General features: G+C 64.7%; 18 protein-coding genes, 3 long non-coding RNA genes, 2 other non-coding genes and 1 pseudogene across 50 annotated transcripts; 14 read left to right on the forward strand and 10 right to left on the reverse strand.

Annotated features, from left to right (window-relative positions):
* Positions 1 to 2,519: 2,519 nt before the first annotated feature.
* LOC122474447 (histo-blood group ABO system transferase-like) lies at positions 2,520 to 16,402 on the reverse strand. The gene is given in 7 exon segments (XM_043565317.1): positions 2,520 to 3,347; positions 3,566 to 3,719; positions 5,873 to 6,072; positions 12,689 to 12,744; positions 12,856 to 12,947; positions 16,084 to 16,143; positions 16,321 to 16,402. Coding segments are annotated over 7 exon segments (1,332 nt in total). The 3' UTR covers positions 2,520 to 2,659.
* A 14,743-nt stretch (positions 16,403 to 31,145) lies between these two features.
* LOC122475518 lies at positions 31,146 to 31,279 on the forward strand. The gene has a single exon (XR_006295214.1). It is a non-coding gene; the product is annotated as a small nucleolar RNA SNORA17 (small nucleolar RNA).
* Positions 31,280 to 32,307: 1,028 nt separating this feature from the next.
* On the forward strand, positions 32,308 to 32,443 carry LOC122475516. The gene has a single exon (XR_006295211.1). It is a non-coding gene; the product is annotated as a small nucleolar RNA SNORA43 (small nucleolar RNA).
* Positions 32,444 to 34,646: 2,203 nt separating this feature from the next.
* DIPK1B (divergent protein kinase domain 1B) lies at positions 34,647 to 43,069 on the reverse strand. 2 transcript variants are annotated; one of them, XM_043567438.1, is made up of 5 exons: positions 42,938 to 43,069; positions 39,537 to 39,671; positions 36,734 to 36,841; positions 36,438 to 36,614; positions 34,647 to 35,680 (listed from the first exon to the last, which is right to left on the reverse strand). In XM_043567438.1, the coding sequence occupies exons 1-5, from the start codon at positions 42,998 to 43,000 to the stop codon at positions 35,027 to 35,029; spliced, it is 1,137 nt and encodes a 378-aa protein (XP_043423373.1). In that variant the 5' UTR covers positions 43,001 to 43,069; the 3' UTR covers positions 34,647 to 35,026. The 2 variants fall into 2 exon arrangements, with proteins under 2 accessions (XP_043423373.1, XP_043423372.1); XM_043567437.1 differs by having other exon boundaries at positions 34,647 to 35,836.
* Positions 43,070 to 50,965: 7,896 nt separating this feature from the next.
* On the reverse strand, positions 50,966 to 51,091 carry LOC122475541 (annotated as a pseudogene).
* A 7,971-nt stretch (positions 51,092 to 59,062) lies between these two features.
* Positions 59,063 to 71,196, forward strand: AGPAT2 (1-acylglycerol-3-phosphate O-acyltransferase 2). Of its 3 annotated transcripts, XM_043566722.1 has the most exons (7): positions 59,099 to 59,364; positions 66,998 to 67,131; positions 67,544 to 67,719; positions 67,997 to 68,092; positions 69,247 to 69,393; positions 69,583 to 69,655; positions 70,483 to 71,196. In XM_043566722.1, the coding sequence occupies exons 1-7, from the start codon at positions 59,183 to 59,185 to the stop codon at positions 70,656 to 70,658; spliced, it is 984 nt and encodes a 327-aa protein (XP_043422657.1). In that variant the 5' UTR covers positions 59,099 to 59,182; the 3' UTR covers positions 70,659 to 71,196. The 3 variants fall into 3 exon arrangements, 2 of the variants coding, with proteins under 2 accessions (XP_043422656.1, XP_043422657.1); XM_043566721.1 differs by lacking the exon at positions 69,247 to 69,393 and having other exon boundaries at positions 59,063 to 59,364; XR_006295088.1 differs by lacking the exons at positions 59,099 to 59,364; positions 67,544 to 67,719; positions 67,997 to 68,092; ... (1 more) ...; positions 69,583 to 69,655; positions 70,483 to 71,196 and adding an exon at positions 59,906 to 64,721 and having other exon boundaries at positions 66,998 to 67,051.
* Positions 71,197 to 71,656: 460 nt separating this feature from the next.
* Positions 71,657 to 79,124, reverse strand: EGFL7 (EGF like domain multiple 7). Of its 6 annotated transcripts, XR_006295090.1 has the most exons (10): positions 77,861 to 77,880; positions 75,393 to 75,514; positions 75,157 to 75,273; positions 74,150 to 74,265; positions 73,818 to 73,913; positions 73,514 to 73,678; positions 72,735 to 72,799; positions 72,059 to 72,221; positions 71,820 to 71,896; positions 71,657 to 71,785 (listed from the first exon to the last, which is right to left on the reverse strand). XR_006295090.1 is itself a non-coding variant. In XM_043566723.1 (9 exons), the coding sequence occupies exons 2-9, from the start codon at positions 75,470 to 75,472 to the stop codon at positions 71,874 to 71,876; spliced, it is 825 nt and encodes a 274-aa protein (XP_043422658.1). In that variant the 5' UTR covers positions 75,473 to 75,514; positions 79,034 to 79,124; the 3' UTR covers positions 71,657 to 71,873. The 6 variants fall into 6 exon arrangements, 5 of the variants coding, with proteins under 5 accessions (XP_043422658.1, XP_043422659.1, XP_043422660.1 ...); XM_043566723.1 differs by lacking the exon at positions 77,861 to 77,880 and adding an exon at positions 79,034 to 79,124 and having other exon boundaries at positions 71,657 to 71,896; XM_043566724.1 differs by lacking the exon at positions 77,861 to 77,880 and adding an exon at positions 78,004 to 78,060 and having other exon boundaries at positions 71,657 to 71,896.
* A 6,060-nt stretch (positions 79,125 to 85,184) lies between these two features.
* Positions 85,185 to 92,457, forward strand: LOC122474448. The gene is made up of 5 exons (XM_043565318.1): positions 85,185 to 88,897; positions 89,309 to 90,341; positions 90,636 to 90,751; positions 90,903 to 91,022; positions 92,087 to 92,457. Exons 2-5 carry the CDS (start codon positions 89,359 to 89,361, stop codon positions 92,455 to 92,457), a joined length of 1,590 nt encoding a protein of 529 aa, XP_043421253.1. The 5' UTR covers positions 85,185 to 88,897; positions 89,309 to 89,358.
* Positions 92,458 to 140,660: 48,203 nt separating this feature from the next.
* Positions 140,661 to 142,335, reverse strand: LOC122474694. The gene is made up of 2 exons (XR_006294982.1): positions 141,743 to 142,335; positions 140,661 to 141,407 (listed from the first exon to the last, which is right to left on the reverse strand). It is a non-coding gene; the product is annotated as an uncharacterized LOC122474694 (long non-coding RNA).
* A 23,928-nt stretch (positions 142,336 to 166,263) lies between these two features.
* Positions 166,264 to 210,345, forward strand: NOTCH1 (notch receptor 1). Its single transcript, XM_043565244.1, has 34 exons — positions 166,264 to 166,532; positions 168,233 to 168,314; positions 184,456 to 184,718; positions 185,208 to 185,546; positions 187,581 to 187,703; positions 188,120 to 188,353; positions 188,700 to 188,855; positions 189,092 to 189,277; positions 189,587 to 189,700; positions 190,444 to 190,557; positions 190,723 to 190,956; positions 191,056 to 191,166; positions 191,712 to 191,904; positions 193,080 to 193,225; positions 193,441 to 193,554; positions 195,226 to 195,345; positions 195,647 to 195,799; positions 196,365 to 196,593; positions 197,217 to 197,418; positions 198,044 to 198,197; positions 198,308 to 198,492; positions 199,008 to 199,140; positions 199,468 to 199,725; positions 199,799 to 199,911; positions 200,435 to 201,006; positions 201,238 to 201,666; positions 202,214 to 202,362; positions 203,092 to 203,308; positions 203,477 to 203,564; positions 203,662 to 203,827; positions 204,348 to 204,643; positions 205,728 to 205,875; positions 205,962 to 206,059; positions 207,122 to 210,345. The coding sequence occupies exons 1-34, from the start codon at positions 166,472 to 166,474 to the stop codon at positions 208,580 to 208,582; spliced, it is 7,641 nt and encodes a 2,546-aa protein (XP_043421179.1). The 5' UTR covers positions 166,264 to 166,471; the 3' UTR covers positions 208,583 to 210,345.
* On the reverse strand, positions 208,706 to 218,081 carry LOC122474357. 2 transcript variants are annotated; one of them, XR_006294897.1, is made up of 3 exons: positions 217,688 to 218,081; positions 213,342 to 213,449; positions 208,706 to 211,443 (listed from the first exon to the last, which is right to left on the reverse strand). It is a non-coding gene; the product is annotated as an uncharacterized LOC122474357 (long non-coding RNA). The 2 variants fall into 2 exon arrangements; XR_006294898.1 differs by having other exon boundaries at positions 213,342 to 218,081.
* A 167-nt stretch (positions 218,082 to 218,248) lies between these two features.
* LOC122474449 (translation initiation factor IF-2-like) lies at positions 218,249 to 222,022 on the reverse strand. Its single transcript, XM_043565320.1, has 5 exons — positions 221,932 to 222,022; positions 221,636 to 221,850; positions 220,218 to 220,586; positions 219,175 to 219,891; positions 218,249 to 218,729 (listed from the first exon to the last, which is right to left on the reverse strand). Exons 1-5 carry the CDS (start codon positions 222,020 to 222,022, stop codon positions 218,715 to 218,717), a joined length of 1,407 nt encoding a protein of 468 aa, XP_043421255.1. The 3' UTR covers positions 218,249 to 218,714.
* SEC16A (SEC16 homolog A, endoplasmic reticulum export factor) lies at positions 219,854 to 252,556 on the forward strand. 7 transcript variants are annotated; one of them, XM_043565249.1, is made up of 31 exons: positions 220,278 to 220,400; positions 223,998 to 227,621; positions 229,397 to 229,536; positions 231,965 to 232,062; positions 233,392 to 233,518; positions 234,035 to 234,206; positions 234,296 to 234,461; positions 235,336 to 235,478; positions 236,062 to 236,123; positions 236,232 to 236,370; positions 236,776 to 237,021; positions 238,052 to 238,149; positions 238,552 to 238,633; positions 238,845 to 238,962; positions 239,145 to 239,256; positions 239,421 to 239,526; positions 240,176 to 240,316; positions 241,288 to 241,401; positions 241,652 to 241,829; positions 242,319 to 242,564; positions 242,986 to 243,068; positions 243,978 to 244,124; positions 245,875 to 245,955; positions 246,153 to 246,209; positions 246,348 to 246,459; positions 246,764 to 246,901; positions 247,149 to 247,243; positions 248,103 to 248,177; positions 249,137 to 249,196; positions 250,067 to 250,144; positions 251,143 to 252,556. In XM_043565249.1, exons 2-31 carry the CDS (start codon positions 224,064 to 224,066, stop codon positions 251,209 to 251,211), a joined length of 7,041 nt encoding a protein of 2,346 aa, XP_043421184.1. In that variant the 5' UTR covers positions 220,278 to 220,400; positions 223,998 to 224,063; the 3' UTR covers positions 251,212 to 252,556. The 7 variants fall into 7 exon arrangements, with proteins under 7 accessions (XP_043421181.1, XP_043421184.1, XP_043421185.1 ...); XM_043565250.1 differs by having other exon boundaries at positions 229,400 to 229,536; XM_043565246.1 differs by lacking the exons at positions 220,278 to 220,400; positions 251,143 to 252,556 and adding an exon at positions 219,854 to 219,973 and having other exon boundaries at positions 250,067 to 250,320.
* Positions 252,557 to 252,850: 294 nt separating this feature from the next.
* Positions 252,851 to 264,609, forward strand: INPP5E (inositol polyphosphate-5-phosphatase E). 2 transcript variants are annotated; one of them, XM_043565599.1, is made up of 11 exons: positions 252,851 to 252,940; positions 253,745 to 254,752; positions 258,910 to 259,033; positions 260,277 to 260,374; positions 260,887 to 261,011; positions 261,130 to 261,249; positions 261,461 to 261,568; positions 262,142 to 262,303; positions 262,395 to 262,510; positions 263,058 to 263,194; positions 263,503 to 264,609. In XM_043565599.1, exons 2-11 carry the CDS (start codon positions 253,965 to 253,967, stop codon positions 263,633 to 263,635), a joined length of 1,911 nt encoding a protein of 636 aa, XP_043421534.1. In that variant the 5' UTR covers positions 252,851 to 252,940; positions 253,745 to 253,964; the 3' UTR covers positions 263,636 to 264,609. The 2 variants fall into 2 exon arrangements, with proteins under 2 accessions (XP_043421534.1, XP_043421536.1); XM_043565601.1 differs by having other exon boundaries at positions 252,869 to 252,940; positions 254,016 to 254,752.
* Positions 264,610 to 264,886: 277 nt separating this feature from the next.
* On the reverse strand, positions 264,887 to 275,989 carry PMPCA (peptidase, mitochondrial processing subunit alpha). Its single transcript, XM_043565606.1, has 13 exons — positions 275,864 to 275,989; positions 274,504 to 274,706; positions 274,040 to 274,119; positions 273,711 to 273,793; positions 272,711 to 272,805; positions 271,674 to 271,774; positions 270,767 to 271,030; positions 270,084 to 270,176; positions 269,886 to 270,004; positions 269,683 to 269,773; positions 269,457 to 269,519; positions 267,645 to 267,789; positions 264,887 to 266,684 (listed from the first exon to the last, which is right to left on the reverse strand). The coding sequence occupies exons 1-13, from the start codon at positions 275,938 to 275,940 to the stop codon at positions 266,515 to 266,517; spliced, it is 1,584 nt and encodes a 527-aa protein (XP_043421541.1). The 5' UTR covers positions 275,941 to 275,989; the 3' UTR covers positions 264,887 to 266,514.
* A 69-nt stretch (positions 275,990 to 276,058) lies between these two features.
* On the forward strand, positions 276,059 to 282,410 carry ENTR1 (endosome associated trafficking regulator 1). Of its 2 annotated transcripts, XM_043565607.1 has the most exons (10): positions 276,059 to 276,263; positions 276,397 to 276,546; positions 277,209 to 277,277; positions 278,064 to 278,179; positions 278,441 to 278,854; positions 279,422 to 279,495; positions 279,863 to 279,974; positions 280,227 to 280,289; positions 280,720 to 280,859; positions 281,428 to 282,410. In XM_043565607.1, the coding sequence occupies exons 1-10, from the start codon at positions 276,194 to 276,196 to the stop codon at positions 281,525 to 281,527; spliced, it is 1,308 nt and encodes a 435-aa protein (XP_043421542.1). In that variant the 5' UTR covers positions 276,059 to 276,193; the 3' UTR covers positions 281,528 to 282,410. The 2 variants fall into 2 exon arrangements, with proteins under 2 accessions (XP_043421542.1, XP_043421543.1); XM_043565608.1 differs by lacking the exon at positions 276,397 to 276,546 and having other exon boundaries at positions 276,059 to 276,341.
* Positions 282,411 to 283,864: 1,454 nt separating this feature from the next.
* Positions 283,865 to 305,134, forward strand: SNAPC4 (small nuclear RNA activating complex polypeptide 4). Of its 3 annotated transcripts, none has more exons than XM_043565596.1 (24): positions 283,865 to 283,964; positions 284,954 to 285,092; positions 285,827 to 285,873; positions 286,926 to 287,090; positions 287,237 to 287,362; positions 287,865 to 287,943; positions 288,298 to 288,379; positions 289,218 to 289,322; positions 289,409 to 289,481; positions 289,847 to 290,011; positions 292,410 to 292,557; positions 292,708 to 292,814; positions 292,949 to 293,043; positions 295,371 to 295,465; positions 296,392 to 296,471; positions 296,816 to 297,295; positions 298,066 to 298,149; positions 298,523 to 298,769; positions 299,203 to 299,273; positions 299,727 to 299,837; positions 300,513 to 300,540; positions 301,136 to 302,853; positions 303,837 to 303,961; positions 304,924 to 305,134. In XM_043565596.1, exons 2-23 carry the CDS (start codon positions 284,963 to 284,965, stop codon positions 303,951 to 303,953), a joined length of 4,353 nt encoding a protein of 1,450 aa, XP_043421531.1. In that variant the 5' UTR covers positions 283,865 to 283,964; positions 284,954 to 284,962; the 3' UTR covers positions 303,954 to 303,961; positions 304,924 to 305,134. The 3 variants fall into 3 exon arrangements, with proteins under 3 accessions (XP_043421531.1, XP_043421533.1, XP_043421532.1); XM_043565597.1 differs by lacking the exon at positions 283,865 to 283,964 and adding an exon at positions 284,069 to 284,296; XM_043565598.1 differs by lacking the exons at positions 303,837 to 303,961; positions 304,924 to 305,134 and having other exon boundaries at positions 301,136 to 302,407; positions 302,536 to 302,852.
* A 142-nt stretch (positions 305,135 to 305,276) lies between these two features.
* Positions 305,277 to 315,101, forward strand: CARD9 (caspase recruitment domain family member 9). 4 transcript variants are annotated; one of them, XM_043565602.1, is made up of 13 exons: positions 305,278 to 306,987; positions 308,027 to 308,242; positions 308,412 to 308,549; positions 308,888 to 309,192; positions 309,288 to 309,467; positions 309,921 to 310,064; positions 310,312 to 310,437; positions 312,027 to 312,218; positions 312,696 to 312,755; positions 312,953 to 312,998; positions 314,212 to 314,288; positions 314,665 to 314,741; positions 314,839 to 315,101. In XM_043565602.1, the coding sequence occupies exons 2-13, from the start codon at positions 308,059 to 308,061 to the stop codon at positions 314,936 to 314,938; spliced, it is 1,629 nt and encodes a 542-aa protein (XP_043421537.1). In that variant the 5' UTR covers positions 305,278 to 306,987; positions 308,027 to 308,058; the 3' UTR covers positions 314,939 to 315,101. The 4 variants fall into 4 exon arrangements, with proteins under 4 accessions (XP_043421540.1, XP_043421537.1, XP_043421539.1 ...); XM_043565604.1 differs by having other exon boundaries at positions 312,696 to 312,737; XM_043565605.1 differs by lacking the exon at positions 312,696 to 312,755 and having other exon boundaries at positions 305,277 to 306,987.
* A 162-nt stretch (positions 315,102 to 315,263) lies between these two features.
* Positions 315,264 to 317,139, forward strand: DNLZ (DNL-type zinc finger). Its single transcript, XM_043565610.1, has 3 exons — positions 315,264 to 315,516; positions 315,938 to 316,077; positions 316,885 to 317,139. Exons 1-3 carry the CDS (start codon positions 315,316 to 315,318, stop codon positions 317,051 to 317,053), a joined length of 510 nt encoding a protein of 169 aa, XP_043421545.1. The 5' UTR covers positions 315,264 to 315,315; the 3' UTR covers positions 317,054 to 317,139.
* Positions 317,140 to 320,355: 3,216 nt separating this feature from the next.
* GPSM1 (G protein signaling modulator 1) lies at positions 320,356 to 347,102 on the reverse strand. 5 transcript variants are annotated; one of them, XM_043567219.1, is made up of 14 exons: positions 345,806 to 346,017; positions 338,496 to 338,717; positions 337,625 to 337,760; positions 336,894 to 337,036; positions 336,172 to 336,295; positions 335,862 to 335,977; positions 335,003 to 335,158; positions 334,565 to 334,673; positions 333,391 to 333,514; positions 328,399 to 328,469; positions 327,464 to 327,640; positions 322,749 to 322,905; positions 322,081 to 322,289; positions 320,356 to 321,050 (listed from the first exon to the last, which is right to left on the reverse strand). In XM_043567219.1, exons 1-14 carry the CDS (start codon positions 345,868 to 345,870, stop codon positions 320,844 to 320,846), a joined length of 2,016 nt encoding a protein of 671 aa, XP_043423154.1. In that variant the 5' UTR covers positions 345,871 to 346,017; the 3' UTR covers positions 320,356 to 320,843. The 5 variants fall into 5 exon arrangements, with proteins under 5 accessions (XP_043423154.1, XP_043423151.1, XP_043423152.1 ...); XM_043567216.1 differs by lacking the exon at positions 345,806 to 346,017 and adding an exon at positions 340,855 to 341,482; XM_043567217.1 differs by lacking the exon at positions 320,356 to 321,050 and adding an exon at positions 321,062 to 321,589 and having other exon boundaries at positions 345,806 to 346,022.
* Positions 347,103 to 358,532: 11,430 nt separating this feature from the next.
* Positions 358,533 to 360,328, reverse strand: LOC122474292. The gene is made up of 5 exons (XR_006294888.1): positions 360,244 to 360,328; positions 360,009 to 360,123; positions 359,618 to 359,912; positions 359,369 to 359,542; positions 358,533 to 358,783 (listed from the first exon to the last, which is right to left on the reverse strand). It is a non-coding gene; the product is annotated as an uncharacterized LOC122474292 (long non-coding RNA).
* A 72-nt stretch (positions 360,329 to 360,400) lies between these two features.
* On the forward strand, positions 360,401 to 396,621 carry CCDC187 (coiled-coil domain containing 187). The gene is made up of 25 exons (XM_043565321.1): positions 360,401 to 360,786; positions 361,227 to 361,756; positions 361,854 to 361,952; positions 363,885 to 363,980; positions 367,294 to 367,428; positions 367,954 to 368,972; positions 369,203 to 369,297; positions 371,424 to 371,989; positions 372,356 to 372,443; positions 375,331 to 375,440; positions 380,037 to 380,101; positions 380,517 to 380,630; positions 381,574 to 381,695; positions 381,811 to 381,902; positions 384,689 to 384,774; positions 385,441 to 385,568; positions 386,271 to 386,358; positions 387,688 to 387,834; positions 388,746 to 388,909; positions 389,717 to 389,821; positions 391,003 to 391,301; positions 391,700 to 391,833; positions 392,194 to 392,303; positions 392,852 to 392,925; positions 393,415 to 396,621. Exons 1-25 carry the CDS (start codon positions 360,554 to 360,556, stop codon positions 395,160 to 395,162), a joined length of 6,447 nt encoding a protein of 2,148 aa, XP_043421256.1. The 5' UTR covers positions 360,401 to 360,553; the 3' UTR covers positions 395,163 to 396,621.
* A 5,255-nt stretch (positions 396,622 to 401,876) lies between these two features.
* Positions 401,877 to 432,001, forward strand: QSOX2 (quiescin sulfhydryl oxidase 2). Its single transcript, XM_043566945.1, is given in 13 exon segments — positions 401,877 to 402,251; positions 415,727 to 415,827; positions 417,742 to 417,790; positions 418,459 to 418,564; positions 418,710 to 418,800; positions 420,348 to 420,493; positions 421,767 to 421,785; positions 421,787 to 421,902; positions 422,118 to 422,247; positions 423,778 to 423,900; positions 424,691 to 424,841; positions 427,318 to 427,506; positions 429,339 to 432,001. Coding segments are annotated over 13 exon segments (2,097 nt in total). The 5' UTR covers positions 401,877 to 401,908; the 3' UTR covers positions 429,872 to 432,001.
* A 1,475-nt stretch (positions 432,002 to 433,476) lies between these two features.
* LHX3 (LIM homeobox 3) lies at positions 433,477 to 441,836 on the forward strand. Of its 2 annotated transcripts, none has more exons than XM_043565612.1 (6): positions 433,477 to 433,677; positions 437,674 to 437,845; positions 438,383 to 438,585; positions 439,149 to 439,300; positions 439,389 to 439,560; positions 440,365 to 441,836. In XM_043565612.1, the coding sequence occupies exons 1-6, from the start codon at positions 433,590 to 433,592 to the stop codon at positions 440,781 to 440,783; spliced, it is 1,206 nt and encodes a 401-aa protein (XP_043421547.1). In that variant the 5' UTR covers positions 433,477 to 433,589; the 3' UTR covers positions 440,784 to 441,836. The 2 variants fall into 2 exon arrangements, with proteins under 2 accessions (XP_043421547.1, XP_043421546.1); XM_043565611.1 differs by lacking the exon at positions 433,477 to 433,677 and adding an exon at positions 435,242 to 435,477.
* The last annotated feature ends 52,427 nt before the right edge of the window (positions 441,837 to 494,263 follow it).

The following is a 494,263-nucleotide window of genomic DNA, read 5'->3' on the forward strand; positions in this document are numbered from 1 at the left end:
AGAGTCTAATGCATGAGCTTCCTCAGGAACGGTTTCCGTCAATTGCTTTGTTTTCAACGGTCTACAGGGTCCATGTTCTTGTTTCTTTGCACACCTCAAAAGTGTTTTTTAGTTGGGGTGCCCGGGGGGCTCAGTTGGTTAAGCATCCGACTTCAGCTCAGGTCACGATCTCATGATTTGTGAGTTTTGGCCCCGCATCAGGCTCTCTGCCGTCAGCACAGAGCCCACGTAGGATCCTCTGTCCCCCTCTGTCTCTGCCCCCCATTCATTCTTTCTCTCTCTCAAAATAAATAAATAAACTTTTTGTAAAAAGTGTTTTGGGGGAGGCATCTGGGTGGCTCAGTCGGTTAAGTGTCTGACTTCAGCTCAGGTCATGATCTCATGGTTTGTGCGTTTGGGCCCCACGTCGGGCTCTGTGCTGACAGCTGGAGCCTGGAGCCTGCTTTGGATTCTGTGTCTCCCTCTCTCTCTGCCTCTCCCTACTTGCACTCTGTCTCTGTCTCTGTCTCCCTGTCTCTCAAAGAAACATTAAAAAATTTTTAAATGTTTTTTGTTGAAAATTGACATTTTGAATAGTATAATGTACAACTCAAATATCAGTCTTCCCCTCCAGGGTTTCCTGGCACAGCTCGCAGTAGTTGCTACTGTAGTGACTTTTCTGAACTAATTGTGTAAAATCTGTATTCCTTGTCGTGTGTGGTCACCGAAGTGTCTGTTCTGTGAATGTAGTGCTCATTGGGCAGACATTGCCTTAAACACCCGGAACCACCGCCCAACCCCCAAAGAAGAAAACAACCTCCAGTCTTTACAGATGGGGAGGAGATGGTCTGCAAAGATCAGGATACAACTTCCACACCACCCAGGCTGTTTACAACTCTGCCTTGACCTTTACTTCCTAATTGCAGAGTCTGACAGTCACCAGAGGGGAGAGCCGGGGCCCTTCTCAGGTCTTTCCTGAACATGCACCCGGCCCATGCACGCAAGCCTCCTAGAGGCTCAGGAATAATGGGCCAGAGGTTCTAGGTCCTTATTCCCTAAAGCTCCTCACCACTCGGCCTTTCTTCCAGTCGTTCTGCTCGGTTCAGCCATTGCCTTAGGCAGCCGAGACTAACATATGCCTTGAAATGTTTTGAACATTTAGTGCCCTCCGGTAGCCACCTCACCACTGGGAGAGTTGGCGGCCAGCAAGAAGTCACAGATGACACCAAGGGTCTGGACCTGGTGTCTCTCTCCTGACATGGGGGCACCTGCGGGCGGAGCAGATACCTGACACGGACGGGTGGGCAGGGGAGGCCCGAGGCCCCCAGGGGTGTGTGTCTGGCATCTGGACTGAACAGTTCGGTTCAGATGGGGTGGGATCGGTGAGGCCTAAGGGACGGGGCCCCGGGGTCCTTCAGGCTGAGGAGGAAGATGAGGGGAGCACAGGGGACTGAGGAGGCTCAGGTTAGACAAGACAGAGCTGAGCAACTCCTCTGGGGGAAAGTGGGTCAGGTCCAGGCTCACGGGGACAGACCTTGAGGCCACTGTGCTACGTGAAATAAGCCAGTCCCTAAAGGACCGATATTGGAGGACCCCGCTCATGACGGACCGAGAACAGTCAGATTCAGAGGGGTGGGAGGAGCAGTGGGTGCCGGGCCCGGGGAGGGGGATGGGTGTGGGAGGGTTAGGGTCTAGTGGGCAGACCCAGAGTTTGGGGTGACGAAAGAGTCGTGAAAATGGACGGAGGGGACAGTTGCAGAACAGTGAATGTGCCTATTGCCACTGAATTGTACACCTGAACATGGTTAACATTATCAAGGTTATAGGGGCGCCTGGGGGGCTCAGTCGGTTGAGCGTCCAACTTCGGCCCATGGTTCGTGGGTCGAGCCCCGCGTCGGGCTCTGTGCTGACGGCTCGGCGCCTGGAGCCTGCTTCGGATGCTGTGTCTCCCTCTGTCTCTGCCCCTCCCCGCTAGCTCATGGTCTCTCTGTCTCTCAAAAATAAATAAACCTTATAAAATTAAAAAAATAAATAGAAAACATCCGACATAAAATTGGAGCCGTTTACAGCGGCAAGTGCCCCAGAAATTGTAACAGTTGGCCAACGTCACGGAGAAATAGCAGTGGCAACGCGGGCCGCCCTGTCCTTGATGTGAGAAGGGAGACGCAAGGCGGAGAAACTGCAGCACTCACCCTGGCCGGGGCCTCGAGGATGCGCACAAGGCAGGTTTGCGGGACAACCCGCAATTCCCGTCATCCGCCAGGAACATTTTAGTGGCAGTGACAGGGCAAGTGCGACACCCACAACACCGCAGTGACCGAGGGAGGCCAGGGGGTGGGGGGACTGTCCTGCCCCAGCGGGCGGCGGGCTGTGCCTCAGGCTGCCGGGAAGCCAGGCGCCAGCCAAGGGGGTCCTGATCCGGTCTCACCTTCACGTCCTGCCCGCGGCTGCAAGAGACCTTTCAACTCTGACCAGGAACCCGAAGAGCAAGGGGTCTTGCTGGTGCTGTGCCCCCCGGCAGGCCCCCGGTGAGCCCTAACTGTGCCCGTGCCCGATGCGGGCGGCGCCGGGCCTCGGCGATGTCCCCCGACCGGACAGAGAAAGGGAGCGGCGACAGCCCATCCGCTCTGACGGCTGGGGTCAGGGTGGCACCCCTGACGGACACTAGGCCAGCCCGTCATCAGTCCCGGATGACCCGGTGACTCTTGGGCACGGTCACATACCTCAGCTTCGTCACGACGGCGGGCCAGCCCAACAGTTGTTCGTCCCACAGGTACTCGGGGGACAGCACCTTGGTGGGCTTGTGGTCCAGCAGGTACCTGTTCAGGTGGCTCTCGTCGTGCCTCACGGCCTCGATGCCGTGGGCCCGTTCGACCACCGTGGCCTGGTGACAGGCCGACGTGAGCCGCAGGACCTCGGCCACCGACCCCCCGAAAAAGCCTCCCGCGTACTAAAACTCACCCTCGTCCCTGGGGACGTGCGCCTGGGACTGCGGCCCGCACTCGTAGGTGAAGGCCTCGCGGGCCGCCCCGTAGAAGCCGGGGTGCAGGGTGCCGAAGAGGGGGGACAGGATCTCCACGCCCACGTGGTCGCGGAACCTCATGTCCACATCCACGCACACCAGATAGTCCACCTCGCGGAGGAAGCGCCGCCGGGAGAAGTTGCTGATCATCTCCATGCGGTGCATGGACACGTCCTGCCAGCGCGAGTAGTTCCGGACCTCCAGGACCACCACCTGCCTCCCTTCCCCGAGGGGCACGCGGGGCACATCCCCCGGCCGGTCGGTGAACACGTAGTAGGCGACCCTGTGTCCCACCATGAAGTGCTTCTCCACCGTCTGCAGGAACAGCTCCAGGAAGGCCACGTATCTGCAGGGACAGGGGACAGGGTGGGAGGAGGGTCGCTGCCAGAGGCTGGCGGCAGGAGCCCAAAGCCTGGGCCGTGGACCTGTGCGCCTTATCGAGGAGGCAGACCCTCGGCTGCTTAAGGAACAGCCGCTGTCCTGGCCTGTCCTGGGCGAGTCTGCCCGCGGCGCCTCCCTAACCTCTGCCTCGGGGGACGGGGGACCATCAGCGCCCCGTCTTACAAAGGGGAGCGAGCCTGAGGCGGAGGAGGCTGGAAACCCGTGCAGCCTCGAGTCAGCATGCTGGAGCCAGCAGCGCACCCCGGTGCCGAGCTCCCCTGGCAGACCCCCTCCACCCGCAGGACCCGCCCCTGGCAAATGCCCTGCAGGTTCCCACCTGCTGTGAGGGAGTCGACACCCTTCGGGCACAGCTCTGGTCAACGTGGCCTCGCAGACTTCGCAGAACCTGCAGGGCCGGCCACCTGCCCCTCTTGGCTCAGTAGTCGGTCCCTGGCCCCCCAGGACTGTGTCTGCCCCTGCAGGGCCCTCCCTTGAAGGCTACTGGGCCCTCAGTCAATGGCGGGTATTCCGGGGAGGGGTCACCCCCCCATCTCCCCAGATCAGGACTCAGGCCCAGCATGTGGCCAGGGGAGGCCAAAGAGGGCCCCTGGAGGAAGAGGGGGCTTGCTCGGGCCCCAGCACTGAACCCGAGCGTGTAAGCTTCCGGGTCCAGGTCTGTATCTCCCCAACCCCAAGAGGTTGAAAGTCTTCTCCAACCGCCTCCCATGGCTGGTCCCTCTTCGAGGGGGCTCGCTGCTCCCCACCCTGCACACAGCAGCTCCCCCGTCATCGGGCAAGTGCGGTGAGCCCCTCGGTGACAGTTTTTTGAGCAGGCCCTAAGGCTACTTCCCGGTGCCTGGCCCAGAAACCCCTCCCACAGGGAAGGTGGGCACTCCATTTCAATAGACGACACGCACACACTCACACACACACACCCCTGCCCAGCCACCAGTCAGGTCATCAGGGGCAAGTCCAGACCCAGCCGATGTGATCGTGGGTTCACAGCTCGACTCGGGGAGTCTGGTTTCGTCTGAGGACATGCCCACCACCTGCCCACCCCCTGGGGACTGCACTCGGAGCCCAGAGGGGACACACGCGGACAGCCAGCGCACGCGCAGCAGGCACTTCTGCGTCAGAGTTACTGGCGCTGGCCGAGGAGCCTGGGCAGTGAAGCTTCTGGTTGGTGATTTCAGCCACTTGTGTCCAGGGACTGGAGTAGGATTCTGAGGCGACCCTGTGCCCTTCTTACTCCCTGCACTTGGGGCCAAGACCTGGGAAAGTGGTTGCAAAGGCCTCAGGGCCGTCCTCTGGGGTCTCGGGTGAGCTCTCCGGAAGGAGGAAGCCCCACCTGTCCACACGCGGGCCCCGCACCTACGAGCTTTCACTTCCCCCATGGCGATCCCGAGAGAGGATGCTGTCGTCAGCCCCACTTTCCAGAGCCTCAGAGAGACCACGCCACTTACCTGCGGCTGCCCAGCTCATTCGGCGGAAGTCACCTGTCCCTGGAGTCCCAGGGCCTCACTGCTCAGCTCCCTCACAGGAGCCTGGGGTCTGGCACCGAGTGCTGTGCCTGACCTGGCTGTCCCCCCTCCATGACCGTCACCCTATGCGGGAGCACACAGGAGCCCAGCTCCACAGGCACTGGCTTCCTACCCGTCCAGGGAAGCACACAGCTTACTCCCTTCTGCTTCTGCGGCTGGAGGAGGGCTCCCCTGCCGCCTGGAGGTTGGGGTGCTCTGCTGCTTCCTTGACTCAGCAGAGGAGCAACCTGGGGTCATTGGTGGGTCTGGAGCTGCCTTCCTGGGTGACGTGCAGCCTTCCGTCTCTGGAGGCAGCGCTACAGCCGGCATCGAGCCAGGGCTAGCTGGTGGGAGAACACCGACCCTGACCTTGGGCCTGGCACCGGAGCCAAAGCTGGAGCGGCCTCGATCTCGGCAGTTGAATCAGTGCCGGACCTGGAGTTGACTCGAGCTGGGAAGGGGCTTGACCTCTGGCTCTGGAGCCGGTTCTGGCTCTAGTTCTGAGCTGGTGACAGAACCGGCTGTGCCAGTGGCTCAGACGCAGAGGCCGGGGCTCAGACCGACTCTGAGTCTGGCGCTTTGATGGAGCTGGCTGGCTCTGCAGGTCTCTCAAGCTCTTGAGCCCGTGTCTGAGCTGACTCTAGGGCGGGATCTGGCGCTGAGGCCACTTCCGGTGCTGACGCTGGCTCTGGAGACGGTTCCAGCCCTAGAGATGCCTGTAGCTCTAGTCGTGCTGCCGGGAGCGATGAGGACCAGGTCTAGTTCACTCCTGCCTTGTCCGTTGCTCTGGAATGCACGTCGGTCCGACCCAGGCTCCAGAGCTGGCTGGTGCCGGACCTGGCAAGTCGGTTGACGACAGAGCTGCCTCTGTCTCTGCAGCCGGTGATACCGCGGGTGCCTGTGCTGGTTCCAGCCCTTCCGCTGGTCCTGGAGCCGGTGCTGGAGCCGGCTGTGGTTCCGGGGCTCTCACGTGAGCTGATGTTAGAACAACGGCTCTGGACTTGACACTGGATCAGGTGGGAGAGCCGGCCCGCGCTCCGTAGCTGCTGCTCTGTCTGCTGTTGGGCTTGTGCCGGAGAGGGCTCTAACTCCGGATTCGGTACCAAAGAGCTGGCCCTGAAGGCGGTGCGAGCTTTGGAGCCGGGGGTCAAGCCCGCACCATGGGCGGCACTGGTGACATAAGAGGACGAAAATTGGCCACGTGAGCGCCTTCCCACGTGCCTTTGCAAAACCAGAAAACGTTCCAGCGCGTGTAGAAGCCCCAGCCCGAGGATCCACCCCAGGGCGTCTTCCTCACCTGTAGACCGTATGCGTGAATATCAAATACCTCTCTTTTCTTCCCTTCCTTGACTTCTTATCGTGTAACATAAGGTGCATTAATAACGGCTCACTTCACATGATAGGATGTAAGTCACAGGATATCAATGACAAGCGTGGACGTCCCCTGAGAGCTCAGCATCCTCCTCGGGAAGAGGATTTGTATGGTTTGAACTGTATGTGGGACAGCTGTGCTACGTTAGGAGGGAGGATGACTGTCTCACTCTCTTTATTTGGAGCTTAACCTGGAGAACCTCAACTACCACAGCGCTAAACTGACTTTCCGTTCCCACTTTAAGAGTCTCTGTCACTTGCGGGCCTTAGAGACCGAGTGCCACGTAGCGTGCAAAGTGCCTCCCCGGTCCAGGCCTCGTGCTGCGTACTGGGTTCTGCGGGCACCTCCTGGGAATGCCGAGAAGTGCGAGGCTGATACTTTCCTGGCTGAGGACACAGGTGACCCCCCAAGCCCTCTTACCTGGAAGAAGCCACATTGTGGGCTCAAGCTGCCGCTTGTGAGACCGGCCAGAAACACCGTCAGCACCCAGACTCCCGGAAGACAAAAGCGGGCCTCCCGACGCGAGGCCTCAGAAAACAAGCCAGAAACGGTCTTTTCGGAACATGGACTTCCACAAAGGAAGTCAGTACAGAAGATGCTGCATTCCCTCTGACATGCGTCTCGGGTGAGCAGGGGATTTCGCCTCCTGGTCATTACCCGTTAGGACACATGCTTGATATGCTCTGTTTCCCGTACAGTTGTCTCCTTTAATGCTAAAAGTTCTCACTCTACAGTCGGGACAGAGAAGAGGAAATCATGGCATACGCATGCCAGAGGCAGCCACCACCTGGAAGATTATCACTACTATTTTGATTTCTAGTTGTCCCTTGGGCGTGTCCTCTGAACGGGCCCACCCCCAGGCACACAGCGGCCCGAATGAGGTTAACCAGGACCAAAGAGCTCCCATCCGCATCCTGATGAGCTTCCAGAGAAGTTCTGTGTGTTTGTGTGAGGGAGAAAGACAGAAGAAGAGGGAAAGCGACGCGACTTCGTGGCTTTCAATCTGCTGTAAAATCTGATCGCCACTAAGTACAGAAAACCCTTGACAGAATCCAACACGATTTCGTGATACGAACGCTCAAAGCAGAAACAGAAGGGAATTTCCTGAGCCCTCCTACAGGCCACCTGTGAACAAGCCACAGCTCCTGTCACCCGGAAAGGAGGAAAGACCGGAAGCCTTGGCCCTGAGGTCAGGAGCAAGACGGACCAGGCCCAAGCCCCGGCTGCAGCCCACCCTGTCCTGGAGGTCTCAGCCGTGTCAACGAGGCAAGAAAGGGGGATAACAGACATCTAGGTCGGAGGGAATGAAGGAAAGCCGTCTCTACTTGCAAACAACGTGACTGGGTATACAGGAAATCGTACAGAATACACAGAAAATCTTCCGAAGTAATAAAATAGTTCAGCAAGGCTGCAGGATACAAGCACAGTACCAAGAAAGAAATTGTACGAGACAGCAAACTGGTGCAGCCGATGCGGAAAGCAGCATGGAAGCTCCTCAAGACATCGAAAAGAGAAACACCATGTAACCCGGCAATTCGACTTTCGGGTATTTATAGGAAGAAAACGAAACACTCACACCAAAAGATATCTTACCCCCGCCCCCCAGCATTCCTTACAGAGTCAAGACATGGAAGGTACCCAAGCGTCCACGATGGATGGACGGATAAAGAGGAAGTGGGAGTGTGCGCACACAGACACGTACATATCATAGAATATTAGTCAGTCATAAACAAGGAGGAAACCCGTTTGTGACAACACAGACGAGGATATTATGCTAAGTGAAATAAGTCCGACAGAGAAAAACAAATATCATATCTCCTTTATAAGTGGGATCTTATTTTTTTTTAATTTTTTTTCAACGTTTTTTATTTATTTGGGGGACAGAGAGAGACAGAGCATGAATGGGGGAGGGGCAGAGAGAGAGGGAGACACAGAATCGGAAACAGGCTCCATCTCCGAGCCATCAGCCCAGAGCCTGACGCGGGGCTCGAACTCATAGACCGCGAGATCGTGACCTGGCTGAAGTCGGACGCTTAACCGACTGCGCCACCCAAGCGCCCCGTAAGTTGGATCTTAAAAACAGAGCTCAAAGAACTCACAGATAGAGCGATCACACTGGTGGTTGCCAGAGTCAGGGGCTAAGGGATGAGCGAACTGGGGAAGGTGGTCGAAAGGTACAATCTGCCAGTGATGAAAGAAATAAGTCTAGGGACGTGATGTGCAGCGTGGTCACTATAGTTAATACTGCATTGCACGTGTGCAAACTGCCAAGGGGTAAATCTGAAAAGTCTCTGTAACAAGAAAACATGGGCAACTAGGTGTGCAGATGGACGTTAACAGGGCCTGCTGTGTGATCACTCGGCCATACACACAGCTACCCAATCATCGAGGTATATACGGAACTGACTGAATGCCACGCGTAAGTTAAACGAAATCAGGGGCGCCCGGGGGGCCCAGTCGGTTAAGCAGCCGACTTGAGCTCAGCTCATGATCTCATAGTTCGTGGGTTCAAGCCCCGCATCGGGCTCTGTGCTGATGGCTCAGAGCTGGAGCTGCTTCGGATTCCCCGTCTCCCTCTCTCTCTGCCCCTCCCCCACTTGCACTCTGTCTTTCTCTCTCTCTCTCAAAAAGAAACACTACAAGTAGGTGAACTGAAAGACAGCATCACGAAAGCTAGAAGGCACCCTACTGAATGGGACAATGAATCGGCTAAGGACATATATCCTAAGAGACTTGCATGTGGAATGCATATTAAATCTTACAACTCAGTAGGAAGAAACTACGCATCCAATTTAAAAATGGGAAATGCAGGGGCGCCTGGGTGGCTCAGTTGGTTGAGCGGCCGACTTCGGCCCAGGTCATGATCTCACAGCTCGTGAGTTCGAGCCCCGCGTCGGGCCCTGTGCTGACCGCTCAGAGCCTGGAGCCTGCTTCTGCTTCTGTGTCTCCCTCTCTCTCTGCCCCTAACCCACTCACATTCTGTCTCTGTCTCTCTCAAAAATAAATAAACATTAAAAAAAATTAAGAAAAAATGGGAAATGCAGCTGAGGAGACGTTACTCGAGAAACGATAAACAAGTACTGACAGTGTTCCACATCGTTCTTTAGGATGGAAATCCAATCAAGGCCACAATGAGATACAAGTTCACATCCACCAGGACGGCTGTCATTAAAAAGATAGATATGAAGAAGTGTTGGCAAGGATCCGTAGACGTTGGGGTCCTCTTCCTTTGCTGGCAGAAATATAAAGTGATGTAGCCCTTTGGGAGACGGTCTGGCCATTTTTCAAAACGTAAACACGGAGTATCCGTATGATCCAGGGATGAAAACCTGTGAAAAGCCTGACCGTGAACATTCACAGCGTTGCCGCTCACAGTTGCCCAAAGGTAGAAACACCCCCAATGTCCATCGACTGCTGAGTGGATACAGAACACGGCCTATCTACACAATAACAATGATTTGAAGAACATTATGAGGCTTGAGACCGACTGAACTCCCGGTCCATGCCGCACTCATGGTGAACCTTGACAACATCAGCTGCATTAAAGGAGCCTCCGGAAACCAGCACATGTGCATTATTCTGTGTACAGAAAAGGCCCAACACAGCCTCCCTAGCTACAGCTGGGCACCTGCTACCAGGTCATTACAGGAAAAATGACCTCAGGTGTGCCCCTGCCCCAGGCGCCCCGAGGGGGTCGAGGGCAGTGGTGGTGGACGGCGCTCCCCTTGGTGCCGAGGATCTGCCCTCTCACCTGCTGGATGACGGGGGTCCCCGATCCTCCATGGAGGGACGGAGGTCTCCAGCCGGTCCCTTCATACACAAACAAGGACAGTGCAAGACAAAGGCCCGGGGACAGGCAAAGGATCCCCGGGCCCCCGGGGCGGCTGGGCAGTCGAAGGGCACCCAGACCAGTCCTAAGTGGACTCTGGGCACCGGCTGAGCCCCGTGCAAGGTCTGCAAACTGTGGGCGGGCACGGGTCGCCCTGCAACAGGTTGCGCACACCCAGTGCCCACGACGAGGCCCCACAGCGGCTGGAGGAACCCTTCCAACACCCCCAGGGACGTGCGCCACACGGGACCAGGAGGGGCGGAGTCTCCAGGGCGGGGTGCGCCCTACCGACCTGGTCCAGGGACGCGGCTGGGTCTCCGGACTCGGCTAAGTGAGGACAGAGGCCCGCGACCTGAGCCCCAGCCTCCCTTCCCCTGCCCCAGGCGTGCGTCTCCTCCCCTGCCCTGGCTGGAGGGCCCCAGTCCTGCCCCAGTGTCCCCACCCCTGCCTCCAGCGTCCCCACCCCCTGCCTCCTGCTACCCTCCAGCCCTGCTGAGAGCCCACACTGCCCCCAGGCTGGGTGAGCGATGTGGTTCCACCTCAGGCCCTCAGGGACAGTTGGGAAACAAGCCAGGAAAGGCGGACACTGGCCCAGGGCAGCTGTAGGAAACACCTGTGCGTTCACTCCTCTGTTCCGGCTGTTATTGGCCATGTGAAATTCTGGAACGAAAGGCTGGGCCAGTTTCAGGTGGAATACAAAAGGTAGACACTGCAGGGAGGGCTGAGACCCTAGTAACACAGCAGGTTTCCGGGGGAGATGTGCGTCCCCCAACATCCCCGCCCCTTCCAGGCGGCCCTGCCGCCCCAGACCCTGCACGCCAGCCACGGTGTCTCCCGCCGGGGTGCTGGCCGGGGTCCAGCGTCTGCCATGACCCTAATTGTAGAGGACCTTGTTTCAGAAAATCTAGAACAGGGTGTTATGCAGACATCGTGTGTGATACCTTGTTCCAGTTACTGGCATATTTCCAACAGGATGTTAGAAATGAGAAAAAGAACAGTGATGGGCCCGGAGACACCCCATAATCCCACCGCTGACCTCCACCTCCCCTGGCTCACAGGTGGGTCCTGGGCGTTTGAGTCGGCATCAAACTGGGAAAAGGGTGCTTGGCTTTCCGCGACATCGCCCTCGGACGCCCCAGTGTCGTGGCTCCAGGGACTGACCGGCTAGAGGTCACCTGCTTAGCCCACACGCGTGTCCAGACAGGCAGGCTGCAGTCCCCAGGCGCTTCTCCCTGCCCCTCCGCTTCAGCTCTGTGCTGCCCCTGCCTTTCGCCTGGGGGCCGTGTGGACTCCGCTCCCTCCCGTTACTCCCTCTGCCGCAGGCCGGCGGCCACCACGTCCCCAGCCGGAGAGGGAGGGCCGACGAGAACACCCACAAGCCACGTATTTCTGGTGTCTGTGCCCGGCTCGAGCGGCACCCACTCCGGTCAGCTCCATCCGCACACACCCCATCCCGTCCCCTGCTGGATTCTCAGCCCTAAAACTGTGCCGGGTGAGGAATAACACGTCACATCTCGCTGACTCACTGGGACCATCCCAGAGCCGCATGACGCGGACCCTGCTGTTTACAGCGACAGATGGGAGCCGCAGCCTCGTGTCCATTCATTCATCCCCGCACGCGTCAGCACCCGTGTCTGTCTGCTGCTGTGTGCAGGCACCCGCACACGATGGTGAAGCCCAGACACCACCCCGCCCTCGAGCTCACAGCCTAAGCGGTGGGACGGTGTCTCCCCCACGGTCAGCAGCTGGGGGCCACAGAGGCAGTGCATCCCCACCCTCCCCAACCTGCAGTGACCCCCGACTCCTGGCCCGACATCCAGCGCCCTGCGTGAGCTGGTCCAGACGCCCTCCCCCGTGGGCACCCCTCACCCCACTCTGGCCTCCCCAGGGCCTTCCTCCCCCCAGGGAGCCCACGGAGCCCAAGCCCCTCAGAGGCCCCAGCCGCCACCGCCCCTCCCATGGCCCCCACCCAGGACGTCCTCATCTCCAGGGTTGGAGCCTCCTCAGACTCCCGTGTGAGCTCAGGCTTTGGGTCGGATTGTCCGAGGGGCAAACCCACAATAGGGCCATGTCCCAGCCCTGTGACCCACAAGCTCACGTGGTGGGTGTCAGAGCCTCATTTTCTTCATTGAAAATGGGGTCTGTGACTCCCATCTCAGGAAGGTGAGCCGGAGGCACGGGGGTCACCTGGCTGGGGGAGCCCCAACCCAGGACAAGACCTGTGATGGTCAGGGCAGGGCTCCATGAGGGTGAAGACTGACTCCCTCGTTCCCGTTCACGGCTGGACTTGGTCACTCAGAGCTGAGTGCCCTTGATCCCGGGGCCGCAGTTCATGTATAAGAAGGGGTGAAGTCAGTGAGCACCCCGGGGGGTCCCTAGCAACTCTAACCACCCCCAACACTCAGACATCCCCACGATGTGCCCCCTCCTTCCTGGGCTCCCTCCCACCCCTCTGACCCGGCCAGGGCTGCAGCCAGGGACAGGCTGCCCCTTGTGTCCCGCGTCCTGGCAGGAAGACCGTGGGAGGAGGTGGAGAGAAGGAGGGGGGGCGGGAGGTGACAGGTTGATCCTCTCCTTGCCCGTACTTGGTGTCCACCGTCTCCTCCAGGCCCCCTGCCCCGGCCGTGCACCCAGCTGGACCCTGGGGGGGAGCGTGGGGTCTGTGACAGCTGGGACGGTATAGGTACATTCGGCGACCCTCGTGTACCCGCGTGTCCAACCCACCCGGCCCTCAAGTCTGCGGCCCACTGGCTGGGGTGAGGCTGATCCGAGGGTTCACAGGATTTGGGGTATAGGGAGCGGTCTGGCAGCAGGGCTCACACGGGATCAGCAGCACGGAGCCCCCTGGGGAGGGCACACAGCCGTGCCAGGCCGAGGACACGAGACCCAGCTGCCCTTTGCTAGGGAGGCCTGTGTGCCTGGCACATCTCCTCTCCCTCCACCCAGGAGGAGAGCCTGGGCCCTGTCCACGCTGACGTCACTCCACGCCCAACCTCAGGGCCAGGTGGGAGACTGAGGCCAGGGACCGGCCCAGGTTACGTGAGGTGGGCAAAGTCCAAGCAGTGGGGGTCTCCGTCCTAGGCCAAACTCAGTCCTGCCCTGGGGTTCGCCCTGGGAATGAGACCCATGAGATCCCGTCGGATCCGTATCAACGCCATACGAGGTGGGGCTGTTATATCTGGATGTCCCCAGACCGTACAGGCAAGCACACGCACACACAGACAGACAGACAGACACACAGACACACGCACACTGACCACCCGGCAGCGGCTCAAGGGGAGTACACCCTGGAGGGGGGAGGTGACACCGGGGCAAGGAGAAGGGGACTGGAGGCAGCTCTGCCACGGGGCAGGGGTCCCCAGTGGGCTGGCAGCACAACCAGGGCCCATACGTGGGATGGGGAGATGTGCCAGCCTGATGGCCAGGGGGTCTCCAGGGTACCCAAGGGGCTGCCTAGGCTGGCACTTCCCCGGGGCACCCAGAGAAGATGGGGTCTGGGGTCCTGTGTCCATCACCAGCCCGGAGCGGAAGGTGCAGGAGACATACGTGTGCGGGTCCTCCAGGACCCCCACCCTTCGCTCTATGTGTGTGTGTCTGTGTGTGTGTGTGTGTGTGTGTGAGTGTGTACAATGGTTAAAAACCTTGGTGAATATGGCTTACGTGTCTTCTTAGGGGGAGGAGGGCCATGGGGACAGCGCTCCCCCTTGCTGGCTGTGGGTCAGAGGCCGTACCACCTCCTCGGTTGGGTCCGGGGCTCGCTTTTGGGATCCAGGTGCGTACACACAGCGGGGAGCAGACAAGGTGCTGAGGGCAGGCATGGATGCATCCACAAAGGAACAAGGACAGAGGCGGTTTCTGTCAATGACAGCACCTGATGCATATCAATTCACCAGGTTATTCGAGAGAAGGTAAACGTCCACTACATTGCGGGAAGGTTCTGGGGACTTGGACTTAGAGCAATGAGCCAACCTAGTTCCTGCTCGCCTGGAGCTGACTGGAGCAGGGAGGGGTTCACTGAGGACTTCTGGTGACAGCCGTGTGGTCTCGCTGGGATCAGCGGGCTCGACCAGCAGCTTAGGACCAAGCCAAGTGAGGCCCGCGGTGGAGGGGCTATGCCCCAGCTACCCCGGAGAAGCAAGCCTCCGTTCCCTTGGCCTGTCCTTAGATTTCCCATCTGTCAAATGGGTGTGTAGGGAAACACGCTCCTCGATTTGTCCGTGAACGTGGTCTCGACTCTTCCGGGCAGATGAGGAAGAACTTCCTGGTGGTCGGTCTCCCCACTGGTAACTCCAGGAGAGGGGTTGACACCACCAAGGGGATGGGGCGGCACCCCCGGGGAATGGCTAGGGATCCTTTTCTGGTTAGCGGCCAAGCTGGACCGGGAGCCCTGGCCTCCAAACTCCGTCCTCAACCTCCCTACCGCCCAGATCCTCCCTCCTGATCCCTTGCTGTGACCTCCGCCTGAGATCCCGGAGGAGGCCCAGGAATGTCTCCCAGGAAGGAGGGGCTACGTGGTCGATCATGTCTTAGAACCCTGGAAGGAGCAGGAAGACAGCGCTCCCCAGACCTTAATCGCCAAGGGCAGGTGGGGGCAGGGCCTCTAGCCCAGTGAGTGCATGCACCTCCCTTTTCTTACCGGAGGGCAGAACCTTCTGTCTGGAGTAACGGCCAGCGTTTTCCCGGGAGCCCAGCAGACGGCTCTGGAAAGCTCAGGGTAGACCCAGACAGCCATGTCAGCCCCCGGGGGGCCTCACTACCGGGACCGGGCGACAACAGGAGACGTGTCTCTGTGGACAGATGCCGGGTCTCAGGCCACCTGCCACGGGCTCTGCCCTAGACGTTCTGGGTGACCTTGGACAAAACCTCAGCGTTGCCTGCTATAAAAAGAAGCGATGGATTCCTCATGGGCTCGTCAAGCTGTGCTTCTGGGATTGGGGGTCGGGCCTCTAGGGGGCCGTGGAGGTTCGGGGAGTCCACGCCTCATCCCGGTGTCACCCTGAGCAGCTCTGTCCTGTGTTTGCCACACAGGGCTTCTGCCTCAGGTACCTTCGGGACAGCATACGCCTGCCCCCATATAGGTGAGGTTTGAAACCGTAAGGGCAGGTGAGCGCTGGGCCAAGCCTGTCCCTCCGGGTCTCTGCTCCTCTGTTCCGTGTTGTCCTGTGCGCTCAGGGGGGACCAGTGGGTATGCAGTCTGGTTGCTCCGTCTACAGGAGTCCAGCTGAACCTGCGGGTCATTCTTTTACCAAATCCCATCGTCCCGCACTCGCTAAGGCCTGGCCTCGACCCACAGCCCCCATCCTGTCCCTGATCCCACGCTGGTCACGGGGAGCAAATCTGCAAGCTCTTCTGAGACCAGCAGGCCGGGACCCCAGGAGCAGACCCAGGGAGAGGAGAGGGCTCCCCCTGCATCCGGCAGAGGAGCTGAGCGTGGGGCAAGGGGCCCAGACCCAGATGTGAAGGAGGGCATGTTCGGAGGGGCCTGTGTGCCCAGCAGGCTCACCCTGGGCTGGAGAGAAGGCCTTGCACTTTGGAGAAGGCTGGGAGGGACGAAGGTCCAGCCTCCCTCATCCGCTGTGGGGGTTGGGGCCGCCTTGCCGTTCAGGCTCCACAGGCTGGGACCTGGGGCAGGTGGTCTGGACCTTCTGGACTCGTGCTTCCTTGCAGGGACATGTGCAGAGGCCTCCCTCCCAGACTCGCCAGAGGGGACACAGCGCAGGAAGATTCAGACCCTGCAAAGGAAGATGCCACCCGGGGGACCCCGTAGGGTCGTGCTCACTGAAGAGGTCATGGTGCTCAGCACACAGCAGGGACCTGAGTTCCCCAGCTGAATTAGGGAAGGAGGAACGGAAGGAGGGAGGGAGGGGAACCATAGAAGCGGGGTCCACACCAGCTCAGGTCAGAGGTCCGGTCAGAGGGCGTCACAACTCGGGCCCTGGAAGGGGGCATGGACACGTCCTTCTGTCCCTCCAGTGCTGACCTTCCTCCACGTGGGACCTGTTGACCTCCTGGATCGTCTCCACCTCCTCCGCAAACAACGCTGAGTGTTCCCAGAAGGGGGACAGTGGTCAGGGGCCAAGAGGGGCTTCCGGAATCCTGTGCCCTGGGGGACTCTGGGACAGCTTTCCAGGTGGCCCTTTTATGTCCTCCAGGCACCAGGCCACGATTCCACCTCATCTCTCAGGGAATGCGACAACCCATCTACAAGGCCCGTTACATCCCCATGTCACAGATGGGAACACCGAGGCTAATACCACAGCCTGGGTCACTAGTAAGACGAACTGGGTCAGGAAGCCCATCTCCTTGACTTTGGATTGTCCTACCCGCAGGCGTGCATCTTGGCGTCCTGGGGCTCGGGGTCCCTCTTCCTGGGAAACCCCACCACATACCGAGGGCCCCCCCTGAACTCAGGGGAGCAGAGCGACCAGCCTGCCTGGGGCCCCACATGGGGCTGGGGAAGGGCCGACCCCGGGCTCTGGGGGCTCTCCCAGTACTGGGCCAGCCGGTCCCCTGCAGGACGAGGACTTCTCGCTGGGGATCGGCTGGGGCCTTGGCTTCCTCACGTTGTCACCTGGGCTGCCGGTCCCTAGACCAGAAACCTGCCCGTCTGAAGTGACCAGCGCTGTGTCCCTCAGGTCTCACTTGCCCGAGTCCCACCCCGGAATGTCCCGCATCTCTGATGCCTGCTCCCATGGGGGTCGCCTCCCCTTGGACTGGGACAGGTCTGGCCTCCATTCCGGGGAACGCACTGAGTCGGAGCATTATTTGGCCCAGAGGCCTGTGAACCTTCTGGCCCTGGGTCGTGAGGGATGCTCTCCCCTCTGTGCTGTGACCGTCCGGCCTTCTGCATCTCCCAGTTTCTGTTTGGGCCACGGGAGGACCCGCCGTGTCCTGTCTGGCTTCAGGCTGTGGTGTCACAGCACGCACAGGGGTCTCCACCCCGAGACGGTGCCCATTGTCACCGAAGGGGCCTCTTTTTTCCCACCTAATCCTTAATCCATTGTGATTTCAATATCAAATGAGAAAAAGTCTATTCAAACGACCACAAAGTACAAAAATGAATCTGTCCCATCTGAAAAGTCGGTGCGGACCCAAAGGTATCTCTTACAAGATTCCACTTGAAGGAAACCTCCAGACTAGGTAACGGAACATGGAGAGAAAGCAGACTGGGGGTTCCCAGGGGCTGGAGGGGGCACGAAAGGGGAGTGAGGGCTCCGGGTACACGGTGACCCTTGGGGACCGAGATATTCTGCCGCAAAATTCTGTGGCGTGGTTCACGGCGTTGTGAGCGTACCCAGTGCTCAGGAATTGCACAACGTAAAATAAATAAAACTTTTTATTGAAGATTAATATAGATTATAACTAATGAACAAATAACATAACAGCTAAAAAGTAGAAGAGAAAAAGTATAAGGGAGAAGAGGAAGAGATATTCTGGTGGGGGGTCGGGGTCAGGGATTGGAGAATAAATTTGAAATAAAATATAACAAAAATAAAGTAAAGTAAACACCCCGTGTAGGCCTTCAGGCCCTTGATTTGTGACTGGCATCCATGTGGGAGCAAGGGTGGGGGCAGGGGCAGGGAGAAGGGCGTTGACAGGGGCGGGGGCAGGGGTGGGCAGAAGGGCGGTGGCAGGAACAGTGTCGGGAGCAGAAGCAGGAACCAGCTGACTCTGCTCAGGTGCCCTCTGTCCCTTGCTGGGGTCACTTGGTGGCTCCCAGGCCCCTGCAGGAGTCGCTCCAGACTCCACCCCCGCCTGCAGAGACGCCGAGGACCCCGATGCCCTTGGGTCGAGCTCTGGAGCCGACCCGGCTTCCACTCCTGCCCCGGACTCTTGAGAAGGAAACAGAGTGATGGTTGCAGCGGCTCCGAGGCCTCAGGGTGAGAGGAGGGACGGTCCCCCACCCCACCCAGCGCCAGCCTCTCCAGGGGCCTTTGCAGACACACAACTCACCCCAGAGCCTCCCCAAGAAGCCACGGCCAGGAACCCACACCAGGACCTCTGCCCCCCTGCAGGCCGCAGCCCGGGGCTCTCAGTCTCTGCTCGTGGCCCCACACCAGCCCCCGGGGGCTCCTCCCTGGGTGGCCCAGCAACGCCCGGGCCCCGTGAACACACATCTCCCACCCCAGCCTTCTCACCCTCGGGCTCTGGCTCCGGGGGCTCCGGGTCCTCATCCCAGGACCGGTGAACCAGGACCCTGTGGAGGGGCCAGGGCGGTGAAGGAGGCCTTCCCAGGCCAACTCCAGGCCCTGCTTCCTGAGACCTCCGTGTGGCCACTCTCTCCCTGGGTCCAGGGTGGCCCTCCTGGACGACGGGGCACTCGCACAACTCTGTAGGGCAGGTGAATCGGGATTCCGAGAGTCGCCTCCCGATTTCATTGGTTGATTTCTGTAAAGACAGTGACCCGCGGACGACCCGGAGACATCACAGCCCCGCCCGGCCACCTCAGTGTCCTTCCGCCCTCTCTCCCCGCTGCTCCCAGATCGGACACAGACCTGAGTATGCACAGCCCTGTGCCTGGGACACAGTGACATCCACCTACAGGCTCGGGATGAACATCGGGGACAAGAGGGCCACCACAGCACACCCTGTCCCTCCCATCCAGCCTTGACCGGGGTGTGAGCCTGACCTGCCAACCAGGCATCTGAACCCTTCATCAGCCTGCACCTGCTTGGGTGGGCCCTCCACACACGACCCCCCCTTCCACGCACACACACACACACACACACACACGGGAGGGGACGTGGGGCCGCACAGGTCAGATCAGAGCGGTGTCGGGCTGGACTGGCTGTTTCTAGGTCTCCCTGTGTTACCTTTGGGTCCCTGCGAGCTAGAGACCTGAGGCGTCCTGTGCACGACCTGACCCACTGTCTCCCGGGTCGGGAAGCGTCGCGGCCATGGGCTCCCCTGAGCCGGCAGCCGCGGGACACGGGCACACAACAGGAGAACATGTTCGTCAGGCAAAGGTGTCCCAACGAATGAGCCCAGTTGGGCGTTGTCCCCACAACGTGGGTGCCTGGTGACCCGGGTTCCGAGTCTCTTGGGCTCTGTGACCAGAGAGGTGAGGTCACTTCCTGGGGTCCCCTTACCCGGCTTCCTCCTCCCACAAGAGCCCCTCCCAGGCTGCAAAGGGCTCCCCTCCACCCCATGCCCTGTCCCTACAGTGACACCAACACAGCCCAGACACGTCCCCGCGAGGCCTGGTGCAGCCGGGGCCGCGGCTTTGGGGCCACAGAGCTGGGTTCAGACCTGGGTTTTCCCCCTGACCAGTGCTGGGACCCTGCATTGTGCCTCCCGGGGCCCCCGGTCACCCGTCTGCACAGTGGGGTCCTTGTGACATCTACTCGTAGGGGTGCCATCAGGGAGCCACCTGTAGACACGTCCCATGCCTGCTATCCCATGAGGCTTGTGGGCACACGTGATCGTGGAAGGACGAGGAAGGGGTGGGCCTGGCACGGAACACACTCACGCGGGCCTGGGTCCTCTCCGGGTCCAGGCACAGCCACCCCTCCTGCCTGGGTCCCAGGCCCAGGGAAGGTGGAGGTGAACTCGTTCAGACCCTGTGCCCACCAGACACGCATGCCAGGGGCTCCATTGCATTTGGGCTCGGGTATCAGCGCCTGGTCTGGACCTACGTACTGGGCAGACACCACTGTGGTCCCAGCCTTCCCGAATCCTGGTCCTACGTGCCTCTGTCACCCCCTCCCCTCCCGGGTGGACGGCCCGTGTGACCGGGTTCTAAGGGCTCGAATATGATGACCGGGTGTCATTTCTGGGCCGATGCATGGAATTTCTGGTTTCCTCTCTCCTGGGTCCATTCTCTGTCTCTGCCTCGGACTCTGTCTGTCTCTGTGTGTCTCGCAAGACCAGGACCTGTGGGCTCCAGGGTCCAGGTGACAACCCTCAGAAGCCTCCCTTGTGGCCCATGTCCCTCCCCAGGCCCGGTGCTCAGCTCCCTCATGAGGCCTCCTCGGCCCAGCCAGGGCACTGCCTGGGGAACTACTTCCTAATGAGGGCCCGAGGCTCCATCAAGGACGGTCTTGACCTCGGTCCCCACACCAGGATCCGCTGCTCGGCCACGTGCTTCAAACCCAAGTCCTCGGTCCACCAAGCCCCCAGGCTGCCCTCTGCTCAGAAGGACCTTGAGGGACTAGGAAGCATTTTCCCAGGAGGGGAGAACAGAGGGCCAGGGATGAAGATCCCAGGACACAGAGTCGTCTATGAGCCTGTGGGACACTTGGGACACTGTCTACGCAGCCCAGTTTAGGAGGAGGAAGCTGAGCCCTTTTGTGCTGTAGCCCCGTCCACACTTCCTAGCTCCAGGGGCCCAGCGTGGTGGACACAGGACCCCAGACCCCGTCCTCCCCTAGTTCCTGGCAATCCCCCCGGACACTTGGGGACCCCCTGACCCTCAACGGGCACATCTGCCCTCCCTATGTGGTGGGTCCCGGGCTATTGCCAGGAATCCTGATGTCCCTGCCCTATGGCCCCACTGCCTCCAGCCTTTCTCTTCTTTCCCCCTATTACCCACGCGCTCCCAGTGTGGACTCCCCTCTGATCTCCAGTGGGACACTCAGAATATGTGTGTGTGTGTGTCTGTGTGTGTGTGTGTGTGTATGTGTGTGTGTGTGCACACCTTTCTGGAGATGCCCAGAGGTCACAGCCTCACATGGACGGGGTGGATAGGGACCCCTGAGCATCTCAGGGGCTCTCATTCCCAGGGGGAACCCCATGGGGGGTAGAGGCTGGCCTGGGACTGGAGACCAGACCTGCTCCTTGGACCCTGCACACCTCACTTGTCCTAGGCCAGTCCTTGCCTCTCCTGACCTCAGTGTCCCCCTGTCCCTGAGGGTCAGACGGGGAAGTGCATCAGCGTGGCCGTGGCCCAGGCTCGCCCCAGGGGGTAGGTGGATAGGAGGTGCCCCGGGTACACAGGCCTCCCTCTCCAGGGTCAGCCGGGTCTGTGTCATGGCCAGGTATCCCCAGGGACCGGCACTCAACACCTGTGGATGATCCAGAGGTGACGCTGACGTGCATGAATCCGATCGCTCCCCACCTGGCTGGTCCCCCATGTTCCCACCTCCGCCAACTGCTCTGGGAACCAAACCTCTCCTCAGCCCCATAACCATGCCCGCCCCTGCCAGGCAGGTCTCAGGGTGCGAGGCTAGGTGAGTTGGACATCTGGGGGCACGATGGCCAGTGACTATACCCACCCCACCCAGCTGGCCAGGACCGCAGACTCTACCCCGGGGTCCAGGTGCATGGACCCTGGGGCATGACTTGGCCAGGCCTCCTGGAGGCAGCAGTGGAGGCCGACTCAGGGCAGGGAGAAGTCGGTCCGCCCCTTGCCCTTCTCCTTTCCTCCTTCCGCCTTGTCTTCCAGGCAGGACCTTGGACAGAGGTCCAGCCTGTGCCTGGCTGCAGCCCTGGGAGGAGTCAGAGGGTGGCAAGCTGCCCAGGGAGGCCGGGGTCAACTCTAGGATGACCAAGTGTCAGGGGGCCACTTTAACTGGGCATCCCCCGGGCACTCAATGATTTCAGCCCTTTGTATACATGAGCCATGACCCCGGGACCAGGTCCCGGCCTCTTCCTCACCCCAAGAGGCACGTATCCTCCCCAGCTGAGGCCCCGTCGGTGGCCAGTCCTCCCTCCAGCCCCAAGAGGTCCAGCTGCTCCACAAGCTCTACATCTTTCGTGGCTGGAGCCCGAGAAGCCATCAGGGGCCTGGATCCGGGCCCTGGAGCCCCTCAGGGAGGACAGGTGAGACCGGGCAGGAGCCAGGAGAGGGCCGAGTGGAGGCTCCTTGAGGTCATGGCCTCCTGCTCAGCCCAGACCCAGGTGTGTGCCGACCCCTAGGGCACCTGGACCCCAGCTGCGGGGCAGGCTCGGGGACAGAGACCACAATGTGGCTCCTGGTAGCTCACAGGTGTCCCTGTGTCCTGTAGCTAGACCTGTCCTACCAGCTGGACTCCCTCCTGGTCGGCCAACAATATCTGTGGCCAAGAGGCACAGGCCACCGTCAAGGTCTGGGAAGAATGAGTGGCCAGGCAGAAGGGGAAGGATCACCCTCGACTTGGGGGGTCCCTGCCCGGGCTGGCGGGGGCTCCGGAGGTGGTATTCCAGCTCTCTGCTGACCAGCCCTGTGCCCAGAAACACCTGCTTCCCTTCTCTGGGCCTCACTCTCCTGCTCTGTGAAATGGGTGATGCAGACTGACCCCCTCCCATGGCAGGAACAAGGCGGGACCCCAGGGCCCGGGCTGTCCTCCCGGTCCTTCCCAGAGACTCCAGTGCCTGCGCTGTCCTCCCAGTCCCTCCCGGAGACCACAGGACCCAGGCTGTCCTCCCAGTCCCCCCCAGAGTCCCCAGGGCCCTGGCTGTCCTCCCATTCACCCCCAGAGACCCCAGGGCCCAGGATGTCCTCCCAGTCCCTCCCGGAGACCCCAGGGCCCAGGATGTCCTCCCGGTCCCTCCCGGAGACCCCAGGGCCCGGGCTCTCCTCCTGGTCCTTCCCAGAGACATCAGGCGTCAGCTCAGCCTCAGCCTCCACACGCCCCGGGGCAGCCTTGGGCGCACACGAGCTCTGTGTCTCAGGGTCCGCAGGCACAGCTCCTCACTGCCCCGTCCCCCCAGCCAGCGGGCGACACTGCATCACCGGTGCCGGCCTGGACGTGAGGATCAGCAGCTTGGACGAGAGCATCCGCCGAGCTGGCAGGGGGCACGTCCCTTGGTCCCCTCTCCGAGACCTCTCCGGGTACAGGCCTCACTTGAACAACTCCTCTGACAGGAGACCATCTCTGGACCTGCCGGGGAATCCAGCCCCGGGAGGAGGCGACGACCTGCTCTGCTCTACAGAGGAGGAGACTGAGGCAACATTGTCCTCCCAGGCCGGTGCCTGGGAATCCATGCTTGCCTGGGGGCAAATACCAAGCCCGCGAGCTCCCTCCAGATCTAGGATGCCATGGCTCTGACGACACTGCCTGGTCACGTCGCCTGCACCTGGCAAGCTGTGGTGACCCCCGACTCCTTACCTGACGTCCGGAGCCCCAAGTGAACTGGGCCAGATGCCCTCCCCAGGGTGTTCCCCTCCCCCCTCCCCTAGTGTTTTCCTCCCCCAGGGAGCCCACCATCCCTGCCCCTCGAGCCCCCTGCTACCACCGCCCCGCTCCATGGCTCCCATCCAGAGCACCCTCATCTCTAAGGCTGGCTTCAGAGGTCACCTCCTCGGGGTCCTGCGAAAGCCCAGGCTTCGGGTCAGAGCGACCCGGGCTCACACCCACAGCGGGGCCACGTCAGAGTCCTGTGACACGCAAGCTCTATGCCAGCTTCTGGGACCTCGGTGCTCTTTTTTGAAGATGGGGTCGGCGGCTCCCACCTCCGGTGGGTGTGTGGGGGATGAAAGCAGGGAGGGGAAGGTGTCCGAAGTGGGGGAGCTTGTGGGGGAGGGGGCTCTCGGGAAGGCAGGGGGAGGGGATGGGGAGGAGGGAAAGGCGGCCTGACCTCCCCCCTTAGACTGGTGTCTACCTCCCCCTCCCCCTGCTCAGCCAGGCGCCCGGATGAACAGTAGAGTGGAGTGTGGGGGCCAGGTCAGCAGGTGGGGGTCTGTCTCGTTTCCCTCTTGCCCCGGGTCTCCATACCCACTGCGTCCAGCCACCCTGCCTGGGTGGAGTGGCCGTGGCCCCAGGTCTAAGAGGATATGAGGGTCACTGCGTGGGCGGTGGAGATCGGATACGTGCGACCCCAGGTGTCTGTGGGCTCCTGCCGCGAGGTGGTCCCGTGCGCGCAGTCCCATGTCCCGGTGCACCTGTGCAGGCTCCACCTGCCTCGACCTTTGGTGGGAGCACCTCCCCGCCCACAAGGCTCCCGCGCCACATCCTGCCCGAAGGTGGGAGCCAGGGGCCAATCTAGCCAGACTGGTGAAGCTCCTCCTCCAAGCGCTCGTGGAACAGTCGGGAACCTGAGGCCAGGAGAGGCAGGGACTGGCCGGGGACCCACCAGGTGAGCAGAGCCTAGAGGGGCTGGGGGAGGTTTCGGGCTCCTGGGCCAGGGCTTCACTTTCCCAGGGGGTTTTCGAGGGAATGAGAGCCTCTAAGATCCTGGAGGACCACTGAACCCATCCCGTGTGGGGTCCTTTCCTCTGGGCATCCCCGAGTGGGCACAGGTCCACGCAACTGCATGGAAACACAGTCCCCCGCCCCCCAGTAACTAACCACCCGCGTGGGGGTCAAAGGATGAGTGGACCCTGGAGGTGACAGGGGTTGGGGGAGAGAAGAGGTGTGGGGGGGGGACATTGTCTCCAGGGAACATGCCCATGAGGGGAGCCACGCCAGGCCGATGGCCAGGGGATCCCCAAATGCCCCCGTGTGTATCACAGGCACCCCCATTCTAGAGAAGCACCCCACTCAGCCCCTGTGGTTGGAGACCTTCGAATGCGCAACGTGTTCTCATGCTGTGTCCTGATAAATCGAGGCTGTGGTCTCAGGAAAGCCCCCAGGGAGAGCCTTTTCCCACTTGCAGACGGTGGGTCCGGTCTCACCCCGAAGCCTCTGGTCACGTGCCCGGAGGGACGCAAAGGTGACACCGGGAGGCCAAGGCCTGGCCGGTCTAGCCTGACACGGCCCTGATCCGACTTGTGAGCCGCACGAGCCTCCCTGTGTCTGTGAGTGTGTGTGTGAGGCTGTGTGTGCTTGTAAGGATGGGACGTGGGGGGGAAGCCACCCAGAGCAGGAGCAGGCTGATGGGAGGGTCATGTCCACACCCCAGGTCAAGGGTGACTGGGAGGGACAGGGTGAGTTGTGTAGAGCTACAGGACACAGGGACACATTCTGGTGTCCGTCCCTGAGCCCGGCCGGCAGCTGGGGTCCAGGTGCCCTAGTGGTCGGCACACACCAGGGTCTGGGCTGAGCAGGAGGCCATGACCTCAGGAGACTCCACTCTGCCCTCTCCTGTGTTCTGTGCCAGGCGCACCCCTTCCTCATCCTCCACGGCCACGTGTGCCCACGAGCCTCATGGGATAGCAGGCATAGGACGTGTCTACAGGTGGCTCCCTGATGGCGCCCCTACAAGTAGATGCCACAAGGACCCCACTGTGCAGACAGGGAGACTGGGGGGCCCCAGGAGGCACGGGGTCTGTGTGGGGTCCCAGCACTGGTCAGGAGGAAAACCCAGGTCTGAACCCAGCTCTGTGACCCCAAAGCTGCGGCCCCGGCTGCACCAGGCCTCGCGGGGACGTGTCTGGGCTGTGTTGGTGTCACTGTAGGGACAGGGCATGGGGTGGAGGGGACTCCTTTGCAGCCTGGGAGGGGCTCTTGTGGGAGGAGGAAGCCTGGTAAGGGGGCCACAGGATGTGACCTCACCTCTCTGGTCACGGTGCCCAATTGAACTCACAACCCGGGTCACCAGGCACCCACCTTCTGGAGACAGCGCCCGACTGGGCTCATTCGTTGGGACACCTTCACCTGACGAACATGTTCTCCTGTTGTGTGCCCGTGTCCTGTGGCTGCCGGCTCAGGGGAGCCCGTGGCTGCGATGCTTCCCGACCCTGGAGACAGTGGGTCAGGTCGTGCACAGGACGCCTCAGGTCTCTAGCTCGCAGGGACCTAAAGGTAACACAGGGAGACCTAGAGACAGCCAGTCCAGCCCGACACCGCTCTGATCTGACCTGTGCGGCCCCACGTCCCCTCCCGTGTGTGTGTGTGTGTGTGTGTGTGTCTGTGTGTGTGTCTGTGTGTGTGTCTGTGTGTCTGTGTGTGTCTGTGTGGAAGGAGGGGTCGTGTGTAGAGGGCCCGCCTGAGCAGGTGCAGGCTGATGAAGGGGTTAGATGCCTGGTGGGCGGGTCAGGCTCACAGCCCGGTCAAGGCTGGAATGGAGGGACAGGGTGTGCTGGGGTGGCCCTCTTGTCCCCAATATTCATCCCGAGCCTTGTAGGTGGATGTCACTGTGCTCCGGGTGCAGGTCTGTGCACACTCAGGTCTGTGTCCAATCTGGGAGCCACAGGTAGAGAGGGCGGAAGGACACTGAGGTGGCCGGGCGGGGCTGTGATGTCTCCGGGCCGTCCACGGGTCACTGTCTTTATAGAAATCAACGGATGAAATTGCAGGCGACTGTCGGAATCCCGATTCATCTGTCCTACAGAGTTGTGCGTGTGCCCCGTCGCCCAGGAGGGCCACCCTGGACCCAGGGAGAGAGTGGCTGCACTGAGGTTTTGGGAAGCAGAGCCTGGAGATGGCCTGGGAAGGCCTCCTTCACCACCCCAGCCCCCAGACATGGTCCTGGTTCACGGGTCCTGAGCCCAGGACCCAGAGCCCCCGGAGCCAGAGCCCGAGGGTGAGAAGGCTGAGGTGGGAGATGTGTGTTCATGGGACCAGGGCGGTGCTGGGCCACCCAGGGAGGTGCCCCCGGGGGCTGGTGTGGGGCCAGGAGCAGAGACTGAGAGCCCCGGGCTGCGGCCTGCAGGGGGGCAGAGGTCCTGGTGTGGGTTCCTGGCCACAGCTTCTCGGGGAGGGTCTGGGGTGAATTGTGTGTCTTCAAAGCTCCCTGGAGAGGCTGGCGCTGGGTGGGGTGGTGGACCTTCCCTCCTCTCACCGTGAGGCCTTGGAGCCGCTGCAACCATCACTCTGTTTTCTTCTCAAGAGTCCGGGACAGGAGCAAAAGCCGGGTCGGCTCCAGAGCCCGACCCAACAGCATCGGGGGCCTCAGGGGCTCTGCAGGCAGGGGTGGTGCCTGGAGCGACTCCTGCAGGGGCCAGAGAGCCAGCAGGTGACCTGGGACCTGTGCAGGGACAGCAGGAACCTGAGCAGAGTCAGCTGGGTCCTGCTTCTGCTGGTTCCACTGTTCCCACTGCTGCTCCCAAGTCTGTTCCTGTCACCGCCCTTCTCCCCACTCCTGCCCCCTCCCCTGCCACTGCCCTTGCTCCCACATGGATGCCAGCCACAAATGAAGGGCCTGAAGGCTCTCGTGGGGTGTTTCTTCTATTTCTAATTGTTGTTCCATTCCCTGACCACGACCCCCCACCGGAATGTCTCTTCCTCTTCTCCCTTATCCTTTCTCTCCTCTTCTTTTTAGCTGTTACTTTATTTGTTCATTGTTTCTTTATAATCCACATTAATCTTCAATAAAAATTTTTGTTTGTTTTACGTTGTGCAATTCCTGAGCACGGGGTACGCTCACAACGCTGTGAACCACGCCACAGGATTTTGCTGCAGAATATCTCGATCTCCAAGGGTCACCGTGTATCCAGAGCCCTCACTCCCCATTCGTGCCCCCGCCAGCCCCTGGGAACCCCCAGTCTGCTTTCTCTCCGTGTTCCGTTACCTCCTCTGGAGGTTTCCTTCAAGTGGAATCTCGCAAGAGATACCTTTAGGTCTGCACCGTGTTTTCAGACGGGACAGATTCATTTTTGTACTTTGTGTTCGTTTGAAATAGACTCTTTCTCCTTTGATATTGAAATCGCAATGGATTAAAGATTAGCTGGGAATATGGGGGCCCCTTCGGTGACAATGGTCTCGGGGTGGAGACCCCTGTGCGTGCTGTGACACCACAGCCTGACGCCAGAGAGGACACGGCTGGTCCTCCCGTGGCCCAATCAGAATCCGGGAGATGCAGAAGGCCGGACGGTCACATCACAGAGGGGAGAGCATCCCTCACGACCCAGGGCCAGAAGGTTCACAGGCCTCTGGGCCAAATAATGCTCCAAATCAGTGCGTTCCCCGGGATGGAGGCCAGACCCGTCCCACTCCAAGGGGAGGCAGCCCCCATGGGAGCAGGCGTCAGAGATGTGGGACATCCCAGGGAGAAAATCAGGCAAGTGAGACCCGAGGGAGGCAGCGGTGGTCTACTTCAGAGGGGCAGGTTTCTGGTCTTGGGACCGCCAGCCCAGGTGACAACGTGAGGAAGCAGAGGCCCCAGCCGATCCCCAGCGAGAAGTGTGACAGGCTCCCCTCTCTGGGACAACAGAGCGCAGCTCCCATCCACGCCGCAGGCGCAGACCCTCCCCCGGCAGGGCTAGTCCCAGGATCAGCAGAGAAACCCTGGCGCAGTTTTTCAAAGGTGTTGTTTTGGGGGTGTTCATCATAGCAGCGGTGGACATAAGGGATTGGGAACAGTGATGGGACCCTTGGGTCTGGTGCACGTTGGGGAGAGAAATCAGTTGAGCAGTAGAGTGGGTGTGAGGTCTCTACGTGCGGAGTGGGAGACCTAGGGGTCACCTCCTGCAAGACCCACTGTCTGTGTCCAGGATGTGACCTGCCAGCGCAAAGTCAGCTCCACCAGCAAAGGCCCTCCAGCCTTTTCCTGGGGCTCAGAGACCGGAGTGAGTGAAGAGAAGCCTCACTGCAGGGGGTCCCCTCCCAGCCAGGCTGCTGGACTCAGCGAGCACCTGAGCTGGATAAGGGGACGCAGGGGAGCCTCCTTCCGGCATCGGCGGCCCAGACCCGCCATTCCGTGGTCCCAGTCCCGCTCCACCGTTGCGAACCATGCGGCCTGGGCAAGGTTGTTAACCCTGGGGCCTCGGTTGTCCTCCGACTGTGGACAGGACACTCGCCATGCATCCGCTCGGATGGGCTGTGACCATTCCAGAAGGCAAAACAGATATAAAGCTGGATGGCATCTGGCCCGTTTGGGGACAGAGGGGGCTCCACGGCTCGCCTTCCTCGCATCTGCCCAAGAGGCTCTCAGGCCACAGCACCGATCAGGCAGTTGATGTGAACCTGACTACGTGGGAGACAGAAACGCAGCCCTCAGTGCAGCTGCCACAGGAAGTGTGCCGCTGAGCAGGGGACTGGTGGGGAGGGGGGTTGCAAGGATGGCCCTGCTCCCTCCAGGCGGGCGGTAGGAGCTGCCTTCTGGCTCTTGGAGGAAGTGACATGCCGCTTCCCTTTCGGCCAGTGTGGGGTCCCGGTCATCCTGTGTGGGGTGTTCTCGGTGGGCAGGAACAAACCCAGGCTTCCCCTACTCTTGAGGTATGTCTTCAGCTTTCTGAGCTCAAGCTCTGAGCAGGGACCCTCCCTGGAACTGGGGGGACCATGGGTGCCAAGCTCTGGGATGTGGCAAGGCCTGCTGGCACCCCCCCGATCCCCAGATGCTGTTTGAGAAGGTGGCACCCTGCCACCACCTGGGCTCCATCCGGTCCCAGTGGGACAAAAAGGGAAACGGGCAGCTGGCTCCCAGTGTCAGTGCCACGGTCACCCAGGTCAACAGCGTGGCCTGCTGCTTCGAAGACCAGAGTGTGACGGCTGGGCACAGGGCCGGGGTGCTGGAGCACTGGATCCGAGTGGCCAGAGCATAAGAAACTCCTCTTTTCCTCAGAGTTAGGCCTCCAGCTAGAGTTGCCTGGTCCCTCCCGCTGGGACGGAGCCTCCCCAAGGCTGTTAGGTCAATGGGGAGCGGGGAGGGTGTACTTTCTTCCCCAAAGCAGCCCAGAGCTCCCCAGAGTGCTCACAACCAAACCGAGCTTACAGCAAAAATGGACATGCCTGGGGCGGGCCAGGTCTGGGGGCACCCTGGGACTCCCCACTCTGCCCCCAGGGCACGGTAGCATTCTTCCTGGATGCGTCCTCAGTCCTCAGCAGTAACTTACCCTGACTTGACCCCGGCTCCACAGGCCACGCCCCATCGGCCCCAGTTAGCGGTAATTTGTTAGCTGGGGAGAAGCACCAGGAGGCTAATGAATCCCTGGAGGGTCCTTCCCGACCCGACCCCAGAACCTTCCAGGTGCAGGAGGAAGCAGAGGGGCGCTGCCTGGTGCCCTAGCGGCCCCGCCCCGCTCGGCGAGAGGCCTTGCCCAGGTCACCCCCCCCAGGGGGTGAAGGCGGCGCTCCCCGCAGGGGATCCTCCTGAGAGGCCCCCCCGCCGCCCGGCAGCGGCTCAGCCTAGCCTCCGCAGAGAGGAGGCCCCAGGTTCGGGGCCGCTCTCGGGGTGCGGGACAGGTGCTTTGCACAGATCGATTCCTGCAGTCCTGCCCCCCACGGGACGTGGGTCACCGGATCTCCGTTTCGCCGGCTCGCACTCTCCAGGAGGAGGACCCGGGGCTGCCGCCCGCAGCGGACCGAGCCGGGGGCGCCGGCAGAGAGTGGGAGCTCCAGCCGGTGGGGCCTGGCTGTCTCTGGGGACGGCTCCCGGGGAGCGACAGGCGGCAGCAGAGGCAGGGAGACTCCACTAGGGGGCGCTGCGGCGGCGTGCTGGGGACGGCGCGGTTTGGCCCTCGCGGGCCGCCGTACGCGATATAAAAGGCGCACCGCGCGTGCGCGCGTCCTTTCCGGGCGGTGGCGGCGTGTCCGCGTGGTGCGAGCGGCCTGGTTCCCGGAGGCCCGGGCGCCCGCCGCCCCGCCAGGCTTGCCAGCCGTGACCCGAGCTGCGGCCGTGCGCCCCCGGTGCCGGGCCGGCCGCGGAAGGGACGGCAGGCCCCGGGCCAGGCGGCGGGCGGGTCCGGACCTTGCTGAGCGCCCGCCGCCCTCCCTCGCGGGTTGAGACCCGGAGGAAGTGGCCTCCCGCCTCTGGCCACGCGTTGTTTTTGCTTTAAAAAGCGGGTCGGCTGCCCCTCATTCCCTGGTCGGGTGTGGCCGAAAGGCGGCTTCCGAAGCGCGGTGGTGTGAATGCCGCTGCTGAGCCGGGGGCCCGGTGGGGACAGGCATTCCTAGACCTGGTCCCCGGGCTCCATACGCGGCCAGCCAGTGACCTTAGTTTCCCACACTCGAGTTAGGCGGGGACCGGGGAGGGGGACGGTAAATGGGTTTTGGGGGTTCCTGGCCACGCGTAGGCCTGGTGGCAGGGTCTCTGGACGCCGAACGCAAGCAGAACAGCCCAGGAGAAGTGGCTCCTTGTGGGTTTGCCGGAGTTTTACAAAGTTTCCTTTTTCTGTAGGGAGTTTGCTAGAGACCGAGCACCTGGGAGGGCGTCCTGGGGTCTCAGGTGAGTCGACACGGAGGCGCTGAAACAAGTCCGCCCTGACGTGTGGCGTGTGTGTGGTTTTCTGAACGGGGGCCAGTCCACCATCCATGCGGTCAGGGGAATAACCCTTGAGTTGCTGGTGTTCCCGGCACAGAGCTCACTGCCCCCAGAGGCGTTGCAGGTGTGGCTGCGTTGGTGTCACATTTGTGTCATTTGGCGGCAGAGAGAAGGGAGGCTTGTCTACGCCCAGCGTTCCGGCTGCAGAACGTCTGGATGATTAATGGCCTGACAGCGGACAGGGAGCTAGACCGTAGATGGCGCTTCCTGGCACCCGGGAGCCTCACGTGAAAGCCCTTCCGTTGTGTCGCAGCTCTTGGGTGGCCTCGGATGGTGAGGCGGTCCGGCCTTTGACAGCAGGAGGCAGGAGTGAGTCGCTGACGAGCAGGGATGAGCAGAAGAGGTGAGTGGATTTCAGGTAGGCTGACCTGCTGAAGGGCTGAGGGTTCCCCGCCCCAGGGATGAAAAGAATTGAAGGCACCTGAAATTTCCTTTGGGGGAGACCGAGCACCGGCCCCTATCCATCTAACCTTCAAATGACTCTGGGTCAGAGCGTTAGCGGGCTCTGCCTCCTGAAGCAAGTTGGATGCGTTGCGCAGCCAGAAACTCGAGCGGTCAAGTTGCAGGGTTTTGACAATGCGGAGACCGTGGCACAGGCCGGCCATCCTATCTTTCTCCGGTTTTAAGAATTGCAGGGCACTGTTTCCTGGCCCGTCCCCTGGTTTGTGGCTTTCTGGTCCGTTGGTTAGTAGCTCTTGGGGGGTGGGGGGGCGGGGCGGGCAGCAACCCCTCAGGAAGGAAGGCCCTCCCGGCTGCACTGCGGTCCCCCGGCTACATCGGGCACTAAGGTGCCAGTGCGGGCTGCCCGTTGGGGCTCCTAAAGGTGACCGCAGAAAAGTTAAAAAGGATCACCTCGTCCGTAGCAGCCGGGGTTGGAAACACGAGTGACAGGCAGGACGAGAGACCGCTCGAAAGCGCCTCCCTGCCACGCGCCTCGCCAGACGGCTGTCACAGTCCCGCAGAGGTAGAGGCTGGTGTCTGATTTGGTAACGGTAATAATGGCGGCCAACTTTACACGGTGGTTTTTGGGGGTCAGGGTATTTGTTCCTTAATCCAGGAAGGAAGGGGACTGCCAGCCTGTGAACGTGGGCCAGAATAACACCGTCACCGTCCAGACCGAGGTGGAGAGGAGACGCTGGCCCCAGCAGGTGAGGTGTTACCCCGCCGCCTCCTTGCTGGGGGTCGGGGGGGTGGCTGTGCCCCTCAGACGCCGGGCCTCCCGGCACCACAGACACAGCTGCTCTGCTGCACCTGTGACGTTGGGGCAAAGAGGAAGCGGCTATTTCTACGCTCAGTGCTCAGAACCGTGGGCACTAAGAATGGTTTGTAGCCGAACATGCCTGCCAGCTGCCGCGGGCGGTGCTTACGCGCCACAGGTAGCCCTGCCTCTGGGCTTCTAGCTGGAACGCCGAGCGGGGCACCAGCCGCTTTGCCCTTCGGGTTCTCGTGTGTAAGATGACCCTCGTCACGGGGGGCGCATGGAGGCGAGCGTGTGGCCGGCCTTTGGCCCGCTGGGACTGACCAGGAGAGGGTCTCCCTCTTGGAAGCGATCGTTCTGTAGGTCTGTCTGGGGAGGGCTTTCTGGAGGTCTTCGGGCGAGTGTGTTTTGCACTCCTGCTGCTCCGAGTGGCTGGGGCTTCTAAGCCCTGCGCCCCCACACCCTGCTCTAAGGACCCTTGAGACAGCAGAGCAGGAGGTGGGCCCGGAGGGCGGGTGGGGGAACACCAGAGGGCCACACCTGGCTTTGTCCTGCCAAGGAGACGCCGCAGTGCCACCTAGAACCCTATACGTGACCCTCCAGACCAGCGTGCTGGCGAGTGGAGGGGGGCGGTCTGGGTAAACCGCACTCGGGTAGCGGTTGTGACGAGGGCTGTCCTGCCTTGTTTTCAGGTGGAGAGCCCAGCCGGCCCAGCCAGGCGAGATCCAGGCCGTCTGCTCAGGGTGAGACATTCCCTGATACAAAGCCGAGAAGTAGCAAGGTATTTTGCATTGCTTTCTGAAACGCTTGTGCAGAGTGCTGGCGTGTTGGAAAGCAGTCCTGTGGCGTGGGTCTGCGGGGCGAGGCGGGGAGTGTTGAACTGTTCGTTGGGCCCCCTCTGACTCCAAAAAATCCAAGAAAAGTAGACGCGATTGAGAGCACAGACGAGGGGTCAAGGTACGTCGGGGGGCCAGGGCCTCCACTTTTGACGCAGCGATTGTTGGCAGAGCTGCCTCGCCTCTGCTTTCGGAGGAGCCCCCCCCCCGCTCGGAGGCCGCCCCGCGCGGGTGTCTCGGGTCCTCATTCTTCCTCCCCGGCCGCTGCGTCCCGCGGGGAGCAGAGGTTTCGAGCTGCCCGGAGTCCGGGGTTCTAAACTGTCGCTTGTGCCGCGTGTGGACTATTTGCCCTGCACACAAGGGAGGAAAATGCGGACGGGAGAGGTGATTTCAACGCAAGGTGGAACGGGGGTTGAGAACCAACGCTGAAGACGCGGGAGGACGGCTGGAGTCGGGAACAGGTTTAGGCAAACGGTGCTGAAGTAAGCTGAAGGATTGAGTGCTGTTATTTCTCAATAAAACTGTTTCTCTGTCGGCAAAACTCGAGGCTAAACCGGTCTTGAATAAGCCGTCTTGACTTGGCTTCTCCTCAGTTTGCTTAGCGGAGGCCCCGTGGCGACGGGGAGGGCGGGTGGGCAGGCGCACGCACCGGTGGGTATGGGGGTGGGGCGGCTTTGCTCTGCTGAGCTGCCACCTGGTGGTTTGACCGGGTGACATTTAGAGGAGGGCGTGGGCTGGGGTGTCCGCCCCAAGTTCCTGAGTCACTTCCCAGGCAGGGTTTTAAATAACCCCTTGGAGTTCGGCCTGCAAAAGCCCACGGCCTCGGGAGTTGTCCCCGGTGACCTGGGGCAGGGAGGTGCGCTGACCCCAGCTCGCAGAGTCAGTCCCTGATCATCGTGTAGAGGTCTTGAAGCCGTGACCCCAGGACGAGAGAGGGAGCCGCCTGCTCGCACCCTGGGGCTGGCTCCTGCTCCTTCTGTGGGGCAGGTCGCAGCCTGCAGATTCTCAGTTCCTTGCACAGGCCTGGGCTCCTCAACAGTGGGGACCCCGGGGGGCGGGGAGTGGTGCCGGGCTCCTGCAGCTTCTCTTTGGGGAGGGGCAGGGAAAATGCTGGACTCTCCCAGATAGTGGGTTTTCCACGTTGGGGTTCACTGAAATCCAAATTTCTCCAGTGTGTTCTGTGAGCCCGGCACCGCAGGAGGGGTGGTCTGGAACCAGAAAATGAGCTGCTTGCCAGTAACCGTGCAGAGCTGGGCTCCACGCTTCCTCCCAGAGCACCACTGCCATTGTGCCATAACCTCAGCAGTCCCGGTCCCATCCCCACTCCACTCCTCCTGCCCCCCCCCCCCCCCGGATGTGGCTGGGCTCTAGGAGACCCCAGCGCGATGCCCGCTGAGGCCTTTTCCCACAGCTAGACCCTGGGGGCCACGCGTCTTCCGTCCGCAGCCCCTACCTCTGAGCCCAGGTGGCTGACGGCCGGTCTAGGGTCCAGGGTAAGGGACTCCGGGGCACTCACAGAAAAGCTGTTTATTTACATCACGAGTCCTTAAAGGTAACAAAACCTTGGGAGGGTCCTTCAGCCCCTGGTGGTCAGGCTCCGCGTACTCCCGTCCTGCTCCCCCGCCCCCACCCCAGCCTCCTGGTCCAGCTCGACAGCCCCTCTGTCTGGTCGTGGGGTCTGGAGAGCTGGGAAGGCGGGGCGTGGGGGAAGGGCTCCACACCACTTCCCGGGCTTCTGTGCAGACCGGCCGCCTGGCCAGGCCCCCACCCGCCTCGGTCCTGGCCCTGGCCGCCTCGGCAGAGCTGGCCCGGCAGGGCGAAGAGGGAGGAGTGGCTCGCTAGGGCCCCGGGCGCCCCCTGGTGAGCGGGAGGGCGGGAGGGGGGCGCCCTCAGGAGTACTTGGTGTTGGAGATCTTCTTCCAGAGCAGGGTCTTGAGGTGGCTCAGCACCAGGGAGTGGTGCGCCTCCACCTGGCTGGCCAGCCCGCTCAGCGTGGTGCAGGTGCGCAGCTGCTTGCCCAGCTCCTCGCGCAGGTCGGCGGGGGCGCCGGGCAGCAGGTAGTCCCGCAGCAGCTCGCACACCTTGGCCAGGTTGGGCTGGATGAGGTCGCCCTTGCACTGGCGCATGAGCTTGTCGCAAGGGGCCCTGCAGTCCCGGCCGTACGTGCAGTCCGCGCTGTGCTCGCAGTGGCGGCCCCGCAGGAAGCGGCGCACGGCGGCCTCGGGCGCCACCTGCTGCAGGTCCGCCATCTTGAAGTCGTACTTGGCCGTGTAGCCCACGTTGGCCAGCGTGGTCTCGCACATGTAGAAGGTCCCGTAGGCCCCGTGGAAAAGCTCCTCCACGAACTCCAGGAGCCCGATGGCGATCTTGGCCCTCCAGGGCCACGCGGGCCCCAGCCACTGCTGGAGGGCCGTGTGCAGGGCGGCGGGCAGCAGCGGGCGCAGGAGGGGTGGGAGAGCGGCCCCGTGCCAGGAGCCGTGTGGGACGCCCTCGGTGACGTAGAGGTCCCCACAGGAGCCCAGCAGCCTGGAGGCGTGGTCCTCCTGCAGGGACAGCAGCAGCAGAAACTCGTTCTGCTGCAGCAGGGCCCACACCGACTTGGCTTCCGCCAGGGACACCCTGCTGTCCTTGTTGAAGTCCGCCATGAGCAGGACCCGCCCGACCAGCGCCGGCAGGGACGGCAGGTCCCCCAGGTTCGCCTGACATCGGAGACCGAGGGAGAGGGACACCGAGTCATTTCAGGGCCCGCGGGCTTGACCGCATGGTGGGTTTCGAGGCTGGCAGGATGCCAGCCTTGACCTACTTGGTTCAGACCCTAGGAACCCCGTGCATCGGCCAGCTTGGGAGAGCCCGTCCAAGCGCACACAAGCAGGAGGGGACGACCCAGGGATGTGGGAAGACCTCTCACCACCTCCTGGGAGCCCTCCCTGGCCACTGGCACACCTTCCTTTCTCCAGGAGCCGTTCCTGGGGCTTTCTGGTCTCCACTGGTGCTCAGGGAGCTTGGGAGTGGGCACCTCAGCACAGAGCTGAGAGGTGTGCGGGGCCGGTGACTTCTCATCTGCTCCCACCCACCCCCACCTCCCATGCACACACAGCTCCCTGCTCCCCCCACAGATGCCCCGGGCCAGGGAACGGGTCCTCTGCACCCAGGGGGTGGCCCCCTGAGCAAGCGTCTGCTTGCAGCCGAGGTCTAGCCAGACCCCTGTCCGGTGGGTACGGCCCCGACCCAGCCTGCCTCCTGCCCTGTGCACACATTCCTGGGGTCAACTCCACACCCAACTCGCAGGAGCCAACTGACCTTGAGAAAGCTGAGGGTCATCTCTCGGAACTCCTTAATCGAGGTGCCCCGTGTGGGCTTGTCAAACAGTACCAGCTCCTGCCGGGGGGCCGCGTCCGACCTGGCCTTGGAGTTGAGGCCCTCCTCGATGCCACACTTGATGGTCACTTCCTTGCCCTGCCACAGCCCGCTGTATACCTGGGTGGGGCCAGAGGAGCCCTCTGTGCAGACGTCGGGGGGGGGGGGGGGGGCGGGGGGGGATGACAGAGAGCGGAGGGCCTGCCCCACACCCGACCCTGCGACCCCGCTGGGCTTACCTGCCGGCCGGGAACGGAGGAGAGGCAGGCCCTCCACTCCACCTTGTGCAAGTTGCACAAGTCCTGGCAGACGGAGCCGGAGATGATGCCCTTGCGGTACTGGTCACACTGCGGATGGGGACGCCAGGGGGCGGGCTGAGGCGGCGGGGCCCCTCTCCAGGCCGAGTCCTCACCCCGTCACCCACGTGGGGCACCCCGGGTGGGCAGCTCGAGGCCCCACCACACCTGCCAGGTGCCCCCTGGTTCTCAAGCCACACCCCCTCTGGGAGGGCACCGCCGCCGCCACTGCAGCCAGCAACCTGCAGCCTCCAGCCACACCTGAGGCTCAGCGGACGGCCAAGGCACCGCCCAGAGCAGCTGGCAAGGGCCTCTGCTCACCGCGGCCTGAGAGCTGCCCCCCGCCACCCAGCCCCCCACCTGCCAGGTCTGGGAGTCTGCTACTCCCTGGCGTGGGCCCCGCCTCTGCCCCGAGGGTGGCGTACAGGGAGCCTGGGGGCCAGCTGGGGGCACTGGCGCGGCTCCTCCCCGTGTCCGTCACCGGGGGCTTAGCCAGACCCACAGCCAGCCAGCCGCTTGCAGCGATAACCACGTTGGGCCCCCTCCTTTGCGGCCCCCTGAAGCCCGGGGGTCTGGGCTGACCCTGAGGAGGGTGGGAAAGCTTAGCGGTGACGGAGCGCGGCCCTTCCCCCCGAGGCGGGAGGTGCGGCCATCTGGAGCTCTGGAGCTTGTGGGGTGCATTCCTGGAAGTGCATCACCGTCGCCATGGAGCCCAGGCCCTTGCCGAGCCGGGCTTGGAGGAAGGAGAGCGAGGCGCCCAACGTGCGGGGGGAGGGCGGGCAGGCCCAGGGACAAAACCCGAGGCCGTGGCTCAGCTCAGGGAGCCGGGAAGGAGGGTCCGTGCCACGGCGCCACGCGAACGATGCCGTCATCAGGATGGCAAAAGAAAAGAAAATCCCATTCGCCCGCCTCGTAGGGGTGCCCTCCTCCACGAGGGGTGTGCCCCCCCCAGAACCCCACAGAACTGCAGGGCCTTGGAGGTGGGTGGGCGGGGGCGCACTGCCCTCCGGGCCCGGGGAGGGGCTCCCACAGAGGCTGAGGGGGCAGCGTGTCGCCTCGCCTCCCAGCCTGCTTCCCACCTGCACACGGGCCGCGGCAGGGGCTCAAGGCTAGTACCCACCAGACAGCCAGAGGCCACGGAGAACCCGACCCGAACTGCCCGTGGCCCTGCCGCGTGGTCGTGCACACGCTGTGGGGCTTGGGCGAGACAGAAGATACCCCCACGAGGCAGACACGTCCTCATGGACTGAGGGCCAGGCGCTCAGCAGCCGAGAGACCCTGGGGGAGGGTGGGGGGAGGAGCTACAGTCCCCCTTGTTGGGAGAGGGGCAGTCCCCTGCTGGGCCCCCAGCGGACCCTCAGGCTCAGAAACACCAGCTGACCCTCTAGTTGGCTGCTCCCTGCACCCCTAAGCCAGATCCCCAGCCCTCACCTCCTGCCTGATCTCCCTGCCCCACCCACCACCCTCACCCCAGCCACCCTGCATCCCCCCACAGCCCTCCACAACCCTCACCACAGGCCTCCCAGGGCCCCAGGTCGCCTGCCCTGCACCTGGCTCCCCGGGCCCACCGAGCTGTCCACACAGCAGGGCCTCTCCCCACCCAGAGCCCCCCCCCCCATCTGCCCTCGTGTGTCCCCGGACCCCCTGGACCGTGAGGGCAGAGCCCTGTGTCTGGTGCCCAGCTCAGGCCTGGCTCCTGAAGGCCACCGAGAACAGGCAGGAAATGGGAAAGCCGTTCCCCCAGTGTGGACACCGTGTCCTCGGGGCCCAGTGCTGGCCTGTCCTGAGGAGGTGCTTAACCAACACTCTTGAAAACCCCATCACATGGGTTTTCCCACCTCCGGACCCCCCACTCCCTCCCCACTGCCACGTCTGGACCTTCCCAGTTGGGGCCCCTGGGGGCTCTGTGCCAGAGCTGGCCTGTCTGAGCCCTCCCGTGGCCAGCTTCAGCCCCACACAGGACCCCCCCCCCCGGAGACAAGGCCCCCTTCATCTTCCAGGCTGCCCCGCTCCGGTGGGGCAGGTGCAGAGCCCCGAGTTCCTGATGCTCCAGGGTGGGTCCTGCAGGCCCATCGAGGGGGCGGCGGTACCCTGGCCACCTGCTCGCCAGGGGCTCCAGACTGCCCGGGAGAAGGCCAGGCAGGGTGCCGAGGGGGGTCAGAAGAGCCTGGGGCTTGTCGGTGCCCCGTGGGCTGGCGCGGCCCCTACCTCCCGCCAGAGTCACCGAGTGTCCACAGAAGCAGGGCGTGAGCTAGGTGTGCACACACGAGTCCGCGTGCCTTCACGTGTATGAGCATACGCAAGCTCGTCACGCCCTTCCCCTCCCACGCACACCCACAAACATACACACTCATGAGTGGCTCACACACGTCACATTCCCTGAGGCCACAGTCAGTGACCACCCCCCTCCCCACCACGGGAGGCTCTGAGGACCATGCCTCACAGCCTCCCTTAGCGAGGGGCCCTCGAGGCCACCCACATCTGCCCATCCCAGTCTCCCTGCTGAAAGTCCTCCCCCCAGACCTCTGTGAATGCGCCCAGCCGCCAGCCCATGCTGTCCTGCACACCTGCAGTGGCGTCCCCACGGTCCCCCCCCCCCCCCCCCCGTCTCTTCCGCAGCCAGCCAGAGACAGCTCTGCACGGCGCTCCCGGGCCCACCTGAAAGTCCACCCTGCTGGCGTCTTGAGGGTCCAGGGCATGCCGCCCCCGCCCCCGGCCCCGCACCAGCCCACGAGGCGACACTTACGATGACCACCTGGCAGACGTGCCCGCGGCAGAGCTCCGCGTAGGTCGAGTAGTGCACATACACCAGCCAGCTGCCCACAAAGATGCCCAGCCACAGCAGGAAGACGTACTTGACCCGGAGGCCCGGGAGCCGGCCCTGGGGGGAGACAGGAAGTGCCACGTTCGGGGTGCGTTTACCTCCCCCTCCACTGACCCCGGCCTTCCCGGCCTACCTCCCACCCCCACCCCCGGGGCCAGCACCCTGCCGGGCTCCGGCTTCCAAAGCTGCCCACCACCCGGGGGCACTCCCTACGTCTCTCCTCCCAGTCTCCCTCCGCCCTCGGTGCACCCACTCCGGGCTGGGGGCCGCTGCCCGGTGCTCCCAGACTTTTAAATCACGCAGGCAGGCAAAGATAAGTTTCAAACCGAAGGGGCACAGAGTAGGCAAGTCTACTTTGACGAATAAAGACCTTTTTTCACAAATTCTCTCTCATCTTACCCTCATTTCATGACAACGTTGCAACCTCTGCACAAGGTCGAGGTGGAAAATCACCACCCGTGCACCCTGTCCTCTGACCGGTGGGCAGTTCCAGCTGGGCCAGGGCCAGCACGGGGGACGGGGCCGGGGGGCGCTGGCACAGGGGGCAGGGTCTCAGCAGCCCCCACCCGGGGAGCCTGGAAGGGACACGACCTCGCACACCCACGAGAACGGCCGCATTGTCCCGAGGGCCAAAGAGAGACACAACCCTAGGGTCGACCGACCGGTGAGGGGGGAAACAAAACAGGGTCCGTCCACACCGTGGAACGTCATCCGCTCTTTAAAAGGCAGGGAATCCCAACACAGGCTACAACGCGGATGAACCTTGAGATCACTGTCCTCAGATGAGCCTGTCACACACAGAAGGACAAGTCCTGTAGGACCCACTCACAGGAGGCCCTGGAGAAGTCGGATCCACAGGCGTGGCGGGGAGGGGAGGATCCAGTCTGGGAAGATGAACACGTTCGGGGGACAGACGGGGGGACGGCTGCACGACCGCGTGAATGTGCCTGACGCCCCTGAACTGTGCCCTCAAAAATGGTTAAGATGCTAAACTTCACATGGTGTGTATTTTCCCACAGTAAACAATAAATAAGATAAATAGCCCCTGCCCCCACTGCCAGAGGCCTTGTCCCAGATGTCTGGGTGGGCGGGGGACAGCTTCTGTGGGGGTTCAGCCCCCTCTGCCAGGTTTCCCCAGCTGATGAGCAGAATCGCAGGATGTGAGGGCCCAGACCCATGCACAAGCAGGTGGGCTGAGGGTTCGGTGTCCCACCCAGCTCCCAAACCCCTGGGTTCCAGGGACACCACCTCCCAGCCCCACCCCCCGCCCTGGCAGATCACAGGCCTCCCAGACGGCCGTCCTAGAGCAGCCAACTGAGGGGATGGGGTTACCAATGTCTCAGTCGGGGGCGGGGGGTGAACCCCAGAGGAAAGGGCTGGGACCCGGGGGGCCAGGAGAGCAGGAGGGCCCAGAGCTTCAGGTCCCCGTGCCCCCCCACCTCCCTCCAGCCACACTACGTGCCCCAGGGCGGCGGCTCCAGTCCTGGTAGCCCGGGGTCCCGGCTAGCTGAACGCTGGGGCTGGCGCTGAGAGACAGGGCCACCGCCTCTCCAGTGAGGACAGGGTGGGGGCCTCACCTCCCGATTCCCTGGCTCCCGCCCTGGGAGGGGCTGCGGCAGGAGGGCCCCGGGGAGCTCCAGGGGCCGCTGAGGGGCAGCAAGGACCAGGGAAGAACAGGAAGGCTTGGGCCTCAGCCCTCCTTGTCCCTGCCACCACATCTGCTTCCGTCACATTTGTTCAAAATGAAAAACAGGAAAGCAGAGAAACAGTGGATGGGGGGCCGGGAGTTGGGGGGGTGTCGCTGTGGCAGGACAAGGTCAGAAGACTTCCGGCCGGCGGCGCACAATGCCGCGAGGTGGCGGGAGCGGGGCCTTGGGTGGGCATTCAGCTCCCAGAGGGCCCTGAAGGCTGGCGGCAGGGGTCAGAGGTTGATGGGTAGGAGCGCTGGGCCTCGGGGCGGGGGGGACCTGGGGCGGACCCAGGCACACGGGGTGACCAAGGGCCCAGGAGCCTGCCTGCAGGGCCCAGCACAGATAGCACCTCGGCCCTGCCAGACTCCCTCCATGCTCTCCCAGTATGCGGTCCCCACGCTCTGGGTCCTGGATGGGTTAGATGGGTCCTTCCTCTAGGAGCCGTGCCTGCCCTCCAAGCGTCCCGTCTCCCACCAGTGAGTGAGCCCCTGGGGCAGGACAGGCTTACTCTCGGCCGAGTCCCATGCAGCTCCCCGATCCCACCTGGCCTCAGTTCCTAACCAAGCCACTTGGGGAGTAAGGAGAATCACTCAGGGGTCAGTAACAGCCACGTCACCCATGCACCAGCACCCCACGCGCACCATGGCACCAACCCTTACCTCTAGCCCAGAAGGATGTTTCACGGACAGGGAGACTGAGGCTCTGAATGTGGCCCCTTAATAGCAGGTGGGCGGGGCTGGCTCCAACCCCTGGGAACCAGACCGACCCAGTACCTAGGTCAAGCTCTGGGCCTCCTCTGCAGCAACCTGGTCAAGGCCCCTCCCTCAGGATGGGGTGGGGGGGGGGGCGGGGAGGGCACACCCCACTTCCCAGGCCTGGGGGTGCGCCCTCAGACCCCTCAGCTCCCATCTTGCCCAGGGCTGGGTGGAGACCAGGATGCACCCTGAGGCCCAGGTGGGCAGGGAGGGCGTCCCCCACAGACACAAAACCCGAATGTTTCCTGACTCCCAGGCTTCTTCCCGGAGGGGACGGGAGGACAGCCAGGCCGGGGCCAAGGGCGCACCACGGCAGGGACCCTCTTGCCCCAGGACGGCCTGCAGAGGCCAGGGAGGTGTGGGCTGCCCTGAACAGGGCTGCGGAGGGCAGGCGCATTTCGGTCTCGGGGGTGGGCCTGGCCCCGACCACCCAAAGCAGCGGTGACAGGCTTCCCGCCGTGGTTCCCAAGGCAGCCTGCGCTTCCCCCGCAGACAGCGGCCCCCTGGCGGGGACGGAGACTCGTCCAAGGTCATGGTGGGGTCAGGGCACACCCCTGAGGTCGGGCCGGCTGGGAGACGACCCACGGGGAGGTTATGTCCTTCTGACGGCGTTTCTGCGGGTCCCAAGTTTTCCACAACAGGAAAACCAACCTCACCTCTTCCAAGTGAGGGGCCGGCGCGGACTCGGCGCGGTTTCCGGGCCTCTGGGAAGGGGGGTGGGGGAGGGGTCCCGCCCGTGGGGGAGGGGCTTCTGCGGCCCCGCGGGCCGGCCGGCCACCCCGCAGCCCCCGCCGGCCCGCGACGTCCCGACCCCAGGCCCTCCCAGCCCGCGGGCGGCACGGAGGCCGGGGTGGGGGTGGGGGTGGGGGGCGCCTACCTGCAGGCCCTTGGAGAAGGGGCAGAAGAGCGCCAGGTGCGCCAGGCGCCGCAGCCGCCGCATGGTGGGCCCCCCGCGGGCGCGGGCCCGGCTCGGCTCGGCCTCAGCCCCGCGGGCCGGCCCGCAACGGCCGCCCTCCGCCGCCGCCTCCCCGCGCGCCCGCGCCCGCGCCCGCGCCCGCGTCCACGTCCACGTCCACGCGAGGGCGCACTCCGCCGGTCGGCCCGGGCGGGGCCGCGAGCGCGGGCGCGGGCGCGGGCGCGGGCGCGGGCGAGGGGCAGGGGCGGGGGCGCGGGAGGAGGAGGGGAGGGGCGCCGGGAGAGAGACGCGGGCGGGGGGAGGAGGGGAGGAGCGCCGGGGAGCGGCGGGGAGGGGAGGGGGCGCGGGAGGAGCGGCGGGGGCTAGCGGGGGAGGGGCGGATGGCGGAGGGGGCACCCGCGGCCCCGCCCCGGCCCCGCACCCCCGGGCTTTGGCGGCGGGGCTGTCGCCGCGAGGCGTCACCGCGAGCTGCGGCGGACCCGCCGGGCGGAGGGACGAGCCGGCCGCCGGCAGGGCGCCCTGGGGAGGGGTCGGGCGCGTGGGGGCGCGGAGGGGGCGTCCGGCGCCAGCCACCCGGCGGGCCTGGAGGAGGGGTGGACGGACGCAGTGCGAGCCTTGGCCCGCTTCTTCCATTTTTCAGGGAACGCGGTGAGTGCGCCCTTCTCTGTGCGCGGTTCCGCCGGGGTGTCTGCGTGCAGCCCCGCAGCGCCCCCACCAGCGGGCCCCCTCCCTTCGAGCCCCCGCAGCCCCGGCCCTGATCGGCGCCCCCGCGGCCCATAAACGGAAGAGAGCAGGGACAGCCTTGGGGTCTGGCCTGTGGCCGGCAGAAGCCAGAAATTCACTGAGCGCCCGTGTGCCCGCGGAGCCGCGCGCCCGCACCGGTGCCGGGCTCGGTCGGCGCTCGCGCGGACGTGGGGGGCAGGGGCGGGGGCCCGGCTGCCTTCAACGTCGCCTTGGGTTTTGTGAGAGGGTGCGTTTTCCCTTCCCGCGGGGAGGAGGCTGGCAGAGATGTGAGCCCGGACTCCGCCGGGCTGGGGTCAGCGGGGCGTCGCCCCGGGTCCTGGTCCTCACGGCACCTGCGGGCGGGAGCGGGAGCTCTGGCCGCGCTGGCGAGCGCGCCGCGGTGTCTGTTTGTGGCTGGACCCGCCTTTCCCTGTCGACTGACGATGTCGAACATTTTTTTTTTTTCCACGAGCTTCTTAACCACCCGTATGGCTTCTCTGCTAAAATGCGTATATTTTTAAATGTATTTTTCCCTATTTTCTTTTTATTGTGTTGTTTCCTTGTCATTGAGCTTTGAGAGTCCTTTGTATCATCATTGCCGCGACATTATCAAACAGGTGATCTGCAAAGATTTTTCTCCCCGTCTGTGGCTTGTCTTCTGTTTCCCTTGAGTGTCTTTCAAAGAGCGCAAGATCCCAAAAAAAGGAAATGAAGTAACATAAAAGAGCGCAAGCTCCTGAGGTCGACGGAGTCCAAGTGACCCATTTTTTCCTCCTGTGGTTTGTGCATTTCACGTCTGTCACATCTAAGAAATCTTTGCCTAACTGAGCAGTGCAAACATCTGGGTTTTCTTCTAGAGGTTTTGCAGCAGCTGTGTCTGCCGCTTACCCCCCCCCCGTAGCCGGGGTCCAGAACCACGTGACCCTCCTTCTGGCAGATCCCTGGCCACCTTCATCCCATCACGTGGGCACCTCATCCTCCCAGAGCCTCAGGAGAGGGGCAGCCTCAGGGCAGTGAGATGTTGTGACAGAGAGCCCGCAGCCCTGTTACTTTATTACGGCATATTGCTACAGCCATTCAACTTTTAGTTACTGTTACTCTGTTTCAGCCACTGATTTAGGAATGAAACTTTAACATAGGTCTGTGCATGTAGGGTTCAGTACCATCCGCGTCCACTGGGGGGTCTTGGGATGTATCCCCTGTGGATGGGGGTGGGGGGAGTTACCGTATTAAGTTTTACATGTACCTCAGCGATTGCATTAGAGCTAACTTTTGTACGTGGTGCGGGAGGTAGATCAAGGGAGTAGTTTGGTTTTTGGTTCTGTGTTTTGTTGGCCTTTTTTGCACATGGCTATCTAGTTGTTCGAACACTTTTGTGGAAAAGATGAACTCCCGTGTGGTTTTGCAGTGGAGTGCTCCCAGTGAGACACAGTCAGTGCACGGCTGTCCCCGGCACCCGGGAGGCTGGTGTTCCAGAAAATCGCAGCGAGCAGATGGCCAGCGATTTCTGCAGGCACCCAGTGTCCTCGACCAGGTTATCTTTGGGTCCAGGGCCTGGACAGTCGCCCTGGGGGGTCCAGGTTGTTCGACCAGCATCAGCTTTGCGTCCCATGGGTCCCCTGGCCGGCCGGAAGGGTGCCCTGGGAGGAAAGACAAAGCACCCTGCTCGGGAGGGTCAGGGTAGAATACTGAATATCCGAAGAAGATCTATGCAGCCCCACCCCCACCCTTTCGTCCTGGTCATTACCCAGGAGGGGATCAAGCGGACGTGTGCCTGTCTGGGGGCAGCCCTGGTGCTCAGGCCGGAAGCGGGCACAGAGGTGGAGTCAGAAATCCTCATAAGCGAACCCTGGGGAAGGGTCAGCAACACCACGTGCTGGGGCGGCAGGACGCGTGGAGAGCCCGGCCACCTCAAGCCCCGGCCCGCCACGGGGCGTCCTTTGTGATGAAAGAAACACCTTGCAGATTGCAGGCGAAACCCACGGCCCCTCAGCTCCTTGGCTTGGAGAAGCAGCGCAGGGGTGAGGTCGGAGGCGAGATGCATAGCCCGAGGGAGGGTCCAAGTCTGATGGAGTCATTTGCCAGGAGCTAGGGTCGCCCGCCCAGGCGGTGCCCGCCTACCCACCCCATCGGTGAGCCAGCCCTGGGCAGGAGTCGGGTCTGGTGTGCGGTGACCAGGTCTGCGTCAGTGCGAAGTCCCGTGTGTTGCATCCCATCGGTGACACGGGGTGTCGCCGTGATGGATCCCCGTGGCGACGGCGGCCCGTGCCCGACTGGGAAGCGCCAGCTGCTTGGGCAGATGAGTTTTGGTGGGTGGGGTGAGAGAGCAGGCGCCCGCCACGCGCGAGCACAAGAGGCCCCACAAGGTCAGCAGCTGTCATTTATTCCTGCAGTCCACAGCACCCAGAAGGGGCGTCATTAATCTGTAATTTTGCAAAAGAGCAAAAAAACACCAGAACACCCTGCAAACCACATTGGTTTCCTAGGGCATAACTGCCTGCTGTAACAAAGTATCACAGACGGGCCCGCTGAAGACAAAGGAATCGATCCGCCCACGGCTGTGGAGACCGGAAGTCTGAAACGGAGGCGAGGGAGGGGGCCATCCCTGGGGAGGCTCTGGGGGAGGGTCCTTCCTGCTTCTCCCGCATCCTTGGTGCTTCTTGGCCTGTGGCTGCATCGCTGCCGTCTCTCCCCTGCATTGTCACATGGTGGCCGTCCCCCTGTGTGTCCCCTCTCTGTCTTTGCGTCTTCACACCTGGCCTTCAAAGACTCTATTTCCAAATAGGCCACATTCTGAGGTTCCAAGTGGATATGAGTCTGGGGGGACACTATCCAACTCACTACACAGACCGAGTAGTTACATCGTGTACATCACAGGCCCAAGAATTCATGAAGCATAACAGGTTTCACCAAGGGACCCTGAAATAAAAGTGGCTTAATCAGGAGAAAAGTTTATTTATCTCTCACATTGTGCTCAGAGGGTAAGCACCCAAGGGCTGAGAACCCCTGTTGTCAGGAACTTAAACTCCTGCCTTCTGTGCTGCAGTCCTCAAGACATGGTTTCTGTCTTGTGGTCAAAAATGGCTGCCGCAGCTCCAGCCATCACCTCCACACTCCAGCACGGAGGAAGAGCAAAGAAGTGAAAAGCACGCCTCTCCCTTTAAGGACCTGGAACTAATCTATCACTTCTGTTCAAGTGCCTGTAAACTTAGTCACATGACCTTTTTTGCTGCAAAGATGGCTGGGAAGTGTCGTCTTCCTCTGGATAGTCACACGTCCGACTAAAAGTCCCGGGTGCTGCTACCCGGTAGTCTTGAGCGCAAGTATGTCACAGGGAAAATGGCTCCCGGGAAGCCTGCCCTTCCAGGGATAACCCATCCCACTGCCCTGGGCCCCACTGACCTTTGGACTGAGGTCAGGGGCCACGTCGTCCCCTTCAGGTGGGTGTTCTGGGAGGGGGTGAGAATGAGGAGCCCAGCACGTGGTGGGGACCCAGGCCAGGCCCGGGGAGGGTGATGTCTGGGACCTCCAGGATGAGGGACGGGGGCGGCCGGGCAGGAGTGCGGTTCCAGCAGAGGAACAGAGTATGCAGAGGCCCAGAGGCCACGGACAGGTATGAAACCGCAGCACCACAGCAGGTGTGAGGTTGGAGGTCTCAGCTGGCACGGGGTCCTGTGGGCCCTTGACGAGGGCTCTGGATGTGGAACTTCAGCCCGGAGGGCCCAGGATCACCGGGGACGGGGCGCAGACCACCGGCCGGTGAGTGCGTGGCCCAGAGGGCTCACTCTGGCTGGGATAAGGAGGCGGGGGCGGGGTGGGGGGGGCTCGTCTGGGGGGCCACCTCCCCAGCAGGGGTGGGGGCTCCAGGCACGCAGGGAGGAGGGTCACTTTCTCAGTGTGGGGGGGCTTCTGGAGAGGGGAGGAAGCTTGGGAGTTCTCAGGGCCCCAGGGCGACCCCTCCAGGTGGGGGTGGGGCGGGGCAGGATGGTTTGGATACGGGCAGGAGCTCAGGGCCACCTCCCCAGGCGCAGGCCGTCTCTGTCTGCAGGGGATGGGGGCCAGGCGCCCCAGCCCGATCCCCGATCCCTGCGGTGTCTCCTCTGCTCTTGCAAGGGCAGCGGCTGGGAGCAGGGCCCGTCCAGGTGATCCGGGGCGATCTCCCCTCCAGATCCTCGAGCGCCTCTGCCAAGATCACAAAGGCCACACTCGGGTTCCAGGCGGACATAACTGCCGCGTGGGGGCACCGCTCAACCCGCTACAACCACAGAAGCAAATCGCAAAGCGCTCCGTGTGCAATGCTACCGTGTTTGTGACGAACAGAGGGCGTGCCTCCGTGTGCGTGGGCGGCGAGCCCGTGGTGTGCGTGCGGCCGCACCGGCATAACGTGTGCGTGTTTGCGTCCGGAAGCGGGCTGGTTAACCGCGCTCCCCTTGGGGGATGGGCTGGGAGGAGGAGGGGGCCCCTGTCCGCTTTGTAATGACGCCTATATATTTCGGCATTTTTAAGTGACCAAAAGTTGGCTTTATTCCTTAGGAAGGGGGCGTGAGGGAGGTAGGGAGTCCCGGCCCCTGGCTCGGGTGACTCTCTCCCAGCCCAGGGCGCAGCCAGAAGCCCAGGGCGGTGGCCTGGGTCCAGCTCTGTCCCGCAGGGGCACCGGCCTCCCGGCCTGACTCTGGCAGAGAGGGCCACCGGGAGCCCGCAGAGAACCACGTGGGCGCGACAGACCGACCCCGAATCAGCGTGGCTGGCTGTCCCCACGGTGATGATTTTGGGGGTGCCACAGGGGGATACTTTGGCAAACGTCCCTGGGATTTTCTGGGACTTTTTTCAGGGGCGCGTGTGCATGTGTGTGTGTAAACCTCCCGTGCGTAGCTAGCTCACCTTCCGCCGACTGTACCTGTGACCGCTTTTCGTGAAAGGGGGGACGCCTTACTGTGGCCCCGAGTCCGGCCCCCAGCTCCACAGCCTGAGCTCTAACCCCCCAGGTGATGCTGCTGGGAGGGGACTGGGGGTGATGGGGTTAGTGCCCCCGGTTCTCCCCCCCGCCCCCCCCCCCCCCCCGTCTCCCCACCTCTCCCCACAGGTGCGCGCACCCAGAGAAGGCGGCCGTCTGCAAGCCCGGGGAGTTCTCACCAGGAGCCGACCCTGACCTCCAGCGTCCTGGCTCCGGAACCCCGAGAAGCGAGCGCCTGTCGTGTCAGCCGCGAGTGCTGTTTGCACGCGCGCGTGTGGATGGAGTGCGGTTCAGCCCCCGCCGCTGTTGTGTGCACCTGCACGTCCCCCCCCCCCCCCCCCCGCACTGCTCCCTGACCTGCTTCTCTCAGTAGAACCGGAGTCCTCAGTCCCATTCTCGGGGACCCGCAGTTGGCAGTGAAGTCCGAAATGCTGTGTGTTCGTTCTGATGCTACATCACAGACATGGTCTAACCCTCGTGGTAAAGACAGGCTTCCCTTGGGCCCCAGAAAGACTGGTTTTCCCCAGGGCCTTGGACTTCCCGAGGGGCACCTCCGCGGCCCCTGTGTCCTGGGGCAGACCTCCTCCGGGACCCTGGGGCACGCGCTTCTCCGTTAGAACGGACCAAGCTCGGGTCTGAGAGCCCAGGGCCCCCGCGCCATTTCCAGGGTGACGCAATGTTCTGTTGCCTGAAGGGACACTGATTTACGTAACCCGTTGCCTCCCGGTGGGTGTTTAGGGTTGTCTGACCTTTCTCCTTCCTGCGTCAAGGCTGGGTGGGTGGACTTCTGGCTGAATCTGTGCCCCATTCCTTAATGATTAACTTTCGGCCGGGTACCTGCAGGTCAAAGGCTTTAGCTGTTTTCCATGATAAATGCTCGGCAGGGCCCCGCCTGGCCACCGCCATGGGCCCCAAACTATGAAAACTGCGAGGATGCCATCCTGGTTGGGGGGGGTGCGGTTAGCCCGCTGCTTCTCCCTCCGGGTGGCACGGTCCTCTGGGGCCAAGGACTGACCTTATTCTGTGAGCCGCCCCTCGGCCCACCGTTCCTGCAGTCCCAGAAGGCACCTGCTCCTGCCTGCCTCGCGCTTTGTGAACGCTGTCGCCTGCCAGGACTCCCATGCAGCACCCCCCTCCCCGCCCAGGCAACCCCCTTTGGGTGGGTCCCACTGCACAGAGGCCCCCCTCCCTGTCTGACAGGTCACCGGGCCCCCTGAATGCTGGGACTCCCCGTCAGACCCTGACCCCCACACCCGATCCATGTCGGGCTCTCCCCTGGACCCCCCACTCCCTGCACCCAGGGCCAAGTCTGCCTCTGCCTGGGACCTGGTGACCTCTGCATCCCTGGAGAAGCTCCTACAAGACCAGCAGGGGGTCAGGATGTGGGCAGGGGTGGGGCGGGGGAGTGGAGGGAGGGACAGAGATAGCCACGGCGGGGCAGGCTGGTGGCTGTGACCACCACCCATGGCACCCAAGACGCTGTGGGCAGTGGCATCAGAGGGTGGCTGAAGGCTGAGATGTGGAATCAGAAAGAAGGTTCCGGGCCTACAGCGAGTGGCTCTGAGGGGTTGCTCACCCCCTCGGAGACCCAGGTCGGCCATCCATTAGGCGCCGAGGAATCGTCCCCCACGTAGAGCCCCCGTGAGAGTCGTGAAGGGACTATGCAGCAGGGACCCGGAGACCCGGAAGGTTCCAGGGTTTGGTGCTACAGTAAGAAAGTTCTGCCCTGGGTCTGACCTCAGTGTCTCCCGCCGTGGTTTTATTCCCATGTGGCCGTGGTGGCCAGGCCCCCAGGGGGCCCCCAGAGACCCCACCTCCTGGCACAGTGGGGGTGTTGGCATATACCTTGCTGTCTCAGACCCCTCGCCCTGGGGAAGCCGCCACCCAGGCAGTGAGGACACTGAAGCAGCCTGGCCAGGCAGGCGGTCAGTGTGGCCCGGAGCCCAGGCGTCCTGCCCGCGGCCAGCAGCAGCTGGCGGCCTGTGAATCCCCCAGCCCCAGTCAAGTCTTCGAAGGACCCTGAGCCCGGCTGACGTTTTGGCACAAGGGACCCTCAGCCGTAATCACATCACCGGGCTTCTCCTGAATCTCTGACCATGGGTCCGTTCGCTGTCTTAGCCTGCTGTATCTTGGGGTGTGAGAGGACCCCGAGTAGAGGGTTCCTGGGGGGTGGAGGACACAGGACACTTTTGGAATTGGACGCATCTTCCGTGGGGAGAATATTCTGAGAGAAAAACAAGTTACAAAGAATCCAAAAGGCGTTGTTTTCCAAAGTCGGCTCCATGCCCAACGTGGGGCTCCAACTCATGCCCCTGAGGTCAAGAGTCAGATGTTCCACTGACCCGAGCCAGCCTGGTGCCCCGGGGAAAGTCTTCAGTTAGCAATAATCGTGCCCCGGATAAACCTCCTTGGCTACAATGCTGCCCCCGCACAAAGCTCCAGTTTAAGGAGAATTGCTCAGGGGCGCCTGGGAGGCTCCGTCCGTTGAGCGTTGAGCGACCAACTCTTGATTTTGGCTCAGGTCGTGATCTCGCGGTCTGTGGGTTCAAGCCCTGCGTCGGGCTCTGTGCTGATGGCTCGGAGCCTGGAGCCTGCTTTGGATTCTGTGTCTCCCTCTCTCTCTGCCCTTCCCTCGCTCCCGCTCTCTCTCTCTCTCTCTCTCTCAAAAATAAACATTAAAAAAATTTTTTTAAAAAACCTAGCAGAACTTTATTCTCAGTGTTCTGAGGCTGGAAGTCCAGAATGCAGGTGCGGGCAGGGCCGTGCTCACCCTCGGGTGCTCTCGGGGAGGGTGCTTCCTGCCTCCTTCGGCTCCTGCTGTCTCCGGGCTCTCCTGGGCTGTGGCCCCCTCGCTCGAGTCCCGTGGCCTCACCCTGTGTCTGCCTGTCTGTCCTCTGTGCCTCTCCTATGAGGATGGTGATCACTGGCTTTAGGGACCCCCCCCCCAGATAATCCAGGGTGACCCGCTCATGTCAGGATCCGTAATTCAAGACATCGGCAGAGACCCCTTTTTCCAAACAAGGTCCCATTCCCAGGCACCGGGGTGAGGATGTGGACGCGTCTTTTTGGGCGGCCACCGTTCTCCACTGCTGGACGCAGGAGCCCCTGCCGCTGAGCTCACATGACTCCCAGGAGCTTCCCCGCCTCTGAGGAACAAACTGGGCTCTGTCGGGGCAGGTGCGAGGTGAGCAGGCAGACGTCCCCTGCCCCGAGGGCAGGGGCCCTGGCTCCCGCCCGCACAGCTGCAGTCTCTCCCAGCATCCCTGATTTAGAGGGACAGGATTCCCACCGAGGAAGGTCAAGAGAACATGAATTCAACTCACTCGTGCTCCCGCCTCACCTCGTGCTCCAACTCCCCAGCAGCACCTACTTGGTAATCTGTTGCTCTTGGAACTCAGTGCCGGCCGTCACTAAGAAGCCACGAGCAGGTGCTCAGGACGCAACGTGTGAATTCCACCCGGCCCTGCACTTGCCGTGGACTACTCGCCTGGTGGCTAAGACAGACGAGTGCGCAGGAGAGGTGCACCTGGTGGGGAAGTTCCAGAGGGCCCCCTGGAGGAGGGGGCTCCAGACTGCAGGCCTAGAGGACATCTAAGGGAATCTAGGAGGCGAGGCACCAGTCAGGAGTCCTGGCCAGGACGCCCTGTCTCTCTCTGTCTCTGTGCCTCTGTCTCATTTCCCAACCTCTGGCCCCCAGCCACTGACCTCTGGCCTCCCAACCAGTTCTGATCCCGAGGCTGTCCCGGGCGGCCTCCTGGGGGACAGCAACCTTTGGCCGCTGGGGGGGGCAGATGTTCTCTGAGTCACTATTCAAGGAGGAAATGGTGTCGATGTTACGACCTGTTCGGGGCAGACACAAGGTGCAGCAGTCCTTGTAAAGGAGACTGTGCCTCCACTTTCACTTACGTTTCCTCCCCTGCAGCCCCCGCCCCCCCCCCCCCCGGCAGGATTCCCGGTCTTCCAAAACCATGTCCCAAGCCAAACACACAGGCAGACTTTGAGCTGGTCGTGTTGGGATGGGAGTGGGGAAGGAAGGGCCCCTGCGGCCAGGGGGTGACCCGCTGCCTTTTTGGTTTCTTTGTTTCACTTTCTCTTTATTTTTCGCTCATCTGTTATTTATTTTGAGAGACCGAGAGGGCACACGTGAGAAAGAGGGGGACGGGGGCAGAGGGAGGGAGGAGGAGAGGATCCCAAGGAGGCCCGGCACTGCCAGCCCAGAGCCCAACGCGGGGCTGGAACCCACCCACCAGGGCGGGCACCAGCCAGAACCCACCCTGCTTGCAGCCCGGGGGGTGGGGGGGAGGGGGTGACTGGGCAGCGCGGCGGGCGCGGCGAGGGCGGGCGGCTCGGGTGGATCCCCCCCCCCCCCCCCCGGGCGTTTGCTTCCCGCGGGGGCGTGGCTTCTCGGGGCTCCTCCCCCTGACCCTGGCCCCGCCTCCCCTGGCCCTGGCCCCGCCTCCCCTGGCCCTGGCCCTGGCCCCGCCTCCCGTCCGGCTTCCGCCCTCCCGGGGTCCGTCCGCTAGAGGGCAGCACTGCCCGGCGCTTGGCAGGGGCCCGGCTGGCTGGCGGGCGGAGGCCGAGGACGCGCGAGAACCCAGGGGCGGGCGCGGGGGCTGCGGCTCTAGTCTGGGGGAGGGGTCGCCAGATAAAACACCGGGCGCCCGGTTCGACCTGAATTTCAGAAAGACAACGTTTTTTAGTAGAGATATGTTCCAAATATGACACGGGACATACTCGGGCTGAGAAAGTAGTCCCTGTTTATCTGAAATCCAACTCCTACAGCGTCCCGCGCTTTTATTTGCTAGACCTGGCGACCCTACCTCCGGGGACCGCACCGACAGCAGCCCGCAAGCAGAGGGAGCCAGGGCAGGGCTGCAGCTCTGGTTCCAAGCTCATCAGCTCAGTGACTGGTGTCCGGATGGGCCACCGGGAGGCCACACCTGCCCCGAGCGGTGACTCAGGTGGATGTTGGCAGTCGTCCTGGCTGGCATCCAGGCAGAGGCAGGGTGAGGTGGGGCTGAACGGGGGGACCTTGCCTCTCTCTGGCCTCTCACTCGAGGCGGCAGGATTCAGGACTCATTGGTCCAGGCCTCCAGGTGGCAAAGTGTGCGGTGGCTGGCGGTCAAAGGCCAGATCCGGTTGTTCTGGAAAGGTCAGCTGCAGCTGTCATTAGCGTTCTGACACTCTCCGGGCCTGCATACTGTGCCGCGTGGTCCTGAGCAGGGTCTGCTTCTGTCTTCACCCGGATTCCTCTCCACCGGCCAGGCTTCCGCCTCCACCATGGCCCCTGTGCTCCCGCAGGAGTTTCCTTGGTTATGTTTACACCATGAATTCACCTGGACTTTAACTGGGTTCATGGACGGAGCTAGGGGCTCTGACTCACTTTCCACCCCTCGAGGGCTAGAACCCCGCCCGCTTATCTGAACAAGTGCGCCTGCGCGGGCAGAGACAGCGGTCCGACCCCCAGCCGCGTGGGGCGGGGTCTCCACGGAGAAACGGGAGAGCCGAGGGACAGACGGCGGTACCTGAGGCCCGCGTGCAGGTCAGCGGTGCTCGGTCCATGTCCGAGACCGTTGCGTTCTCGGGTCTGGATACCTGCGGGGCCATCGCTGTGCTGGCCACTCTGCCTGCACAGACACACGTCGACCGCTCCTGCCAGCCGCCCTGACCTCCAGAGCTCCTTGGTGTCTTTCTATGGACAGTGTCCCCGATTGTCCCCCGTCTGGTATTCCGTGAGCTGCCAGGCTCCACTCAGCACACGCGCTCTCCTTCTGGGCTCCTGAGGGAGGATTCCTCTATCCCGTCATCCCCTCACTGCCTCATTCATTCGTTTGTTCACCAAAAACCGGTGAGGTAGGGGGCCGGGGGGCGGGGTCCTGCCGCTCTCAAGCCCCGGGGATGGAAGGGACAGCTGCACAGAGAGGCTGAGGCACTGGGGGCCTGGTGTGGCGCAGAGGTCGGGGGACCCCGGGCACATGGCTCTGGGACCGAGGCACCGGCAGGGGGACCCCCGGAAGGTGAGGGCCCATCTCCCGGGCCCCGCTGGGCCTGGACCGTCGGTGGCCCACAGGGGGAAGAGCCGCCAGCCAGTGACGCTGGGTGGAACTCAGGCCCAGGTCTCTGCAGAGCTGGGCCCCCGCCTCCAAACTGGTGAGTCTAAGTCTCCAGATTGGGTGCGCGAGGTGCCTCCGGCGTGGCTCGGGGGACAGACACCCGCCTGGCCACAGTCCGGTGGAGGGGAGCAGACCCCCTGACTTCAGGGCTGCGGGAATTCAGCATACTTCCTGAAAGGGTGCACGGGGCCTGGTGGGCAGGGCACAGCCTTCCTCTCTCGCACTCCCGGTCCCCCGGGCCTTCCCTCGGGCCTCCTTGCAACCTGCCTCACTGACCCCCAGCCCGTGCCAGAGGCAGGATGCCGGCCTTCAGAATGGAGGGCCCCCCCCAGCCCCCCGCCCCTTCTCTGCCGCTCGTTGGCTCCTCTCTCCTCCAAGGCTCCTTGGCCCCGAGACGCAGCCCCGCAGCCAGCAGCCAAAGCCAGGAGCGGGCGGGGCAGGGCAGAGGGCAGCGGGTGGGCCGGCCTGGGGTGTGCTGGGGCAGCTGATGGAGTCTGGATGCCAGCTGGGCCAAGGGTGAGCTGACCAGAAGGCAGCCTGTCCGAGGAGGAGAGGCCCGCAGGCCTGGTGTCTCACACACGGCCTCACGGGCCCCCGGGCGCCCATCCTGGCCCACGGTGCACAGATCAGGAAACCGAGGAAGGAAGGGCTGGTCCCAAGTCACCTGGGGGCCACGGGGGCCACCTGGGTCTGGCTCTGGGCTCCGTGTTGCTGGCCGGGGTCCCGGGGATGCCTTCTTGGGTCCCTGTGTGCCTGTGTGTCCGGGGAGGGGGCTGGGCGAGGCCACCTGCGAGGACTCATCTGAGACCCGAGGCTCTGGCGGCTGGTGGAGCTTCACGTGGGCTGCTGACCCAAGCGCAGGGGTCAGTCGCGCGTGTCACGGCTGCGGGGGCCGCGTGGGGGCTGCCATGTGGGGGGCCCAGCCCTTCCGTACACCAGACCTCCAACCCTGGCTCCTCGTGGGGCCTCCTCTCCCCTGCGCTGTCCAGCGGTGTCCCCCTACCCCTCCACCTTTCCCTCTGTCCCCTTTTGTCCCTTCACGTCCCAGCCAGACATCCCTCTGGGGAGGAGAAGGGTCTTGTCGCTCTGCGGCTCCCAGACCCTCCTCCCAGCCTGTGACCCAGGAGCTCCAGAAACCACATGCAGATGGTGATGTTGCCCATTGGTGCCTGAGTCCGGGGCCGCACGTCCCAGGCTCCACGTGCCCTGGCCGGCAGCCCTCGCCCTCCCTCCCCGCCTCCCCGCGGCCCTGGCCCTGCCCACTGCAGAGACCTGGGAATTGGGCCCAGAGGCCTCATCTCATCTATTTTTAAGTACAAGCCCATGAAAGATTCACAGGCTGCTTTATTTACAGGTGGCAGGATGCAATGGTGTGCGCGAGAGGCCTGAAAACATGTCGGCCTAGGCGAGCTCAGCCTGAGCGCCCCGGGGCAGCCCGGCCTGGCTTGTGCACGGGGGCCCCGGGCCCCCCTCCCCAAGGCCAGCCGGGCCCCCTGGGACCGCCCCCCCCTCATGCGGGCCAGGCTCCCCAGGCTACTTCCCTTCTTCCCATCCCGCCAGAGGCCCGGCTCCCTTGGGCCTTCTCTCCAGGAGGTGCCCCCCAGAGGCGACAGGGGGCTCATGGGGGGCTCCGCCGCCCACCTCCTGCCCCTGCCCCCCTATGCAACCAGCTGCTCCCTAGCCCGCTTCCCTGATCCTGTGTGATCTCTGAGACACCCCCCTCCTGGGCTTTCGTCCTGGCCCCCCCCTTACTTCCCCCGGGGCAGGTCTCTCCAGACACCAGCGGCAAAGTCAGGAGTGGCCCCTGCTGGGCCAGCCTGGGCCACGCCCTCATTTCATCCCAGCCGTGCTAGGTGGGGTTAGTGTCCCCACTTTACAGACTAGGAAATTGAGGTTCTGGCGCACTGGGTAACTTGGGTGTGAAGCCAAATCTTGGGACTTCGACGGTTAGGTGCCCCACCCCTGTCCCAGCTGCCAAGTGGCGAGGAGGGGTCACACAGTGCTCACTTTATCTTGGCTTCCAGAAGCGGAGAGCCTTGGCCCTTCCCTCCAGGCATGCCACCCAACCCAAGAGAGACACGCAGACCACAGGGCCCCACCCTGCCCCGGAGGAAGGAGGCTGTGGGCGGCCTGGCCTCTGTGGCTCTGCCTGCGGGACCCCGCAGGTCCCCGGGGCCGCCCGCTCCCTCTCCCCCTGCACCAGCACCTGGCACCCAGTGACGTCCCCTCCCCTTGGCTGCAGGCTCACTCGGGCCTCGGGAGGGGGTGCCAACCCAGCCTTGATTATGTCACCTGGTGTCATGTGCTGTCTGGCTTAGTCCCAGCAAATGCCCAGGAGGGCTCCCAGCTGTTACCCAGCAGGGACCAGGGCGGACTCATCGCCGGGTCACCTGGGTCACCGCGGGAAGTCAGGGCACTTGGCATGTCAAACCAGAGTGTCCCTGCTCTGGCCATGCTCTGGGGAGGAACCTGAGGGGAGCCCTGCCAGTCCCCACCTACGTGGGAATCACTGATTTTAGAGAACATCTCTCTTCTCAGTATCTCCACCAACCCAGAAGATTCTCTGGGGTTTCACTTTCTGGAAACAAAAAGGTTTTGTTAGCTTTCCAAATAGGACGTTACAGGATTGAGTATGTCTTTCAGCAACCCCCCCCGCCCCCGCCCGGCAGACCTCTCCCCAGCTCCCGCCCCGCTTCCCCTTTCCTATCTGAAGAAGAGCCTTTTCTTTTCTTGTGACGCTTCCCCAGGATGAGACTGGGAAGAAGGTGAAAGTGGGTAACAGCCTCTGTGTCTCGATGAGGGAGGACCTGGCACTGGGTCTGGAACCACCACCCCTGGGAGCTGGAAGAAGACGACGGGGCAGCCCCCGCCCGCCCCCCCCCCCCCCCCCCAGCACGTGGCAGCCTCCGGGCAGCAGGTGTGGGACACAGCGGCCGGGACCAGTCTCCCTCCCTGTCACTTCCTGGCTGGGCGACCCCTACCTCTGGGAGGCTGTTTTCCATCTGTAAGATGGGGATGCACTTGCCTGGAGCGCCAGCTCCCTGCCCCACCCATGGATGCAGGGGACCCTTTCCCACCCGGCTGTGTCCTCTCCTTCTGTCCTGGTGCCGTCTGCCCAGGGGGAGGTGGGTCCTCCAGCCTGTGGACACAGGGAGACGCCAGCCGGGCTGTGGACACTGACACGAAGTGGTGGCCCCTCAGACTGGGAACAAGACTGGGAACCAGGATTCTCTCCCAGGTACTGACAGGTGTAAGGCGGCTGAAATGCTAGGGCCACCCGGGAATGGGCCACCGTGCCCACACAGGGAACCCCACCTCCCTTGGAGCCAGAGCTCCCCATTCATCCTAAGAGCGAAGCTTTCGTATTTTGAGGGAAAACAGGCCAGTTTGGGGGGTGGGTGCCAGGAGACTGTGTCAGTGGCAGGTTGCCTCAGCATCTGAAACACCCAAGGGACCTCTAAGATTGTTCTCCATGCCCTTGCCAGGCATGCGTGTGCGTTCCGGAAATTGCAGGAGACACAGCACCCTGGCCACCCAGGACAGAAGCACGGGAAGGAGACGTGGCCTTACAACCTCAGCCTGCTCTGTGGGACCTGTTGGCCGCCGCAGCGGTCATCTGGGCGCCCAGGCAGGGCCCCTCCCTCTACCCCGAGCCCACGCTAAGGGCACCGATGCCGCCAGGCTGGCCGATCGCTGAGCTGATGTGAACGCAGTCGCCTGATATCTGCTCCTGGCGGCGCACCAACAGTGGGTGAGCGGTGACACAGTGTTCCTGGCACGCAGAGCAGACACCCCCCCCCCAGCCCCGCCCAGAAACCCGCCCCATCCCTACGGCCTCCGCGGTGCGCCCACCAGGCCCGTAGAAAGAGAACGCCCCACGGCCGGCCGGCCGGCCGGGTCTCCCTGCAACTGCCAGAGGGGACCCGAAGGCGCAGATGGCCCAGGCGGCCGTTCGTCACTGGGGCGCGGTTGTTCGGCCACCGGGCCGCCAGGGCCGTGGCGTCCTTGGGTCGCCTTTGGAGCTCCGGTTCCGGGCTAAGGGGCCGCGGGGATGTGGGGGGACACGAGGAGGGGCGGGGCGGCCGGCACAGCGGGGGTGGGGGTGGGGCCGGGCGGCGGTGTCGGGGTCCAGGCCACCGGGCTGCGCGGCTGCGGGGCCGGGACGGGGGCCGCGCCGCCCGGAGCCGCGCGACCCGCGGGAGTGTGACGGGACGGGGCGGGGCGGGACGGGGCGGGACGGGGCGGGCGCGCCTCACCTAGCCGCTTCCTGGGCGCGCTGGCTGCCCTCTCCGCCCCGCCCCTGCGCCCTCGCAATAAGAGGCGCGGGCGCGGCGGGAGCCCGCCAGCCGCCGCCAGCCCGCAGGTCGCCTTCGCGCAGGGGGGCCGAGGCGGGCGCCGTCGGGGCGCGGCGGGGCCATGGGGCTCTGGCCGTGGCTGACGGGGGCTCTGCTGCTGCTGCTGCTGCTGGTGCAGCTGAGCCGCTCGGCCCGGTTCTACGCCAAGGTCTCCCTGTACTGCGCGCTCTGCGTGTCGGCGTCCACCCTGGCCGCGGTCATCTGCCTGCTGCGGCACGGCGGCCGGACGGTGGAGAACTTGAGGCAAGGGGGCCGGGGGCTCGGGGGCCGGGGAGGGGGCTCGGGGACAGCCCCGGGTGGGGCGGAGCGCCGGCCGCCGCCCGCTTCCGCTTCCCTAACTTTCTTCTGTCCTGTCCCTCCTTCCTGCCCCGCCCGCGCCTCTCGGGGCTCCCGGGCGGGCGCGCGGGGGGCGCGGGGGGCCCCGCGGTCACAATGTCGCCGCGCCCGGGAGCCCTCCCCCGCTCCCCCGCCCCCCCAGCCCCCCCCCCCCCCCGCGCCCGGGGGCGGCCGCCTCGGAGGTCTGGGTCTCCCGCGCCGCCGCGTCCTTCCGGCCCCGGGACGCGCGGGACGCGCCGGGGGACGCCGGGGGGCGGCGGGGGGCCGAGCGGCTCCGGGCGCGCTCCCGCTTCACCCGGGGGCTGCGGGGCCGGCCCCGGGGTGGGCTTGGCCGGAGCGCCGTGGAGTCTGGGGCGCCCCTGTCCCCTCCGCGCCTCCTCCTGCCTCCGCCCCCTGAACGCACCTGTGCTCCGACGACTCCCCTCCCTTCCCTTCTTCTAAGGTACGAGGCTCCCTGGTGGGAAGGAAGGGCGGTTTGGGCCCGGGGTCCAGCCTCAAGCCTGGGGAAGGAAGGGAGTGGCGCCTGGAACTTTTCTCTGGACAACTCTGGGAGCCGTAGGTGCGGTGCTGAGGGCTGGCGGGCCTGGGGTGGGGAGGGGAGGTCAGGTGGGGGCCTCTCCGGCCCAGAGGCCAAGGGGGGGCAAGGCTGCCTGAGCAGGGGCGTCCTCCTGCCCTGTGGGATCCCAGGCGCGGCTTTGGCTGCCATTTCTGTCTGTGGCTTTTGCAACAGCCTCTTGGCTGTGACCTGCCGTGAGGGTATTTGGTCTCTGAGGTCCCTGCCCCCTGTGTGGTTACAGGGCAGTTGGTGAGGGTTGCTGGCTTGCTCCCACCTCTGTCCTTGTCCATCCAGGCTGCCGGGGCCGGCCCACACTTTGTGGGGCCTCAGGCCCTGTCTTTCGGGGGTGGTGGCTTCCCGTGGTACCCGGAGTAGGTGAGGACTGGGACTGCAGGGCCCTCAGTGGGTCTCTGGTCCCCCGCCCACCACCACCAGGGCCCAGACAGGCGTCCACGGGAGTACAGACCCCAGGGACAGCCCGGGGGTGGCCCTTCCAGGCCGTCTTCCCTCGTGGGGAGGGAAGGGCAGGGCCTCCTTTGGGGGTGGGTCCCCAAAGCTGGGCCCCCACCACTCCAGGGCAGGGGTGCTGGAGGCTGCAAACGTCTCTGACTGCCCGGCCCCTTGCAGGGGCCTCCACTGGGCGCAGGAGGAGAGGTGTGGGTTCAGGGACCCACAGGCCGGAGGGCTTCTTGGAGGTGGTGCTGCCTGGCAAGAGCCGGGCCAGGGGACGGCACCTCTGGTTCTGAGGCGGGGGGAGCCCCGGGCCGAGCTGTCCCGGGGCAGTGGGGGGGGGGGGGCAGGCGGGAGAGCTGGGCCCAGAGCAGGTTTCCAGAAGCGACAGGAGGCGGGGAGGTGGCCCGCCCCTCCCCCCACCTTGTGTCATCAGGTGGCCTCTTTAGAAGCAGCTTTCTTGTCTTTTAAAAGGACTGACTCAGACTTCAAAGCTGCCTCCCAGAGGTCACATCAGAAGCCACCAGGCTCCTTTCTGACTTGGTGACTGGACCTGGCAGGCTGGCCACACTAGGACTGGGCCTGCCCTTGGCCCCGCCCCCCCGGCTTGGGTCTGCTCTCCTTGGTCCCAGTGGCCTGAGATTCTGGCCCACTCGGGTGTCCTCCTGGGACTGTAGAGGCTCTGATGGTGGGGGGGGGGGCTTCCTGCTGCCCTCCCCTCCCTAGGGCAGCCCCGGATCCAGGCTCTGCGGGGGGGGGGGGCACCCCAGGATACTGCCAGGTAATGGCAGGTGCTGTGTTCTCCCCAGGGAGAGACCACAGCCTCCTTCCCCTGGATCGTCAGGTCCCACAGGGGTGGGTCACAGGGATGTGAGCCCCTGGCGATAGTGGGGGCACTGGTGGGGCATGCTGTGAGCAGGAGTTCCCCGAAGGGGCGGGGTGGGGAGGTTGCCCCAGGACGGGACCCAGGAGGATGGAGATGGACCCCTGAGCACCCTGGGTGCCTGGCTGCTCGGCTCTCCAGCCCCGCCCTGACTTCTGGAAGAGGCCACCTTGCCTGAGGCCACAGCCTCTACTCCCGTCTCCCGTGGGCTGCTGTACCTCCATTGTGGGGACGGGCGTTATCCTGTGCCTCACTTAACTGCTGAGGAGTCCGGGGTGTGACCGAAACCCGCAGGTATAAGGCCTGCACAGTGCGGGGGGGTGGGGGAGGTGGCCGCCCAGGGTCCCGGAGTTAGACATGGCGGAACTGGGGTGCCGACCCGCTGGGAATGACTCCCAAGTGCGTGTTTTGTCTTTTCCCTCCGTGCCCACCCAGCTCTGTGGGGCTGGATGCCAGGCTCTGGGCACTGGAGCCCTGGGGGTGGGGGGGCAGCCCTGCTCTGCCAAGGAGGTCCCCAGGGAGCCTTTGCCTGTTAGACTGAAGTTTGCAGGGTGCGGGGAGCAGTGATGGGAACAGAAGAGCTGAGGAGACCCCGGCCCGGCTGGGGGCTGAGACTAAGAACTCCTCCCAGGCTGATTGTGCTCTGTTGGCTGGGGTGGGTGGAGTTATTAGGTCGTCTTCCCCATCCTGGGAGGAGAGGCCCTTAATACACCCATTTGACAGAAAAATAAAGCTTTTCTGTGCTGCCTGTGTGAGAAGTAGGTTCCGCCGCAGGGTCAGGAGATCCTGGTAAGAGCCGCTTAACCAAGAGGCTTTACTCTTTTGTGCATCGAGGGAGACCAGAGCCGGGCCGCCCAGGTCCACGGAAAGCTTCTGGCCCCTCCGGCCCCGTGGCTCCGCCGTTCTCGGGGTCCGGGATGCCGCTGCTGTGGCAGGGCCGCTGGGGGTTGGCCCGCGTGCTTCTGCGTCCTTCCGAACTGTCCGGACCCAGGTGGCATAGCTCTTAGCTTCGAGGAGGTGGGGGGTGGGGGCAGCGAGGCACGGTTTGTGCAGCCGATGCGTTGTTTCGGCCGGAGACCGGAGGCTTATCGATGCCGGTCAGGGTTTGAACCCAGAACAGCCCAGCCTCTTAGCCAGCCACTCCGTGGTCCTGTGGGGGTGCACGGAGGGGGGCACGGTGCAGTCGGGAAGTCACGTGGCACGTGGGCACCGGCCGGGGGTCCTGGGGTTGCGGGAAGGTCTGCCTTTGTTTTTCTTGGGGTAGGACGGCCAGGGGCAGTGTCCTTCCCTGGATGTGCTGCGCGGAGCCCTGGAGACCCTGCCTGGGGACTAAGAGCTTGCCGGCCCCCCCTCCTTCCAGCCCCCTGGTGTGCACCCCATTCCCACACGGCCCCTCCTAACACCTCTGGGCGTCCTGCTGCACAGGCTGGAAACCCCACCCCACCCGGCCCCTGCCCCCTCCTTGTGCTCCGACGCGTCGCACACGTGGAAAACATTCCTGCCCTGCCAGGTGGCCTCTCTGGAGCCTCCTGTCCCCTGAGCAGATCGATGGCTCCATGCTGCCTTCCTGGCAGGGCTGTCCCCCAGATGAACCCACCGAGACCTAACTCTCGGGGCAGCAGGGGGTGGGGGGAGGCGACGGGCGCAAACCCAGAGGGGCCTGGCTGCGGGCTGGTGCACCTCCCCCGCCCAAGTCCAGGGGCTGGGGCAAAGGTCAGCAGGCGGCCTGGGACTGGCCTTGAACTTCCTTCCAGCTGCTGGGGCACAGTGCTGGCTGGGGGGTGGGGGGGCGGGGGGAGGGCTCTCACTCTCATCCGCTTTGGAATCTTACGTGCTTGCGACACCACATTTCACTCTTCAGTTGCTCCCAGGGTCGCAGCCTCCTGGGCTCAAGGTCCACACCCTTCCCCTTTCACAGGCAGACGTGAATGCTTAGTGAGGTCAGGTGCATCGCCCAAGGTCATGGCCAGAGAGGGGAGCCAGGATCCGGATCTGCCTCACCTAGAGCTTGCGAAGGCCCCATGTGTCCTCAGGCTAAGTGCAGAAGGTCTGAGGAGCCTGGGCTCCCCTGGGGCGCTGGAAGAATCTGTGGCGTCCTAGTGCTCAGAGGTTCTAGGTGGTTCTGGGTTGGGTAGAGGGCTCCTGAGAAAGATCCAGGAAGGGCCAGGACGGCCCATCTATCTGCTCAATGAACCATCCTGCCCCCGGGGGCCACGCTCCATGAGGTGGAAAGGTGGCACCTGTCACCCACCTGGCAGCGGGCACCCACCAGGCCACCTGGGCTCCACCTGGGGAGGTGGGGTCACGGAGTTGGGGGCTAGGGATGGAGAACAGCCCTCAGAGCTGTGCGGCCGAGTCCCCGGGGCCAGCACCGGGGACACCCGGCTCCCAAGAGGGCAGCCCCCCTATGCTCTGCGGCTGCCGGAAGGGTCCAGTGGGGCTGGGCTCAGGACAATGGCGGCTGCTTTGGGCTGGCCAAGTGGGGACGGCGTCACTTCTGCCTGGGTGGTGTCTCCAGAGCCTCAGGGAAGGGAGGGAGGCCTCACAGCAGCTTCTGGAATTCGGTCTTGCAATCCCGAGTCTTCACCCCCACCTCCGCTTGCCCTTTGCCTGGCATCTTCTGTTTGTTTTCGGAAAACCGGGTTAAGAGTGGGTCCCGGCCCACCTGGCGTCCCTGCGGTGTGACCTTGGGCGGGCGGCTTCACTGCTGAGCCTGGACTCCCTCCTCCGTGGGGTGGATGTCCCGGGCGTGCCCACCTCGCGGGGCTACTGTCTGAGCCGAACGTGAGGGTTCCGTGTGAGGCGTGGGGGGTGGGGGGGGCGTGCCCACCTGCCACGGCTCTCCGGGGGTGGGGGGGGGAGCCCCGCTTTCTCTCCCTGGAGGCGCGCGGGGGGGCACCCGAAAGCGTCCTCGCTTTGCTTCCTTCACGTTGAGAAACTCTTAAAACGTTCACCTCGCTCACGCTTTTACGTAAGACCTTGGAGCGACGTGACGTCAGGAGAGGGAGAGGTGGGGGCGCGCTGCCTCCAGAGACTATGCTGTGTCCCCGGGGACGCACCGGTGCCTCCTCCAATCCCAGCGTGCACCTTGCTTTGGCAGCCTGCCCGGGTCACGGCAGCTGCCGAGTGTCGTGGTGCGTGTGTGTGTGTGTGCGCGCGCGCGCGCGCGCGCCCAGCACGCTGCCTGAGGTCCGCACACGGTATTCCCCGCAGTTCTGGAAAAACCAGTCCGCAGCCAATGCCTTCCAGTAGATACAAAGAGAAATCCTGACAGAAAAGGGAGAGAAGTCCTGGAGACAGGCAGACGCCGGGGACGGCCACATCTCAGTGGGGGTGTGTCGATGCTACCGAGCTGGACGTTTAAGAACGACTAAGGTGATAAGTTTTATGTCACGTGTATTTTACCACCATTTTTAAAGAGAGGGAGAGAGAGAGATACAAAGAAAGGGAGAAAGAAGCGGGCAAGTGGCTCCACCAGAGAGAACGGCGAGCACTTGCGCGTGTGGCCCGAGACCCTGTGCGGCGGCGGGAGGCGCCCCGAGTGAGTGGGGGTCTCCCTGGCTGCCCTGTGCCCAGCGCCCCACGAATCCACCTCTCCCTGGGGCGGGCGACACCTGCACGGCTGCCGTTTTCTGATTCGGACCACCCTGGAGGGGCGCAGGGCCGGCCTCAGGATCGGATCCCGGGAGAGGCACCTGATTTCCTGGTGGCAATTTCCCATTGCCGGGCAATGCCGACCTGCCCTCCAGGCCTGGCTGTGCCGGCCGCCCGAGGGCTGATGCCGATTCCCCTCTAGATGCAGCCAGGGTTCTGGTTCCCATGTGCTTCGCTCTGACTGCTGGTGAAACGGAGGCTTTGGCCTGTTTACTGGCCATTTCCATTGTTCCTCTTTGCGAAGCACCTGCTCGTGACGCCTCCTTGTCCCCTCGGTCCTCACAGTGACCGAGAAGTGCTCTTTGCAGATGAGAAACTGGGGCCCGTGGAAGGCCAGCAGCCGGCTAGCGCAGCCCCGGAGCGGGAAGGGATGTACGGGCAGGTGTGGCCGAGGCTGGCAGGTCCGGGGAGGGAGCTGGCCTAATCACCTCGCCCAGCAGCCCCACGTTAGCTGCTGCGCCTCCCTGGGGCTCAGTGTCCCCATCTGCAACACGGGGCAGCTGGGTGACACACAGCTTGCAGACGCACGGCCAGCCCTGAAGCCTCAGCTCACAGGGGGCCCCGGAGGAGCCGGACCCACAGACACAGGGAGTGGGAGGGAGCGGGGGGAGGGGAGGGTCCGTGTTCAGTGGGACAGAGTTGGGTCTGGAGGGTGAGGTGGTCCTGGCACGGTTGCACAACCGTGTGAATGTGCGCGATGCCGCTGGGCTGTGTGTGCTTAAGAGCAGTTGAGACAGTACGTTTTAGGTCATGTGTGTTTTACGACAATTTAAAAAACCGGAGTCTGGCTTTGAGTCCAGCGCTGAGTCTCTGCTCTCCTGACAGCCATCCCTGGGCCTTGGGCGGTTTCTTCCCCCTTCTGTATAAAGCGGGAAATCCCTCCCTTCCCATCAAGACCGTGGACGGCCTCCGCTAACTCAGGGGCTGGAGGGCGCCCGAACCTTCGGGGAGAAAGAGACACTTCTGGGTCAGGAACCCTTGGGTCCGTGGGGCACATCTTTAGTCGCCTGCCCCCCCGCCCCCCGCAGGGGATGGGAAAGACCCAGGGGCCCTGCAGGGAGTTGACATGACACTGAGCCTCACGCCTTGGGCTCCGTCACCCCACAGACCCCTGATGGGTCCCTTCCGGGGTACGAGCAAAGCGTCCCAGGCCACTCTGCCTCCCTGTGTTCTCCAAGGCCGGCCAGCACCTGCAGGCACATCCCCACAGACATACCCACTCACACCCGTCACATGCTGCTTGGAGGCGGCCCCTGAGGGTCCCCGATGCTCCAGAGCAGCTACCTGCGAGGGCGGGGGCGGGTGGTGTCCCAGGCCCGTGTGCATCCTGCCTCCTTTCCTCTCTCGCCTGTGCCCTCGGGGAGTTTTTAATGTTTATTTACCTGAGAGAGAGAGAGAGAGAGAGAGAGAGACAGAGTGTGAGCAGGGGAGGGGCAGAGAGAGGGAGACACAGAATCTGAAGCCACCTCCAGGCTCTGAGCTGTTGGCACAGAGCCCGACGCGGGGCTCGAACCCACGAACCGCGAGATCACGACCTGAGCCGAAGTCGGACGCTTAACCGACTGAGCCGCCCAGGCACCCCTATAATTATCATTTTTTATTTTTATAAGTAATCTCTACACCCAACGTGGGGCTCGAACCCACAGCCCTGAGATCAAGAGGGGCACGTTCCACCGACTGAGCCAGCCGGGCGCCCCTCCACGTTGGGTTTTTAGTCGCTGACACAGCCAGGAACCAGACCCAGGCTGGCCCTGGGGGCTCTCAGCCTCCAGCCTCCTTCCAGCTGAGTCTCCCACTTGGCTGAGCAAGCAGGGGTGTCGGGGTGAGGGCGGGGTCACACGGGCAGGTCCCTGGAAAGCAGATGTGGAAGTGGGCACCCTCCCCTTTGCAAAGGGCAAGCCGGGGCTCCGTCTGCCGTGGGGATCTCTGCTGTGTCTCTGTCTCCAGTCCAGCTGCGGGCCAGCGGGGCCCTGCTCACTGATGCTGTCTCTCTTTAGCATCATCAGTTGGTTTGTCCGGACCTTCAAGTATGTATTCGGCCTTCGCTTTGACATAAAGGGCCGCCAGAAGCTGGAGGTGGACCACCCGTGTGTCATCATTTCTAACCACCAGAGCATCCTGGACATGATGGGTAAGGCGGGGCTGCGGAGGGGCTGGTGGGAGAGCTGGCCCTTCCCAGCTGCAGGCCCAGCCCGGGACCCTGCCCCGGTCTCTGTGGGGGAGACGCTTCAGGGAGGTAGAGCCCAGGCCCGGATGAGCCGGCGGGCGAGGGGATGCTGACCCGGGCCAGCGGGACCCGTGCCTCCCTGCAGCCACACAAAGCTGCATGTGCCTGACGCTGCGCATGGGGCGCTGATGGCTGGGAGTTCCGCTTCACTACCCCCCTTTGCAGGCGGGAGGCAGGGGTGGCTAGTGGGAAGGCATGATCGGCCCAGGCCTGTTGGTGGTCGAGGCACGGGGCTGGCGCTCTCCTCCTGGGGAAAGATGGCTGCCAGGCTCTGAGCACGGCCTCCACCTGCCTGGTGTCCCATGGCCACCTGCAGGCCTTATGGAGGCCCTACCCAAGCGCTGCGTGCAGATTGCCAAGCGGGAGCTGCTCTTCATGGGGCCTGTGGGCCTGATCATGTACCTCGGGGGTGTCTTCTTCATCAACCGGCAGCGCTCCAGGACCGCCATGACCGTGATGGCCGACGTGGGCAAGCGCATGGTCAGGGAGAATGTGAGTGTGGGCGGGGTGGCCGCCGGGGACAAGTGCGTGGTCAGGGACGGAGTGAGTGTGGGCGTGATGGCCGCCGTGGGCAATTGCGTGGTCAGGGACAGTGTGAACGTGGGGTTCGGGCCTGCTCGGCACTGCACAGGCTGCCACGTTGTCGTGCAGAACGGCCCTCGGGAGCAGTGCCTACGCGTTAGCGGCGGTGGTCTCGGCGAGGAGCGGGGCTCCTTTGGAGGGGACGGACTGTGAGGTTCCGCTCCAGCTGCCCCTCTCTCCCCTGCAGCTCAAGGTGTGGGTCTACCCTGAGGGCACGAGGAATGACAACGGGGACCTGCTACCTTTCAAGAAGGGTGCCTTCTACCTGGCGATCCAGGCCCAGGTACACCAGGGCAGCGCCCTCTCCGGGGAGGGGGGCAGGGAAGCGGGTCCCGGTCGGCTTCAGGCGGAAGGCGGCTGCCTGGCCACGGCCCCTCGCACCTGCTTCCTGACCCGTGACGGAGGGCGTTTCTTCGGGCCTCTTCACCCACTCTGAGCACTAGGGCTGGTGGCTGATCGGGTCCAGTGGGCAGTGGGACTCACACTTGTCAGCGGGGCACCCGTGCCTGGAGCTCCAGCACCCCCGGGTTGGAGCTGGCCAGGCAAGGGACCCCCGCAGGGAGGCTGGGGTCGGCGTAGAAGGCAGAGGCGGCGGGCCTGTTTGCTGAGCGCCCGGGAAGGCCGAGTGCTCGTTGGGTCCCGCAGAACCGCTGGCTGGAGTGGGGTTTCGGGGGCACCAGCGGGTCCAGAGGGGCAGGGCTGGGCAGAGCCGGAGGCGGGCCTAGGGAGAGCAAGCTGCGAGCTCTGCGCTGGGCCGTTGTGCTCTGGCCCAAGGCGCAGTTTGTCCAAGAGGGGCTTGGGGGTGATGCCGGGAGAACTGGGGGCGCATCCATCAGCGGGGCAGGGTCTCCTGGTGGGGAACGGGCGCCCTGTCCCACGCCCTGTCGGGGGGTGTTCGTGTAGGGGAAAGTCATCGCCTGGGGTCAGGGGAAGGGGCTGTCCTCCTGCCCAGTTGGGGTCTGGGAGGGGGCTGGGCAGGGGTCTGCTCTCCTGATCCCCACCTGTGCCGGGTGGCCTCTGGCGCCCCCTGGTGTCTGGCCCCGAGCACGGCTCGCAGGGGCTCCCAGCTCACACACCCGATGCCCTGGGTGCATGGGGCGGAGGGGCCCGGAGCCGGCAGTGCCTCAGCAAGGCTCTCTCAAGCCCTGGACCTGCGGCCCCTCCAGCTGGGAGGTGGAAGACACCCCTGCCACATGCCTGGGGCCGATGTCACTTCCCTGGGCTGGTGGCATGAGAGAGAGGGGTGGTGGGAGAGGGGACACTGAGGTGTGGCAGAGCTGGGGGGAGACGGCCTCAGCCAGGAGGCTGGGCATCTTCCCCTGTCCTCTCCCCTGGTTAGAGCTGCGCCGGGATGGGGGAGGGGTGGGCCCAAAGACCTCAGTAACCTCCTGCTAAACTGGACAGGACCCTGACCACCCCCCTCCCCTGGGCCATCAGGACCGTAGGGGCACCGATATGTATCATAAGGACATGTGCCAGCCCAGGAGGCTTCCTGGTGGAAAGGAACGCTGGAGTGAAGATGTGTGGGATGCATTTACGGAACTCTGGGCCACCCGGGGCGTGAAAGGTGTCCCCGGCCCAGGGGTCAGTGTGCAAAAGGGCCCTGAGGCAGGTCAGCACGTCTGTCCTGCGGCCATGGCACTCCCAGCACCTCCTCAGGCCGAAGGCAAGCGGGTGGCCAGGCAGGGCTCCCCAGTGGCTCATTCTTGGGGCCCCGGGTGGGCGGGGGTGGGCTCCTGTGTGTCCTCAGACACCGTGGCTTCCTGTCCACAGGTGCCTGTCATCCCCGTGGTTTACTCCAGCTTCTCTTCCTTCTATAACTACAAGACGAAGTTCTTCACCTCAGGTAGCGCCCCCCCCCCCCCCCACCGGCCCCCACACTCGGGCATAGCACCCTCGGCCGCAGGATGCCCAGAACCCCAGTGGGATAGTTCCCGTCTCTGGGAGGCTCCTCTAGGCCAGACCCTGCCCCTCCGTGATCACGTGGTGAGTGGAGAAGGCAGGCGGGACTCTGGAATCCCAGCCACGAGCTGAGGCGGGCAGCAGGGGGCCCATTTCCCAGATGAGGACGCGGAGGCTGGCAGAGGGTGGGGTAGGTGCCCGAGTTCACACACACAGGCCCAGGCTGGGCAGCGGCCTCCCAGGTACCCCTGCGCCCACCAGCCAGGGAACTCGGGGCCGCTACCCTTCCTTCCAGACCCTAAGTGTGGGCACCCGGTGCCTGGGTGGGAGGGTGGGGCCAAAGGTTGAAGGGCAGTGGGGGGAGGAGCCTTGCTGTGTCCCGCCCCCAGATGTGAGACTCCCCACCACCTAAACCATCACGGGGGATGAGAGCGTGACGGCGGGTGTGGGTGCCCGGGAGGGCGCAGAAGTGTTCAGCTTGGCAGGGCTGGTAGGGGCGCCTAGAGCCGTCAGAACCTGCAGAGCGCGTACTTTGGAGCTTTGGTTGTGTCACTTATTCTCCGTTAAAAACCAACCATCTGAGACCAGGGTGTCCAGGAAAGAACCCAGCCTGGCGGGGCCTTGGGAGGCTCCAGGGAAGGCCGGTGGGCGGCCGAGGAGCAGGAGGAAGTGGGTGCGGGAGGCGCGGGAGCCAAGAGAGGCCGCAACACGGGCGCCCGGAAAGCAGGCACTGGCGGGGGCCCCCAGGCCACTGATGCCCCCCCCCAACAGGAACGATCAGGGTGGAGGTGCTGGATGCCATCCCCACCAGTGGCCTCACCGTCGCTGATGTCCCCAAGCTTATGGATAGCTGCCACCAGGCCATGAGGACCACCTTCCTCCGCATCTCCAAGACACCCCAGGAGAACGGGGCCACCGCAAGGCCTGGTTCCCAGCCCGCCCAGTAGCCGAAGCGGGGCAGGACCTGGGGGCAGGACGGGGCCGACCGGGGGCAGGGCCTGACTGGAGAATGGACCGAGGGACCTCCTCCCCTGCCCCAGCTGCTAAACGTCACTGTGTCCTGCTCCTATGTGGTTCTCCCAGCTTTGGTTTGGCCCCGGATGCAGGCCACTGCTTCCTGTCACGGGCCTCGGATCCAGGCCTCCCACGTCCCCCAGGAGAGTCAGCTGGACCCTCCTCACGGAGCCTACCCTTGGGCCTCCCGGATCTGGGAGCAGGCCTGGGCCCAGACGGGCTGGCGGCCTCGGGGTGGATGGCCGGCGCTGAGACACTCTACCCTCCTGCCTGGGCCCGCGGGGTGCAGAAGCGGGGTGCAGGGCGGGCCCTTCGGGAGAAACGGGACTCTAGGTGGGGGCCAGACACCCGGTCCTGTGCAACCGGGGCCTCGGAGAGCCAGAAAGCAGAGGTCCTTGCTCCACTGGCCTCGGGGAGCAGGGCGGGTGCCCGGGCACCGCATTCCGTTGTTTTTTATAAAGGAACTCTCGGCAGTGCCTGGTGACTCGTGATCACTCGGGGCGGGCGGGACGCCACAGCCCTCGGCTCCCGTGCGCATAGCGTGGGCGCCTCTGCCTCTCCGCTCCAGGGGCCAGGCCCACGATCATCCTGCATTGCTGTCTTCCGTGGGTGGGGGTGTCCCCCTAACTGGGCTGTGGGCATCCCGGGGATCTGGGGAAGGAGGCTGAAGATCTGCTCTTTGCCCCCTGGGGGTAAAGCCAACTTGCCACCTAGAGACTAGTTTCGCCTTCCCGGAAATCACCTGCTCCAGCCCCTGCCGCAGAGGGAGGACCGGGACCCTCTATAGGAGGCTGTAGAGAGGGGCTGTGTGGCTGCAGCCCCCTGCCCTGCCCCACGGGGCTGCCACCTTTCCCTCCCCCCAGGCAGCAGGTGTCCCCTCCCCCCAGGCAGCTTCAGAACGCCCTCCACGATCCACCAAGGACACAGCGGCTCCTGAACCTTCACTTTATTCTGACACAGATCACAAGAGGCTCCCCGATGTGCTGCCCAGCGACAAAGGCCCTCGTACCTTCCCTCCGCCATGGGCCCGCTGGTGGGGGTGCAGAGGTGCCGGCCAGGCGGAGGCTGGATTCATACCTACGAGGAACGAATCCCGCCCCACCCAGCACCGTGGTGACCGGCTCTCAGGAGCCAGAGCCGGGAACGCATCACAGCTCCTTCTTGCAGGAACCTGTGGGCGGGTGAAGGGCTGAGGTCAGAGGTCAGTGCCCCCCCCACCCCCCGCCCCGGGCAGGGCTGCCCCACCCCGCCCTCTGGCCCCAGCCCCCAGAGCCCTCAGGCTCCCAGGGAGCTCCGTGAGTGGGGAGGTGGGCACCGGAACCCCAGCACTCACAGGACCCCAGCTGCTCCTCCAGGAAGGAGATCTGCTCACTCAGAGAGTCGATGCGGTCCAGCTGCTGGAAGGAGTGAGCCAGGAGGCTGCCGGGGTCGGGGAGCCCGTGCTCCAGGGCCCTCGAGGCCAGGCTATGCAGCGGGGCCAGCACCAGCTGCAGCTTCTGTGGGGCAGGCAGAAGGTTCCCTCTCTGCTCTGCAGCTGTTAGGGAGCACTGGCCAGTAAGGCCTGCCGACGCCCACCCCCAGCTCTGCAGGGCCCTGGGTATTCACCCGAGGGAGCTTCTGGGCCAGGAGGGCCAGACAGCGGGCCACAGGGGGACACCACATGGGCCAGTCCAGTGACGGTCCCCAAGGCCCAGGATCCCGGGTCAGGGGATCTAGGAGGGGTGGACCAGAGCTTTCCAGGGGTCATCGAGCCAACGGGCCCATGGAAAGACGGCAGGGAGGAGGGTAGGGGTGGACCTGTGCCCGCCTGAGGGGGCGTGGCCAAGCTTGATCCCTCCTCCCCTGGGGCTCCCAGGCATCAGTCCGCTGCCCCTGCCAGGCCCCGGCCGGCAGTACCCAGGAGGCCTCCTTCCCGGGACCACCTCCACTGAACCCCGCAACCACTCTGAGGGTCTGAGCTACGTGACGGGAGACAACGGGGGGGAGGGGGGTCCCGGCCCAGGCCTCACCTGTTCCAGCACGTCCACCCTTGACCGAAGCCTCCGCACCTCCTCCTCGACTGTGCCGTCTGTTCCTGGGGAGATCCCGGTGCTGAGTCGGGCAGGCCCAGCCCCACACCCCAGGCTGGCTCCTCACCTCCCCCGGGAGACCTCCCGGCCTCTGCCGAGCATGGGGCACGGGTCTGGAGACGGGGGCTCAAGCCCCAGCGGTCACAGACCCAGCTGCCGTCGCGAGCCCACCCCTACGGCAGGTGCCCAGGCGGGCCCGCAGACCACCTCCGCACACCTCGGTGCCCCCCGTCCCGGCCCCCACGCTGTGCCAGGGGCCCCGCGGTGCTGAGTGGTCCGAGCCGAGGTCCACACTGCGCTCCTGGTGCCAGGCTGCCGACAGCGCATTATTACTCACGGTACGAGTTTGAAGTGTCACAGCGCGTACCAAAAGTAATAATGTCCCGTCGGCAGCGGAGGTGTGGCTTCTCCCGGCTGCCCGGGCAGGGGCCGCGGAGAAGACGCAGGGTGGGGGCCTTCTTCCACTCTCTCGGCTGAGATGAGGCCCCCTCTCGGCAACCCGTCCCGTGATGCGCCGGGGGGACGGCCACCCGCCTTTCCCCTGGGGAAGACCCCCACTTCTGCCCGGGTCAGGGAGATGGCCTGCCGCCCGGGGCTGGCTGCCCCCACGGTGGCGGGCACAGATCGGCAGGGTGACGCCCAGCCCCCTCTCGGGCCCTCCCTGTCCCACCTCCCAGCACAGCAGCAAGGACGTGGGCGGGGGCGAGGGGGAAGCTTACCTGTCGTGGGGTTCGGGGCTAGCCGGGGGGTCCCTCTCTCGGGCAGGCAGAGGGCACCATCTGCGGACGGGCTGTGCCCCTCCTGACACCGGCACGAGTAACTGCCCGCGGTGTTGATGCAGTGCTGGGGGCAGGGGCCCCGTCCGGTACTGCATTCGTCCACGTCTGCGGGAAGAGGGGTGTGGGCAGGGAGGGGCACCCACACTGAGCCCCCTTAACACCCGCCAGTCGGCAGGCCACCCGGGACACCCAGGGTGGCGTCCACAGGACCCCTCCCCTCCGGAGGGACGGGAGCCAGCCTCACCTGTCTGGCAGGTGTCACCCTGCCATCCTGGAGGGCAGTGACAGTGACCGGGCCGGACACAGCTCCCTCCGTTCTGGCACGGGGGCTGGCATACTGCTGTTGAGGGAGAGGCCTGTCACGGACCGAGGGGGGGCCCCAGGGCCCTGCAGGGGTGGCAGCCGGGGAAGGGGCGCCGTGCAGCAAGGAGGCGCTCCACTCAGGCGAGAGCAGCAGGTGCTCTGCCCGGGGTCTGGAAAGGGGGATGGGGTGTGGCATGCCCAGGCCGCAGGAGCAGTTGGCTAACTGGCCGACTGGGTGCTGTGGGGCCCCTGGGGCGGCCCTGCACCTCTCACCTGCTCCACAGGCCCTCGGGAGTCCACTGGTCCTCTTCCAGCCGGGGCAGCAAGCGTAGCGAGGCCTGGTGGAGGCCGGCCCGGGGCTGCGGCGGTAGGCAGTCCTATAGATGGTCCTGCGGGGTGTGCGGGGGCAGTGGGGCGTCAGCAGACCCGGGCTGGTCCTCCCAGCTCTTCACCGGCCTTCCCTCCCCGGGGCGCCGGGCCCCTGGATGCTGAGGGTGCCCTCCTGGGCCGGCACCGCTCCAGCCCCCAGTGCAGGAACCACCTGCGGCCTGGGATCCTGGACGCCCAGCCCCGCTCTGAGCAGGCCCAGGAAGGGGTGACTCCCGAGTGGGGCTTTGCCAGCCCCCCCTTGGCCGGCCTGCCCAGTGGCAGGTGCACGGGACAGGGCCCCACCCCTCACTGGGCGTGCATCTCAGGGTCGCAGCCTAGGCTCCACCCACACTGCCCCCACCTTCTTGGCCAGCTGGGGGTGCGGGGATATCCCACAGGGAGGTCTTTGAAAACCCCCGCAGAAAGCAAAATCTTTTTTAAGGCAAGTTGCCAGCCGAGGACGGGAGACGCGCCCCCTCGTGCTGGCCACTGGGATGTCCTGGGTGTGTGGGGGCAGGGTCTCTGTCTGGTGACCACTGGGGCTGTCACAGGGAGAGGGGGACCCACTGGGGCTCCGAGGCAGGTGTCGGGGAGGCAGGCATCTCAAGCGGTAAGAACTTGTAGCCAGCCATGCCGGGAGCGGGCGAGCCCCCCTGAAAGCAGAGGGGAGCGGGCAAGATGGGTGACCCCCTCCGAAGATGGGGGGGCGGGCAGGGAGGAGATGATGTCTGAGCCTAACCACAGCCACGGCCCGGGACCAGGACTGGCCTAAGTTGACAGGAACGCCGGCCTCTGCCGTCCACTCAGTGAGTCCTTTGACCCCTCCGGGTTGCTTGGGACGACCCGCCCTCCTGGGCCTCAGGGTTTACGTGTGGCAGATGGGGGCCCTGCCGGGAGCGGGGGGCACTCACCGGTAGGTGCTGCAGGCTCGGTGCCCGTCACAGGTGGTGAGGTAGGGCTGGTACGCCCGCTGCACAAAAGACTCAGACTCGGGGCCCCTGGGAGCCCCGACGGCACACACCTTGCGGCTACAGAGGAGGGGGGAGCAGCGTGTCAGCCCGGGGCTCCCGGAGCCCAGACTCTGGGGAGGGGCCGAGGGCTCCTGTGGCCCCCCCACCCCCCCGCAGTGGCCAGAGGGCCGACTCACCCAGGCCGGAAGACGTGCTCAGTGCCACCCACTGCCAGCACCAGGAGCCACCCCAGAAGCAGCTCCCTGGAGTCACACATGGCCCGTGCGTCCCAGCGGGTTGGCCTTCTCCTGACGGTGGCCTGGAGCACAAGGCACAACCCCCTAAGTCCCTCTGCGGACCCCTCCTTGAGCCCGTACCTCTGCGGGCGACGGCGCCCTGGGTCTGTGACACCCGTCCCGCGCAGCCGCTTCCCCAGCAGGAGAGCCCCAAGGCCAGTGCCAGCCCCGTCCTCCCCCAACCTGTCTCAGCAGGTGAGGCCGGCCCTTTGCCAGTCACAGGGGCCCAGGACCAGAAGCCGGCACCCTCACGGTGGGGGCGGAGGCATGTTGGTCTGGGTGAACCGTGAAGGTGTCTGTGGCTCCAGCAAAGTTCACCTGGGAAGGTGGGGGCCCAGGGGGAGCCTCTGCACCCGTTCTAACGCCCTGGCTAGCGCCCTCCTTGTCCTGGCAGGACAGTACCAATCTCAGTCGGCACACGGGGCGTTAGTGAGCAGAGCTGGAACCCAGCCCAGCTGGCTTGGCCCTCGGGCCCTCAGTGTCCTCATCTGCCAAATGGGGAGCCAGCCGCGGCGGGGGGGTGGGGTGGGTGGGTGGGCAATGAGGGTGCAGGCGTTCAGCATGCGGGAGCCATACGGTCCTGAGAACGGGGCAGAGCCTGCGTATAGGAGGGGGTCACTCCTACACTGGGGTCTGACCGGTTTGGCCCAGGGATCCCAGGACAGCGGGGCGGGGGGCACTGGAGGAGCCCTTCCCACATGCCAGTGGAGCCAGAGGCCATCCCTCTGTGCTGTGGATGGAAGTCAAGGAGGCTGGGAGAGGAGTCCTGGGAATGTGAGAAACCCCGGCCCAGAATTACTGGTCTGCAACATGCTGAGGGCGCTGTGCGGTCTGGGGGCTACCAGCTATGTGCGCAGCCAAGCATCTGGGTAGACGGGGAGCTCCCCGCCCCCATGCTCCAGGCACCCCACCCGAGGCCCCCAAGCTGAACTTCTGTGGGGGCAGGAGGTAGAATCGGGGTAGGTCGCCCCCTTCTCTGGGACACCACGAGGGTCTCAGAGGCCCCTTCTCCAGCTCCGACAGCTGGTCCCATAAAGAGTGAGGCCCGCAGAGCCCCAGCCCGAGGGGAGAGTGCTACCACAGCTGGCCTGCACCGTAGGCTGGGAGTGGGGTCGGCGCTCCGCCCCCCCCCCCCCCCCGCCCCCCGCGTCACATGGACCCACGTGGGGCGGAGAGGCAGCCGGGGGAGAGTCCTTCCTTCCCACACCCCTGCTCTCGGTCGGTGGCCAAGCGGGGAGGGCAGGGGGAAGCCGAGGTGCTGGGACTTAGTTTGGGGGGCTGTGCGGTGCTTCTCAGCAGTCTGTGGGCAGGGGCACGTCCTGTCAGAGCCAGGGAGGGGGCGCTCGGGAGTGGACCCTGGGGGGGAGCACAGCACACCGTTAGGGGGGGCACTCCTGGGGGTCTAGGCAAGCAGGAGAGGATGGGAGCAGGTGGCACTGGGGAGCAGGCCAGGCCCTGGGAAGGCAGAGGTGGGTCAGAGAGCTGGGCAGGAGCCCACCAGGGGCCCACAGACCCTGTGCCCCCCCCCCCCCGTGCTAGGTGCCTGGTGGGGGGGCAGGGCTCAGTTCTTGCAGATGTAACTGCCCCCCACACACAGCCGCCCCAGCACCTCCCCTGCTCATGCTTTAAAAGAGGAGAGTCAGTGTTTGAAGTCATGTTTCCTCCCGGGCTGGGGGAGGCCGAGGGTGCTGCCTGGCCTGTGCTAGGCTGGCAGAATGTCATTTCCCTTCGCGGTGACAGCCCAGCTGGGGCGGAGGAGCCAGGGCGGGGGTGGCCGCAGCGCCTCAGGTTGCGAAGCGATAACGTCCCACCCTCCCGGAGGGTCAGCGTGAGCCCAGCCCACTTCCCTCCCACCTGCCTGCGCGGCATCCCCGCAGCGCCCACCCGGGGGAGGGCTGGGTCCGCAGAGGGAGGGGCCCGACTCGCCGCAAAGCGACGGCCCTGGGTCCCCCTTCCACCGAGAGGGGTGCCCTGGACATTAGGACCCTGGGAGGGCGGAAAGGCGGGGTTACGGGGCACCGGGGAAGCGTCTTCTCCGCCGCCTGCCCCTTGCCTCCCCTCCCCCTGCACGTCGGCCCCGCGGGGGGTGGGGGTGAGGAGGAAGAGACACGGGGTCTGGGGCCCGCGAGGCCCTGAGTCAGGCCCTGGGTCGGAGGGGGGGGCGACGCTCAGGTCCCAGACGCGGGTGAGGGGCTGCGACGCCCCCCGCCCCCCTCGGGCCCCCGCGCGGCCCGGCTCGTCGCCTGTTACCGGCAGGGGGCGCCCTTTCCCGAGGCCGCCGGGCCCATTCTCCGGACCCGGCGCAGGATCCGGGCAGGGCCGGGGGTCGCGTCCCCGCGCGGCAGCCCCGGCGCCCCCGGCCCGCTCACCTCTCGACTCCCCGCGGTCGCTCCGCGTCGCCCCCCAGCTCCGCGCGCGCCAGGGCCCCCGACCTCCCCCGCCCCAGCGCGCAGACCCCGCCCTCGGCGCTCCCCGCGCCCCCCGGCCCGGCGCCCGCTCCCTCCGCACTCACCGCCCGAGCCGGGCGCGCACGCGCCGCCGCCGCCGCCGCCGCCGCCGCCGCCGCCGCCGCGCCGAGGGGCCCCGGCCCCGCCCTCCGCCCCGCCCCGCCCCCGCCCCCGGCACGCCCCGGGTGGGCCCCGAGGCCCCGCGCCCGCCCCCATTGCGCAGATGGGGACACTGAGGCCCGCGGCCAGGGCGCGCCCCACCCCCCACCCCGGGCACGGCGGTGAGTCAGCCCGAACCCGGGGCTTCGGACGCGCACCCGCCGCGGCGCGCCGCCCCTCCCGAGCCCGCTCCGAGGCCCCGCAGCGGAGCGCGGCGCGGCCGCAGGGGACGCAGGACCGCGACGCCAGCCAGCCCGGAGGCCGCGTGGGGAGCCCTCGACCCCGCAGGCTGAGCCCCAGATGCTGGGGATGGCCGTCACAACGGGGTGGCCAGCTCGCTAGGCACCGGGGGCTGATTGAAGCTGGCCACTACCTTGCAGCCCCACGCGGGGTGGACATAACGACCCCGGTGGCCCGGAGACCCCGTACTTAGACCAGAGCCCGGCTGGATCCTGAGTGTGACACTAAGCGACCCTCCCAACCAGAGTGCCAGGTTAGGGGCCCTGCGGGACCCCCACTGGGCACCCCCCTCCGTTCAGGACAGTCAGGACCACCCCTGAGTGTTCCTCAGGCCCCCGGGGAGCCCCGGCACCCGAATCCCACCGTCACCAGCAGGGACTCCCGGGCTCCGTTTCTGCATTTGTAATGACGACTAAGGCAGCCCCAGGGGCAGCAGTGCCCAGTGCAAGACGTGGCTCACGCAGCCGGAACCGGGTGTAGATATGCCCCACCTGGGAGAGCTGGTATTAGTGGGTCATTTCTGTGCCACGATTGTCACGGCTATCATCATGGGCGAGGCGCGGTGGGGGCCGGGGGCGGGGGGCGCTTGAAGCAGAGCCCGGGCCCTGGTCACCTAAGTGCACCACGTGTGTGTGGAACACATTCCCAAGCACAGCCAGACCCCTGCTGCTGCCCAGAAGCTTGCTGTGGACTCACCTGGAGGAGGGGGCTCCGTCATCCCCTGGGCTCGCGTGGCAGCCGCTCTTCCGGGTGGCGGGGGCTGCCCGTGCCTCCCTCGTGCTGAGGTCTGCAGGTCAGAGACATAGCGTGGGTTGGCACACAACCTTGGTCACCCCGACGTCCGGGGGCTGGGAAGGGGGCCAGGCTCCTTGCCCCTGTGGGGCCTCAGCCTGCATTTGCCCCAACAGACTCTACCCCCGTGATGGCTGAAGCCAGATGCGTCTTTCCAGTTCTGCCTGTGCTCCCACCGTCAGCCTAGAGACAGACCGGCCTTGGGTCCCCGCGGGCAGGCTGCTAGGGGAGGGTCCTGCAAACTCCTGGGCGCGGCGAGGGCTCCTTGCAGAGCCAGTGGCTGTGGGGTGTCTGACCATGGCCCACTCTGGGTCAGACCCAAGCGGTAAAGAGTTAAGAGCCAGGCCTGGGGAGGTCTTCCCTGCCCTGTCCCCTGCCCCCATCCTGTCCCTGACCCTTTGGCCCCTGCAGCCTGGCTGGGTCCTCTGGTCCTCACTCTGCCGGTAACCCGGGCTGAGGCCTCGTCCTCTGCTTCTTCATCTGAGAAATGGGGGTTCGTCAGACACACTGCTGATGGGCCCGTGGGACAACAGAGCGGCCAAAGCCAGAGGGGCCTCCACGTGGGCTGAGGTCTTTGGGTGGGGACTCGGGCCCTCTGGGTGGAGGGGGTAGAGGAAAAACAGGCCCCCCGCAGCCTCTCTCTGCCTGAGGCCCCCCCAGCCCTGCTCCTGAAGCCAGCCCGGCAGGAAGCGGGGGGCTCCTTCTGGTCCCATGTTCACTTTTGCTTTGGGGCTCCTCCCTGTGAGCCCAGTGCCCCCTCTGCCTCCCCTCCCAGACCTGCCTCGGGAGTGCCTGCCCACCCCTGAGGATGCCCCCGGGCCCCCAGGCTCCCTGAGAGGAGGGCTGAGCCAGCCTCGGGGGCGGGGGGCTTTTCCAGGACAGCAGAGTCAGCCAGAAGGAGGGTGTGTGGAGGGTGGGGGGCACCGGCCACATTTGGCTTCTCCTTTCAGGGGTCACAGCAGAGGCTGGGCCACCCAGGGCCAAGGGTTCAGGCCGGGGCCCCAGAGTCCATCTAGACTGGGCCACCCAGTAGCGGGCGCCCTCGGCCCAGGGGCCCGAGTGCCCTCCATGCGTTGGGAACGGCACCGATTGGGAAGAAAGGAGGTGGCGGCTGGAGCTCAGAGGTGACATGGGTGCACGCCAGCCGACAGCTGCTGTGGTCAGCGGGGCCCGCTCCCTGCCCCCCCCCGACGTCACCCCTGCCGTACCTGATATTGCCCAGGCCCGGGCTTGGCCGTGGCCACCATCGCTGCCTCCGGGGGCCAGAGGTGGACCCCAGCCCTGTCCTGCCGCCCCGAGGCACCTCCGGAGGCCGCCCGCCTGGCCTGCCCCCTGGAGCTTCCCTCTCGGCTCTGCGGGCAGCCGTCAAGGCAGGGAGGCTCCTCCCGGGCAAGGAAGGGCGGCTTTTTATGCACCGTCCCGTGTAAATCAGGATTGGGATGGGCCCTTCCCGGCCGGACTTCCTGTGTGTGTTCCCCGCTGATAACAGGGAGCTGTCAGCGAATAAACAGGAGGCCCAGGGGCGGGCGGGGGCCGTCAAGGGGGGTGGCCTGGCCGAACTGTGGGCAGGGGTGGGGGAGTCGTCCCCTGGGACCTCTAACTCTGAAGCAGCCGGAGACCAGCCTCAGGCCCGGCTGGCGACCCTGGGACCCACTGGTCCCTGTGTGTGGCAGAGGACGTGGCTGGGAAGGCCCTGGGCCCAGCCACCTGGTGGGACCGCAGGCCACATTCCTGCAGCTCTGCAGAAGGGACTGTTTGTTCTGTGCCCCTGGACTCTCCCCCAGGGCGTGTACCCGCACTCCCAGATGTGCGTGTCACAGGGTGGGAGGCAGGGCCCACAGCCCTGGGCGGGGGCACCCAGCCAGAAGAGACCTGGGGACAGGCAAGGTAGGCCGGTAGTCAGAGAGCAGCCCATTCGATGTGTCCCGGGGACCCAGTGTGGCTCGGTAGGGGTGACAGGGAGGGACAGTCATCAGCTTGAAGCCTTCTCCAGGAAAGCCACCCCAAGGGGCAGTGAGCCCCGAGTCCTGGAGCTGTGCCAGCACGGGGCCTCTCTTGGGGGCAGGGAAAGCGTGTCCCCTGGCCCTCCTGCCTCCTTCGGCCTCCAGAAGGCTGAGGGGTGGGAGGGGTGAGGGTGGAAATGGAGGAACGCAGGAGCCTTTGGGTGGCCAAAGGGGGTGCTTCCTCGGTTTGGCCAGGGGGTTCAGCCCCCAGCCCCCCGGACTGACCCTGTTTCCTCATTTAGGTGGTGCTGGGGACCCACAGATTGGGCATCAGTTGCTGTGATCGAGGTGCGTGGGTGCCCAAGGCGGGGCTGGGCAGCCGCTGAGGACACACCCAGACCACACAGTTGGCAGAGGGTCCCTGATCACGCAGGGCCACTCCAAACCCTGGCTGTCCTGGGGGTTCGAGCCTTGCTCCGGGGTCGGCCCCTTCCCGCCCACGGCCTGGAACACCCTCATTTCTCTGGCCTTGAGCGCCTCTGCTGGCCCTTACCTCCCTCCGGCCCCACCCAACTGGATGTCCTGGCCAAGAGGGGCAGGTGGAGGGCAGCTTGGAAAATTCCCCCAGAGCGACCGGCCTCCTCCCCACCCCCACGGTTGGGGCAGGGTCTGCTGCAGCCACAGGACTGGGGGGCCCTTCTCGGTGGTGCCCCCCCTCCCGCCCCGAGGCTGGAGCTGGCAGCCGAAACCCTCCTCCCTGTCACCCCACGCCCCCGCGCCGTCCGTCCCTTCCCCACATTCGCCCCATATTCAGCAATGGCTGAATGTACTCTACAGAGCGTGAGAGAGGCGTCCCCGCGGCCCACCACACCCAGACCCCCACCCGGAGATGTGCTCCGAGCCCCCGGGTGGGAGACCAGCAGACATCAGGGCTGGCTGCACCCGGCCCCCTTTTGTGTACATGTGGGGAAACTGAGACCCAGGGGAGGGAGACTTGCCCCAGGTGAACAGTGGGGCAGAGCAGGGCCGGAACGGGGCAGGACTGGTCGGCTCCTTCCTTCTGCCTTTCCTTTTTCCACGACTGCCTCCCCGCTCCCTCAGGGGGTCAGCCCCCCACCCTCAGACCTTCCCTGCCAGTGCGGGGAGGGGGGTGGGGGGTGCTGACTTTGGGAGTAGCTAATTAGCCAATTATGGGAATGGTTAGTGGCTCAGCTTTCCCTTTAAAGCTTGGGCTTGTTAGGGAACTTTCTGGAAGGATGCCGCAGAGCACAGAGGCACAAACACGGGGAGAGGGAAGAAAGCCGGGCTCCCTGGCCCCTGGGTGCCAGCCAGGGTGGGGTCCAGGCACTGCCTGCTGCCCACCTGTCCTGTAGCCCCCACTGCCCTGCCTCCAGCCCCTCCCTGAGCTGAGATCGGAACCGGTCTAAGGAAAGGAGGCCTTGGGTCCAGGCGCTAAGGGCCCAGCTTCTCCCTGACTTGTCACGTAAACCCTGCTGTGCCCTCCACTCTCAGGTTCCCGGAGCCTCGGGGTCAGACGCAGGAGGAGGGCTGGGGTCCTGCCCTAACCCGGCCCGTTAGGGACGGGAAGGAAGGAGACGGGTGTGGGGGAACTCCAGGAGGCCCCGGGGGGCCTGGAGAGGGGCGAGGCGTGCCTTCTGCCCCACGGCCTCCCCGGGGTGATGGATGGGTGGAAGGAGGCCTCCTGGAGGGGTGGGCTGGGGCTCCCTCCACCCCCACCCCCCGCCCAGCCTCTTCTCTCACCCCCGATGCCACCCGTGTAGACTCACGAAACACACAGCCTGACCTCACGGAGTCATCTTTGGGAGGAGTCAGTGTTCCTGTGCCCCAGGCCCATATGCCCTGGGGGCTGGGTGGGTCCCAGGCATACCTGGGCAGCTCAGAGACCTGGGCCCGGAGCCTGGCCGGCTTCCGGCATGGCATCCGAGGCTGGAGAAAGCTTGCTTTCCATTGCTGGAGACTCTGGGCCTCAGTTTCCCCCACCCACCCCAGGCACAGTAGAGCTGGATCCTTGCAGCTGGCTCCCAGTCTGCCTGAAAGTTCTGAAGTCGGTTGGACTTCAGTTGGTTGGAAAGGGGTCTTGCTGCCTTACCTTCCTTGAGCGTGACGGTCAGGCAGTGGGGCGTGGCACAGGTCAGCCAGGAGCTCCTGGGACCCCTCACCACCGAGCTTTCGGTCTCTGCAGCCCCCGGAGAGGGTAGACCGAGCCCCCAGCAGAGGCCGGCTCAGGCGGCTTGAGGCCGAGGGGCACCGGGCGAGGCGTGTGACCAGGGCTGCAGGAAGGAGGGACAAGAGCGCAGAGGAGAGATGGGCCTTCCTGTTTACCCCCGGAGCAGCCGCTGGCCTCGGGATAGGGTGACTCTGTCACCACGGCGGGGTCCAGCTTCTCGCCAGATGTGCCGAGCCTTCACCAAGGGATGCGCCGGGCCCGGTGACCTGTCTGTCCCCGGTGGGGGCTGGGCACCCCCGGGCCGGGTGAGCCGTCGATGCCTGAGCTGGGCAAGGGCTCGAAGGGAACCCGACGTTTTCTAGGGAGCCTGGGGTCTTCAGTGCTCCGTCCTCCACCCCACTGCCCACGGGCCCCCTCGCGGCCTGCCTGCTGGAACCCCCCTCCGTGCCAGGCACCGGGCACGGCACTCACAAAATAGCCTTCAGATGATGCATCGGAGGCAGCCAGGGGCAGCCAGTGGGAAATGAAAGCCCTGGTCGTGGGGCCCAGGGGGGCCTGAGCAGCGGGACACCCTTGGGGGACGCTTGGTCCCTTCTCCCTGCCCCGCGGGGCCCCACCTCCTGGGGACTACCCATGCCGTCTCGATACCCTTCCTGCGGCCCGTCCACTGCTGCTCAGGCCGGAGGCCCAGGATGCCGCCTTTGCCCCGTCCTTCATTCCCATAGACCCCCACGGGCTGTGCCTTCAGAACACGTCCCTCTTGCCACTGCCCCATTCTGGTCCAGGCCACCATGCTTCTTACCTGGTGACCTCCTCCTTGGCCCACGGGGTAACCCTGTCCCCCATCCCGGTTTTTAGGGAGCTTTGTGAGGGTGACATCAGATCATGTGACGTCCCGTAAAGCCCAACAGAAGGCTTCCCAGCGCACTCGGACCAAGTCTGATCCCTCACTCGTGTCCCGATGCCCCTCCCTGAGCACCAGCTCCACGCTGCCGAGCGGGACCTCATTTGTGCCGCTCACACAGGGACGGAGCTGGCCCCCTAGCAGGTGCGCAAAGGGCAGGGAGAGGCCACACGGGCCACCCATCACAAGCCCGCCCAGACGCCCCCCCCACCAGGCGGCTGCATACGTGCGTCCTCACAGTGAAGATGTACACCACGGGGAGCACGGGCAGCCAGCACCCCTCCAAGAGAGGCCCCGAGTCCGCCCCAGGCGCCCACAGCGTGGTTCCGCCTGCTTTCATGGAGTTTCAAGTCCATGGCGCCCCACGGTGCCCGAGTGGTGTTGGCCTCTCCCGCTCCGTGGCACGTCTGTGGGCGGCCAGTGCGGCGGTGTGCCCACCCTCTGGGCAGCTCCGAGTTCCGCAGGGAGAACAGAGCAGGCCACGCACACCGCCGGCCCTGGCTCTTACCCGTGGCGCTGCTTTGGTGGTCTCTGTGCCCGCCTTCCAGCGTGGCTCCCGGGCGCCTGTCCCTGGGACTGTCTTGGGGGACCCGCTGGTCCGGGGAGACCTGTAACACCAGGAACTGCCCAGCAGAACTCCCGGTCACTCCCCCAGCGCCAGGGTGCCCGGTGCCTCATGCCCTCTTGGCACACTCTGATGGTTTTGCTGTGGTATTTCTTTAACGGAGGGAGAAAGACTCATCCTGTAGTGGAGACACCGAGGCAGGGTGAAAGCCAGGCACAGGACTCTTGGGGAGCAGCACAGCCCCCAGGGCGCCGAGCTCCGGGCTTCGGCGGGCCCAGCAGTCTGCAGGCTGCGGGCACGGTGGACGTCCCAGGGCACTGAGTGGGTCTGGGCGGTGGAGAGAGAAGGGGCCGCCCGCTGGGGAGCGGGAGTGGGCTTAGGGGTCCCCCTGTGCAACCTCTGCTGTGTCTGTGCTCTGTGTTCCCGCTGCCAGGAGCCTCCAGGAGACACTCACCTCCGTAGTGCAAGGCCTGTTGGCCAGGTGGGGGGCCAGGTGCTGACCATGGCCACGAGGTGGGCACTGGATCCTGCCTGGAGGCTCACAGGGTGGGCATTTGTGGTCAGGGCCCAACTGCCAGAGCCTCTTGCTGAGCAGGGAGAGCCCCTGGCAGAATCCAAGACCCCTCCCGCCTCCCCCCAGTACCGCGGCCAGGCCCTCGAGGGTCACCTTCGGGGTGCTTGGCCCCCTGGCCAGGGTTTGTCCCAGTGCGGGCTCCTCTGGGCCCTGGGGGCAGCCCCCACCCCCTTGGGGCTCCCTCCTCCGTGGGGGCTGAGGAAGGGGGCTTGCCCCCGACCCCCACCCCCAGCCTGGCTCCCCGGACGGAAGCCCCACTCGCAGTCGGCCTGCAATTTGCCAAGCCCGGCGGATGGGGCGGCCGTTAACGCCGAGAGGAAAAAACACTTTATCTCCCGGGACGGAAAGGGAAGCTCCTGAGAAGGGGGGCAGGTTGATGGAGGTGGGCGACCGTTCAGCCCTGCCTGAGGGGGCCATCCTGTCCCCGCCCTGCCCACCAGGGAGAGAGGGAGCCAGGCCGTCTGAAGCCGACGAGAAGGACAACTGAGGCGCTTTGGCACCACGCCGCGGGCACGTGGGTCCTCGTGGGCTGTCACGCCTGCCCTGCCAGCTCCGGGCCGGGATCCGACCCCCTTTACGGAGGAGTGACCTCTCGGGGCCACAGAGACTGGCGCGGGAAAAGCCTGACCTCTGACCCAGAGCTGAAGCTCTCCCGGGGCGTGGGCAGGCAGGGGTGCGGGGGCCGTGAGGGACAGATGAGCCGGTCCCTGTCCCCCAGGCAGGCTCCTGGTACGTCATCTGTGACTGCCCATTGTCCCAGCGGCCAGGGGAAGCTGGGGCTGCTAGGAGGGGCGTCAGAGTCCCCTCCCCAGGGACACCGTGACGCCTTCGGGGTTGTCACGGGCGCCAGTGAAGGCAAGGGCGTTAGAAGCCGGGAGGCTTCCCTGCCTCAGTTTCCCCATGTGTCAGATCAGAGTGTGGAGCGTCGGGGGGCCCTGGGCAGTGGCGGGGGGGGGGGGGTCCGGAGGCCTCCGAACTCCACCGAGTTGGGCGGTTTGTGCTGGGCCTTCCCAGGGTGGGGGGAGGAGGGGTCGGCAGCTTCCACCAGGTCCCCAGGGGGCCCGTGACCCCAAGTGCGGAGTCCGTGTGGGTGGCCTCGAAGCGTCTCCAGCATCCCCCGTCCACGACCTCGGCTCCAAAGTTGCCTGTGAGTATCATTATTTTTCAGTATCCTTAAAAACGTAAAGAGGGAAAGGAAAGAGGCCAGAAATCTCTGCTTCCTCTCAGCCAGGAAACAGGAAGTGAGTGTGCGGGGAGATTGCGAGCCCGGCTGCAGGAACAATGGGGCCCCCCCGAGGGAAAGGGGAACTGCGTCAAGCAAGCAGCCAGGGTGGGGGGCCCGCCTGACCTCTCCCGGCCGTGCGGGGGCCCCGCGTAAATTTAGTCTGGGTCTTTCCTGATGAAAAGCTCCAGTGCCCTGCTGCTGGGGGGAGGGGGCGCGAGGCCCACCGTGGCCCCCGGGCGTCGGGGCTCCTGGCCCCTCAGGGTCCATCCAGCTGTGCCCTCCTCTCCCCTATGGGTAAACCGAGGTCCAGGGGGGAAGAGCCTGGCCTGGGGGCCGTGCGGTGTGGGGAAGGCACACCAGCGCCTGTGTGGTCGGGGCTGCCGGTCGTCCCCGGAGGGGCCCCAGGCCCAGGACGCGAGGAGAAAGGCCTCCCCTCACGCCCCCTGCCTCAACGTACCACCTCGCGCCCTGCCGTTAAGGGAAAGCACGCCTGGCGGAGGCGGAGAGAGGGCAGCAGCGAACGGGCGCCGTGCCAGGCCTGGCTCTGGGCCCCTGGCGGCGCGATCTCAGGCCGGGTCCGGGGGGCCGTGACCCCTCAGCCCCACGGGTCAGCGTGGCGTCTCTGGCGCGGGCCCACGGAGCCGTAAGTCACACGGCGCACGGCGCCCTCTCTCCAAAGGTGCAAGTCCGCGGAGCGTCGTCTGGTGACGACGCCCAGCGGCCGCCGTCACAGCCGATCTCAGAGCCCTTCCCTTGCTTCGAAAGCAGCCTGGAGCTTTGAGCGGTCGCCCCCAGAGCCCTCCCGTCCCGTCCCCGCTGTGCCTTCCGTGTCCAGACGTGTCCGTTCTGGAGTTTCACACGAGTGGGATCCCACGCCGTGTGGCCCTTGCGTCGGGCTTCTCAGCACGTGCCAGGCTCGTGGGTTCCGTGGCGCGTGTCCGTGCCGCCCGGGGTGGGTCTGCCTCGTCCTGTCTGTTCCGCAACCGGCGGACGTCGGGTCGTTTCTACCCTCTGGCTGTCGTGAACCCTGCGAACGCCCGCCCAGATTTTTCCGCGGACGCGGACGCTCACTTCTCTCAGGTACAGACCTGGGCGTGGGGTCACGGGATTGGGTGGCGGCTCTGTGCCCCCTTCTGCCCCCTTCTGCCTCTGTGATCACACTCCCCTGCCCAGCCCCAGGAAGGCCGGAGGAGCCACTGAGGTCCTACGGGGACCCTGGGACGGCATAGGAAGGGCACCCGTGGCGTGGAGCCCGTGGCCTCCTCCGGGCCGGCTTGAAGCTCAGCCCCAGGAGCCTCTCGGGACGTCACACGGCCTGTGGGCTGTCGCCTTTCTGCAGACTTGGAGCCGGGAGTCAAAGGGACCCCCCAGGATGCTGTCCCAGACCCGGCCCTGGAGCCCCTTGGAGATGCAGGTGTTCCGGATTCTTGGGGTCCAGGCCAGTCCTGGGCAAGCCCCCATCCTTTCCAGTGTCCTCGGGCCGTAATGGTAATGATCAGACGCCCCAAGCTAAATCTTAGGGTTCCCCTTTGACCTCCGCTGTGCCAGGAGTGGACTGGGGTCCAGAGAGGCAAGTGCCCCTCGAGGCCATTTGGCACATGGTAGAGCTGGGCTTAGAGCCCAGGCCCCCCTGAGGCCTCCACGTGGCCGGCACCCGCTTGCTGCCTCCCAGCGCGTTCTAGGATCAGAGTGCTCCCTGGTGAGCAGGCGCCCCGTGCCTGGGTTCCCGGTGTCCTTGACCCCCTGCATGTTCTCCACCAGCACCCACCACTGTTCCGGGGTCACTCGCCCCCGGGCGTGACCTTGGGAAGGTGGCCCGGTGTCCTTCCCTGGGAAGGGAGGGGATTGGAGTCAGGCCTCCCTCCAGCCCGGCCACCGTGGTGGCAGCTTGTGAGCAGGTACTAGGTGTGGGGGCCGCCCCGAGTCTGAGAGGTCGGTGCCATTGCCTCAGACCGCCGTCCTGGCCCCGAGGACGCCAGCCAGACCCTCAGCCAGGATGCCCTGCAGCCCGTGGTGGCCCCCCACCCCCACCCCCGGGCCCGCCTGGGGATCGCAGCTTCCTGAGACAACCCCGCTCTGCACAATAGCCGGAAACGCCTTGCTCGGGCTGTGGTCCAGGCGGCCATGTGTGGCCCTGGGAGGGCTGGGAAGGCTGCTCTTCGTGAGCGCCAAGCCCCCCCGGTGGCCCTGAGAGCCCCGCCGGCCTGTTGTCTCTGGGCGGACCATGGCCACCTCCCCACGGAAGGCTGGGCTGGCGGGGCGTTCGGGACGCGGGCCCCAGCTGGCCATCATGCCCAAGGCACACCCCGCTCTGTGGTCAGGAAGGGACGCCCCACCCCCACCGCGGCCCAGCCAGGAGGCTCCGCCAGGTTCGTAGGGCGAAGCGTAGAGGGCTCAGGGCTGTGTCTGTGCCGATGTCCACGGGATCTTAGTGGGTCAGACTCAGGGGGTACAGGAGCGCCCCGAACCTCCCCCCCCTCAGCTCCCCACCCTCCACACTTTAAAGGAGCAGTATCCAGAAGGGAGGGAAGCACCTTCCTCACTGGGCTGATGCCCGGAGTCGCGGTCCAGCCGGGCCCAGCGCCCCTGCGGGAGGACTTAGGTCAGGGACGAGGCTCCTGCCCCGGGAGGCAGAGAGGACGTGATCCCTCCAGGGGCGGAGAAGGCAGCTGGCCTGTGGCTGGGAGGGGACAGGAAGGTCTCTCTGGGCCGGGCGTCACCGACTGGGATTGTGTTTTGCCGCTCCAAAATGGAAATAGATGTTTTCTGTGTATCGTCAGGGCCGTGAAGTGATACGTGCTGGTTTTGAAAGAGCCGGTGGATCGGAAGCATGAAAGCCGATGAGAAAGCGGTGCGTCTCGCGTCCCACCGCCTGGCGTTTGCAGGGCTCCTGCGTGCCCGCGACGCCCCGCCGTCCACAGGGGCGAGGGTGCACGGGCCTGCACAGAGCGGCTCCCGCCAGGCCAGCGCGTCCTCGAGGTCAAGCGTGCTGGGGGCTGAGTTACGTTCAACACTTACAACAAGACACGTACACTTTGGACAAGACTATTTTTTACCGCGCTTTTGGGTTCACGGCAATATTGAGAGGAAAGCACCGCGTTTGCCCGTGGACCCCTGCCCTCACAGCGGGCTCCCCGCCACGGACACCCCACCGGGTGCTTCGCTTGTCGCGGACCCACACGGACGCGTCGTCGTCACGCAGAGCCCGGAGCGTGCACGGGGCCGTCCGTCCCGTGGGTTTGGACAGACGTGTGATAGCACGCACCTGCCGTTCCGTCTCCCACGCCGTGTGCTCGCCGCCCTACCATCCCGAGCACACAGTTTCGTGTCCGTGCCGTGTGCGGGCCCAGGACGGGTGCCCGCCCGCCGCCAAGTGGGATTCCGCGGTACGGTGACCGCGGTTTGTAACAGAAGTGGCTCACTTACGGTGTCTCCAAGAGTAAACACGGAAATACCACGCGGCGCAGCCTGTCCGCTCCTGGGTCCGCGCAGGAAGGTGCTGACGGCGGGCACTGGAAGACGGATGGTCGGACGCCCGCCGCCCGTGGCTACGGTTCACGACCGCCACCTGTGCGCCCACCGATGTGCGGGTCGGCGAGGTGGCATTGCCACGCCACAGGATATTGTTCAGGCACAAAAAGGGCTCAGGCGCCCACACGCACCGCCACGTGGATGGGCCTCAACGACGTGCACGTCGGAAGGGCATTGGCGCGATGGTGCGGGTGGGGGGCCGGGGGCCGGGCGGCCCGCTTGCTGGGTGCGGAGCCTCAGGCTGGCAAGACGGTGCATTTTGGGGGCCAGTCGTGATGGAATGTGCCAGGGGCGCCCGGGGGGCTCAGCCGGTTACGCGGCCGACTTCGGCTCAGGTCACGATCTCGCGGTCTGTGGGTTCGAGCCCCGCGTCGGGCTCTGGGCTGATGCCTCGGAGCCTGGAGCCTGTTTCCGATTCTGTGTCTCCCTCTCTCTCTCTCTCTCTCTCTCTCTGCTCCTCCCCCACTCGCACTCTGTCACCCTCTCTCTCTCTCAAAAATAAATAAACATTAAAAAAAAATTTTAATGGCATATACCAGCCCCCCAGACTCGTACACTCTCACGGTGAGCTGCTAGGCTCGTGGACTACATCTCGATGAAGCCGGGAAACGAGAAGAATCACCCGCGGGCGGGTGGGGCCCTGCTGGAGCCTCAGAGCGGCTGCCCGCCGGGCCGTGCCGATGGCCTGAGAGGTATCCGGGGACTGGCTCTCACCCCACGAGACACGGGGGACATATTTGGGGGGACCCCAGCCCAGGAGGGCGCATCTCCTGGGCCCGGGCCCTCTGTCCCATGCTCTCGGGGGGCCTGGTGTGGCCCCCGCCCTCCCGGCTCTGTCTGCAGTGCCCTCCGCGGCCCAGTGCCCACCCTCGTGCCCTTTCCCCAGCCAGGGGCAGCTGCCGGAGCTGGGAGAGATCACTTCTGGGGCCCGAGGTCCTCCACAGCCCGTTTACCAGACCTGCTGTGCGGCCAAGGGTTGTGGTCACTGTGGGCAGTGGGGCACAGCTAACAGTCCCCTCTGCCTGTTGTCAGACTCATGATGACGAGGTCATTTTAGGTCAGATGGCAGGTAGAGTGGCTCGGGAGCTGGGTCCCCGGGGGTCAGCACAAAGGCTGAGCCAGGCCCGAGCTTCCCTGGGACCTCAAGCGGGGACACGGGCAGCCTCTGCTCCTGGGGGCCCCTGGGATAGGCCTGAACCACAGGAGCACTGTGCACAGAGGCGCTGGGAGGGGTGGGGACCCGCTTCCTGCTCCTTGAGAGCTGAGACAGAGCACTGGCCCCGGTGGGGGGGGGAGCCGGGCAGGAAGGAAGCCTCGGTGGCCATGGCCACCTTGGTCCTGGCTGGGCCAGGAGCCCTTGCCACCCGGGGCCCCAAACTCCCCCAGGCCTCTGAGCACAGGGGCAGAGAGGAGGCGGAGGGGGAGGCGGAGGGGGAGGGGGAGGGGGAGGGGGAGGGGGAGGGGGAGGAGGGCCACCACCGGGCCCTGGTCCTCCCGCCCCAGCAGGAAAGGCTGACCGGGGCCGGGGACAAAAGGCGGACGTGCGGCTGGCCATGTGGGCCCTTATCAGGCCCGCACCCGCCGGGCCGCAGGGTCTCTGCGGAAACGCTCCTCTCTGCCCGCCTTCCTGCCTGCGCCCGGCCACCCCGCCAGGCGCTGTGCAGGGGCGAGGGGAGGCTGGCAGGGGGAGGCGGTGGGGGCAGCCGGGGCTCCGGACGGAGATTGGAGGCAGTGTGAGCGTTCTTCTCTCTGCCTGCCGCGTGCTGTGACGTGACAGCTAATGTTCTCCCCGCCTGGCAGGCGCCCCGGGCCATCGGAAGGCCCTGCAGTCCCGAGACTGTGGCCGACCAGGTCCTTGCTCGTGCTCGGGCCCCGCCGGGACTGTGCGGCCGGGGGAGGGGAGGGGGCGGGGGATGAGCACAGGCAGGTGGGGCTTCCCCGGGGGTCACCACACACTGCAGCCCACCACACTCCCCTGGGATCTGCACGCTGTGTGTTCTCGACAAAAAGCGTGTCTTGATGAACAGATTCGAGGAGGTCGCTGCTGCAGGCAGCGGGGGACGGGGCTCGGCGGGTGTTCCCACCAGGACCCACGGTCGGCGTGGGGGTGGGGGTACAGGGGGCCTTGTCCTGCGGACCCTTCTCACCACCCCTGGGGGCGGGCGCTGTGGGCTCTGAGGTGCCACAGCCTGAGTGTCCCGGCCACGCCAGCCTCCTGCCCCTGTCGTCCAGCCCCGGCCCAGGCCCCCGCTGCCCCCTGGTGGACGCGGGGCAGGTTGAGGCCGAGCTGGTGGCAGTCATCGCTCACAGCATCCCGCCCACCCCAGCGAGGGCCTGCAGGACATCGGGCTGGGGAGAATGGGGGACCCAGACCAGCCAGGTCACTGGTCCTTCATGATCGGCTTCTGGAACCTTCTGCCCACCGAGTGTGGCACGAAATCTGCGGGAGCGCTGCCGCACTCTGAGGAGGGGGGGCCGGGCCCAGCCTTCAGAGCCATCCGCAGACCTACAGCTGTGCAGGTCTCCCAGCGAGACCCCAGCATTTGTCCCGTTGCCCACAAAACCCACAGGACTCTCTCCCGCCCCACCACTGCCCGGGAGGACACAGGAGCAGGTGGGGGGGGGGCGGGGCGCTTCGGGGAGGACACTGCTGGTCCTCTGGGGCTCGTCAGGACCAGGCGAACAACTGTCGCCATCTCCCCAGCATGTTAAACCCAGAGTTGGGTGTGACTGCACCCCCCGCCCTCCCCGGCACCGGACCCTGGGTTGGAGGGTTGCTCCGCCCCTCCCCCCACACACCCAAAGGCCCCAGGTCCCGGGCTCCAGGCCCCAGGCGGCGGCTAAGTCAGTCTGGAGACTCAGGCTTCCCTTCTGTGAAATGGGCAAGAGTCTCTCCTGGGTGCCTCTGTGGCCGGGCTGAGGCCTTGTCTTCAGACAAGGCATGGAAACCTGTAACCGTGTAAGCCGAGCTCGGTTAATTACTCCCATTTCCAGAATGAACAGACCAACGTACAGAGAAGTTTCTCAGTTCTGGTGCCTGGGGAACCTGACCCTAGGGTCAGGGGCCTGGCAGCGGGGACTTTTCGAGCTCCTGGAGGGTGCCAGGGTGAGGCCAGGGTAGAGAGGCCCCGTCCCGGTGGGACCTGGGCCGCCCTGACAAGGTATGGTCCACCGCCACGGGGAGCAGAGTCCGGTGGCCACTGCCCGGGCCTCCGTGGTCACGCAGGCTGCCCCAATGACACGGGCCACGTGAAGGCACCCAGAGCCCGCGGCAGGGTCCCCCATTTCCGCATAGGGCAGGCAGGGCTCCAGGAGGGCCCCCAGATGCTTACATGTCTCTGATCCCAGGCTTGTCCTGGGTGGAGAGGGGCTGATCAGTCACTCGAGTCATGGGAACAGGGAGAGACTGGTCTTGGGGCTCAGGTCTTGGCTCTGCTATGGGATGTGACCTCTGTGCCCTCACCCAGGATCAGGCAACGGCTGTGCCCCTGCCATGGGCAGCATTAGGCCAGTGTCTGGCTGTGAGAGTCCCTCCTGGTGGTCCCGGCTGGGGCCTGTGACCCACGGAGCAGAGAGGGAGGGCCCCGGCCCAGGATCTGGCTGCTGCAGCGGCCAGCTAGGTCCCCGAGGATTGCCGGGCCCAGGGGGCCTGATTCACCATCCCATGAGGCCAGGGCATCAGCTCGAGTGGTGCTGGCCTCAGCCACGTGCTGAGCTGGCGGATGGGGTGTGCACGGGGACCAGGACGGGCCCAGCACTTGTGTCCAGAGCACGTCCGCACTTGGGACCCGTCTGGCCGGACGCCTTGCTGCTGACCCGAGAGGTCAGAGGAAGTCCCTGGTGTTTTCCAGCCTCCCTTGCTGACACCATCCATCTGGGCTGTTCCGGGGAGCACCCAGGGTGTCCCCGGGAGCCCTGTGTCCTGGTCCCTGCCGTCTGCTCACCTCTGTGACCACACCCCTGGAGAAGCATCAGGGGCTTACGTGACATCTGGCTCCCATCTCCATGCTGGGGGGCTCACTGGGAGCAAGGGTCTCAGCCCACACCCCAGACACAGGGCCTGGCACTCAGGGACACCGAGGCCTTCCTGCCCTGCGTTGACACGCAGGCTGGCCCGTCCATTCCTGTCCCTCTGGGCCCGGAGGAAGGGTGGGGGGCAGGGACGGCTCTGAGCGGAGCCTGGGAGGGACCCCTTCCCGGTTTTCAGCCTGGTAGTCTCCACGGGCCCTGCTGCTCCTCCCACAGCAATCTGCGAGGAGCGGGCGGGCCGGGCCCCATGCCGTTCACCCGCTGACCACCGGGCGGCGGTGTTCCACCGCGTGGGCCAGGCTGGAACCCGCCCTGGCCTGGTGGGTACAGCCAGCACCACCCCAACCCTGGACCCCGCTTTGGGCAGGCCTGGGACCCCGAGTGTGGGAAACGTATGGCCAGGCACATTTCCCTGCCAACCTGTGCAACTGTCCAGGGCAGCCCTGTGTGTTGCTGCTTCCCAAATGTGCTTAAAGGATGGACAGGGGTCCAGAAAGCCAAGTTCAGTTCCTTGTATTTGCGAGAACCCGCCCTTTGCACGTGGGCCACCCCCTCTCCCAGGGAGCTCACCTGAGAGGCTTCCCGGAGCCGTGCCACACCCCCTGCCTGAGGTCCCACCGCCTGCAAGGGTCCCAGCTGGCTGGATCTCAGCATCCTTGGGAGCGCGTCAGCCCCAGGGCCCATGGGGGAGCCGGGGGTGGCTGGGGCTCCGCGGCTCTGGGCCCCCGGGGCCTCTGGCACTGGCCCTCGTAGCTGCCCTCCTCTGTCCACTCGCTCTGTGACAGCACTCAGGGTCTGCTGTCCATCACACGGGGGGCCACGCTGGGCCGTGCCCGGTCACAGGGGACACGGCAGGAGCAGGAAGGGCAGAAGGCTGGACCCGGCAGCTTCACGGCTCCCCCAGGTGCCCGGCCAACGCCGGCCAAACGCTTCCAGGGGATGCAGTTTGCTGCCGGGCGGGAGATTCCACCCCGACAGGTCATGTCCCTTCCAGGGGGACTGGCTCTAAGTTTCCGGGACTCCCAGGTGGAAAACCCACGGGGGCGTTCCCGAGGTGACGGGGAAAAGAAGTCCCGGGATCACAGGTGAGCCTCGGGCTTCGGGGTGACGGGTGCAGAGGGGACAGGGGGACCAAGGCCCCAGGAGGCAGGCTTTGGGGAACAAAATGGCTTTGAGCGACGAGCGACGAAGGAAGCCTTACCGCCATCCTGGCTCCCAGTCGGCGAACCCGGATCGAAATGTGGGAGACCGGCCATCTTGAGGCTGTTGCTGCCGGCGAGCTAGGTCAAGGTCACGGGGCCCTCCCTGTCTGCGGCAGCAGTGACATCCGGACCCCGGGCTGTGGCCGCGGCACGCGGCGATCTCCCCCCGCAGAGCCGAGGTGTCCCTGCAATGTTGGTGGTGAGACAGACATAACACAGCAGTTACCATCTTAGCTGCTTCTGAGGGCGCGATTCAGGGGCGTCGGGCAGCCGCCCCCTCCCCCTCCGTCCGTCCCCAGAACGCGTCCGTCTTCCCAGACTGGACTCTGCCCCGTTACACACGGACCGCCCCCCAGGCTCCCTCCCCCCCCATCCCACCGGTCCCCTTCCCCTCTCCCTCCTTTACTGTGGTGAACGACACAGAGCATCACGTCCACCATCCGAGCGTTTGACGCGTGCGGTTCAGGGGCGCCCCGCGAGTGGCCGCCCTCCGTCCCGGGACCGCTCGTCGGGCAGATAGGAGCCCCCGGCCCCCAGCTCCCCTCTCTGTGTCCGTGGGTCCGGCCGCCCCCGGGGTCGCAGGTGAGCGGATCCTACGGCGTTCGTCCCTGGCGTCTGGCCGTTCTCACTGAGCGCGTGTCCTCCGGGTGCATCCGCGGCCGAGCTACGGCTGACGGGGGTCCACGCCGGGTCAACCACGCTTGCTTCTCCGTTTGCCGTTGATGGACATCTGGGTTGTTTCCACCTCTTGGCTGCCGTGGGCGCGACTGTTCACTTAGGTGTCCAAGACCTTGCTTTTAACGCTTCTGGGTCACGTCAGGGAGCAGAATTGCTGGGTCCCGCAGTAATTTTTCTTTTCTGGGGAAGCTGCAGGCGATTTCCCGCATCCTCTACGCCGTCTCCAGCACCTACCTCCGGGGGTTTGATGGCGCGAAGTGGTCCCACCTGACACTGAACCCACGGAAACCCGCGACAGCCCACCCAGCGCCCCCCTCCACTGCCCCGCTGTGACACCCGCGTCCACTCTGGCAGGCTGGGGCCACGGCTGCTTCAGCACGCACCTGCCCGCCCGCTTCCTCACATGCCCGGTCAGCTTCGCTTGGATGGCCGATATCTGGCCAGACAGGGTTCTGGCTGCTTCTGTGAGAGTTTTCTGGCTGAGATCAGCGTTTAAATCAGCAGATGAGTAGACGCCCTCCCTGATGTGGGTGGGTGTCACCCCATCAGTGGACGTGTCCTGAGCAGGAGAGAACGCCTCCGGCCTGACTGCCTTCGGCCTTGAAATGAAACCTCGTTTCTCGTTCCTGCCGACTCACCTGCAGACCCGGGGACTTGTCAGCCTTCGTAGGTGCATGAACCCCTTATAATACACTTCTGTTTCTCGGGAGAACCCTGACTGACACAGTAATGGCCCTGGAGGAGTTGGTCCCACAGACACGGGGGGGTGGGGGGGGAACTGGGGGAGGGGAGGGACCCACAGACATGGGGTGGGGGAGTGGATGCTGGGGGAGAGGAGGCACCCACAGATACAGGGACGGGGTGGGGTGGGGACTGGGGGAGGGGAGGGACGCAGTGTAATGGGACAGAGTCCAGTCTGGGAAGATGAACACATTCTGGGGACGGACGGGGGGGACGGCCGCACGACAGCGTGAATGCCCTCGACGCCCCTAACCTGCGCCCTTAAAAGCAGTTAAGAGGGTAAATGTTACGTCATGTGTATTTCACCACAATTAGAAACGGTAATTTTTTAAAAACTTAAGTTAGAGACACAGAAGGCATCCCCCCAGGGAGAAGGGGGGCCCCCCGCCACGGAGGGTGACCACGTGGGCCCACGCAGGCACCAAACGGACGCAGGACACTTCCAGGGCGACCCACGAGGACAGTTTTCAAAACAGACCCGAACCCCGTCCTGAGCGTCTCCAGAAAGGAAGACGAGGCCTCGGCATCCCCCGCGTAATTTCATCCTGACGTTTTTCCATCCGTGAGGAGTGGGGTGCGGGTTTCAGGAAGGTGCCCCCTTCGCCGCCGCCCCTGCGCGCCCCGCGTGACCGCAGCCTGTGCTGCCAGCGTGTAAGTGGACTTTCTTAAGAATTGGTTCGGACTCACGCCAGAGCATCGAAGACGGTTTGGGCCCCGCACGCCGCCCCCCGGCGCCCCCGCGACTGTGTGGGGCGTTGGCTGAGACCGAGGACCGGACGCTGATACGCTGTCATCACTCTAAGTTGGAACTTGATTCGGATCTTCTCCGTTTTTACCTGCATCCTCCTCTGTCCCAGGGTCCCCCCGCCCCCCGGACCCGCACTGCAGGCAGCCGCTCCGGGCGGGGACAGAGTCCCTCAGTGTTGGCCACCTTGTCGGTTCCGGGAAGGTCGGACCAGGCGGTTCACAGAACGGCCCTCAGCTGGGATCTGTCTGATGTGTTCCTCGTGCCGGGCCGGGGCGAGGGTGTGGGAGACCCTGGAGCCGAGGTGCCCTCGTCGCCCTGCCGTGTCGGGGGCACACCGGGCATCGCCCCTGGACACGAGGTCGGGGCGCGGGTGTGCCAGTCGCGGCTGGGGACTCGCGCTTCTAGGCCCTCTCGCCGGCAGAGCGGGGAGGTGGACGCGCACGGACGGCCGCGGGACCCCTGCGTTTACACGCGGCCGATGTGAGCGCGCTGCGGTGACCCTTCGCGACACGGGTCATGCCAGCACCCCCCTCCCCCGCTCCAACAGAGGCAACAGAGTCAGGGTCCCGTGCAGTGGCTCCCGAGCCGCCACCCTGTCGCCCCGCGGGACGGTCCTGGGCGCTCATCCCCGTTAAGGTCCTTTTCAGTGCCGAGTACGTCCCCCTAGCGGCCGTGGTGCGTGTGCCGAGCCGCTCACCTGCCGACGGACATTTCGGGGGCTCCCGTGCCTCGGCTTCCCGGAACGTTCTCGCACAGGCTGTCGGTGACTGTGGGAGGCCGATTCTAGCGCCGGCCCTTGAACCCCTCCGTCCTGAGCGCGGTGGGGGTTACCCCTACCATCAAGTTGCATCATGGGCACAGAGGAGGTCGTCCGGGTGAGAATAATCTTATCACACGGTTTCGTTACGAGCAGAGGGTTTTCTCTGCAGGCGGGGAGGGGAGCCAGAGAAGAACTCTGTGCTGCTTTAAATACAGAGGGTGCATCAGCCGCAGAACGAGGGTGGCCTGTAGGAGCATAGCAGCGACCAGCAAGGAAACGGGGGCCTGGGTCCTAAAAGCAAAGGCCGGATGTGGTCACAACCGGAATGCGCGTGGAAGCCGACTGTTCCCCGAGCCTCCGGGTAAGCCCGGCCCGGCGGGCCTTGGATGTCGCCCTTGTGAGTCCGGTGCCACACGGGACTTCGGACCCACAGACCCGGGAGCTAAGCAGCGGGTACTGCTTCCAGCCGCCAAGCCCGTGGCGATTTGCTACGCCGAAACGGGTCAGTGATGCAGCGACGTGGTTTCATTTCTCTGGGACGCATGCCGGAGAGCTGAGCCGCTCGGGGTTTGGGGCAGGCCCGCTGGGGCAGACCCTCAGTTCTTACCGAACTCAGTAAGAATCTCCCAAGGAGTCCGTGAGTGGGTGTGTCCTTTTAGGCTCCCGCCGGCAAAATCCGTGCGCTCCGGAGCTAACCGTCCTTACCGCTAGGCGGCCTTGCCAGCCTGTGGATTTCAGCTCCGCCACCGGGCGCGTGCTGGGACCCCACCGTGAGTTAATTTGCATTACCCCCCTGACCACCCATGTCCGGCACCTTCCGTGAGTCACCGGCCGCTTGCACGTCTCTTCTTGTGAAACGCCCACTCAGATATTTTGCTCGCTTCAAAAAATTGGGTTGTCTGTTTTTTATTATCTCAGAAATACAGAGTTTTCTAATCTCTCTCTCCAACATCTGGGGCCTTCCTACCTTCAGTAAAGTTTTCCATTTGAAATTCTTCTCTGGTTGTTGTTTTATATATATATATATATAAATGGTTTGGTCGCTGTAAAATGTAAAATGTTGTAAAATGTCACTTTTCGGGACGCCTGGGTGGCTCAGTCGGTTAAGCGTCCGACTCTTGATTTCAGCTCAGGTCATGATCTCGCGGTTCGTGGGTTCGAGCCCCGCGTCGGGCTCTGTGCTGACCGCTCGGAGCCTGGAGCCTGCTTTGGAATCTGTGTCTCCCTCTCTCTCTGCCCCTCCCTTGCTGTGCTCTCTCTCTCTCTCTCTCTGTGTCTCTCAAAAATAAATAAATGTAGGGGCGCCTGGGTGGCGCAGTCGGTTAAGCGTCCGACTTCAGCCAGGTCACGATCTCACGGTCCGTGGGTTCGAGCCCCGCGTCAGGCTCTGGGCTGATGGCTCAGAGCCTGGAGCCTGTTTCGGATTCTGTCTCCCTCTCTCTCTGCCCCTCCCCTGTTCATGCTCTGTCTCTCTCTGTCCCAAAAATAAAAAAAAATAAAAAAAAGTTGAAAAAAAAATTTTTTTTTTAAAAATAAATAAATGTAAAAATAAAAACAATGCTTGTTAAACTACATCAAGGGGCACCTGGGTGGCTCAGTCAGTTAAGCGTCCGACTTCGGCTCAGGTCATGATCTCGCGGTTCGTGGGTTCGAGCCCCGCGTCGGGCTCTGTGCTGACTGTGGGTTCGAGCCCGCTTCAGATTCTGTGCCTCCCTCTCTCTCTGCCCCACACATTCTCTCTCCCTCAAAATAAACAAATAAACTTAAAAAAAAATGAATTAAAGGCCGCATCCCAATGCGTCGTGTAATTGATTTCTCTGAACCGACCCTTTACTCCTCAACCCGACTAAATTTTCTTATTAGTCCCAGCAGCTGTCTTTGTCTTTTGAGGGAGGGTCTACCTATGGCACGACGTCTTTCGACTCTTACCATGACTGGTGCCGCGTTTTGTCAAATGTCTTTGCTCATCCGTCAATGACATCACAGGGATTTTCTTGGTTAGGCGGTCAATAGAGTGGTTACTTTCATCGGTTTTCTTTATCTTTTATTTGTTTTAATGTTTTTATTATTTATTTTTGAGAGACAGAGTGTGAGCACGAGAGGGGCAGAGAGAGAGGGAGACACAGACTCTGAAGCAGGCTCCAGGCCCTGAGCTGTCAGCCCAGAGCCTGGCGCGGGGCTCGAACCCACAGACCATGAAATCATGACCTGAGCCAAAGTTGGATGCTCAACCGACTGAGCCACCCAGGCACCCCTCATCGGTTTTAGAATGTTGAACCAGCCTTGCATTCCCTGGATAAACTCCTCCCGGTCAGAGTGTAGAACCGTTTTTATAGATGGCTCAATTCGATTTACTAATACTTTGTTAAAAGATTTTTGTGTCCATGTATATGAAAGACATTGGCCTACAATTTTCTTTTCTTGTGATGTCTTGTCTGATTTTGGTCTTGGGATATGGTGGCCTCACTGAACTTTATTTTCTGTTACAGTCGGTGTAGAATCGATGTTTCTTCCATGAATGTTTGGTCGCGTTCACCGGCGAAGCCATCTGGACGAGTTTTCTTTGAGGCGAGATTTTAAATGATGAATGGGATCTCTTTAGTAGATATAAGGCTGTTCTGATTATACTGGGTCCCCAGGAGGGGCAGGTGTGCGCTCTGTCCGGGGTCCTGACTCTGGACCAGGGTTTGTCTGGGGAGAGGGTCTTGGGTCCCCTTCCTCCGGCAGTGGGGCTGGGGGTGGGGGGGAGCCAGACGTGGAATCCAGGGTTCCCAGTCCCTGCCTCAGACTGTCTGAGCAAGGGGTCCCTGTCTCGCCAGGCTCTCCCCTCATCCAGACCTTGGGGTTCCCATAACCCACACGGCCTCCACCCCCAGGGCACCCCTTGTAGGTTCTCTGGGATTGGGCAGCTGAAGCTGAGCTGCCCATAGTCAGGGGGTTTGTGGTGGGGAAGTAGAGAATGGGTGGGCAGTGCGGCCCAGAAACAGCCGTGTGTGCGTGTGTGTGCATGTGTGTGCGTGTGTGTGCGTGTGTGTGCCTAAGGCTCCTCAAACCATCCACGTCTCACAGGATTCCTCTGATCCCTCTTATCTGGGCCCCTCCCCTCCTGAGCCCCCTCTTCATCTCAGCCCCTCCCCGCCTGACCCCCTCCCCTCTGGTCCCCTCTCATCCTTGAACCCCTCCTCTCCCCAGCCCCCACATGGCTATCAAGGGTTGAGTAGAAGAAGCCCCCGCAGTGTCAACTTGGCCCGCCAGGTGGCGTCTGGAGCTTGGGGAACAGATCCTGTGGGCAGGTGCAGGGCTGCGATGGGGAGGGCTCTGCAGGAAGAGACTGTTCCTCTGGGCGGAGGGCTGAGCCCCAAGAGCTATCTGAAGTGTGGGGGCGCTGCCAGGCCTCACTGAGCTGTTTTCACGACCCACAGTCTTACTAAAATCACCCTTGGGGGAGGGGCTGGGGGCTGGGAGGGACAGGCCTGAGGGCAAGGACCCAGGGTGCACCTGCCAGGTGAGAGGCAGACACCAGAGCACGGGGACCCTCCCCCTGGTCTGGGGGAGGGGGGCAGTGGGACCCGCCCAGGCAGGGCGGAGCTGGAGAGATGATGGGCAGAGAGAGGGGAGTCTGGGGGCTTAGGGCTCAGGAGGGGCAGAGCAGGTGGGGATCCCAGTCTTCCATGGCCAGTGGCTGGGAGCTTTGTCCCTGGGGAGGGAGATAGGGCTGGGGCTCTGGGGAGGAGGCCAGGCCTGAGGGAGCCAACACTCTCCCTCCTCCCTGCGGTGCTCAGGCCCCTGGTCGGGTGGGGTGAATTGGGGTTTGGGGAGCCCTGAGGAGGAAGGGCCTCGCAGGCTAAGGAGTGCTTCTGTCTTGCAAAGGTGGGCGGGGGGTGGGGTATGCCAGCCCCCGGCCCCCCAAATCAGAGCAGCAGCATAGGGTCAGCAGGGCCTTTGTTTGCCCAGAAAAAAGCTGCTGGAAAGCTTTTGAGGGCCGGACCCCGGGTGGTCCAGTCTGTGCTTAGGATCAGGGCTGCCTGGGGAACACGGGTGCAGAGTAGGGAGCTGGCTGAAGCAGTGCCTGGGCTAGCCCCGGGGTCCCCCCAACAGGACGCAGGGAACCCCAGAACAGACAGCCCTGAAGCAGGCACAGCCCCCCCCACCTGCCCAGCTCCCCTAAGCACATCTCAGTGAGCACAAGGAGCCCCCCTCCTCACCACCCCCATCCGTCCGGGGTCTCCGGCCCTCTCCCACCTGTGTCCCTCTCCCCTGCAGGTGCAAAGCCAAGGACAGGGAGCCCTAGTTTTCTCTTCTGTGAAATGGGTTGCTAGTTCCAGGCCAGGCTGTGCAGGGCCTGGCTTCTCCTGGTAACTATTCGGGTCGGGGGCTCTCCTGCAGCCTCCAGGCCGGGTCAGTCCTGCCTCGGGGTCCTCAAGGGGCTGCTGGGCGCCGGTGCTCCCCTGGGTCCCGAGGGAGGCGGGGCAGGCAGCGGAACGTGGGAAAGAGACCGGCAGGTGCTGCCTGCGGCCTGATTGATGGCAGTTTGGCCAAAGGAGCCAGAGGGGGGAGGGGGGAGGGGGGAGGGGGGAGGGGAGAGGGGAGGGGCTTGCATGCGGGGGAGGGGCGGGCTGCTGGGCCTTGGGAGGCAAGCCCCAGGAGGGGAGGGCAGAGGGCAGGCAGAGCTCTGCGGCTGGGAGGCCTCAGTGCAGGGGGGCGGGGGGTGGGTATGGCGAGGCGCCCTGCCCCTACCCTCACCCCATCTTCCTCCTGGAATGCTGGGCGAAGGCCCTTCAGCCCAGATAACCACCGCCTCCCCCACCGCGGGCCCGGTTCCTCCCATGAGCCATCGGGAACCTCTCCGAAGCCCCTCTAGCCCAACTGTTCATTGTGCAGATGGAGAAACTGAGGCATGGGGCTAAGCCAGCCTCCTGATCTCTCCCTCACCCGGCAGCCAGCCCCTTTCCTGCGGGGACCCCTGCCTCACCCCCAACACCTGCGGGAGCGTCTGCCCCGACTTCAGGTTGTGACCTGGGGCCCCCACCCTCACCCCCCACCCCCACCTGTCCAGGGGCTTCCTGCTTAACCCCCCTGGGTCCCCTGCGTCCCCCCCTCCCCTCAAGCAATCCCAGCCCCGGGAGAAGGTGGCGCCCCGAGAGGCCCCACCCGGAGCCGCTCTCCTCCCTTGCGCCTCCTCTCCAGCCTGGGTCTTGCTTCGGCTGCCACACCTTCTGAGCTGCTTCCCTGACCCCCAGCCCAGGTGGCCCCCCCCCCGCTCTGCGCCCCCAAGTCCCCAAGACCAAGGACCAGGGCCCAAGAGACTTTCAGGGGCTCGCGGTCATGTTTTAGCGTCTTTCAAAACCGGGAGAAGAAAATATGAAGCCTTTAGGACAAGAAAACGCTTTCGCATATGATCTTAATATATTTATTCTGAGACCAACGCAGCCATAAAGTCCTCATGTTCACTACGTCACTATTTTTGGTTTTCACCGACGTAGGGGTGCGCCCGGGCCTCGCCGTAGCCTGGCCCTGAGCTGCCCAGCCCCACGCTGGTCACGCCGGCTCCCTTGCCTGGGACCGGCCCGCTTGCCCAGACCTGCGAGCCTGGCCCAGGCCCCACGCGGCGCCAGCTGTGACGGCGGTGTGCGGGGCCCCCCTGGCCCTCCGAGGCCCTGAGCACAGGCGGGTCCCTGACTCACTCCTTGGCTCCCTTAACGCTAAAGCCTGTGAGCCGGCCCCAGGGCTCCATCAGCCTCGGGGAGCGACAGGCAGATGCCCGTCCCTGGGGGCACTGAGAGGGCCCCTATGCTGCTGGTACCAGGAGAGCTTTGAAGCGACCCAGAGGCCACATAAACTGGGTGCTGATGATTAAGGCCCAGTAAACCCAGAAGGAAGAGCAGCTGTGCAGTGGCTGCGGGCTGGCCTGCTGAGGGTGCCTCGGGGAGAGCGCATGGGCTCGGGGCCGGGCAGCCTGTGGGGGTGAGGTGGCGAGCGTCTGCCGGGCTCAGTCTCCCCACGCTTACGTGGTATGGGGCCCGTAAGGACCCCACTTAACAGCTGGGACATTGAGGCTGCGCAGGTTACACACTGCCCAAGCTCGCAGAACCTTCCAGTGCCTCACCCCCCAGAGTACACTGCCTAGAGCACGGAGCCCTGGATGGGCACTGGCCTGGGCTGGACCCGGCCTCCTCCAGGGACATCTCTGCCCCGGCCCTAGACAGTGCTGGTGGCAGCGGGGGGGGGGGGGGGGGGGGGGGGCCGGGACCTGACGGCCGGCCCAGGCCCCGGATGCTCCAAGGGGATTTTCCCACCGTCCAGGTGCCGGCTGGGACGGCGTGGGGTGCGGCCACTTCTCAGGGCTTTCCTATGAGAAAGAGCCCCTCCAGCCGCGCCCTCATGGTCCGTCGCTATGGGAAGCCAACCTTGGAGCTGGGGAATGTCAACACTCAGGCACACCACCTGGCATCTGGTGCCCGTGGGGGATCCCCCCCAAGCTGCGACGCTCCTTGCTGTTTGTAACACTGCTGGGAGAAACTGAGCAAATATTGTCAGCCTCTCCCTACACCCCCTGTGACCTCTGCCGTGTTTGAACTCTCGATGGGCAAACAGGCAGCGATAAGGCACAGAGATCAGGGCCGCGAATACACAGCTTCTCCCCTGCCGCCCCCCCCCCACCCCCCCAAGCGCAGGATTCCCAGTCTGGACCCTGGGAGGCCCAGGGAGCCGAAGCTGGTGGCCGAGAGGACCTAAGAGCCCGGGCTGACCCCCGGGGACCGGGCCTGGCTCGGACTCCCCAGCCCGCTGGTCTCTGGTTGCACCTCCGTCCCCTGAAGGCAGCCCGTCCACTCAGGGCAACCCCTGCCCCCACAGCAGGTGTCTGTGCAGGACGGGGCCGAGGTCTGTCTCCGACAGGCAGCTGACTGTCCGGGCTTCAGGCTTTGGGTCAGACCGACTTGGGTCACGTGACGTGCACATCCGCAAACCACCGACCCTGTCTAGCCAGGTTCCCCTTCCGCAAAGCCAGGCGGGCACTCTCCACCCCCCTGCCAGGAAGATACACAGAGAGTACTTAGCAAACAGTGGGTCCCACGGGGGGGGCCCAAGCCTCTCACCTCCTCACCCCCCAGCCCCCGCTCCCTCTGGACTCTGGTCTGCCCCCTGCACTCCACTCTAGCTGGTCTGAGTCCCCTTTGAAAGTGCAGGACCAGGAGGGGACATAGCACCTAGCAGACTAGACTGTCACCTTCTGGACTCTGGGGCTCGGGCCTCTGCTAATGCAGCCCAGGGTGGTCTCGGTCTGGGGGTGAGGACGCAAACAGCCCGGAAGGGGGTGAAGGTGCAGTATGAGACCCACAAGGATGAAGCCGGAACTCTGTTCGGAGCCAGGGTCAGTCTGCACCCGGGAACAGGGCCTGGTAGGAGTCAGGGTTCACTCCACAGCTGGGATTGGAGATCAGTCCATGACCGAGGTCGGGGCTCAGTCTGTGGTCGGGGTGATGAGTCAAGTTGTGACTGGGGTCAGGGATCAGCCCGTGGCTACGGTCAAGGGTCAGTGTGTCCCTGGGGTGACGACTCAGTATGTGGCTGGGATCGGGGCTCAGCCCGGGATCCGCCGGTGTCTTCTCCCAGGGGCTCACGCCGAGCTGCCGTAGGGCCCTTCGCTTCCTCTTTGGATCAGAGCGTTCCTGGCCGGCGCCCAGCAGCTGAGTCCCGGGGGCAGGCTTATTCCTGCTAGTCACATTCTCACGCCTGCCCGGGGGGTGCCGGAGAGCAGTGGGGTGTCATGGGGCCGCCTCCCGGGGGACCCGCGTCTCACCCTCCCAGCCTCTGACAACAGCCGAGACTCTTGCAGAAGCAGCTTCGAGCCTGTGGGGTCCCCTTTCCCAGAGGCCCGTGTCCCGGTGCCCACCTTCCTGCCCAGTGAGGCGGGCGGGCGAGACGGAACACTCACTGTGCCAAGTCTGGCCAGCCAGGGGTGCCTGGAAGCTTCCGCTGGCCTGGGCCCCCACTAGCCCTGCAGGGGCGGTGCCCAGAGACGAGCCACAGACCGGCCCTGGGACCTGGTGGGGTGCACAGAGACCCACGGGCTGGCCTGACCTCAAACGAAATGGGTTTGCTCAGGGATCACGGTCTGTCACCAGAGGGATCGGCTGCTCCTGAAGCACTGGCTGGTGACGGGCACGGGGGCCCCATTGGCAGGGGAAGCCCCCAGGCTCTGGCCGGATGGATCGCACATCTCAGCCCGGGGCTGTGTGAGGCCCAGGATCAGAGGCCACAGGCCTCTGCGCCCCCAGCTCATCCCAGGGGGGCCCTTAGGAATGCCTTACTTTACATCCCGAAAGGGCACAGCCAGGACACCAGGAGGATGAGGACCTTAAGCACGTGGCTTTCTTGTGGGAGGCTCCCCGCGGCGCCACGGTGGCCGGCCCCAGCCTCCCACCCTCCGGAGCGGAAATCTGAGGTCAGCAAGGTGACCGCACCGCAGCTCTGACGAGGTGCCGAGCCCGCTGCGCGCATCACCCCACATAGGCGTCCCGACCGGCCTCGATCGACGATCCTCGGTTTCAAAGGGGAGAAACTGAGGGCCAGCGAGGGGCAGGGCCTTGGCCCAGGTGCCTGGATCCAATCTAAGGAGGATGGGAACGTCTCTCCCCCCAGCCGGCTCGTGTCCCCTGCCCTCGCCGGCAGGGGCGGGTGCCAGGGCGAGCCGGGCGGGCCGGGACGCGTGCCCGCGTGGGCCGGCCTGGGCAGCTGCTCAGCCGGTGTTGCAAACCTACCCCCCCCCCCCCCAGTCCCAGGCCGCGTCTGGACTTGCGTTGGCCCCTGCCCCCGGGGCCCAGAGGAAAGCCTCACCCACCTTCCCGGGATCAGGCGGACAAGTCCCGGCCTGGCGGGCTCCCCGCTGCCAGCTCCGAGCGTGAGAAAATACTGAGCTGAGGCGGGTGGTGTGGCAGGTGGCCGGGCTGTGACTACCAGCAGGTCCCCACCCTCCCTGTGCCCAGGGGAGGCCGGCCCCAGCCCCGGCCCTTCCAGGATCCGGCCTGCGGGCCGCTGCCATCGTGGCCCCTCCGGGCCCGGCCCCCGGCTGCAGCTGCCCCCGCCCCCGCCCCCCTGCTCTGAGAAGCTGCACTCAGCAGGTGTTCGGTGCCATCTCCACCAGGAGCCTGAAGCGGGCAATTTGGCCCCGTCTGGCCAAGGTCTGCAGAGAGGCCAGTCGCCAGAGCATTTCCTCCCTGGCCAGGGTCCCCGAAGTCTAAGCTGGGCTGGCCCCTGGGGACAGGTGTGCAGGCCTAAGGGGCGCCCCTCGAGAGGTCCCTGCTCCCCAGCACGAGGGGAAGAGAGAGCGCCGTCAGCTCCTCGGTGGTCCCTCGGGGCCCAGGGGCACCGAGGTCCAGTCTCCGTGTCCTGTGAGTGGCACTGGGTCCTTTGGGCATCCCTGGTTTGCTGGAGGCAGGGAGGGAGAAAGGAAGAGGGGGCCCAGAGCCAGGTGGGTGTGACCTGCGGGTGGGCACCTCCCTGAACGCTGACCCCTGAGGGGGCACGAGCCAGTGGGGGGATAGGAGTGCCGCTCTCGGAGCTCTCTGCCAGCCACAGAGGGCCCTGCCCAGGCATGTGCCCGCTCTCCGAACTCTGAGCTGCCTGGGAGGATGGGCCGGGCAGACCCGAGAGCCCAGCGGCGTCAGCGAGCACGGCCGCCCCATAGTGGGACCCCGGTGGAGGGCGTGCCATGTCCCCTAGGCCTCAAATGTCTCAAGAGCCCAGTTAGGCCCCACAGAGACCCTTCAGGACTCCCGCAACCCTGGGAGACACATGGGCTCTGCCCAGGAACCCCAGGGGGCTCCCTGGAAGAGGTGGTCCAGGCCCTGCGTGAAGGGAGTGGGGGCCGAGGGCAGAGATGTAACTGGGGGCCAGGGCAGGGTTTGCACTTGTGTGTGGGTGGGCACGGCCCAGGTTGGGGTCATGGGGACACCTAGGCCCCTGCACAGAAAGTCTGGGCTCTGTTCCCCACAGGACGGTGGCAGGGGGCCTCAGGGACCCAGGGCAGGGGCTGAAGGAGGGGCACCCCTCCATCAGTGCGCTGTCCTCCGCCCTTGGACTGTGCCGGGCCCTGCCCAGAGGCCCCCCTGGACCTGGGTGCTCCTCACCCCAGTCCCGGGGTCGGCGGGGAGAGATGTCTCGCCCGGGGCCATGTGACCGAAGCCCAGGAGAGGCGGCAGAAGCAGCGGGGGGCAGGGCCTACGTGCAGGGAAACTGAGACCAGGGGAGAGCCATGGTGGGTGGGGCCGGGGCAGAGGAGCCCTTCGGATGAGCAGGGGAGCAGGCAGCAGGGGGTGGGGGTTGCCGCGCCGGGTCTGAGCCGCTCTAGAAAGCACTTTAGGAAGATGCCTCATGTAGGCGGGGCTGCTGCAGTTACAACTGGCAGTCCTGTTAGCAGTGCGCAACCTGCACCATCACACAGGGCGACCCTGCCAGGTTCGGCGGGGAGAGCAGCACCTGGCCAGCACACCTGGCCCCGGTGTGGAGGGACGGCTCCTCTCCTCCACTGAGCCCACCTGTGGGGACCCTGCCCAGCACCCCCCCGCCGCAGGGAGGGGGCCCAGGGCTTGGTTATCTCCCGTCTCCTCTGTTCCTTCTTCATCTGCAAGTGGAGGAAGGAAGGCCCCTGTCAGCGGCCCCACCCGCGATGGACAGGTCTGGAAACAGGAAGCCAGGGACACCAGGCCGCCTGTCTCTCCGCCCAGGAGGAGCAGGAAGGGGCAGCGAGGCTGGGCCTCTGGTCGGAAAGTCCTGGGGGCCCCTGACTCGCATTCACCCACCCACACCTGCCGCTTCTCCCCAGCTCTGATCTCACCTGTCCTGAAGAAGCCTCCTGGACATGCCCGGGCAGAACCCGGTGCACCCGGGGTCCCTCTCCCATGGGCCCCACCTGAAAGCCTGTTCCCAGGAGACAAACGCGTGGGTCCCGAATGTGGGGGAACCAGTGCCGGAGAAGGCAGGGAAGCCACAGGCTGCCCCCCTCACCCGAGGCTGGGGGTGCCCGCCCGAGGCGTCTAGATGGCGAGGTTCTTGGGCAGATGTCTGATTCGCAGGTGGTGAGACTGAGGTGTAGGGGTGGGGCTGCTTCAGACCCAGATCCCTTCCTTCACACCCTATCCCCCCGGTGGGACCCAGCCTTTGTGGGGCCCGGGGGGCCTCAGGGCAGGGGGTCCGTGCGACCAGTGCCTTTTCCTGGGAGGCAGGTTAGGGCAGTGCGCACTGAGTCTCCCCCGAGAGCGCACGGGTCTCCCTGAGGTCTTGTCCGCACCGGCTGCCCTTCCCAGGGAGACGAGCCTGGGATGTCGGTGGGGGGGCATGTTGGGGCCTGAATTCGATTTGGGGGTTTCTGCCACAGCACACATTCCAGGGTAGCGGGAGCGGCAGCGGGGTGGGTGGAGGCGGGGGCCCTGCGGGCCCTCAGCGTGGGAAGAGGGGCTTTCTGAGATCCTCCCCTGGGAGTCGGGCAGGCCCCGCTCCGCTCTCTCGAAGCCCAGGCCAGGCCCCCGGGGCTCCGGGCGGGCGTGTGACAGGTGTCGCCTTCCCCCTCCGCGGGGCACAGGTCCCACGCTGGCCTTGGCACGGACGAGACCCTGCCTCGGGCAGCGGCTCGAGCCAGCGGTCCGGGCAGAGCCGCTCGACGGGAGCGCCCGTGGGGACGGCGCAGCTCCCTCCCGGACGGAGCACCGGCCAGGCCTGCGGACGGTGTGGCCAGCGCAGCGACGGCCCGTGCCAGGGTCCCGGAGGAGGGCTCCCCAGGCAGGCGGCCAGATGCCACGCTCCGGGCTGGGCCCTGCTCTCTGCCGCCCTGGCCTCCCAGCGCCCTCAGCCCTTCTCGCGGCCCGGCCTCGCCTCTGCGTTCCCAGCCTATCTCTGCTCTGGACAGCTATCTCCGGCCGGGCGCGGCTGCCCTAGATAGCGGGCATCGGGCGGGCCGGGAACGCCTGGGGCACCCCGCCCCAGTGCCCCAAGCTGGGCCGAGTGAGGTCACGCAGCGGCCCCTGGTGACCGGCTGGGCTGGGGGCTCTGGGCTCTGTGTCCGGCACCCCGTCAGGGAGCCTGGATAACTAGGTCTCAAACAGCCCCTCCCAACCCCAGGCCCAACCTAGCCTGGGCCCAGGGGGGGCCTCGGGTGCTAGTCCACAGCCCCTGCACCCCCTCTCCAGGGCTGTCCTCTGGAGGGGCCGTCACTCCTGGGGGCACAGGGGGTATCCAGGCAGCGAGGGCAACGTGACCGAGGCAGGCCTCTCTCAGAGGGAGGACGGTGGCCGCACGTGTGGGTGGGGGATGGCCTGGCCCCCGGGAGCCCGGCGCGGGGGGCGCTGAAGCTGGGGCGGGCACGGGCCTCCGCGGCCAGCAGAGCCAAAGACGCTGGGATCCCGTTGGCCGGCCCAAGCCACAGCCGGGTGGGGGGTGACCCGTGGCCGTGGCTCGCCTCCTGGGTGACCCCTGGGCCCGCTCGTTGCGTGAGGCACCACAGGCAGCCGGTTTTCCGGCCCCCGTTCATTTCACAAGCTCCCGAGATCGCAGACACGAAGGACCGAATTGCACCGGGCCCCACTTCCCCTTTGCTCCGCCGTCGCCGTCGGCCTTACGGGAAGTGAGCAGAGACCGGCTCTCCCGGCCGGGGCCTCATCGGGGTGCAGACCTCTGACGGCCCGGTGTCACGAGCCCTTGGCGAGTCCCCGAAGCTGCCTCCCGGGCTCCGCGAGACAGGCCAGGGGTGGTGCCTGGCACCAGCCAGCCTTGGTCCGCCCGGGGCTCGGCCTCTAGGTTGCCGGCGGTCACTGGGATACGATGACTCCGGGGTCCGTTTTGCAAATGGCGTAACAGAGGCGCACTGGGGGGAAGAGCCTCTTCTGCCGTCTTGTCCAGGGGCACATCTGCTCCTTTCTATAAAAATCGCATGCAGCAAATAAGACAGGCCTCTTTTCCCATCTCACAGGGGAGGAAACTAGGGTCCACAAAGAGACGTCCAGCCTCCAGGGGCCCCCGAAATTCTTCCTCCTCCTCCAGGAAGTCCTCTTGGACCACACCACCTAGAAGGGGTCTCGGCCTCCCTAGAAGGGGAGCCCTGCCCTACCTGCTGCTACCCCTCGGCTCACAGCCACGCTGGGCCTCGCCCCACCCAGCAGTAGCCCCTCGGGGACAGTTTGGGGACAGCGGGCTCTTCCTCGCCTTCCTCCGCTGGGCTTGGTGCACATCGGGCCCTCCCTATATACTTGCCCATCCCCTCGGTTTCTTCACCCGCAGAAGGGGTGAGGGTGCTCACGTTGTTGGGTCAGCGTGCAGGGGGAGGGCTCTGGCCTGGGAGCTCCCCGAGGGGAGGGTCGCCCGGCGAGGACCTGCTGCTGAAGCAGGACAGACGGTACTGTGTGGGGGCTTCCTGCTGGCAGCCCAAGGTGCCTCACTGCAGAACAGCCAGGCTGTACCTGCTCAGGGTAGACGGACGGGCAGACGCGGAGGCGGGAAGAGGGGAGACAGAGGTCCCGCTGCTGGCACGGCCGCCCCCCGCCCCTGCCCCCCCGGCCGCCCGGGACGGTTCCCACAGAGCCAGGCCGCCCTGGACGCGGCCGCCTTTCTTCCTCCCATTTTACAGCGGGTCCTACGCATCTTGCCCGACAATAAACTTGAGTTCACAGCATCTTTTCCTTTGAAAGAATGAATCCCCGTTCCGACCAGACCCTCTCCCACGCCTCTCCCGCAGTAATTAGCCAGGCAGGCTAGCACCCCACTCTCGCCCTCACCCTCCCCACCCCCCGCCCGGGGGTTGTTCCCATCCCGGGCCCCTGGCGGGGGGGGGGGGGGGGAGGGGGGCCGGGGCAGCCACAGAAGTGTGTTGCCTCGGGCCGGGCAGGCCGGGGCCCCCGTGTCCTTTCTCCCGTTTCGGCTGGCGGCTGGCGGGGAGTTTATTGCCCCGCAACGCGGTGCTCTACCCAGCCCTGCCTGGCTGGCTCCGCACCTGTCTCCAGCCCTCGCGGGCTCGCTCCCGCTCGGCCCCATCCAGGGAGCAGGCGAGCACCGGGGCCAGGCTCAGACGCCGGCTCTTTTGGGGAGACCCCTGATAACCCCTAATCCGGCAGATGCTCCTGATAGGGGAGCCTCCTCTTGTCCACAATCCCCTTTATGAGCAGCCGCCCCCAGCTCACACACAGGTGAGGCTCTCAGGACCAGAGAGGCAGACTCGCGGAAGGTCACCCGGCCACACGGGGCCTCCTCTCCCGAGGTCCCTTTGTCACTCACGGTCTCCGCGAGGCACCGAGACTCACACCAAAGTCCCACGGCTCCAACCAGCCCCCACCCCCCCACCGCGAAGCTCGCCGACAGCCAGCACCGGGGCCTGGGCTCGTCGAGTCCTCGAGCCAGCTGCCCCACCTTCTTCCTCGGGGCTCAGGAACCACTGTCCTGGCACCTTCAGCTCCTAAACCCTCCCAGAGGAGACCGGCTCTGGACCCGCTCCGGTCCCCGCGCCTGCCTGAGATACTGGCCGTTCCTTCTGCACCAGCAGCTCGCCCGGTGAGGGCCCCGTTCCAGAAGAGCCCGCAGACCCACAGGCACGGGCGGACGTGTCCGCTCTCCGCCTTGGGTGCCGTCCTGGGCTCAGAGCCCCACACGTTCCTTCACTCTGGCCTCCCTCCTCAGGGACCGTGTCTCCTGGGCCTGCCTGGGTCCAGTGGAGGGGGCGGGGGGGAGCGCGGGGACACGGCCAGATCCAAACCCTGTCACTCTCCCCGCTCCTCCGCACCCTCGTGGTGGCCCAGAGCTCTCGCCCTCACCCCCGACAGCCCTGAGGGTCTCCCCGTGCCACCCTCTCCGGCCACCGCTTAAATCCAACCACGGTGACAAATCCCCGTCGGGACAGGGCAGGATGGAGTCCAGGCTACTGCAGGCAGGAGGGGGCCCGAGCCCCCGGCTCCTAATCCCACACCCTGGCCACCGCCCAACAGCCAGGAGTTGGGTCCAGAGCCCCCCCACTCGTCGCCCTGCGGGGAGCAGTGTTTGCACAGCTGGAAGCACAGAAGCTGGCCTGCGACCTGGCCCCGCTTCGGTCTTAATTGGTCTTTCTGGAGGCAGGCGCGGGAGGAGGGCCTGAGCGGAGGAAATCGGCTCCATCGGGAAGGATAACTCAGCTGGGGAGGAAGGGAGGGGGCTCTGGAATTTGCCGTCGGCTGGGGGTCGGGGAGGACTCACTTCCCTGGCCTTCAGGAACCTGGTGGGGGGAGAGCCAAGCCCCTCGATGTTTTCCCACCACCATCCCCTCTGGAGGGAGAGCCAAGGCCAGGCATGTGATGGAGAAATTCTTGCCCCGGTGGGTGGGGTTGGGGGGGTGCTGAGCGGATGCAGGGATTGCCAGGTGCCCCACACCCCAGGCTGGGGCTCTGGAAAGCGGGGTGGGGGGGTGTGCTCCCGGGACACCGGGAGGATGTGCAGACCCCCGCCCTGCGGCCAGGTTCAGGACACGGGGGTGCCCGGGCTGGTGAGGCAAGCAGGGGTCAGCCTTGTGGAGGGACCCCTCGGACCGATGGGCCTCAGTCTCCCCGGGCACGCTGAGGCTGCCCGGAGCCGAAGGACACGTTCCCGGGAGCGGGAGAGACTGGGCAAGGGTCCCGAGGTAGGGCCGGAGGAGGGTGCTCAGGGGAAGCTTGGTCACAGGGCAGGAGTGGAGGGGCCTCGAGTGCCGGGAAAGCGGGGCCCTGGGCTGCTCTGGTCGCCGGAGCTGAAGAAGGCCTGGGCTCCGCCGTGGTAGTCCCCGAATTTCAGCCTGGGAAGCAGTCTAGCTCAGCCACTGGGCCTCTCTTCTGGGCTTTGTCTGCTCTGACCTCAGTGCTCCCCACCAGCTGGTCCCCTTGGGAAGGCCCTTCCTCCCACATCCCCCCAGGGGTCCCCGGGGCCCTCTCCTGCCCCCAGGGCCTGCCGCTCCCGCAGATCAACCCGCTGCTGCCTGGCGAGCCCGCCTACGAGGAGCTCCCGGGTGCAGGAGGCTCTCGGTCAACTCTGAGGTCAAGTGTGAACGGCCTCTCGCTCTACGGTCCAAACCGAGGCCTAGTTGTCAGCTGGCTGGACAGGAGGCGGCCACTTCCTGGGCTGGCTGGTGACTCACAGTCCCGTTTCTGGGAAAACTCCCCCCGCCCCCCAACCAGATCCGGATGGCGTGGAGCTCGGCCGAGCCGGGGCTAGCTGTGGGAAGTGTGGTTATAATTAGGGGCCGGGGTCCGGGGGAGCAGAAGGGGGGCCCAGGGGTGTGACGAGATGCCCGCCAGGAGGCCTCCTGCCCTCCTGGGCCGCTGGGCTGTGCTCTCTGAGCCTCCAGGCTCCAGAGGGACCTTTGGAGTCAAGCTCTTACGCTCAGAGTTTGACCGGAGCCCTGGAAGAAGCCGGTCTCAAGGCCTCAGGCTGAGGCCGTGCTGCCCTGGACCTCCCCAGCTCCGCACACTGGCCCTTCCTACTGAGCCAGGGTCCTAGGCCGTCCCAGGAGGACCACATGAGGTTCCACCCGAGCCCCTCCCGGGCCCTTCTAGTGATAAAAACACTCCCACCCGGGGGCTCGGGCCCTGCACACAGCCTCGCTGACACCCGGGATAGCCCATGGGACCGGCAGCCCTGGGATCCCACGGCTCAGAGGGGCTGAGAAGCAGCAGGGCCAGGCTCCGACCAGATCTGAGTGTCCAGAGGAAGCAGGCCACTCCTAGATGGGGCGGGGATGCGGGGTCCCTCCCCGCCGAGGCTTCCAGGCCACAGTCCAAATGCCGTTTGCTCAGCAGGTCCCTGGAAAAACATCCTTCTGGGAAGGCTCTGAGAAGGGCAGGAGGGGAGGAGGCCTCTGGCCAGGTCGGGAGCAGGGCCCAGGCCTCCCGCAGCAAACCGGAGCCCGGCCCTGGGCCGACCCCCTCCCCGGCCCATTTGGCCTCCCACGGCCCCCCCCCACCCAGCCCACCGTAGGACCACGGTGGCGACGAAGAGGACAGATGCCCGCCCCCGTGGGAGGTCCCCGGGACCCTCGCGCGTCTTTGCTGTTGTTGTAACAGCGTTATCGAGATGGAGTTCACGTGGCATACGAGTTCCCCACTTAAAGGGCTCGAGTCAACGATTGCCGGTGCATTCACAAACACCGGCAGGCATCCCCGCAATCAATTTTGGAGTATTTTCTTCAGCTCAAGGAGAAATCTGAGTCCTCTGGCTGCCTCCCCCTGCCCCCGCCCTAAGGAACCCCCGAGCTACTTTCCGCCTCTGCGGATCCAACCGTTCTGACAATTTGTGCAGATGCGATCACATGCGCGCGCCGTGCTCTTTGGGAGCGGCTTCCTTCGCTCCGCGCGACGCCCTCCGGGGCCATCCCTTCCCTGGCTGAGTAAGACCCCACCGCGCGGGCCGAGCGTGTCCTTTTATCCCGCACGGTGGTCCCACCTTTGGGCTGCTGTGACTGGGGCCCCGTGCACGTGTGTCCTCACTTCTCCCGGGCACACGCCAGCCGAGGAGAGGCCGGGCTGGATGCACCCCGGACCCCCACACTGTGACGGTGCCTCAGCCCCTCTGGTCAGCCCTGGGCGCCAGGAAGGCCAGGGGCCTGTTCCACTGGAGCATAAGGTACCCTGGCCGGCCCTGCTATTATGGGGCAGCTGACAGTCACTGCCCTTGACTGCAACCTGCTGCCTGCCCCCTCCGCTCCCACGATGCTGTGGCCGCCACCCCACACTCAGAGCTCCGTGGGGACGGAGTGCTCGGTCCCCCGGATGCCCCAGCTCCTCACAGGGGCCTGAGAAGGCAGAGACCCAGGAGAGATGTGCTGGATGAGGGGCCAAGACACCCAGCTCCCTGGGCCAGGCCACAGTGTAGGCACACAACTCTCAGCGTGGTTGGTGGAAAGCAGCCCCACAAAGAAAGCCCCCTCGAGAGGGGAGAAGGATCCGAGAAAGGACAGGCAGTGGGCATTGGGGGCCATCACTTGCAGAGGAGGGTGACCCGGACGGCAGGTGGCTGGGACGAGCCTGCGGGGTGGGGCCCTGGCGTTCTGGGCATTTCCCTGGAATGCCCTCAAGGGGCAGCTGCAGGGAGAGGCCGGGGCTGGTGCTGGGGAGTCGCCAGCCCCCTGGCCCCTCTGCCTGCCTGCTGGTGGCCCCACCTGGGAGGCCTTGGGTCCCTTCGATGGGGCCGGGAATGGGCTCCGTCGGAGGCCAGGAGACCCTGCCCATCCCCAGGACCCCCCCCCCCCTCAGAGCAGGGGCACCTGATTCTTGGTCACCAGCCGCTGTGCACACTGCCCTCTGCAGCCCGGGGGCGGGGGAGGGGCGTGGAAGGGCTCCGTGGGGGGCTGGGAGCCGGGGGAGGGGCGGCCGGAGCGGGAGGGAGGCCCCGACCACACGAACCATTTGCCGATTCTGCCCAGCTGTGCGGGGCCTCACCAGGAGAGCCTCGGCCCTTTTGGTACCATCCTCTCACCGAGACCCCGTGGCTTCTGTTTGCTCAGGGGGAGGGGCCGGTGCCAGAGAGAGAAAGGGGGGGGGGTGCATAGGAACATCCAGAGACAGACACAGAGACAGGGGTAAAAGGCACAGAAGAGGCCGGACCCAGGAAAGAGACACCGGAGGAGGGACCCGCCAGGCCTTACCTGTTCCTCTACCTCCCGCCCCAGCCTCGGGGCCCAGGGGCAGGTGGATCAGGAAAGGGCCAGGCCGCGCTGCGGGCAGCCAGGCTGAGACAAAGGTCCCTTTGGAGTCAAGCTCTTAGGCTCAGAGTTTGACTGGAGCCCTGGAAGAAGCTGGTGTCAAGGCCTCAGGGCACAGTGTGGGGGGACCGGCGAGGCTGGGCCCACTTTCAAGGCCTGAAGGGTCTGGGAGCCCTTCCTTCCTTCCTTCCTTCCTCCTGGAGGAGGATGCCTCACGGGAAGGGTTTGTTTGTCTCAACTGAGCCAACACTGAACATACACCTTGTCGGGCAGCCCCACACACAGAGGCCAGGCCAGCGGGCAGCTCTAAGGTGAGCAGAAAGACGCTGGGAGCAGCAGCCTAGAAGCCGCCGGTGGGGGCGGGGGGATGGCTCCGGGTTGGGGGAGGCCTCCCGGCCGGCGCGCTTGGGACCAAGCCTACAGCACAAACAGGATTGAGCCTGCACGGTCAGTGCAGCGTAAAGAGGAAATCACCTCCTTCATTCTGGACACCAGACCTCTATTAACGCCACCTAGCAGGCCTTCGCACCCTGGCGTTCTCCCCACGCCCATGCCTTCTCTTCTTGGCATCCCAGGCCCATGGGCTGGGCCCCATGGGAAGCTTCCAGCTGCACGGTCCACGGGGGACTGTCCAGCTGCCCCCAGGGCAGGGACGTCACCATCTCGGCCCTGCCCACGGAGCCTCCCCAGGTGCGTGTTGGCTCCCTCTATAATTAGCTGCCAGTTCCACCTGCTTTGATCCCCGGCCTGGGAACCCGGGCTCTCCCTCCCCCCCACACTCCGTCAGGAGCAGCTGCCCACCTGGGCATCCTCTGGGCACCCCGCCCGGAGCCTGCGACCCGGCCCGCCCCTGTCGCTTGGCCCCTGCCTCCCACTTCCAGGCCGGCTCCGGCCTCGGGCAGCAGGGCCCCCTCCACCGGCCCGAGGCGGCCATGTGGCCTTGGAGGTGCCTGTTCTGTGTGTCTGTGGCCACGGGTCCTGGGGGCCGCCCGGGCTCGTAAGCAAACTCAGAACGGACCTAGACTCAGAAGTGCCACAGGCAGGTAGGGGGCTCGCCGCACCGGGGCCACGGGCTCCGGAGAGCAGAGTTTCCGGGGCCTGCGCCTCAGGTGGGGCTGCTCGGGGAGGGGTGCTCAGGGCCGGAGAGAGGCTGGAGCCAGAGACACAGAAGGAGCGGGTGAGGGGACCAGGCTCCCACCCCTGTGTCCCTGGGCCGGAATAGCCCCGCCCGGCCCAGGGCCAGAGGAGCCCGGCTGGGGTCCCGAGGTGGGCGCCCGCCCCACCGGCACCGCTCCGCAGCCCGGTAAGCTGGGGCCTGGGTCAGAGCCCCCAGGCCCCGGAGGCCTGTTCCTGGAAGGGTGAGGGCTCCAGAGACGGGCAGCCAGGGACCGATGCTCCCAGGTGGAGGGGAGGTTCGTGGACACCCAGAAACTTTCCCTCCCTGACTAGGAGCCAATGGCCTTTGAAGTGGGAAGGTCTGCGGAGGCGGGATGAGAAGGTCCAGGGCTATAATTAGAGAGGTTTCACTCTCTCACACACACACGGAGCAAACCCAGCTGCAGACGCCCAGGGCACTGCTGGCCCGGCCCCCCAGAGAGGACCCCGGGCAGGGTCTCTGGGCTCTGCGCCTCCCTGGCTCCCACCCCTGAGGGGGCGGATGGCTGGATCTGCACCCCCAGGGCCGCCCACCCATTTCATGACCGCGTAGCGGGGGGCCGGGGGGCCCTTCCCTCGCTGCTGTTCGGTGGTCTCGGGGATCCTTGGGGTAACCTCAGGGCCTGGGAGTGCTCCCTTTGTCCCTCAGCAGCACCCTGCCACCTGGCGTCCAGATCTTGTTTCTGGAGAATGAAGGGTGGGGTGGGGACCCCTGGAGCTTTAGGCCGAATCGTGGCCAAACCCTGGTGAGCTTCCTTCCCCAGGGAACGGGGCACCCACAGGAGGCCAGGGTCCCAGGGCTGTGCCGGTAACCCTCATCCTGGCCCAGGCCCAGCTGCCCCCCACACTGGGCTGCAGCTGGAGGGGGCTGGGCTCAAGCGAGGGTGAGCAGATGTGGGGACCGGATGGGGGTCCCACCCTCACCCCTGCAGGCCAGGACGTCCCTGCCTGGACAGATCGGAAGACAGGGCCTGGAGCCCAGCCTCCCATCCAAGGGCTGGCGTGGGGCCAGGACGTACCGACGGCCCCATCCCCCCACCTCTGGCGGGCAGGGCCTGTGCCAGGGAAGGAGGCCAACGGCCGAGTCAACAAGGGGATCCTGGGTCGACGAGGAGAACGGGCTGGAAGGTTGGGCTGCGGGCCCGAGCTCCAGCCACTCCTGATTTACCCTTTCTGCCTAAAGCCGGGGTCCTTGCCTGTGCTGAGCCCCCTGCCCCAATACTCCTTACCTCTGCTACCTCTTACCCATCTCTCAGGTCTCAGCCAGGATGGGGGCTTCCGCGGGGCCTTCCTGGACCCCCACCCGAGTGCATGTTGTGCACTCCTCCATCCCTGTGCACCCCATCATCGCACTGACCACACTAAGCATAAATCCTAGTGACTGTCCTCCTCTGCCACTGGTCTGTGCGGTCCGGAGGAGAGTATCCACCCATCTGCCCATCCATCCATCCATCTGTCCATCCATCCATCTGCCCATCCATCCATCCATACGCCCGTCCATCCATCCATCCATCCATCCACCCGTCCATTTCCCCATCCATCCATCCATCCATCCGTCCATTTCCCCATCCACCCATCCATCCACCCATCCATCCACCCATCCATCCGTCCATTTCCCCATCCATCCATCCATCCATCCGTCCGTCCATTTCCCCATCCATCCATCCATCCATCCATCTGTCCATTTCCCCATCCACCCATCCATCCACCCATCCATCCATCCATCCATCCGTCCATTTCCCCATCCATCCATCCATCCATCCATCCATCCGTCCATTTCCCCATCCATCCATCCATCCATCCATCTGCCCATCCATCCATCCATACGCCCATCCATCCGTCCATTTCCCCATCCATCCATCCATCCATCCATCCGTCCATTTCCCCATCCATCCATCCATCCATCCACCCATCCATCCATCCATCCGTCCATTTCCCCATCCATCCATCCATCCATCCGTCCGTCCATTTCCCCATCCATCCATCCATCCATCCACCCATCCATCTGCCCATCCATCCATCCACCCATCCATCCGTCCATTTCCCCATCCATCCATCCATCCATCCGTCCATCCGTCCATCCATCCATCCATCCATTTCCCCATCCATCCATCCATCCATCCATCCATCCATCCATTTCCCCATCCATCCATCCATCCATCCATCCATTTCCCCATCCATCCATCCATCCATCCATCCGTCCATTTCCCCATCTGTCCATCCGCCCATCCATCCATCATCTGTCCATCCGCATCCACCATCCATCCACTTCTCAATTTACTCAGCACAGATTCTTGCAGCATTCACACTGGGCCGGGCTCTGCTCTGAGGGAGGTGACACCGAGGAGAAAACAGAGGCAGTCCTATGGAGGAGATGCTCTCAGGGGCGTCCTGCAGCCCTTCCTGGAGGGGCCACCTGAGCCGGGTCTCTGCAGGGAATGCTGAAGCCGGGACTGGGGAAGGACTGGGGTGAATTCCCGCCTATTCCTGTAGTGCTCTGGAGTGCGGGGCCTGGCTCCTTGTTTCGGGGACAACGGTGCCTGCCAGCACAGTGTGAGGTCACCTACAATACATCACTTCAGGGAATGACCTGTTATGGGGGTGGGAGGGGAGGTGTGTGCCTGCCCAGCAGTCCCTTGTGGGCACACGCACATATCATTTCTCGCATCTTCCGTTGCCCGGACCCAAGCCCAGCACCCAGAACCGGACATCCAGAGCCCTGGGGAGTGGTCTACCCATGCCGCTGGCGACAGGACGAGGCCCTTTTGACCAGCGCGAGGCCAGGAGGAGGGCCTGGACCGGGGCTCCTGCCCGCTCCAGGCAGCCCTAACTCCCCCACCCCTTGCCATGAGGGGCAAGTCCCAGGCGTGTCCCCTTCCTCTGACAGCAAGTTCCTTCCTGGCCTCCCCAGGCCTGTCCCCGCAGCACTGCCAGGAAAGCGGGCCCTCCCCCTGTCAGAGCGAGGGCACAGTGGATTGTCCCAGGGACCCCTGGAGCGTTCCCTGCCCACAGCCCCTCCAGCTTCAGCCGCCCAGGGGCAGGAGTGGGGGTGGGCCGCTGGCCGGGACAGGGCCCTGAAAGGGGAAGTCACTCTGGTGGCCAGAACTGCCCCCGGACCCCTCCTTACTTCCGAAGGCAGTCGGCTATTGATCTGCTCAACCTTGCAGGATGGAGCACGGGGAGCTGGTGGATAACACCACGGACCCCAGGCCCAGGCCCAGCGAGGAGGACCAGGGGAGCAGAGGAGGAGGGTGAGGGACAGAGGGGTGTCGAGTGGGGGCCCTGCACCACCTGCCCTCCCTGGGAAGGAGGTGAATGGAAGACATCGGGGTGCGTGCGTCGACAGAAGGAGAGACGTTTTTCAGATGGGGGGGCGGGGGCAGGGGGAGGACGGGTTTGCGGGCAGGGCGTCCCCACGCCTTGCAAGGGCCCAGGAGCGCAGCGAGTTTGGGGGTTAAGGACCTCAGGGCGGGGCCGGCCGGGCTGAGGGAGACTGAGGCCCGCTGTGGGCGGGTAGCTGGGAGAGCCGTGTCCTCTGAGGTGGGAGCGGGGCTCTGACCCTCCGCCTGGTCACGGAAGCGCCTGGTCAGCCACTCAGACCGCCAGCCCCGTGGCTTTGCGGGAGCCCTGCCTGGGCCAGTCCTGACTTCTAAGAGCAGACGTGCATCACCCCCTCCGACCCCGGCTTCCCCACACGCCCTGACTCCACGATGCCGGTCACGCCGGGCTCTGGGCAGACACTCACCCCTCCAGAAACGTCCTCAGCCCGCCTGAGGCGGGCCGGGCCGGCTCCGGCCTCTCTGGCACCCACTTGGCCACGGGACCAGTCCACACGGCGTCTGGTTGGCTCCTTTGCGGTGTCTTCCCACCCAGAGGGGGCACGTCCCCGGGTCGGAGGCTTCGGCTTTCTGCGGCTTTCGTCCCCAGGAGGGTCAGCGGGTGCATACAGTGGAGCTTAATTAGTGAATGTTAAGTGAACAGACGGAGAGCTGAAACGTGGAGACAGTCCACAGGATCACAGCTGTGGACAGTCAGACCTTAGATGGCCTGGGGCAGGTCCCAGCACCACCACTTAGCCCGGGGGTGGGGGGCAGGTTGGGGGACCGCCCGCGGCCCGGTGCTTGCTGGCTGCCCTGGGTCACGCTTGTGAGGGACGGGGCACCTCGAGATCCTGAGGAAATGGTGGTGTGGCCCTGCAGGCCCTGCGCTGACCAGCCTGCTGAGGCGCCCCCTGCCCCCGCCCCCAGCACCCCCGGGGGCCTCAGGGCCGGATACGCCCGGCCCGTTACCCTACACCGTTGACACGCAGGCGCCTCTCTGAGCCCGTCTGGGACAGCAGAAGCACGTCTCACCGCTCAGCCTGGGTTCTGACTTGCTAGAGACCCTCAGAGCCCAGGCCCCACAAATGGGCGGAAGGACCACTGATGGCTGTGCCCATCAGTGGATGAGCCGTCACTGCTGACTTCCTGAAGGAGGAGGCATTGCCCTGGCCCTTTGGGGGCTGAGGGTACCGGCCGAGATGATGGAGGAGGTGCCTGGAGGTGCGGAAGAGGGAAGTGTGGGGCCTGTCGGGTGCCGTGCGGGACCCTGGGGCCCTGTCCAGAGGGGCTACAGGTGAGGCTGGGGTAGGGGGATTCTCTCCGCAGGGGCACTTGGCTCTTGTGAGCAGAGGGGAGCCCTGTAAGGTTCCTGAGCACGGGAGGGCCTGCAGTTGGAGGCTGATAAGGCTCCCTTCCTCCCTTCCCAGGACCCGCCCAGCGGCTGATCTGGGGGCTTGGGGGAGCCCTAAGTGGTGGGATCGGGGCCCGCAGGGACGCGGATTTCCTGTCCGGGAGCCACGGTGTCGAGGACCCCAGCCAGCCACCAGCCCTGATACACGCTCCGTCAGGAAATCCTGGCCCCGGGGCAGCCCCCAGCTCAGGGAGGCTGGAGCCCGAAGGGATGATCCCGTGGGGGACAGCCCGTGGTCCTTCGAGCAGCTACCGTGGCCCATGCCACGTGCCCTACCATGGGCCCAGGCCCCCAGCCCCCCCCTCAACTGGGGTCACAGTGCCCCCATCCCCCCGGCCCCCAGACCCTGTCAGCTCCTTGGAGTGGTGACAGGGGCAGTTCCGACCCCGACTTTCCTGGCTGCTCCCACGGCCACTTGGGGGTGAGCCGCAGACGCCTCCAGGAGCTGATGCGCATTAGGGACCCCCTCCCCGGGAGAGTGCACAACAGCACAGAACTTCGCGCCCCATCTTCAGAGGGTCAGGGGATTACAGACCAGCTAGGGAGGCGTCCGTGGGCCTCAGGCTAGGCCCTCGCCAGGAAAAGAGGCGTCCCTCCCATCTGACAGGTGGGGAAACAGAGGCCCAGAAGGGACGAAGACGTGAAGCGAGTCCCGGGGTTGCTGGCAGCTGGAGAGAGGGGCGGGAGCCCCCCACCGCTCTCCGGGCTCCCACGGGGGTGCGCAGAGGCCGGGACGGCCGCACCACCCTGCCTGGAGATGCGGGGCCAGAGGCCAGCCTCCAGCCCGCTGGCCCGGCCACAGCCCCAGGAAGCACAGAACGCCCGTCCTCCCCCGTCCGGCCCGGCCCAGGCCCCACCAGGATCCCCAGCACGGATGAGAGCCTGGCCTCAGGACTCGAACCCCAGCTGCGACCCCCAGCTGGCTGAGGGGACTGGAGTCACCCGTGGTCTCCCTTGGCCTCGGTTTCCCCAACTCACAGTAGCCGACCCCAAGTACCTGACAGAGCCCTGGGCCCTGGGGCTTTTACTGGGGACAGAAGTCACGTCTCAAGAACAAACACCGGGAGATGCTACACCTGGCCGCAAGCCCCACTCTGCCCCTCGCCGGGTAGGTGTCCTCGGGCGGCCGGCTGGACCCCCCCACCCCGGGCCTCAGCACCCCCGGCTACACCAGGGGGATAAAATTCAGGCTTTTCCGGGGTTGGGGAGCTGCTGTGCACAAAGTGGGCAGCACTCCATAAATGGGGTGACCAGCGGTGCCCAGATCCCGTCCTCACTGCGCCCTCCCAGGCCTGTGACCCAGCCGGAGTGACGGGACACTCGGCGGGTGCAGGCACTCAGAACCGCCCCTGATGGGGTGTGCGTGGAAACAAACGGAGCAGCTCAACCCAAAGCCGCGGGACGCTGGGGAGGGGGTGGTGGCAAGCCGGGAAGCTGGGGCAGGGGTCCTCCGGTCCCAGTGTCTCCGGAGACCTGGGTCTATGCCACCACGACTCTTCCCAGGACAGGTTGAGGAGCGGGCACGGGGCGCGGCTTCCGCCAAGAATGGGACCGACCTGGAGGCCCCTGGGACCGCCGGCCCCGCAGATGCTCCCCCCCCCCCCCCCGCCCCAGGGTGCCCGCCCTGCCTCCTCCTGGTTTCAGAGCTCGTCCCACGTCTCCAGGCTCCTGGTGGCAGGTGCACCGCCCCTCCCGGCCTGCCCCCCTCGCGGCCCGCGGGCTCTGGGGACGCCCCTCCCCCGCCCCTCCAGCTCCAAAAATCGGCCCCTGGAGACACGGGAGACGCCGTAGGCCTGTCCTCTGCCACCATCTGCCAGTCCTCAGAGCGAGTGGCCGGCCGGCCAGACGACCGTGCGGCACGCTGGGCCCGCGACTGACTCCCAGGCACTGAGTCCACCCGAGTCCAGGGGCTCCGGGAGCACTGCTGGGGGTCCCGATGCACCTTTCAAACGCGCCCCCCGGAAGCCGCCCTGGGGCCCCCTCATCCAAGGGGACTTCTGGGCCCCGACCCCGCTCGGCCTCGGTCTCTGAGCCACACCAGGCTGTCTGCTCCCGGGGAGAGGCTCTGTCCGCACTCCCCCAGGCTGGATCCCGGAGGGACGGCAGGTGCCCCGCAGCTGTCACCCTGGCCGTGAGTCCCGTGAGTCGGGGAGACCTGGCCAGAGTGGGCTTGTCCCCGCCCCCTTCCCCGGTCGGTCCTCAGCCTGGAGGCTGCCCTGAGGGTCCCGGGAGCCCCTGGATACAGAGTAGTGCTGAATCACACCTCCCGGAAGCTGGGGTCAGGCTGCACTGGGGTCTCTTGTCAGCGGAGAGAGCCGTCCGAGGTGCTCAGAGCCCAGACTGGGAGCGGCCCGGCGGCATGGGTCGTGACAGGCGGATGCCAGGGCAGGAGGAAGAGGGGTGGGCAGAGGGGAGAGGTGCCCGGCAGGTGTCTCCGCACCAGAGCGTGGGACACATCCTCCCTGGATGTGCACACACACACTCGCTAGCACTCCCCTCGCACCCACTCCCCCAGTGCACACGTGCATGCACACACTCGCTTGCACACGCACTCCCCTGGGGCACACGCTGCTGCCGGGTGCAGGCGGACACAAACACACACGGTCCCCTTCCACCCTGTCTCCATCTCCCCCTCTCCCCCTGCTGCTCTAGCCGCTCCAGGGTTTTGAGGGGTCTCTCACCCTGGGGTCTGGAGGCCGCCCAGGGAAACTGAAGCCCAGTGGGGCCGCCCGAGCGGGCTGGGACACGGGGTACGGAGGGAGGGCGGGGCACCAAGGTGCCAGGAGGCGCTGCCCTGCCCCGATGGCCCTGAAAGGCGGCTGTGGGCCCCGGCCGCTACCATTGAGGCCGCAGGGCCCGGGACAAAGGGCCCTCTGTGCTGCCATTACACGCGCCTCACTGCCAGGGTTAAGGTGGCTGAACGAGCCCCTCGGAGGTGACCCCCGCCCCACCCCTCTGAATGCCAAGGCCCAGGGAAGGGACAGTGGCCATTACCTTGCCCACCCCCAGCAGAGGCTGGCAGGGAGGGGGTGGGTGCTGGGCCCCGAACCTCTGCCCCTCCACCCCTCTCCCTCCCTCCCAGGACCACCCTTGGCTCCCACCTTCGCTGCCCCTTCCCGGGGTCCTGGGGTACCTCCCAGGCGCCAGGCCCCACCATCTGCAGAAACGCCACGGGATGTGCCGAGATCAGGTCTCAGGGCTGGAGGCCGGGGACGCCGGGAGGCCAGTGTCCCAGCAGTCCCATTCTAGGGCCAGGGGCTGCTGGGTCGCCTCCCCTGTGGGGTCTTCCCCGTGAGACCCTAGCAATCGGCTTGTGCGAGGAAGGCGGGGGCAAGGGGTGAGGTGGGAGAGTAGCTGAAGGAAGGGGGAGCTGAGAGGAGGGCGTGTATTCCTGGAGCTGGAAGGGCGGGGCCTGGCTGTGTGCGCTCCCCCTGTCACGGGGGCCTCCGGGCTGGGGTGGGGGAGGAGGGAAGTCAAGGAAACACCCAGGGAGCGGCACCGAGACCCCCTCTGGTCTGTCCTGCACCCCCCCCCCCCGCTCTCGTCTTGAGGCAGGAGGGCCGGCCTCCCGTGGGGGCCTGCCTGTCCCCGGGACTGACCCCTCACGACCAGATGGGACGGGCTGCTTCTCAGGGTTCGGCGCGGAGCAGGGGAGCTGCCCTGAGGTCACAGTTCCGAAGGAGCCACCGAGGCTCAGCCCCAGGCTCCTATCTGTCAGGGCTTGTTCTGTGGTCCCCACGCACATGGGGAGCCCCTGGCTTGGGGAGAGGGCACCTGCCGCTTACTCCGTCCGATTTGCTCACGGGGCCAGGGTCCCAGGCCACTCTGCCCGGTGGGGCGATGACCCTGCCAGCCCAGGCACCCGTCCACTGCTGGGATTCATCTGTGCCTGGCCAGAGCCTGTCTCTGCTGAGCATTCAGGGTGATGGCGGGGACTGGAGAACCCTGCGGGTACCATAGGCCCGTCCTGGGCCCTAAAGGGCAGGAGGGACTCAGCCTGCACAACCGGGCCCTGCTGACCGAGAGCCCCGCCCGCCTATCGTCATGAGCCTGAAGGTGAGCATTTGGGGCCAGCTCCTCACCCGGACGGTCCCGTGTCCACCCTGAGGCCAGCAGCAGGAACCTGTTCTCACCAGGCACTCCCTCAGCCCGCCTTACTCTGGGCCTCAGTTTCCCCATCTGTAAATGGGCCAGCGGTGGCATCCCAGGATTCAGATGCTCTCCCTGGCCAAAATGGCCGGGGACCCTGCTCTGGAAGTTGCTGGGCCTGGAGGAGAGGACTGTGAGGTGGGGGGAGGGCAGGAGGTGACAGACGACCCGAGAAAGTCCGGGTGGGCAGCCCCAGGCCCAGGGGTAGGTTCACGCTCTCGCAAGAGCCCCACCCCTCCCCTCACGACCCACCCCTACAGTCCTGGAGCACTGATGACCCCCAGGTCCCCACCACCTGGGCCCCCACCTCTTCCCCTCCGAGGGCCTGAGGGCAGCGTGTGCTACCTGCCAGGGGTCGGCAGGGTGCGAGCCAGCCCCCCTCTCCGAGCCCCTCCACCGAGTTCAGTGCTGCCCTAGCCCACAAAGACCCCCCCCCCACAAAGGCCCGCATCCCAGACAGGGGAGCCTCAGCAGAGAGCGGCCAGGGAGCCCTGCACCGGCCTGGCCCTGGTTCCCACTGGTGCTGGAGAGGCTGGCTCGGGGCTGCCCCCTCCCCTGCGAGTGCCCCCTGCCCCCACTGGGCCCGGTCTCTAGAAGCATCTTTGGGGCTGAGGGTGGTCCAGGCCTGTCCAGACTGGTCCCCACTCCTGGAAACACATTTCCCCAGCGGCCCCGCGGACCTGCCTCACGTGGCACAGCCCAGCCCCTGGCACCCCTTTCCTGGGAGCGATGGGGGGTGGGTGCTGGGATGGGGCGGGGCCCCCAGCCCCCAGTCTTGGACGCAGTAAAGACTGAAACTGGGAGTTTCAGGTACGAGGCTGGGCGGGGGCCAGGCGGGCAGGTGAGCACAGCAGACCGGTTTCCTGATCCCCTGGAGGGCTCAGCACCTGACGCCGGCCTGGGTGGCCCAAGCCCCTCTCTTTCTGGTATCATCCCTTTTTCCCAAGGCAGGGAGGGCCCCCTCCACCCAGGGACGCCTGACAGAACCAGCCTGGGGGGCATGGGAAGCTGACGGGCTGCCTCAGTTTCCTCATCTGTAACTTGGGGGCAACGGCGTCTCGTCGGCAGGGCTGACGACCATCTCCCTCCTCTGCCCCCAGCTGCGCTGCCTCCCCGGGGTCTCCGAGTCACCCACCGGGATGTGGGTCTGGAGGGGGTCTGTCCCCCCTCCCCCCCCAGTCCCCCAGCCTCATGGAAACCAGCCAGGCCGGGCTCGGACGCCTGCTTAATCTTTCACTGAAAAGATAATTTCTTTCTCTGCCATTGTCGGGCTCTGGGGCGGGGGTGGGGGGACAAAGGGGCTTTTGTGGAGACCGCTCTGGTGCGACCCTGCGAGGCCCGGCATTTTCCCTCCAAATGTAAGACCCTGTAACGGGAAGTTTTTCTCATAACCCCGCCTTTTCTCGAGTACAGATCACTTTTGTTCCAGAGGGCCAGCACATGGCGGCAGGGAGGGCCTTGCAAAATGTCCTGTGCGCCCTGGAAGGAGGGAGGGGCAGGGGGTGGGCGGGAGGGACACTCCGTGAGTGCATGCGGGTGTGGGGAGGGGTTTAAATAAACACAGTCCTCAGCGCCCGCCGCCCTTGGGGTTGGGAACGTCCCTCCTCGCCTGGCAGAAGGGACAGAGGGCACCGAGCTGGGGTGCAGCCGCCATGCCCCGTCAGCCCTCTCCGCTCCTGCCGCCGGCCGGTTGGCCGTGGCGCTCTGGGGGTGCAAACTCCAGGGGAAATCCCACGCGCACACGAAATAAAAAAAAAACCACCATGGTTTTTCACTCTCCCGGCCAGAGAGCCTCTGTGTTTTCTCTACGTGTTTGTAACTCTAGCCTTGCTTCACAAAACTGGAGCTACTCCCATTCACGCCGTCCTCCCCTCCTTCCTTCCTTTGCTCCTCCATTCATTCATTCCACAGCAGTTACCATCCGGCTCAGGGCGCCCTACCTTCCAGCGGGTGAGGTCACGGGGCAGACCCCCAGTGACATCTAAGAGCGTCTAACAACACAGCGGAGCGCTCGCTGGACCTTTCGATGTGCTCTGCGCCCCGCGGTGTAGGAGTCGTGCCGGCTCCCGTGGACGGACCTGTGCTCAGTGCAGCCTAATGTTAAAGCCACCGCTTGTGTACGAGGCACAGCCCGTGGGCCAAGTGCTGTGGCTAATCCCGCCCTGCAGATGAAGAAACAGAGGGTCAAAGAGACCCCCTGCTCTGCCCACCGGTGAGAGCACTCGGTCTGCTGGCCTGAGCAGCCAATACGGTCTCCCAGCTCCCCGAGCGGGGGGACCTCTCTGTCCCTGGACGGAGTCAGCCCCGTCTGTGGCACCAGTCCCTCGGGAGCTCAGCGGGGCCGCGGCCGTGGGACCAGGCAGGCACTTTCTCCAACATCGTTTCGTGTTCTCAGGATCCCCACGCCTGTGAGGGCCCGGGGGACAGAGGATGAAACCCCAGCTCCGGCCGGGCCTCGCCGGGTGAGGCAGCTCCCTCGCTGGTGGCCCCCTGGGCGCCTTGCCCCCCCCCCCCGGAGGAGACACCCCGGTAAATGGTCTCCATGGCGGCCTCCAGCTTCATCCACGTCGCAGCAGGTGCCAGGATCTCCCTCCTTTGAAGTCTGAGTGATGGTCCACGGTGTGGACGGACCACGCGTGACTTAACCCATTCATAAAGTGACAGGCACTCGGGTCGCCTCCCCTGATTTACTGTTGTGAGCACGGGGTGAGCAAGTCTGCGTGCGCATCCCCGCTTCCCGTTCTGGGTGCGTGCAAGGTAGGGCCTCGCGGGGGCTGTGACGGGCATCCCCTAGTGACTGGTGACATTCAACAGCTTTTCGTGGGCTTTCAGGCCGTTCCCACGTCTTCTTTAGAGGAATGTCTGCTCAGGCCCTTTGCCCACGTTCGCATCAGCGTTTGGGTTTTGTCGCTGAACGTAGGAGCTCTGCACGAGGTCCGGACGTGGACTCCTTGGCGCTCACGTGGTTTCCGAGCGTCTTCACCCAGCCGCGCCCTTTCCCCGCGCCCCCGGGGCGCACAGGTTTGCGTCCTGGCGCAGTTCCGTTTGTCTGTCTCCTCGCGGCCTGTGCCCCCAGCTTCTTCATCCCCGGGGGAGCTCGGCGTGGACGGGCCCTTCACCGGACCAACGGCCGTGAGCGAGGCAGCCGGCCACGCAGGCACGGGCGGCAGGCTCGCGGTCCAGCGGGAGGGGCACACGAGGGAGCCCGAGGATGAGTCACGGGCACCGGGAACCGGAGGGAAGGGCTTCCCGGAGAAGGTGTCGAGCTTCAATGCTGAGGCCTCAAGGGCGAGGGACAGTGACCAGGGCCTTTGCTGGGGCTCTCCCAGCGGCACACGTGAGGCCAGGGCCGCGGTGAGGCCAAGGCCGCGGTGAAAGCAGCGTCTGGGCAGGTGCAGGGGCGCTGAGACGGGAAGAGGCAGCCGCTGGAGGTGCCCGGGCAAACCCGGGGAGCGGGGAGGGGTGGTGAGGCCACACACAGGTCCTCTGGGGTGTGTCCATTCCCGTGGGCCCACCCACCTGCCCCTCCCCAGGCCCCTCGGTACAGATGGGGAAACTGAGGCAGGCCGCTGCGGGGGGGGGGGGGGCAGCCCTGGTCGCGGTCGCTTCGTGCCCCGTGGGCAGCACTGTGTGAGTCCCCCGAGGCCCAAAGGACCACAAACGGGGCTGCGAGCAACAGAAAGGTCTCTCCCAGCCCTGGGGCCTCAACTCTGAAAGCCGGTGTGGGATGGCCGCTCTCAGCCTCGCCCGGCCTCTGTCCTCACGTGGCCTCCCCTCTGTGCCTCTGTGTCTCCTCTTCTGAGGACACCTGGCCCCGGACGCAGAGACCCCCCCCCCCCCCCCGCCCCCGCCCCGATCTAGGATGATTTCACCCTGAGATCCTTGCCTGATTACACTCGCAAAGACCCTATTTCCAAATGCAGTCACTTTCTGAGGTTCCGGGTGGATGTGAACTGGGGGGGACCCTGCTCAGTCCGCGGCAGGCGGCTCACCCCACGGCCTGAACCTGCACACAGCTCTCCCTTGCTCTGGTCCCTGCTTAAGACTGACAGTCCCCTGGGTCCCCAACAACAGTGCCAGGGCGCCCGGGCAGGGTCTCTCAAACCCACAGAGGCCAACAGAGCACCACGCTGCTTTCTCACAGCTACGCGGCTTCGACCCCGACCCCCGGGGCCCCGGCTGGCTCGGCGGGCGGAGGCTGCGACTGACTCTTGACCTCAGGGTTGTGAGTTCGAGTCCCGTGTTGGATGTAGAGAGCACTTGGAAATAAAATCTTTAAAAAAACACACACAAGGAACGCCTGAGTGTCTCAGCGTGTTGAGAGTCTGACTCTTGGTTTCAGCTCAGGTCACGATCTCACGGTTCATGGGTTCGAGCCCCGTGTCGGGCTCTGTGGTGACAGCGTGGAGCCCACTTGGGATTCTGTCTCCCGCTCACTGCCCCTCCCCTGCTCACTCTTTTTCTCTCAAAATAGGTAAATAAACTTAACAAATATATACATAAAAAAAAGCACAAAAGACAACCCCCCCCCGACTCCTGACCGTGGAGGAGTCCTGTGGCTCCCTTAGGCTCCTGGGCCGACCCACGTCTCTGCCATGGCACCCAGGGCCACCAGCCCCTGCCAACAACCCCTGACGGAGAGGCCCCTGATCCTTCCCGCAGGGCTTCTCAGCTTATCGCCTGCCACCTCCAGTCCCACCAGATTCACCTGGCATCCTCACCACAGTGAGCTCTGGAATGTTCCATGCCATGTCCTGATGGAGCAGGCGCCTCAGGCCCCCAGTAGTCACGGCAGGGAGCCCTCGTAGCCCGGGGCACCCAGGAAGCGTGGGGGACCTGCCATGTTCCTGTAGAACCTACAGGATCCTTCGAGGAGGCCCGTGCTCCCCTTCGAGGGGTCGTCTCTGGGCCTGGCCCTGAGCAGCCCGGGCCCAGAGCCCAGCGAGAAACGTGCGTGTCCAGGGCCGGGGTCGGCACTTTGCCCTTGCCGTGCTTGGCCGCGTGGCTGGCTGGCCTCACCCGCAGGCTAACCGGCCTGAGGACTCGGGTCCTCCCCTGGGGCAGGCGCCCTGGCAGGCCTTCCGGCTCTGCTGCCCCTTAGGCCACCGGCCTCGGCCCTGGGATAGCTTCCGTCAGAGGGGCTGGGGTACCAGGAGGCCAGGTTCCCGGCCGCGTCCCCTTCCGTCCCCTCGGCTCCCAGGGAACAGCAGCCACGGTGCGTCTCAGCCGAGCTAGACCTGTTCCTCTGCACCTTCCCTACCTCGTTAGCCGGGGGCCGAGGGGGGACGGCTGCTGGGGAAGCAGAGATGGGCAGACACGGACGGAGGGTCCTCTGGCCTCTTCCGAAGCTCCTCTTGTGACCCGCCCGCCTTGCCTGGCCTCTGCCGCTGGGCCCATGTGAGCTGGGTCCCAGAAGCAGCTCCAGGGTTAAATCCTGAACCACGAGACGGCACCCGTATGTAAAGAGACTCTCCCGATCCAGGCTTCCTGGCACAGCCCCTGCCCTCACCCGGCCTCCTCCAGATCCCCGGGTACATGGGAGGTAGCGGCGGGCCCTGCGGCCTCTCCGTGCCCGGGCCCTTCCCTCCCACTGCGGCCAGTGTAGGGACTGGCCTGGAGACGGGGCAGGCGGGTCCTGTGGGGCACCTGCCCAGACAGCCTCTGCTCAGTGCCCGGGCCAGGGGAAGGGGCCGCTTCTGGGAGTGCCCTCTCCTCAGACACCCCCGCTCCAGGTCACACGGTCCCCTCTTTCCGGGTCAGAGCCCTGACTCTCCCCCCAGGGACTTGCTCTGCCTCCCTCCCCTGTAGTGCCTGATTCCCACTCTGATCCTGGAGCCCCGAGCCACCCAGCCCCAACGCTGGCCGCAGTAGAAAGCGGGGGGCCGGCATGACCCTCATTGCCCGTGGGTGGAGGGGAGGACAGGCTGAAACCAGACCTGACCCAACTGTGCCGCGATCCCGCCATGCCTCCCGGGTGCTGGAGAGACAGATCCCCCCACCCCCCCAAGGCGGGGCGGGTCTGTCACCCTCCTCTTGACCCTGGCAGTGAGGCCCTTCAGCCATCTGGCAGGACAGCAGCCAGGTTCCAGAACCCGTTCTGAGCACCCCCTCCCGGGGCCAGTGTGGGCCCTCTCAGAGGCCGACCCAAGGCCAGGATGCACACAGCAGGAAGCGCGGACACAGAGGGGACACCGGGACAGGAGGGACAGCCTTAAGGTGGCGGGGCCTCCGTGCACAGGGAGGGGGATCGGAGGGACAGTGCGAAGCACTCACCCCAGGGCTCCCAGGACAGGCCGTGTGTTTCCATCTCCGGCCCCACGACACTGTCACTCCTGGACGCTGACGGCCTGTGTGAGGACCAAGTGGGTCAGGATGCAGACACCAGCCACAGAAGTAAGGGGACACAGGTAGAGCCACAGAGTTAGGGCAGGAGAGGAAGGGAGAGGTGGGCACAGTGAAGGGCTGGGATGGGGACCAATCGTGAGTCAGCAGGCAAGAGAAGGCAATCTAGGAGGGCTTCCTGGAGGCTGCCAACCCAAGCCTCGCTGGAGGCCCCTTCTACGGGGCATCTGGAACCCACTAGATGGATACATTGTTGCCTCACTCAGCAGCACAAACCCAGGGAGAGGCGCTGTCACAGTCCCCACTTTCCGGAAGAGGAAACGGAGCCCAGGGTGGCCAGGGGGTACCCAGAGCGCCCGTCTACAGTCTCCCCTTCCTCTCCTCCAGCCCCTCAGGCGGCAGCTTGTCCAGGTCCCCAGGTGGCTCCCTCTCCGGGGGGACTGGCTGCAGGGCCCAGCTCCCGGACCATCCCCCCCCCACCAGCTACAAGCTCCCCCAGGGGCCACATCTACTGCCCCGAAGCCACCTGTGTCTCCCTTCCACCTTCGCACCCCCTCACTGGCTCATCTCAGCAGGTAGAGCCCCAGAAACCGGGGCCCTGCTGACCCCTCGCCTGCCATGACACCTATGACGCCTGCGTCTAACCAGCCACGAGGGTGAGCTCCTAAAAATAACCATAACCCACAGTACCTTCTGCTTAAAGCCCTCCGGACTCCCCACACCAACAGGACCAGGGTCCCAGTGCCTCCTTGTGGCCCGGTGGGTCCTGCATGAGAGGCTCTGCCGGTCACCATGATGACCGTCCTGCACCGCCCCCCCTGCTCCCCCACAGCCTTGTTCCCTTTCTTTCTGTTTCTCGGAGGCACCAAGCACCCTCCTGCCCCGGGACCTTTGCACAAGCTGTTGACTCTGACACAGCTCCGCCCCTGCTCTTCTGGTCACTTAAGTCTCAAGGGGCCTTTCTTGGCCACCCCAGGGTGGCCACGTGTGCCGCTCCCAAAGCCTGGGTCTCAGGTGTGTGTGATGAACCCCTCAGAGCAGAGCCTGCCCGCACTCTGTCCTCTTCGAACGAGTGTGTGAGTGAGGATAGGAACTACCTTCACCCCAGGCCGAGAGGCTCTGGCTGGCCCCTCTGTGGGTGGGTGTGCCTTCTGTCCTTCCAGGGATCCTGAGGGACCCCTGCCCAGCTGCAGGTTCTGAGGGGGCCAGACGGCTGGGAGCATGCCGAGGGGCTGCTCGGGGGAGCCCCTCGCCCACCCCAGGGGCTGTTTCTTGCCCTGACCCTCTGGGGTTCAAAGGGACCTTGGGGGGCAGACCAGACCAGCAAGAGAGGAAATCCTTGTATTTGTGTTTATTTCCTGGTGGTTCATTGTGAAGCAGCTTGGGGGGGGGGGGCTCCTGTTAACTCTTTCTCCCCTGAATTTAATTGTCCCCCTTCCGGCCAGTCTCCTCGGGCTCCCGGGCGCCTGGGGAACCGCTTTCCTGAAGCCGACTCCCAGTGGGGGGAGGGACTTAAAAGCACAACAAATCAAAGCCACGGCTATAGATAAGCCCAAGTGTGGAGTCTGAACCCGGAAACGTGCCCCAAGCTGGTTCCTAACGGGGGAAGGGGGCAGACCAGGAGCCAGGGGCTGGGCTGGGACCCTGGGACCCGGAGGGGGGGACCCCTCCCGGTAGCTGGGAGGAGCCACGCTAAGCCCGTGGGTGGCTCTGGGGATCCGGGGCCGGGGGAGTGCGTCCGTGCAAGTTTTTCCCATGACCTCACCCGGAAGGGCCGAGCACGGGAGGTGAGCCACCCCCTGGAGCCGCTGTCGGGCCGGGGGTGGGGGGCTGCCAGTGCCCCCGCGTCTTCTTCCAAGGCTCCTGGAGCAGACAGATCCGTGCAGGCGGTCCTGAGCCCCCCACTGACCTCGCACCCACCTGCCCGCAGCAGGCCAGACCACCCGGCGCGGCCTGTGTGGCCCACGCACGGCTCCCCTGCAGCCGCTATAGAAATGCGGGCCGGGGCTAAGCAGACACAGGGGCCCCGCCCGGGGGACACGGGCGGCCCCACGGAGGGTCCCTCTGGGCCGGGCAGAGGCCAGCGGAGTCATCCCCGTTGGCAAAAAAGGAAACTGAGGCTGGAGGAGGTGGAATGACAGCCACAGGCAGGGGGACAGATCTGGGCCAGGCCTGTGACCGCCAGTGACTGCCTCTCGCCAAGTGCCCCCTGGAGATTGGGGACCTAGGCGGCCGGGGTGGGGGGCGCCCGACACAGCCAGAGAGGTAGCCTCCCTCTCTGGTCGCCCCCCCCCCTCCCCTGGAGGGACTGGACTCCGCCCCCGAGTCTGTTCTCACAGCCCCGACTCCCACACTGTTCCCGCAGAGGCGACCCCCACCCCCACCTCCTGGAAACACCAACCAGATGTTGGGACTGCGGCCTGTTGGGGGGGGGGGGCAGGAGGAAGTGGCTGGGCGGGGGGGATGTCGGCCCGGAGTGCAGGCAGGCCTGGCAGGGCTCAGAGCTGCCCCGGGGCCTTCAGAGAGAGAGACAGACCGGAGCCCATGCTGCCCCCCCGCCCCGTTGTTCAGATGGGGGGGTACCGAGGACCTGGGAGCCCCAGGGCAGACCCCACCCGGGCTGGGGGAGCACAGGCCTCCTTTAGGTCCCAGCCTTGCTGCGCCTCTGCCCCCTGGAGCCCGCCTGTCCTCAGGGGGGCACCCTGGCGGTCACCGCGGAGTGTGGGTGCTGTGGGTGTGGGCCCCACCCGACCCGTGGGTCATCACGGAGGCACGGAGCGCCTGCCTTTGCCCGGGGACGCCGCGGCCTCACGTCACCACCTGCCCCAGAGCGCCATGTCCTCCAGACCCGGGCCCCGGAGCCTGACGACAAGCCCCTTCCTGCCCCGCACGTGCAAGCATACGTGTGCAAACGCACACGTGCACACACCCACCCACACGCGCGTGCACCCACAGCACACACGTGCCTCCGGACACGCACACTCACACCGGCACATATGCGTGTGGGTCACACACACGTAAACAAGCTGCAGACTCACCTCCCCACAAGCCTGTTGCAGGATCTGTACCGGGTGCCGGTCAGGGAGCGGGAGGGACCCAAGAGGGGACCGCGAGGCTGCGTGATGCCCAGGGCAGAGGTGGGGAGACAGGGCACCTGCCCAGAGCTCCCGTGCCCCCCAACCTGCTCCCTGCACAGAAGGGCCAGGGCCAGCTCCCCAGGGACGTCTAGAGGCACCTCCTCCCCAGGGTGGGCCCCCGCCTGGGCAGGGTCCTTGAGAACAGGACCCTCAGGTCCCACGCACAAAGTGCATATGTCACCGGATAAACAGTCGCCGGGTATTTCCTGCCTGACCCCGGCCTAAGCACGTGAGCGTGTATGACCCTGTGCCTGGGAGACCGTGGGAGAGCGCTGTGTGCGCGCGAGCGGGCCCAGCCGGGACCCCGCAGGGGCGAGGGCATGGCCGGCGGCCCACCTCCCCCTTCCCGGTTTGTGGGGCGGGCTGGGGGCCTCCCGCAAGGCTGTGCCCCTTGCTGGTGGGGCTCTGGCCGCACGGGGTCTGCTCCTACTCAGCTCCGCCGGCCTCGCCCCCACCGGCCCACCGCCCGTCTGCCTCCCAGCCTGTGCCGGGAGGGGACCTCCCGGGGCCCCACAGGCCTGGCGCGTGGTGCACGCTGGGCAGATACTCGAGGAGCGAAGGGGCGAATGCCCACACGAAGGAGCCAAGGGCAGGAAGGTGGTTCAGGCCCAGGAGGGAAACGCACGGCCCATCGTCCTGCCCCTTCCGGAAGGGCCCTGCTCTGCACCCCTGCCCCCCCCCCCGCCCCACCTCCAGGGGACCGGCCGCGGCTGGCCTCCGACCCAGTGTGCCTGTGCCCTCTCTGTCCGTCTCCCGTCCCGCGGACGCACGCTCCCGGGCCCCCAGAATTGGTAGACTGGCCCGACGCACCCGGGCCCGAATCTGTAACCCCTCAGGTGGGGGGCGGCGGCTGTCGCCCCGTCCAGCGTCCCTGCTTCGCCGCTCCCTGGAGGGGCCGTGGGGGCAGGGTGGAGATGATGTGACGGGAAGTGAGTCAGGTGCCCAGTGACCAGGCCCAGACGGCCACTCACTAGCTGTGTGACCTTCAGCAAGTTGTTCACTGTCCACGGGCCTGTGAGTAGGGAGACCGTGGCTCCCTGCTGCTCCTGCTGTGCTGGCCTGTGACCCCGTGACCGTGACCCGAGGCATGCAGGGTGGGCCCAAGCGAGCCTCCCGCCCCCGTGGGAAGCCCCGGGGGGTGGAAGGAAGGCCGGCTCCAGCCAGCCCGGGGGAAGGGTGAATGCAGAGACGCCCCGAGAGCTGCTCATTGTGGCCAGGCCCACGGGAAAGAGGGAGGAAGTTGGGGGGTGGGGAGCCCTGCAGACCCCAAGCAGAGAGAGAGAGAGACAGGCTGCCGCAGGTGGGGCAGAGGCCCAGCCTCCCGGCCCACCCCCCGGAGACGGGTCAGCGCCCAGCAGGCCAGCTAGATAGTGGCAGCCACTGACATGTGCCTGGCCCGGAGGCAGCCACTGAGGGGAGGCAGAGAAGGGGACACGGCCTTGTGCCTCGGGAGACTGGCGGCTGGGAACTCTGACACACCTAGGTTGGGGTGTGGGAGGCCCCAGGAGGCTCCCTCTAACCTCGTGCCTGGGGGACATCTGACGATTCTCTGTGCGTTTCCTGGGGCCGCCTCAACACAGCTCCACAAGCGTAGGGGCTTAAAACAATAGAAATGTATTCTCTCCCGTTCTGGGGGCCAGAGTCCGGAGTCCCGGAGTGGGCAGGCCGCACCCCCTCTGAAGGCTCCCAGGGAGGGTCCAGCTGCCGGCGGTCGCCGGCGATCCCCGGTTTCCTGGGCTCGTGGCCGCGTCCCTGCTCCCCGCCCCCGTGGCCTGCCTCCAGAGAGTCTGTGTCTCTCCTCCTCTGAGGAAGCCCCTCACCGCATTTAGGGCCCACCCTAGTCCAGGAGCTCATCTCGAGGTCTTTACCTTAATTACCTCTGAAAAGACCCTTGTTCCAAATCAGGTTACATCCTGAGGTCTCAGGTGGGCATATTTGGAAGGCCACAACTCCACCGACCACAAATACCACGGACCCTCAGTCCAGCACAAAACATGTCAAGTGCGGCCCCTCGCGGGGCACCTCATCGGGCCCCCAGCAACCCTCAGGGCAGAGTTAGCTGGGGAGGGTGTGGAGACGGGAAAGGCAGAGACAAAGGCCAGGAGGCAGGGCGGGGGGGGGGGGGGGGGGGGGGCGCGCCGAAGCAGCAGCTGGGCCCTCCCCGCCCCGCCCCTCCGGTGACTGTCAGCTGCGTGAGGCTCCTGGCCGCACGTCTGCGTCTGTCCCCCTGTCCCCGCAGGTGGTGGCCCTCCTCGCTGAGGAGGTGGGAGGCCCTGGGCCCTGCGGCCCAGGGGCGGGGACGGCAGTGGCTGTGGGCAGGGCCAGGTCACGGAAAGGAGACACCCCCCGTGGGCCCGAGGGCCTGGGAAGCCTGTGGCAGGTGCGTCCCCAGCCCCCGCAGCCCAGTCAGGGCCGGGCTAAGGTTTCCCGAGCTGGTGCCGGGGCTGGGCCGGGGCCTCCCCGGTGCGGGCCGGCCCGCGACCCGGCTCCCAGGGCGCCGCAGAAATGTCCTTTTGTTGGCTGAACAAAGCAGCTTTGAGCCGGGCCCTTATCTTGGGCTGTGGCAAGATGGGACACCACCGATCGGGGCAGGAGCCAGCGGGCCGGCTTGGACGGGAGCCCCCCAGGCCAGGGGCGGCAGGGAAGGGCCGCGGAAAGGGGGTGAGGACAGGCTGAGCTGCTGGGGTCTCCCCCCGTGAGGGGTCTGTGTGGGCTCATGGAGGGCACGGCGGGACCATCGGATAAGGCGCAGGCAGACACAGGTGGGCACAGTGGGCACAGAAACACACAGGCTGGGCCAGGATGGGGGTGACGGGGGCCCAACGGGCCCAGGGCTGCTCGCCCCTGATTCATGCCTAGGTCCCTCTGCAGACAAAGCCCCTGACCCTGGACACCCCGAGAACAGGGCCAGGAAAAGTGACCTCCCGGAGTCCCCGGTGCCCAGCCTGCGGCCAGCCCAGCAGTGTCCCCGGGAGCTCAGAGGCTGAGCCAGGTGGCGAGGCGAGGTGCCAGGCAGACCGTGAGCTGGAGGGGACAGGAGGTCAGGACCCCTCATTCCATCCCGCGTCTGTGACCGGCCCGAGAGCGGCCACCCCCGATCTGTGTGGCAAGCTGGAGGGCCCCAGGGAGCCGCAGACTCCCTCCCCTGCTACGTCAGGACCCACCTCTGGCCTCCTCGGTGGACGGGTCACCAGGAGGAACCCCGGTGGTGAGGGGTGGAGGTCGGCCGGAAGCACGGTGACTCGACCCCATTGTCCCAACACGGGGGAGACGGCTCAGGTGGACTGTGTCCGCACAGGCCTGCAGGGCACTGGACCCGAGCACGCCGTCCGACTCCTCCCCCAGGAAGCCCTCACTGCCTGCCTCTCTCTCTCCCTGGTCTCTGTGTCTGGTGCACAGTGAGGAGTACCGGCTGAGTGAGGGAGGTGCAGGGGGGCCGCTGGCACAGGGAGCGGGGGCTCCAGCAGGAAGCTGTCTCTGTGGGCCCAGACACTGCCCAGCCCCTCCTGAAGGTGGGGACAGGGGAGCCTGGGCCCGAGCTCATCCCCTCCGAAGACGGGTCTGAGGCTGGAGTGGGGGTGCCCTGCCGGGTGAGGGCCACTCCGGGCAGACACCCTCCCTGCCCCCCAGACTCCTCGGTCACGGAAAGCCACCCTGGGGGCTCAGTGGGGCTGGGAACAGGCAAGACCAACGGCCCAGGGTCGGGGCAGGGGCCCCGCCGGCCACGCTCAGCGGCTGTGACTAGGTCTAGTTGGAGCCGAGCCCCAGAAGGACCGCTTTGTGCCATACGGAGCACCCCCCAGCCAAGCCCCCGGCGCTGGCCCTCCGCTGGCCTCCCCCAGTGTAGAACCTCCCCGGGGCCCCGAGGAGGGGGTTGGCCTCACATAGCAAATGGTCCCCTTTCGCCCGTGTTTAGGGTCCTTCTGTTTTCCTTTCCTCTGCCTCCCCCTGACTTTCCCACAAGCACTTTTGGGCATAAAAACACCTTCACAGGCATGACAGTTGCTGGACGCCTGCCCCGAGCTCCCAGCCCGGAGGGGCCTCGCGCACAGGCTCTGGCCAACACAGGCCCGTGGACTGGAGACGTTTCTCCCCCAAATTCCCAGGCTGGCCTTCTTCCTACGCGGCCCGTGCCCGGGACCCGAGTATGAAGATGACCCCGGCATCTTTGGGGCCGGGTGGGAAACAGCCTCGCTGGGTCGTGTGCTTTGGAGACGGCTGACTTCGACCAGGGGACGCTCGCCGGGTCACGCAGAGTCTTGATTTTATTTAGCACGGAAACAGTCTCGCGCAGACGCAGCCCCCGCGTCCTGGGAAATGACGGTCCCCGTGGGGCACTGGGTGTGGTGGCCCGCGTGGCGGCGGGTTCTGTGCGCACTCTGGCTTTCCAGAGAATGTCCTAGCGGAACCACGGAAGGACGGAGGCAGGCGGCCCCAGAGGCAGGGCTGGCAGAGGGCCCCGAGCCCGGCGGGGTGGCCGGGGAAAGCGACCGTGGCGGAAAGGCGACGTCCGGGCGTGTGGCACCTGGGAGGCCGCCAGGCTCCACCTGCCGTCCCGAGACCCCTCACAGAGGCCTCTGTGGGCGTCCCCTCGGTTTGCGGGATCCTTTCTTGGGGCGCCCCCTGAACAGTGCGGCTGTTCCGGAAGACTGGGTGTCGTCGAAGGCCTTGAAGCCCCACGGGCCCTTTGCCGCCGAGTCCCCGCGCCCCCAGCCCCACCGGCCCGAGTTGTCGGCCTCCAGCCTGGGGTTTGCCCATCCCGTGTCTCTGTTTTCATCTCCCCCCTTCGTGAGTTCATCCCTCTGCAAACACGTTCGAGGACAGAGCCTGCTGATCTCGTCACCTGCGCTCTGGGTGACTCGGCCACAAGGGAGAGAAGGGCGCGTGGAAAGTGTCGTGACGGGGGCTAGACCCACAGGCAGAAGATCAGCACTTCCAATGGGGGGGTGAGCAGTCCCGAGGAAGCCGGAGGCATGATGGGAACGTGGGACGAGCTGCAGGCAAAGGCGGTGAGGGGACCGGCCAGCCAGGAAGGGACGTAGGGAAGGGTGTTCTCGTCAGAGGGAACAGCCAGTGCGAAGTGGTAAGGCAGGTTTGGAGCGAAGTGAGGGAGGGGGCTCTGGCCGCTCCACAGAGCACAGTGAGGGCAGGGAGGGGGCCCAGTTAGAGGCCCCCAAAATAATCCAGTGGGTGGGGACAGAAAGGGTGCTTTGTGGCTTCATTCTGAAGTCTGACTTGGTGGGATTTGCCAGCGGTTGAAGAAGGGGGAGGTTGAAGCCAGTGCAGGGGGCGGGGGGTGGGGGGGCCCCAGACCGAGAGGGATGCTCACCGGGCACAGGGGAGGTGCCCGCTTGGTGCCGGGCGCTCGGACAGGGGCCTCCGTGGGGAGAGGTCCTGGCCAAGACGCGCATGTGGGGTTTAGAGCCCGAGGTCAGTGGTCGTAGCAAAGGAGGCGGGGAAGACACGAGAGGCAGCCGGGGGCGGGGGCCGGGAGGACGGAGACCAGAGGCCACGCTGCCACCGGGGCACCTCGGACAGCACGAGTGTGTTCTCCACCAGCTCTGAGACCACAAGGCAGACCAAGGCGGGCAGGGCCTCACTCCGCCCGGGGGTGGGGGCTCTGGGGGTGGGGGGAGTGTCTGGGGCCCCCGGGCGTCCCTGGCTGGGGCCGCCTCGCTCCAGCCTCTGCCCCGTCTCCGTCTCCAAGCGGCTTCTCCTCGGTGTCTGCGTCTCTCCCTTCCTATAAGGACACTTGTCACTGGATTTAGGGCCACGCTGATCCCGGGGGCTCTCATTTCAAGGTCCCCACCTTGATTACATCTGCAGAGTCCCTTTTCCACATAAAGTCACGTTCGTGGGCCCCGGGCATCAGGAGGTGGATGCGTCTTCCCGAATCCTTGGGACCCCCCCCTCCCCCCCCCCCCCCCGGCACAGCCTTGCCACCCGAGGGCAGGAGGGCAGGGAGGGGACGATTGCCGTGTCTCTCAGAGAGGATGGGTAGAGCGCCAAGGAACAGCCCCTGGGCCCAAGACGGGGACCCGAGTCTGGGCTCCTTCCCCGCCCCCCCCGCACTTGCCCCGTCCTGCCTGGAGGCGGTGTCCCCCTTCCCCATGTGCTGAGCACGGCCTTGGGTCCAGATGTGCAGGCCCGAGGTAAGAGAGGCCCTGGGGCTGAGGACGGGCTGGACTCTGGTTCCCCATCCTTGGGGAAGAGGCCCAGGCCTCAGGGTCCCCACGGGATCGACTGAGCCCCTTCCCACACCAGCCCAGCGTGGGCACCAGGGTGGGCAGGCTGGTCCGGGACCCGCCCCCACGGGACTGCTTCGTCCTGTAGGACAGCGTGGCCATCCTGGGGGCTCTCCCTCACTTGGGGATCTCCCCAGACAAGACCGCATTGTCACCACTGGTCCCACTCCAGAAAGGAGGACACAGAGCCAGGACCTCCGGGGGCCAGGCCAGGACCAGAGTGTGGCCTGCCTTGGAGCACAGGACCTTTCGACAGACCCAATGCACCCACCAGCCCCTCCACTGTGCTCACAGAATAACCCATAGAAAGAACCCCGGGCGGGAGAGGGAGCAGGGAATTGAACAGAGGGGCTGTCTTCTCCCGGCCGCCTCGGGTTCCTGGAGCAAGGAGGCATCGCTCTCTGGCGGGTCGCGGGGACGGGGTGGCGGGGGGGTGGGGGGTGCTCCCAGGCATGGCCCCAGTGGCCCTGGCAGGCCGAGAGGGAATCAGCTTACAAAGCACCCCCGCCACTCTCTTTGAAGCTGTCTGGTGAGGCTGGCAGGAGGCAGGAGGCCACAGTCAGTGGCCTCGCCACTCCAGGGACGGTGGCAGAGAGATGCTGGGGTTGGGGAGGGCCGGGGGTATCCCCCGGGGCTCATACGGTGCCCCCGAGGGCCAGACCCCGGGTGCTCTGGGGCTGGGTCACCTCTGACCCCCTGTAGCCTCCCAGCTCCAGCCCTGGGACCCTCACGTCGCCCCAGACCCCTCTTGCTCACCTGCCGGGAGGCCTTGGTCACACCCCTGGAATGCACGGGCTCTTCTCTGAGAGCCCAGGCTTCCTGCGACCTCCCCCCACCCCGTGAGCTCCTTGTGGTTCCGGCACCCGCAGACCGTCCCAGAGCCACGCCAGCCGGAGCTCTGGGACCCACGTCAACCAATCAAGTCCTCAAAACCCAGATGAGTCCCGGTCTTGGCACTGTGCCTCCCCGTCCTGTGGGCGGCTCCGCCCTCCACCCGGAGCCCAGAGACTGGTTCCCACGCTCTGCAAGTTCTGCCCTCGGGCCTGGGCTCGCTTGGCCCCAGGCTGCACTCTCCCTCGCGGTGTCCCCAATCCCTGCCCACACCTCCGAGAAGAGCACTTTTGCGAAACCTCCTCAAGTCACCTGCTCGCACAACCTGCGTGCCTCCTGGCCTCCGGACCGTCGGCTCTCCCCTCCGAGCAGCTCGCACACGCACCCCCGCTGGATGTCCGGAAGGCGCTGGACAAAACGCAGCAACATCCTTGATTGTAAAAAAAATCACACTAGGGGCGCCTGGGGGGCTCCGTCGGTTAAGCGTCCGACTCTCGATTTCGGCCCAGGTCATGCTCTCGCGGTTCGTGGGTTCGAGCCCCGCGTCGGGCTCTGTGCGGACAGCTCGGAGCCTGGAGCCTGCTTCTGATTCTGGGTCTCCCTCTCTCTGTGTTCCTCCCCTGCTCATGCGCTCTCTCTCTCTCTCTCTCCCTCTCTCTCAAAAATAAATAAAGTTAAAAATAATCATAATAAAATCTGACTGGACAAATACGCCCTTCACCTGATAAAATAGCCTCCCCCCAAACCAACGTCTTGCTCGTTGGGAATCTTCTGGAAGCAGAGCTGTGGAAGCCAGGAGCCGGGCTTCCCACACCGCACCACCCACACCGCACTCTGTTCTGAGGCCCGGCCCGCACAATTACAGGAGAGAAAGGCGTAAAGTCAGAGCCGCTGGGAAAATGAGGAAGTCATCATTATTTGCAGATGATTTTATTAAGCACCTGAAAAACAGAAAGATTTCAAACAATAAAAGAATTCCTTGAGACGGCAGGGACAAAAATCAATCCCCTCCGTGTGCACGAACATCAGCCGGGCAGGTGGGGTGTGAGAGAAAAGAGCCTCTAAATGACGGTTATAAAAATGATAAAATACTCGGAAATCAGTAAGAAACATGCCAGGTTCGCATCGAGAGAGTTTCGCGTGCAACCGAGGGTCACGGAGGAAGGTCTTGGCACGTGGGAAGGCCCGACCTTTTAAGGCCGACTCAATAACATGATCCCATCAATTCTCCTTAATAAATCCATCGTTATTAGGACACTTTGCTTTTAAAGTCTCACAGGTCTTTTTTTTTTTTTTAATCTTTCAATGTCTGTTTATTTTTGAGGGACAGAGAGACAGAGCGTGAGCAGGGGAGGGGCAGGGAGAGAGGGAGACACAGAATCCGAAGGAAGCTCCAGGCTCTGAGCCGTCAGCACAGAGCCTGACGCGGGGCTCGAACCCACGAACCGCGAGATCATGACTTGAGCTGAAGTCGGACGCTTGACCGACTGACCCACTCAGGCGCCCCAAACAGGACTTATTTCTAAATTAAACAAACTAATTCTAAGGTTCACGTGGAAAACTGGGTGAGCAAAAACAACCAAGAACATTGTGGGGGGAAAGAAGGACGTGTGACTAAGGACCAGATTTGCTGGCACTCAAATCTGGTGTGGTGCTCATCTCTCTGTCTTGTGAGGCAGGCAGCCCAGGGCTGTGGGGACTCCACGGTGTCCCAGACTCACAAGGACCCCTCCACCTCTCCACCCCACCCTCCTGTTGTGTGGTTTCCCTTCCAAGTTTGCCCGGTGGCCCAGCAGGGCTGCTGGAGCTCCAGTCATCACCCCTATGTCCCAGGCAGCTGGAAGGAGAAAGGAATGCATGCCGTCCGCCACAGGGCCAAGTCTTCGAAAGTGCTGTCCCTCACTTCCTCTCCCCTCTCCCCGACCAGAACCTAGTCCCCGTGGCCGGGCCTGTCTGCAATGAAGCAGGGAAATGCAGATGCTTAGTGCTTTGTTGCCTCAAATAAAATCAGGCTACAAAGAAGGAAGAGAGAAGGTCACGGACGTTGGCGGGGGGGGGGGGGGGCTCCTGGGGTCTCTGCCAAAGGAGGGACGGGCCCCGCGGGCACGACAACATTTATCCAGCTACGATGATTCAAGCAGCGTGATAATGAGCGGGTGAATGAATGGAACAGAACAAGCCCAGAAACAGACTCGAATTCACAGGAGAGTTTGGCGTGGGACACGGACGGGATTGCAAACCAGTGAGAAAAGATGGGCCGCTCGAGAACCCACCGACGCCCGGGGAGGCAGACAGGCATCTGGAAAGAACGAAGCTGGGTCTGTATTCTCACAAAATAAATTCCAAACGGGCCAGGTTTCAAGGTAAACAGCAACACCACAAAGCCTAGGAAAAAAAAAGAAAACAACAACGTGGAAGAAATTTCTTGATAAACCTGAGGTGAGACCTTCTTAAGCGTGCCACGAAGTACCAAGGCCAGTACAAAGACCACATCCACAAAAATTTTTCTTAAGCTCAAATACATAAAATAAAATTTCTGCATAACGAAAACCCCCTGAAGCGGCCAAGGTCTGCCGTTTAGCGACACGGAGAAGCTAGGCATCCATGGAGGCAGAGGGCTCATTTCCTTCCTATGTAAAAAGCTCCAACAAATCAATAAAGAAAAGTTAACTCAAGGAGGGAAGAAATGAAAACGCAAAGGGCATGAAGGGAGGGTCCGCACGAGAGGGGAAAGCTCACGGACGTGTGGAGAGACGCTCAGCCTCACTGTCGGTGACAGACACGCTCCCAAAGCCTCGATGATCGCGACGATCGCCGGTTCGCCCGTGTGACCGGCCACGGCTTTGTTACGCACGGCTGCGGGCGTGAGGACCCAGGCTCCGCCCCGTCTGTCAGAGCTACCAATACGACGTCTGACCCAGCGGCCCCGCTTCCGGAGAGGCATCCTGCCCACTGGTGGTCCTGGGCTGGCCGGAAAAAAACCCAAAGTGCCCATCAGCGGACCGTACAAACCACACAGCGGAACATTCCGCGGGCAAAGGAAGGCGTCCGCGTTTTAAGACGGGGCCATTCGTGCGGCCGGCCCGGTGGGGCACAGAGCGGGCTCCAGAGGTGTGAGGGCACAGAGAGGACGGCCGGGGAGGCGTGCGCTCCACAGACACACGGGGCCCGGCCTCCTGGCTGCCTCCGGTTCAGGAGCCGTGAGCCCCGGACGTGCTGGACAGAAGCTCTCCTCGGCACCGTCCGGGACCCACCGCGATCTGAACTACAGGAAGGCATTTCCGTCGGAAACACAAGGGCAGGGGGAGGCAGGCAGCAGCGGGGAGGGGGGTGAAGGCGGGCTGGGGTCTTGCCAAAGCCGGGCCACCTGCTCCAGGTCTGCGGATGCTGAGGGAGGCGGCGGGGGGGCGGGGGGGTAGGAAGACACTGGCCCCCGAGCTCGGCCCCGACCACGTAGGCCCGCAGGACTACGACACCGGGGTCACGCGTAGCGTAGAGGGCCAGACTCCAAGGAGGGGCACCTCCCGGGCCGGGGAGGGGAGGCCCAAGGAGCTGGCTGCCCTGTCCAGCAAAGGAAGTTCCCTCGGTGGCTGGTGACTCAGCCCAGAGGTGGGGGCGGGGCGAGGAGACAGCCAGCCCCTCCCTCGGGCCCCCTTTCCGGGGGATCCTGGCCGGGTTCTTCACTATCTCATTTGCATGTCCGTTCCTCCTCTCCCAGCCTTCCCAGCCACCCCCAGACTGGGGCCTGGTCCCCCTGCCAGTCCCCCCTCCACACACACCCTGCCCCTCCCCAGAGGGAAGGACAATGGTGGTGGGGAGGAGGCGGGGAGGGGTCTGGCTGGCCCGGCCGGGCTGGCGGGAACCATTGTGTGGGAGGCCCCGAGTGTTTGCATTTGAAGTGCGGCTGCTGAATGGGGCACAAGCATCCCAAGAATGCTGCCTGAGCCCATTGAGGGCCGAGCTCTCCGACCCTGGGCCAGGCCGGGGCATCCTTGCCAAGCGTCTGAGTCTTCCTGTCACTCACACCTGTCAGGGCAGAAAGCGGAGAGGGATGAGACGGAGGGTTTGGGCGCCAGACAGGAGTGACCAAGGGCTACCAGGCCCAGTGGTGCAGGTTGCGCGCCGCACGACACCAGGGTGTGCCATTCACCTGGGTGGCCACACCTACCGGCGACCCTGCAGCCTCCCAGCGGTCCCTGAAGTAAAACGGGACAGGAGATCCTTCCCTGAGAGGGTGTCTCTCAGCTCGAGGCGGGAAGGGGCTTAGAGGAGGAGAGGGGAAGGAAACTTGGTAGCCTGCTGACTGACAGGCTGGGGGTCGCGGGGGCTGAGTCCATCCCGCAGACCAAGGGGTGGCTGCTGGTTGCCCAGAACTTGCACCTGCTTCCTGTCTGTGGACTGGGGGTGGGTACCTGCCCCCCGGGGCATGGGAGGTGAGGGGGCCGGTAAACGTGGCAGTCAGTGCCCCCAGAGAGTGCAGCCGGCCTGGTTGGCATTGTTCTCGGGGATACAGGTCCTGGGCTACACTGTTAGGAGCGGGGAGGGGCACAGGGAGGGGCAGCTGGCAGAGGGAACTGGAAGGGCAAAGGCCAAGAGGCACGGCGGGCGTGGGGCGCGATGGCAAGAAAGGGGAGTGCCTCCAGGGCACCGCTGACTGGGGGAGGCTGGCACACAGCGCGGGGAGACCAGGGAAGACACTTGAGGGGAAAGGGGGCCGGGGGTGGGGGCCAGGAGCGGGGCGGGTCTGTCCGCGTCCTCCGCCCCGGGGATGTCGCTCTATCCCGGAAGCAGGTTTTCCATGGAGGCTGTGAAGGGGCTGGGGGCTGCAGGGTCCCGCCCAGCCTTGTCCTGGGTGCACGGCCCCCGCAAGGGGACATGCCGGCCGGGACGGGGGCTGGGATCGGGCCCGGATCCCTGGGAGGCCTGAGCTGGGGGAGGGCGACTCCTCCTTCCTTTCCGCGTGAGCCAGTGGCTGGGCCCCCGGCCGGCTCCCCTGGGGACCACGCGGAGAGGGATGGACATTCTCTGCCGCTCACGGAGACTCTCGCCCGCTCCGAGGGGACAAACGGAGGGGACGTAGCCCTCCCTGCCACACACTTGCTGTGCGATCCCTGCTCCCTGCCTCAGTTTCTCACCTGTGAAGTCGCGATGGCCGCCGTCCTGGCCTCTGCCGGGCCTCGGGCAGGACTCCGGGACCCTGGCTCCATCGAGTTGTCCGAGACGGTTCCCATCGGCGTCGGGACAGGCTCCCTGGCGGAGGTGGCGCCGGGAGTGGGAACGTGGCCACAGGCAAGTGGGCCGGGGCCCCCGGTGGTGCCGGGAAGGCCGCGCGTTCACGGGGAGGAGGGGGACATCGAGGCACAGAGAGCACACGGAGTGAGGGAGGGAGAGAGGGGCAGGGGCCTCAGGAGCCCCGGGGGAGGAGTGAGGGGGGGCTCAGTCCTGGCAGGGGAAGCAGAGGGCAGAGGGCAAGAGGACACGTGGGGCAGGAAGAGATCACGGGGGCCCTGGCCACCAGGCCTGCCCAGTAGTCGTCGAAGCAACAGTCTGGCAGCCTGGGGTCATCTGGGGCTCGCGCAGCCTGGGCTGGGGCTGGGGGGTCTGGCCCCAGTGACGTCCTCAGCAACAGCCTCTCCCTGACCACAGCCCCGACGGGACCCTGACCAGTGGAGCCCGTGCGCCCGCTAACCCACAGGAAGCCGAGCATCGCTGGGCAGGAAGCCCTCTCTCCCTTCCTTCCCTCACCCGGGCCAGGCCCGCCCCAGCAGGGCAGCCCCTCGAAGCCCAGGAGCCAGCAGGGTGCCCCACCCCCGACACTCGCGCACACGCGGCCTGGGCACTGCACAGGTGGAGGCCAGGCCCCCCCGTGCTCTAGGGTTCCCCTGCCTCTCGGGGGTCCGTCTCCCACCGAAGGGCGGCACTGAGCTTGAGGGGCACCTGGGGACAGTATCTGGGATGGGGCAGGAGCCGCTGCGTCTGGGGGCGACGACTGGGTGGGTGTCCAGCCGCCCCGGGGCGGACGGCCTCCAGCAGGCGTCCGGGACCCCCAGGGCTCGGGACAGACGGAGGCAGAGGCGTCTGAACCACAGGCGCCCTCCGGTGCTGAGGTGGGCCCCACCTTAGGCAGTGCTACCGGGAGCCTGTCCCCAGTTTCGGGCGAGGCCCAAGTGCCAGTGCTGGGACCCGGCCCAGCCCCTGGGCTGCTGCTGGGCACTGGGTCAGAACAGGGCGAAGGGAGGCCCGGCCCGGGGTGAGGGGTCAGAGGGGCGGGCGGGGTGGGGTCGGGCCCAGATTCAAGCGTCAGCCGCCCCGGATGTGCGTGGGAGGGCTGCCCATCTGGACACAGCCGCCGGCGTGGCCCCAACCAAGGCCTGCTCCCCCACCTGTGCCCCCAGGCCTGGTCCAGACTTTGCCCGACTCCAGGGATGCCCTTGGGGAACAGAGACCCTTGGCCTTTTGAGCTGGGCCTCACCTTTCCCCACACCCAGGGCCTGTGTTTCAGAAAAGGGAACTGAGTCAGGGCGTCCGCTTGGCGGTGAGAGACCTGGGTTCGGACCAGGCCGCCCCCTCCCAGAGCTGAGCTCGCTCCCCTCCAGGGAAGGGGAGCCCCCGCCGTTCCCTCCTCATTTCTTAAGCTGAGGTGAAACTCACATAACGGAGAAGTGGCCCCTTGATTTATATATTTACATGTTTATGTTTAAGATTTTATTTTTAAGTGATGTCTGCACCCAACACGGGGCTCGAACTCACGACCCTGAGATCAGGAGTCGCACGTGCTTCCGACTGGGCCAGGCAGGTGCCCCAAAAGTGGCCAAGTGAACAATTCCGTGGCACCTGGTACGTTCTCTCCGTGGTACAGCCGCCCCCACGACCTGGTTCCGGAACGCCCCCCTCGGCCTGCACCCGTGAACAGGGCTCCCTGTCCCCCAGCCCCTTGCTGCCACCCGCGTCCTCGCCGGCCACGCGGACTTACCTCCCGGGACATCTCATACCCATGGGGTCCGGCTGCACGCGGCCCTCGTGTCTGGGCTTTTCCACGGAGCGCACCGCGCTCACGGTTCTTGGCGCCTCTGCGGCCTTCATTCGTTCCTTCTGGATGCGTCCGTTTGTGCCTCGGGCAGAGCTCAGCCCATCCCCGCGGGGTCAGCCGGGGCACCGGTCAGGCTCCACCCGCACACGGCCCTGTGAGGGGGGCAGCACTGGCCCCATTCCCAGGCGAGAACGCTGAGGCCCAGGGAGGTCAGAGCGGGCTTCCCTGTTGAAGTGAGGCATCGCTGTGGAGGGGGCCGAGGGAGCCTGGCCCAGCGCGGACCAGCGGGGGGGAGAAGACGCCCGCACCCCCCGGCCTGATGATCCCGGGCGTCCCGTGAGGACGCTGACAAGGCCACGGTGCCCTTTCTCCTTGGTCACCCCGGAACGGTCTCCGGCACAAAGAACAGAGAGTACCTGCGGGAGCCTCATGAGGCCCAGCACTGGCCAGGAGGCAGGGAGACTGGGAGGCCCGGCTTCCGGAGAGAACTGAGGCCGCCGAGGGGTTTGGGCAGAACGTCCAGGACCCAGGCCGTGCAAGGGAGAAGCTGGCACGTCCCCCTCGGGAGGCGAGCGGAGAAACGGCCCTCGGGCGCCAGGCTCCTCCGGGCCAGGGGAGGCCCAGGTGTCCCTGCGGGGCTGGAGAGTCCCCACCCGAGACCGGTCCCTGGGGAAGGCAAGGCCCAGCCACGGCCGCTCTGGGAACGCGGTCAGGAGGGGGAGAGCGGCTCCCTGTGGGGACACCAGAGCCTGCTGAGGCTGCCAGAGGGGCTGCTCCCACAGGCCGGGTCCCCGCACCGCCCCCCCACCCCCAGACCCTGTGCTCCTCGGAGGCTCTGGGCCTCGGAGCCGCCCCCACGAGGAGGCCTGGGTCTTACCCCAAGGTCAGCACGTGGTTTTGTCGGGCGCCTGACCACCCAGGCTGGAGCTCCCTCCCCTCCACGAGCCCGAAGGTAGTACCCAAGGCCACTGACAGTGGGGGCCTGGGATTCGAGTTTCTCCCAGGGGTAGACGCTCAGGGCTCAGTCCCTGCCCGCTCCCTCCCGCTCAGCCCAGCTGTTCTTGAAGAAGCCCTCCCTGGTTCCCCGGGGTGGAGAAGCGATTCCTCCTGGCTGGTCACCGGGCTTGAGCCCCAGGACCTTTCTCGGGGCAGGGACGCCACATCCTGCCCCCATCTTCGTTAAGGCCCCCAGAGGCTCCGGCAGTGGGCGAGGGGGACACGGGTGGCAGGGGCCACAGCGCAGACCCCACAGCCGGTCTTACCGAGAAGAAACTCAGAAACCACTCGCGGTACAGCAGGTGGGCGCCTCGGCCCTGGCAGCGTGGCCCTGGCTGTGAGAAGAGGCCTCTTCCCGCCGGACTCCCTCCCTGAGCCCCTGCTACAGTTGCTGACCCAGGGACAGAGCCCGGAGCCCCAAGCCCCGGGGGCCTGGGCGGACGGCCTCTGAGCCTGGGGTGAGGTTGAGCCCATAAATCACATGATTTGGTAAGACGGTCCCCGCCACGGACCACAGACCGGAGCAGAACCACCGTTTTCCCACTGTTCAGCTCCCACGAGCGCGCACGGTGCGTCCGTGGCTTTGGCCGCTCTGCCCGGCTGCCAGCCGAAACCCTCAGCTGCGGCCCCGCCGTGGTCTGCCCCGTCCACCGCCCATCACAGAAGAAGCATTTCTGACATGGCTGGAACTTTCCACAGACGTGACTTTGAACAGCTGCGCGTTGTTCAGCTCACCAGACGCGCGACGGCTTTCCTCGCCGGCCTCCCCGTGCGCTTGGGTCGTTTCCAGTTTCTCCCAGTTATAAATAATTCAGCCGGAGGGGCCTGGGAGGCAGGTTTTCTGGGTTTCACGTTATTCCTTCAGGATAAACTCCCAGAAGGAGAATCACTGGCTCAAAACTATGAACATTTTATACTTGTTACTACACACGGATGTCGGAACAGATCCAGATTCCGTCCGGGACGGGGACGGCCCTCTGCCGAGCCATCTTCTGCTCACGGGGCCGCCGCCCCCGCCCCACATCCCAGAGCCCCAGGAGAGGTGCGCCCTGGCCGTGCGGGCCTGCATTGATGGGCCCCGACTCCACGTGGCTCACCCGGTTTCCAAGAATTCTCACGGTATGGGGTGCCAGGGCCAGGTTTCCACTTCGGGGTGGTGACTGAGAGGTCCCCAGAATCCGCTGGGGCCTGGGGTGTGCTGAGAAGGCCCTGGGGCTTCTGCACGGGGTCCACAGAAGGAGACGCTCTTGTTAGAGAGAAGCAGGCTGGGGTCAAGGCCAGGCCACCAGACCCAGAAGCAGACACGTGCCACTGGCCCCCTGGGTCGCCTTGGACCCGTCCCTTCCCCACTGGGCCTCAGTTGCCCACGCACAGCTCCAACCGGCCGGCCGGGGCGGGCCGAGCCACGCGATTAGGGGTCGGGGAGAGGGGCTCTCGTCCACAGAGGGGCCCACGCCACGGCCAGGCCACAGGGGGCCCCGAGAGCTGGCCGGCGACCTTGGGCTTCATCTAGGGTGTCAAGTGGGAGCCAGTCCCGGCCCGTGCCGTGGGCTCCCAAAAGCCACACACGCCAGGTTCCCGATGTCAGGACCCTGAGGCCGAGAGCTGGCTCAGCAGCGTGGGGGTGGACAGGGACATTAAGAAGCCATCATTTCCTGCCCGTTTTAAACATTTTGTGAGACCCTTTGACCCAACCCTTTCCTTTCTCCCTGGGCCTCCAGCGCCCCGTGGATTTTCCTGTTTACTGCACCCCAGAGGCTGGCCTTGACCTGGCCGTGCTGGAGCTAGTTCCCGAAAGAATTGTCAGATGCCATTTTCAGCCTCAGGCCCCCAGGTCCCAAGCAGCGGGGCCGGCTGGGGCAGGGCCCACACCCCAGGCCCAGGCCACACCATCCCCTCCTTGGAGGCCCCTGCCGGCTTCTCCAGCCAGCCAACCCCGCTTGGCTGTCCCTCCCGCGGGAAGCCGTCGAAGCACAGCAGAGGAGGGGCCCTACCGGGGGCTCAGAGCCCCCACCTCCGCCTCCTCCTGTGGTCAAGGGCCCCCGGCTGAGCCACAACAGGCTACCTACCTGTGCGGCTGTGGCTCCTGGAGGCCTAAACCCAGCGCCCAGAGCAAGGTGCAAGGCGTGCCCCAGGGCGTGTTCAGTAAACGCCCTCCAGGTCTGAACGTAAACCAAGGGTCTCAGAGTCTGGGATCCAATCCTGATAAACACATTTTCGAGGGTCAGTTTCGTTTGGGAGGAGGGTGATGACCCCCACCTTCCAAACCCCAGGAAGAGCCCTGACTGGGAGACAGTGTGGCTGAGGGGCCACTTGGTGTCTCAGTGATCAGGGTGCTCCAGGGAAGGGCTCCATGCGACAGCGTGAAGAAACTGTAAAGTGTCTTCCTTCCTTTGTGAATTACCGTATGCTCAATGCAGCTTCAGGCTGAAGCTTCCCAAGGTGGCCTGTGGTCCCGGCAGGGCCGACAGTCAGGCTGAAAGAGCCTAAAGTCTTCGTAGCATCCGGTGCTCTCAGCCCAGGCCTCCTTCTTCGATCCCTGGCCAACCCCATGATACGAGTGGAATAGGAGGGAGTATCCCTATTTTCCAGAGGAGAAACGTAAAGGCTCAGAAAGGTGAGGCGACTCATCCATGGTCACAGAGTCGGCGAGAGCCAGAAGGAAGCCTCAAACCCAGGACTTCTCCTGCCGGGGAGGGAGGGGACAGTCCTAGGGGGACATTTCCTGTTCTGGGAGGTCTGGCCTTCCTGGGGGTGGGGCAGGATGCTGGGGACAGGGGCCCGAGGAACCCCCCGTGGAGGGCTGGTGGCTGAAGACCCCAGTGCCAGGCGAGGCTGGGACCTAAGAGTGGGGAACCCCTCCCAGGTGAGGCCCCCAGACGACGTCCCACCCCCTCGGTCCAGCGAGGGCAGGGCTCCTTTTAGGCAGGGGTCCCACCCCCGGGCGGGGTCTGAGCCAGCTTCCACTGTCACCTGCCCCAGCTCTCTGTGGGGGTGTCACTGGCCCACTCTCCAGACCCCTCCGTGGAGGGGCCACGGAGACCCGGCCCGACCGAGGAGCAGCGGGGGTGCGTGGAGTCAGGGGACAGCGCAAGGGCCGGGCTGGTCTGTCCGGCTCCGGGCCAGCTCCCAGGCAGGGCGCGGGGCTGGGCGGCGTCCGGGGGGGCCTCGGACACGCTGCAGCCTGGCTGCAAGGTGGGAACTTTCTTCTGAGAGTAAACAGAATCTGTGGCTTGGCTGGGGGCCTGCGGGGGCCTCCGATTCCTGCCGTGAGGCTCTGAGGTCCCCCAAGCCCCTCGTGCGGAAACACCTGCGCGGCCCTGGGACGGAGGCGGCGGGCACGGTTCAGCGTGTGGGAGAACACCGGGGCCGGGCCGCTTCCCCAGCGGAGCCGACACCCGCCCCTCGACCAGCGGCCTGGCCAAACAGCCCCCGCCGGGCCCGGGTTGAGGAAGTGTGCGCGGGGGCGGGTGGAGCGTCCCTGGCTGGGGAGGGGGCCGGTGGCGCAGCCGCCAGCTGGGCCGAGTGACCCAGCCGGGCCTGGGTGGGGAGGAAGGGGCCGGGTGCGGCGTCTGCCGTGACAGGCTTTGGCCGGGGGTCTGCACCAAGCCTGAGGTTGCTGGCCCCGGGGGCTTTCTCAGGCTCGAGCGGCAGCGGCACAGAATCCGGTGAGGGCAGCGAGCGGGCCACGGCGAGGAGTTGTTGGCCGCTGTCTGACCCGTTCGCGGGCCAGCTCGGGAAGCCCTGAGCGGTCCCTCACACGCCAGCCGGGCGGGCTGGCGGCAGCTTGCCCCGGCCAGTGGGCTTCTGGAGAGGTCTGAGGAGGGAGACGGGCTCCCGGTGCCGTGCTGAATGCTGTCCTCTCCTTCGTGGGCTCCGTTTCCCAGTGGGCTTGCAGGTGGGAGAGCTTGCCGAGCCTCTAGCAGGGTCACCGTGAATAAAGGAAGAAGATGAATGTTTCATTGCTTTGTAAACAGTATATTCCTGCAAAGATAAGTGGGGTTATGAAGAACAGCGTCAGGTGTGGCTGGATCCAGGGGATCCAGTGATGCCATCCGGACTTTGTCTCTGGGCTCCTCAGGCTCCACTCCCCACAGTCTGGCAAAGACACTTGTGTCCCCCCAGCTCAGCCACGCTTGTGGTAATGGACTGTCCTGGCCAGCCTGGGCCACATGCCGACCCTTGGATCCGGAAGTCCAAACACGGGGGCAGGTGACCGGGCCGGCGGCGGTGGGACTGCAAACCACAGCTGTCCACGGAAGGTGCTGACCATGAGCCAGACCCAGACTCACTGGAATCCACTCGGGTCATTCTATCCCCTCCTAGGTCCTGACCCCAAAGCCCGAGAGACAACCCTGAGTTCTCCCTCGGGCTTTAGGGATGATTCTGGAAACTGCCGGCTTGGAAGTCCCCCTCACCCCCGCCCAGGGCTTGCTTGCCTGCTGCCCTCCTGTTTGGGGTCGCCATCTGGGGTGAAGCTTCTCGACCTGGGGCATTCGTGGGGTCCTGGCAAGAGCTCAACTCCGTGGGACAAAATTCTGGCTATTCTGGAGACGGGTCTCACCTGGGGGCAAACGGCATTTGTACTCGGAAACAAATTCTGTGTAAATGTGGAGCACACAGACTCAGTTCCGTGGGAACAACTGACTAGCGGGGTAGTTGGGCACAGCTGCTGCGGGCGTCCCTCGAGGGGCAGCCCAGGGCCCCTGGGACGAGGCTCTCCGGAGGCTTCCCTCTCCGCTCCTGGGTGCCAGGCTGCACAGGAGACGCGGGAACAGAGGGCAGGAGCACGTGAGTGTCAGCATTCCCCCACACTGTCGCCCTGACAGGTAAGCGTCCGACTTTGGCTCGGGTCACGATCTCGCGGTTCGTGGGTTCGAGCCCCGCGTCGGGCCCTGTGCCGACGGCTCGGAGCCTGGAGCCTGCTTCGGGTTCTGCGTCTCCCTCTCTCTCTGCCCCTCCCCTGCTCATGCTCTGTCTCTCTCTGTCTCAAAAATAAATAAACGTTAAAAAAAAAAAAAAAAAGACCACAATTTCTCCCCACAACGGTGGGGCCAGCAGTCGGATGGCGTGTTTAGGGAAGGCTCATGGAGAGGGGCACTGTGGGGGGGAGGGCAGGGCTCCTCAGATGCATCTCTACCCCTAAGGCAGGCCCGGGGGGTCCGAGACTGTCCCCCTGGGGCTCCGACAGCACACAGAAGCGCCTGTTTCATTGAGAACGTGGCCTCCGCTGGGGGTCGTAGGCAACGGAACTTTCTTTACGCTTGTTCGTTTCGTTTGCGTTTTTACAATGGGGGGGAGGGGGATGCCATTTTCTGTTGGGTAAAAACACGTAACGGGGACATACAAATATGTTTATTTTTCCTCAGTTGGTGTGGAGGTGAGAAAAAAGGTAGCTTCCCACAGAAAGACCAAAGAGTGAAAGCCGGGGAGGCCCGGGCCCTCCAACCCGCGGACAGTGTGGCTGTCCCCGTGTCTCTGCCCGCCGGGTCCCTGGCCTCGGGGGTTCGGGGCCCTCCTGCATTTCCTGAGCAGAGGGTCGGTCCCACGGGGAGGGGTTCTGCATGGGAAGCCACCTCCCCGGCTCCGAGCTCCACGGGGCCTCCTTCTAGCGGGGGGGGGCCCCGAGGTGGTGCCGGCTGGGACTGGATGGACCCCCCACATTGCCCGGCCCCTCCCTTCTTCAGGGCCTCGCTCAGGACGGGGCCGCACGGGCCACAGGGGCAAGAGTGTGAGCATCTGTCCAGCAGGAAGCTGGTCTGAGTTTCAGGCCGCCCCTCAGGCTCCCGGGGTCCCCACTGGGTGTCCTTGGGAGCGCCCACAACACAGGAGTCCCGCAGGCCTCGGCCCAGAACCCGCCCCAGATTTGCCCCTCCCCTCCCCTCCCCCACTGTGGCCCTGAGCACAGGCCCGTTTGGACCCCTCGCAGGGACGGGATCTGGGCCACTCCACAGGGACCACCTCCCCCGCCGTCCTCAGTCTCCTTTGTTTTGTTTCGTTTCGTTTTAAATGCTTGTTTCTTTTGAGAGAGAGGGAGAAGGGGAACGTGAGCAGGGGAGGGGCAGAGAGAAAGGGGGACAGAGGATCCAAATCAGGCTCCAGGCTCCGAGCCGTCGGCACAGGGCCCGACGCGGGGCTCGAACCCACAAACCGCGAGATCGTGACCTGAAGTCGGACGCGTGACCGACTGAGCCCCCCCCGCCAGGCGCCCCTCTCCTTTGGAACCCCGATTCCACGCCTTTGCATTAGAAGATGAGCCCACTAAGGAAAGGCCAAGACGAGGGTGTGGGGGCTCTGCATACGGTGATGTCCACGTCGCCGCTTGCTGGGCTGGGAGACCCGGCGGCCACAGAGCTAGCTGAGCCCCCCTCGCCCGGCTCTCCTGTGGCTCCTCAAATCCGAGCGGGGGGCCAGCACGGACACCAACCCTGAGCGGACGGCGGGCACGGCCCAGGCTGGGCTTTCAAGGAGCCGGCTCACCGACATTCCAGAAAACCAACACTTTCCTCCTTCTGCGGAACTGGGAGGCCCGGCTCCTTTGGGGGCCGCTCGGCCGGGCCCCGGACGAGGCACGTCTCCCCGAGGAGAGAGGAACGGTGGGCAGGCCGGGCACCTGTGCCCTCCTGACTTCTACCTGAGTCCCACGGAGCGTGAACCCACCCTCGCCGACCGCCGCTCACCTGTTCCTCCGGGCCGCTCTGTCCCCTCCCGGGGAGGGTTGGCCCCGGGCTTAGGTGGAGAAGACAGGACAGGGGCGCCAGCTCAGAGGCACAGCTGGCCCCCACGGTTCTTCTGGAAAGCCTGGAGCTCCCGCCCCAGGCAGGGGGTCGGCCCAGTCGGGGCCTGAGTTTGGGGACAAAGCCAGTTCGAGTCCAACATCTCTCAGCCCTCCCCGTGGCCCGAAGCGGGGTGATAGGACACCGTGGACCGCGGACACGGAACACAGAGTCCCGCAGCCCCCAGAGAGCCCGGGACCGGAGAGAGGCTCCCCCTGCTCCCCGTGACGACGAGGTGAGTCCCACTTTAAAATGTCCCAGACGTCAGGGATCTGGTTTATGCTGCTTCATCTGAAGAGGGACCGGCTTGTCCACGTGGCCACAGCGGTCTTGTAGGCAGGGGACTGAGAACCTCTGCCCTCCCCACCCTCCCGGGACGCCCCCGTGGCCCTCGCCCCCTTGCGCCCTCGCAGCCTCGGGCCCAGGCCGAGACTCACACACCGTCACCGCTTGTGTTAGTCCTCTGGGGCCACAGTAACAAGTGCCACGAACTTGGAATCTTCAGACATCAGAGCTTTATTCTCTCCATTCTGGGGCCCCAAGTCTGAAATTGAGGGGCTCTCTCCGGAGGCTGTGGGGTCCCTCCCACAACGGGCAGGCCGTCCTCTGTGTTCCTATGCGTTGCCTCCCCGTCGGTGCTCGCGTGGTCTCCCTCGTGTCCCGTGTCCAAATGTCCCTCTTCTCAGGACACAAGTCACTGGACGAGGGCCGGGTCTGCTCCAGTCTGACCTCGTCTTGATTGCGTCTGCAGGGACCCTACTCCCAAGTAAGGGCTCAGTCACCGGTCCCTCGTGGCACCCGCGGTGGGTCCCCCGTAGAAGCGGAGGGGTAGGGCGAGGCCAGTACAGGAGGGAGGGTAGGGGGCTGCTCTGCCAGAACGTTCTTCCCCACTTACCTCCATAGCCGGCCCCTGGCTTCCTTGGGTCTCTGCTCCCGGGTCACCTCAGAGAAGCCTCGTGCACTGACCCCCCCCCCCCGCCAGAACGCCCCCCTCCTGCCCCCCAGCCCCGCACACTCCAGCCTGTCGTCATCCTCTCTTCCTCCCCCTGGAGCATGTGCACCGCCCCCCCCCCCCCCCCCCCCCCCCACCGAGAGCCACCCGGAAGGGATGCTCTGGGTCACGGCCCAGCACAGCGGGAAGGCACCCCACAAATACACTCTGAGGCCATGAAATGCCCTCTCCCCGGCCCAGCCAGGAAACAGCCCGACAGGCTCCCCAACGCCCCTGGCTCAAATTCTTCCGGCAGCTTCCCCGTGGCTGCCCCTCTGCCCGGGCTGCGGTCAGCGGGGTGGGGGCCAGGGGGAGACGCCGGTGCTCAGGGGGCCTCTCAGCGCAGGACCGGGAGTGTGCCCGCTGACCTGCGGGAGGGGCCCAGGTCCATAGACAGACAGATGGACAGATGGACTGTGGGCAGCGCGTCCGTTTCCCCGCGCGGCGGCAGCCTGGGTCAGGGCCGTGGAGGGACACGCGCTCCCAGAGCTCCCGGGCGGCGGGGGCAACTCGGCGTCTCCTTCCCTTGTCCTTCTCCTGAGCCAACTCCAAGGCTTGCCGTGCCAAGTGAGGAGCCGAGGTTAGTACGACCTCACTCGGACCGCCCCCCCCCCCCCCCGACTCTGGGCGAGGAGGCCGGGCAGCCCCCATGCGTGAGGGCCTCCAGGGAGGGAGGGGGCAAGTGAGGGCGCGTCCCTTGCGCGGCAGCGGCCCACCTCCCCTGGTACGGAGGGACTTCCCAGCTTGCCTACAGTTGCCTACAGTTGGCACAAAGGGACCCACCACCGTATTGGCACACCCATCCTGCACCAGCAGGGCCCCGGGCCCCTGTCGCCCCCCACCCGCCTCCAGCCCTGTCCTCCGGGAACCGGCTTTCCCTCCACGCACGGGAACCGATCAGCGACAAAACCACCGAGTCCCTCCCCACCCGGCCTCACGGGGCAGCCGTGGTGCTCAGCCTACACACGGCCCCCACCCCGAGCGGGGCACCGGCCCGAAGGCAAGTTCCCAGTGCCGGGGCTCTGGCCAGGAACCGGCGTCCCAGGCAAGGCAGGGCAGTGGCCCTAGGCTCCCATGTCCGAGTCCTGGCGGCTGTGAGGTCCCCGGGAGCACACAGCCTGGCCCCATCACGCTTTCACACCCCTGCAAGTATTGTCTCGTTCCTGGGCCCCAGCGAGACTCCTGCTGATTTACGTTTGTGCAGAGACCCTCAAGCTGCAGAGGCAGCTTCGGAGACAGGCTCCGGGGGGCGCTGGGGAGCCCTGGCCTCCAGCTGGCCAACGCGCTCTGGGCCACATGAAAGGCTTGACTTTCCCTGCTGATTTTTGAAAATTACTGCACTGAATGTTTACCAGTGAGATGCTGATTGTGATAAGGAGGCTGGAGAAGCCGAGGGAAAGGGGGCGGGGAGGGCGGGGGAGAGGAGAGGGAGGTCACAAAACCCCCTTTCTGGGCACAGAGCTCCAATCCCAGGCACGGCCCGCTGGCATTTGCCACCAAAGTGCCTGTTTTTATTTAAACGGCCCAGAGCAAGTCTCTGACTAAACCAACATTCCCACGCCAACACTCAGCAGCGCCTCTGGTTTGTGGCGATTTTTTTTCCTGAGCTGTCAAGGCAGAAATATAGAAGAATCCTGGCGTTACTCAAGGATGGTTGGGGGTTTTTCCCTTCCCCTTGGAGACGTGGAAATAACTCACAGATGTACTGTACCTGCTGATGTCTGGGCTCCGTGTTACTTCAGGAACACGACTCCCAGGGCCCCCTGTAACCCAAACCCCGATTTCCAGCCCCGTTTTCTTTTTAACAGGGGGCCGTGGGGGAAGTGTGGGGGAGGACGGAAGTTCTAAACATGTTTAAATGTGTCGGGAGCAAATGGGAGGGAGCCCAGCAGCCCTGAGAAACTGGCTGAGGCCCACGGCGGAGCCCCACCTGGGCCGGGCGGGTCTTCGGGGCTCCTCTTGAGGGTTTCCTGCTGGGCCGGGGGGTGGGGGACCCTCTATCTTCCCTGTAAAAATAAAAATGGACTTACTCTGAAAGGGATATTTCCAGCTATTTTTAACCCCAGAAAGGAAGAAAGGGAAGGAGACGGAGGGAGGGAGGGAGGGAGAGGGGGAGGGAGGAAGCGCCCCCCCCCCCCCCACTCTGGAGGCAGGGGAGAGGGAGGAGGGACTCTGCAAGGCCGGCTTTTCCTTGAGTGACTCAGGCCCGTGCAGGCTCCGTTTCTACCAGAGCCTGAGGGGTGGGGCCAAGCAGTTTCGTCTCCCGGGGCCCTTTCTTTTTGGAGAAAGTTCTGGGCTGCAGCCAACAGGGCCAGGCAGGGTGGAAGGTGCCCAGAGCAGATCTTCCTTGCAGCCCCCCTGCCCCACAGGTCCTGCGGCGTCCCGGGACGCATGGGCTGAGGGCTGGTGCGGGCAGACCTGGGTGCCAGGCTGGGAGCCACGACCACCCTCAGAGCATCGGTGCCTGGTCTGTGAGATGGGCGCGGTGACGGCCTCCCCATTGGGACCCAGTCCCCTAGCCAGCCCCTGCCTGGAGGTGTCACCTGTGAGCTCCAAAGCCTTCTCAGAACCCACGTCCACAGTGCCCCTCCTCCACGAAGCTCCCAGATTTTCTCAGCATCTCAACGGGGCCCTAGAGTCCCCACAAGGCCTTTCCTCCTTGAGGCCTCAGCTGCCCTGGGGCACCCAGAGGTGACCCACTGGGTGACCTAACACCAGGCCCGGCTCGGCCCTTTCCAGCTCTGTGGCCAGCTGAGGGAATCGGGGGACCTGGAGAAGTCCGAGTGGGGCTCCTCCTGCGCGGGGCTTGGGACGCCATGCAGTTAGGGCTTATGCCCTGAGCAGTGCAAGGGCTCCCGGAGGGAGGCAGGGTCTCTGTGTGGGTCTGTACTGTTCTGGCCACCCTGAAGCCCACTTCTCACATGACAAGCTCTGTGGCCCTCGGAGGCCACGCCAGTCAGTCTGCACTGGCTCACCTGCTCCGGGAGGCAGGCTACCTGTTGGGGGACTTGCCCGGGCAACACGGGCTCCCCAGGCTCTGGGCCTGCCTCTGGGATGCTGGCCCTCCTTCCCGGGCCTTGTAGGGAGGAGGGAGCTGGCTCTGGCCCTGCACTGACAAGAGGCCTTGGGGTCCCAAGTAGTGACCACTGTGTGTGACAGGCGGACAAGACTGCCGGCAGGGCCCTGCGCAGAGGCCCCCGCAGAATGAGCCCTCTGTTAGTCACAGGTCAGCCCGAGTCTGTGGGGGGCCAGGACCACAGGGCCAGGGCCAGGACCGCAGACCCCCTGGAACAATGGGTGAGCGGTCCGGGGACCATCCTGGGGGCTCTGGGATGGCTTCCTGGAGGAGGCAAAGCTAAGGAGGGAGGAGTCATGCCTGCGGAAGACAAGGCGTGCAGACTGGCCCAGGGCAGATGCCCGGCACCTGCGGGTGGCCCCGGCCAGCCCGCTCCTCGTGCGGACGGCGGGGCGCACACCTGAGCCTGGTGACAGGGGCCCCCTTGTGAGGCGCAAGGGCAGCGAGGGACGCGAACTCAAGGCTCTAGCCTCCGCCCTCCCTCCTCAGAACAAGGGGAGCCCTTGAACGGCTCTGCCTGAACCCGTCCCGGGGCACGGGCAGCAGGAAACGTTGGAGCCCCACACGTGTGCCCCTGCCTGGAGACACGCTGCTCTGGCTGAGCGTCCAGCTCAGGGGACTGGGGACCTAGCCCTGGCCTGTCCACCTGCAGCAACGCCACAAAGCCACCAGATCCACATCCCGGAAAACACTCAGACCTCTGGAAAATGTTCCTGGCTGGTCTCGAGCAGAAAAATGTAGAAAGGACTTGGTAAAGGGGAAACTGAGGCCCAGGAGGCAGTGCTGGTCCCTTGGTGGGCCAGCGGTCAGAGTCCAGCGCTGGGCCTGCGCCTGGCCGTGGCTCTTAATGGGTGGGGTAAGAGTCTGGACACTTCTCAGGCCCCCGGGCTCTCTTTGCAAGCGGGTCAGATATGTTTTACAATCAACTTCAGAAGGTAGTGAGTGAGGCCCTTCCCCTGTGTTCTGGAATCTTCCCACAGTTGCTCTGGAAGATACCCCCCTCCCAGCTCAGGCCAGCGCACTTGTCAAAGGCCACACCCTCAGCCCAACTCCTGAGCCCTTGCTCCCCCCGCCAACACCCTCCGCTCTGCTTTGGGGCCACTGCAATCCACACCGGGCACACCTGGGCCGGCACCCTAAGTCTGACCTGCGGCCCCCGACCTTGGGAACCGCGTATGAGGCCGGGGGGGGGGGGGGAGGGGTGGGCACACGCGGCCCCCGGCAGCCCTCCCCTGTGACCCCCGCAGCCCGTCTGCTGCTGCGGACCGAGGCCCAGACCTGGCCTGCCCGGAGCTGGTCTCGGCCTAGCTCCTCAGAACTGAGGGGCGGACCCTTACCTTCTCCCAACCCCCCGGCCGTCGCCGCACCTCGGAATCCTGGGGAGCTTTCACCACACTGACCACCGCCAAGCAGACCGAGCCGCTGCCGACTCCCCTTCTCCAAGAGGGGGCTGGGACGGGCTTTCCTTTTGGGGACAGGAATGGGCCAAAAGGCGGCTCGGCCTCCGCCGCCCACCCTGACGACGGCACCGCGGTATCTCTGGAGGCAACAGAGAGGGGGAACCGACCTGGGTCAGTCTGCCTAAGGTGCGGAGTGTGACGGCCTTCTTTAGGGAGACCCCGCTGGCCCAGGGGAGATGCCGAGTCCCCGAGGTGGCGGCCAGACGCTTTCAGCAACCGCTCTGGAAGCCGGGCCTGCAGCCCCACCCCTACTGGTTGCCTGCCGCCCAGCCAGCCTGGGGCCTCCTCACCAGCGGCCTCGTCTCAGCCCCCACCTTGAGCCAGGCGCCCCCCCTCCCCCCCATCCAGCTCCGCGCCACCCCAGCCCCCGCCCTCCGGCCAGGTCCCTGCCGTGGCCATTCACATGCCCTTCCCGGCCACTCTGGCTTTCCTGGGGTCTCCTTGGCCCCTGTCGCCCATGGGGTACCCAAGGTGGCAGGTGGCACAGGGGCTGGAAGCCTGGGAAACCCATCTGCCCTGTCTACCACGGGCTAACGAGAGCACCCGGCTCCTGCGTGAGGCCCAGAGTAGAGCTGGCACAGCTGGGCAGACCCAGGTGAGACTCCCCTCCTCCCGTGCTCCCTCCTCTCCTCCTGCAGTGCTCCCTCCTTCTTCCTCCCCTTCCTCTAGAGCTGCTCCCGAGCCAGGGCTGAACTTGCAGCCTGCAGCCACAGGCAGAAAGCAGGCCCCGGCGCGGGGCATACAGGCGATGGCTCCCAGAGGAGCACCCACTGGCCTGAGGCCTCCAGTCCTCCCCCAAGAGTAGAAGGGGATATGGGGGGCAGAGCCCTGAGTCTGTGAGCTGAGGAGGGGGGGACAGGGAGGGACTCTGTGGCCACCCTCTTCCTTGTACGGACAATCTGCTTCTCCAAGCTGCTGGGCAGCTGTTATATAAACATCTCTGCTGCCTCAGGCGCCTCAGCTCCCGGGCGCTGGCCCCGGGAGAAGTTACCCCTACCCCAGGTTCCGGGAAGCAGGAAGCGAAGCACAGCCGGCTTCTGGAAGGAGGCAGGCGAGGGAGGCCCCCCCGGCAGCTGCCTCGGCCCGGACTGGCCGTCCGTCCAGCGCTCACAGCATCCCAGCTGCCCCGCAGTGCCCGACAACAGGTGCGCCAAGAAGAGTGGGCAGGAGTCAGGAATGCACTCTGCCCACCCCGTAGGCCCTCCCTGCACCGGTGGCTGCCAGCCTCCAGGGTTTCTGCCGCCTTGCTGGATCTCCTCGCCCACTGTCCTTCACTCAGTGGGGTCTTTCTCAGCCTTTACAGCTCCCCTCTGGCATCACCTACTCCAGAGGGCTGCCAGGATGCCCGGCTCACCATCCTGGGTGGGGATGGGGGGAGGGCAGTCTGTCCCCAGCGCCGAGCCACGAACTTTGGTTTCAGAAGGGACTATGGCAGGCATTCTGAACGCCCAGCGCTTACCCGGGCTTGGCACAGGATGCCCAAATCTGGCACTGCGGCGGAGAAATAAATCATGCGGAAGGACCACGTGGGAGGCGCCCGGGACGCTTGCAGTGGGTCTGCTGGACTCCCGTGCGCTTTTGCGGGCCGTCTTAGGCGGGAGGCGACAGGAGAAGGGGCTGGACAGTGATCAAGGAGCGTCTAGAGGCGGCTCCCTCCTGGGGGAGCGGGTGCGCAACCCGTCTGGCCAGGCATTAGCCCCGGGTTGGTCCGTTGGGGCACCCGGAGCCCCCCCCCCCCCCCCCCCCCCCGCCTTTCCGAAAAGCAGCAGCAGCCGCGGCGCCACCATCCCTCGAGGTCAAGTGCCCCGACCGGCCGAGCCAGGGTGTCCGGCCTGTCTCCTGGAGGCTTACAACTGCGACCTCAGGGCTCCTGGGACGGGAGCCCCTGGGTCAGGGGCTTCCCTACGGCCGCCAAGGGCACGACTTCTTCGTCCCGCGCTCGGGGTCCCCCAAACTGCCTCGGGCGCTCCTCCCCACCTCCCCGAGCCCAGCTCCCCACGGCGCAAGGTCCCCCTAAGGCTCCTCTCCCCCAACTCCGCCCGCGCCTCCGCCGCTATTGAGATGCAAATCTTTGCCAATTGTCGCCCGGCTAAGCGACTGTCAGAGCCGGATCCTTCCGCGGCCCTGACCCAAACTTTTTGCCGCTGAAAACTTTCGAACAAGAAGTAGTCCCTAGGGCCGGCCCCCGACGCCTCTTCTCCCCGCCGGGGCCCCGAACCCCGGAGGACCCAGGCTCCGGATGCGCGCCCCGCCGGAGGAGACGCAGGGCAGGCGCGGTGCGCGCAGGGGCGCGGCCAGCGAGGGCGAGGGGTGCGGAGGGATCGGCGGGGCGGGCCCGAGGGGCGGGGCCGGCGGGCGGGGGCGGAGCGCGCGGCCGCCTGCGCCTCACTAGTGCCTCGGCCGCGGGAGGGAGCGCAGGGGCGCGGGGCGCGGGCGCGGGCGCGAGCGCAGCGGAGGAACGAGCCGGGGCGCCGAGCCGGGCCCGGAGGCCGTGGGGGCCCAGCGCCGCCCGCCCACCCGCCACGAAGCGGAGAGCCGCCGCGGGCCGCCGCCGCCGCCCGTGGGACCGTCCGGCGCGCGCGTGTGCGCCAGATCCCCGCCGTCCCGGCGCAGGAGGCCGCCACCGGGCGCAGCGGGCAGCCGGCGGGCAGGCATGCCGCCGCTCCTGGCGCCCCTGCTCTGCCTGGCGCTGCTGCCCGCGCTCGCCGCACGAGGTAGGCGCCCGTCCGCGAGCCCGAAACTTTCCGCGCCCTTCGGAAACTTTGGCGGCGCCCTGCGCGCGCGCCCCGGGCGGCTGGGAACGGGCGGCCGGGGCGGTGGGGGGCGGGGGGGGGGGTGGAGAGAACCGGGCGATCCGGGGCGCGGGGAGGACAGACCCTCCCCCGCGCCGCCTGCCCAGTCGGGCTGGACTCGCGCCGCCCGCGCCTGGACCCGGGTTTGAAGCCGGGCGTGGGGGCGCTAGGGGCCCCCGGAGGCCCAGCCCCGGGCTCGTCCTTCATCAGCCACGCGTGGGGCTTGCCGCCGGGGCAGGCGGGCGAGCTGCCTACTACTTTTCGATTTGAATCGAGTCGGTTTTGGTTTCCTGTTGCTTTGGGGGCCATTTCTCTCTCTCCTCGCCTCTGGCCCGCGCCGGGGGCGGATGTTGGGGCGCGGAGTGTGGGGTCCCGGACGTCGCGTTGCCTTTACGGAGCTCTGCGGGGCGCGGTGGGCAGTGGGGCGCCGGGCGGACCGGCCTTCTCCCCATTTAGGAGAGTTCGCGAAGGGCCAGGCGGGAGGCGCGGACCCAGGGGTCTCCTTCCCACGCCTGATCGCTGCCCCCATGCCGGCTCATAGACAGTTTGGCGTGGGCGGGGGTGGGGGGGGGGTGTGCGGAACACCGCCGCGACTGACTGGTGGGACTTTGACTTTTCGGAGTTCAAGTTTGGAAATCTTGCGAGGGTGGAGAGGGACCCGGAGAAGGAGCGCTTACCCCTCTCTCCACTTCGCGTGGAGGAATCTAGTGGTGATTCCTTTCTATCTTCTCCTAAAAGTCGGAGGGGAGAATTAGATCCCCACTTCCAGAAGGTGGGGTTCCAAGTCACACCCCCTCCGCGCCCCCGGGAGGGGCTTCCTTTACACAGCGCTGATAAAATGGGGAGGGGGCCACCTTATTAGTGCCTTCTTGGGAATGGGGCCGAATTCCTTCCAAATGGGGCTCCTTCACCCCCCCTCCCCTGGATGTTGCTGAGGATGCCTGCCCGAGGGAGCAGGTATTGGGTGTCCTGGAGGCGGGGCCGGGTCCCTGAGGTGCAGCCCCGGTGCCCCAGGAGGCGGCCCTGGTGACAATGGGCTGCTCTGATTCCGTAGCTGGCGCTTTGTTGGCGGGCGGGGCGTTGGGCTTTGCAGCTGTCGCTTTTTCCCACGAGCTGGGGGGTGGGGTGGGGGGTGGGGAGTGTGCCCCCCCAGCACCGCCCCCCCACAGAACATGTTTGAACAGCCAGACAATCTTGGTGGCTGGATAGGGGCCGTGGCCCCGTTGGGCTCCCCATTGAAGATAGGTGGCGGGGCGGGGGGGGGGGGGTGCAGAGTTTGGGAGAGCCGCCCAGGGTCACCTCAGCTTTCCTCTACTGTTGTCCAGATGACATTTCAGGCCACCCTTACCCACTTCGAGCGTGACCTGTCCACCTGCCGGCCAGCCAACCTGTTGTCCCTCCCCCCATTTCTGACTGCCAGAACTCTGGGCAGAACGTTGAAGCCCCTTGGGGTTCACATTTGGGAGGGTTTGCGAGGTCTCCTGTCCCCAGCAACCCCATGACAAGGCAGAGCCTTCTGGGTGAGGGGTGGCTGTGTCCCTTGGGGTGGGTCCTTCCCTGGGCTCAGGGCCCCAGTGCCACCCGGGCTGACCTCTTGTCTTACTCCCCCCCCCCCCACCAAGGACTGCGATGTTCCCAGCCCAGCGACAGCTGCATGAATGGCGGCAAGTGTGAAGTGTCCCCCAACGGCACGGAAGCCTGTGTGTGAGTACGCGCCCCTGCGCCCCTGTGGGGACCTGGTGCTTTTGTCGGGAGCAGAGCCCCTGCCTTCTGCAGCGGGGGCCCGCGGGGACAGAACACTGGGCCATTGTCTTCTGGAGATGGCCCAGAAGGCTGGGCGCGGTCACGTGTTACTTTTATTGGACAAAGTCTGGCAATTACTTAATCACCAGCAATTATGCTGCGTGTGGAGCTGGTCTGGCCGCTGGAGGTTCGAGCACGCCTTTGTGGGCCACCTTGGGCTCCTGGGGTGCTAGTCGGGAATTCCTGGTACCCTGCTTCTTGCTAAAATCCCTAAGAAACAATGACCCGCCAGGGAGGCTGTGGACCTTCTGGAGCGGCCCAGCCCCCGCGCCACCCTGCCCACGGGGAGTGCCTCCTCCAGGCAGGTGAGTGCAGTGCCTCAGGCAGAAGTGGCTATTTTAATGCCAAACCCACCCCCCTGGGCCTTCGGTCTCCCCCAGCTCACCTTCTCTGACCTCAGGTGAGGTTGGGGGACCCATCTCCCAGGTTGGGGGGTGGCTTGGCTTCTGTCACGGCATCTACAGCCCCGACTCCCGAACCCTCCATCCAGTCCATCGCCCACCCAGCGTTGGGTCCTTGGCTGGGAAACCAGCATGTCGTGTGTGTGTGTGTGTGTGTGTGTGTGTGTGTGTGTGTGTGTGGTACAGCCCGCAACCCACCCTGATGGGGCAGGGGGCGTGTTAGAGTCCGCGCCCTCCCTGTGCGCTCTGGCCCCGGGAAGTTTTTCTCTCGTGGTTGATGCCCTTCAGCTTGACTTTGTCCCTGGTGGGAAATATGAGGAGGTGCTTGGTGGCTGGAGAAAGGGCCCCCCCCGCCCCATGGAGGGGGGCTAGAGGGAGAAGTGGTTCCCCAGCCGTCCTCCGTCCCGGTCCTCGGCGTGCCGCATTCCCACTGCTCGGGGCCCCTTCCCTTGACAACCCTTGGCCCGTGGGCTAGCAGCCCCCCCTTCACTGCCCCCACCCTCCCCGAACTGAAACCAATTAAGCAGGTCTGTGAGCAGTTTCATAGACAAAGAGGATTGTGTCTTTGTCAGATGCTAATGAATGCACACTACTTTTTTTTTTTTTTTTTTGCTTTTTTGGGGCCTTTTTCTTCTCCTGCAGAAGCCTCACCGACGCCTGATGCCCTAAATCTTGCTTCCTTCCATTCAGAGACCGACAGCTGGGATTCAGGGGAAGCGCAGCGGCTATTGTCGGGAGGAGGATTAATGCTGTGTGATTAATTATGCGTGGCTTCCCAGAATGCACGACTCCCTTCCCGCCTGCCCCACGCCCGCTCTGGCCCTGTGCTCACCCATGGGGCCTGGGGGGTCTCCGGACCTGTGCGGAGGGCTTTGGGAAGGCAGGAGGGGTCTCTTTGTGCCACCGGGGAACAGGGACAGACTGGCCCAGGGGACCCTGGAGTCTCTCTGGGCTGGAGCCTGGGCCACAAGGGGGCTACTGCAGCCCCCTGCTTGCGTTGGGGTGAGACGCTTCTAGGGGACAGGGCGACAGTGTGCGTGCTCCCCACCCCTCCGACCGAGCCAGGCCACTGATCAGGGCTTGGGCGCCGGCCTTGTCTCCTCCCTGGGGCCTGGGGCCCCCTCCTCCTTGGCGGGAAGCCTGCCTCAGTCTGGCCTGGCACTCGGCCGAGCTTGGCCCACAGAGACCCCATTGTGCACACCCCACAGATCCACTTGGAAGACGGAACGGAAGTGCCATTCTCAGAGGCCCCACCTCTGGGTGGCACTGTGCTGGAGCCTGGGGACCAGAGCGGGGACAGGGCGACAGCCGGGTCCAGCTGCGGAGGGGCACAGGTCTGGACCCATGGTGCGGTTTGGGGACGTTGTGGCCACTCCCGTGAGGGGCCCTGGCTCCCTCTGCCCCTGGGGCCTGTGCCTCTGGCTGGGCTCTTCTGTTCCCGTGAAGCCCCAGAGGGTCTGCTATATGGGTGGCCTGGCCCTTGCGGCTGAGCGGGGAAGACACCTTCCTTCCTCAAAGGTGTTGGGGTACGGGCTTCTGGTGCCAACCCGGGTGGAAACTCCGACTCTATAGCATTCACCCCGGCCTCTCGGAAGGTTCTTTGACTTTCCGAGCTGGTCTGCTGGCTCCCCTAGGGATAGGGTGTGGGAAACGGTCGTGTCACAGTGCCCGGCACATTAGTACCTGGTGAATCATCTGTTTCCACCCCAAACGAGAAGGAACCTTCCCCAGAAGCCGCTAGTCAGGTGGCTGCAGGGCTCAGCATCGGAAAAAGAGGTTTCTGTCGGCGTGAAAGCCCTCCCGGGGCGTCACCAAGTAGCAGAGGTGTAGCGGGCCCGTGGCTGCGGAGGAAAGACCCGCCGCCTGTCCCTGTGGGCAGAGCGCCATCCCTGCAGGGCTGCTGTGCGGGGTGGCCCTGCAGGCAGGCCCGGGGGGGGGGGGGGGTCATCGAAAGGCTTCTGGGGCCTGCCTGGTCCTGGACTGGGAGCGGAGGCCCCAGGGTTGCTGGGACAGCCTCCCTGCCCGCGGGAAAGTCTGTTCCACTGGGCGCCTTCCAGGTGATCGCAGAAGCGGAGTGAGCCATCGCGCTCAGAGGGCAAGTCCAGCTGGCTGGCCGGTGGCGGGCTTTAGCTTTGGACCATCCGGTATTTGAGGCCTGGCTGCGCCACCTGCTAGCTCTGTGACCCCAGGTCGTCGGGTCACCGGAACTCAGGTTCCCCGTCGGTAGTGTGGGGCTGACACGATCGATCTCTCCGCGGCCCGAGGATTGCGTCAGAGCGGCAGGCTTTAGACACCGGCTGAGCGTCCGTTTCTTCCCTGCCTTCTCCTTTTGAGCTGACAGGGCTGGTTTCGGGATCCTCCTTCTCGAATGTTTAGTTGGCTAATGAGCGAATTCGGAGAAGCCAAAAGGTGCTGCCTGGTGGGCCCAGGCCGGGTGCTGCGTGGGGAGGGGCTCCTGAGGATTTTATCACCTGCGGGGACTCTGATCAGCAGTCCTGTCTGCTTTTTCCCCAAAGGCACCTTTGAGCACCTGCCGTGTGCTGGGTTTTCTGCTCCAGGGCCTCGGCATGGCAGGCTCAGGTCAGACACAGCCCCTGCCCCCACGGAGGTGACTTTCTAGTGTGGGGACAGGAGAGGCGACAACAGTGCATGTGACCTGTCAGGCGGAGGGGAGCTCAGCGTGGCTCCCAGCAAGCCCGCGGCACCATGTGGGGTCAGGCCTGGGGTGGGGGTGGGGGTGGGGGGTAAGCGAGCGCAAAGACCTCGGCGGCTGCCCGGATCGAAGAGTGCAGAGTGGCGCCTGGCCCGGCCTCTCTTCTTTCGCTCCGAAGCGGGTGTTCTAACCACTGCCCTGTCTTGCCTGCACTGCCCGAGGCCTCCGTGGCCAGTCTCCGAGGAAGCGGGGCCGGACGACAACTTCCCTTTAGAAGAGGAGGTTCAGAGGCTCCGGCGGGAAGTGCCTTGGCCCTCCGCTTCCGGGGGACCTAACGTTTCGCGTCTCCTGCCACCCAGTTTGGATGTTTCCATTGAGTCACCTGGGAGTCTTGGGCGAGGCTGGGGGAGGAACAGGTGAATTCTCAGGTCTGCTCCAGGGCTTCCTCTGTTTATGCGGCTTCAGCTTTGGGGCCAGGTACCAAAACACACGTCAGACACCCACTGTGAACCAGAACGTTCTCCCCTGCTGGGAGACGCGGCAGGGAACGTGCCTTCTTTACAGGAAGGTGCCTCTTTGGACGGGGCCCTGCCTCTGAACGGCAGCTAACGTTTTTTCCACTGAAAAGAAATACGTATTTTTTTTTAAAGAGAAAGGAAACTATGCCCTTAGCAGGAAGAGGGTGGGGCGGGCCGAACCCTTGGCTGGCAGAGGAGAAGCCCTTCATCAGGACGTCGGGGGGCACAGTCCGGGTGCTGGGACTCCCCAGACGATGGCAGCGGGAGAGGGCCCGTGGGACACCTCTGCTCCACCCCGCTAAGTGCCAGAGTGCAGCGTGAGGCCCCCGCAGGCCGGACCCCAACCGACTCTGTGCCTTCGATGGGGATGGGCAGCGGGGGCCCCCTGGGCAGTGCCTGGCTGAGGGGTTGCACCCTCCTGGGGTGGGGAGGGCACCTTTCCTGTTTCGTGTCTTGTCTATAAATAGTGAAAGGATGTGGCTTTGTCGAGTTGATTGAGCAGCTAGATTGCTTTCCTCAATAACGTAACACTAACAACTCCGCGCACAGACAGCTGCTTTTATCCGGCCTCATAAAACCCCTGGCAGACGGTTTACTCCACTGGCTCACACCCCCTCCAGGTGGTGGCCAGCTCTGCTCTGCTCGGCCTGCTTTTTCTTTTCATCGCCAGTTTACAGGTGGGAAAAACTGAGGCTGAGGGGAAGAGGCGGGGCAGTAGGGGGGGCGGATCTGAAGCCGGCTTACGTCAGCTCTCACCTTCGTGTGCAGGCTCGTCCAGAGTCCCAGAGGCTTTTACGAGCAGCTGACTTCGGGGCATCGTGACCGTGGGTCAGGATGTGTTTGATGATCCTGAAGTTTCCCAGTTCCGCCGGGGCCTGACCGTCTCTGGTTGGGTATGCGGACCCGGGCCTCGGTTTCCCCCTCTGTACGTGAGGGAGCTGGGTTTGGGGGCTCCTGGAGTCCTCCTGCAGGTGCGGCCCAGCAGGACCCCGGCACAGGCCTGTAAACGCCTGGGTGGTGGCCACAGGGGGTGGGGGTGGGGGTGCCCGGGAGTCAGGCCTCCTGCCTGGCAGGTTCCGCAGGTCTGGGGCCAGGGCCAGGGCCAGGCTCCCGTGTTCTCACCACCTGGCCCACCCGCCAGGAGGGGGCGGGTCCCTGCAGAGGGGGCCGCGGTTGACAGGTGCTCTGGAGGAAGGCCCTTCTCTGAAGCAGCCTGGGCGGGCTTCTCCTGGAGACCTCGCCCCGCCCCACCCTGCTCCTGGGACGCGGGTTGACAAATAGATTTGGGGGGCAGTGGATACCCGTATGGGGGTTTCGCTGGTCGATCACATGCACCATAAATTCTGTTATTTTAGCCACTTGAAGTGTACGATTTGGGAGCATTTGATACGTTCACGAGGTTCAACTACCACTGTTATCTGCTTCCAAAGCTTTGCCGCCCCCCCCCCCCACCCCGCCCCGGTCCTGCTCTCATGGCCTGTCTGGGGCCTGCACCTGTCCTCTCCTGCACTTGGGGCCTGCGTCCACCTTGCTGCCCCTGGCGCGAGTAAAAACGCTCCTCCCGCCGCATCCCTACAGCGCCTGCGTGCTCCCCCTCCGGGCCCGGCCCACGAAGTAGTCATCCCGTTTTCCCAGCTCCCCCCCCCCCCCACCGGCCCTGGCAAGCCCCGGTCTGCTCTCCGTTTCTGGATTGGCCTGTCCTGGACGTTTCACACGAGTAGAGCTCCCCCGCGCCAAGCAGGGCTTGGCATGTGCCCGGGGGAGTCGCCCGGGAAAGCCTGGCACGCCTGCGGCCCCGGCCTGCTCAGGCTCCAGGTTCCCTCGCAGCCTGTGCTCTTGCCAGCCCCCACACGGTGGCGGCCTGAGGAGCCCGCGGGGGCCGCAGAGCTGAAGCCCTGCAGGGGTGCGGTGGGAGGAGGGTTTTGACTGAGCACTTACTGCGTGCCAGGGGCAGGCAAGGTAGACGCAGGCCCTAAGTGCAGGAGAGGAGAAGGGACGTTTGAGAACCAGACTGTGGGACAGACAGCAGCCAGCGAGAGAAGAGTAGCTGTGCCATCGTCACCTACCGTGTGCGGGGCCGGGTGCTGTGGGGACAGCCCAGCTGGGTGCACCAGGCCTGCTGCAGCCTCGGGGTGAGTCCTCTGGGGGGGGGGGCGGCAGGCACAGGGGCCGGGCCAGGTCCCAGGCGGCACAGCCCCAGCAGAGGATGTATGGTGGGAGCGGGCGGGCCCCCGGCCCCACCATCTGCCTGCTTGGGGGTCTTCCCGTGGGGTGAGAGCGCGTCTTTCCCTGGATTCTCAGTGTCAGCCCAGACTTCTGTCCCTTGGTGTGTGTGTGGGGGGGGGGGCACTGTGCATCTCCGAGACCCCGGGGAACTCTCGGACAGAAACACCCCATATTTCACCATCAGGCGGTCCCTTCTGACCCCGCACCCACCTTAGGTGGCCCCCAAACAACTTTCCCCACTTTCCCCTAAGCTCAGGGGCAGGGATCAGCAGGGATCAGGATGTCTGTCATTAACACCTTAGAGTGAATTAGGTTAAGCATTGTCCTCTCCCTGATGCAAAGCTGCTGCTTGGAGCGGGTTATGGACACCTCTGAGAGGCCCGGCCTCTCCCACCAGGCGGCCTGCCCCTTCTGCTGTCCTTTGTTGGGCTGGGGGCTTTCTCTGGAGGTCAGCCCTGGGGCTTCCCTCGCCCCAGCAAGAGGGCTGTCTGGGGCTCCCAGCTTCCCGGAAGGAGTCCTGCTTTCCAGTAGGCCTTGGTCAGGGGGGAGGCGTGCACTGGGGAGCCTGGCCTCCGACGGCCACCCTGCGGTTCCCAAACCCGAGCGTCCCTCAGGTACAGCTGCCAGCCCCAGCCGGGTCTCGGTCTGGCCGCCCAGTGCAGCGCCGGGGTGTCTCGGGATCAGGCCAGGCCCAGATGCTGCTTTTGTGGTCGCTTGACCCAGACGGCTCACCCCGCCAAGGAGGGGTCCCTCAGCCACAGGACACTTGCAGCTCATCTGGTCCCACTCCACAGGCTGCTCAGAGATGGGTGGGTGGCGGGCGGGAGCCGGTCTGATCAGCGGGAAGTCAGGCCGAATGCTAGGCGGTGGTCTCTGAGATTTTCACCAGAGACGTGGCCCCGTTACCACCTGTGCTGTGCGGTCTGGGGCTGGGACTCATCCTGGCCATGCTCTGAGCGGGTGAGAGGATTTGTCCCCAGCTGTCCCAGCTGACCCCTCAGTGGGCTGGCTGGCAGTCGCGTGCTCTCAGCGTTCCAGTTGGTTCGGTTGAGCTGGGAAAGCGGTCCCCTAGGCACTGTCCCTTCGTCACTGTCCCCTCATCGCTCTGTCCCCTCGTCACTCTGTTGACGCTGGTGATTTGCTGAGCAAACCGCTCCCCCCACGGGGGAGCCGAGGCCGGATGGTGATGTCCATCCCACTGTGAGGGGTGGGGTCTGAGAGGTGGCCACAGGACATCCGAGACGCCTGCCCACCCACCCTGAGAGTTCTGGGACCCACACGGGTCACTGGGTTGGGCTGGGAAGAAGCTGTTGCTGTCCCTGGGGACCCTTCCGGGCCAGCCTCCTGCCGTCTTCACCCCACGGTGGCGGCCCGGCCTGGGTCACAGTTTGAGCCACAGGCATCTGCCCAGGGGGCCACCACTGTTGACCCTGTGCTGATGGGCCTGGGTTACGAGCCTCCTCCAGGCCCCTGGGGAGGAGTTTGCCCCCACTTACGCCTAGCTGGGCAGGCAGACCCAGGCCACAGCAGGCCTCCCACCAGCCCGGCCAGGCCGGGGGTCACCAGAGGATAGGGTGGGCGGGGAGAGCGGTAGCTGGAGGCCTCTGGAAGGGTCAGCCATGCCTTCACAGCAGGGCCTTGTCGCCGGGCTGGGGACCTGCCTCCCACCATTTCCTCCGCGTTGGTTTGTTGATGAGCGGAAACTATACAGTTACTGGAAATGAGACGTTTGGGGAAGAAGCCAGAGTTTTGAGTGTGTGTGTTTTTCCCAGCAGCTTTTTAGTAAGAGAGATGCTGAGTTCAGGCTGGGGGGTGGGGAGGTTCCTGCCCCTCGGGGCCCCGGTCTCCCCTCCCTCCCGAGAGGGCCTGGGTGAGGTCACTGCAGCGTGGGCCTTCCGGGTCAACCTGAGGACTCCTCCACCTGTCCGCCTGGCTGGTCCTGGCTCCCCCGGGGCAGCCCACGGGGCGGGGCTTCCCCCCTCTCTCCTCCCTCCAGCGGTCAGAATGAGGGCGGCCTCGGCCCTGGCTGCTCGAGCGCCAGATCGGGGAGCCAGGCGTGGCCGTGAGCCCCAGCATCCGTGTGTGGCTGGGGCTCAGAGTGTGGCGGCGCCCTGCCCGGTGGTCCGGGGCCCCGGGTCCGGGCTCGGCTGGCCCCTGCGCCGTGCTCACTCGATGGGGGTGGGCGCAGAGCCGGAAGTGGAGGCCCGAGCAGGTGGGCGGCTCCAGGTTCTGGAAGACCTGGCTTCCAGCCTGCAGGGAGATGCCGTCTACACTGGTAGCCGTGTACTGGGCTTTCCCCCATCGTAGTGCAGGGCTCCCACAGGGCTGGGGTAGTGGCCCCCCCACCAGCACCTTCTACCTACCGTGTGGGCTCCGTGACCTTGGGCTGCCCACCCCCCTCTCTGAGGTCCTTTCCTTCAGGAGCTTGAGCCGGGCGGAGCATCCCACAGAGTTGCTGGCCGGTGAAGGTGCCGTCCTTGGGGTGTCCCCTTTGTGTTCGTGTGACTGACTGGGCCCGTGTGCCACCCTCCCCCTTGTCCCGACAGAACGCATTGGTTGAGGTTTACTCTGTCCTGGAGCCCTTGGCTCATGCTGCAAGGTCTCGTCCAGAAAGCTGTCCCAGAGACCAGCCCTGCTTCAGCACTTGGGACAGAAGGTCAAGTGCAGCCCAAGAACTTCCCAGTATCCCTGCAGGGGAAGAAACCCCTCCACAGGGCCCTGGACCCATGCCAACGGTCCCAGGACACCTGGGTGTCCCCAGAGGAGTGCAGGCCCCACCCTCACCCCACCCCCACCCCGGGCCTTGTGCAACTGGCTGGATTCTGTCTCCGGTATTCGCTGTGCCCCAGGGCACCTTGGAGGCGGTGCTGGGCCCAGGGTGACAGCCAGGTGTGCAAGAGTGGGGGGGGGTGTGTGGGGCCTGGTGGCCCGCGGGGCCGGCCGTGCTCGGTGGGTGTGAGTGAGGAGAGGAGGCCAGACAGAACGGGGCTGGTGACTGGTGCGGGATGGCAGTGACCTTTGGGACCACTGCTGAGCGAATGCCCGTGCCTCGGCTTAGCCAGAGGCAGCCCACAGCTGGCCCTGACAGGGTCCGGGGCTGTCCCAGGGTCCTCGGCGGAGGGCCGCAGGGGCAGGCTGGGTGTGACCTCCGTCCCTGCCATCTCAGTGCCTCCCGTGCTTTCCAGGTAGGAAAGCCACAGGGGTGCTACGGGCGAGGGTGGTGGTAGGTGCCCAGCACAGGTGTGACCAGCCCTCCTGCCGGACAGGGACCCGGAGAAGTCCCACCTGCCAGCTGGCTGGGAGGCTTCCTGAGTCCCAGAGCTCTCCCGCATGCCGCACCCCCAGCCGGGGTTTTGGGTTTCGGCTGAGCTTGTGGGATGTAAGAATGCATTGTGTGCCCCAGCCCTCCAGGTGTGGGAGGGTCAGGTGGTCAGGTGAGGAGCCCAGGCGTCCCGGGCAGGGCATCTGGGGTCCAGGGGCACACACCCTCCCTCCTCCATGCTCGGAGCTCCTGCTGGACCCTTAGCCGCCTCTAGGGGGGCGGCCCTGCTCTCACTGCCTGGGTGGCTGGCTCCTGGCCACCGCCAGTGACAGCAGAAGTCAGGAGTTGCATTCACATCCAGGTGGTGCTGTGGGCATAATGCGCCCGAGCCCCGGTTTTCTCATCTGGGAAATGGGCCCAGCGTGTAGCTTCAGGGCCGTTGCGGGAACCCCACGAGCTGAAGCTGGCGGTCTAATTACGGGTCGTCTTTCATCATCCTGGGGTCCATGTGAGGTGCCCCTTGCGTGCTTGCCCTGGTCAGCCGCTGGGGTTGGGCATACAGCCTTCTCCGCTCCCCGCGTCCCCTGAGATGGCATCTGCTTCTGGGAGCAGAGGCGGGAAGTTGCCAGAATCATTTCTGGCTTTGGCGTGGAGCTTGGTCTGCAGTTGCTGACTTCATTAATCGAGTTTTGGATTAAGTCCTCCCTGTGGCCTCGTGAGCCTGTCGATTCCTTCATCGCATCCGAGCGACTGGGGTGCGGGTGCGGGTGCCGCCCTGCTGGGGAGCAGAGGCCCCCGAGGCTGTGGGGGGGGGGCCCGCAGGCGTTCTGGGGACACAGTCGAGGGAGGACGCACGTCCCAACCTTGTCTCTAGTTTGCGGCTCTGTCTTCTGGGAGACTGGGGGGGGGGGGGGGGTGTGCGGCTGGTTTTTCTGACGTGCCTCACAGCCCTGGCGCTCTCGTGACCTGGGGGGACCCCGTGCTTGCTGTCCCTGCAAGCGCCCGACCCCACACCATGGGTGGGCCTGGGTGCCTGCTGCCGGGCCAGCTCAGGAAGCCGCCGCCGCTGCTTCCCACGTTGAGGGTGGGGCGGCTCTGAGTGACATGGGGACAATGAGCCATTTGGGGGCATTGTTTTCCCTGCGGTGGGAAAGGTGGCTTCCCGGGAGGGCAGGTGGTTCATCCTCCCACAAAGGGCTTCCCCCAGAGCCGAGGAAGGAAGCCCGAGCTGTTCCTGCGCTTCCTGTTCCCAGCAGATTTTAGACCGTCCAGAGATGCAACCTGGGGAGAAGATTGGAGACAAAGCCGGGAGCGCTGTCAGCAGCTGTTGGGGCCGGAAGGCCTGGGCCCTCGGGGAAGGCTGCACCCCCCCCACCCCACCCCCGCCCGCTGGGCTGCTCTTTTGGGCTGTGGGTCTGTCAGGAAGAGCCCTCGCTGCCCCAAGGCCCTGGGAGCAGCCCCAGCCCACCAGGGGCCCGATCCCGCTGTAGTCACCCCTGCGCACCTGCCCCACCCTCACCCTGTGCCCCCTGAATGCAGGTCAGGTGGGGGAGGGAGCTGGAGCAGAAAGGGATGGGGGGGGGCGGGAGGGGGTTGAGTGCAGCGGAGGTGCTGGCAGGGTCCTGGCCCGCCCCGCGGACAGGTGTCTGGACAAAGGCTTCTGCGGGTCTGAAAGGAAGCCGGGGACTTTGGGGGTGAGGGCAGCGGGCCAGTGCCCACTTGCCCCAAGCCTCACCTCTCCTGGGGGCTTTGTTTCCCCAGAGCTGAGCTGTCCCCGCTGTCCCCAGTGGAAAGGCCCCCAGCTCCACCCCCCTCCCGGGTAGGGCACAGGCCGGGGAGGCCCCTGAGCTCCCACCTACCTACAGGCAGTGAGCAAATCACCGCCTGGCAGCCAGTCCCTCCTGGAAGACAGGGGTTCCCTGCTGGGGTAGGGGGCGGGACTTGGACTGGCCTTTGCCCAAGGAGGGGCTGAGGTCCCAGGAGCGCCCCCAAGCCCTGCCCAGAGAAAGACCCGGCTCCTTGACCCCCATCTCATGGCTCCACCTGTAGGGGACTGAGGTCCTGGCCTCAGTCTGCCCCTGTAGCAAGGGGCCAGAGCTTTCCCCACCCAGTCCACGGGTGGCCCCAGGTAGGGGGGCTGGGACGTGGGTGGTTCTCTTCTTCCCAGGCCAGGGGTCTCAGAAACTCCTGGCTGAGCCGCGCAGGGGTGGGTGGGCCTGGCTTCGCGGCAGCGGCCCCGAGTGTTGTGGTTTGGGTGGAAGGCAGTGGCCTTGGCGGGCCTCTGCTTGGCACTGCGGTGCTGGGCTCTGGGAGGAGCTTCAGCCTCCCGTCCGTGCCCACCCCTTGTCACCAGGGGACTCCGGTGATGTGGCGTTGGCTGCCCCGTAAAGCAGGAGCCCGAGGGCCCCAGACTCCGCTTCCTGGGCAGAAAGCTCGAGGAGGGGCAGCAGTGGTGATTCGGGGAGGGGGCTTCTAGGCCCGCATTCTGCTCGGCAGAGGTGGAGTTGGTTAAGGAGGGGATGGCTCCTTGCATCCAGGTGGCTTCTTGCTGTAAGGGCGGGGGCAGGGCAGTGCTGTGCTGCCTGGAGGTCCTGGTGGGTCAGCTCTGTGCAGGGGAAGTCCCGTGTCCCCACAGATCCCCTCAGACACAGCAGCTCAGCTGGGCCGGTAAATCTGTTCCCAGGAACGCGGTAGGAAATGCACACATCAAACCCAGCGCTGCCTAGAGTGAGTGAGTGCCCTCTGCCCAAACGGCCAGGTCACCAGATAAGGGGCACGTGCGGTCCCCTTGACCCCCCACCCCCGCTGCACTCCTGGGAAACTGAGGTCCCGGCAGGCAGAGTGGGGCGGGGAGCCCCTCCTGCACCCACCCCCCCCCCCCCCGAAGTTCCTCTGATCGAACTGCATTTCAGCTGTGCCCCAGGAGGCACCTGTCCTGGAGAATCTCGGGTTCCTCCTGCAGACACAGGGAGGGGTGCCACCTCACTGCCCCCCACCGGCTGGCGGGGGGGGGTGGCGCAGGGCCCCACCCCCGGACCACAAACTCCTTGAGGGCAGAACTGAGCACAGCACTTCTCACTGCTTAGTCCTTCCGTCTCTTCCTAGTTTGGGGCAGAGGGAGCTGTCATCTGTCCCCTGGGGGTGGCAGATGGCCGCTTAGCTTAGAAAAGAAAACAGCGCAATTTAGAATTAGTCCCGGGTGAAAGGTCGAGGCAACGTCTGCCTCCGGATGCTCCCCGGACTTGCATTTCTATGGAGCGGCGCTGGCGGGCAGGGAGGGCGGGAGTCAGCACAGTGGAAATATTGAGGCGGGGAACAAAGCGTCCTCGTCCTCGGCTGTGGGACCACAGGCCCGGCAGCCATTTGGTGCTCCTCGCGGGGCAGGGGGACAGGGTGTCTGCCTGAATCCCGGCCCCCTGGTGGTCCCTCCACAGCCCTTCCCCTGGAGCCCCCCCCCCCCCCCCCCCCCCCAGCCGCCGGCCCCACCTGTCACTCACCTGCTGCTTGGGCTGCCTGGGGGTTCCAGGACAGGACAGGACCACAGGCAGGGGGAGGAGCAGACACTGGGTGGCCTCCTCCAGGAGGGGCGCGGGGCCCACAGGAGGGTTTGCTTAGGTCACTCGAGGCCCTGAGCTGGGCCCGCTGTAGGAAGCCTCTCCATTTCGAGGCAGGTGTGGGGTACGGTTTTCCTCGTCAAGCCCAGTGCCATCCCCGCCAGGGGCCTGCACTGACCCCCCCAGGGCCAGCGTGGAGGACAGACTGGCCACGTCCAAGCAGGGGCCTTGTGGTCCCTCCTGCCCCCGCAGGGAAGTCTGGGTGGCGTGGGCAGAGGGGGCCCCAGGGGGGGCGTCCCCGCAAAGCTCCAGCGTATGGCCAGGTCGGGGGAGAGGCGCTCGCAGGTGCAGAGGAGAAAGCAACGTCCCGGCCGCGGGCGGCCCGGAGCTGGAACACCCCAGAGTGGGGGTGGCGGGGAGGGTGGCCTCGGACTGGCCCAGACGTCCGCGCTCGCCTCGAGGCCCAGGCGCTGTGCCGGGCTTGGTGCTTCCTCTTGGCTCAGGCTCCCGGCCCAGCCCCGGTCGTACCTCGGACCCCACACACCACACAGAACACCTGCCTCTACTGTTCCGTCTCCAGGGGCCGCCCCTCCTGTAGCTGGGGCGCTGACGGTGCACGGCAGCCGTGGGGCTGGGCGGCGTGCCTTCGCGGCGGTGTCCGCCTGGCCTGGGCAGGAGCAGGGCAGACAATGGGCCCTGTCAGCTGCCGCCTTCCCCCGCGGAGGAGCCTCCTTGGCTCCTGCCCCGCCCGCCCTGGTTGGCGGCCCGCCGCGCCCGGCTGGGAGCAGCTGCCGCCCGCGTCCCCGGCCACAGGCGCACCTGCTCCCCGGCCAGCCTTTGTCCGCACTACCGACGCCTGATTTATTGGCATGTTTTCCCTCGCTGGCCCGGCGTAACCCAGCCTCGTTGGCTAGGATGTGACCCATCCAGGTGGGTTCTCCCGCAGTCTTCCCACGGGGGTCCCCACTCGGGGGGGTGGGGGCGGGGGGCTGGAGAGCAGGGGCCCGTTCACAGGGATATTGTCCCGTGTCTGGAGGGTCTGGGGTGTGCGTCCGGGCAGAGCCTTCTGGTGCCTCTGGGGACGCCCAGCGTCCTGACGAGTTAGGGATTGGTCTGGTGGCAGGGGAGCCCCAGGGACACCCTCTGGGACCACGAAGGCCTCCCCCCCCTCAAGCCAGCAGGGCTCAGAGAGGGAGAGGGTGGTGTGGATGAGGCGGGCTCCCACCCTGCTCTGATGACCAAGCGCCCTCTCTCCAGTACCCACCACCCGCCTGCTCCGTCAGTGGCTGGGAAAGAAAAAAGAGCCTTTTCTCCAAGCGGTGAGCGGTGGCCAGCTCCCGCCTGACAATGGAGGGCATTGATAGGTTGGGGGAGGCGCTGCCTTGCCCCCCCCCATCCCCCACCGCTGCACTCCGAGCCCACAGTGCCACTCGGGCCGGGACCAGGCGGTCTGTAACTGGATCCGAGCACCCCCTTCCCCAGCCTCCTGGAGTGTGGCCGTGCCGGGGTGAGGGGACCTGCTCCTGGGGTCTGTCCGTCTCACAGGAGCCGGCCGGCCCCACTGTGCCCTTCTGACCAGGCTGGGCAGGAGCCTCACTCTGCCTGAGTTCCCTCCCTGGGGCCCCGGAGGCGACTTGTTTTCTTTAAGCCAGTTGGTTTGGGACTTTTGGCTTCTGACAACAGATGGTGAGCCCCAGTGGCCATTTCGTGTTGTCCTTGTCCGCCGCACCCAAGCCGTAGCCGCAGAGAAAAGCCCTCAGGGAGACAGATGCCTCCCAGGCATGCAGAGACCCCGAGACCCCAGCCCCTCCAACGGCCACCCCACCCATGCAGGCTTGATTCCAGCTCCTGGGTCAGGCAAGGAGCGGGGGAAGGCAGTGAGGACGAACAGGCTGCCCTCTGCTGAGGGTGGAGGTCCCCGTGTGACGGGTGGGCTCTGAAAGCAGGGGTGTTTTCATGTTTGGGAGAGCCCCCTCTTCATCCGAGGACCCGAGGTTCCCCGCCAGCCCCCACCTCTGCCAGGGGGAGGAGGCCCCGCCCACCCAGGGCCCAGGACTGTGGGTGCAGCGTCCCGGCTGCCTTCCCAGGCCATGGCGGCCCGGGGGCGGGCCGGGGGCACGTTATGCCTCAGAGGCTTTGCCCCTGGGAAGAACGATGCCTGGCTGGTCCCAGAGCCTTTCTTGAGCTTTTCCCTCGAGTACAAGGCCACAAGGTGATCTCGGTGGGCAATTTGTGGCCCAGGCTCCAGAAGCCGGACCAACAGGTGGCCAAGGGAGGCCCTGTGGTGGGGTGACATGTGCTGAGCCCTGTCCCTGCAAAGAAGCCGTGAGAACTCCCCCTCCCCCCCGTTCATCTGCTCCTGTTAGAGACTGAGCAGTGTGCTGAGAGGCACAGCATAGACCTGGCAGACATGGTGGCCTTCACCCCCATGCTCCCCCTGTTCCCCCTGCTCCCCAGCCCGGCCGGCTCGCCAAGAGCTCAGGAAGGATGCTCCTCCTGGCGTACCTTGATTTCTCCTGCTGGGAAATGGGTTTGTCTGCTCCCAGCTGATGTTGCCTGGACATTGTGCAGACTTGATGCCAAAGGGGGAGACCGTGTCTGGGCACTAAGTGTGGGTGGGGGGTGGGCTGCCAGCTGTGGTGCTCCCAGTGGTGCTCCCGGCAGGTGAGACCCCGGCGGGAGCCACTCTGCTGTGTCTACAGCCTTATGTCTGTTGATCACGTGGGCCTTGAAAGAAGAGAAGCTGGGGGGCGCCTGGGTGACCCAGTCAGTTACCCGTCCGACTTCGGCTCAGGTCACGATCTCGCGGTCCGTGGGTTCGAGCCCCGCGTCGGGCTCCGTGCTGACAGCTCAGGGCCTGGAGCCTGCTTCCGACTCTGTGTCTCCCTCTCGCTCTGACTTTCTCTCTCTCTCAAAAATAAACAAACTTTTAAAATTTAAAAAAAAAAAAGAAAGAAAGAAAGAAAGTAAAGCTGCGGACTGTTTTTTTACCCAAATAAGGCACGTTGGTTACAGAACAGCTTGAGGTGGGAAGAGGGGACCAGCCCCCCACACCAAAGGGTCTCGGGGCACCCCCTCCCTGGGAACGGCTGTGGGCCCGTGTGTCCCCTTCTCTGTGGCCACGCAGACGCTCACGAGGGTTTTGCGATCAGGTCTGGCCTCGCGGAGCCTGCTGGTCTCCAGCCCCTTGCCCCAGTTAACATGAGGTGAAATTCACTTAACGAACGGTTCACCGCTTGAAGGCGCACGGCCCCACGGCGCTTGGCCCACGCGTGAGGTCGTGCGGCCCCCACCGCTGTCTGGTCCTGGGACGTGCCGCCCGCGGCGGGGCCCGACAGTGGCTGGCGCTCCCCGGGGACGGTGCGGGGTGCCGGGGCCGGGCGGACGGGGAGCCGGTGGGAGTAACCGCTCCGGCCTGTCTGCTGCAGCTGTAGCGGTGCCTTCGCGGGCCGGCGATGCCAGGCGCCCAACCCCTGCCTCAGCGCCCCCTGCAAGAACGCGGGGACGTGCCACGCGGTGGACCACGGCGGCACGGTGGACTACGCCTGCGCCTGCCGCCTGGGCTTCTCCGGGCCCCTCTGCCTGACGCCCCGGGACAACGCCTGCCTCGCCAAGCCCTGCCGCAACGGCGGCACCTGTGACCTGCTCACGCTGACCGAGTACAAGTGCCGCTGCCCCCCGGGCTGGTCAGGTGAGGGCCCCCCACCCCCCGGCCCCGGCCCTCCCCCCACTGCCCGTGTACCGTGACGTGCTGGGAGAAGGCCAGGGCTTTCTGCAGTCTGTGACCCCCGCCCTCGAGTCCCCGGGCCCCTCTCTAGCCCCGACATCCGCTCCGGGAACCCCGGGGCTCCCTGCCTCTGCGAGGAGGGGGCCCTCCGTCTAGTGAGGTCCCCAGGGCCCGCTGGCCCTGCATCAGGAGCCCCGACGGCGAGCTCTCCAGAGAACACGAACTCTGGAGGGGACAGTCTGGGTCCGGTCTCGGGGGCCCCCTGCCCCCGCTGGCCGTGTGTCCCGGGAACCTCGGTCCCCATCTCCAGGAAGATGGCCGTGTCCTGTCGTGGGGTCCCGGCAATTAAAGAGACCGTGCTGACAGGTTTGCGCCAGGCTGGCACCTCCACGGTGCCTGGAAGTTGTCCCTGGACACCGGCGTGACCCCTCCTCCCCCCCCCTCGCCCCCCAGGGAAGATGTGCCAGCAGGCCGACCCGTGTGCCTCCAACCCATGTGCCAACGGCGGCCAGTGCCTGCCCTTCGAGGCATCGTACATCTGCCGCTGCCCGCCCGGCTTCCACGGCCCCACCTGCAGGCAGGACGTCAACGAGTGTGGCCAGAGCCCCGGGCTCTGTCGCAACGGAGGCACCTGCCACAACGAGGTCGGCTCCTACCGCTGCACCTGCCGCGCCACCCACACCGGCCCCCACTGCGAGCTGCCCTACGTGCCCTGCAGCCCCTCACCCTGCCAGAACGGGGGCACCTGCCGCCCCACGGGGGACACCACCCACGAGTGTGCCTGCCTCCCAGGTACTGCCCCGGGGAGGCCCCGGGGGTGCGGGCCGGGCCGGGGCTCGGAGGACGGTGTCCCAGCACACACAGGACGGCGGGCGGGTCTGGAAAGGGGGTACCAGTTAGGGGAGCCTGGCACAGGGGCCGGGCATCTCCCTGGTCTCCCACCTTCTCACTTCTGCCTGGGGGTGGGGTCCGCTGCAGCCGCCCAGCACTTGTCCCCCATGCCAGGGACCCGGGGTCCCTGCAGCCCCCGGGGCGGGCTCCTGGCTGAGCCTGGCTGGACGGGCGTATGCTCCCCAGTGCTCCCTCTGCCCCGCGAGTGCCGCTGCCCTCATGGCCCCTGACTCTTCGCCCTGCTCTGAGCCCCTCACCTTGAATTCCCCAGAGCCACGTGCAAGTTAGGGAACGAGGCGCAGCTGCAGGGACATCCTTGTTTGTGCCTCCCCGGGTCTCTTGTTTCCATGTGGTCGGAGCTCACGTCGCTGCCCCCCCCCCTCCGGGTGGCCTGACTGTGGGGGCTGGTGTGGGACATCCGCCCCTGCTGTCCCCCAGCGGCTCCACTGTCCCTGCTCTAGGGGCTGGTCTTCCCGCTGTAGCTTTTGAGTCAGTTTTGCGGCTGGTGATCTAAAAATAATAACGTTGGCGAGAGGCTTAAAAACCTCCTGGGTCGGTGGGGTTTGGGTCCTGGGCGCGACGGGAGGATTGACCCAGCGGCCCCTGCAAAGGGGAAGCGTTCTGCCTGCCTGTCCGCCACCAAGCCCGGGGCCTCGTCACCGCACCAGCCAGCTTTGTGTGCGGGCTCGAAGGGCACGCGTTTCCTGAGTGTCGCTGGGTGTTCCCCTTGCCCCCTGACCACCCCAGGGCTGCTGGCTGGTCAGCTGTCCCTGGGGGCCAAGAGATAAGCCCACTCGCCAGGCCCGCCCCTGGGTTCTGGGTTCAGATGCCTTTTTGCTGGCCTGGTGACCTCGGGCCTGGGACCTCACATCCAGCCACGTGTCTCAAGAGAAGCCTGCCCTCCAGGGGCCACAGTGAGGGCTGGAGGACGTGGGCTGTGGGGCGACCCGCCAGGGGACACCCTGTTCATGGAGCTGGTGCTGGCTCCCGCTGGGGCAGCGGGGTGAGATTCTCCCGGTGAGGGCTCGACAGGCTTGTGTGCCGCACGGCCCTGTAGGAGACCCTCGGAGGTATTGGGGTGGGGGGCAGGGAGGCGTGCTCAGGCCCCTACAACATACGTGGGAGCCAGAACTCGGGCTCCGGGCTCTGATTTGGGGCACTCCCTCTAAAACACTGTCCACTGTCCACTGTCCACTTCAGCTCTTCTAGACCACCTGCTTTACCCCCCAGGGCACCGGTGGGGTGGGCGGCCCGAGGGAGGGGATCGGCTCTCCTCGGGCAGGAGACAGGTTCAAAGGCGCCCCGGGAGGGGCATTAATTAGTAACTGGCTGTAGGTTTGGGCTCTTGCCAGGCGCACCTTTGTGGGTTGATGATTGAACCGGCGGGAGTTGAGCGGGTTAATAGGTGACTGGTGTGGAGGCGACGTTGACAGAGGTTGGCCCGTCTTGGGGGGGTGAGAAGCGGGCATCACACCTCTGTTCCGGGGAAGCTGAGGGCCGCCTGTCCGCCCTGCCTCCTCCGGGCTTCCGCCTGGAGCCCTCCCCGACCCCAGCACAGCGCCTCACCTGCAGGCAGCACCCGCTTACAGCCGCCCGTGGTTAACTCTGCTACACGGGATTTTTACGACGCCACGTCCAGGATCCCGTGTTCCCAAGTCCCCGTCTGTTCAGCGGGCCCTTTGCTCAATGATTCCTCAGAGAGGAACGTGCCACACGTGGGCCCTGGAGTGTGGGGCCTGGTCACACGGGGACCAGGGGGACCAGGGGATGGGGCTTGGACCCCGAGGGCCCCAAGGTGGTGGGCGTCCCGGGGCAGGCCCTGAGTGGGGGGCGGCAGCTGGTGCAGAGCAGGGTGTCGTGGGTCCAGCCAGGAAGATGCTGGGGCGAGCACAGATGGGCAGGGCCTGACCGGGCTCCTGGCTCCCCCTGCCGCAGGCTTCACCGGCCAGAACTGCGAGGAGAATATCGACGACTGTCCCGGAAACAGCTGCAAGAACGGAGGCACCTGCGTGGACGGCGTGAACACGTACAACTGCCGCTGCCCGCCCGAGTGGACAGGTGCACACGCAGGGGAGCGCCCCCCGCCCAACACAGTGCCCGCACGGGGAGCGCGGTCCGGGAAGGGCGGCGTGGCCCGGGGCAGCCCCTGCCCGCGACCGGGGGCCGAGGCCCCCACCCTACCATCAGCTCGTCTGTGCGGGTCGCGTGCGGCCCCCCAGGCAGGGCCGCGCCACAGTCGGGTCCCCCGGGCTTCGGCCAAGCTGGGGATGGCGGACAAGTGTGGGCCCCCCCCCGGAGCACCGCTGCCCACGGCAGAGCGACGGGGCCAGGGCCCGGCCTGGCCGGGGGGCCGGGGGCAGCGGGGATACAGCGGTCCAGGCTGCGGTGGGTGGAGGAGTCTGCCTGGGCAGGCTTCCCGGGGGCGGTGGCCCCCGGGCCCGGTGGTCGAGGCGTGACGGGCTGGGCCCCCGCAGGCCAGTACTGCACCGAGGACGTAGACGAGTGCCAGCTGATGCCCAACGCCTGCCAGAACGGCGGGACCTGCCACAACACCCACGGCGGCTACAACTGCGTGTGCGTCAACGGCTGGACGGGGGAAGACTGCAGCGAGAACATCGATGACTGTGCCAGCGCCGCCTGCTTCCACGGGGCCACCTGCCACGACCGAGTGGCCTCCTTCTACTGCGAGTGTCCTCATGGCCGCACCGGTGAGCGCCCCGGCCGCGGGGGGCGGGGCTGCCCCCGAGGCGGGGCTGGGGGGTGGGGGGCGGGCACAGGGGACGTGGCACCACCTCCCTGGGCTCCCCGGCCCTGCCTGGCGCGTGCGGCCTCGCTCAGGCGCGCGGCCGATGGCTTTTGCCGAAGGGGCCTCTCTGGAGGGAAGGAGGCCGGGGGCAGGCCTGCTGGGGACGAGCCCCCCAGGGTAGCCTGAGGGTCGTGGGCCCGACGGGGCCGCCGGGCAGCGTGGCCGTGGGAGGCCCGTCCCTGTGGAGCCGGGCGGCGGACCCAGGCCGGGAGAGGCAGTGCCCCGCTGACCGCGGCCGCCCCGCCCAGGTCTGCTTTGCCATCTCAACGACGCCTGCATCAGCAACCCTTGCAACGAGGGCTCCAACTGCGACACCAACCCCGTCAACGGCAAGGCCATCTGCACCTGCCCCTCCGGGTACACGGGCCCGGCCTGCAGCCAGGACGTGGACGAGTGCTCGCTGGGTGCGCCGGGCAAGTCGTGCGGTGGGGGGAGGGGGACTGGGGAGTCTGGGACATCGACTCTGCCCTCAGAGGGTTCCTGGTCTGACGGGGGAGGCGTGACACACACACCCCCCCCCGCCTCCAACAGAGAGGACTGCCAGTCTGATGGGGGAGGCGGGCATGCCCCAGAATGGTCCGGTGGCCGGGGTGCCTGAAGCAGGCTCTCACCGGTGCCGCCCCGCCCCGGCCCCTACCAGGCGCCAACCCCTGTGAGCACGCGGGCAAGTGCATCAACACGCTGGGCTCCTTCGAGTGCCAGTGTCTGCAGGGCTACACGGGCCCGCGCTGCGAGATTGACGTCAACGAGTGCATCTCGAACCCGTGTCAGAATGACGCCACCTGCCTGGACCAGATCGGGGAGTTCCAGTGCATCTGCATGCCGGGTACGTGGAGCCAGCCTCCTGCCTGTCGGGGTGACCCCGCTGCGGCGCCCCTGGCGACCGCTCTGTGCCCCCGGCCTCCGCGCTCGCCCGGGCCAGCCCGCGGGGCACCAGCCCGGAGGGCAGTGCCAGGGCTTGGGGGGCGGGGGGCCCGGGAGCCAGGTGAGCCGCGGGAGAACAGGTACGGAGGGTGCTGGCCAGTCGCCTCTGCCGGCAGCTGGCGTGGGCGTCCATGTCTCTGCCCTGAGCTGCGGTGGGGGTGGCCGCGGCTATTCACGGACCCCTGTGCCCCCTCCCCGCCCCCCACCCCAGGCTACGAGGGCGTGCACTGTGAGGTCAACACGGACGAGTGCGCCAGCAGCCCCTGCCTCCAGAACGGCCGCTGCCTGGACAAAATCAACGAGTTTCTGTGCGAGTGCCCCACAGGTGAGGCCCGTCCCCAGCAGGGCTGCTGCCCAGCCCCCACCCTCCCTCTGGGGGAGGCGGGCCGGGAGCTCCGACGACCCACTAGGAGGCCTAGCTCAGGTCTGGGCCTGGTCCTACGGGAGCCCGTTCTCCTGTGCTGAGGGGCACCGGGCAGGTCAGGCCAGGCCAGGTCAGGCTGGGCTTAGGGGGAGCCCGGGACCCAGAAATCCTCCCTGCTGCTGGGGCTCCCCTGGGAGCGGGATTATAGTCCCCAGGTCCCCGGGGAGCTTAGGTGGTGAAGAGATGCCAGCCCGGCTCTCTGAGGGCTCGCAGCTGGGAGGGAGTCGGCCTGCCCTGCCCTCCCCACCTCTGCTGGCCTGCAGTAGACACAACAGGAGGGCTCCAGGAGCCCGCGGCCGGAGGGTCTGTAGGTCCAGGACGCCGACACTCGGGAGGCCTGGCAGGTCAGAGCCGTGGGCCTGCAAGGTGTCAATCAGCTGTCCCAGACGCTGAGTGGGGGACCTCTCGTTCACCGCGGGATGGCTGGAACCATAGTAGCCGGAGTCTGTACGAGAAAAGCCCCTCCTGCAGGGGCAGGGGCAGGGGCAGGAGCTGAAAGGGAGCAAGAGGAGAGGTCAGGAGGGCTACTGAGCCCTGGCCGGAGCGTGGCCTGGGGAGGGACTCCCTGCTGTGGCCCGGCGGGGGCTCGGCCACGGGGCCCCCGGCACCCATTGCGTCCGACTGCCTCCCTGTCCTCACCACAGGCTTCACCGGGCACCTGTGTCAGTATGACGTGGACGAGTGTGCAAGCACGCCTTGCAGGAACGGCGCCAAGTGCCTGGACGGGCCCAACACCTACACCTGCGTGTGCACGGAAGGTGCGGGGCCGGTGGACAGAGGGTGGGCAGGCTCCCGGGTCTGGGGAAGGGGTGGGGAGTCCCATGATGAACGGCACGCTCCCCCCTCTGCTCCGGGAGAGCCCGGGCGTGGTTGGGGCCTTTCCGGGAGCAGCCGCCCTGAGTGCCCTTGGCCTTGCCCTGCAGGCTACACGGGGCCGCACTGCGAGGTGGACATTGACGAGTGTGACCCCGATCCTTGCCACTACGGGTCGTGCAAGGATGGCGTTGCCACCTTCACCTGCCTGTGCCGGCCGGGCTACACGGGCCACCACTGCGAGACCAACGTGAACGAGTGTCACAGCCAGCCCTGCCGCCACGGCGGCACCTGCCAGGACCGCGACAACGCCTACCTGTGCCTCTGCCTCAAGGGGACCACAGGTGCCTGGGGGGGAGCGGGGGGGGGGGGGGGTGGGGGGGGTGTGTTGGGGGGACGGTGGGGGGGCCCAGGAGCTGACCTCCGGTGCTGCCCACCGCCAGGGCCCAACTGTGAGACCAACCTGGATGACTGTGCCAGCAGCCCCTGTGACTCAGGCACGTGTTTGGACAAGATCGACGGCTACGAGTGCTCGTGCGAGCCGGGCTACACAGGTGAGCGGCCTGGGGCCTAGGGACCGCTGGGGCTCTGCCCCTCCCAGGCCCCTCAAGCCCTTGCTGCGGGGGCCGAGGTCAAGGCCACGGACTCAGCCGGGTCCCCAGGTGGGCAGGACGGGGCAGGCCTCCACCCAGGGCCCAGCTCTCCGGCTGCCAGCCTCGGCCCATTGGGGCAGAGACCATGGGAGGCCTGGGGCTCTGACCAGGACCGGGACGGGCACCCTCGAGCCCTTTATCCCTGGTCAGGGCAGACTCCTCTGGGCGTGCGTCCCGTGTCTTCCCCGAAGGCGTCTCTGGGCGGTTGGGCTGACGCCGGCCTTGTCCTCTGGGCCTGGCCGGCTGGCGCCGTGCTCCCGTGCGAAGCCCCCGCTTATCCAGGTTACACCTCGGGAGGACCCGGGGAGAGGGGTTGGGTGTCGTCCCTGGTTCAACAGGGGCAAACTGAGGCTCCGAGGGGCCAGAACTTGCTCACGAAGACCCCCCTGCCCCTTCTTCCGGGGGGGCCCGGCTGTGGGTATCTGAGCCCCCCTCCCCGCTTCCAGGGAGCATGTGCAACGTCAACATCGACGAGTGTGCGGGCAACCCCTGCCACCACGGGGGCACCTGCGAGGACGGCACCAACAGCTTCACCTGCCGCTGCCCCGAGGGCTACCACGGCCCCACGTGCCTGTCCGAGGTCAACGAGTGCAGCAGCAACCCCTGCATCCACGGGGCCTGCCGGGACAGCCTCAACGGGTAGGTGCGGGCGGGAGCTCTGTCCCCGGAGGCTGGCGGGCGAGGGAGAGGCCTGTGCGGAGCCTCGGACAGGCCGGGAGCGGGTGCCCCTCACGGGCAAGGGCTCGCAGGGCCCTCGCCGGCTCCTGGCGTGTGCTCAGCACGGCCACGTGTGGTCACGGGGCCCCGGACGCGCTTGTGGGTCCGCGGCAGCCAGCACGCGTGTGTGTGACACCGGGGTCTACCTTGTTCTCCGTCCTGGCTGCTGAAACGGCTCCCATCCCGCGGAGGTGAAAGGGGCACACCTGGGTCCGTGTTGAGGAGGTGGCCAAGGTCGCCTAAGGATGGGGGTCTGGGGGCCAGCAGCGTGGCCACAGTCCCACCCCCACCTCCAAGCAGGAGAGGGGCTGCAGGTGGAGTTCACCAGCCGTGCCTGTGTAACAGGAGAGCGCGAACCGGTGGGGTTCAGAGAGCTCCTGGCTGAGGGCCGCTGGAGGTGCCGGGAGGGTGGCGCCCAGAGCACAGGAGCCCATGCCCCCCCCCACACCTTGTCCCGTGCGTCTCAACCCGTGCGGGTTGTTCTAAGGTTAGGCTTGCGTAGCAAACCACTGGCCTAGCGAGCGAAGCCCTTTTCTGACTTGCGGGAGCCGTTCTAGCCAATCTCCGTCCCGAGGAGAGGGTCTTGGGAAACCGGGTATGTGGCTGGTCGGTCAGAAGTACAGGTGACAGCCCGGCCCCCATGGTGGGCGTCTGGCGTGGGTGCTGTGTGTGGGCCCGAGCCCTTCTCCCGGGGCGTCCCTCCCAGGAGCGAGTTGTAGGACACCCGGCTGGCATGGCCCCCGCACGCGTGGCGTCGGCAGGGCGAGGGTGTGGAGGGGAGGCAGAGCTCATCTGGTTCCTGACACCTGCTCCGCACCCAGCGCTGGCCGCGTGGATGGGGCTGTTGGTGCGGGCGGGGACCCCGTACTCTGTGTCCAAGGCCACGTGGTGGGTGAGTGGCAGGTGGCCTTCTGACGACTGCCCGGATGTGGCACGGCCACACCCATGCCGCCCTCTTGGGCGGGGTGGGGGCTGGGGTCCCCCCACGAAAGGACTCTCGGGTGGGGGTGCCCCCCCCCCCGTGCCATGAGGCCTGGGGACGGCAGCAGGGCCGGGAGCTTGGGCGCACTTGAATGGCGCCGTGGTCACCCCTGCAGGTACACGTGTGACTGTGACCCCGGGTGGAGCGGGGCTCACTGCGACATCAACACCAACGAGTGTGAGTCCAACCCCTGCGCCAACGGGGGCGCCTGTAGAGACATGACCAGCGGCTACGTGTGCACCTGCCGCGAGGGCTTCAGTGGTGAGCGGGGCCGGGCAGGGGTGCTGGCACAGAGCGGGCCCTCGGGGGGCGGTGGGACCGCGGCGCCTCGCTCCTCTCTCCCGCCACAGGCACCCGCTGCCCTCAGGGCAGACCCGCCGGGGTAGGCTCGGCGCGGGGCTCTCCCTCCACCCTAGGGGGCCCCTTCAGAGCCTCTGGGGTGATGGGCGCACTCACCACCGGCCCTCTGTCTCTAGGGCCCAATTGCCAAACCAACATCAACGAGTGTGCGTCTAACCCGTGCCTGAACCAGGGCTCGTGCATCGATGATGTGGCCGGCTACACGTGCAACTGCCCCCTGCCCTACACAGGTGAGGGCAGGGCCCTTGGGTGCGGGTCTGCGTGGCACAGTGCGTACCCGGTGGCTTTCCTGGGGCCGGCCGGGCCTCCTGACTCAGTAGGTACACCCAGAGTTCCGCTCGCCACGTGGAGGCTGAGGGCTGGCCACATTCGGGCCTCATTCCGCAAGTTTCGTTGCCAAAGTCACACACGACTATATAGGACACTGGACAGCGATCTTAATACGAGCGTGTCCCAAGTACTTGGTTTGGCCAGCCTGCCTGGGAGGGGAGGAGATGGGGTGCTCCACAGCAGAGCCACGAGCTAAGGCCTGGGCTGCTGGCCTCCACGGCCCAGCGTCCACACTGCGTGGGCCCCTGGGGACTGGACTGCCCCCCCCCCCCCCCCGCCCCCACCTTGCTGGCCGGGCCTGAGGGATTCCTTTGACGGCGGGCCCTCTTTGTGTCGGGGAAACAAGGAGTCCTCTGTTAGCGCCGAGCAGAGGCGGGAGGCGTTTCCCTGGGCGTCCCAGCGTCTGCCGTTGGCCCGGCCAACGGGATCGCAGGAAATGGTCCCCTCCGTGGAAGAGATTTGCAAAGTGTTAAAAAGCAAAAGTCCACAACCACTACTGCCCCTGGGTCCCACTGGGAGTGGGCCGAGGGCGCTGCCGCTGGGGACAGCCTCGGGCCTCCCTGCTGACGAGCCTGGAGGTCCCGAGAGAGCCCTGTCCGGCCAGGCTGGGGGGGTGGGGGGGGTGGGGAGGAGGGGGGCTGTCTCCGTGCTGGTGGCTCCCACCACACGAGGCAGCCTGTGGCCAGAGCTGGGGACCTGGATTTTCTCTCCTGCATTGGTGAGGCAGCTTGTGGCCGGTAGCCACCCAGGGGCCCCTTGCCTGGGACGCACGAGTCCCTTGCAGACACAGCATCGGAGGCTGGCGGGCCTGGTGGGGAGGAGCCGGCCTGTGCTGACCTGCTTCCCGTCTGCCCACTTCCTGCTTCCCTCTGCACAATTGTCGGAAACTCTGGCGAATTTCCTGCCTGCCTAGGTCACCGTGGAAACAGATAGAAAGAAAGGCCTTGGAAACTCGCACCAGCAGGCCAGGGAGATAATGGGCTACGGGGAAGATAGTGCTTCCTTTCTTCCCCGGGAATCAGCCCCCACGGCCGTAAACAGGAAGGCTGTCCGCTGGGTTTCCATGGAGGAAAGTCGCCCCAGTGTGACCCGCTTCTGGCGAGACTCCCTTCCCTGCGCCGGGGTCCTGTACCACAGGTGCTCCCTGACGGGGAGGGGTGCTCGGGGCCGGGGCTCCTCCCCTGCCGTCCGGCCTCTGCTCGCTGGCCTCCGTGACCGGCCGCGGGCTGCCTGTGGCCCCAGAGCCCTCGGGAGGAGCTCTAAGGCCTCCAGGAGACCAGGAGAGGGCGTGAGGCCGGGAGCAGGCACTCCCGAGGGGTTGAGGCCCAGGCCGTGTCCTGCGGGGACAGTTTTGGAGCCAAGTATCCCCCCGGTTTGGGTTCTCACTCCGCCAGGAGCTCGCCCATGGTCCCAAGGGCAACACCGCCCCCCGCCCCCCTTCCTGCCCCATGGGGCTGTCAGAGGACTCTGGCGGCTCAGGGGCCATCAGGGCCTCCGTCGGGAGATGCCATGGGGCATTGGTCCTCTGGGCCAGGCCCCCTGGGTCTCAATGCTGTTCCCCTTGCCCTCAGGAGCCACGTGTGAGGTGGTGCTGGCCCCGTGCGCCCCCGGCCCCTGCAGGAACGGTGGCGAGTGCCAGGAGTCCGAGGACTTCGAGAGCTTCTCGTGCGTCTGTCCTGCAGGCTGGCAAGGTGCGGCCTCCTGGCCCTGCAGCCCTGCCTGGGTTCGCTCCCCTGGGGCGGGAGGTCTGGGGGGCTCCCCATCTCTGCAGGCTGCAGAGCCACCTGTAGGGGCTCTGGAAGCAGAGATGGGCCTGGCAGGGCCCTTCCCATCCCCAGTTTCTGTCTGCTTGGCCCCAAACTGGGAGATCGCAAGTCAGAGAGCCCCCTTCCTTCCTGGGGTGTCCCCAGGGGACGGTCCCGGGGCAGAGAAGGCTGCTGGAGAGGCCTGGAGGGCGGGGGCTGAACTGCCGGCCCCCTCCTCCTCCCCCAGGACAGACGTGCGAGGTCGACATCAACGAGTGTGTTAAGAACCCGTGCCGCCACGGCGCCTCCTGCCAGAACACCAACGGCGGCTACCGTTGTCGCTGCCGCGCCGGCTACACGGGGCACAACTGCGAGACGGACGTGGATGACTGCCGACCCAGTGAGTGGCGGGGCCCGCTCGGCCACCTGTTAACCCGCGTGGACCTGCGGTTTTCTGGGCAGGCGCGGGGCAGGGAGCGGGCTGGCACCAGGCGGGAGGACCCGACGACGCAGTGCCCGGGGACGTGCCCAGGGCACTGAGCTCAACTAGAGGAAATGCTGGGGGGTGCGGGGGGGGGCTGCTGCTGGCAGAGCTGTGGGCCTCGCGTGGACCAGGGGTGGTTCTGGGTGGTTCCAGAAGCCTCCCGAGCCACCGCCCCTCCCCGCGGGCTGGGGTAGCTCCTCCCATCGTGCAGCCTTATTGGTCCTTGTCATGACCCAGCAGGGAGAAGGGCTCTCCGCCCCCCCCCCCCCCCGCCCCGACCCCGGGTCGTAGGACACTGAGGCCCAGACAGGTGTCCCCAAGTGGGCAGGGGACACGATGGCGCCAACCTCGTCGGCCTGACTGTTGAGCTTACACATTCTGCCCCTGCCCTGGGGCCTAGGAGTGGGGGGCCGTGGGCCCCCAGCTTCGGGGGGACGCCGCAGCCCACCCTCAGGCCTGCCTTCTGTCCCCCCACCCCCAGACCCGTGCCACAACGGCGGCTCCTGCACGGACGGCGTTAACACGGCTTTCTGCGACTGCCTGCCTGGCTTCCGGGGGGCTTTCTGCGAGGAGGACATCAACGAGTGTGCCAGCAACCCCTGCCACCACGGAGCCAACTGCACCGACTGCGTGGACAGCTACACCTGCACCTGCCCCACGGGCTTCAGCGGCATCCACTGCGAGAACAACACGCCCGACTGCACAGAGAGGCAAGGGCGCCGCACAGGGCAGCAGGCCGCGGGGGCCGGGCACAGCACCTGGCGGCCGGGCGCACCCAGCGGGTGTCCACCTGGCCGGCTCTCCCCACCCACGGCGGCAGACGTCGTGTTCTAAACGAGCCTTTGTCTGGCGACCAGTGTGAGACCCGGGAGCCCGGGTGGTTTCTCCTGGACAACTGGTGTGCCCCCTTCTGTCAGCCGCAACTCTGTGGCCCGTCTTGTTTCGCTTTTTCCCTTGGCTGCCGGGAAGCTCAGCGCTCAGCGTTCTCGCACCCTCCGACACGCTCATCTACGTTGTCCGTGCAGATTCTGGTTCCTTCCTCATTTTTATGTTAACTACCACATACCCGTGTGTTTAAAGCTCTTCCCGGCGTGACTCGTAAAGGAGGCAGAGGAAGTGGGCGTAAGGTGCCGTGAGAGCCTGCGGTCGGTCCCCGGCCCCGTGCTGGGGCCTCCCGGGGCTTCCGTTGGCCTCCCTGAGGTCATCCGGGCTGCTCGCCACCTGTTGTAGCTGTCGGGCCCCTTCCGCCGCAGTCTGAGTCTAGGGGAAGCTTCTCGGGCAGGGCCGCACGCCCCCCCCTCACCCTTCTCCCCTGCTGCTTGCTCGCCTCCAGCTCCTGTTTCAACGGCGGCACCTGCGTGGACGGCATCAGCTCCTTCACCTGTCTCTGTCCGCCTGGCTTCACGGGCAGCTACTGCCAGCACGACGTCAACGAGTGTGATTCTCGGCCCTGCCTGCACGGCGGCACCTGCCAGGACAGCTACGGGACCTACAAGTGCACCTGCCCACAGGGCTACACGGGCCTCAACTGCCAGGTGAGCGACGGGCTGCAGGGGCGCCCGCGGCACGTCGTCACGGCCACCCTGCCCGTCCCCGCCCGTCGGCCTCCCCGCGCCGCTGGTGGACCGGTGCGGCGAGAGCCGGGCCGGGAGGGCGGGGGTGGCCTTGGTCGCGCGGCTCCTGGGACCCGGACGGCTGGCCCGAGGCCACGTGCCACCTAGGGAATCGGGTGGGGAACGGGGCCGCGCTCAGCTCGGGAGCAAGGGTTTACGAAGCAAGAGTAAGAAAGGAGCGGGGCGGGAACGTAGCTGAAAGCCAGCGTCTTTCCGGAAAACACGGAAAAGTCCTGAAGCCTCGTCTTTGTTCAAGAGTCTCCCGTGAGATGTGTTACAAGGCTTCCGACAGAGTAGCTTGCTTACAGAGAGCAATCTTTCGACGACGGGCTGCTGGTGTTCGGGATTTGCCGAGGCCCCGAGCACGAGAGCCCCAGCCCCAGGCCGCTCCCGATGGCGGGGGTGGCGGCCCAGGGGCCTCAAGTTCCCGTGTCTGTAGGATGGGCTCACGAGCCCGCGTGGGCGCGAGGTTCTGCGTGTTCCGCACGGCCTCGCGGGGTCAGCCCCGGGAGGGAGCGTAAACACAGGTGACCCCCGCTGTCCGCAGAACCTCGTGCGCTGGTGCGACTCCTCACCGTGCAAGAACGGCGGCAAGTGTTGGCAGACCAACACCCTGTACCGTTGCGAGTGCCACAGCGGCTGGACCGGCCTCTACTGCGACGTGCCCAACGTGTCCTGCGAGGTGGCCGCACGGCGCCGAGGTAACCCCGCGGCCCGGCCCGGCCCAGGGTTCCCCGGCGCCCCCCGGGTGCCCACCCCCTGACGCCAGGAGGTCTGAGGCCCCCTCCCTCTGCTTCCCCCGCCCCCCCAGACATCAATGTCACCCACCTGTGCCGGAACGGGGGGCTCTGCATGGACGCGGGCAACACGCACCACTGTCGCTGCCAGGCCGGCTACACGGGCAGCTACTGCGAGGACCAGGTGGACGAGTGCTCGCCCAGCCCCTGCCAGAATGGGGCCACCTGCACCGACTACCCTGGCGGCTACTCCTGCGAGGTGGGGACCCGTCCCGGGGGGCAAGGGGTGCCGGCTGTGAGTGACACTGTGTGGCAGGCCCCGGGCCGCGAGCAGGCCCCGTGGGGAGGATTAAACCCGACTTTGCGCAGTCCCAGTAAGGGAGGGCGGTGATAATCAGGGAAGACTGCCTGGCGGAGGCGTCCCGTGGCGGGGAGAGCCGGGAAGAATACCCGGGAATATGGGATGGGGTTTCCGTCTGGGTCCCCTCCCCCAGAGCTCTGTCTCCGGGCTCAGCTGACACCTGCCCCGGGGCCTCCACCTCATGGCCGCAGGACACGCTCTGGCCTGAGCTCTGGGCAGTGACTCTCAGCTTATCAGAGTCGGCTGGGCAAGGGTCTCCCTCTGGGCCGACCGGGTGTGAGGGACTCAAGCCTTCACGGATCAAGAGAGTGGCCTGTGGTGTGGCCCCGTCAGCCTGCGCAGTGGGTAGAGGGCCACATCTCAGCCGCCCACCAAGCCACAGGCCCCCACCCCTCGTTTGTTTCCCTGCTCAGTGCGTGGCCGGGTACCACGGGGTGAACTGCTCTGAGGAGATCAACGAGTGTCTGTCCCACCCATGCCAAAACGGGGGCACCTGCATCGACCTCATCAACACCTACAAGTGTTCCTGTCCCCGGGGCACACAGGGTAAGGAACAGCCACGCCCCAGGGCTGGGCCCCAGGGGAAAGTGGGCAGGCCGGGCCCTGGCCGGAAGCACCCTAGGCCCAGCGCAAGCTTCCGCTCTGCCTTGTGGGGGCACAAGGCAGGCGCGGGGCTGACCGAGCGAGGGCGGGGCCCAGCCGGGCTGCTGGCACGGGGCCGCGAGTCCGGGGTGCGGCCCTGTCGCCAGCGTCCTCTCTCCTGAGCGTCTGTGTGGTCCCATCCTGACCGTTTGCCGAGGGGAGCGCCCCGAGGGGGGAGCCGCGCCGGCCCGTGGCCCGCTCAGGCCCCCGACGGTGTCCCCACTTCTGCAGGTGTGCACTGTGAGGTCAACGTGGACGACTGCAGTCCCCTCATCGACCCCGTCTCCCGGGGCCCCAAGTGCTTTAACAACGGCACCTGCGTGGACCAGGTGGGCGGCTACAGCTGCACCTGCCCACCCGGCTTCGTGGGCGAGCGCTGTGAGGGAGACGTGAACGAGTGCCTGTCCAACCCCTGCGACGCCCGTGGCACCCAGAACTGCGTGCAGCGCGTCAACGACTTCTACTGCGAGTGCCGTGCGGGCCATACCGGTGGGTGCCGCGGCAAGGTGGGGCGGAGGCCGCGGGGGCCGGGCAGGCCCCTCACGCCTGCTCTCGTCCCCAGGACGCCGCTGTGAGTCGGTCATCAACGGCTGTAAGGGCAGGCCCTGCCAGAACGGGGGCACTTGCGCCGTGGCCTCCAACACTGCCCGCGGGTTCATCTGCAAGTGCCCGGCGGTAGGTGCAGCCGTGGGGGCTCCTTGGTCCGCGGGTGGCGGGAGGGCACCCCCTCGATGCCTCCACACACGATGCTCCAGAGGGCGGGGCTTGGTTGGAGCCCGGCTTAGCCTCCCTCGTTACCGAGAGCGAGCGTTTTCAGAGTAGCGTCAGCTTTAGGGAAAGACTGTGCAGGGACTGGCCACGCCCCTTTGCACACACCCAACTTCCTGTTTTAGCATCTTGACTTCTCCTGGTAGGGGTTACGGTGGGGGAGCCAACACCGGGAGGAGCCGGAGCTGAACCTTCAGGGTCGCTCCTGGCGCGGGCATGCTTTGGGCTCTGACATGCGGTGTCACACCCCCGCCGGTGCGGAGCCCCGCTGGGTTCCTCAGCGCCCCGCGCATCCTCTCCCCTCCCGGGACGGGTTGTCGTGGGCCCTCTCCCAGGCGAGGGGGGGGGGGGGGCGCGGAGAGGCAGCAGCGTCGCCGGGCCGGGCAGGGGCCCCCCTGACGCGTGCCCGCGCGGCTGCCTGTCCCCGCAGGGCTTCGAGGGCGCCACGTGCGAGAACGACGCGCGCGCCTGCGGGAGCCTGCGCTGCCTCAACGGCGGCACGTGCATCTCGGGCCCGCGCAGCCCCACCTGCCTGTGCCTGGGCCCCTTCACGGGCCCCGAGTGCCAGTTCCCGGCCGGTAGCCCCTGCGTGGGCGGCAACCCCTGCTACAACCAGGGCAGCTGCGAGCCGGTGCCCGAGAGCCCCTTCTACCGCTGCCTGTGCCCGGCCAAGTTCAACGGGCTCCTGTGCCACATCCTGGACTACAGCTTCGGGGGCGGCCTGGGCGTCGACATCCCCCCGCCGCAGATCGAGGAGGCGTGCGAGCTGCCCGAGTGCCGCGAGGAGGCGGGCAACAAGGTGTGCAGCCTGGGCTGCAACAACCACGCGTGCGGCTGGGACGGCGGCGACTGCTCCCTCAACTTCAACGACCCCTGGCAGAACTGCTCGCAGTCGCTGCAGTGCTGGAAATACTTCAGCGACGGCCGCTGCGACAGCCAGTGCAACTCGGCCGGCTGCCTGTTCGACGGCTTCGACTGCCAGCGCGCGGACGGCCAGTGCAAGTGAGGCAGCGTGGGGGGCGGGGCGCCCGGGGGGAGGGGCCTGGGGCGTGGGCGGGACTCAGGGGGGGCGCCGGAGGGGGGGCAGTGGGGGGCGGGGTTCAGGCGGGACGTGGCGGGGGCAGGTAGGGAGCGGGTGGGGCTCAGGCAGGGAGGGGGGGCGCGGGAGGCCGGGCCAGGGGCGCGTGGGCGGGGCCCGGCGGCGGCCGCCTGAGCGCCCCTGCGCCCCTGCAGCCCCCTGTACGACCAGTACTGCAAGGACCACTTCGGTGACGGGCACTGCGACCAGGGCTGCAACAGCGCGGAGTGCGAGTGGGACGGGCTGGACTGCGCGGAGCACGTGCCCGAGCGGCTGGCGGCCGGCGCGCTGGTGCTGGTGGTGCTGACGCCGCCCGCGCAGCTGCGCAACAACTCCCTGCACTTCCTGCGGGAGCTCAGCCGCCTGCTGCACACCAACGTGGTCTTCAAGCGCGACGCGCACGGCCAGCCCATGGTCTTCCCCTACTACGGCCGCGAGGAGGAGCTGCGCAAACACCCCATCAAGCGCGCCGTGGACGGCTGGGCCGCGCCCGGGGCCCTGCTCGACCGGGTGGAGGCCGCCCTGCTCCCGGGCGGCGGGGCCGGCCGCCGGCGCCGGGAGCTGGACCCCATGGACATCCGCGGGTGAGTGCGCGCGTGCGGGGGAGTGCGCCGCCTCCCGGCCTGCGGGTGAAGGAGACCGAGGGTCCCGCGAGCCCAGGACTGATAGGGCCCCGCGCAGGCGGCGTTCCTGCCGGAGCTGCTGACCCCTCTCCCCCCCCCCCCCCCCAGCCGGTGTCCAGCACTGGGGTCAGCTCCCAGAGGGGAACCAGACCCCTGAGGCCTCTGTCCTTCTGAGATGGGGAGAGGGTGCTTGTGGCTCCCAAGGGGACAATGGAGGGTTGCAGGGTCAGGTGGGAGAGCGCTTTGAGGGGTGTCTGGGGAGCACCTGCCGTGGGCTGGGCTTGCTGGGCTGGAGACAGAGCACACTGCCCCCCACACACACCCCACCCCCCACCCCCCACCCCCAGGTCATTCTGTACAGACCTGGCTCCCTGCAACCCCAGACCGCCCTCCCATTCTGGGAGCACCTCCCCCCTTCGGGACCACGCCTGGGCCAGAGGGGTAAACTGGGCGGCTGCAGGGCATACACCTGCGGTCTGAGCCCCCTGACCTGCGTGTCCCCCCCCAGATCCATCGTCTACCTGGAGATTGACAACCGGCAGTGTGTCCAGTCGTCCTCACAATGCTTCCAGAGCGCCACAGACGTGGCCGCCTTCCTGGGCGCCCTCGCCTCGCTGGGCAGCCTCAACATCCCCTACAAGATCGAGGCCGTGCAGAGTGAGTGGCCCACCCCAGCCGTGCTCCCTTGGGGACAGTTTGCTGGCTTCTAGGAAGAGCCTACCGGGGAGGGGTCAAGTCTCCTAGTCCCCCCTCCAAAAACGTTCTTGTTCTTTGTGCCATTTGCCGCCTGTGGGTGTGTGTGTGTGTGTGGGTGTGTGTGTGTGTGTGATGCCATCCAGAGCTAGGGAACCACTTTTTCTGGGACTTTCTGCCTGGTGCGCCCTCCCTCCCCGTAATGACAGCTGGCAGTGTGGCTGGCCCAGGGGGACGGACAGACACATCTGCCGGAAAGTAGGAGCCCGTTCCTCCCCCCTCTCATCCCCCTGATTTTTCTTTGTTGGGTATTATTTCAAAATCATTACAGCTTTTTAAAAAAGAGGGAGAGAGAGAAGAATTGATCGGTGTCATGTGAAGTGTTGAAGTTTGTATCTTGAAAATCCTCCTAAATCCTTTGTCTTAACAGCTTCATGCGAGTGCAGTGATTTGAAGTTGGCTAATCCTCCCTTAAAGGAGAAAAAAGTAAAAGCCGTCTCCAGATAGTCGGCTGGTGCAGGAGAGAATTTAGCGATAGTTTGCAATTCTGATTAATCGCGTAGAAAATGACCTTATTTTGGGGGGCGGGTTGGAGGAGGGTGGGTGAGGAGGCGCCCAGCTGTGGAGCCAGTCCGCTGCCCCCCGGCTGCCGGCCTGCCGCGTAGCCGCCGCCTGATGTCCCGGCGCCCGCAGGTGAGACCGTGGAGCCGCCCCCGCCCCCGCAGCTGCACTTCATGTACGTGGCCGTGGCCGCCTTCGTGCTCCTCTTCTTTGTGGGCTGCGGGGTGCTGCTGTCCCGCAAGCGTCGGCGGCAGCATGGACAGCTCTGGTTCCCGGAGGGCTTCAAGGTGTCAGAGGCCAGCAAGAAGAAACGGCGGGAGCCCCTCGGCGAGGACTCCGTGGGCCTCAAGTTAGTGGATGCCGCTGCGGCCCGTGGGGGGCGTGGGGGAGACGGGAGCCGCCCCCTGCGCGCCCACGGGCCTCGCCTTGCGCGGTCCGAGGGCGTCGGGCGGCCGCCCGGGCCGTGGCCTCAGGGGGAGCCCCGCTCAGCGTCGCTTTCCCGACCCCTTGCCCCCAGGCCCCTGAAGAACGCGTCGGATGGTGCTCTCATGGACGACAGCCAGCACGAGTGGGGTGACGAGGATCTGGAGGCCAAGAAGTTCCGGGTGAGTCGGGTGGGCTCCAGGGCCTCCCCGGGCGGCCCCAGCCCGCCCCGGGCCCCAACCCCGCCGTGACAGGGCCCTCTGCTCACCCCTTCCTCAGTTCGAGGAGCCAGTGGTTCTCCCCGACCTGGATGACCAGGCAGATCACCGGCAGTGGACCCAGCAGCACCTGGACGCCGCCGACCTGCGTGTGTCCGCCATGGCCCCTACGCCACCCCAGGGCGAGGCCGACGCTGACAGCATGGATGTGAACGTCCGAGGGCCGGGTAGGTGCACAGCCGGCCGCCCGCACCGCCCTCCCCCCCCCACCCCAGAGGCTCTAGGGGTCCCCCTTGTCCAGCCGCCTGCCTGGGGTCAGTATTCTGGAAGCTGAGCACGGGGGCAAGGTGTGCTCTCTCCTTGGAGCGGGACAAGACGTCCCAGGAGACGCCGTGTCCTTAGCTGGCTCTGTCCTGGGGGTGGCTGTCTGCCCGCCAAGTTAATTTCTTGTCTCGAAGGGCCCAAGCTGTGGGTTTCCCGACCACGCAACTCTTACGTCGCTTGTTCTCGGGTGGGTTATTGGTGAAGGTCCCGGGCGGGTCAGGCGGCCAAGCTGCAGGGTCCTCATTGCCTCCGGCCAGTTGGTGGCTGAACCTGGCTCTGCCCCTGGGGAAGCTCAGGTTGATTGTGGTGGCTCCGGGCGGCATGGCCGTGGGTGCCCAGCCCCGCGGGACCGGCAGCACCGCCCTGGGGCCGCTGCCGGGGGCCAGCCTTCCTGACGGAGCGCTTGTCCCTGCCTTCACACAGACGGCTTCACGCCCCTCATGATCGCCTCCTGCAGCGGAGGGGGCCTGGAGACGGGCAACAGCGAGGAGGAGGAGGACGCCCCCGCCGTCATCTCCGACTTCATCTATCAGGGCGCCAGTCTGCACAACCAGACGGACCGCACTGGCGAGACCGCCCTGCACCTGGCTGCCCGCTACTCGCGCTCCGACGCGGCCAAGCGCCTGCTGGAAGCCAGCGCCGACGCCAACATCCAGGACAACATGGGACGCACCCCGCTGCACGCAGCCGTGTCTGCCGACGCGCAGGGCGTCTTCCAGGTGGGCGGCTGCGGCCACGCGAGCCCTTCTGTCAGCCCGTGGCCTGCCTTCCTCCCTCCCGGTCAGGGCTGTCGACCGGGCTCATGGAGCCCCAGAGCCCCCGATACCAAGTGTAACCTCGGCGGGGTTCGTGCTGAACGGGCGCTCTGAGTCGCGCACTCGCGGGGGAGGCGGGCCACCAGGAGGTGGCAGAGCTTCCTCGCCCCCACCCCAGACAGGCTCCTGGTCCCGCTGTGGCGGCCCATCACGGCCTCCCGCCTCCCGATCGGCCTTGGCTGGAGGCGTAGCTGGCGGCGGCAGTGAAAGGAAGGGTTTAGGGGCTGCGGCTTGCTGCTGGGAGCCCGGGGCAAGGGTGGGTCCGGGGAATTGGACGTCTAGGTTTTTGGGGAGCATCCCCACACAGGCCCCTTTTGCAAGCCTCCAACTGGTCCCCCTGCCGCACCGCACGTCCGCGGGCTCTGAGCAGCCTCAACAGACAGGCAAGACGGGGCATAAACGGGGGGGGGGGGGGGGGGGGGGGGGTCATCACAGAGCTGTAATTTAGGGAGTTTTTAGCACGTTATCTTGCTGCAGTGAGGCTAGTGAGAGACGAGAGGAGCATTGAAGCGAGCCCCCTAGAGCAGGCTCTGTTTGCTCCCACGGCCTTGGTGGCATAGAGACGCGGGAATTCCCATGGGCATCTCGTGGGCGTGAGGCCAGCCCTTTTCACCCACCAGTGGGCAGGGACTGTCCTTCTCGCCTGTGGCCCCGGGCAGAGCGGCACGTGAGGGAGGGCCTGCCCCTCTTCCGTGTGTCTGCAGGGACACGGCGGGTCTCAGCGGTCTGAGTCCGCGACTCAGACGTGGTTCTGCCCGCTGTGGCTGGGCGGGGACTTCACCCCTGCGGGTCCTGGCTGGTGGTGGCAGGATTAGATGAGCACGTCGGCCCCTGGCTCCTCCAGCGGTGGCCGGCGGAGCTCCGCCCTTCCTGCTCCCCCCACCCCCCCCACCCCCCCCACCCCGTCCGGGCTGGTCCAAGAGGGGGCTTTGTCGCCGGCGGCCCTCGACGCCCGTTTGCCAAGCCTGCCCCCTCCCCTGTTGCGTAGATCCTGATCCGGAACCGAGCCACGGACCTGGACGCGCGCATGCACGATGGCACGACGCCGCTGATCCTGGCCGCCCGCCTGGCGGTGGAGGGCATGCTGGAAGATCTCGTCAACTCGCATGCCGACGTCAACGCCGTGGACGACCTGGGTGAGCCGGGCCGCGCGGTCCAGCCCGCGGAGGGTGGGCCCGGTGCCGCCTGGCCTGCCCCAACCTCCTCTCTGCCCCGCCCCCAGGCAAGTCCGCGCTGCACTGGGCCGCCGCCGTGAACAACGTGGAGGCTGCTGTCGTGCTCCTGAAGAACGGGGCCAACAAGGACATGCAAAACAACAAGGTGGGCTCGCGGGCCGGCGGCACAAACTCCAGACGTGGGCCGTCCCGGTGAGGGCCCCCGAGCTCGTGCGTGGGTGGCACCAGCTCTTTTCCCTCGTTCACGACGTTTGCCAACAGCTCCCGAGCGAGCGCGTGCGTCTCAGCTCAGTAAAGGGTGCGGCCGCAGCTGTCCCGTGTCCCCGCGACCTGCGCCGCACTTTCTGTCCCCGGCCGTCGCCGGGCGGGTGGTGCACGTAGAGCCCTGTCGCTGGTGGTGCGGGGGCGTGGCACATGGCGAGGCCCCCGGTTAAGCGTGAGCGGCCACTTGCCTGCACACGCAACTTGCCCGTTACTGCTGTGGTCTGTCCCCAAAGTGAGAGAAACGCTTTGCTCCCCGGCTCCTTGGCGGCCGAGCCCTGTCCACGTCTCCCTGACCCCACCTGGGTCTCCCTCCTTCCTTCCTGGGGGACACAGCAGCTGTTGGGACCCGGGCACCCCTGAGTCCCCTGCGGGCCAGGCTTTGTTGCCTCCTCCCACTGAGGAGACCGAGCCTCAGAGATGCGGCGGCTGCCGGAAGGGCATCGGGCCGTGGCCAAAAAGCCTTGTGTGAGCCAGAGAGGCCCCGTGAGGCCACGCAACAGCCTCACTGGGGACGTGTGGCACGCCCACTGTACAGATGAGAACACCGAGACTCGGAAGGCGCCGAGACGTCAGGGTTACTTGGGGACTGTGTGGATGGGGAACCCACCCCGGGGTGCCCAAGGACGCCCCTCAGGGATCCCCAGGTCCCTGAAATTGCTGCACTGTTTGTGGCTACGGCGTCCTGGAGGAGAGAGAGGCCACAGGCGTAGATTTCCAATGGTGTCTGTGCCTCTTGCAAAGGTAAAGTCCTAGCGATTCAGAATCTAGAACCCGACGGGCTGCCTGGGAGCAGGTCTCAGAAGACGTATTTAGGGCTGTTTCCTCTTTAAGACTTCACGAGGCCACGTCACGGTGCGGTTAAGGGATTAGGGTCAACGTGAACCTCCGTCTCCCGCGGTGGGTCCTCTGGCGACCCCCCCACCTCCCCTTTGCCCGTTCCCAGGAGGAGACGCCCCTGTTCCTGGCCGCTCGGGAGGGCAGCTACGAGACCGCCAAGGTGCTGCTGGACCACTTCGCCAACCGGGACATCACGGACCACATGGACCGCCTGCCTCGTGACATCGCACAGGAGCGCATGCATCACGACATCGTGCGGCTGTTGGACGAGTACAGCCTGGCGCGCAGCCCCCAGCTGCACGGCACGGCCCTGGGTGGCGCGCCCACGCTGTCCCCGCCGCTCTGCTCCCCCGGCAGCTACCTGGGCAACCTCAAGCCCGCCGTGCAGAGCAAGAAGGCCCGCAAGCCCAGCACCAAGGGCCTGGCCTGCGGCGGCAAGGAGGCCAAAGACCTCAAGGCACGCAGGAAGAAGCCCCAGGACGGCAAGGGCTGCCTGCTGGACAGCTCGAGTGTGCTGTCGCCCGTGGACTCCCTCGAGTCGCCGCACGGCTACCTGTCGGACGTGGCCTCGCCGCCGCTGCTGCCTTCTCCGTTCCAGCAGTCCCCGGCCGTGCCCCTCAACCACCTGCCCGGCATGCCTGACGCCCACCTGGGCGTCGGCCACCTGAGCGTGGCCGCCAAGCCCGAGATGGCAGGGCTGGGCGGGGGCGGCCGGCTGGCCTTCGAGGCGGGACCCCCGAGGCTCTCCCACCTGCCCGTGGCCTCCAGCACCAGCACAGTCCTGGGCACTGGCGGCGGCGTGAATTTCACCGTGGGTGGGGCCGCGGGCTTGAACGGCCAGTGCGAGTGGCTGTCCCGGCTGCAGAACGGCCTGGTGCCCAACCAGTACAACCCGCTGCGAGGCAACGTGGCGCCGGGCACCCTGAGCACGCAGGCCCCGGCCCTCCAGCACAGCATGATGGGCCCACTGCACGCCGGCCTGTCCACGGCCGCCCTGTCCCAGATGATGAGCTACCAGGCCCTGCCCAGCACGCGCCTGGCCGGCCAGCCTCACCTGGTGCAGACCCAGCAGCTTCCGCAGGTGCAGCCACCGCAGCAGAACTTACAGATGCAGCCGCCCAACCTGCAGCCCCAGCTGCCCCAGCCGCACCTCGGCGTGGCCTCAGCTGCCGGTGGCCACGTGGGCCGGAGCTTCCTGGGCGGGGAGCCGAGCCAGGCAGACGTGCAGCCGCTGGGCCCCGGCGGCGGCGGCGGCGGCCTGGCCGTGCACACCATCCTGCCGCAGGACAGCCAGGCCCTGCCCGCCACGCTGGCCCCGCCCATGACCACCGCGCAGTTCCTGACCCCGCCCTCGCAGCATAGCTACTCCTCCTCGCCCGCGGACAACACCCCCAGCCACCAGCTGCAGGTGCCTGAGCACCCCTTCCTCACCCCATCCCCCGAGTCCCCCGACCAGTGGTCCAGCTCGTCGCCGCATTCCCACGTCTCTGACTGGTCCGAGGGCATCTCCAGCCCGCCCACCAGCACGCAGTCCCACATCGCCCACATTCCAGAGGCGCTCAAGTAAACAGCCGGCGCCCCAGCGGGACCCTGTGCTTCCTTTCCCAAGCCCCGCTGGGGCGCCTGCGTGCGCTCGGCGGACACCGGGACTGACCAAAGGGGCTTTTTCTTAAGAATCGTGTTTTTATACAAAATAAAAGGACGAGGATTTTAATTTTTTTTTTTTTTTTTTTTTAGTATTTATTTATGTACTTTTATTTTACGAGGAAACACTGCCTTTTTATTTATACGAAATGTTTTCTATGTGTCCAGGTAACAAGTTTTGTCTGTTCCGAGAAAATAAACTAGGTCTCAGTCACGAGTTTCCTACTTATGACATTGTGACGTGTTTGTAAACTACAAACAAAGATTCATGATTTATAAATGCCACTAATTTATTGACTTTTTTTCTTCTTCTTCACAACCCAAAAAGAAAGGATGCTGGACAAGGGAGGTTTGGACCAGCATTGTCCAGAAGGGGGTGTGGGCCTGCTGCCGTGGCCCCAGATGCCCCCGCCCCACGCCCAGCCCCCTCCCACCTGCCCAGGTCCCCTGCCTTGCGTGAGAAGCTGCATCTCGATCTCGAGGCAAACGACGGGCAAAACCCCCACCCCTTTGGCGTGTGGATTAAGTTGCATCTAACAGAGGAATGTTGTAAAATGTAAATGGTGGTTTCTGTGTTTCGGTGGGTTTTTTTTGTAATGATCGCTTTGAAAACATGCTTTGAAAGATGTGTCCTTGGGGGGCACCAAGAGCACATTTCATGGTACCGATCGTGAATCTTTGTTTCGGGTTCAGTATCACGTAGCTGTTCATTGGTCTTGTGAGTTCCTGTTCCTTCTGGAAGCTCTTCTGCCCCTGGCCTTGATACTTAAGCCTTGCGTAAGCGAGGAGCCCGCTGGCCGTGGGGTACCCGTCTTGGATGCCACGTGGAGGAATCCCACCCTTTTCTGGGGAAAGACACTGCCCGGGCCACCCCAGCAGCTCAGCGCGGACACTTTCTTCCAGGACAAGTGGAAACGGACTAGCAGCACCTGGGGCCCAGACCCCTCACGGCCCCAGATTGACGAGACCCCAGAACAGTCTCTCAAGACTTTGGAGAAACATGGCTGTGTCCGGCCTCAGTTCCCAGAGACAGATCATCCCACGGCCTGGTGTGTGCGGCTGAGGCGGTGCCCTCGGCAAGGGAGGGGGGGGGGGCGATCCTGCCTGAGGGCCACCCCCACCCCCGGTCTGGGGGTGGGGGGGGAGCACGTGCCCAGGGAAGGAGCAGACACTTGCGATATCAAGTATAAGCCTGTGGCAAACTAAATGTCTGTAAATACATTTTTAAAGGTGGATTTTGTTTAAAAAATCTGAATGAACAAGTCTGTCCAGGGTGTCCGGGGTCGTGCTGACAGGGACGTCAGAGCGTGGCTGGGCTCACGACCCGGGCCTTGCCACCTGACCCGCGGCTGCCAGGCCCGTAGCTCATGAGAGCAAACCTGGGGAGGGCACCCCGCAGCCCGCCTTGCCCGGCGGGCGTCCGCCTCCTCCAGGCAGCCCCTCCGGCCTCCCCGGGGGCAGTGTTGTGCGTCCCTAGCGGGCATGACCGGACTCGCCCTAGGATGTTGATTCTTGCGGGGTTTGGGAAAAAATAGAGTGTAGTTTACAGCAAAAGGAAACTTTTTAAAAAAGTGATCTACGTGCAAAACTGTAGGTGATGAAAAGGATGTATTTTTTTCTTTCATCTTTTTTTGTTAACCGATTTGCAATAAAAGGAATGCTGACGGTCATCCGGATTTTGCCAAAGCTGGTTGTGGCACTGGCTCGCTTTCTCGGGGATGGGGGGCAGAGGGCGGGGCCGGCCTACTCGGAGGGAGGCGGCAATGCTGCTCCCTCGGACGGCCAGGGACGAAGACCGCCCAGCCCTGGCCCTTGGGGTGCTGGGACTACGCCATGTTCAGAAGTTCAGCAGCTGTCTCTGCACCCGTCTGGTCCAGGCCCCGTGCAGGGAGCCGGGGACACGAGTGAGCAGGGCACAAGCAGCCCATCTCAGGGGACTCCCAAATCTGGGGTGACGCGGCTGCTGGGGCACCAGGCTGGAGGCGGTCCCTTCTGCCTCGGTTAGGGGGCAGGGCACCACTTCGACCCAGGAAGCCCACCACACACAGCAGGTGCACAGGGAGGGGCCCAGAGGTGGAGGTGAGGAATCCAGAGCCCAGCAGGAGGGCAAAGGGAGCCACCGCCCGAAGTGCCCGAGCAGGGACACCACGGGGGTGACACAGGGAGTGGGGAAGGTTCCACGAAGCCGAGGGAGCCCTGCTGAACAGGGATGTCAGACTGGCCCCTGCCGGGCCCCCACACACGGGCCCCCTCCCCGGCCCTCCGACCTATGCTTTTATCTCCACCGGCCCCACGCCAGCCGGTGGACTGGAGCCAGATGAACAAAGGGAAAGTCTGCTGGGCTCCTTCTGCCTCAAAGTGTCACCCGCCCCCCGCGGGCCTGGCCTACCCCAGTACAAGCGTCATCCCCAGATTTCCTCGCCGACTCCGGATGCTTCATTCCAGCCCCCCACCCAGATGGGACGAGGGGTCCCGGCGAAAGGACTGTGGGAAGCGACCCAACTTCTGTGTGCCAAGGAAGCAGACCCAGCCTGAAATGTGCCCAAAGAACTCCAAGCACCCGGAGATGCCGCTCCTAGGCGTACACGCGAAAGAAATTAAAGTTGGCCAAACAAGTCCAGACACGCACATGTTCCCAGCAGCACTGCTCACAGCTGCCGAGAGGTGGGAGCAGCCTGAACGCCGGTCAGCTGATGCGTGGATGAACAAAATATCGATGACGCTGTGATGGTTCATGTCACGTGGCACCTTGGCTGGGCCATGTGGCCAAATGCGAGAGGGTTTCTGGACGAGATTAACATTCGAATCAGTGGATGGAATAAAGCAGAGCCGTCCCCAGTGTGGGTGGGCCTCGTCCGATCAGTTGACAGCCCGAATGGAACAAAAAGTTTCAGTGAGAGGGAAGGCCTCCAGCTTCACACTTGACGGGGAACATGGGTCTTTTCTTGCCTTTGCACTTGGACTGAGACATCCCTTCTCCTTGGGTCTCAAGCCTGCTGACTCTCAGACTAGAGGGTAACCGGTCCCTCTCCTGGTTCTCAGGCCTTCAGACTCAGGCTGGAACTCTAGCATAGACCCTCCCGGGCTCCAGCTTGCTGACCACAGATCTGGGGATAATCTTGTGAGCCAGCTCCCCACCATAAACCTCTTTATACATATATGCACCCCATTGGTTCCGTTTCTCTCGAGGACCCAGACTAATTCCATCCAGTGGGATATGATGTAGCCCTAAAACCCCGTGAAGCCCTAAGACGCCCCACAGCGTGGCCAAACCTCAAAAACATGACGCTGAGTAAAGGAAGCCTGACACGCAGGCCACACGGTGTGGGCCTCCATCTGTGGGCAGTGGTCAGAGCAGGTGAGCCCTGAGACGGTGGGAGGGCACAGCGTGGCCCCAGGGCCGGGGCAGGAGGGCAGGGACCGTCACTGGGGCAGGAGAGGTGGGAGCAGACAGCGGTGCTGGGCGCACAGCTAAATGTCACTGAGCTGTTCGATCCAACAACATTTCCTTTTCCGTTGTATCTCAGTTACTTGTTTAGCAGAAAGGAAGGCCTAGCCGCCTTTGAACTTCCAAGAAGTTTGTTCAGGTTGTGGGACCCACTGGCGTGGCAGGATGGGCCTCGGGGGGGGGGGGTGGTCCCGCTGGTCTCTGGGGGATCTCTCTGCTCCTCAAAGACCCTGGAGCTCCTGGCAGCGTGAAGGAGGCCCGCCGAGGAGCACGGTGGTGCCCCCTTGAGCCTCACCCTGCGGGAGCTCACGCTGGGCGTGGGGCAGCAGACAAGGTCCTGGGGGAGGCTCGTCCCCCACCACAGGCTGCTCCGTCCTGTCCCCCGCCCGCCCTGCATCCCCCTCCTCAGACACTCATCCCCACCCTCCTGACTCCAAAGCGCTGGCTGAGGTTCCCACCCATTTTCTCCCTGGGGCTCAAACCCGCTCCCGCTCTCCTGGCTCCAGAGCCCCCACCGCCAACGGGCCCTCCCTCCCCCCCGTGGTCCTCATTCCTGGCCGTACAACCTGAGCCGGCCTCATCCGCCAGTCCCTACCGTCAGAAGGACCCCCGCCCGGACACCACAGGCCCCCCCAGGGAGGGCACAGGCCCTGACTTAGATCTGTTATGGCTCAGTAGCGTGTCCCCACTCCCCACAATTTATATGTTGAAACCGCAGCTCCCGGGACCTCGGCGTGTGGCTGTGTTTAGAGACAAGGTCCTCGCAGAGGTAATTAAGGTAAAGCGAGCTTGTTAGAGTGCACTCTAATCCGATCTGACGGGCGACCTTATGAGATCAGGACACAGACACGCACATGGGGACCAGCAGGCGAGGACACAGGAGGAGAAGGCCGGCTGCGAGCCCAGGAGGGAGAACCTCAAGAGGACCAGCCCGGCCCGCACCTGCATCTCAGACACCCAGCCTCTGGAACTATGGGGGACTTCATTTCCGCGAAGCCACTCAGTCTGCGGGGCTCTGCTACGGCAGCCCGAGCAGGCAATACAGGGTCCCAGGTCATACCTCTCAGGGCCCGAATGTGTGTCCCGGGGGCCGCAAACGCCAGCAGTAGCCATCAGCTGGCGGGGGCGTCTGCCCTGGGTCCCTGTGCCTCCTCAGGGTGCCACTCCCCAGGGATCCGAGGCTTGCACTTTTCAGCATCCCAAACACACAAACCCGCCACGGCGGCTGCCCTACCTGCCCTCCTGACGCTTCCTCAAGGATGGTTCTCCTTCACGACTGCCTGTTTGAGAGCGGGGGCGGGGAGCACTTTTCCAGGGTCTCAAGGATGATTCAGAGTTGCACCTTCCACATGCAATTCAAATATTTTCGCAGCCACGTTAAAGTGAAAATAAACAAATGAAAGTTTACTCACACATCATAATAATCCAATGCGTCCAACCAATTGTCATCTCAACATGTGATTGACGCAAAGTTAATGAGATATTTTACATTATTTTCCTCTCTCTCTCTCTCTCCCTCTCTCCAACTAGGTCTTTGAAATCCAGTGCGTGTTTTGGGCTATCAGTGCTCCTCAGTGTGGACCGGCCACGTGTTCAGCTGCTGCACGTGGCTGCACCCTGCCACACTGGAAGGCACAGATTTAGACCATGCGGGCACCCGTGGGCACCCGGGAAACCCGAGGCACATCACTGGCGTGGGGTCTTGCTTCACACTGTTTTGGGGTGAGCCCCAAATGTGGCTCCGCACCCCTCTGGCCAGAGCAAAGAGAGGACCGCAGCGGCGCCCACAGATGAGACTGGCAGGGTAGGGCGACACCCAGCCACTCGCTGGGCCACTGAGCCACGCTTCCGGAGCACGGCGGCCGCCAGAGACTGGGCTCGGTGGGGGAGCCGATCTTCCGGCTGGTGCCGCCCTGGTCTCACTGCGGCCCAGTCTTCCGTGGGCCGGTCCCATCCAGAATCCACACCCAGGAGCCCTGTGGGAGGGGACAGCGCCGTGGACCCAGACAGGCGCTGGAGAGCTTCCTGCGGCCGCTCCTGGAGGGGAGTGACCCGCAGCTGGGGGCCCTGGCACGATGACAAAGTGCTTCAAGCAGGAGCCTGAGCAATGCCGTCCGGCTGGGTGCCCGGGCAAACGGAGACTAGAAGCGCTGCGTCCCCAAGCACTCGGTGGGGGTCGATGCGTTTGGGGAGCCCTGGGTCAGGGCTCGTTTGGACTCCGGATGCTCGTGTGTACCGTGGGCCTCGATGAGGGCAAGCGTGCGCGGTGGCTCCCGGACGGACACACCCTGAGGGCCGAGGGCACAGCGCCCTTCGAGCTCAGGCTGGAAATGCTGCTCCCCCAGCACCTCACACACCTGGCTGTGCCCCCCGCCCCGGTTTGCGTCATCTTGTTTTCACCTTCCTCGCAGCTGCTGTTTACCCGAGGCGGGTGACTTGGCTCCTCTGAGCCTCAGGGTCCCCAGGGGAAAAGTGGGAGCTGCTCAGAGCCGACCCCAGAGGCCGCGGGTAGTCAGGACGCAGGGACGGCATGGCCGCTGTGGTGACAAACTCTGAAGCTGGTCTCCCCCAAACCGGGCAGCAGCCCCGCCCAGAGGTCTGTAGGGCAAACGCGACAGGGGCTGAGCGTGAAGCGTCTCGGGTTGGATCTGCCACGTCCACACGGTACTGGACTCGGGCTGGTTCCTGCACCAGAGCCCGTGACACACCAGCAGAAGCTCCGTGGGTCTCCGACACTGAGGGCCGTGACCCTCCTGGTCTCGCGTTTCTCCCTTTTAAAACCTGAGCCCTAGGAAAGCGTGTAACCTTAAGTTACTTATTCTCTACCTCATTTCCTCGTCTGGACAACGGAAAGCGGGCGGTGCAAACCTGGCGGAGGCCCTCACCAAGTACCAGCGCCCCTCGTGGGGACAGGACGGTGTGGAATACGGGCGTTCTTGACGGAAAACAACGCCTTCTGGCCCCCGTAGCTGCGGATTAGATCACTGAGCGCAGAGCTCGAAAAATACACGTTTTCTGTTGTCCCGTTAAATTCGACTCGCGGAGGATTTACGGAACACCTGCTGTGTTCGGGAGACCAACCCCAGTCCTGAAGGGGTGGGTGGGGCAGGGGGAGTCAGAGATGAAGAAGCCCCTGGAGAGGGCCGCAGCCTAGAGGCGATGTGCGGAGCCAAACCTTTCATCCTGCTGCACCCAGGCCGGATGCTACAGGAGCCCGGCCTGTCCCAGATGCCAGCACCCGGAAACCCTAGGACTGGAAGGCGGCTCTCTGCCTCCCCCTGCTGGCAGCATCCTGCCAGTGCCCGCCGTGGCAAGCAGGTGGCCCCCATGGGGATTTCCACCGGCGACGTCTGCAATGCACATGCCGCCCAGTCATCCCGCCACTGCGCTATCCCATTTTACAGATGGGAAAGCTGAGGTCCAAAGAGGCGGGTGATTTCCCCAGGTGTCACCTCTCTGAGCCAGGGCCGCGTGATTCTCCTGGTCCACGTTCTCCTAACCATTTGTGGCCCGGGAGGGCCCACAGAGCCCACGTCGCTCAGCCGCATCACTTCTCGGGCAGGAACGCGGCTGCTCAGGACCGGCCGCAGCCAGCCTGCACTCGGCAATGGGCATTTCGGGCCTCTTCCGCGCTCCACCCTTCTGTCTTCCCCCAGGCCTCCAAGTCCATCCCTGTAATCGCCACCAATGCTCGGGACTCTCGCCTTCCTGTCTTATTCGATCCTTCGTCTGACGTGAGGAGAGCTGGTGCCGGGCAGGGCGGCAGGGAGGGGTGCAGACACAGCTGGCAGCGAGAGAACCGGGTCCTGCCCTTGGGAGTCACCCGACGTTCAGCTCTCCCCACCAGTCCGGCCCAGCAGCCTCACTGCTCCCCCAGGGGCCCAAGGCTGTCTCCTGGGCTCCTGACTCTCATCAGCACCTTGCCAGAGCCAGGGCAGGGGAAGCTGAGTGGGCGATGGCATTCTTGCTGGGGAGGCCCTGAGAGCTTCCGTGCTTCCAGAGATCACGTGCAGGGCCCGAAGAGCCCCCGGCAATGCGCAGCCGGCAGCCCCCCCCCCATTTCCCCCTTCCCAGGTTTCTGCCCCTTGCCGCTACAGAAGCTTCTGTTTGCCGTGGCCACAAGTGCTCTTTTCTGCCATCCCTAGCTCTAGCGGGTCAGCAGCAGGTGGGACCAGGCCTTGTCAGGTGCCCTCACGGTGCCCCCCAGCCCCGGGGGCACATTTGCAGCTGTCCAGAGTCTGTGCCCCCTAAGAGCGGAGGCCTGGCCTGCTGGTCCGCGGCCACACTCCCAGCTCCTCGAAGTGCGGGGCACACGGTAGGGGCTCAGTCAACGAGTGCGTGGTTTTGTGAGAGAGGTCTCTCGGGTTTTTCCAGAGCCCTGCTGCAGCTAACAGAATACGACTCACTTAGTCCCGTGGCTCTGATTCTCTGTGGCCCGACTGGTGTGGAATCCGTGCCCCTCTTGTGCTTTCTACGACCCTCCTGTCACTTATAGTGTCACCTTATACGTTTAGTACTTGGCTCAGCGGTAAAGGGAACAAAAGACCTCTGAGGCCTGCCGGGTGCCGGGCACGTCTGCAGACGCTGGAGACGAGGGACGAGACAGTGCCATGCTCGTGCTAATGACGACGCCGATGGTGGGGACATTCATCAAGCTCAGCCTGGATGTGGATTTTCTCTTGCAAGGCCTCCCGGGAGTCTGGGAGGATCTAATGGGTCTGGCTTTGCACCCCAGCTGCACCCTCCTGGAGCTGCCTCCCTCTCCTCGTACCAGGCCTGGCCACAGCCCGCCAGCCGACTTACACGCACACTGACAGGTGCCACAGAACACGCTCAAACACCGGCTATCTCCGCCCCCAGATCGGCTGTCTCCCGAAGGAACTGATGTCCCCTTCCTCTCCACGCAGACCTCCTCAGCTGCATGGCTGCCTCTTCCGAAGTCCCGTCTGCCAGCTCTTTCCACTTCCGAGGCCCTCACGTGCTTTCGGCCTGGACCATTCAGCCAGACCTGTCTCACGGAGGCAGCCCCTTCCTAGCTCCAGGCAGAGTCGAGCAGGCCCCCTGCCAAGCCCCCAGCCTCGGTGCCCAGGACTGAGGACTAGAGTCGGGGGCTGAGCAGAGCACCTGGTGTGGAGCAGGACCGTCTTACAAACGCCCACTTACAAACCACACCTACTACAGCTACTTTATGCCCTGGAGGAGGGAGGGGCAGAGGCTTACGGCCCTGGACCACCAGCCTTTGTCTACGGGGACACCGTGGCTACCCTCCACCAAGGGCTCCTTCCACAATCACCTAAGCGGCTGGGTGTCAGCTCCACAATCTAAGAAGCTCCAGCTCCAGGGTGGGCATGCATGGGCAGCGGTGGGGGGAGCCCCTGATCCCCTCCCACAATGTGCTCACTGTCTAGACCAGTGCCGTCCAGTGGAAATATGCCAGGTACAGACGCAATTTTAAAGCTCCTACTAGCTATGTTCAAGAGGGAGACAGATTAAATGAGTTTTAACGGTACACTCAACTCACCATACCCAAAATATTCTCGTTTCAACACGTGATGAAGAGCTGCCAGTAGGCTATTTTACCTTGTTGGCATCTGGCCTCTCATAGGCACTTAGGTCCCAGCTCAGCTCAGCCCCCTCTGGGCGCTCGGTGCCAGTCCTCCCTGGACAACGCAGGCTCCTGGGAGCGGCTGACTCTCGTGATCCTGCAAACGCAGTGTGACAGGGTGCTGCAATGATGCAAAGGACAGCCGGGTTCCCTGGCAGAGGCTCCGCCCATCGTCCTGGCATAGGCTCCGCCCATCGTCCTGGCAGGCCTGCAGCCCTGTGTCCTGTGTGCTCGGGGTCGCGTGACTACAGCTCCGGTCATCATGAGGAACTAACAACCTTGCCCTCTGGAAAGAGCAGCTGACGCCAGCCCCCATGGGGGGGGGGGGCTTCAGGGAGGTGGTGGCATGCGTCTCCAGCCTCCGGGAGCCTGGGGGGATACGGAGGAAGGAGTGAATGAGTGACACTGCAGGCAGAGGGAGGGACGCTTCCTCAGAAACAGCAACAGCTGTCACGGCAGTGCGCCCCTCCACGGCTCGGGCCCCTGCCCGTTCTGCAGCCAGAATCACCCTACACCCAGGACAGTGCGGTTCGTGCCTGTTGCTCTGGTTTAAGCATCAACAGCATCTCCTTTTGGCCCCCAAGTTGTCTAGGTGCTCCCCCGCCTGGGCTCCAGGTTGCCGAGGACGTGACGGTCAGGGAGGTCAAGGAAGCTGACAGAAGGCACACAGCATCAGGTAGCAGGCTGGGCCTTGAGGCCGAGGGCCTGTGACTCAGAGCCCCAGCCTCCACGACCGATGGTGGGCCCAGAGCCCTCTCCTCCACACCGGGCCCCACATGGCCAAGAACCGGAAGGCCTCCACTCAAGAGGCTTAGCAGGAGGGGGAGGGGACGGACCCCAGCACCTTTGCCTCTGCGTGCCCACGGCGGAGGGGGGGGGGTCGCGGTGACAGTGCCATGTCTCTGTGGAGTGGTTTGTTGGGACAAAGTGACTGCAGGAAGTGGGTCAGGGGCAGTGGGGTGGATCCAGGGAGTCCCAGCACCTATTCTCTGTTGACATAGGTTAGGATCTCCATTTCTGCAAGGCAAATGTTAGCTTAGCAGAGTGGCCACGTCAGAGGGACTGAAACTCTCCCCGCACCCGCTGGGGCCCTGACAGCGTGGCTGCTCCCTGCCAACGTCACAGCAAACAAAGAGCTGAACCGCGCTCCTTCCTTCTTCCCAGGCTTCTGAGTCCCACGGGTGACCAGGGAGTCCTCCCACCCCGGCCAGGCCTCAGCCGCTGCTGCACTGGCAGCAGCAGCCGCTGGGAGCTCGACCACCGGCGGATGCAAGCGTGTGGGCACACCTGCCACCCGTCCTGCCCTCTGGAAGAAGCTGGGGTGAGCGGGGGCAGGCTGCTACTTTTCCCTCTCCCTGCCAGGCAGGTGTGCGGGTGAGCGGGCCGGGGTCTGGGTGGCTGCTTCCTCGCCTACCGAACCTCTCTATTCTCACTGGGAAAATGAGGATACAAACGGCAGCACCCCCTCGTCCCTAAGATCCACCGTGGGAGGGCTCTGATGGTGCCATCCTCGGGGCGGAGCAAGGGGGCTAGCAGGGCAGCCCGGCCTGACACTCGCTGCCTGGGGGAGGCGCTCCAACGCAAACGCCCGCTCAACGGCTGCGGAACACAGAACGGAGTCCTGGTCTCCGTCCACGCGGTGTCGGGGACCAGACCCGGCGCCGAGGGAGCCAGGCCTCCATGGGGGCAGGGCGGGGCAGGAAGAGGAGCAGGAGCGGACGGCGCGAGCCGCGGGGCGGCGTGACTGCAGCCGGGGGCCGAGCAAGCAGGGGGCCGAGCAGGCAGGGGGCCTCGAAGGGCGCCTGCGGACCCTCCCGGGGCTCCGCGCGGGGCAGACGGGCACAGCTTTCCGAGCGCCGGACGCGGACGGAAACGAACTTCGCGGGCAGAACTGGAACCCCGAGCCGCGAGTGGCCGTAACCAGGCAACCGGCGAGCCGCCGCGAGGTGCGCACGCGTAGCCCGCCGCGGAGGCCGGCGCATGCGCAGCCGTCTGCCGCCCGTCTCGCCTTGGAGGAAGTCCAACGGCCAAATGGAAGGGTCGCGCCTGCGCCAGGGCGCCGCTCGGGTTCTCGGCGCTGCCGAGTAGCCGTTCTCGGTGGGTGCTCCTGCTGGCCTCGGTCGTTCAGGACTGGTCCTTCACTTGGGTATGACTGAAGAACCCTTACTCTTCTCACACCCTAAGACGAGAAAGACTGGGAGAAAGAGCTGGCATAATCAGGGTGACTTCTCTGGGCAGTGCCCCGCGCCCCGGCCCAGCAGGTGGGCGAAGGGCGGGTCGCAGGGGGCGGGGCTAAGGTGCGAGGCCGAGGGGGCGGGACGAACGGATGGGCGGTGAATGACGGGGACGCGAGGGGCGGGGCAGGGGGGGTGGGCGGGACGAAGGGATGAACGGTGAAAGATTGGTCGCAGGCGAGGGGCGGGCCAACGGGGCGGACGAGTAGATGGCCGGCGAAGGACGAAACGCCGGAGGGAGGCCGGGCTAACGTGCCGGGCGCCGCGTCACGGGAGCAGCCGCGGCGGGCGGGGCTGGTGGGCGTGGTCGGCAGGCGTGGCGCGCACTGACGTCGCGGTCGGACACGTCGGCGGCGCGGCGGCCGGAGCCGGATGTGCCAAGATGGCTGCTGCGGCTTTCGTGTCTTCGCTTGTCGCCGCAGCCCGGCCGGCTTCCGCCGGCGGCTCTTGAGGGGTTGGCCCAGGGGTCGCGGAGGGGCGGGGCACGAGCCGGGGTGGGCCTCGGCCGCCCTGTGGCGCGCCGGTGAGGGCCGGGGTCGGGCGGAGGGAAGAGGCCGGGCCGGGCCCAGCCCTGAGCGGACTTCGCGTCCCCGGGTGCCGCCAGGGGTCGGGCAGGGGCCCCGGGGGCGAGCCGGAGGACCTGCGGGGCCGGGGCGGGCCAGGGGCGGCCGAGCGAGCGACCCTCCTGCCGCCTTCTGCACCTTTGTCGGCCGCCTCGTCGGACTGACGTGGACCCCGCAGGTATGGCCGGCTCTGTGGCAAGTGCCTGTCCGGCTCCGCTGTGTTGACACTTGTCTTCGCCCTGGTGGCCTCGACGGAGGGGGGGTTGTGTTGGAATGGTGAAGATAGACCAGACCTGCGACTTCTCAAGGAGTACGAACATTTAGGAAATTTCTTCTAACAGTTTTGCGTGTCCTTTGCTTCGAACGTTCTTAAGTTGTTTTGTCCTCAGCGGCTGGGAGATTTTTCCCGAGCCGTGCCGGTGATGAGACAGATTTGCATTTCGTGGCAAAGTGACCGAGACGCTCGCTGCAGAGGAGGTCGGGCACTTGTGTCTCGCGTGAAGGGTTCCAGGAACGTGTGATGCAGTTAGTACCGGTTTGGGGGCGAAAGTGTCGTGCGGAGCGTCTGGTCGCGTCCCGGCCATTTGAAATCGGTATTGGCAGGTTCACCTAAGAACTTCCGAGTGGCTGCAGGTGGGGCACGAGCTGCTTGAGGCTGTGTTTTAAATACGGACGGCGTTCACCGGGGAGGGCAGCGAGGGCAGGGAGCAAACTGAGTCACACACAGTTGCTCCAGAGCCACACTTTGGCAAGTTTCAGCACAACCGGTCTCCCTGCAGGTTCCCCCCCGGCCCCCCGCCCCGTGCCTCTTCGTAGGGTTCCGGTGGCTGGTATCTTAGCAAAGGTCAAAGGTGAGGCCAGAGGCAGGAGAATGCTTTCTTGTCCCCGTGATTCGTTCGGCCCAAGTGGCAGTGAGTCTCCAGACCGCACTGACCGTTTTCTTTGGGGTAGCGTGCGCCTTGTAGTGATTCTTCCCTGAACGTCAGTGCGTCCTTTGGGATCTTTGCCATTTTTAGCAGTGTTTCGACTCCCCCTTCGTGTTGGTTCCCGTCTAAACGTGTTTGGGGCCGTACTTGGAAAAGTTGGAGTTGGCGGTGTCTCTGTGTCAAGCGCCCCACAGCCTGACAGGGACGTGACACTCGCAGCCTCCAAGAGGGACACTGTGGGCAAAGGGCAGCGTCTCCGGGGCTCTCTGGCGCTCCTGTTGGCGCAGCCTCAGTTTGCGGCGGCCGCTCCGAAGGTGCTCGGAGCATCTCAGTGCCTCAGCCAGGAATTGGACCGAAGGTCGGAGGTGGTTGTGCTTAAGTATTTCTCGCAGACACAGGGTGGTCCGACGAAGGGCTAGGTTTGTGAGTGATGCGTTTTTAAGAAAAACAGCCAGTGTCTTTTTAAAGTTAGAGGACTTGGTACCAAGTGACTTACTGGCTGGAGGTAAGTTCCCTGGGGCCAGCAGAGAAGTGATAGGCGGCGTTGCGGTTGGCGAGTAGAGAAGGTCCAAGAGGATCATGTTCATGTTCAGGATCGTTTCACACGCAGCTGCCTTATTGTTGAAAAGCTGTCAGTTGTGGGTGGGGGGTGGGGGAGATTCTGTTTTGTAGGAAAGGGGTAGCGTTTGCTATAAACCGGTTCTTAGTTCAGGAGTCGGGGAAGTTTCTTGAAGGAGAACGTTTAAGTATCCACGCTGTCCGCGTTTTGATGACATTTCTGTATTGAACAGCAGCAGGGGTCAGGGCATCCCAGAACCCACTGTGAGTAGGATTTTGTAAGATGCAGCTGAGAAGGAACCTTAGATTCTCTCGCTTTGCAGACAGAGGGTCTGGGTCGCAGGAAGAGAAGTGGTGTGCTTGGGGCCGGTCAGTTGGCCTCCCGGCCCTGCCCTCACAGCCACGCCTCTGCGGTGTGATGCTCTGGGCCTCTGCCGTGTGGTGTTTCTTTCTTACAGCTGCTTAGAGCGGTTGAGGTCCTCTACTGGAGCCTTACAAGGAGGAAGTCGTGTTTCGGAAGACGTGCTGGGCGCCTCTGTCCCACAGATAAGAGGAAGAGGCCGGGCTTGTTGTCCGATCGGTCCTTGTAAAGCTGACCTGTACACATTCTTTGCTCTAAAGTGACAGCTTAGAACCAAACGAAGCCTCCAGTGCTGTGCCTAATACAGTCCGTCGAATTTAAGTGAGTTTCAGAGTGCTCGTCAGTCCAGAGGGCTTCCCTGTTGGCCTAGGACACACGTGGACGAGCCATACTGGTAGTGAGCTAATAGACCCATAGGACTCGTTTCCAGAGAGGGGTAGGAACCTTCACCGTAAGTAGCTTTACTTGAGATACATTCACAAATGTCTCCTTTTATCGACTCTGAGAAAGATTGCCAGGAGCAAAAGTGTCGTACACCTGCAGAAACGTGTGGGTTAAACCCTGGCGCCCTCCCACTTCTCCCTCTGGTGTTTACTTTCCTCCGTGATCGGTTACACGTCATCTGTTTGTTTGTGAGGGTGGCCCTAGGGGGGAGGACTTGTGCCCAGAGAAAGACAGCAAAGAGACAGTACCTGGGTTTGTGTCTTAAAAGTACCGGTTAACCGTTCGAGGTTACATTTAACGTGTTTTCTTAAAAAGCGGAAACCACCGCTAGTTCTGGCAACAAAACACACTGGAAAGATGATTTTGTTTTCTGTGAGAGGTTTGTTGGCACTCTGGTTGAAAGTTTTTGAATCGAGTCAGTTGGGTCAGTTTTAAAGCTGCTTCACGTTTCATCGGGGCTTTCGTTCCGGACTCACTTCTTGACAGCCCTCGTGGCCAGAGGCGGCTTGTCCCGCTCACGGTGGCAACCAGGCACAGCGCGGGAAATGAGACATTCTGCACGGTGGCATAAAGGGCATGTTTGTATATTTCAGATTCCGCCTGCAGCTTGTATCGCTCTGTACTTTATAATGCTTTTCCGTTAAAACGGAAGCGCGCATCTTAAACTTCCGTTTTCATTTCAAGATGTAACATTAACCTGCGCGAAAAGTATGATGTGCCATCTTGATACAGGAGTTGGCTCTTTCAGGACCCGGTGGTAATTTACGGGCAGGTGTCCGGGTACCGGGTAGTAAATCAGACCGGCAGTTAGGTTGCGCTTCGTTCATCGCTGCCCACTTGGCGAGGGCATCGCGGAGGCATCAGGCGCGCCGTGTGGGTGCCCAGCGGGGCTGTGAAACTGAACCCCAGAGAAGGCAGTGACTTGTCTGAAGTCAGTCAGTGAGCTCAGGGCACAGCCGGCGTTTGCATCCATGTCCGGCCGTGTTCTTGTCTGTGCGCTCAGCTGCACCGGCCGGCCGCAGCCCCCCACCCGGGATGCGGTTCTGGGTGGGCGCGGGGGTAGGAGCGACGTGTCTCGGGACCGAGGACACAGACTCTCAAGTTGTTTCCAGCCTTTCTCTGTTTTCTTCGTTCTCCTGATTCCAACTGGGAGTTTGAATACATGGATTTTATGCTAATTTCTTCTTTTTCTTTTTCGGTTCAGGTTGAGGAAAACCTATATCCTGCTTTCTGTGAGCAGCACCTAGTTGTGCAACCGATCGGTCATGCAGCCGCCGCCTCAGGCAGCCCCATCAGGCGTGGTCGGGCCACCTCCGGCCGGGACTCCTCAGAGCATGTTCTGGTCCAACAGATCTTACAGGAGACAGGCAAATAGTAACGCGCCGGTGACCCCGATAACTTGCCCGTTGCAGCCGGTAACGGATCCGTTTGCTTTCAGTAGACAAGCGCTACAAACCACATCGTCGGGCAGTTCGTCCAAAAGCAGCACGCCCGTTCTGCAGGGCCCGGCCCCGCCAGCGTTCCTTCAGCGCCCTGGTCTGCCTGTGCCTCACGCGAATGCTGGGGATACCTCGCAAGGACCTGCGTTGCAGGCCACAGCGGACGCCGGTCCGTTTGCCAGCGTGTTGCCACCTTCAGCGCCGCCGGAGCCAGAGTTGCACAGGAGTGCCGAGCTTGCTCCCAGCTCGGAACCCGAAGTTCAGACTCTGCCATGTCCTCACATTCCAGGAGCGGGTGCCGACAGTCCCCACGGGGGCCATCCGCACGCGAACGTGCTTGGGACCGAGAGACCCCTGAGTCGGCAGAACCCGCACGACAGTGCTGTGGCGCCGTCCCCTTTCTTCCCTCAGCCTCGTCAGCAAATGCCAGGGCAGTGGGGGCCGGGGCAGGGAGGCCCACAGCCCTCAGGTCAACATTATTGGCCCCGCCCAGAAGGACCTGTTCAGCACCCGGTGCCCCACGCCTCCAGCGTTTCCCTCTTCCCCGCTCCGTCCAGCCCGTATCACGGTCCCGGCCACGAGCAGCTCAACCCACTGGTGTGTTTGCCAGGACCCTTGGCCGGTGACGGAAGCAATGAGCCGGCCTACCTGCAGAGTGGTAACCAGTCAGCAAATAACTTTGATCCTGACAACGCGTTCAGGCAAAATTCTAGAGCTGGGAATCCTCGGGCAAGCCAGGAGCTCAGGCCAAATCCAGGAGTGAATAAAGAGCAGTTGCCAGACCTCGCTCTTGTGAATCCCCTCGCTCAGGGAAACAGCCCAGAAAGCCATTTGCACTACCCCCCAGGGGCCGAGACCAGCCGGGTCCTGCCGGAAGTGGACTCGGGAGCTCTCTCCATGTTCTTCCACGGCGGAGAGACGGAAAATGAGGAGAACCTCTCATCTGAAAACACAAGCTTCGCTGGTCGGTCTGACTTGGATGGCTCCTCCCCCGGCCCGGGACTTGGTCATGCTCCCGCACGTGTGGGAGTGGGTGGCGTTTACCACGCCTTTCCCAGAGGTTCCAGCAATGAGGCCACGCAGCAGGGAGGCCACCCGCAGCCTTATTTCTCTCAGTCTGCAGCCGCCCAGCCTGATAGACCGGCCACGGCAAGCGCTGCCGTCACTGTGTGGGGCGGCCCAGCAGGCGCAGGGGCTCACGCCGGCAGCCCACAGTACGAGAACGTGGAGGACTTAGAGTTCATTCAGAATCAGGAAGTTTTGCCAAGTGAGCCCCTAAGTTTGGACCCTTCCGCCCCCGGCGATCCGCTCAGATACGGCCCCAGGCTCGGTGTTGGGGGCCACGCTGGGGGCGGGGGCCCAAATCTCGAGGCCCCGGATTCAGTGCCACACCCCGTGCGATCCGACAGCGTGTCGTCCAGCTACAGCAGCAAGAGCCACAGGAATCTTCCAGGTGCGGCCAGGCCTCAAGACCTGGGGGGCACTTTCATTCAGCAAGAAGTCGGAAAACCTGAAGATGAGTCTTCGGGGAGCTTTTTTAAGCAAATTGATTCTTCTCCTGTAGGAGGCGAGACAAACGAGACCACCGTGAGCCAGAATCACCGCAGCAGCCTATCCCAGCCCTCAACCCCAAGCCCCCCAAAACCCACTGGAATATTCCAGACAAGCGCGAATAGTTCTTTTGAACCGGTGAAATCCCACTTAGTTGGAGTAAAACCAGTTGAGGCCGATCGGGCCAAGGTGGTGGGCGAGGTGAGGGGGGCCGGACCCCACCAGAAGCAGCACCGGCCAGCTGCCGCACCGCCTGACACCTGCCCTGGCAACTTGGAGCAGCCCCCGGACAACATGGAGACCCTGTTCACACTCCAGGCCGGTTCTCTGCCCTTTACCGTACCCGTGGAGGCCGAGCACGGGCCTGGGCACGCTGGGGGGCCGCCCTCGGAGACCGTGCTTCCGGCAGCTGAGAAGAGGCCCTTGGCCAGGGCCCAGGGAGCTGTGAAGTGCGAGAGCCCAGTGACGACCTTGTGGGCACAGAACGAGCTCCCGGATTTCGGGGGCAGCGTGCTCCTGGCCCCGGCTGCCCCGGCACTGCACGCGCCCGTGAGGCCTCAGCCCTCTGAAGTGATTCAGCCTCCTGACGAGGGAGTGTCCGGTCAGCAGCCCCGGCAGCCAGGCCCTGGCCTCCCTCTGCAGAGCAGGGACGGCGTCGGAGCTTCCGAGAACCTCGAGAACCCTCCCAAGATGGGAGAAGAGGAGGCCCTTCCCTCGCAGGCGAGCTCAGGCTATGCCAGCCTGTTATCCTCACCGCCCACTGAGTCTTTGCAGAATCAGCCAGTCTTGATTGCCCAGCCTGATCAAAGCTATAATTTGGCTCAGCCCATTAATTTTGCTGTGTCCTTATCGAGTCCTAATGAGAAGAGTCTGCCCTGGAGAGATGCTTTGGTGGGGGATAAACCGACGGCAAGCAGCCGGACTGTCGGGGGGGACTCCGGAGAAAGCGCTCCTGCGTCTGGGATCGCAGCCGCCTCTGTCACCCGCTCGCCTCTGCCCAAGAGTCTCCCGCAAGGTAGCTTTCCACAAGTTCCTGGCACTTCGGAGACCGTTTGTAATCAACCTGCTAATTTGCTGGTTCAGCCGCCACCTCATCCGGTTCCAAAGAACTTGCTTCCAGAAGGCCAAAAGGTTCATAATGCAGAGAACGTTCTTCCCGAGCTGGTTGGTAGCCCTGCCGGAAGCACAGGCGTGATGTTGGTGCCGCCTGCAAACGCTACCTCGGTCCCTGCTGGTAGTAAAGCGGATCCCTCCGGTAATCGGGAAGAAACTTCTGGAGCCCTAGACTTCACGCTGAATAGGACTCTGGAAAATTCTCTGAGGATGTATGGCCCGTCCCGTTCTGACAGCCCAGCTTGTCCGCAAGCCGTCACCGGTCAGCCTAGACAACCTGGGCCAGGGGCACATAACCCAGACCGTTTCTACCAGCAGGTGACAAAAGACGCTCAGGACCCATGTGGCCTAGGGAGGGCCCAGCAGGAGCCGTCGCCGGCCCCCCAGCAAGGGCCCAGAGCAACATGTTCAGAACCTTCGAACCCAGGAAGCCCGCCGGTGCAGGGGCAGTCCCAAAACTCGGTCCCGCCACCGGCAAGTCCCGCTCCAGCTGACGCGGGTCAGCAGCTGCTGCCTCGGCCGCCTCGGTCCTCCAGCGCGTCCATCGTGTCCACCAGCTCCAGCCAGGCAGCCGCGCGGTCGGACCAGCAGTGGCTGCAGCCGCCGCCTCCCTCGGACTTGGCAGCTTACTACTATTACAGACCCCTGTACGATGGCTACCAGTCGCAGTACCCCTCGCCATACCCGCCGGATCCCGGCACAGCCTCCCTCTATTACCAGGTACGGTCAGGCTCTCGGACGGTTGAACCCCGGGGACCGGTGGTCTCTTTCTCCCGAGTCGTGCTCCTTGGCAGGCTTCTGTTGCTCAGTTCGGAAGCGGCCTGTAGGCCCTGTGGTCTGCACCGTCGTGCAGAGTGCCCGTTCCTGCACCACTGCTTGGGGAGCGTGCCCGGCTCCCAGAACCCTTGCAGGTTCACACTGCACACCTGTGTGTTGCGTGGTGCAGAATCCCCGGTTAATTTTTAGCACGCGTGCCCCGGCGTGTGTGGCTGGGGAGCCCTCTGTTTCCTGTCCCTCCGGTGGGCTCTGCGGGACCAGAGCTCTGAGTCGCGCACCTTGGGAAACTGGGATATCCCCTCGAAGCTCCGGTGTGGTTTTGACGGGAAAAATCTACCCAAAGAGGAACAGGACAGCGCAGTGTTTTAAATCCCTCCAGGAGAGTAGAAACATTAAGGGAAAAAAGTTAGGTTCGGAACGAATCCAAGCAAAACGGCCAAGGGGGATGAGATCCCGTAAACGTCCCTCGGGCGCATGGCGGTCCCAGCAGCGGGGCAGGGGCGGTGCTGCGCCCCACAGAAGACTTGCCGTTCACAGTGGCCTAAGCATGTGAGTGTTGTGAAACACAACTGGTTCTGCCCAGTTCTCTGGTACTTTGAAACGGTGGGGTTCAAATGCACATGTTGGATCACGATGTGCTTCTCATCATCTCTAGTCCCAGCCCCGCATCATGCGAGGTCGGCAGAGTGTCAGAGGGCCAAGGAGTGTAGACCAGAAGTTTGGAAAGCACGGTCCTACAGTGGGCAGGTGGCCATCCTGGGGACCTCTTAGAGGCGGCTCGGGGGTACAGGGCTGGTGGGGGTGGGTCGGGCGGTAGCCCCCACTAGGAGGAGGCTTGTGCCTCCTTTGCAGGCTTTGAGCGTCTTTGGGATTATATGAATACCGTGCATCTAACCCCTGAGATTAGCAAATCTGAGATTCTGGAAGGAGCCCCAAGGACTCCTGTTTCCATACAGGGAAACTGATTTCAGACCCATCCAGCGCCCAGGAAGGGCTGGCAGAGCGCCAGGGGAGCAGTGTCCCCGCTTTGGGTTCTTTGTGCAGCAGCCACACGTACATCTGGGAAACTCCAGCCAGAGCCCAGCACCACTCCTGTGGGAGCCCGCTTCCTTCCGCCCTCCCACCTTGTGGCCACAGTCTCCGGTGGTGTCAGGAGTAAGTCCGCTGGACGTGATTTCTCCACTTCGGCCAGGCGGTGGTGGAGAGTCAGGCTCGTAGACCAGAGGGCTGCTTCAGGTCCCCACGTGGCAGCTCCTTAGAGACCGTCGTGGCCAGTCATGAGCCTGCGAGGGGTTGAAAGCCTCATGAGAGTAGAGTATGAGCCTCTCTTTGAGGCTGCGTGTAGCTCCGGGACCCATTCAGGTGGAACCCTGGATATTTTGCCTGGAACCCTGGAGATGATGTGTGAAACAAGGACACGAACCCAGGGAGTCCTAGCACCTCCGCGGCAGAGCCGTCTGGAGTCTCCACGGCCCCTCGGGGGCTGCCTGCTGACACGGCGGCCATCTCCTGAGCAGGACCAGGGCAGTCCCTTTTAGGAAGATCCTGCTGCCCGTCTGTGGCTGTGGATTTCAATTTGTAGGTTTCTCTTCTGCACGAGGGAAGCCCCACGTCCGGTGCTCCTGGAGGGCCGTCACCAGCGCCATTTAGAGCTAGCGCCAGTTGCTTGACGGGTGGCTCTTCACCGATGTCTAACGTTGCGCAAACCCTTCTTCCAGCAGGACGTCTATGGCCTGTATGAGCCCAGATACAGGTCCTACGACAGCGCGGTGTCCGCCTACGCTGAGAGCTACCGCTGCCCCGAGCCCGAGCGGCCCAGCTCCCGGGCAAGTCACTGCTCGGACCGGCCACCTGCCAGGTGATTGACGTTCGTGTTGCTGGCTGTGGTGGTAACTTCCCGATCTGAAAACATTAGACAAACCTGTTTTCTCCTGTGCTTATGTTTAAGCAGCACGGGCAGAGCACAGGAGCACTTTGAAACGGAACAAAGCCCTCCCTTGCAGCCATGCCGTGCTGTCAGCCGGCACTGGGTCGGGCCAGACCCTCTGCGGGGTCCTCCCTGGGCCAGGGGATCATCCAGCCACCACCGAGGCGCACACGCGGCTGAGGCATTTTGCTGACCGGGTGTTCAGGGCCCTAAGGCTGTTCCCTGCTACTGACCACAGTGGTGTGGAGTCGTAGGCCAGGCAGGCTGGGGCCAGGACCCCTGCCCACCTCCTTTTCCTAACATTGCATCTGTGCTGGAAGGCCCCACACACGTCTATCACGCTACCCTCCTCCGCTGAGTGAGCACGTCCCAGCTCTGTGATTACAGATGAGGGATTTTGAAAGAGCCTTGGCGTCATGCCTTCCTGCCAAGTAGGAATGGAAGCAGGTCACAGCCTCCCGCTCAGAGACATAGGGAGAGCTGGGACGGTGCGGCGGGCGCACCGCCTGCGTTCCAGCACCTTCCCCTGCACCTGCTTGTCGTCAGGTGGAGGAGTGACGTGTTACGGGTGTAGGTTTTGTTACAAGGCCACACGGCTTCTTGAACTCTAATAGAGGAAGTCTGATCCCCCATGAATTTGCATGTGCGCTGCTTTCCAAAATCGCGGGATCCAATCTCTGGCTCTTTGTCTTTGTTGGCTCGTCTGGAGACAGGGCTCTGTCTCTGTGAGCCTCTGCCTGTTCGGCCGGCCGCTCTCAGTCCATTGCTGGCCTGCACGTAGCCCAGACTTCTGGGGGCTTTGTGAGGGAAAGCTCCCGAGGTTTCAGCTCCTGTGCAGCACCTGGGAAGTAAGGCTCGAAGTGAAAATAAGGGAAAGCATCCGGTAGGTGTTTCTAGAACCCTCTAGGAGACCAGGGAGGGTGGAGGAGGGTGCAGCCAGGGCGCATCTTGCCGTTCCAGTATCCTGTCCTTTTGGCCACCTGCGAGTTAATGTGCATTCCAAGAGGCCAAAGGTGGCTCCGTGCTGTTGAGAAGTGCCCCAGCCAGGAGCGAGGCCAGGTCACACGTCAGTGGCTCTGTCACCTGTCTGGCAGTGTTTCTGTGCTCTAAATGTCATCACCACTCATGTGACAGCTCTGGAGAGCAGCCCGGCCTTTCTGCCCCGCTTTGGTTGGGGGTGTGTGTCCACGTCCGCACGTGTGTGTTCTTGAGGACGTGGGTCCGTGTCTGCACTTGGGGACGTGTGTCTGTGTCTGTGTCCGTGCTTGTGGATGCGTGTCCGTGCTTGTGTGCGTCAGTCTCATGCCTGGTGTGATCACGTACCTGCAGGAACTGCTTGAGGTGGGAACAAGTCCTTCGTTTTTGTGACTGTGTCTTTGCTGATGGGCGAACGGGCTCGGTTGGCGAGGGCAGCCAGGAGGTGGCGTGGTCGTGGCTCTGCGCCGTGTCACATCTCTGTTCTGAGCCCACCGCTGGCGTGTGCAGCGGCCCCCCGCTCTGCAGATGGGTGGGGTCTAGAGGGCTGTCCTCCAAGGCCCTCGGAAAGGGGCCTCGTTCCCACAGCTGAGCCGTGAGAGCGGGTTCCGGACTGGAGGACCGAGTGCGGCTCACCGGCAGTCTCCGTCCCAGGAGCTGTGCCGGCCAAGCCCCCCGGCTCAGCTGAGTGAGACGTTCCTGAAGGGGCATGGGAAGAGTCACATTTCAAAAATCAAATATCGTCTAAGGCTCGTTAGTAAGAGACGAAACCGCTAATGGGCCATTCTAAGAACCTTACTGCCCAGAAGGTCTGACGCGTGACCTCGCCAAGTTCTGCTTATCTGGCGACAAGAGACTCGTGGCGGGGTCTGTGAGGCCAGCCTCCATCAGACACAATTCAGGCGTCTTGCGGTCAGGTTTAAGAGCAGACTCGAGGGGCCGAGGCAGCCGCAGCCCTGCGCCTGGGTGCGGACCCTCACCCGTCCCGAGCACACGGCACGCGGTCTGCGCCTAGGGTACCGAAGTCGGCGTTAGGTTGGTTTTGACAGCTCAGTGCTCTCTGCTTCCGCTCGGGGTTGATGACCGGAAACCTGAGAGCCTGTTTGAGTGTCGCCGTGTGGGATGTGGCACTGAGCAGGCAGAAGGCGGTCAGTTCTCTTACGTTTGTGGCACTTAAGTAGTTACTTGGGGAGGTGAATTGTGGCTGTGTGGCAGGGAATCTTACCCCATCGTCGTTACTGATTTTCTCATTATGATTTTTTTCGCAATGTGTCTTGCCGCACGCCTGACGCTCTGGGGGTAACGTGTGCTGACTGACGTCTTGTCGTATCCTGAGGAGGAAGGTGGGAAAATTGTTTTGTAACGACATCGTGTGTGTTTTCAGGCAAGGCTATCCTGAAGGTTACTACAACTCCAAAAGCGGATGGAGCAGCCACAGCGATTACTATGCAGGTTACTACTCCAGCCAGTATGACTACGGAGGTAGGTTCACAAGCGCAGATGGCCGGCCGCTGGCGGAACCGCGTCCAGACCACTAGTGCGGCCGGTGCGAGGCAGTGTCCTCTGGCCATTTCTTACGAGGCCCTCCATTCCATTGCTCTCTTTAGGTTTCTAATCCAAGAGCCAAAGTGGTGGAAGATAAGCCGCACTCGGGAATAATTATGCTGCCGTATTTGTTTAGAAATTACATCTTAATTATAGCAGTTACAGCAGTAACGTATCTTTATCACGTTAGCAGTTTCCTATGATTTTCTAGCAAAGCGTGATTGTGAGTAGTTCCAGGATGGCCTTGGTCCTGCGTATTTATTTAAGTCGATGAAAAGAAATAAAATGGGAAACCAGCTTCTGGGGTCACACTGGCCCCGTGTGGCATACTGGTGGCCTCCTGTGGCCGCCCTCCCGCCACGGTGCAGGCATCAGATGTCCTCACTGCATACGCCCGGAGCTGCCTTCCCATCTTGACACTCTGCCATTGGGCGGGGTGCTCATTTCAGCGACACGTCCCCCTGGCGGTCCTGCTGGTCACTGCTGCCTGGCTGTGACCTGTGCTTAGCTGCAGGGGAGGGTCCCCGGCCCACTGTCCCTTGGTTGTCCCGCTTCCCCCAGGCCTCTTTCCCATTTACGTTTGTGTCATTTTACATATAAATTTTGCTCATAGCTGCCGAAAATGGTACATCTAGGTTATAATGTTAATGTATTTTTTAAAAAGTGTTTGTTTATTTTGAGAGGAAGAGAGAGCACGAGTGGGCAGGGGCAGAGAGAGGGAGAGGGAAAGAGAGAGAGAGAGAGAGAGAGAGAAAATCCCAAGCAGGCTCCACATTGTCAGTGCAGGGCCCCATGTGGGGCTCGATCTCATGAACCAGGAGATCATGACTTGAGCCGAAATCAAGAGTTGGATGCTCAACCGACTGAGCCACGCAGACGCTTTAAGTAATGTTTTAGTTTGGATCATGTCTTAAAACTCTCTGAACTACGTCAGAAGCCACATAAGGAAAATGTATGGTCGCAGAATTAAGTACCAAAAGACAGTAACTACGAACAGGGTTTTTTTAGGTTTTTATTTTTTTAAATCACCCGTGTTGAGAGAAACCCGGTGAGTGTTACGTGGTGTCGGTACAGGCAAGACGTGCCCGGGTCCTCGGCCTAACAGCTAACACTCTCCTAGGTCATGCTGATTTGGGGGAGGAAAGTTCGGTTCCTCTGAGATCCTCGAGGCGTCCTTCAGTCTGGGGTGGTGTGGTTTCTCTAGCCAGGGCGGGAGGCGTGTCTTGCTTTGCCTGTTGTAATAAACTGTTAATGCCCTGCTCACAGATGCGGGCCGCTGGGACCGATACCACTATGGCTCCAGATTCAGGGATCCCCGCGCCTGTGACCGGAGGTATTGGTATGATGCGGAATACGATCCGTACCGGAAAGAAAACTACACTTACGGGGACAGGTTGGTACGACGCGCGTCGGTAAGGAGGGTTGCTCGACTCTGCCCTCACGTCTGTCGTATTTATCGGAAAGCTACGCTTGTGCTTGGGACCCTGAGCAGCAGCTGACGTTGGGGTCCCTGTCTGAAGGACAAAGATGAACAGGCCCTCCTGGCAGTTCCCGCTTGCGTTGTTGGGTGGGGGGGCGTTGAGAACTGGCCTGGGGGCGGCGCCAGGAGTCGGCCCCTCCTCTTCCTGGTCCGGGAAAGGCATGGCCGCACGCAGGTGCGCTTGTGGCCTGTTTCTCCAAATCTGAAGGCGAAGGTGGGGTCTGAATTTGGGCTTGGGATGTGGCCACTCCGCCCAAGGGTAGGCTCCCACTGGTCGTCTGAGGGTCAAGACCCCGGATGGTGAGCCGGCACCCAGCAACAGGGTGGCGACGACACGGCGGGACCTCGCTGCCGTGTAGCAGAGGGCCGTTGTCCTGGAGCCCCCTCCCCACACTTCCCTCTCCTCGCCTCTGCTCCCGCTCTCTCCAGGCCCGAGAGGTATGATGACCCCTGGAGGTACGACCCTCGCTTCACTGGCAGTTTTGACGATGACCCTGAGCCCCACAGGGACCCTTACGGGGAGGAGGCGGACAGACGCAGCGTGCACAGCGAGCGCTCCGCACAGAGTCTGCGCAGCAGCCTTAGCTCCCGCTCGCGCCAGGTGGGCCCCCCCCTTCCCGTATTCGACCGCGTGTCTGAGTCTCCCGAGCTCCCGGGAGCTGATTGGTCCCGTCTGCTCTGTTTCCTCAGAGTCAGGTTTACAGAAATCACGGCATGACTGCTGCTTCCTACGAGGCCCCGCCTCCCCCAGACTCCTTGCCCGGAGATTATGCCTACGGCAACAATTTTGGCAGCGTCCAGGGCTTCGCGGAGTACGGTTACCCTGCTGAAGCCGGCTGGCCCGCGACGGAGCAAGGTGTGTGTGTGGTCGGGGCCGAGGCGCTCCTGGCCGTGGAGGGACGTCCGGTCACTCTGCCGGGGCGGCCTCACGAGCCCGGGGCAACAGAGGGAGTGAATTTCAGCTCTGATGGGAACTGGCGGTGCCTGGCCTGGTTGTCTCTGCAGGGTAAGGACTGCCGTGAGTCACAGAGCTTGTCACGGGGGCTGGTGCCATCCCTCGGACTCAGACCTGAGAGCAGCCCAGTCTGTCCGTGGTGCCCACGCCGGTGTGGCTCCGAGTACAGGCTCCCCGCCAGGTTCTCAGGCGCGGCCGCCCTGTGCTCCCCGGTGCTGGCTGCTTGGGTGTGGGAAACTCCTAACTCCCCTTGAAAACCTGCGTGGACTTGTCACCTGTGCCACAGTCTCGACTCCTCCCTGAGACGCTGGATCGAATGCTCTCCCCTGGAGAAGTGCAGACGTGGGCGTCGGACCCTCCAGGGCGACGCTCCAGTGAAGATCTCTGTCCTCAGTCCCCTTGTCGACCCCTGCGCCGCTCACCGTCAGGGTTAGGGTTAGGTGTGGAGGCTCTGGGGGCGTCCGAGCAGCTGGAAGCCCGACGCTCCTCGCGAGTGACACTGGCTCCATGCACGCGGCTGTTTCAAAGGAGTTCTCTTTCCAGAAGAGAGTAGCCGTCGTGTCTAATGACCGAAACGCTTTTCTGACACACACCTAAGTTCTCCTTTCTGGGAGGACGTCTAACCAAAACACCTTCCGGTTGGAAGCCGGGTCACCACGACCAGTCTGACCTGTGACTCCAGCCACGTGGGCGTCGTGAAATTCTGTGCTGTTGGTCTAGTTCAGAAGCACCACAGGGTGACAGGCTGTTTCTTTTTCGCTTTATTTAAACGTAGCTCCGTCAAGACCAACCTCTCCTGAGAAGTTCTCAGTGCCTCACGTCTGTGCCAGGTTTGGTCCTGGGGGTCAGCTCATTAAAGTGATTCCAAATCTGCCTTCAGAAGGACAGCCCGCGCTGGTCGAGATCCACAGCATGGAGGTAATTCCGTGAGTAGAAATTGCACCTCGCGGGACTGCCCTTGAAGAAGTGACCTTGCAAAGCGTTTCTCTGCACACGTCTTCGATCCGCAGATGTTTCTGTTGCGTTGGGTCATGTCAGTTTCCTCTCAGAGATCAGCATTTCAAGCGTCTGCGTTGGGGGTCACGGCAGACTTGGTTTTATGGCGTATTTACTTTCTGTCTTCATTGGCATTTCTGGTTCAGCAGGGAGGCCTCTTACTGGTGAATGTGGGTTACGGGGAGAGGCGCTGGGGTGCAGGAGGCTGGTGGGGGGGGGGGGGCGCCCTCTTCTGCGGCCCTGGCAGGCCTCTTCTGTGCACGTTAGGGCCCCGCTTCGGAGTTTGAGGGGAGGCGTGGTTCCCGCTCCCTCAAGGAGAGCTTGAAAGTCACTGTTGTAAACCAAATGTGCCCGCGCCCTGGGACGGAGGGGCAGCCACCCCCCGGGTGGCGTCGACCGCTTGGTGCGCCTGTGCGGCCGGCAGACCTGCCCCTGAGCTGCTGTCTCTCTCCACCCCGCCCCGCCCCGCCCCGCCCCGCCCCGCCCCGCCCCGCCCCGCCCCCAGACCTTGCTGCAGCACACGCCGGACCAGGAGGAGCTGCGCTCGTTCCCGGGACCGCTCGGCAAGTACGTCCCCGTCGGAGCGCCCCGCGATGTCTGTCCGGAGGCGGCTGCTGCGCTCGGCCTCGCGGATGCGAGGTGTCGCTGTTCATCGAGTGTGTGTTCTTTTTTCAGAGGTGACACCCATAAAGTGGATGTTATTAATTTTGCACAGAACAAAGCTACGAAATGTTTGCAGAATGAAAATTTAATTGACAAGGAGTCTGCCAGTCTCCTTTGGAATTTCATTGTTCTCTTGTGCAGGCAGAACGGGGTAAGTTTCTGGCGGGCCCCTGCCTCGGTCCCCCCGCCCCCGAGGAGTTGGGCGGGGTTTCTTTTCGGGCTGTGCTCGGCGAAGCGGGGTCACCGTCCACGGGCTCACGCAGGAAGAGCTTCCTAGCAGTGATTTGGGGAAGTGGAATTCAGGGCCGTGTGGTTTGGGGCAAAGGGAGGTGTGGGTCCACCTTTCTGTCGGCCTACCAGGCAGTCTGTGGTCTGCCCATCCTGCCCCTGGCCGTGTCACGGGCGGCGCTCTGTGCCCCTGGGAGTAGAGCGTGCACGCCTGAGGAGTCCTGCCCGGGGCCTCGCCTGATGACGAGCGGGAGTGTCCTGTCACCCCGGCAGTGAATTCTGTTTGTGGTAAAGCCTTCCGTTCTTCTTGCCCCCGTGGCCCTCGCAGACCGTGGTGGGAACAGACATCGCGGAACTTCTGTTACGAGACCACCGAACGGCATGGCTTCCTGGGAAGTCACCCAACGAGGCCAACCTGATTGATTTTACTAACGAGGCGGTGGGACAAGCGGAGGAGGAGGAGTCCGGGGAGGCCCAGCTCTCGTTCCTCACCGACAGCCACGCGGCCGCCACCGGCACTCTCGAGAAGGAAACAGAGAGGTTCCGAGAGCTGCTGCTCTACGGACGCAAGAAGGTGAGCGGGGCGGGGGGTGTCCCGGGGCACAGGGCACGGCCCAGGGGCGCGGTCCCGCTCTTGGGCGCGCCGGGGACGCCGCCGTCCCGTGTGGTGTTGGTACGTCCTCTCGCGTCAGTGGGGACTTTCTTCCGAGGGTTGTGGGGTCGGCGACCTGCGAGTGCGCTTTTCAGTCACTGGGCAAATAGATGAATTTCCCGTGCTCAGGCCTGTCGTGTGCGGGTCTCGGGGCCGAGCCGAGCACGAGACAGAAATTACACCATCCTCCCCGGTGAGGCGGGAGCCGGGGGCCGGTGGGGAGCCGATCACAATATGCAGAGCCGTTGGAGGCTCGCCGGGACCAGGCAGACTGCGGGGAGGGCCGCGCGGGCGCCCTGGTGGCGGGGGTCTCCCAGGCCGGCGGTTCGGGGCACTCCGACGTCGTGATCCGCTCCGAAAGCTCCTGTGTGATAACTAAACGGTCTTCACGTGGACATCTTCCGACCGGTTGAAATTGTAAAGTCTGTCCAGTTTGCCTCCCGTTTACCTGTACCGCAACATGTTTGTCGTCCGAAGGTGTCCTCTGAGTCGTGCCCCTGGTGACTTTGGGTAAGGGAAAGTCTGCCTTAGGAAAGGCTCTGTGCGCGTCGAGATGACGTTCGTGGCCTCGTGCCGCGTTCTGGAACGGGGATGCGATCCCTGTGGTGTGTCCCACGGGGGAAGCGATGGTTTGGGGGTGGCGGTACCCCGTCTCGGTTGCCCTGGTTGCTGATCGGCGTGTGTGTTCTCCATGCTGCTAGTAGATGACAAAGCGAGATGTGTATTCGCCAGCTGCTACCACAGGGACTTTGCGGCTGGGGCACGTGTGAAAAGTGGGCTTCGTTTCTGAACCGGAGCTGTGCGGGCAGACCTTCGAGTCGCGCGTTCCTTGGTGTGCCCTCTGCTCTGCCCGCCCCCAGCGGTGCCTGACGACACGCGGGCCGCCGCGCCCGCTTGCTTGTGTCGGGGAGATTGTTCTGATAACTCAGGTAACCCCGAAAACACTTTGCAGGATGCTTTGGAATCCGCGATGAAAAATGCCTTGTGGGGACATGCTCTGTTGCTGGCAAGCAAGATGGACAGCCGGACACACGCCCGGGTCATGACCAGGTAGAGCATCTTGCCCTGTAGACTGTCTCTGGGCGCTTCCACCCGGCCTGGTCGTGCTGCCCGGCCAGCCCTTGGAAGCACAGTGGCCTGTAGTTTTCGTCCCAGAAAGCAGGTGCCGCTGGCCCGGGCTTGCTTGGCCTTCGTCCGTGGGTTGTACCGCGAAGGGAGTTGTAGAAGTTTTTATTGGCCGAGTAGTTCTTGTACTTTCTGTGAAACCACCACGAGATCCTGGGGCCTCGTGTTTGTTTTCAGCTCCTTAATCGAAATACGGGGACCTGTGCACTTCGCCCGGGTTAAGTGCCAGACGGCCATTAGATGGCCAAGATGAGACCAGACTTGTTTTCGTCTTTTTGTCCTCGACACAGGGCCAACTCGGGTCTTCGTCTCTTTGTATTTGCCCAGGTTCGCCAACAGTCTTCCAATCAACGACCCTCTGCAGACAGTGTACCAGCTGATGTCGGGCCGGATGCCCGCTGCGTCCACGGTCAGTGTTGAGGGGCTCGCGGGCATCTCCGCGGTCCGGCTGTCTGTCCGGGCTCGCTCCTCTGACAGATTGCGTCGCGGGCCGCGAGGCCCGCGACCCCCTGTTGGTCTGGCTCCCTCGCTGTGCTCTCTGAGCTCGCCCGTGAGAGATGAAAATGACGCGGTCTTCTGAGGAGGAGGGTTTATCTGGGTTTGCGTTTTTCTGACCTCAGTGTTGCGGAGACGAGAAGTGGGGAGATTGGAGGCCGCATCTTGCTATGATTTTGTCCAACCTGAGCAGCAGTGTGGATGTGGAGTCCAGGGCGATGACCACCATGGGCGACACGCTAGGTAGGTCAGGTGCGGGCACGCGCGGGCCCGGAGATGGGAGAGCGCAGGACGCTCGTGTGTGGAAGCCGCCGCCGGGGTACTGAGGGCCGTTCGCGTCGTCTCTGTGGTGTTTTCCATCCACGTGTTTTGATTCCTGGGAGAACTCGGCGTCACTGGCCGCGGCCTGCTTTGTGTCTCCTCAGCTTCGAAAGGTCTCTTAGATGCTGCGCACTTCTGCTACCTCATGGCCCAGGTCGGGTTAGGGGTCTATACGAAGAAAACCGCAAAACTGGTTTTAATTGGATCGAATCACAGGTGAGGAACATAGCGGTCTCTGTTTTCCTGCAGAAGGAAAGCACCCTCCTTCAGCCCACCCAGAGACGCCGGGCGGCCCGGCAGCGGCTGCCGGCTTTGTCCTGTGGTGTGACGGGCTTCTGGGTGACCTGCTCAAGGACTAAGCTTCCCTGTTTCCTCGACAGTTTGCCATTTTTCCAGTTTGCGACCAATGAAGCCATTCAGAGGACCGAGGCCTATGAGTATGCCCAGTCCCTCGGGGCACAGACCTGCTCCTTCCCCAACTTCCAGGTCAGCGGGGGTGGGCGGGCGGGCGGTCCGTGCTGACAAGTCTCCGACCATCGCGGGTTCGAGTCCTTGCGCAGAAAGCGATAAAGTGGTTTTGGAGATCTCGAGACGCTCAAGCGTCCGTGATGCTTGAGAAGAAAGCCCTGTTGAGTTGAGGGTTTTGTTTGCCTTTAAGATGTTTGTTGAGCGTTTGGTCCCCAGGACTTTGTCTGTCGGCAGCATTAAGCGTCGTGGGGAGAGTATTATCTGACCGGGGACCGTGTGGGCATAAACGTCTGTGGGGCGGAGCGAGTGGGGACGGCTGTCCCGACCAGCCTAGTAAGCGTGTTGAAGAGAAAGAGTTCTCAAGAAGCTTAGTTGTCGACTTTTCGTCTGAGATACCTTGGGGGGCACCTGGCTGGCTTCTCGATATCGGGGTTGGGAGCTGGAGCCCCACGTTGGATGTAAGGGTAACTTAAAAAGTGAAATCTTTAAAAAATAAATAAGCGAAAGGTGAGATCCCTCCAGGAGCAGGGTTGGCGCTGCTGGGCAGCCGCCGGGGGCGTGTGCGAGGCGCGCGAGGCGAAGCGTGAGGGTACCTCCAGCCTGGGGTGGGGTCTGGCGGGGGCGAGGGGCGGTGCCTCAGACCGCTCCGCTCGTTCACCTGCTCCAGGTGTTCAAGTTCATCTACTCCTGCCGCCTGGCGGAGATGGGGCTGGCCACGCAAGCCTTCCACTACTGCGAGGTGATCGCCAAGACCATCCTGACGCGGCCCCACGCGCACTCTCCGGTGCTCATCAGCCAGCTGGCTCAGGTGACGTCCCCTGAGCGTCCTCCCGGCGACACCGGGCTGACGGGACTCGGGAACCGAGCTGGGACCGTCGGGACTTCCTTCTTGAACGGCTTTAGCGGTTTTCGCGTTCCTGCATAGGCATCTGGTGTTCTCGCGTTAGCGTAAGAACTCGTCGGCTCTCTCACCCCGGTGCAGAAACGGAGCGGTAGCTTCTAAGGAAGTTTCCCCGGGAGACTCACCGTGGGGCCCCTGAATCCAGCGGTTCACAGCACGAGCTAGCAGAGTCCAGCAGCCTGGCTTTGGGTCCTGGCTGCTCCAGGGCCGGCCCCAGCTTCTTGCTCTGTAAACCAGGGACCGCGTGACCGGCCTCCAGGAGCAGGCGAGGCTCAAACGAGACGGGGTTGCGCGTGGGGACGCCCAGCACAAGCTGCCCGCTGCGCCAGTGTTCCCCTCTCCCCGGGAGTTCCGTTCAGGAGAATGCACTCGCGCGATAACTCGGGAAAGTGTTTCGTTACGAGAAGTTTTAGACGTTTACGGAAACAGAATAACGAGTCCTTCTTCCGCCAGCTTCAGCAGTGAACCCACGGCCACCTTGTTTCATCTGTCCCCGCCTCCCTCACCGTCCCTCTCCCCCTGCCGCCCGTCAGGGCGTGTGCGTTTCTGGGTCCGTTCAGTGTTCTGATCGGCGAAGCCAAGTCCGTGGGATCCGATGGGAGGGGCAGCAGACTCGCTGCGGGGGGCGTGCGGACTGCTGGCCCCCACGCACACAGGCTGGCGGGTCTGCTAGGGCGCATTCGAGGCTCCGGGCCCCCTTGCTGATGTCTCGGCCTCGCCGGCCGCTCCGGGGCGGGTCACGGCGCGCCTCAGAAAACCTTCCCGGGTGATGCGGCCGCCCGGTTGGGTGACGAAGATGCTTTTGTCTCTGGGTCACCCGGGCGGGCCTGTCCTCCCCGGTGGTAACGGGCTCTTCCCCCCACCCCGTGTGCGTCTAGATCGCCTCACAGTTGCGGCTCTTCGACCCTCAGCTGAGAGAGAAGCCGGAGGAGGAGTCCTTCGTGGAGCCCGCCTGGTTGGTCCAGCTGCAGCGCGTCGAGAAGCAGGTCAAGGTGTGAGGTTTGCTTTCGGTCTCGGGAGACGCGATGTCGGAGACGGGCTGACAGGCGCGGTCCGTGTCCCCGTTTTCACATCGAGTGCGGGTGTTCGGTGTAAACGGTAGGATTTCAGAGGCGCACGGATTCCCGGGCCGGGGCCGGGGGGGGGGGGGCGCTCCTGAAGCACAGACGCGGGGAGCGGGTCCCCGGGGGTTGGTGCCGCGGCGCGGGGCTGTGGGAAATGCCTGCGGTGTCTCTCCTGTAGGAGGGCGCCGCGCCGTGGAGCCTGGACGGGGCCCTCTCCCAGCGCTGCCCCAGCACGCCCAGCCCTGAGGCCGGGCAGCACGACGGCCCGGGACCCGCCCAGCCGGGCAACCCGCTGCTGGCACTGCCTGTGCCCAGCGCCGAGCGCTTCGGTCAGGGCGTGCGGCTGCTGCCTTCAGGTGAGCCCCGTGCCGCACGCGGAACATTCTCGCCCTGCCTCTCTGGGAGAGCGGAGGGGACGTGTCTTAGCTCCGCGTCAGCCTTCTCCTCTCCCTCCGCGAGGCTGTCCGTTCTCCCGGCTGTAAACATCGGCTGAGTGGGCGGGCGCCCCTTTGTCCCCCGGCGGCCGAGGCCAGGAGGACTCCGTGAGCGCAGCCGCTCTCCGGGTTGTGTTGGGTCTCACTGTGGCTTAGAGCCCTTGCCCGTCATCTTTAACGACGTTCTCCCTTTGGTCCTCAGAGGGTCCCCGCGTGCTGTTTTTCCCCCAACCGCAGAGGCCCTCGCATCCCCCGCACTTTCTGTTTGGGCGCCGGGTTCTCTTAGCGCATAACGAAAGAAACGTGGCCACGCAGAATGCCGCGTGCTAAGCTGTCCGGCGGCCGCCCGTTCGCTTCTGCAAGTGACTGGAGTTAGCGCCAGTGACCTCAGGCTGCTGTTCGCTCTTGCAGCTCCGCCGACGCTCCCCGACAGCCAGCCGGCCCTCCCCGCCAGGGTGCCGTTGTTCCCCGTGCCGCCACCCCCCGGCCCTGCGGAGCTGGGGCCTGGCTGCGGACCCCCAGGGTCTGCGCTCGGCTTTCCAGAGCCCTCTGTGCCTGAGCCCGCAGCTCTGTACCCGGGACCTGGCCTGCCAGCGGGCGCACCGTCTCTGCAGGAAAGCGAGCACCTGCCCCAGGAGGCCGGAAGCCAGGACCCAGGTGGGTCTCTGCCGCGACGCCATCCCCGGAGGCCTGGACTGGGTTTGGTGTTCAAGGAGGTGATTGGCAGAAGGGCCTTAAGTCATTTGCGCTTGAAGCGAGTTGTATCGCTTACTGTCTGCTAAGGGTCCTGGAAGTTCTAGGCGGGACGGCTGATCGAGATCCACGCTCGTCTCCCTTGTGACTTGGCCGTTGGTTAGGACGCAGAGTGTAAGCGGGTGTCCCGGTGTGGCGAGCCGGCCTTGAGGTGCGCCCGGGCTGGGACCTGCTCTGCGCTCCGATGTGGTTCTCGTGCTGTGTACTCGGGCACAGTACGGTGTAGACCCGTCTTTGAAGATGAAGCCATTTCGAGACCATTTCCGGTCTCGGGCTCTGAGGCGCGTCGCGAAGCTGCCACCGTGGCTCTCTCTTCCGTTGACAGGGCTGATGCCACAGGAGGCGCTTGGGAGAAACTCGCTTCCGGAACGGAGAGAAGATGGTTTTGGCGGAAAATTTGCTCATCTGGTACTCTCCCACTTTTTGTTTTTAAGCTGTTCGTTTTCCGTAAGCTGCGTTGATTAGGAGCCCAGACTTGTCGCTCTTTAGCCTTAAGTGGAAAGATAGTAGTGAGACTTGGGAAATTATCCTTTAAATTGCTTCTCAGTGGGAAAGCTCCTCTGAAATAACTTGGATCCTCACCATACGGAGTTGGGGAAAAGCATTACGGAGGAAAACGCTCGTTTACCAGTGTGGTGTGGGGATCGTTACTTCGTGGAGGGAAAGTGCTCGTTTGTAATGAAACTGCACTGCTAACTTTGACTTTTCTAAATTGGAGAGCCCTGCCCACTCTCTGCACCTCACTTTCTGCAGTAGAATCCCTAAAAATCTCACCGGTCTCTTGAAACCAAGATACCTCTTTATCAGACGCGTCTGGTGTAAACACCACCTCTGTTTGCCCTCGTCTCAGCGTGGGGGTTGAGGGGAGAACAAACGCTTTTCTACACGCTGCTCTACAGCCTTCTGGACAGAGAGCAGGCCTCTGTGGGCATGCGGTCATCGTGTAAACTTTTGTTACACGTTCCTCCACAAGAATACTCTGTTTTCGTGTAAAATGACACTCACTAATTTTGAAGATGGGGTCTTCGCTCAGCGAGAAGTATTTTCTAAACAAATAAGCCTATCTTTTAAAACGCCCCCTGCTCCGCCGTGCCCAGTCCCTTCCCTCTTCCTTGCAGCCCGCAGTGCCCCCTGAGCTCCCGAACCCCCTTCCTGCTCCTGCAGTGCGCCTCGACAGACTGGCTGGCTAACTGCAGGCTGGGGGGCGGGGGGCAGCTGTGTGTCCCCCCCCCCCCCCCCACTCTGCCCTCCTCACGAGTCATAAGGCCTCTGCGGTGGTGCCCCGGGTGAACCTCCTCCCCTGTTGCCTCGGAACAGGGCCCCTCCAGGACGTCCCAGGACTCCGAGGTCCCTCCGGTGTGGGAGCGTGCTGGCCCCGGAGCCCTGCAGCCACCTCTCACGTCCACGCCCGAAGGGAAGAGGCCTGCACAGGCGGCCGGGAAAGAGGTCAAGGAGCCTAAGAAGGTAGCACACGGCCCACCTCCGGCGGGGCGGGGGCTCCCACAGGCCCTTCCTCATGCCTCGGCGCTGGGCGCCGGGCCCCAGGCCACCGTCCTTTCGTCACTTGGGCCACACGGTTTGGGAAGTGTCCTAGGGGCGTGTGAAACGTGAAGAAGCTTCGTGAACGTTCGTGCATCTGGGTCCCCAAACGGGCACGGCCCGAGTGGGGTTGGAGCAGCGCAGCCCTCCCAGGGGCCCCCCGTGTTCACGGCCTGTCACAGCCCAGCCCCCGAGGGTGGCCTCTTCTGACTTCTGTCACCATTGGCTGGTGCCTCCTGTTCTGGGACTTTTTATGAAGGAGACTGATGTTTAAACACCCTTGTACGGGAACATCGAGGGAGGGTCCGCAGATGCTACAGTTGTATTTATCTTTCGTCCTGGGGAACGGACGCAGACAGGCTGGTTATGGAAAAGCCACACGAGCGGTTCCGGTCTGTCTGCTGTTGGCGAAAGTGCTCGTTTCTCTTGGGGGTCCAGCCTGGGAAGGGGCCGCCGGGCAGCCTGGCCCGGGTGACCCTGGCAGCAGCACAGCCGGGGAGGTGGCGCTCCTTCTGCGCCCCGGGCCCGTCCCGCCCACCGAAGCCTCTGCCGGGCTCCGTGCTGCCCCCTGGTGCTGTCAGTTCGCGGCCCTGGGGGGCAAGGGTGCTGAGCACCTTCTTCACACGCCCGTTACCACCTCCGTCGTCGGCTTCGTGGTGCTGGCCCGTGTCTCCTGCTTTTAATCGGGTCCTTTTCCACTGTGGCCACCAGTCCCCAGTTAGATGCACGTGCCCCACATCCTCTTCGACACTGTGGGTCGGCTCCTTTCGCTTCGTGTTAGTTAGCTTATGAGGAACGTGTTCTTTTCTCTTTTTTAAAGTAATCACACCCACCGTGGGGCTCGAACTCACAGCTCTGAGACCAAGAGAGTGAGAGTCATGCGCTCCACCAACTGACCCAGCCAGGTGCCCTTCCCCGCCTTTTTTTAAGTAGATTATCGGTTCTTAATATGGTTCAGTTTATCGGTTTTTTTTAAATGGCTGGTATCTTACTGAAACGCCAGTGGGATCCCAGAGTGTGCCGGAACCGTGAGCTGGAACGTGATGCTTCCGCGAGGCGGGAGCGTGCAGATCCGTGTCGCCCAGAGCGACGGGTTTGAGAGCACACACAGCCGCTGCGGCTCCTTCCCTGTTTGCTTGTTCTAGAAGAAGCGAAGTACGGTACGCGAGGAGTGAAGTCAGCGTTCCCGACACCTAAATTCTCTCAGGGCGGGACACGGGGGACTGTTTTGAGGGGGTCCCACAAGGACTTTCCCAGCCTTCTTGCCACTGCTCGGTCAGGGAGGGAGGATGCCGGAGGCTGCCATCCGTTGGCATTAGACAGGAAAAGTTCCAAAAGGCACATTGTTCAGGTTTTTAAATTGTGGTAAGATACACGCAGTGTAAAAGTGACCGTTTTAACCCTGTTTTGAGGGCATAGTTTGGGGGCGTCAGGCTCATTCACGCCGTTGTGCCGCCGTCCCCCCCCGCATCCGTCCCCAGAACGTGTCCATCTTTCCAGACTGCACTCTGTCCTGTTGCACACGGACCCCCCCCCCCCCCCCCCGCCCTTGTCCGCGGATCCGACTCTGCTCGGACCTCCTGTGAGCGGACCCTTCAGGACTGGGCCTTCTGTGTGGGGCTCCCCTCACCCAGCACCACGTCCTCCAGGGTGTTGTGGTTGTTTCTGTATTTAGAGCAGCGAGTCCTGGTTATTTCGTTGGCTGCCCGGGAAGAAAAGGACGGAGGCTTATCTGCCCGACGACAAGAACAAGTCGGTGAGTGCTGTAGGACGTGGGGCCGGCGGGGCCTGTGACTTCACGTGACGGGGCCGGCAGTGGTTCGCACAGTGCTCCCCGGCTACGGGCACAGCTGGGTGGGCGCCTCCTGGGTGTGCAGCGTCACACGGGGCCGCGCTCCAGGTCAGTTCCGCTGAGAGTCCGGACTTCTCTCTTTATTTTCATGATGGTGGCAGATCGTCTGGGATGAAAAGAAGAACCGATGGGTAGATGTAAATGAGCCAGAGGAGGAGGTGAGTTGGAATTCCTAGCGTCTGCTTGGCGGGAGGAATGCTCCCTGCCGCGTGGCCGTGGGCGCCTGCCAGGCCCCCGTCCGCGCCCGGTGGCCGCGGGTCCACGGGCAGGTCTCTGAAGCGTCTTTCCCTCCGCAGAAGAAGGCTCCGCCCCCACCACCAACCTCCCTCCCCAAGGCTGCACAGGCCGGGCCCCCTGGTCCCGGAGGACCCCCGAGAGCCTCCGTGAACATGTTTTCCAGGAAAGCAGGTAACGGTCGAGGCAGAAATTAGACTCGGAGAACTCGTCTGTGGCACGGGCTCAGGAGAGTTGAGGGACGGCAGCGTCACGGGGTGACCCCGCAGAGAGAGACGCCCGTCTCGGGAGCACGAGGGCCCCGCTCAGAGGCGGCGCGGCGCTGGCGGCTTCAGGGGGTGTGCGAGACGGGGGGGGGCGTCACCCCGGGGGAAGCCAGCCCTGCGCCACGTGGGGAGCCGCGACGGGGGGGGGGGGGGGGCGGGGGAGCGGGGCCCTGCGGCGCGCTGACGTGGATTTGCCGCTCGCCCTGACGCAGCCGGAGCCCGAGCGCGCTACGTGGACGTCTTAAACCCAGGGGGCCCCCAGCGGAGTGAACCGGCTCTCGCCCCGGCGGAGTTTTTTGCTCCTCTGGCCCCGATGCCGATTCCCACCCACTTGTTCGGACCAAACGCAGGTAGGGGGGATGGGACCTCCTGACCTGTGACCTCCTTTCTGAGAGCCCCTGGCCCTCACCTCCCTTTAAGAAAAATGACCCGGCTGACGTGCGGGGAGCCTGCGGTCCATCCGTGTTTGTTCACGGATCCCTTTCCGCGTCCCCCACAAGTGCGCTGTGGGAAACCTCTCCCCTGGAGACTGTTCTAAATGAAACCCCGACGGCGTTGTGGATGGACTGACAGCTTCCCGCACTGTCCCCTTCACAGATGCGGAGGAAGCCCCACCCGCAGAGGGGGCCGGCAGGGAAGGGCGTGCGCCTGCAGGGGGGGCCGTCAATCCGGAGCCTGCCTCAGAGCCCCAGGTGAGCCCCCCGCGTGAGCCCCCGGGCGAGTGGTGCCGCGGGGACGGGCGGCGGGGGCAGGGAGGACTTGGCCCGTTGTGCCCCTGCCTGGGAAGGTCGGCCTGCTGTTTGCATCATTCCCATCATGCACCCAGAGAAGACCATTTCCATGGAAGTCTCTCCCCTGAGCGCCTCTAGAGATGGAGATCGTAACCATGTGGTGCACGTGGTATGGTGGCCTTGGCTTCCTGAACCCACAGTCATAAAGAGACTTTTTTTTTTTAATTTTTACAACTTGCATGTGAAATAGGATGGTTGGAGGTGGGCAGAGTGGGTTTCAACCCTGGTTCCTTGTTAATTAGCTACTTAACATTTATTTTTAAAAGAGAAATTGAAAAAAACAGGTTTTTTTTCTAACGTTCGCTCAGTTTTGAGAGACAGAGTGTGAGCAAGGGAGGGATAGAGAGAGGGAGACACAGAATCCAAAGAGGCTCCAGGCTCAGCTGTCAGCACGGAGCCCGACGCGGGGCTGGAACCCACGAACCGCAAGATCGTGACCTAAGCTGAAGTCGGACGCTTCGCCGACTGAGCCACCCAGGCGCCCCGGCTACTTAACGTTTAAGGGATCGCGTGGCCTCTCAAAGCCTCTGGTTCCTGTTCTGTGAAACGGAATAACGAGGGTGCTTGCACACGAGGCCATCAAGGGGCCCACGGCCCGCGTTCCCCAGAGAGAGGCCGTCGTGGGGCCCGCAGCCGCTCGGAGGGGCGCTTACTCGGAGTGGAGCTGCGTGGGCCGGGGCCAGAGGGGCTGTCGCGTCGGTCTGCCCCACGTGAGGGCTTCGCGGGAGCGATGGCCACTGCGTTTCTTCTTTCCTGACAGGTGTTAGGTTTGCCGGCGTCGCTCCCTGGCCCTGAGCTCCCCCCCGCCCACGAGGACGGTTCCAAGGGAGGAGAGGTAAGCCGTTGGCGCAGGACGTACCTGCCCAGACACCGGGCCGGGGACATCGCCCGTCTGTACCGTCCAAGTGGCTTCTTCTTTAAATGAGAATGTTGACGAGTAGGAAGAGGCGATGTAGCAGCTCTCTGGAACTTAAAAAGCGTTGCGGTCCCACAGCACAAGCAGCGACCCTTACGTCTGCAGGTTGTGTGGGAGCCGCGTGCAGAGCAGGGTGTGAGCTCACACACCCCGGGCTCCCCTCACTCGGCACGGCAGCGCCACACTCACGCTTCTCTGGCAGCATGAGGGCAGGCCCCCTCACCCCCCAACTGATGCTTTTCCTTCAAAACGTGTTTTTAATGTTTCTTATTTATTTTTGAGGGAGAGAGAGTGTGCAGACGGGGGGCAGAGAGGGAAACACAATCCGAAGCGGGCTGCAGACGCCGAGCCGTCGGCACAGAGCCCGACGCGGGGCTCGAACCCACGAGCTGCGAGATCACGACCCGAGCCGAGGTCGGACGCTCAGCCGACCGAGCCGCCCAGGTGCCCCCGTCTTAATAAAAGCTGTACGTTAGGGGCGCCTGGATGGCTCAGTCGGTTAAACGGCCGACTCTTGATTTTGGTTCAGGTCACGATCTCACGGTTCGGGAGTCCCGGCCCCGTGTCGGGCCCTGCGCTGACAGAGCCTGCTTGAGATTCTGTCTCCATCTGCCTCCGCCCCTCCCTGCGCTCTCTCTCTCTCTCTCTCTCTCTCTCAAAACCAGCAAATAAACGTAAACGTTTTTTTAATCAAAAAAAAAAAAAACCCAACTGTCCCTCATAGCAGGAGTTTTAAACTAACTCTGGTGTTTTGCCCACTTGGCCCGTGTTGATTCTCACGGCATCACAAGGCTCCCTGGGGTGGAACTGGCCGCGTGGAGCAGACGCATGTCGGTTTCTCATCTGTCTGTGTTGTGTGTGTTCTTGCTGTTTCGCAGCTTTCACGCTGTAGTTCACTGAGTTCATTATCGCGTGAAGTAAGCCAGCATTTTTATCAGGTACCTGTGGCTGGCAGTTCTCACTGAACACGAGTTGAACTGGGTCGCCTCTGTGGGTCCCTTAAGAGCGCTGTGCCGGCCTGCGTCGTGCCCCCCGTCACTAACGCAGCCCGCCGCCTCCCCGCCCGCCACGCGCCACAGGATGCAGTGTTCCTTCCTTCCAGTGTCCTCGGGGGCGGTCTCGGGCCATCCGCCTACACTGGCGACCGAGTCGACCCCAAAACGTTCCTAGGGGACGGATGACTTTTGTGATTCCGTTCTTTGCGGATCGGTTTTTCCAAACGGCCGGCCGCAGGTGTAGCCTCACCGCGTGTGAGGGTGTTTCAGAAGCCTGCCTGGGTCCGGAGAATTTCTGGTTTCTGATCAAGCGCGGGACGTTTCTGGGCGGCCGGGCAGAGTGAGGCAGCGAGGCTGTCCTCGGCCGGGCGGGCTGGGACACGGGAATATTTAGTCTTCTGTGTGGATCGCACGACGGAGCTTTCCCGTTGCCTCGACGAAGGCTTCGTGTGACTTTATTTGCTTATTAAAACACTGGATTCTGTAGCCGGACACTGGAGGTCTGAAGTGGTCAGAAACATCTACTAACTGCTTCAAGGTGCCACTCCCGGGGGCCCCCCGGGGCCGGGCACTCCCCGCTGCCGCATGTTCTGCCTCGGAAGCATCTCGCGCTGCATGCCGCTCTAATTTTTACGTGCGTTCTGTGAACCACTCAGTAACGCAATCCGGTGTCACGACAAGTGTCTTCGACTTGCTTCTGTGGCTTCCCTAGAAGTACTGTGAGTGGTCACCCGGCAGTGGCGTCTGTCCACAAGGGAGCGCACACCGCTGTGTGACGTTGCCGCGTTGAGATGAACTCTCTGTGCTTCTCAGGCTCCCAGTGACCACCCCGCAGCAGGGGGCGCCTCCGGGGCAGCCGTGCCCTTCTACAGCCCTGCTCACTTTGCACAGGTAAGTGCCCTGCTGTCTCCTGGGGCACAGGGATCCCCAGCCCGGCGCCCCGCTGTGTCCGCCGACCCTTCTCTCGTCCCTGCCGCTGCTCCTGGCGTGAACGCCCCCACCGTGCTGGGGCCTGCGGCCTCCCGCCGGGTCTCCCGCCGCCCCACCTCACCGTGGGTCTGACTCCCTCCGCCAGGCCGGCCTTGGCCGCCCTTCACCTGGCAGCCCCCGGCCCGCGGTTGGGGAAGACGCTCTTGAATGTTTCTTTCTATTTCTGTCCCTCTGCCTTCTCGCTCCTCCTTTTCCAGTCTCTTGCCCGTGGGGTGCAGACCGGCTGCCGGCTGGGGGGGGGCGCTGAGCAGGGAGGGGCCGGGGCCATGTCTCGACGTCCAGAGTATAAAGCCTCCCACGACCCTGGTCGCCCTCACCGCCTGGGGTGGCCGGGCCTGCTCGCTGTCGGCCGGGCGCTCGGCCAGCCTGCCACGCTCTGCTTCGACGTGCCCGCAGACGAGGCCGCCTCTCGGCCTCCTGCCCTGACCTCCAGGACTCCCGTGTCCCAGGTTACCACCTGGCCGTGCGTGCGTCTGCTTTTCCGTTTCAAGATCTGGTGGCGGTGTTCCTCTCGTTACCTCCGTCTCGTAGTGTGCGCTTCACAAGAGTTTTTCGATGGCTCGCTTCAGCGCGAGTCAATGCCTGCGCTCCGTCCGCTGTCTGTCCCTGGGCGCTCCCCGCAACGCTGCAGTCGCGGGCTGGGCCGCCACCCTCCCCGGGTGCTCTGCCGCGGGGGCCAGCCTCCCTTCTCACCACCTGACGAAACTGCGGACCCCTTCAAAGCGGACGTCTAGGCCCGGTCCCCACTTGGCCAGTCGTCGGGGCTTCCGGAGAACACGCAGCCTGCCTGTTCTGTCGGCGGAAATGGTCCCGCAGACCCATCTCCCCCGGCGCTGCCGGGGCGCCCCCGGCCTCGGAGGCTGGCGGGTGGAAGTCCGCACTCTTCCTTGTCTTTCCAGGCCTCTGCCGCCTCGGGGGGCTCCAGGATGGGGAGGATCGGCCAGAGGAAGTACCCGGCGTTGAGCTAGAAGGGTCCCCGTCCTGCAGTGGCATCTGGAACCCTCAAATCCTGCTCCACCGCGAACTCGGACGGATCGATGGCCCACACCTCCCTTCTGTTCCCGCCCGGACGGGGACGGCAGTGACTCCACGCGGTCGTGCTCGGACTCCTTCACGGCCCGTCTCCGCAGCGTTGCCGGGGCTGGGTCCGCGGCCCCTCTGCCGTGCTGGGGGAAGCGAGGGGAGCTTTGGCTCCGTCTCTAGCCGACGGTGACCCGAGGGTGAAACGCTCTTAGTCGCTCGGGAGCGGTGCGCCGGGGGAGGCCGGAGCCATCTTGGCTGCGCGAAAAACCTCAGCCCTTCGGTAACTGGGGTGTCTCGGAAAACCTAACCGTGCTTTACTGCTGCGTCGGGCCCCCCTGGGCCTGGCACCGCATCACGGGCTTCAAGGAAACGTGGCCTCAGCTGAGTTTTTCCAGGGAGGCCCTGGTCGCCGAAGTGCATTTGAGTCTGGCGGCAAAGACGTTCCCAGCTTCGCTTCCTTCTCTGTCCGGGAGGGAGGCTCTGCTCTCCACTCCCCGGGGCCGGGCCGTGTTCCACGTGGGACCCGCCCCCCTAACCCACCAGTGCTAAAAACTGGCTGTGACGAATTCCATTCGGGTTTTCTTAGTATGTGAGTAGCCTGGTTAGACTCGTCCCCAGAGAAACTTCTGGACTGCCATGCCCTTTGTAAAATAGTCGATGTACTTCCTCATGACTGGTCCTCAGGGCGCAGAGTTGACACGCGCCCTGATTCGGAGGCTGCTGCCTCGCTTTTCCCACACCGGGATCTTCAGTGGGTGGGGGGCTGAACCCACAGAGGGAGGCCCCGCCCCCTGGACTCAAAGCTTTAAGGCTTCATCGACTGTTCTTAGAATTATTCACGTTCTTGTTAAGTCTGAAGAGACCGCAGAAAAACATTAAGTATTTATAAGAATCGTTAGGAAATTTCTGTAGGTTCTGCTGGGGACATAGTTGGGTGTTGTGAATCTAAGTGCAGAAAGGGCGTAAATGAGTTAGCACAGGCCTCGGTTTCCCTCGCGGCTCACTGGGTCATGGAGGAAGGGCGCGGAGTGTTTTCCCGTGCGTCACCCAGGGCGCGCCCGGATGCGTTGGTTCTGGTCACTTGGAGAGAGGTGGGGCGTGGCACCCGGGGCAGTGGGGACCCTGGGACCCGAGACCTCCCTGGCGCCCTCGGTCTGGCCTGCCCACCCGACCGTTCCCTGCGCGGGCTGCCGGTGACTTTTGATTCAAGAAGCTCCCTCCCAGGCCAGGCGGGAGCTGCTATTTTTACTAAATGCAAATTGGTAAATAAAGTATTTTGCGCTCGCAAAACACTGTCACTTGTTTCCTTTTGTTGGTCGGTTACCGTCAGGGGAACCAGGCCCCTAGGTGGCGGGGTATGGGTGGGGGGCGGAGAGCTCCTCGGTGTTGGGTGGGGGGGTGGGCCTGCCGGGAAGCCCCTCCCCCCAGAGCAGCAAGTGAGGCGCGACCCTTGGGCGGGGCGGGGCGGGGCGGGGCCGGGGCGGCCCCAGGGGCTGGGGAGCCGCGCGGGTGGAGGGGCCTCCGGACTCAGGGCGCGCGCGCGCGCGCTGGGTCCTCCGGCCGCCAGGGGCCGCTGCCGGGGCTGCTACGGGGACTGCGCCCGGGACGCCTGTGCGCCCGCTGCCGGGGAGCAGCCGCCGGGCCCGCCGGCCGGGGAGCAGGCGGCGCCGAGAGGTGGGCGCGGGGCGACCCCTGGGCAGGGGCGCGGGGCGACCTCGGACAGGGCGACACCCGGGCGGGGGCGCTCTGGGGCGGGGCGGCCCTCGGGCGTGGGGGGCGCGGGTCCGGAGCGCGGGGCAATCCCTGGGCAGGGCCTCCGACGCGAGTCTGGGGCACCGGGGCGACCTCGGGTCGGGTGACCCCCAGACAGGGGCGCGGGTTCAGGGCGCGGGGTGACCCCCGGGCGGGGCCTGCGACGCGAGTCTGGGGCACCGGGCGACCTCGGGCGGGGTGACCCCCAGGCGGGGGCGCGGGGCGCGGCGCGGGGCGACCCCAGGCGGGAAGCGGGGGCGGGGTCAGGCTGCGCGGCTGTCGTTGCCCTGGGGACCCCGCGGCGGCGGCCGCGCCCGCAGACTCAAGTCCTGAGTCAGGGGCCTTTGGCAGCGGCCGGGCCGCAGACCTGCGGAGGGGCCCCTGCCCGGGCGGGGTGTGCCCGCTGAGCCATAGAGTGGGCACCCGGGTGAGCCAGGGCCCAGGGACTCCCATCCGAGGCCGGGCCTGTGAACTGGCCTTGACCTTGGGGCTGCCGTTCTGTGCGGGTCATGTCCCCAGCACGCCACGGAGGACAGCCTCCCCCCCCCCCCCGCCCCCCACCGCAGTATGGTGGCTTCCCGTCGTCCGAGGGGCCAGCCTTCACCCACCTCCTAGGAGGAAGCGGCAGTGTAACTTGTGGCTCAGCTGCTGCTGGCCTCTCCCCCTCTGGCCCTGCGGCAGAGCCGGCCTTGGCTGCGGGAGGCTGACGGCACGGTTTTCCTCTAGGCTCCTCCGGGGGACTCCGGGGCTTCGGGGGTCCCCGTCATGCGGCAACTGGCCCTGCCCCTGCCGGACCACCCCAGGCCGCCGCGCGCTCTCTCCTCCGTGCCTGCTGGGCGACGTCTGACCACGCATCCCTGACCCTGGGCTCCACCGGCAGCCCCAGCAGGAGCCCTCTCCTGGGTCGGCTGGGTCGCCATCACCCTTGAGAGCTGGCCCCTGGACTATGCCGTCCAAGTTGGCGTGCCTGGGGCATTCAGAGGCATCTCCCCCGCAGCCCACCGCCCAGGGGCATCTGCAGCCCGAAGGCAGAATGCTGAAGGGACAGCTTCCCAACGCAGGCCAAGACCTCGTGCCCCACCCAGGGTCCCTGCCCACCAACGGCTGTCAGGGCCCCGAGAAGAGCCCCGTGCCCCCTCTGAGCCTTCCAGCGGGTATCGGCAATGAGGACCCAGAAGCCAAGGCAAAGCCCTTCACCCCAAAGCCACCGACGAGGCCCAGGCTGGAGCGAGCTCTGTCGCTGGACGAGAAGGCGTGGAGGAGGCGGCGCTTTCGAACCAGCCACGAGGACCTGGCCACGCGCAGTGGGACCAGCCCCTCCAGGGGCTCTTTGCAGGACGAGGCCCCCCAGCCCCCCGCCCACACCGGCTCCCCACCCTGCCTGAGCACCTCCTTGCAGGAGATCCCCACGTCCCGCAGGGCCCAGGGCAGTACGGGAGGGGGCCCCTCCTCCTGGGGTCACTGTATCTCCGGAATGATCAGCACCTCCCTGGACCTCCTGCACCGGGACGGGGCCTCTGCGGGGAGCACCACCAGGCTGCCCGCCGTGGACCAGAAGGCGGCCTCCAACCCGCCGTGGACGGCAAACTCCACCGGCAAGTCCCGCCTGCAGAGCAGACTGTTCCGGGCCCACAGCAGCCTGGGCCCCGGCCGGCCCCCGAGCCCCCTGGCCTGTGATGCCAAACCCTCCTTCAGCCTCCTGGCACCCATCCGCGCCAAGGACGTCCGAAGCAGGTAGGGCCTCTGGGGGCAGGGGCGGGGTAGCGCTAGAAAGCGCCACAGGAAGGTATTCGCGCAAAACCGAGGCTAGCCCCCTCACGCCCGCCTCCCGGCTCCTTCCCGGAAGGACACCCCTTCTGGAACTTTCCCTGTGTGTTTTAGCACCACCCAGGGGCACGTGTGCCTATAAAGCAGACGGTTCAGATACACAGATCGCCTTCCGCGCTGCGCGCCGTATCCCGTTTTCTTTCTCGTTCTCGTTCTGTCCCGGACGGCCTTCTTTGTGAGCACGTGGGGCGGCCCCGTCGTCTGGGCCGCTGCGGGGTTCCAAGACGTAGCCCTGAGCAGTGCTCTCCCTTAACCGCTCTGCTGAGGAGGAACGTTCCGGGGCCCCAGTCAGTGCTGGCCGGAGCGCAGCCGCGAGCCCCCGTGGCCGTGCTCTGGGCTCACGCTGGCCCAGGGGCCACCGCTCAGGGGCCGCACTGACCTCAGACGGAGGGTCCCCAGGGCCCCGCTCACTGGCGGCAGGGAGGGTCCCCCGGGCCTGATCGGCTGCGCTTGGCTTCCAGGATTGCCCCGATTTCTCTGAGGCTCTGGGAGCGTTTGCTGAGCGCCCCGCTGTCCGTCCGCTCCCACCTGCCCCTCCCCCCCCACCACGGGGGATGCTAGGTTTCTAGGCTTTACGGGGCTTTAATAATTAACCCCTGTTGACTTTCCTGTAGCTTCAAAAGAACCTAACTAGGCGCTTCCCCCAATGTCCTCTGTGCTCAGGACTCTCCCCTGCGTGCCTCTGGCTCCGTTCACCAGACCGGGGGCGCCTGTCCAACCAAACCCGCGAGTCTGGTCTTCTCCCGCGGGCTCGTCACGGGGCCCACGCTGCGGTGCCCAGGCCGCAACTTGCAAAGGCTTTCCCTGCCCCGTCCTGTGGGCTGGGCCAGGCCTCTGCCCCCTACCAGGGCCCGGCAGGTTGTTCGAGGCACACACGGGGCCATGGCCCCCGGGCCACCCACTCCCCAACGTGGCGCCCAAGGCCCTACTTCCCTCGCCAGACGCCTTCCCTCCCATCAGGGCCAGTCCTGCTGCACCAGGGCCGGGGGAAGGGGCAGTTGGGAGGGTCACTGTAGTGGCGTCCTGGAGTGGCCGTAAGAAATGGCCACAAGCCCGAAGCCTTCTAACAACACAAGTGGAGTTCTGGAGGCCACGCGTCGGAAATGCAGGTGTCACGGGGCCGAGCTCCCTCCGGGGGCTCCCGGGGAGGGTCCTTCCTGCCTCTTCCAGCTCCTGGTGGCCCAGGAGTCTTTCGGCTTGTGGCCGCGTCCCTCCAGCCTCTGCCTCTGTCCTCACACGGTACTCCTCCGTGTCTGCGTCTCTCCTCCTGTGGGGCGCTGGTCTAAATCCGGGATGAGCTCGCGTTGCCATCCTTAAACTGATGGCATGTGCAGAGACGGTTGCCACATAAGGTCCCACTCGAAGGTTCTGTGGGTCGGGAGGGAGAGGGGGCTGTGGCGAGCCCAGCTGTACAGGACAGAATCTGTACGGGTTTCTGGCGGGCAGCGGGGTGTCTTAGTGCCTTCGCGGAGTCACCGCCCCGTGTCGGCGTGACTTAGGCGGACGCGCTTGTGACGTAAGATGACAGTCGTGTCGCAAAATCGGGTCCTCAATTCAGTGTTTTCGGGCAAGCAGCAAACAGGTTGATGGGGACCCCTCACCCCAGTTCTGCCGCCTAAAGGCCCCGTTTCCGGTGGGTTCTAGAACAGGCGTCGGCACACTTTTTCTGTAAGTGTCTCCATCCTGCAGCCGTGCTCATCTCTGCCGTTTAGCGGGGAAACAGACACAGACCATATGTGCATCAGCAGCCGCGGCTGTGTGGCAGTAACACTTTGCATAGGGACACGAAGTTGCAATTCTCTGTGGTCTGCCCACGTCACAAAATGACAGGGTTTCTTCCTCTTTTGACAACGTGGAAATGGTTCTTAGCTCGTGGGCTGTCCGTAAACAGGCGGAACCTGGCTGAGGTCGGAGCGCGGCCCGTGTTGGACGGGCCGGGCGATGTGGACGGTGTGGGACGCAGGGCACCCGGGCCACAGGAGCAGCCGAGTGCGGCGGCCGACCCCGGACCCGGGAGGGGATCAGAGCACAGGGCCCCTGGCGTGGCGGCCTTCTGGTCACCCTGCAGACGGGGCCGCTCCGGAGGACATCACGCCCTGTGGCAGGGGAGCGGGGGCCCGGCTGCGGGCGTGAGGGAGGTTGTCCACCCAGTGGGGTGAGCCAGCGGGGGCCTCCCTCCGGGCGTGATCGAATTCCCGTCCTCAGGGCCTGGGGAGGAGGACGTGGGAATCGCTCGTGGGAGCTCCCGAGAACCGCGTTCTGGTTGCAGCGGCCAGCGTGGCTTGGGAGCCCTGCTCTTGACTTGATGCCCTTCAGAGGAACGGGCTCCTGTTTGCAAGACCGAGACGTAAGCTTTTCTCAGCGGGTTGGAGCGAGGGGTCCTCGGGAGCCTGGAAAGTGCTAGTGGTCCGTTACACAGCCGGGCTGGGCTGGGTTCTCAAGGACTCTGCTGAACGGCAGCGCTAAGCCTCGGTGGCGATGGCGGGGCCCGGGCGGCACGGCCACACGCCTTCCCTGTGCCCGAAGGCGGAGGCGGGCGGGGACAGCGTGCCAGGCAGCCTGGAGGGGCGCGTGGGGGCAGGGGGGGAAGGGCGGAAGCCAGGCTCGGTCTGCCGAACAGGTGGGGCACCCCAGTGTTCGGAGCGCACCCCCCCTGCTGCCGGGTGCCCCCCGTCCTCCCGCACCGCGGCGCCCGGCTGCCGGGCCTTGGCACGCCACCGAACCCCTCGGCCTCCGTTCGCTCCTGACAGACGGGACCGGGACGGCCCTGCCCGCCGAGACACGAGGAGGGACCGTGGAAGGAACAGCCAGCCACACCCGAGTGCTGGAAAGAGCACCCTAAAAGAGCCATCGCTCGCACACGGTCATCGGGGCGACAGCTGACGACGAGTGACGTTCCGGTGGACTGATCTTGGGGTCACTGGGGCGCCCGTGGAGCTTATTGGGATGTGTCTGCCGGGAAACGGGGGTGGAATCTAACCAGCCTCCAGATGACCAATACTCAGGAGTCGATGGAGCCGCCCCGGCCCTGGGCGCGCACGGGGGCCCGTGACCGGCTTCTGCAGCAGCTGGATGGCGAGGGGGGGTGACCGGTGACCAGTGTCTGTGGCGGCTGGAGCATTAGAAGACCTAGGGGACAAAATGGCCAAACATGGCATGGCCATCGCCTGGGTGCTCATTCTGGGAGCAGTCTGATCTTGAGTTGGGTTGGAAGAAGGTTCTAGAAGGACTCCCAGACAGCTGGAAGGAAGGCGGAGGCAGCAAGAAGAGAAGGGACGCCCTGGTGCCCCTGCGAGGGGCCCGGGGGTGGGGGTGGGGGTGGGGGGCCGGGCCCCCCCACCTGCACAGGGGAGAGCCGCCGGGCCGCTGGGCAAGCACACGAACGAGTCTCAGCACCTGTTTTGGTGCGGCCTGCCGGCCGGGTGTCCTCACAGCTAAAAAACAAAACCGTGCGGACGTTTCGTCTCGCGTGAAAGCCGCGCGACGCTCGGACTCCGACGCTCGTGAGGTTCTGTTGCCGCGCGGCCTGATCCCCAGGGTCGCTATGCTAGGTGGCACTTTGCAGCAGAGGCAAAGTGCCGTGGGGGCTCCGCACGTGCTGTGCCGGTCAGCTCTTGAAACGGATCCTAACCGTCGGTTGTCGTGAGACTGGACGTGCCCCCTGCGGCTTTCGGGGCCTCCGGGGCCGCGCCAAGGCGGAGGCGAGCCCCCGGTGCGGGACGCGTGTCTCCCCAGGCCTCCCACGGCCCAGGGCCGAGCCGTAAGGGGCCCCGGCGGAAGAGCCCAGACGTCACCTTCAAGTCCTTCGTGTCTGGAGGCGGCAGAAACGTTGAACACGTGCTGCTGTTTATAGAATCGTGAACGGGGGGTTTTCCAAGAGGGCGGTGGACCACAGCGGGGCGCCTGTGCCCACCCGCGGGGTCTCCAGGAGCCCCAGCTCTGGGCAGCCTCCCGCAAACGGGTTCCGTGTTACGGGGGGCGCGAGGCCGGCAGCGTCCCCGGGAGGGGTGTCCCTGGGCCTGCCCGCTCCGACCCTCGACTTCTTGGTTGCCCTGTCTCCGCAGGAGCTACCTGGAGGGGAGTCTCCTGGCGAGCGGGGCCCTGATGGGGGCGGACGAGCTGGCCCGGTACTTCCCGGACCGCAGCATGGCCCTCTTCGTGGCCACCTGGAACATGCAGGGCCAGAAGGTAAGGGGCCAGCCCGCCCCCATTGGGCTCTTTCCCGGGGCCTCTGAGCTGCACGCCGTCTGCCTGGCCTCTCCCCAGCACCTGGGTCAAGAGGCCTCTTGCCCGAACACCCCTGCCTCCCCCACCTCCCCACTGCCCGATGGGGGAAAATGCGGTTTTCTTATACATACACGTGTTTAGAATAGTTTTAGATTCACAGCAGCTTTGGGAGGAGGGAACAGAGCCCCTGTCCCCACGCACAGCCTCCCCACTGCCGACACCCCACCGTGGGGCCGCTGTGACCGTCGGTGAGCCTGTGTGACCTGGTCACAGTCACCTTGGGGTCACTCTGGGTTAGGCCCACTCGGTGATTCCTGTGTCGAGACGGCGGCAGAGGCCCTCCCGCCACTCTCCTGGGACAGGCGCTCTGTGTCCTGAGTGCCAGTCGGCCCAGGGCCGGACTGCATGGCCCAGAGGTTTGCACGCTGATCTCTGGGCTTTTGCTTTGGGGACAGCCTCGGACACAGTGCCGGTGGCTTTCTCTCCAGCTCACACCTGCACCCGTGTCTGCACCCGGGACTCGTTCGCTCGGTGAGAGCCGTCCTTGGGTTGACAGTCTCCATTCCCCGCATGTGGGGTGCTCTGATGTCTGGGAGCGGGGTGTGGACTTCCTGCACTGTGGATGGTCCTAACGCCCGGTGAGGTGAAGGGGACAGTGGTTTGCACCATGGGGTTTTGAGTGCTTTCTGCTGCCCACGTGGGCCACGGTGTTCGTGATGACAGCACAGAAGGCCCTGCCCGCCCCCCCCCCCCCCCCGCAGTGGAACCCGGGCGGACCCTGGGGGCACAGGCACTGGGGAGGAAACCAGGCAGAGCCGCCACCAGGACGAGGTTTGGCTGAGTGACCAGGAGCCCTGGCAACACAGCGCCCCGCATGAGAAGCGGTTCTCCCACCAGTTGAAGGAGGCGGGTGCCCAGGCTGGTGGCCCTGCTGTCCACGGGGAGCTACCTGGCCCCTCTGCGGGACAGTGCCCTCGTCCAGGGCCCCAAGGGCTTGAGAGCCGGCCTTCGGGACCACAGCACCTGGCCGGGCTGCACCACATCCCCACCAGTGTGTCTGGGGACAGGGGCCCCATGGTGAGGGAGGGGCGCAGACATGGGCGTGGTGGTGACCAGCTGGGGTGGAGGGCGGCCTGCCAGGCCCTTCGGGAGAGGCTGGGTCTCTGTCCCGCAGGAGCCCTCACGAGGTGCTGCTGCTCTGTAGGAGCTGCCCCCGAACCTGGACGAGCTCCTGCTGCCCGCCGAGGCCGACTACGCCCAGGACCTGTATGTCATCGGGGTCCAGGAGGGCTGTTCCGACAGGTAGGGCGCAGCCCGCTGGGGTGAGGCCCTGGTTGCACGAGAGCCACTTCCTTCTCTGTCGGGGGCGCAAGGAACTAGGAGTCGATGAGCTTGCGTTCTTGTTGACATGCAGCTGATCTGGGAGAACGTACGGCCCCCGCTGCGGGACCCCAGGCCCCAGGCCCGACCCCCGAACTGGGTCCTAGGTCTGCAGCGCCCCTGCAGCACCGCCAGAGACCGCCTGGCCGGGGGCGTGCGTGGGCATCCCACCCCTCAGGCAACTGCGGGAGGCCTGCCTGGCAGGTGCCCCGACCCAGGGGAAGGGGCAGGCGCCGGGTTCCCCGGGACCTGGAGCCTTGGTGAGGGAGCCGGAGAGCGAGGGCCTGGGTCTCCGCCGCCCAAGGCCGCCCTTCCCTTGGGCGGGAGCCAGGAGGCGGGGCTCTCTGGGCTTTGGGGGAGGGGTGGCGGGGCTGGGAGGCCCCAGCCCCCTTCCCAGGCTGTCCCGGCTCCCCCTCCCCCTCCCCCCACCGCAGGCGGGAGTGGGAGGTGCGCCTGCAGGAGACGCTGGGCCCCCGCTACGTGACGCTGTACTCCACGGCCCACGGGGCGCTCTACATGTCCGTGCTCATCCGCAGGGACCTCATCTGGTTCTGCTCAGGTAGGCGGGCCGCTCCGCTTTGCGCCAGCGCCCTGGGACCCCCGCCCGGCCTCTGTGAGGGCAGGTGGACGGGCGTGCGCAGGGGCAGCCGCGTCAGCCCTCCACCCCTGTCCCTCAGAGGTGGAGAGCTCCACGGTGACCACGCGCATCGTGTCCCACATCAAGACCAAGGGGGCCCTGGGCGTCAGCTTCACCTTCTTCGGCACCTCCTTCCTCTTCATCACGTCTCACTTCACCTGTAAGTCCCAGGAGTTAGGACACGCCCTCCCGCATGCCCGCCAGGAGCGCCATCTGTGACGGTGCCCTCCCGTCGGGCCCCCGCCGGGGTACCCGGGGGACCGGGTCGCGCAGACGCCGCGTGTTAGAGCCTGCTGGGGGGCGGTGAGCACACAGCTGTCCTCCGGGTCCAGAAGGCCCACTGGAGAGGCCCCCGCGCTCTGTTCTTACAGCCGGAGACGGAAAGGTGAGCGAGAGGCTGCTGGACTACAGCAGAACCGTCCAAGGCCTGGCGCTGCCCAGGAGCGTGCCCGACACCAGCCCCTACCGCTCCGACGCCGGTGAGCCCGGGTGGATGCGCTCCTGCCTTGTTCTCTGGGCGGTTTACTCCAAGTAAACTTGGGGAGCTTCCGAGAATCAAGGTTGAAAAAGTCTAGAGAGTCGGTAGCCCGCCCGCGGAAACGGCGCTCTGCACGAGGCCTGGCGCTGGGCTCCTCCCGAGCCGTGACCCACCCACCGGCTTGGTTTGGTGTGGCTGTGCTTCCAGGCGGAGCCCCGTGGTGGCCGCGCCTCCCTGGGCCGTCAGGCCCTCCTCCTGCCCCCTGGCTGTCTGTGCCTCCGGGATGGAGCCCTGGCAGAGTGGCGAGCGTGGGCAGTGTGGGCTCCTGTGAGCGTGAGGGCGCCCACGCTGTCCCCAGAAGTCTGCCGCTGTTTGAAATGAAAGACGCAACCGTGAACGTGAACCCGAATGTCGGCCCAGAAGCTGCGGGGCACAACCCCCACGGCCAGGGCCGTGTCTGGGGTGTCCCTGCCCGTGGCTGCAGGAACCGGGACAGAGACCACACCCGTCACTGTCGCCAGAGGGAGGCCAGCACGGGGAGGGCCGGGCTCACGCACTTTCCCGTTTTGGCTAGCGGACGTCACCACACGGTTCGATGGGGTGTTCTGGTTTGGAGACTTCAACTTCCGTCTGAACGGAGGGCGCGTGGCCGTGGAGGCCATCCTGAAGCAGGACCTGGGGGAGAAGGTGTCTGCCCTGCTCCAGCATGACCAGCTCACCCAGGAGATGAAGAAAGGTGAGGGCCCCGGGAGGAGGCGCGGACACCCGCCCCCGAGAGGGTGCGGCCCGCCAGGGCTGACGAGAGCCAGGGCCTGTGGCTGTTCCAGGGTCCATCTTCAAAGGCTTCCAGGAGCCGGACATCCATTTCCTCCCGTCGTACAAGTTTGACATTGGAAAGGACTCCTACGACACCACCTCCAAGCAAAGGACCCCCTCCTACACGGTGAGCGCCCCTGGTGTCCCGCCTGACCTCCGGTGCGGCTCTGCCCGGCTCTGCGGCCCAGGTTTGGGCCTGCTTGCGCTTCAGAACCACAGGCTAAGGACTGAGGCCGGGTGTGACAGCAGCCCCCACGAGCTGCGGTCAGACGCCTCAATGCGGCACGCGTGCCGGGCTAGCGACCGCATCTCTGGGACCTGGCGTTGGGGGCAGCGCCCTCTGAGAAGGGCCCTTCTGAAGGCTAGTCGGTCGGCCCGGGGCTGGGGTACACGCCCCGTGCTGTCGCAGATGCAAGCCATTTGCGGCACGGGCGGAGGGAGCGGCCCGCACCGGACCCGGGGGCTCCAGGCTCGGCCTCCGCGGCCGCAGCACCGCCAGCCCCCCCACCCCCCGTCTGGGGCCCAGACACCCGCCAGCGCAGCGGGCTTGGGCGAGGGGCTCTGGGAACAGCCTCTGCGGGTGGGACCGGACACGGAGACGGGCACGCGGGCCAAGCCCCGCAAAAAAGCCACGCAGTCTCGGGGCTAACCTTCACGCGGGATCTTTTCTGCAGGATCGGGTCGTGTACAGGAGCCGCCACAAGGGCGATATCTGTCCGGTCAAGTATTCCTCCTGCCCTGGCATCAAGACGTCCGACCACCGCCCCGTGTACGGTCTGTTCCGGGTGAAAGTGAGGCCAGGGAGAGACAAGTCAGTACCCTGCTCACGTGTCCTCGCCCTGGGGGCTGCGGGTGGGCGGGGCTCCTGCCCACTCGGGGGGTGGGGGAGACATCCCCGCCCCTGGGTGCCCGCCGTCGTCCCGTCGTGTCCTGACCTCCAGCCGCGGTCAGGGTGGCCGCGGGTCTCTTCCTGATGCACCGCAGGGCCCAGCAGGGGCCCGAGGGAGCTCCGTGTTCATGGCGGCTGCACTCCGGTGGCCAGAGGGGACAGGCGTCCGAGACGGCCTCCCAGGAGGCTACTGGCCAGTGCCCTCCTGACGACGCCCCTTTCTTCCGCAGCATCCCCCTTGCTGCTGGCAAGTTCGACCGCGAACTGTACTTGATAGGAATTAAAAGACGCATTTCCAAAGAAATTCAGCAGCAGCAGGCACCAAAGGATCAGCATTCCAGCACAATCTGTACGGTCTCTTGAGGCTTGCCCGAGGACACTCGCACCCACAACATGGGAGGTCATGTGGCCACAGCCCCCTGGAGAAGTCGAAGAGACCGCGGAATGAAAGATTTCTGGGACGCTGGCTAACCGTTTCTCAAGGCCAACACGCTCCGTCACCAAGAACCTAACAGGAGGCCAGTGAGGCGGTGCCGAGGCCCCCGTGTCCCCTGCCCGGCACGAAGCCGGCTGCACTCATTGACAGCATGTCCCCAAGCGCAGGCCCCCAGACGGCCACAGCACACCCACGGTCCCTTAGGCCAGCGTGGGCCGGGCAGTTCTGCCTGCTGGCACAGACACGCCCTTCCGGTGTCCTTGTCCGAGCGCCCATTGCCGACGTTGGCAGCGCTCCAGCAGCCCCTCAAATGCAGACCAGGAGGTGCCTTCCCCATCCGAGTCCAGGGGGCCCGTAACCGAATCGGGGGGAGCACTCTGGGTCAGGCAGCTGGGAGCCTCAGTCCCACCAGTGCGCACGAGGACCGAGGCCAGGCCTGGCCGGTCAGGTCAAAGCCGACTTCCGGGGAGAACGCCGGTCCTGCTGCAACAGGCCAGGGAGGGACGAGGCAGCCTGGCCTGTTGGGGGTCGCCTCTGATCTCAGGCAGCTGGCCTCGCCCTTCCAGCCACGAAACCATCTCCCTCTCCTCTCCTGGTTTTCGGTGACTTGAGAGCATTTGCTTTCGTATTGCCGGCTACAAACAGCATTGACGTAAGTAGTGCGTCTCCTGGCCTGAGAAACTCTGGAAGTTTAGGGTGCCACCACCTTGCCAGCCCGGGCCGGCCCCCTTCCATGTTCCCGCCTGTGTTAGAGGGCTCAGAGCCCAGTGTCGCCCATGATCACTCTTAAAAACCATAGGCTTTGACTGTGGGGAAAGCTAGGGGCATTCAGTCTAGTCTTTAAAGTTATTTATTTTTCCGTATTTATATTTTTAAATAAATCCATATATTAAATCTGAAACTCTTTCTGGCCAAATATTGAGTCCTAGAAAGAGATCCTCCACGTGCTCACACCCCATGCTTACGACATTCCCAGAAAACAAGGTTTCAAGTCCAGTTCAAAGGCAGGAAGTTCGGTGTCGACTGTGGCTGTACCGGCATCACCTGCCTCCCTCTGCCCTCTGCCCCCCACCCCGGCCGCCGCCCCATCAGACAGGCTGGCTGGAAAGGGGCTTTTCCGGGAGAAAGGAACACCTCAGCCCTGCGTGAACCACGATGAAGCGAAGCCACTTCCAAAGTAGAGTGTATCAGCTTTATTAGCATCGGCTTCCAGACTCGTTGTGCGGGGCACCCACTTCTGGTTACCGAGGAGGCCCGTCCACCCTATCTGACTTCACGAAACTTCACTGTCGATAAAATTTTGCTCAAAGAAATGTGCCGTTGAGTTTTGAGTCAATAAACTGAAAACCTCCGACAGATTTTTACGGTGAGGGGTCCTGAAAATGAAGCAAGTGTGACGCATCATCTCAGGCGTCGTCTCCGACCGATATGATGGATGTCGGCAAACGTCCGGGTCCCAAGTCAGGACATTCACTTAGGAGCAGCCGGGAGAGTTTAGATGCTCGGGTTTCACCTGGGAGCCAGGTTAAAATTCAGATAGATTAACTGACACGGACCAGTCTCTGCAAAGCAAGCTTCATAAAGAATTGAGAAATCTGGTGTGAGGATAGTTTGTCTGACCCACACGCACTCTGCTGGTGCGGGCCAGAGGACGGGCTGCGGTTGCGCGGGAGCTCTCGGGGGCGAGGGGCGGTTGGCGCCAGCTTCTGAGCAGACCCCTGGGTCTGGGTGCAGCGGTCTGTGGTTGGAGGCCGAGTGCGGCCCGTGGGGGCTCCGGCCGGCCCCTTGAGGGCTCTCGGTGAGCCCTGCCCCCAGCTAAGCTCGGCCGACCTCGCCCACCACCCCTGCCCCCCCTGCTCCCCTGCGCTTCCCCTTCAGGGTGGTAACCACAGGAATGTCTGCAAGGCAAGGACCTTGGCCCACCGGGCACGGTCCCCTGGGCTCCACCCCAGCGGGTAAACACACCCTCCCTGATGCTGCTAAGTGCACAGGGAAGGCATCAAAAGGGAAGACATCAAAAGCGGAGGATGGGCTCCAGCAAAAATAAGCAGGTCAAATGACCAAAGAACGTTTGAGGGTTGATTTCCTGGAAGCGTCCCTCCCTCCCCTCTGTGCCCCAGAGGCTGGGAGGGCGGTGCCCCAAGGGGCCCAGGGGCTCCGTGTGTGTACCCGTCGGGGAAGCACAACGCCACTCTGTATTACCAGGGTCACCTGGCCGGGCGACTCCTGACGCGTCCATGCGCATCCGCGGAACCGAACGCTCCCCGGCCTCGCGGCTCTGGCTCTTCACACGGGCCGGCGATTCGAGGAAACCCCCACCTCCCTCCAGGGCGCCAACACTCGTCCCGTGCTGTCGGGAATCGGGACGCTCTTCCAGTTACCGGACGCCGCCGGTTGAGCCCGGCCTCTCGCCACCCCATCCTTACCGAGGGTGAAAGGAAAGTGCCGCGCCGAGGAGCACGCCCCGCGGCAGACCCCGGGAGTCGCTCTGACGAGCGGCCTCTGGGAACGCGGGACGGGGCAGGGCGCCCACCTGGCCTCCCCGCGGCAGCCGGCCCCCGGCGGTCTTTTCGCTTCGCCTGGTTCCCAGCCGCGGCGACACAGACCTTTATTCCGCTGCCTGATCTACCCGTCCTGAAGAAACGGACGCAGAGCTGTGCTCGGCGACATTAAATCTGATCGAGTTTAAGAGAAGAGTCCCCCGGTTTGCACCTTTTATGAATCTTTGCACTAAATTCACACCCAAAACCCACGGACGAACACGGGCTCCGTCCACAGCCCGCATCGGGCCGCACCGCGACGGCCTCTAGCGGAACAGCCGGTACGTCCTGGGCAGGCGCCTGTCCCCGCTGGCCAGCGCCGCCTGGATGTGCTCGTAGGCTGGCAGGTTGCTCAGGTCGCCCAGGGCGGCCACCGCGGGCTTCCTGCGGAGCATCTGGGAGGCAACTCTCCGGATGTCTTCTGGCTTCACGCTGCCTAGCACGGGGGACAGGGAGACCTCAGGGGAACGCCCGAGCCCTGCACGGACTCTCTCCACGCATGGCCGTGGCCACTACCCTGACTGAGGGGTCCGAGGCCAGGCTGCGGACTCCAGAGTCCAGATTCAGGCGTGTGTAGAATTCAGGGCGACTCAGGGTGAAGTGACAAATTTTCCCAGTAAATGGGGATGTACCAGTGGTTGCAAGTTATTTTCAAATGCAGGAATGCACACCTGCCCAGATGCATCTCAATGGAAAAGCTCACCTGCAGAGTTACCCACACGGAGAGCCTGCAGGGAAGGAAAAAACAAAGAACCCCTAGGGCTTGGGTGGGGGGAGGGGAGCGGCCACACACAGGGGCCCGCCTTGTGAGGGCCCGGAAGCTCAGCCTGCCTGGGAACACCAGGCAAGGGCAGCTGGGCTTTGCTCCAGAGGATGAGGCCTAGGGGAGACTGGGTACTGCGCGCCCCAGGGTCTGAGGGGGCCCCCAGGGAGGGTGCGAGTGCCAGAGCAGCGAGGCAACAAACGTCACCACAGGACAGCACGGGGGGGGGCGGGGGGGGGGTCACAGATACTCTGAGGACCTGCTACAGAGAAAATAAGCTTGTCCCCCAAAGGGCCACAAACAAGTAACACTCTGACACTCAGAGGAAATTCCAGGACTTCCTGAAGGTCACTCACGGGAGGCCATGGAAACCTGCGGCCAAGACACCTGCCACAACACCATGAAGGGCAACACCGTTCGAGCCCCGAGCGGAGCATTTCCGTCCATTATCTCAGCGAATCCGCTTAAAAACCCAGAGCGGTAGGGAAAATGGTGAAAACTTGGGGGCACGGGGGTCAGTACTCAGGGACAAGAAGTAGGGCTGGCACAGACGAAAGCCCGCAGGCATCACACCTCCTCCGGGAGGGAAGGGAGGGAGCCGGGTCCGGGCCCGCCCGCCAGCACGGTACTCACGGATGAGCGCACACAGCTCATGGGGCAGCTTTCTGGAACGGGTCGCCAGCACCTGCCTCCCCACGTCCTCGAAGATCACAGGCCTGGACTCCAGGTTCATCATGAGCATGGACATCAGCTGGGTCTTGGCCCGCTCCAGCTCCACCTGGGGGTCCGACCACCAAGCCACACGGTTCAGTTCCCGGCAACTCACACGCTGTTGCCCAGCCACGTCCGCGTCACCAGGAAGACAAATTCGACAGTCTGGGGCTCCGCCCAGACGCCAGGTGCAGGGCCCAGGCAACCGGGCTCCCCACGCTCCCCGAGGAACTCGGAGGGAACCAGCTCCGTGTGCCAAGTCTGTGCCGTGAGCCTCTCTGACCAGGCATGAAATTTGCAACTATGGGACTCCCACGAGTCGCGTTCAGAAACGGGGGGCACGGAGAGCGGCCGGGTGAGAGATGGCACCCGACCGACACGAAGCTGCCGGACGCCGAACAGCGTGCACGCCTGCCGGACGACACCGGCCGCTGAGAGTCCGCATCGGTGCTGGAGGAAAATAGTCTCCGAGCTGAGATGAGCACTTTCTAGCTTTGCAACTCCAGGCAGACAAAACCTACCTCGGGTTAGCTTCCCGTGAGCGGGAAGTACTTCCTAGCAGACCGCTCACAGAGCCACCGACGCGGACTTTTGATACGTTACTTTTAAACACTTTTTTTAAGTTTGTTTATTTTGAGAGAGCACAAGCAGGAGAGGGGCAGAGAGAGAATCCCAAGCAGGCTCTGTGCTGACAGCACATGTCCCAGTGTGGGGCTCAAACCCACAACTGTGGGATCATGAACTGGGCCAAAACCGAGAATCAGACACCTAACTGAGCCACCCAGGTGCCACAAATATGGTATTTTTATTGTCATTTAATGTTTATTTTTGAAAGGGAAAGAACACGCACGCAAGCAGGGGAGGGGCAGAGAGAGAAAGGGAGACACAGAATCCAAGGCAGGCTCCAGGCTCCGAGCTGTCAGCACAGAGCCTGATGTGGGGCTCAAACTCACAAACCATGAGATCATGACCTGAGCCAAAGTTGGATGCTTAGCCGACTGAGCCACACAGGCACCCCTATTTTTTTTTTTTAAATATTTATTTTTGAAAGAGAGAGAGCATAAGAAGCCAGGGAGGGCCAGAGAGTGAGGGAGAGAGAAAATCCTAAGCAGGCTCTGAGCTGTCAGCACAGAGCCCGATGTGGGGCTTGAACCCACGAGCCTGAGGGCATGACCGGAGCCGAAGTCAGAGCTCAACCAATTGAGCCACCCAGGCATCCCAATATATTATTTTTAAAATAATATTCCTTTTCCTGGAGCACCTGGGAGCCTCCATCAGTTAAGCGTCCGACTCTTGATTTTGGCTCAGGTTGTGATCTCATGGTTCGTGAGTTCAAGACCTGGGTTGGGCCCCATGCTAACAGCGTGGATCCTGCTTGGGATTCTCTCTCTCCCTCTCTGCCCCTCCCATCTTGCACGCTTTCTCCCTCGAGATGAATAAACGTTAAAAGGAAAAGACTGCTCTGTGCTATTCTCTCCGGTAGAGCTTAAAAAGGACCGGGGCCCGTCAGATGCAAACAGACTGGGTGCTGAGGGCAGTGGCTGTTCTGTGCGCTGAGACCAGGGAGGAGGGGAGGAGCTCAGCTGCAGACCTGGCTCACTCCGGGGGTCTGCACTGCTCTGGCTGGGATGTTGGGGGCACAGAGGATGGGCCCACCGCCAGCCACCCCACACTGTGTTCTCTAACCCGCCAACACCGCGGGGACGTTTGCAGGTGGCTCTGTGCCACACTTACCACATCCACGGATCCAGCCATTAAAATGAACTCCTTCGTGATGATCTCCACCATTTCTCGAACCTTTAAGAGAGAGCGTGGAGACGAAGAAGAGCGTGATCAGGACGTGACAGCCCGTTTCTTCTAAGCCAGGTGGTGACATCTGTGCTTCCAGAGACCAGCTCTGTACGCGGGGACGTGACCTGCACAGGAAGCAGAGGCCACCGCGTTCGGGGCTGGCCCTCACCTGTCTGGGGTCGGCGCTGGCGTGGACGCACAGGAGGCCCGTGTCCTCGTAGCTGTGGTGGTACGAGGTTGCGTTGTACATCCAGTGGTGCCTGTAAGGAGCACGGACGAGGGGACACCTGGAAGGCGGCGTCACGGTCCAGAAGCACCCTCAGCTGGGCCTGCCAACCTTGGGGACAGCCAGGTGAAAGGGACCCAACCCACCTGTTGAGCACGTGGAGGTAGAGCCTGGTAAACATACCCTTGCCGGGCCCGCCAGCCGAAAAGGAGCCGCCGCCCCCCATCATCATGTTCAGCACGGCGAAGGGGATGAAATCGTCCTCCTGCGAGAGACGTGAGGGCCGAGCTCAGCCGCCAGGGGACGCCCAACTCCACGCCGCACAGGCCCCCGCTGGCACTCACCAAGAAGGAACAGCTCTCCAGTCCTATCATGATGTGCGTGAGCTCGGGGAACGGGGCAGGGCCCAGACTGACGTTGGACATATCTCTCTCCAGCTGTAACCAAGAAGGGTGAGCAGTGTACCCACGCGGAAAGCAAGGAGGCCTCAGCCACCCCAGGTCGGAGCGGCTTAAGAACAGTCACAGAAATCCCACACGAGCACCAGAAAACTCTCTAGAGACAAGAACTATCCTTCGCCTCCCGTTTGTACCAAACTCTCAGCTTTAACCAAGGAACACACGTCACGCTCAGGCCCCAGAATACGTATTAAAGGCAAAGCCACGGGCTTACGGCTGACTGTAACACCCACAGGCTCCAGCCGACAACGTGCCAAAACCCAAGTCAAAAAAGGTGTACACGGGGCGCCTGGGTGGCGCAGTCGGTTAAGCGTCCGACTTCAGCCAGGTCACGATCTCGCGGTCCGTGAGTTCGAGCCCCGCGGCAGGCTCTGGGCTGATGGCTCGGAGCCTGGAGCCTGTTTCCGATTCTGTGTCTCCCTCTCTCTCTGCCCCTCCCCGGTTCATGCTCTGTCTCTCTCTGTCCCAAAAATAAATAAACGTTGAAAAAAAAAAAATTTTTTTTTAATTAAAAAAAAAAAAGGCATACACGACCCAAGGTCACAGGCTCTTTTCCATCACGGCTTTACCTTGACAACCCCCCCCGTGTACTGTGCCACCGATCTGTCGACGTCCACAGCCTTCTCACATCCCCAGGCCGGCTGGGTTCCCAGCAGGTACTTTCTGGCACATTCCACCAGGTGCTCGTGCTCCACCCCAACCCCAGCCAGCACCATGCGGTCAGGGGTGTAATAGTTTCTCAGGTAGGAGTGAAGCACTTCTCGGTCCATCTTTGCTATGTTTTCTGTGGGGCAGAAACGGTGGAGGCCAACTGTGTTTTCCCGGTAAGCAGCCTAACAAAGGAGGGGAGAAACACAGGTGACCAAGAAGGCCATGGCCAGGTGTCCCCCCTTGCACTGGGCCTGCCGTGACCCCAGCTGTGGCAGGAAGAGCCCGTGGGTGCTTTGCTTCGTTTGGCAGGAATAGCTCTGTGTGTTTCTAAAGAACACAAAACCTACCTCTCTGGGATGAAAACTCAAAAAACCCGTATGAAATAAAAGCCTCGCTCTAGAAACAGAGCGATAAAAATCTCGTTACTGTAGGAATTACAAAACGAGGGGTGCCTGGGTGGCTCAACTGGTTGAGCGTCCAATTTCGGCTCAGGTCATGATCTCGCAGTTCGTGGGATCGAGCCCCACATCAGGCTCTGCGCTGACAGCACGGAGCCAGCTTGGGATTCTCTCTCTCCCTCTCTGCCCCTTCCCCGCTCACACTTTCTCAAAAACAAGGGATAAAAAGCTAAAAAAAAAAAAAAAAAAAAAAAATTACAAAATGAAAAACTCACCATGAGTGGCAGGTTTGGGAATTAAGAATGTTCTGACCACACCCAGAGCCTGTAGGAATGACCTCAGGAAGGCAGACGGCCCCTCCCAACCGCCCTGGTGGCAGGAGGGCCACTGATACGGAGGAGGGCACGTTGCGAGCTTTGTATCTCACCTCGTGAATCATCTCTGTGAGGAGCGGTTCTGGGTCAGGCCGCATATTGAGGTCCTCCAGCTCAAACTGGACAGCCATCCGTGCCATCTCGATTTCCTCATCTGCAAAGCACCCAGGCGAGGCTCAGACTGCACCAGCCAGGAGGGAGATGGCCCTGGGCCCGTGCCACCAGACTGGCCGAAAGACATGCTGGCAACCTCCTCTGCCTTCACCTGGGGCAGACCGGGGGGGCGGTGGTGGGAGTGAGGGGGACGGCGCCGGGCGGGCAGGGCCTAGAGGCATCAGGCCTCGCCAGGCTCGGCCATGAGGTGGTCACCCGGGCCTGCTCTGAGCCCCAGATTCCTCCCCATGAGAGGCCCTCAGGCCCCTAACCGCTCTGTCCCAAAGGGCTGCTGTGAGGGTGAAGCTGCGCTGGCTGTGAAGGCACTGGAAAAAGAGGCACGGGCCTACATCGTGGCTGCTGTTTCATCAGCTAGCTGGAGCAAGTACCGGAAAGTTCTTAACTCAGCACTGCAGTCCTGGACCACGAGGCCAGGCTGATGTGACCAGAGCCCAGCCAGGGCAGCTGGAATGGTCAGCACGGCCCACTCTAGCCCCCTTCGGGCCCGGAATCAGAGTCTGGTTACTACCGGGCCAAGGAAGGGGACGGAGACCAGGACGTGGAAACTTCCGGCAGCATACCAGCCAGAGTTTTCAGAGACTGTCTGAAATGCCTTTGAGAAACGAAAGACCCAGGGGTGCCCCGCTGGCTCCATCAGAGCATAAAAGTTACTTAAACGAGTAAATCGATAAAAACTTAAGGAAAAAAGAAATTAAAAATCCAACTTCGCTAAAAACGTCCAAAGGCATAAAGGGGTGTCAAAGTGTTAGACGCGAAGAACCTCCCTGACCACCAGCGTCACTTCCTAGGAAATCGTGACAACCCACTGGTAGCTGAGCCCACGGGGGCGCCACGGTGCTCTTCCTTGGGGGCCGGGCTTCCGTCTGCCCCCCTCCGCGTCCAACCCCCTAGACACCGCACACAGCCCAGGGCACACCTGTGAGCCTGGGGTGCAGGACCACGTCAGCCAGCAAACCAACCACCGTGTCCAGGCCCTTGGAATCCGCAGACACGGCGTACATGGTAGTGTCCCTGGAAAGAAGAAACGACACCAGGTGTCAGGGTCGTGACAGGTGCACACCAAACGGGGGCCATTCCCCACTGGCACCGAGGACCAGCACACACTCGGTTCGCCCCATCTTCCAGCGCAACTTCCCGCACGTGTTGGAGCAAAAGCGGCTGCCCAGCCCGGACGGACGAGGACCAGCTCTCGGACCTTTTCACGAGCACGGGCTCCCCACCACCTGCACCACGGGGGTGCGCTTCGTCACGCGCTTCCTGAGGGTCTGCCGCCCGGACCGACGGGTCGGCATGGGGGACGCACAGCCTTACGCAGCTGGGGACCAGAGCCACGTCTGGCAGACCAGCTCCGCCTGCCCTCGTCCACAGCCCCTGCACCCCATCTGTGTGCTGGCTAACACCAGACTCTCCCGGTCCCCCAAAAGACCGCTGCCTCTTCCCGGCTGAGCCTCTCTCCCTGCTGTTCTCAGAGTCTGGGCCACCTCCACCCCTCGTTCAGTCTGGCAAACTCTTTCAAGACCAGCCGATATCAAGTTTGCTATCGTTCCTTTCCGGACTCCGGACCAGGTCACCTGCTTGTCCCCGTGCCCCCACCTCTAGTCTTGGTTCCTGGCTCTCGCTTCCATTACCTGTGGTGCAGCCCTCTGCTGGCTCTGGGCGCACACTGGGGATGGGGCCTGCTCTGTGTCCCCAGGGCCCAGCCAGCAACCTCCGGGGACCGCCTGGCTCTCCAGTGTGCTCTCTGCTGTAAGTGTTGCCGCCTGTGTCCTTCCTCCACCAAATCCCTCACCCAACCCTGCCCAGGCCAGGCTCCTTCTCAACGCCAACGTCCCCAGCTTCTCCAGGACGTGGGTTTCAGTGGGACTCTGACAGAGAATAACCACCACAGTTCGTGGCTGCAAAATGAGCTGGCGTACCTTGACGTCTGGCAGTCACAGATACCCCCGTGCTTTTCCAAGGTGAGCAGAATTTCATCTTTGCTGTCAAATCGATCTGTCGACTAGTGGAAACAAACAAGTGAATCTAAGTAAGAAAATCTAAAGCAACTTCTAACACATGGTTTTAGAAAAGAAAACCTATTTTGGCTTTTAAAACGTGAAACCAAATCGTCTTCCGATCTAGACACCTTTTAGCAGCAACACCTTATCAAGTCAGTCCCTCGTTAAAATAACCGTTCTAAAAAAAAACCAAAACGTGGTAGATCCTTCCCAAACAAAGTCTCAAAAATTACAAATCGTACACTGACCGAAAATGCCAATTTTTCCAAAAAGTGAGCAATTCCATTAAGATATTTGGCTTCGTATCTTGATCCTGAATTAATAAGAACTGGCAATAAAAAGAAAAATGACAAGTTAAGTCAAATGTCGAGAAGAGCGGATTCAATCAAGAGAAACCTTTACAACTGAGCGTGATCAAACAGGCCGGCGCCACCATGTGAAGGCGACAGCGTGTCCACTCCCCGGGCTACGTACCCACAGCTGCACGCGTGCTGATGCTCACGGAGTCGTACGCTTGGTATTGGTGGTGGAGACGGTTTAGAGTTCTTGGAAGCTACAAAGGGGGAAGGCCCAGCACCGACATGGCGGCTCACGCTCAGAGTACTCGGTTTCCAGATTCTAGAGCGTACTTTCCCCTCCGGATCCAGCGCACGAACCGCGTACCAAGCACAGCGGTCAGTGAAGCACCCACGACACTACCGACAGTACTTACTTCCCACCGTACAAAACTGTCCGAACTTGTTCTGGGACGCCACGCGAAGCCCGTTATCCAGCGTGGTCACTTTGGTTTCAAACTTTTCCTGTCCACCGGCCGTAGCGAAAACAGGCTGCGGCACGCCAGGGAAGGGGGAGGAGAGCGGGGTGCCGGGGTAGGCCCCGCCACTACTGAAGCATCTGTGTGCGGGAGCTCCGGACCTACACAGAGAGAGTGGCCGGTTACAGACCTGAGACCGCGGAGCCCATGGTGACTGGCCGTCGCGTCCCGTCTACGTGAGCACTTAGAGACGACACGCGGGAGCAGGCAGGAACACCACTGCTGGGGACAAATCCTGGCTCAGCCCAGGGGGCCGCGGCCAGTTGGTCAGTTCTTTGGGCCGTAACCGCTCTCTCTTATAAACATCTCTTACAGAGCAGACGACTAACCACCGCACCTCACCCTGACCGCCCGGGTTAAATCTCTCTTCCAGCACCGAGCTCCGCTCTGGCCCTCAACTGCCACCCCCCACCCCCTGCCATGGGGCCCCAGGTGGTCTGGACTCCAACTCTCTCCAAACTCCTCTCTTAAAGCCCTCCTCTCCACCACCGCCCCCCAGGACCCAGTCACACTGGCCTGCGGGTGCTGCCCTGAGCACACACACACCTGGCTCCTTAACCCCAACGCCTCTGTTCCTCCTGCTCCCGCCTGGCCGGGGCCTGACCCTCCTCCCGTGCCTCCCCTCTTGGCTTCAATGCCGCCTCCTCCCAAGGCGACCCCTCCGCACTCTACGCGAAGTCAGATCCCACTGCTTGACTTCTTTTAAGCCTTCACACCGCGGCTCCTACGCGGCCCGCGCTCCTGCCTGCGCCCGCTATCTCCGCCCGGCACGGTGCGGCGTACAGCCAGGGGCCGCCACCGACTGTGGCCCGAGTGGACGTGCTGGCGGCCAGGAAGGCGGGAAGGCTGCGGGGACGGAAAAAGCGCGCTGTCTGCAGGCGAGGGGACACAGCACAGCGGTCTGGGGCACGGAGGCCCCGCGGGCTCGGCCTCACAAGGGGGGGCTCCCCCCCCCCGCGACAGGACGGGGGCCGGGGCGGAGATGACACGTGGCCTCCGACAGGCCCCGTCGGCCCGGGAGAAGGCGGGAGAGGACCCAGCGGCCCGGGAGAGGGCAGGCGGATGGGTCTCGGGGCCCGGAGCTGGGGCCCCAGGCAGGGAAGGGCCCTCGGCGCCTCGGAGACGAAGCCAGGGTCCCGAAGCCCGAGCCCGAACCCCCGGCGCGGCGCCTGGGCGTGGGGAAGCCAGAAGCAGGGCGTCCGGACAGACGCGAGCCGCCCCGGGTCCCCCGCTGACCCCCGGCGCGTCCCCGGCTCACCTCAGCCGCGAGCGGCGCCACGAGCCCGAGCCGCGGACCAGCAGCAGCCGCGCCGCCGCCAGCGCCATAGCCGCCATCTTAAGTCTCCGCCCCCGGCTTCTGTCGTCACTTCCGACCCCGCCCCCTCCGCCCCGCCCCTGCGGCGCCGGCCCCCGGCGTTCGCGAGCGCGCTTCCGGTGCCGGGAGCGGAAGCCGCTGCGAGAGGCTGGGAGCGGCGGCCGGGCGGCGGGCGACGGGGGCGGGGGACTCGGGCCGCGGCCGGGGCGGAGCCGGGGCCATGGAGCCCCCGCTGCCGGGTTAGGGTGGGCCGGCGCCGCCGGGCCCGCGACGATGGCCGGCTACGCGCGCCGCCCTGGCGTCCCCCCGCTGTCGCGAGCCCGGAGCCTCGTCATTCCGGACGGTGAGCGGCCGGGCGGGACGGCGGGGCCGAGCCCGCCGGGCCCCGGGGCCGCCCCCGACCCGCCGGGACGGGCTCCAGGTGAGGCGGGCGGCGCAGAGCGCGCGGCCAATCGGTCTTGTTGATGTTATTGCAGCTCCTGCGTTCTGTGAGCGCCGGTCTTGTCTCCCCCAGCTAGACTGTGAGCGCCCCCATGGCAGGGACCTGGACTCCCACTTCTTCGGCATTCGGCCGACGTTTATGTGCTATGTGCCCAGTCCGGTGCTAGCTTCCGTGGGAGACACAGGTGAGAGACAAGCCTCAGGGAGCCCGAGCCGGCGCCACGTTAGCATTAGCTCTGCCCTCGACCCAGCCAGGGGCACTCAGTGCCACCGTGCACCGGCCCCTGGGACACGCAAGTGCTGAGCGGCCCCGCGCCAGCTAGGAGCTGGCAGTCTGGCCTTGGGGAGCCCCCCCACCCCCCCAACACAGACACTTCCAATGTAGGATGGTGGTAAGTGCTGAAAGAGAGGTATGCCTAGCGGGAGCACCGCAAGCCATCTCCTCCTTCCAGGTGGTGGGGCGCAAGGCCAGGGTGCCTTCGTCCAGTAAGGGCAGTGGCCTCGTTCTCCCCCAAGCAGTCCCGCTGCCTGTTGGCCGCGGTGAGTGGTGAGAGTTCAGGTGCTTCCATCGGGGTCTCAGAGAGGAGTGGCCACCCTCGAGAGGATTCGGAAGACCCCGCGGACGGTGGACGTGCGCAGCCACACTGCTCATCAGAGCCTACTGGAAGCTTTTTCTGAATCACAGATGCCAGGGCCCACAGAGGTTCTACTGCCGCGGGCAGGAGCCTGGGGGCTTGTGTTTCAAACGTTACCCACGCTGTGAGAATCACTGTGGTAGAGACCCCGTGTTGAAAAAAAAAAGCTGTCACAAAGGTGACCACAGTAGGGTGATGACGTCTCTTTGCAGATTTTGGCTACGGAAAGGGGAAATGCACTAAGCAAGGTCCGCCAGGAGCCCAGGAGACACATTTTGGAGGTAGGGTAGTTAGACAAGATCCTTTCTTTTTCTCTCTGCCCGACACAAAACGCCAAGCACGTGGCCAATGATGAGTTGTCCATTTGACAGCATATAACTTTGTGCCTGGGGTCTGAGAGACCAGGTGGGGGTAGAGACCTACAGAGTCCGTCGTGATCCTGGGGTAGAAGGAAAGAGGGTACAAGGACAGGGGAAGCCGGGACGTGCAGGATGACAGACGTGGGGAGTCACGCTAAAGGGGTCTGAAGAGGCAGCAAGCGCTAGGGGCAACAGGAGTCAGCATCACACAAAGTTGACACCTGGGCTCTGATGATCGTGGACTGAGAGGGTCACAGGGTGGCTGGTTAGGGGCCAGGAGAGTGAGAGGGAGGCCGAGAAGAGAGCAGGGAAGAGGGGATGAGTGAGCAGGGGAAGGGGTGGGGGTCAGTGACCCCCAATTTGGCTGCACCTTTGGAACCGATGGCCCCCGGCGCAGGTCGTGCCCCAGGCCAACTAACTCGGCTGTGTGGGGATGGAGGTGAGTTGTCCTTGTAAAGACCCCCAGGTGATTGCCGTGGGCAGTAAGGTGCAGGGACCAGGGGGAAAGAGAACTCAGAATGTGGACGCAGGTCTGCTTTATTGGCTAGGTTTCTCATTTCTCAGCATTCGCTGAGTTCTGGTGGGGTGATGAGGGTGGCAGTCCTGATTTTAGATGTGGCCGTGTTCTGGAAAGAAACTAACAGGGAAGCTCCCTTTTAACGAGTCTTGGGAGACTTTCTGGATTTGTGACGTGCGTTACCTCTGCAGATGATAAGCTTGAAGATCTCGCGGAGGCCAATCCGTTCTCCTTCAAAGAGTTTCTGAAAACCAAGAACCTCGGCCTGTCGGGAGAAGACACCGCCAACAACAGGGTTTATTCAAAGGTAAACCGAGGCGTCGTTTGCGACGACCGTACACAGAGAAACGTCTGGAGGACATCTCTCTCCCGATGCGGGGGACACTACAGGATCCGGGGGCGGGGGGTGGCGCAAAGGGAGCCCACAGCCAACGCCGGTGGGACCCTTTCTGGCTCTCCTCTCTCCTGGGAGGCGGGTGGGCCTCTCATTCCACTGTCGGGCGCCCCCCGGAAGACCGGCCTCCAGCGGCTTCTGAGTCTGAGCTGTACGTCTGGCCATCTTCCTTAGGAACCCACGAGGCACCCACTGGGACTCAGCCGCGACTCCCCAACCCCCCAGACCGTGGGGTATGGCCTGGAATATCAGCAGCCATTTTTCGAAGACCCTACGGGGGCTGGCGACCTTCTGGACGAGGACGAGGACGAGGACGAGGACGAGGGGTGGAACGGGGCCTACTTGCCGTCCAGCGTGGAGCAGACCCACTCCTTGGGAGGCGCCGCCAGCACGTCGCCCTGCAGCACATACGTCTCCTTCTTCTCCACCCCGTCAGAGCTGGTGGGGCCCGAGACCCTGCCCCCGTGGACACTGAGTGACTCGGACTCCCGCGCCTCTCCGGCGGGGAGCCCCAGCGCAGATTTCACGGCTCCCGGAGAGTCTCTGGGAGACAGGCACCTGCGGACGCTGCAGATAAGCTACGAAGCCGTAAGTGAGGGGGCCCCACGGCGGCCCCCTGGCCGGCACCCGTGCGTGAGCAGCGCGCTCGCAGAGGACCCCGAGGCTCCTGGTGTCCACGGTGGCCTGGGGTTTGGGCTCCGAGGACAAGACAGTCTGTGGTGTGGCCGTCTGCTAGAGTCCCTGTGCGCCGGTCCCCCGTGTTGACTGATCCCGTGTGTGATGTGCCACCTGAAGAGCACTGTGGAGGGCGGTGCGGTGTGGTCTGGCTCAGGCCCTCCGAGGGCCTCCCGTCAGGAAAGGGTCCCCTCCCGGCGGCAGCTCAGGGACACCTCGCCGTGCTCTGACTAGAGGAGATTTCTTAAAGAGGATCGTCCCCTAAAAAAGAGTCGCGAGCACAGTCGGCGTCCGTAACCGGAGGGCTTCCGGAGGAGACACTTCCGTCTGTGTTTTTCCTTCGTGAGCGGACGGGAGGCTGACCGCCTAGAACATTTCTGTTCGTCAGGGAGTTCTAGAACCAAATTACAGAGACGCAGACCCCTTTTGAGTGAGACACCGAGACTCAGAATTTCTAATGAGGGTTTTCTTTCTCTGCAGCTGAAAGATGAAAATTCTAAGCTGAGAAGAAAGCTGACTGAGGTTCAGAGCTTCTCTGAAACTCAAACAGAAATGTATGTAAGCTCTCAGTTAGGACCGCGATTCAAAATGCCTGCTAACACCCGAATCCATTGTAAATCGGTAACGAGGCGATCAGAGTTGAACCGAGTCTAGCCTCCGTCACGTGCAGGTCCTCCGCCTCAGACACGTGTCTGGTTCTGCACGAAAGTTTATTTTGCACGTTAGACCCAAACCGAGCACACTTGATAAGAACGGCCGAACCGGTGATCGAGAGCCAGCTCGGGACGCTCTCTGGGGCTCCCGCCGAGGCAGCGGGCTCTCGGGGGTTTTCAGCTAACCCTCCCGACCTAACTGCCTCTCGGACGCATTCTGAGAGCCGGATGCGTGAGTTGGCAGTGACTTGGTCTTCTGTCTCACAAGGGTGAGGACGCTGGAGCGGAAGCTGGAAGCAAAAATGATAAGGGAGGAGAGTGACTACCGAGATCTGGAGTCCGTGGTCCAGCAGGTGGAGCAGAACCTGGAGCTGATGACAGTACGAGGGGCGGGGGGCGGGGGGGGGCATTGTGACGCGCCGGGCGTGACCCTCTGTTGTCAGCCCACAGAGGCGCGGAGTGAGCGGGGGTCCCTCACAATGGGCCCACCTGCTGGGCAGAGCGAGCTGGAGCTCCCACCCCACCCCCCACCCCCACCCCACCCCCCACCCCCACCCCCCCCCCCCACCCCGTGAGGGCATCTCACCACATTGCTTATTAGCGATGCCTCCTTGTTTTTGGTTTTATAACAGAAACGAGCTGTAAAGGCGGAAAATCACATCCTGAAACTGAAGCAGGAAATAAGCTTGCTGCAGGTGATTGAACGGCAGGGATACAAATCCGGGGGACCTCCCCAGCAGCGGGAACCCCTGTATTCGGGACGTGCAGGCTTTCCCCACCCCCACCCCCCACCTCAAGTGAAAGAAGCAGCCCGGTCGTTCTGGCCCCGTGTTTTCTGCTCACCGAGAGGGTCGTGGGCATTTGCTGTGTCATCTGGGACAGCACGGATGCTGACCTGAATTTCTCATTCCTGTGGAGGGGCGCTGAGGACAGACTGAGGGACACGACAGGCCCGTGTCCTCTAAGAGCCCCCTCAGCAGAGAGTGGCTTTTGCGGGGGCTAGCCCTGTCCCCCCACCCCCACCTCCTCTGCTGAGGGTGCCGTGGTCAGTTTTAGTTGGACTGCCTTTCAGATGCTCTCTTCTGCAGCCGCAAAAGCCCTTTCCCGCTCTCGCCCACCCTCCAGGCGCAGGTCTCTAACTTCAAGCGCGAGAATGAGGCCTTGCGGTCCGGCCAGGGTGCCAGCCTGACGATAGTGAAGCACAACACCGACGTGGCCTTGCAGAACCTTCGCGTCGTCATGAACAACGCCCACTCCTCCATAAAGTGAGCGCTGGGGAGCTGAGGGCGCCTCGGCACGGGCGGGGGTGAGGCGGTGACCCCGGGGAGGCGGAGTCCCTTAGCGCAGGGCTTCAAGCCATGACCGCACCCCGAGCGGTGGACGGGGCTCTGGGAACAGAAGTGCGCCTGACGGTCCTATTAACCCCGAGGCCACTCGATGCGCACCCGACCGGCGGGCTCTGGAATGTCTGCATGGCGATAGCCGTGTTCACCTGAGCACTGACGTCAGACGGGAGTCCTGCCTCCCTCACCCACGAAATGTCACAGTTCTGAATGGGGACGAGTCACAGCGTTTCCCTCTTGTCCTGAGAAGCAAAGAGGTTCTTGGGAGGCCCCTGGGAAGGGTCCGCCGTGGTGGCTCCCACTGCGCATCCCTGTCTGTGTGCCACGGGCCGAGTTCCCCAAGGGTGGTGGCGGCCAGGCCCACCGCGGGCGCCTCTGGGGCAGAGGGTCCCCCACCCAAAGCCTGCTTTTCACTCTGGAACTTTGCTTTGTTGCTTCTGACGTTGCCCGGCCGTGGTAGCGGACGGTAACATCCACGTTTCCGTTTCAGGCAGCTGGTTTCTGGAGCCGAAACGTTGAATCTTGTGGCCGAAATCCTTAAATCCATAGACAGAATTTCCGAAATTCAAGATGAGGAAGAGGAGTCTTGAGAACTCTGAGGTGCTTCCAGGTCGCAGCCCTGCTTACGTCCGGACGCCGCCGCTCGCCGGGTTGGAAAATGCCGTTGTGTCTTTAAGGACGTCGTCCTCGGCCGTAGTAAAAATACTCACCGTGCCGCTAATTTCGTGACCTAAACAGCCCTAACAGCCAGCTGCAGTGAGGAGCCCCCCGCGTGGGAGAGCTGCACCTGGCTTCTACGCGACCCTTCCTGGCGAGCTCCTGCTACTTGGTGGACTGATGCTCTATCGGAAGACGTTTCTATGAAAGCCAGTGATCTTTTGAAGTTACTAAACATGAAAACGGCAGTTCTGTAATAAGTGTTTTCCGTCGTCATTCCAGAATGTCGATCGTAAGATAAGTTCAATCGATCGTCCTCGATTCCGTAAGGAGAGGGAGTAGGTGAGCCGCGGCTCCGTGCTCGCCTCCCAAGGCCCTAATGCCTCTGTGACCTCACTTGGTGCCCCGGCTGGCTCAGAGTCCCCTCCTGGGGCCTCACGGGCGGCTCGTACAGTTGGAGACCGGAGCCTGGCTGCTGTCCTTCCGCGGGGTCCCAGGTCACACAGGCGCGCCACTGGGTGCGACCATCTAAACGCATCTGTGGGCCTTCGGATTTGAAAAGCTGCTTCGGCTGGAGGGTTTTGATACACGTTTCGAGTGGCATCTTGTACAACGAAGTTTGGAATTCGGGGATTGAGACTGTGCGCAGCCTTCCTGGGTCGGCACGAGGTCTCCCGGGGTGCTTTTCCAATGTAGGGGGGGGGCACCATATGCCTTTTTGGCCATTTTTCTCTAGATGTTATTTTTTAAAATAAATTTCCTTTTCTTCTCCTGTTCAGATGGACCGCTTTCCTATTTAATAAACCGTAAAACTCACACGAACTGTCCCACTTTTTTTCCAATTTAACCGCTTCTTTACGCTTAAGAAACCTAGTACCGTTCTGTGACTTTAGGGCATGAGTCTTGTCGTAATGGGTGATTTGTGCCGATAAACTCAAGCGTTAGTCCCGTGGCCTGTGGGGTCAAGGGTAGACCCCGATCACTGCTGCCGGGCCTGACCAAGGTGGCCGGCCCGCTAGATGTGCGTCACGGCCGGGTGTTTCGGAGTTGGACACGCCGGATTCTAGTGTTGGGGCATTCTTCGGTCACATGGTTGAATTTTCGAATAACGTTTGAACTGCTAGAACCTCCAATCTGGGCTACGGGTAAGAGCTTTGCAGAAGTCCCTGCCGAAGACACCCTACTCCTCCTCACCCGTCACCTCCTGTTCCTCCCTGTTGGTGAGAAGCGGGTACCGGGCTCTGTGGTCGGAGCAGACTTTAGACAGGCCGGTCTAGCGGGCAAGTGCTAGGACCCCGTTTTCTTCTGGGTGTGCCCACGACAGCCTGGGAAAGCTACGGAGAGCAGGAATGGGGCTCGGCGGGAGGATGCTTGCAGGCTCCGTGTTTTAAGGGGGTGGGGGATGTGGGTGGCAGATCACCACCAGCCTGGTGTACTTTCCCTCCGCCCGCAGGCCAGGCTGGGCCCGAGCACGCCGCCGGAGTGACCCTCAGGTGCGCTCCACCTACTCCTGATCCTGCCCTTCATCCTGCGCAGACCTGTACCACCTCCGCAAGGTCGGGCGAAGGGACTGGGGACGGGTGGCCAGGAGGAGGGTCTGGATAAAGGAGCGTGGCACACAGACAGGCTCCTACAGTACGTTTGGGGCATTCCCTGGTGAAGGGCTTGAATTTGTTGGGCATCCAGCTCTGCGTCTGGAGTTCCAGCGCCAGGCGGCCCCGGGTCCTGGCGGGTGGGTTCCCGGGACGCTGGCTGTCCCGTCGGTTCCTTCCCCCTGTGCCGGGGCCGGAAGCTCTGCCTGCTCCGTCCACCAGGGGAAGGTACGCTCCTCCGTTCCCGCGGACTCCTCCTCATCTTCCGAGACGCCCCGCACTCCGAGGGTGGCGCCCCCACCCCCGCTCTGCCCGCAGAAGGCGCAACTGCAGGCGGGCCCAACCCGGCCTGGGCGGCGCCCCGAGGTCCCCCGAGGTACTCTCAGGGCGCGGGGTCAGAGCGCCGGGGCTGTCTACCCACTGGCCCGGCCGCGCGGCAGCACTGAGCACTCGGCAAATTTGCCCACTGGCTGCAACCCAACAGCCCCGAATACAGTTAGCAGAGGCGGAAGCAAGCAAGCGGGACTCGGCGATACCGGAGGTCACACGCTCCGGCGAGAAGCAGCGGTCCGGCGCCGCTAACCCCACACGGCGGCGCCCGGTCGCGGGCAGTCCCAAGGGCGGCCGCGCGGGGGCAGCACCCGCCCGCCAGCCCCGTCCCGGCGTGCCCCGCGCTGCGGCCGCGGCCGCGGAGGCGGGACTTCCGGTGCGCGGCGCTCTCGTCGCTCTGCTACTGAAGTGTCGGGGGCGGTGGCGCTGGCGGCGGCGGTGCCGGAGGGTGAGTGTGAGGGTGAGGGTGAGGGTGAGGGCGGCGGGTCCGGAGAGAGGCGGCGGTAGGAGGAGCGGGGCTGGGGCGGGGCCAGGCCGCGGGCCGGGGCCCAGGAGAGGCGGTGGGAGGAACGGGGCCGGGGCCCGCGCTGCCCGCGGGGTTGGCGGCCTGATGCCCCGGTAGCCGCTGCCGGCTCTGCAGAGCTGCGTGGCTCTTGGCTGGTTGGGGTTACACACGGTTAGAGTGTAGACGGCGCTCCGTGCTGCGGATCGGGCTGAAGCGTGCTCCCGCTTGGTCCGATGTCAACGGGAATGTTTCTGGGCTTGGTCGTTGGCTCCTAGGTCTGTGCTGTGTTCCTTTGCTCTTTTTTCTGCCGCAGCTTTATTCTCCTAGCTCTCTTTCCAGCTTTCTGTCCCTTTTAGACTTCCCACACTGGTATCATTAAGAAAGAAGGTTCTGTTCGTTCAATAGGTGCCGTTGTAGGTGCTGGAGATGGAGCAGGGAACCTCAGGGGACCCTGCCCTCAGGGGGCTTCGTTCCTGCTGCCCCCCGTAGTGCCTGCCACCTGCATTTCCTGCACATTTGCCAGATGCTCTCTGGGCGTCTCCTGGCAGGGGAGCAGGCTGCGCAGCTGAGGTCCTGACTGCCTGGGTCTCGTTCTTGTCCTCTGGTGACTTTGCTGCCACAACCTGCTGTTTCTGCACTGGGTGACCAGCTCTCTTGTGGCTTGGCTCTGGGAAGACAGGCCAGGCTCTTGGGCCATGTTGGTGTCCAGGTGTCCATTGCCCTGCCCCCCCTGCTGGTCACAGCCTTAGATCAGAGTGGGCAGGTCACACTCACATGGTTTCCTCACCCGCTAGAACAAACAGCGGGTGTTCGTGGGGACACGGAGGGGGGGGTGTCATATCACAGTCCCAGGGCAGGCTTCTGTCATCCCCTACGGGTGTGTGTCTGCAGACTCTCGGTTCCTGAAATCTCATGATGCGCTCTGGTGGCAGGTAGGAGTCATGGACGTGGACGCCGAACGAGAGAAAATAGCAAAGGAGATTGAAGAATTAGAAAGGATCTTGGATCCCAGCTCCTCGAGTATCAGCGTGGAGGTCTCGGAGTCTGGTCTTGCGCTGGATTCCGAAGCAGGTGAGCTTTCGCAGGCTGCGGACCAGCCGTTTCTCGCGCAAGCTGGCCTCTGCCTTTACTCCCCGCGATGGTTTCTCTCCGCCCCTCCTCCACGTGCCGTGGACCTGCCGGCTGCGCGTGAGTGCCCTTTGGGGGCATCTGTGTCACTCTGTCCCAGGTGGGTGGCCGGCTGCCCTTCCCAGGAATCAGATGGTTCCAGAGCTCAGCTTGTCGGCCACCTCCGTGCCGGACAGCCACCATGCTGGACAGCTGAGAGTCACCCCACAGGCTCCCCTGGGCCCCCAGGCCTGCCCACCTCTCCCCAGCCCCAGGTGCAGCTCTAAGTCTCAGTTTCTCAGAGTTTCTGACCACACTGGGGCCTTTCTCTCACCTACGATCAGGGCCTCTGCACCTGCTCCCCACCCCCCAGTAGCTCCAGCTCCCCCGAACGGGTCTGTTCCTGCAAGGCTTCCCCTCATTGCCCTGGCGGACCCTGTTCTCTGTGTCTTCCCTTCCTGGCTGCCCCTGCCCTTGGCTCAGGGCCTGTCCTGCCTGGTTAGTGGGTAGCATTCAGCCACCAACCCTCAGGGAGGGAGGGTCCAGGGAATACAGTCTTGTCCTGAGGCCTTTCGGCCCTTCCCTCGCCTGTGGCCAACAGGAAACAGCCCTGTGCTGCACCTGCCGGTCGTTTCTTTGGCGGGTATTGCATCCCATCACGTCCCCAACTTGCGTCCCCTGTGCTTGTGTTCCCACAGACTCGCTGCCTGAAGAGGACTCGGACGCTGCTGGCTCCCTGGCCTCGGTAAGTACCGGCCTGAGCTGGTGGAGCCCGCCCAGGCAGTTACCACCCTGCCAGTGGGCCCAGGAGGGCAGTGCTCTGAGCTCGTCTTGATTTTTCTGCGTGCTCGTCACTGAAGATGACGTATCCCAAAGTATTTGTCACCAAAACGGAAATTGTCCCAAGAAACGACTGTTGTTGGTAGTTGGGGATTTACGCCTGCCGACTTTCTGAGCTCTCCGTAACGTGTGTGGGTCGATCTGACGTCACGTGCGGAAGGGTCCGAGCAGGCGAGGCTGGCCCCTCGTAGCTCCCTCTCTCTGCCTCAGTCCTTGGAGGCACGGTCCTGGGCGGTCACACATGTGGGCCCGCTGTAGACTGAAACACAGAAAGGAGCTCTCTTTCTGTGGGGAGAGAGAGAGAGATCATGATCTCACAGTTCAGGAGATTGAGCCTGCGGGGGTGGGGGGGAGAGAGCGAGCGAGCGAGAGAGCTACGAGGGGCCAGCCTCACCTGCTCGGACCCTTCCACACACGACGTCAGGTCGAGCCACGCGCATTACGGGGATCTCAGAAAGTCGAGAGGCATAAATCGCCAACGAGGCCACTCCAGTTTTTGCTGCCACTTCTGGTTTGTTTTAGAATCTCACGTTAACCTGGAGAATTTTTACAACGTAGGCTTCCCGTAGTTCCTCACCTGCTGGGCAGCGAGCAGCCTCTTCCCGGTTCTTAGCTTTGCCGGCCCTCTGATGGCCTTCCTCACTCGTGTTCTTCCTCACTGTCCCCTGCCGGGGGCGGAGGCCTATGGGCCCGTTCTGAACTTCAGGTTCACCAGAAACATTCATCGTGGAAAGTGAAAAGCGCTCACCTCCTCACGCCTTCCCACCCGAGACGTTCCTCCAGACATTGATTTTCTTGTGTCCTTGATCGTGTGGCCTATGCACACGCTGTACGTGGCCCCAACCCTTGTTGGCCCAGTGATGGGCATGAGCTCAGAGGCTGCTTGTGCTGCCCGGGTCACGGGGGGCGGGTCTGCAGGCCCCCCCGCCTCACCCGTGGTTCCCCACTGGTGACCAGGAAGAGGAGAGGTGGGGAGAGGCCAGCAATGGCGAGGACGACCCCAAGAAGACCCTCCCTGAAGACCCAGAGACCTGCCTGCAGCTGAACATGGTCTACCAGGAGGTCATCCAGGAGAGGCTGGCGGAGGTCAGCCTCCTGCTGGCCCAGAACCGGGAGCAGCAGGTAGGACGGGCCCTCGGCACCCCCGTGGCCAGGCGCCCCGGGACTAGTGCTTCTGGTGACGTCTGCTCCCTGGCTGCCCCGGTCGCCTTCTCCACGAGGGCATCGCTGCCGCCTGGCCCCAGATGGGCTCCCTGTGTCTGTCACAGGAGGAGATCATGTGTGACCTGGCAGGGTCCAAAGGCCCCAAGGTGAAAGACGGCAAGAGTCTGCCCCCGAATCTGTACATAGGGCACTTCATGAAGCCCTACTTCAAGGACAGGGTCACCGGAGTGGTGAGTAGCCGGGGCTCCACTGTCACCCGTGAGGGAGGGGCAGGCTGCGTGGGAAGGGGCTCTGCTCCCCGCACCTGCTGTGGGTGTTGTCTGTTCCCTCGTGTTCTTCGGGACAACGTTCTCCGATCTTCCTAAAACCTTTTGGTGTCTAGTGGTGGAAGTCAAGGTCTGTGGCCCTGGAACCTGGTCTCTGGGCCTGGAATACGGCACGCTGACCCCGGCTCCACGGATAAGCCCCAGAGACGTTTCCTTAAGGAGGGGCACCTTGGGTGGGGCTCATTGGCCGGATCAGAGAGGCCTGGCAGCGAGGGCTGGAGCTGCTGAGCCCGCCCGTGCCGGCCGGGTCGTGCTCACGGCCGCTCGGAGTCCAGCGCTGGGCCCAGGTGTCCACTGCCAGGCCTCACACGTGGCCAGGCTGCTCGAGGAGGCCGAGGGGAAGCGTGGGCCGTGGGGCGAGAGCACTCGGCGTCCGGCCGCGTCGTGACGCTGCCCTGTCTGGCAGGGGCCTCCGGCCAACGAAGACACGCGGGAGAAGGCCGCCCAGGGCATCAAGGCTTTCGAGGAGCTCCTGGTGACTAAGTGTAAGCCCCTGCGCCGGGCCCTCAGCGCCACAGCCCTGCCTTTCCACAGGCACCCTCCTCTGGTTCCGTGGGCTCCTTCGGGCCTTGACTGCTGGGACTGCCCACTCAAACCCCCGGCCTGTCCCACGCGCCATGTGGGGACCACCATCCCCGCGGCTCGCTGTGCAGTCTCACGTGTCTTATTCCTGAACACACAGCCCCAGGGCCCTTCCGTGAGCTTGGGCCGGGGCGTCGTGCTCGCTCAACAGCCGGGCTGGGGTACCCGGCCGGCGCTGTGGTCCCGGAATGGTCACGTGCCCACCACTTGGTCGAGGGGAAGTCGGGACCTCTGCTGATGCCGTTGTTTCTTCTCAGGGAAAAACTGGGAGAAGGCCTTGCTCAGAAGGTCAGTGGTGAGCGACCGCCTACAGCGCCTGCTTCAGCCCAAGTTACTGAAGTGAGTGTAGGAACAGCCGCGGGCGCCAGCCTCGCCGGGAGTGCGAGGGGTCCAGGCCGGAGGCTTGGTGACAGGCAGACGCTTGGTGTGGCCGTGTCCCCCTGCTCCCGTAGGAGAGGCGCCGACCCCTGAAACTTTTCCCCAGGGAGGCAGCCGAGCTCGAGGCCAGGCATGCAAGAACCGGGAAGGCCGAGTGGCCGCGTTCAGTCAGGCACAGCTCGGGTAGTTTCTCTGGTCTCGGGCTCAGTTTCCACTTGTGAAAATAGGCACTGCTCACGAGACCCGCTTTTTGTGTGCCGAAGGGTCACGTGATGTCGTGTGAACAGATCGCAGCGCCTGTGGCCGGGCGGGAGTCTTGGGGGCTGCCCGCAGTCTCGTGGCTCCACGCGTGGGTCAGGACTAGCCTCAGTGATGGGTCCTCTCCGCTGGCCTCCGGAAGGGGTTCCTGCAGGCTTTGTCGCCAGGCTGCCCTTGGAGCACATCCCTGCACGCCGGGCCCAGGGCTGGCGGCTGGGCCGCTGAGCTGGTGGTTGTTATCATCTGCGTCAGCAGACCTGTCGCGCTAGTCACTGACGTGACCATGGTGACAGCCCAGAGAGGGGTGTCGCTGGCTGCTTCCTCTGGGCGTGGAGCTCGGACAGCCTTCTGCCTGCAAGGGGCAGGCTCAGAGCCGGGACCAGGCTCCTGTGTGTGCTCCCTGCCACCGGGCCTCATCATGTGGAGCGGTGCACGTGCCCCGGTGCACGGGGAGGCTGAGCTGGCCCCAGAGACACCGCCCCCCTCCCCCGGGACATGGCCCTGATGCGAGTAACCCCGGTGCCTCTGCTCTGCCCCGTAGGCTTGAATACTTGCACCAGAAACGGAGTAGGGTGACCAGTGAGGCAGAGAGGCAGGTCCTGGAGAAGCAGAGCAGAGAGGCGGAGAAGGAGATCCAGGACATCCGGTGAGCTGGCTCTTCTGGGGAGGGTGTGACCTGGGGAGAGGCGAGGAAGGCCAGGCGTGACCCTGGCGACCTGTTCCTTCCTCCAGGGAGCTCCCAGAGGAGACCTTGCTGGGGAACAGGCTGGACGGCCACGACTGGGAGAAGATATCCAACGTTAACGTAAGTTGGGGGGTTGCTGAGGCGACAGCGGCCTGCGGCCGTCCCGGCAGCCGGGGGCGTGGGTCCGCTCTAGGCGGTCAGGCCTCATCCCTGTGGCCACTAGACCTGCCTTGAAGCCTCTGGTCGGGCGCGTGTCCAGCAGTGTGGGGTGGCCTCGCGGGCTCGCCCCGCCGGGGTGACGTGGCTCTTCTGAAACGGGAGGGTGTGAAGGTTCAGGCTTTGCGCTGGGAGCCCAACCCCCACCCTTGGTTGTGCAAGTCCTGGCGACCTGGACGAGGACCCCACTTGTCCCGGTGCTGAGCCATCACGGCCAGCCACCAGAGGGGCGGCCCCCCCGCAGGCTGGCTCTCTCTCTGTCGGTGCAGTTCGAGGGCGGCCGCAGTGCGGAGGAGATCCGGAAGTTCTGGCAGAACCGTGAGCACCCGAGCATCAACAAGCAGGAGTGGAGCGGGCCGGAGGTCGAGCAGCTCAAGGCCATCGCAGCCAAGCACGGCCACCTGCAGTGGCAGAAGATCGCCAAGGAGCTGGGGGTGAGGGCCGGAGGGGCCTCCGAGAGGCCGGGAGGGGCCGGGCGGGTTTGGGGTCTCCGCGGGCTGCGTGGCACATCTCACCCTGGGAGCCGTCAGGTTCTTCTCGGTGCCGCTTTGGAGGGTGCGGCCCTGGGGGCAGCAGCCCCTCCCCCCTCCCACGGCAGAGTCTCCAGGAGCTTCTAGCTCCTTGGCCCCCATCCCGTCTCTGAGTGCTCCCTCGCCCTCCCCCGCCCCTCCAGGCCTGTCTTTGGCTTCCTTCCAGATCCTCCTTCCTTGTCCCCGTCAAGCCCGGGGGTTCGTTCTGATGGGGCTTAAGGGGAACGCTCCTGGTTTCTTCCGGGGTCTCGCGTTGGTTTTCTCGTTTCCGAGGTGAAGGCTAAAGGGCTTCGTTCAGTCTGTCTTTACTCACGAAGGCGTTTAAGGCCTGCTTGTCTGAGAACAGCTTGCTGTGAGCTCTCCTCTTTGTAGGTTTCTAGGACGGGTCTGATTTCGGGGTTTTTTCATCACGTCTTTGGATCTTAGTTTACATGAGAATGTGCTTTGTCACTCTCTCTGTGGTTCGGTTTCTTGAAATATCTTGTATTATTCTCCGGTTTGAGTTTTGCTGGTTCACGACCTGGGAACGTGATCCGTGCGATCTCCGTGGTATGACTTACTGCTTTCGTAGACCAGCACGTGACTGCAGGGAACCACACTGACGTTAACCAAGGCCGCGCGGAACACGCGTGTCTTCTCCCGGCTCGGCCGCTTCTTTCTCCTTAGCGCTGACGTCCCCTTGTCTGGATAAAGCGTGGTCCGCCCACCTGCTGAAGGGCATCCTGGTCGCTCCAGGGTCCCGCGATTGTGAATGAGGCGGCTGGTAACATCTGTGCGCAGGTGTCTGGGTGGACGTGAGTCTTGCACTCGTTTGGGTCAACACCAAGGAGCGGTCGTGTGCCAAGAGGGTGTTTGGTTCTGGAGGAAGCCACCAAACAGTCCTACGGACTGGCCGCCCCACGCCGCGTAGCCCTCGCCACGAACGAGAGTCCCGCCACCCCGCGTCCTCGCCGGCGTGTGGCCGTGTCAGGGCTCCAGGCTCCAGCCGTCCTTGCAGGGGTGCGAGGGTGGCTGCTTTGCTTTTGCGTCTCCCTGACGATAAACGGCGCTTTATCGCTCGTTTGCGTGTCTTTGGCAAAGGGTCTGTTGAGGTTTTTGGCGTTTTTTTTTTAAGTGTTTGAAAAAAAGGAGGAACGCGTGCACAAGAGAGCACACGTACACGGGGGGAGGGGCAGAGAGAAGGAGAGAGGGGTCCCAAGCAGGCTCCGCCCTGGCAGCGCAGAGCCCGACGCGGGGCTCCATCTCGCGAACTGTGACGGCACGACCCGAGCAGAAATCAAGTCGGACGCTCGACTGACTGAGCCTCCAGGCCCCCCAACGTTTGCTCTGTTTCGTAGTCAGATCGTTTCTTACTGAGCTTCAAGGACCGTTCTGCGTGTTGAGAGCAACGGTCCTTGATCGGATGGATGTGTTCTGCGGATGTTTTCTCCCGTCTGCGGCTCCCGGTCTCGCTTTCCTAGCGTTGTCTGGGCAGGGGTCCTCTGTTTTCACGAGGGTCAGCGGCTGCGTTCGTTCAAGGATCGTGAGAGAATCACGCGCGGTGTCGTGTCTAAAAAGGCATCGTCGCACCCAGTCCCCGTAGCTGAGCAGACTGCGCGTCCGTCCGTGCGTCACGTCTTCTGTGACTCGGGAGTTTTCTTTAGGAAAAAAGAGGGTTCAGGTAACGTCAGTTAGCTCTTGGGAAGCTCCCTCCCCATAAGGAAACGAGTGAGGGGACGGGTCTGAGCAAACCCGTCGGCGGTGTAGACTGGTGGTATAGTTGCTGAGCCGCGGCGTGTGTGGAAGCGGGGGTCCGGTCGCCCCGGAGCCCCCCTGGGAGGGCGCCTCCAGAGACACGGGCGCCACACCGCGCCCGTCCCCGCACCCCGACACGCATCCAGCCCCCGCTGCCCCGTCGTCTGGGTGGACCACGGAGGCTTCAGAGAGACCGGCCCTCCGGGGGCCCCGGGACTGGGCAGCAGGCAGGCCCCCGGCTCACAGAGCGCGCGCTCTGCGGGGCGGCTGCTCCCCCGGATCGTCGCGCTGGCGCCCCTGTGAGCACTCCGGGGCAGCTCTGGTGTCACGTGAGGGAAGCGTCGTGGATGTTTCTGGACTCGCGCTCTCGCCGTCCGTGTCCCATCTGGTGCTTCGCGGCCGTCTCCCGCCACGGGGGCGGGGGGGGGGGGGGGAATGCCCTGCGCCGTCCCTCCAGGGCTCTGGTGCGAGTGAGCGGGCGGTGGCGTTCGCGACTTGTACCCTGGCGGGCCCTCCGCGGGGGTGCTCGCTGGGTAACGCCCACTGTGCTTTGCCCCGGCCCCGGAAGACCGGCCGCAGCGCCTTCCAGTGCCTGCAGAAGTACCAGCAGCACAACAGGGCTCTGAAGCGCAGAGAGTGGACCCCAGAGGAGGACCACCTGCTCACCCAGCTCGTGCGGGAGATGCGCGTCGGCAGCCACATCCCCTACCGGAGAAGTGAGTCCGCCCGCACGTGCCCCTGCCCCTGCCGCTGGGCGCCCTGGCGCCCCCGGGCCCGGAGCCCCCCCGCGTGTGGAGGCAGCTCGGTCCCCGCAGGCACGCGGGGTCGCGCAGTCCCGGGTGCCCACGCCGCCCCTCCGTCCCCAGTTGTCTACTACATGGAAGGGAGAGACTCCATGCAGCTCATCTACCGGTGGACCAAGAGCTTGGACCCCAACCTGAAGAAGGGGCTCTGGGCCCCGGAGGAGGATGCGGTGAGTCCGCCGCCGCGGAGGCCGAGGCCGAGGAGAGCCGTCCTCGGACCTTCCTTCCTCAGGGGACTGAGCGGAGGGTGCAGGGGTCACGGCTGCCCGCAGACGCATCGCTGGTTTGCCGTCCTTTCCTGCAGAAGTTGCTTCGAGCCGTCGCCAAGTACGGGGAGCAGGATTGGTTTAAAATCCGGGAAGAGGTGCCAGGTAGGAGCGATGCCCAGTGCCGAGATCGGTGAGTTGGACCCCGCTGGGTGAGGGGGGCCTCGCCGGGGCCGCTTCCGGGTGGGCCGGCGGGTGGGCTGCTGGTGGGGGGTGGGCCGGGGGGGTGGTGACCGGTAGGGAAGCAGGATGGCTGCTGTTTTTCCAAGCGTGAGGTGGCCCCTGGTCGGCAGTGCCTCTGAGCCCGTCGTCCAGGTTCCTCCGCCAGAGCCCTGACGGGCCAGGGCCCTGGAGGCAGCCTCGGCCGCCTCGTGTCAGCTCGGGTGTCCTCATAACGTTTCACCAGAACGTGATCTGTGCAGCGTCCGGCGTCTTCACTCAAAGGGTCCCGTCCTGTGGGTTTTGGTGCATCGACTGAGCGGTGCGGCCCGTCACCCCCATCAGCTTAGGACATTTGACCCCCCTACAAAGAAACCCTGTGTCCCAACGACAGCAAAACGGATGAGGACGGGGCCTCACGCAGACCTTTCTCCAGAGAGGAAACGGAAAGATGCTTGGCGTCACCGGTCATCGGTCGTGGGGGAGATAACAGGTCACGGCAGCAGCGAGAGACCACTTCACATGCGGCGGGACGATTGTCTTAGGACAGTTCTGGAAAAGAGGAGGTGCCGGCACGCGTGTGGAGAAAGCATGGCCCTCGTGTGCCCGCGGAGCGCAGCACGGTGCAGGCGCTGTGGAAGACAGCGGAGGGTCCTCGGGAAACGGAGCGAGTGCTTGTGTCGTCCTGAGAGCAGGGCCCCAAACGGACACACGTACACTCGTGTCCACAGCCACGCCGGTCACTGGCCACGGGGCGGAAACAGCCGATGTCCGGCGGGAAGAACAGGGAAGCCACAGGTGTGGTTCTAAAATCGGATGGACGCCACGATGTCATTCAGCTGTAAAACAAACGAAATCCAGGGGCGCCCGGCTGGCTGGGACGGTGCCGCGTGGACTCTCCATCTTGGGGTCGTGAGTTTGAGCCCCCGTTGGGGGTGGAGATTCCTTCACAAGCTAAACAGATGCAGTTTTGACACGGCAGCGCGGATGACCTCGGAGACGTGAACGTGTGTGCGGAAGTACGCGTGCGGACGGACGGTCGCTGCTCCCGGTGCGCGCCCGGGAGCGGGGTTTTCGGTCACGCGGTGACTTTTCCCTCGGCGGCGGCGGTCGTGGGGCCGCGGTGTCTGCATGCCCTTGCCGGCTCCTGTGCGTCTTCCGGATTGCAGGCGGCTCAGTGGGTGTGCCGTGGCATCTCGGGTGGTTTCACCTTGCATCTCCTGGACGGCCCGTGATGCGGGGCGTCCGCGTGCTAACCGGCTGTTTGCGGATCCTGTCTGCAGGAATGTCACTCGTGTCGTAAAGCTTGTTTGTTTTGAGGGAGCGGGAAAGCCTGAGCGGGGGAGGGGCAGAGAGACGGGGAGACAGAGAAGCCCAAGCAGGATCCATCCATCCTGTCGGCGTGGAGCCCGATGCGGGACTGGAACCCACGAACTGTGAGGTCGTGACCTGAGCCGGTCAGACAGTCAACCAGCTGAGCGGCCCAGGCGCCCCTCATTGGCCCCTTCGAGAACTGGAGCTGTGTTTGTGGCGTTGGCTTGTTAGCGTTCTGGCCAGGGGTCCCTTAGCGGACACGACGCTTGCCTGGCAAATTCTCGCTGCCGGCGTGTGGGTTGTGTTGTCACTTTCTCCATGGCGTCCCGTGAGTCGCCTTGAAAGCTTTTAGTTTTGATGACGCCCAGAGTCTTAGCTAGCCTAGGGGATGAGACCCGCTGACGGTCAGGACGGTCAGAGGGAGCCTGCTACCTCAGGGTCAACAAGGCCCCTTTCCCTTGCTAATTAGCTCCCTCTGGGCAACTTCACCCGGCAGGGATCTCTGGCCCTGTTGACCTGTTTGCCTAACTTGGTCCTTGCTTCCTGTGAAAGCAGCTTTCTGCTGTAGCATTAAGTTGGGGCTTGTCCCCAAGCTGAATAGCGAATCTCGTTTACCTCACATACCTTTGTACTGGGGCCTGGGCCCCGCCCTCCGCATATCTATTTACCTAATGCTGTTCACCTCCCCTTGGACATTTTCGTCCCGAGAGCCCCTCTTCCTGTGCCTTCGTCCTACACCGGGACCTTTGTCGCACTTTGCCGAGTCTCCTTTACCCAAACTTGGGTGCGAACATCCTGTGGCTTTCTAGTTTCTCACGCCTTGTTAACCCGTCCTGCAGGCTCAGGGAACTCCGAAGCTTATTCCCCCACAGTCCAGCTTACAGCTTTCGTTTCGTTTGTCACCGAGCTTCTGGTGCCGGGACAGCGCGGGACAGCGCGGGAGGGTGTTTTGGCGCCTGACGCTGCCTGTGCCCCTGCTGCTTTCAGGTACCTCAGAAGGCTGCACTTCGGCCTGAAGAAGGGGCGATGGAGCGCAAAAGAGGAGGAGAAGTTGATGGAACTGATAGAAAAGTACGGCGTCGGTGAGTCCTCGGCCCGTTCGCTCCCCGGGTCTCTGCTGCCCCTGGGTCCTCAGCCGGCAGCGGCGGCTCTTCCTTCTCACAGACCGATGACGGTCAGCGTCGAGTCGAGAGCGCCACGGGCACCAGGGGGAGAGCTGTGCCGCCGGCCCCGCGCCCCTGCCCCGTCCTCTCTGGGCCCGTTTCTAGGGCGGCTTTTGAAAGTTGCATCGTTCGACACGATGTAACCGCGTTGGCTGTTTTGCGCCATTTTGCCGTCCGTGGGCGAATGTTTTTCTGCCTTTACGCGTCCTGTGTTCGACCGTGGCTTTCGACGACTGCGTCGTATGTCCCCGAGTGACGACACACGAGTCTCCCAGCCCGCCATCCGCTGGCGGACAGCTGTCTCCCGTCTCTGCTGCGGCCGGAAAGAGCTGAGGGTTCAGTAGCCGCGTCCTCACTCCTGTTCGCAGCGTCTCCTTAGGAAAAGTCCCAGACGCGGTGGTGCTGAGTGCGGGTGCGTGCCGAAACCTGACCTCCGTCCCACAGGGTCACGCTGTCCGTGAAAGCAGGGCACCCGTGCCCTCCCACCAGCCCTGTCCGGAAGGAAAGAAGAGACGGTTTTAAATGTCGGGTTTGAAGCCTGAGCATGGCGGACACGCGAGGGCCGTTTTTACATGAGCGTGGACGGTTTTTTCTCTCCGGGATGTGCATTCTCTAGAATTTTGTTAAAGGGCTGATTGTCCTTGGAGAACCGGACGCCCTGCGTGTCGTTGAGCTGCTCAGATGTGGGGCGCGGTGTGCAGGTGACCGGGAGACCCCGTGCCGACGGAATACGACGCAGGTCCTCTCTGGGAGACAGCGCGTCTCCTGGAAGGGCGCTTTTCAAGCTGGTAGACGCGTTGTCGAGCATCGCGTGAAACGGCTTCTGTGTTGTTTCGCCTCCGTAGGTCACTGGGCAAAGATAGCTTCGGAACTACCCCATCGGACGGGCTCCCAGTGTCTGAGCAAGTGGAAAATCATGGTCAGGGTAAGGCTCGCCCAAAAGTCGGTCCGAAGGTCATATCGCTAGGGGAGCCGGCATCCCGCGGCGGGGGGGTGGGGGGGGGGTGGGGGGGGGTGCGTGGTGGCGGGGAGAGGAGAGACGTCTGGTTTCTGGCCCTGGCACGTGTCTTCTTCCTGGAGGCCAAGGGCACGAAGACCCGGGCTGGTCGGCAGCCGCTGCCGCCTCAGAGCCATGTGGGTGCCGTGCTCTCGGCGCACCGTGTCCAAGCCTGCTCGTGGTCTCTCACCAAAGGGTTGGCCCGCGTGCCCGTTGTCCCCGGTCCGTGAGCCCCGGGTCGCCAACGCCTCTAAGCAGCCCTTTCCCCCCAGAAGAAGCAGAGTCGGGGGAGGAGGCGGCGGCGGCGGCCCCTTCGCAGCGTGCGCTGGAGCTCCAGCAGCGAGGACGGCAGCGATGGGGACAGCAGCAGCAGCAGCAGCAGCAGCAGGGACAGTGAGGGGTCGGAGCCAGAGGAAGCCCCAGAGGCCCGGGCGGGGGGCCAGGTGCTGCCCTCAGCACAGCACGCCGTGCCAGACATGGACCTGTGGGTGCCTGCCAGGCAGAGCGCCGGCGGGCCGTGCGCGGGGGGCGCCTGGGGCCGGCCGGGACGCCCTGCTGCCTCCCCCAGCCCTCCCAGGGGCGCCTGCGGGGCGGAGGCTGGCCCAGCAGCTTGGTCCGCGGCCTCGGCTCCCGCACAGGAGGCAGGCCGGGCGCACGCCCCGTCGGGGACCCGCAGCTCCAATGTGAGCGCCGTCGGCTGCCCGGGCTCAGCGGATGCTCCCCCCTCGGGCTCAGAGGCGCCGGCGGACGAGGTAGGCCACAGACCCCAGCGCACCCTGGATCGGATGCTCTCCTGCTTGGGGGTCACGAGGCTGGTGCTGGGCTTGCATCCGCTGTGTTCCTGGGCATTTGGGAGCAATACCCTGTCCTCGCTCAATAGAACGTTCGTTCCCAACCTGTTTCGGGGGGACTGTGTTTGGGACAGCAGCCGTCTTTATCAAGACCACCAGCTGTCTCCATTTCCCTGCCGGTTTCCTTTAAAAGCCGTGCGTGCGCTGTCGAGGGCGCTCCGTGGGGAGGCAGCAAGAAGGCGGGGTGCCCTCCCAGCTCTTGTAAGTCCAGAAGTCCCTGACGGGTCCCCTTGCCGGGTCACGTGCACACCTGCCCGGTTGACATTAGAGGTGTCAGGGCCCTGGCTGGGGGCAGAGTTGCGGTCAGGATCAAACAGGTCGGTCTGTGCTGGGAGAGGTTGGAGGCTGCGCTCTGGCCCCTGAGGGACAGCAGGCAGGGCTCGCGGCAGCCCCCGTGCCGCGTGGTTTCCCTCCCGCATCTGTAACCGCAGGCTGCTGCCCGTGGGATTGATGGGCATTTGGTGCCCTCAGCTCAGGGAGCTGGCTGCAGGGAGCGGGGACTCTGTCAGCACTGGGTTCAGCCAAGCTGGGCAGGCGTGTCGGTGCCAGCCTTAGGGACCTGCCCGAGGCCGCCGCACTTCAGGGCATCCCACCACCCCGCCGTGGATCTGGGCCCCTGCAGGCCGTGAGCCAGGACCGCACGTGTCCAGCTCGCGTCGTCTTCTTGTCAGAGCGGGAGTCGTCTGCTCAGGCTGCCCCTGGAGACCGTGCTGCAGGTGCTGAGGACCAACACGGCCCACCGGTGCCGGACCCTGGTAGGGCTGGCCCACGGCCCCCGCTGCCCCTGCCCCTCGGTCTGGGCCCCCCGCGCCCTCGGTCTGGGCCCCCCGCGCCCTCGGTCTGGCCCCCCCGCGCCCTCGGTCTGGGCCCCCCGCGCCCTCGGTCTGGCCCCCTTGCCCCCTCGGTCTGGGCCCCCTGCCCCCTCGGTCTGTGCCCCCTGCTCTCTCGGTCTGGGCCCCCCGCGCCCTCGGTCTGGCCCCCCTGCCCCTTCGGTCTGGGCCCCCCACGCCCTCGGTCTGGGTCCCCCGCCCCCTCGGTCTGGGCCCCCTGCGCCCTTGGTCTTGGGCGCCCTGCCCCTCCAGAACAGGGAAGGGCCAGGAACCCCAAATGCCTTTCTTCCTCACACAGAAGAAGAAACTGAGGCAGCCAGGCCTGCTCGGCCCATCCGTGGGGGCCGGCCCCAGTGACCGCGCCGTAGCCGGGCCCTGCATCCAGCAGCTGTGGCACAGGACGATCGGGAACAGGCAGCGATGGCGGGGACACTCCCTGCAGAGGAGGCTCCTTGAGCGCCAGCTCCTGATGGCTGTGAGCCTGTGGGTGGGCGACATCGTCCTGCCCTGCACTCCTCGAAGGCCTGCCGCAGCACACACCCGAGGTACTGCCCTGGGGCCCCTTCAAGAGCCTCCTTCAAGGCTGGGGCCCCTTCGAGAGCCTCCTGTGGGGCCCGGGGTTGCGGAGACACAGGGCAATGAGGGGTGACCCTGCTGGGGGCGGTGCGTGGTGCACGGGAGGGGACCTACGTGCCCCCCTCAGAGGGCTGCTTGCGTTTTGTCTCTGACCTGATTGGCACCCAGGGGATGGTTTTGGAAGCGACCAGCCATTCAGGCCTTAGCAAGGGTCTCCTCAGACATCAGAAGCTGGTCGTTCTCCAGGGGCAGGGGTGCTCGGCTTGGGAGGGCCAGTCAGGCTCGGCGCGCCCTCTGGTCCCCGCCCTTCCTTGTGGCTGAGAGCGGCGGCAGAGGGACGTGGGGTCCTGGGGGGCCTCAAGGAGAGGGGCCTCGGTAGCCAGAGCCACTTTGTCTCCTCAGCCGATGGCATCAGGAAGCAGCTTCAGGACGCCCACCTGGCCAGCACCCCGGTGTTCACCCTCTTTATCCAGGTGAGCCCCTCGCATAGAGCTTTCTTAGCTCGTGCTCTGTTTTCATCGGGCGAAGTTGTGAAGTTTGTGGATTTGCTTCTTAAAGTCCGGCTTTCTGAACTTGACCCTTGGAAAGGGTTTTTCGTGGCCTGCAGCTTTCAGCAGGCAAGTCAACGTGGAAGAGGCGGCCACGATACAGCGCCGCCCCACCCCCAGGAAGGGACGGAGGTGCTGGGAGCCCCAGGGTGTAAATGGAGGCTCGAGGAGCAGAGACCTGGACGTGGCGGGAGCGTGGCACTGAGCAGCCGGGGCGCCTGGGCCCGAGTGAGGGGGTCGCAGCCTCGTGGGGCCATGCCCGGCTCTGGAGCTGCCCTATGTTCGTCACGGGCACCCTTGTCATCTCGGTTCTCGGTGGGGAAAGGAGATGGGCTCTTGTCACATGTATGTCCCACACGGGTCCTGCGTGTCCCTCAGCTGTTCCAGATTGACACTGCTGGCTGCATGGAGGTCGTTCGAGAGAGGAAGGCCCAGCCCCCTGCCCTGCTGCAGACTGGCACCCGGGAACCAGTGCCTGGGCTCCTACCGGTGAGAACTAGGGGTGAGCGCTGGATGCGGGCTCAGCTGGCTTTTGCCACCCGTCCCTCCCCTCTGTGAGGCGGCAGGGCTGGTGCCCAGGGGATGGGCAGCACTCGTCCAGCCAGGGAGTAAGTGACACCAGTCCTTCCCAGGACGGAAGGCCTTCCCGGGTGGCCTAGAGGCTAGGCCAGCGCCCGGGAGCAGCCTTGCTCGCCCTTGGCCCCCTCGCTCAGGGGTCTCTCCTAGAAGGTGTCTGCCCACCTGCCGGGAGCCGTGGGGGGACTTCGCTTCAAGTCCTGCCGGGGGAGGGGCGGGGGGGGGGGGGCAGAGCCAGACCCGGCACCCAGGCCTGCCTGCTTCCCCTGCACAATGTGCTCCCTCTGCCACACCGCCCCACTCCTGCAAGGGGGTCTCCGAGCCCTTTGGCATGTGTTGCTCTGGGCATTGCCCTGCTGGGGTAGGATGCCAGGCGTGGGGTCCGTCCGGGAGCGGTCGTGTCCCTGAGGCCAGTCACAACTGGAGGGAGTGACAGAATGACCAGATCAGCCCTGTGGTGCTCCGACGCAGCCCTGGAACCCTTCTGCCCGGATGGCCAGGCTCCTGTCTCTCCCTCAAACCCCGATGTGATGTACTCACCCAAGGTGCCCCGGGGACTTCTCTGAGGTGCTCGCCTTTCTTTTTCAGATGCCTTCAAGTACCCGGAACGCTACAGGTACCGTCTGTCTCTGCCCCTGTCTTGCCATTGTGTCCAGTGGGAAAGGGGCAAACCTGTCGTAGGCGCTGAATGTCAGGCTCTGAGCAGCACAGCTGTGGCTCCGTTGACGGGTCTTGTCTGAACGCCACGGCAGGGACGAGAGCGTGGCTGGCGGGAGGTGGCAGAGACAGCCCCTGGGCTCCTATCCCCCCCGCCCCCAGTGCACCAGCCACCCTGGGGCTTCCCCAGTGCAGACCCAGGAGGTGTGGGGGCTCCTCCAGCCCCGGGCATCCGGCAGGGACCTCTGCTGCTGGCCGCTACCCGTCTCCCCACGCCAGCAGCACCGCGCGAAGGTCTGGTGTCCTGGGAGACCGCGAGAGGCGGGCAGGGGTGCCTGACGGTCCTTGTTTTGAGGACAAGGCACGGTGCTGTCCCATACTTGACGGGCTGCCCTGCACCTAGCACCCCGGCCACGGCAGGAGCTCGGACGCCACGGCTCCTGCTCCACACTCCCGGCAGCAGCCTGCCCTCCGCGAGGGCCCTCCTGACGGGAGGCCTGTTTTGCCCCGCGTGTGTGGCGCTCATCAGCACATGTGTTCTGTCTGCCCTGCAGGCCACAGCTTCCGGAGCGTGCCAGCCCGAGAAGCTGCGAAGCAGAGCGCCAGCCTCAAAGGGAGCAGGGGGCTGCAGCCCTGCCATGCCGAGTCCGGTCCGCAGGCGCCCCCACCAGCTCCGTGTGGTCCCCGGCCCAAGCCCAAGACTGTCTCCGAGCTGCTCCGGGAGAAGCGGCTGCGGGAGGCCCGGGCCAGGAGGGCCGCCCCGGGCGCTGTGGTCCTCCCACCCCAGCTGCTGCTCTCCTCCCCACTGATTCTCCAGCCCCGTCTCCCGGTGGCCCCCCACGGCCCCTCGGCTTCGGGCCTGGCTGTCACGGCCTCGGTGCTCTCCCGGCCTACCGCCCCTGCCGCGACAGAGCCGTGCATTTCCGGTTCTCGGGCCTCAGCCGAGGACGGAAGGCCCTCCACCCTGCCAGTCTTGGCCGGCGCCCTGGCCTCCACAGAGGCTGCCCCCGCTGCCTCCATGGTGCCGGTTCTGGGCCCCAGCCAGGTCCCCGTGAACTGCCATCGAGGTGGCCCGGGACAGTCTCAGGCCCCTGCCACCGCCCAGAAGCAGGGCTTGCCAGAGGCACCACCCTTTCTGCCTGCAGTCCCCAGCCCCTCTCAGCTGCCCGTCCAGCCCATCTGCCCGACACCAGCTGTGGGTGCACACGAGAGGGGGTCACAGGTGGTGGCCAGCACCCCTCTGCCTGTCACCTGGGTGCTCACAGCCCAGGGGCTACTCCCCGTGCCCACCGTGGTGAGCCTTCCTGGGCCAGCAGGGACCTCTGACTCCAAGGGACTGTCAGTGGCTCTGTCGTCCTCCCTGCCTGGGACACAGATAGGCCAGGGTCCCGGGCTCCCCGGGCCGACCCACCCCTGGCAGCCCCCCACCAGCCGGGACACAGACTCAGACCCTCCCTCCAAGACAGACCCGCCGGGCCTTCCGATGCCCCACCAGTCTCAAGGTCCCGTGGAGGTGGACAGAGACGGGGCCCACGGCCCGGCAGGGGGCTCCTTCCCTGGAGAGGCCCAAGCGGCCGGGGACACCGCCGTGTCTGGGGCACCCTCCCAAGCCACGCTCCTGGCTGACCACCCTGAAGCAAAGTCCCCCAGGCCCAGCCAGCAGCCCCTTCGAGGTGGCACCGGCCCTGGGAGTGGCCCAGGAGGGACAGCAGGGTCCGCCTTGAGACCAGAGAGACTCGGGGAGCCTCTGGGCCTGGAGAGGCCACCCCCACCCCGGCCTGGGCCTGAGAGGGGTGCCCTGGACTTGGACCTCGTGTCTCAGGAGGGTGAGGCGGTCGTGCGGGAATGGCTGAGGGGACGGCGTGGGGTGAGCGTGCCCCCGCTGGGGGGAGGGCTGCCTTACCAGCCCCCCGCCCTGTGCAGCCTGCGGGCCCTGTCTGCACTCTTGCTCCAGAAGGCGGCCTTGGAGCGCAGAGCCGCCTCCCTCGTGCCGGGGGGCGCCGGAGCCCTGCACACCTCGCTGGGACAGGTACGGAGGTGGCTCCGGGACAGCCCGGCCTACCTGCTGCTCAAGGCACGGTTCCTGGCGGCCTTCACCCTCCCTGCGCTCCTGGCCACCCTGTCCCCCGATGGCGTTCCCACCACCCTGTCTGTAGCCACGAGGGCTGACCCCGAGAGCGAGGACGACCTGGGCCTGGAGGAGTCGGAGCTCATTGATGGCTGCTCCACGAGCGGTCCTCAGGCAGGGCCGGCGGCCGCCACCCCCATTCAGGTAGGTGGCCGTGGGCACGTAGCACCCACCCAGCCTCCCCGTGGCCGCTGTGGGTGCCCAGCCCACCCGGAACAGCGTGGGCAGGAGTGGGTGGGAGCCGTGGCTGACTGGTTGCTGAGGAGGAAGCTGGCTCTGGGCTCCGTCTGTGTGGATGTGGCCTCCCTTGAGGCCAGTGTGGAAAACGGGAGGGGAAGGAACCTCTCCACTCACGAAACCCCTCGGCCACCCCTGGGGCCGCTGGCCTGGCCACACAGCCCTGCCGGAGGGCTGAGCAGACAGGCTCAGGCTCCACGCACACCCACACCCACACGCGGACTCCTGCTGGCGGCCCTGCACGTCCGGGACCCCGAGGTCCTTCTCGAGGTCTGCTCTGGCGGCCTACTCTGGCGGCCTTGGCCTCAGAAGAGTCTTCTGAGCTGTGGAGGCAAAACCCCTTTTCCTGTTGCCTGACAAGAAGCCCGGTCTAAACATGCAGAGAGGTGTCTCCACATCTTCTGTGGCAGAGCAGGAGAGCCGGGCCGCCTCGTTTGGTGCCGGATCAGGAAGATTGTGGGGTCCCTGCAGGTCGCGGGCCTCCCCAGCTGGAGCTCGCCTTTGCGCCGTCCAGACAGCGGGAGGCAGGGCTTGTGACTGGGGGCCGTGCGGGGAAGGACTCCTCGTCCCCCTGTCCTGCTTGCCGGCTCTCCAGGGCCACTGCCATGACACAGGGCTGGCTGTGTGGCATCGCTGGGAGGTTGGAGACCCCAAGGGGTGCGGGGTGGGAAGCCAGAGCCCCTGTGTGGCCCCTGCACGTGGCCATGTCCCCAGGCCCAGCCTGTAGTGTCTCACCATCTGCAGGGACCGGTCTGGGGAGCTGCCTGTCCCTGGCGTCCAGGGTGTCAGGACCCAGCTTCTGCCCTGGCATACCCCTTGCTGCTGTCGCTTTCCCCGCCTGTCCTGGCTGGGGGTTATTCTTGTCCCCATCTGCCTGGGTTTTGTTTCAGGGAGCCCCAGACCGTGGGGAGAGCTCTGCCTCTTCCTGCCTAGACAGTTCTGACAACCTGGATGTGCTCAGAACCCGGCACTCCTGGCATGCCCGGAAGAGGAGGAGGCTGGTGTGAGTGGCAGGGTAAGCACGTGGGGGTGGGGTGGGGTGGGGTACAGGTAGCCCTGCACCCTGGAAGAGACAGGCCTTCCCCGCGGCTCTGCTCTGGGCGGGTGGAGCCAACGGCTTTCCAAAGGCAGGAAGGCTGGCCCTTAGGAGCTCACCTCCCAAGTGTGACGATGTTAGGTAAGTTTGGGGGGTGGGTGTGTTCAGGCATCTGGCGGCAGACCCAGGGTCGTAGAGGCCTTCTTGGGAGGGGGCCATCTAATTCCCCTCCCCTGGCGACACCCCTCTCCCACTGGGTTCCACATGCTGGGCTCTGGTGCTTCCTTCTTGCCAGCCCACGTGTGCCTCTGGGCCTTTGCACTGCTCTCCTTTCTGTGTGTAAGCTTTGTTCCCTTCCTCCAATAGCGTCTGTTTAGTGGAGATGCCCTCCCTGCCTGTTGTCCTGGTGTCCCCACATTCATGTGTCTTGATGGCACAGCCTGCTACATCTGACGTGGCCTACGCACATATTTGCATAGCCTTACGAGCCCATAAGGCTAGTAATGTGATTTTTGCGGGTGGGTCCCGAGTGCCCAGACGGCAGGTACCAAGTAGGCCCTCAGCACGGCTTAGGTGGGTTCGTGATGTGAACGCGTGATATGGGGGAGGATGTCTGGGTCAGCAGATCCCTAGAGGTAGGAGGCATCTCCTCTGAGCACAGTGGGGGCTGTGCCCTGAGGTTCCGGGTCTGGGGCAGGGCCTTCGGGTGCACAGAGGGGGTGCTAGCGGGGGCTGTCCCAGCCGAAGCCCACCCAGGCTCCAGGGCCTGCCCGCAGCATGCACCCCCACCCCAACCCCAGGGGACCGCAGGTGGGCGGCCGGCCTTGTTCTGCCGTGCCCTCAAGGGAGGCGGTGCTGTCACTTCCCCGACCTACAGTGCCATCCCCGGGGTCTGGCTGCGGTCAGGGCATCCCCCCGATCAGGGCATTTTTGTGTTCCAGGAGGTGGGAGCCGTGCCGGGCCCTGGTGAGCCCACCTGCCTGGAGAGCCCACCGCTGACCCTACGGGAGAGAGCAGCCAGAAGCAGCTGGAGGTTGGGGAAGGCTCTGCCAGCCGTGACCGTGAGGCCCCCGGGGGCTTGGCTGGTCCTGAAGCACAGATCGGGATGTTTGAAGGAATAAAGTGAATGGCCTATTTTTTTATTAAAAACCAGCCCCGGGCTCTTGTGGTCTTGCCCCGAGACTGGGCGTTATGCGGAAGGATGGGGCCTCCCCTGGCCATGTGGGGAGCCGGCCGGCTGGGCCTGGGGTCTGAGGAGCCCTCAGTGTGTGTGTTGGGGTGGGGGGGTGGGGACTGCCATTTCCATGAGATGCGATTGTGGCCATCGGGCAAGGGGCCTGCCACGAGCTCCCAGGCGGCTGCTGGCCCTGGTGCCGCCACAGGTCCTGATGTGGACCTGCTTCTCTGCCAGGTGGGTGCCCAGGAGCAGCGGCAGCCTGGCTGCCCGCAGGTCACGCAGCGCCCCGGCCCAGCGCCACCTTCCTCCCAGGTGGCCGCTTCCTGGCAGGAGTCTAGGCCCCGGCACCGTCCCCATCTCTGAAGGACACTCAGCTTCTCCGGGGGCTCTGTTCCCCTTACACGTTGTGTCCCATGTCGTCCGCGTGCACACCTCCCCCCGGGGCGTCCCTGGTGCCCTGCCGGCGGCTGTCCCCCCGCGGGGCTCTGTGTGGCTGCTTTCAGTTTTTGGTTTGTGCCCGGTACTGTCTCAGCTGATTTCTACTTCTCCTTGGGACTTCTTTGACCTGTGGACTATCTAGAGGTTTCTTATTCAATTTTCACATACTTAGGGATTTTCCAGTTAGCTTTTTGTTACTGACGTCTAACTTAACTCGGATACGGAGAATGTGACATTTTTATTACTTAATTCTCACAAACCCCCGCCGTACAGGAAACGCCTTCCTCAGCCTCATGTTACAAAGTAGGGGAACGGGACCCATTCCCCGGGACCCAGGGCTGGCTGCTCCTGGAGGCCTCCCAGAGACCTGCAAGGAGAGGCCAGCTGCCTCGGTGCCCCACCCGCACCCCACTCAGCAGCATTGACTTGTGCCCGGACCCCTGAGGCTCGAGACAGGACAGGCAGGGAGCCGGTCGGGCGAGAGGCAGCTGCCTGGAGGAGGTGGGGCAGGAGTGCTGGTCAGGACCTGCCTTGCCCGTCCCACCTCTCCTTAGCTGTTGCCTCAACCCGGCAGCTGGCATCTCGGTTCAACCAGTACGGCTGCACCGGTGAGGCGTTGGCCTGGGGGTTCCCGGCACAGCTGAGGGGTGGAGGCCACGGAGGGCCGGTGGCCCTGGCCACCGGCCCGGGCTCTGCTGGCTGGTCAACACCCCTTCTGACACCAGTTTGTGGGGTCATGGGGCGTGGCCTCGGGGTCCCGGAAGCCTGCCATCAGTGCCACGTGTCGTGGCAGAAGTTGTGGAGTGGGGACACCCAGGAGGGGACTAGCTATAGCGCGGGCTGGCGGCCGTGTGGGGCAGGCAAGGCCCCCTCTTTGGACACTATGCTTCGGCCCTCCGGTGACAGAGGCGCGTGCTGGCCCAGCACCCGGCTGAGATCCCAAGAGTCGGGCCCAGTACCCTCGGGTCTCCACCTGCACCTGGCCAGCCACCCACACTGGTTTCCAGCCGGCCCCTTCTGGAGAAGCCTCTGGAAGCTTGCATCCAGGCCAGATCAGCCCAGCTGGCGAACCGGCCTCCTCCAGCCTCGAGAGGGCCCTTGCCCACGCTTGGGTTTAGTGGTGCCAGGGCTGGGCCTCAGGCCCCAGCGGGACTTCCACTTCCCTGTGCCCCGCCTCCCGGGCCCTGCCAGGCGGGCGAATCAGAAGGCAGCGCCAGAGACCGGCTCCCTCGGGGAGGACCTGCTCAGGCTCCGTGGAGCTAACCAGCACCAGCAGGAAGTGCACGGCTTTCCTCCCGGGCTGCCGACGGCACCTCCTCCTGTCTGTCGGATCAGGGTGGCCTGGGCTGGCCAGCGTCCCACTGCACGGGTGCCCCTCAAGGACCCTGAGGTAGGTGGGTCTGCCCCCCTTTCTGAAGGAGGCCGGGAAGATGCCCGGCTCTGCTCAGGGTTCCTGGGGCAGGGAGCAGGGTCCTCAGACAAGGACCCCAGAAGGGCACCAAGTGCCCTGTCCCCCTTCAGAGCCGCCCGGAACCTGTTTGCTCATCACAGGGGGGCTCGCAGCAGGGGGCCAGGTGCGGCACCCGTGGATTTTAGGCAGGAAAGGCAGGGAAAGCTCAATGTCACAAGGGCCATCCCGAGTCGCCGTCTGTTGCTGGCTGGATGGGGTGACTGAGGGCCGCGGGAAATCAGAGAAGCTCCTCCAAAGACCCTGCCTGTTGCCACCTGCGTCTGGGGGCGGGATTCCCACACTGGCTGAGGGCTGCCTGACGACAGGTCAGGGCCTCTCTGAACCCACCACCCACCCAGAGGAGAGCACGACCACACAGCCGCCCCTGGTGTGGCCCAGGCCCGAAGGGAGTGGTTCCCGCCTGCCAACGGAAGGGAGCAGCGGTGGACGGTCCCAGTGTGGATGGCCCCCTTGTCAGGCATGGCCAGGAGCGGGCCTCCGCCTCAGAGCGAGGAGCCCACAGGTGGCAGGTGCCCGGGACCTGGGAGCCTGCAGAGCGTGCCAGAGTGGCCTTGGGGCTGGCCCCTCTCCCGTGGGCGGTCCACACTCACCCTTCCCGTGCCCGCTGTTGCATCACCAGCCGGCCACCGGAAGGAGAGGAGGCGGTGGGGTTAGGCCTGAGCTGGCGCCACGTCTGGGAAGGAGGAAGTCCCGCATAGCACGGCCTGGGCCCCGGCGCCTCCCTCCCCACACCTGCCGGAGAGGCCCTGCCCGTGGGCGGGGGTCACAGAGGCCAGAGCAGGGCATGGGGGTTGTGGGCCACCACCAGCCCCCAGAGCACCTCCACATCTCCCCCCACGATCGTCAGCACACTGTGGACAGAAAACCCAGGAGCGGGGGGCGGGGGGGTGGCAGCCGGGCCCAGGGGAGGCCGGGAGCACCGCCCTGGGTGAGCTAGCATCCCGGACACGCCCTCCAGACAGCCGTCCAGAGCGCAGCCGAGCCACCGCCATGTCGGACTACGAGAACGAGGACGAGTGTTGGAGCGCCCTGGAGAGCTTCCGCGTGAAGCTCATCTCCGTCATCGACCCCTCACGCATCACGCCCTACCTGCGGCAGTGCAAGGTGCTGAACCCTGATGACGAGGAGCAGGTGCTCAGTGACCCCAACCTGGTCATCCGCAAGCGGAAAGTGGGTCAGTGCCGCCTCCGCCGGGAGCGCGCCCCTCCCCCGCACCCCCCCTCCCCCGCACCCCTCCTCCCCCCCCGCCCCAGGCCCCTCTGCCGGGGGCTGTGGCACTTGCGGGCGAGCCGGGCCGGGTGGGCGGCCCACGGCAGCTCAGCGTCCAGGGCACGTGCTTTCAGGCGTGCTCCTGGACATCCTGCAGCGGACCGGCCACAAGGGCTACGTGGCCTTCCTCGAGAGCCTGGAGCTCTACTACCCGCAGCTGTACAAGAAGGTCACCGGCAAGGAGCCCACCCGCGTCTTCTCCATGATTATCGGTGAGGCCTGGGGCCCTCGCCGACAGGCCCGATGGCTCGTCTCCCGAGGGATGAACTGGGGACAGAAGGAAGCGCTGAGGGGCACACGGGAGTGCCGGCATCGGGGCTCTGTGCCGCTGCTTCTCACTCCGGTGGAGGAAAGACAGACCGGTGCTGACCCTGCCCGAGCCCAGCGCCTGCCTGCCTAGGGGCGAGTCAGGATCTCAGCCTGCTTCCTCGACGGGGAACACCAGCGCCTTGGGGTGGTGTGCGTCCCCGGAGGGGGCGGGTGTGGGGTAGGGGGCCAGGTTGCGGTGCGGCGGGGGACCAGGCGGGCCCTCTGATGCGGCCGTCCGCAGACGCGTCCGGGGAGTCGGGCCTGACGCAGCTGCTGATGAGCGAGGTGCTGAAGCTGCAGAGGAAGGCTCAGGACCTGACGCAGCTGCTGAGCTCCAAGGACGACCTCATCAAGGAGCTGCGGGTGAAGGACAGCCTGCTGCGCAAGCACCAGGAGCGCGTGCAGCGGCTCAAGGAGGAGCTGGAGGCGGGCAGCCGCGAGCTCAAGCGCTGCAAGGACGAGAACTACGAGCTGGCCATGCGCCTGGCCCGCCAGAGCGAGGAGAAGGGCGCCGCGCTCATGCGGACCCGCGACCTGCAGCTGGAGGTGCCCGGGCTCCCCGCGGCTGCGGGGCTGCAGGGCTGGGGGGCGGGGGGGTGCCGGGCACGGTGCGGCTGGAGGGCTGACAGGGTCTCCCGCAGATCGAGCGGCTCAAGCACAGCCTCATGAGGGCGGAGGACGATTGCAGGGTGGAGCGCAGACACACGCTGAAGCTCCGCCACGCCATGGAGCAGCGGCCCAGCCAGGAGCTGCTGTGGGAGCTGCAGCAGGAGAAGGCCTTGCTGCACGCGCGCGTGCAGGAGCTGGAGGCCGCCGCGCAGGTGTGGGCGGGGCAGGCGCGGGACTGGAGGCCAATGCGCGGGTGTGGGCGGGGCAGGCGCGGGACTGGAGGCCAATGCGCGGGTGTGGGCGGGGCAGGCGCGGGACTGGAGGCCAATGCGCGGGTGTGGGCGGGGCAGGCGCGGGACTGGAGGCCAATGCGCGGGTGTGGGCGGGGCAGGCGCGGGACTGGAGGCCAATGCACGGGTGCGGGCGGGGCAGGCGCGGGACTGGGGGCCCCCCGGCGGGTGTGGGTGAGACATACGCGGGACTAGGGGGCCCCGGGTGGGGGTGGCATGCGCGGGACTGGGGGCCCCTTGCAGGTGGGGGGTGCAAGCAGGAGCTGGGGGCCCCGGGTGGGGGGCGCCTGGCAGGACGCCGGTGCGGTGCGGAGAGTAGGGCCCCCCTGAAGCCCGGCCGCTTCCCTGCCTCTCTCTCCCCTTCGCCGCCCGCAGGAAGGAACGCCGGACAAGAGCAGCCCGTACATCCAGGTGCTGGAGGCGGACTGGAGGCAGGCGCTGCGGGAGCACCAGGAGAAAGCCAACACCATCCTGTCCCTGCGCAAGGATCTGCGACAGGGCGAGGCTCTGCGCGCCCGGGTACACAGCTGGGGCCGGCTGGGTGAGCTTGGGGGGCTGCCCCGTGCGCACTCAGCTGCACGGCCCCCCTACCTCACTCCTTCCCTGGGGCGGAGGCGCGGGGGCCTGGCCTCCTCTCCCCACACTGCCCCAGGCCAGTCTGGAAGCTGAGGGCCTGCAGGGACCCAGCTGGGCCTGACCAGGGGCCGGGCGGGGGCGGCGGCGGGGGCGGGCGCGGGCGGTGGGGGCTAGCGGCTGGCTCCCGTAGTGCGTGGAGGAGAAGGAGGTGTTCGAGCTGCAGTGTCTGGCCCTACGGAAGGACTGCGAGATGTACAAGGACCGCATCGCGGCCATCCTGCAGCAGATGCAAGAGGTCGCCTCCGAGAGGGACCAGGTGGGTGCCGCCTCCCACCTGCCAGGACGCCTGCGGGCGAGGTCGCGGCAGGGGTCGCTCCCGGACCGTGTGGCCTCCAGGGCAGGAGGTTTTAGGGGAGGGCAGTTGTCAGAGTGCCTTTTCTTCCTTTTTATTAAGTTCAGTTACTTATTTTGAGAGAGCACGAGTGGGGGAGGGACAGACAGGGGGAGAGAGAGTCCCAAGCAGGCTCCACGCTGTCAGCACAGAGCCCATGTGGGGCTTGAACCCACGAACTGTGAGATCAGGACCTGAGCCAAGATCAAGAGTTGGATGCTTAACCGACTGAGCCCCCCAGGCGCCCCGATATCAGAGTGCTTTTAAATAACAAAACCAATATGTGCTTTTGAGAGACGTGAGTGATAGCGAGGTGACCCCCTTCCCCCACCGCCCCCCCCCCCACCGCCTGTTGCCGGGAACCCCATACCCCACAGCGGGTTGTACTTTCAGATTTTGTTTGGTGTGCATATAGTTTCGTTTTTGTGTTAACAAAAACGCAAACTGTTGTAATTGGCAACTAGTTTTTTAAATTAAAAAACCGCGGACACCTTGGCTGGCCGCGCTCCTGGGAACAGGAGCTGCGCAAGTCCGTCTGGGGCTGCGTCCACTCACTGCTTCCCACCACCTTCCCATCACGTCACCTGGGTCTTTTCTAATCAGCTACACTCAGTGCCCCGGTGACATTCTGGAGGGTAACCGGCCACCTCTATTGGGAGCCCCTAACTGTGCAGTTACACGTCTGAAGACGTTTCCCACAGGGAGGACGGTAACGCAGAGAGAGCTCGGTGCCCCGGTGCTGGACACAGTGGGAAGCGGGGCAGCCCAGCTCACAGCCGGGGCTGCTGGAGCAGGGCTCAGGAGGGGACAGCTCGTAGCCACCAGAGGCAGGCCGTCAGCCAGGGACACTAGGGCCAGGCAGCCGAGGGGAGTGGGTAGGGGTGTCTCAGGTTGGTCCTAAGTGGGAAGCAGGCACAGAAATGGCAGTTCCCGGTGACCCATCAAGTCCTGGCTGTTGGGGGCCGACCGTTCCAGGGGACGTGGTTTAGCTTCCCGGATTGTTGGTTCGGACAGAAGACCGGTTGTGACTCCGGTAGGGCCCGCCCCCGCGCCAGGCTGGTCACCGTGGGCGTCGGGCAGGCTGCTGGCTGCTGCTGCGGGTGGGTCAGAGCTGTGTCCTCAGGTGCGGTCCGGCTGTCCCGCGTTTGTACGTGCGGCACGTCCCCCCGGAGGGACGGGCGCGATACAGCACGTTAACACAGCCGCTAACAACCACGTTCCGGACATCAAGCCACGCCAACCCAGTGAAAGCCGTGCAAGGGGCAGAAGCGTGTGCTGGATGCGCGCACGGGGGGGAGTCTCGGGGGGCACGGGGGTCCGCAGGGACTGCTCTGAGGCGGAGGCTGCAGGTTTCAGCTTCACCTTTTCTGAGCCCTCCGCTTCCCTTCACGAGCCCCCATGACCTGCGCCAGCCCTCAAGCGCCACTCTAGGCCGGCGAGAGGCGGGGGCGGGACTGGGGCCTCCAGGCGCCCGGCCTCACCATCCCCGCGCCTGCCCCCTGCCGTCCCCGCAGGCCATCGCCACGCGGGAGGAGCTGCACACACAGCACTCTCGGAGCCTGCAGGAGAAGGACGCGCTGCGGAAGCAGGTCCGCGAGCTGGCCGAGAAGGCCGACGAGTTGCAGCTACAGCTGTTCCGGTGCGAGGGCCAGCGGCTGGCCCTGGAGGGCAGGCTCAAGCGGCAGCAGCTGGAGACGCTCGTCCTGGTGGGTCTCCTGGGGGCTGGGGACCTGCGTAGCGCCCGCCGGGCAGAGCTGCAGCCACCGTAGGACAGCGGGCAGTGGCCCTCAGGGGCAAGTGTGTCTCCGGAGACCCCAGGCCCACAGGAAGGGCCACCGGACGGCCCTGGCCCTGGCCCTGGCCCGGATCCTGCTCTGCCGGTGATCGGGGCGCATCCCCGGCCTTCCCGAGCCCCCTCCGTCCTCTGCAAAGGGCCCTCCTCCCGGTGGGGTACAGGGTGTGGCACAGCTCAGGTTCTGGCAGGCCATTCTGGGTGGCACGACGGGGAGGGAGAGATGTTCTGGGCAGGGGCCCGAGCCAGTCGTGCGTGGTCTGGAGAGGAGGACCTCCCTGGAGCACAGCGGCTGGCCTGGGGCCCCTCACCACGCCCCACGCTACCCCATGCCTGGGGGTGACTGCGTTTCCCCACATCCTGCTGATGGCCTCCTCCTCCGTGACCACAGAGCTCTGACCTGGAGGACAGCTCACCCAGGAACTCCCAGGACGTGAGTGTGAACCTCAGGGTAGGCTCTGGGCCACAGCCTCTGCCAGACCACAGTCCCCTGTGGGAGCTGGGCCAGCCGCTCTTCTCCCAGGCGTTAGGAGGGCAGAGAGGCCTTCCTGCCCGGTTGCCAAAGAGCAGCACAGCAGGGGAGGTGGGCAAGGGAGGTGGGTCTCGGGAGGGTGGCCACCTAACTGGATGCCTGTCTCTCCCTGGAAGCTCTCGCTACCCCCGGACCTGGAGGCCACCCGGCTGTCAGACAAAGGTGAGGAGGGGAGCGGCCTCTCACGGACGAGTCTGGCCAAGGCCTACTCGTCGCCCTGACTTGGCACCAGCCCTGACCCTGTGCGCGCACGGCCCCATCCACTGATCCTTCACAACCTGACCTTACGGTTGGGGACATTGAGGCTCAGAGGCACGAGAAATCCTCCAGGCTCCCCAGCAAGCAGACAAGAGCCCGTGTGCAGGGCCCATGCCCCATCTCCAATGTTGAGAGCGCGTCCCTCCATCGGAGCCCACTCTGGGTCCGGAAAGCAGAGTGTGGCCATCTGCTCTCCCCCGGCGTCTTCCTGGGTAGGGGGCAGGGCAAGTCCAGTGTAGGAGATGCAAACAGCGGGGAAGGTGGGCCATCTCAGGGCCAGGCACAGGGGCAGCAGGGAGACGGCCTGGAGGAGTGAGGAGGGCTCAAGGGGTTCTCTCTGAACGTGGCTGTCAGAGGGGAGGTGCGGGAGGCCAGACAGACGTCCTCAGCATCGGGCCTCGCCACCGGCCTCCAAAGAAGGCGAAAGAGGAGCAGCCACTGCAGAAGTGAGGGAGCTGGGGAGCCTGCTGCTGCCCGGAGACCTGAGCTACAGGCCACGGAGCCAGTCCCAACCTGGGGGCAGGCAGTCAGGACCCAGCAGACACCGAGTGTTAGGGGGAGGTCTGGGAGCCCCAACCCAGGGGTGGCATGGCCCTTCGAAAGAGTCAGGACGGGCTTCAGGGTCAGAGGCCTGGCCTTCGCAGGGTCTGGCCTCTTCCCCTGTGATGTTGCTGAGACTGGATGTCCAGTCTCCCATCACGGCCCGTTAGGGGAGCCAGCCCATCAGAGCACCTTCTGTTCGAGGGTCCTGAGCCCTGGGCCCGTGCAGGCCCTGACAAATTCTGAGGGGACCTGGCAGCCTAGAATGTTCTGTTCCCAACTGGTGCAGTGCCCCGGCCCCAACCCGGAGGAGCGGGGTTGGATGCTGGGGCACTGCCTGGTGGGCTTCCAGCAGCCTCTGCCTGCCTAGAGGGAGTCAGGAGTGGGGAGTGACATCTCTGAGCCCCAGTCCCCTCATCTACACAATGGGAGACTTCTAGGGGTCCGAGTGAGGACCCAGGAGATGATGCAGGACTGGCCCATAAGCAGTGGGGGTGGGCAGGTGGCCGGGTGTTGACTATGCTAAGCGTGGTCCCAGCTGCTGGGTAGGACCCACAGGCCTAACTCTCCATTCCAGGTGGCCCCGCCAACAGGGACAGCCCACAGCAGCCCCCTGAGGCTCTGCAGGAGGAACCGCTTCCACTGATCCCCAACGTAAGGCTTCCTGGGGGGACAGGGGTCCCTGCAGCCCTAGGATGCCCCCAACACGGGCTTCCATGGGACGGAGCCCAGGGAGGGTGACTGTTCAACCTGGATGCCTGGGGGTGGTTGCAAGGGTCTCTGCCCAGTGCGGTCTTGGGGTGCGCTGTTGGAAACAGGAAGCCTAGTCCTCCCTTCCCGGAGGAAGCAGCCTGGTCGGGCCAGGGCGTGGCAGCCGCGGAAAGCCTGTCTCCTGTGCGGCTCTGGGTGGGAGCAGGCGGCCCCGCGCGCTGTTGTAGAAGGGACGCTGGCTTGGAGCCCGCGCCAGGCTGGCTCTGTGTCCCGGGGGGGGGGGGGTCCCCTGGGAGCCTGAGCCGCTCTCCTCCCCCAGAACGCCGGCCTGAGCGGCGGCGAGCCCCCGGAGAAGGAGCGGCGGCGCCTCAAGGAGAGCTTCGAGAACTACCGCAGGTGCGCCGCGCGGGCGGTTGGCGGCCCCAGGCGGGCTTCGGGAGAGCCGGCCGAGGAGGGGCGCTGCGGCCTTGCTGACACCCGCTCGCCCCTGCAGGAAGCGCGCCCTCAGAAAGCTGCAGCACGGCTCGAGGCAGGGGGAGGCGGACTGGGAGAACACCACGGGCAGCGACAACACCGACACGGAGGGCTCCTAGCCAGCCCGGCATGCGAGGAGGACTGGGCGCCGAGCCCCAGGGGCGCAGGCACGCCGGCGCCCACGCACCGTGATTTGCACAGGCGTGCTCTGTCTGTGCGACGCAGATGCGTGCAGCAGTGTCAGAAATGCAGTTTCATAAATAAAGGACTGCCGTCCCAGCACCGCCGCCTCTGGTGGCTTCGCTCCCGGGTGTACCTCCCAGCCGCGCGTGCACCTCCCGCCTCCAGGGGGCAGTAGAGCACAGCCTGCCCGTCGGCGGACGGAAGCCGGAAAGGGCCGCTTCCGTCGCGTGCCCGCTTCCAAGATGGCAGCTGCGCGGCCTCACCGAGGCGGGGCGAGGTGGAGCGAGGCGGGAGACCGAGGTCGGAGGGCGGGATGCTGCGGGCCGCGCTGGGGCGCGTTGGGCCGCTGCTAAGCCGCACGAGGCCCCGGGGGCCCGGACTGAGGTGGCTGTGGGGACGCGGGGCAGGCCCAGGGGCCGCGGGGAGAAGGCGGGCCGGGGTGTGGGGCTGGCGGCGCTTGAGCTCGGCTCCGGGGCCCGGGTCCGCGCACTACCAGCTTGTCTACACTTGCAAGGTGAGCGCGCAACGGGTGCAAGGCTGGGTCTGCATCTGGTGCTGCCCGGGTGCAAGGCTGGGTCTGCATCTGGTGCTGCCTGGCGCGGCGGGATAGAGGTGCCCTGTGCCCGCGGCACGACAGCATGAAGGGGCAGGGCTATCCGGGGGGGGGGGGGGGGCGGGTTCTTTCCTGGAGAGAGGTGAGGCTACATTCGGGGGCGGGCCTTTCCAGGAGAGGGGTGGGCCTGCGCGGAGGGGTGGAGTTATTTCCCAGGGGCGGGGCCTTTCCGGGATCGGGGTGGGCTGTCTCAGAAAGGGCCGGCCCTTCCGGAGAGGGCAGGCCCTGCCCAGGGATGGAGTTCATCCTCAGAGGGGGCGGGGTCTTCCTTGAGGGGCGGGGCCAAGTACTTGGACTCACCTGGGCTGCGGGTCTCCCCCAGGTCTGTGGGACTCGGTCCTCCAAGCGCATCTCCAAGCTGGCCTATCACCAGGGCGTGGTCATCGTGACCTGCCCCGGCTGCCAGAATCACCACATCATCGCCGACAACCTGGGCTGGTTCTCGGACCTGGATGGGAAGAGGTGAGGCTGCCTGGACAGGGGTGGGGGGACAGAGGCCTGTGTGCCAGGGCTGGCCTGGTGGGTCAGGAGCCCCGCCCCACCTTTCCCTGGGGCGCCCTTCCAGTCCACTTCCCCAGCCTTGTCAATGCAGGAGGAGCCGTTAAGTTTAAGTTTCAGGTGAACAAGGAACTTCGGCATAAGTAAGTCCCCAGGAGAGACTTGTTCTTCTTTGCTAAACTTTTCCACCCTAGACCAGCCCACTTTGGTCCTGCTTCACTGCCTGACCTCTGCCCTCACCGGTGTGGCCTTTGGGGTCTGCAAGACCCAGTTACGTGTCAGGACTCTGGGCCCCCGCTAAAGTGAGGGGTCAGACTAGGCGACTCTTGCAGCCGTGACTCCCTTTCATTCTGTGGCTCCTTCCTTCCCCTGCAAAGTTTTGTGCAGTGCCCGCCCCCGAGCAGGGTCCTAGCTCCTCTTCTGCCAGTGCTGGCTGGTCGGTCACACCAGACCTGGGGCGTGTGTGAGGCGGTGTGGACCCCTCCTGTGGAGAGCAGTGGGGGGCAGTGGTCAGGATCCTCCTGGCCGGTGGCCCCGGGCACTTCAGTTTGGCTTCTGAGCAAGTGTCCGTCCTACTTGTGAATGGGATGGTAACAGCACCTTCCTCTGGGGGCTCTGGAGGTCCCTCAGGTCAGCACGCAGGGCCTTGATGGCACACCAGTGTGGGGACCCACATTCCTGGCTCGAGCCCGGCCTTGGGGTTCCCCTGAAGGACCAAGGTACGGGATGGGCTCTGGGCCTGGAGTGTCACGGTGCCTCCTCGTCTCTCAGGAATATCGAAGAAATCCTGGCGGCCAAAGGGGAGAAGGTGTGCCGAGTGGCTGGCGATGGGGCCCTAGAGCTGGTTTTAGAGGCTGCAGGGAACCCCAAATCCACCTCTGCTTCAGAAGCGAGTGAGGACCAGGATCCCACTCACCCTGGCAAGACGGAGCCTAGCTGACCCTGCCTCTGCCTTCAAGAAGATGCTTCAGCCCTGGGCTCTTCCGGACTTGCCTGTTTTCTGTCAATAAACAAACATCACTCGGACACGATGGGCCCTGGGGCCTTCTTGTTGTCCCTGGTTCTGGAGTCCGAAACGACTCCCAGGAGCCCCGCCAGGTGCTGCTGGCCAGGGCCTTCTGCAGCAAGACCCTGGCCCTCCCCTGTCCCCCTGCACAGAGGACTCGGCTTCCAGCTGCGTCCGTGTGGGAAGCGGCCCGATGGGGAGCCTGAGCCCCTCCGGGCCGTGGCCGGGTGGCCCTGGGCAGGTCCCTTTGCCCCTCCGAACCTCCGCCTTCCCAGCAGAAGATGAAGATGCTAACGGTGATGCCCTGTCAGGTGAAAGGACAGGAAGACAAGATTTGGGACAGGCGTGGGGTGGCTCAGACTCGCGGCTCCGGCCTTGCTGGGTCTGGGGGAGGCCTAGGAGGGATGGCTGATCAGCCACTGGTCTTCCTGGGGAGGGTCAGCACCCCACCCCCACCCCCCGTGGGTCCTGTCCCTCTGGCCAGACACAGGGCGGCTCTCCAGACCTTCCTTCCTCCCGTGCTACCTGCCGTCCCCCGACACCTGGACAGCACTCGGGAGCCAGCGCCGACCTCAGCCCTGACCCTTGGCTGCCGGCCAAACGAAGTCAGCAAATCAGGCCGCTCGCTGTGGCCACAGCTGAGCCGGGTGGCCGTGGGGGCGAGGGGGTGGGAGTGTCGGCTGCTGTCTGACGGGCGGGGGTGCCGTGTGCCCCACGTTCGGGATCGAAGCGTGTTTATTTCCAGAAGCGTGACCTTCACCACTAATCACCAGCCGCAGTCTCGCAGATCCTGGCAGGATCCGGGCTCCTGACTCTGCGCCCCCATCAGCGCCCGGAGCTGTGTCATTGTTCTGCGGGGCGTTGACAGTTTGTGCTTTGACTCGATTACCCCCTGTCTTTCCCCTGGCAGACAACCGTCTATTATTCCCCCTCAGTGCCTCCTGTGCCGTTTGTGGAGACTGCCGGCCTGGGTGCTCAGCCAGCCCCCGGGCAGGGGAGGGGGGCTGCTCCCCGACGCGGGCACAGGAGGCAGGGCTGGGCCTGGGCCTAGCTGCTCACTGTCCCCAGAGGATTGAGACCAAAGTTCAGGGGCGGGAGGGGGGGTGGCGGGCAGGGAGCCCGCTGGACTGACAGTGCAGAGCCAGGCACAGGAGGGCGGCCCAGGCCAGTCCCTCCCTTCACAGATGGGGAAACAGACCTGTGGTCTGGAGATAGGTATAGACCATACGTTCCACCTCCTGTATTCTAAGGCTTGATGGCTGGGCCCTGCCGACCCTGGGGGCACTGCCCCTCCCAGGGTTAGTGCCTGGAGGTGGGAAAAGACTCGCCCCTGAGTGCACCCCATGGCCAGGTACCAGCCAACCAGGGGCGGCCCCCACTCCCAGAGCCACTCAAGCTTCCTGCGCTGTCGCTTCCTGTGGAAACCACAGCCCTTGGAGCCTTTAGCATGTGAGCCACTGAGAGACAGCATGGCACCCCGTGCTATTGGACTGCAGAGCCTGGTCAGGGCACCGGGGTTCCTGGAGCACCAGAACTACTGGTTCAGGGGGCTCTAGTGACAGCTCCCCGGGGCCCCTGCAGGTGTAGATCCTGATGGCACCCTGCAGCTCCGACCAGCTTTTGCCCTCCCAGTGCCCCCTCGCCCTCAAGGGTCTCCTGACCCCCCACTCCTGCCCCTGCTGTCAGGCCTCCTGTGGTCACGGGCTCCTGTGGTCACGGTGGGGGGGCCCCATGCCGAGCGGGTCACTGGGAGTTTGGTGAGCAAGGCCTCTCCCAAACCCAGCATCTCTCCACCTGGGGACACAGCGCCTTATGACAGCCGTTGGGTGGGGGTGTTACCCTCAAGCCAGCTCCTCGGTTGCACCCCCACAGACCATGGCCCGGCACGCATCTGCCGGCGGTGCCTGGGGTCCCGGGCGCCCCACACCTCCCTTGCTCCGTGGACCGAAACTGCAGCAGCCCACACAGGCTTGCTTCCCCAGGTAAGGTCGGCCACCTGGGGCCTCCCAAAGGACCAGCGTCCCCGCACCCTTAGCACTAACCCTCAGGCGACAGCATTCACTTGGCAGACTTTATTTTTTTGGGAAAAACAAAAAACCATGTACCTCTTGGGTTGGAAAGGACCCACTGACAACAGGGCAAACACGTGTGAGCAATAAATATGCTTGTACATTCAAGTATGTGGGGGCCCGAGGGGGGCCCGTGTTCTGGCATCTGACCACCCCACCCCGGGCTCCCACCCACACCTTTCAGAGCATCAGAGTCCAGGGCCCCCAGGCCGTACTGCAGGGTGGGGGTCCGGCCGCCTCCCCTGCCAGGAGGGCCTCTGAGAAAGATGGAGGGAGCCCAGCTGGGGCACTGCCTGAGGAGGACGTGGCCACCTCACGCCCTGGGGGCCGCGGGGCTATGGGGGGGGGGGGCGCTCTCCAGAAGGGCTGGTGGCGGGCCAAGGGGCCTTTCCTGCGCAATCCCGTGGGTGGGTTTGGCTGTGTGGGGGCTGGACCCTCCCCATAGAAGGCAGTGATGTCACCTTCCCAGCTTGGGGCGCAGTGAGGGCTGAGTGCCCAGGGTTGGGGCGAGCTGAACCCCCCCAGCTTTCACTGCCGGCCCCCGGCCCTGCCGCGGTCCCTGTCCTGGGCCTCTGTCCTGTCCTGCTCTGTCCCTGGGCCTCGGAGCTTGGAGTTGAGGGGTGTCACAGCCCATCCCCACCCATCCACTGCCCCTGCCTGGTCAAGACTGGGTGCCGGCTGGGGCTGGGGGGCTGAAATGCCAAGACCTGGCGGCTCTGTGTGGGGGCACCTGGCCTGCCTCCACTGCTGTGTCAGGTTCCAGGCTGAGACCACCTCGCACCTTCTCTAGCCTGGGGGAGGCGGGAGGGCCGAAGGGCTGGGAGGGACCCCTCCCTGTGGGAGAGAGGCTGGGACGGGGGCAAACAGGTTCCATCATCCCAGGACCACCTCTGGGAGGACGGAAATGTCCGTGTCACTGGTAAGCCCCACAGAAAAGCCGCCAGAGGGGCCTTTGGGGATTTAAGGGAGGCAACAGCATCTTCACATTTGCCAGGCAGGATGGAGCTGGGCAGGGCAGGGGGGCGCCACAGAGGGTTTGGACCCAACAAGCTGCAGGCCTGGGGCAGGGGGAGAGCTGGGCCTGGGGCAGGGAGAGAGCTGGGCCTGGGGCAGGAAGAGGGCTAGACCTGGGGCAGGGGGAGGGCTGGGCCTGGGGCATGGGGGAAGGCTGGGCCTGGGGCAGGGGGAGGGCTGGGCCTGGGGCAGGGAGAGAGCTGGGCCTGGGGCAGGAAGAGGGCTAGACCTGGGGCAGGGGGAGGGCCGGGCCTGGGACAGGGGGAAGGCTGGCCTGGGGCTGGGAGAGAGCTAGACCTGGGGCAGGGGAAGGGCCGGGCCTGGGGCAGGGGGAAGGCCTGGCAGGCCTGTGGGAGGCCCATGTACCACCCGGGGGCTGCTCTAGGACAGGAGCACAGCCACCCTCCAGGGCAGCCCTGACCTGAGCCCGCCACCCTGGGAGGGAGCCGATGTGAGGGCTGTGTGCCCAGCGTCTGCCACAGTGGAAAGGGCCAGAGGGCTCGGAGCCTGTGCTCAGCCGTGGCCTCCAGAGGAACGGGCTTCTGGGCAGATGACCGTGAGCCCTCCGCCCCCCACCCCCCCCACCCCGGCCCCGAGTCCTGGAGCGGGGGTGGGGCCGGCCTGGCTGCAGTCACAAGGCCTTAGGTGGCGCCAGGCTGGCACTGCTGCCGGGGCTCGGGTCTCCCGCCGACCTCCTGCTCCGGGCTCCCGGCGAGGTCGACCCGCTGTTCGTCCATCCGCTTGGCCTGCACCCTCTGGATGAGGCTGAAGAAGTCCTCGTCAGGCATGGTGGGGCCTCGGGGCAGCACGTCGGGAGGCGGGCAGCGCTGGTCGTCGATCCTGGCGGACTGGGCAGACACAGACACGGGGGTTGGCCTCGGAGGGCCCCCCCTAGCAGCTGGGCCAGCGCTCGGCGGCCTCGGGCACCACTCCCAGGCGGGGGCCGCTGTCCAGCCGCAAGGCCGGCTCGGGAGGACCTCCCTCCGTGCACCTGTACCATCAGCTCCGCGGGCACACCAGCAGCCCCGGCCCCGGGGGGCGAGGGGCCTCCCCCCAGGCCGCCCAGGGGCAGAGGACCGAACGATGCCCGCCAGACACGGGGTGAGGGGGCCGCCGGGCGGCCTTCCCGTGCCGCTCCCAAGGCCCCCCGATGGTGGTGCGTTCAGGAGCCCCGCGGACAGGACTGGGGGCTCCCGGCGCCCGACGTGCGGAGGGGCTGGGGCTGGCGTGGGGCCGACGAGGCATTTGGGCTTCTCTGCAGGGTCTGGAGCAGAAAGGCCGGCAGCCGGTGCGGCCATCGGAGCCGGTGCGGCCGGGGGCTGGGGGCTCTCTGTAGGGCCGGCTTTGAGGCTCGTCGGACTCGCCCGGGGCCGCGCCTTGCTCGGCTCTGCGGAACGAACGGCACGTCCGGAAACTGCAGCGGCCCACACAGGCCACGCGGCTGCCCTTCCTGCAGCCGTTCCACGGGCTTCCTGACACCGTTGCCTGCCGTCTGGCCTTGCCCCAGCCGGGGCGGGTGGGGGGCAGCGGCAGGTGGCCGGACCCCACCGTGGTGAGAGCCCTCCCCGCTCGGGGCTGACACCTGGCCCGAGGCCACCACGTTGGGGACCCGGTGCTCCCCCCCCAGCTAGAGCTCCTGTAGTGTGAGGGGCGGCTGAGGACATCCGGGGTGTCCTCTGGGGGGTCCCGGGAGGGGCCTCAGGTCTGAGCACTCACAGGCACTCAGTTCCCATCCAGCCCGAGACGGAAGGACCAGAGCCAGCTCCCGGCAGGAGGAGCCCCCGCCCAAGACGAGGGCAGAGGGGCTCCGGGCCACCTCGGGGCTGGGGTGGGGGCAGGGGGGCGAGCGCCCCCAGCCTCCCCCGACCGCAGGCCCACCTGGCACTTGATGAGCATGTTGAAGAACTCGTCCCCAGGCTCCTGCGGGTCCCCGTCGGCACGCAGGTGTCCCAGGTTGTTGTGGGTGATGCGGAGCCCGGGCAAGCTGCCTACGCTGGCACGCTGGTCGTCCAGCCGGCGGCTCTGCGAGCTGGCGATCAGGTCGAAGAACTCTTCGGTCTGTGGGGAGGCCGTCAGCGAGGGCCGGGCTGTGGGGGACAAGGTGCAGGGAAGGGGACCCCGCGAGGCGGGTCAGGCTGGAGCCCAGCCCAGCCCACCACACTCCTGGGCACACGGGGCTCCCAGTGGTGGCTCCGCGGACCCCGGACCCCGGCTGCTCTCAGCTGCCTCTGCCATTTGCCCCACACCCGCTCTGGGGGCTTCTAGAAGGTGCCGGAGGAAAGCCTTGCTTCCCACGCCCGCTCCGAGACGGAGATGCCCTGACACGGTGTTCCGGAGGGCGGACATGATTACACACTTCCCGGGACGCAGCCTTGGGCGAGCGGGGGACGAGGAGCTCACGGTGACAGGGGGCACTTTTGCAGCTGGTGCGCCCACCCTTCGGGAGCAAGGGCTCAGGGGGGCACGACGGTGGAGGGAGGGAGCTGAGCCTGGCCCAGCCCCCCTGAAGGACAAGAGGAGCTCTCTGGGTGGGGGGGGGCACTCACCGACCCTCTCCTCTAGGCTGGGGGCGGCAGTGGCCTCGGCGGCCCCGGGCTGACCCTCCTCCAGGGGACAGCGCTGGTCATCCATGCGGCTGCTCTGGAACTTGCTCAGCAGGTCAAAGAAGCACTCCTCGTCGGAGGACGGGGCCCGAGGGATGCTCTGGGGGGCAGGAGCAGTCAGCGCCGGCTCTGGCCCAGCCCCTCAGACCCCTGCACACCCCTGAGGGAGCCGCGCGGCCTGGGACAAGGTTGGGACCCTCACCCCACCTGCCCCGCCTCCGCCATCCTCCCAGACGTGACGTTGCCACCCGCCCCCTACCTGCCCCAACGCGGTTCAGCAGCCGCCACCGCCCCCGGCCCCGCCCCTGGACACTATCACACACCGTGGCAGCCCCCGCAGTGAGCTCCCCTCTGCCCACGCCTCTGGGGCTCTGGCACCCAGCACAGCACTCCCCAGCGGCTGCTGAATGAACAAATGAAGGAGCGAGTGAGTGACGGGGCCCTCGGCAGGCAGGGAGCCTCACGGGCCATTTTGTGTATCACACTGGTCTGTACCAGGGTCCTGGCAGCAGTGACGGCGGACCCAGAGGTGCCAGCGACATCAGGTCAGATCACCAAAGGCAAGGAGCCAGAGCTGGGGGAGGTGAGGCCTGCTGTGTTCCACCCTAGTCCCATCCCTTCTGGGGTTTGGGTCCTAGACCAGCGGACAGGCCCAGAGAATGCAGATGTGCGGGTGTTCAGGCTAAAGCACCCTCCGCGTACTGGCCAAGGTGACCAGGATCTGCTCTGGATGGCTGGGGGGGGGGGGGGGGGGGGACGGGCAGAGTCTGGACATGCTGGGAGCACAGGGACTCTGGCAGGCACTGTCAGTGTTCAGCCTGGGTGGCAGGAGGGCTGACCCTGGGGCGACCTGCTAGGTCCAGGCAAGCCCCACCGATGGGACCAGGAAGGGGCAGTGAGAAGCGGGAGACCGGGCCACTGGGCCTGCCTGCATCCCAGTTGGCAGGGGGACCTTGGACAAGCCCCCTCCCATGCTGAGCCTCGGTCTACACATCCATAGGAGAGCAAGCTGGAGGCACCGGTCTCTTGTCCCCCCCAAGGGCAGGCGCCCCCACTAGCCTCCCCACGTCTGGTCCAGAGCCCCGAGTGCTGACTGACGGATGGGGTGGCTTCCGCAGATCACCTTGGCCGCAGACCGGTGCCTGCCCCACGTCCTCCCTGCCTCCAGTGTCCCCCGCCCGGCCCTGTCCTTCCCCCTCTCAGCTGGCTGGTGGCCTCCTGCGGGCCCCTCAAAGCTGGGCTCATGGAGAGACCACACGGCAGAAATGTCACCTAGCAGGGCCTGGCTCGGTCCTCGAATTCCCGACAACCCCTCTCCAGCCCGCTGCAGACACTGAGGGAGGGGAGCTTGCACACCTCCAGCCAGGGGCAGCCCCAGGGACCCCACGAGCAGGCCCAGCCTGGGCTCCCAGGTTCAGAGCCGGGCTCAGGCTGCAGGGCCACAGGGGCAGGGAGGGACAGCGGAGCGGGTGGTTCTGTGCGTGAGACCTGCCAGCAGGTGGCAGCTCGGAGGACAGAGACCCCGGCCGGGCTCTCAGGTCCCCCTCCCCCCACCCCCAACCTCCTGTCCCAGCAAGGCAGGCCTAGAGCCAAGGCTGGGGGGTGGTTCAAGATCCCCCCCGACTCACGACTCTGCTCTGCTGCGCCCCGGCCTAAGACCCCACAGATCCCAGGGCACAAGGCACCGAGGGCTCAGGGGGCACCCCGGCCAGGGGGCTGCACTTGGTCAGGGCCTCCTGGGGGAACTGCAGGCAGGATGGCCAGGGCCCAGCATCAAGCTCCGCACTGGTGGGGGCCGCACAGGTGCCTCCCTCGGGGAGGTTGCTTGGGGCCCCAGACTCAGCCAGGTGTGGGGGTAAGCACAGCACCACCCCACCCCAGGGGACAGTCTCAGCTCCTGGCCCCCGACACTGGCATCTGGCCCCAGCTGGGGCCCCCCAGGTGGACTGTGGGCCGGGCGAACAGAGCCAGGCCCCTCCCGGGAAAGAGGTAGCCCTGGGACCCCTCTTCTCTAGACACACGGGCCCCCAACACTCCTCCAACCCCCCGTGGGCTGACCTCGGGGCTCAGGGGCACCCCTGAAGTAGGGCGGTGTCTGCCCAGAGGCTTCTCGGGGACCCCAGCAGCACAGCAGGGGGCTGGGCGGAGAGGGCCCTGTGGGGCCATCCAGAGACAACCCCACAGCAGAGCCATCCTGGGCCACCTGTGAAGGGCTGGTGCTCCCCTTGTTGGGGGGGTTTGGGGCTGAGGCCGCAGGTGCACAGGGTGAGGCTCCAGACAGCAAGGAGGCCCCGCCCCCCTCGATTAGGACAGCACCCCGGGTCCTAACAGGACATGCCCCCACCTCTCCTCTGCCCCTGCCTCTGGCTCCTTCTGTCTCAGGGGGTCTCCGAGCCCCTCCTGCTGGAGTGCCAGCCCGGGTCTTGCAAACCCCCCGCGCCCCCCAGGCCCAGGGCTGCCCCCCTCCAGCCCCCCCAACCTGCTGACCGGGGTTCCTGAGGCCCCAGGCCCCGAGGGGCGGGGGAGGTGGCTGGACTGGTGCACCAGCCCAGGAGGAGAGCTCCGCTCTGCCCCCATCTCCTGCTTCCCAGCGGCCCCTGTGCTCCCTGAGCCTCCCCCTGTAGGGGACCCCACACTCACGCTGGGCACGCAGCTCCCTCCAGCAGCAGCGACCGGGCGCTAAGCGCTGTCTACTGTGGGGTGCTCCACCATGCGGTGCCCTGCCGCCTCGCTGCCCCTGTTGGCTCAGCGCTTAAATAGGACCCGGGGGAGGGCCGTCCCCGCCCCGGCCCCCCCACTGCACTCACTTGCTCCCGCGGCCGCGCACGAACACGCGCACGCACACGCATGCACACGCATGCTCTGCAAACACGGAGGGCTCCTGCTGGGGCCTACGGGAGGGGGGTGGTCGTGCCAGAGGGGCGAGGAGGACGGAGCCTATCTGGAAAGCGGTCGCCCTGCTGACGGAGGGGCCCGGCTTCCTTCCAAAGCCGAGTCAGCCCAGGAGAAGCCGCCTCGTTCTTCAGCCCTGACTCCCCAGGCTGCTGAGGGAGCCAGAGGGATGCCTTCCCAGGGGTAGGGGCAGGGGCAGGGGCAGGGGCCGGGCGGCCACCGCAGCCCCCGCCACTGGCCACGGGATCCCCTCCCTACACTGGGAGGTCTGTGGAGTCTTGGCCTCTGGCCTGCCGGGGGCCCAGTGGGGGCCGGCCCTGGGGTGGGTGGGGAAGCTGGCTGGGGGCAAGGGCAGAAGGGGGAAAGGTGGAGCCCCCTGGGGCCCTCTAGGTCCTTCCACAGGGAGCTCAGAGCCCCAGGAGGAGGGCCGGCCCGCAGTTGTGTCTGCAGGGCAGGGGGAGGTCTGGGTCCAGGCCTCCAACTGGGGCTTAGCGCTCATAAAAATTTCCTCCAAAGGCGCCCGCATTGCCCAAAGCCCTGCTGCCTTCTCAGAGGGGCTGAGCGGGGGTTCTAGGAGCTGACCTTGGAACCCCAGTTCCACCATTGCTAGCTGTGCGCCCTCAGGCTAACTTCTTTGCTGCCCCGTGCCTCAATTTCCCCTCTTATGGCTGTTGAGCCCTGGCTATTGTTTCTGTTTGGTAGACGCACCCCCCTGCCCCCCGCCAGCGGCAACGGGGACACGGCTAGGGCCAGGTTACCACGTGGAAAAGGCGGTCCTGTTCCAAAGCCCCCTGTGGCTCCCTGGTAGCTGGGGGTCCTCCCCTGCCAGGCCCTTTCTGGATGGACCCCAACCTTTGAGTCTAGCCCAGCCCTCGACCACACCCAGTCACACCTCCCAAGACCCCCAAGTCCCCATGCGCCGGTGGCAAGGCCCCTGCACTGCTCGGCTGGGGGGTCCCCAAATGCACAGTGCGGGCAATAGCCCCACCGTCTGGGGCCTCCGTGGCGGCCCCGTCTCCTCACCTCTCACTTCTACGGACACGGGCTGGCAGGTAGTGCTGGGGGTAGATGGGGTTGGCGGAGGCCCCCCAGGCTCGTGGGAAAGATGGGTGCAAAGCAGCCATCGGGGGGCTAAGAATACCAGCGCGGCGCCCACGCCCCTCAAAGGCTGGGAAGGTGCTGATTAAGCCCTCAGAGGCAATTATTTTTAGATCGAGTCCCAGATATTTGGACCCAGGCGTTCTGCACATGGGGAGGGGGGATGGTCCAGGCTGACCTCTGAACCTGGACTCACTGGGCACATAGGTTTGCAGCCTGTACCTCCCAGACCCTGACCCGCTTCCAGCAGCCCAGACAGGCCAGCCCAGCCTCCTGGACACAGTGGGACACCTGCCAGGCAGCAGGAGGCCCCCTTCCCTCTGTCCCCCATCTGTCTGACCACCCGCCCGTCCATCCCTCACCCAACCGTCCCCCCAGGCCCCGTCCGTCCGTCCACCCCTGTGTGCTGCACACCCAGGACAGGGCTGCTGGCCGGCCCCGAGGGCCCGAGCTCCCCGCAAGCCCGCCCTCCGGAGCCCCATCCACAAGGCCTCCTGTCCTCAGTGGCCGGGGCCTTGCAGAGGCCGGACGCAACTACGCTAAGTGTCCTGCACCATCCATAGGTGCCATGTCCGCCAGGCCCCGAGGCAGCACAGGGCCGTGGCCTCTGACCCCGGGGGCGGCCCAGGTCGGCCGCTCGGGAGGGCACCCGAAGAGACGTCACCTACCGTGCGAGGCACCTGCACGCGGACGTCCGCGCTGTCCAGCGGGGAGTGGCCGCCTTCGCGGGGCCTCTCAGCGGTCTCCAACCCCTCCTGGTACTTCCTGCTCCTCATGGGGAGAGGGAGCATGTCCCTGCCCGGCCCCCGCCACTCCCCCAGCTGGTGGCTGTCTCCATTCTGCTCCTGGGGAGAGGGAGGAGGCCAGGCATCGGTGGGGGCTGCAGCAATCCCCAACCAGTGCTCCCATCCCAGGACCCTGAGCGGGGCTGGCGGGTACAGTGGCCCTGTCTCTCAGACACACCCAGGCCCTGAGGTGCCTCAGGGAGGAGGAAGAGAGCCTGAGGCCCAGAGGCTAGGAGGCTGACCCCACACTGAGCAGCCCTGAGCCTTGTCCCGCCACAGACCGCCCCAGGGGCACCCGCAACAAAGCCCAGCACATGCCTGAGGAACCAGAACTCGGAGAAGGGAGCTCACTCCCCCAGGGCTACGCAGCACCCACCTCCGACAGGTACAGAGTGGGCCCAGAGCCTCCCCCTGCCCAGCTTCTGACTGGTCTGCTCTGCCCGCAACAGCTCTGCTTCCCTGGGGGCAGAGTCTCGGCCGACAGGGAGCAGGAGGGCGCGGGGAAGGCTGGGACACTGGGGACCGTGGCCGGGTGGGGGCTTGGGGGCCTGCAGGTTGCGAGGACCGTGGCTTGTCCCCCGGGGGGGCATGGCTGGCGGGCCCCTGGGGTGAGTGGGAGGAAGTGGGGCCTCGTGGGGGCCTCTCTGGGGGCGGATGGCTGCTCCAGGGTCTCGGGCTGCAGAGAGGGCGCTTGCCACCCACGGCGGGGACGGGGGACAGACGGGAGCCGGGCTGGGAGGCGGCCGTTCAGCACCCATCACACCTGCCTCGTCAGCCTGCTGCCCACGCCCCGGCCGCCCGCCCTGAGCCCCACTCACCCGTTCCAGGGGGAGCCTCAGCAGGCCCCAGGTCTCTGCACTCAACCTCTGTGTCCTCTTGGGCCTGGCACCTGGAAGACAGGGGGCCCAGTCGGCCTGGCACTGACCCTCGGCCAAGAGGCGGGCCGGCCCAGGCCAGGGCCCTCCGGAGGGCCTGCACCCTGGGGCCCGCAGATGAACCGCCAACGTCACCGTCTCCACGGAAGCAAACGCAGTATCTGCACGACCTCGCACGCTCCACCCGGCAAGCAGCCGAGCGTGGAGATGGGCTGACCCTGTAGGGGCCTGGCAGGGGGTCTGGCTGTGCTGCCCCCGTGCCCGCCCTTAAGGGACTCCGTTCACCCCCCACCCTGCACGCACATGGGCAGCCCAGATCCTCCCAGGAGCTGAGCGCCCCTCTACCTGCAGACACGTGCTGGGCACCAACCGGGTGCCCCAGGGGCCCTTGTCCAAGCGTGGGGCCGCATGAGGCAAGGAGGCACTGTGGGTAGAGCGAGCAAGGCCCCTAGCGTGGGCAGATGCCCCAGGAGTCATGTCTGGGCAGCACTGGACCTGGGACCCATTACCCTCCCTCAAGCTCAGTACCCCCGTCAGACTGAGCCTGCACCACACAGGGAGCCCCTGGGAAGCATCTTATGGTGCCTGGCATGTTGTGGACACCCACAGCCCACGTCGCAGTGAAGCCTTGCCCTCTGGCTACCCCAGCACTGAGCTCACTGGTGACGCCGTGCCACGGACAGCACGGGGCACGTGCCCCACCAGCGGCAGCGAGGCCAGGCAGGGAGCTCTCAGTTCGGCCCCCGACCCCACCTCGGGCCCCCGGCTCTGAGCCCACACCCACTGCCCAAGACACGGTCCCCAGAGAGGGGCCGTCCAGGAGGTCAGGCATTCAGACCAGCCCGAACCAAATGCCCAGGGAGTCCTAGGAACGGAGGAGATGGTGTGGGCGGCTGGCCTCCAGGCTCTGAGGGAGCTACGCCCTGTTCTCTACCCTCCAGAGGCCGGGTAGAAAAGCAGAGATCTTGGAGGAGGGGCTTCTGTGGCTGCTGTCCAGGGAGGGGACAGCAGGCAGCCGCGTGGGTCCAGGACTTGGGGCTGCCTGCCGCCCCTCCCGCCCCCCCCCCCCAGCAGGGCCCCATCCCCCCAACTTTGGCCACGTGGTCAGCACCGGGTCTGCCTCTGCCCCCTGAGAACGGCCCCTGGCCACCGGGCCTTGCCCAGGTGTGCAGCCGGAGCCTGACCCCGTGTTGTGAGGCCAAGGAGATGGGGCAGGGTCCCCACTGCCCATCCCTCCCCGGATCAGACAAGCAACTCTGAAGGAACAATGTGATCATTCCAACACCAAAGTGTCTGGGGGCATCGCCTGGCCCGGGGAGTGATGGGGGGACAGCCGAGCGGTCCTGTGCATGGCCCTGTACTCACCACAGCCAGCGAAAACCCGGCCCCTTTCTCGGCCGCCCCCTGACACCCGGGGGGTCTGACTCGCCTTCCCCACTTTGTCTGCTGGGGCCCGCCTGGCTGGACCGTCAGGCCCAGGCCGTGGCGGAGGCTGAAATGTTCCTCTGAGACACAGCTTGTGTCCGGCTCCAGGGCGGGTCCCCTCATGGCCCTCAGGGCCCGGCTAAATGCACCCTCTGTGCGGGCTGCGCGCGCACTGGGGCATTCAGGCCAGAGCCACGCTGGCGGGCTTCCCGCTCCACCCACCCCAGAGGGGAAGGTCTGGAAACTTCCCTGAGCACCACCCCACTCCCGCCTGAGTCTGACCAGAATCATTTCTGTCCCCACCAGGCTGGCCAGGCCCCATCCCGCCCCTCCTGCATATGCAGCCGGCCCGCTTAGACGCACAATTCAGCTCCTAGCTGCTGGGCTGTGTCCCTCCAACTCCTTCCTGCCTTCAGTCTCAACTTCCAAAATCCTGGCAGGTCCTCCTTCAAAACAGATCCAGAATCCGACCCCTCCTCACCTTGCCGGGACCTGAGTGTCACGTCCCTCACCCGCCTCTCTGCTCTCTTTGTCCCTTATACATGCCGGGGATGCCCATAGGGCCTGGGTGAGATCTTCTTCCTCTGCTCACCCTGCAGGGCCCCTGGCATGGGGAGGGGCTTGCACGGGGCAGAGGTTCTCCCGCTCCCTGCTGCTCCTCTTAGCCAGCCTTACCCAGGCCTCAGGGCCTTTGCATGGCTGTCCTCCGTTCAGCCTCACTCCCTTCTCCCCTTTCAGCCTTTGCTCAGAAGGCACTACTATGGGGCAAACGTTTGTGTCCCCCAAATTCCACACTGAAGACCCCACCCCCAACGCGATGACATCAGCGAGCGGGGTCTTGGGGGTGATTAGGGTTAGCTGAGGTCATGAGGGTGGCTCCGGGGATGGGGCAGGTGCCCTTATGAGAAGACACTGGGGAGCTCCCTCCAGCCCCACACCACCCCTGCACCCGGGAAGAGGGCCGTCACCCGGACGGCCGTGCGGGCACCCTGCTCCCGGACCCGCAGCCTCCAGGGCCGCAGGAAGTGGACATTCATCTTTGCAAGCCGCCTGGTGCGTGGTGTTCTGTTCTTCGGCCGAGCTGAGGGCGACAGCGGCCTCCACGCGGCCCACGCGGCACGCCCACCTGGCCGCTCGGCTTTTTTCCTCCCCAAGCGCTTGCTCATTCCCAGGCACGCCTTGTTTTTTTGTTTATCGCTGTTTGCCACATACTGGTCGTTTCTGGCTACCTTTGCCGGTTACGCTCCCCGGTGTGTCCCAAGCCTGGCTTCAACGGGGCTTGGCACACCAGGGGACCTGGGAGGCCTGACCCAGTCAGGCAGCAGTGTCAGGACTCGTCCTGGGGCCTCTGCTGGGATGGGGGCTGCAAGGCTGCTGAGGTCAACCTGTAAATTGGGTCCCCCAGCTGCATAAAGGGCCCTTGTTTTATCGGGAAAGAAAACCCCTTGGGTCCCGGCCTCCAGGACCAGCCGCGGTCCCCGCCCACCGCGGTCCCCGCCCACCGCGGTCCCCGCCCACCGCGGTCCCCGCCCACCGCGGTCCCCGCCCACCGGCCCCAGGCTTCTTCCCTCCCAGAAGCAGCCTGAGGCATCTTCCCTGGGCTCCAGGTCGCGGGCTGGGTCAACACCCTTCCCTGGCACTCACCGGTCCCCCCTTCATCCCCCCCCCTGCCAAACGGCCAGGCTCGACACACGCCAGTGCAGCATCCCCGCCCCGAGGGGCAGTTTCCAGGCCAGTGCCCACGTTCAGTGTGCACTGGACAAATGAGTGGGTGAGTAACGCCACCCCCGCAGGAGACTCCTGGGGCGCTCCGTCCACAAGGCCCCGGCCCCGCCGGGCTCACCTGAGTGGGGGGGGCTCCTCCACAGCAGCCCAGACTCAGCAGCCGCATCCCCGGGCCTGGGGCCCCCACACCTGCCTCCGTGGCCCGGAGCAGGCTGCTCTGGAGAAGGGCCTCTGCCTCGCCTCGGCCGGTGGCCCAGCGCTGGCAGCCTGGCAGGGAGGGGGCTTCCGGGGGCCCCGGCTGGGAAGGGTCTGGGCACAGGGCAGAGCAGCAGGGCTGGCGTGGGAAGGACAGAAGCTGCCTTGTTCCCGGCACAGCCCAGCCCTCCACCCGTGATGCGCCCCCCTTTCCTCAGCTCGGAGAAGAGAGAAAGTTGCCGGAGAACCTGGAGCTGGCCGCAGCCCCGGGGAGCCTTTCCAGAAGCCCTCCGGGCCGGGCCCTGCCCCCACCCACTGCTGGGTGTCGCAGAGGGCGGCCTCACAGGGCCAGGGGCTCCAAACAGAGTTGCCCACCCTCAGAAAACCCCCGCCCAAAGGGAGCCACCGTCTTGTACATCCTGGGGCAGGGTCGGGGGCAGAGGGGGGCCCTCCCCCATCCCATCCCCTGCAGCCACATCACCCCAAAACAAGGGTGGCTGGGGGTCCCAGAAACCTTCGCACCCTCCCTTCCGTCTCAGCCCCTGAGGCGGGGTGGGGACACGTGCCTCCCCTTGCCCAGGACAGGCATCATTAGAAACCCTGGAGCCTCTCCACCGCGGCCAGGTGCCACTTCCTGGGGCCTCATTCTCTGCAGGCCTGATGGGCTCCAGGTTGGGGCAGGTGGGTACCCCTAGGGAACACAGCCACGAGGGGGTTGGGGCCAGACTCCCCGCAGCCTGGGGTCGGTGCAGGCAGGGAGGGGGCAGCTAGCGCCCTGTGCAGAGCCCCACACCCGCCTGCAGCCACGGGGGAAGCCAGCTCGGGGTGGCCCCCCCAGCCCCCTATTTACCCATTTGCTCTGCAAGGAACATCCCGCCCTGCGTGCCTAGCAATGTTCACCCACATGGGGCCACAGGCAGACCGGGACTGAGATCAACATAGCTGCCTTGGCTGGTCCCGGGGCTCACCTGAGTAGCGCCCCACCCGGAGGGAGGCTCTACATCTCTGGCTGACTCGGCCTCCCCCTGGCCCCGGGCCCAGCTCTGAGCCCGAGGTTGGGGCGGTCCTCAGCCCTTAAGGGGATGGAGCACGGAGGGAGGGGCAGTGAGTGCCCCTCCCTCCTCCTCCTAGCCAGGGGATCAACCTGGGGGGCTCAGAGAGACTTCAGGCCCTCGCTGGCCCAGAGACCGTGAAGCACCAGCCCGAAGGCCTCCCGTTCAGGACACACCTTCACCCACACCGTCCCTGCCCCCGAACACCCCTTTCCACCCCGTGCTTCCCAATCTCGGATTCCTAACCTGACCTGGGGAAACAGGGCCCCTCGTCTGTGCCCCGAGCACCCTGGACACCCGGTCACCCCCCGCGCCCCCGGGAGCTCCAGAGCAGGGCGGAGAAGTGGTGCGGACAGACACCCCCAGCGACGGGGGCTTGCCACCCTCACTGGGCAGTTCTGTCACAAGGGCTCCTGTGGGCAGAGGCCACCTCCCCGTAGACCTGCACCCGGAAGCCCAGCACCGTCCCGAGGCCCAAGCCTTGAGCTCTCCGGGCGGCCCTCCCGCCACACCCCTGCCCACCCAGCCCGGGACTCACCTTGGGCCTCGTAGCCGGCCAGGTCGGGCTTCTCCGTGGCCGCGGGGCTGCTCAGCCGGCCCAGCACCAGCTGCAACTGTGCCACGTTCATGCGGGCCGTGAGCTCCCCGTTTCGGTCCCCGATCTGTAGCCAAGCAGGGCCAGGTTGGGGGGCAGGTGGGCTGGGGGACTCCTATAGACAATCATGAGCCCTGCGCCTCCCAGGGAACCAGGCCTCCCTGTGCCCCAGGGGCGCCCCTCACACCCCAGAACGCTGGGGGCGCCGCGTGAGGCCCTCCTTCCCGAGCGCCCTCCTGAGGACAGGTGGTCTGGTCCAGACTCCAGCTTTCTCGGCCCCTTGGAGCCTCACGTGCACCCCTCAGGCACCCCCAGCTCAGAGCAGAGGCTCAGCAGGGGCCAAGAAGTGCAGAGAAGTGAGGTGGGCCCGGGCCGGGCCTCGAGTGGAGCTCTGGGGCCGCTGGCGTGCCCCCACCCGTGCTCAGGGGGCTGTGGGGCCGGCCCTGCTGGTGACCCCGGTTGGCAGGGGGTGGGGGACTCTCCTGGCCCGAGCTTCCCTGCTCCTCCCCACCGCCTGGGCTCCGGTGGGTCTCACCCACAACAGACACGGGGCCATGATGGGTCTGGGCAGGTGCTGGGCATGTGCTGGAGGGAGGTGGCCGTGCCGCTGGGGCCAAGGAGAAGGATGGGGCGGAGGTAAGAGGGCCAACCGGAAACCAGGGAGCCGGAGGTCACCCGTGATGCCCTGTGGCACCCGGCCGTGGACCGCCCTGACCTCAGTAGGAGGGTCCTGCGTGCGGACAGGCTCTCAAAGACCCTGCCTACCGTCCCCAAGGTGTCCAGCTGGAAGGTTCCAGGGGAAGAGCCCCAAGGGCAGCCCGCGGTAGGTCATGCCCACCTTGCCCTGCCCACAGGGAACGCCAACACTTCAGGTGGAAAGCAGGCCACCGCTCCCCTCCCCCCACCCCCTGGCTACACCAGATAAGCTGCCATCAGGCGTCTGCAGGCAGGGGGTGGCGCCCGCCCCCCCCCCCCCCCCCCAGTGCACATCGGCAGCCTGGAAAGGACGGAGGAGCAGGCTGGGCGAGAGGCGCCCTGCCTGGTCCGAAGGGAGCTGAGCAGCACCGGGGGGGGGGGGGGGGGGGCGCCTCCGGCAGGGGGGGTAGGCCTGGCTTACCTCCTGGGAGATCTCCAGGTGCTTCTTGGCGAAGGTCAGGGCCTGTGCCGGGCTCCCCATGGACACGTAGGCATTCCCCAAGCTCCAGCACGCCCGGCCCTCTCCCACTCTGCCAGGGAGGGAAACCGAGTCCACTTCTGCAGCCCCCAGGCCGTCAGGCCGGTCCTGACGGGAGCGCAGCAGGCCCAGCCTGAAGTGCCTGCCTCAGCCTCCCTCGCCCCCTAGTGGCCGGCGAGGCTCTCACCCCTGCGGCTCCCTCCACCCTTGGGTGCGGGGCAGTCCCTCGGGTCATTAATCTTTCAATTCGGGTGAAAGTCACCAAGCGTAAATCTAACGGATTAAGCGCGCCTCGGCGCGTGGCACTGCGCGTGCTTCCAACCCACGGCCACCGCCCGCGATCCGCTTCCGAAACACCGCCCGCCCCCACCGCGCGCGCACCTGTCGGCCAGCTCCTGGGCGATGAGCAGGTGCCGAAGGTGGTACTCGGCCGAGCGCTCGTAGTCCTGCAGCAGAGTGTAGGTGTTGCCCAGGCTGTAGCAGGCCTGTGCCTCCACCGCCTGGTCCTTGAGCTGCCGGGACAGCTGCAGCGTCTTCCTGCGAGAGGGGGAGGCTCAGCCCCAGCAAGGAGGGCTCCGGGAGCCCTCTCTGGGGTCGCGGCGCTGCTCACAGCCCCCAGCCGAGGGGCGGACGGAGGGTGGGGTGGGGGGGAAGTGGTCCACCAGCCCCGGGATCCCACCGGGGTGTCTCTGGAGCCCCGTCACTGCTGGACCCGCACTGGCCAGTCACCTCCCCACCCCGGGCTCTGGACGCACGGGACCTGGTGCTGACGACCCGGCCTGTGCCCGGTGGTCACCACTTTGCTCCTCAAGCCAGAGGCGGCTGGCAGAGCATCCTCCCAGGAGCCCGTGTGATCTCCACCCTCTGGGTCCACTCACGGAGGATTATACCCGCACTCCAGAGGTATCGTGGGGCGCAAACACAGCTCTGGGGTTCCCCCAGTAACTGGCACTGGGAGGCCCTCAGCCGCGGTTAACCGTGTCCCTGGCACAGAGCGGCTTCTGCCCGCACTTACCGAGTGAAGGGCACCATAGTCCTTCCTGTCCCCGGCAGCCCCAGGACCCCGGCTTTGTCAGTCTGCCCTTCCAGGCTGTGGCCCAGAACCCCCCCGTCTGGCCCCTGGAGAGGCTGGGAGGTCAGACCCACCTCCCGACCTTGGGCTGGTGTCCAGGGGCCCCCTCCCCCGAGCTGGGCGGGTGGGGTTGGGCAGGGGTGGGGGCGGGCGGGCAGCCCTGCCTACTTGTAGTACTCGGCGGCCACGTCAAAGCGCCCCAGGAAGATGTGGGCGTTCCCCAGGTTGCTGTATGCCCTCCTCTCGGCCGCCTTGTCTCCAAATTCCTTAGCAATGGCCAGGCGCTGGGGACACAGACCCGAGGCCCGGGTGGTCACGGAGCAGCCCCGGGACCCGATGTGGATGGCGGGGGTGGCCTCCCCGCCCAGCGTGGCCAGCCCGAAGTCTGCACGTCTGGCGAGAGCAGCCTGGGACCCTGAGCCAAGCCCAGACGAAGCGAGGCAGCTGGCCCCCCACCCCCGCCCCGCAGGGGACTCACCTCCTTGTGGAAGGTCGTGGCCTCCACGAAGCTCCCCAGCAGGTAGTGTGTGTTGCCCAGGTTGCCATACGCCCTGCCCTGGGCCGCCCGGTCGCCCAGCTCCTTCACGAGGGACAGGTTCCTCCTGGGGGTTGCATCTGTCTGAGCCGTGGCCCTCTTGGTGCGAGGGAAGCAGGGGCTCATGACCCACCCGCCCGGCCAGAGGGGATGAGCAGGCAGCCTCCGCTCAGCTCCTGCTGGGAGCGTGCCCCAGAAAGAGGGCAGCTTCGGGCTCTAGAAGAGTGGCTCTAGGGAGCCACCAGGAGAGGGTGCTGTCTGAGCTCCGAGGCTCAGGTCAGGGGCTCCCCGGCCCCAGACTTTGGTTTTCGGGTGCAGCCCTGCCCTCCTGCACCAGCGTCCTCCCCAGCACAGAGGCTCAGCCCAACATCACCGCCCTATTTCCAGCCAAACGTTCTCTAAATGCCACGTGTGGCTTCTGCTCGGCCGTTTCCCTGCCTCTCCGCGCTGCTGTGCGTGACTTATGTGCGGGAAGCCGAGGAGGCCTGAGGGTGGGTGGGGCTGGGGAAGGAGAGCCGGCCCGGCTGTCACCATGCGGGGGTCTGAAGAGAGGTGATGGGGCCAGATGTGGGTGCTCCGTGCCTGGGGTCCCGCGCCCACCGCAGCGGCTCAGGAAGCGCTACGGCCAGACCCCGGCCCGTGGTGCCCCCGCCTGCCCCACTCACTCATAGAACTCGGAGGCTCTGCGCAGTGGCTCCCGGACATGGGGCGGCAGGTGCCCGGGGTCCTGTGCGGCGTTCCAGGAGAGCTGCTTGCCCTTGGCGTGGTACACGTTGCCGATGTTGTACAATGCCCTGGCCTCCCCGACCTGAAGGTGGCACCGAGGTTGGCCCTCCGCAGACATGGCCCCCGAGGAACCCCCTGGCCCCGGACCACTGTGCCTGCAGTCCCCCAAAGGCAAGGACTTGGAGGGGGGCCGTCATCAGGTGCAGATGGGGGAGTAGGGCCGGGACCCCAAGAAGGGGTGAGGCGTGTTTGCACGTGGTCGCCACCCTCTGGGCACGGGGCGAGCGAACACTGCCTCCTGGTGGACGGGCCTGGCACCTGCCCCCTTGTCATCTACACCATCAGGGCGACCAGGTCCCTCTCGGAAGCCCGGAGGAAGGAAGGCGCGCTTGGCCCACACGCCTTGAGCTATGACCTGGGGCCGGCCGTCTTGTTCCCCTGCCCGGGGTCACGGGGGGGGGGGGTGTCACAGAGTAGGTCAAGGGTCCGGCACCGGGCGGGGCCCACGGCTGTTCTATCCCGGCTGCCGTGCCACCCTGTGTCCCTCTGGAACCGGAAGGAGGGACGAGGGGTGCTGGCGGGTCTGGGGGAGCTCACATGGAAGACGGGGGGCCGGGCCTCAGCCCTGCAGGTGGGGGCTCGGCAGGCAGCCTGGGAGCGGCCGACCTACCTTGTCCCCCTGCTCCCGGGCGACGTCCAGGTGCCGCTGGCAGCACACAATGGCCTCGTCAAAGCGGCCGAGCACCTTGAGTGTGTTGCCCAGGTTCCCGCTGGCCTTGGCTTCCCCCATGCGGTCGCCGATGGTCCTGGAGGGCAGGAGGCAGTGAGGAGCCGGACTGAGGGCCGGCCGGGACCCCGAGCCCAGCAAGGAGCCCGGGCAGGGGCGGGCGAGGCCTGGCAGGACCAACCCGGGGGCGACTGGGGGCGACGCCGGGCAGGGGTCTCGCCGACGGCAGGCGAGGTCCCCTCGGGCAGCCCCGGGCAGGGAGCCCAGCCGGGGATCGCTTCTCGGCTGGGCCCAGCCTGTGGCCGTTGGGGCTCAGAGAGGTGCCCCGATGGAGACCAGGAGAGTCGGGGGGGCCTGACAGTGGGAGTAACTTTCGACACACCCGCCGGGTGCTGAGGACTGGCCAGGGAGGGGCCCGTGGGCAGGGCTGGGGGGAGCCCTGAGAAGCTCCGCTCCCACCCGGGATTGGGGGGTCCGGCTGCCGACGGGTGGGGAACGAGCAAGGAAGGGTGTTCAGGGACGAGAGCAGCTCGGGGAAGGTCTGGAGGCCAGAGGGGAGTGGAGACGCTCAGAAACACAAGTGGTCGCGCCCCCCCCTCCCAGTCCCAGGGACAGGCACCCACGTGAGGACACGCTCAGGACACCCATGTGCACACACATGCGCACACACACACGCCTCCCCTGAAACACAGCCCCTGGGGGCACTTGCCAGGCACCGCCCCGCCCCCCCCCCCTCTCCCAGGTCTCAGGTGCCCGAGCTCCCGGCACTGCCTGTGCCGTGACGGCCCCTCCCCCAGGCGGGCTGCGTGCTCACCGGGCCAGCAGCAGGTCGTGCCTGTGGTACTCCAGCGCCCGGGGGTACTCCTTCAGGTAGAAGTACGCATTGCCCAGCTGGCTGTAGATGGCGCTGAGAGTCTTCAGGTCCTCGGTGCCCACCTGCACCGCTGCCTCAAAGAAGGCCGCGCCCGCCTTGAAGTCCCCGGCCTTGCAGAGACGCTCGCCCTCCAGGGCCAGCTCCAGGCACGAGGTCTCCATCCTGGGCAGAGAGAAGGAGTCACAGCCTGCCCCTCACGCAGTCGCGCAGGGGCCCCGTGCTCCCCCGTCATCACTGGGACCACGGGGCCCTCGGGTGAGGCCACGCCTGTGCGCACAGACGTCGACGTCTCTGGAGAAATGCCCAGAAGCGCGTGCAGGGTCCAACAGCGTGCAATCGCCAGGCTGGCACCTGTGCGGCTCACCCGTGCCCGAACCTCACCGCACGCCCCTCACGACCAGGGCTCAGGGGCCCCCGGGCAAACGCATGAGTCCGTGACTACGGCCAGACCCTCAGCCCACAACGGCCAAGCTCCGAACACAGCCTCCCCTCAAGGCTCAGCCGCCCGGGGCGAGGGGCCTCCCTCCGCCCCCGCTCTGGGACCTGGTGCCGCGTCAGTCCTCCAGAGTAGCTACAGTGGCCCGCGACAGCCCTCGATCCTCACCAAGGACAACCAAGGCTCAGAGAGGTTCAGGACACCAGTCAAGGCCACAGGGCCAGGACCTGACCCTAGCCCCTCCCCCGCCCCACATCCTCTGCCGTCACCTCTCCGGGGGTCACGGCTCCGTCTGAGCTGTGGGTCAGCCCGCCCCCAGAGCCGAGAAGCGTTCAGCTGCTGGCCACAGCTGCCCGATGGGACAGCCGCTCCCCCACGCCCAGGGTGCTACTGTGGGAGGGCATGACAGGACCGTGCCCCAGGGTAGACCCAACTCCTGGGACACTGCTCCAGACTCCTGCCCATGAGCCCAGCCCAAGTCCACGGGCCCAGGGCCCCACACCACCGCCAACGCCTTGGCCGGAGGCCAGGCCAGCCCTTCATGCCTCCACCTTCGGGCAGGGGCTGCAGAGAAGCTGTCCGTTACCCTTGGGCTCTGCCAGCCCATGGGGTGGGGCCGGGGCCCCCCAGCTGCTACCCCGGGCTCTGTTCACTGGGGCCCCATGGCCCTTGGGCCTTGGGCGAGCTGCCCTCAGGACATGGCTGTCAGGGGAGCCTCGTGTCTGGGGGGTCACTCGATCAGGCTGGCCCTGGTTCCGGCCCTCCCTGCGAGGGGGCCCGGGGTAGGACACTTCATCACTCAGAACCTCAGCCTCCTCCTCTGGCCTGTCGTGGCTGGTCCTGTGAGTTCCACGCTCAAGGCCTGACCCGCTGCCTTCTAGGGCAGGAGAGCGGTCAGCAGAGGACACAGCACACAGATACCATGGGGGCGGGGGAGCGGGGCCCCAAGCTGGAGGGGGTCCCCGGCAGGTGATGGGAGGAGCCCAGTCACCATACACGCACATACACGCAGCCCTGGAAAAGTGGGAGACGTGTTCTGCGTGGCCGAGGGCCAACCCAGATCACCGGAGTCCGGGGAAAGCCCACGGGTAAGGGAAAGCGCCCACGGCAAAATAGCGCACGCACCCCCGGGCACTCGCCCTCTCTCTGCGTTGCTAGAGTCCGCGGTGATCAGCCGTTTTGGGGGACAACACGCAGGGCCCCTCGACCGGTCCACGAGCTTTGTCTACGGCACTGCTTCTCAGCCGCCCTAACCAAACACGCCTTTGATGCAAAGCCCCCCCCTTGCCCAGCCTCGACCCCGCCACGTCGGGGCCACGCCTCCGGGGGAGAGTGGGCCCCGGGACCCCAGCAGCGCCCTGCCACCCCCAGATTCAGGCAGAGCCTGTGTGGCCTGTCAGAGAGCGGGGTGCCGGAAGCTCGGGCCTCCTACCCGCGACGCCCAGGGAAGGGCCGCCCCCTCCCACGGCCAGGGCCGTGCACGGCGCTGTCTGATGCCGGGAACGGACCTCTCCGCCTGGGTGACTTGGGAGGACCCGGGGCTTGGGTGTGAGACGTTGGTCTCAGAGCCGAACACGCCCTGCTGTCCCTGCCTAGCTAGAGACAGGCATCGCCACCGCCGCGAAGGAGGTTTCTGGTGCGCAAAGGGCCTGGAGGTGGGGGGTGCACTGATGAGGTGTCCAGCGTGGCCATCCCGAATCACAGATTGGGGGGGGGGGTCTGACCCGGGCCCCGGTAACGTGAGGAGGCCCCCTGGAGAGACACCGGCCGGCGTCCAGGGCTGGAAGCCCCCGCCCCCTCCACTGACCCCAAGAACCTCCCACCGCACCTTGACCCCTGGGCCGCCCCCCCGGCCCCCCGCACCTCTTCCTCTGCAGGTGACGACGCATCTTCTCCACATACAGCCATAGCTCCAGGCCCACGGGCAGCAGCAGGGGGCGGGGGCGGGGGGCACCGTATACCACTTTGCACACGGCCTTCTCTGCCAAGCTCAGGGCCACGGGCTGGCCCTCCGCGGGGGCGGCCAGCATCGCGGGGCGCCAGGCCTCCCGCCTGGCCGGCCAACTCCCACCCCGCCTTGGCCGTTGGTCCTGGGGACGCGCCGGCCTCGTGGTTCCCCTGCCTCCCCCCACCCCAGAGTGGTGGGCTAAAGGCTCTGGCGTCCCAGGCTCCAGGAGACCCCAGGTCCTTGGGCAGGTCGTCTGGGGCCTCCCGGGGGCTGAGACGGATCAAGGGATCAGGGCGGCTCAGAGCCAGGGATCAGCATCGTCAGCAAGGAGGGCAGGGCCTGGGGTGGGCAGGCGGGCGGGGACGAGACTCTCGCCGCCTGACCACTCGCCCAGCTCAGCAACGGGCTTTGGGGTGGCAGAGGGCTCCAAGGCCGTGCAGCTCTAGCCCCTGGGAAGAGGACGGGGCACAGCTCCAGGGTCAGAGGGAACTGGAGAGCCAGGATGGGCCCTGCTCCCCAAAGCCCCCCGGAGTCGAGGAGACGGAGGAACCCGAGAACCAGAGGAGGGTGGGGGGGCCCGGTGTGGGGTCTCAAGGCCAGCATCAGCCTGTGGGCCCTGCAGGCCCTGCCCACTCTGGCAGGTGGGGTCTTGGAAGGGGCTGGGCAGGTGAATATGGAGGTGGGATATCCCAGCTACCTGCCCGCACACATGAGCGTCCAGACCGTGCACCCTCCTCCCTGCCCTGAGTCTTCTGCCAATGCCACCCGTCCACACCTCAGGACAGCTCAGCCGAGGGGCACAGGGCAGGGCCCTGGATCACCTCCTCCTTACCCAGCTCCTATTAACAAACTGGACCCCCAAGCCCCACACCCTCAGAACCACCCCGGGGCCCTATTCCACCTGAATGCAGGCCACCACCCTGTCTTGTCTCCCCTGAGGCCCGCCCAGCCTGGCCAGGTGCACCTCCCTGCTCATCGAAGAAGACTCCAGAGCCTTTGTCCCCCAACACCACCTGCCAAGCCAAGGGCCACTGACAGCCCCACTCTCAGGGGCTCTGGGCGGGGCCGGCTAGAGTCCTCAGGGCCCCGGGGCCGTGGTCTCAGCTCCCCACCAGCCTCACGGCCCCGACCCTGGGAAGGGCAGCGCTCCCACCTGGGAATAGATGCCTCATGGTCAACCTGTAATCTTCCAGCCCCCAAGGAGGTCAGACCCACACCTCTGGGACCAGGGTGTGGGGGTCCTGCCCACCCAGATGGGGCCACAGCCCCCTGCACAGACCCACTCGGATGCGGTGGCTGCCCTTCCTTGCAGGGCCGACCAGGCCAACTCTCCCAGTGGCCAGACCACAGTGGCCGGGAGGCGGGATACTGTCTGCCAAGCTCCCGCCGCCTGCCCACAGGCTTACCGGTTAATAAAATGGTATCGACTCCCCAGGGGCCAGTCTTACTGCTGCAGCCACCGCATCATGACCACACCCCTCAGCCTCGCCTGGGCATCCGAGACAGCATCCCAGGAGAAGCCATCAGCCCAGCCACACCCGGACCAAACTGCCCGGCTCTCCATCAGGGCTCCCGTCCCCGCCTATGTGCCCCACAGACTCTGTGGGGTCCTCCGGTGCTGACCACCACGGCCGGTCTGCAAGCCGGGCCCCCGGCTCCCGCTACACATGACTAACTGGGGGCTGTGTCCCCTTAGCTCCACTTGCTGCTAAACATAGTCACCGTCCTTCTTCCCTAGAGATGTCACCTACAGGCTGGGCCACTGGGCAAATGCCCCCTCCCGTTGCCCCCAAAGCAAAGCCACACTGACTCCCTTTCACGTGGGGATTTTGGGACAGCGCGGGGCAGGCAGCGCGGCGGGAACAGGAATTGCGGGCGGAGGGGCACCTAGCTCGGGAAAGCACCTGAGGTTCAGGCCATTATTCCCCAGAGGCCCTGCCAGGGCCAGTGCCCGGGGGCACCCGCGGAAGGAGCCCATGGGGAAGGGTGGGCAGCAGGGCGGAGCACCCTGGGTGCCCGACCCACTCCTGAGGATGCCCCTGTCCGGGTGCCCCCTGCCTGGGGCACACCTCTAGCGGGTCACCCCACAGTGGGGGTGCTCACCGCCTGCTCTCCCCTTCCCAGTTCCTGGGACCCTCAGCTGCTGGCCTGAAAGGGACAGGGAGAGGGCCACCCATAGCTTCCCCATTTTCAGGGGCCTCTCAGCCACCAGCCCTCCCCCATCCCTCCCCGAGGCCCTTTCCCCCCAAACCCCTCTCCAGGCACGAGGGCCCAGGTGCGGTAGACCAGGGTTGAGCGTTATCTGCCCCAACCTCCTCTGCCTCCCTGACCAGCTCCCCTCCCGGAGCCCCGCGTGGGGACGTGCTGGGCCCGCAGGCACACTCACGCTCAGGCCCTCTCAGTGTGCGTCCCAAGCCCACGTTCCCCCAGACCCCCACTTTATAAGAACTGAACCCTGGTGGGGCCCGGGTGGCTCAGTCGGTTGAGCGTCCAACTTCGGCTCAGGTCATGATCTCGTGGTCCGTGGGTTCGAGCCCGTCAGGCTCTGTGTTGACAGCACGGAGCCTGGAGCTGCTTCGGATTCTGTGTCTCCCTCTCTCTGCCCCTCCCTCCCCTGCTCATGCTCTGTCTGTCTGTCTGTCTGTCTCCCTCTCTCAAGAATGAACAAACATGTAAAGAAAAGAAAAACACGGAACTCTTGTCACCGGGAGGACAAACTGGCATGGGAAGGGAAGCCACTGGGGGTGGGCTGGGCCTGGCCTGGAGGTCCCCCCAGTCACCGTCTGCCGAGCGCCCAAAGCTGTCACGGGGCACCCACGCGCTGGGTGCCACAGGGGGGCTTCCCCGGCCCGAATCAAGGAGGTAGACAACCTTCTGCCTGCCCCAAGGTGCCACCGTCAGTCTGTCCCCCCCAGCTAGCAGCCCCCACCTGTCAGAGGCCCCCACACACGGCTCCCCAACTCCCACCTTTCCTGCCAGCCTCTGAAAGCCCGCTCCGAGCACGAACAGCCCTGCCCACACCTGGCCGCGGCTGCACAGACTCCCCAAGGGCCTCCTCGCGGGCGCTGCGGGAGCGCCGGTGGCTGTGCACCCCAAATCTGTGCTGGGCCTGCCTGCTGGAGCTCAACGCAGGTCTCGGCCTGCCAGGATGCCAGGCTGGGCTCGGGGCCTCCCCCAGCATCCCCTCTGAGCTCGGTCCCTGCCGCGCTCCCCTGGGCCAGGGTCCTGTCCGGCATGTCCCCGCCGGGCCCCAGCACCAGCCCGCACCCCAGACTCCCAAAGAGGCTGCAGACGCGGACGCGCCCCATGAGGACCCCACGCTCGGCGGTGCAGGGGCCCCAGGGCTAAAGCTCCCCGCTCCACACGCGCGTGCACTCACACACGCAGACACACACATACGCACGCTGGGAGCTGCCGAACCAGCTCGGGCCGTCCCCACAGGGGTGCTACGGGGGGGATCCCCCGGGTCAGGCCTCCAGCGGCAGCTGCCAGCAAACCCACCCGCGCACCCCTCCCCCTGCGCGGGGCCCAGGAGCCGGGTCGGGGGCCCAGCACTCAATCCTGGGACCACACAATGGGGGCTGTGTCTCTGACCAGTGGCACAGAGACCGAGGTGGGAGGAGCCGCAAGGCCCCCTCCCACCACCGGGGGCTTTGTTCTACACGAGGGGGGGTGGCACCCAACAGAGGCTTGCTGCTGATTCGCTGCCCGGCCCGGGGCTGGACATCCTCTCGGGCAAGGCTAGGCCCCTTGAAGGCCCGGCAGCTGGGGACGCTGCCAGGTCCCGGGGATGACGTTGTCCGGCCAAGTCGGGGACCTGTCGGGCCCCCTGGAGGCAGCCGGGCCTGCCTCTGGGGGGTCGCAGTCAATGAGTGGCCCCTGCCCGGCACCCGTGCCGACTGCTCTCCTGGCCACCTGCACTCACTGGCAGAGTCCATTCCCCTCGGAGGACCCTGTGCCCGCCCGGGCCGGGCACATGGCATCACGTGTGGATCACCCTCGACAGGCCCGGAGTCACCCAGCAGGCACGCAAGGCAGGTGGGCAGGGCCACCCTGTCATCCCTGACGAGAGCGTGAAGCACCGAGCACAGGGCGCTGGCATCATCCGCGAATCTGCCCAGAGGAAGGTGCCTTTTCAGGCGGGCACACGCCCACCCGGCTGGCTGGCTCCGCAGCCCGGGTTCGGGCCTGCCATCCATGAACGCAGACTCGCGCCGGGTCCTCGGGGAACAGGGCCCCACCCAAGACAAAGCCTGGTCCCTCCAGCCACGCTGCCTCCCAGCCAGCCCCGGGCAGAGGGGAGGTGGTGCCAGGCTTGCGAGGCAAGCTCCACACACCTGCTGTGCCAGGCGGCCCAGCTGTCGGGAGAGCACAGCTGGTGAAGCGGGAGCTCTCCGGCCCGGCCCGGGCCGTGGGGGCGGGGGTCCAGCAAGCAGCAGCCCAGCTCAGCCCAACACCCTGACCACCCGCTAATCCTGGACTCAGATGGGCGCAGCCTGGGCTCCCCCCTACCCCCCCCCCACTACCTCCCTTACCCCGTGGTGCCCCCTTCCCCCTCCCCACGCGCCCTCGCCACGGGGTGGGGGGGCGCCCCCTACCTCTGCCTCCCCTCCCCCACCCCGGGTGCCCCCCCCCAACCCCGTACCCCCTCCTTCCTCGCACCCCCCACCCCGGGCGCCCCCCATCCCAGCACCCCTTCCTTTTCCCCCGCCCCGCGCCTCCACGACCGCCAGCCCGCAGGGAGGGCGCGTCCCCGCCACGTCGCGCGCCCGCCGCAGCCTTTGTTCCGGGCCTCCCGCCTCCGGCCGCCCGTCCCCGCCCGTCCCGCCGGTCCCCGCACGTCAGGACCCCGCCGGCCCAGCCTACCTGGAGTAGAGGCGCCGGGCCGGGCCGGGCAGCTCGTCGGCGGCGGGCGGGGCCGGGCCGGCCATGGGGCCGGGGTCGCCGAGGGCCGGGGCCGCACACCCCGCGCTCGCGCCGCCCTGCGCCTGTCCCCTGCGCGCGGTCCGCCGCCCACCGTCCACCGTCAGTCCGTCCGTCGGTCAGTCCGCCCGCCCGGGGGAGGCGCCGAGGAAGTGATGCGCGCGGGGCGCCGCCCCTCCCGCCGTGGCCGTGATGTCACCGCCGCCCGCGCGCGGGGAGGGGGGCGCCGACGACGGAGCCGCGGGTCCCTCCCCCCTGCGCATGGGGCCGGGGAGGGGGCGGGGCCTCCGAGCGCGCGTCCCCAGCGCCGTCCCCCATCCCCACCAGGGGGCACGCGGGGCAAGGGCCTGGCGCTGGCCGGGCTGCTGGGCCCCGGGTTCTCGCCGGACCTGCGAGGCGCCTGGGTGGCAGTGGCCCTGCTGGCCCCCCCATCCCCGCGACAGGGGCTGTTTGAGGCCTCCCTCCCTTTGTCTGGCAAATGGCCAGCCCCCCTTGGTGGTCCCCTGCCGTCCCCACCCCCATCTCTGAACTGGCAGTGGGGTGCCCGCCATGGGGGATGACTCCCTACTTTAGAGACACCTGGCGAGCGGAGGACTGACCTGTGCCCCAGGGGAATTCCCTGGTCTGGGAGGAGTGAACAGCCAGGAGAGCCGCACTTACCAGGACCTGGGTGGCCTGGCCCCGGGGAGCCCCCGAGCCTGCTTTGCTCAGCCCTGAAACCCTGGGTCACCATGTCACCCTCCCAACCTTGTGAAATCCAAGGACTCTGAAAACGGAAGCTCACTGTGCCCACACTCCCCACCCCCCCATCGTGGCCCCGACCACCTCCTCCCCTGTGAGTTCCTAGGAGCCCTGGTAGATGAGACCTGTGGTGTGGCCTCTTCGCCACCCACCCTGGGCTCTGTGCCTCCTTGGGCCTTCTCCCAGGGCCGAGGTGCCTGTCCGGCTCGTCAGCACCGGGCCCACAGCAGGCCCTCCCGTGGATCTCACCTGCCTCTGTCCTGCTGGCCTCAATCCCAGCCCTGCTGGTGCCTCCAGAAGACTCCAAACCTGGGAAAAGCCACTGTGCCCCACGGGACAGGGACAAGTCTGGGAGCAGGAAGTGGACTACTGTCCTCAGGAGCCCGGCCGCCCCTCCTGGGAGAGCTGCCCTAACTAAGGTCAGGGAAATGCCAGGGCCTTCTCGCTGGACCCTCTGCCGAACTGCAGCCCACAGGGCCGCTGGCTTCAGGCAAAGGCAAATGGCAACAAAAATAAACACAAGATAAAACAGAGCCTGTTGGCCCCGGGCTAGTTTGTTTTTCCTGCGGAAGAGAGGCAGCGGGAATGAGAACCATCTGTGCCCAGAGCGCTGGCGGCCTGGCAGCTCATCCTGCTTGCCCTCCCCCGTGACCACAGGAGCCGGGCAAGGCCTTGCTGCCTGCTTCGTGGGTGCTGCTGGCTGGGCCGGGCGGGGGGCGGGGCTACCACGCTCCTCCAGGCCCGCCTCCTTGGGGCGCCCCCTGAGCTGGCATCGTTGTAAGGGCAGGGGCCGTCTTGGGCCCCACCTCCGCCAGGCCTGAGCTCAACATCCCCGTGAGGCCACTGCCGCTGGCCCCTATGGTCCCCGGGGGGCTGCGGCCAGGGGCCCGGTGCCGAGAAAGCCCTCACAGGGATATTGATGTGAATGGCGGAACAGGGGAGCGACGTAGCGTCACCACAGGGAAAGCATCTTGTTTTCCTTCCTTGAAGCAGGGGGACCGGGGAGCCAGGGTCCCTGGGCTAGAAGAGTCTCAGCTTTATATGAGAACTTCGCCGGGGGAGCTGGAGCCCTCTGGGGTGCTGTGTGCAGTGAGCCGGCCAGGCCCCTGCCTCCGGGTTACCCGCCACAAGGTGCTCTCCCGCTCTGAGCCTCGGTTCGGCCACCCGTGAATAGGGGTCCCTGGTCCGTCCTGCAGGGGGCGCGAAGGGTCATGGGGTCCTGACGGTGCTGGTCACCATTCCCGGCGCACAGCAGGAGCTTGTGGAACGCCAGCGTTGGGACCACGCTGCCTGTCCAATCGTGCCCTGATGACGGTCCTGGGTCCTGGCTGGCACCAAGCGACAGGCCCAACACGCGTTGCCCACGTGGCCCCCCACCTGCAGGGAATGAGTGAATCACTGGTCCCCGGAGGGCAGGGGGCTCCTGGGCCACGGGTCTGGGCAGGAGGAGCTCCTGGAGGGCACCACCCGTCCCTCACCACCGGCCGCACACCTGCCTCGCTCTTGCCCGAGTCCCCTCTGCGCACCGTCCCCAGCTCTGCCTCCCTCTTCCCGGCCTCCCCGGGGGCAGCCCCTCGTTACGTTCTGCCTTGTAACCACCTCCCCACTCGGCGAGGCCTGGTGCACCAGCGGGACAGAGTGCTCCCATGGGGGGCCGTAGGCACCCCCCCCCATCCCTTTGGGTCTCGTGCCCAAAGGAGCGTTAGAGGGAGAAAAACGCTTTCCGGTCGGGACACATCCTCAGACGGAATACAGAGGGCAGAGGAGCAGTGACGCCGGCCGGTCCTGCTCGAGAGCCCACACCCAGGATTTGGTGTCGCACGCCCGCCCGGGGCCCTGCCCTCGCCAGTAGCCAACAGCGCCGCCTCCACCCGAGGCGCCTGCCACGCGCCTGCCCTTCACCGCTCAGCTTTCCCTGGCGTCCTGCCTGCCTTACCAGTGAGCGGGCAGAAAGGCGAGGTGCCGGTCCCCAGGCCGGGCTTCAGGGGAGCTGACTTCCCCGTCCCGGATCCGCCCCCTGGACAGGCCTGGCGGGAGATGACGGTGGACGGTTTCTGAGCGCCTGGAGGTGGGGAGGCCTGGTGGACTCTCAGGGCTGCGATGGGCCTTGGATGAAGGCCGGGCCGGCTGAAGGCGGCCGCTGCCTGGAGCCATCCCAGGGACAAAGGATGGGCACACAGGCGTCAGCGGGGTGTGCAGCCTGAGGCCCACGGGGGTGTTTGCTGGGGCCAGGGGCAGATCGGGACATCCCTGCTGCTGGCGTGGTAGCTCCTCGTCCGTGGCCTCCCAGACCCCGCTGCCCCCGCCCCCCAGCCTCCCCGCCTACAGCAAGTTTGCTCCTGCGGGGCCCAGAGGGGACACAGAGGAGCTGAGCCCAACCCGGGACCTAAATGCTTCTGACCAGTCTCTACCGTGGATTCCAGACTGAAGAAGGAAAAGGTAGAGAGGGAGAAAAAGAGAGAGAGAGAGAGAGAGAGAGAGAGGCACACGCACACTCACATACATAGTCATGTAAGATCACTCGGGTTGACCGCGTTCCCAATAGTGTCATTACCCTGAGGAACAACTTATTGTCCTGCAAAGTCGTGGGGCAAGTGCCCCCCACCCCATTGCCCTGAGGACCCCGGGGGTCGCCCATAGACATCTCCTCTCCTCAGGGCCTCAAAACTCCCTGGAGAGTGGGGCCTGCAGGGTGGGCGAACGGGTCCCCAGGCAGGTGCCACAGGGAGCCGGAAGGAAACGGTCTGCCGCCCGCGGGGCCCAGTGCCTCCCTGGGAGATGACAGGCGCCCAGGAAATAGCTGGAGGTGCGAGGGAGGCTATGCACCACCCGTGTCATCGAGCGACACCTGGCCACGTAGCATTCCTGGGGCCCTGGCTGGCAGCCGCGGGCTCTGTCACCCGGGGCCACGTGAAGCGGGCACGCCCGCCCTTGTCTGTGGCAGGTCGGTCTGTGGGAGCCCATCCATGGCTCGTATGACTGAACCCCCTGTCCCCTGCCTGTCTAAGCCCCCCAGGCCTGGCAGATGGGTGACACTGAGAGCCGGAGACAGGTAGAGAGACACAGAGACAGAGGCAGAGAGATGGAGAGTCTGGGGGCTCTGGGTTCCCACGGTGCCGTGTGGTGGGAGGGGGAGTCTTCACGTGAGCCTAAGCCAGACAGAATTAGGGGAGCAAATAAATCCGAGGAAGCCCCCCCAGGCAAACAAGACAGTGGATTTTCCCCTTTCAGGGGCTCTCTGCCCACAGCTCCCCACTCCAGGAGAGCCGCTGGGGACAGAAGGCACTTGCCTATGTTACATCCACTCCCCCCTCCCACCGGCTGGCCTTGGCCAAGCTCCCTGACCCTTGGGGTGCGGAGCGGTGAATGAGGCACTCGTCAGAGACCACTGAGATGGTGTGTCCTCTGTGTCCATCCCCTGGGGCCGCTCCCTCCAGAGGCTCCCAGGGAGGGTCGTCCCTGCCTCTCAGCTCCTGGGGCTCCAGGCGCCCCTTGGCTGGTGACTGCCTCCCTCCACCTCTGCTCCGTCCTCCACAGGCCCCCCGCCCTTCTCCTCTGGGAGGACTGGCCATGGGATGCAGGGCCTGCCTAGTCCAGGACGGTCTCATCCTGAGATGCTTAATGACATCTGCATAGACCTTCCCTCCCAAACAGAAGCACATTTACTCCTATTTACTCTAGGTGGACGTCTTCCGGGGACTCCATTCACCCCACTAGGCCCACGTCCCAGTATTTACTTACGATGGTTGCTACATGACTTGGGTCATAGAACGCGCAGAGCTTTGAGGCCTCGTTGTCACGTCATGTTATATCGTGAGCACGACCCGGGCTCACAGGCACCACTGGGGGCGGGGCTATGTGGCCTGCATCCAGACTCTCGCTGGGGGACCCTCCGCTGCCCCCTCCTTTCCTGGCTGTGCGCTGTCCGGCGAAAGGCACCAGAGCCTGTGCCCCCAGGGCTCAGGGAGCAGCCGCCCTCCCGGCAGCTCAGGGAGCGGGGTCACCACACAGCCACTCACAGGTCCATGAGGAAACCTCTCTCTCCGTGGGGACTCTGTCTAGAACGTAGGGACAGCGTGGAGCTTGGGACACTGCAGGTCCATGCAGATGTGGCTGCTAGAGCAGGGGCCCTACCTTGGGCCTCTCTCCTCTGTCAGACGGAAGCCTGGGAAATAAAGTCCTGCCAGTGAAGCCCCTGGCATGGGCCTAGAACATGTGGTCCACCGTGCAAGGGACAGCTGTCGCCATGAAACTTGCTCCTGGGCTGACCTCCTCCAGCCTCCCCGGGCTGAGCCCCTCAGGCTGCTGGCCCAGAGGCGTGGGCGGATGCGGGGACCTCCTCAGGCACAGACCTCGTGCGCGGGGCCAACGAGTCGGGGTTTGCCTGCCTCCATTTGACAGGAGCACGGGTGCCTCTGAGGCCGCCGGGCTGGCCGGCTAGCTGGGGACCTGGAAACTTGGTGGGAAGGGAGGAACCCCCAGGGCCAGGGCTTACAGGAGGGGCCCCCACCCTTGGTACCCGCCTCCTTCCCCTTCCCCATCCCCCAGGGCTTTGGCCCCCCCCGGGTGCTGGGTCTCACGGCCTAAGTGCCTCCTGCCGCGCCTGGGGTGTGGTCACAGAGCCAGGACGAAGCCTGGCCCCACGGACCCACTCTCCTGCGGGAGCCCCCCGCACACACTCGCACCTGCCTCTCTGTGGAGGCCAGACTCTCTGAAGGCCCTGCGTCCTGCCAGGTGTCCAGGAAGAAGGACACCCCCACCTCCGCTGTGGGCAGCCAGGCCAGCCGGAGAGGCCCAGGGCTGGGGCAGCAGGGGTGCACGGTGGCACGGTTGGCGGGGGGAGAATGGAGGGGTGCTTGGGGGACCCGTGGCCACCTCGCGGTGAGGATGCGGGTTCAGGGGGGACAGCGGGCGGGGTTGCCCCGCCAGGTTTACCCGGCGCGAGGAAGCAGTGGCGGGAACCCGTGTTGGGCACGGGACTCGGGGCAGAGCAAGAGGCAGCCAGCTCTCCAGGGCACAGCGGGACCTGGGGCCCCCCCACGGGCGACCTCAGGAAGCACAAAGAGCCCTCACCCGGGCCGGCAAGACGGTACCTGGGCTTGCTGCGGGCTGCCCGCCTCCGTGGGCCTCCTGGGCAATGCCCGTCACCTGTCCAGCGACAGGCGCGGAAAGCCAGGGAGAGCAGGAGAGGGGGCCACCCTCCTGCCGGTCGGTCCCCGCATGGGGTCCGTTCCCAGAGTCTCTGCCCATCTTTTCTGGGGCACTCGCGGTTGCCATGGAAACCCCGCATCCTCCTCAGGGGGCCCCTGCTCTGCTCTTAGGGGAAACTCAGCCAGGCAGCCTCCTCTCCCAGCCCTCTGTGGCCTCAGGGTGGGGCTGTCTTCACGGCTTGATTCTTCCCAGTGGGTCGGTCCCTAACTCCCAAATCGTCTGGTCAGGTCTGTGGGAGACTCCCCTTGGTGTGGGCCCCACCCCGCCTCTGTGGCCCGAATCAACCCCGGGGCAATGACTGACCTGCAGGGGGCAGCAGACTCAGGGCAGCGCGGCAGCAGTCTGGGCCGGGCCCCGGGGAGTCCCCCGTCTGCAAAGCACCTGGAATCCTGCCACCCTGGTTCTCCAAACAGCAAACCTTCCAGGATGGGAGCACCGACATTTCCTGAGCATCTGGGACCCGGGAAGGGAAGCAGCCAGAAGGAAGGAGGGACACAGGACCCCAGGCGTCCGGGGCCCCTCCCTCTCCCTGCAGGACTGATCGAAGCTCAGAGCCAGGCTGATCGGGGAAATTAGAAAGACCCGCAGGGACAAACCCATCGCATGCATTTGCTTTTGATCCCCTCGGAAGCCCCATTAAAATGACAGCAATGAGTTTCTTCGTTTGCTTTTTAAATTATGAGCTCATAAAGACAAAGAGGACAGGAGAGGGGAGGGAAGGGGGGGAGGGGGGCGGCCCTCAGGTGCCATGGAGAACAGGGGCTGAACTCGGGAGGTGACCCCCCCCATAGCTGGAGGTCCGGACTGAGAGCTCCCCACCCCGCAGAGGCAGAAAGCCAGGGAATGAGGGTCCTTACAGACCCCCTTCCTCCCGCCTCCACCCCAGAGCAGGACAGTGGAGGGGTCTTCTCAGGGTCTGACCAGCCCTACATGTTTGGAGTCCACAGCTCACCCCTCCCCCAGAGCCACCAGGTTGCTCTTGGCCCCACTTGTCATAGGTCTGGTTCTCCAGAAGCGGATGCCAAGGCGGAGTCTGGGGCGCACGATGTGCCCCAAGGAGCAGCTGCCGTCGGATGGTGGGGAGGAAGCAGGGCCGCCCTGCGGGGCTCTGGCCGACTGACGCCTTGCCGCACCCCTCGGTCCCCAGGCCCCGGTGCTCTTCCCGCGGGGGACACAGCCCCGCGAGGAGGTCCTGGGCAAGGCACCCTCTTGCGGGGTGCTGTCCGGGTGACGCTTCTGGCGAGGCCCTCCTCGGCTGTGCCAGGTGGCAGCCCGTGGACGTTGCCCCTCTGCACCTGCCCTGACGAAGCGGGGATGCAGTGGGGTAGGGGGTCCCGTGCTGGAGGGTCAGACGTTCCTACAACCGGGGTGGTGCCGGCCGAGGCCTCACGGACAGCACAGGCCAGCTGCACCCCGGATGCACTCCTGAGGAGGAGCGGCGGCCCTTCCAGAACGAGGGGGAGGCCCAGGGGAGCCGCCGGGCCGTCCGAGCTCAGGGCCGCCTCTGATGCCGGCAGGCTGGGCATTTGGAGGCAGCTTGACCGACCTTGGTCCCTAAGCGCTCACGCCGCCGCCGGGCCCGCACGCGGCCCCCCCGTCTTCGCCGCTGCGAGGCCAGCACTGAGGCGGCTGGGGGCCCCCAGCTGGCAGGGCGGTGCTGGGTCCTGAGCGGCTCGGGGTTGCTTCTGGGCAGGTGCTCCTGGTGGGCAGGAAAGCGAGGGAGAGAGAGAGAGCTTCGCGGTTTGCACCCACACACACGGGCCTCCTTCCCTGCACGGTCCGTTCCTTTGCGTATTAGGTTCCTAACCAGCCAGGAGGTCACTTGTCCCCACCCCTCAGGCCATTCCCCCCCCACACAATGGGGAACCCGGTGCAAAGCTCTTCTTCCCCTGGGACGCCTTTCGGCCCTGTCCCCCCCGGAATGAGAGTGGCCCTCAGTCAGCAGCTGCTTCCGCTCGCCCCCCAGCGCCCGCCCCCCCCCCCCAGCCACCAAGCTCGGCGCGCCCTACCCCCGCGGCTGGCGGTGGGGGAGGGCCAGGCTGAGGGGTGCATGCAACGGCGGAGGGTGCCACAGGGCCCCGACCGCTTGCTCAAGCACGATTCTGCCTGTGCACAGTGCTGGGTGTTCCCCCTTCCCTCCTACTGGGCCAGGTGGGGACACTTGGCTTTGGGACTGAGCGGCCCGGCCACACGCAGCTCAGGATGGCCGTTCCGCCACGCTGTGCCCAGCGCCAGGCCAGGCATCGGTCTCAGGGCCCAGCTGCACACATGTTTCAAAAGGCACGTCTGTGTCTTAGTCAGCTTGGGCTGTGTGACAAAACATCAAAACCTCAGGCTGGGTGGACGTCCCTTGTGCCTCTGGTGCCAACGGGCAAAGTCAACCTGTGGGCCAGAGCTGACGCAGCCCTGAGCCCATCCAATTCCGGTGCCAGACGGCTCTGGGCCGGTGGTGGCTGAGGCAGCCCAGCCAGTGTGCCGAGTGCCAGCATCACGCCTGCCGACTGCGGGGTCATACGCCTCTTGACCCTCTGGCCCTGGGATGCAGACGCCTCCCGCGTGGTCTGGCCTGGCAGGCCCAGCTCTGGTCCAAGGTGGCCTCGCCAGGCATCTGGCTCCCTTAGGACAGTGCCAAGCAGCTCCCCAGGGGCCGAGGGACGGCTGTCTCCATGCCCCTTCCGGGGGGGGCAGGCGTACCCCTGAGTATTTAAGAGATCAGGCTGCTCCAAGTTTCTCTGCCTCCAAATTCAAATTTCCTGAACACCAAGGGGAATCTCCTGGCAAGATACTTTTATTAGAGTTTGTTTTTTTTTGGGGGGGGAGGGAGGGAAAGACCTACCTTCTGGGGGTAGGGTGGTGGCAGGGACAGGAAGACTTGGGGGACCCACCCCAGGACCTCCACGGTGGGGGGGGTTTCCCCTGGCCGTGACAAGGAGACGGCACTCCCTGCTGCCTCAACTCCTTAGCTGCCCGCCTCCAGGACTCCTAGGCTCCCCAGACCCCTGCAGGTGTGAGTTTGGAGCTGGGCAGGGGTGGGGGCAGCACACGCTGACCAGGACCTAGGGTTGAAAATGGACTTTGGGTGAGTGTGCGGATCTTAGCCAAGTGACCGAGACCCCGGGAACCCACACGCGGGACCAGGCGCTGCCCGGACCCCTCAAGAGCCCCTGCCCTCCTTTGCCCGGGCCTGCCACACTGACTCCAAGGAGGCGGGAGACCTTGTGGGTTTTGCGTTTGGTAACCGGACCCCCCCATGTCCGCCCACCGGCACCTTCCCACTGTCTGGAAGCCCTGAGAACTGCTCTCTAGACGAGGCTGTGAACTGTCTCAGGTGTCCCCCCCCCCCATCCCCGCCCCCGACACCGTGCTTCAGAAGGGCTGGGGTGACCCTGTTGGCCTCCGGCTCCCTGGCTCCTTGCTGCCAGGCTGTGCTTCCAGAGACCCGGGTGGCTGCTGGAGGTCCCTGGGGGGCGGGGAGAAAGCAGGGGTGGAGGGTCGAGAGGGGGCAGCTGTGGACCGCACTGGAGATGCCCGCCTCCCTGCCGGTGCAGACCTGCCTCCCGCGCTGCCCCCACTGCCTGGGGCCCAGTAGGAGCGCCCCAGGTGTGTGTCCCCTGCCCGTGGGGGCTGGATGTGCCGGTGAGGCTCCTGGCGCCTGGCGCTGTTCCCTCGGGGCTCCGGGAAGCCAGCCTGGAGGAGGAGCCTGCCTGGATGGACGCTTGGGTTTCTCCGGCAACGTCAGGTGCCGGTGTCCCGGTGCCTGGGCTCCGCAGGCGGCTGGCCTTTGAGCCACGGCTGCTGCCTGGCGCCCTCCCACAGCTGGTGAGTTCCCTGGGGGGCTCTGCCTGAGCCGAGCCGGCCTGCCCCGGGCACTTGGGGGAGGCGCGGGTGGGAGCACAGGCAGGTTGGGGAGGGGTTAGCCTTTCCTCCTGGCGTGGACGTGGCTGGGTGCTGGGAGCCACCTTCCTTCCGTCCTGCTTTCCTGGGGAGGGGTCTTCCGGCGTGGGGGCTCCTTCTGAAGGCTTGGGGCCTCCTCAGGGGCAAAGCCAGGCTGCCCCTGGGAGCGTGATGCCCACCCGCCCTACCCACTGGGCAGCCCTGCCTCTGGCTTCAGGTGCTGCTGTGAGGCCAGCACTAGACTCTTACCTAATGAACTGTCCCTCAGTCTCCCCGTCTGTATAATGGGAATAAATACGCCACCAGCCCCTGAGTGGGGCTGGCGGGCGGTTCTGCATTTGGTCCCATCCGGCAAGCCCAGCTGACAACGAGGCCAGCTCAGCCTGGATCCTGTCCAGCTAACTCCTCGGGCGAAGGGGGCCCCTCAGGCCGTCCTGTCCTGCTGGAAGGCCCCCAAAAGCCATGGTCCCCAGTTGACCATTCGGAGCCGTTCGAGGGTGGCTCTCGCTCCCTGGGGGCGTGTCTGTGTCCACGGGCTCCTTTCCCCGGGGTCGCTGGTGTTCCAGCTCCCTCCCTGTTTGCGGGGGGTGGCCCGGAGGACAGGTCTCCGCTCTGTGTTGTGTGACTGTGGGCAGGGTGACAACGCCTTGCTCTTGGGTTGTGGGGAGGTGCCCCAGGTCACCTGGGGAACGCACTGGGGGCAGGGCCGGGCCGCTGGCAGGGTGCCCCCAGGGGAGCCGGCTCAGGAGCCGCTGTACTGAGCGCTGGGTGCTGGCCGGGCTGACTTTGGCCTTGGACGAGGCCGCCCAGGACTGAGGGTGGGGGTGCGGGGTGGGGGGGGGGAGGTCCCTGCTGACCTCTCTGTGGGTGTGGCCGTGAGTCCCTCTTGGTGAGTGGGCGGTGGCACTAGGGTCCCCTGGGGGGTGGGTTAAATGGCTTCTGGGCTATGCAGCCGAGAGGTCGGAGAGGTCGCAGGGTGAGGCAGCCTCGCCTTGGTTTTATCTCCTTGACCCTGTGTCGAATTTCCCTCTGCCCCGCCTCACCCATCGGCCCTTGCATCCCGCTTTCCCGCTGGCGCCCCCCTCCGGACCTCCAACCTTGGCCTTGTGTTACCTTGTTCGGCCCTGTCGTCTGCCACCCTGGGGCCTGGCGCTCTCCTCTGGGGAGCGGCTGGTAGAGACGCGGTGGCTGAGAATGGAGAGGCTGGGGGACACCGCCCTGGCCAGACTCCCACGCAAGAAAGCCGTTGGCAGCCCAGGCCGGCCTGCCTTCTCTGCAGCCCCGGGCAGCGAGCACGCGTGCTGTGTGTCGGGGTCCGGGGTCACGGGGCTGGGGGGGGTGCCTGTGCAGCTGACGCTCTTGTTACCTGCATATCACTTCCCCAGATGTGACCCGAGCCCGGGTCAGCCGCCGGAGCGCTTCTGTCTGGACCTCTAAGGCCCTGCACCCACCCTCTCTGGGCCCCTGCTTGGTGGCTTCTGGGCAGGGCCTGGTGTGCCGGGGGACTCTAATCGGGGGACAGGGCCAGCTCGGGTGTGTTCGCTGCCGGGACCAGTGCTGCCCCAGGGCCGGGTCTGAGCCAGTGGCTGGAGGGCCCGATGCCCGAGTCCAGGCGGGGCCGGCTGCTGCTGCTGGTGAGACCAATGTGGTCTGAAACCCTGGGGCCCAGGGACCGTGGGCGCCTGGGCCTTTCTCCTTCACAGTCCACCGACTCTGTCCCCGAGCCCGCTCGGGGTGCTTTGGGCTGGGTTCCCTGGGGATGAGCTGGGGAGACGTGAACAGCGTGGCCGACAGGGCCGAGCTGCCGCCCACCTCACCCCTGCAGCCCGGCCAGGCTGTGGAAGCAGGGGCCTGGCCCAGAGCGGTGTCGTGGTCTGTGGACAGTGGGCTGCGGGTGCTGTGGGTGGGCCCCCCGGCCCCGGCAAGGAGCGGGACACCTGCTCCACCCAAGGCCCCGCCACACTGGGGGCTCTCACAGCCACGAGCATTTGCACACAGGCCACCCCTGCACCCCCCCGGAGCGGTCCCCAGCCCCTTGGGGAGGGCAGAGGGGACCTCGCTCAGAGAGAGTGGCACTGGTAGGTGTGAGCAGGGAGGAGGCAGGGGTGGTCGGGAGGGAGCGAATGTGGCAACAGGAGCCGCCTCGGGGCCCAAATGGGGGCCAACCTCCAGCCGGGCCTACATCTTGGCTCAGGGTTAGGGGAGAGGCTGGGGCCTGATCCATGTGGGGTGTGCCCCCCACCAAGACTGTGGTCTCTGCTGTGGCCTTGTGGTACCTGGGGCCCACGCTGCTGCTCATGGCCCCGGCCGCTTGTGGTCACCCCAGCAGGTGTGAGGGAGCCGGGGCAGTGCGTGCCAGGGTCCACGGAGGGTTCTGGGCAGGGAGAGGCCCTGGGGGCTCGCACGTCCCCTGATTTGGAGCCGGGCTAGAAGCCCCGGTGGTGAACCAGATCTGTGGAGAGGTGCAGCACCCACGGAGGGGGGCGCAGGTCGGGGGCCGGGGAGGAAGTTCTGGGCTTGTCACCGCTCACAGAGCAACGACGAAGCTGGTTATTTTCACGTGCACACACATTCGTTTCATGATTTCGCTTTTATCAACTCTAGGGCGTTGAAGCAGACTGCTTCATCATATGTATGTATGTATTTATGTGTATTTATTTTGAGAGGAGGGGAGGGCAAGAGAGAGAGAGGGAGAGAGAGGATCCCAAGCAGGCTCAGCGTTGTCAGCACAGAGCCTGATGTGGGGCTCGAACCCTGTGAGATCGTGACCTGAGCTGAAAACAGGAGGTGGACACTTAACCCCCTGAGCTCCCCAGGCGCCCCCCACCCCCGCCATCGTATTTATGAAATAGCTGCTTCCTGAGGAGGGAAACTGCTTACGGCCTATTTCTGCTCAGAGAGCCCCTCCCTCTGCCCTTTAGGGATCAGGGCTAGAAAGTTGGGGGGATGCTGGGGGAGAGTGATGAGGGCCTGAGAGCCTGGCGGGGGACACGGCCGCAGTGTCGGTGGGGTCCGTTGGCAGGGCTGCGGGGGGTTCTGCTGAGCTGTCTCTGGGAGTCTCCTCGGTTGTGCAGCCTGTAAGGGTGGTGGTGGGGACACCGTGGTCACACCCTGGGGAAGCCACAGTGTTCCCAGTCCCGCCACCCCCAGTTTTAGCAGAAGCTGCCCGCAGGCCCAGTGTACCCCAGCACGTCCCAGGAACACGCTCGTGCCCTGAAGCTGTCCTGGAAGGACGCCCCCCCCCCCCCCAGGCTCCCCTGTGCCACCCTGGGTCAGCCCTCTGTGACACTGACCCCTCGCAAACATCGTAAAGGAACACAGGGGTGGGACCCGCTGTAGCCTGGCCTCACCGGGAAGCAGGCAGGCCCAGGCAGGGCGGGACTCCCCACCAGGCGGACGCGGCAGAGCGGGAGGGTGGCCATGGTGCCACCGGCAGGGGGACCTGGCCACACAGGTACGCGGAGGCACGCCCTCGGTCTAGGCCGCCAGGTGTGGTCGAGGGCCCCAGGGCCAAAGGCTGGATCTGGGGTCCCGCGGGCTCTGTGCCCTGAGATGCGTGCCTTCTGCCCCTCGTCCCGACCTCAGGAGAAGCCAGACGGGAGAGAAGGGACAGCACCCCACAGTGCAGGCTGGTCCCGTCCCTGGGGTGGGTCCTCTCACCCTGCTGGTGGGATGGGGGTGGGAGGGCATGTCCACCGCGACAGGGCCCTGCTGGGCTCAGGACCTCGCCCTGTGCCCTGCCGCCCTGCCCCTCTGCAGCCGCGTCCAGGCCTCTCTGCTTCCCCCGGACAGGCAGGAGGCCCTCCATTCTGCCTTTTGCTTCCTCGGGGCGTCCTGAAAACGAAGTCTTTGTAACCGGCTCAGCCACCCGGCCGCCCCACTCAGCGCCCCCTGCTGGAGTGAACTCACCAGCTGCTCACAATACCCGGGGGGCAGGGGCAGGGTGGGGTCTCTGGTCGCCCGAGGTTACTCAGCCGGCTGGGGGCGGAGCGGGGGTTTGAAGGAGCTCTGCTTCGGGGACATGCCCAGCTCAGAGCCAGCTGGCTGCAGAGTCCACACCCTCTCCACCACTCCACCGGCCGGGGTCGTCAAGGTGACAGGACGCCCAATGCAGGTGGGCCAGGCTGGGGTGCAGCCCTGGGAGTGCAGGGCCCAGGAAGCAGGCCCGGGGCTCCTGGGGCTCAGGCGTCTTCAGCTGCTGCTCCTGTGGGCAAAAGGGTGTCCCGAGCCTGTGGCAGGGCGAGCCGAGAAGCCAGCGCCCACTTCCCGTGACCAATCCCGAGAGGCGGAAGGCAGGGACCTCGGCAGTGTTTCCGAGTTGGCGTCAGGGCCCGAGCACACAGCCTCTCGTCCAGCCGCTGGGGACACGTCCTGGGCCGGCTCCTCTCTCCCGCCCTGGGTCTTCCAGGCTGACCCTGCCCAGAATCGAAGCCTGAGCCCGGCATCAGCCCGGAGGCCACCCCACTCTGCCCCCAGCCCCTCCCTGTGCCCCCACTCTGGCCCAGCCCGACCGCAGCCCCGGCCAGTTCACTCACCACCCGCGCAGCCACTGGCTCCGGTGCCCTGGGAGGAAGGGGGTGGGGCCCTGCCCATCGCCCCAGCAGGAGCTGAAGGCCTCGGCCCTGTCGCTGAGTGACGTGGGGTTATTATGCTGTCACAGGCCACCCAGAATTCTCTCCCACCCTGCTAAGAGGCAGCTCGTTAGAAAGCCCCCCGCCCCCCGCCATTCCAGCCCAGGGCCCGGCAGCCCACCATGTCTGCCCAGTTTCCACAAGTATCCTGAGGGTCTCCATCGTGGGCCAGGGGACTGGAGAAGGCCGGCCGGCCCAGCCCGCGCCGGGATGGATGTCGGGCCTCAGGCCAGCAGGCTGCCCTGTGAAGGCACCATCTGTGACCTCAGGGCAGGCGGTGACCAGGGGGCTCACCAGATCCCGCCCTCGGCCCGGCCCTGGGGCCATGTCGATCTCGGTCCCGGGAATGCTGCCAATCCTCCAAGGAGACACGACCCAGCCCCACCCCAAAGACAACCTCGAGGCCCGGGGCAGGCCAGCCGCCAGGAAGGCTAGAGCCAAGCCCAGGTAGTGTCTGTGCCCGCCCCCTGGGCCAGGTGAGGGCTTCCTTTCCCAGGAGGGCAGCCCGGTCAGCATGAGGACAGAGGACTTGGGGGTCTCTGCTGCATGCCTTCTCCAGAGCCTCAGTTTCCCCATCTGCAAATTGGACCGATCGTGGTACCTTCCCCAGGGCCTCAGTTTCCCCATCTGCAAATGGGGCTGATCGTGGTGCCTGCCTCAAAGGCTCCAGGTGGCCGTCCGAGGGGACGTCACAGCAGTGCCGTGCATGGGGCGTTTCACAGGTCCCCTGCAACTGCCCTGGCAGTGGGCCTTCTGAGACAGGAGAACAAGGGAGCAGGAGGGCTGGGCTGGGGCGGGGGGGGGGGTGTGTGCCATGTGAGATGTTCTTCTGCTCGGCATGGCCGGGTCCCCACTCCTGACCGGCCAGTCTGCTTCTCTCTCCCCAGGGACTCTGGGCTCCGTCCATCTGCGGCTGATGATGATGCCATGGCTGCCCTGAGGTGGGCCAGGCCCTCCCGGCAGCCAAGTGACCTGCGGGGAGCTCCCCACGTGGCCTGGTCTGACTTCACCGAGCAGCCAGGCCCCCAGAGGAAGGCCTGCAGCCTCCTGGGGTGGTCCGAAAGCGAGGAGGCCAGGGATGGGGACAGCTCGGTGTCATCAGGCCGCCTTTCCGGATCCTCCGGGGGCCACGAGTCCTGCACATCTCTTCCCGGGCCCTGGAAGGAGCGGCCCCCCCAGGTGCAGGGGCCCTGGCGGCAGCTGAGAGAGAGCAACCCACGACTGGAACGGCTTAGGGACAAGATCCGGGCCCAGGCACAGTGGCAGGCCAGCTGTGCCTCTCTGGGCACCTCGACGCCCTCCAGCGCCTCGCGCCTCTACAGAGTCTCCAAGCCAGATCCCCGCAGGAAGGCCGGAAGGCTGGCACACCCCGATCCGGCCCCGTGGGACGGACTTGGGCCTGGGGCCACCATCAAAGGTGCTGCGTTTGAAGCCTTTTGAGCGGCTGCCGGATGGGGACCTTTTCCTGGAACTTTGCGAACCTGTCTCACGATGCTCCCTCTCATCTTCTCCAGGCTTAGGCACCCCGAGCGAGGCTCCGTGTGGAGCGGAAGACAAGGCCATCCCGGGCCGGGGGCGAGAGCCCTCCAGGGTCCCCCAGCGCCAGGCCTCAGGTGAGCCCGTTTGGACACCCAGGCGGTGGTCGGGGCCACACGGTTCTGGACCATACAGCTTCTCTCTCACTAGGCGATCGGCTGTATTTGATCACACTCAGACGGGGACACTAGAGAGGGTCCCAGCCCTTTATGAAAGGGCCGAGCAGGGGTCTGGACCCAGCCCGCCATTCCGTGGGGGTAGGACTTCCGAACCTCGGCGCCCCCCTCGGGGAAGGAGTCCAGGCTGGCACCGTTCGCAGGTGGCGAGGGGGAGGAGGGCGTCCCTCACGTGCAGAGACAGCCTCACTCCAGCAAGATTTGGGGGGGGGGGGCCTGGAGTGGGGGAGGGGGAGGGCCTCGGGAGCAGAAATCAGGCTGCCCTGGGACGCCCGAGGCTTCTGGGGTCCTCGGTGCAGGGGAACAGGATGGGTTTTCCACGGGGCAATAGTGGCACCGAGGGTGGGCAAGAGGCTGGTCAGCATGGGATTTGGGACCCCCGGGGCAGCTGTCACAGGGGCGTTTTTGGGTGTGTGTCCTGCCCCAGCTGGATGTGTGAGCCGAGTACAGATGCCGGTGGGGTCCAAGGTGCCTGCTGATCAAAGCCAAGGGGGCCGGGCCCAGCTCTGGCTAACGTGGCGGGGGGCTGCGACAACTCCCCGTAGCCGGACGCCCAGGCGGGCCGTGGCTCACAGCGATCACCCTGCCTTTCCCCTCCTCCACCCACGGGACCCCTACGGCCTCAGCCCTCCCGTCCGCTCCCGTCCCACAGAGGCCACTGGGGCCCCTCAGGCACGGACGGGACTTGGCCATTGGTCACTCAGCACCTGGTGTCATCGGTCACCAGTCCTTGACAGTCACGTCTCCCCCTCCCAGCTTTAGAACCCTCCGGAAGTAGGTGTGGGGCAGGGCCGAGGTCTTTTCCTTTTTTCTTTTTTAATTGTGGTGAGATACACACAACACAAGATTTACCGTCGTAACCACTTTCAAGGACGCAGTTCGGGGGCGTCAGGCGCACTCACACTGTCGTGCAGCCGTCCCCCCCCATCCGTCCCGAGAACGTGTTCGTCTTCCCAGACTGGCCTCGGTCCCGTTACACGTGGACCCTCCCCTCCCCCAGCCCCACCCCCCCGCTCTCCGTGTCCGTGGCTCCGACTCCTCCAGGGCCTCCTGTGAGTGGATCCTGTAGAATTGTGCTTTTGTACAGGCCTGGGTGCTGGAGGTCCCTCCTGCCAGCGGGTTGCGGGCACCGAGGACAGAGGCGCCGGAGAGGCCTGGAGAGTCCTTCGGGCCAGCCTTTCCCCGAGCGCCCCCGGCCCTGCTCACACATCGCTGGCTGATTGGCTTCTCGGTGCTTCCCGGACACGGCCCCCGCCCCAGCGGTGAACAGGGACGAGCGAGGCCAGACAGCACGGGGAGAGGGGGCCCCACTGGCCCTCAGGAAGCTGGCCCACTCCTGCTGGCCGCTGTGCTTGCCCGGGGACTTGGACAACCTCCACCCCCCGCCGTCTCCGTGTCTTCACACGTCCCGCCAGGGTGGACCCCACCACGCGGAGCCCCTCCCCCCACGTCCCCCTGCTGGGCCGCCTCTCCGCGGCGGCCCACTCGGCCGTCTATTCAGTCAACAAACACGAGGGCCACACGGCAGACCGAGATGGTTGCGGGCCACTCAGACGGGAGGCCGTTCCTGTCCTCGGTGGCTCGCGGCCCCGGGCACCTGGGCATTCGTGACCAGTCGGGGCGTGAAGGGGGGGCCTGTGCAGACCACCAAGAGGCGGACGGCCACGTGTGCCCCTCTGGCCCCGCACTCAGCTGCCCGCGCCGGCACAGTCCCCGGGAGCAGGCAGGACGGGCGCGTGGCTCTGTAGGGGCAGGGGGCCGCCAGCGTGGCCGGCCGTGTGGCCGTCACTGCTTACCCTCCCCGCCTTCCCTCCTCCTCTCCTCTCCCTGAAGCTCCACGGGAGAAAACCAAAAGAATGAAAAGCCGTCCTTGCACGAGGGAGAGAGCCCCCCAGTCGCCCACCTCTAGAAGAGACGCCAAAGACACAGGTAAGGTTTGCCCGTTTGGGGCCCCGGCAAGGCCTGGGGTAAAAGTCTGTGACCCGGCTCACTAGGTGGGCACGCGGCTTCTGGTTCCGGTGCTGCGGATGGACGGGCGTCCCGGGGGCCTGGGGCGCTGCGTGCACGGGGGCCTGGGACGGGCAGGGGCCGAGCTCGAGTGGAGGGTCTGCCACGCGTGAAGGAGGGGCGGCACTGGCGTCCGCATCTCGGGTGAGTGTAGACCCTGCCTGGGCGTCACCGGGGCGCCGCGTGGTCCCCGCCGGCACAGGGGTCATGCGCCGTGAGGAAGCGCGAGTCTACAACCCCCCTTGCCGTGGGCTGTCCTGCCAGCATCCCTAGACCAAGAGAGTCTGTAGGGACACGGAGCCGCTCTCCGCGACTGAACGTGCATTCAGTCTGTGCTCCGAGGCATCACTCGTGAGCGGCGGGGGCTGCTGGAGGGAGAGGTCTCCCTAGGCACCTGCCCTGGGATTGGAATCCAGACAGCAAGCCCGGAACACCTGCCTTCCCCCAGAGCACTCGGTGATAGGAAAGGCCTTAGATAGTGCCCACTGTCTCCCAGCCCTTTGGGGACTTGGGGCCATCAGGCAGGGGTGCGCTTCGGCCGATCACATCCCAGGAGAGTCCGAGGAAAAGCTGGTGATGGTGGCAGGCCTGAGGTCACACCCCAGGGCCCCCAGAGGTGGGGGTTTGGGGTGGTGACATCCAGCAGGGACCCAGCTGCCCGGGCTGGGTCGGTTTGTGCCCCTGCCCTCGTGGTGGATCTGCCAGCCCCAGAAGGGCCACTTTGGTGTGTGTGGGACGAGGGAGGCGGTGTTCCCCTGGGGCTTGACTGTTCCTGGCGGTCAGCGCTGGCTCTGTGTGCCTCGTGCTCTCTGGTCATCCGCTCAGGGACCCCCACAGCACTCCCCTGGGGTAGACGGGCTTGCTCCCGTTCTGTAGATGGGGACACTGAGGCTCGGCGAGGTTCAACAGCCTGCCCAGGGCTGCACTGGTGTGCTGGCTCCAGCCCTGTGCTCCTCACCTGAGAGAGCCAGGGGCGGGTGCTCTGGCCATCTTTCTGCTCCGCGCCATCAGACCTGCCGCCTCCACTCTGGGAGAGCACGGGTTGCCGCCGGACGAATGAACATGTCCCTCCTCCGCCATTGGCTTCAGGGACCCTCGAGGGAGGCGGGCAGCCATGGGGGCAGACACGTCTATTCAGCAGGGTAAGAGGTGACCAGACAGCAGGGAAAACCTCCACTCGAACCTGACAGTGAGGGATGTTGGGAGCCACAGAGAAGGTTCCGGAAGGCTCACTGAAAAGGCACAAAATACAATAGTTTTCTGCATCGTTGTCTCCCCCCCCCCCCTCAGCTTTTTGGTTTGTCTTATTTTAATGGCTCGCTTGAAAAATGACCTGCTTTCTGTCTGACACTGGGTCAAAGGGCATGCCACTGGCCGCATCCATCATCGTAACCACCGTGTCACCCTGACGGAGCTGACCATTAGTTTCTGTCAGTGACCAAGTCACAGCTGGGCTAAGGAGAGATGAGCTTGGGTTCAGAGGTCAGAGCCGCAGGACTTGGGAATTGGATGAATTAGAAATTTGCTGTAGTTAACAAAAAATTAAATCACAATAGTTATAAAATATTCATCCATCCGGGCTGAAGGAAAATGAAGCCCTATATTTAATTTCAGATTATACCGCCTCACTTTGCATTTTTTATCATAGATTAAGTCGGCCCTGGAACTTTGACAGGGCACTTGGGGACTTCATCCATTTCCACAGATTAAAAATCCTCTCGTAAAAAAATTAATTGCCATTAAACTGCTCGGCGGAAGAAAAAATGTGCCCATCAGGACCCATTTATTGACCCGGACCCCTCTGGCGGGCTAATGGGGGATGAGCGGCCAGTGATGGAGGGGCCTGTGGGGAGGGTCCCGGCCAGCGGGCAGCCCCCTCGTCCAGAGCAGGGCCTGCACGGTGGCAGGGAGGAGCGATGACTTTGTGCAGGTCAGCAGCGACAGGGGCCAGGACGCAGGAGCCTTGCTGGGGAGCCCCCCCCCCCCCCCCCCCGGTACCATCCAACACCCAGGTGCGGCCAGCTGGGCAGTGCCGGCCTCAGCCCTGGCCTTTGTCTCTGCCAGCGGAACCCTGTCCCTTCCTGGCCCACCCCGTTTCATGCCTGTGGTCTTGTGGGGAAACCGAGGAGAGTCACTCGCCCGAAGCCCATAGCTAGTAATCAGCAGAGCCAGAATTTAAACCCGGTCTGGGATTCCCCAGACCACGCTTTAACCTCCGGTGTTCCCGGGCCCTGGCGTGGGGGGCGTGGCCTCAGGGGCCCTTCCCGGAGGGGTGTGGTTTGTGGGGGCGTGACCTCAGGGGCCCTACCTGGAGGGGTGTGGTTTGTGGAAGGCGTGGCCTTGGCTTCGGGTCCTGAAGGGGCGTGGCTTTACAGAAGGCAAGCTTTCGGGGCGTGGCCTAGGGAGGGCGTGGCTTGGCGTGGCCTTTTCCCCTTCCTGCAGCGGCCCGTTCAGGCTTGCCTCTCTCTCTGGGTCTGGGCCTTGGGCCGGCGATCCTTAAGCGTGTGTTGGGGAGGGGCCTGACCCTGTTGGTTGCCTGCCCCGGGGGTCACCTCTCCTGATGGTCTCTGCTCTAAGTCACCCTTGCTTGGCAAAAACTGGCCTCCGCCACGGCCCTTGTGGATGGGTTTGTAACGATGGTGGGGCTGGCATTGGCATTTGGTGAGCGTATTCCGGGATTATGAAGAACTTTGATAAATGACGTTCCTCAGGTGACAACATTTGTTAACAAAACCTCGTTTGCGTTTGGGACGCGGTGGGTGTTTGTCCGTGCTCTCCGGGACCCCTCGTCGTGCTGGCCTGGGCATCCTTGTTGGTGCCCAGCCCCTTTGCTGCGGAGCCACACCGGCTTAAAAGCAAATAACTTGTTGCAGCCCGGTGCGAGTGGTCAACTGTGGCCGTAGCCTCCCACTGGCCCTGCCTGTGCTGACGGCTCTTCGTTGTTACCGTCCTTGTCACTACGAGCACGTGCCACGCACCTGGGCCTGTGTTGCTCCCGCGGGGAGCAGCTTTTATTGTCCCCTTAACCGAGGGTCAGAGAAGTCAGGTCACCGTCCAAAGTCATCCTGGGACTCAGCCCTGCCTCTTGCTGCCTGGTGGCTGAGGCTCACCCCAGCTCCTCTGGGGGCATGTGAATTGGTCCCAGGGGACTGCCCGGGGCCAGCAACCTCCCCGTCTGGGCCGGCGTTGGGAAGGCCCCGGCTGCTCGGCTGTGTGTGCGTTTTCTCTGTTTAAGATTCTGAGTTGGTCGGTGTTTACGCCTGGAGGAAAGGACCAGCCCTGGCGAGGGCCCTGCTTGGGCCCCCTCCGGCCCTCCCCAGGCTCCAGAGGGAGGCTCCCTCGAGAGACCAGGCCCCCGCCATGGAATTAGGTACCTGGTGCCTCACCTCTGGTTCCTCCTGCTGCGCTGTAGCCTCTGGGCGGTGGGCGCAGAGGGCGAAGGAGGGACATCAGGTACAGGAGCAGGCCTCTCCCCAGTGGCCTGTCGGATGCCCTCCAAACCTGCCATCAGACAGGACTTGGGGGAAACCGTTACGTTTGAAAGCCTAAGGAAAGGATTTCTGTCCCCGAGAGACACCTTTCAGGCTCCCAGGAGGCTAGGCTTTCCCGACTGAGGGAAGGCAGGGTGGGAGGGTCAGGGGCTCCTCCGGCAGACACACGTCACCCCCATCACGCTGTGTTCACCATGTCTGGGGTGAACGTGCCCGGGCACAGCCTCGAGTCACCAGGATGTGGCATGTGCACCTGGAGGGCTTTTGCAAACCCATGCTGTGTGCAGGGGCCAGGAGGGGCTGGGAGCAGGGCCAAGGGTGCTTCTGGGGGGAGGGAGGGGAGCTGGCTCTGCTCCCCCCGGGGCCCTGCAGCCCCTGACACCCGTGACCACCTGTGTTTGCAGGAGACAGCAAGAAAGTTGGAGCTGCTAAGAGCTCCCCTGCCCGTCCCCGGATGCCCAGTCCAGCCTCTGTCCGCGGCGGCCTGCAGGTGTCCGCCAATACGCCCAACCTGTCCTCCTGCGAGCAGCCTGTGACCATCCAGAATGCCATGGCTGTGCTTAGAGACCTCCGCCAGCAAATCCAGGCCGGGCTGGAGTTGGCCCGGAGCCACCGCCCCAGGGGAGGGCCAGAGCTGGGGCGGTCAAAGTTGTGGCTGCAGAACCTGGCAGAGAGGAGGCAGCAGGGCCCCTGGAGCACCCCAGATGTCCGGGGCTCCTTCTCGAAGAGTCCTCGGGCCTTAGAGAGGGCTGGCAGCTTCCCTACGGGGCATCGCTGGAGCACCTTGGCTGGGTGGGAGTCCTGTCCCCAGATGACCCGGGCGGCCCAAGGATGGAGCCCCTCTTTCCAGAGGCCTGGGAGCCCCCCTGAAAGGCTGACCTCCTTCCCTCAGCGGCCCTGGAGCGCCTCGGCCGGGCAGCCCTCCCAGCCCCAGAGGACCTGGGCTGCTCATGAAGACTGGGAGAGCTCTGCCCAAAGCCCGTGGAGCCCAGCGGCCCAGCGGCCGTGGAGCGCCTCCTTCCTGCGCAGCAAGGGCACCCCATGCAGGGGCCGAGGCTCGCTCCCGCCTCCCTCGGAGCCAAAGCGAGCCTGGATGAGGCCGGCCCCCGGGGCCCCCAGGAACGCCCCTGGGAAGGAGAACGAGGTGAGGGTGCCGCCACCCTGCCCGAAGCCCCGGGGGGTCCTGGGTCACCCCTACAGCTCTGAGTCCCTGCGGGAGTTCATGCGCCAGAAGGCGCTGGCCCGGAGGCGACAGGCCCTGGAGGAGAAGGCCTCGGCCCTGCGGGCGCTCGAGCTGAAAAACCAGAGGCTGCAGGATGTGTACAGGAAGCAGAGGGAGGCCGTCCTCGGCAAAGCCGTCCCTGTGGTGTCCCACACGACCCCCGGCATCGTGACCTTTTTTCCGCATTGTGCACAGTCCAAGGTACGCGCAGCGTGCCCGTGAGGACGCGGTGCTGAGTTTCTGACGTCCCCAAGTGCCTGCCTCCCTGGGTATGGTGGGGCTCTGGAGGGACCCCACTGCCTCTGTCCCAGCCCCTAGAGAGGGGGCCCCCTGAGGGCTCCAGCCTGAGACCCTTAGCTCTGGGACTAAGGGACAAGGTCTCAGGGTCTTTTGTCCGAGGCGGGCTCTGACCGTGTTCTCCTCTGCTTTAGGGCCTGGAAGCCTCTGGGAGCCTGGGGCCGCCTGTGCTGGAGTGGAGCAAGGTGACCTCCGGCATGGTGCTGGGGGACCAGGAGGCCCCGGGCAGGTGGGTAGGCAGGTGGGGGCTGCAGTTCCTCGGGGGGGGGGGGGCGCTCCTCCAGGCTGAGGCGGCTTCCTCTGCCCAGAGCTGGTGAACAGGGCTGTCCCGGGTTCCACAGCCCCTTAAGTGAGCCATTGAGGGCACACGATGGCGGGGGGGGGGGGGGGGGGGGCATTGGGCACCTCCCCAGTGTCGTTTGACCACCACCTCTCTCCGCACACACAACATCGCCTCACCCCGAAAGGGAACCCCGTACCCGTCGGCATGGCTCCAGGGCCTCCCTGCGGCCCCCCGCCGCCCCAGGCTGCTCCCCCCCTACAGATTCACGACACTGGAGTCTGGCAGGGCGTGGCCGCCGGGAGGCCACTTCTCTCTTGGAGCGTGTTTCCTGGGCGCGTCCGTGTTGTCGCGCGCATTAGGGTTTCGTTCCGTCGTTATGGCCAAACCCCGTTCCGTGGCCTGACGGCCACAGATGGTTTATCCGTTGGTCAGTTGGTGGACGTTTGGACTGTTTCCCCCCCCCCCACCCCGCCCCCCAGGCTGCTGTGGTTAGTGCCGCTGTGGATGAATTCACCGAAGGCCTATTTCGTGTCCCTTGTTACCCACCTGGGAGTGGAATTGCCAGGCAACTTTATTTGAAAACTCGGTGTTTAACTTTTCGAGAAACCGCCAGATGGCTTCCCACACCGGCTGCCTCGTTTTGTATCCCCACCAGCGACGGAGGAGGGTCCCAGTTTCTCTGTGTCCAGCCAACTGCTTTTCTGTTTTTCTCCCTCCTGTTTTTGTTTGGTTTTCACTATTCTGTATTTTAATGGAGCCGGGCACCTGTTCAGAAAGCCCCTCCCCGGGGCGGCACCTTAAAGCTCGGGGTCAGGAGACCGCCCCCCCACTTTGCTTGGGGCACTCCCGGGGGTTACAGGTCCACAGAGCAGCCCAGGAGGCTGTGAGTGTTTTCAGCTTCTTAAACTTGACGTCTGGGAACATCCTGAAGAAGATGCGGGTCCCAGGGTGTGCAGCTCAGTGACGTTCACACACTCCGCACCTGCATCCCGACGGAGAGACCAGCCACTGCCCAGGGCAGCCCCCGTCCTCCGCGGAAAGGCCGGCCGAGGGCTCCTGGCCGCCTTGACGTGATGCCCACGGGTCGGTCCCCTGGACAGCGGGAGTGTGGGCCCTTCATCTTGCTTTCTTGTGTTCTTTTTCCCCTCCACGTTTTAAAGAAATTGTGGGGAAATACACACAATGTAGATTTACTGTCTTTAAGCACATTCACGCTGCCATGCAGCCGTCCCCTCCGTCTGTCCCCAGAACGTGTCCACCTTCCCACCTGTCAACACTGGTTATTTTTAATTTTAATTCATTTATTTTTATTTAGTTAATTTTTTTTTTTGAGAGAGAGAGAGAGAGGGAGCGAGTGGGGGAGAGGGGCAGAGAGAGAGGGAGAGGGAGAATCTCAGGCAGACTCCGTGCTTAACGTAGAGTCCGGTGTGGGGCTCGATCCCACGACCCTGGGATCATGACCTGAGCTGAAATCAAGAATCGGACGCTCGCCCGACCGAACCACCCAGGCGCCCCGTTTATTTATTGTTAAGTCGTAGGCACCCTGACCGCCGTGAAGGGGTATCTTACTGTGATCTGGATTTGCGTCTCCCTGATCACCCGCGATGTTCGGCCTCTTTTTCGCGTGTTTATTGGCTCTTTGGAGAAACATCCCCTCAAATTCTTTGTGCGCTGTAGCTGTTGAATGGCAGGTGTCCCTTATATGCTCTGGGTTCTGACCCTCATGGGACGTGTGGGTTGTAATAACTTTGTCCCATTCCGTAGGTCACCTTCTCACTCACGATTGTGCCCTTGGTGCGCGTGAGTCATACGTTTGGAAGGACTTTGATCTGTTTTTTCTTTTGGTGCCTCTGCCCTGGTGTTAAACTCCAGAAATCACTGCTGGGTCTCCCTCACGGCCTGGTGTGGTCCCTTGCTGTATAGACGCGCCCCGGAGCCAGCCCTCCGGGCCATGAACTGTCACCGTGAAGGGACGCCATCGTCACAGACGCTCATCCCGCCTCCTACGCGTTTTGAACTCGCTCGAGGCCGCAGGCGCCAGACCTGACCCTCTCCACCCTCTCTCCCTGCAGCTTCTGCCTGTGTCTGAACAGAGCCCTGAACCGCACTGAGACGCTGGGGACAGGCGGCCCCACGCTGATGTCCGCCCGCTCCTCCCTGGGTCCCCTGAAGCTCCAGGACCTCGCCACCCAGGGCCCGCGTCCAGGGGTGTGCATCTACCTAGACCCTGAGGAGAGCGAGCGCCTGGGCACATCGGGGCCCCTGCACTTCCGCTACAAGCAGGCCCGGCTACAGGCTCTGGAGACCATGGCCAACGTCCTGAAGCAACGGATCGACATCCTGACGGCCAAGCTGCACAAGTCGGAGGCACTGGACCCTCCCGGGGACCCGGTCTCCGACCCGTCGCCCTCATACCTCAGCAGAATGGCTGCGGCCCCCACGCCCACAGCCCCCGTCCACTCCGGAGCGTTAGTGCCCCGTCGGGGCGGAGGGACACCCTGGGACTGGGCGGACACGCAGGCCAGGCCGCCGGCCTCACCCACCTGCTTCCCGGACAGCAGGACGCTGTCCTGGAGCCCTGACTGGGAGCGGCGGCACAGCGTGAGCCCGGGGGCCCCCCGCGACAGTCAGCCCCGAGGTAGGTGGCCACCAGCCCCAGCAGTGGCCCCACTCTCTCCCTCAAGGGAAGAGGCCGATGACGATACCACAGCGGGTGTGTAGGCCACTCGAAGGGACGTAGGGGCGGTCCTGGCAGAGCCCGGCCACGGGCTCAAGTTCCACCGGCTGTGGCCTTGTCCACGGCTTGGTCCTGGCGGGTGGAGGGGTGAGGCCTGGCCCTGAGGCTTGTGTGCCCACCCCCCTGCCCCGCCCCCAGAGAGGGGCAAGAAAGCAGACACGGCCCACCGGGCCCCTCCTGACACGGGCCGGGGGTGTCCCCGCTCCGTCCCCAACCGCCGGCAGCTCCTCCTTCCGGGGAATGAGCCTGGTGTCCGTGTCCCCCAAGGTCTCACGGAGGACGGATGTTTGGAGCCGGACAACAGGCTGGCAAGAAACACGGCCTCCTTCCAGGCCCTCCGCCCCTTCATCGGGAGGTGAGCCTGCGCCTTCCATGCGCCCTGGCCGAGCCGCGAGCTGCTGGCCGTGCACAGCCCGTGCACAGGGGTGCACAGCGGTCTGGGTGCAGCTGGGCTGGCGGCGGGGGGTGGTGACACAGTCCTGACCCCACCGTGAGAAGCCCCCGGACCTGGGTCAGGGCCTGCTGGCTCTGGTGCTGGCCAGGGCAGGGGGGCGGGCCCAGAGACCCCTCTCTGGCTGGGCTGTGGGCACTGGGCCCCTGACCCAAGGCCCCGCTGATGGGTGGGCAGCCCCCGGGATGCACCCCGTCCCCACACACCTCTGCACTGGCTGCGGGCCCAGCGGACACTATCGGCCACACTTTCCTTGATGATTGGCAGGCTGGTTGTGTGCAGGTATCTTCCCACTCAGGTCCTGTGTCCCGTGTCTAAGTTCTCTGGACCACCCAGCCACAGACCCTTGTACTTTCTTGCGCTGGCCACCCCCCACCCCCGCCACCGCCACCGCTGCCCGCTGCCCAGCCTCCGTCCAGTTGGTGGACCTGAATAATTACTGCCAGTAGGGGGCAGCATTGGGCTGGACTTCTGGTTCTTGGCCAGCTGCCCGCTCCCCAGACCTAGGGGAGAGGCAAGGGATGGGAAAATTGCCAGACGTGAACCATCGGTGCCCCGGGCTCCAAGGCGGACGCCCCACATCTCCCTGTCCCACTGCTGGACGGCCAGCGGGGCCCCGCAGGGCATTCCCACCCAGCGCACCCCCACACCTGGGCCCCGTGTCCTCCCCGTCCCCCCGCACCCACCCCGATCGGGCTGTGCAGAGTTGTGCCCTGGACGACTCAGTGGCCTTGCTGTGTGGGATCAGGGCCCAGGGCCTTCCCGGCCCCTCAGTGTGTCCAGAAAAGCCGCCTGGCCGGCCCTTCTGAAATAGCACTTGCCGCCCTGCTGGCGTCTCTCTGGTGGGGTCCGAGGATGAAGGTCAAGGCCCCCGTCCAGCTTGTGGCCCCCAAGTTCTCCAGATCTGGGGCCTGGCCCATCCCGCTGCCTCTCAGGCCAGCTTTTGAGTGCCTGAGTCGGGGAGGGACCACCACCCGCACCGCCGTCCTCTCTCCGCCGGGACCGTGCGGCTCAGTGCTGGCCGGGGACCCAGCCCATCACCAGCACCCACTCCTGCCCTCCAAGGGCCCGTCCATCCCGGCATCTCTGGAGAGAAGGGTGGCGGGGTGCCTGCCCCAGCTGTGTGCCGACCGCTACCCGCAGGCGTCCCTGCACCTCGGGGAGTACTTTCAGGATCCTGTGAGATAGATTCCCGTTCCCACTGCACAGACCGGAAAACTGAGGCCCAGAGAGGTGACTTTGCCAGGATCTCATGGCTCATGGGAGGGCAAGCCAAAACTCAGACGCAGGGCTGGACACAAGAGCCCAGGGTTCTTCCATTAAGCCCGTTCCATAGTCGAGTGGTTCTCATTCTGTTCCCCGAGAACTCGTTGGAAACGCCGAGTCCCGGCCCACCCCCGCCCTCCTGAACCCGGTACGCTAGGCTGGGCCCGGGGCTCAGTCCTGCTGGTGACGTGCTGCACACCCAAGTGTGACAACCACTGCCCTGGGAAGTCTAGGCAGAGGCCAACGAGCCACAGCCACGTGGCCCACTGCCTGTGTTCACAAATAAAGCTTTATTGGCACACAGCCCCGCGCATCCTCTACCTCGGGAGTGCGGCTGCTGTCAGTCATGCTGCAATGGCAGAATCGTTCCTACAGAGGCAGGGTCTGCGGTGACCTGGTCCCTCCCGTCCCCTCATGGGCACGCGCTCCTGCAGCGGCCCCCACCCCGTCCCGGCGGGGGGGGCTTCCGGATTCAGCCCCTGGGCCTGGGCATTGCTTCTTCTCTCCAGGACCCTCTTCCACACCATCTCCCTTGCAGGGGCCCGGGGCTGCAGAGGTGGGGGCTGGGCGTCCCAGCAATGTGTGGCTGTTGGAGGGCCACGTCCCCCCCGCCCCCGCTGCGCGGCCTGCAGCGTGTCCTTAGTCACCCCGGCGCTCCGGAGTCCCCGTGCCGGCACGGACAGCCTCACCCTAACGAGAAACGTGAAGGGAGGCAGAGCCGTGCACCCCGCTGACACAGGCCCTGTCTCCTGGGCTCCTGCTGTCTCGAGGAAAGCCCACCTCCTCCCAATCCTAGGGAACCTCGCAGGCCACCTGAGGGTCGGGGGTTAGCTCGCTCTCCCAGCAGGCAGGTACCGAGTCTAGCCGGCCCGTGTGACCGCCGCCTGCTCGGCCCCCTGGCCGGCTCAGCCTCCCTCTGTGGGACGGGACAGCATCTTGGGGCGTGAGCAGGTAGTGGTGAGGGTTAGGGCTGGTTGTCCACCCTGCTCCACTCAGGGCCCGGTGGACACAGCCCCTTAGCAGGTGGCAGAGGGAACGACGGAGGCGAAGAACAGGCCCGTGTCCCTCATTCCCAGAGTGGGCGTCTCGCCCCGTAGGGCCCGGGGTGGGAGCAGGCCCAGAGCAGGCACGGGCTTCCAGGCAAAGGGCGTTCTGGTCCCATCCAGGGTGCCCAGCGGTGATGATGGCAGCTGGGCCCCAGCCGTCCGATCTCCTGAGGGCTGCTGGTCCCCCGGGTCCCGGTGCAGAGCCCCAGGCTGCCATTTCAAGCTGGGGGACGCTGCTGGCGTGGATCCGTGGGTGCCCCCTGTCCACTGCTGCCCCCCTGGTCCTCCAGGCACGGGCCCATCCCCCTACCCCCTTAGGCCTCTGGCCCTTGGCTTCGGCCCTGGTCACTGTGGGTCTGAGAGCCGCTTTGTTCAGGCCAAGAGAAACCAGGTCCCTGCCCCCCAGACCCCAGCGGCCTCATACCTCATGGATCGGTCCTTGCCCGACTCCGCTCACGTGTGTGTTTGCGTGTCCCCAGCTCACTCGGGGTGACAGCCATGCTGGACCCCACCTGCGGCTCCCTGCGGCTGGAGATGCCGTCGGCCAGAGGGGCCGGCTTGCTCACGCCCCGGACCACGCGAAGCTGCGGTAAGGGCGAGCCCGCGGACAGGCCCTGGGCTGGCTGGTCGGGTGGCCGGGGAGGTCCGCTGGGGACCCCCTCCACTGCCTGATGCTCCGGCGAGGTCCTACGGGTGTAGAGAGAGCCTTTTCTATGTGGAGAGCATCCGTGTATCAGTATTAAAGTTTTTTGGAGGCTTTCGGGACCCAGCTGCTTGCTACGTGCCCCTGCAGCGCCTCGGTTGCGACCGATACTTGCCCGGGTGAGGGCTGACCATGTGTTTCGTCGAGGGCCCTGCTCCCGGGCCGCCGCGTCCGAGCATCTGCCCGCCCAGGCCTCTGCCTTTTCTTTTGCTTCTGAGAGGTTTTGTCCCTGGGTTTCAGCTGAGGAGACTTGCTCAGGGCCACGGAGCTGGTGCAGAGCGGGGGGTGCGTGGGGCAGCGCCCTGTCTGGTAGCCCGGCCTGGCCGAGGGCCCGTGCTGAGGGGTGTGGGCGGACTGTGTGGGCTGGCTCGGGGCGTGCTCAGGGGTGAGCTGCAGGGCCCTGGCACAGCGGCTGGGAACCGGGACTGAGTGGCTGGGGAGGTGTGTCGAGGGGGGCCCGCTGGGCTCGTGCCCTGGGCCCTCTGGAGGAGGAGGGGTCTGTGCCTCCCCCCAATGCCATGGCCGACCCGCTCCCACCTCCTTTGCTTCTTGGTCCGGGAGACTCTCCAGCCTGTGCTGGGGGCTGCGGGGGGGCCTGACCCCTGGCCCTGCTTCTCCCGGTCTCCCGAGCACCAAGAGCCCCCTAATTCATTTGTTGGTTCCTGTCTCTACTTTTCCAACTTGTCCCCACTGAGTACCTGCTGTGCCCGGTGCTGACCTGAGATCTGGCCCTGCCCTCCAGGCACCTGCTCCTTAGCGTGGGGCAGGCATCGGGAAGTGCTCGGGTGACAGCACACGACATGTCAGGTTCTGAGAGAGAATCCACCGGGAAGCCGGTAGAGATTTCCTCCGTGTTTGCAGCCCCAGAAAATGCAGCCCAGAGGGAGCAGCGAGCAGCCCAGGAGTGCCCGGGATTGAGCTGTGACCAGGGCCTGAACGCGGGTACCAGCACCGTCTATCCCTTGCTGTCCTTCTGGAAGGTTGGCTGAGCAGGGAGCGGTGGCTGGCTGCTGTGAGAGTCAAGGGTGATCCCCAGTCGCATGGGGCTGGCTGCCTCCGGGCCAGGGTCCTGCAAGGGCGTCAGGCTCTGGCCTTCCCTCCGGAGGGGACAGCCCTCTCTTTACCCCTCAGCCCCACTCACTGGCTCCTTGCTCTTGGGAGTGTGGGGCCACGGTCCCGGAGCCCCCTTGAAAGGCTCCGCCAGGGGCAAGTGCTCCAGTCCCTGCAGTGAGGTTGGGGTGTGGACCTGAAGGCACCTGCTTTGGTGGCTTCAGGGGACGGTGGGGAGGCCCCCCGCCCATCACCTCCACACCTGGGGCCCTGGCCACCTGGAGACCTTCGCTGGACCCGCTGCCAGGGTCTGGGCACAGCCGCGCGTGCTCTGGAAAGCTGGGACAGCTCAGGTGCCCCCTGTCCCTCTCGACCGTCACATGGGGCGATGTGGGGACTCAGAGTTGAGGTGGAAAGCACTAGACCCTGAGGACAGCCCCCGCGGGGCTCCGTGCTTTTGCCTCTGCTGGGCAGCAGCAGCAGGTGACTCCTCCTGGGACCCGAGGCACGCATGTGCCCCACACACTCGCGCTCCCCGCGCTGTCTGCCCACGGGGGGTGGGTGCGGGGAGGCAGTCGACATCTGGGGGGTCGGGCAGGTGGCCCATGGGGAGGGGCGTGAGAGCACAGCTAGGGGCAGAGAAGGGGGCCCTCTCCAACCCCAGAGGGGAAACCTTCAGTCACCGGTTGGAAGGACAAAATACTTGCATTGTGGACCCACAGCCCCCGTGTGAGCTTTCTCAGCGACTCATTCACGGGAGCGACAGTCGGGGGGCAGCCTGGGCACCGGGGCGAGGACAGCCCTCCCTGCACAGCTGCCCCCTCCCCGCAGGCGCCTCTCAGCCGGGCAAGGGGCTGGGCCTAGTTAAAGAGCGCCCTACGCCAGCCCGCTGTGTCCCCAGGGCTGACCCCAGGGGTCCCACCCACACCTTCCAGAGAGAGACGGGGCAGAGCCGTCACCTTGAGAAATGTCCCCAGTCCCCTGCTCCATGCTCATCTCCATGAGCGTCCCTCCTGGAGCCTCTGAGGCCTGGCGTCGGCCCCGGGATCTGGCAGCTCCCACGGGCCGAACCCAAACAGGCCAGATGCCGGGCCTTCCGGAAAAACCCACTCTTCCTGGCTCTGCCTCCAGGCTGCTTCTCCAGGAGGCAGGGGGAACAGGACGGGCGGTGGAGTGGAGGCCCGCCCCAGGCTCCCTGTCCCTCCCTGTCCCTCCCGCGTCCCTCCTTACACTCTCCGTCGTCGGTCAGGACCTACCTGTCCGTGGGCGGACTGAAATTCTGTGATGGGGCCTCTTTATCCTGAGACTCTAGGCAGGCCCCCCAGAGTCATTTGAAATCTGAGCTGCTCCTGCCCGGCGTGGCCGAGAGCAGGATCTCGGGTACCTTGAAACCAAGCAGTGAGCACCTGTGCCGGGCGGGTGTCCGACGCCTCCTCCAGGAAGCCTCCCGGATAGCACGCGGGCTGGGCCAGGTCCTGCCGCTCACCCTGCCCTAGCTTGCTCTGCGGGCCGTGAGGACTCACTGCAGTCCCAGCCAGTGCCCGCCAGGCACGTGTGCCCGGGGAGCGTTTGCCGAGAGCACGAGTGAACTGAGCGCCCTGATCGCCCCGGACCGGCCACCGTGTACCCACACATGGGTCTCGCTGGTCTCACCGTGCCTGGGGCCGGGCCCGTCCCCGTGCTCTGCTTATGGAGGAGGGAGCTGATGCTCAAAGAGGCACCATGGCCTTGGGCCAGATCTGTGGTAGAGGGGGGATTCGAACCCAGCTCTTCCTGCTGGGCCAACGCTGCCCACCGGAACTTTTGAGACCCCTCTAGACCAGTGCTGCCCAGTAGCACTTACTTTCAAGACTCCACCAGCCAGCACCACGTTGTCCAGCAGAAGCTTCTGGGTGGAGGGAAGCGTCCTACACTCTGGGCTATCCAGCAGGGTAGCCATCAGCCACGCATGGCCGTCTGGCCAGTGAAATGGGGCCGGAGGGACCGAGGAGTGGAATGTTACGCTGACTTCCCTTTTGCGGAAGTTAAATGACAGCAACACGCGTGGTGGGGGGCGACTGTGTCTCCACCCAGCGTGGGGGGGAGGGGGGTCCCGTCAGCTTCTGGCTCGAGGCGGTGACTCCCCGATCCCAGCCTCCTCCCTGAGAGCATGCTGACGACTACAATCATGGTCGTTACACAGCCGTGTCGGGGACAGCTCACTTTCTCCTGGGTCACCGCTCAGAGCTCAGGGGCACTCGGCCCGTGTCTCCCTGGTGACCGTCTGGGGTGCTGGCGTGGTGTGGCCGGAGGTGACAGGGAACACCCCTCCCTGAGCCTTGGAGCCTCCCGGGTGGCCGGTGGGCGCTCAGGCTGGTGGGGCCTCAGGGGTCCTGGGCATCTTCTCCGGCTTCGGTTTCTCTCAGTGGCCACAGAACAGAAGCAAAAGAGGGTTTTTCCTTGTCGAGGGAACTTTGGCTCAGAAGAGACACGTCGAACCGTTCTCCCATTCGGGTCTTCATTTCCCACCGAGGCCAGCTGGTGGGGGCAGGGGGAGGGCTGCCGTGTGCTCAGCACGGGTCACACCTAACTGCTCCCCCTGGGGCTTCCGAGTTTCCCGCACTGCCGTGGAAACGCCCAGGAGCTGGTTCGGCCACTGCCCACAGCCTCTGCTGCTCCGACCCCGGAAAGCTGAAGCACACTGGCCAGCGATGACCGAGGAACTCCTCCCAGAGCCACCCACAGACCGGACGCCCTCCTCTGCCCCCTTCCACCAACACCAGGCCCGGAAGACGGGAGGCGGGCCAAGGAGGGAGCGCGCTGGGCCCCCTCCGGCCGTGGAGTCGCCCCTAGAGGCCCCCTCAGGGGGGCCAGCAGCACCAGCCTGTGCGCAGGGCCCAAGCCAGACCCTCGGGGGCCACAAAGGGAAAGAGGAGCCCCTGTGGCCTTCCTGATCCAGGCCGGGAGGCCGCGGTTTTCACGCCCCTTCTCTGGAGCAACCCCAGAAACCCCAGGGACGCCTGGGGCCCTGTGCCTCTGTGTTAATAGGCACCCGCCCGGCCGTGACCATTGTTACGGTGGTGACCGCTGCCATCCGGCCAGCCTGTGTTAGGTCACCCCTCCAGCAGGAAGGTGGGAACCTCTGTTTGTCCCACCGAGGCTCTGAAGGGCTAGCGATTTGTTTTAGGTCGCCAGGGAAGGCGGGGTGAGCCCGGGTCTGCTGCTGGGCTCCGACTCACCATCTCTGCAGACTTGGGCACAGCTCCCCGGGGGAGTGCGGCTGAGGGTCAGGCCGAGCCAACCCTTGGGGCCGTCGAGGAGACGCAGGAGCTGTCTGCCTCCTCCTGCCACGGGCAGCCCTGTTCTGCCCCCCCTGGACGCGCGGGAAGGAACTGTCGTGCTGGGAGTCTCCCTGCCGGCCACTTACCTGCCCCTTCTCTGTGGCTTCCACAGGTCAGCATTCCGGGCACCTTGCCAACATCCCCCAGAAGTCCCTGGGCTTTCTCAAGTCACTGAAGGTGCGTCCCACCCCATTCTGCCAGGCCGATGGCAGCTGTGTCCCCTAGAGGTCTGCTTGGGGCGAGCTGGGAGCAGCCCTCGTCCCCCTGAGGCTGAGCGAAGGCCCCAAAGCGGGCAGCTGTAGAGTGTGAGCGACGGCTCTTCCGCGGGGGAGGCTGCGTGGGAAGGAGGGAGGGGACAGGCAGCTCAGGACGAGGACCGCCTCAGCCGAGAAGGGGAGCAAGCCGCGGGCTGGGGGGAGGCCCGGCCACGAGTGGGGGCTTTCGAGCCCCGCCCCCGAGAAGTGTCCCGTTCCCCGCGATGGCACTGCCTGCCCTCATGGGCTCAGGGCTTTTGGAGAGCTGTGGGGGCAGCAGTCTGGGCGCCCCCCCCCATCCCTGCCCCAGGAATCCTGAGGCTCGGCCCTCCCTGCAGCTTGACCAGCAGAAGCGGAAGCAGGCGTTGGCCCTTCTGCGGCAGCGGGCGAAGCGGGAGGTCTGGGAGACACAGAAGGCCCTGGACGAGCTGCTCTTCAAGCACCAGGTGCAGGTCAGGCACGGACAGGCCCCACGCGCGGCCCTTCCCAGGTGGCTTCGCTCTCTGGCTGCGTGGGGGCCACCTGCCTTCACGGAAGGTCGAGGCGGGGAGGGTGCAGATACAGTGCCGCCTGAAATGTGAGCCCTGCCGGTGCCCAGAAGAGGAGGGGGCAGCTGCGGCCAGAGGCCAGCTCAGTGGGTTGCACACAGATGCTCACAGGACATTCTGGCCCACCACTGACCTGGGGGCACCTGGCTGGGGGGACAGATGACCGCCCGCGCCTTCCACCCGCCTGTGTCCCCGGTGGCACCAGAGTCTTGGGCTCCCTGTTGGAGCTCGTGAGCTGATATGTGCCGGAAACTCACAGCCCTGGCAGGTCGGCCGGGAGGGGAAGGGGACCCACATCTCCAAACCACCTGTGCCCGGCCCCCCTGTGTTCACTGGTCGGGATGGCCCCGGCCGATGTCCAGGATCCGCTTAGATGTGATGGGCTTTCTCTTCTCTGTGTCTCTGGTCCGGGGGCTGTTGGGATGGACTCACGCACAGCACATCTGGGGAGGCATTCCCGGGAGGGTGCCCCAGCCTGGGGAAGCACGTGCACATGCATGTACACGCGTGTGCCTGTGTGTGTGGGCAACATACACACCCGGCCCCTGCTTCCTCTCCTTCCCTCTTTCTTCCCAGCACCACAGCTGCTGCAGCTGAGAATCAGGGCCCTGGCTCCCGCCGCCCTTCATGCAGCCAGCCCCCGCCCCCCGCCCCCGGGCCATCTGAGACCCCCCAGCTTTGGGGTGCTCCAGCCCCGGCCTTGCTCTGTGTCTGCCGGGCACCTGCCACCCTCCCCCACCCCGCCACGTCCAGCCCTGTCTGGGGGGCAGGGAGGGACTGTCAGCCTCGCGTGGAGGCCTCTGAGGTTGGGGCCCCCACCACACACCCCACCTTCCCGTTCTCACAGCGGCTGATGGGGAAACACTCCACCGAGGCCAGGCCGAAACCGGCTTCGGAGGGGAAGCAGCCACAGGTGTGCGGAGGTCTGGAGCCAGTGACTTGTCTGAGCACCATGACAGCCAGACCCAGGTGGGGCCCGAGGGGGGGCGGCTGGCCGCCGCCACCTCCCAGCATAGAAGAGGGCGGGCAGGGCGTCTGGGACAGGCTGTGTCTCCAGCGCATCTCTCCCCCCACCCCTCCCCAGATCGCACCCAGCCCAGGGCAGAGCCGCGGCCGCGCCCTCCCAGGACCCCCGGGAAGGACAGCGGAGTCGGGAGGGCAAGTCGGCTCCTGCAGGTAAGGGTCTTGCAAAGCACACACGCGGCGAGTGCCCGGCCGGCAGCCGTGGGCAGAGGGCCCCGGACGGCGGCGGGCGAGGGCTCGTACGTACGGCCCAGCCCTCAGTGACAGCAGACCGTCCCGGTGCCCTGTGCACCTCACCCAGATCTTTCCTGAACTCCACCGTAGTTCCTTATGACCGTGCTGTCGATGTTCGGTCAGCTTTTAACCAGTCCGTGCACACCCGTTCCGGGTGCTCGCTCTTGCTTTGTGTAGACACCATTCCCGCCCTGGCGTCGCGCCGTCCTTCTGCCCGGAGGACCTCCCCTAACGCTTCCGGACGGGGGGGGGGGGGCGGTGGCGACATCTTTTAGCTTTTGTACGTCTAAGGACAAACTCATCGCATCGGTGTTTCTGAAATACCCTTTGCGGAGTGTAGCCCAGGCGGACCGTGTCTCCCTCCGGCTGGCAGTGGCGCCCTGTCTTCTGGCCGCGTTGTTTCGCACCGCAAGCCTGCGGTCAGTGTCGCTCCACTCCCGCGCACGCTGTCCCTTTCCTCGGCCGCCTTTCTGGCTTTCTCCTCGTTACTGCCTTGCGGCTACTTGATGTGATACGGTTGCGTTCGGTTTCTCTTTAAAAGGCTCTCGTGCTTGGGGTGCGTGGCGATCCGGGCACCCGAGGGTTTATCGTTTGCCTCGTGCCTGGGAATGTTCGGCCACGGTGTCGTCTGTCTCCTGGCCAACAAGCCTCCACTGGCAGGGACATCAGGACACCTGAAGCCCCGTGCTCGCGAGGCTCTGTTCTGTTTGATTCTTTTTTTCTTCTGTGTTTCCTTGTGGAGAGCTCCGACTGCCATGCCTTCAAGTTCATTACTCTTTTCTTCTGTGGCCACTGATCTGTCATTAATCCCATCCGGTGTCTTTTCCTTCTCAGGTATTTGGGCTTTCATTTCTAAAACTTCCACTTGGACACTTTTTTATATCATCCCTGATTCTACTCAACTTTTTAAATATATAGAACACAGTCACAAAAGCTTTTAAATTTTTTTTTAATGTTTATTTGTTTTTGAGACAGAGAGAGACAGAGCATGAACAGGGGAGGAGCAGAGAGAGAGGGAGACACAGAATCCGAAGCGGGCTCCAGGCTCCGAGCTGTCAGCACAGAGCCCGATGCGGGCCTCAAACTCACGGACTGTGAGATCATGACCTGAGCCGAAGTCGGATGCTTAACTGACTGAGCCACCCAGACACCCCCAGTTATAACAGCTTTTAAAGGCCTTCTCTGGCTAATTCTACCGCCTGAGTCAGTTTCTACTGACTGTTCTCGTGATAGGGCGTGGCTCTTCTTCCTGTGCCTGCTGAACATTTCGACTTTTACCTTGCCGGGGGGGCTGTGCACACAGTTGTGAGCTTTGTTCTGGAACACAGTTACTTGGATGCAGCTGGAGCCTCCCGGGTGTTGTTTTCCTAATTTGTTAGGTGGGTTTGAAGCAGGTGTCTCCCTGGGACGGAGGCAGGACCTTCTGTGCGCTCTGCCCTGAGACCCGTGGAGCATGAGGTTTTCCAGCCCGGCTGGCAGAGACAGGCATGGCCCCCAGGCTCTGATCCTTCCCGATGCTTCTCTCCCCAGCGTGGGGAGCTTCCTCACATGCTTTCACCAGCCAGTTCCCACTGAAGGCTGAAGTGGGGGGCACTCCAAATCTCCAGGTTCTCTTGGCGCAGCTCTCTTCTCCCTGGTCCTTTTTCCACGAGCTTTACATGCCTCGGTCTCTCCAGACTCCCAGCTCCATCTTGTCTCCTTTGGGGGTCTGACAGGCTCTGCCTCAGTTTCCCCTTCTTGCGGCGGAGCCTAGAAACACTCTCAAGGCAGTCAGCTGTGACAATCAGGGGTCTCACCTAACTTGTTTTCTGTCTCTCAGGGATCACCGTGCTATATGGCCTGATGTCCAGGGTCTGGAGAATTGTTTTTTCATATACGTATTGTGAATGTTCATATATGTGTACATGCATATACATAAGTGATTTTTTTGTTTTGTTGCTTTTTTTACTGTTTATTTTTGAGAGAGAGACAGACAGAGCATGAGCGGGGGAGGAGCAGAGACAGGAGACACAGAGTCCAAAGCAGGCTCCAGGCTCTGAGCTGTCAGCACAGAGCCTGACGTTGGGCTCGGACTCACAAACCGTGAGGTCATGACCTGAGCCGAAGTCAGACGTTTCACCGACTGAGCCACCCGGGCGCCCCGATTTTGTTGCTTTTTAAAGTCATTTTTAGCGGGACAGTAAATCCACGATCTGATCCCTTTTACTCTCTCGGCGGGAAGCACAAGTCCTCAAATTAACTTTCTAAAACCATAGAGTCTTTTTCCATCCACCCAGCACAGAAGGACAGCTAGTAGCGGCCAATGCCAAAAGAGCTGCTTAAGCCCGGAACCTGCTGCCTCCCCACCTGCTGGATGCCGGACCTCAAGGGGTCACGCTCTGGCTCTGGGCCTCGGTCTCGGAAGTGAAGCCGCGGGACCAAGTCATTCCTGAGGCTCCTCTCCCTTGGGTCTGGTCCTTTGTATGATCAGTGGGTTCACACACAACTTCACACCGGCACTAAAGAGGCGGTTAAATCCTCCTGGTGCAGCCTTGTGAAGATCTGATGTGAAGCTGTGTGTATGTGGGGGGGGGGGATTACACTACCCCAGATATCCTACCTTTGAGAGGCCCTCCTGTAGAAAAGGCCACTGGAACCCTTACCTGACCCAGCAGGCTGTCCAGAACCCCTACAGGGCCCAACCACAGACTGCTTTCTGTCCTCAGAGCCCAGGCAGGAAGAGAGGCCAGATGGAGCCCCCTCCCAGCTGCCCCTGGCCAGGCTCTACCCTCAGGACAACCCCACCCACCAGGTACAGGGAGAGGTACTCTGGGGAGGCAGGTTCAGGGGAGGTACTGGCATTAGCTCTTAGACCCAAATCCTCCCTCAGCTGCCTGGAGCCATCGGGTGCTGAGGCCCACCTCTCCTAGAGCCTGCACTCAGAGGATCTCTGCTGCAGATCCTGGGCTGGGATGGGGGTGGGGGGAGGCACTCCCTGCCATGGGCATCGCCCACCCTTCCAACTGACATCTGCCCAAGCCCCTTCCTCATGCCTGGGGTGGTAGGTGAGAGCAGGCATTTCGGCAAAGTGCTTCAGGCAAGGCTGGCCCCCACCTTTCAGATTGCACATTTCAGGGCAGGTGGCCCAGTCTTTCCTCAACCCTCTTGGGCACAAATACGTGCCCAGACTGAATCAAGGCAAAAGACCAAAATGATGAGGACCCCTCCCTGCCCTCGGGAGCCCGCAGTCGGGAGGGGGGTACCCCGCCCCAGGAAAGGAGGCACACAACTCCGGATGAGTGGAGCAGACAGTCTGGGAGGGCTTGCTGGAGGCGCCGGCCTCCTCCCCTAGGCTGGGCACCGCTCCCACCCGGCGAAGCTGGTCCCGGAGCGGCCCGGTCGGTCTGCCCCGCCCCAGCGGAGCCCGGCGGGGCCCTGGAGCGCGAACCCCGGAGCCCTCGGCTGCTTCACGCGGCAGATGCTTGACGTGAGCCTGCGGGAGGCGGAGCTGCGCGCGCAGCACCAGGCTGCGATGCTGCGCCTGCGCGAGAAGGCGCTGGAGGAGAAGATGCGCGCCGAGCTGGCCTGGCTGGAGCATCAGCGAGAGTGAGCGCGTGCGCGGCCCCGCCCCCGTTCCGACCCCGCCCCCGAGCCGCCCCGCCTGCCACTCGGGCCCCGCCCCCGACCGGACTCCGCCTCCCACCGGTTTCTGGCTCCTGCCCCGGTCCTGACAGCGTTACGGGGAACAAACCGAACCAACCGATGCAGATAGTAATGGGTGTTTGCGGGGGGGGGAGGGGGGGCCTCCAGCTGCCTCCTGCCGGTGACCACGGAGGAGACACGCCCCTTAAGGGAAACGTCTAGAAGCGGGCCTTCGGTGTCAGGGGGGAAGCATGGTTTAAGCTTCTTGATATTCCCTCACTGGCTTCCAGTGAGTGTATTCCAAATAAGCTTCCCCCCCACCCGGCCACCTCCCACTCTCCCTCCTTGGGCAGTTTAGGAGCCCGGCAGGCTGTGGGGGTTCTATCCCATGGTGGGCCCCGAGCCCCGCCCCAGGGGACCCTTTGGGTGGGCTAGAGCTCCAGGGTGGGAGGCGCTGCCCTTCCTTCATGTGTCAGGCCCGAAAGTGGTCACGAAGAGCGGGTGGGGAGAGTGACAGTCTGGACTGAGCCCCCGGCCCCGGGTTCCCCCAGCCTGCCCCTGGTGCATGGCACTGGGAGGGGGGCGTCCCAGGTCCACCTGGCCGGCCAGTTTTCACATCCTCTTGCTGAACCTGAGGTGGATAGTCAGTCCTGCCTCCCCCCTCAGGTATCTGGGCGGCGAGGGGAAGGACACGATGCTGGCGGCCTTGGCAACGTGGCAAGAGCAGGCGCCCAGCAAGCTTGAGCAGGAGCAGGTAAGGGTGACCCAGCCCCGTCCGGCGGGCAGGTGACCAGCACCGAGTTGGTCCCGCCATCCTCCTGGCTGGGAGTGTGGGCCTTCTGCACCACACCTTGATCAGTCCCCAGCCCTCGCCACCCTCCAGGGCCGCTCAGGACCCTGTGGTGCATGGGGAGCGCCCAGTGGCCGGGGTGGGGGCGGCGTGGCCTGGATGGGGTGTGGCCCTGTAGTCCTGTGTCCTGCGGCCTCTTGGAGCCTCAAGAACGGGAGAATGACAGCAGTGTGTGTCGAGGGGCCAGCGGGGCTTTAGTGCAGCCAGCACTGACCAGGGTGAGCGTGTACCACTGCAGAGAGGGCTCAAGCCCAGTTTCCTTCGCTGGAAAATGGGCACCGGGGCCGCTGTGCTGGTGATCTCATCAGTGTCCCAGCATGCTGTGTGGTGGGGACTAGTGTTAACCGCCTCCCTTTATGCAGATGAAGAAACCGGGGCTCAGTGTAGGGGGCTTGTCTCACTCAGGGACCCTCAGAGGGCAACGGGGGGTGATGCTGGACTTTGGGTTGGCAGAAAACTTCCGCCCACGGTGGCCTGTATGGGCCAGGGAGGGGGGGGGGTGGCAGATGTGGGACATGGCAGTTACTGGGGGCAACAGGAGGAGACCCAGAGAGAAAAGTGCAGGTGACACCATCTGTTGGGCACACCCTGACCAGTGAGCTGTGAAGAGGACTTAGAAGGAGGTCCGGTTATCAAATGGCAGCTAGGTTCTGTGTTGCAGGCAGAGCCACTGTGGAGGAGGCTGGGGTCTGGGCCCCTGGCCACCGGGGCTTGAGCAGGACAGCTCTGCCGAGCCTTAGTTTCCTCTTTGACCTAGGAAGGCCTCCACCCCCCAAAGTGGGCGTGCAAAGACCCCAGCAGGTGCTCCAGGCAAAGGTGGCCCTGCTGAGGGGTGTGCCATCAGAGACAAAGCAGGGACCAGAGGACAGATGGGGACGGTTGAACAAAGGGACAAGTTCCCTTTGGGTGGGGGCAGTGCCCGGAACCTGGAGACAGGGAGGGCGGAGTGGGGGAGGGCGGAAGGGCAGCCGGCCTGTGCCAGTCTCGGTTGGCCGACCCAGGGTACGACACCCTGCCTTCCCTCCTGCTTCCTGCCAAGCCTCCCGGGGGCCAGCAAGCCGAGCAGGACGAGAAGGGCGGGGGGTGTGGAGGGGCTCAGGGAAGGCCCCGTCGGAGCTGGGCTGCCCCCACCCCCAGACACCCTTCATCCCTTTGATCACGCGTGCACTTCTCCTCAACGTGTGCCTGGGTGTGGGCTTGGGGGTTTGCTGACGTCTTCCCTGGCCGGTTCAGAGAGAAATCCGATACCTGCGGGACATTCACCTGTTTTCACACCAAGAGAGGAAACTTCTCCTGCAGCATGAAAAGGACATCGACTCCCTGCAGAGATCCATGGTGCACCTGCGGCAGGAGCTTCAGGCCCGGACCAGGCTGCCTCAGGTGGGCGCTCTCACTGGGCTGGAGGCCAGGAAACGCTTGGCACCTGGCTGTTCTGTGGGACTGTCCCTCGTAAATACGCCTGTGACCCAGGTTGGGGAGGGACCGAGGAGGAGTGCAAAGGGAAGGCAGGAGGGGCACGCAAGGCGGTTTCCTGGACACAGTGGCCCGGCTGGGCTCTGGAGGAGGAGCCCCCACAGTGGAAGGTGCTCCAGGCCCAGAGGTGCGGGTGGGAAGCCCAGTGGGAAGGAGGGAGGTCAGGCTAGAGCTGGGATGGGGCCAGGGCTGTACTCACGGGGGGGCAGGGCTGAGGCAAGAAGCAGAGGTGGCCTGGGCTTTTAGGGGGAGCAGCCCCTTGGGGGACCCAGAGCAGCAGGGGTGTCCTTGCTCCAGCTCCCCGTCCCCACCACCTGTCGCACGGAGGGGGCTGTGGGGACACAGAGCAGGGCAGCTGTCCCCAGCCCAAGCTCTGTTGAGCTGCGGATGCTGTGGCCTTGCCTGGTTGGATGAGGATGGGATGAACTGGGTTCTCTGGGTTAACAGTCACCCTGCAGGGGGGGCAGTTGAGCGGTGTCCTCCCTGCCCCAGGCCGGCCCGCAGGGGAGGTGACCCAGGGCTGCCTGCTGCCAGAGCATGGCCTTGGGTGTGAGCTCGGTGACCCGGGCAGCCTGCGGCAAGGACTCTCCAGGTCTGGGCCTGTGTCTGCCCTGCCTCGGGGCCGCTGCCCGGCCTCGGGGCCGTTAGCATGGCACGCAGGGCTCCTGCGAGGCTAGGACCACCTGCTTCAGCTGGTGAAGGCCGACCTGCGGGGGCACACTGGCCGCCACGCTGTACGTGAAGCCTGCCACCCGCTTCCCCTGAGGGGCGGTGACCCACACGTGTCCGTGCCAGCTCCCTCGTGCTGTTTCTCACAGAGTTCCGGCCTTGAGGTCAAGACCACTCAGACGGAGGGGTCTGAGACAAGTGTGCAGCTGAAGGGCCCTGCACAGGGCTCCTCGCGCCCCTTGTCACCGCCCGGGCCCGCCAGCCCCGCCAGCCACTGCCCCCGGACAGGCCCTGAGACCCCACGAGTCCAACAGTGAGTTGGCCCCGGGCGGCCCCGGTGCTTACCATTAAAAACCTTTCCTGTGCTGCTGGCTGGGGTGTCCTCCCCTCTCTGAGCCCGGTTCGTCATCTGTTAAGTGGGGACAGGGCTGCCACCATCCCCGAGACGAAGCGAGTAGACCGGCCTTGCTCCAGGGCAGCGGGCGGCACCCGGGTGGCCACGCGGCGGCCAGGAGCCCCTCCGAGGCTGGCTTGGGGCCCTTCTGCCAGCTGTGGCGGCCGGGCCTTCTCTCACGGGCCCGGCCACGTGGCCGCTGGGCTCCTTTTGCAGCAGAAGGGCCTCTCCCCGCACCCTAGAGGGGCCCTGCCCAGGCTGAGTCACCGTGAGGGCGGAGGGGGAGGCCGGTGAGCGGTGCCACCTGACCGGGAGCCTCGCTGTGGGAGAGAGCCAGCTGCCTCAGCCATCAAGAGCGTCCCCGCGTCCCTGCGCTGGGAACAACGCCGCCTCCCCTCTGTCTTAATTACAACGGCGCCAGGGCTGGCTGCCCACGGCCAGGGTCTAATGACAGGAGCCTGGGGGGTGAGGGGGCGACGGTGTAGGAGGCAGCCCCCACCGCCCCAGAAAGGGCCCACCCCTCCCCGCCGGGGGGGGGGGGGGGGCCTTTGCAGGGACCCCTGTCTGCCTGCGGGGGGCACCAGCGCCTCCAGTGGCCTTCCTGCCTGCGGAGGGGGGGGCCCTTTGCACGCCTCCTCCTCCGTGGAAGGGGGTCAGTGCCCCTCGGCTGCCGGGGCCACGAGCCCCACTTTTGGCTGCCCTGAGAGCGTGCTTCTCACATCTCAGCACGGGCCCACGCAGCCTTCGAGTTACCATCGACTGCCGGATCTCTGAGGACACTCCGGGCCGACTGTACCCTCTTGGTGCCCAGGAGCTGGTTCCTGAAGCTGGGTGGGCGGGGCCGTTAGCACAGGCTTAGCACAGGCGGGGGCGGGGGGGGGGGCAGGGAAGGGGGGGTGCAGGCCGCCGTCCGTCCTCCCGCCAGGCGAGGCCTCCTTTGCTGTCCTCATCACAGCAGCGATGCGTTGTCATCGCTGGAAAGCTGGGGACCAGAAAGGCTGTGTACACGTTGGGAAAATTTCAGATGGCTTCTAACCGCCGCCTCCGTCACCGTGAGAGAGACTCTGAGTTTTTGCTGGGGCCGTGCTACGCAGAGAACTAGCTGTCCTCCCTCGGTCCAGGGGAGCTGAGCAGCGCTGCGAGTGGGTCAGGGCCCAGGTGCATCCTTGAGCTCTGCCTGTGGAGCCACCCCCCCTGCACTCAGCCCACAGGGCTCCTGGCCTGAGACTTGGCGGGGGGGTGGGGAGAGGGGTGACAAGCCTTTGAAAGGGCTCCAAGGGCTGCCATTCCAGTTTGATTCCTGAGGCAGCTCTGGGGGTTGGGTGATGGGCTGGGGCGCACACCCCTTGCTGTGTCCTCAGGGTCCTTGCTCCTGGGGCCAGGCAGGGGCCTGCATCTGGGACACACTCATGGGGACAGGTGCCTCCCAGGCCTTGCCCCAGAGAGGCCAGAGCTCCAGCCCCTGCCTCGTCTCCATCTGCAAAGGCCCCAGATTCCAGGCACCGAGGAAAGCCCTTTGACCCCACTCCCCGTTCACACCCCTGACGTGGGTGTGAACCCAGCGCCAGATGCCCAGGGCCCCCTGGGGGAGTTGTAGCACCCGAAGGGAACAGAAACAAGTCAAGCCACACCCTAAAGAGTGGCCGGTGTCCCAGCTGGCCCCTCCGCCTGCATTGTCGAGGGGTCAGGAGACCTGGCAACCTTGCCCCCCGGCTGCCTCCTTGAGGCTGGGACGGGGGGGTGGTTTCCTGATGCCCGTCAGTGTGCTCAGAGCATGGCAGCGGGTCTGGGCATGTGGCCTCCCGGAGCTCAGGTGGGCCCGGTGGTTTGTCCCCACGGAGAACTCTTGCCGGAGCGCCCTATGCTGGGGAACAGGGACAGGCGGACGCCTCCGGCCCATCACCCTCTGGCGCTGTGCCTGCACCTCGCGAGCCCCCAGCAGGGACCCGTCTGCTTGGGGCGCTGCCTGGGAGGGGAGGGCCCAGGACCTGTTTTCCTGCACCCGTGTGGTGACCGCTCGGCCACCGACCACAGCTGTCCCCCGGATGTGACACGTGTTGTCCCATTTGTGGAATGTTGTGGTCGGGGCTTGTCCCCCGGGAGGGCATAGCCCGGGTAGGCAGTCCCAGCCCCGCCCTGCCTTACAGCCTTCTCAGCAAGCAGGCGGATGGGACGCCCCCCCAGGCAACCTCAGCTGCGGAGAGTCACCGGCCGCCTCCAAGGTCCGCGTGGGGAGAGGACACTCCTGTGGCCGGCAGCTGGCCCGACACGGGGCGCCGGCTGGAGGAGAGCCACAGCCCCGTGGGCCAAGGTAACCGGGCACCGCGGTGGCAGCCGAGGACAGACGGTCACTCTGGCCCTGGCAACTGGGGGCAGCATCGGGCTTGAGGTCAGACAGACCTGCGTCCTGGCGCACCTCACACGCGCCGTGTGGCCTCCCTCTCTGTGTCTGGGCGCACGGCGGGCCCGTTTGCAGGAGGGCCACCTGCGTGTACCTTGACCGATGTTTCCGGGCAGCGGGGGCTGGGCGGGCGCGGAGGCTGTCCTCCCTTCCCTCCGTCTCCTCCTCCGTGTGAAGAGGGGCCAGCTCAGGGGGTGTGCGCCCTTCCCAGGGCTGATTTTCTCACAGGACTTCATAATTCCTGGACGCTGTGCCCCCGCGTCCTCCGTTCTGTGCCCATCAATGCTGACAGTCCCCTTGCCTCACAGGAGACCCCCAGAGCAACCCCAGCCCCACGTCAGCAGAGGAGAAGACCCGGCCTCTGACAGACAGCTGTGCACAGAAGCTCCAGGGCCCGAACTCCCCGGGCGGAGGGGGTCCCTGCGGCCCCCTGGAAACCAGCGTGAGTTGAGGCTAGGTCCTGCCCTGGCTGCAGGCAGAGTGGGGGCCTGGCCGTGGCTTGGTCGGGCTCTACCGTGTGGCTTTGGGTGGGGGCCACCCTGTCCACCAGATGATGGTGTTAAGGGGATGGGACCTCTTTGGCCCTTCTCATCTGGATTCCTCTGTTGAGGGGCCTTTGGTGCCTGCTGGGAGGAGGGGTATCTGGTAAGTGGGGGGTCTCCTCGGCGATCTTTAAAGGGATGGTCTTTGTTCCTTACGGTGGTAACTTCATGGGAGCACAGGGCTTTACCCACGGCTAAGGGGCACGGACCGATGGCCTCGTGGCAGTGGCCACACCCTGGCTGTGGTCTTTCTCCCACAGGTGGTTGAAGGCCGCATCGGCCTAGCAGGGTCAGAGCTGGGGCTGGATTTTGCCGGCAGCCCCGTGGAGGAGCCCCACAGAATGGAAGGCTGGTGGCCGGGGGAACAGAGGTATGCGGTCTGGTCTGGAGGGTTGCCTGAGCCCAGGGGACCCGCAGGCAGGGGGTGGGGTCCTGGGGCATGGAGACGCCCGTCCTCTCGTTGGAAGAGGACAGCTCACTCTGTCCGGGTGCCCCTCGTCCTGGACCGGGTCCTTTGTGCCCCCTCAACCCACCCCATGCCCTCCTGAGTCTGACCCCCTCTGTGGAAGCAAAGATGTCACCTGGGGAGTTGGCCCACGATCCCGTGCTGGGGGCAGTGGGAGGGGCCCTTCCAGGGAACGCGTGCCTCTGAGCCTCACAGAAAGCAACGCCCCCCAGAGACCTGACCCAGTGGGGACTGAGGCCAGAACCTCCTAAACACAGGGCCCCCTGCCCCCACCCGGGGAGCCCTGCGCTCTGACGGTCACCTCCTGTCAGGACAGATACCTGGCGGGCACGGGTGTCAAGCTTACGGGGGAGGTGAAGGCCCCGTGGAGGCCCTGAGCCGTGGGGACGAGGCTGGGGGATGGGGCCCTCTCCTGGGCGCCCCCTGGGACATCCGCACAAATGTGTTTGCAGGACCGAGAGCTGCGGGCAGGACCCCTGCGGCCCCTTCTCTCCACCGGGAGCCGCCCAGCTGACCGCTGCTCCAGGTGAGGCCCCGCCGTGCACCAGGACCACGGAACCCCCACCCGCGGGTCCTCTGCTGCCAGCTCCTCCTCGGCCAGAGCCACCCTTCCCCCAAAGCCCCGCGGGGGAGCCCCGCCCACTCGCCATACCCATCAGGCGGCCGTCCAGGCAGAGGACTGTAGGGCCCCTGTCTGGAGCCATCGTGCCCCAATAAACACAGGACGGCTGCAGTTCTGAGGCGGGGCCCCCAAGGCGCGGAGACGTCCCCCCAGACACGGTGCCCTTACTTGTGCTGGCGGGTGGGTGGCCAAGCTAACGGGTGTGTAGCCGGGGGGGGGGGGGGGGGGGGGGCGTTGGCGCTCCGCGGACCACGCTGGGGCTGTGGACCTTTCTTCCGCCTCCACCGGGCCTTCTGGTCCCGATCCGCTGGCTTAGGGGTTGTGGGGTGTGGGCCGCAGGGGTGGCAGGGGCGAGGGCTGGGGGCCTCACGCCCAACTCCCCCCTCTCCACAGCTCCGGTACCACCCAGCCGGCCTGAGGGCAGCCCCCTGCCGCCGCTCAGGGCCCCCTCGGACCCGGGCCCGGAGTCCGAGGCTGCTCCCCAGAGCTGCTCGGGGTCTTGGGCGGGGTCCCCTGCCTCCTCCTCCCCGAGTGGGGTGTCCTGCTGCTCTCTCCAGGAGTTTCAGAGAGCAGCCGCCGTCCTGGTTCAGCTCTGCGAGAGCCCCGTCTCCGTGTCAGGCTGGGGGGGTGGGGACGTCCCAGACACGGACCCTGGCTGTTCTGGGGAGCTCTGTCCTCAAGACTCCTGGGGGCTCCACCGGGGCGGGGGGCAGGTGGCCCTGGAGAGGCCAGAGGGCGGTGGGGCCGGCCCCCTGGGCGGCCCCTCCACGGAGCCGGGGGGCGTCCTGCGGGAGGGCTGGCCGCTGCCTCCCCTGGACGCCCCCTCTCCGAGGTCAGGGTCAGAGCTGTCAGAGGCGTCCAGCGAGGTCTGGGACGAGGAGAACCTTCTGGAGCCTGGCTCGGAGCCCTCCTTGTCTACAGGAGGCTCGTCCCGCCTGGAAAATGGCGGGGCGCCTGGCTCTCCACTTGCTTCCTTGGGCCCTGGGGAGGGGCAGGAAGCGTCTGGAAGCACTGGGAGCCTCATCCGTGAACTCACTACGGAAGAGGGCCCAACAGACGTCCCCCGAGGCTCCCCGCATGCCCTCCCGTCCACGCGCTCGTCCTCCAGTGACTTGGACCTGTCCCTTTCGTCTCCCTCGGGGTCCTTGGCATCCGAAGGGGTGGATTCTGGCAGAGGAGAGACCAGGCCTCTGCAGGCCTCGGCTGCCTGCCCAGAGGGGCCCTGGGACGCTGCCCTGAGTCTGCCCAGCGACAGGACGCCACGACAGTCCTGGTCTGAGCCTGAGGTCCCCGTGACCCCGCGGGCTCCTCCTGGGGACCCTGGCGGTCTGGTGGCCCTGACACCCCAGGGCTGGGCACCCAGATGTAGGGGCAGTGGAGACTCCCCTGCCCCCGAGGAAGCCTGCCCCACGCCGTCCAGCAGGGCCTTGCCTGAGATCCTGTCCCCCGTTGACGAGGTGCTATCCTATGGCAGTGCCGACCTGCCCTCCGCTCACAGGGATGCCCGCCTCCCTCCTCTGCCTCCCATCTTCCCAGCAGAGGATTTGGCCAACACGACCAGCCCCGACTCAGGAGACTTCCCTTCCCCACCTGAGGATGTCATGTCTCCTGGGAGCTTGCCGGGGCCCCCGGGGGAGGATGCCTCCATCAGAACTGGGGAGTTGCCCTCCTTGTCTGAGGAGGACACACCCGAGGCACCATCCCCAGGGCCCCAGGAGCCGGGGCTCTGCCTGAGGGCAGGCAGACAGGGCGGAAGCCTTGGGGACGAATTGGGTGAGTCACGTTCGGTTTCCAGGGATCAGGCCGTGGGCAGCCAGTGGTCTGACCCAGCCGGCTGGCCAGGGTGCCCCTCTGGGGGCAGGGCAGGAGACGCCCCGGGAGGGCTCCCAAGGCTGCCGGTGCGGCCCCCGACCCTGTCCAGAGTGGCCTTTATGGCCGGGGAGGGTCCGCCAATGCTGTCAGCCGCTGGCAGCCCTGGGCAGGGTGACCCAGCTCCTGCTCTGGGCGCGGGCCCCTGCGCTGACCCGCCGGGCACGGAGGGAGCCAAGGTGGTGGATTTGGTCTCCAGCCAGCTTAGCAGGAGGATCCTGTGCGACACGCTGGCTGTGCTCTTGGAGCCGGCCCAGCCGGCGGCCCCCTGACGGAAGAGCCGCCGTGTCCCGCAGGCTGGCCCGGCGGCCGCTGCAGGGCCTCGGGAAGACGGGGCCCACGGTGACGTGGGGTGCCACTGCGCATGCGTGTGCATGGCGTGTGGGATGCTCCGGGAAGCCTGGGCCACCGAGGGCAGAGCCACCATTCAGAACAGCCTGCCTGCGGCTGGCCCCCGAGTGAGTAGTCGTCTGGTGCTGGGCTGGGGCCTGGGCGGGGACATGGCGGGGAGTGCGGTGAGCTCTGTGTTCTTCCGGACGTTGGGGCCACTGCGTCCGTCAGGCGCCTGGAAGGGCCCCTGATCCAAAGACTTTAAGAGGCAGGAAGGTAAAAGCTTGTGCGGGCGTGTCCAGAGGCTGGCCGGTCGAGGAAAGGTGTGGCGGTGATGGATTGACAGAGAACGGTCTGGAGGGGAGCGGTCCCCAAGGACGAACCGGAGACCACATGCCGGGAGGCAGAGCCATCGGCAAAAGCCGGGCGGAGAGAGAGAGAGCCGCTCTGGGGGGACAGGGGAGCAAGGGGCGGTGGAGACGGGCTGGGGATCACGTCCCCACGGACTCACACCCCAGCTTGGCGGCTTCTGAAGGCCAAGGGCATGCACGTGGGCCGACCCCGCTGTGGACATCACAGATCTGTCAACTCAAGGGCCGGAGGTGACCAGCCACGCCCCAGGCCTGCCCTCTGGCGGGAGGTGGGCCAAGGGCTCCTTGAGGACTCAGGACTCCTGGAGAGGCCAGAGTCCGATTCCTGGTGGCTGTCCACCATCGAATGAGCCCTCGGGATGCAGGGTGGCCTTGGAGCAGGGAGCAGTTTGCAGAGGTGTTGGCGGTGCGATCCCTCTAGGGCTTGGCTCCTCCCCTCCAGGGCAGGGACTTCCCGGGCCTCAACAGAGGAACTCCTTTGGAGTTGACACTTATGGACCCCTGGGGAGCCGGCGACTTCCGTGCACTTGCGGTTAGCTGGGGGGCGTGGCGGAGCCCAGAGTTCTGCCTGTGCCCTCCACCTTCCAGCTCGGGAGCGGCGGCCGCCTCCAGGCAGCCCTCCACCAGGCCCCCGCTTCAGGGCAGTCTCCTGTACCCAGGCCAGCTGCTCGCCAGACGGACTTTTGTCACAGGCTCACTCGTCCGGTTTCACGGCTCAGGGAGGCACCAGCTGAGACAGTTCATGCTGATTTCGCACTGGGTCCCCCCACGCCCACCAGGGCACCCCGGGACGGGCTTGGGCGGGGGGCAATGTGCTCTTGCTGTGCGTATGCGATTTCAAAACAAGTTCTGAGCTACAGCTTTCCTATTGATTTCCTTCTAGTTTTCTGAACAAATCAGTCTGTGATTTTTTATTTTTTTTCTATTTATTGCTGACCCTTTTGGATTTACGAGGCCGTGTGAGAGGGATTATGTATTTTACACACACACGTTTGGCATGGTAATAAATCTCCCACCTCAAAACCCTGCAGATTTGCCTCAAACCCCGTCGCCCCCTTTCTGGTCGCCGTGGGGTGGGGGGGCTGTGCTCCTGGCGGGGCCGCGGGCCTCCCAAAGGACCTGTCTGGGGGCCGCCTGCACCGGTGGCCCCTCGCCCGAGACAGCGGGGCCCAAGGGAGGCCACGCTACAAAATGAGCTCCATGTTTCAGGTCGGCGCCGTGGAGGGTGTCGGAAGCCCTCCGTCTCAGCTGACACGGCGAGTGAGGGGCGTGGGCTCCGAGGTCCGTCTAATGACACGCAAAACATACACACCACACTGCGCTCGCCTCGGCTCCGATCCCTGCTAACCTCTGGGGCCGATAAATCTTGGTCTCCAGAAGGGCCATTATCCTTCATAGAAAGTGGTTATTTCTGGGGCGCCCGGGGGGCTCAGTCGGTGGAGCGTCCGACTTCAGCTCAGGTCACGGTCTCGCGGTCTGTGGGTTCGAGCCCCGCGTCACGCTCTGTGCTGACAGCTCAGAGCCTGGAGCCTGCTTCTGGTTCTGTCTCTCTCTCTGCCCCTCCTCCACTCATGTTCTGTCTCTCTCCACCAAAAATAAATAATTGTTAAAAAAAAAAAGAGGTTATTTCTTAGTTAAAGCCCACATTTAATTTTGCAGTCTGTCTCTTTCAACGGCCCCTCTTAGCTGTACCCTCCTGCATGAAATGCCCACGGATGCACCTTCAGCATTTCAAATGCCAAATCCCAGACCAGCTTTAGGAAGCCTTTGATTCCTTACCACGCGCGGCCGTGACAGCCGCCCCTATAAAATACAGCGAGGGGGCCCCCGAGGGCAGGTACAGAGAAGTGACAGCCTTGTGCACTCCGGGGGAACACGGCAGCACCCGTTTGGATGGCGCCTTCCTGTGCCGGGGGCACCTGGCTCCCGGGGTGGGGGGTGGGAGGTTAAGTGACCAGGCTGGGTCCCCACCCCCGGGCCAGGTTCTCCGGCAGCGAGGGGACGTGGCTGTCCAGCGAGCACCCAAACCAAACCAGTTCCGTGGGTCAGACCTGCCCTGTCCATGCTGACTCCCCAACCAGCATCTGGGCCCCCCAAGGATGTCTGCGAGGCCCACACCTGTGCCTGTGGCCCCTTGTCCTGCCCGCCCACCCCACGCCAGGCATCAAACGCCAAGCTGCTGCTCTGCATTCCCAACGGCGTGCACACAGCTGGGAGCAGACCGCAGTGTTGGCAAAACATGACTACGCGTTTAGGGCGCGAGGCAGGATCGCGTGTGAACACATGCGCCCACACGTGCACCCCGGCCCTCCCAGGGCTCCTGCGGCTGCCCCCCCCCCCCCCCGCTGGTTGGGACCCTTTCTGTCCGGCAGCTGTGTCCGTCCAGGCTGTAACGTGACACAGCCGGGGTGTTCAGTGATGCTCAGAGCCCTTCCTGAGTCCTGCTCTCCACGTCTCACTGGGGTCGTAGCAGGGACCCCATCCCCGTGCCTCCCTGGCCACCGCCCCTGCCTCCGCCCCCCCCCCCCCCCCGTGTCACTGTGAGGACACAGAGGATTGTCGCCACCAGGCTCTGTCCCCGGCCTGCAGCAGTGCTCTGGAACAATCCTCCTGGTAGGTCTTCCGGAGAATGGGCGTTCTTCCTAAGCAGCCGTGCCCAAACGCAAACACCAACTGGGGGCAGGTCCTCGGAGGACAGGGCCTGCTCCGGAGTCTGGGCTGTGGCAGGAGTTCAGAAGCGTGTGTGGGGCGCAGAAAAGGCACAGTGGCCCCGCCCCCCGCCCCCAGGGCCCCTCTCGCCGCCCGCAAGCTGGCGTGGCTGCGGCACTCAGAGCAGGGAGGGAGCTCCGCCTTTGCCCCTGAGCGTCAGGGGCACTCAGGCTTGAGACCCCCTCTGTCGAATGTGTGCCACGTGCCCTTCACCATAGTCCGTGGCCCTCTGAGCCTCAGTCTCCCCCTCTGTAAAACAAGAACACAGATGCCTCGCTCCGTCAGCTCCAAGATGCAGACCTGCCCCCGTTGGAATCACCACGAAATCAGAGCGCGTGCTTCGATTGGAGGCATCTGAAAATGGCAGCGGGTTTCCTTCCTTCGTGGCATCTGCGATCGATCGTGGTTCATCTGACGGTGGCCCAGGCCGAGCGCCCCCTCCGTGCAGGTGGAGGAACCGATCCAGGGGGTCTCCAGGGTGGGGTCACGGGCTTTGAGCCGGCCGGGAAAGCCATGGAAGCTTGGAAACTGCTATTGTTGCCTTGTCTCTCAGACCCTAAGTTCCAGCCCCCTCCCCCACACCCTGTTTTAATGTTTCTGAGTTCGGCTGCATTTTACAATCAGTGGGCGCCTGTCCTAAGAACCTTCTAGTGAATCGACACGGCCTGCGGGGCCAGTGGCGCTCTGGGTTTGAGAAGCGACCCGTGCTGTGTTCAGGGTGCTGAACAAAGTCCGGTGCCACGGGCCCCATGCCGCGGAGCAGGTGTGGGGTGAAGTAACACCCGGCCACGCTGACTGCACCGCGGGGTGGGCTCACGGTGTCCGTGGCGCCAGCCTTCCTCGCTTCCCGTGGGGTGGGGCTGGTCCTGGGGAGGCACACCGTGCTTCGACCTGCCTTCCCACAGCAGGAAGGGGGCACTCCTCCAGCACTCCCCGGGGCGATGGCTGGCAGAGAAGGGACCAGGAGACCTGAGTGGCCCTTCGGTGGGGCCAGCACGCACATCGTCTGGCTGCCCCTGAGACGCCCCTCTGGCTCCCTCAGCACGTGGATGGGGACACACACGAGCCCTGGGGAACACTTGTGACAGGACGACTTGCACCTGGGGAGGGGAGGGGCATGGTCCTTCCAGGTGGCTTTGGGCATTTGCTGTGGACTGAACTGTGTCTCCCCAGAATTCATTCATGGAAACTTGCCCCCAATGTCACGGTGCCAGGAAGCACATTAGGGTTTGATGAGGTCACGAGAGTGGGTTCCCACGATTGCCCTTGTGCCCTTATGAGAACAGACCCCAGAGAGTTCTCTGTCCACGAGAACACACAGAGGGACGTGAGGACACCTCGAGAAGGCGGCTGGCGATCTGTGGGCCAGGAAGCGGGCCTCTGGGAGCTGACCCTGATGACCCTGATCTGGAGTTTCCAGCCTCCTGAGCTGTGAGAAACAAAGGTCTGTCGTTTAATAAATGCCTGTGCTGTGGGGTTTTGTTACGCAGCCTGAGCCGGCTGAGACAGGGTTCAGAGTTAAACCTCTCCGGGAAGGGTGGGGAAGGGTGCCTTGGGCCTGAGTGCTCAGAACCCACCCAACAGTCCGCCCCTGACAGTCTTTGCCCACTGGATGACCAGAGCTGGTCTGCGCACTCAACGGTGGCCATGTGACTTCATGGCCACGCCCCCAGGCCGAGGCCAACAAGTCAACCTGGTCACAGGTGGAGGGGGGCAGGGACCGGTGAGGCCGAGATGGGCTCCACCCCAAGGCAGCAGGGGACCCCAGGGGCACCCAGCAGAGCAGGAGGGGCACCTGGAAGCATAGGCTGCAGGCGGGGGCTCCCCTCGGAGGCGGAGGCAGCACCTTCTGTGGAGAGAGGCGGAGAGAGGCTGAGCTGGTCGGGTGCAGGGTGCAGCGACCCCTTCCAGCCTTGTGTCCCTTGGTGCCCACGCACCCAGGGATCACCTGCCTCCTTCCCCTTGCGCTCCACGAGGCACACCCTGGCTCTCCCCGACCTATTCCCTGCCGGGCCTCTCCTTCCTGCCTGGATCTCCGCTGTCCTTCCCCCACCACCTCCCAAAAACCTCCTGGGAGGGGCCACCGAGCCTCTCCTCTTTCCCTCCACCCTTTCTGTAAACGCCTTGTCCCTACGTCACTCAGAACACCTTTGTCCAGTCGCTAGGGAGCCGTGCCCCCCCCCCCACCAGGCACCTGTCATTCTTTCCTCCCATCTATCCTTCACCTCCGTCTCTGCCCTCTCCTGTCCTCCTCCGACCTCCAGGTTGCTCCTCTGCCTCCCTCCCACCACCCCATTTGCTTCAGTCCAGGGCTCGGGGTGTGGCCAGTCCTCTTCTGTCCCCGTGGCCTCCTGTGGTGACCTCAAGCGGTCCAACCTACCCTCTGAGCCCAGACTCTCACAGCCAACCAGTGGCCTGGCACTTGCCTCGGATGTCACAAGGTCAACGGATCCAAAACAAGCTGGAGTTCCACCCTCACCCCAACCTCCGTCAAGTGCAGCTTCCTGCTTGCAGCGGCTCTGGCCAAAACCCTGCGAGAAGACACGACCCCTCCGTCTACACTCGGGATTTAATCCACCGCATGTCCTATCTTCCAAACTGACACTGTCACTAACATTGCCACCCAGCCCTCACCTGATTCCCACCATCTCTTGGAGGGCTGTGACAGCCTGTCACAGCTTTCCCTCCTGCCCCTAATACACGGCAGCCAGAAGGGCAGAACCACATCTCTAGTCAGAATCCTCTGATGGCCACTGTGGCTTTCAGAGCCAGGGGCCCTAATCTGCAGCCTGCCTGGTGAGGCCCCTCCCTGTGCTGTTCTTGGCCGCTTCCCTGGTTCCCTCTCTTCCCCTGGCTAACTCTGCTCCAGCCACACTGGCCTCCTTGCTTTTCTTCGAACGCGCGTGTCCCTTCTACCGCAGGGCCTTTGCACACGCAGTTCCTCTGCCTGGCGTGTGTAGGAGCCAAGTGGCCCGAAACAAGAATTTGAACTTCCAGGCCAATGACTGTTGCTGACTCATATCCGCTCTGCGACCTACTTCCTTTCTTTTTTGTTTCGGTCACACAGTTCAGAGAAAATGTTGATATGCATAACAATCAAGAATAGCAATGTAAAAACCAGGTCTCCTGTTGAATTAAGCAGAAAGTCACAGGAAGCTTTACTTCCTAGGGCTGCAAAGGTCACCTGGAAAGTCCTAAACCTGGGCACCATAACACGTCTGAATCTGTGTGGATGTCTTGCTAAGTTTCCCAGAGATAAAAATCTCATATTTAAAGGTCAAGGTCAGGGGAGCAGACACTCTGAAGCCCCAGGTGGGGTTTCCAGATGAAGCGCAGGACCCCCAGTTAAATGGAAATTTCCGATAAGCGGCCAGTCGTTTACGAGTCCAAGAACCTCCCGTTAAATTTGCATCTCAGACACGGGGCATTTTCGTTTGCTAAATGTGGCGACCCTGGGGTGGGGAGGGGCGGGGCCAGGCCCTCGGGGGCGGGGCCTGGAGGGCGCCTGGGAGGCGGGGCCGGGCGCTCGGGGGCGGGGCCGGGCGCGCGCGGCGCACGTGACGGCGGTTGCCAGGGTGAAAGGTCAGGCGCGCCGCGGCACTCCCAATATGGCGGCGGCCGGGGCGGCGGCGTTGGCGGCGGCGGCGGCGGCGGCGGCAGCGGCGCGCAGCTCGGGAGCCCCGGCGACGACGGCGGCCCGAGCCCGGCGGCTGCCTCCGCTGCTCGTGCTGCTGGCGGCGGCGGCGGCGGCGGCGGCGGGCCCGGGAGCGGGCGGCGCGGCGCGGCTGTACCGCGCGGGCGAGGACGCCGTGTGGGTGCTGGACAGCGGCAGCGTGCGCGGGGCCACGGCCAACAGCTCGGCCGCGTGGCTCGTGCAGTTCTACTCCTCGTGGTGCGGCCACTGCATCGGCTACGCGCCCACCTGGCGGGCCCTGGCCGGGGACGTGCGAGGTGAGGCGCGCCCGCGCGGGACCCCCGACCCCGGCCGGCCGGCCGGCCGGGCCCGGCCCCCCCCCCTCCCCGGGCCCCGCAGCCAGCCCCCCCCCTCCCGCCCCGGGACAGCCCGGCACGTTAGCGGCCTCGAGTCGCAACGGCGAGCAGCCCTCTTCCGGCCCGCACTCCGCAGCTGCGGACCGGGGAGCCCCCCTCCCAGGGTCTTGGGGAAGAGCGTCGGTGCCTCCCCCAGCCTTTGTCCTAGCTGTTTTCCGACGCACTCCCCGTCTCCGTGCCTCGGAGCCCCCTTCCCTTGAAGTCCTGCGCCGTCACCCTCTTCTGGCCATGTGGTGGATGCTCAGAGCGAGCCAGCAACTTAGACGTCCAGATGTCCCGCAGACCTCTGTGGAGGCAAAACAGGACCTTCGGAGCCTGTCACCGGGAGGCGCCTCGTTCCTAGAGGCGCAGCCCGTGGTCGACCTGACATCCACCGAGCTCCATTTTGTGTTGTTGGCAGTTTCATCAAGCTGCCAAGTGCTAATCAGTCCCTCGTTACTCGCCTGCCCCGGTGGCAGAGGTGGGGGTGGGGGTGGGGGTGGGGGCGGGTCTGCGGCTCCCTTCCGCAGGCCCGCCGGGCTTTTACATGGCGTGCGAATCGCTCTGAAGGCCGTGCTGTCCTCAGCGAGAGTGAGGTTTGGCAGGACCCGTGCTGGTGCTCAGCTAACCTCTAATTACATATTTCCGCGGGCCAGAGGATAACAAATTGCTACACTCTCTTCCAGCACTGTTGTTTTTTAAGGCTCCTTTCCTACTCTGTTGTGATTTTCTCATAACTAAACAGGTTCCCAAACTTCTTAAAAGCCTAAGTAGGGGTTTTGTGCAGAATCGTAAAAGGTTGTCTTTAAGATGCATTCTCATATTACCTCGGGGAGTTGGGGCCTTTTGATTCTGAAGGGCCTGTTCTTTGATCTCGTGTTTTCTGAAGTCCCAAGTGTTTGGCACTGTGGCCAGAACGGAGGTGGACGGACAAGTCTTTAGTGGGCTTTCTCAAAGCCTTTGCTTTGGGAACAAACACACTTTAAGAGTGCAGAGAACTTCTCAGTTCTCGTTTGTCACTCCGTGGCAGAAACACAGATGTGTAACTATTCTGTAGTCGAACCAGCGCGTAAGGAGCCTTGAAAATGGCCCCTGGAACTTGGAAGAAAGGTTTCTTCTGGAAATGAAAGTGGCAAAACCCATACCTGATGGTGTGATTCACTCAACCCTTAGCTGAGTAAGGTTATCTTAAGAGGAGTGGACGCTGCCCGCGTCGGGCGGGATGAAGGCCTGGGACGGAGGGAGATACGGCTGAAAGTGAAAAGCAGCTGTGGTCTGAAAGACAGTGGGGACAGCGCAGGGCACCTGGGCAAAGCGTCCCGAGAGCCAAACCGCTGCTGGAGGCAGGGGCCTCGGCACTGGGGAGAGTTCCACGTGGGGTCCCCAAAGAGAGGTCACCTGGGGACTTGTTAGAGACGCACCGTCGGTCCCAACCCGGGTCTGCTGGGTGCGAAACCGGGCGTGAGGCCCAGCATCCTGTCAGCACAAGCCCCACGGCTGGAGGATCACGTTCTCAGGGACACCAGCCCCATGAGACACCTGCAGGGAAGCACCCGTGGCCAGGATACGTGGCATATGGACTCCCCCTCGTGGATGTCCCAGAAAAGGAGTCCGTTAACTTTTTAAAAGAAATTTTTTTATGTGTGTTTATTTAAAAAAAATTTTTACTCTGTATTTATTTTTGAGAGAGAGAGACAGCGTGAGCAGGGGAGGTGCAGAGAGAGAGGGAGACAGAATCCAAAGCCGCTCCAGGCTCTGAGCTGTCAGCACAGGACCTGACGGAGGTCTCGAACCCTCAACAGTGAGATCACAACCTGAGTTGAAGTTGGATGTTTAATCGACTGCGCTGTCCAGGCGTCCCCCTTCCTTTTTTAAATGTTTATTTTTGAGAGAGAGAGAGAGAGAGAGAGAGCGCGCGCACAAGTGAGGGAGGGGCAGAGAGGGAGGGAGACAGAATCCCAAGCAGGCTCCAGGCTCTGAGCGGTCAGCACAGAACCCGACGCGGGGCTCGAACCCATGAACCATGAGATCATGACCTGAGCTGAAGTCGGACACTCAACCGACTGAGCCACCCAGGCGCCCTAATGTTTGTTTATTTCAGAGAGCGATATACAGAGCACTCGCGGGGAGGGCAGAGAGAAGGAGACACAGAATTGGAAGCAGGCTCCAGGCTCCCAGCTGTCGGCACTGCATGGAACCTGACTCGGGGCTCCAGCTTGAGGTCGTGACACTTAACCGACTGAGCCACCCAGCTGCCCCTGGAGTTCACTAACTCTTAAGCCTTTGCTTCCTGTGGGATCGACCACAGGGCTCTCTTTGTGCCTAATCCTGGCCCGCTCCCAGTGGAACCACAGAGAAGCCGCGGCCGCCCCCAAGGGAAGCAGGTCCCCATTGCCCCCCCATGTCCTGTGTGAACACAGGCTTCACTCCCGTTGTCACCCCCCCCTTTGGTGCCGTCAGTCACCTGTGAATTGGGCTGTCCAGTCCCCAGGGCACACGGACCTTGCACTGGGCCCCCATGGGTGCCCCTCCCCACCCCTCTTGAAATGGAGACCATCCAGCTGGCGTTTTTCCCCATCCACTGCTCCCCCCACCCCAGCCTCAGCACTGTCTGACTTCTGGATGGTGGGACAGGCTCTGCTCCCCCGTGAGATCGCCTGGGATGGGGGCAGTGCTGTTTCCCCTGCTGTCCCTCCACCATCACCTGGGGGGGGGGGGCGGCTTCCATTTGCTCAGAAAGGACAGAAGGCCTGAGGGGTGGTCTGGAGAGGGTGAGGCTCCTCCCCCGCTCCGGAAGCGTCTTCTGCTCAGAGCTGAGGGTACTTTGCTTTCCTGAAGGACTTAGATTGAACTTTGGCAATTAACTGACATTTTCAAGATATTGAAAATAAATGTTTTTCCTTGTAACAAGGCGGCTTAATGAACAAAAAGGTCTACTGTTGGGTGTAGCTGCAGTGTTTGTGTGGATCTGGCTTACGCCTGTCACTTCTGAGTCCTTTGTAAGACAAAACCCTGCTGTGTTCCCGGAAATCATTTAGCCCGGAGCTGTGGTGTTAGCGGTTTGTGGCGCCACCTCCTTTTACGGCCAGGAGACACCCGTGGCCCCCAGCAGCACCCCACCATCGCGCTGCCTTTGAGGTGTCTCCGTGGAGACCGTGGTCGCCGGAGGAGCGCCCCTGTCGAGGGTCACCGGGGCCTCCCTCTCCCTTCTTACTGGTCTGGAGGAAGCAGGGGCACATTTCCTGTAATGGGTCCTGGAATTCTAGATGAGGCAGGAAGGGGAGGGAGCCTGAGACTCGGTGGGCAGTCACTGACAGCATGCACCTTCTCTTCCTGTCCTGCAGAAGGGAGTGGGTGTCGCCCTGGGGCCCAGTGAGGCCGGGTCCTTCACTTTGGGTCGCGCAGCTGAGCACCAGGCCGGGTGGCCCCAGGGCCCGTGGCTCTCTGTCCTGGCCGCTCCGGTGTCCGTGCTCTGGCTCGCCCCCCTGCAGCTCCTCACTCACTGCCGGGTCTGGTCTCTCTGCCCACCTGGCTAGGCCACAGGCTCCTGGAGATGAGCTGGCGTTCCCCCACGGGCCGTGTTCGTGGGTGGGGGGGGGGGGTAACTGAGTGGGGAGGGGTGCTGACGGCGCACCGCCAGCAGGGGTGTGTGAGGCAGGGAGCCCCAGGAGGCACCAGGAGCTCACCGCCTGAACTCTGGAGAGGGCCGTCCGGGGGTTGGAGGCAGGCACTGGAGCTGCCCGCTCGTGATGGGCCCAGGAAAGGCCGCTGTACCCCCTGCCCCCTGCCTGGGCAGCTGTGGTTTCAGCCCAAGGGAGACGCGCCAGGGAGGCCCAGTTTCTGTGACGACCACGGCCAGAGGAGCGCCACCGGGCACCAAGGTCAGCGATGCCAGTGTGAGAACACAGGTCATCGGTGCGGCCGGGAGGACGGGCGGGGGGCTTTTCCTTTCTCCCGAGGCGGGGTCGCCAGGCTTCAGCAGTTCGCCAGGAGATGCGCTGGGCATGGGGACGGCTGTGTCCCGTCGAGCGCTCCGGACTGTGCGGGGCTCGTTTAAGGCCACTGCGCCGAGGGGCGAGGGCGCCATGGGTGGCCCGCCCCGCCTCCACTCCCAGAGGAGCGCCCGCCTCTCCAGCCACCTCCAGTGACTTGTAGCTAACTCTTGCTGGCCTCTGCTTGTCAGTATGTGGGCTCAACTTCTACCCAGACCTCTAGACCAAACTTGCCCTTGAACTTGGAGTTTGTCTGAAAAGACCTTGCTCACCCAGGACGGGGCCTGCGCCGGGGAAAAGAGCGTCCTGCGGTGGGTGGACCGTGGGCACCCATGCTCGCCCCCCCCCCCCCCCGCCCCGCCCCGCCCAGCCTGCACCACGACGGAGAAGCCAGGGAACAGCCCTGCGCCTTCCAGGCAGCCCTCCTCTCGCTCCCTCTTAGACCTTGGAGGTTAATTACTCTGCGCTGTAATCATTTTCTAGAACTAACCGATGCCGGACTGTAAATCAGACTCTGTGGACACTTTCGTGAGAACTCGACCAGTACTGGTGAAAGGCTTAATCCTGAAGGTTAAGTGATAGGGTCCCTTGATAAGTAAACTTGCAATAAATATTAGTTTGCTCTCACAGAGAAGCCTAATTATTTCTCAAGGATTTTTTTAAGCCTGTGGCACTGAAAACAGGCTTGTGAGGAGAGCAGAGCAGGGCTTGCGTTGCGACCCCCGCCCCCGTGCCCCCAGTGGATGCCCCTGGAGGCGCGTGCCTCCCAGCTGGTGCCCTTTACCCCCGCTTTAGGACATTGTCCCCAAAGCAGGCAATTTGCATTCAGTTTAGAGAGTTTCTCTCCTTTGTGTGGTGGGATCCAGACAGGTGGGAGAGGCAGGAGGAGGGGAGGGTACAAGTTGAATGTGGCCAACACCCTGAAGCTAGACCTTTGAGATGCTTCGCATTTCACTTGATAAAACGGACTGTGTCTTTTGTGTTGCCCTGAATGCCTCCATCTGCCCGGGCGGTCTGACTGCCGGTGTCTCTGTAACCGAAATTCTCCCTCATCTGCTTCCCTCAGGAGCCTTCCCGCCTAGCTTAGCCTAGCCTAGCGTGAGCAGCCTTCCTCCCCAAGACAAAGGCCTGGGGAGGTGTCGGCGCCTCCTCCCGCCAGGACGGCCGGCCCAGCTTTGAACCGGCCGAGCGGAGTGCTGTGTCTGTCGAGGGGCGCTGTGCAGACGCGCCTGGTGGCGGGGTGCCGAGGAGCCCGGGCAGGCGGCTGCCCCTGCGCACAGCGCGTGGCACTGTCCTCGGCCCGTCCGTGCTGCCTTGAGCTCCCCGCTCCCTGTGCGAGTGGAGCCTGATGTCTGCCCTGCGTCAACTCTGCACGTCGGGACCTGTCCTGAGTTGTGCGTGGCGCTGGCAGGTGCGGAGAAACCGTGAACGACCCTGGGAAGGTCCGAGTGGGGCCCGTGTTCCAGAAGAAGGAGCGCTGGCGGAAACACACACAGAACGAGGTTGACCGCAGCTCCTAAGTCCTGGGAAAATAACCAGGATGTTGGAATTGGCACGGGGCCGTGGGGGAAGGCCTCGGCTGGCGTTCGACACTCAGCAGATGGGGGGCGAGGGGCACGGCCAGTGCCAAGGCCCTGAGACAGGCAGGTGTCCAGAGGGCTGCGCACGCGGCTGTTGTGGCTCCGGGGTGGGGAGGTGGGGAGGTGCCCGCGGGTGGAAGCCGGCGGCTCCGGGTCCAGAGGCTGGGCGAACCGCGTCCTCGTTCCTGAGCAGCAGGAAAGAAGAGCGGCTTCAAGTAGGGGGTCATTTGATCTGGTGTCTACGTTAAGAAATCTGCGCCTGCTCCCTGGAGAACCAGGGCCAGCGGCCGAGGGGGGTGGCGGTTGGGACGATGCGGGCCAGACTTGGGGTGGTGGGTCTGGGCGGGAAGGAGGACAGTAGTGTTTCGGCAGCGGGGGGCGGGGGGCGGGGGGCGGCGGCGTCTCGGAGCGGGCCCTTCGGCGTCGTAACCAGGTGGTGGTCCGGTTGTGGTCAGACGTGCCGAGGGAGGTGTCTTTCCTTCCGGGAGCAGGGCGGGCACGGGGATTCGTGGCCGCTGTTCCCGCGCTCGGCGGATGCCAGTCGCTTTTCCACGGTGAGCTAGTTTTCTTCTAAGTCCTGTCATCAAGGAACGTCTAAAACCTAGAAATGTGAGAAGAGGGTGGGCCTCGCGTCCTCAGTGTCACTGGGGCCTCGCCTCACAGGCTCCCCCCCGAGGGCTGGCTTTCCGGGGGAACGTGTCTGGGTTTGACCTTGCGTGATGGCTGTAATTGAGGGCTTTGCCTCTGAGGCTACGCGTTGACTCACAGACCTTCTCTGGTAGAGGAACGGACAGCTTCTGTCCGGAAGAAGAACCCCAAACGCCAGGGTTTTCCTGCCCTGTTGGGCACTGGAGGGCCCTGTCTCGTAGGCTGGCTGTTCCTGGTGGCCCTGGGCCCGATCCGCGCACCCTGACGGGGCCCTTCGGTACCTGTTCATCGTGTGCTTTTCCGAGTCATGCCTTTAGCTCTTTGAAAACTGTGCCCTGACACTGGCCGCGGGTGGATTCGCTGTCTAGAGCCCTCACGCTGGTGAACTTACCAAGTGCCTTTATCAGCGGTGTCGGAGCCGAGGTTCCTGCGGCCTTACGCTCTCTTGAAGGCCCTGCAAGGCATTTCAGAAGCACCGGGCTTGCCAAGCACCTGCTTCTCCGGGCGACACTGCGACTCTGGCCCTTTCGCTGTTGTGATGACAAGAAGCAGTGGGTTGAAAACCCGGCGAAACCAAGGTTTCTCGTTCTCTTTTTCATCTTGAAGCCCCCAGCGGTTGTGCCCTATTTCAAAGGGCAGGGTCCACCTCCCGGGTGCCTGGGAAAGTCGAAGGCGCTTGGGAGGCTGAAGAACCAGCGTTGGTGACCTCCGTCTGCACCGCCTCGTCTCTCCGTGGCGGCATCTGCAGCCCAGACCGAGCGTTTCCCACCTGTCTCCCCCTCACTGGGAGAGCAGCCGGCACCCCCCCCCCCCCCCCCCCGCCTTCCCAGGACACAGCGGGTGGAGGACCCAGGGGCCTCTTTCGGTCACGTTCTGGGAGGTCGAGCCTGGGGCGCCAAGTGGAGACGGCAAGTGGGCAGGGGTTGCCCGCAGTCTGGGCTGGGTGAGGCCCGCGGGCAGAGGTCCGGGGGGCTTGACTTGCTGAGTCAGAGCCCTCCACCCTGGCCCTCACCCTCGGCGCCTTTGACGGAGAATGTGGCTACTCTGCCCGTGACCCGTGCCCGGTTCCTCCAGAGTCTCTGAGGCCAGAGGTGGTGGCCGAAAGTGAACATCCGACTAGCCGTGGGTCTCGGGCTGGGTGGGGGCGCCCCGTCTACCCAGAATCCGTGTGCTGGGCTGCGGACAGACCGCGGAGGAGCCGTCTCAACCTCGCTCGCTGGAGCTGCCGGAGCCCCAAGGAAGGCTGCCTCCCAGGTGTCACGAGACACCGAGAGGGGGGAGGCACGCACTCTGTGGTCTCTCTGACACCGGGACCCTGTGCTGCTGCCATGGTGACGCCGTCGGTCACTCACCACCTGCAGGGGTTTCTCGGTTCCCTGTGCGCGTCAGTGCCACCTGGGACAAAGGACAGGCTCCCGACACCTGCAGCTTCTCAGGGGCTGACTCTGGAGCTGTTTGCATGGCCGCCCTCCCTGCCGCCTGCTGCTCTCCACCCAGAGCTGTCTCCCCTCCCCTCCCAGGCAGTCCCCAGTGTCCCGTAGGATGGCAGTGCCCGGGGTCGTCGGGAGTTCGCCGCTGCTCCGCTGGCCGTGGTGAGTGCTCGGAGCACATTCTAGTAGCAGACGCTTCCCAGCTGGGAGCGGGATGTGGCCGTTAGCCCGTCTGTCCTCGCGGCCCCCTTAGCGGGTCATTCCCTGGCCTCTGTCTTACAGGTGCGGCAGCTGAGTTACAGACACTGGTAAGTTGTCCAGAGTCTCCAAACCTGGTAAGAGGCAGGGCAGCACGTGGGCTGCGCATCTGCCTCCGGACGGGGTCCCCATGTCACGTGGCACGCCGCTGCTGAGACAGGCCAGGCCTCTCGGGGGCACCCGGAGGGCCAATGGGAACAGGCTCAGTAAAGGGCGCAGAGGCCAGGACCCGCCGGGACGCGACTGACTGGGAACCTGGGTGCCTGTGCAGTGCGGCTGCTGGGGGCAGGTGGCGGTGAGGTGCACCGGGGCGACGGGACCGGCAGAAAGTGCTTGTCTGGACTGTGGCTGGTTGAGAAGGGCCCCGCTCCGGGACCCTGGGGGCCGTTGGGGGCCGTTCAGGGCCGTGGCCCGGCCCCGACTGGCTGCCACCCTCGGAGCCCTGACGGGGGCGGGCTGCCCGAGCCTGGATGGCTCCCGGGGTGCTTCTGCATGCCGCTCCCGCCCCGGCACAGCCGGCCCCGGCCTGCCCTGACGCCCTCGCCTGCTTCTCCACCCCGGTGTCTCCCCACCCCCCCATCAGGCAGGAAAGATTCCCCGCCTTCCCGGGATGGTGCGTCGTCAGCGCCGAGCCGGGAGAGTTGGTCTGCCAGTCGTGCGTGGCTCGCCCTGCGTGGAGCTCGTTGGAAAAGCAGAGCTCGGGGGAAACGTGTCACGAGTGTCCTGGAGAGGAGGGGGCCTGGGAGGTGAGGACCGTTGGCCGCCTGGTACTTGCTGTGCCTCCCTAGTTGCTACCTCGAGGTCAGAGGATGGCTCCGCTCAGGCGCAGGGGGCTCCTCGTGGCCGGGGCAGCCAGGAGGCCGGGGCGAGGGGGGCAGACGCCGGGCACCCCTCACTCGCCCCTGGGGCCTTTGAGCTTGATTCCGTCACCTGTGGAGGGGGAGTGGTGACGGTCTCATCCCAGGCTGGGCTGTGAGGCTTAGCTGGGACGGCAGGGACCAGAGCGCTCTTAGAGCCCTGAGTGCGGGACGAGGCGCCAGAGGTGATCCGGCCTCCTCGGGCTGGGGCTCCGCACCCTCCCGACACGGTTCCCGCCCACGGGGATACGGCCACCGTCGGAGGGAGAGGCCGTGGGAAATGTGCTGGGAATGCGAGGGGAGGTCGTTTTTCCAAAGAATGGGTTTTCTGTGCATTTAAGAAGGAAGCACGCCGTGTGCAGGGGCTCCCTGAAGAGGTGGGTGCCGTTGGTTCCTCCCACGCGTGACCGCCTGGGGTCAGAGGAGTGGGAGGGGCGGGTGGGAACGGGGAGTGTCTCCTGTCTGCGGGCGGTAGCGTAGAGGGAGGAGACTGTTGTGGGAAGACACCCACAGCATGTTGAGGAACCTGCCGGTCGGTGGACACCTGTCTCATGCGCTCTGCGTGCCTGTGACAGTGGGTGACGGGCAGCTGGTTCTGAACCCTGGGCGGATTCCTCAGCCTCTCTGACCCCCAGCCGCCTCTTCTGTGACGTCCTGCCTGTTTCACAGAGAGACTTCCGTGGTGGATGACGTGGTAAGAAAGCATGAGGCTCTGTGTAGTTTACTTTGTTCTGGAAGCAAGGCTGGTGGGGAGCTTTTCTTGTCATGTTGACTGTGCTTGGGCAGGGAATCAGGGAAGGCCTGTCTATGGAGGTGACGTTTGTGTTGAAACTGACAATAAAGCAGCAAGTGCAGATCAGAGGCAAGTGTGCTGCACCCAAGGAAGAGCAGGTGCAAAGGTCCTGGGGCAGGAGTGTGCTCAGACCCGTCTGTGGCTTGAGGGGAGGAGCGAATGAGGGAGAGGAGGGTACAGGTCAGCTGATGAAATGTGCCACGAAGTGCTCCCTCGGGAAGGTCCCGGGGACACACGGGAAGTGGTCTCGCCTGCAGACCCTATGCCTTGCTGGGGGCTGGGCACCTCCGGGCCCCTTCCAGCCAAGGTTGGAACTGAAGGAGTCACGTAGTTCAGTGCTAAGAAAGGACGTGCTCCTCCTTACGGCGGAACAACCAGCAGATACCGGGGTGGGGGAGCGTGAAGTCTACTGGAAGGCAGAGCAGCTGGAGTCGGTAGCACAGGAGGCCTGGTGGGGACGCCGCCCAGGAACACGGGCTGTATCCTTCGTGCCGAGAGCCGGCCGTGCGCACGTGACGGGGCCAGGGTCCTCCGGGCCGGCTGCTGCGTCCCAGGGTCCCAGGGTCCCAGGGTCCCAGGGTCCCAGGGTCCCAGGGCTGGGGGGCTGCGGAGGCGGGCAAGGGACCGGGGGCAGTTTCGAGGCCTCGCTCTGGTCTGGGCCAGCGGACTGAGCCTGGGAGCAGGTGCTGCGAGCCTGACAGGCCCGTGTTCCCCAGGGTTCAGCACCCGGAGTCTTGCCTTCGGGGTTACAGAGCTGTTGGGTGCGGGGCTCACAGCCGTTCCTACCAGCCCCGCGTGAAGTCTGCGTGTTCGCGTGGTCTCTTGGTCTCTCGTGCTGTGGGACACTCAGGAGGGTTGTGAAAATGTGGTCGGCACCACCGTGGCCTTGGGTCCGATTTTGCTTCGCGTCATTGTCACCTGCCGCGTCGTGACCCGTGGCGGCAGCTCTGTGGGGTGCTGTGTGCAGCCTCTTCACGCTGAGGACTCCAGGAGGGTGGGAACTGAGCAGGGGACACAGAGCCAGCAGAGCTCGGGTGCACGGGACACAGTCTCCGCATCCTGGAGGCCCGACTGGGTGTGTTTGCTTTTGCCCATAAGACGTACCTAGTGGGGAAAATGTGAAGAACGAGGAAGTCGGACCGAGTCCCGCCGTGAAAACCAGACCGTAGTGAGCGTCTCGGAGCGCATCCTTAGCGTCGGTTTTCTGTTTCTGGTCCGGCGTGATTGTTCGTCGGGATTGTATCCAATGCTCAGTGCTGGCCCTCGGGGCAGTTTTTCATTTGCCTACATACCTTTTCCGGGTAGCGGGTGCTTTTTCTTTTTTTAAACATGAAATGAAAGCACGTCATGGAAATTGCGGCGCTTTGGCAAGATGGATGGGAACAGAAGCAAAGATGACAGGCGGGGGAGGGCTCCCCCCACAGGGCCGCTGGAGGGCGGGGGGCCTCGTGGGCGGTGGGGGGCCACGCGTGGAGGGAGCCCGCGCTGAGCCCCGCGCGTTGGGCCATCTGCCGCACTAATTGGATGAGAGCATTAACTGTTCGCCCTGAGTTCCATGTAATTCGAGACTCCGGAAAGATGTGGCCTGTGATTCGGGAAGGTCCCGTGACTCTCGCTCCCATCCACGGCCTCGGGACCGGAGTTGGTTTCAGGGGAGCCACGTGAGCGGAACAGGACTTGGCCATCGATTGCGAAAGACGGCTGTGGTTTTTTCCACTCCGTCCTCTGCGTCGTGTCAATACTGGTAAACCTTGGGCACCTGGGGGGCTCGGTCGGGTGAGTGTCCGACTCTTGACTTCGGCTCAGGTCGTGGTCTTAAGGTTCACGGGTTTGAGCTCCGAGTCGGGCTCTGTGCTGACTGCGCGGAGCCTGCTTGGGGTTCGCTCTCGCCCTCTCTCTGCCCCTCCGCCACCCCCCACACGTGCGCACTGTCTCTCTCTCTGTCAAAGTAAAGAAACTAAAAAAATACGTACTGGTAGATCTTTTTTATAACTGTGGGGGAGACAAGTGTGTATTTTTTAAAGCCGAGGAGAGTTTTAATCCTCTGCCACTTCTTTTTTTTTTTTTAATGTTTATTTATTTCTGAGACAGAGCTTGAGCGGAGGAGGGGCAGAGAGAGAGGGAGACACAGAATCTGAAGCAGGCTCCAGGCTCTGAGCGGTCAGCACAGAGCCCGACGCGGGGCTCGAACTCACGGACCGCGAGATCGTGACCTGAGCCCAAGTCGGTCGCTCCAGCGACTGAGCCCCCAGGAGCCCCGAAAGGTGTGTATTTTTAAGCCCAAGTGGCATTCTTGCTCCTTCCGGGCATATTGCTAATGCAACCTCTGAAGTTTAGGGTCATAGTTAGAATCCAGAAAAAACCTGTGACATGATTTGTAACCAGGTCACTGGTTCAGGCCACTGGTGTCACATCCGAACACAAGGCAGCAAAGAGCCCGGTCAGTGTCTCGGGGACGGCCGTGCGTCCCCACTGAGAAGTCATTGGACCGCAGGATACTGAGAGTGGGACCGGCCCATCCCCCAGGGCAGCCAGTGTGTGGGGCGCCTGGGTCTCCACCTGGGCTTTGTCTCCTCGTGACCTACATGCAGTCCCCTCAGGAGCCAGTGGGCCGGTGCTTGGCTGTATAACCGGAACCCTAGGGAAAGGGATCAAATGTTTGTGTTTTTTCTTTTTTTTTAAATTTATTTTTAAGTTTATTTATTTTGAGAGAGAGAGAGCACGTGAGCACTGGGGAGGGGCAGAGAAAGAGGGAGAAAGGGAGAACCCCAAGCAGGCTCTGCACTTTTCAGGACAGAGCCTGATGTGGGGCTCGAACTCACGAGCCACAAGATCGTGACCTGAGCTGAAACCAAGAGTCAGATGCTTAACCAACTGAGCCGCCCAGGTGCCCCAGCATCAAATGTCTCAAAGAGAGAACCTCACTTTTTGGAGGATGTCAGAGTTGTGCCTTTGAGGCTGGTGACCACTGGGCCCAGCCGAGCACCTGTCTCCCTGTGTGTACCTCGCCTCAGGGTCGCCGTGAGCTAGGTTCCTCTGTACAGCCGTGTCCCGCCCATAAGCGAAGCAGGGATGAGATGGGGCACCCCGTCTGGCTGCAGCCCTCAGGGGTTCATGCGTTCAGCGGGCCATCAGTAGGAAGGAGGGCGGCCAGAGGTCCCCCGCCTCCTGGTGGGACCGCGCGTCGCCACCTAGGAAGCCGTCTCCCCAAAGGTGTGCAGGTTTCAGAAGATCCAGGGGGAGGGGGTGCAGCCACGCAGCCCGATGGTGGGACCGCAGGACAGAGGACCTTCAATGGGGTCTTCAACGAGGGTGTGCGGGGTTCGCGGAGCAGTGGGTGGGACACCTGCCACTCGGAGGCGCCCCGTCAGACTCTCGCGGGGCAAAGGGAGCAGTTAGGGAGCCGTGAGCCCGGAGTAGAGCGCGTGTCTGTGTGACTCGGGGTGGCCGGGGCCGCTGCTGGCCGTGACCCGGCAGCGGGGCCTGGCGGGAGCAGATGGCCGTCGATGCTGAGCTGAGGGTCGTGGCGTTGCCGTGGCGTCACCTCGGTGGCATGCACGTGCAGGACTTTCCGTAACAGACGGGAAAGGGGGAAGCACTTCCTGGAGAGACGGCCGGTCCGGCGCTGGGGGCCTGTCTCTCACTGGAGCGCGTGCGTGGGAGGGTTGCCACGAAACGTCCCGGACCCGGTCTGCGTCATCCGCTGGTGCACCTGCTGCCTCTGTGCGTCTGGGATGTGCCCGGTTAGGAGCGGGAGTGGTTTGCCGCGTGGTCGGGGACGGTGGCCGCGCGGATGCGGGCCAGACTGCCACACCAAAGGTCGCGTTCCTGCTTTTCAGACTGGGCTGCTGCCATCCGGGTCGCCGCCCTGGACTGCGCGGAGGAGGAGAATCACGAGGTGTGCCGAGCCTACGACGTCCACTTCTATCCCACCTTCCGGGTGAGCACCGCCCTGCCTTCCGTGGGCGGGCCGGCTCTCTGCCCGCCCTCTGTCCTCCCTGCCCGCGATCACCGTGGGGGAAGCCGCGGCACTCTGGCAGGCGCGGGCGTGTGGCTTCAGCTGAGAGGAGCTCGTGTTGGCCCGGGGCTCCCTCTTGTGCTCCGCCCCTTGTGGGTTGTGCACACGCACGCACGCACGCACGCCCCGGGCCCCCGCTGGCGCCCCGCGGGAACGGGGCAGGCGGGGTCTGCAGACCCGGTGGGCATGGGGGTGCTCGGGAGCTGCCGTCACAGCTCGGGGGGCAGGTCTCTCCACCCCCTTGCGTCCGTGTCTGGCCAGCCTTTCCCGCCTGCACGGGGCCGGGCCAGGTTGTCCCAGTGACGCCTGGAGCGCGGCCAGCGGGTGGCCCCACAGGCGGGTCTTACCCGTTTCTTCCACTGGGGGCGGAGGGTGAAGGGATCCCTTGGAGGTGTGAAGGGGCGTGGCCCTTGCCGGCTCGCGAGTGGGAGTGCGTGGGGAGGTATTTACTGCCCAGAACACTCACGGTGCCTTCGGAAGTCCCCTCCGAGGGAGCTTTGTGTCCCCTCCACTCCCGCTCGGCCCTCGAGCCCTGTGCCCTGTGTGGCCTGGCGCCCCCGCCCCGTCGCGTCTCGTGAGCCCTGCGGAGCACGTCCCCTGCGCTCTTGCCTGTTTCGTTTTGTTCTGGCTGCACGCGCACAGCGTCGCGCTGGGTGTGAGCCGGCCCTTGTCTCCTGTGAACAGGGTGCGGCCCGGAGCACCCCCATTGCCGGGTGTGGCGGAGGCTCGTCGGCCTTAGTCACCTGGGAACGTGCCCGCCCCCACCCCGGGTGCCGGTGGCCCCGCTGGCACTCGGCCTGTTCCGGGCGAGGCTGCTGGGAGCGCCCGCTCGTGTCTGACCCATGACCACGGCCACGTCTTCTGTTCACGGGCCCGGTGTCCCCCCTTCTTCTTCTTCCTTTTTATTTATTTTTTACTTTTTTAATATTTATTTTTGAGGGCGCACGAGCAGGGGAGGGGCAGAGAGAGAGGGGGAGAGAGAGGATCCCAAGCCGGCTGCGCGCTGTGAGTGCAGAGCCTGATGTGGGGCTCGAGCCCATGAAACCGTGAGATGGTGACCTGAGCCGAAACGGAGTCGGACACTCAGCTGACTGAGCCACCCAGGCGCCCCGATACTAACCTTTTTTGTTCCAGTTGTGAGAACCGGAAATGTCTTCACCCGGTTTGTGACGGTCTTCTCACTGTCTTTGGTGTCTCTTTTAGTAAAAAAGCTTTTCTTCTGCTCAGAGACATAGCATCTGGCATTCTCCTGTAAGTCCTTTGTGTCCTAGAGCGTTAGAGCCAACTCTCAGGATGCGCGTTTGATTCCACGAGTCAGGGAAAGTGCCTGTTGAGCCCTCTGGCCTCTAGCCCCGTTGGGTCAGAGAATGTAAACAGCAGAACTGTGGTCAGTCCTCACCCCACACAGGGTGAGTCTGGTCGGAAACACTGACATCCACAGACACACATAGAAACGCGTGGTTCGCTATCGCTTAACGTCATCTCAAGCAGATGAGCTAAAGCTTTCTTTAAGATGATGGTCGCTCTCCGGGGACGCCTGGGTGGCTCAGTCGGTTAGGCGACCGACTTCGCCTCAGGTCACGATCTCACGGTCCGTGGGTCCGAGCCCCGCGTCGGGCCCTGTGCTGTCAGCGCAGAGCCTGAAGCCTGTTTCCGGTTCTGTGTCTCCCTCTCTCTCTGCCCCCACCCTGCTCTCGTTCTGTCTCTCTCAAAAATGAATAAATGTTAAAAAAGAAAATTCTTTTTTTTTTAAAGCAAATGGTCATTCCCTTGCTTAAATATTTGCACAGACACCAGATGAGGCTCTTTCTTACTTGTCCTGTTTTTTCCTCTTAGTATTTCAAGGCATTTACAAAGGAGTTTATAACTGGAGAAAATTTTAAAGGTAAGGACGTAAGCTTTCTGTTTCACTCTCTCAGCATGGCTGCCTAAAGCCGTTAAAGCGGGGGTGGTTTCAGGGCACAGCGAGCCCCTGCTGGGGTCTGTCTGCCCGTCCCCCCTCCCCCCACTCCGACACCCCCGCCCCCCCCCCCCCCCCGACACACCCGCATCAGTCCTGTCCGACCTGCCTTTCCTTGGAGGGTCCCAACGTGCATCGTGTCAGCGAGAATTTTATGCTTTGCCTTGGCCAATTCGGTGGTGGAATTTTTGTTTTTTATTCACTTTTTTATTCACAAGGCATTTGGAGAAGTGCACAGATCACACACAAACGCTCACCTCACGTGTTTTATGAGACAGCCGCCCAGGTAGCCAGCGCCCAGGTCAGGCTCCAGCACGTGACCGGCCCGTCCCCGGGCGGCAGCGGCTCACGTCAGAGGTCACTGTGCCCGTTGGGAGCGTGGCGTAGGTGGGGCTGAGGCGCGCCCGGCCGCTTCGCCTCCACGCTGCGGGTGGGGGATTCGCCCCTGTTGCCCATCGGCTCCCACACGGGTCTCCGTGCCTTCTCCTGATGTGTGAGCCCACCGCGGTCTCTGGGCGGCCACCGGCGAGCCCCTCTGCGCGCCCTGGGGGGCCCTGGGGTGGGCGGCGGTGATGCGGTGTGGTTCCCCACAGGGCCCGACCGAGAGCTACAGACGGTGAGGCGGACGATGATCGACTTCCTGCAGAACCACACGGACGGACACAGGCCCCCTGCCTGCCCGCCTCTGGGCCCCGTCCGGTGCGTACTTGTGCGTAAACGGGGGCGTTGGGGGTCGAGAATAATTGTGCAGAGTGCGGGTCTGCACGAGTGACGCGGGCCCTGGCACACGACGGCCCACGCACTGCTCTTGAAGGCACTGAAAGCCTCTTTTTTCTCCTAAAAGGCCCAGTGACATCCTTTCGCTCCTGGACAGCCGCGATGGCCGTTACGTGGCCATCCTGTTCGAGAGCAACAGCTCCTATGTTGGACGGGAGGTAACTGCGTCTGTCGCGTCTGTGTCTTTCCCCGTGGCACCTTGTGGTGTGATCCGGCCGCTCTGTGGGAACGCCCGTGGCCTCTGCTCGGTGCTGTTCCCGTTCGTCCTTGTTGATTCCTGGAATGCAGGCACGGCGTTGCCCAGCACGGTGGCGGGTTTACGGGCCGCCGGGAGGGCGGCCTCTCCGCACCCGTTCCCAGGGCACGCTGCCTTTTTCCTTGAGGCCCTTTATTTCTTATGCGCTGCCATCAAGATTTTTTCTTGGCTGTGTCGTGCACGGCCACTTTGTTTTCCCAAATCCAAGACTCTAAAATGTCATTCCCGTCGTGGACCTTTTCTGCTCTGGTCTCTCACGTGCGGCTCTGAAGCCTTCGCTGCCGGCCCCAGACACACGGGGGGGGGGGGGGGATGACGGGAAACCCTCACCTCCCAGCCGCGCCCCCCTCCTCCGCGAGCTCTGGAAACGGGGCGGGAGACCACGTGCTCCCCGCGGGAGCTCCCTTTGACATGCACTCGGGCCAAGGCTGCGGATGTTAGCGATCGCCCGCCTCGCCGCCCCTCCTCCCCGTGCCCTCCGAGTCTGGTGGCGACACGACTCGGTGCCACCTTCTCTGGGCCGGCTGGGACTCCCGGTGGGGGGGCCGGAGCAGCCACGGGCCGCTGCACGGCATCCTCGTGTGCCGCCCCCACGCCGTCCCCAGGCTGCCTCTCTCACCGGGCGCTCTTAGGCTCCCCCACATCCCGCACGCAGGCCCGAGCGGGGACCACCCCCTGGGGCAGGCGGCCCGGCCTCTCCCCGGAGGGCCGCCCGCCGCTGGGCTCGAGCGTGGCCAGCTCCAGCAGACGCACTCGGCTCACCGGAGTCCGGTGACTGCCGCGCTGCGTGAAGCGCCCCGTTCAGGACACGCTGGTTCTGCGGCTGAGAGGCCAGGGATGCCGCTTCTGCACCTGATTGTGGCGGCACGTGCCAGGCCCGAGGGGCGCCTTTCACGCCGTCCGGCCCCCGAGATGCCCCCCTGGGGTCCTGCTGCTGCCACATCCCCGTCGCCGTGCCTTCGACCTGAGCAGGATGGGACGGGGCAGGTCGAGGGAGGGACCGGCCCGCCGGAAGCCTGCCGGCACCTCAGGGGGCCGACCGCCGCCGGGCCGCCGTCCCGGGATGAGGTTGGCCTCCTGGTGCGCGGCCCCCCGTGTCGAGGGGAGCTCCGGGCCGGGGCCGCGGCCCCGTCTCCCTAAGTGGGGGTGAGTGTGCTCGTCCCCTGGACGCCACTCCTGTGGAGGACGTGCTGGCCCGGGAAGCCCAGGGCGAGTTCTCGGGCAGACATTTTCTTTAGAGCCCGTGAGCTTGCTGAGCGGGGCTGCGCTGCCCTGGGAGCGCGGTGAAAATGAAGATGAGCCTGGCTCAGGGAGCAGATAAATACGGATTTATTCTGAATGACGTTGTTGGTGATTTCTGCGCTCACGCTGCCTTTGTACTTGGTCAAGGCAACGTTTCCTGAGACGCGGCCGTCCACAGCCCGGTGACGCTATCTCCTCCTTGCCCAGGTGATCCTAGACCTGCTTCCGTACGAGAACATCGTGGTGAAGAGAGCGCTGGACACAGACAAAGCCTTCCTGGAGAAACTTGGGGTCTCTTCCGTTCCCGCCTGTTACTTGATTTACCCAAACGGGTCACACGGATTAATTAACATGTAAGTGTAGTCCGGCCTCAGGAGCGTTTGTGACACCGGGTGGGATCTGGGGAACCCTTCCAAGCGTGGGGGCCTCCCCTGGGCGAGTTGCCACGCACCCCTCGCGGCTGCGACCACGGAGCCCATCCGCACGCCGTCTGCCTGCACCGGGCCCACTGAGCCGCAGACGGCCTCAGGCGGGGTCGGGAAGGTCACAGGTGAGCAGCCGAGCCGACTCCAGGGGCCTGTGGTGGCCTCCCCGGCCCCAGCCTCCTGTGGGTGTGGGTGCCGAGGACCTGCCGGACCCCACCCGGCCTGTGCTGACCGAGCGGGTCCCACGGGGTCTCTGTGGGCCGCTTCCTCCGCCCCGGGGCTCCGGGTTCAGCTTCTGAGAGGCGGCCTCCCGGGAGCCTCAAACCCCAGGCCCTTGGGTGTGCTTCTGTTCTCAATGACCGGAAGTCAGGGAGGGACGGCGGCCTCTGTGGAGCGGGTCATCTGCTGTCAGGCTCCGTGAGCGAGGTCCTCGGGCCGCTCCAAGCGCCTGGGCCCGCACACCGGGGGCTCCGGCCTGCGGCGGGGGCGGCCAGGGCCAGGCCCACAGCAGATGTCGCCCTCGACGGGCTTTCCCTCAACAAAATGCCGTTTTCTTTTGAAGAAAAACGCTCGTTTTGTATGAAAGCGTCACCTGTGCGACTTGTTCGTGTCGCGTGACTTGGGTGTTTTACCTTCTCTCTTTGGGAACGCGAATGAGCCCTCGATGCTGTTGATGACCCACAGCCACTGTGGAGATGTCCTAACGGCCGTGACGCGTCCCCGGAGCGCATGCTCCTCCCCGTCCGTCGAGGGGCCCCGTGGCCCCTGCCGCCCCCCGCCGCCCTGGCTCCCGGGTGCCCCACTCGGAGGGCGTGCGGAAAACCCTCCCAGCTGGAGTCAAGCTGGTGCTGGCCGCTGCTCAGACCAGCCCTGCAGACTGTCCAGATGTCCCCAGTGAACAGAAATGAATCGTCACGCTGCAGCTACAACCCGGTCATCTGTGGCTCTGTCTTCTCCGGGAGGGCCAGCTCCCCCACACCCTGGCATGGCCGCCATCCCGGCCCTCCCCCCTCAGTCCCTGCCTCAGATGCCCAGAGAGCGGGCGGGCTGGGAGGTCCAGGCCACACGCCTGCATCTCGGAAGGAGAGCCGTTCTCGAGGCGCGGGGGAGGGGGGCCGCACAGGGGGCTCAGACCCCTGCGGGTTGGCCAGGCCGGGAGGCACCCTGGCTCCGAGCCCACACCTTGTCCCCTTTCTCGCAGCGGAAAGCCTCTCCGGTCGTTTTTTTTCCTCTTACTTGAAGTCGTTGCCAGATGTGAGGAAAAAAGTGCTTTCGGTGCCCGAAAGACCCAGCAAAGCAGAAACTCCAGAAATCGTGGTTTGGAGAGAATTTGACAGGCAGGTATTTCTCTCGGACCTGAGCTGCCCAGGGGCGCGCGTGGCTCCTTTGCAGGCGGGATTCAGCGGAAGCACACCCCCTGAGCCGCCAGCTGTGCGGGAACGACCCACGGCGGCCTGTGGGGAGCGGGGGTCCCCGCGGGCTGGGAGCGAAGAGGGGGAGCGTTGGGCACGAGGGACGTGTCCGGACCCGACCGAACGCTGTCTCCCCTCAGGTCGAAGCTGTACACGGCTGACCTAGAGTCAGGGCTACACTACTTGCTGAGGGTCGAGCTGGCCGCCCACAAGTCCCTGGCGGGGGCCGAGCTAGGGACGCTCAAGGACTTCGTCACTGTCCTCTCCAAGGTGCGTGGTGCCTGACCCGGGCCGCGGGGGGCCGGGCTCCGTGCCCGGGGATCCGCGGGGAGTGACGCTGGCCTCAGCGGGGGGACTGCTCTTTCCTCCCGCTGCACGCGCCCGCCAGGTGCCCACCCAGTTCCGGGCCCCCGGACGTGACGGGGCCTCAGAAGGGGCCGGGACCGCGACGCGCCCGACAGGAGGCACTTTCGGGGGGCCGGTGGTGCTCGGGCAGGGAGGCGGGGCGGGCTGAGAGGAGAGAGGCTGCGGGGCCTGGGCGGGGAGGCCGCTCAGGAGCCATCCCTGTGTGCGGAGTGGGCCCCAGCGGCCGGGACCCGGAGCCGTGGTGGTGCACGTGTCAGTGGCCGCTGGGAGGTGAGGGGCCGGGAGGTGAGGGGCCGTGCTGCCGGGACTCTTCGCTCCGGGGCAGAGAATCCAGGGCCTCCTGTCTCTTCCTTGGGTCAGAGTCTCGGGAAGCTGGGGGGGGGGGGGTCCCTCTCCCCTGGGGGGGCGCCTGGGGCCCCTCTGCTCTCTCACCTTGGGAGGGCTTCTGTCACAGTGGCCTGGGGACAGAGCCCTTTGCTCCCGCATCTGGTGCCCAGCTCGCCTGTTGTCTAGAAGGTCAGGAAGCTTAGTTTTGAAGGACTTCTCTCGGGGTGCCCGGCTGGCTCGGTGGAGCACGTGACCCTGAGTTCGAGCCCTGTGCTGGGCGTAGAGATGACTGAAAAATGAAATCTTTAAAAATAAAAAAAATCAAGGACTCTTCCTGCTAAACGTCAGGTGCTCGGTACAGTGGTTCCTGGTCAACACTGTCGTAGACGCGGTTTGCTTGTGTCGTACGACTTGTGGGGTAAAGCGTAGGAGGCGGAGTTGATGGCGGACGGGACGGTGAGCCGCACAGCGTGTCTCCAAGAAGAGACGGAGGCTGTGTAGACGGGCCTGTGCCCCGCTGTGCCGATCAGAGTTCAGAGGCCGCGCCGGCCTCCTTCGCTTTCAGTGAGTCACAAACGGGCTGACTCCTCACCCGCCACCTCCTCTGTGTCCTCGGCGTCAGGGAGGGGTAGAGCTCCACAGCCCAGGAGGATCACAGATTACCCGGGCCGGTTCCTCTAAAGCTCGCCGAAAGCGGCAGTCCAGCGCTGGCGAGTTGGGAGCGGCACGTTGTCACCGGCGCAGGAAGTGGGGTTTTGCAGCCTGAACTGTCCTGTCCCTGCTGCAGCAAGTTTCCGCTCAGGTTTCTGAGCCAGTGGCCGCCTTTGTTTCGCATGCTTAGCAGGCGACACGTAGGGCAGGGCTGCACCACGGGGGTGGCCGAGCCGGTGGGCGAGGTGCAGGAGTCCGGGCGGGCGAGCCTGTGGGCCAGAAGCCTCTGCCTGTGGCCCCTCCCGTCCCCTGCTCTGTGTTCTGGGAGCCCCCCACCCCAGTACCGGGAGAAACCCGTGTCAGGCAGACCCCACCTGGTCCAGGTCCCCAGGGACGGCGCTGCCGTGGGAGGCGTCTTCCCGGACGACCTCTGAGCGCGCGTCCTTCCTTGCTCAGCTGTTCCCCGGCCGGGCGCCAGTCAGGAAGCTGCTGGAGACGCTGCAGGAGTGGCTGGCCAGCCTTCCCCTGGACAGGATCCCCTACAACGCCGTCCTCGACCTGGCCAACAACAAGATGCGGGTGAGCCCGGCCGCCCCCCCCCCCCCCCCCCCCCCCCCCCCCCCCCCGCCAGAGCTCAGGGCCTGCCCACTGCCGCCACCGTCTGGGTAGCCACCCCCTGACCCCGCACTCTCCTCCCTCCGGGGCCCCACGCCCAGCCCGGCACGTGGGGAAGGAGGGAGCTGGGCTCGGGTGCCGTGGCACAACGCCTCCCCTCACCGCCCCTGCCCCCCGCCTGTGGCGCTGTCAGCTCACGGGTTGGTGGGAGGCAGGCCGCGACGGAACGGGCAGCTTGCTCGGGTGGTGTGGTGGTCGGGCTGGTGTGTTATTTCAGTTTTCAGCAAACTCCTAACTCCCGGCCAGAAGACACAAGGCCCGCGTGGACGTGGGGTGAATGCTTGAAGCTCCCGCTCGCTGCGGGCACATGCCTCCCCATCTGTGGTGGCTGAGAATGTTCCACAGCTGGGCTTCTTAGTAGTCTTGGGGGGGGGGGGGGCATCCTTCAGGCTTTTCTAGTGTTCTTGTTTGTCCGGACACAGAGGAGCCCTTCCCCCCTCCCCGAAGGCAGGGAGGAACAGGCCACACCGCCCTGTTTGGAGACCTCCTTTCGTGGTGTGGACACTGTGCTGTCTCACGTGTTTGCTGCTGAATTTAAACACACAACGTGCTCAGATGTGCAGTTGGTGAAGTTTTAATAAACATGCAGTCTGTGTAACCACCACCCGATCAAAGCAGAGGACGCTCACCAACGGTCTTAATTTTAACTTTTCAATTATCTCTTATTCTACCCGCCTCCCCCCCCCCCCCCCAGATTTCTGGAATATTCCTCATTAATCACATAAAGTGGGTTGGATGTCAAGGAAGCCGACCAGAGTTCAGGGGTTACACGTGTGCCCTCTGGAAACTGTTCCACACTTTGACCGTCCAAGCTGGGGCCCATCCAGAAGCGCTGGATGGCACAGGTAAGCCGTCCCCGTGCCGGTGCCTGCCTGGCATCGTGAGAGGCTGTATGCAAGGCCACACGTCACCGGGGCTGCCCGGGGGTCCCCTGCTCCAGAGAGGGGTTGGGGAGCTTCTCTCCACACCTTCTGCCCAGTCCCCGGGTGGGTGCTCGGTGCCCCGGAGACCAGCGAGAGCACGCTGGCCAGGAATTCCTCTGCAGGGCAAACCCCTCATTTTTGCTTCGAAGAGTAGGAGCGTCAGCGAAGCCTATTTGGAGACGTGTGTTTGTTGTCTCTTGCTGGGTAACAACCCTGCTGCTTAGCAGCTTAGTTTCATCTCAGAGCGTCTGTGGGTCAGGAGCTCAGATGTGGTTTGGCCGGGGTCCTCTCCCTGGCCTGTGGGCCCAGTGTCGGCTCAGGCTGGGGTCTCACCTGAAGTCTCCACTCGGAAGGGACCCTTCCCCAGCTCGCTGGAGGGGTGGTGGCCGGTCCGGGGCCTCGCTTGTTCCTCACCGTGTGGCAGCTGGCCTCGTGGGCCGGCCAGGGGGAGAGGGCGCCCTCCTCGGCGTGGTGTCCTTCCCGTCTGTGTTCCCTGGGTGGGCGGTGAGGCGCCAGCCCAGCCTGCCTGGGGGTGGGGGGCTGTGACGCCGCCCTGAGGCCGCCTGCACAAGAGGTTAGAAACCACAAAAGACTGACTTGGCTTGAATAACTTTGATTATCAGGAAAGCATGGTCGTGTTTTGTGCCCTGCACAAGACACCGAAAACTGGGCTGGGCTGTTTTATCCACCTTGGGCCGGGCTGCGTGTGCCCTTCCCCTGCGAAGCGGGCCGCTGGCGGCCATGGGGTCGATGGCCTGCCCTCTCTCTAGCCGTTGGTTCAGTGAGGCGGCTTCGCTGTTTGTATCGAGCAAAGGCTATGACTCACACGCCCGACACTCTTTCCAATAAGGCCGTAGACTTCTGGTTCTCTTTTGCTGCGGGACAACCTAAAGCAAACGCTGGGGCTTGGAAGAAACACCCTTTTGTTTGCTTGGGATCCTGTGGCTCGGCAGCGTGGGCCCCGCTCAGGAAGGACCTCGGGGCCCGGGCGAGCCGGCACAGGGCATCGCTTCTGTCGCATCCTGTTGTCCCGCCCAGATCCACGGAGGGGGTGGGGGGGGAGTCCGCCCGGCACCAGGGAGGCGGCAAAGTCAGGTTGCGGGGGTCGTGTGCGGTCTTTGCGAACCCCTGCCACCCTGGCTCTCCTCGCGGTGACCTTGGACCTTGCTGGGGGAGGTGGGGAGCGCGCCTGCTGACGGGCCGTCCAGGGGGCTACGCGGGGGCTCCCGGCACTGGCCCCAGTGCCGCGGCGGAACGGCGGCCAAGCGACAGCGCACGTGGTCAGAAAGATCTCCGGGGCACAAACAGGCCGTACCCGAGGAGCGGGCCTCATGTCACACGCAAAGAACTGGGTCAGATGGACCCCGCTGGATTAGGTCTTGGAAGGTTTTTCCTCTCCTTCGTGCCTGTTTAAAGCCCATCGACTAAAAAGCCGCCGCGCTCTCTAATCCCCCACAGGTAGGGTTTATGGTCCTCGTCCACTCTGAAGATTAGGGTGGCCGGCCACACAGCAGTTCGGCGGGGAGAGGGAAGGAGGATTACCCAGTGATGGGCGGCAGCTGGCAGCTGGGGAGAGGCGGGCAGATGAGGCGGCCATCGGGGGTCCTCCCCGCGTGCCCACCGTCCCACCCTGCACGCCACCCGCCGCCCTCGGGGACACGCCGAGCGGAGGAGAAAGTGGCGTGCGCTCAGTGGGGGCCTTCTCTCGGTGAGGCCGGCGAGGCTGACGACAGATGTGGGGACCTGGGCCGAGGCCGGGCCCTCCCACCCAGAACCACAACTAGCAGCGAAGGAAGGGCTCACGTGAGCCGCGAGGGGCTGCTGTTGATTAAGACGGATTCGGTCTCAGAAGCGCGTCTTTTTTTTTTTTTTTTTTTTTCAATTATTTTGCTGCATTTCTTTTAATGCCAACGTTTAATCTGTTCTAATCTCAGTCTTGTTTGTTGGCTCAATCCCCGTATTAGTTGTCTGAAGGGAACCGTGGGCGCCAGCCTCATGCCCGCCCCCCTCTTGCCGACGTGAGGGGTCCTCATTTCAGTGAGGTGCGGCTGTTTCCTTGTGCTGTCGGGGGGGGGGGGGGGGGTGGGCGGTTGTTTCCTGGAGCGAGCGTGTTGTTCCCGGAACGTCTTTAGGGCAATGCCGGGGCGCCCCTCGCCGGCAGGCTCAGCCAGCCCGCGGCCCCCGGAAGGTCTGGCTCGTTTTCCTGGGTGCCGGGGCGCGTCCTGCGTGTTCGGGGCAGCCCCCTCCCCACCCCCCCCGCCCCGGGCACAGGGCCGCTCCTTCTGGCTCGGAAGGCGTCTGGGCTCAGGCTCCCTGCCCGCCCGAGCCCGGGGTTCCAGTGGAAACCCTGGGACGCACCCCACAGGGCTGCCGGTGTGTGTCCCCTCTCTCGCTGCAGGTTTCGAGGGGGACCCACAGGCAGTGCTGCAGAGCATCAGGAGGTACGTTCGCACCTTCTTCGGCTGTAAGGAGTGTGCCGAGCACTTTGAGGAGATGGCGAAAGAGTCCATGGATTCCGTCAGAACCGCAGACCAGGCGATCCTCTGGCTTTGGAAGAAACATAACTTCGTCAACAACCGCCTGGCAGGTGAGCAGAAGCCACAGCGGGGTGGCTGGTGTGAGTGTGGCTGTGCGCACAGGCCCCCCAGAGCGCGCGTCCTGCCGCACACGTACTAATGACACCTGACCTCTGCCATCATGCTGGCTGCCCCGGGGATTGCCAAGGGTGACCCCGCCCCTCCAGGCTGCCAGCGTCCTTGGCTTTCCAGACGGTTCTCCCCCTTCTGGGGCTCCTGGGCTGCATGGAAACGGACGCGCCGCCTCCCCCTGGGGTCACCGCCAGGCCCCCGAGGACGTTTGGTGCTGGCAGTCGTGGATCGTGATCACTTGTCAGTAAACGGTTTTTGTGCGGTTACAATCTGCTCTCAGACTGGGAGCAAACCCCTCGAAGCAGTTTTGTTCCAAGACCAAGTAGGGTGCATGTATTTTCTCAGAGTTGAGTAATTCAAACTGTTCCCAAATCAGTGGCAGATGAAAATTAGGCTTGAAAATAATTCCACTGACAAATAAATCTTAATAGAGATGAAGAGAAAATTCCACTAAACTATTGGTTTTTGGTTAATCCACCGCATTATAAAACATATTATAACTAAAGCACTAAAGAAAATTGGTTTTTCTTTGCGCTCAGAGCTGACCGCTGTGGCTCTGGTCGTGCGGCCACAGCGCCTCTGTGTTTGCCAGGGTTTGCCCGTGGTGCAGGGCAAGGCGTGCCCCCCGCGGCCCGGGTTCAGAGCCCCCACGCCTCTGCGTGTCAGGCCCACCCTGCTCCAGGAGCCCTGCACGCCCCCTGAGTCATCGCGTTCCTCCTGGGTTCTGTAGCCACCGCCCACCCCCCCCCCCCCCATGCTCGCCGGTCCCACCTCCGGCCTCCGGATTGGGACCTGGGCTCCCTGGAGGCCCCAAGACCTGCCCGGACCTCCCCGTGTCTGTAACGTGAGTGTGTGTCGGTCCCCAGCAGGGCGGCTGGCCCCCTGTGGTCCGCACGCCCTCCCGCCCGTACCTGTGGGCAGAGGAGAGGGTCTCCGTGGCTTCAGACCCGTCAGATGGAGGCATTTCGTCCACGTTTACTTGCAGAAGCACCGACAGGGCCGCAGGGCGGGGGAGTCCGGGAGCCGAGGGCGCCGTGTGCCACACTTGCTGTGCTCCCGGCCCGTGTGGTCCTCGTGTCTGTCGGGCAGAGGCCCGGGGCCGGCCGACCGACCCGCGGCCTCGCGCGCACGTGTGGTGCTGACTCGCGTCCGGGCACCGCCTAGGCGTCGGCACGCGGGGCGGGTTCACGTTTATTTACCGTGTGGAGCCCGTGCCGGCCAGAGGGCGCGTGTAGGTAAAGCCTGCCGCGTGGTTCCGTTTGGTGACCGCACGTTTGCACGTGTGGAGGGGAAGGGCTCGCCCCACTGGTGTCGCGTCTGGAGCAGAACCGGGAGCAGGCTCTGCCAGGTTTTCTGCACACAGGCAGCAAGGTTTCCCTGTCTCAGGCGGGCCTCATGCCCAGAGTCGTTTTCGGAGATCCTCTTGGGGTTTGGGGAGGGCCGGGGGGGGGCGGGGGCTGACACGCCTGAAGTGCCTTGGAGTCGTCTGCACCGCCGGCATCCGGGGCAGGCGACGGGTGCGGATGGGACACGCACCAGATCACGTGGGGGTCTCGGGGGACAGAGCAGCTGCAGGCAGGGGCAGGCCTGGCCAGGCGTGGAGCCTTCCCACCATCGTGGGTACCGGGGGGGCCAGGCGCCCGTGCAGGAGTGATGGGAGGTCACGGTGGACGTGGGGGACGGGGGAAGGGTTCGCGGGGCACGGGCCCGGTCAGGGCACGGGTCAGGTCATCAGGAGGCACCTCGACTGTCACTCTCTTTCCCCTCCTAGGCCATCTGAGTGAGGACCCCAAGTTTCCAAAGGTTCCGTGGCCCAGCCCGGACCTCTGCCCAGCCTGCCACGAGGAAGTTAAGGGCCTGCACAGCTGGAACGAGGGTCAGGTGCTCCTGTTTCTGAAGCAGCACTACGGCAGCGGCAACCTCGTGGACACGTACGCCGAGGACCAGGGAGACGCCAGCGACGGGGGCGGGGAGCGCGAGAGGGGCCTCGCTTCCCCAGAGAAGCCTCGGGGGGACCAGCGTGCCGAGAGTGCCCGTCCACCCAGCGTGCTGCCTCCCAGACCCCGCCTGTCCGAGGGGTCACAGCTCGGCCTGGACGGGAGACCCCAGAGCGTGAGCTGGGCTGAGGGCCGCAGGGAGGCAGAGGCGGTCGTGCCCTTCCTCGGGATGGGCTTCTCCAGCCTGGACATGAGCCTCTGCGTCGTGCTGTACGTGGCCTCGTCCCTGTTTCTGATGATGATGTACTTCTTCTTCCGGGTGCGCTCCAAGCGATGGAAGGTCAGGCATCACCGCCCGTCCGTGTAGAACCGAGCGGGACCACAGAAGCGCCTTGAGAAACAGCCCCACCGCGCCCCTGCAGCTTTAACGATGACGATCAGGGATTTTATAAACACATCAGACCTGGTTTCATATCAGATGGCCCCAAGTCCTCGTTTAACGAGTGGTTTTCCTGCCGAGGACGAGCCGCTGTTTGTGGGGCTGACTGCTGTCCGGGGGTCCTCCCTGGACGCCTCTACAGATCCGACCGCAGAAAGACATCTGTATTTTTACCCTTCTAGATCTGAAAACACGAGTGGGCGTCCAGGCCAAACGGACAGAATTCTTCCCGCCTGCCTTCACCCTGGGTTTCTAGACGCACGTCGCGTTCTGCACCCTGGCTTGGGGTTTGGAGCACAGCCAAGCCCTTCCCTGCACCGGGAGGCCACCGGGCAGTGTCTTGCCACCAGCCGCGGCCGGAGCAGAGAGGGAGCTCGGCCGCCAGCGCACCCCACCCCCGGCCGCCTCTCGAAGCCAGTCGGGTCCTCGGAGATTCGCTTGTGTCTGCGCTTTTCAGCTGCTTGGTTGTTTCTGCTGAAGCCGCTCACAGCCAAAGGGACGACTTCTTCGTCACCCTCGTGCTCTGCAGGCACCTTTTGCTGCAGATGCAGAGTCTGGAGAAAGGGGGAAGGGAAGAGGAGGGTTCGCGGTGTTGCTGCATTGCAAGAAACACCCCCCCAGGCCGCGTGGAGCGGAGGCTGGGGACAGGATGGTGGCAGAGGCAGGGCCTGTGTTAATCTGGTGGCAGGACAGCAAACGGCCCGTCCCATGGCGCCAAGGGCGGAGCCCCCGGGGAGGGGGCGCGGGGGACACACTCCTCCGGAGGGGAGTCTGCAGGGGAACGAGCCCCTCACCCTCTGTGTCACATGGGGAGGCGCCTGCAGGATCTGCCAGTGACCTGAGAGGGTAGGACCCGAGGGCCCGGCGAGACGGTGACGCCCGGTGGCCCCCCGGGGGTGGCCTGTCCTGTCCTCAGCATCTTTAAGGCCAAATTTCATCCCCCTGAAGCTGTTTTATGAAGGGTCCTGGTACAGGGCCCCGGTGCCCCAGGTTTTGGTGATTGACTTTTTTACCGTTTGATGATTTTAGCACATTATTCGTCAAACCCAAGTGATTTAGAGGTAAGTTTGCCTCTGAAGACATCAGCGGACAGAACGGACTGTGCCGTTCTCGTCGAGATCCTTTGTGACTGTCGGTCTGTCCCACAAACTCAGATGTGTCTGTGCTCTCGTGTCCGTGAGGTTCTAGTCTTTCCCACTCTGCCTAGTGTGTGCTCTGTGTTTACTGACCACAGTTGGCCACCGGCCTGTACCTGTTCGGGCGCCGCAGGCTGGGGGCGGTGGGCTCTCACGGCCACGGCCTCGAGGCCGGTGGAGCTGGGCCCTCCCTGGGCGGCCATCAGAGCTTTCTTTCTGTTTGACACTTTTTTAACCCCCAGAAGCCTGTGTGTTTCGTACGTGGTCGTGTGCTTGGGTTCCGGAGGACCCTGTATTGTTTCCTTTCATTTAAAAAATCAGGCAGATTTACACACAGAATCCGAAGGGAAACACTTAGCACCGTTAACTAAACTGCCTTTTGGTTCACGTCAGATGCTTTTTCCTGCCCCGAGTGAGTTTCCTCACGTGGTGTGAACCGGCACCAGGTGGCAGGACGCGACCACTGCCAGAAGCGCCACGAAACCCGTCGGAAAGGCAAGACTGGCTCTAGGGTCCCTCACAACATCGCAGTCGAGGTCACCACCGTTTGACGGACAAGTCTGAGGCTCCCTGAGGGGCCAGGCTTCCAGTAGTCCGCGGGCAGTCCGTCCGGGAGAGGTGGTTTGCCGAGACGGCCCCGGACGCGTGTCCCGCGGGCGCCTCATGTGGCCTGCTCAGAACCGGGCACTACGTTTAGGCAAGGTTTAAGGTCTGTTTTCTAAAGTTGTAAGTATTGAGACTAATGAATTGACTAGTTCGGTAATTTAAATGGGTATTTATTTTTAATGGAGGGATTTTGATTAAAAAGAAGCTAATTGACATGGAAATGTCTGGAATTTCTTACCTGCAAGGAAAGTGAACGTTTTGTATTTAAGTGAACTATACTGTGCACATTTTTTAAATAAATAAATCTGACATTTGAGAAGATTGTAATTCTTTTGAAACTGTGAGCTCCCTGGAACAGTGATAGGAGTTGGGGTGCAGAAGGGAGCCCTCCTTCCCTTCCGGAGTTTGTGGACCGGACATCTGAAATTCCAGAGCCTCTTGTACTGAACCAGACGCTGAGGTGCAAGGCGAAAACCGGACGATGAATTACGGATTCTCTTCCCGGGGTTGATCTAGCTGGGAGCCGCCCGCGGGACAGCGGTTTTGGTTCAAGTCACACGGCAGGCAGATGGACTGAGATGGGGCAACAGCTGAGACACATGTGAATTGCAGGACTTAGGGCACCAGGGGCGCCCCGGTTAAGGGAGCCTCTGAGGAGCCCTGGGAGAAGGGAGCCCCCAGGCACCTGTTTGTTGCCTCAGAGCCTGAACTGTTTTGGTTTCTTCTCCTGCCTCTGCCTTTTTTTTTTGCTGGGGGCTGGGGGGGTCCCCAGTCCCATGTGGCTTCCCAGAGACCTGCTGGCTGCGGTTGCTTCAGATTCGCCTTCCCAGCCAGGCCCTGTGGAAGCTGGTAGGTAACCCCCTCCCTGGCACAGGCAGCCCCTGGTGGTGCCAGCTGGGCAGGGCACTGACCCGGCCTGTGTGGTGCTGGTGTTCGTGTAGATCCCCCATCTGGTGACCCCTTTACAGCCCTGGAGTCCTGAGGAGTGTCTGTTGGGGTCTCTCCGGGTGCTCCCCCTCAGCTGTCCTGGGGGCGTGGGGTGGGGGGCCTGCCAGCAGGAGATCTGGGCAAGAGGTTGTGAATGCAACAGGTTCCTCAGGCCAGCAGCAACAGCTAATTGCTGAGCCACACCTGGAGCCAGGGACTCATGGGGGCCTGGGCTGGAGGCCAGTGGGGCTGGAGGGGCCACCTGCCGAGTCCTGGACTCTGCCACGCAGGGCAGGGTGGACCGCCCACTCACTTCAAATCCCCAAGCCTCTGGGCTGGCCGGGAGCTCAGGGCAGAGCCGGCAGGACAAGCTGCCTGCAGCGGCAAAGGGAGGGGCCTTGGGGAGGGGATAAGCCTGGCTGAGGGACTGGGGGCCCTGGGGGGAGGGGGGGCGGTGGGGGTGTGGCCTGGAGCCTGAGGAGAGGAAGTGGGTAAGGAGGAATCTGGGGGAGGGTGGGGGAGCTGGTGGAGAGACCAGAGACCTAGGGAGGTGGGGAAGTGAGGAGGAGGGGCGGGGGAAAGGCAGGCAGAGTGGGGGTAGGGGGTGGGGGACAAGGGCCTGGGGAGGTAGGGAAATGGGCAGGGCAGGGGGAAGTTGGTGCAAGGACAGAGGACCTAGGGAGGTGGGATGGTGGGGAGGAGGGCTGGGGGAAGAGGGTGGTGGGCGGAGTTAGAGGACGTGGGGAGGGGTGGGGGACAGGGGGCCTGGGGAGGTGGGCAGCCGCGCGCCTCCTTCAGCACCGCGGACAGCGCCCGGGCCCAGAGTCTCCCGCCTGGCCACACCGCGCACCACAGGCTCGCCGTTCCGAGGCTCCCGGGACCTTGGGGAGCTCCGAGCCCTCCCCCGGGGTGGCAGAGGAGGAGGGAGGAGGGCTGCCCGGGGCCACTCGGGCCTCATCTTCGGCCTGGTGGTCGCCATGCTGCTGGAAACCGAGCTGGGTAGAGACAGAGATCGGCCCGGGGCCCCCGGGGCCGCTGCCGTCTGCACCTTCGGTGGGACTCGGGGTAAGGACCCCCGTGAGCCCCTTGGCCTCCAGCCCGAGCAAGAGCACCCACAAGGGGAGAAACGGCAAGGGTGGCAGAGTCAGGCGGAGGGACAGCGGGGAGGAAGGGGCCCAGGACAGCAGAGAACAGAAGGGGCCCTGCAGGCGCTGCTGGGGCGGAAGGGATAGGGCAGAGTGAGGGGCGCCAATTTCCTCCAGACTCCACGCCCCTCAGCTGTCCCACACAGACCTCCTAACCGCCCAACAGTGCAGAACTGGGACCCTTGGGCTGGATCTCCCGCCTGAACCACCCTCCCTAAGGGCCACTAGATTGCCATGGACGCTGTGAAATAATGGAGGCATTGCCGGCTGGCTGGCCAGATGCTGAGCGTGTGGGGCCGCCACCTCCCGGACCCGCTGTCTGCTTGCCCCTTCCGCCCTCGAACCACACTCGGTCCCTCTAGGCAGGCCTCCGCAAGCAGCTGACACTCAACAGGCGACACCCCAGCACACCCAGCACCCACTCGGCTCCCCAGCGGGTGCACCCTTGCCCTGTCCTCTGGGTAACAAGTGTCATATGAGCCTTCGCTCAAAACCGTGAGACTTCGGGTCTCCTGGGATCTATCTGGGAGGCGCTGTGTCCTGCCCACATCCTTCCAGGCTGGTCCCCTTGTTGAAGCGCACAGACCCGGCAACTGGAGGCCAGGAGAAGGAGCGTAGGACTGCCCACTGCCAGTCCCGGGTGCAGGGACCTGAAGGCTGGCATAAACCCCGCTGCTCCCCAGCACTGCCTGGGGTGCCTGCCCTCACCAGCCCCAGCCCGCAATGGCCCCACACTGCTGTGTCTCAATTATTGCACCGGGGGCAGGATATTGGAAACCTAAGTGTGGGACCTGCATTCTGGGCAAGCTGGGGCGCTGTGGGTGAGGAGGAAAGTGAGGGCGGACCCCGACTTTCCCAGCTCTGTCCTTCCTGACCTGAGTCTTGGCCGCGTGTCCAGGCCGAGGACACCGGGTGTACCTGCCGGGAATCGCCCTTCTTCTCTGCGCCCATTCTGGTGGCGGTTCTCAGGGTGGGGCTCAGAAGCTGGTCAGAGCGGGGAGGTCTGAGGTCCTGTCTGGCTCCTGGTGGCTTGGCTGAGAGCCTTTTGGCGCCACACTCGTCCTCGCTGGGTCTCGGGTCGCGTTCTCGCCGACCAGACGTTGTCACCAAGCCTCCCAGCCCCGTCTCTCAAGCGGCTGTAGGACTCGGCTCCTTCCGGGACCGCCCTCCCCGGACCCCGAGCCTACCCGCGAGCGTGCACGCCGGAGCCCAGGCCTCAGCCCGCGGCTCCGGGCAGGTTAGCTGCGGGACCCGGGCAAGCGCCCGCGGGCAGCCCTGGCCTGGCTCCTCCCGTGACTGTCCCCGCCTTCGGGCCGGGCACTCGGGGGGCGCCCGGGCACCCGGAGTCCCCGCGCAAAGGCGCGCAGAGCCGGCGGACGGCTGGGGCGCGTCTCAGCGAACCACCCCCCACCCCGGCCCCGCCCCGCCCCGCGTCGCGGCCCCGCCCCCCGGCCGCTCCGCCCTCCGCGCGGCCTGAGGCTCCGGGCCCCAGGGCGGCCCGCGGGCGCGGCGCCCAGCAGCGCGGGGAACAGCTCGGACACCAGCCTGGGGCCACCGAAGCCGTGGCCTCGCCGGGCCCCGGGAAAGTTCGGGGCGGGAGAGCAGCGGCGCCAGGAGACGGGTCCCATGGAGGCGCGCGGGGAGCTGGGCCCTGGCCGCGAGTCGGCGGGCGGCGACCTGCTCCTGGCGCTGCTGGCGCGGAGAGAGGACCTGCGCCGAGGTGGGTGCCCAGGCTGAGCGGCCGCCCCGGGGACAGCCGGGGGTCCTCGCTCCTTTCCGGGCCTGGCCACGGAGGTGGCTGCAGACAGGGGACCGGGGAGGGCACGGGTGCAAGGGCCCCAGCAGCGAGTTAGCGTCGGGGCCCCTGGAGCTGTGTTGTCGGCTGCGTGGTCGCAGCGCCGCACTGCTCAGGCCGGAGAGTCCGTGGGGTCCCAGGACCGATTTAGCAAACCCTCTCCCTTATCAGGAGAGTAGGTGGATAGAACCGCGCAGCTCAATGACCACGGGGCAAGAGGATCCCCGAGAGGGCCGACCCCACCCAGACCGTCCACACTTTCGGGGGGGGGGGGGGCGGGAGAAAGAGAGGCAGAGGCAGGGGCCAGGGGGTAGAGCTGGAGCCCACTGGCAGGTCGCTCCTGGCGGGGATCTTGTCTGCACCCATACGCACCTGCTGACTGGCCGGCTCCAGACGGTTCTCAGGACCCGTCTACAGGAAAGACCCAGCTTCCCGGTCCAGCTTCCCGGTGGCACCAGCCTTGCCCCGCGCTCCCCTGTGCATTGCTTCCAGAGGAGGGCCATCGGCAAACGTTCTCCGACCCGGGAGACCACGGGAAGGAGACGGAGGCGGGCCTGGGCCGGCGGGGAGTGGCAGGGACGGAGCAGGTGGGAAACAGGTTACATCCAGGCTGGGGGGGGGTGGGGGGGAGGCTCATCCGTCCCCTACTTATTTATTTATTTATTTTTCCGAGGGTTCCTGGGAGGGGTTGGCCGCAGGGGCTGGGAGGAAGGGGTGGGAGGGCGGAGGGAGAGAGAGGGAGGGGAGGCGGGCTCCGAACGCGATCGCTCAGGAGAGCTGGTCGGGAGCGGGCGGCGGGGCCGAGGCTCCGCTGGGCCCCGCGGGTGCTGAGGGTAGGAGACCCCGCCGAGGCTGGAGCCGCCATGCAGCGTAAGGCCGGGGTCGCAAGGCTTGGCGGGGAGCGCGAGGGGCGCGCGGCGGGAGCGGCTTTTGCAGGACGCGGGGCCGGGCTGGAGGGGGGCGGGGGGGGGGGGGGCGAGCTCGGCCGGGCGCTGTCCGGGCCGCGGTGCTGAATCCGCGCGGCGCGGACCCGACCTGCCACCAGCTGTAGGCCGGCTGCCCTGGCGGCCCGCGAGGGGGGCCCGGGACGCGCGGCGGATGCCCGCGCTCCTGCACCTGGGGCCGCGGTTTGGCCCGACGCGGGATCGCGTCCGTTTGGAGTCTCCCGTCGCTGCGGACGGAGGTCGATCCGGTTCTTTCAGGAGGGAGGCCCTTCTCTGGTCCCCCACGCACTACCGGCCGGCCTGGAGCGGGAGGGGCCGGCGGCTGGCCAGGAGGGCACCGCGAGGTGGGCATGGTGTCTGCACTGGTTCCAGTCCTGCCGCTGGCTCTCCTCTTCGGAAGACCTTTTCTGAATCAACAGGGACACTCAGCCCACGGGCACCCTGCAAAGCCCCTTATGGGCCAGTGGCTCCCGCAGGCCACTCCAGAGTTTCCCCAGCCTGGCTCCCCCAGAGGCCTGCAGTCCCGGGGCAGCAGGACCAAGTGTCCCAGCAACTCTTGTCAGGCACCGGCGATTGAGTCTGGTGACCAGGATGCATTTGTCCAGCCCATGCATAAGTACCCCCCAGGGTTCCCAAAGATGACAAGGACACCAGTGTGTTTACGTTGGTGCCTGCAGACAGGGCCACGGCGCTGGGTGGCCGCGCTTAAACAAGCAATCTCCAGCTGCAATGATATTTAATTGTGCAAAATAATGATGGGGGTTGGGTGGTGGGCGCCCCACGACCATGCCTTGCCTCCCGGTGCGGAGAGAGCCCCTAGGGCGGGATTTCCATTTGAGCTCCTCGTGCGCCCTTCGTGCTAACTGGGAACACTTTGCAATCCACGGTGTCTGGCCTAACGGGGCGGCCTGGGCCCCTTCCTGCTCAAGGGCACGCTTCTAAACCATTTTCAGTTTCCCCCAATTTTAACCGTGGGCCCGGCTCTGGACTTCGGTGCCGGGCGCTCGCTACGCTTGGCAGGCCAAGCAGCCACTCGTGCCAGCTGGGGAAGAGGGGTTGCGGGGAAGGGGGTGTCCCTTGGCAGCCCCGGCCGGCCCCGGAGGCTGGAGCGGGAAGGTGACTTCCATGCTCCCTCTCCGGGCGGCACCCCTGACCGTGGCGGCTCCTCGCCCTGCAGAGATCCCGCTGTGTGCCGGCTGTGACCAGCACATCCTGGACCGCTTCATCCTCAAGGCGCTGGACCGCCACTGGCACAGCAAGTGTCTGAGGTGCAGCGACTGCCACGCGCCCCTGGCCGAGCGCTGCTTCAGCCGCGGAGAGAGCGTCTACTGCAAAGACGACTTCTTCAAGTGAGTGCGGCCGAGCCCCGGCGGGGAGGGCGGGGGGGGGGAAGTCTGCTCCCGCCGGGCCAGCCCCTCCCGCCACCCATGTGGGGAGGGGGCAGGGGCAGGGGTTGGGGCAGCTCCACCGCAGCCCCGGCCTGCGAGGCCGGCGCCTGATTTTTCCTAGGTAATTAATTTTGTAAATCATGGGAACAGTCGTTCAAAAGATAACCCGGGTTTGCAGAACTTGATTGGATTTACTCCCTCTTAACGCTGGTCTTGTTTTTGTCCTTAATGCTCGGGAGGGGGTGCTTTCCAGGCACAAGCCTCGGGGGTCTAAGGGACCTGGCCCACGGATCCAGCTTCCTGACCAGGGTCCCTGGGTCCCTTCTGGGTATTCTGTGCGGCTCCGCCGAGGCTGCCGGGCCGGTGATTTAGGGGCAGGGCCGGGGTGAGCCTCCCTCCTGAACCGCCAGCGCGGCGCCCCGCTCGCCGCTCTCCAACCCGCTCCGGGCGAAGGAGCCGCCAAACGCCGCGCTGAGCCGCGCCCTGTGCGTCCCGCAGGCGGTTCGGGACCAAGTGCGCCGCGTGCCAGCTGGGCATCCCGCCCACGCAGGTGGTGCGCCGCGCCCAGGATTTCGTGTACCACCTGCACTGCTTCGCCTGCGTCGTGTGCAAGCGGCAGCTGGCCACGGGCGACGAGTTCTACCTCATGGAAGACAGCCGGCTCGTGTGCAAGGCGGATTACGAGACGGCCAAGCAGCGCGGTCAGTGGGCGGGTCCACCCACCCTCCTGTCCCCGTCTGCAAAAAGAGGCTGGCGCCCGTCGGGTCGGGGCGCGGAGGGATCCCCGCGTCCAGCGCCCGCCGAAGCGCGCTCGCTCGGGGACGCGAACTTAAGCGCCTTCCCTGCAGGCCTGGGGTGGGGACTGGGGCTGGAGCCGGGTGGGGACAGTTCGCAGAGCGGCCGGGGTCTCAGCGGCCTCCTCACTCGCGGGCGCAGGGAGGCTGGTCTGGCTTGGGTGGATTATCACCCCTGGTCTGAGTTATCGCCCCGAACCCTTGACCGCGAGGATCCGGCCTTACCCACAGCCTCGGAACAAAGAGCAACCGGGAGGAGGGGAGGCGGGAGGCGGGAGGCGCGGGCCGGCGGGGGCCGCGCGTTCCTCCTGGCCGCCCAGGTCGCGGCGCAGCCGCCCCTCCGCGCGGGCCCAGACGCGCGCCAGCCGCGTCTTCCCCGGGGTCCCCGCGCCCGGGCGGGGCCGGGGGTGCGGGGTGGGGTGCGTCGGGCGGCCGAGGCGCCCGGCCTCACCCCAGCCCTCGCGGTGCAGAGGCGGAGGCCACGGCCAAGCGGCCGCGCACGACCATCACGGCCAAGCAGCTGGAGACGCTGAAGAGCGCCTACAACACGTCGCCCAAGCCCGCGCGCCACGTGCGCGAGCAGCTCTCGTCCGAGACCGGCCTGGACATGCGCGTCGTGCAGGTCAGCGCCCCGCGCCCGGCCGCGCCCCACCCCCTCCGCTCCCCGCCGCCCGGCCGCTCGTCACCCCCGCCCCGCCCCCGCCCCGCAGGTGTGGTTCCAGAACCGCCGCGCCAAGGAAAAGCGACTCAAGAAGGACGCCGGCCGGCAGCGCTGGGGCCAGTACTTCCGCAACGTGAAGCGCGCCCGCGGCGGCTCCAAGTCCGACAAGGACAGCGTCCAGGAGGAGGGGCAGGACAGCGACGCCGACGTCTCCTTCACCGGTAACGGCGCGGCGCCGGAGCCCCCGCATCCCCGGGAGCCGCAGCCCGGGAGTCCCACGGCACCTGGGCCCATGGGGCGCCCGGAGCCCGCAAACTGAACTTCTTGCTAGGGGACCGTTGATGGACCCTGGCCCCCACCGTCCCCCAGCCGTGGGGTTTGGCCCCTGGGGCGCTGCTCAGCTGCTCCCCTGGGGGTGGACAGCCCCCGTGGGCCACGTGTCCCGCAGCAGGCTTTCTCATGGGGAAAGGGTCCAGGCCAACCCTCTGGTTCCTGGCCCTTGCAATGAGTGTTTTAGGAAAGTGGGCAGCACGGTTCTGGGGTAAGTGATGAAAAGTCTTGGCTGTTTGGAGAGGGCGGGGAGCCCACCCTCCTCTGTGGGGTCTGACTGTCTCAGTCTCGGTGCCAGGGAGACCTCTTTCTTACCCCTTGGTGCCCGTCCTCAGACAGTTTCTGCAAGAGATTCTCTTTGGCTGCACTGTGACCTTGGGCAATGAGTCACGCTGCCTCTCTGAGCCTCAGTTGAGCTGTCTGCAAAATGGGATTAGTGGACTCTGTGCTACCTTTCCCAAAGCCGTCTCGGGGACTGTCCTGCAGCTCTGGGTTTTGGCTGGTTTTGCTCCCCCCAGGGGGTCCCACCGTTCCTCAGATGCTGGGTGGGATTGAGCTGCACAAGCCCGGGGGGGCCGAGGGCAGCAGGAGTTCTAAGTGCAGAAGAGGCGGCCGGCCACTGCTGGGGGAGGGGCACTGAGGGCAGGAGGGGGAGGAGGGCGGGCCCTGAGCTGCACAATCCACTTCCGTTGCAGATGAGCCGTCCATGGCCGAGATGGGCCCTGCCAGCGGCCTCTACAGCAGCCTGGGGGAGCCCACCCCAGCCCTGGGCAGGCCCGCGGGAGCCCCGGGCAGCTTCCCGCTGGAGCACGGAGGCCTGGCCGGCCCGGAGCAGTACCGCGAGCTGCGGCCCGGCAGCCCTTACGGTGTCCCCCCGTCCCCAGCTGCCTTGCAGAGCCTCCCTGGCCCCCAACCCCTTCTCTCCAGCTTAGTTTACCCAGATGCCGGCTTGGGCCTGGTGCCCGCAGGGGCCCCAGGTGGGCCCCCGCCTATGAGGGTGCTGGCAGGAAACGGACCCAGCTCTGACCTGTCCACGGGGAGCAGCGGGGGCTACCCCGACTTCCCTGCCAGCCCTGCCTCCTGGCTGGACGAGGTGGACCACGCTCAGTTCTGACCGAGGCCCCCGGCTCCCCCGAGCGCCGGCCATGAGGGGTGAGGGCTGCGGTGCCGCCCCACCCCCCACCCCTGGCTGGGTGGCCTGGAGCCGCACGGCCCTCCTTTCCCGAAGCCCTGGACCTCCGCGGGATGCAGGTGCCACTGGCAGCAGTGGGGGACAGGATGAGGGCCTCGAGAGAGGGCCACACCCCGCAGCCCCTCCCTCGGGCGCGGAGGGCGTCCCCCTCCCTGGACACGGGGGCCGGCCCGCCCAGCGAGCCTTGTTTTGTAAGCAGATTCCTCCCTTTATGGACCAATTAACTGGACGCTTGCTGTTTCTAGAGCCGAACCATCACCCGCCCAGTCTGGGCCTTCACTCCGGGCCTCGCTCCACACCGTCCTCAGGCGGGAAGAGGCTTCTCTTTCTAAAATCAAGAAAATAGTATGAACCGTGCTTTTATTTCCCAAGCTCCATCTGCCTGAGCTGTGTAGCCCCGCGTGAGGTCGGAGATGGGTCGGTCTCCTCTCTCCAGGCAGGCGGTGGCCGAGGGGGGGACCACGCCTGTGTCCTTCCTGGTCCCTCCAGGAGCCTCCCTGACCCCAGCCCCCACCTTCCCCGGAGCCTCCTCTCCCCTCTTCCCTGGGGCTGCTGGCTCTGGATGTTTCTGTTCTTGACTCCACCGCCCCTCCGAAGAGATGCCACTCCCGGGCGCCCTTCTCCACGAACAACCTTTAAGGCCGTGGGGACCTCCCTCCCTGTCACAGCCGCCCCCAGGCCCTCAGCGTCCAGGCCACGCCCAGCCCACCGATTTCCGTTGCCAAACAGCCTGCGGCTCTCCCTCTGGGAGCCGCTCTAACTGCCTGAGAATCGGGCGCCTCCTCCGCCCCCCGGACAGCGACAGCGTGTAGCCGCCCGCCCCAGACTCACAGGCCGGCCGCGGGTGAGGCCCAGCTATCCCCACAAACGTGCATCCCAAGCTACCTGTTGGTTCTGTGGACGTCCCGTGTTTTTATGTACTCTTTGACCATCAGCTCTTTCCAAGACTTCAATAAATTTGTCGGTTATGGTCTAGAGGGTCCGTGTGTTGAGTGGGGCTAGGGGTGCGTGGGGCAGAGGGGGCAGTTCTCCGGAAACGGGGAGGCCGGTTGGAGTAGCCGCAGCTCCTCCTCAGGGGTGGCACCATTGGGCCCCTCTGTCCCTGGATCTTGGCCAAACTTCTGAGCACCGGAAGGAGACGTGGGAGAAATGGGGAAGGGGCTGCTGGGGCCCGGTCCCTGGGAGAGACAGGGGCTGGGGCGGCCCGGGAATGTGTTCACAGCTGGAGCAGCACCGGCAGTGAGGACGGTGTGGAGTCAGCTGGTCAGGAGGTTCACGGCACGTGGCCGTGGGGGTCTTGCCAACTTGGACTCCACTCCTCGCCATCTGTGACTTGCTGTGTGATGCTGGGGAAGTGAGCCGCCCCCTCTGAGCCCTCCTGCGAGGTGGAGACCGAGGTGGCAGCCCCTCCAAGGGAGATGTAAGGAGAGGGTCTGTGCGCTTGGGGCCTCCCCTCGCCCGGCAGGTGGGCCACCGGAGGGCACGACCCGGCCCTGTGGGCCTCCACTGCATTTGGGGCACCGGGGCGGTCGGGGGAGGGGGGGCGGATGAGCATCCAGTGCAGGGAAGAGGGGTTGGCGCTGGGAAGGAGGAGCTGCCTTCCTGGGAGGAAGGTCCCGGCAGCTGCAGGCTCACGTGCCCCCACAGGGCAGCCCCCCGGACAGGGAACGGGGAGGCATCAGGAGAAGATTCGGGGCAGGACGCAGGGGCCCCGAAACCATTCCGTGGGGGGCGTGGGGCAGGGAAGAGCCAGGCTAGGGCAGGACGGTCGGAGGCACCTACCGGGAGCAAAGGCGTGGCACCCAGAAGTGTGAGCGGTTCTGGGTTAGCCGGGCAGGATGGTGCTCAAAGGTCAGGGCCACCCAGGGGGTGGTGGGCGGGGTCCCGGAGGGGAAAGGGAGCCCCCGGGGAAGAAAGAAGCCTGGTCGGAGTCGGGATCTGGGGGCCCCGGTGGCGCAGGAGCCGGCGCTGTCTGACCTGGTGGCCCCCAGGGGGCGGGCGTAAATCCTCAAGTCGCCCCCTCTCCTGCTCGAGCCCCTCCCCCAGGCCGCCCGGGACCTTTTAGGCGCTGACAGGTTAATAAAGTGCTAAGTGTCCCCGCGGGGCCCTCCGCCTGTTGGCAGTTGCTGCCGAGCGCGCTCCAGCTGGCGGCGCGTCGATAATCCCGGAGCCAAGTCAGTGCCGCGGAGCTGGGGGCGGGCGGCCTTCCCCCCCCCCCCCCCCCGCCCCGAGACCCCCGGGGCCGCCCAGCCCGAGCGCGGAGACCCTGGCGGGTGTCGGAGGGGACACGCGAGATGTACCCAGGCACCTGGCAGATGTGCTCGGCCATCAGACCCACAGCCGCCCCGGCCCCGCGGAGCCTCCCCGTCCTCGGTATCCCCATCCGAGCAGAGCGCCAGCTGGGCAGAACCACAGCTCCCACGTCCCGGGACCACAAAGCCCATTAGCCGGGTGGGTGTGGGCGGCCCGGGGCTGGCGCGGCGGCGGGAGGGGTGCCCAGGGGGACCCTGCCCAGGACGACCCGCGTTGCTGGTGAGGAGGAGGGCAGCCGCCCGGCTGGCAGACGCTGGGGTGGGGGCGTCCTGTCGCGGATCCGGGGCCCCCTTGGGCTCGCGAAGCTTTTTGTGGGGAAGGGCAGGGTCGTTAACTATTTTTTTCTTTTTTCCTTTTTGAAGCAGGCCCCACGCACAGCGCTGAGCCCAGCTCGGGGCTTGAACTCACAACCCTGAGGTCAAGACCTGAGCTGAGATCAGAGTCCGAGGCTCAACCGACTGAACCACCCAGGCGCCCCTGTTAACTTCTGAACCCAGCCATGTATTACATTATCAAGCGTGAATACCTGAATAGTGTAAATGATAACATCAGCCGACACATAAAGGGTCTTCTCTTAAGTATAAAATTTGCACGGGGTGGGGGGGGGGGAACCTCAAAGGATGATTCCCAAAGCAGGGACATCTCCCTCCCTGAGACCCCCTCCCCTCCCTGCTTCACCTCCCTCCTCGCCACCCCACCCCCCCGCAGGACTGGCCGGCTTGTTGGGGGACCGGCCCCCCCAGATGTGGACAGGAGGGGGTTGGGGTCCACACCCTGGGGACTTGCCTGCTTGAGTAGCAAGGCTATAAATCAGTGGGTTTTCAAAGGAATCAGTCTGGAACGCTAAATCCCAGGGGCTGTAATGATCAATTCTTTAAGCCCATAATTGTTCAAATTACTCTGAGCAACATAAAACATTAATTTTAAGAAATTTAATAGAAAAAAGCTCTTTAAATCCGCAACGAGATAAATGACACCCAGCACTGCGACCTTTCTCCATACCTTGGTGACATTGAATAATCTGAAAGGTATTCACATTTTCATTCTTCGTGGAAAATGTTGACAAGCTTTTGGCCGTGGGCGAGGTGTGCGGCCGTGCGGAGGGCCCCCTCCCCCTAATTAATGGGGGAGCCACGGCTTCATGAAGCAGGATTTTCATCAGTCTGCCTGGGCGACGTGGCAGAACCCACCCCTCTTGGAGCTGAAGCAACATGGCTCATTTTTTACCATAAAGATATTCCCTCCTGACCGGCGGAGCCCCCTCTTGGCATTCAAAAATAGACGGGGCGCTGAGAAGCTGCTGTCACGCGGGCGGAGCGTGTGTGGGGCCCGAGGCCAAACCTGAGGGAAAACTTCGGGTTCTGCAGGCCCCAGAGTCAGGGACGCGGGTGTGCGATGGGCGTGCGATGGGCGTGCGTGAGCCCGTGGGTGTGGCCGTGGGGCTCGCCCCTGGAGGGGTGGCCACAGGCCCCCAGGGGCACGCACAGCCCTCAAACCCTCGGTTCCATGCGCTCCTGAGAAACCGTCCAGGGGAGCCGCCGTGGAGGGCCACCCGCTGACACCTGCGTGGGGAGCTGGGGCTGAGCCAGGTCCTGGAGAAGGCGGGGGGGGGGGGGGGCGGGGGGGTGCCCCCGGCTCCCTGCCGAGCCCCTCACGTCTGTCCTTAGGGGTCTTGCAGAGCCAGGCACCAGAGCCCAGGGTCAGGGTGAACTGGCCCAGGCTCCTCCCAAGCTGTGTGACCTCGGGCACTGGCTCAACCTTTCGGAGCCCGCACACAACAGGATCACGCCCTGGCTTCTCGGGTCACTGCGAGGGGAACAGGCTACGGGCTCGGATGAAGGGCTGGGCAGAGGTGGGGACGGCGAGCGCCTAAACCACCTTCTCAGGTGTGGAGGGCAAATCCCACGCAGAGGAAACAGCCCGGCCAGACCCGCGGCATCCCCAAGACTCGGGGCTCTGTGACCGTGAGCACGCAACCCCCGCTCTGGGAGGACAGGGCTCTGAGCCGCGGGGGGTCTGGGTCGGGGAACCTTGTTGGGTTGCCACAGGGGGTCAAAAAGCCCCTGGCCCGCTGCCCTGACTGTGTCCCATCAGAGCTGCTCCGAGAGGGGTGATGGGAGGGCTGCCCTGGGACCTTCCTCCGTAACCTGTAGGTCTTGGTGGCTGTGAGGGAAGGGGGGTTGTGTGCACAGGCTCCTCCGCACTTCCGATCGGAGCGCCCAGGTGGAGGTGTCCTCTGAGCCAGGTGCCGGCGTGGGGGCCCCAGGCCACCGCAGGAGTGTCTCATGTCCCTCTGCCCCCCTCCAGCCCGTGTCGACCCCAACAGTGAGTGAGACGGAGGCAGGGCGCGAGATTGCTGGGGGAGGTCATGCACTCAAGGTGATTGGTCTGGAAAGACCCCAATCCAGAGGAGACGCTGTTGCAGAGGGCTCCCCTCTCTCTGAAGGGTCCCCTGCCCCTGAGGGTCCCCTGTCCCCCAAGGCCTCTTGTCCCTGAAGAGTCCCCCATCCTTAAGGGCTCCCCGTCCCTGAGGGGTCCCCTGTCCCTGAGGGGTCCCAAACCTGAGACCACCATCATCCTGTCCCCCACATCCACGGCCTGTCAGCTGTGGGCCGAGAGGTGGCTCCTCGTCTGTGACGGGGTGATCTAGTCAACAGCACAGGAGGAGGCACGCACCAGGGGCCTCGAGGGAAATCGAGTCAGAACCGCAGTGTGAGAAGCCACCGGGGCCCCACGGGACAGCTACAAAGCAGGGCAAAGCGGACAGCAGCAAGTCCTGGCAAGGACACGGAGGGACCGGGGACTGGCGTGCTGCTGCCGGGGACCTGGGGCCGCAGACCATGGGGACAGCAGCCCCCCGTCTCCTCAGACACCTGGCGGTTCCACTCCCCCGAGGGGCTGAGAACAGGAACCCAAACAGACACCCGAATACGAATGTTCATGGCAGCACAGCAGCCCGAGTGTGGACACAGCCCGACGGCCATCAGGCGATAAACCGACAGGAAAGGGGGCCCGTGCTTGTCGTGGCAGCCGTGGCGTAGCACCAGCCGGGAAGACAGCAGCGCGCCCACGCGCGCCACGGGCCCACGGACCTTGAAACATCCTGCGGCTGAAAGAAGCCGGACACAGAAGGCCACGTGTTGTATGATCCACGTTATAGGAAATGCCCAGAACAGGGACAGCCACGGACACAGGAAGACGCGGGGCCGCGTGGGCGTGGGGTGTGGGACGTGGCCGCTGACGTCGGCCTTGTGAGGTGCCAGAAACGGCCCCCGAGCGCAGAGGGCGCGGGCCACACGCCGCGGCACAGCCGATTTGACCACGTGGGTCTGTCACCCGCGGGGTGGGGAGAGAAGGAAACCCAGCGGTGCCCGTGGGGGGTGTCCCACTGCTGGGTGGCGGGGAGGCCCCGCCGTAGTGGGACGTGCAGAGTCCACGCCGCCCTGGGCCCAGTGGGCAGTGCAGGGGGGCGGCCCTGGCGGCAGAGGGACCCTCCCCCGATAAGCACAGCTGGCCTGGGACTCAGTGCCCCCTCCCCGGGAAAGGGCCCGTGTCCAGGGAGGTCTGACCCGGTGGCTGAGCAGAGAGGGCATCTCCAGCCCCCAGACGCACCGGCCGCCGGCCTGGTGGTCGTCTACAGAGTGGCTCCGTCCTGTCCCCCAGCCTAAAGCTCTCCCGGAGACCCCTGACCATTGTCCCGAGGGCCAGCCCGCCCCGACCACCAGCTTTGTTTGAACTCCAGGAAGGGCAGGGGTCGAGACCCGTGATGTTCCAGGGTGACCCGGCGAACACGCCCTTTTCACGTGCCCCCCTCCCCCACTTTTTTCTCTGCTGGCAGAATGCCGGCCGCAGACGGGGCGGGCGGAGTCTGCACTCTGGAGAGGCTCCCCTCGGCCTCCCTGGAGGACAGGAGGCGGGTGGTCAGCCGCCACCAGCTCTAAGCCGCGGGGGCCTCCTGTCCCCCCCACCCCCCCCCCACGACAGCTGGCAAGGCCTAGAGAGGGATGGCGGAAAGGACAGCGCCCCTCGAGCCCCACCGTGTGCTGGTATCTCATGTGGTACTCACTCTTCCTGGAACCTGAGGCCGCCGTGTCCACAGCCGCCCCGCCCCAGGGCCCTGGCACCCTGGGGCGGGGTTTGGCGGGAGCCCCCAGACTGCTTCCCTGGGAGAATGCCAGCCCCCCCGCCCCCCATAGCCAGGCCCATCCTGGGGGCCGCCTTAGAGGGCCTGGTGCTGCGAATCTCCTGGTCTTCCAGAAGATTCCTTCTCAGCTCCCTCAGCCAGAAACCCTTCTGTAGTTTACAGCCAAGACCCCCAACAAGCCTTTCCTTGGGGAGGGGGCAGCGGCTCCTCTCTCCCTGACAAATGTTTCCATCGGAGCTCTGGCTAATCTTCAGAATGACAAGGTTTAAAATTTAATTAGCAGGTTCCTCTTATGCAAACTCTCCTCATTAAACTAAGTGTCCTATTAGTTAAAATGAAGCCCCGTGGGGGTTGGGTTTGGATATATGGCTGGCAGGGCAGAGACCGACCAGCAGGCAGGAAATCTGATGGTGGGTAGGTTGACTCGGCTGCTGCCGGTTGGGTCGTAACTCAGGGGGGTGGCTTCTCTCCCAGTCCTTCCGGTGACGGTGACGTCAGGCGTCAGAACCCGGGGCTGGTGGTGGGGCCACTGCCCAGAGGGAGGACGGCGTGGGTCCCCACCAGGTCCCTGAAAGGCGGGCAGGCGGCTGGTGGGGGCTGCCTCTGTCCCTGAGAGGCCACTGGGTCCTGCTGCCCTGGGCCCCTCCCTGGGGACCCCTCCCCTTCCCCCGGCCCATCTCTGCCCCATCGGCCCCACGAGCTGGAGGGCATCCGATGGGGCTGGGGGCCAACGCCAGGGGGTGTGCCCCGGGAAGAGGCCTGTCCAGGCTCGCACCCAGCCCGGTGGCTCTCATCCCCCACCCCTACATCTGGCCGTCCTCTCGTCCATCTGGCCCTTTGTGCGTGGGCCACAGGCTGGTGGGCAGGCACTCCACGAGGGTCCAGGAGGGGCCGCGGCCCGCCTCCCCCAAGGGGCCTGGCTGGCCCGCCTCCTGTCACCGTCCTTTAGCAAATCCTCTGAGGAATTTCTCAACGGAGCTGTCTCCTGACTTCAGGGGATGAGAGGAGCTCCGGGCCCTGGGTGGAGGGGGGCGGTGGTGGGGGGTGGAGAGCTGGGCAGGGGTGGGGGGGCTGCTACCTCCAGCCCCCACCCATGTTATTTCCTGCTAACTCAGAGTGTAGAACCGTGTGGGAATAAGGGACGGCATACACGGCTTCCTGTTTTTGTCTTGGCCAAAATAACTCCAGCCCAGCAGTCTGTGATTCCAAGTAAAATGTGTAATTAACTGATTTCAACTTTTAGGTTAATCTCTTATTAACTTCGGGGGCCACACTGGAAAACAAGAAGACCGGTCTCCGCGTTTTTACGCTTGGTGCGTGTTTAGACACATCGTGACTTGTGAGACTCCTCCCTTTGCGTCCGGCAGCTGAGGTGACGCAGCTCGCAAGGCTGGAGGCTGTGGGTTGGGTTAAATGTTTAAGAAAACTGAATCGAGGGGTAGAAGTTCCCTAACATTGTTCTGAGAGTTTGCTAAGCTTCATAATTGAATCGTATTAGTAAACTAAACTTTAGAACTTAGCAGACTTTCAAGTTAATCAGATTTTTGAAACACCAAAATAATTACACCGAATAATCTGTTTTTTTTTACATTTATTTATTTTTGAAAGAGAGAGACAGTGTGAGCAGGGGAGGGGCAGAGAGAGAGGGAGACACAGAATCGGAAGCGGGCTCCGGGCTCCGAGCCGTCAGCACCGAGCCCGACGCGGGGCTCGGACCCGCGAACCGGGAGATCATGACCTGAGCCGAAGTCGGACGCTCCACCGACTGAGCCACCCGGGTGCCCCTCGAGTCACCTTTTTTAAATGCTTAAAACAAGGAATGTTTGGAAGCACACTGTCCTTGGCCACCCGCTTTCCTGGCCGCGAATGCAACTTCGTCCCAGCCCCCGGGGACCCATGTGCAAGCACTTACGTGAAAGGGCCATGTCATTGAGTTGAGATGAGGTCACACTGGGTCGGGATGGGTCCTAATCCAGTGACTGGTGTCCTGAGGGAGAGAGAAATTGAGACACGGACACACACGGGAATGTGGCTTCAGGAGGACAGAGGCAGAGACAGGAGGTTCGGGGACAAGCCAAGGGCCGCCAGGGGAGGCCTGGAACCCAGGCCTCGGAGCCCGCCCGAGGGAGGAACCAGCCCGCCCACATCGTGATTTGGGACTTGTGACCTCCACAGGTGGGAAAGAATGCAGGCGTTTTCATCTACCCTGTGTGTGGTACTTTGCCAGGGGCCCCCCTGGTCAGCCGCGCCGCTCGGTGCTGACACCACCCCTGTGGTGTGGGTCCCTCCAGTCCCCGCTGCCTGCAGGCCACAGGGTGAGTAGGCCACAGGGAGGGGCCCAGGGTACCTGCTGGGGTCCCCTGGGGGCCTGGTGCTTCCTTCCATACTAGCTGGGTTGGTCCTGTCCCTGTCCCAGGCTGTCCCTCCCTGGCTGTCCCTCCCCCTGCCCCAGGCTGTCCCTCCCTGACTGTCCCTCCCCGGCTGTCCCTCCCCAGGCTGTCCCTCCCCCTGCCCCAGACTGTCCCTCCCAGGATGTCCCTCCCTGGCTGTCCCTCCCCCTGCCCCAGGCCGTCCCTCCCAGGCTGTCCCTCCCTGGCTGTCCCATGCAGCCTGTGGGCATCAACTCCAACCTGCCACCCAGTGGTGCCCTGACCCCTTCCCGTAGGCTGAGGGGGTGGGGAGCCAGCCCGTCGGCTGACTGCCCCCCGAAGAAGGCCCCGCGACCCTGCCTGGCCCTCCCCAATCCGCCAATATTAGAAAGGATTTGTGTCCCCGATAAATAATGCAAAGTTAAATTACATCCGCTCCGGCTTAAATTTTCATATTCCTGTCTCTCATCTCCATAAAGAAATGCTGCTCCCCGGCCTCGCGGCGTGGCCTCTGCCAGCTGCCAGGAAGCTCCTAATGAAATTACTCCTCCAGCGACAGGCAGCCCGGGCAGGGGGTGGGGGCTGCCCGCCTGCCGGGGGAAAAGGTAAAAGGCCGGAGTTCAAATTATTTATCTCCCTAATAACGTAACCGATCGCAGGCATCGAGCGGCCTCGGGCCGGGGGCAGGCGGGTGATGCATGAGGAGGCGGGCTGGGGAGGCAGGCGTGGGACCTTCCCGGGGGTGACCCCACTGCAAGGGCACAGCAAGGGCGTGCCTTAGCAATGGCCCAGAGCCGGGGATGTGGGGGCCACATCCAGGGAGAGGTGGGGTCAGCGTGACACTTCCCGGGCTCAGGCAGTGAGCACAGCCCCACGAACCCTTCAGAAAATTCAGGACGGGCCACAGGCGCTTCCTCGGGGTCCTTGCCCCTCTGTCATGGCTGAAGTCAGGGGCTGGCTTCTTCAGACTGGTTTTCCCAGACCCGGGACAAAGCCGGTGCTTAGACAATGTGGCCTGCACGATGTTGCCCAGCTGAGGGGCCTCCCAGGGTTACAGGCAGGAGGGGAGACCCTGGGCCTGCCTCGAAGGTGCCAAGGGTCCAGACAGAATGACCTGGAATCCCAGGCAGGATGGGGAGAGGCCCCTGCTGGCTGACCTCCTTGGGAGTGCCAGGCCCCGGGGCTGTGGATGGCGGGAAGGGCAGGGTGGGGTGGGGAGGAGGTCCCCAGCAGGGAGTGGCCCTGGGAGGAAGGGCACGTGGTCAGAGTTCCTGAAGGACCAGCCCGGCAGACCGCAGCACGGGCCGGGAAGCCCCCCAAACTAAGACAAAGACCTGAAGAGAGAATTTAAACCCTTTGTTACCACTGCAAGGAACGGGGTCCCCCTACCCCGCGCGTCCTTCCCGACTGCAGGGGAGGTCACTGGGCCCCTCGGTTCTGCAGACTGCGTCCCTGGGCTAGGACCAGGGGTCCGCGGCTGGCTCCCGCCGGCCCTGGCGGCCATGCCCCGGGCCCCCCTACCTCCGGAGGGGGCAAGGCGAGCCAGGTCGCCTCTTTGCCCCGAATCTTGGTCCCGCACCCCACATTTCTTCCCACCCGGGTCCGGCACCCCCGGTCGAGCCCCAGACCCTTGTTGCACAGGCAGCACCACCCCGGTGTCCTGCCTCGCCCTCCGCCTGCGGCCCCCTCCCCTCGTATTTATGGCCACTTAATCTGTGTGAGCGGCCAGCCCCAATATATCTCCAAGTATTGATCAGCTTTAGGCTGATAGAAGTTCAAGCTCACAGGGCCTCGCTCTTTGACCCCCAAATAGGGTATGAATCTCAATCGGATAGACTGATATTCGCACACGGCTTCTACCCTGGGCTAGAGGCTGCGGGAAAAATCAATGGAGAGTGCTAATGACTCACGATTTATAGAACGCCTGCCATTTTAATATTAGAATAAATGTTATATTGCGAAGGGAGGGGACACAGGGGGTCTCAGGGAAAATATTTCTTAGAGAGCCTTTTCTGCTGGAAAATGATGTGCGTGGAATTTTATGAAGTCAAATTTATAGACCTCATTTAGGCTTATAATTTAAAACTGCTTAGAGAAAGACATTCAGGAGAGAGCGGGGGCAGGGGGCAGGGGTTGGACGGGCGGGTGGTCCCAGAGCTGAAGGGGGCAGGGAGGCCCAGGGAGGGCGGCCCTGGGGCCCAGGGTGCCAGGCTGTGGCTCCTCCGGGGCCTGAGCAGCTGGGTATCTTGGGGGTGGGGCTGGGGGGCAGCCGGCATGGCAGGATCGGTCCGGGCCAGGGGCCAGCCGCGAGCGGGGGCGGGGGGCGCCAGCCCGTCTCCCCTGCCCGGCCCTGGGCTTGGCAGAGGAAGGAACACCCCAAGAAGGTGAGCCTCCCGGCGGGTGTCCACACCCCCGCGAGGCGAAGCCAGGCACACGTGCATCCACTCCCCTGAGTCCGCGGGCGAAGGTCTACACCCGCGTCGGCCGCTGCAGGTGCGCACCCCACCTGCTCTCAACAGCCTCTCCTTCACCTCCTGCTTTAAAGGGTTAGGGTCTCTGATTTCTCTGCTGAAGAAAACTCTTGGCCCCAAGCTTCCCGCCCTTAGAGGGGCTCAGAGTCACCTGTGTCCTGGGCTGGGTGGAGGTCAAAGGGGTACCCTAAACATTGTTACTTAGATACACTCTGCCGGGCGTCTGGGGCTCCGGGACACCGCCGTCTGGTAGAAATGGGCAAAGGCCAAGGAGGGCGTCACCATCCGGCTGATACGAAGGCGAGAAGCAGCCGGCCCTCCAGTGGCAGAGGAGACGACCAGGAGGGCTTGTCCACGGGATACTTGGCCCATCCCCGCCGGCAAGTCCCCCCCAAGGGTCTGTGCGTCCTTCCCCTCTGGGCCTCAGTTTCCCCAACTGCACCCGGAGCGTTTCCTCATCTGATGGTCTGGGAGCCCCCCGTCCTAGGCTCCAATCTCTGATCCTAAGGAGGCTCTTGTTGGGACCCCGGTCTGATCCTGCAGGCCCCCTACCAGGAAACAGGCCTGGGAGGCTGTGGCTGGCCCCGGAGCCCACGTGCAGTCTCCCCGCGAGGCCCGGCCTCTGGAGCTGGCATTTCCGGACGGCCGGACAGGGCAGGGACCGGCCTTTTCCTAAGTGGAGTCATCTTCCCCGAGGAGGCCCCTGCAGGTGTGGGGCTTTCAAGGGCGGGAACCTCGCCCAGCTCCCCCAGCTCCCATCCAGAATCGCCACCTTCCCTGCCAGCCGCACAGGCTGTCACTTAGTTCACAGAAGCGCGGCAGGGCCCGGGAGGACCCCGCTGCGCTTCGTCCAGAAGGAGGTGACCGCTCCCTCCCCTCCGTGTGCTCACAGCACGCTGCCCGTGGCGCCCGGTGTGGGACGGGCGTATTTTACATTTCCGACTTTATTAAAGGTGTGTGCGGAGCTTGGGAACCGCTGCCTTCTCTCTGTGGTCAATTCCGCTCCTGGAGGCCATAAATCTCCGGGCCTATGATTTGTGACTCCGCACTCCCGATAAATTAAATCTTTCTTGATGAAAAGGTTGGAGCTCCCGGCTCTGCTCCCGGTCACTGTGCTCGTCCAGGGTGAGTGGTGAGGGGCCCGGGCGGGGCTCCCCGCTGCCCCCCACCGGCTGCCTGCCCACAGCGGGGAGCAGGTGTCGCGTGGGGGGGGCGGGGGGCGGGCAGCCGGGCAGCAGGGTCGCGGCTCGCTGGCACAGCCGGCGAGCAGCCAGACCCGCGGACCCCCAGCCGCCAGTGGACGTTTGGGCTCTTGGTCTAAAATGTCTGCCGATGTCCAAAGTAAGAAGAACAAAGCCGTTCTCGGTTTTCTCAGATGGCAGGGTCGCCAGGGACGGGGCCCGTCCAGGGAGGCCTGTGAGCGCTGCCCGGGCCCTGCAACGGGGCGGGGGGGGGGGGGGGCAGCCCTGCATGGTTCCAGAATTGACTGTCAGGGATCTTTGCCACCGGGGTGTGGGGGGCAGAGGCAGAGTCTGACCGCTGGGCTCCCCGGGCGGCTTCTCCCGCCACGCCTCCCGGCCTCCCCGGCATTCTGGGTCTTCTCTGGGACACGGCCCCGGAGAGCTGGTGTGGTGCTGCACCTGCCAAGCCACCGGCTGTCAGGCCGGGACCTACAACGGCCCCAACTTCTCCACGGAGAGGGCCGGACGGGGACGGCCAGACTCCTGCATGGCGGCTTCTAGAACCAGCGAGGAGAGCAACCATCCTGCCAGCCCCTCTGGGTCGGAGGTCTGTGCCAAGGACAGCCCGAGCCTGGCTGGAAGGCGGCGGGCACCCTCTTGGAACAAGAGGGCGCAGACAGGCCTCTGACCCCAGGAGGGTCCGAAAGCGGTTCACAGAATCATCCAGGACTTCTGCTCCGCTCGGCGAGTATCACGCAGATGTGTCTCAGAAACCAAAGGGAGTGAGGTCTGCATTTTGGAACAGAAAGATCTACGGCCTCGGTGAAGAGTTGATCCCGGAGAAAGTGCTGGAGAAATCGCTCTGCCACAGAAACAAGATCCCACGGAGCCTGGCAGACGGAGCCCAAGTCCACACAGCGGCCCTAGAGCTCCGGTTTCAGGGTGGTGTCTGGGCGGGGAGGGGGGCACATTCCTGCCTGGTAGGGGCTTAGGTGCAGGCACCCCAGACAAAAGCCCTAACCCCTGGCTTCCTGGGGCTCCATTATGCTGATGAAGCACTCAGGCCTTTTTGGCTGATTGCATGGGGGGGGGGGAGGGCTCCTCCTCATCAGGGTGGGGTGGGGGGGCCATCCAGGGTCGGGGTCCTGGCTGCTGAGGGGAGGCCCATTTGAGCGCCAATAACACCCCGGTCTAAATACAGGTGTGCCTTTGTCCCTGCCCCTGCTGAGTTCAGGGAGGAAAGGGAGGCAGGAAGCGGCTCCTGGCAGGGGTCAGGGGCCTCCCTTGGGTCCAAAGTCCTGGACGGTTCAGGGTTCCTGCCCAGCAAGGGAGGGGCTGATCCGGCCACTGGGCTTCTGGTCTGGTGGCCTCGCTGGACAGACTGTGGGTGAGGCTGAGACGGACGCAAGGCTGGCCCACAGCTGCCCAGGCTAGCCCCAGGGGCTTTCTGACAGAGGCTCCTGGCTGTCCAGGGGTGTGCTCAGAAAGGTCACCCTGGACAGGCCCCTACCCCGCTTCCCAAAGCCTCCGTCCACACCTGCCACCTCACTGCCCCGGGGAATTGGGTCTGCCCTCCCTCAGCCAGGAGCCCACCTTCTGGACAGCCCCAGCGCCCCTGCAGCCACTAGGTGGGAAAAGACTGGGGCTCCTGAGGGTAGGGCGGGCCTCCTTCCCGTTCGCCACCCGCTCTTGGCAACAAGGGTCGGCCCTGCCCAATGCCCGGTCCCTCACAGCCCCGCTCGCCCAGTGCCGCCGCACCCCCCAGCGCCTTGGCTGCTTTCTGACTCCCTGGCCTCAGGGCCTTTGCACCTGCTGTGTCCAGCGGCCACCTTGCGTGTGGCTCACACCACCTGGAGTCGCTGGGGTGGGTCCCAGTGCGCAGACCGTCCCGTAGGGCCGGAGCGGGAGAGCCTGGGGCCATCGGAGGGGGTGAGACGTGGAGAGGGGGGTGGTGGCGGGGTTCAGGGTGCGCGGCTCCCAAATACCACTCCTGGGCACACGAAGAAGCTGGCAGTCTCCCCCTGAAGAGGCTCTCTCCTCGCACCTGGGGACGGGAGCCCCCTGGCTCCAGAGGCAAGGGGACGCCAGGAAGCACCAGGACGGGCAGGCCCTGCCCAGTGTCCCCCGCTCAGCTCGCTGACCGGTCCTGCCCCTCCGTGACCGTCCGCTCTCCGTCCAACACGCGAGTCAGCTGTCCCTTGTCACAGAAAACGTGCGCTAACACGTGTGTGTGCCTTTGTTCCGTTCGTCTGTCTTGCTCAGTTCACCTCTCAGACCCGCCGGGGACGCCGAGGGGGCCAGGGAGACTTCCTCCTCCGGTGCGCTGGCCTGGGCCAGGCGCAGAGCCGGATTGCAGGGGTGACAAGGGGCACGCACGCCTGGGGCCCCCGTAACCACGACCACACCCCGGGGGGCTTCAGACAACGGGAACTCAGTCTCTCCCGATTCTGGAGCCATAGTCCGAAATCAAGACGTCCACGGGCCGCCCTCCCCCCAGCGGCTGTAGAAGAGAGTCCTTCCTGGCTCTCCCAGCTCCTGGTGGCCCCAGGTGGCCCTTGGCTTGGGGCCACATCACCCCAGTCTCTGCCTCCTTCTTCACGGGCTTCTCCTCTGCGCCCGCCCCTCTCGCCTTCCTATAAGGACGCAGGGCCCGCCCGAATCCAGGAGGGTCTTGACTCTGAGATCCTTAACCGATTACATCTGCAGAGACCCTGGGGCTGCCCCTCGCGGGGTGACCATGGGCCCTGGCCTGCCCAATGCCTCCGCGTGCCCATCTGTAAGGGGCCCTGACCGTCCTCGCTTGGAGAATCGGCAGCCTCTAAGAGGCTCCCTGACCACTTGCCTGGACTCTGGACTGAGATCAACGCCCCTAACAGCCCGGTGGGCCCAGGATTCGAAGGCCTTGAGCCAAGCCGACAGATCTGGTCTCCCGTGTGAGGCATTTAAGTCTCAAAGAGGTGTCTCCACGCGTCTGCAGAATGCCCCTGGGGCCAGCTGGAGGGGAGCCATTGATTCAGGCGAGCTTCTAGAAATTTCTGCACTCTCAAGGCATCAGAGCAGGGAATGGATGGTTTTGTGTCCACAATGATTAGCCCCGTGGGGGGAGCCGGCCACCTCTGTGGATCACTACGGGGGCCTCAGGCAGCCTCTGTCTGCTGACGCCCGTGGGCCTGACATCCAGGGACCCTGCTCGGCCCGCCCACCCTGCTCTCACCTGCTGGGTTTGGACAGAGGACCAAAGGCTTGCTCAGGCCCTGCCGCTCACCCACAACCTCTTCGGACTTGCCATGGGGGGTCCCTACCCCATGCCGCACACGCTCATGCCTGCACAGGGCACGTGGGGGCTTCTCGACAGCTGGGGCACGGCTGCCAGGCGCGGGGCGGGACTCTCAGGGAAGCCTGAGACCCTGGGCATCTTTGCGGATGCCTGTAACCGTTTACACCCCCATTTACAGATGAGTAAACTGAGCCTCCCAGAAACGACACTGCTCACTCAAACTTATGGCTGCTTGGGGGGCTGGGGCCGGGGAGCCAGGTCCAAGGTCACTTCCAGCTGATGCTAAGGGCTTGCTGCCCACGCCGTCTCCCCCGGCCGGTCCCCCAGCTGCCCCAACTCCCACACACACAAGCTGAAGTTTTCCAGCAGAGCGGGAGCCCCAAGGATGGCCAGCACCTCCCCAGAGGCCCCCACCAGCCCCCCCCAGAGCAGCCTCTGAGGCCGTGGGTGGAGACAGCCTCCAGGGAGCAGTTTCCGGAGGCCCGATGAATACGGCGCAGGGAAGCCGGGGACCCTCACAGCCCGGAGCTCACCCCTTAGCGCCCCGGTCCCCACAGGCACCTTGCCCCATCCCTGCCCACCCAGCACCTGGGGAGCAGGTGTGGGGGTTGGGCGGGGACAGGAAGTCCGGTGTCGGCCGCAGGGCAACTCTGCCAAGGACCTTGGGTGCCAAGCCTGAGCCTGGGGCTCTGGGGGAGGGGAGGGCCGTCCCCAGGCTCCTGGGGTGGCATTAAATTGCGCAGGACGGAAATCAGACCCTGTGCACCTACATCTGAGAAGGGGACATTGTTTGTTTGCTCCTGGGGGGGGGGGGGGGGGGGGGGGGAAATTCCAGCCTCCCGGTCTCCCCTCTGCAATTCTGTTGACTTAATTTGGCTTTTGTCTGGGTGGCCCTCGGGGGGATTACCTAGGGGTCCTGTTACATTGAGTTCAGGGGCTGGAGGCAGAGGTGAGCCAGAGGCTCGGTTTGCTGTTGTCCTGGTAACAACCTGGCCGCTCTGGGCTCTGGCGGCTGCAAGGCCTGTGGCAGGGGTGGGAGGGGGGGTGGCAGAGTTGATCAAATGGGCACTGTGGGGGGATGGGCACGCTGGAGTGGAGTCCACTTCACAGAAGAAAACCTGAGGGTCAGAGCAGCCCAGAGGCAGCACCCTGGAGACGCAGCTGATGGGCTGAGCTGGATCAAATTCCCCCGACCCCCACCCCCCTGGGGATTTCAACCCGCCTTCTGATCACTGCGGCCAGTGCCTCTTCCTGGGTCCCCAGCCAGAGCAAAGACCCCCGTCCCTCTTCCTGGGTCCCCAGCCAGATCAAAGAACCCGTCCCACCTGGCCGAGGGGCCACACATTCCCCAGCGGGGGAGGGTGAGCCCTGGTGTCGCCACCCCACCCTGCAGCTGGCCGGCCTCTGCTGCCCCCTGGCGGCCACCCCGGCCCGGGGAAGCCACGACCCCACCGTATTTTTACCTCGAGGCTCCCTCTCGGGCCCAACCTGGGATTCTGCAAACAGGTTCACCAAATTGTCAATTAAGTGAAAATCAATCCTGAGTCATTCATCACGGGCGGCCATCGATCGGGGCCCCCAGGGAGCGATTGAGGCCAAGTGCAGCCCGCATCTGCTGTATCAGGGCGGCCTCTGTGATCCATCATCCGGATCGGCCCCGGCGCCCACAGGGGCTGGGGGCCTGGGCTGGCGGGTGGAAACCGGCCCTCTGGACTCAGGACCCTCGTCTCTCTCCTCGCTGGCTCCCGTGGCCCTGCTGGCTCTCTCTCACAGTGCCTGTGAGGACACTGGGGTCTCTCACGAGGAGCCATAGCCCTGAGGTCGTGGCAGGGCCCCAGGAAGTGTGTGGGAGGAGATCAACCTTCCTCCCATGCTCAGCACCCCCCTCCTCTGTCTGGCCTCCCAGCAGTGGGCACCCTGACCTCTGCTCCCCCATCACCTCCGCCCCCAGCACGGGGCTGTAACCTACGTGTCACCTTAATGCACGACCTCCAGACACCTCCTGCAGGGACAAAGTCCGACGAGGCCCATCTAGAGGTCCGTCACTGGACAGCAGGCCAGAGATGCTTCCCCAGGAGACCAGACCTCCTCTCTCCCCCACTTCCCCAAATCTGCAAACCCCAGAAACACCAGCTTTGCTTTATACTTCCTTTACAATACAGCACTCAGACTGCTATCATTACTTTTTCTAGGTTTATTTATTTTTGAGAGAGACAGTGGAAGCGGGGGAGGGGCAGAGAGGAGGGAGACAGAGGATTCAAAGCAGGCTCTGTAGTGACAGCAGAGAGCCCAATGTGGGGCCCAAACTCACGAACCGTGAGATCGTGACCTGAGCCAAAGTTGGCCCCCCAGGCGCCCCTAGGCCGTATGTCAGGACGAAATAAACTATCTCCACACTCCCTGCAGTCAGTCTGTTCCCCGGTCCCTCAAGGGAGCTGCACCAGCCCAGACTTCCGGACCCTCCCAGCAGGCCATGGGCTGGGACCCCGTGCATGCGGTCCGTGCTCGGGGGCTGCACACCCTATTCTACGGGCCGGTGGTCCCCCTGGTGGAGGGGCCCCTCTGGGCACCCTAGTTGTCCCCACTGGACAGATGAGAGTGTGACAGGGAGACCCCCAGGTCCCCTTCCTGGGCTTCAACTCAGGATTTGGGCTGAACGTGGGGACGGTCCCGTGAGGACTGGAAGCAGCCCGCTGTCACGGCTCGAGGGCCCCACAAGTGTTGACACCTGTCGGCATCCCGCTGTCACGTCTGGGTTCAGTTCACAGCTGGGCAACCCCGTCTGCCTTCTGTGAGCCGGGTACTGTGACCGAGAGGTGGGCGGGCCACCCCACTCACCCTTGTGGAGCCCAGGCAATGAGTAACCCGAGTAGGGGAAAAATCCTTTGATCAGAGGCATGCTTAGAGCCTCACTCATTCACTTATTCATTTATTCGCCTAGAAATATTTATTAAGTCCTCAGAGGGCTTCAGCGTCTACCCATGACAGAACAATAGGAACTGAATTTGCCCTCGTGCTAAGAGAAAACAACAGGGGAAGTATATTAAATGTGTACGTGGAACAAAACGTGGGACGACAGGCCGCTCAGGACAGCGATCCAGGGAGACAGGAAGCAAGCGAGGTGCGCCCCCAGACCCTCAGCTGGCTTCCAGGCCGGCGTCACGGGGGCACCCAAAGGGAGAAGGCTGCGTGGACAGACCCCGGGGTCTCTGGCTGACCTGCCGGGCTTGTGCGTGTGCGGAAAGCGCCCAGGTCTGGAGAAGAAACACAGGAGAGGCGGCGTAATCCTTGGAACTCACACAGGGCTGGGGTAGTGTAGGTTTCCACCAACCAGAGCGAAGGGACATCAGGTGCAACGCTCAGAAGGGTCTCACCTCAACACGGGGGGCAAAATCAGCCCCAACAGTGCTGTGGTCTAACAGGCCGACTGAGCCCAAGGGCCAGCATCCAGAGGAGCAAAGGGTTCCTTTAACAACGTCGCGTCCAGGAGGCGGAGGGGAGGCTGAGTGTGTAAGGGAGGACGTGGAGGACACAGAGAAAGAAAGAGGGCGCGTGATCTCAGAGACGGGGCGGAGGAAACACAGAGAGGAGAGGGCCAGGACAGCTGGCCGAGTGCACCTGTCTCCAGAGCCCTTGAGGGAGAGGTCAGAGAAGGGAAAGTACATGAAAAGTAACAGCCCAAACCTCCCCAAGATGGACGGGTCCTAGAAGCCCACGGGTCCAAGGAGCACTACAGACCCCAAACACAAGAAATGTAGAGACAAACGACACTGAAGCTCATCGTGTTTCTCAAAGCCAGCCATAAAGGGGGCACCGTGAGAGCAGCCAGCGGGGACGGGCACATAACGGTCGGAGAAACGAAGGCCAGCCCGCCCCTCACGGAAGCATCGCAGGTGTCTCGCAGGCTCTGAAAGAAAATGTTCACCGCCGTTGAATTCTACGAATGGGGGAGGTCTCTCAAAAACGAAGGGATATAAAGGCTTTCCAGGCGTAAGGAAGCTGACAGAGTTCTTTGCCAGCAAAACCAGACCGCAAGAAATGTTACAGGAAATCCTTCAGACAAAAAGAGAATTATTCCCCATGGAAAGATTGATCTACACAAAGAAATGAAAAGCACGGGGAACGGAAACCACATGGGTAAATAGAAAATGCTTTCTTTCTAGTAAAAAAAAAAAAAATTGTTAAACAATTGATGGTTTTAGGCCTGAAAAGTATCGTAATGTGGGGCGGGGGGGGGGGGCACGGCCCGCGGAGGCATGAGACCGCAGTGCGCAGGCGGGGGCGGGCACGGAAGTCCACCGCGGGGGCGGTCGTGGGTGGACGGAAGCGGTCAGACGTCACTTGAAGGTCGACCGTGGCGGGGAAGGGCGTATAATCCCTAAAACAACCAGTAAAGACACAAAGATAAAGTGTCATCGCTGATCAGAAAAAGAAGGAGACGCAGCGAGACAGTAAAAGTACCTGATTAAGTAAAGGGCAGCACAGGGAAGGGAACAGAGCAGACGGAGGAACAGAAAACAGCAGGTGCACCTACGGCCACGGTGACCGGGCTCACGGCCCCATGAAAACACAAGGGCTGCGTTGCTCGGCCCGCGACACAAGGTGGGTAAGAGAGAGAAGAGAAACTCGGAGCGTCTGAGTCTGTTTATGAGACCTACTGAGAGGCGCCTGGGGGCTCAGCGGGTTGAGCGTCAGACTCTCGATTTCAGCTCAGGTCATGATCTCGCGGTCTGTGGGTTCAAGCCCCGTGTCCGGTGCTCTGCTGATGATACAGAGCCTGCTTGGGATTCTCTCCCTCCCTCCCTGCTCTCGCTCTCTCTCAAAATAAATAAACACGGAAAACAAATTTGTAAGACCTTCTGGAAATAGTCCAATTCACAGAAACAGAAAGTAGGACACAGGTTACCTGTGGGGGGTGGGGGGGGAAGGGGAAGTCAGCATTTAACCAGGACAGTTTGGGAAGGTGAGAAAGTTCTGGAGACAGACGCTGGTGAGGGTTGCACAACAGCGTGAGTGTCCTTGGTGCCACCGAGTGGTGCGCCTAAAAGTGGTTAAAATGGGGGCGCCTGGGGGGCTCAGTGGGTTGAGCACCAGACTTCGGCTCGGGTCATGATCTCACCTCACGGTTCATGGGTTCGAGCCCCCATCAGGCTCCGTGCCGACAGCTCGGAGCCTGGAGCCTGCTTCGGATTCTGTGTCTCCCTCTCTCTGCCCCTTCTCGGCTCGCTCTCTCTGAAATCAATAAATGTCTTAAAAAAATGTTTTAAGGGGTTAAAATGGCAACTTTTATACGTTACATATGTCTCACCACAACTTTAAAAACAACGCGATCTAACAAAACCCGTCGAGTCATACAGTTTATTTTTGTTACTGTTAAGTCATCTCTACGCCCAACGTGGGGCTTGAACTCACGACCCCGAGATCCAGAGCCGCATACCCCTCTGACTGAGCCAGGGGGGAGCCCCAAACGGTGCCGTTTAAATGGGCGCAGCCTCTGGTACGTGAGCTACGAGCTGTGTCTCAACGACACTGTTTAAAAGAAAATCACGGTGATCGTCAGACTCGAGGTAAAACTCACTGTGTGCCAGGCACCGCTCGACACCAGTGGTCTGGACACTGTGACCCCCACACCGGGGGTCAGCCAGCGTTGCCTCGCCCGCCCCCGGCCCGGCTTACCCGTGCAGGGTAGACGCGTGACGAGGAGGCGCCGGAAGGGGCCGGGGCGGCGAGGCTTCCGGAGGCCGTGGGGCCCGGGGGCGCCGGGGAGGAGGCTCGGGGCGAGGGAGCTCCCGGCTGGACCCGGCGTGGCCCATCTTACCAGCATTATTAATAATAGCAAAGAAATAGCATCCTCCCAGATGTCTAAACGTCGGGGAAACTATTAAGGGTTTTATGCTACCACCAATCCATTGAGGATTTTTGCAGCCATTAAGAAAATATTTTTCAAACAGAGTATTGACTAACTCGGGGAAATGTCCGCTGCCACGAGTAGAAAACAGGAAATAAAGTGGACCACGTGATGCAGTTATGACGCGGCGCTCGGCGCGTGTGCACACGCACAGGTGCACACACACACACACACACACACACACACAGCTGGCGTCTCCCCCACCTCTGCGGAGGAGGAATTATGGCCCCATGACAGCCACCGCCCTGGCCCAGCCACCGTCGGGAATGAGACACTCTGGGGCTACTCCCTCCTGTCCCAGGCTGGCCCCGCCGTTTCCCCAGGGTAACACGTGCTGGGGTGACCCCTCCCTGTCGCCCCGTCGTGTCCCCCTGCCCGACAGCCCTTGCCCGCGGCCCCGTGTGAGGGCACGCGGACAACGGGCCGTGCTGTGCCCTCGATGCACAGATTCCGCGTCCCGGGAACAAACGAGAATCTTACTCGAATCCTCATAAATCTTCGATTCCTGACAAATCCAAAGGAAGACGGGGCGAAGGAGGAAGGGGGCGGGAGAGAGCCGGAGTCCCCTGCTAATTCTTTCAAACTGCTGTTTATTGAAATGAGGCACCGGGGATAAACCATAGCCTGATCGATAATGGCCTGTCTAATACAATCAGCGAGGGCCGCCCGCCCCCCCAGGTGAAGGCCAGAGGAGAGAGAGGCCGGAGCGGCACCCCCTTCATACCTGCGCCCCCGCTGCCGCCACCCCACCCCGGGGACGCCGCGCGCCTTGAGGCTGGCCGCCGGGCCCCCCGCAACCCCTTCTTCCCTGCAGGCAGGGTTACCCAGAGAGGAGGGCGGCCCGAGGGGAGCAGGGCTCCCCGCCAGCCTGGGGTGCGGCCACACTGCGTGCTGCTGCCCACGGGCTCTAGCTTGCCGGTGGGCTTTGCTCCCCGTATCACAGCGCCCGGTCCCGGGAACGCGCGGCCGCTGCCCGCTCTGGGTACCCTGCTCCCAGCCTGGGCCTCCGTGACCCCGTGTCTCTCAGTGTCCAGTGTCCGGACCCCCCGTTCCGGGGGGGGGAGCTGCAGGGTGGGGCGAACTCAGGGGCTCCCGCTGGAGGCTGCGTCTCCCCAAAGCGGCTCTGACTCGGCTGGCGGCCCGGGCCCAGACTGCCCTGCCCCTCTTGCTCCAGGCCGCGTGGGGTCTCGTGAGTCCCAGTGGGGGGCGCAGGCAAGCTGACCCTGGCCTTGTAGGGTGGAGACCCCGGCCGCTCCCAGCTCCCCAGCGATGGTCCCGCTCTCTGTGCGCCTCCCTCGCCTCCCAAGATGATGCCAAAAGTGACCCCTACCGCGACCTCAGCCGAGCCCAGAACTAGTCTCAGGCGAGAGCCTGCCTGGTCCTGCCCCAGGCGAGGACTAGTCCAGGGTGGGGTGGGGGGCACTGAGGCAGGCGGGGCTGCAGCCAGGCCAGGTGGTGCCCACACAGTGGCTCTGAGTTCATCAGTCGTTGGAAAAGAGCCACCTGTGAGCTGTGCTGGCTTCACACTCGTAGGAGTGTGACGGACACAGGCCACCGCGTGCGGCCCACGTCCCCACCCCACCGCGAGGGAGAAGGCGCCCCGAGATACGGCGGCCTCAAAGCGGCGTGCCCTCGCTGGCGGGGACGTTTACCCCATCCCGCAGAATGGGAGGGCGTTGTGTGAACCCCCCTGTCCTGCCAGGATCTCTGGGGCTGAGAGGTCTCCGTGATGCTGGGCATGAGGCAGGCCCCAGGAAATTTCAGGTCGGGGACCCAGTCAACCAACCCCACGCCAGCCTTTGTCTGACCTCGAGGGTCAGCCTGCCCTCGACCTCGCCGGGCGAACGCTGTGGCTTTATGGTTGGTCAGCCGCCACTCTCCAGGAGGCTCTGCGAGACGACGCCCCCGTTCAGCTCCTACAGGTGAGGGGTGAGCGACCGGAGAGGAGGCCGGTTTGGCAAGGCCCCGGGGCCGACAGGTGCGGCAGGACCCAGGCTCTGCTCCCCGGCTGCACAAGCAGAAGGGGAAAGTGACCCCCCACCCCCGCCACCGCCAGGTTTTACTTCTCCAGGGGACACATCGCCTGCAGGCAGCCTTTCCTGGAGCCCACTGACCCGAGTGGGGTTTGCCGTGTCCCCTCTGCAGGGACGTGGCCCCTACAGGATCACGAGGGACCTGCCCTCTGGCCCTTTCTTCCTCCAGGAAATGTCTTCCCTGTGACTGGTCCCACGTGCTTTCCCCCAAAGGAAACGCACGGGACAGGGTGTTGGAGACACTGCTACCTGCAGGAGGGGAAGGCCACCTCGCCCCCAGGGTCCCCTGACCAACCACCTCTAGGCACCTGCTCCTAGAGGCCCGGGCTCCCGGGCCCCTCCCTTAGGGCTCCTGCCACAGGCAGCGTCCCCGCGTCCCTGGGAACACAGTGGCTGCCACAGGGCAACTCCAGAGCCCAGCCCCACAGCCCTTCGTCCACAACTCTGGCCCCCGAGGGCTGGCCACAGGTCTGGGGAAGACGAGGTCGCACTCACGGACGTGCTGGGCGTGAGGCTCGCCGGGAGAGCAAGGAATGGCCGCCTCACCCGACCCGGAGACCCCCACCCTGTGGGCCTGGGGAACGGCAGGGGTCCACAGCCTCACTAACTCTAGGCGGGTTGGCGGTCCGAGGGAGCGCCCTGGCCTGGCGCCCCCCAAGACTCAGCTCTGCTCAGGGGACGGCGGCCCTCCGGGGGCCAGTCCCCGTGCAGGCTGGAGACCGGGCTCGTGTCCACGCACACTTGCACAAGGCCAAGCCCTCCCTGGGGGTGGATCTGCTTCTGTGTCTGACCACCCTCCACTCTGGCCCCAGCTTCCCCACCTGCAGGGGAGGGGTCCGGGGTGGCCCCAGTGGTTCTGGGTGCCGGTGCCACGCCCGGGAGGGGAGGACTCTGCTTGCCGTCCCAGGGGATGACCAGGTGGCCGTGGGCGCCTTTGTTTCGAGCGCCCGGGCCCGGGGACCAGCGGACGGGAAATTCGGGGCCCACCGGATACAGGGTGGGTGAGGCTGCCGGCAGGGCCACCGGGCCCCTGGCACGGGGAGAGGAGCGGCCGACTCTGAGGGGAAATCAAAAGCAAATTATTTTCGGGATTATGGCTCTCGAGCCTCGGCAGGATACGGCCCATTTTTCAGAGCAGACAAAGCCATTTTCCGAGGGATCAATTTTGCCCGAACAAGTCTCCTCCTCTCGGCCCACAATCCATCATATCTCCCCATTTGCAATTTCTCGTGTCTGAGTGTTTTAAGTTTCCTATGAATTATTTCGTAAAGCTTTCTTTCCTCCTGCCGAAGCAAGGCGCTCAGGCCGGGCCCGAAGCCGCGGGCGCACGCTCGGTCAGGGGCCCGGCACCGTCAGCCCCGGTCACGGTCACGGCCGGCCGCGGAGGCGAGACCCGGGTGCGGGCAGGCAGGCCGGCGGAGAGGGCGGGACGGTGGCGGGGACGGGTCCCCAGCACCGGGGGTGGGGGGTGGGCGGGGAGGCGGGTGCGGGGAAAGTTTTTGAAGAGATTTATTCTGATGTGCTGCTGAGGGAGGGCCATCCTTCAAGGGGCAGGGTGTATAAAAATTTCCCGGCCTGTTGATTGGTCTGTCACAGTGATTTGTGGCTCTTCCCCCGAGGTAATGGGGAGCAACTGTGCCCGTGAGCGACAGCCGGACAGATTGCTGCGCCGAGCGGGCGGGAGGCCGCGGCCGCCGGCAAGATTTATTGACCTCGACCCACGGAGGTCCCCTCAGTGCTTTTAATCTGGCCTTTAAGCTTGTCACCAGCACTGATTGCGGCCCGGCCGGCTCCCCGGGGCCCCACAGGGCAGAGGCTCGGGGCCGCCCCGGGTCTTGCCATCTGGCCCGCTGCGCGCCCCCCCCCCCACCCGCCTTCCCCGCCCCGGGTGCCCCTGTCCCGAGGAGAGACAGTGACCCTCTGCCGGGGCTGCTGCCTTTTCATAACCCGGCTTTATTGAGAGACGAGCCGCATACCACGCGGGTCACCCGCTGGAAGTGTTTGTGCGGTGGTTTTACGGTGTTCACGGGCCGTGCGGCCACCACCACCGTCCACGGCTCTCCCCGCCCCAGAGAGAAACCCCGGAGACGGCCCAGCAGTTTCCTACTAGACTCTCACGACGCCAGCCGGCCGGAGCTCTCCTTGGTGTTTACCCAGAGGACCGGAGAAGTCACGTCCACACAAAAATCTGCACACGTGTGTTGGCAGCGGTTTGCGCGGAATCGCCAAGTCGGAAGCAGCCAAAACATCCTTCCGGAGGTGACGCGAATGTGAGCTGGGGTCCAGCCAGGGCGCGAATACTGGTCAGCGCTAGAAAGAATCGGGCAAAGAAGCCGGGGGAACACATGGAGACACCGAAAACACTGTGGGTGACTAAGAGAAGCCAGTGCGAAGGGACCGTCCGAGGCGACTCAAAACCACCATGAGTTGTAGGGGCGCCCGGGGGGCTCGGTCGATTGAGCGTCCGACTTCGGCTCGGGTCACGATCTCACAGTTTGTGGGTTCGAGCCCCGCGTCGGGCTCTGTGCCGACGGCTCGGAGCCCGGAGCCTGCTTGGGATTCTGCGTCTCCCTCTCTCTCTGCCCCTCCCCCATTCACGCTCTGTCTCTCTCTCTCAAAAATAAATAAACATTAAAAATAATTGTTTTTTAAACCACCAGGAGTCATCGCGGCCCGCCTGTTAGAACGGCCTTCGTGACGAAGACAGGAGATGACAGGTGCTGGGCAGGACACGGAGATGGGGTCCCTGGACCAGGCCCGGGGAAGGCAGGCTGGTGCCGCCTCTGGGGGAACAGCGTGATGCTTCCTCGAGAAGCCGTGCAATCCAGTAACGCCACGTCTGCGTGTGTGTCTGAAGGACGTGAAACCATCGTGTCACAGAAGCATCTGCACCCGCGTTCACTGCAGGGGGCTCGTCACTCACAGGGGCCAGGACTGGAGGCCACCCGAGCGTCCCCTGATGCCATAGGGTGGAATATTACGCGGCCACGGGAAAGAAGGCAGTCCTGTCATTTGCAAGGACGAGGATGGGCCCGGAGGCTGTTACCCTAGGGAAACGAGTCAGGCGAATGCCGTGCGATACCCCTTGTGTGCGGGACCCAAAAGCACCTGCGCCCACAGAGACAGAGAACAGACTGGTGTCACCAGGGGCACAGGTGGTCAAGAGATACGAGCCTCCGGGTGTAACGAGGTAAGTACGGGCCTGGGACGTGCCGCACGGTGACCGAAGTTAGCGACGTCGCGTGTTTCAAAGTTGCCGAGACAGTAGAACTCGTGAGTTCTCGTCGCTGGACGGAAGGGCTGTAACCTCGCGGGGCGAGGGGGTCCGCCGCACGTACCCCCCCTCCCCCGCCATGCCTTGTGGCCCGTGCACGTCAGTCCTGTAAGAACACCCAGGAGGGGCTGGCGACTGCAGGGTGCCACCTCTGTGACCTTCCGGAAAAGGCGAAACTTGGCAACAGTAGGAGGGTCAGGGCTGGCAGGGGCTGGGAGGAGGCCGGGACGACTGGGGGGGCCCAGGGCATCGTTAGGGCCGTGAAACACCTTTGTGCCATACTGTAAAAGAGGACACACGCGCCCAGTCCCGCAGCAGCACGGGCGAGCCTCGGGCACACCGCGGACACGGGGTGATGATGACGTGTCAGTGCGGGCTCAGCAGGTGTGACAAATGGGCCACGAGGGGGGGGGTGTTGGTAGCGGGGGAGGCCTTGTCCAAGTGGGGTCAGGGGTGGACGGGGGAAACCTCAGTTCCTTCTGCCTGACGTTGTGAACATAAAACCCCTCTTAAAAATAGTCCAGTGGTATTTTTCAATGTTTATTTATTTTTGAGAGAGAGAGAGAGAGAGAGAGAGTTGAGAGAGAGAGAGAGAGAGAGAGGGACAGAGCAAGAGCGGGGGAAGGGCAGAGAGAGAGGGAGACACAGAATCCGAAGCAGGCTCTGAGCTGTAGGCACAGAGCCCGACGTGGGGCTCAAACTCACCAGCCATGAGATCATGACCTGAGCTGAAGTTGGATGCTCAACCGACTGAGCCACCCAGGCGCCCCTAAATACCTTTTAAAAAAAAATTTTTTTTTTTTACTCTTTATTTATTTTTGGGAGACAGCGTGTGAGCGGGGGAGGGGCAGAGAGAGAGAAAGACACAGAATCTGAAGAGGCTCCAGGCTCTGAGCTGTCAGCACAGAGCCCGACGCGGGGCTCGAACTCATGGACCGTGAGATCATGACCTGAGCTGATGTTGGACACTTAACCCACTGAGCCACCCAGGTGCCCCAGTCCGGTTTTTTTTTGTTTTTTTTTTTTAAGATTTTGTTAAAGTTTATTTATTTAGGTAATCTCTACACCGAGTGTGGGGCTCAAACTCACAACCTGGAGATCAAGAGTTGCACACTTCTCTGCCTGAGCCACCCAGGAGGCCCCAAAATAGTTTCTAAAAGGACCCCCTTCCCCCACACCCCTCCTGGTGGCCACGCCCCCTGCAGACGAGTCAGGGTGGCTCCCTTCAGGGCGGAATGATGTCCCCTCCTCAGGACAGGAGCGTCTTCTTTGTCCGTCATCTGTGGACGGGCCCGTGGGCTGTTCCCCCTTTGGTGGCCGTGAGCGGAGCCACCAGGGACGGTGCACATTGTCATCTCCTACTCCCCCCCCCCCCCCCCCCCCCCCCCCCCGCCGTGGAAGCGAACGTGCCCGCTGTCCAGACCCGCGGCACACAGAGGTCCGTGGAGAAGCAAACCACTGCCTCCCGCGGACCCCGGGCGCCAGCACGCCTCCCCTTCTGTCCTGGGCCTTGTTCCCTCCGCGCCAGGACCCGTCTGCCCCCCAGCTGCGTGTCCACCTGTCTTAGCCGTGACTCCGTATTTAGCGTCAGGCTTTCCCTGCGCTCCTGAAACCCTCCCACGCGTCATTTTAAACCGACGTCTGCGCGTCCGGGCAGTGGAGGCCCCGCTGTTTGCTTGACGTCTTTCCAAGCGCTCTGGGCACCAAGAATGATGCCTCCCAGAGGTGCCATCCAGCCCCCTGCTAGGGGCCCAAGTCCTGGCGTGGCCATCGGCCAGGTCAAGGGCCAATGACGGAGACCAGAGCAGACCCTCGGGGCCCAGCGTACGCCTCAGGCTTGCCTCTCTCCATGACCCGCAGAGCGCCCCATTCTTCCCTCTGGGTCCCCAACTGGCCTCCACCTGTCCTTCTGGCACCCACCCCAGGCCCACAGAGGGCTTCTGATACCCTGGGCGAGGGGTGGGATGGGCGGGCCTGGCCACCTGCTCCTGTCCTGTCCCCGGGCTGCGTCCCTTGGACATTGCAATCCAGGTTCCTAACCTCGTCTCCTGTGTGTCCGGGAGGAACGTGCTCCCTGTCCCGACAGTCACAGGGGGCAGAAAACTGCCCGCAGTCGGGATCAGAGTTACCAGCACAGAGCCCATACGTGAGCCGCTCTGTTCCGGGCACGTCCCTGGTGACGGCTCACAGAATCCCCTCTCTCACGGGGAGGAGCCCCTTTCACAGATGAGCAAACCGCAGGATGAGAGGGGCCTGCTCCAGGTCTCAGGCTGGCGGGTGACCGAGCTGGTACCGCCCCGGATGGCCCCTTTCACTCTGCCCTTTGAGGAGGGGGCGTCAGGGGCAGGGGGGCCCGACCCCAGAGGAGGGAGGCCTTGTGCAGGCTGCGGTCCCGAGCAGAGGGCTGGACGGGGTCCCCTCCTAGTTAAAGGACAGCAGGCCTGTCTCTTGAAAGGTCTGAGGGTGACCCGGGTGGCCAGAGTGAGGGCCCAGCGTGTCCCCTGGAGTGAACCCCCACCCTGCCCTTTCTTCTGGACGTTGTGGGGACATGACCCCCTCTGGAGGCATCTGAGGGGCAATGGCACGGGCACACAGCCCGCGACGGGGGTCTGGTCGGAGGGCAGCTCCCCGCCCCTCACCCAGAGCTGGGGACCCCCAAGGAGGACGGGGCCGGGAGGCCGAGGGCAGCCCAGAGGGCGAGGTCCACGCCTTCCTGCCCTCTCAGGGAACAGACACCCGCCGCGGGCCCCGTGGGAGGTGGTGCACTGTGGGGCTCCAGCCGGAAAGTGGGATGGGGGCCTTGCGCCCCAGATTCTCGGGGAAATGGGGAAGTCATGGGGCAGCCCGTCTGCCACCTTCGCGGGGGCCAAACCCCCTTTCCTCCAGCAGAGCGGGAAGCCTCGAGCATTTGAAGATCAGAGTAATGATCGCAGCGACACCAGGGGCCCGGCGGGGACACTGAGAGGAGGTGACTTGGAACCGATCCGCTTCGCCTCTTTAAAGACACCTTTTCTGAGCCCCTCCCTCGGCCGGGACTTGGGCACAATCTATTCCGAGCTCGCACTTGGAAATTAAATTCCTTTTAGCCAAAAAGGAGCCTGGCTTCAATCAGCCCGGGGCACGTCCTCCCTCGCCCGCCCCAGCCCGCCCTCCCCACCGCGGCCTCCAGAAGTATGCAAATGGGGGCACCTTGCCTTGCGGCCAGCCATCGATCCTGAGGCTCTCATCAGGAAAATGAAATTAAAACGGAGCCGCGGCTGCAGGGCTGCTTGGCTATTCTCGGACACGTCTCTCCCGGGCCCCGCCTGGCCCCTGACCCCGCTGCTGTGGGAGGGCCCGTCCTGTCAGCCGACGGCCCTGACCTTGAGAACTTCCGGCGGGCCTACTGCAGGACCCCCAGCCGGGTCGGGTCCCGTGAGCACCTCGTGCCCTGGCGTGGGAAAGCAGGTCTCTAAAGCGAGTGTCCCTCCAAGCATGGCCTGTGGCCGGCGAGTGTGATGGGAATCCAGGCCCCGGTCCCGATGCAAGATCCCAGAGTGGGGAGGGGGGCTGGCTGGGCCTGCAGTCCCCTCCCCCGGGGTGTCGATGCACACCCCTGAACCCTCACCTTCGTCCACGCGCCCACTCATCCCACAAATGGCCAGGGCTTCGGGGAGCCGGGCCTGGTGCCGGGTCCCGGAGATGCGGAAAAGACAGACGTCGCCCCCAGAGCCTGTCAGACCTTGGTTGCTGGTGAAGGGCCTCTGGGAGGGGAAGGACGGCACTGTGATGGGGGGGGGGTGTTCAGGCTGGGAGCGGGGGTGGTGAGGGAGACCCCCGTGGCAGAGGTAGATCGGCAGGGACCCACTGCCACTCGTCCCAGGCCAGAGCAGGCCCCGGAGGGCACTTCTGGGGTCGTGGCCCCTTCCCTCCCCGCGGGGCCCCCAAGCCAGGAGGCAGGGGCTTCCGGAGGCAGGAACAACATGAGAGAGTTGGAACGTACTTGGGGTGAGGGCGCCCAACCTTTCCCGAGCTGCTCTTGGGTCCTGTCCCCACTCAGGCTGCCCTGGGGGCTGGCAAGTCAGGGCCGGACCCACCCCAGGGGCCCACAGGAACGGGGCCTCGTGGACGCAAGGGGCAGAGCCAGGGGACACCGTGAGCTGACGCTGTTGGGGAGGAGGCAGGATGACCGGTGGCTAGGCTCTCCTCACCCCAGCCCACCCGCCTCCTGGGGCCTCCCGTCCCTACCACAGGGCCTTTGCCCCTGCTGCTTCCTGCCCCCAGGGCCTCCTGTAGCCGATTCCTTCTCGCCACGCAGGTGACCTCCTCCCTGCTGGCCTGGATCAGCTCCCTGGCCTGCAGGTCCTCTGGCAGGACCCCCTCGACTTTCACCCTAACCCTTGACAGTTACATATTCTGTCCGTCTGTCTACCCCCTGGCCCCCTGAGGCCAGGAACTTGGTGGAAAGCCGTGCTTGGCTCCCTGAGCTCAGACCTTGTGTGCAGACCATCCTGGCGCTCTGTGCATCTCGCTACCTCCCACCAGACCCCTCATTTTGTTTCCGTCGTTAGCCCCGTTTTAACAGGGTGGGACCCCTCTCATAAGGGGCAGGACGGGACCCGGAGTCCCGCACTTGCCCCCGGGGGGCAGGACCAAGGCATCAGGCGGCCTGTGGCCCGTCTCTCCCAAAGGGGGCCTGAGGGCGGACCAGAAGGGGTGCGTGGGGTCGGCCCGGCCCCCTGGGGGTCTGGGGGCCGCCCGTGCCAGGGCGGGGAGCCGAGCGGCCCATCTTGGATTTAGAGCTCTAACGTTAATTACGATGTGTGACGCTCACTGTAGGAAACTGATTCATTCCCAACAATCAAGGCTACACTGCATAATATATTTAATTAGCCAGATTTCCTGTGCACGTCGGCGGGACGGAACTGGCAAGTCCTCGGTGTAATACATTTAATTCCGAGATAAATCATTGTTTGTAGAGGCCCACGCTCAGCCCGCCCCACCCAGGGGACCAGGGGCACTCGGGGGTGGGCGCTGGCCTCGCCCGCCACCCCGTGGGCACGTATCCGCGTGGAAGCCCCTCCTGGGGTGGGGCGAGCGAGGGAGGAGGGCCGGCTGCCTGGGCCGGGGCAGGGGAGGCCGAGGGAGCTCCGGCCGCCTGTGTTCCGCACAGAAAGCTGTGACGTCCTCCTGAGCCCTTGGGCGAAGTGTGCAGAACCTCCCCGCCCCCCCCCTCCCCCCCCGCCACCGGGACTGCCGTCTCAACTAGGTGAGGACCAGAAAAACCATCTTGCGGGTATCAGCGCTGGGGGCAGGCTGCTGGGAAAGGGGGTGCCCCCGTCATCTGGGCCCCGTGTCCCCCACTGCAGCCCAGCCCTGGCCGCCCAGCCGGTGCCGCACAGCTCTTAGGAGACCCCGGGTGTTTGGGGCACCCTGGTCCCCCCCTGAGCTCTATGAGGACCAGGGTCCCCGGACAGAATCCACACAGCTTCCATCACTGACTTACAGGGACGTCCCCGGGACCAAAGTGTAGACTTTGTCCCTCGTAGCAGACAGGAGGGGACAGGAGAGGGGCCCTCGTGTGTGTCCTCCACCCGCTGGGGGTGGGGTGGCAGGGCCCTGACGTGCTTCCCTCTTGTACAGCCCGCCTGCCCCGGGCTCCGGTTACCGCGTGTGCTGCCACCTGCCACCCGTGTGGCCGGCCTCGTGCATAATTCAGGCACCTTGGAGAGCCCCGGCCAATGCAACTGACAAGGGCTGACTAGCCTGATCGGATGTCGAGACATCGGACCCACCACGAACAGGACCTGTGTCTTTCTGCCCTGTCTGTGCTCCGGTGACAGGCCAGGCAAGGAGCGGCCTGGGCGGTGTCCTCCCTGCTTGGGGGCCTCAAGACACAGCCATGTGCTCGGGCGGCTCGGGGGGCGGGCGGCAGGGGGCTGGGATCCGGCCCCGTCCCTTACCTGCCTTGTGCGCTTCGTCGGCTCGCCACAAGCCCAGCCCTCGAGCCTCAGTTTCCTATCTGTGAAATGGACGCAGGGCAGCTCAGCGTTGGAGCCCGGGATGAGGGCTGCCCCAAGGTGCCCGGGAGCCCCTGGCGGCCCAGCAGACTGGAGAGCTGGCCTTGAACCTAAGCCTGTGCTCGGCCCCAGGGCTCTGCCCTCCACCCTGCACGGCCACGCCCTCTCGCTCTGTGAAACTGGAGACGTAACACTGGCCTCTGGCGCCTGACCCTAAACTGAGGTCTCAGACCGCGGTCTGCAGCGCCCAGCGCCTGCGACCACCCCCACCGGGGCCCCTGTGTCCTGTTGTGCCCGTGGGCTTCTGGGCGTCATGGCTCTTCATCCCGGCCCGGCCGGGGGCCACCGGGAGATGGGGTAGCGCCCTGCCCCTTCTGCCATGAGGGTGTAGGGCAGGGCTGACCCCTGATGGCCCTTCCTGGCCCGAATCTCAGGTGTAACCACAAGGAGCTCCGGCCTAAGCGGAGAAGCAAATATGTACATGCCTGCCACCTGCTGCTGGCCGGTCCCTGCCTGTGGTCCAAGCCTGGCCCCGTGTGCCCGGGATGCCCGGCCTCAGAGGACCCAGCCTGCAGGACCACAGAGCCGCCCTAACCAAGAACCCCCAGATATGTCTGTCCCAGGGGGCACTGCAAGTGGAGAGAAGGGTGGGCGGGCCGCCTCCTCCCTCTCTGTCCAAGGGGCCCCTTCGAAGGCTTTGAGAGTATAGGGACAGAGAGCCGAGGGCAGAGAGGGGCTCACCAAGAACCCCAAGGGCCCTCCCGGGCCCGCCCGGGTCTTGGCACCTGCTCCCGTGGCGCCGACCGTGTCCTTTCTGAAGTGGGCCCGGCCCTTCCCAGTCCTGCCCTTCTCGCGTGGGCGCCTGCGGCCCAGGTAACCTGAGCCGGTGTCTCTGGGGCTGCCGCTGCTTTGTTAACAAAAGAGGGCTCCCTGCCCTTAAATAATTGATGACAGGCATTAACAATTGGCCCTGGAGAACATCTGGCAGGTAGAGGGCTTTCACCCATGGTGGCGTCGGATCAGACTGCCGTTCAGGGGCTGCTGTGGCTGGTGGGGGCGGCGCCCGAGTGTCCCCGCCCCTCCCCATGACCCCGTGTGGAAGTGTGAGGTTGGCCTGGGGCGGGGGGCCTGCTGGGGAGCTCTCTCTGTGCCCAGTGGTGCACGTGGGCTCATACGGGTGCTCGTGAGTACACACACGTCGCAGGTACGCGTGCATGCTCCCCCCACATGCACACATCGCAGGAATCCCCGTGCACTGTGCACGGCCCACGCATGTGTCCCTGCGTGATGGGTGCGCACACGGCATGCTGTGCGTGTGCTTGCTTGCACGTACACCGATGCACACACCACACACGTGTGCACATGTCCTTCTGTGAGGGCAGCCTGTCGTCCCAGCCTGGCTCTGGGGGCCTCAGGGACCTCGCTCAGCCCTGCCCCCCTCCGGATGTGGGATAGAGGAAGGGCCTGCACCCCGCAGACAGGAGCGGCATCAGCAGATCTACTGGGCAGCGTGCTTCCCACCGGGGCCTGACAACGCAGAGTCGGGGGTGCCGGGTGAGGAGCGGGTGGGCCGGTTCGGTGCCGCCTGGTGAGTCTGACCCCGGGGAACCCCTTCACCAGGAGTGGCTGCTCTGGGGACAGACAAGCTGGCACCCGACCCTTTGTCTCATGTCACTGCATTTACTCCTCACACCTGGGCATCATCACCCCATTTTACAGATGGGGAAACTGAGGTCAGAGTGGGGAAGAACTTGCCCAGAGCCGCCCAGCACCACACCGGGCGGCCAGATGCCCAAATCCTCGCTCATGTGGGGGCCTGGCAGCACCCAGGGCAGGGGGCCCGCACCCTCCCGATGCTGGTGGGTGCCCATGTGGATGATGGTGCCCCCCCCCACTTCTGAGCTGGTATAAAGCCCCCTGGAGCAGATTCACACCAGCTCTGCCTGTGGCCCCTGAGGGCAGGCAGCCGGAGCCAAGGGCGTCCCACCAGGTGAGAGGAAGTCAGCAGTCCACTGTGGGCTGAGGCAGGGAGGGGCCTCCCTGGCTCTGGAACCTTCCAGGGCTCAGGTGCTGAAACTCGGTGGGGCAGCGATGTCTGTGGAGGGAAATGGGAGGGCTCCCCGGGCCAGGCAGCACCCCTTGGTCTGGGGGGGAGGAGGGGAGGAGGAAGGGGCTTGCACCCCACCCAGGACCCCACATGGCTGGCTGAGGAGAAAACAGCTGCACGCCAGGTGGGGGCTTCTGCAGGCTGGGCCTCGAGACACCGGCGATCTGCCCGGAGCAGGCATGGCCTGGGAGCCTGCGACACCCTCTGCCTTCCTTGCCGTGCCCCCCCAGCCCCGCCCCACCCAGGGGGCATCTCACACTCTGGGCCCCAAGTCAAGGATCGCCTGTGACAGGAAGCCCGGCACGGTGTCCCTTAATTGTGGCTGTGACTGGACTCTCAGGGTCGTATCCCGGTTGATGTCCCTAGTGACCCTGACGTTGGCCGAGTGTCCAGGCAGGAGGTCGACATGCCCAGGCATCCAGGACCTGCTGGGTCTCGAAGGTCCCCCGGGCTCGTGTTGGGAGCCGGACTGCAGCCTGTCCCCTACTTCCCAGCTGGGGACCAGGGGGAGGGGCGGACATTGCGACCGTGCAGGTGTCTGTGGAGCAGACATTCCAGTTGCCGGGGCGGGCGGGCAGGAGCAAAACTCAGAGCGGGCCGCTTGTGGGCCACTCGTGGAGCTGCCCTAGTCGGGGAGGGTCCCGGGCCGATCCCAGCAGCGCCCCCCAACCCCGCCCAGGCCGGCCTCACGGGCTCAGAGAGTCATTTCCTGTAACTGGTCCAGGCTGGGCCGAAACCTTCCCACGCGTGAGTGGTGGAGGGAGGTGTGAGCCCGCCCTGTGGAGGGACGAGAAGGCCACTCTCTGGGCATCAGACTCTGGAGGACACGCCAGCCATCCGGAAGGGGCCACTCCCCGTCCTCGGCGCCCTGCTCCTCTCCTGCCCACCTCTGTGCCCACAACTTGGAGGACACAGACCTACAGAGGCGAGCGTCTCAGGGGTCCCTGGAGGGCCCATCAGCCTGCAGACCCCCGAGGGCCTTCTCCAAGTCTCGTGGGAAGGGACAGAGTCGGGGCTCCCTGTCCAGAGCCTGCCTTGCCTCCCCTTCCCAAAATGGCCTGGAGCTTCTGCTGGCCCCGGACCCCGGGGGACCCTGCAGTCAGAGAGGCAGCTGGGACACGGGGTGTCTCCGGGTGAGAGGAGCAAGGGGAGGGGCTGTCCCTCACTGCAGGCCACCACCCACCTCACCCCCAGCCCATCAGAGAGGGAAGGGGGCCCCTGTGGCCCCCGGGCTGGGGCCTTGCTGCTTGAGCGATTTCAGTTGGCCTCGGGCATCCACAGCCACACGAGGGTCGGGGTGCTGGGCGCAGGGGTCTCCTTCGTGTGGCCCCGGCTCACGGCCCCCCTGCTTTCCCAGAGGGAACCCGCTCTCCTTCCTGGGCCAGGGTGGCCCTATCTCCCAGACCCCGCCCAGCGGCCACCAGGTGAACCGAGCCCAGAAGGGGCCCTCTCCTCCCTGGGGGTCTGCCACCCGGCCTTCCTGGACCTCTCTGGTCATCCCCTGAGGTCACGGAGCGTAGAGGCCGCTGGGCGGCTTGCAAACATGAATAATGTTTAGATTTTCCGTTTTATGACCTGGAGACAGGCTTTCAGATGGCCTCACCAGGAGGACGCAAGGGTCTCACTTTGCGAGGCGCACAGGCCGGCCCCCACTGCAGGATGCCCTCGCGATTCTCAAGGGACCTCTGGCCGTGAGCGATGACTCCGAATGGCCCAGGGGACGGTCCCTTCAGCTCGTAGAATAGTGATTCTGGTCCCCCTCATTGATCTCCCTGAGTTTTTAAAGGAAATTTTATTTGTTTGGGGTTTCTGGTCATTAACTTAAAACCAGTAAAATAGAACAAAATCAATACCCACAGGGCACAGCACAGCCCGTCCTATCAAGATGTGAAAACAGGCAGAATAAATTGTGGCTGGGATTCGGGCTGGGGGAGGGGCCACAGCACAGAGAGAGGCCGGCCAGGCACCCTGGAGACGCTCCCTGACCGCAGAGGGAGCCACCGAGGGGAGGGCGGGGTGGTGCGGGGGCTGCAGGGGCGGTGTGGGGAGAGTGGGGTGGTGCGGGGCTGTGGGGAGGGGGCGGTGCAGGGCTATGGGGCTAGCGCCCCCCCCCGGCTCCCCCCTTCCCCTCCAGCCCTCTGCACAGATGCAGATTCTTTCATTCAAACTCTGGATGCCCATTTGAGAAAGCGAGTGGTTTGCGACTCTCAGCTCCGATGGCACCAGCCCACATCTGCCCCTGGCGAGCGTGGGGACAGCCCGACACAGACGCGCCAGGAGGAGGCCGGCCAGCCTCCCGCTGGGCGCCGGCCAAGCACCAGGCAGGGCTCGTTAGGCTGTGAGGGCCATGAGGGGGCAGTTGCCTGGGACTGGGGGCCAGCAGGACCGACCGGCCGTGGTGACGCGGTCTCTGCCCGGGAGAGCTGCCCACGCTGCTGGGGAGGCCAGAGTCGCCTGGGCTGAGGGTTCTCGGCCGCCAGGTGGGGTGGGGGCAGAGACAGTTGAGGGGTTGTTTTGGGGCAGAGTGGGCTCCGTGTCCAGAGTTCCAGAAGCTTCTCATCACGGGAAAGCCACGCGTGTGTCTCTGCTGATGGGAGCTGGTTGGAAAACCCATAACCTCTAGTTTCTAAAGCTCAGCCCCTCACAGGATAGGACCGAAGGCGGGCAGCCTGGGCCCACCCTCTGCAATTCACGTGCCATACGGTCCCCCCGCTTAGGGGTGTTCAGTTCAGTGGGTTTTGTGCCACCATCACCAAGGTCAGCTTTAGAACATTTTTTTACCCCAGAGAGAAACCTGGGAGGCCCCAACACGGGCCATAATGCACACGGACCTAGAGGACACCGTGCTCTGTGGGGTGAGCCTGTCACCGAAGGACAAGTCCTGAAGGTCCACTCACAGGAGGCTCTACAGTCATGAGACCCACAGACACAGGGAGCAGGGGGTGATGGGGTGGGGCTGGGGGACGGGAAGGTCCGTGTGTAACGGGACAGAGTCCAGTCCGGGGAGATGAACACGTTCTGGGGACGGACGGGGGGACGGCTGCACGACAGCGTGGATGCACCTGGCACCCCCGAACTGTGCCTCGAAAACGGTTAAGACGGCAAACGTCGTTACGTATCATTTACCACGATTAAGAGAAGGGGGTGCCTGGGGGGCTCCGTCGGTGGAGCGTCCGACTTCTGCTCGGGTCATGATCTCACAGCTCGTGAGTTCAAGCCCCGCGTCGGGCTCTGTGCTGACGGCTCGGAGCCTGGAGCCTGCTTCGGACTCTGTGTCTCCCTCGCTCTCTGCCCCTCCCTTTCTCTCTCTCTCTCAAAAATAAATAAAAATTAAAGAGAAACTTTAAAGGCAATCCCAAAATGTATCCCAATTAGGGAGGAGAAACGCCCTCTACAGAGTTGCTGTCCGGCCCGGGAGGACCCGGGGTCCGAGGTCGCCATCGTATATTGAACAGAGGAATGCCCAGTCCTTCTGTGGCTTCAGACAATGAAAGGCCGCCGCCCACGACACCCTGTAGGTGTTCCAGGCGTTTTCACCTTGCAGGTGTCCTCCAGGTGTGGTGTTCTGGGGGGGGGGGGGACAAGGAGCGAGCGCTTTCTGCGCGCCAACCCCCGCCTCTCTCCCGCGTCCCCGCTGGGTGTCAGGCCCCAGTGCGGCCACCACCAGGGCGCTCTGCCCCCGGGGGCATCTGTGGTGAGGCAGGCAGGGGGCAGCCGACACGTGCCGGCTGTCCGACCCCCCAGCCCCACTCCTGTCCCATGAGCTGGCGTGGGGCGTGAAGGGCGGCCGGGCAGTGATGGGGGGTCCCCATCCAGAGGCCCACCGAGCCAGAACACTGTCGCTGACTGCGGGGGTTTCCGGAAACCCAGTCTGCAGCAGGGGGGGTCGGCCTGCCGGGCCCTGCCCGTCTTTCCCATCAGGGAAAACGCTTGGTTTCGAGGAACCCCCAGCTGGGGAGGGATCTTCAGCTAAGGAAGCCCAAAGCAGGTGTGGGGTGTGGGGTGTGGGAAAGGGGGTGGGGAGAGGGAGGCGGAGGAGGGTGGCTGGGGGCCTGCCTGCGGGGCTCTGGGAGCACAGCTCTCCATTCCGGGAGCTTTGGCCCTCAGCCGCTGTCCCTTTGTGTCCGCGCCCCGGAATCTGGGACTTCACGTGGCTGAGCTGTTTGACACTTGAATTCCACAGGAAATTAAATCAATTACAGAGTCTAATAAAGGATCCCAGGTTTTTAATTAAACGAACCTTAATTAAATGGTGAGCACCACTCTGTCGATGCCCCGATCAGGCCCTGGGGGCTGGGAGCGTCTGGGGAGCCCGCGGGGCGCTGGCAGGAGGGGGTTGCTGATGGCACATCCGCCCGCGGGGTCTGGCTGCCGGAGGCCGGCCCTGGCAGTTGTCTCCGGACAGCCGGGCACTGAGCGGGGGCAGGGGGGCTGAGATCCTGCCCTTCAGAAGGTCAACCACTTCCGGCCCAGCTGGACGGGACGGCTCACCATCGGACAGAGGAGGCGGGGCCCCCAGGAGCCGGCGACACGCTTGAGGTCATAGAGCGGGCGCTTCGTCCCGGGGCACCCCGCACCCGAACTCCCGCTGCCTCTTCTCGCGGCGGCCGTGGCTCCAGGGGTCTTGCTGGCACCCTGGCTCCACGGGTTGGGCACCTACGTGGTCTTCTCTGCCCGCAGCTCCCTGCCCAGGGCCAGGCTGGGCCTCGCTCACCGGCTCACCGTGCCCTGCCCTGCCCGGCCCACCTGGGCTCCTCACACTCTCCTGGCCCTGAACCGCGGGGGGCACCATCTGTGCTGGGCCTAGAACGGTGGGCGCCGCCCCTCACTTGTCCCCAGCCGCCCGCAGCCCAGCCCTACGCACAAGTGCCATGGGGTGACCCGGTGGCCAAGCGGGAGGGGGCAGCTGCCTGGGCCAGGGGAACAGGCCCGGGAGGCTTTTCAGGAGACGGAGCGCTGGGGGAGCACGGAGGACGTTTCGCCCCCGAGGCGGGGGAGGGACTGGACAGGGGCTAGTGAGGGCCGTGTGTGGACGGTGGACAGACTGAGTTCGAATCCCGATCATCACGAAGCCGCAGGCTTGTGACTTCACATCTCTGTGCTTCTATCGATTGGAGACGAAAACAGTGGTGTTGGCCTTGGCTGCTGGACAGATTCAGGGCAGCCAGGTTGCCCAAAGAGAGTTCCCAGCAGGACCGTCCTGCATGCTTCCTCCCCCCCGGCCTCCTGAGCCCGCCTGGAACAGCACAAGCGTCTTGTTTCTGGGGAATTCTTCCCTGCTGCTTGGACAGACGGAGCAGGAGAGGCCGGCCTCAGCCAGCCCCAGGCCCACAGAGCAGGGCCCTCACCCTGGGCACCCTTGGCTGGATAGGACCGTGCAGTCCCATCTAGCACTTTGGGGTGGTCCCAGCTCCCTGTGGCTTGGAACTCCGGCACACGGGGCACTGGCCTCCTCCCTCCTGGACGGCACTGTGCATCCGCTGTGGGAATCCCTTCAGGAGCCGCCCCGGGCGCGGGGGTCCCTCGAGCTTCTCCCCTCCCCCACAGCTCTGTCTCACTGTCTCTCCCCCGAGGAGCCTGTCTCTCCTCAGGCTCGGGGCTCGGCAGCGCCTCGCTGCACCCCGCCCCGGTGCCCAGAATCTGATGGATGCGTGTCGCTGTGACACCGTGTGCGTCCTACCCCGGGCGCCGAGAACCAAACTGCATAATAAAAAAAAAAAGGAACCTTCGCGCGATTGTCTGATCTATATTTATTTCATAACATGCAGAATTAATAAGATACCGACTTTAAGGCAACCATGGCAACCAAATGCAGAAAGGCTTGTCCCGGCAAATAGATGAATTCATAAATAACCCTGAAGTGCTGATATCAACAGTCTCAGGACCCTGCCGCAATGCTAATGCGGCGTCCCTGTCCCTGCGCTCAAGTCCGGGCCAGGGCCTCCGAGGAGTGCCCCCCGCAAGGGGTGATGGACCCCCAGCCATTACCCGGGACCCCCAGCCGTTACCCGGAGCCGGCCCAAGACGGGTGAGTGTTGTGTGGCCGGGGAGACGGGACCCCTGGCAGAGCGCCGTGCCTGTGGGGGCCGGGTGTGCAGATCAATGGCCCTGGGGGGGCACAGGGGAGCCAGGCTGTCTCCCTACAGCTCTGACCGCTAGACGGTGGGGCCCTGGCCCCGCCTTCCAGATCAACAAGGATGCTCAGGTAAGAAGGCATTCGCTCATTCGTTTCGGTGATCATTCATTCATTCATTTGACAGACAGATGTCTACTGGCCCCCGAGAGTGTGGGGGTACAGCAGTGGGTGTCTGGGGGAGACGCTGGGCACACGGGCAGATAACCTTGGCCAGCGGGGTTAGAGCTGTGGGCGCAGCACTGAGACAGGCCCCTGCAGACTGTCCCTGAGCACCAGGCAGAGAGCCCCCCTTGAGGCTACTGGTTTTGCTGCCTTGACTCTTCGGTTCAGCACCTGTCAACAACAGCCCAGCGTGGCACGAATGACCTCCTCACTGGCCATCAGGCCGCCCGCGGGACATGGCCAAGCCATGCTTCCCACGGGCGTGTCCCCTGCATGCAGCTGGGCAGTGCCACGGGGGCTGCGCGCCCAGGCCACCGTCAGTCCTCGGCCTGGCTGGCCCGTCCCGGGGGCTCTGGTGCCCTCGCCCCCGAGCCCACGTCTCCTCATCTGAAGGCAGTGAACCCCGGCCCCCGTTTGACCAGGTTCCCGAGAGAGACTCCAGATGAAAAAGCGCAACCTGGGTTTGGAGGAAGGGGATGAATCGGGGGTGGGGGGATGGGCAGAGGGTTTTCAGGGCACGGGATGGCCGCACGACCCGTATGGTGGGGACAGGACGTTGCACGTTTGCCCAAACCCACGGACAGCGGCTCCCCCAGAGGGAGCCCTAACGTCACCTGTGGGCTCAGCGACAATGATGTGTGGACACAGGTTCATCAGCTGTAATGAGTAAACCTCTCTGGTGGGGGTGTTGGTAGAGGGGGAGGCTGTGCTTGTTGGGGGGCATAGGGGCAAAGGGGAAACCTCCGTTCCTTTCCCTGCATTTTGCTGTGAACCTCAAATGTTCCGAGCGTGTGTGAGTGTGCGTGTGCGTGTGCGTGTTTAAAGCGAACCCCTCAGGGAGGTAACCCTTCTGTGTCATCGCAGACACTTTTATCGGAACATCCCCTTAGAAGAGGTCTTTCCGAGCTCGTGTGTGGCCCCCACCCCCAGACCTAATGGAACTCTTCCCGGGCAACCCCTGTTCTGCAAGTGTCCTTTGTGCCTGCCACACTCATTTGCCCAACAGATGGCCGTGTCAGACCCGAGGAGCTGGGTGGGACGGGCAGGGGGGGTGAGGGCCAAGGCAGGGGCGGAGCCATCTGGGGCGGGGGATGACCCAGGCTGTGCCCCAAAGCCACCAGGGAGAGGACAGCATGAGCCACTCGGCAGGGCTTCAAGACTCCCTTCTGCACCTGCTGCAGCCGCCCTGGCCACCCACGGGGAGACACTCGGGCCAGCAGGGATCAGCGGCCAGGAAGGTGCAAAGACGGGCTCAGGGAACGCGCCCGGAGAGCTGGCAGCCTGTCCCGAGGCCCATGGACCTTATCAGCAGCACCACCGGCGGCTGGGCCCCCGCAGCCTGTGGGGATGAGCCACACTCACCCCCTTTAACAGGAGGGCGTCCGGTGCCCCTTCCTCTGTGTGCCCCACCGGGGCAGGAAGAGACTGGTGAGTGTCCAGCTGGACCCATGACCCCTGGCCCTGCCCTGTCCCCTTGGTAGCTGTCTGGTGCCTCCACACCCATCCGAGCCCCCTGCCCACAGTCACATTTCTTTTTTTTTTTTTTTTTTTCAACATTTATTTTGGGGACAGAGAGAGCCAGAGCATGAACGGGGGAGGGGCAGAGAGAGAGGGAGACACAGAATCGGAAACAGGCTCCAGACTCTGAGCCGTCGGCCCAGAGCCCGACGCGGGGCTCGAACTCCCGGACCGCGAGATCGTGACCTGGCTGAAGTCGGACGCTTAACCGACAGCGCCACCCAGGCGCCCCCCACAGTCACATTTCTTATCAGCCTTGGCACCCCTCGTTTTCTTACCTGTGAATTGGGGTCTCCAAGCCCCGCCTGTGGTGGGGCGTCACCCCCCGCCCCCCCCCCCCACCTTCCTGCAAGAAAATCTTGCAGGATTTTCCACACCCCACCTGATGACAGTGCCCTGGTTTCAGAAGTAAGGCAGCAGGCGCCCCCTGCAGGCCCCTGGAGGGGGCGTCTCCGGCGCTGGAAAGGTAGGGGTGCTGCAGAGGGAGTCCTGCCGCCTCCACCCCCTCCGGGGCTGCAGGCCAGGGGTCCCAGGAGCCCGGCGCCCCCCCCCCCCCCAGCGCAGGAGGAAAGCGCGGGAACAGGGCCCGGGTCAGGTGGGGGGTGCGGACTCCAGGAGGGGGCCGGTCCTGACGCACAGCCCTCCCCTGGTGCCCCCCCCGCCTGCTCTGCTCGGGGCTCCTCAAGTACAGGGGGTGCAAGTCTCTCCTGGGCTCTGCTCTCTGTTCACCCCTAGAAGTGGGGCACCCAGGGTGCGCCAAGGAAGCTGGGCTCCCCAAGCGGCTGCACCCCCACCCGGCTGCAGCTCAGCGCAGCGCGCGGCGTGGCAGCAGTTACGGTGGCCCCATCTCAGTCAGCTGACCCCAAGAGGAAACAGGCACACAGAGAGGGAGCGACCTGCCTGGGTCCCTTGGAGAGACTGGAGAGCCCGAGTGCCCCGGGAGCAAGGGATGAGCGGGGGTGCGCTGCGGGCGCAGGGGTGCCCCAGGATGAGCCGAGGTGCCCCGGGGGCAGAGCAGGGATGGGTAGCGATGCCCCTGGGAGCAGGGGTGAGCTGGGGTGCTCCGGGGTGCGTGGAGGTGCACGGTCCCGGGGACGCCGCGGCCCCACGCCGCCGGGTATCCCGGCGGCCAGGGTTGCTGGCTGCGTGGACCGTGCAGATCCCGGCCCGCGGGCGCCCTCTGCCGGCCGTCGCGCCCACCAGCCGGGCCGAGAGCAGGGGAAGGGGGGTGGAGGGGGCGGAGGGGGCGGAGGGGGGAGGGCTCTCCGCCGTCCCAACGCCCACCTCTGCCCTCAGCGGGTCTTCCGTTGCTGTGGCTCCGTCACGCACAGCGGTGCTGGCGGGCGCCAAGCCACCTGCTCCTTAGAGACGTACACCTGTCGGTGCTGACGCCTCCGAAGCGGGCCCCTCCCTACAGCGCACCCCGCAGGGACAGTGTTTGGCAATATTTTTTCTTTCTCCGCCGTGTGTGAAACTATGGTGAACCTGCAGCCAACGTGATCTCGGGTCTGTGAAGGGCAGCAGGCAGGCCCCATGGTGAGCACCGAATGCTGTGATTATTCCCGTTTGATGAGGAGGAACCTGCCCCAGGACGCCCCAGCCCTTCAGGGGCATGTGCGCGATCACTGCCGGGAGTGGGCACGGAGGGCCTCAGGGAGGCGCTTCCTCCAGATCCACACCACAGGGCCAGGGCCTGCAGCCGGAAAGGGGAGCCCAGCTGATGGTGGGCATCAACGAGCCAGTCCTGGGCCACCTTCAGGGCAGGCTGGATCCAGCACCTGAGTCCCATGCCTGCAAACGTGCGGTGCTCCCAGGAGCCCAGAGCAGGCTCTCCGGACCAAGGACATGTGTGGGAGGCGAGGGAAGGGAGGGGCCACTTGGTCCGCTCTGATGTCGACCCAGCAGGGAGGAGAGCTAACCCTCACATCTGACCCTTGCCAGTGCCGAGAGCACATGGTCTCCACACTGCGTTGAGGGGTGACGTCGAGGGCTGCGCCGTGTGCCTCTGTGCCCGCTGGTTCCCACCTGTCCGTGTCAGCGGCACCGCCCATCTCACTGCACAGAGGAGGGAGCTGGGCCCCAGGGGTGGTGAGACCCTGGAGGTCCAGCCAGGGTGTGGAGGCCCCTGAGGGCGGTGTGGCCCCTGTGCCACGGCCTGGGGAGCCGGTGCTTGGCGACCGGGGTCGGGAATGTGACTTCTCTGGGACGCTGTGCTCATATGGACGCAGGACAGGGGCAGTTTCTGTGCCTGGGGTACATAGTTTCTGCTGCTTTCCTCGGAGGGCCAACAAACCAAAGCCGTGCCCCTTTGCTGCTCGTGACACTGAGTCCTGGGAGCTTGTTCTCCATGTTGTTGGGGACCCCGTGAGGACAAAGTGGCCGTCACCTGGGCCTGGGCTGGTGCCTTGGCCAGCCAGGAACCTGGACAGGGTTGGGGGTCCCTCAGCACCAGCCTGCCTCCATAGGTTCTGTCCCTCCCAAGGTTCACCCCGGTTGATTTCCTTCCACAAAACCCCAAAACCCTAGGGGCGGGAAGGCCCGGGACCCCCGGGGACACTGCCCCCTCTGCTGGGTCAGCGGGTGATGCCGAGGCACAGCAGCTCGAGTAGGGCCGCACAGGTGTGGTGGCCACACGTCACCCCCAGCAGCCCCCACCGAGCCTGCACACCAAGACCAAAACCTCCTAACCCCACCGCCTAGAAGACACCGCCCCCCCCCCCCCCCGGTTGTGGGCCTGGCTGAGCCCTCACTCACCCTCCAGCCTGCCCAGAGCTGGTTCCTGCTTGGCCCTCTGCTCCCCAGTCCCCTGGGCGGTGGGGGGAGGGGGAGCTTGGCTACTGCATCAGCCTCTACCCCCACCCCCCCACCTGAGCACCTCAGAGGCAAGACCAACCTCATCGTGGCCTCAAGGAGCCCAGCTGGCAAGGAAGGCTGAGGGTTCTGCTGAGCAGTCGTGCCCCTGGGACCCTGGGACAAACACCGCTGTCAGGCAGGCCACTTTTAGGGGTTCCGAGAAGCTGACTTTGGCTCACCCTGGCCAGGCAGGCCCTGTGCTGGGCTTAGGGTCATACAGCTCAACCAGACCCAGGCCCTAGTCTCGAGAGGAGCTGGTGCCCAGAAGGCAGTCCCGCAGGGATAGGTTCTGAGATGGGTAGTCAAGGCATCCACTTGGCCCAGCCCTGGGGGTCAGGAAGGCTTCCTGGAAGAGGAGGGGCCTTGAGCTGACTCTTAAAGGATCAAAGGGACAATTTTGCAAGGGGACGTACCCCGGGAGAGGAGGACCCTGGCAGCTAGGTGTCCTGGGGCTGAGGTCTCCCAGGGGGCGGTGGCTGAGCCACAGAGCCTCTAGAGGCTGTGGGTCGGGTTTGGCTTTGAGAAGATTCCCTGTGCCGTGGGGGTAACTGCAGGAGGACCCACGGGAAGGAAGCTTCTGGAAGGGTGGCAGGGCGTGATGGAGGACAGATCATGATTTGAAAGGCATTAACACTGCAGGTGCCCGTACGAGGCCGCGCGCTGGGGCGTTCGTCAGTCTGCGGCCTGGACACAACTCCGCGTCCATCCACGGGGCGGGCAGCCCCTCCGTCCCCACCACCAGGAGGCCCTCCTGCCAGGTTCCGCCCACCCTCAGTCTTCCAGGGCTCTTCATTCAAGTTCAAGCAGTCAGGAGCGCGTTTTTATCTACCTCTCCCTTTCTTTGTATTGTGGTGAAGTGTTTGTCTGTAACATTTACCACCATAACCGTTTTGACGTGTACATTTCAGGGGCACCAAGCACATTCATGCCGTCGTGCAGCTGTCCCCTGTCGGTCCCCAGAACGTGATCAGGACTCTGTCCTGTTACACACGGACCCCCTCCGCGCCCCGTCCTCCCACCACCTGTATCTGTGGGCCTGAGTCCTTCAGGGCCTCCTGTGAGTGGATCCCACGGGATTTGTTTTTCGAGTCTGGGTGACGCTTCCCTGCTTCACTGTCTGTGATTTGATTAACCCGGTGCCTCTGTGAGCTGACCTCCAGGGGACAGGCTGGACTCGGGCCGCGTCCCCTGGCCGGGGCCAGCTGCACCTGCACGCAGCATCGCGAGCAAGTGGGCCCGTCGTCGGGCGAGTCACAGACCATCACCCTCTCCGCTTCTGCTGGGGCGCCCTCGGGCCTTTCCTTCCGGAGACGCCCCTGAGCCCCCAGGATGAGCGTGACATCCCCCGAGGCCTCCCCACAGACGTCCGTGGAGCCTGCCCCTCGACAGTGGTGACGGGAGCCTGCCCCTCGACGGTGACGGTGACGAGGAGGCAGCCTCCTGTGTCCGTGCTACAGACACTCTTTGTTGCTTGATTTGGAAACAACAGGAGGTGTCATTCCCTTGGTGGGTTCGCAGGACACTGAGTCTGTACCTGGGACAGCAGGGGGGGCGGCGGTGGCAGAGCTCGGCAGGGAACCCCCAGCAGGGGCTCGGCCCTGGGTCATCTATGCAGCAGGGGGGCTGGAGGGTCTCCGTCCGGAGCCTCAAAGCGTCAGCCCACACCAGCAATCCATCCGGAAGAAACACGAAGCGTGTGCCCACAGATTTACGTCCCAGGATGTTCATCACGGCATTATTCACAACCGACACACGTCCGGTCGGAGGGGGACGGTGAGGTAGATGACGGGGCGCCGGCCGCCGGAATAAACGCCACGCGGCCCTTACACGCCAGACTTACGCAGGGTGTTCACGGGCGTGGAAAAATGTTCGTTCTATACTAAGGTCAAGCGGGGGGAAAAAGCAGAATGCAAAGCCAGGTTTGCAACATAAACTCTATTTTGACAATTAAATAACATAAACACTTTCCCTGGCAGAGCAGAGCCAGCTCAGTGAGTTCAGCTGTGTGCCACCTCGGGGGCCAGGCCTGGAGACACCGGCCTCTCCCTGCAGGTCCGGGCGCGGGCGTGGGCTCCTCCTTGCCCTGTCTGCCTGTCATTGTGCAACCCCCCCACCCCCGAAAAAGGACAACGTGCAGTTAAGTCAAAACCCTCATTTAATCAAGAATGAGGGTGGCTCAGTCAGTTAAGCATCCGCCTCTTGGTTTTAGCTCAGGTCGTGATCCCATAGTTCGTGGGTTCGAGCTCCATGTCGGGCTCTGCACTGACAGTGTGGAGCCTGCTCAGGATTTTCTCTCTCTCTCTCTCTCTCTCTCTCTCTCTCCCTGTCTCTCTGCCCCTCCCCTGCTCGCACTCTCTCTCTCTCAGAATAAATAAATAAACCTTAAAAAAAAAAAAAAGAATCAGTTTGGAATGGGCAGGCTCTGAGGGGAAGAGGCAGCGGGACAGAACGTTCCAAGCACGTTCTGGAAGGGGCTGGCGTCTGCGGCTGACGAGAGCTCGGGGTTCCTGGAGTCCAGCAGACCCAGAAAGGAATTCGTTGCAGATGGTGATGCCCAGGTCTGGCTCGTCCAGAACCGCACGCTCGAGGGGAGTTGAGCCGGGTGCCCGGCTGATAGGCTCTTCCTCTGTGAGCCGGGAAGAGGGGGTCGCTGGCCTCACGGAAAAGAGCGCCTTTCTCGGTGGCCCTCCTGCCCGCTGCTCCGAGCCCCTCCTCTCCCGAGGCGTGCCCACCCTCACTCACTCATCAGTTCCCGGCCTCCCGATTATTCTGGGGCTGATTAAATTAGCAAATGCAATCACAATCCGAAGCAAGTTAATTGGGAGAATTTATTGGACCTGCCAGTTTTATGCATGTTTGATTAAGTATTATAAGGTTTGTTTTTGATCTTGCATAATTTAACTTTAAATCCTGCACCGGGGGGCCCATCAACCATAAACGGCCAAAATAAACCTCTTTTAAAATGCATCTATTTGTGATTTATTTCTGAATGCAATATCTTCCAGATTTTTTTTTTTTTTTTTTTTTTTTTGGTGCTGTTGCCTAAGTGACAGATATGTTAAAAGTAACATTTTGAGCCATTCCGCTCACCCTGTAAATCTCTCGGAACATATACAATTCATTAAAAGTTTTGGAAGGAGTACAAATTAGCATTCGTACCGCAACAAGTGACACATAAACGCGTCTGTCTGTCTTCCTGGCGTGCCATAAAATATATCCGCCTCCCTCCCGAGCTCCTGAGAGCCAGACAAGCCGCCCGTGCTCTGGGGTTAGGATCAACTCTGCAGCAAATCTTCTCCACTGTCAGCACAGAACTGTTCAATCAACAGGAGTAGGAGCATGTCTTCGTGAAATTAGCACAGGAGAAAATACGGCCTGGGCCTGGGGACGCGGCGGCCGGAAGGGGCCGGGGCCCGTGTGAGCGCCAGCCTCGAAAGCGAGCCTCCGGTGCCCCCGTCGTGGCCTGGGCCTGGGTTTTAGGAGGGCACATCCAGTAAGTAAGAGGGCCTAAGGCCTGCTGCCCGGGGAGGGGGGCGGGCCACCGAGAAGCTGGGCTGCGTGGCCTCCGCCTTACTGCGCTGAGAGGCCGGGGCCCCTGTCTGCGCGCGAAGACCGCACTGGTTCACAAGCAGTTGCCCGCTTCCCAGTGGCGGCGTGGCGTTTATCGGGCACGGATTCTGCCCCGGCCTTGGCTAAGGGCTTTGCATCATTAAACCCGCTAACGGCCGCTGGGGCCACACTACCTCCCCAGCTCGCAGACGAAGGCTGAGCACTTAGGAAGGTGAAGAGATTCATCTGAATGTGGAGCCGCCTCTCGTAGCTTGGGGCCAGGGCACTTGTGACATCCGGGCAACCCTGTCATCGATAAACCATGACCCAGCAGCCCTGGGCAGGCCCCCGCGTCACTCACAAGGTCCTCAGAGGTGGCCTGCGTGCTTCCCCAGCGCCCGGCCTAACCCGCCTCCCTCCAGCAGCCCCCTGCCGCCCTGCTCGAGGGCGGTGTGCACGGGGCCCAGGCTGGAGCCGGGAGGGCTAAATGCCCTACGTGCCCATGGCTGTCACCGGACGACGCCAGGCCTCCAGGCCTCTGGTTTGGAATGCTCAGCGCGAACCGGGCACTTTCATCCGCCAGCCGGCCAGTCCACACCGGGCCCTGCTGTGTGCCAGGCACCTGGGACACAGGAGGAAACAGTTTTCCGCCCTCAGGAGCTTCAGCTCGAGGGTGGGATGGGGGCCTGCGGGCAGAGGGCCTCCCTGCCCTGGCCACACTGAGACTGATGCCCAGCTCAAGCCTGCCCTGGACTTGGGAAGACGGGAGAGAGCCGGCCAGCCCGGGGACAGTGAGGAGGGGAGGACAGGTGAGTGAGACCCCATTCCTTCTCCCTAACCACCGCAGGAAGCAAGCCCACTGAGAACAGAGGACCCGTCTGCCTGTCTCCCCTGCTCTGGCCCGCCGGAGAGCCGACACCCAAAGAGGAACACTTCTGTGTGCATTCAGGCCAGCTCGGCACAGGGACTGTGTCCGAGGCCGGCCCCCTGAGCCCCTGCGATGCGGGGACAGTAGCAGCAGCCTTCGCAGGTTCCTGTGACTAATGCTGTCGGGAAGCGCTCGGGGTGCTGTGCCACCGCTCACAGCTGTGCCCGCCACCCTGGCTGCCCAAGTCACCCCAGGACGCGATGGCTTAACATGATGATAAGCACATGTGCTCGATCACCAGGGGGTCGGTCAAAGCCCCACGGACCTCGGCTCCCAAACAACAGCCGCGAATCCCCCCATCCTGGAGGCCGGACGTCCCAGACGCCGGCGCGGGGCAGGGCTCATTCCTCCCGAGGCCTCCCTCTGGGGCTCGCACATGGCCGTGTCGAAATCACTTAGCGTCCCCGTGAGGGACCCAGGACAGAACAAGATGGGGGGCGTCACTGTCACCTCGGCCCTGCCCTCCTGGCCACGCAGGTCAGCCCTGTCCACTGCGGGCTGGCGATCAGCCACCCTGGAGGCTGACTCCACAAGAGGTGGCACCAGCTACCGGCTTTACGCCCAGGACAAGGTTGAGGCCTGTGTCCGATCGCCACCGCCTGACGGACGAGACAGAGGGGGGGCGCGGCTGACGCCTTGCCCACAGCTAGAAAGTCGTGGAACCGGAGCCCCCCTGGGCGGGCTGGGTCCCGATCACCCTGCCGCACTGCCTCTGTGAATGCCACCTAGCGTTTCTAGGGTGACCAACCTCTGGGCGTCCAACCGGCCCTTGGGACAGACCGGCAGGTGGTCCCGGGACTCCAGCCCAGGGCCCACCCTGATGAGGAGAGCATCAGGTGCGGGATCACGGACGTAGAGCGGGGGGCACAGGAGGGACGGGACAGGCCGGGGTCCGTCAGCGGGGCACCCTGCCGCCCCCACGTGGGCTGGGATTCTACAACCAAAACCAGCAGGGAAACTGCCAGGGGCCAGACGGAAGCCACCTGTGGGCGGTGAATCCATCCCGGCCGTCAGACCTGATGAGCAAAATCTCTCTTGTAAACAGGAGGCAAGGCCACTTCCTCTCAAGTCGGTTGTAAGGACTTGAAACGACACGTTGCCCCACTGGAGCCACTCGGGCGTGTCAGAGACGGCCGGAGTCTAGTACTGAAAAACAGCACCTATCTCCTTCCGCTGGCAGGGTCTCCGCGGCCGGGACCGGACAGCGCCCGCGCAGGGCTTCTCTGCCCTGTGCCATTGGGGTTTCAGCTGCGAAAGCCTAGGTCGGCCAAAGGGCGAGGCCCTGAATGACCTTCACTCACAGGCCTGATGCCCCTGCCAGACGCGCACACGGCAGGGCACCGGGGCCCCCAACAATGCCTCTCCACGCGACCTCCCCAGATGCCCTCCGCGTGCCCCCCACACGCCCAACATGTGGCACACAGGTGTGAGTCCCCCTCGAGCCCCTACGTGACCGCCACGTGCCCCCCACATGAACCCCACAACCCCCACAAGCGCTCGGCAGTGACCATCACGTGCCCCACACAGTCCCCACATAACCCCCACGTACCCCATGTCACCCCACATTAGACCCATGTGCCCCCCACGAACCCTCCAAATTGCCTCCCTTACGCGTTTCCTGTACGGCCCGCACGTGACCACCACGTGATCACATGAGTCTCCTCCACTCACAGGCCTGGTACCTTCCCCGGAGGCACGAAGGCTGGGCTCAGATGGGCCGGGCACTGAAGCCCCCCACAGGGCCTCCCCACGAACCCCTCAGATGCCCCCACGTGCCTGTCACAGGGCCCCTGCGGGTCCCCCCACGTGACCCACTGTCCACCAGCACAGCAGGTGGGTGCGGGGAGGGGGCGTCAGGACATCGAGGTGGAAGCCGCACAGCCTCTGACCCATCCCCAGAAGTGGGGTCCCTGGGGCTCGGATCTGGTCATAAGGCAGCCGGAGCCAAGGGGCGGAGTCCCAGCCCACGTCTGTGTGCGAGGGACCGGGGCTGTCGAGCCCCTCTGTGAGCTGGGGGGCTTGCTCAGGCCTCTGACCGGACCACGGGAGGCACGATCTCCCTGGAATCCCCGAGACGAAGCCTTCCGCCTGAAGGACACACGGCAAATGACATCACTGTTACTGTGAGCCTGAAGTCACGCTTGACCCCTGCCGAGGCCTGGGAAGTCAAAACACGACCCGAGAACGGCAGCTGTCCTCCCCGTGTTTAAACTGAGGAGCAGGGCTCAACAAACCTCACAGAGGCCGACGAGTAGGGGTCCTCGGGTTTGTGGACCGTTGGCTCTCTTCTCAGGGGGGCTGCTCGGTTCTGCCGCGGCAGCTGGAAAGCAGCCACAGAGACACAGAAATGGTTAGGCTCGGTCTGGGGCGCCCTGGTTTGTGGCCCTGCCCTGAAGCCTCCAACGGACTCAGACCCTTTCTGCCAGCTCTCCCCACCCCAATCTGGGCAGCCAGCTCTGTGGCAACCCCAGCAGCATCCCAGCAGGTGGCGCCAGGCCACCGGCTGCAGCTCTGACCCCCGTGGGGAGGCCCGGGGCTGACCCCGGGAGGGGGGATGCTCAGGATGGAGAGCAAAATTGGGATCCCCATCGGACCCCCAAACAAGGGCCTGCAAACAAACACAGCAGGTGTTCAGGGGCTTCCCCTGGCCCTGCCACCGAGGTGGCCCTGAGGACACAGCCCCGTTCTCACTCTCCTCAGGGCTCTGTACCTGTAGTGGCAAGGTGGCAGCGTCTTTTTTCTTAAAATTTTTAAGTGTTTATTCATTTTTGAGAGAGAGAGAGAGAGCGGGGGCGGGGGGGGGCGTGGGGGGGCAGAGAGAGGGAAACACAGAATCCGAAGCAGGCTCCAGGCTCTGAGCTGTCAGCACAGAGCCCGACGCGGGGCTTGAACTCACGAACCGTGAGATCATGACCTGAGCCAGATGCTCAACCGGCTGAGAAGGTAGCAGCATCCTGATGTAGTGAAACAACAGAACATATCAGACTGTGTGGTCCGGAGTACTATTCTGTGAAGCTTCTAGAGTTGTTGAATTTTTAAAAAATGTTTATTTATTTTTGCAAGAGAGACAGTGTGAACAGGCGAGGGACAGAGAGAGGGGGAGACACAGGATCCGAAGCAGGTTCCAGGCTCCGAGCTGTCAGCACAGGGCCCGACACGGGACTCGAACCCACGAACCGT

The sequence above is a fragment of the Prionailurus bengalensis genome, chromosome D4, assembly GCF_016509475.1.
Source record: "Prionailurus bengalensis isolate Pbe53 chromosome D4, Fcat_Pben_1.1_paternal_pri, whole genome shotgun sequence".
Lineage (NCBI taxonomy): Eukaryota > Metazoa > Chordata > Mammalia > Carnivora > Felidae > Prionailurus > Prionailurus bengalensis.

Bases quoted from the DNA above. Each gene is read 5' to 3' on its own strand.
- INPP5E (XM_043565599.1), top strand. From the start codon at position 253,965: ATGCCGTCCAAGTTGGCGTGCCTGGGGCATTCAGAGGCATCTCCCCCG. The intron at 260,375-260,886 runs GTAGGGCGCAGC...CCCCCACCGCAG, and splicing joins CAGGAGGGCTGTTCCGACAG to GCGGGAGTGGGAGGTGCGCC. The intron at 261,012-261,129 runs GTAGGCGGGCCG...CCTGTCCCTCAG, and splicing joins CCTCATCTGGTTCTGCTCAG to AGGTGGAGAGCTCCACGGTG.
- EGFL7 (XM_043566723.1), bottom strand. From the start codon at position 75,472: ATGTGTGACTCCAGGGAGCTGCTTCTGGGGTGGCTCCTGGTGCTGGCA. The intron at 73,914-74,149 runs GTGAGAGGTGCA...CTCCCTCAACAG, and splicing joins CCCGAGGGCCTGTGGAGCAG to CAGTATGCCAGCCCCCGTGC. The intron at 72,800-73,513 runs GTAAGCTTCCCC...GGATCTCCCCAG, and splicing joins AGCCCCGAACCCCACGACAG to GAACAGACGGCACAGTCGAG.
- DNLZ (XM_043565610.1), top strand. From the start codon at position 315,316: ATGCTGCGGGCCGCGCTGGGGCGCGTTGGGCCGCTGCTAAGCCGCACG. The intron at 315,517-315,937 runs GTGAGCGCGCAA...GGTCTCCCCCAG, and splicing joins AGCTTGTCTACACTTGCAAG to GTCTGTGGGACTCGGTCCTC. The intron at 316,078-316,884 runs GTGAGGCTGCCT...CTCGTCTCTCAG, and splicing joins TCGGACCTGGATGGGAAGAG to GAATATCGAAGAAATCCTGG.
- DIPK1B (XM_043567437.1), bottom strand. From the start codon at position 43,000: ATGCGGCGGCTGCGGCGCCTGGCGCACCTGGCGCTCTTCTGCCCCTTC. The intron at 39,672-42,937 runs GTAGGCGCCCCC...GTCTCCCCCCAG, and splicing joins CCTTCTCCAAGGGCCTGCAG to GGCCGGCTCCCGGGCCTCCG. The intron at 36,615-36,733 runs GTAAGCCCAGCG...GGCCCCACCCAG, and splicing joins CCTCCGTTCCCGGCCGGCAG to GTATACAGCGGGCTGTGGCA.
- CARD9 (XM_043565602.1), top strand. From the start codon at position 308,059: ATGTCGGACTACGAGAACGAGGACGAGTGTTGGAGCGCCCTGGAGAGC. The intron at 309,193-309,287 runs GTGCCCGGGCTC...GGTCTCCCGCAG, and splicing joins CCCGCGACCTGCAGCTGGAG to ATCGAGCGGCTCAAGCACAG. The intron at 314,289-314,664 runs GTAAGGCTTCCT...CTCCTCCCCCAG, and splicing joins CGCTTCCACTGATCCCCAAC to AACGCCGGCCTGAGCGGCGG.
- ENTR1 (XM_043565607.1), top strand. From the start codon at position 276,194: ATGGCCGGCTACGCGCGCCGCCCTGGCGTCCCCCCGCTGTCGCGAGCC. The intron at 276,264-276,396 runs GTGAGCGGCCGG...ATGTTATTGCAG, and splicing joins GAGCCTCGTCATTCCGGACG to CTCCTGCGTTCTGTGAGCGC. The intron at 279,496-279,862 runs GTATGTAAGCTC...CTGTCTCACAAG, and splicing joins TCTGAAACTCAAACAGAAAT to GGTGAGGACGCTGGAGCGGA.
- SEC16A (XM_043565246.1), top strand. From the start codon at position 224,064: ATGCAGCCGCCGCCTCAGGCAGCCCCATCAGGCGTGGTCGGGCCACCT. The intron at 235,479-236,061 runs GTAATTCCGTGA...CCCCGCCCCCAG, and splicing joins TCGAGATCCACAGCATGGAG to ACCTTGCTGCAGCACACGCC. The intron at 242,565-242,985 runs GTGGGTCTCTGC...TTCCGTTGACAG, and splicing joins GGCCGGAAGCCAGGACCCAG to GGCTGATGCCACAGGAGGCG.
- PMPCA (XM_043565606.1), bottom strand. From the start codon at position 275,940: ATGGCGGCTATGGCGCTGGCGGCGGCGCGGCTGCTGCTGGTCCGCGGC. The intron at 270,177-270,766 runs GTAAAGCCGTGA...TCTTGGTTACAG, and splicing joins ACACGGGGGGGGTTGTCAAG to CTGGAGAGAGATATGTCCAA. The intron at 269,520-269,682 runs GTGAGGGCCAGC...TCTCTCTTAAAG, and splicing joins CCAGCGCCGACCCCAGACAG to GTTCGAGAAATGGTGGAGAT.
- SNAPC4 (XM_043565596.1), top strand. From the start codon at position 284,963: ATGGACGTGGACGCCGAACGAGAGAAAATAGCAAAGGAGATTGAAGAA. The intron at 285,874-286,925 runs GTAAGTACCGGC...ACTGGTGACCAG, and splicing joins CTGCTGGCTCCCTGGCCTCG to GAAGAGGAGAGGTGGGGAGA. The intron at 292,558-292,707 runs GTGAGTCCGCCC...CTCCGTCCCCAG, and splicing joins CCACATCCCCTACCGGAGAA to TTGTCTACTACATGGAAGGG.
- LOC122474448 (XM_043565318.1), top strand. From the start codon at position 89,359: ATGAAAGCCGATGAGAAAGCGGTGCGTCTCGCGTCCCACCGCCTGGCG. The intron at 90,752-90,902 runs GTATCCGGGGAC...CTCTGTCTGCAG, and splicing joins CCGTGCCGATGGCCTGAGAG to TGCCCTCCGCGGCCCAGTGC. The intron at 91,023-92,086 runs GTGCGGCCAAGG...CTTGATGAACAG, and splicing joins GCCCGTTTACCAGACCTGCT to ATTCGAGGAGGTCGCTGCTG.
- CCDC187 (XM_043565321.1), top strand. From the start codon at position 360,554: ATGTCGGGCCTCAGGCCAGCAGGCTGCCCTGTGAAGGCACCATCTGTG. The intron at 386,359-387,687 runs GTAAGGGTGACC...TGGCCGGTTCAG, and splicing joins GCAAGCTTGAGCAGGAGCAG to AGAGAAATCCGATACCTGCG. The intron at 392,926-393,414 runs GTGAGGCCCCGC...CCCTCTCCACAG, and splicing joins CCAGCTGACCGCTGCTCCAG to CTCCGGTACCACCCAGCCGG.
- AGPAT2 (XM_043566722.1), top strand. From the start codon at position 59,183: ATGGGGCTCTGGCCGTGGCTGACGGGGGCTCTGCTGCTGCTGCTGCTG. The intron at 59,365-66,997 runs GCAAGGGGGCCG...GTCTCTCTTTAG, and splicing joins CGGACGGTGGAGAACTTGAG to CATCATCAGTTGGTTTGTCC. The intron at 67,720-67,996 runs GTGAGTGTGGGC...TCTCCCCTGCAG, and splicing joins AGCGCATGGTCAGGGAGAAT to CTCAAGGTGTGGGTCTACCC.
- LOC122474449 (XM_043565320.1), bottom strand. From the start codon at position 222,022: ATGAACATGATCCTCTTGGACCTTCTCTACTCGCCAACCGCAACGCCG. The intron at 221,851-221,931 runs GTAAGTCACTTG...TCACAAACCTAG, and splicing joins AGGGAACTTACCTCCAGCCA to CCCTTCGTCGGACCACCCTG. The intron at 220,587-221,635 runs GTCAGGCTGTGG...CCGGCCCCGCAG, and splicing joins GCTGCGAGTGTCACGTCCCT to GTCCTCCGGCTCGCCCCCGG.
- LHX3 (XM_043565611.1), top strand. From the start codon at position 435,384: ATGGAGGCGCGCGGGGAGCTGGGCCCTGGCCGCGAGTCGGCGGGCGGC. The intron at 438,586-439,148 runs GTCAGTGGGCGG...CTCGCGGTGCAG, and splicing joins CGAGACGGCCAAGCAGCGCG to AGGCGGAGGCCACGGCCAAG. The intron at 439,301-439,388 runs GTCAGCGCCCCG...CCCGCCCCGCAG, and splicing joins TGGACATGCGCGTCGTGCAG to GTGTGGTTCCAGAACCGCCG.
- GPSM1 (XM_043567215.1), bottom strand. From the start codon at position 341,021: ATGCTGGCCGCCCCCGCGGAGGGCCAGCCCGTGGCCCTGAGCTTGGCA. The intron at 337,761-338,495 runs GTGAGCACGCAG...CCTGCCCTCCAG, and splicing joins CACGACCTGCTGCTGGCCCG to GACCATCGGCGACCGCATGG. The intron at 335,978-336,171 runs GTGAGTCCCCTG...CTGTGTCCCCAG, and splicing joins CCACGACCTTCCACAAGGAG to CGCCTGGCCATTGCTAAGGA.
- NOTCH1 (XM_043565244.1), top strand. From the start codon at position 166,472: ATGCCGCCGCTCCTGGCGCCCCTGCTCTGCCTGGCGCTGCTGCCCGCG. The intron at 188,354-188,699 runs GTGAGCGCCCCG...CGCCCCGCCCAG, and splicing joins GTGTCCTCATGGCCGCACCG to GTCTGCTTTGCCATCTCAAC. The intron at 198,493-199,007 runs GTGGGGACCCGT...TTCCCTGCTCAG, and splicing joins CTGGCGGCTACTCCTGCGAG to TGCGTGGCCGGGTACCACGG.